Genomic DNA, 576,716 nt, shown 5'->3' with positions numbered 1-576,716 from the left:
ATCATGGGGACAGAGGCTCCTGTGCTCAGGACCTCGCCTTCACCTGGCTGTTCATCTGCATCTTTCATCATATCCTTTGTTATAAAGCAGTGAACATAAGTGAGTGTTTCCCTGAGTTTTGTGAGCCATCAGGGCAAAATATCAAACCTCAGGAGAAAGTCGTGTAAACCTTCCATTTGTAGCCAAGTTGGACAAATGTTATGGGTAATGTGGATATCCAAGCCATGCCACTGGCATCTGAAGTGGAGGGGTTGGGGTGGGGGCCCAGTCTTGTGGGACTGAGCCTTCAACCTATGGGGTCTGCACTAACTGCAAGGTAGATAGTACCGTAACTGAATTGTAGGACACATAAGTGGCATCCAGAGAGAACTGATTGCTGTGGGAAAAATATATCCCACACATTTGGTGTCAGAAGTGAAGTGTTGAGAGTAGAGGAAACAGTGAGTTTTTCCTCATTAACATTAAATTGGAATTTTCAGCTTTCACCACAATATATAATATATGAAATTCCAAAGAGAATTGTCAAACCAAAATGTAGATTTTCAAAGGAGCTATCAGAGAACCAGTTGGGCAGTTCCAAACCCACTGAAGAATACAAAAGGGTCCAAATATTGGAGATGAGAACAATTTGTTAAGAGGGGTGTGTGTTTACATGTGTTGCTAGACTGAGTTTCACCTTCTCCAAGGGGAGCAATGGAGTGCTATCTTTTGCAAAAAGGGCTTCACTTGGCCAATTTGGAGAGTTTGAGATAAGTCTCCTGGAGCTTGAGAGAGGGTAAGACTGGCATCTGACAGGCTTACTGGAGCAGGAGGGGCAACTGGTGAGCTCTTTGGGCAGTAAAGTATTTCTGGTGGAGGAGATGAGGACCTCAGGAGAGAGCTAGCTGGGGGCCACCTTTAGCTCTGTCCAAGAAGGACTTTCTGGAAGTGTAATGAGCCTCTAACCAAAATAGAGAGTGGATAGTGGTTCCCTAAACCCAGGGGCTGAGCACTGGGCTAGAGAGCTGCAGTTGTTGCAGCCAGATGAGCCCCACAGGGGGTGACCCTGCAGAGCCACCAAAGCAACCCAAAGAGGGAAAATCACCTGCAGACATCTGCCCATCTTACAGTATCAGAGCTAGCATAAACTTCCCTGCATCCTTTGCCTTTCTAGTCTCTGACTCCATTCCCATGGCAACAGCAATGACAACTTATAAGTAGCATATAAGTGGGCAAGAGGATAGAAAAATTACCTGCCCCTCTTCCACGGGAAGCAGCTGGTCCACTTCAGGTGAGCCATTGAGATGGGATATTAAACCAAATGCAGTTTTATTTATGGTCTGGAATTGGATAGTCTATTTGACATATTGAGAGTATATCTAAGATTGAAGCCTCAAATTCAAGGGCCCAAATTTTCAGTCTTTCTCTTTTCACTTTCATTTCTGCTTTCAAAATAGCCAAGTCTTTCTTAAGCTCATCCCTTTTTAGTAAGACTTTGCTGGAAACACAAGGTAAAGCCCATGACTGACTTTCCAAACCCTTTCCCAAGCCATAGGCTGACTAGAAACATGGTTTGCCTTCCAGGTCTCCAGAGGACAGTTTTGCTAGATGTGCTGTGATGGCAGGACAATAGAAGTATACTTTTTTACCACCTGACATGCCTGTTCTTGATTCACAGTTGACTATGCTGCAAGCGCCAAGCAGTGACTTAGAAACCCAGTCTCTTTCCACCTTAGGGTTCCACCATCATTAACATACAGCTTTTGGAGCCACTAGGTTCATTTCTGCATGAATCTGATAGGAGAAAAAACAAGAAGCCTCTTGTATCAAGATTTGTTATGAGCCATGGCCCTGAAGTGCCATGTCATTTCCTCTTACATGTGCATTGTCCAGAACTCAGTTACGTGGTCATGCAAAACTGCAAGAGAAGCTGGGAAACACTATGTTTGTGCAACAGAAGAAAAAGAAACAGGCTTGGTAAACAGCTAGTCTGTTTCTGCCTCCAGGGCTCTATAGCTTCTAGGAGTGAGCTCATTGGCTATGTAGACTTCTAGAAAATTTATTCATAAGAAAAATAGTAAAAAAAAAATCCCACCACTGAAAAATTATAAAGGGACGATGCAAGACAAAAATAGTATTTTGATTATCTTTGATTTGTTGGAAGTATAATTTTCAGCGATCAAATGTGCAGCACTGGGTAGTATCAGTTCTGTTTAGTTTGGAAACATACTACTTGAAGTTCTCTGGGCTAATTTTTCTGACCTGAACTGACTGTTCTCAGATTCATTACACAATTGTCATCCTGGGACTTCCCTGCACCATCGTTTAGATAGTCCCTTTATCCCTCTCCTGTCATGTAGCATCTTTTACTTGGATGCAGAGGCTTCCTCTTTTTGTTGGTCCTCTTTCTGATGAAGTACATAATAGTGTTCTGAGAAATATGAACAGAATGCACATTTTTTGAGATCCCACATATTGGAAAATATCATTCTACATTCACAGTTGATTGATAGCTTGGCTGAGCTTGTAATTCTGGGTTGTAATTCATTTCTCCTTACAAGTTTGAAGGGACTTCTCCATTGTTTGAGTACCATCTTTTGAATGTGACCTGTTATTTCTACCTGGCTACTTTTAGGGTTGTCTTTTTATCCTCACGGTTCTGAAATTTCATGTTGTTATGTGTTGATGCAGATTTTCTATCATTCATTTTTGGGCACTCAGATGGCTGTCAACCTAGAAATTCAAAGCTTTCAATACTCACAAGTTTTCCTACATTATTTCTTGAAGATTTTTTCCCCTCTCTCTCTGATTTTTATTCTCTTTCTTGAAAACATAATAGTTAAACATTTTGACCCTGATTTGGTCGACTGATTTTTTTAAAATATTTTCTTTCTTATCTGCTATGTCTTTCTCTTTTTGTTCTAATTTTCTGGAAGAGTCTTCACTTTATCTTTTGTATTTCTATTAAATTTTTTTACTTCTGCTGAAAATATTTTTCTTATGAATTTCTTATTCTTTTATTTTTATAGCTCCCTGTTATTGCTTCAGAAGTAAAATATATTTCCCGCATTCCCTAGGATATTTATCTTATCATTTTTTTCTTCTGTTCCTACACTGTCTTTACTTCCTCTGAGTTCCTTTCATCTTGCTCTTGGCTCTGACTTTCAAATGAGATGCTTTCTTCACATGTCTAGTGGTCCCTGTCTACCTATTCAAATTTATAACCAATCAGTAGCTCTGTCTGGGTGGCAGAACATTTGAATTGGTGGGCCTCATTGTAGGGTGATTAAAACCCAGAAATCTCAGAGTATGTAGATCTTTTCCCTTTAGCCAATCAACTACTCCATAGAGAAATCCCCTAATATACTGCCCATTGGACCTAAGCCACACCTACTCACTTTCTGTATGTTAAGAGGGAGAAAGGCTAAGGTTTATCAATGCACATTATTTAGATGTTTACTTAAGTCCCCTTTTATCAATATCACATCTTAGCTTTCATTCTACTGTTCATTCAAGATTCTTTCAAGACCAGCTTGAATGAATATGCTTTAATAAAAACACAGATTGCACTACAAAACCAAATAGTGTTAAATTTATATTATGCAACAGAATTGTCTGCAAGCTAAGTAGAAAAGGACATCTCCCCTTTATAGATGATTTTTTGGGTTATAAAAATATTATGAAGTAGTAATGATATATTTGCATGCCATCATCTACATTTTTCTTTCATTAACTTTGTCAAATTCTATTTTCAAAGAGCTTCGTTTGTCCTTTGAGGACAAATTCAACTTGTCAGGAAGCCAGCTTCAGGCAATGTCTTTCCCAGTGGCCTGCTGTATTGGTCCACATGAGATATGAAACAGAGACATCTAAAGGACATTTTAGGAACTGGAACATTAATATTTACTCTCCATCCTTTATGACTGATTCCCTTGGAAATGAGGTCTGTAGTTTATTATGAAGCTGGAAAACCTCACTTTGTAAAATTAAATTCAAAGCCACAATCATATGCCTTTTCTAACAAGATTCAAGAGAAGGCTAGAATCACCAACAGTTTTAAATGAAGAGTTATTTTAACAAAAAATATCAGAATTCATCTATTTGCCCTAAAATTATTGGAAGGAAATTGACTTAGAGTAAGCTATTTCTAGTAGTGTCACATTTTGATTTTTATTATATTTGTCCATAGTGTTACGTATAATATAGGTACCTAGTAAATAAAAATAAATAAGCAAGTTATTAAATGAACAATTAATTGATTAAAATCTGAATAAATGTAACTCAGGCATTTTTCTGACTGATTCCTCTTTAAATAGTAATTCCCAATACTCATCTTTTGGCTTGATCAGGCTTAGAGGAGTTATGACAGAATTATATGTGCAAATCTTAAATGTTAACATACACAATAATGGCATTTTTACCAGAAGCATTATTTTCCCAAATGGATAAGAAGTAATAATGAAATTTAAATCTTCTTTTCTAACAAAGGAATTGAGATAATATCTTCTTGTTCGACAGACTCTGAGTTGTTAAAAGCTTTGGTCTAAGCCATCTAATTGCCATAAAAAATTACTTTTCCTGGAAAGCTGGGGTCTAGTTCCAAGGCCACAGGAATGTCAGCTTCTTTAATGCAAAGTTTAAAAATAAATACAAGAAACAATTGCAAACCATATGACAGATTTTTTAAGGCATGTATACTTCAACTACTTCTGTGAATATTAATTTTTCCTTATGCCTTTTAAGTTCATAAGTACATGCTCGTCACTATCATACAAGACAGAGAAACAGAAAGAAAGAAACGGAAGAAGAAATATTCCAGATCTCTGTGTTGCCCACCATTCTGGGTGGTAAAATCTTAATTATGACAACACAAGTCCACGTGATAGAGGAACATATTAGAGGTCAGAGGTGCTTTGAAAACCAGCCAGTTTCACTATTCTTTTAAATTAAAGTAAGTTCAATTAATTCATGAAGCTATAATGTAAATTCAACCATCTAAGATTTCAACTAGCAAAGATGAGGAGAAAATCCCAAAATGACCACTAACATCTTGTTCAGAACTGGTCTGTTTTGAGACGGCTACATTTTCACCATGCTCTCAGGTGGCCTTTCCTCTGTGCACTCACAGAAAGAGAGAGAGCTCTGGTGTCCCTCTCTCTTCTTATAAAGACATCAATCCTACTGGATTAGTGCCCATACCTATGATCTAATTTAATCTTAATTACTCTCTTAAAAGCCCTATTTCCAAATACATACTGAGTCAGGGCTTCAACATATGAATTTTGTGGGGTTGCATTTCAGTCCATAACAAATATATAGGAGGCACGGGCTCAAACCTACAAGTACTTTTCTTCTTCTACTCCAGAAACAACTCCTTGAATTCCTCCTCTAGAATTGCTGCCCAGATGGTTTGGTAGACCATTAGAAATGTTAATATCCTAGTCCCAGAATTTTATATTATTCTCTGGGTTTCTAAATTATCTTACACTTGTATCAAATATAATTACATATTTTAAAGAACTTCTTAAATTCTGACCAAATTTATCCCAAACTTTTAAATGGATAGGACAAATTTTATGATTAAAAATTATTTTGAAAAATTTTACCTATTAATACTAATATTAATTTTTAAAATGTTATCTGTTAATAAAACAGAACTTCTTCTACTTAATATTAACCTAGAACTCCTAGTTCTATATAAACTTGAAATCAATAAAACTGCATTTCCTTTAAAATGTATTGTAACTCAGAATGTACACTATTTTAAGGTGACTCTTCCTAATCATTAATTTTCTTACATAATTTGTTTTGTGTGCTTTTTAAAACTATGATTGCCTATTCTGAATTAGAAACTCTTGAAAGATGTGTGATGGCCTATTTAACTCACTCTGCGTACTAACTAATAGAATTGTAGCTTAATATATGTTGTATCTAACAATTAAAGTTAATACAAGAGATTAAAGTGAGTAAGTCATCTAATTAGACATCCAATCTGTCCCCAATCTTACTAACATTTGTTTTCTTCATGTCCCTCACATCTACTCTTTAGCATTCTTCTTTCACATCTATGATCAAGGCCCCCATTAGTTAGACAAGGTTTTATGCCAGATCCTCTGGCATGAACCCCAAGCCATCCTGCACACATGGATCAAATCTAAATCTATATTGTATAATCTTTCTTCCCCTATGTCATTACACTACATGGCAATCTTCATTGGCTCCTCATGGCCTATAGGATAAATTCATGCTCTTGAGTCTGGCATCTGTCGTTCTCAATTGTTTGATTTCTCAGTTCACCTTCTTAACTTTATCCACATACCCACAGCTAAGAGTCCCCTAACCCCCTTCTTTCTGGCTGAGTCTACATATTTCATTGTCCCCCAAAACAAATTGTAATGGTAACTCAGGTGGTTCTTGAATTAAAAAACATTGTGGATCCAACAGATTGAGAGCAGTGCCTAAAAATTAACAGGATGTCAGCCCTTCTTCCTTCTCAGGTATCTATAAATATCCCAGATTTTTTAGTTCAAAGAAGGGAAGAAGTATGGAATTGCCTTATCAATCAGTAATTTCAGATGCCACCTGCATCCTGGCTTCCCTCTGCTTCAGATGTTGTGTTTACTATCTCTCTTGATTATCTTTTTAATCACTCCTTTCTGCCATGTTGAACCATTCCAAACCATCCCACCATGCCATTGGTCAAACACATTGCCTACCTTCTGTGTGGGCTCCCCACAGTTGGGACCGACCTGCTACACAGTGACGAATAACCCTGTGGTATCAGATGCCTTCATGACAGCTCCTCGGAGCTCCTCAGTGTCTCCCACCTCTGTGTCTCAGACTGGGAAAAACTCCTAGACCCCCAAGCATTCAATTTTTTACTAAGGCTAGCAAAGAAAAAAAAATCTCAGCAGAATGATTGGGATCCCTAGCTATATATTTTGTTCAGTTTTACAATATTCCCAGGGAACACAGATGCTCCAGGGGTCAGTCTCAGGGTAAGATCAAGTACAAACTGATGATATGCCCTGAATAGCTGAATGACTGTGCCACCAGTTTCCTTCTTTTCTTCCTTTCTTTCCCTCCTTTTCTTCCCCCATTTATTTTTCCTTCCTACCTTCCTTCCTTTCCTTCCTTCCTTCCTTCCTTCCTTCCTTCTTTCTTTCTTTCTGTTTCTTTTACAGGGTCTTGCTCTGCCTGGCCCCCATCAGGGCTCACTCCAACCTTGATATCCTGGCCTCAAGCAACCCTCCCACCTAAGCCCCCCAAGTGCCTAGGACAAGCACATGCAACCATGCCCAGCTAATTCTTTCTTAATTTTTAAAATAGATGAAGTTTTGCTATATTGCCTAGGTTGTTCTCAAACTCCTGGCCTCAAGTGGGATTACAGATGTGAACTGCCATGCCCAGACTCTTTCTTTTATTGCAGTAAAAAATATATATAAAACTTACCATTTCAACCATTTTTAAGTGTACACTTCAGTAATATTAAGTGTATTCCCAATGTTGTGCAGCAGATCTCAAGAACTTTTTTATCTTGCAAAACTAAAACCCTATATCCACTTAACACTAATTTTCTCTCCCACTTCCCAAGCCTTTTGCAATGACCTTTCTACTTTCTGCTTCTGTGATCTTGACTTCTTTATGTACCTCATGTAAGTAGATTCATACAGTATTTGTCCTTTTGTGACTGGTATATTTTGCTTCACACAATGTCTTTGAGATTCATCACTGTTTATAACATATTTTAGAATTTCCTTCCTTTTTAAGGCTGCACAACATTCCATTGTATGTACATATTACATTTTTTAATCCATTCATCTGTTGATAAACATTTGCGTTACTTCCATCTCTTGGCTATGGTGATGTAAGTAAAATGGCTGTTTAAACATCTCTTCAAGTTCTTGCTTTGAATTCTTTTGGATATATATCCAGAGTATAGTTGCTGTATCTATGGTAATTCTATTTTTAATGTTTTAAAGAACCTCTATACTGCTTTCCATAATGTCTTCTCTATTTTACATACCCACCAACAGGGCACAAGGATTCCAACTTCTCTGCATCCTCAGCAACATTTTTTATTTTCTATTTTTTTGATAGTGGCCATCTTAACGGGTGTGAGGTAATATCTTGTTATGGTCCTGGTTTGCATTTCTCTTATGTTAGTGATGTTGAGCATCTTTTCATATGCTTGTTAAATATTTGTATATCTTCTTTAGAGAATTGTCTATTCATATCCTTTGCCTATTTTTAAGTCAGGCTATTTGTTTTGTTGTTGTTGAGTTGTAAAAGTTCCTTATATAGTCTAGATACTAACCCCTTATCACATACATGATTGGCAAATTTTTTATCCTATTTTTTAGTAGTTTTTTCATTCTGATGTTTCCTTCACACACTTCTAATTTAAAATGATATGACAACCTAATATACCCAAAAAATATGTAAAGACATTCCTCGATCCTATGGTACAGTAAGTTAGAACCCCCAGCACAACTTTGTAAATGTTTCTTTTTTTTCTTCCATTTATATTCTTTGGTTATTTAGTTACAAGGAACAGAAACTCACTCAAATTACAGAAAAGTTCGTGAACTAGACCCCAAGAAAAATAGGATAAGATGGTGGGATGGTTTGAGGATCAAGGCAGTTCTAAGGGCTTCAGCAACAGCCATTCACAAATCTTCGTTAAAACTCAGTCATTAATATGACTCTGCACTTCTCTAAGTGGTTCCTTCTTCTTATACCACGATCCACTACTCCATCATCTTCTAATCCAGTGCTTCTCAAATTATATACAGTAAAGGAACATCCTTCCCCCACATCTCAATCCATCATAGGCCAGTACTTTTATAAAACACAAAACCATGCATTTGGATGTCACAGCAATGTTAAACTTTTATGCAGTCTAAAAGCTTAGCTTCTTCTCTTTTTCTTTGCTTATTGCAGACTGGTAACTAACAGTTAACAGACCAAAACTAATGTTCATATACCACACTTTCAACAACATTGCATCTGCTTTCTTGTAGTTTCTGATTGTTCATATCTTTGGGTTGCAAGTGGCCCTTCATAGTCTCTCCACTCTTTCCTACCTTACAACCTATAAATTTTGCTCCACTTCCACCCATTAACTGCCTTCCCTCTCAGTTCGTGTTCGAGAGAAAGGAAATTGCATTGTCTTGTCACCTTTTCTGCTATGTCAATGATTTCCTTTGGTTCACTTGTCCACCCTTATCCAATAACATCTGAATGGATACATAGAATCGCATGGCATGACACATGCATGACTAAGGAGCACCCCTTTGGAGATTACAGACATGGCATAAATAAATGCTCTGACGGACACATAATTTTCAGAGTTCTTAAATTTGTGTAGTATCTTACAAGAGGCTAATAAAGAGCAATAAAAAATTCTGCATTACCAGATAGAGTCCTAGTTAAATAACAAGTGTGGTTTTCTCTCATTGGAAAGAATGGACTGTTCAGTGCCTTCCCTGGGCAAGCTGAGATGCTGAGATGCTGTGGCCAGTAATTGTCAGAGCAATGCTTCACGTGCAATCCCTAGTGCTCACCTTAATTGGATGTGCCATTAATCCTTGTTCGCTAACATGACCTGAATCCAGGAATAAGTAAACATGTTCTTCCCAGAGGCCACAATCATTTTTTAATCTACTTTCTCTGTGGTAGGTCATGGTTCCAGAGAAACTGATTTAGAATTGGGTTTCTCATAAAATAAAAATAAGCAAAATGGGCCTCAGGGTTTTCCTCTTATTCTTATTCCTGCCTTTCTCTGGTCTGTATAGGCACAGGAAAGAAAGAAAAAGGATAGAAAGGAGACTCAATAAAAAGGGAGTGAATAATGCCAACTGAGGACAAAATACAAATACCCAAAATGTAGATACCAATTTGTAGTCAATTACTGGTTTCACAGTACAAAAGAGGCAAGGTCCTATCAGATGCAGTGAAAAGAACTTCAAGAGGCAGAAGGTTCCAGTGATTCAAAAGTGAACTGCTCTTTGGAATCACCTGATGAGATTTTTGAAGCCCATTCCAGACCAATTAAGTCATAATTTCTAGGAATTCATAGGGAGAAAATACATTCCAGTTTCCCTGGGGGAAAGTTCTATGTGAAACCTGTTATAGAACAATTGGTGGCTGTTTATTATTTTTAGCTGCCCCTTTATTCTTTAAGGACATTGGGTGGTAAATAATATGGTCATCCTGGGATGCACTGTATTTTTCTGGATATTTCCCAGTTGATTTTAATGTGTACTCAGGGTTGCAAACCGAACCTTTAATCCAAATTTCTTATCTTGTTCAAGGAAAAAGCAAAGTCCCTAGAATTTAAAAAAATCTGACTAAAGTCACAAGTAGTTAGCAGTTCACACTCTAATATCACACTTCTGTTACCAAAACTCCAGGGGTTTGGTTTAGGTCCTGTTGCTCACTGCACAGAAAACCAATCACTAAGTCAACCAGGATTGTCAGGGAAGAAGACTTTAATTGGATGGGTGCTGCAACTGAGGAGATGGGAAATCAGTCTTAAATCCATCTATCTCACTAATTGACTAAAGTTCGGAGTTAATGTAGCAGGGACGAAATGTAACCATGTGTGGGAAGACAGGAATTCGGGAGGGGCAAGGAAGAGGAGTTTGTCAACAGGGAGCAGGTGGTTAGGCAGTCATGATGGGTGAGGGGTTTGGCATCTCATTGTCCAAATGCTGCAATCTGGTGAGTTTCAGTTTCTTGAGGAGCCCTGATGGTTGGCTTCCTGAGAAAGAAACTCATATAAATGTAACTTTCTCAAGTTTTAAGACTGGAAGGATCAATTTCTATGTTTATTGAAAGAAACCATAAACATCAGTTCTACGGGACAATTGGGCTGGTTTCAGTCCCCCGTCCCTTCTCATTTGTCAGTTTCTCATTCATGAGGAATCTGATCATGGGTCTTTATGGCTGCTTATGCTTAGGAGAAGTGTTGTGGGTAGCTCTGTGCCATCAGTGACCTGGTGGCCACTCAGGAATCAAAGGTTAATCTATTAATAATACTATAGTTTTCTTCTGAAATACAATCTTTCTCTCTCTAGTTCCCCACCTCCACCAAAGAGAAATCACACAGGACCATCTCTTATTAATAGTACACAAAAAATTTGTTCAAATGAGATAACCGAATTTTACCCTTTTATGGTTTATTATTAATGTGAAAGCTAATTTTAACAATATAAACAAATCTATTTAACTCCAATTCTTATAAACAAATCTATTTAATTCCAATTAGTTTGACCATAAGGTAAGATTTCCATAAACCTTTTATAACCTTTACAATCTTCTATTAAAGAGTAGACCAATGCTTCAAGAAAATCCTGTTATTCCAACACAGAGGCCCAGACACTGGCCTCGTATCACTGTGCTTTTGATATTAATGTTTAATTTACAGAAAAACTCTGAACTAACTCTATCACTCAGAACCGGCCCTTATAATCTCACTTGCCCACCTCTTTTGTGATATTCCCTGGGCCTAGAGGGATTGAATAGTTTTAATTTCTGGCCTGTGTCTCATGAAAGCAGTTCATTTTGATTGTCGCCTTCTCCTAGGTCTGAAGACGAGGCTTTGACTGGTATCAATGCTCAAAATTTACAGGAGTCAGTACCTTTTCCAGACCCAGGAGTAAAAGCCCTGTCACTTAACAGCACAACAATTAGTTAATAGGAAATTTATACTTCAGAAAGTCCTATCATTTTCTCTAACATGTCACAAATTAAAACACTGATTTGCTGTCTAGTCAGCACTTCAAACCATTGTATTAAAGTCATCAGGTTACTCCTTTCACATGTCTAATTGCTAGCATTTAGTGACAGAACTGTGACCAAAAGCATAAAAAATGTGAGAGGTCCTATGCCAAACTGATCATAGTAAGACAATTACATTATTTAAAAAATGGTAAATACAAATATCAGTTCTGGAAATTCAGTATGAAGATAAATAGTCTCCTTTCATTTAAGTATTATACAACAAAACAGGGATAAAGTAAGAACAAGCACACAATAATTTCAGTGAATTACAAGTGCATCATCACAAATTTCCAACATGGATTTCTAGATACAGTACTGACAACTGATTAGGTAACTTTTATCACTAGAATCTTCAAACCAGTGCAACCTTGTACCTATTTTATTTTCAAGTACATACACGAAGGCCTAACAGTGATAAAAGGCTTAGGATCAAAAATCACTGGAAAGTCTTGCTTTCTAAAATTACTACTTAAATTTAGTGAATGTCACTTAATTTTAATAATGGTAAATAAAACTAATTTGAGAGAAATCCTGATTTCTCTAAGGATAAGGCCAGTCTTTTCTGACCATTAAAACTTTGTAACCATATCACAGTTTTTCTTCATTACCTAAAGAAAAAGATCTGAAACTAACTCAAATTATTGATTGACTTGAATTACCTTGGAAATAAACACTATATTTAAACATATATACTCTCACCTACTTTTCCAAATAACAAAATTAACAATGTACTATTTCTGTTCAGAACTTACAAAAATAAGTCTTTAATTTAATTTTGTGTTTTGCCAGTAACCTTAAAGCTCTTGTAGCTCTCAAGATCATCAGAGGTAAGCAAAACAAATCCAGTTTAAAATGGTTGATATGCTCTATTAATTTTTGGAGGCTTGACAAAGGTAGCTTAGAAACTTTAGACAAATAGAGCAAATGACAGACCGTTGTAAATGCATAGGAAACAAAATGACTTTTCACAGAACCAAATACAAGCTTTCCATTAGAAACTAGAAAAAAAAATCAATGTATACATACATATATATGTATAAATAAGTGAAACCTAAATAAGAACAAACAGTAAATAAATGAAAATTAAAAGCAAAAACAAACAGTAAAACAACATCAAATTCTTCTCCTATTCAGTTTACCTTGGAGGATACAGTGTTACCTAGAACCTAAAAGAAACATAATGGATATCTCACTCCTGGTATAAAAATTAATGTCCATGAATACCACTATACATTTTATGCCATTAAGAAACTCACTTTAGGCGCATGACTAGTAAGTGGTTTTGTGCTAATACTATCTATGCAGCACTATGCATATACTATCTATAGCAAAACTATCCTAATACTATCTGTATCATACTATGCAAATATGATATAAAATTTGGCTCCATGTTAAATCTGGCTTCATGCTTAACTATGTTAAAGAATTGCCAAACTGCCAGTGTATTTCTTTACAATATTTCTTAATTTACTTTCATTAAGAATAAGAACTTTATGAGCAGTGTTAATTAGCTAAACTTCTCTAATTGTTTTATTAGGTTTTAAAGAATATTTTACTATCTAAATTTTGTCAACTTTCTATTTTCTCTGTATATGTGTGAAGATAGACACACAGAGAAACGGGGAAAAACTACATATGACTTACACAGACCATATATGAACTACTTGGATTTATTTGTTTCATCCTAACTTTTCTAAAAAAAAAAACAAAAAAAAGTCATTTTACTTCAGGATAAAAATTTACCATACAAGATCCTTTCTCATACAAAATTATTCTCTTATTCTCTTTTATTTATAACTTTTTTTTTTTACCAAAAATACATGTACATACCTATAACTTTCTTCACATCTCTCTCCCCTATTTACTGTTCCTTTCTACCTTGTTGCATACATAACCTTTTCGAGTCTATAACTTGAATTAACCTTTAGATAACTTCTGAATTAGACAGAATTATTCTTTTTCTCAGGAAGGACACATCCTCTTTGGCACATTTTATGTACAGAATTGTACATTAACTACAATTCTTACTCTTAGTCACCTTAAATTTTAGTGAAAATGGAAACCAGAAATCCTGAACTGTCAAATATTAGCATTTTATAGATGAGACCATTCCACAATTTTTAGAAACATATTTCCCTATATCATAGCCCTTTCTTAATAGTAAATAACTCAGACATCCAATGAACATCAAAAACAATTTTAAGATTTTATGTTACACAAAAAGTTCACCTACAACATTTATCCCATTTGCATATACTCAATTCTTTCATTTTTAACAGTTTTATTACTTCTGAAAACTGAGATATTAAAGCTAGTCATTATTTCAAATTATTTCCTTGTCAACCATTTTTTACAGCCTGTCACTATAAGGTGCTCACCTAACTTAAGAAACTTACAGTTAAATACATAGGTATTTTTGTTAATAATTCAGAAGATTCAGCTGTTTTTATTAAACTAACAACATCAAATTAGTCTCATTTGTCAAGGCACACAACGATCATTTTGTTTTGGCTGAGTTTATAGTTTCATAACCTTCTGTGCCAAACCATGACACCTCAAAATATCCAGCACAGACAAATATAAAACACAGACAAAAGTGTATTCTAACATATCTGAAGACACTTCTATTTTTATCTTACCAATAATTTTAAAGATAGCTTGTTTGTTAAAAATTTGCTTAAGTCACATGAACTTGAAAACTTTTTTGAGCTTATTTACTTAATTTATGAGTGCTGTTTTATTTATAAGTCAATTTGGTAGATATGATATATAACATAATAAATATGCATATACATAAACATATCTAATGCATATACACACATAATAATCTAATAGCTTTTATTTCAGAACACTAGCCATGAGATAGCAATACAAACTCAACAGTTTACAAACATGTACACATGGCTAAACTTTGTTTACCCCAATAAGTAATCCAACAAATGCTGTAAACTAAAATTTTGGGTAAAGCAGTTTCCGTGGTAGTTTGATTTTTAAAGGGCAAACCTTCACAGACTCCAAAGAACACAGGGGTCAAACAGCAACACAGAACAACATCACATATTAACCAGCCTGATCCTACTTAGAACAGCAGCCTAAAAGCCTGGATAGACAGAACTCTATCCTGCTTTCTCATTCAACAGCATGACCCATGGAGAGGCCAAATTTCCCCAGATTCCAAGGAATATTGGGGCCAAACTGTATTACAAAAGATTATCAGTTTATCAAATTCTGATTTCCCATGGCTATATGGACTATCTAAAGAGGGCCAATCAAACATCACTGTGCAAAACATCATCAACAAAACTCTGTCAACCTTTGAATGGTGGCTTCCTTCACCAAAGTTCTAACTAAGTAAGGGTTGCCAGATAAAGTACAGAAGGCCCAGTTAAACTTGAAATGCATATGAACAAGAAATATATTTTAGTATGAATATGTCTCATGCAATATTTGGGACATAATTATGCTAAAGAAAGTATTCACAGTTTTTCCAACATTCAAATTGGAATGAGTGTCCTGTATTTTTATTTGCTAAAATGGGCAACCCTAAGCTGGTATCTCTACAGTTACATACACTTACCAACCCCACCCATTCATACTGGTCCAAGTTACACCCCAAAAGAGGGCAGAAACAGAATCTGAACAAGCTCAAGTTTGGAGGGCAAAAATGTTTCATTCTGCCTTCTGGATTGCTGTATGAAGACTTTTGTTGTGAAAGATATGAATAGAACCATGTGGAGGGGAAAAAGTGTGACGTTGAGAGTGTCCTATAAGCAAACCAGCACCCCCAAAATCCACGCTGCTTCCACTAACTTCTGTCACTGGCTTCCCACACCCAGTGAGTTCCTATTAAAATCCTTCCTTCTGTGGGATATCCTCCACTGAAGTAGTCACTTTTGTGCAATGCTTTACTACCAATATCTACCTAGAGAAATCAGGCTAAATGAATCTAGTCTCATACTTTGTAAAACTCAATTATAAATTGTTTCAAATGCTGTTTTGAAGGATGTGAACCCTCATGAAGTTACATCTGAGGTAAATATTTCATGGGTATGATAGTTAATTTTTTCATTTAAATGATGCAATGTTATGTTATTCCTTGTTTTGTATGCAGGCACACATGTGCACATAAATAAAAACTGTTACTGATCTGTACAGCCTTTTATAGCCCTATAACCATGACTTCAGGTCTCACTTAAATACTGAGTCTCACCCAGCTTTTGTTAGTGGGTATCTTTAAAAATGGCAAAATCAGGACTTGAATCCATTCAGAGCATGTACACATAGCATATGAAAAACATTGACTTGCTGCCTGCCATTGCCTAGGAATATCCTGGACCAAGTCCCAGACACTGGCCTATGTCCCAGACACTGGTTTTCACCTTGATAGATTATCTGGTTCTAACTGCACAACATAATGTAATGTCCAGTCAATTTCACAAGATCCTCACATTCATGTGTTCTGAGACATCTCTCAAATATTGGGTAATGTACTCGAGCTTGTATTCCCAGAGTTTGTTATAGCCCAAAGCCTTCTAATTAGATATATAGAACTTGCTAATAATCACTTCTGTATTCATCGTTATTAATATAGTATTCAACTGTGCTGTTGTCTTAATGAGTAGAAGTTCATACACTGAGCAGAAAATTGCTCACCTTTTATAAAGATACTGAGAGGTGACAGCGTGCAGGCAGTCCTCACAGCCCTCGCTCGCTCTGGGCGCCTCCTCTGTCTGGGCTCCCACTTTGGCGGCACTTGAGGAGCCCCCTTCAGCCCACCGCTGCACTGTGGGAGCCCCTTTCTGAGCTGGCCAAGGCCAGAGCCGGCTCCCTCAGCTTGCAGGGAGGTGTGGAGGGAGAGGCGCGAGCGGGAACCGGGGCTGCGCCCGGCGCTTGCGGGCCAGCTGGAGTTCCGGGTGGGCGTGGGCTTGGCGGGCCCTGCACTCGGAGCAGCCGGCCGGCCCTGCACTCGGAGCAGCCGGCCGGCCCTGCACTCGGAGCAGCCGGCCGGCCCTGCACTCGGAGCAGCCGGCCGGCCCTGCACTCGGAGCAGCCGGCCGGCCCTGCACTCGGAGCAGCCGGCCGGCCCTGCACTCGGAGCAGCCGGCCGGCCCTGCACTCGGAGCAGCCGGCCGGCCCTGCCGGACCCGGGCAATGAGGGGCTTAGCACCCGGGCCAGCGGCTGTGGAGGGTGTACTGGGTCCCCCAGCAGTGCCAGCCCACCGGCGCTGCGCTCGATTTCTCGCCGGGCCTCAGCTGCCTTCCCGTGGGGCAGGGCTCGGGACCTGCAGCCCGCCATGCCTGAGCCTCCCACTCCCTCAGTGGGCTCCTGTGCGGCCCGAGCCTCCTCGAGGAGCGCCATCCCCTGCTCCACGGCGCCCAGTCCCATCAACCACCCAAGGGCTGAGGAGTGCGGGCGCACGGCGCGGGACTGGCAGGCAGCTCCATCTGCAGCCCCGCTGCGGGATCCACTGGGTGAAGCCAACTGGGCTCCTGAGTCTGGTGGGGACGTGGAGAACCTTTATGTCTAGCCCGGGGATTGTAAATACACCAATCGGCACTCAGTATCTAGCTCAAGGTTTGTAAACACATCAATCAGCACCCTGTGTCTAGCTCAGGGTTTGTGAATGCACCAATGGACACTCTGTATCTAGCTACTCTGGTGGGGACGTGGAGAACCTTTGTGTCTAGCTCAGGGATTATAAACGCACCAATCAGCGCCCTGTCAAAACAGACCACTAGGCTCTACCAATCAGCAGGATGTGGGTGGGGGCCAGATAAGAAAATAAAAGCAGGCTGCCTGAGACAGCAGTGGCAACCCGCTCCGGTGTCCTTCCATGCTGTGGAGGCTCTGTTGTTTCGCTCTTTCTACTGCTTACTCTTCGGGTCCACACTGCTTTTATGAGCTGTAACACTCACCCTGAAGGTTTGCAACTTGACTCCTGAAGCCAGCAAGACCACGAGCCCCAGGGAGGAACGAACAACTCCAGACGCGCTGCCTTAAGAGCTGTAACACTCACCGAGAAGGTCTGCAGCTTCACTCCTGAGCCAGCGAGGCCACGAACCCACCAGAAGGAAGAAACTCTGAACACATCCGAACATCAGAAGGAACAAACTCCAGACGTGCCACCTTAAGAGCTGTTAACACTCACCGCGAGGGTCCGCGGCTTCATTTTTGAAGTCAGTGAGACCAAGAACCAACCAATTCGGGACACAATACCAACTCTTTCATGCCAGGAGAAGCCTCCTTAAAAAATTTCGGTGATTAACAGGTAAATATCACTTACCACCTGTGCTAAACTTACCAGTTATTACGTATACTACAGGATATTCTGCTGAAAATATGGGCAAATATAGGTGTGTAAAAAGTCCCAGTATTAGTGGGGTGGGGAACAGAGAATCTATGGCTGGTGATCACACCTGAAGCTACTATGTGCTTATTCCTGCTGGCTGACGTTTGCTGTGTGGCAAGTGCCTCTGTTCCTAAACACCATACTCTTCCTGAAATCTCTAACATGCTCACATCCGATTTCCAGGTAGAAGGAGTTAGGCATGCAAGCATCATGATTTTCTCAGCTAAGTGTTGACATGTCCCTAAAGTCTTCAGACAATTTTCTGTTCCTGTAAATGTTCCTCACCTATTACTCATGACAACTGTCCTCCTTTCATCCTCTTTAAGCTCTGCTCAAAGAAACCACTCAAAAGAAATTTTCATGAAATCAACTCACCAGGCAGAGAGTACCAGAGTACGCTGTGAGCTGGATCGGGGACAGCCTGTTTTGTCACCATTGTTTCATTAGCATCTAGTAGAGTTCTCGGTGCATATGTGCTCTAGGCACACTTAAGAGAGAAAAAAGAAATATATGCTCAGACCCTATTACACACACTCAAATAAAACAAATTTCTTTATTCATTTTAATAGTTTCTAAATATCATTATACTCTTCTATTAGTAGGATAATCTTCAGAAAATCAGAACTAAAAAGGCATTATTAGGATTTATTTTTAGAGTTTATAGTATGAGTGTTTTTTAAATTTCTCATTCTCGCTCCTTTGCTTTCTATTTACTATTTGTTGAGTATTTATTATATGTAAGAAAAACTATACTAAGTGTTGTGGATTTCATAAATTTAGTATTTAAATTTCCTGAAGATTCCAATAAAGGCTTTCTCTTTTCTTTGAACAAACACACTTAACCACCCCCTAAAAATCCACTGAGTAGTGTTTATACTGTCTTAATCTTTTCAGATGCTAAAAGCAACATATTCCTAAGCTGAGACATTCTCTACAGTAAAACATAATTTTTCCCAATTATAAGAAATTTAAGAGATGTTAGGGAAGAAACTATAAAGACGTATTTTATATCCAGAAAAGCTAGATGTTTTCCATTTTAGTTGATGTTATATATTCTGGGCACATTCCTGGACTGAAAAACAGAAGTATACTACATTTCTAAGACACATTCCCCAAAACAGCTTTACATAGAAGTTCCTGTGATCCTAATTACAACCCTATCAAGTAGGTGGGTGGGTATTAATAGATCACTTGGGGGTATGAAAATCATAGTGCAGACATACTGAATGACTTCTCCAGCATCAACAGGGAAGTAACAACAGCCTCTTTGGAAGGTAGCCCAGTACAAAGGATTTGAGAGTCATAAAACCTGGGTTTGAAACTGTGATTTGGTGAAATTACTTAATATATCTCTCTCTCTCTCTTTCCCCATAAAAAAGAAATTAGGTTGAACCATTTGAAATTTCCAATATGCAACATTTTCGACCTACAAAAATGGCAATTTCATGAGGTTCAACCTCATAATAATGTTAACACTTAAAAGAGTTGTTCTAAATGTAAAACCCAATACTATATTTAAAGCATCTAGCACGGAGCCTGGAATAGAGAAGTGCTAGACAAATGCTAGTTCTTTTTGTCCTTCCAGTGTCAGTCCTACAGCATCAGCACAATTCTGTCACTCATGTCTCAGCCATTCCTTGTAAGATTTTAGACAATGTAAAATACATTAAGTGTATTTTATTTTATAATATATTCACTAAAATATCAATACATTTTGAAATTTCAGGAGGTAAGAGAAAAACAAGCAGGTGTGTAATTACTGCTGATTTTGTAGCTTAATTCAGCAGTGCAAAGATTTTCCTGTCTACTTCCAAGCAGGGACATACCTGTCTTGAGCTTACACATTCACAGTAGTCTCAAAACCTAAACCAGGAGACTCTAGGCTTGCTTTTGGTTGCAGTTTAATAATACTGTGGATTAGTAGCCAAACATTTCTTTGAAACATTCAGTAAGAGCTAGGCAATACAGATCTGGTGTCTGGGTCTTCCAGGAAACTGACAATTTTAGGAAAGCCATGGAGGGGGGGAAAATGAAACAAGGTAAAGAGAAAGCTGTAAAATGAAGTTGATGCAGTACTGGACAAACCCAACACCCAAAATTTTCAGTTTCCATGTTCCTGCATTGTCCCTACCTTCATCCTTAAGAGTTTCAAGAGACCAAATGATCCAAAGAGCTAAGGACCCTGGATCCAAGAATACTGTTTTCCGTCTGGTAAGGACACATTTTTTTTTTTTTAATCTGTGAGCTCAACTTCCAAAGGGCATTTAAATCAATGAGAAAAGAAACAGACTATCCAGGGAAATCAATTCTAATAATCAATCGGGTAACAAAGGTCTAGCCATTTATATTCATAAAAGTAATTAGGAGTCTTGAGCGTTTAAGAACATGAATGTTTTTGTTAAAGGAAATGTACATTAATTTTCATATTAATTCATCTAAAACACAGATCTTGCTTTTGTTGAAATTATTTTCCCTCTTTCACTTTTTACCTCCTTTCTCCATGAGCATTCATTCCTATGGACTTGCTACAGTATACTAGTCACAGAGCCATCGGTCATTAAATAACTATTTACTGATTCTCCTACTTGTACTCACTATTTTACAGGCCAGATAAACATTAAAGAAAACTTTTGTAATGCTTCCTGATGTCTTTTTTATCCCCTTCCGTTAAACAAGAATCTCAGGGTTTTATAAGCTTGCAATATCCTCCAACAACGGTTGCCTAATCATCTGTTGCTAAATCAAAGCTTGATGAGATGAGCAGATAAAAATACAATCAGGGTGTGGTTATATTTCCCTCAGCAGAGGCCTCATATTGCACCACATTTGAAGAAGTAATAGACAGTGATTTTGTAGGCTGTCTCAGGCTCAGCTCATGTTCTGTTTGTGATAATTAGAACTTGTGAACCTCAAGAATGAGCAAGAGTTCTTTTTGCTTACTTCTGCTGTCCACACAACCAAAGGTCTATCTTCTTATATACGAATAGCAAGGAGAGCGGCCTTTGGAGACTGTGTGAAGCCAATCAAATAGGAAAGGCTCATTTATAGCATAGTTTTCAGCATGCTTCTAAACTAGTAGCTGTTCAGAACCTGGAAGAATATGAATCAAATTGCATATTTTGAATTGTACTAGTCTGAATCGACTCATTACTATGAATCTTGCAAATGTTCCCTTAAGCAATGAGGAAGGAGGAAATATAGAAAGTAAATCTACTTAGTAATATAAAAGGCAATACTAGCAAGGCCACACTCTCAAAGAAATTAATCGGTAAGTATTGATTTTTTACACTGTGTGAAGTTCCCATCCATGCAAACGACAACAAGGCCCTGTTGTTTGACAAACCATTTATTCAGGATCATTGGTATCGACTTGTAGTGAGTCAACAAAAGTAGGGAGTTCACATATTTTTTCTTCATTCAATAGAAAATACTGTGTCTCCTTGGCAACTGAGATTGCTTGGTTGACTTTTCCCTTTGCTTTCTACTTACAAGGTACAAACAATGAAGGAGTCCCACCACCTGTGACTTGGGTTCAGAAACAGATTTCTCTGCCTCAAATCACTGAAATAACCCACTTTGTGTGAGGGCGCAATTCTGTGCTTTATTAGATGTATATAGCATCTTTATGGTCAAGTCTCAGACAAATGATAAAAAGTAATTCAAATATAGAAAGTAGTTTTTAATGCCTGAGTTATGATTTCCTCATTCGGAGGCTCCTGAAATGCAAGTGAATAAGAATTATCACTCTTAACTAGCAAACAATACACTTTATTTTCAAACATAATCAACTTATGTAACGAAACAACTGAGTAAAAACATAAACACTTTTTCCCCATTAGGTAGAGTTTTCTCAGAACTCTGGAGTTGTGAAAATGACCCTAAGCTCAAGCAAAGAGGTGTAGAGTTACATCTCTCTTTCTACATTGGCATTGGTGATTAAAAGAAATCAGGATGAGCAGATGGTGCCTAAGGTACAAATCTTGAATATCCACTTTTCTGGAGATAGAATATCAAGTGCTGGTGTCGTCTCCCACCTCACCATTGCTGCTTTTCTCCCACTTCATTGATCTATCTCCTCCATGTCAGGCCCATGTGAGAGCTGAGGGCTTGGTTTCCTCTGATAGAAAGAAGACAAATACAGTTGACCTGGGGCTGTAGAACCAGAGGATTTGCAAAGGCATTATTGCAATCAATATCCAATCACATCAGTTTCCTTGTATATGTGCTACAGAGCAGTTCCCACTCTGTAGGTCTTTTGCTGGGTCACAATTTGATGTTTCATCTTTATACTCTAGGAAACAAGTGGACTCATGAATTTGAAGGGTTTTGTCTTCCTCTCTTAGAGTGGTCCTCTTACTCCTCTTCTCATTGGCCCCTAATTTTATTCCACCTGTGGAGACACTCCAGAATCAAGCCTCGGGTTATACTGGGTAGCTGACTGTGCAGATAGGACAAATCATGATTTGTAATCTTCCTTCACTGGTACCCTGCTCAAATACCAACACTCGTGTGCTTCCTATTGTTGAAGGTTTCACTCTGTAATACTAAGGGCAGTATTTGCTCCTGTACTAGGTTCAACAGTGTCCTTCAAAAATTCATGTGCACCCTAAACCTCAGAATGGGATCTTATTTGGAAATAAGAGTCTTTGTGTATGCAGTTAGTTAAATATAAGTTTACTCTGGATTAGAGTCAACCTATTAAGGACCTTATAAGAGGAGAGGACACACAGAGACATAGAAAAGAAAACAGTGTGACAACTGAGACAGAGACTGGAGTGACGCTGCCGCAACCACTTTCTTGCTAGGAAGAGGAAAGAAAGGATTCTTCCCTAGCGTCTTTAGAGGGGAGACAGCTCTGCCAACACCTTAATTTTGAACTTCTCATTTCCAGAATAGTGAAAAAATTAATTTATGTTGTTTAAGCCATTCAATTTTTTGTTTGTTTTACTTTCATTTACTTAATCTATTTATTCATACTACATAGATAATTATTTACTTTTTCTTTTTATTAGTGATGTCCTCTCACAAGAACTTAAGCTTCAGGAAAGCAAGGATATTTGTGTGTGTGTATGTGAGTGTGTGTTTGTATGTGTGTGTATGTGTGTGTGTGGTTTATTTCTATACTCTCAGTGCCTAGAATAGTGCCTGTCATGTTAGATGCTTAATTAACGTTTTGAAATGAATGGAAGGACAGGTAGATTACCTATATCAAAGCTCTTCATAGAACATTCAATTCCAGAAGATAATGGATAAATAAGGGGAAATATGGGACCCAATAATTTTATCCTCAGCCCATTCATGTATAAAAGCAATAGGAAAAGATTGTTAGATGTGAATGATCTCAGAAAATATAACATGCATGACCATGTTTTGAAAACCTTCCTGATAACAAAATTTACCCAACTAAGATGTGGTTCACAGTACAGAGCTTAAGAATGTGGAAGCTGCTTTCTGAAAAAACTAATAAAGTAAACATTAATTCCCTTCTAATTATGGCTAAGGCAAAAAAAAGAACTATTAATATGGCTTTAAATTTATCAAAAAGAATGCAAATGTTATAAATTATTAAGAAAAGCTGTACAATAGAAAAAGCAATAAGTATTATAAATTTGGTCAGTAGTTTTAGAACATAATAGTAAAAATCAGAAGGAACAAGATTGTCCTGTGTTCGTAATTTTTCACTCTGGGAGACTAAATTTTGTTGCCAAAAATCCTCTCATACAACATTGGTAGTAGTGAAAATTTGTTAAATCCTGTGAGAGGACAATTTGGCAATATCCATAAACTGTTAAAATATATACGAAAATTGATTGCAAAAATTATTCTAGTTTTTCACACTGACGCTAAATGCCCTACCACACATACCTTGGATTCAAGTTTGCTGGGGCCAATGGAATAGTAGCAAAAGACACAAGAGACTTGAAGAAACATTTACATGTTCCACCTCCTTTCCGTGGCCCTCAGTCTCACCATGAAAACATGCCCAGGATGGGCTTCTAGGAGAAATCCTGAGGCTTTCTAGGCCAGCCAACAGTTAGTCAACCCCCAAATGTATGGGAGAACCCAGCTAAGATCAGCAGCAACACCTAGCCAACCCACAGCTTACTTACAGCAGACATGTGAATCAATCTAGCCAAGACTAAAAGAATCACTAAACCAATATGTCATCCTATGAATAATAGTAAACGTTTGTCTTAAACTATCATATTATAGGAAAAAAACCTGATATATGAAATTACCCTGTGAGTTTATATTAAAGATACACTTACCTTCTCCAACAAGAGTTGTAACAATTTTTTTCTTATTGCAAACAATGCTATGGGGATACTTATAGTAGCATTTCTGCTCAACGTAATATTTTATTGTAGCACTGTTTGCAATAAGAAAATAATTGGAAACTGCAGAAACGATCACTAATGAGGTATGGGTTAAAAATCTTTTAAGTTGAAAGCAACAAATGTGACAATTAAAAGGCATAAATTAGACATATATTTTACATTATCACAACTTGTATTACTAAATGATAAAAATGAGTTGCAAAATAATATATAGAACTTTATATTTTATAAATATGCACATGAAAAAATGTTTGTAAGTATGCACAAACTGTTAACAGTTATTACTTCAGAGGAGTGAAAAATAGGTTGAAAATGAGAATGACTTTCATTTTTAGTATACTTAAGTACATTTTCAATTTTCAATTATATGCAGTGATTTTGTCCTTTAAAAAATAGGATGGACTTTTTTAAATATAAGGAAGACATTTTCTGTGAAACAATAAATTACTCAGTATATACTTAATGTGCATGAAGTATGAGGTAGGAATACATCCACTGACATTCTTGCATTTGCATACCACTTCCCCAAATATGAACTCACTTCTCTGACTTTGCTAGGGCTGAGGAATCATCATTACAATATCTGTAAAACTGGATTTATTAAGTGCATCCATATTGTTTATGAGTCATAGAAAATATGTTCATTTTCCTATCCATGTTAAAGGCTGCTTGGAGGATTGACGGAGCATTGCTTAGAAAATGTTCTGGAATTCAGATGAAGCTGTGTTAGTATAAATCATTACTGGTTACCATATACTCACACATACTTAGGGGATAAAGATCAGAAATTACTTAAATGTACTTTGTCTTCTTCAATCTTTCCGTAGCAGCACATGGGTCAAAATCTCCTGAAAGTTGAGCAGGGGAGCTGTAGAAGAATTCCTCCTTTTCTCGCAGATGAAATCTTATGATATAGCAGGGGTTACCTGGCCAAGAAGGTAAGTCTGTCATCCAGCAGTGCTTGCAGAGGGACTAAAATGAATTAGGATGTTCAGAGTTGTATGTTAGGTGCTGCAGAAAGGAAGAAAAGATCTCATCCATAAAGGGGTCTTTGACCCTGGGGAATGGCAGTTGGCAATTACGCTGCTTCTCAGTTCCATCCTGTGTTGCCCCAGGTTTACTTCATGGTCACCCAAACTTTCTTTGCCATGTCTTTTGTAAGACTTCTACTTATTACTATGTATCATCATCTTTTGGTAAATATAAATTCTGGCTAGGAGAACTAGGACAGACAGGGGAGCTGTCTGCACACTGTGATTAGGCATGCATCAATTCAGAGCTCCATGCTGCTAGCTCCTGTATTCTGCTGAGCTCCCAGGGAGGAAATAGGAAAAGGGAGGAGAACTCACCTGTCCAATTACAACCTACTCTGCAGTACAAAGTACTGCAAATTCCACACAGTGGATCTCTGTGATTGAAGGAGCACTTGTAAAATCTGAGACATCCTAGTTTTTGATTTGGTATCCAAAACAAATCTGAACTTTTAATTAAATATTGTTCTTTTTCCTTCTTGTTTCCAAATGAATAGTTACACCAGCAAACTTATTGGCTGAAAAGTTGTTTCCTACATTTGCACTTTGAAGTGCATCAGACAGTGGTGTGTTTGGATGTGGGTCTTGTTGAGTTTGGTTAGTGAGTTATTATTGGTTGGGATTGCAGTGGTCCTGCCAATGGAAGAGAAGTAGGTGTGCCGAGTACTGTCATGTTCACCTCCGCCTTTCACAGAGGCATATTTAGCCCTCAGTTGGTAAGTGAACTTTTTGACAAAGGTTTAAGAGGTCGTAGAGTCTGTGTAAAAGACAAAAGTCCAAAAGTGAAGCAGAAGGAATCCAGCTTCTTATTTATGTCTGGCATGGGAAGCTTCTGGATTTGATAGTGGGTGCACCGAAATTTGCATCCCAAGTCATAGCCTTTGCTCTGCCCTACCTTCTGGTATGTTGTTTTTCAAGTTACTTAACCTCTCAGGGCTGCAACTTACTTATTTGAAAAATGAATTCTAGAATCACAGAGTTGGATACAATCTTAAGGGCCAATTAGTCAAACTTTCTTTCCAGAGGTATTCTGCATGATCTGAAATGTGTCTCTGAACTATAGCTTCCTGAAATTTCATTATTCTTGTAGGAACACAGAGGAGAACAAAGAAAATTCAAGGAACTAAATTCCTTCTCCACCTCAACCACCAGCATTGATACTCCATCACTTATGTACTGCATCAAGCCGTCCTCAGAGGTGAGGAAGGTGCTGTCAAGACTAGAAGCATGTGTCCCTCTCTCCATTGCAAGATGGGACATAGAGAGGAGAAAAGTGGCAGACAGAAGGTTGGTAGAAAGCAGGTGTCACCATACTGCTGTACACACAAACTGTTAGGCCTAGATTTTGCTTTCTCCTTCTTGCTTTAAGCCTCTATCTAGTTTCCCAAATCCTGCTGCTTTTGCGTCAATGGTAGGAAAATATTAGCCATGATAACCCTTCAAACACCCTTATAAGGCTGTGAATTGAATGTACCAAGGGAGGTAACTTTATTGGAGTTGTCTCTGATAAGGGACAACTCCAATAAAATTAAGTAAAAATATTAAGATTATTGTTGATCTTGAGCCAAGAAAATGCAGGGGAAACAATGGAAAAATACCTTTAAATAATGAAAACAAAAATAAAATAAGAGCTGGTCTACTCACTACTTCATCCCATCTCGTCTGTAAAATAATACCATCAGAAAAGTGTTCAAAATTCTCTGTAGTCAAGGACTTCTCCTGCTGGTTAGAATGCAAAATAATATGAAAGACTTTTGATCCTCTAGTAATATACAAGTGTATATATATTTTTTGAGACAGGGTCTTGCTTTGTTGTCTAAACTGGAATGCAGTGGTATGATATTGTCTCACTGCAGTCTCTGCCTCCTAGGCTCAAGCAATCCTCCTGCCTCAGCCTCCCAAGTAGCTGGCACTATAGGCATATGCCACCATGCCTGGCTAATTTTTTTATTTTTTTGTAAAAACAGAGTTTTGCCATGTTGCCCAGGCTGGTCTTGAGTTCCTGGGCTCATGTGATCCACCTGCCTTGGTCTCCCAAAGTGCTGGGATTACAAGCATGAGCCAGCACACTCAGCCTACATTTTTCAATATGCATGAAATTATATGGTTTGGATGTGCTCATTTTACTATATTAAAGTATATTTCAATAAAAAGCCAGTAGGCATGAAAACATAATATTCTTTCATTTTTGTCTTCATCTGAAGTTTCAAGTTAAAAAGCAGGTTATTCAGTAAAAGAAAATTGCAATGTTCTTCTCCAGTGCCAATTAACCAATCTCCTCAGACAGAAATATCTTCAGATGGTGCTAATGCAAATCTCAATTTAAAATCATTTTAGAAGACTGAGACCATGCCCACAAATGCTTCAGAATGGGAGGTGCCAAGACTTTCAATCACACAAAACCCTGGCACTTACTTTGTTGTGTTATAATCCAGTCTTTCTGCACCTAAGCTTCCTTCATAAAAGACAATCCAGCATCATGGTTAAAACACAGACTTTCTACCACTACTACTTACATTCTTGGTGACAGTGGGCAATTTAGCAGACTTCTCTGTGTTTTAGTTTCCTCAACTTTAAAATGGGCACTGTTATAGGTATAATTGTGTCCTACAAAAAGATGTTGAAGTCCTAACCTCCAATACATGTGAATATGACCTTATTTAGAAATAGAGTCTTTACAGATGATCAATTTAAGATGCGGTCATTAGGGCAGGTCCTAATCCAATATGACTAGTGTCCTTATAATAAGGGAAATTTGGACTCCAGAGATAGATATATACCAATGAGAGACAATGTGACACAGGGACCACACCTACAAATCAAGGAACATCTGAGGCTACCAGAAGTTAGGAGAGAGGTCCAGAACAGTGCCACATAGCCCTCAGAAGGAATCAACTCTACCAGCACCTTGATTTTGGGCTTTTAGCCTCCAGAACTGTGAGGCAATAAATTTCCGTTCTTTAAGCCACCCAGTTGTTGGTACTTTATTATGGCAGCCCTAGGAAATTAACATAGGGAATGATATGGTTTGGCTGTGTCCCCACCCAAATCTCATCTTGAATTATAGCTCCCATAATTCCCACATGTTGTGCGAGGGACCCAGTAGGAGAAAATTGAATCATGGGGGCAGTTTCCCCCATACTGTTCTCGTGGTAGTGAATAAGTCTCACAAGGTCTGATGGTTTTATAAGGGGAAACACCTTTGGCTTAGCTCTCTGATTCTCTCTTGCTGCCTCCATGTAAGAAATGTCTTTCACCTTCCACCATGATTGTAAGGTCTCCCCAGCCACCTGGAACTGAGTCCATTAAACATATTTTTCTTCCCAGTCTTAGGTATGTCTTTATCAGCAGCATGAAAATGGACTAATACAGGGACCAATGATTGCATCTACCTCATGGACTTTTTATGAGAATTGACTGATTTAATAAATGTAAAAGACTTAGAACACTGCCTCATCTATTGTAAACAGTCAATAAATATTAGTATCAATTTTCATTGAATCCTAATCAGTATAACTATAATGTTACATTCATGAATAAGACAAAGGCTGGGACAAAATAAATGAGACACTTCACTCAGACCTCTTCATTGTTTTCCCAGTTGTCATCCTTTGCACCTAGTTCTGTAATTAAGAGAGTCTTCTCAGCTTTTTCTTAAATCATGTATTTTCCTCTAGTATGGCAACTTTATAATATGTTTCCCCCACTTGAAAATGTTTCCTCCTTTTTCCCACAGTCCAATCCCCCCATTAACCCAACCATCTCTCACATACATACCAATTTTAGGTCCCAAATCTCTCAGATCTCACCCTATTCACAAACCAAAACTTTATCAGAAAGATCTAAAACACTTCCCCCAAAGGCATTTTTAATCACCAATAAGGTGTTCTCACTTTCAAGGATAGTATAATGTGAATGGACATCAAAGTCTTAAGATCAAGAATATACTCTACTATTAAAGAGTTCTAACCATAAGCTAGTGGTTAATACAGTTTTAGAGGGAAGAGGATAAGGAAAGCAGACATTGTCTTTCCTCTTTCCTAAACTTTTCCCAGGTCTAGATCTACCTCCTATCAATTTTGCTACTTTGGTAAACAAACTCTTGGCATAAATTCTACCAAAGCACACTTTGGTCTTTAACTTTCATAGTAGAAGGGATAGAACAAGTATCTCTCACCTAACAGAAATCCACTTAATGGAATTTAAAATCAAAGAATGTGATTGATCCACCAATTATTTAAATACCAACTTGAGTATACTGAATGTAAACTTCCAGTGCTGCCATGTGGACTCTGCCATCTTGTCCCTACTGCATGCAGGTCCCTTATCTATCAATGGCTTAGAAATGACCAAACTCTTAACAATCAGAACTTTGCAAATCTTAAATAAAAACTGTTTTACAAACACCCCAAGACACATTACAAATCAAGAAAACTGAAAATCATTTTATAGAATGCATAACCCTCATGGTCCCAGCAGAAAACAGGTGGCATGCTAAAATTGGGCAATTTAAGGAGGATTTAATTAAAGAACTATTTGTAAAGATGTGGGCAAGATATATGGGAAACATGAAGGATGATGCAGAGCCAGGGGTTAGTAACTATGAAGTGCTTCTACCACCTGTAGCCTGAGGGGCAAGGTAAGAGAATGTTTATCAGAAACCAGATGGAGAGAATTGTGTAGACAGGATTCCCTTACCGACACTATGATCTTCAGCCAGGATGCAACAAGCTCCTGGAAACTCCAAAGGTAAGATAAACATCCTGACCTCTGTCTCCTCCCTACTCACTATGAAGTATATCCCGTAGGCTAATCTCAACTGGAAACCAGAAGGCTAGAAATCTTACTGATGTGATGTCCAGGGATACAGAGCATATGAAGGATGCAGAGAGTGGGTCAAATGGAAGGAATGTAGCAAAACATGTAAACTTGAGTAAGTATTTGATCTCTTTGAGCCTATGTTTTTCAATATTTGGATTCCAACAGCCAGCTCAGTGCTGACAGAGTCAGCAAGTTCTTGTTGAGTGGGATTGTGTCCATAAAATAATGTATATAAAATAGACAAGCTCTATAGCTCCTTTCAATTATGACCTTCTCTGATTACTATTTTGTTGATTGTCCTCAAATATTATTAAATAATCATGCCCTGACCATAATAAAGAAGACTTCATCATTGCTGAGGATGAATTTCACACCCCAGTCTTTAACTCTATGCTCTGCTATCTCTTCCATCTAAAAATACAAAAACTGATTGTTCAGGTGTTACACAATGAGATGTCTAAAGAGAAGAAAGACTAAAATATTTAGGTAAGGACATGGATGCAGGATAGTAGGGGAGAAAAATCGCTTTGATTGTAAACTTGGGCACATTGAGGATATTTGAAGGTCATAAAAGTTTAACCTGTAATATACCATAAAAAGGAGAGATGGGAATAACTTCTGGAAATATTCCTTTAATTTTTCAGTTCTTTATTTCAGTAAATTTTTTGTGTACTGCTCTTGGTACTCAAAATGGTACTCACAGTAGATGCTCACAACTGTTTATTAAATTGAAAATTACTGCAAATATTTTAACAGAAACACATGATTTTGCATTTACCTATATAATTTGAAAAAATTTGCTACTTATTTTCCCTCAAGGTTTAACTTAGACATTTTCAATATCTCTCTTAATAAAAGATTGTATTTTTCTAGCAATAATGTCTTTTCTTAGCAATTGTTACAAACATATGTACAAACTGTATTGCATAGTGTTGTTACAGAAAGTAAGCCAACAAGAGCCCTGTACTTCTTTCCAGAGAGTTATTTCAAAACAGCTTTCTCCTCCTTAAGCTCCTTCATTGGTAAAGAAACATCACAAAAACGTTTTGAGTCATTCAATTCACTTTGTAATCAGGTCTCCAGTGCCATAAACTGTGAGTACTTGCTAATTTGCCCCTGAAGATTTATTCATGAGATATTTTTCCTGAATTTACCCCATTTGATCTTGTCCTTTTTTTCCTCGACAAGCCAAATACATCTGTTCTGTTAAAGTGCCTGTACCTGTTAAGTGTTTGTATTATGGGGAAAATCCTCCCTTAAGACTCCTTCAATTAATACATCTATGACTACTTTTCTGCTTTTTTGTTCCCCTTTCCTACTCTTCTTTCCATTTATTTATTTTTATTCTTTAAATAAATTTTTTCTCTGCAAGTCCTCAAGGCAGTACTCAATAATATAAAGGGTATATAATTAATTGGTAGGACTGTCAGAATTTAACAAATTTCTTCCAATATTTTCTTCCATAGAATACTCTTCTCTTCCTCACTCTTTAAACTCTTACTCCCAGGAACTCCCTTCTGATGGGAAAACGATGTTCCAAGAAACCTAAAATGACTTTCTCTGGCTCTCACTGCTATTTCAGTTGCACAGCTGGGATTAGATCTCTGGAGCTCTGATTTACAATTAGGCAATTTAACCTCAATTCTATCCCTTGTAGTAAACAGTAAATAAGACCCATATTTCACTTGAATATTCTAATCTGAAAAGAATAACATGCCTGATATTCTTTCCTTGAAACACTTGGTTTATAAAAACATGGAAAGGATTTTCTATTCTGAGTGAATGTGTCAGCAGCTCTGAGATGACAGCTGATAAATTGTCCTTTGAAATCATTAAAAATGCTGTTAAAAATGTATATTTGACATCTTAATATGAAAATGACAAAATAAAATGCTGTGTTCCTGCTTGTCTACCTAAGGCTCTGTACGGCACACTCTAAATGATGGTGACTAACACCTGCTGTCAGGCATTGCCTTCATATGCTACAAAAATAACTTCTCTAAATATTCTTAAGAAAGTCAGAAGTGTGTGTCAGCCATCTGTCTGCCTTAATTGGTTTTTCATTAGAATCCTACCATTTCTTTGAGTTGTTATTCCAATTTTTTCCCTCCATTTCCTTAAACTGACCTTTGGGTAGGTTGGGAGGGCCAGCCATGGGAACACATCTAGTGCACTGCTAGCAATTGCAGCCAGGCCCAAAGTTAATGCCCCTTTCATGTGCACATTCAGAGTCCCTGTGTGGTGCCTTGCACACTTTGTTTCTCCAGAGTTTTGCAAAAGAACTGGCAAGGGTCAGATTCAACTAGCACCTCCTGGCTAATCAAGCATCAGACCCCCTGCTAGGTGTTTCCCATGAGATGCCATCACACTCACCAAAAATGGAAAGAGGAGGTTGAGCAGCAGCAAACTCTTGAGCCCTGTATCCAAGGGAGTCGAAACGGCAATCCATAGGAAGTATCACCTGGCTGTGCAAATACAAGGTCTGTTTCTCATTTCTCCTCCTGGCTTGCAAAAGTACTTTCAAACCTCTGCATCCTTAGTGCAGAAAAGATCAAAGATACTCAGATTCAGAAGATCCCTGATAATCTGAAAAGTGAAAACAGACTTAAGAGAAATAATGAAGTTAGTAATCAAGAACTTAAAACTATCCACATTTGATATAAGGTTCCTAAAGTAGAACCACATCACGTGCAACAGGAACAGTGTGAAACAGTGCAAGGATTCACAACAGCTAAAAAGTAGATCCTCAGCCATACTGCCAAAGGATGTGTCATCATCAGTTTCCTACTGAAGAGGAATAAGAAACTGATATCCCAACCCATTGTGTTTCCTTTGTAGTTTGGTCTATATAAGCAAACATAGTTCTCTTGAAAGGCTGATATTCCAGTGTTCTCAATAAATCCTTCAGTGGTCCTTGTTAAGTTCATTATAAAAGATTCTCTTAGTATTGTTACAAAGAGATACTTGCTATTGGAAGAACTAACCTGAATATCTTACCTGAGTATTAGACATAAAATTCAGGTGACCAGTGTGGACCTATCCAGGCCAACAGCCTCAAAACTGTCTAGATGCTACACATTTATGCCACTGTACTGAAGGAAATCAGGGATAGAACCAGGCTACTTTTGTCTAAACAATGTTTCTTCTCTAGTACCAAAGAGAGGAAAAAAACAGCACATCTCTCATTGCATGGCTCTTCCCGGCCAAGACACTCTGGTAAGATGGGATAATTAAAAATGGAGAGAGGGAGAGAAAGGGAGAGGGAGGCTGAAGGGGTCTAAAAGTAAGCAGTCTGGTTTATGAGCAATTTTTAAAGATAACGAGAGGGATTCTTGATGAAAAGAGAGATGAGAGGCATTTTATGCTTTTAAGTGTTTGAACTTAAAGAAAAGATATTTAAGTAATAAATACATTATGGAGTATAATCCAAACCTAAGAGACTGCAATGTTCTGGGACAATTCACCCTCATAAATGAATATATATTGCATTTTAAAGTGTCTTACCAAGGCCTACAGACTAATATATTACAAGTTAAATGTGCAATTGTATGAATTTCAAAATAGCCATAAATAGGAGAAATGGATTTTGACTTAAGTTTTATGGCAGTGAGGGGGATTGATCTAGCCTAACACATCAATACCCTTTTCCTTTTGCATTATACAAAGAATGGATTACATCCATCTGCTGAAAAGCAATGGCAGTATCAAGAGTCAGACAGGACTGCATTCCAAAACTCTACTACCTATTAGCTGTAAGCATTGAACAGGTAATTTATCATTTGTAAATAAAAATATCTACTTTCTAGGAAGAATTAAAGCAGATAATATATGACATGGCTCATGACACCATGCCCAAACATGGTAGTTCAATACATGTTTTTCCTTTTCCTTTTAATCTCAGAAATTCTTAAAAGAGAGAGAGAGAGACTAATCAAGGAGTGAGCAATGCCTTATGTTTCTATAAACTCCAATTCACCAATTACTTACTGAGCTCTCAGGAGGTGCCATGCTGTGGGACTCTAGCGACTAAAGAGTAATGTTAAGTGTAACAAATAGGACCCTCTTACTAGCTTGGGTTACAAATATGGTTGGCTTGAGCCCATATACCCACATTGGCAGGATGCCCAGTAACTCCCTCTGGAGAATTCTCCTCAGTGCCAACCTAAATTGCACAAATATCCTAGAGACTTACTGATTTCAAAAGTGGTTAGCCCAGCTTCCAAGCCAAGAAAACCACTGAAATGCCTGATCAAATCACTGATAACTATTGATCAATGGTCCTACACAACCCAAAGGATGGGCATCATTTTTGGTAGTCATGCCAATGCTGCCAGACTTCGGCACAGCCCATCACACCTACACCCCAAGGTTACAGTCCTCTCTCATACATGAACAGAAGCCAATGTTTCTCAAAATACAACACCATGCCAAGGAGGATTGGATTCATAAGCACTCTGTGTGCGCTGCAAAAAGTCCCTCTCTCAACCATCAGAACCCTTGGGCTGTCTTCTGTTTCAGAGATCAAAGGTTTATAGCAAGGTCAACAAACAACCAAGTTGGTAGGCCAATTCCGGCTCACCGTATGCTTCTTTATGACCATGAGCTTAGAATGATTTTTACATTTTTTAATGATTTTTTTAAATATCAAAAGAAAAATATTTTGTGACAAGTGAAAATTATATGAATTTCGGTGTCCATAAATAATGCCATATTGGAATACAGTAATACTTAAAAATTGTTTATAGCAGCTTTGGTGCTACAATGGCAAAGTTGGGTTTTGAGTTATTGTGACAGAGATCATATGGCCCACAAGTCTAAAATATTTACTACCTGGCTCTTTAAAGAAAACGTTTGCTGACCGACCTCTAGGTTAGATACTTAGTCCCTTTCCTTTCTAAAGGCCCCTAGGCCCCTTATTCAAACTAGCTCATCACTCTCTCCTGAAAGTTCTGCAAACCTAGGGAAGATAGAGATTTTGATAGGCATGAACATCACAGAAGTAGGAGTGTTACACTCTTTGCCCAAGACAGACATACCAATCCACCTCACATTTGCAGAACAAAGAGAGTCAGTAGTAGGGACTATAGAAGTGTTTCAAGGGTGCTTACAGTCTGCTTACCTAAAGAAGCAGACAGCAGCTTCCTTGAAAAAAAAAATGTTTTAAGTGTTCCCTTGTATTAGATCCCTGCCACTTCTCATATCCAAACATGAAATATGAATTACATGTAGACTAACGATACTAGAAAGTGCCCTGAGCCCACCCATAGAGAAAAGCTGGGCTAGCCAGCAGGAAGACCCTCAAAGATCCTTTAGTTTAATATAATCCTAAGTTAAAAAAGAAAAGATTAAAATAAAAATATGTTCATCATAAAGTTTATCGCTAAGTCCCATTGCTGATGCTCAGTAAATCTCAGTTGAATTCGGGAGGTCTCACTCATTAATTCCTTCAGCAAATGTATTTGAGAAACTACTCATGTCAGACACTTTACTAAATCCTGAAACTATAGCAGTTACTCAAACAGATTAAGCAGCAGAAGAAATCACTGCCCTCAGAGCTCATGTTTAAGTTGAGGAGCACAAACAATTTTATATATAATATATAAATTATATATAATGTGTGTGTGCATGTGTGTGTGTATATATATGTGTGTGTGTGTGTATATATATGTATATATAAAAAATATAAAATATGTTAAATGGTGACCAGTGCTAAGAAGAACAATAAAGGAAGAAAGGGGAAGAGGAGTGAGAAGAGTGGGTGCAACTTTAGAGCGAGAAGCCCATATCTGAATAAGGGCATGAAGGGGGCAGGGATGAATGGAGAGGATACCTCAAGGAGAAGCATTCCAGGCAGAGGAAAGAGCAAGGATAGAGACCGGGGCAGAAGCTCACCTGGTGGGAATCTTCTAGTGGAAATGTGTGTTCCTATTCTATAAACAGCAGAGGCCAATGCAGCTACAGCAGAGCCAGGGAGGCATAGAATCAGTATATGATCTTAGAGAGTTGGGATGGAGGAAGTAGGAGAGAGAACAGTTCAGTCCCTGTGAACCACTGGAGGATTTTAGAAAAAAAGAGTAGGGACATTATGTGAATTACATTTAACAGGATCTTTCTGGCTGCAGCCGACTGTGAGAGGACCAAGGGTGAAAGCAAAAAGATCAACTGGGAGACTCCTGAAATAATCTTGACAATGCCTGAGGGTGGCTTAGACCAAAGTAGAAGCAGTGAAGATAACTGAAAGTTGTTGAATTGTGGACAGATTTCAAAGGTAAAATGGATAAGATTTGCTAACATGTTAAATGTAGTACGAGTGAAAGAGAGAATTCAAAGATGACTCTAAGATTTTTTTGCCTGAACAACTGGGAGAATGGAATTCCCAGGGAATGAGATGGAAAAAACTTGAGGTTTGGGGTAACATTGAGTTTAATTTTGGACATAATAAGTTTGAAATGTCTATTAGCCATCTGTGAAGAAATATCAAATACACCGCTATATATACAAACCTGTGATTCTGGGAATAGTTCCATCCTGAGGGTATACATTTGGGAGTCAGCTATATGGAGGTGGCATGAAATTCTTGAGATCAGAAGAGATTATCCAGGGAGTGAGCACAGATAGAGAAAGGAGAGGCCACAGGTCTATGTCCCACTTTTCCAGCAGAACACGGTGCAGTGTTAAACCATTGCCACACCTCGCCAATGAAACTAGACCACACTTACCCAACAGCCCAATTATTTGGAAAATTCTTGAAATACAGAAAGGAGTAGAGCAGCCCCAGGAGCTGTTAAGGTGTCTCAAAATTTATTCACTGTAACTCCCAGGAAAGTTCCATGGGACATCACCCAGGGCTGGCTGCAGCCTCTCAGAAGCACATGCAATGACAGCAGCTAAATGCGACTGACAAAAGTAAATCAGACACAGCTTAAATAACCGTGAAGCCTAAAGTTTGGACTCCCTGGTGCTTAGCCCATTTCTCTTTCTGATAAATAACTCTACCACCTAATTATTGAGGTAGCAAATAGTTGTAGCCCCATCTGGGCTAGCCTGAACTGTGGGTCTGTTAGTGCTCCTTAAAACTACTATTTTGTTCAGGGTGTATTTAGGAGGACTGAGCACTCAGTGGGGAAAGTTGCTAGAGGCAATACTCAGCTTCTCCTCAACTACCCAAACAAATCTGCGCCAGCACCAAGCTCACACACTGGTTCAGGACCACCAGCACTCTGCAGGAAACCCTCTTCCCCAAAGATGGTTCAGTGACCACTTAATGTTATTTCAGCATGACCCTTACATATGATGACCATGTGATTAAGTATCCAACCTGGGATACTTTCTAGTGTCAAAGGGGGTGCTATTACAACAGGTATCAACTGGGACTGTGTAGGCAGGAAAGGATTCGTAGTCCTAGCAATTCACACCCTCACTTACTCCACTCCCATTCCAGGAAGCTTATGAAGGAACTTCTTCCAAAAACATAAAATACTGCCTGAGATGACTTCTGGTAAAAACAACTTTGTCTGAGACCATTTTCAGAAATAGTTTAGCATGTCTTACAGATGTGAGGTCCTGTACAAGTTACTGACCACCCATTCTTTCATCTATCTCTGCCTATCTTTTATGGAGCACCTGTTCTGTCCCAGGAACAAGGGACACAGATTTATACAAGGGAATCAGTATTGGTTAAGTTCATATTTAAGTATGTTAACTCACTTAATTCTCACAAAACCAGTGAGAAGTTAACCCTGCTTGACCAGTGAATTCATGAATGCTCAGGGAGGTTATGGAACATGGCTAAAGTCACACAGCTAGCGGGTGGCAGCAGCAGGATTTTATTTCATCACTGGCTGCTAAGCTTGTTCCTCTTTCCTTGTACTACACTGAGGGGAAAGATGGTGAAAGACTCATGAAGGACATGAAAGGAGCTCATGAAAGATGATGAAAGACTCTTGAAAGACAGGAGTCCATGTCCCACAAGATGGCTCAGGCTTTGGCACAGTGTTTCTTGCCACTTTGGGAGGCTGAGGCAGAAAAACTGCTTGAGGCCAAGAGTTCGAGACCAGCCTGGGCAGCAAAGCAAGAACCATCTCTACAAAAAGGAAAATCTTACTTTAAAAAAATATGGTTGAGTCCACGTGAGAGACTACAGTACTTCCTCTTTCCTATTTCCATAACAAATCATTTCAACATACAATCAGATTAAGAAAACTGCTGTGAAAATTCACCATGTGACCCCTTCCCCACCACCCCACTAAAAATACAGGAAACCCTCCCAGTGCCTCCTAAATATTCATGGAGGAATCTTTCAGATGGCACCATAGGCAGTTTGATCTGCAAAGACAAAGTCACTAATATCACCTTTTAACAGCCAGTAGTTTCTTCCCTAATTAAGAATGTACTCTCCCCACCACCAGATTTCTTCTTAGTCTAAGGTTTCATCATCAGCCAGCATTTGCCAGTGCTGCCCTAAGGCGGCTGGCCATCAGAGCCACGTGGGAGCATCACTCCTCAGGCTTCACTGCCAGAAAGGCTGGCACCAGAGTTCTGGGATTGGACTAGGGAATCAGTATTTTTAACAGGTCCCCAAAGTGATTCTGATGCAGTCAGACCACAAATATTTGGCTTTTGGAAATTAATAAGTACCATTAGAGAGAAAGTTTGTATGAAAAAAAAAAATACATCACAAGTGCGGTTCTTGCTACTTCTGCCAAACTGCCATTTTCTCCAAGGTACTTCTTTCTGGTAATGGAGGAAGAGAGCTAAATCCAATTAAAACTCTCTGTGATGCTACTGAAGCTCAGTGTGATGGTTAATTTATGTATCAACTTGCCTGGGCTGAGGGATGTCCAGGTGGCTGGTAAGATATTATTTCCAGGTTTGTCCGTGAGAATGTTTCTAGAAGAGATTAGCATGTGAATCAGTAGACTGCATAGATTCCCTCACCAATGCAGGTGAGCATCATTCAATCTCTTGGGGGTCTGAATAAAAATGTGCTCTCTCTCTTTGAGCTGGGACATTCAGCTTCTTCTGCCCTCAGACATTGGCACTTCTGGCTCTCAGGCCTTTAGTCTCAGACTGAATTATACCACCAGCTTTCCTAGTTCTCTGGCTTACAGACAACAGATTGTGAACTTCTTGGCCCCTGTAATATCATAAGCAATTTATATAATAAATATCTATGTCAATACAGATATAGATAATTAGTTTTATTTCTCTAGAGAACCTTAACTAATACATCCATTGATATTAAAATCATTATCAACCTGATATATATTGGTAAATTAGAGTATGTCTCATCATATTATAGCATAATGATAAAGTCTTAATGCATATTCTACTTTTGCAATTTGGGGTCTAGCTAGCCTTCTCACAACTCGATGTAGGACATAGTTTAGATTCTTGTGTGTAGATAAGCCCTTGTCACCTTTTCAAAAAGTATTCTTTATAGCATTAAGTAACAGATGACCTAAATATTTTTAAAGTTTATAATTTACCTTTAAATCTGTAATTTGTACATTAAAAAGTTCAGGAATTATAAAGGCCCTGGAATTAATATAAAAACAAATATATTTTTAGTATAGGGAACAATCTCTTAGTTATGATTAAAGGCAACCTTATTTTTATCTCTCACCATTTGATTGCACCTTGAATTTATGTGGGCTCTTTAAAGATGTTAATGCCTAGACCCTACCCTCAATGGTTGTGATTTATTTGGACTGTAGCATAGCCCAGGCATTGGGATTTTTGAAAGTTTCCCAGGTGACATTAATACACAGCCAAGATTGAGAAGTGTGCTTCGCACACGATGGAGTGGGAGTACTCTGCAACTGAACCAAGGCTTGGGCAAGTCCCTAACTTCCCAGCAACTCTCAGAGGATGCAACCTTCTGCTCACCTGTGTAAAGCACAGTCTCAATGAGGAAGTTTGACAGTCCAGTCTCTTGGAGAAACCCAGCCTCTAGATTTCTCTATTTATTTTTGCTTTTAATGTCCTCTCCAGCTCACATGGCTCGGGTGGTGGAGGGGTGGCCAGTGAGCCCAGTCCTCCTGCTGTCTGCTCTCTCTGCTCATCTGCTCCCACAATACAGAATCAGTATTCTGCTTTGTGAAGGCTGGGCTGGGAGATAAAGAGGTGTGCATAAAGAGAAAGAGTTAGCAAAGTTACTTGGCTGGGAAGTTTCTTTGGGCTTTGGGGGCCTACCAGATGGTTAAAGCTGAAGTCGTGGCTGAGTAGACAGATGTTAAGCTATCCCTTTCCTACATGAGGCTCTTTCAAGGTCTCTTCAGAGATTTCCTTGTTGGGACTTCCTTCACCTGCAGTTTCCTTGGTTGCAACTCCTTTCCTGGCTACTTTGCATGTCCATACTAGCAGTCCCTACTGGCCTCTTTTTTCTGTGGCCTATTTTCCTCCCTGTTGGTCCCCAGGTAAAATCTCTTCCCCCGGCACACATCTGGTCCAGGGAAACACTGGCGCAGCCCTTAGACCATGCTCTCAGGGCTCTACCTCAGGAACACTTAGCCCTTTCATTGTTCTTCCCAGTTCCTGGCCCCAATCAGATTCAGTGCATTCTGTTAGATTTATCAGGCTTCCCAAAGTAGAGGGCACATTTCAGAGCCCTCCGGGACATCTACTTGAAGTCCCTTCACTTTCTCAGTTGGTGTGTTTAGAGCCAAAATGAAGCCAGTGGGCTGAGAGGTGAGGGTTGGGGCAGGAAGAACAAGGCAGCCTAGTTGGATATGATGTCTCAGGGGAAGAGGTCAGAGTGTAAAGGGGCCTAATAAGCCAAGGTACCTGCAGGGGTGCCCACTAGAAGGCTTTCTGCAGAATGCGATGTGATCTAATTATGATTCGAAGAATAGTGTGGACAGTAGGCAGACAAGAGCAGAATCAGATATGAGGCATCACAGATAAGACCTGCTCTCATGGCCCCTGCTGATGTGTAAGGCATTTCCCCCGAACCTCTTCTGCAGGTCAAGAAGACACTTTGCTCCTTCCTTTATCCTAACCCTCTGCCCAAACCTGAGAAAAATATGACAGAGGCCCATTGCAGTTTAGAAGGTCTTTATACTAACCCCAAGATTCTCATTTAGGAAAGAGTCCATAATGGTTTCACTGGAGTGAAGCAAAGGCAACTGTACAAATATAATCAGCCCACTGAAGGTTCTGGCCTACAACATAAGAGTTTCTTCTGTTTAGCACCATCAAACACTCTCGTGACTGCACATATCAATAACTTTAAGAAGTTACCTTCTCCCCACTTGGACACAGGGTGGGGAACATCACACACCAGGGCCTGTCGTGGGGTTGGGGGAGGGGGCAGGGATAGCATTAGGAGATATACCTAATGTAAATGACGAGTTAATGGGTGCAGCACACCAACATGGCGCATGTATACATATGTAACAAACCTGCACGTTGGCACATGTACTCTAGAACTTAAAGTATAGTAAAAATAAATAAATAGAAGTTACCTTCTCCCTTTTTGGAGGGCAATTTGACCACATCTATTAAAACTTTAAGTGCTCATAAAATTTGACCTTGCAATTTTACATCTGGCATCCATCCTACAGAAACACTGAAGTCTGTGCACAGAGTTACAAACACAAGAACATTCACTTTGCATTATTTGTAATAGTGAAAATTGAAAACCTTAATGTTTCATCAGTATAATGGTTAATTAATTCATGATAATCCATATTACAGATAGTTATGCAAAAGAAGACCAATTTGAACTCATGGAAACAGTGACACGATTTATGGTTAAGTGGGGGAAAAAACTAGTTTCAGGATAATATGTATGGCAAGATCCCACTCTTGGAGAGAAAAAAAGATATATGTGTACAGTGTATGCACCTGTGTCTGTAAAGGCCCACAACAAAGTCATCAAACTATTAACAGCAGTGGCCTTTGAGAAAGGGAGTGTGAGTGGAATGAAGAGGCCAAAGAGAGAATACAGATTGCTCAGCACTTCATAGTGTGATTTAATCTTTTGTAATAATAATGCATTTGTACATTTCCTATGTGACTTTTTTTAACTAGAAAAAATAAACAACAACAAAAAAAACAAGAAATACAGAAATGTGGTTGGCCTAAAAATCTTGGGTATTACTTCTTAATTTTAACAAAAATGTTCTTACAATCCTAGTCTGGTTGCTATTCCAGCCTTTCTAAATTCCTGACCTTCACTGCTCATCAAATTCTAATTAACCTTGTGGTTCCCCAGAGTCTTGCAGGTGTCCGGACCGGCTGGTGTCTCCTGGAGCAAACCAGCCCTCCTTCTTGTGGTAGGCAACTGCCTGGGTGCTAACTCCTCGGTGACAGCAGTGTAAATGATTCCATTGGTCTTCTAGGAGGCAGGAACTTCACAGACCTCAGTGCATAATAACAAATTCAATGCTTAACAGGACTTGTCATGCATGGAAGGAGCTGCGGTCGCCACCACAGTGGTCACAGGACCACAAGTGTGAAGTGAAGAGCTGGCTCTGACAGTGATTGCTCTCTCTAAACAGGTCAGGGTTTGTTCTGCCTCAGTACAAACAAACAGTGCCCTCTTCTGCCCAGCAGCAGAACTTCTCTTCAAAACCATCACCTTGTCAGAGTATCTGGAACTTTCACCCTGTTAGGTTGTTCACTGCAAAATGAGCCAAAGAAACTGGAAAATAACACTGATGAGGGAGAGGTCATCTGTCGGAAAGCTGTCACTCTGATTCTGCCCTAAATTCATGTCCCAATTTTACAAGCATTCTATTTTAACCGCAGAGAAGATGAAAAGATTTAAATAATAGAGTAAGTTACATCTATCAAACTGGCCAAAAAAAAAAAAAATTTAAGTGCTTAAACTTTGTATTGCTATGATAAAATATTATCCATGGTATGGAATATCAGTTCAAGCTTTCTGAGAAACAGTCTGGCAGCTGGTTACCATTTTAAAAATATCCTTTATTACATTTTAGTTCAATAATTATTTATTTGGGAATATTTCATGAAAAAAATAGACACAAAGACAATGAAGTAATTTACATAAAGATGCTTAGAGCCATGTCATATTTCATTATTATATACTGAAAAACTGGAAAAACTCAAGTACAAATGGCAAGCAGTAAATAAATTGTTATATGAAGTACAATATAGTATTACAATGCTTTACTATAAAGCCATTATGAATTGTAATTTCAGGCCAGGCATAGTGGCTCATGCCTGTAATCCCAGCACTTTGGGAAGCCGAGGCACGTGGGCTGCTTGAGCTCAGGAGTTTGAAACCAGCCTGAGCAACATGGCAAAACCTCGTCTCTACAAAAAATACAAAAATTGGCCACGTGTGGCGATGCACGCCTGTGGTCCCAGCTACTCAGGAAGCTGAGGTGGGATGATTGCTTAAGCCCAGGAGGTTGGGCTGCAGTGAACCTAGATAGCACAAATGCACTCCAGCCTGGGCGGCAGAGTGATACCCTATCTCAAAACAAACAAAAAATGGTAATTTCAGGGACTGACATAATAGATTTACTGTATATATGATACTGGAAAAACATAGAATACAAAATGATGCTCATACTCTTACTATAATGCAAGTGTATACAATGGTAAAGGATTTTAGAGTAAACAGAGTTTAGTATACACTCTTATATCTAAAGATAGTTCAGTATGAAGCAATATAGAAAGGTAGGAGAGGGAAAGAAAGCAAGACAGAAAACAAAATCTATTAGCTATTGTGTCATGCCTCATTTCTAACTGCCTCATCTCAAAGTATCATTTTCTCTGTTTTGGAAGCCAGAGAAATCTATTTTACTTCACTAATAGTTTGTAAAGAGAGAGCATATCACTTATTAATGTATAAAAAAGCAAAAATAGCTTTAGAAAGAGTTGCCAAACTCCCTCTGTCCTTTCTTAAGCACACTTCACACTTTTGGCTCATACAGATAGAAGCTTTAAAATATTCTAGGTTCAATTATTAGTATTTATAATCTCTAAAGCTAAAAGACAAGTTTACTCAGAAGGTTCAGGAATGTGAAAATCAATGTAAAATGACAAAAAGTTTCATGAAACCCCTGATAAGGCTAAAATCTGACAGCTTGATGGAGACATCTCATATTGAGAGTTCAGGCAAAAACAGTGAGCTTTTGTAATTCTCACTGTTAAATTCACAATATAGTCTCAGTTCTAGCCTGGAGATATTTAAAGTATGGACTTGAAATGTCTAACAAGACACAAACCTTTGCAAGAGCTCAGCACTCTCTTCCATAAGGACCAGGATCAAAATTTATCCCATATTAAGAACCACACAAGGAGTTTGTTAAAACCTCATATTCCTGGGCCTCCTTTGCCAGAGATTCTATGTAGGTCTGTGACAAGGCCCTGGAATCTTTTTTTTTTTTTTTTTAACAAAAGCCGTGGGAGCTTCTGATGCAGCTGGCCCCTGTACTTGGATAACTATTAGTGTAGTAAACAGTAGGGTTCCTTAATTAACCTCCTTGAAAATTTGTCAGTCAGTCCCTTTGGAGCTGGGATCCAGACACTATGTTAGAAAACACAGAATTCAACCAATTCTTAACATCCCTGTTACCAGATCACTAGTCCATGCCCCACTGCCTCTTGCCTGGCCCTTGTGATGGCCTCCTCACTGGCCTCTGGTTCCTTACTCTTGCTCTTCACACAACAGTCAGAGTGGCCATCTCAAAGCCCAAGTCAGACCATGTTACTCTTACGGATTCCTAATTGTTATTTACAAGGCCCTGCATAATCTTATCTCTAGCTACTTTCCTAACCTCATTGCCTCTTCCCTTTTCCTTCTCTACTCCAGCCACAGTGATCTTCCTGCATTACTTCAACATACTAAGTGTGCCCCAGACTCAGGGACTTTGCACTTTCTGATCCCTTTGACTGGAATGCTCTCCCACTCCTGCTTGGGCTTTCTTCTCATTGGCACCCTGAAGAGAGGCCCTCCTAGTCCCCTAGTCCATTATCCTTTGTCCTCTTATTTTTCTTTTAGGCACTTGCCACATGACGCACGATATTTTTAATTGTATCTTTGTGAGAGGTGACTTTATCCATTTTATGCATGACTCAGTCTCAGCAGGTAAAGTGGTGTGTGCCATGTAAAAGGTGCTCAATAAATATCTGATGAATGAATAAATGTAGGAATTTCACATGTAGAGTCTTTGGGAAATAAAATATAGGTAGAATCTTTTGGAGTCTACTTGTAGAATCCAACTTTATATAAAAATAAGAAAGGCATAATTTGTCTGATCTGCTACATTTCTAGATTCCCCAGTGGGATTTTCATTTTAAAAAGGAGGTACTCACGCTGGGCTACAGAAATTGACATTCACATAACCCTATTCCTGTTCTGAGTCATCTTGTTGTGCTGGAAACTCAAGTGACACATATTAAAAAGAAGAAAAATTGTCGAGCCTCTTTTTCATTATTGCTGTAGTTTGAATGATTGTGTCCCCTCCAAATTTTATGTTGAAACTTAATCCCTAATGTAACAATAGTAAGAGGTGTTACCTTTGAGAGGTGATTAGGGGACTCTGCCCTCATGAATGAGGTTGGCACCCTTGTGAAAAGGCTCAGGGTTGGCCAGGCGCGGTGGCTCACGCCTGTAATCCCAGCAGTTTGGGGGGCCAAGGCGGGAGGATCACCTGAGGTCAGCAGTTTTGAGACCAACCTGGCTAACATGGTGAAATCCCTTTTCTACTAAAAATACAAAAAATTAGCCAGACGTGGTGGTGTGCGCCTGTAATCCCAGCTACTTGGGAGGCTGAGGCAGGAGAATCTCTGGAACCCAGAAGACAGAGATTGCAGTGAGCCGATATCACACCGTCGCATTCCAGCTTGGGCAACAAGAACTCTGTCTCGAAAAAAAAAAAAAAAAAGAAAGAAAAGAAAAGAAAAGGCTCAGGGTTGAAGGGAGTGCTCTCTTGACCTTCTATCCCTTCTCCACCTTGTGAGGCAACAGTATTCCTCCCCTCTGGAGGATGCAGCAACAAGGCGCCATCTTGGAAGCAGAGAACAGCCCTCGCCGGACATCAATTCTGCAAGTGCCTCGATCATGGAATTCTAAGCCTCCAGAACCATGAGAGATAGATTTCTACTGTTTATAAATTATCCAGACTGTGATATTTTGCCATAGCAGCGTAAAAAGACTAAGATAATTATACATCCTCACTCTCCAGGTTTAAAATAGATAAATTCAGAAAGAATTTCAAATATGATGATTTTTTTTAATGTTTAACAGGTTTCTTGATGCTGCTGGTTTTTTACAGTTCTCTTGATGACTATTACGAAGGTATATGAAGAGGCAGGTGCCTTGGGAAGCTAGTGAAGCCAAAATCCCAGAGCTTCTCGCTTGCGTAGACTCCTGTGAGGGCTGGGAATTTCTGTCATGGAATGTTCCAGATGAGGAGGGGAAGCCCAGCTGCACTCAGGACACACTTCTATGTAAGCAATTCTAGTACATTGTGCAGAAATATCTAGAAACAAGGCACCCAAATCTCCCAGCTTCCAATAATTTATCAGAATTTTTCTTCTGATGGTGAGTATTTACTCTTGTCCCCAATTTTGTATTTGTAGTTTTTAAATTCATTTTTCTAAAAGGGGCCTGTGTTATATACAGTTTTTATGTGGCAGTTGATCTTGCCGTCTCACTAAAGTTGGAAAGTCCTTTGGGACTGAGATTGTGTTTTATACTTTCTCTGTTTCCCATGCCTGGGATACAACTGAGCTCATGGAGGAAGCCAAGCTAATGTTCTGGCCTTCAGTTCCCTGCATGGATCAAAACTGGTTTGGGAGGTTGTAAAGCTTTTTGGGAAATTACTTGTCCCTTGTGGTACTTGAGGATTTAGAGTGCCATACCAAACATACTGCTTTAAAACTAAAAGAAGGTTTTTTTCTTTCTTAATTGTCAGTATTTGCATTATAATATTTATTTTGAAAGATTATGTACTTTTATTTCAATTAAGGATTAAAAGTGTGGTTCTTCTGATTCCACAGGCATTTATTTTGAGTAAATATCTATCTACAAGGTAAATTATAGAAAAATATCCAGGGGCTGGGCACAGTGGCTCCTGCCTATAATCCCAGCACTTTGGGAGGCCTAGGTAGGCAGATCACTTGAAGTCAGGAGTTCACGCCCAGCCTGGCCAGCATGGAGAAAACCTGTCTCTATCAAAAATTCAAAAATTAGCCAGGCATGGTGGGGGGGCGCCTGTAATCCCAGCTACTAGAGACGCTGAGGCACGAGAATCACCTGAACCCTGGAGTGAGCTGAGATCACACCACTGCACTCCAGCCTGGGTGACAGAGTGAAACTGTGTCTCAAAAAAAAAAAAAAAAGGAAAAATATCCAGGAAGATTCATTTGTTAAGAAGTGAGAAAAAATCAGGAATTTTTAATGAAGATCTAATTTGCACTTAGTTCTTTATAATGGAGACTTATTGGCTTACATCTCTTATTTTATATAATTTTACTTACCAGTAATAAAATACTGTAAAGCATTGTTTTGATTCCAAAGGAGTATGAAGCTGTTTAGAATCAAATTTGGAAGAAAAAGGTACCGAGTCTGTCTCTGACGATTCATGAGAGGTTCAGTCTATGCTATTAAGATGCAGTTCTGGAGCAGGTGTGATGGCTCATGCCTGTAATCCCAGCACTTTGGGAAGGTGAGGCAGGAGAATTGCTTAAGCCCAGGAGATTGAGACTAGCTTGGATAACATGGCAAAACTCCATCTCTACAAAAAATACAAAAATTAACCAGGCCTGGTGGCACACACCTGTAGTCCCACCTACTTGGGAGGTTGAGGTGGGAGGATCACCTGAACACCTAGGGAGGTCAAGGCTACAGTGAGCTGTGATCACAGCACTGCACTCCAGCTTGGGCAATGTAGTGAGACCCTGTCTCATAAAAAAAAAAAGATCCTGTTATGTAGAAGCATTAGTAACTCAGTGTCAATTAGAAGTTTAGAAGTTCATGAGACTTAGACCTTGTGTATACAATCCACAAAGTCAAAGTCTCTGTAAACATCAATAAATGCTGCAGACAATCTTGTGTCAATCAGTCCTGCTAGATTTCTCCTGCTAGATTTCTCTACCAGGAGAAACCTAGCAGAGAAATCACAAGGAGATAAGTGCCATAGAAATGATCAGTAGTGAAAGAATAGTGACTAAAATTCTCTATACTTCTCATGCAGACTACCAATACAAAAAGCACATACTTGCAATTTCTCAAGGAGGACGGTGGCATAGATTGTTGACTAAAAGCTAGAAATTAATAGATCAATAATATGGAAACTTGGAGATAGATTCCATCCAGATGGAGCCATACACAACAAGAAACTGATGAGAGAAAAAAAATTGTAAGAATTAGAAAACTCCAGTCAGAGATATGGTGGTATGAAATCTTCCCTGATTGTTTTACTGGGGCTCAGTGTTTCCATCAGCTGTTCCACATGACAGCACATTACTAAGAGATAATTTGAGAGGGCCTGGATCAAAGAAGCTTGCGGCGATTGCTGTTGGCAGTCTCTATTGGCATTTTGAAATGACAGCCTCTCTGGTAACTGTCAAAATCTGGGTTCATGTCTACATTGTTATGTTTAAGCCAAAGGCATTCTTAACCCAAACTTGGCCCTTGTCACCATCTCTATTACCAAGGCCTCCCACAAGTTTTATTTTACTGAAGGGTTTGGAAAGGCATTCACAAACTTATAAAAACATTAGTGTTTCATAAGCTACCTGGTGGCTTCCATAATATTTCCATCTGCCATCTACCTCTGTAACCTGGCCAAGGAATTTTCACCTAATTGCCTTTTCAAACAAGGAATTCTAAAAAGCAATGATTGTAACTGTTTAATATACAACTGACAAAAAAGTAGCTTTCATTTTTTGTCATTCCACTGATATGAAATGAGAAGTGCATGTATGTGTATGTGTGTGTACGCAAGCATACACACATGTATATTTCTCAGGAACAAAGTCACTAATGAAATTTGACTACCTCCATTCCACCCTGCTGTTTTCAATTACACAAACTCATTAGCTAAATTATAAGGACAAGATAGCTCTAGAATTGCTACAACAATGATTAAAGTGAAGGTGAAAGATTATTTTTTACCCAGCTCAAAATATTCACCTTGAAATTGCTAGTGGGTAAGAGAAGCTAACTATCATACTATACTCTTTTTTTTTTTGAGACATTGTTTCACTCTGTCGCCCAGGCTAATGTGCAGTGGTGCAATCTCCGCTCACTGCAAGCCCCGCCTCCCGGGTTCACACCATTCTCCTGCCTCAGTCTCCCTAGTAGCTGGGACTACAGGCGCCTGCCACCACGCCCAGCTAATTTTTTGTGTAGAGATGGGGTTTCACCGAGTTAGCCATGATGGTCTCGATCTCCTGACCTCGTGATCCACCCGCCTCGGCCTCCCAAAGTGCTGGGATTACAGACATGAGCCACCACGCCGGGCCATAACACACTGTACTGTCTTAAAGGTTGCCCTGAATAAAAACCATAATTTGAGGAGTCCACATAACTAACTGGGGAAAGTGGTATATTTGGGATGAGAAGCTTCCTCAAATTTTGCTATGTAGTGATAAGAATTTGGCTCTTTCTGGCCACCTTCTGTGTCATCCTGTCATTCGCCACCATAAGTAATTGGCTACTTTCCTCCACTGTCTCTCGTTATTTTCCTCCTCCCACCTCTTTCCTTTTCCTAACTCAGTTCCCTTGCTTTGATTTTCCTTTCCCCTCTGCCTTGTCCATACCATAGCATTAACATAATCACCTAGGATTCACACTGGGTTCTAGTGTTCAAGGTTCTGAAACGGCTGGGTCAGCCATTTCTGATCCTTTTCTATCCCCAGACACATAAGGGATGTAGCAGGCAGTGCCATCAAAATCCATGGCTCTCTACAGCACTAATTTTAAGAGGTGGAGAAAGGCGTATCAGATTCTCCAACGAAAAAGAAACTTTATAGGTTGAAAACTTTTAAATGCTTCCAATGAAGATCTGATCAGCATGTTTCCCTACATTCCTTCTATGTCGTGTTGGCATCACTGGAAAGAGCCTCGCCTAATGTGGTGGCTTACGGACCAGCATCACCAACGTCACTTGGGAACTTGTTAGAAATGCAGAATCTCAGGCCTCCACCCCAGACCTACTGAATCAGAATCTGTGTTTTAACTAGATGTTCACATTAAAGTTTGAGAATCACTGTGCTCTCATGGTAGGAATATAGTAAAACCCAACATATCTAATGGTGTAAATGGCATTCAACTACTGATAACAACATATGTAATAGAATATTATGATCTTTAGAGTAAAGCAAGCTGCTTTTTATTTCTAGCATTTAATAACTGAATCTTCAACAAATCATTTAACCTTCCAGAACTTTGGTTAACTCATGTATAAAATGGAGATTATATCTATCTTACAGAGACCATGCACATACAATTTTTAGGAGAATGCCAGGCTTAGAGTGTGCGTGCAATATTTTTTTACTACTTATGGTTAAAACTATTATTATTGTCATCATTATTTAACCAACTTGGCTTTATGTGCTAAAAAAAAAAAAATATATTTAGATCAAGTTACACAAGCATGCTTCTCATCTTCCCAAAGCTTACAACATAAAATGAGCAATAACTATATGGGCAATTGCACAAAAAAAGCAATATGCTGACAAGATAACATATCCATTCAAATCTGTTTATGCTGAAATTTTAGTGAGCGTGAGCTTGGGTTTATTAGTCTGACCCACTGATTAAATAGCATTATTTGAGTCATAAACTACAAAATCAGAAAACCGCTAAGAGATGATGAGATTAAAACATTCACCAAACAAGAAATATGTCAAGGAAGAGTCAAAAACTTTGGTACCAGAGAGGCTTTATGCTGCTAGATACACTTTTTTTAAATCAAAATACCAACTTAATTGTTAATGGAATTTTTAATTATCTATTACAATCCGAACTGGCTAAAACACATAGTTCCTTATAAGCTCAAACCAAACATTTAATTAAACCTACCAAGCATAAGTGGCATATTTTTTATCCTGTCCCGTAAGCAGAAGTGTCAGAAAAGGCCTTTTACTCTTTGTTAATTGAAAAATAAATAGGTTTCCAGGAGAACAGAGTCATCTCTTTAGAACAATTCATCCACCATGCAATTGTACAATTTATATCTATTCTAGGTACCAACCCTTGCCATTGCTTAGTCTGATAATTAGGAGTAGAAACTAGAAATAAATAAAAGCATTATTTTTAAAAGTATTTCAAAGTCTTGTTTTTAGTACTTTGCATTCAACCCCAATCCCCAACATAACTTCATTATGTTTAAAAATATAATTTTAAGAAAAGATTATTTATGTTGTTTTCAGATAGTCCTTTTGAACCGTCTTACCAGTAATTAAGAGATAACTATGAGGCCTTGCACACTGGCTCACACCTGTAATCCCAGCACTTTGGGAGGCCAACGCAGGAAGATCACTTGAGGTCAGGAGTTTAAGACCAGCCTGGCCAACATGGCAAAACCCCATCTCTACCAAAAATACAAAAATTGAGCAGGTGTGGTGGCGCATGCATGTAGTCCCAGCTACTGGTGAAGTTGAGGTGGGAGAGTCACTTGAACCCAGAAGGCAGAGGTTCCAGTGAGCTGAGATCATGCCGCAGCACACCAGCCTGGGTGAAAGAGTGAGACCCTGTCTCAATTAAAAAAAAAGAAAAAAGAAAAAAGAAAGAAAGAAAGAGAGAGAGAGAGATAACTGTGAGTCTTTTCCTAAATTTCTTCATCTGCCCCCTTTCTAATTTGTTTGCATTCATTGAACTTAGATGTCCAAATAATCAAAACCCATTACTAACTGGCTTTTACTAAAATCACTTCTTCACTTTCTCAATAGTTATATTAAAATGACCAACATTCTTTATCTGTTTATTAATGTTTAAATATTAACAAATTTCATTAAATTAGCTCAACCAAATAACGTTCTGGTACATAAAAATTAATTTGAAATATATAGTAATATGATCCTTTTGTAGTTCATGAGCATAATGATTGGGTGTTCGCATACATGTGTGAGATGTGCCACCCTCTGAACCTAGTTACAATGTGGGGATATTACCTGTCTGACCTGAAAAAAAAGAAATATATATTAATAAAGTAGTTAATCGTTTGAGGTTTGAAATAGACTTTCACAGAAATTCAGTTGGAAATTCACAGATTGTATGACAGAAACAAGATCTGTAGTTTACAATACAGAAATCCCCTAACACATTATTTATTTAGAACAGCACTGCCAGGTCACAAGTAGTGTCTAGATAACCTGGAAAGCCAAGAATTGGCTAGAAACCCAGTCATGGATAAAGCTCTGAAGTTGAATTAATTTATAAAATAGAATGTGATTCACTTTGAGTTATCAAACAAACATAATTTATGAGCTTCCTCTTTACCTTTGTTTTTGTTTTGTTTTTCTGGGGGTTTTTAATCAGCTTTCAGTCTAGAGGTTGGGGGTATATTCTTATCAGCTGACCAGAGACTATAAATAGAATAGACAATGGAAAGAGCCTCCATTCATCCATCCATTCATTCATTCATTCATTCTCCAGAATTCTAGTATATACAAATTTGTTTCTAATGCCTAGAAATTAGAAAAAAAGAAGGTCACTGCTCTGCTGGTCAAAAGGGCAAGTAAAATATATTTTCTTTAAGAAGGGCAAAAAGATATTAACCACAGGTGATATAATTAAATTATTTCATTATTTTAAAATTGTGGTTTCCAGGCCCTACACCTACTTGTTTAGAAGCTATGATATGCCAGTCACTGGCTGGTACTGAGCAGGACAGCAGGATCCCTGCCTTCATGGATCTGAAAGTCTAGTGAAGCAGAAAGAGAAGTAAATTGGTGATTACAAGTGGTACTTAAAGTACAAAATTCTATGGCATAATAGGAAAGGGGGCCAACCCAGAATGCAGGCATTAGAACCTCTTTCCAGGTGAAAGAAGGGTATCTAAGTTGAAATCTGCAGGGTATTGACAAATATTTGCTGTTAATTATCAAAGCAATAAAAAGTAACATAATAATATATAACTTTTTACATATTAATACTTGCAATTTTTTTTTTATTCCTGTGTTCACAAGGGTTTGGGGTAGCAGGAAATGGCCTGATAGAGTACTGGCGAGAATAAAAAAATTGGTATTATCACTTTCAGTACAATGTGGCAATATACATCAAAAAATATAGAAATATGTGTACATTTGACTTACCTAAAATACCAATTCTCAATATTTGCTTTAAAGAAAAATATATGGACAAACTATCTACATTACCATCTAAATGTCTAACTATATAGTGACAATTAAATAACTAATAGTACATTCATATAATGAAACAGCACTAAGTTATTACAACATTGGTATAAAGAAATATTTATTAACATGTATACAATCATGATATATTAAGTAAAATGAGAAGATTACAAACATATGCATAATAGAAACCCTTTTTGGTTAAACACACACACACAGAGTTCTGGAATGATATAAAAAGTGTGTTAAATAAAGTTATCTTTGGGTAAGAAGATTATACTTTCTTTTTTGGGAGGACTTTGTGTGTGCCTCTATTACTAATTTTTTACATTAAAAACATGCTGCTTTTATAATTCCAGAAACAAAAGTGATGGGATCAGGACAAATATATTAAATCATAAATATTTTTAATCCCACCCTTCTTTCAGCTCCTAAGGAGAAGCAATAATAAAAAAGAGGTGCCATGTAAGAAAAGAATCTAGAGAGGCCCACCCAGCAGGAGCACAGCTAGGTGTGGAGCTCACGGCAGAGCAGATCACCAAAGGCTTTGCAGGCCCAGAAAGAGGAGCCTTGACTTTCAAAGAGTCATAGGACCCTTCATAAGCTATTCTAAGCCTTCCACATCCAGGGAAAGCATTTGTTACAGAGGAACAAGGTAACAAAAGAGCTCAAGGAAAAGAGGCCTTGAGGAAGTAAAACTCTACATTAAAGATGAGGCTGTCCTCAACACAGCCAAAAATGATTTTTTAAGACATCGTATTAGATTATGTCACTCTTCCATTCTAATCTCTCTAACAGCTCGTCTTTCAACCACAGTGAGCCAAATTCTTTACATGGTCCCACAAGGTCTGACACCTGACAATCTTTCTGACTTTTTCTTCTTCTGCGATCCCTGTCTCTTACTGCACTCCAGACTAGCCTCCTTGCTATTCCTCTAATATACCAAGCACAATCTCACCTTGGAGTTTGTGCTGGCTGTTCCCTCATCAAGAATGTTGTTCCACCCACTTCCATTTGGTTAACTTCCTCCCTGCCTTCAGATCTTTGCTTAAATGTCACCTTTGACAAGTCCCACTTTTACCACCACATTTAAAGATGCAAACGTCTTTCATATTAACCCCATCCCATACTTCCAATTGCCCCATCCTGCTCTATTTTTTTTCATAGCATAATCACTTTCTATCTTCCAACTTATTTATTATGTTGATTATTATTTGTCTGTGTCCTTGCTACCAGGCCAGAGCTTTTTGTTTATATAAGCACTGACATATCATAAATATCTAGAACAATGCCTAGTACTCCATTGTTCTTAAAAGATAATTTTCAATAAATAAATGAGTGAATAAAGCTGCATGCTTATTTCATGCTTCAACTTTGAGTTAACTTAGAGTCTGGTTACCTTTAGGGAACCATGTAAATTAAGTATAAGAAAATCTAAAATAATTATAAGGCCTTAGAAAGGTTCTGCTGGGGTATTTGGAGTTATAATATCAAATAAATATTCAAACTGTTGTATGCTATCAGTGTCATTCTTAAGCTCTCATCTCTAAGATCTTATGTTGTAAAAAATAGCTTTTAATTTGATATCTAGGTTTTGGTTTCATCACCTGTAAGATGAGGAGATTGCACTAAACCATCATTTTGATTTCTTCTAAAGGTTTGGAATTTCACACTTAAGAATGTCAGGTATTTGTCCCAGTATTGTGGACTGAAATATTGCCAGTCATAGCCCCTCACAAAATATGTTGACTAGCCTTTTTTGATATAAAACTGCCTTTAATTCATATTCTCCTTTTCTGGATTCTTCTAGAAAACATAAAAATTCAAACATATGTTTATAAATACACAAAAGCAAGAAAAGAAAAATTGAGACATTTCTCTTAATCTGAAAAAACCTCTGAATTTTGGAAATTATTAAAAATGCTAACAGGACAAAACACATTCTTTTCTTAACACCATTTGAAAACAAGACTGTTTAGAAATATTTCATATGACAACATTTGCATGTAGTGATTTTGAAAGAGGAGGGATTCTCCTTTTTTTCCCTCTCCATCAACTTCTCTTCTGAAAAAAATTAGTACTTTCACTATTGCATAACCTGGTAGAGTTTATGAAAGTACAGCTTCCATCATTTTTTCCTGTTTTTTACTATTACTTTGAAGGTTTCTTCTATTTTCAGCTTTTGATGGCGTCACAGTTTCATAAAAACGTGAAGACATATTAAATTCCTAAGTTCAACAGCATTTAAATCCTTTCAGAATCATTGCAAATTCATTAAAACTAGAGAAAGCAAGTGACTAATCTGTAAATTCAGCATTGTTTGAATTTACAAAGATTATACTTTTAAATTTAATATATGAGAAAATATGATTTTATGAGCAAACCATACATAGATAATATGCCTTCAATTTTCCTAAACTATGAAGGTAAACATGTCAAAAAATGAGTTAAGTTTTACATATTTTAGTATTAATCTTCCTCTGTCTTTGCCACTCAAACTAGGAAAAATACTTTTATGCCTTCAAAATTCGATGAAATATTGCATCTTTAAATATGAACACTTCAGTGTTACTGCTTCATCAATGAACAATTAGATGTTTAATGTGTTACAATGATCTTCACATTAATTTGCCTGGAGTGAAAACAGGAGCTCCACACAGGATTGATCAAATGACTTTTAAGTTCCCCAATGCTAAATTGTTTCAGAATACAAATGGAAGTGCATTATAGCCACATGAGCACTCAATGAATTCCTAATGAGCAGATGCCATTAGAGTGATTGCAATATATAATGACATTACCTGCAGATGAAAGAAGCACCCAGCACTCTGCATTTGAAACCTGGCATTGCAATGACATTCTTTGCTGGATCAATTCAAGTCTCATTCAGACTGCAAATGAATGTGCTCTAGAAGAAGGTATTTTATAAATGGATTAAATGGATAGCTTTTTTTTTTTTCCAAAATTCTTAAATGTCCCTTACTTTCCCTCAGAAATCATCTTTTCTTTAACTGGGGAATGCCAGACTAAGATTTCCAAAAACCTGATAAATGTTTACATCAAATGAACCACCATGCCCCCTCTTCCTCCATAAAGCGCCTTGAATTTCTTCTTTCAGGGGCCACATTAGTACAAGGGTTATAATGGCGTAAAATAAGCCCTGAGAGAGAGAGAATTTCAAGGAAGTGTCCACATCAAAACAAAAACTGCTTCATTCACTGCATTTTTTCAAGAACAGGGATTTCTAGAGTAGAGACAATGTCAAATCTTCAGTCATTATTTATCAAAATTGGACACACATAATATTTACTAATGTTTATTGGGTTTTTTTTGTTTGTTTGTTTGTTTTTGAGACGGAGTCTCGCTGTCGCCCAGGCTGGAGTGCAATGGCGCGATCTCGGCTCACTGCAAGCTCCACCTCCCGGGTTCACGCCATTCTCCTGTCTCAGCCTCCCGAGTAGCTGGGACTACAGGCGCCCGCCACTATGCCCGGCTAAATTTTTTGTATTTTTAATAGAGGCGGGGTTTCACCGTGTTAGCCATGATGGTCTCGATCTCCTGACCTCGTGATCCGCCCGTTTAGGCCTCCCAAAGTGCTGGGATTACAGGCGTGAGCCACTGCGCCCGGCCGGTTTTCAATTTTTATAGCAGCTACAAAGTCCTTTTCTGCTGTGCAGTTGGGATCCCATTCACTCCTTCTATGGTGTACTGTGTTCACCCATAAAATCAAACAAATGGAAAAATGTCCTCCTTATGCTTCAAAAAATTATCTTTTTGGAGCCAGGACAAGTAGATTAGAACCCAGACATTATGTCCAGTGCATTTCATCTGAGATGGCGCAAGTGAAAAAGGGGAAAGGTGCCAAAGCTTCACAGTGCTTAGAAAAAAAAAGAGAGTTAATTACCAAAAGGCAGTGCAGTCAAAAACATGTGTGGAAGGCAAAACAGAGTGACTGCCTGTTAAAGTACAACGTAATTAGAAACAAAAGTGGTATGCATGGATATCTGTCAGAACTGGTTGGTTTATGCTGTAGTAACAAAAAACACCACCATAATATCAGAGATTTAGTGCAAAAAAACTGTTGTTTCTCAGTCACCCAAAGTCCTTCATACCCCCTGAAAATGTCTGTCCTGAAGGTATGGGCTCTGCTTCGATTAGCTGCATTGATTACATGGCACTATCCTTGTAATAGTGCTCCCGAGGTCACCACAGCAAAGGAGTGTGCTGGGCAGTCTCATGTGGATAGTAAGTACTTCCGCACCAAAGCATTGTTTGTCACTTCTACTCACATTTTGTTGGCTAAATTGAGTCACGGTATCACGTCAATCTTCAAGAAAGAGTGGAAATACAATCCCTTTCCCACCAATATCCCCCAACACTGTGTGCCTAAAAAGAGTAAAACCTGAAACACTGGAGAGCAACCCAAACATCTTCCACACCATGGAAAACCAAATGAATCAAAATTTCCTTCTAGATGTCAAGCTACATATTCCCCAACCTACACTGACTTTGTCCTAATCATTTCTTTACAAATAAACTTATGTGGAATTATGGAATATAAATTCTCATGGAAATATGGATGGAGCAGTTAAGTAAATTAATATTAGTGGAATTAATCATTACATAAAAGATGGTTAAGAGTATTTTATCCTTAATGTCAAAGCAGATAAAACAAATAAGAGATATTTATTTTGAACAAATTTTGATAGGTAAAATTATACTCGTTTATTAAAGTGAACTAAAGAATGACTACATTGATAATCAGACCACTGCAGCCACTGCCAACACCAGCACAGACCACTTGGAAGCCAATATATTATCTTGCCAGTGCCACAGCCATTGACCGCACCATGCCTGCTGCCCAGGGGCCCAAAAACCCGCCCACCCACCTGGCTCACTGCGGCCATTGCCAGCACATGAGCAAGCTGCCTGGAGACCTAAGAATTGGCCTCCCCAGACCTGCTAATACCAATGCCAGTATATGTCACTCTGGGGCCCAGTTCACCACTCAGTACAACTTCAGTCCACAACTGCCACATCCCCATCCCCAGAAAAACTTCAAAACAGCCTCCACTAAAAACTTCACTCTAAGCTACCGAGGAAGTCATGGACACTACCGAAGCTGTCTGTGGGTTAAAAAATTATACAAAGACTACACTACTGCATGCCCCCAGAATTAAGGCCAAAGTGCCCTATCCAAAACATCATAGATATATCTTAAGGAAAAAGTCCTCCCCTATGAAAGCAAATTCAAAAACCTGGAAAAATTGACTTTACAACAGATGTGCAGATATCAACTTAAGGACACACAAAAAAATTAATAAGCAAAGAAATATGACATTTCCAAAGGAACACAATAATTTTCCAGCAACAGATTCCAATTTTTAAAATTATGAAATCCTGAATGAAGAATTAAAAATAAGTATATTAAAGAAGTTCAATGACATACAAAACAATTTAGATAAACAATACAAAGAAATCAGAAAAAATAATTCAGGATACAATTGAGAAATTTACCAAAATAATAGATGCCATTAAAAAAAGAAATCTGAGAACTAATTAATTCACTAAATAAATGCAAAATATATTTGAAAGCTTCAGCAATAGACTGGATTACACAGAAGGAAGAATTTTAGAACTTGAAGACAAGTCTTTGGAAATAACCCAGACACAAATAAAGAAAAATGAATAAAAAGAATGAACAAAGTCTGCATGACATATGATACACAATAAAGTGATGAAATATTTGAATTATCAGTGTTCCAGGAGGCAAAGAAAAAATGAAAGAGATAGACACCTATTTAATTAAACAATATCTGAAAACTTTCCAAATCTAGCAAGAGATGTAGACATCCAGGTACAGGAAGCTCATAAATCTCCAAACAGATACAATTCAAAAATGTCTTCTCCATAGCACATTATAGTCAAATTGTTATAAGTCAAAGACAAAGAAAGAATTCTAAAAACAAGAAAAAAAGCATCTAGTCACATTTAAGGGAACTCCAATCAGACAAGCAGTATATTTTTCATCAGAAACCTTACAAGCCAGAGAAAATTGGATGATGTATTCTAAGTGCTAAAAGAAAAAACTGCCAGCAGCAATGTCCTTCATAAATGAAAGAGAAATAAAATATTTTCCAGACGAACAAAAGCTAAGGTAATTCACAACCACTAGATTGGCCCTATAAGAAATGCTGAAGGGAGTTCTACATGTGAAAGCAAAAGGACAATATCTACCATAATGAAAACACATGACTGTATAAAGCCCACTGGTAGAGCAAACATACAAATGAGGATGTGAAGGGACTTAAATGTTACCACTATAGAAAACCACTAAATGACAATGATAAACAATAACAGAGAACAAAAAGAACAAGGGATATACAAAACAACCAGGAATCAATAAATAAAATGACAGAAGTAAGCCCTTACATATAAATAATAATCTTGAATATAAATGGACTACTCTTTGCAGGTAAAAGATATGAACTTTCTGAATGTTATTTTATTTTATTTTATTTTATTTTATTTTATTTTATTTTATTTTATTTTTTGAGAGGGAGTCTCACTCCTTGCCCAGGCTGGAGTGCTGTGGCACGATCTTGGCTCACCACAACCTCCACCTCCTAGGTTAAAGCAATTCTCCTGCCTCAGCCTCCTGAGTAGCTAGGACTAAAGGCATGCACCACCATGTGCAGCTAATTTTTGTATTTTTTGTAGACACAGGGTTTCACCATGTTGGCCAGGCTGTTCTCAATCTCCTGATGTCATGATTCACCAACCTCAGCCTCCCAAAGTGCTGGGATTACGGGAGTGAGCCACTGCACCCAGACCTGAATGTATTTTTTAAATCCAACCCAACTATATGCTGCTTACAAGAAATTCATCTTACCTGTAAAGACACATGTAAACTGAAAGTAAAGGGATGAAAAAAAAAATTCCATGCAAATAGAAACTAAAAATGAGCAGGAGTAACTGTACTTATATCCAAAAACAACAGACTTTAAGTCAAAAACAGTACGATTAGACAAAGAAGGTCATAAGATAATAATATGGTGATCAATTCTGCAAAAGGATATAACAATTCTAAACATATATGCACCCAACACTGGAACACCCAGATATATAAAGCAAATATTTTAGATCTAAAGAGAGAGATAGAGTCCAACACAATAGTAATTGGGAACTTTAACATCCTACTCTCAGCATTAGACAGATCATCTAGACAGAAAATTAACAAAGAAACATTGGATTTAAACTGCACTTTAGACAAAATGGACCTAAAAGACATCTACAGAACATTTTATCCAACAGCTTCAAAATATATATTCTCCTCAGCACATGGAACATTCTCCAAGATAGACTATATGTTAGAACCCAAAACAAGTCTCAACAAATTTTTGAAAAATAAAAATTATACCAAGTATCTTCTCAGACTATAATGGAATAAAACTAAATATCAATAAAAAATAAACTTGGGAAAAATATGTAAATATAAGGAAATTAAACAACATGCTACTGAATGACATTGGGTCCAATTTCTAGGAACAAATGAAAATTGAAACACAACATACCAAAACTAATGGGATGCAAAATCAGTGCTAACATGGAAGTTTATAGCACTAAAATCTACATCAAAAAAGTAGAAATATTTTAAATAAGCAATCTAATGATCCACCTCAAGGAACTATAAACACAATAACAAACCAAACCCAAAATTAGTAAAAGGAAAGAAATGACATAGACTAGAGCAGAAATAAACAAAATAGAGACTAAAGAATACCACAAAGGGTCAACAAAACAAAAGGGAAAATAAACTAAATTAATAAACCACTAGCTAAACTAACTGTGAAAAAAGAGAGAAGACTCAAATAAATTAAATAACAAATGAAAAAGAAGACATTATAACTGACATCACAGAAATATAAGAGATTAGCAGAGACTACTATGAACAACTACACATTAACAAACTAGAAAACCCAGAGGAAATGAATAAATTCCTAGAAACACACAGCCTACCAAGGTTGAATCAGAAATAAATAGAAAACCTGAGCAGACCAATAATGAGTAAAGAGATTGAATCAGTAATAGTAAAAATAAAATCTCCCATCAAAGAAGTTCAGGATCAGATGTGTTTACTGCCAAATTCTGCCAAATTTAAACTTCCAAAGAAGAACTAACAGCAATTATCTTCACACTATTCCAATAAATGAAAAGGAATGAATTTTTCCTAAGTCATTCTACAAGGCCCTACTACCCTGATACCCAAACCAGATAAAGACACAACAACAACAAAAGAAAACTACAGGCCAATATTCATGATGAACATAGATGCAAAAATCCCCATCAAAATGTCAGCAAACTGAATGCAGCAGTACATCAAAAATATCATATGTTGTGATCAAGTGGTATTTATCCCATTGATACAAGGATGGTACAACATATGCAAATTAATAAATGTGATACATTGCACAACAGAATGAAGGGCAAAAACCATATGATTATCTCAACAGATGCAGAAAAAGTATTTCACAAAATTTAATATCCCTTCATGATAAACTCTCAACAAACTAGGCATAGAAGGAACATACCTCAATATAATAAAAGCCATATATCATAAGCCCACAGCTAACATCCACTGAATGGGGAAAAGCTGAAAGCCTTCCATCTAAGAACTGGAACAAGACAAAGATACTTTTATCACTCCTAATCCATATAGTGCTAGATGTCCTAGCCAGCCCAATTAGGCAAGAAGAAGAAATAAAAGCCTCCACATTGAAAAAGAGGAAATCAAACTGCCCCTTTTGGCAGACAACTTGATATTATATCTAGAAAAACCTGAAGATTCCACCAATTAAAAAACCCATCTTACATATGGCAAATATACTCAATGAAGTGGCAGGATACAATATCAACATCCAAAAATCAGTAGCATTTCTATAACCCAATAATGAACTAGCTGAGAAATAAATCAATAATGCAATACCGTTTACAATGGCTACCAAAAAAAATTACCTAGGAACAAATTTAGCCAAGGAGCTGAAAAACCTCTACAATATTGGTATAAAAACAAACACATAGACCAATGGAACAGAATGGAGAACCTAGAAACAAATCCAAATATTTATAGCCAGCTGATTTTCTACAAAGTTGCCAAAAACATACATTAAGGAAAAAAACACCCTCTTCAATAAGTGGTGCTGGGAAATTGGGTATCCACATACAGAAGAATGAAACTGGACCATATCTATAACCTTATATAAAAATCAACTCAATGCATTAAACACTTAAACCTAAGATGCAAAAGTGTAGAACTGCTACAAGAACGCATCAGGGAAATATTTCAGGACATTGGTCTAGGCAATGATTTTATAGTTAAGACCTCAAAAATATAGGAAACAAAAACAAAATTAGACAGATGGGATTACATTAAAAAGCTCCCGCGCTGCAAAGGAAACAATCAACAGAGTGAAGAGATAACTTGGTGAACAAAGAAAATATTTGCAAACTATCTGACGACGATAAATACAAGGAACTCAAACAACTCAACAGTTAAAAAAAACCCCACAAATAATCCCATTAAAAAGTGGGCAAAGGACATAAATACATATTTCTCAAAGAAAGACATACAATGGCCTATGAGTCTATGATAAAAAGGGTTGACATTGGTAATTACCAAGGAAATACCAATCAAAACCACAAAAATATCATCTCACTCCGCTTAAAATGGCTATTATTTTTTTAAGAAACAATGATGGTGAGAATACAGAGAAAAGAAAACTCTTAAATATTTTTGGTGGGAATGTAAATTAGTGCAGCCATCATAGAAAACAATACGGGGGTTCCTCAAAAAACTAAAAGTACAACTACCATGTGATGCAGCAATCACACTACTGGGTATTTATCCAAAGGAAAAGAAATCGATATATCAAAAACATACCTGCACCCTCATGTTTATTGCAGCACTATTCACAATGGCAAAGACACAAGATCAACCTAACAAACATTTATTAAAAACAAATGGATAAAGAAAATGTGGTATATGTACACAGTGGAATACTACTCATTAAAAAGAATGAAATTATGTCATTTGCAGCAACGTGGATGGAGCTAGAGGTCTTTATTTTAAGTGAAATAAACCACACACCAAAAGACAAATATCGCATATACTCATTCATAGTGGGAGCTTTCAAAGTTGATCTCATGAAGGTAGGAGAGTACAATGTAGATATCAGAGACCAAGAAGGGTGTGTGGGTTGGTTGGGGGTGGGAGCTGAAAGAGGCTGGTTAATGGGTACAAACATAGTTAGGCAGAACGAATAAATTCTATTGTTTAGTAGCAGAATAGAATGGCTATAGCTAAAAACAATGTATGTTATATTTCAAAATAGCTGGAAAGGAGGGCTTGAAATGTTTCTAATACATAGATATGATACATACTCCAGGTGATGGATACCCTAAATAAACTGACTTGATCATTACACATTCTATGCATGTAACAAAATATCACATGTACCCAGTAAATACATACAAATATTATGTATCAATTAAAAATGAAAGACTGCATTGAAAAGTGTGTGGAAATAAAAATTTTAAATAAGTATATGTTTCTATTTCTATATCCAAAGTTCTTATGATTTTTGCTAAAGTTCTTAACTCAATGTCAGACACTCATAAGAATGCCTGACAACAAGATCATTTGTAATAAAAATCTAAAGTATATAATTTCACCACTAGAGCTAGCTGGATGCACAAAAATTTTTTAAAGCATAATTAACAACAAAAACCCTTTCACATATTCTCTATATCATCCAATATACTACAATTTGTTGCTTGTATTATTCAGTGAGTAGTCTTAGGGGATATAAACATTATATCATCTCATAAGTAGGTTTAGCAGATGAAAGCATTAGTTGCTCAATATAGTGTGAAAACATAAGGTTAAATCAAAAACCAAAACATTTCACTGTGTAGTGTGACAAATATACCTATAAGAATTAGAAAAGTTTGAATTGTAGCTTCTGTTGCTTTCTAAGGCAACAATGTTAAAGAAATCTACAATTGCCATAAAAGTGGGCAGAGCAAGAACGAAAAACAAAAAGCTCGAATGGGACAAGAAGGTAATAATTTGTTTGAATTTATGATTGATAAAAATTAAAAAATAATTAGACAATAAAGAGAGAAAATGAGGAAATTTAAAACAGAAATACAAGCTATACCTACAAATTGATTATTTTAATATACTAGTTCTGTTTATCCAAGTGAGTGTTTATTCTCTTGCAGCTGTCACATTGAGGGCTAGTATATTCATACCAGAAGCCTCGATTTCTCAGAGCCCTTCTGGATTTCTTCTTTTGAAAAATGTCAAGTGCAGTGGAAGCAGAGATATTACTGGGCCTGAAAATCCCACATTTTCCTCAGTCCTGATTTCATCACATTAAGAAGGGCATTGCTAAGCTGGAGCTCATGGAGACCAGGTAGAATGGGAAAACAGAGGATTAAGAAATGTGCTCTTAAGAAGAATGGATAAAGATCCTGGGGATATTTACCCTAGAAAAGAAAAGCCATAGGAACGACATGATAGCTCCCTTGCAATATTTGAAGAGCTATATTCTACAAAGGGGATTTGATTTATCCTCTGTAGTTAAAAAACACAGACTGTTACAGGAATATTGATAAATATAAAAAATATTGGTAACAATTACAACTGACCAAAAAGGTATTATTTGGTAGTAAACTTCCCTTTATAGAACAAATTCCAAAAAAAAAAATCAGATACTTATCTTTTGGGAATGGTATGAAAGAACATTTATATTGAATAGGAAGTTAGATAAAAATAAACCCCAGTATTCTTTCCAATGTTCTGATTATTATAATCTATGCATTTAGGGCTTGGACACATTTCTTAGATATAAATTTGATTTTAGGGAAACAATCATTAACTGTCAAATCTGGTGATTTAAGTGGGCAACCAAACTAAGTTATGCCAAAATAAATATTTTATTGTTTATTGTATTTTTTGAATGAAGTGAGACCTTAAAAATAATAAATGAACTTTCACATTTGCTTTAAACTGACTCTGACTAGAAAGCCCAATGTAGTTTTCATGCAGGTTTTGTTGGTTTTCTAGATGTATTGTATTTCTAAAATGTACTTTTTTAACCATAGAGATATTATTCTGTTCTTAAACGTTTGAAAATTAATGTAAAGATGAAAAAACTTATAGTCCTGTCAGTATAGTAGCACCACTGTTATGTTGAGTGGTCATTTTTCCAATATTTTCCTTTTGTATGCAGTGCTTACATACAGTCTATTCTCATTATTCATGATAACTATTTTCTATAAAGTTACCACAAACACTGATTTAGCGAAAAATGAGCCACTGTTCCTAGGAGAAATGTAGTATTAGGCTCCTGTGAGCCTCTGTTCACATCTTCATCAATTAATCAATATATAACCTTGCTTTTTGTATTTTTCTATTCAAAAACGCTTTATTTTTATATATTGTTGATTGTTTCGTTAGCATTGAACTGACAGCCAACACCACTATAACTAACTCATGCCTGAACAAAGCTTATCTAACACATTTATTTTCTCCATAAGGCATATCACAGCCTTTTTGTGCTTAGGAACACAAGACAGCATGTTAGAGACACATCTGGAGACTATTTCAAATAGTAAAATCATCAACAAGAAGCTGAAAAAAAGTCATAAAATAGACAGCCAAAGCACACTCATTGATAGTATCGGAGCCAAAACCAAAATGCAGAGTACAACCTTGTTTAACTGCAGTCAGGAAATATGCACATCAGGTGACTGAAATGCTTGCTGCATTGCATATGGCTGCAAGTGACTGAAAAAGTGCCGTGGTATTAATTTGGGGGTGCACAAACAAATTTTAGCAAATGGGAGAATTTGCAAATATGGAATATGCAAATAATGAGGCTCAATTGTATTTTGTATCCTGTCTCTTACTACATAGCTTTCATAATAATGACTTTTAATGACTACCTTCTAGCCTATGAGTAGTTCCACCAAACTTTATTATCTCATTCTTAGATTGTTGCACCCTTAGCTCTCTTGAGTTAGGAGCCTGGAGTTGGAAGTGACAGACAACCCTTCATAAACAGATCAACAAAAAGAAAATCTCTTAATTTACAGAAACTGAAAAGCCCAGAAATACCTCCTGCTGTCTTCAAACATAGTGAACTTGAAAGTTCAAGCAATGCCACTGTAACTGTTTTCTATCACTTGTCTCTTCCCTCTCCTGTGTAGCTTCTGTCTTAGGCTTCTCATGGTAGATGATGGCAGCAGTTCCAGACCCTAGTCTCTCCACTTTACATAAAGCATGGAAGAGAGATGGCCCTTCCCAGAAATCCTACTAAAATTCTTATTGCATATTTTCGGCTATGATTAAGTCATATGCCCGCTTCTGAGGCAATCACTGTGGGAATTAGGTGTTCTGATCACCTAAGCGTGGGTCATGTGCAGTATCTCTAGAGTTATGGAAGGTGTGGTCCCCAGGCCACATAAATTCAGAAGGGGAAGGTAAGCAGATGGTGAATGGGTGCTGGGAAGCAAAGCAGGAGAGATCCACGAAAAGAGGATTATTTTTCACTTTTTTTTTTTTTTTTTTTTTTTTTTGAGACGGAGTCTCGCTCTGTCGCCCAGACTGGAGTGCAGCGGGTGCGAACTCAGCTCACTGCAAGCTCCGCCTCCCGGGTTCACGCCATTCTCCCGCCTCTGCCTCCCCAGTAGCTGGGACTACAGGCGCCGGCCACCACGCCCGGCTAATTTTGGTTTCGTAGAGATGGGGTTTCACCGTGTTAGCCAGGATGGCCTCGATCTCCTGACCTCGTGATCCGCCCACCTCGGCCTTCCAAAGTGCTGGGATTACAGGAGTGAGCTACCGCACCCGGCCTTTTTTCACTCTTAAAAGTAACACTACTGGCAGGTCGCAGTGGCTCACATCTGTAATCCCAGCACTTTGGAAGGCCGAGGTGGGCAGATCACCTGAGGTCAGGAGTTCGAGACCAGCCTGGTCAACATGGTGAAAGCCTGTCTCTATTTAAAACACAAAAAATTAGCCGGGCGTGGTGGTGGGCACCTGTAATCCCAGCTACTCGAGCGGCTGAGGCAGGAGAATTGCTTGAAGCCAGGAGGTGGAGGCTGCCCTGAGCCCAGATCATGCCACTGCACTCCAGCCTGGGAAGCAGAGTGAAACTCTGTCTCAAAAGAAAAAAAAAAAGTAACACTACTATGTTCATCTTTCTGCAAATAACCCCAAACATAATTTTAGTAATAAAATCCCAATTTCAAATACTATTATAAAATATTGAGACTGGGAGAGCCCAAGGGCTTCCTCTAATCCATCTACCAATCCAGTGAGGAATTCCCCTACACAATTTTCCTAGCTAAGAGTTTCCAGATTTGTTTGGAAATCTTCAAAGACTGTAAAATCCACCTTCTGACTGTAGTTCACCCTGGTGCAACAAGACAATCCTTTGCATAAATTCTGTTGCCATTGTGTCCTCAAGGCTTCTTTTCTTCAGGACAAATGTGCAAGTTTTCAATCTTTCCGCAAATGCTATTTCAGGCTCCCTACCATCCTTGGAATAGTTTTTATTTAACTCATATTCCTTTTAAAAGGTGAGGCCCCAGATATTTTGGTAATTAAAGTGGACCCTCAAGCTGGTAAGAACATTTCATGTACACGCTCTCCAACAAAGAACTGAGTGCAGCTATTTCAGTTTCCCAACTGGATCCTGGATTCCTATTTAGTGGGCTCAGTTTCCTGCTAGAATGCTCTCACCATCATCTCCACCTGAATAAACCCTACCCATCCTTCAAGACCTGTCTCATTCGTCTCTCTCCTCCAGCAAGTCTTTTCTAGTTAAATCGAACTGGGTCTCTCTCACCTTTTAAAGGCCTATCTGGTTTGTTGTTAATGCTGTTGTTTATTGTTTGTGTGCTTGTTTTGTCCCTCTCTTGTGGAATATACCATATATTATTGTCTTCAGCAATCTTATCTCTTATACCAGACTGTAAGATTCTCTTCTGAGGATGCTTGTATTTTATTTTTCCTACCCGTGCCTAAAACTGCTGGGTGTTTAATGGGTATCATCTTCTAAAAGGAACTATGAGCATAGCCTAAGGCTGTGCTAATAGACATTCAGTAATGTAGGAGTTGATTAGTTCTACCATAACTCTGCCTTACCTTATTATTAACACTGTCTTTCTCCAAGCAGTGGACTGAGCCCTTCCTTCAGAAGAGAATCCCATTTTATTGATCCCATTTTATTAGATTTCATAATTTTGCAAATTCTAGCTGCAGTTTTCCTGATAAATTTACAAGTTCCTGTTTGTAAAATGCAAGATTCATGAAAAAAGATATTGGGTAGATTTTATTCACCACTTCATCTACCATACTTAGAACAATGCCTGATACACAGTAAATTTGCAAAAAAAATTGTTGAATTAATTGTATTTATAATTGGAACTTATAAACCTACTCTTTTATATTTATACTTGATCATGTGCTCTCCCTTAAATGTTTTATGCACCTTATGTATCAAACTCTAGATGCAAACACTTTTTTTTAGAGACTTACATAGAATAATAATGTACTTATAATAAAATGTGCTATACTATTCAAATATAGAAATAATGGTAATTAATTGCTAATGTCTTCATTTGCAAGAAACTAGATTATTTTAAAAAAGGACACCTTTGCATATATAATATATAACTTTGTAAAAGTTTCAGGCATTTAAGTTTTGATATTTTCTTCCTTCTTTCTCTACCTATTTATATAAACTTTTAAGGTGCATAATGAGAAAAGATGAAGTAGGTGTTTCATCTGTAACATTTAGTACCACACAAATGTGAGTGCTCCACTCACTTTGTAGATGAGTTACTGCATATTCAAAGACATATTGTAACTTGCTCAAGGTCACACAGCTAGGGTGTGACAGAATCAAATATTTAAGCCTGAACCAAGATCTCTCTGACTACAAAACGTAGGCCATGTCCCCTCTGACACACACCTCTTAATGTTGCCAGGACTTCAGCCTTTTTATGGGGACTTTATACAAGTTAAGACATTAATGGACATGGTTTAAGGCTGCTTTATCTCTTCTTACTATATATTTTTGAGGTTGAGTAAATATGCATAGACTAAAATGTAGACGTCTTATCAAAGTCCAAATAATATTATCAGAAAATTACTGACATTTTTTAAAAAGTTACATAAAACATAAAAGTTCTGATTAGTCTATTGTTTAGAATTCATTGTCAAAAGGCAAAATTACATTTTAAAAGCTCTGCTTCACAGGCAAGATTATACAAAAATTTTTGAATCCCACATTTTTAGCAGTTTTAAAAGAATACTGGAAAACAGATTAGTTGGCTCGTTGGTAAATTTCAGAAAGCTCTCTCAATTCCATCTATATAAACATCTGAATAGTTTAAAACAAATGGATCCCAAAGGAAGATTCAAATCAAACCTCACTAAACTTGTCATCTGTTTTTTGTACATCTTTTGTCACAACACAGCACACAATTTCTTTTCCATGGGCAACATATGGATGCTCATTTTCTTCCACTTCCTTCCACATTTAACCACTATGATAACAGTCATTAGAGGCTCATTATGGTACTCCACGCTTCGCAGTCCCACAGTTCAGGAGGCTACATACACAACCCTGTAATTTACCTAAGCTCTCAGTTCTGGTCAAGAGAGATACAGCAAAATGAGATTTAAGAATGTTTATTAAGGTGGACAGTTTAGGCTCTGACACCAGAGTGTATCATTAATTGAATGGTTAGCATTACCTTCACTGACATAACATTCAGCATTGAAAAAAATGGTTCTATTACTAGCTTGGTTGGTGCATCTCAACTTACTGAGATATATACATGAAAGTAGTGTAATGTGCCAGGAGTCCACCAACTCAGCTCTGCAGCAACATACCCTCAGTGGGCTAGTTTATGGGCATCTCAGTGTGCTTCCATAATTTTTCAGTGATTTTAAATAATTACGACAATTTCATTTTAGTAAAAAGAGGTCATTTTCTCCATTTCAGAACTTCAATCCATCTTATGGACCCTGCTTCCCTGGCTGCTGGAGGTCCTTTATGAGACTTGGTTGCAATTTCTAAGCCCTATAGCTCTTTGTCTCATGTTAGTGTAGGCCGCTTGCAGTCTTATGTATCCTCTGTGGCCTCCCAACTCAGGCCCTTCACGCTCAAGCAGGCTCTATGCTTTCTTCCCCTTGAAAAAGAAAACTAAGGAAGGCACCCTTCTCCCTCTGTCAGCCTAACTGTGCTACCCTATGCTCTCTCCCCAGTACTTTTTGTTGGGATTCACTCAGGATGGTGGCAGAAATATTAAAGGGAAATATTAGGAAAAGTTATAGGGAATGGTCACAAACCTTTTTGGAAGGCCGAAAGGTTCCATAGCTTGTAATAATTGAACAGGCTGAAGGCAGCTGGTTCTTACCTTAGAGCATTAGGTCGTAGGGTAAATACTAGGGACAATAGAGGCTTCCCAGTTAAGTCTGTTTACCCTACCTCCATTAACTAACCTTTAAGCCAGATGGCCCTCTCACGGGGGTTGACCAGGGATATTGCCCCTTAAACCATTATTTACTTTAAACTGTGGTACCTGAGCTCTAATCATTCATAGAACTATTCTCTTAACCATGTTAATTATCCACAAGTGTGTTAACTCAGAACTTCTGTTGTTAATTGTATACTAAATAAATGCCTGGAGTGCAAACTACTCAGGGCTGGTCGGCAGTCAGTAGTAACAAACCTCTCTTGGTGGGCAGGCAGTCGGACGCTCAGCAGGACTGGCAAAACAGAATATCTGTGTGTCAGTGTACGTTTTATTCATCTGTCGTTTGGGTCAGGGTCTGCGGGGCAGATCCCCGCAGCTAATGCCCTCTTGTGAGCAGCAATACCTCACTTTTTATCAGCCTCTGGCTGCAGAAGAGCAGGACCACAATCCTGGAGGCTCAGCAAACATCCCATCAATGGTGGAAAATGTTTCCTCTTCGTCCCACATGGAGTTTACAGATGATGGGTTTCCAACTTCCAGAAGAGGAACCAGCTGAAGAGAACATCCCACTCCCCGCTCCCCACCACAAAAAAAAGGTATCCTCCTCCTCACCCCCTGCATTGGTTTTCTATTGCTGCTCTGACAAAATTAATACAAACTTAGAGCCTTAAAGCAACACGAATGTGTTATAGTTCTGGAGGTGAAAAGACTGAAACGGGTCTCATGGGGCTGAAACGAAGGTGTCAGCAGAGCCATGTTCCTTCTGAAGACTCTAGGGGGGAATCGGATTCTTGATGTTTCCAGTTTCTAAAGGCTGTCTGTATTCCTGGCTGATGGCCCTGCATCAGTCAGACCTAGGCTTCCGTTGCCACATCTCTGATGATCTCTTCTGCCTCTCTGATATAAAGACCTTTGTGATTATATTAGGCCTACCCAGATAATCCAGGATAATCCCCCTCTCAAGATTCTTGACTTAACATCTGCAATGTCACTTTTGCCATGCAAGGCAATATATTCACAAGTTCTGGGAATTAGTACATGGACATGTTGGGCAGGGGGTCGTAATTCTGCTTCACACTCCTGTGCTCCCCCTTGTATCAAAGGCCATCCGACCAATTTGGACTCTAGTCCAGAACCTCAGGCAACTAGAGTTCTTATACCAATAATCAGACCTCTCCAACTCAGCCTTGGAGACTTGCCTAGGTCACTGTGGCATCCTGCTCCAGGGTGACCCCCAGTGATCCTTACCCCTGCATGCCTTTGTGTGTATCCCTGCCTTTCTGTGTGGGTTTTCCTTCATTGAATCAGAGTATCTGTGTAACTAGTAGGATACAAGAATTGCCACTGCTCTCTTGGTCTTATGCTAGCTCTAGGGGAAACCCAGAGGACACTTGAGGAGCCCTGTGGGAGGCCCACATGGAAGGGAACTGAGGCCTCCTACCAACAGTCAGCACCATTTTGCCAGCCATATAAATGAGACACCTTTGATGTAGATCCTGCAGCCCCAGTCAAGACTTCAGATGCTGCAGCCCCAACTGAAATCTCAAAATCATGAGAAATACTGATCTAGAAACTACCCAGGTGAGCCACTCCAGGATTCTTGACCCACAAACACTGAGATGAATATTTATAGTTTTAAGCCACTAGGTTTTGGATTATTTGTTATGCAGCAATAGATAACATGGTCATTCTCTCCACTGTAATCTCAGATCATCAGAGTCAACTCCTCAGCTCAGGAGAAAAGCCCAACCAGTACTGAACTTTGTTCTATTACAGGTGATAATGCCATAGCATTTTTATTATGTCAAAATGCTTTCCTTCTGTTTGCTCTGCCACCTCCATCATAATTACGGAATTAAAAAGAACCAATCAGATGCATGTATTTTGCTCACTCTTTTTTATACTTCAGCAGTAAACAACTGGCCTTTGGAGACAGTGAACTTGACCCTTTGCCAGTGCATAATGGCAACTACAGTATATATGATTTTGGAGGCCTGGAGATTTGCTTGCTGGAGGTACACAGGTCTCCACAGTCTGCATGACCAAGTGGTCACAACTCTCTACCATATTCATACTCTTAAGTGGAGCCTCCCAAAAACAGGTACCTTGCAAAATGAAGAAGATGGGGTGGAGGGACACAGTGCTACAGCACTTCCCTTTATCTTTGCCAGGCCTTAATATTTGTTGTTTCCAATACAGAAGGTTAGCTAAGAAGGTCAGTTAAACCACTGATTTGTGATTTCTTAAAGTAAGGTATGAGGCGCTCTTGGTATATGATACAGCGTTCTTTGTTGTATGAGGCTGTTCTCTTTACTGTGGGATGATAAGCATCCCCGACCCTACATAGTACACATCAGGCTCCTGCACACACACACACACACACACACACACACACACACACATATCCAAACATCCTTTTAGAAGAGTGACGTTGCCCACACTTGAGAACTATTGATAAAATGTGGACTATAGTTCTTGTTACCCAAGATTGCTAGGCTGCAAGGTACATTCATTTATTTAAAAAATATTTATTATTTGCCAGGCACCGTTCTAGGCAGACACTAGGGATCATTTGATAAGCAAAACAAATAGATCACTTTCATTGAGCTTATATTGAAAAGATGAAGAGAGACAATAAATAAAAATAATCAAGATTGAGAATTGATATAAATGCTTTGAAGGAGGAGAATATATGTTACTATTGGCTAGAATCATAGGTAGATTTGAACTAATTTGGATGATTAAAAAAAACTTACCTGAAGAAGACAGAGCTAAATAAGGAGGAAAGGAAAGAGAATCCTGAGAAGAGGAAACAGCCTGGGCAACAGCCCCAATGTGTGAGGGACTGTGGCCTAGATAAGAGGCAAACAAAACACAGCTGCTGTGACTGAAGGGGGAAAAACAAGGGAGAGAAGAATGTAAGATGAGAATGGAGAAGTATGTAGGGCTTGACAATAGCATGGATTTGCGGTTATGTCCTAAAAGCAAAAAAATGCATGTAAAGCTAGGAGAATGTGGGGTGTCATTAGAAAAGAAGGAAAGAGAATGTTTTTATGTGGAAAAGAGTTAACTGCATCACTGCTGCTAAGGAGTCAAGTCAGATGATGCACTGGCCAAAGTGACTCACCTCTAAAAAGAATACAAAGGGAGTGACACTGTATGACTTCCAGCAGCAGATTATAAAGGAAGGTCCCAAGAGAAAAGCTGTGCAAGAAATCATTCTGTAAGGAAGCCAAGGAACTGCCTAGGAAGCCCACAGGTAGCTGTTCTAGCAACCGATCCAACTGAGGTCTCAGCCCACAGCCAACACCAACCTCCAGAGGCAGGAAGGAATGGGTCTTTGGGTGATTCTAGCCCTCAGCCTTGGAGCTTCTGCAGCAGCAGCTAAGTGGAGAAGAGAAAAACTTTATCTATAAATCTTTTTTCAAACTACAGATATATGAAGAAAATAAATGTTGACATTGTTTTAAGCCACTGAAGTTATGGGCAGTTTATGCAGCAGTAGATAACTAGAACACATATATTCCATATGGCATAGCCACATGGAAGGAGTCATCTGACCAACATCAGACTGTACATTTGAGACAGGAAATTTTATTGTCTTATGCCACTGATGTTTAGACTTCTGTATGTTGTGGAAGTTTGCATTAACTACCTTGACTGGTACAGACGGAAACTGGAAAACAGCAACAGGGCTTAGCAACATAGTCACTGGTGAGCTTAGGGAGAGTTATTTCAGTGGAGAGATGAATTAGGAAGCCAGAGGATGAGGAAATTAAGACAGGATTCTGGACAACTATTTCTGGTAATTTGGTTGTGGAGAGTAGAAGGGAAATAGAGTGGAATTGGGTGGGGATCAAGAATCTAGTGAAGCTTTCAGGGTTTTCTTGTATATCTAAACAGGAAAGAATTGGTCTGGTTAAAGCCAATGGGAAGAGCCTGCTGAGAGAGAGGGGTTGAAAGGAAAAGAGAGTAATGGGATTCCTGTAAGGCTTGAAGGGATGGGGAGCAGGAATTAATCTTACATAGATGACACAAATTTTCATTTCTATTGAAGAAAGAGGAACAGACAGGTACATATATGGGTAGGTTCATATGTTTCGTGTTAAAATATGAGACTTATTTTTCTCTATAAAATAAGAGCAAGTTTATCTGTTGCGAGTGAGATGGAGAAAAGTGTACAAATTTTAAGGACTGAAGACAAGGAAGGGGAGAAACACAGTTTCCTGCACCTACAATTATGACAATTTTTCTCCCTGGCACAATTCTAAAACCAGGGCATCTGAGTTCACCTGAATGAACTCTGAATTGTTCACTTTTCCCAATAGGAGAAAACTTTCTCCTTCATTCACACCTCTATCCCAGCCTCAAATTATCTAAATCTCCCATGTCAAAATCCTTCACAGGCTACAAACCACTTCCCCTCCCACAAACGTCAGTGTGCACACCCTTTAAATCCAGGACAGGCAGCCTTCACAGACCTTCAGCCGACAATGTTTGCCTGAAGTTTCTGACAACAAGGAAACACTTCTATATGATTTTTGTACATATCTATCTCTTTGTTAGAGTATAAAATTCTTTTTTTAACTTTTATTTTAGATTCAGAGGGTACATACGCAGGTTTGTTACCTGAGTAGACTTCCTGATGCTGAGGTTTGGAGTACAACTGATGCCGTCACTCAGGTACAGAGCAAAACAGGTATCACCCCTTTTTCATTTTGTGTCTTCCATGATTCCCAGTATTTAGTAGGCTCACAATTGCCTACTTGAAAATGTTCATTAGCTGCCTTTAAGCTATTAGATACTCAAAATACTAAAAATCCATTCTTTCAGTATTTCATTGAAATGTTACAACTATGTTTTATTCCCATCAATAGTCCCAAAGAGGCAGAAGAGGCATCAATAACAGATTGGCTACAAAAGCCATTCATGTTCTATTCATGAAAAGAGAGGCAATTTCTTTTCTGGTTGTGTAGTCAAAGCCAGTCCAGCTGAATAGTAAAGCAGATGAAAACAGGGACTCTGAAAACAAGGAGCTCTGGGTTGGAATCTCAGATACAAAATTACTATCTGTGTGTTTCTTCAAATATCTTATCCTCTGTTTTCTAATCTGTAAAATAGAGAAAACACTATATACATTTCAGGGTTACTGTGGGATATGGAAAAAAATGCATATGGTATCCAACAGCTAGTAGGGACTTATAAATCATAGCTATTAGTACTCATTCAACAAGCATCTAAATGAGAATCAATAGGACTCAAGTCAATGTGCAATCCAGTATTAAGGAAAAGATTCTCATCTGGGTATTTAATTATATTTGCCCCAAGGGCATAATAATTATGTAAAAACTTAGAAGTTAAAGAGAAATTATTTCTTTAAAACTTAAATGTATTTTGTAAACACCATATAAATAATGAAAAAACTGTGGGAAGAATTGCTAGTTCTGCCATTTGTGTTTGTATTCTCATGGTGATAAACCACACACTTGCTCTCTTTTGCACTGTAGATGTTTGTTTGATTCAAATTTATATTAGAGTTCTTGTTGAAGAAGCACTGCCCTAAGGCTTCTAGGAAAAAAATTGCTCAGGACCACAGCTCTGCAAGTTTTAAGACAGCCTCTGAGATAACCCTGGGCTATGTTATTCATTAAATTCACTCTGATCTTGATAGCCAGTGACTTGTGCAGGTTGGTAATCACCATGAAGATTGATGTCTTGGGGCACAGTGTTGCTAAATGCATTCATATTTTAAAAGTAGACAAAATGAAGTATGTACATTTATTACCAACTCTCAGTTAACTGAAGTAATTTGGGGTACAGAAAAACAGTCTATCCCAATTCTAACCCTACCCACTTGTGCTAATAAACTGAGCATCCTTAGGACTTGGTTTTTTAAAAACTAGACTCCTTTTTAGCTAGAAACAGTGATCATGTCAGTAGCAGCAAGCATCACTAGCTCCCAGATTGTGGTTTCAAAATATTCCTTCTCACTAGAAGGTTTCTTGGAGAACTGGGTATTCTAGGTCCAAGGCAGGAAATATATTAGAAAAGCCTGGAACGTCTTATGATTCCACATAGCAAGGAAGCTATCAAAGAAAATTAGGGTTGTATCCAAAGGATTCAGGAGCCAAATTAAAGAAGTCTGCACTGACCAAAGATGGGACTACTTGAATTTCAAAAAGAATAAGAAATGCAATGAATTTAAACCTATAACATGTTTAAATCCAAAAGTTCACAGTGGTGTTTTTAAAAAGAAGTAAACTAACTGATTAAAGGATAACAGGGAATTAACTACTGATTTTGAAAATTAGAAAATAATCAGCTTAAGGAGATTTTGGGCTGAGACAATGGGGTTTTCTAGATATACAATCATGTCATCTGCAAACAGGGACAATTTGACTTCCTCTTTTCCTAATTGAATACCCTTTATTTCCTTCTCCTGCCTAATTGCCCTGGCCAGAATTTCCAACACTATGTTGAATAGGAGTGGTGAGAGAGGGCATCCCTGTCTTGTGCCAGTTTTCAAAGGGAATGCTTCCAGTTTTTGCCCATTCAGTATGATATTGGCTGTGGGTTTGTCATAGATAGCTCTTGTTCTTTTGAGATACATCCCATCAATACCTAATTTATTGAGAGTTTTTAGCATGAAGGGTTGTGGAATTTTGTCAAAGGCCTTTTCTGCATCTATTCAGATAATCATGTGGTTTTTGTCTTTGGTTCTGTTTATATGCTGGATTACATTTATTTATTTGCATATATTGAACCAGCCTTGCATCCCAGGGATGAAGCCCACTTGATCATGGTGGATAAGCTTTTTGATGTGCTGCTGGATTCGGTTTGCCAGTATTTTGTTGAGGATTTTTGCATCAATGTTCATCAAGGATATTGGTCTAAAATTCTCTTTTTTGTTGTGTCTCTGCCCAGCTTTGGTATGAGGATTATGCTGGCCTCATAAAATGAGTTAGGGAGGATTCCCTCTTTTTCTATTGATTGGAATAGTTTCAGAAGGAATGGTACCAGTTCCTCCTTGTACCTCTGGTAGAATTCGGCTGTGAATCCATCTGGTCCTGAACTCTTTTTGGTTGGTAAGCTATTGATTATTGCCACAATTTCAGATCCTGTTATTGGTCTATTCAGAGATTCAACTTCTTCCTGGTTTAGTCTTAGGAGGGTATATGTGTCGAGGAATTTATCCATTTCTTCTAGATTTTCTAGTTTATTTGCGTAGAGGTGTTTGTAGTATTCTCTGATAGTAGTTTGTATTTCTGTGGGATCGGTGGTGACATCCCCTTTATCATTTTTTTTTGCGTCTATTTGATTCTTCTCTCTTTTCTTCTTAGTCTTGCTAGCAGTCTATCAATTTTGTTGATCCTTTCAAAAAACCAGCTCCTGGATTCATTAATTTTTTGAAGGGTTTTTTGTGTCTCTATTTCCTTCAGTTCTGCTCTGATTTTAGTTATTTCTTGCCTTCTGCTAGCTTTTGAATGTTTTTGCTCTTGCTTTTCTAGTTCTTTTAATTGTGATGTTAGGTTGTCAATTTTGGATCTTTCCTGCTTTCGCTTGTGGGCATTTAGTGCAAAGTCTCAGGATACAAAATCAATGTACAAAAATCACAAGGCATTCTTATACACCAATAACAGACAAACAGAGAGCCAAATCATGAGTGAACTCCCATTCACAATTGCTTCAAAGAGAATAAAATACCTAGGAATCCAACTTACAAGGGACGTGAAGGACCTCTTCAAGGAGAACTTCAAACCACTGCTCAATGAAATAAAAGAGGATACAAAGAAATGGAAGAACATTCCATGCCCATGGGTAGGAAGAATCAATATTGTGAAAATGGCCATACTACCCAAGGTAATTTATAGATTCAATGCCATCCCCATGAAGCTACCAATGACTTTCTTCACAGAATTGGAAAAAACTACTTTAAAGTTCATATAGAACCAAAAAAGAGCCTGCATCACCAAGTCAATCCTAAGCCAAAGGAATAAAGCTGGAGGCATCACGCTACCTGACTTCAAACTATACTACAAGGCTACAGTAACCAAAACAGCATGGTACTCGTACCAAAACAGCATGGTACTGGTACCAAAACAGAGATATAGATCAATGGAACAGAACAGAACCCTCAGAAATAACACCACATATCTACAACTATCTGATCTTTGACAAACCTGAGAAAAACAAGCAATGGGGAAAGGATTCCCTATTTAATAAATGGTGCTGGGAAAACTGGCTAGCCATATGTAGAAAGCTGAAACTGGATCCCTTCCTTACACCTTATACAAAAATTAATTCAAGATGGATTAAAGACTTAAACATTAAACCTAAAACCATAAAAACCCTAGAAGAAAACCCAGGCATTACCATTCAGGACATAGGCATGGGCAAGGACTTCATGTCTAAAACACCAAAAGCAATGGCAACAAAAGCCAAAATTGACAAATGGGATCTAATTAAACTAAAGAGCTTCTGCACAGCAAAAGAAACTACCATCAGAGTGAACAGGCAACCTACAAAATGGGAGAAAATTTTCGCAACCTACTCATCTGACAAAGGGCTAATATCCAGAATCTACAATGAACTCAAACAAATTTACAAGAAAAAAACAAACAACCCCATCAAAAAGTGGGCGAAGGACATGAACAGACACTTCTCAAAAGCAGACATTTATGCAGCCAAAAAACACATGAAAAAATGCTCACCATCACTGGCCATCAGAGAAATGCAAATCAAAACCACAGTGAGATACCATCTCACACCAGTTAGAATGATGATCATTAAAAAGTCAGGAAACAACAGGTGCTTGAGAGGATGTGGAGAAATAGGAACACTTTTACGCTGTTGGTAGGATGATAAACTAGTCCAACCATTGTGGAAGTCAGTGTGGCGATTCCTCAGGGACTAGAACTAGAAATACAATTTGACCCAGCCATCCCATTACTGGGTATATACCCAAAGGACTATAAATCATGCTGCTATAAAGACACATGCACACGTATGTTTATTGCAGCACTATTCACAATAGCAAAGACTTGGAACCAACCCAAATGTCCAACAATGATAGACTGGATTAAGAAAACGTGGCACATATACACCATGGAATACTATGCGGCCATAAGAAATGATGAGTTCATGTCCTTTGTAGGGACATGGATAAAATTGGAAATCATCATTCTCAGTAAACTATCACAAGTACAAAAAAACCAAACACTGCGTGTTCTCACTCATAGGTGGGAACTGAGCAATGAGAGCACATGGACGCAGGAAGGGGAACATCACACTCTGGGGACTGTTGTGGGGTGGGGGGAGGGGGGAGGGATAGCATTAGGAGATATACCTAATGCTAAATGACGAGTTAATGGGTGCAGCACACCTGCATGGCACATGTATACATATGTAACTAACCTGCACATTGTGCACATGTACCCTAAAACTTAAAGTATAATAATAATAAAATTAAAAAAAGAAAAAAAAAGAAAATTAGAAAATAATAGGAAAGAATCAAGAATTTATCATATATTTCTTGTATGAACTTTAACATTAGATAGCCTATACTAGAAGGCAGAAGTATCACTTTATGAAACTATTTCAGTAAATTTAAAAAAGAATTGCAACTTCCAATGAATTAATAGACCTAGGCCATGTGTATGGCTGCTAACATCACCGAAAGAGAAACAACTGGATCTTATGTGTTTCCTGCTGAGAGAACATAAAATCACCCACAGTTTTGCAACAGGTATTAAATATTAGTCTGATCAAGACTTTGGATCCAGCTACCAATTTCAGGATGTATCAAGGACATAGGAAAACAATGAGTATGAAATGTAAGTATAAGATCAGAAAAATTTAGACTCTGTGAAACTCTACATGTCACATTGTATGAGTTCTTCATAGATAAGGGATCAGCAAATAAAATTAATGGTGAGGGGTCCTAGAGACTAAAAGACAATTAAAAGACATATCAAAGTTTTTTTAAAAAGGGTCAAGCTAAAATATATTATGGAGGCATGCATATTGAGATAATAAAATTAATCTTAAAAACACTAGTATTAGCCGGGCGCGGTGGCGGGCGCCTGTAGTCCCAGCTACTCAGGAGGCTGAGGCAGGAGAACGGCCTGAACCTGGGAGGTGGATTTTGCAGTGAGCCGAGATCGCGCCACTGCACTCCAGCCTAGGCGATAGAGCAAGACTCCGTCTCAAAAAAAGAAAAAAAAACACTAGTGATTGCTCTAAAAGTCATGACAATGGTTATTTGGAAGGATGGGAGCAAGTTGCAATTAGAATGTGATACATAGGGGAGGACCTCTGGGGTGCTAGGAAAATGCTGCTTTTTGACGTGGTCGTTTGGTTGATAATAATCCACTATTCTGTATATTTTACCTGTGTGGTATTCTCAATGTTATTTTAGATTTTTTATCTTTTTTCCATACATATTCTGCTTATGTGTCAATATATGTTTTATTTTAAAATAATGAAGTTGGGTTTTTTTCTTTTCAAAGAGAGAAAAAAATAACAGATATAAGTGATAAAGAAGGAGATAGTCTCTAACCCTGGGTCCTTGAGTTAGATACTCTCAAGAAATACACATTCTCTCTCAGGACTTTGCAGACTACATGCTATGTATTCAAATAAGAGACTGAGACTCAAACTTATCCCTCAGCTGAAGATAAACTTCTTGGACTGTCAAGCTACAGTATAAGAAACTCTGTAAGAATGGATTGGTGGCCAAATACATTCATTCTGAAAGATGAACACCTTTTATTTGCTTGTTTATTCATTCATTCACCCATTTTAGACATTGTTAGAATTCCCTGTGTGTTCTATGCACTAGAGATGTAAAGATTAAAACTCAACAATTTAAACAGACAGACAACAAAATCATGAGTTACACCACCATAATTAATGCACGCACACACACACACACGAGTCTAAGGAAACACAGAAAAGTTGTAATTTATTCAAATAAGGAAACAGGTCATGGAAGACATCTTAGAGAAAGTGATGCTTGAGTTTCACTTTTAAAACTGAGCACAAGGTAGTCCAGTGGCTGAGGAGGGAAAGAAATTCCAGACAGAGGAAACCTCTGGAGCAAACTCAAAAATATGTGAGAAATCATAGCGTAGTTGAGGAACTGTACCTAGTTCAATTTACCTGAAGGCCATTTGAAGATAGGGTGGTGGGAAAACTGAGGGAGTAGAAAAACTTAAGGGTGAATAAGGTTTTATAGATAGAAAAAAAAGCAATATGATGAAATGTCCAGTAGGTAGCAGGAGCTATTTGTTGGATGTATGCAGGATGGCTGGAAGAAAGAATGGATTATGAACGGGTAGATGAGAAGGCCTTGCTAGGAAGTTCGAATGTCATCCTGACAGTTTTCTACAGCTATAAAAAGATTTTAAGCAGAGGGATATGAGCAGATTTGCATTTTAAGAAATACCTCTTTGGCAGATGTGTGGAATGCAGAGTGGAATTGGAAGGTTGCGGAGAAGAGCAAAAGTTCAAGTGAGAAAAAAATCCTAACCTGAACTAAGGCAATGGCGGTGACGATGCAAACGATAGAATGAATTTGAGATCAATGATAGATTCAAGAGAGGTGACTTTTGATATAGGAAAAGTTGATTTAAAAGGCAGATTTATTTTCAGGTTTCTGCCTTGGAGTGATGTCATTAACATGATCTTAAAATTATAAAGCAGAGTGAAAAAAATAACTGATAACGATTATCTCCTTGGCCAAACTTTGTTCAGGTTCTTCTCAGCCTTCTTTTTGACTAGGCCCAACTTTAGGCTACGTGTCCTTCCTTGTGAAGTTCAGCCCCTAATGTTTCTCTAAGTAACTTCCCATCCACTGACTCCCACACTGCTCCTGGGCTATAATTTGCTATAATTTCCCACTTCTCCTTGTTGTATTAGAAGTTGAGCCTAATCTCTCCTACTACACAACCACACTTTAGTAGCCACCGGAATAAAGCCTACCTTAGCATCTTTAACAAGTGTCGTGAATAATTTTTTCTTTAACAAATCAAGAAAGGTGACACTTTTAATACGGGGAAGGTTGATTAAAAAGGCAGATTTATTTTCAGGTATCTGCCTTGAAATGGTGTCATTAACATGATCTTGAAACTGTAAAAACAGAGTGAGAAAAAATATTTAAAGTATATGCAGGACCAATCAGATCACAATTAAATATATCAGGAAGCAAAGAGAGAAAAAACTCCACTTCATGCAGAAAAGAAAATTGGCTGAAAATACTGTGAGGGGTTAGCCAATTCATCAGATATGAGAACTAGGTAATTCAGGAAAAGGCACTGCAAGATGACCCCATGTGGAGAGCATTAACATCAAAACTCAAAAGTTTGAACTGGCAGGTAGTAGCATAACAACAAAAAATTCACCTTCCATATTTACAATATAAGACATCACATCCAGGCAAACTGCTTTTTGATATTCAACCTCTGTCAGCTGAGAAGTTCATCATACAAATCACTTGGGGTGATAAGCTCAAAACTGTATGAGATGACATAATTATATTCTCAACTCCAGGAAGAGTTAAATGAAGTATCAAAATTATGAAGTCAATAAAATCTATAATACTAATTTTTAAAAATTTTTGTGGATACATAGTATGTGTATATACATATATATTCATATATGTGTGTATGCATAAATATATATGTGTGTATACATATATATTCATATGTGTGTATACATATATATTCATATGTGTGTATACATATATATTCATATATACATGTTTATATATAAATTCATATATATGTATAAATATGTGTGTGTGTATATATAGGATACATGATATGCTTTTTTATTTCTTTAAGACAGAGTCTCCCTCTGTCGCCCAGGCTGGAGTGCAGTGGCGCAACCTCCTCTCACGGCAACCTCTGCCTCCCGGGTTTAAGCGATTCTCCTGCCTCATTCTCCCCAGTAGCTGGGATTACAGGTGCCCACCACCGCGCCTGGCTAATTTTTGTATTTTTAATAGAGACAGAGTTTTGCCATGTTAGCCAGACTGGTCTCAAACTCCTGACCTCAGGTGATCTGCCCACCTCAGCCTCCCAAAGTGCTGGGATTACAGGCGTGAGCCACCGCACCCAGCCCATAATATGTTTTAATACAAGCATACAATGCGTAATAATCACATCAGGATAAATGCAGTATCCATCACGTTGAGTATTTATCCTTTGTGTTGCAAATAATCCAATTATACTCTTACAGTTATTTTTAAATGTACAATAAATTACTGTTGACGGTAGGCACACTGTTGTGCTATCAAATAGTAGATCTAATTCATTGTATCTAACTATACTTTTGTACCCGTTAGCAAACCCCTTTCTCCTCCCAACTACCCATTAGCCATCCGTACTCCATCCCCCCACTACCCCTCACAGCCTCTAGTAACCATCATTCTACTCTCTATCTCCACAAGTTCAATTGTTTTAATTTTTAGCTCCCACAAATAAGTAAGAACATGTGAAGTTTGTCTTTCTGTGCCTGGCTTATGTCACTTAACAAAATGTCCTTAAGTTTCATCCATGCTGTTGCAAAATACAGGATCTTATTCTTTTTTATGCTTGACTAGTACTCCATTGTGTATATATATCAATTTTCTTTATCCATTAATGTTGATAGACATTTAAGTTGCTTCCAAATCTTGGCTATTGTGAACAGTGCTTCAGTAAATGTAGGAGTGCAGATTCTTGTTAATATACTGATTTCCTTCCTTTGGGGTATATGTCTAGCAGTGGGGATTGCTGGAACATATGATACTTCAATTTTTAGGTTTTTAAGGAAACTCCAAACTGTTCTCCATAGTAGTTTTACTAGTTTACATTCCCAAAAACAGAGTATACATGTTGCCTTTTCTCCACATCCTCACCAGCATTTGTTATTGCCTGTCTTTTGGCTATAAGCCATTTTAACTGGGTGAGATGATGTTTCATTGTAGTTTTGATTTGCATTTCTCTGTTGACCAATGGTGTTGAGCACCTTTTCATATACCTGTTTGCCATTTGTATGTTTTCTTTTGAAAAATGTCTATTACAATCTTTTGCCCATTTTTTAATCTTGATTATTAGATTTACTTTCCTATTGAGTTGTTTGAGCTCCTTACATTCTGGTTATTAATCCCTTGTCAAATGGGTAGTTTGCAAATATTTTCCCCCATTCTGTGGGTTATGTCATCACTTTGTTGATTGTTTCCTTTGTTGTGCAGAAGCTTTTTAACTTGATGTAATCCCATTTGTCCATTTTTGCTTTGGTTTACTCAAGAAATCTTTGCCCCATTCAATGTTCTGTTTTCTTTTACTAGTTTTATAGCTTTAGGTCTTGCATTTAGGTCTTCGATCCATTTTGATTTTCTGTATGGCAAGAGATAGGGGTCTAGTCTCATTCTTCTTAGGGATACCCAGTTTTCCCATCATCTTTCCTCATTGCATGTTCTTAGCAGCTTTGAAAAAATGAGTTCACTGTAGATTTATGGATTTGCTTTTGGGTTCTCTATTCTGTTCCACTGATCTATGTGTCTGATTTTATGCCACTATCATGCTGTTTTGGTTACTATAGGTCTGTAGTATAATTTGAAGTCAGGTAGTGTGATTCCTTCAGTTCTGTTATTTTTGCTCAGGATAGTTTTGGCTATTTTGGGTCTTTTGTGGTTCCATATAAATTTTAGGATATTTTTTCTATTTCTGTGAAGAATGTCATTGGTATTTTGATAGAAATTGCATTGAATCTGTAAATTACATTGAGTAATGTGGATATTTTAATAATATTGATTTTTCCAATCAATGAACATGAAATATCTTTCCATTTTTTGTGTGCCTTCTTTAATTTCTTGCATCAATGTTTCATAGTCTTCATCTCAGAGATCTTTCACTTCTTTGATTAAGTTTATTCCTAGGTTTTTTTTGTAGCTATTATAAATTGGATTATTTCATTGATTTCCTTTTCAGATTGTTCACTGTTGGCATATAGGAATCCTACTAATTTTTGTATGTTGATTTCATATCCTGGAATTTTACTAAATTTGCTTATCATTTCTAATAGTTTTTTTCATTGAGACTTTAGGTTTTTCCAAATATAAGACTGTATAATCTGCAAACAAGGATAATTTGACTTCTTCCTTTTCAATATGGATGCCCTTTATTTATTTATCTTATCTCACTACTCTAGATTGGACTTCCAGTACTATGTTGAATAATAGTGGTGAAAGTGGGCATCTTTGTCCTTTTCCAGATCTCAGAGAAAAGACTTTCAGCTTTTCCTAGCTGTGGGTCTGTCATATATGGCTTTTATTGTACTGAGGTGTGTTTCTTCTATACCCAGTTTCTTGAGTTTTGTTTGTTTTTTTTTTTTTTTTTTTTACCATGAAGGGATATTGAATTTTATCAAATGCTTTTTCAGTATCGATTGAAATAATTATATGGTTTTTGTCCTTCATTCTGTTGATATGATGTATGGCATTGATGTGCATATGTTGAACCATACTTGCATCCCTAGGATAAATCGCACTTGGTCATGATGATGACCTTTTTAATGTGTGGTTGAATTTGGTTTGCTAGTATTTTGTTGAGCATTTTGCATCAGTGTTCATCAGGGATATTGGCCTGCAATTTTCTTTTTTAAATGTGTCTGTAGTTTCAATGTCAAAGTAATACAGGCCTTGTAGAATGAGTTTGGAAATATTCCCTTGTTTTCTATTTCCTGGAATAGTTTGAGTAGGATTGGTATTAGCTCTTTAAATATTTGGCATAATTCAGCATGAAGCCCTTAGATCCTGGGCTTTATTTTCCTGGAAGACTTTTTATTATGGCTTCAATTTCATTACTTGTTATTGGTCTGTTCAGGTTTTGGATTTCTTCATGGCTCAATCTTGGTGGGTTGCATGTGTCTAAGAATTTATCCATATCTTCTAGGTTTTTCAATTTAATGGCATATAGTTGCTTATAGTAACCTTGAATGATCCTTTGAATCCCTGTGTTATCAGTTGTAATGTTTCCTTTTTCATCTCTGATTTTATTTATTTGGATCTTTCTTTTCTTTGTCTGAAGGTGTGTCCATTTTGTTTATCTTTTCAAAATTCCAACTTTTAATTTCATTAATCTTTTGTAGTTTTATTTCAATTTTATTTTTTCTGCTCTAATTTTTTATTGCTTATTTTCTTCCACTAATTTTGAGTTTGGTTTGCTCCTGCTTTTCTAATTCTTCAAGTTGTATTATTAAGTTATTTATTTGAAGCTTTTTTTTTGACGTAAATGCTTATTGCTGTAAACTTTCCTCTTAGTCCTGCTTTTGCTGTACCCCATAGGTTTTGGTATGTTGTGTTTCCATTTTCATTTGTTTTAACACGTTTTTAAAATTTCCTATTAATTTATTTATTGACCCACTGGCCATTCAATAGAATATTATGTAATTTATGTATATTTGCATAGTTTCCAAAATTCCTTTTGTTATTATTTCCAGTTCTATTCCATTGTGATGACAGAAGACACTTGAAATAATTTCTATTTTTTTTGAATTTTTAAATACTTGTTTTTTGGCCTAATATATGGTTTATCCTTGAGGGTAATCCATGGGTTCAGGAGAAGAATGCATATTCTGTAGCTCTTGGATGAAATGTTACATAAATATCTATTAGGTCCACTTTGCCTGTAGTGCAGGTTAAGTCTGATTTTTTGTTTGGGGGTTGATTTTCTGTCTATTAAATGCTGACAATGGGATGTTGAAGTCTCCAGCTGTTATTGTATTGTGGTCTGTCTCTATCTTCAGCTCCAATAATATTTACTGTATGTATCTGGGTGCTCCAGTGTTGGGTGCATATATATTTACAATTGTTATAACTTTTTGCTAAATTGACCCTTTAATTATAAAATTATCTTATTTGACTATTTTTTTGAAGACTATTTTGTCTGCTATAAGCATAATTATTCTTGCTGATTTTGTTTTCTATTTGCATGGAATATCTTTTTCCATCCCTTTTAGTCTATGTGTGTCTTTATAGGTGAAGTGTGGTTTTTGTAGGCAACAGATTATTGGGTCTTATTTTTTAACCCATTGAGTCACTCTATGTCTTTTGATTGGAGACTTTAGTTCATTTACATTCACTGTTATTATTGATAAGTAAGGACTTACTCCTGTGATTTTGTTATTTGTTTTCTGGTTGTTTTGTCTTCTCTTCTTCCTTCCTTCCTGTCTTTCTTTTAGTGAAGGTGATTTTCTCTGGTGGTATGTTTTAATTTCTTTTTTTGTTTGTTTGGTTTTCATGTATCTGTTGTATGCTTTTTTTTTTAATTTGAGGTTACCATGAGGCTTGCAAATGATATCATATAACCCATTATTTTAAACTGATGATGACTTAACACTGATAGCATAAACAAGCAAACAAACTAGCAAACATCCAAAGAGAAAACTAGTAAAAACTCTATACTTTAACTCCATCTTCCCACTTGTTAACTTATTTCTTGTTTCTATTTACATCTTACTATACTGTCTATGTCTTGAAAAGTTATTGTCATTAGTTTCGATAGCTTCATTTTTTAGTCTTTCTACTCTAGATGTGAGTAGTTTACAAACCACAATTACAGTGTTATTATGTTCTGTTTTGCTGTGTATTTACTCTTACAAGTGAGTTTGGTACCATTAGATGATTTCTTATTGCTCATTAATGTCCTTTTCTTTCAGATTGAAGAATTCCCTTTAGCATTTATTGTAGGACAAGTCAGGTAATGAAATCCTTTCGCTTTTGTTTGTCTGGGAAAATCTTTATTCTTCCTTCATATTTGAGGGATATTTCCACTGGATAAACTATGTTAGAGTAAAAGTTTTTATCCTTCAGCACATTGAATATGTAATGCCACTCTCTCCTGGTCTATAAGGCTTCTACCGAGAAGTCTGCTGCCAATCATATTGGAGCTCCTTTCTATGTTATTTGTTTCCTTTCTCTTCCTGCTTTTATGATCCTTTCTTTATTCTTGACCTTTAGGAGTTCGATTATTAAATGCCTTGCTGTAGTCTTATTTGAGTTAAGTCTACTTGGTGTTCTATAACCTTCTTGTACTTAAATATTGACATCTTTCTCTAAGTTTGGGAAGTTCTCTGTTACTATCCTTTTGAATAAACTTTATACATCTGTCTCTCTTTTTTACCTCCCCTTAAAGGCCAATAACTCTTAGATTTGCCCTTTTGAGGTAATTTTCTTAATTTGTAAACATATTTCATTCTTTTTTATTTTTTCCTTTTGTCTTCTCTGACTGTGTATCTCAAATAGCCTGTCTTCAAGCTCACTAATTGTTTCTTCTGCTTGATCAATTCTGCTCTTAAAAGACTCTGATGCATTATTAGTATGTCAACTGCATTGTTCAACTCTGGAATTTCTTCCTGATTCCTTTTAATTATTTTAATCTGTTTGTTAAATTAATCTGATAGGACTGAATTCCTTCTCTGTGTCATCCTGAATTTCATTGAGTTTCCTCAACACAGCTATTTTGAATTCTCTGTCTCTCCATAATTGGTCACTGGTGCCTTATTAAGGTTTTCTGGGGAGGTCATGTTTTCCTGGATGGTCTTCATGCTTGTGGATGTCCATCAGTGTCTGGACATTTAAGAGTTAGCTATGAATTGTAGGCTTCACAGTCTGGGCTTGTTTGTATTTATCCTTCTTTTGAAGGCTTTCCAGTTATTTGAAGGCATTTGGGTGTTGCAATCTAAGGTTTGGGTTACTGCAGCTGTATCTATATTAGGGAGCACCCCAAGCCCAGCTGTGGCTCTTACAGACTCATAGAGGTATCAACATGGTGGTCTTGGATAAAATCCAGAGGAATTCTCTGGATTACCAGGCAGAGACTTTTGTTCTCTCCTAAGTAGAGTCTCTCTCTGTGTGTTGAGCTGCCTGAAGCTGGAGGAGAGGTGACACAAGCACCCCTGTGACCACCACCACTGGGACAGCGTTGGGTCAGATCTGAACCCAGCACAGCTCTGGGTCTCACCCAAGGTTTGCAGTAACCACTGCCTGGTTATCACTTATGTTCACTCATGGTCCTAGAGCTCTACAATCAGCATGTGGTAAAGCTGGGTAGGCTTATGTCCTTTCCTTCAGGACAGTTAGTTTCCCTGGGCCCCAGGTGGATCAAGAGATGCTATCCAAGAGTCAGGGCCAGGGTTCAGAAAACTTAGACATCTTCCTGGTGCTCTATCCTACTGTGGCTGAACTGACACCCAAGCCAAAAGACCAAGTCCTTCCCACTTTTCTATTGTCTTTCCACAAGCAGAGGAGTCTTTCCTTGTGGCCTCCACTGTTCCAGGCCTGTAGTGAGTACTGCCTGGCTACCACTAATGTTTATTCCAGGCCCATTCCTCAGTCAGCTTGTGGTGAATGCTGCCAGGCCTGGGACTCTCTCTTCAGGGCAGTGGACTCCCTTTTGACCCAGGGCAAGTGCAGAAATGCCCTCCAGGAGCTAAGGCCTGTAATCAGGGATCCAGGAGCCTACTTCATGCTCTATCCCACTGTTACCAAGCAGATACCCAGCTGCAAAACCAAATTCTCTTTACTCTTCCATATTATTTCCTCAAGCAGAAGGAGTCTCTCCCCACAGAGCCACCACAGCTGGGAATATGCTGGGTCACACCTGAAGCTAGCACATCTCTGAGTCTCACCCAAAGTTTATGGTGAGTACTGCCTGAAGACTGCTGCTGATTATTCAGGGCCCAAGTTCTCTTTAGTTAGCAAGTGATGAATCCTGCCATGATTGGTTCCCTCCCTTCAAGGTAGCAACTTCCCTTCTGGCCCAGGGTATGTCTAGAAATGTTGTCTGGGAGCTAGGGCCTGGAATAGGGCCTCAACACTCTGCCTGGTGCCCTTTTCTACTGTGGCAGAGTTGATATCCAAGTTTCAAGACAAAGCCCTCTTTACTCTCCTCTCTCCTTTCCTGAAGCAGAAGAAAGAAGTCTCTCCTGCAGCTGTGAGCTGTGCTGCCTGGGGTCAGATGAAGGTTGACACAAACACTCCCTTGTCCACCCTGGCTGGTGTCTCACTAGGTCATGTGTACCCCAAGTCCACTGACTCTGAGCCCAGCACAGTACCAGGACTTGTCCAGGAATTGTGGTCCTTGTGTCCTAGACTGCCTTTCAAGTTTATTTAAGACCCCCTAGCACTTTAGTCTGTGGTGGCAGGGCTTGCCAGAACTCAGGTTCTGACCACTGGAATGGGTCATTCTCCTTTGGCTAGGGCTGGTCTAAATGCTCCCTCTGTTGGTGCTGGCTGAGTTCTGCCCCATGTTACTTTCTGCTGTAATGGGGCAGCATTGAGTTCTAATGCAAAGTCCCACAATCACTGTGTTCTCCCTCCCCTAAGTGCAGAGATTCTCTCTCTGTCACACAGCCACAGCCAGTGGATGGGGCAGGGTGATGTAGATGATTCCAGACTGTCTTTCCTACCCTCTTCAGTGCCTCTTTCCTTAATATGATATTAAAACCAGGTACTGTGATTGCTCACCTGATTTTTGGTTCTTCTGAAGGTACATTTTTGTGTGGATAGTTGTTCAATGTGGTGTTCTTGTGGGAAGATACGACTGCTGGAGACTTCTATTCAGCCGTATTGCTCCAGCTCCTGCCTCAATATTAATATTTTTGTGTAAAGAGAACAAAACTGTTCATATTAGTTATTTTAGGTTTATGAGAATTTTTTCCCTTTGATTATTTTCTATTTCTAGTATAAAGTGTAAAAATTATAGTTGATTTAAACTTGTTATTTTAAAGTAAAATTTTATTAGGTATATGAACAATACTGCAACATTTCAGAGAATGTAAGACTCAGCATATGCATAAGTTTAATTTACTAGATTTTTAAGAATTTATTAAGTAATTCTGATGGTGTTATTTGTTAGTGAGTCACATAAAGTGATTCTAAAACAAATCTTAAGTACAATAGATATATAAATGAAATTAAGTAACTGGTTAAAACAAATTTAAAGGTGACTTAACTTGGCATATTAATAAATATTATCAAATTCATAGGATCAAATCAAATTCACACATCAAAGAAAATGTAGTCTCTGAATAATCTTTTCTGGACCTGTAAGTCACCTATGAGAGCATTAAAAAAAATCACATGGATGGGTGATGATAGTCTTTGTCATAGGGGATACAGAAAAAAGAGTAATTATGGAATTAAATAATGAGGTGCCTATGGGACATGTGGATGAAATTATCAATAGATATTTGGAGAGCTAGATTATATTCTGAATGTTTGTTCTTTTAAAAAAATACATTAAATATATCATATCCCATAAGCCCTGGAAATACAGTAGTGAACAAAATAGGCATGATCTGTACATATTATTGGAAAAGCCATATAGTGATCACAAAAAATATATAAGTATTGAGAAATGCAATGGACAGAATTAAAATAATGTGAAATGATACAGGGCAGCAAGGGGTACCTTACACTGAAATTTTAATTATTCAAAAAGAGTCAGCCTTCCTACAATTAGAGGAAACGGTGTTCTATTCAGAGGGAAGGGCTAGAGCAAAATCCCTGTGACAGAAATAAGCTCAGTGAGTTTGAAATAAAAAAGCTCTCTGACCAGTGTCTAGTGAGTAAGGAAGGGGCTAGGTGATGAGGTCAAATAATTCACAAAGATCATATCTTGTAAAAAAAAAATAGGTAATAAGTTTGGATTTTATTCTGAGTGGTAAGAAAATTTTAGAGAGTTTTGGGGAGGGAAGAACATCTGATTTCAATTTTAACAAAATCACTTCATGAAGAATGGATGACAGAAGAGCAGGAGCGGAAGCAGCAAGATCAGTTGAAGATATATTGAAATTGTCCTGCTGAGAGATGATGGTGAGTTGGATGGAGTGACTCAGGGTACTTTTATAGGCAGAGGCAACAGAACTTAATGATGGGGTAGATGGAACAGGAGGAATGGGCAAGCCAAAGAGAGGAATCAAGAATAACTCCTAGATTATTGGCCTGAGTACATGAATGAATATTCATGCTTTGGTACTGTCATGAGAAAGATGTAAGGAGGAAGAGATTAAAGAAGTGGGTGCAAAATTCAATAGTTCAATTTTGTCCGTGATTGCTTGAGATACTTATTAGATATGTAAGTAGAAATGTCTAGTAGAAGACTGGAAATAAAACTCTAGAATTCAGGAAAGTAATTGGGGTTAAAGATATATATTTGAGAGCCACTGGCATATGTCATATATACCTAAAAATAACATTGTATGTTTTCTTCTTGAGAATGATCCCTTAGAAAAGAAGGAGTTCATATACTTGAGTGTCTCCTGCATTGTGGCATAATAGCAATTATATCAGTAGACTGACCTTATAGGTTGTTATTATAAGTTACTCAAGAACATAAGAAATATGTAGGATTCAGCTGATAAAAATATCCATAAGAATTCAAGGATCCTGAAATTATAGGTAGGAATAAAAATATTTCATCAAATTCAAAGATCTTTAAAGTTAAAGAGAATTCCTATTTCTATTCCTCAGGATTCTGAAAAGGCAAAGAAATGAAAAATTTAGTCAAGTGACAAAGCTGAGTAGGATGTGCTAACTTCCATGACTACAAAAAAGAATTGTATAGTATGTATAATATGAATCCAAAGAAAAAGGCTATGTGTCTTAGATTTACAGTTATTGACAGAGCAACTATAAATAAAGTTCAATGTAACCTATTATAGTGACTGACAAGAATTCAGTGAACTTCATGGCTGGGATTCCCTAGTTGTATATAAATTCAGTTAATTAGGATGGTAATTGTCTTCCTTAATGAGTAGCATCTTTTGCTGGTATATTTATATCTGTAATTTATTTAAAATTGTTGAATATATCTAATGTGATATAAATTGTTAGCTCATTTCAGTCTATACATAGGAGAAGCCAGTTACCTAAATCAGGAATTTACATTTCTGGTATAATTAGCTAGCATTTAATTGGAAAGGTCACACTTATGGGGTGGCTAATAAATACGCTTCAACTATGTTTAGCTTTTGGCAACAGTTGGGGCTTTCATAATGCACATAATGAGTGTAAGAAATAGGTTTCTCATTGGCAAAAATTAGTGATACCCAGGATAAGTTTAGAGTTGTTTAAAATATTATTTAGATTGTTAGAATTTCAGAGAGACATTTCCTCATATTTGGACAAATGAACATTTAGAGTTCTGTGGCCTGTATTTTTAAGTATAGCACCCTAGGCTGTATCCTTAAATGATCCTACGTTCAACTGCTGGTTCTGAGAATTCTTAGTTGACTGTTTCCAGTAGATAATTGACCAAATTCTGACACTAGAATAATGCTGAATTTGCCTTAGATAAATCTTTCATATGAGAGGCTGTTGAGCATCTAAAAGAACAGAGAGCTGTAACTTCAATAGGCTTAGGGAATGGGTTACATCTCTGTGATATGGTTGTTCATTGGTGTGGCAGGCAACATCTAGCCTGACACATGTTTGCTTTGCTTCCTGGTTATGAGGACATGCAAGCTTGCACCTACTTATTAACTATAAGTGGCAATAAACATTTACCAAAAATAATAAATTAGCTTCTGTCAGTTCACAAACCCAGGTAAAAATTCATGAGCCAGGACCAGTGTGAGAGGGGTATAAACTACCTCCAGGATACACACCCCCACTGGGAAACCCAGTAACCCTGGCCACAGAGGAAGGCCTTAACCCTACCCAGTGCTGAAGCTGATTTAGCTCCAGTGGGGAGTGTACAAGAAGACCAGCACTAGAAAGTGCTTTGTGTGCAATCCCAGTCTCCAGTAAGGACGGAGGGAAGCTATTTCTGATTCTGCCTCACAGATGACCACACAGATGTCTGTCAGCTGACTCAGGCAGCAGTCACAGGTTAAAAGAAGTTCCCAACTGAGATTTGCAATATAATCTCAATCGAAGACAAACTCCCTTGGCCAGAACCAAGGGGCAACTGGGAAGTGTGCTGCAGCCACAAGCATAGGAGCTGTTTGCAGGTGGACTGGGAGGGACATGGCCTGAAAGTCATCGTCACTGTCTCCCTGGGAAGTTTTGAGTTCTGAGCACAGGCTGACTGGAACCAAGCTAGCTGTTGCTAGTGGAACGCTGTAGGTGTGAGACCTGACTTGCCAAGTGCATGGGAATTGGCTTGGGCTTACTGCTGCCTGCTACTCCCCACTTCCCAGGCAGACTCTTCTGTGCAGCAGAAGCAGCTGTGCTCCTCCCTGGAACATTACTCCAATGGCCAGATAACCACCTTTTGACCCCAACTGGGCCTCCTGCATGCCCCACAAGTGGACAGCCAGAGCACAGACATTCAAGACCCAGCCCCCACTGACTTTGCACCTCCACCCCTCCTGGTATCTGAACAAAAAGGACAGAAACTTTTAGGGACCCTATGGCCCCACTCATTGCCAGAGACACCAGAGTACCTCCCCTGGATACCATAAGGCAAGCACAAATCCCACCACTGCCACTGCAGCTGATGCTTTTTGCAAGCACCACCTGCTGGCTGGAAGTGAGCTGACACAGTCCATTATAGCATTGCCAGGTAGAATAACATAACACCAATGAAGGAGAAAACTTATGTGTGACCTCAGCTATCAGAATGCCTGCAGCATCCTGGCTAGCTAGGAGGTCCTGAGTCTGTCCATGTGACCAGTTCATCATTACTGCAACCAGTATTGGAGAAAGCCAACACACTAAGACTATTCATAACCAAGGAAATCTCACAGTCTGTGTCACTCTTCTGCCACCCCCATCAGAGCTAGTGCTGGTGCCCACTGCTGGGAGACTTGAGGACAAGGCATATCACTGGACCCCTTGCAGACATTCTCCAGAACCAGCCTGGAATGTGGCAGCCCACTGGGCAGCTGGACCCAGAGCAGCAGCAGCACACACAGTAGTCTGGCTCTCAGAGGCTCCTGTTCCTAGGGGAAGGGGGATGGCACCACATCAAGGAAGCAACCTGTGGGACAAAAGAATCCAGACAGCAAGGCTTGAGTCTCAGAACTTTCTGCTTGTGGAAAGTTTATTTCAACAGAGGCACAGATGCAGTGCTGGGCTCAGAGAGGAAAGTCTGTGGCTCTACCCCAACAGGCAAGCAGCCCTTGTGCTTGTGAAGGATCCTGGAGAAGGGGACTTCTTTTTCCCTTCATCTACCACTGCAGACACAGCTGGGGCTTCTCCCATGTGAGCTCAGCATGAGTATACCTGTAGACAGCCTTTCTGGAACACTTCAAAGTGACTGCATCCTCACGGCAGGAGTGCCCTCCAGGTCTGTCTTGCATGAAGGGTAGAGTCATGATCCCTCTTTATATGGAACATCAAAATAAAAATAAATACCTGTCTGATCTGAATAGCTGAAACACAGGGTCAGGAGTGTGACTGGGAGATAGTTCACTTTCCTACTAGCCTGGCAGCGGAGCTGAGGTGGCTCCCACCCTACCCCCTGATAAGACCTCAGCACATTTCACCAAGAGGTCCCCAATCACCTCTGTCAAGGCTGGGACCTCAGTGCCCCATTAGGTATTGCATCGACCCACCTGCTTTAGCCACAGCCAGTTTTAACCCATGGACTCCTTCCCTATTCATCTGAAGCCTGAACTATTCAACCCAGAAAATAAAATACTAGGGCATAAATAAATAAGTGCATACCACAGAAGAATGAGATAAGTTTTAAGAGACCTCTGCCATACCAACCTCATAGGAGTCAGTGAACTTGTTCACACACTGAGTACATTGCTACTATAGCCAGCTTCTAAGAAAGCTATTATACAGAGACTTATAACCAAGGAACTCATATAGAGCCTTCACCCCTGAAAGCACCAAACCCAAATTAGGTAACAATGAACTGTAAACATTGAAGCCACATCCTTCAAGGGGAAAGAAAAAATAAATAAAAAAAAAAACACAGTTGAATCAAAAATAAATTCAAGAATAGTTAGGAAAAAATGAGAAAGAACCAGAAAAATAATTCTGGCAATATGACAAAACAGGGTTCTACAACATCCCCCAAAAGATCACAGTACATCTCCAGCAATGGATCCAAAGCAAGATGAAATCTTTGAAATACCAGATAAAGAATTCAAAGAGTTGATTATTATGCTACTTAAGGAGATATAAGAGAAAGGTGAAAACCAACATAAAGAAATGTAAAAACAATTCAGGATATGAATCAAAAATTTTCTAAACAGATATTTTAAAGAAAAATCAATCATAACTTCTGGAAATGTAAAATACATTTAGGGCATTACAAACTGCAGTGTAAAGTTTTGTTTGTTTGCTTGTTTTTTTTTGTTTTTTGTTTTTTGGGTTTTTTTTTTTGACAGTCTCACTCTGTTGCCCAGGCTAGAGTATAGTGATGCAATCTTGACTTACTGCAACCTTCACCTCCCAGATTCAAGCAATTCTCCTGCCTCAGCTTCCCGAGTAGCTGGGATTATAGGCGCCTGCCACCACGCACAGCTAATTTTTGTATTTTAGTAGAGACAGGGTTTCCTATGTTGGCCAGGCTAGTCTTGAACTCCTGATCTGAAGTGATTGGCCTGCCTTGGCCTCCCAAAGTGTTGGGATTACAGGCATGAGTCAACTCGCCACCCGGCCAATACAGTGTAAAATTTTAACAATAGACTGGAATAAGTAAAGAAATAATTTCAAAGCTCAAAGATAAGGCTTTTGAGCTAACCCAATCAGACAAAAATAAAGAAAAAAGAATCAAAAGAAATGAACAATGTCTCCAAGAAATATGGGATTATGTAAAATGTCCAAACCTAAGAATCACTGGTGTTCCTGAGGGAAAAGAGAAACAAAAAGTCTGGAAAACTTCTTTGAGGAAATAATTGAGGAAAACTTCCCAGGTGTTACTAGAGATTTAGGTTAACAAATACAAGAAGCCCAAAGAACTCCTGGGAGATTCACTGCAAAAAGGACATCATCAAGGAATACAGTCACGAGGCTATCTAAAGTCAATAGAAAGGAAAGACTTCTCAGAGCAGTGAGATAAAAGCATCAGGTAACCTATAAAGGAAAACCTATCAGACTAACAGAAGACTTCACAGCAGAAACCTTACAAGCCAGAAGGGATTGGGGTCTTATATTTAGTCTCCTTAAACAGAATCACTTTTAGCCAAGAATTTTGTATCCAGCAAAACTAAGTTTCATAAATGAAGAAGAAATAAAGTCTTCTCCAGACAGCAAATGCTGAGTGAATTTAGCACTGCTAGAGCAGTCCTACAAAAAATGCTAAAAGAAGTTCTAAGTCTTGAAACAAAAGATCAATATGCACTGAAATAGAACCTCTTGAAAGCATAAAATTCACAGTTTATAAAAACAATAACATGGCCGGGCACAGTGGCTCACGCCTGTAATCCCAGCACTTTGGGAGGCTGAGGCAGGTGGATCACCTGAGGTCAGAAGTTTGAGACTAGCCTGACCAACATGGTGAAACCTCATCTCTACTAAAAATACAAAAATTAGCTGGGCGTGGTGGTGGGCTCCTGTAATCCCAACTACTCCGGAGGCTGAGGCAGGAGAATCACTTGAACCTGGGAGGTGAAGGTTGCACTGAGCCAAGATTGTGCCATTGCACTCTAGCCTGGGCAACAGAGTAAGACTCTGTCTCAAAAACAAAAACAAACAAACAAGAACAATGAAGAAAACAAAGTATCTAGGTAACAATCAACATGATGACTGGAACAATATCTCACATCTCAATATTAACACTGAAGGTAAATGGTCTAAATGTTCCACTTTAAAAATACAGATTGGCAGAATGGATAAAAAAAAAAAAATCACAAATCAAACATCTGCTGTCTTCAGGAGACCTAACATGTAAGGATTCTTTTTTTTTTTTTTTTCTGAGACCGAGTCTTGCTCTGTCACCCAGGCTGGAGTGCAATGGCGCTATCTCTACTCACTGCAAGCCCCGCCTCCTGGGTTCATGCCATTCTCCTGCCTCAGCCTCCCGAGTAGCTGGGACTACAGGTGCCCGCCACCATGCCTGGCTAATTTTTTGTATTTTTAGTAGAGACGGGGTTGCACCGTGTTAGCCAGGTTGATCTCGATCTCCTGACCTCGAGATCCGTCCGCCTCGGCCTCCCAAAGTGCTGGGATTACAGGTGTGAACCACTGCACCCGGCCCATGTAAGGATTCTTACAGACTCAAGGCAAAGGGGTGGACAAAGATACTCCACACGAATGGAAAACAAAAGCAAGCAGGAATAGCTATCCTTATATCAGATAAAACTGTCTTTAAAAGTTAAAAACAAGACAAAAAAAAAAGGTCAAAATATATGATAACAGGATCAACGTAACAAGAAGATATTACAATTCTAAAAATATGTGCACCTAACTCTGTAGCTCCCAGATTCATAAAACAATTACTACTAGACCTAAGAAAAGAGATAGACGGCAACACAATAATAGCAAAAGACTTGAGCACTTCAGCACTCCACTGACAACACTAGACAGATCATTAAGGCAGAAAGTTAACAAAGAAACACTTTCCTTAAACTGCACTCTAGAACAAATGGACCTAATAGATATTTTCAGAACATTCTACCTAAGACCTGCAGAATATACATTCTTCTCAGCACATAGAACACTCTCCAAGACAGCATATGTGAGAGGCCACAAAAAAAGTATCAATAAATTTTTAAAAATAGAAATCATATCAGGTATATTCTCAGACCACAGTGATAAAACCTGAAATCAACTCCTAAAGAAAGCTCCAAAAGTATACAAATACGTGGAAATTAAACAGTCTGCTCCTGAATGATTTTTGGGTTAACAGTGAAATCAGGATGGAAATTTAAATTTATTCAAAATGAGTGATAATAGTTACACACAAGTTATCAGAACTTCTGGGATACAGCAGAAGCAATGCTAAGAGGAAAGTTTATAGCACTAAATGCCTACATTAAAGTCTGAAAGATCACAAATTGACAGTGTAAAGCCATACCTCAAGAAGCTAACGAAACAAGAACAAACTAAACCCAAAGCTAGCAGATGAAAAGAAATAACAAAGATTAGAGTAGAACTAAATGAAATTAAAATGAAAAACTATATAAAATATTAATGAAACAAAAAGGTGGTTATTTGGAAAGATAAACAAAATTTATAGACCATTAACTAGATTAACCAAGGAAAGAAGAAAGAGGATTCAAATAAACTCAATTAGAAATAAAAATGGAGGGCTGGGCATGGTTGCTCGCACCTCTAATCCCAGCCCTTTGGACGGCCAAGGCAGGAGGATTGCTTGCAGCCAGGAGTTTGAGAAATGAAAATGGAGACATTACAACAACACCACAGTAATGCAAAAGATCATTTAAGACTACTATGAGCACCTCTATGCACACAAACTAAAAATTTTGAGGAAATGAATAAATTCCTGGGAACATACAACCCTCCTAGATTGAATCAGGAAGAAGTAGAAATTCTGAACAGACTAATAGCAAGCAGTGAGATTGAATCTGTAATTTTAAAATTGCTAACAACAAAAAGAAGCCAAGGCCCAGATGGATTCACATCCCAAATTCTACCAGACCTTTAAATAAGAATTGGTGCCAGTTCTACTAAAACGATTCGGTTACAAGAACCCAGGGCACTAGTAGCAAGTTCATGTAGGTAGAAAGTGCACAATCACACATTTGGTTGCACCATTTAGATTCAGCATTTAAAGTAGAGAAAGGAAGTGAAGCCAGCAAAGTTCTCTAAGAAGGAATGGCCAGTGAGGTAAAAGGAAAGCTGGAAGAGTGTGATTTGGTGGAAACCAAAGGAAATATGTTTGAGGGAAAAGATAGTAGCAACCTGTGTAAAATACTGAGGAGAGGGTATGATACTTGGGGGCTGATCCTTGGATGTGGCAGCATGGAGACCACTGGTAATCTTGATGAAAGTAGTGTTTGAGTGAGTGGCCTGGTCAGGTAGAAGCCAGAAGAATAGATGGAAAGGTGACTGTGCAGACTCTAAGCCCTCTTTCAAGTATGTGCTACTGCTCCCAAAAGCTGCATGTGTGTCTGCAGCTCTACTAACCATTTCTGCATAGGATTCAAGCTTCATCTTGCAGCCCTCCTAGTGGTGCAAGGAGCCCTGCAGGAATCCTTCTCTTCCTCTTCTTGTGGGTGGCAGACACTTCTCACTCTCTGCCACAGCCATGTTGGTTTTCTTTGTTCTCCCATATCTGTTAAGACCAAGATCTCTTTACTTTTCCTTAAAAAATACTTTATCATATAGTTTGCTCATAAAGTAGTGGGCTCAATGGGTGCTATGAGGTCTATTTTTAGACTTAGCTCATAGTTGAAATATAAATGAAGGTCACTGCACTCCAACATTCTGATATTAGAAGACATCAACATACTGAGGAATCAGGAATTCTCTGAAGGCCAGCCAAATTAAGTGCCTTTTTAAAATGTAAACTGAGTGAATGACAAATTCCAGGAAAAAAAAGATCTGGCTTTTATTATTTATGCTGTATTATACAAGATGTAGTCTAAAGTGATATACAAATGCATTTATTTGACCACACACAATTATATTATTACTTATTAATGGCTATCTTAGTAGCTAATACATCTTTCCTAATGATGACTTTTCAGTTAGCGTAAAGCAGAAGCTCATAGATTAAGTTGTTTGATTTAAAATCAGAATATTCTCACTTCTTTTTGTGTGAGTGTGAAACAGGGTCTGGCTCTGTCACCCAGGCTGGAGTGTAGTGGCGCAATCTTGGCTCACTGCAACTTCCACCTCTCAGGCTCAAGCTGTCCTCCCACCTCAGCCTTCCAAGTAGCTGGGACTACAAGTTCTCACCACCATGTTGCCCAAGCTGATCTTGAACTCCTGAACTCTCGCCATCTGCGTGCCTTGGCCTCCCAAAGCACTGGGATTACAAATATGAGTCACCATCGCAGGCCAGAATAGTCTCACTTCTATTTTAACAAAAATTAAGGGAATGTCAGAGGCCTGCTATTTAAAGTTAATCCCAGAGTCAGCAAAGGTCACTTACAAAGATTCAATTATCCTTGTCATTTTATGTAGACTCACATCACACATTTTAATAAGCTATATTTCTTCATTATTCTCCATTGTGACTAGAGATAATTTGTGTTCTCTATTATGTCTCCTCTTACCCCCATCTATACATCCTACTTTCATGGAAAAGAAAGGCTGAGTGGGCATTTCAGGTTGGAAGCACTTAGGAAAGAGTTTTTCTCAGGTTTCAGCCTAGGTCACTAGGGTCCTGCATTAGATTAAAGCAAAATCATCACCTATTGATAAAGTATAAGTTTGCCCTTTTTCTGTATATTTATTTCATGCAATAAGGAGTACTTATAGAGCTGGAATCTGGTATCCTTTGGTCATTTGACCAAATAACATCATTTGGCAACAAGTATGGGTTTTTGTTTCATTATAAATATATTTTGTAATCCATGGATGACTTTTAAGTTTCTTAAGTATCAAACACATAACTTAGTCACGCTGGCTGTGTCAGTTAATCTTTTAATGAGTATTAACCATCGCCATGCATAAGGGCCTCAATGCATATTTGTTCAATGAAATGAAATGTTACCTTTAAGTATTTAAGCCTCTAAGTGAAAAAAGTAAATCCAACACTTTCTTCTATTACTTCCAAACCAGTATAGGACAAGTAAGATTTTAATGAGAAATATTTTTTGGATGTCAACTTGGTGGGGTAGATACTTAAGAGGATGTTCAAAGGTTAAACAAAAAAAGACTCGTGTCATACTTCTAAGAGCTTTATCTTTATAAAACACATTGACAAGCACACTTAAAACAAAGTGTGCTTGTCAATGTGTTTTATAAAGGGGGATTTCAAAAAAGAAGAACATTTTGTCAAGTTGAAAGACAAAGAAGATCAAATATTTTCTTTAGACTCAAGTTCAAAGCTAGATTGAGAGGCCTGGGTGGCATTCCAGACCGAAATTTGGAGGAAAAAAATATTTTTTAAACTTTGCTTTTATTCAACAACAAGAGTTTCCAGGCAAACAAAACTTTAATAATACTAGTCTTTTTTTATTATGATGATTGTCTGATAGCATTAAGTACATTTCTTTTTTGAAACAGAGAAATACTATCAGCAAAGTAAGATAATTTGATGAGCTCATCAGGTATGTTACATAGTAATGGGCTGACAAAGCACTTGCCACCAGATGCTTAAAGGTCAAAACCATATAGATGATTCAAACCTTGCTTTCATTGTGTTTTCTTCTCTTGGAGGCTAAGAAAAATTTGCATCATATAAAAAGAGGACTCTTTATACTAAATTTGTATAATAAGGAATATATATATAGCATATATATTACATATATATATTCTTACAGAAATGTTACACAGAATACATGTAAATCTCAAAATGTAAAATAACAATGTGTGTGTGTGTCTGCCCTTCATATTTATAATTGTGACTCTACTCTACCGTAGTCATTTCCTTGCATTAACGATGTAAAAATTATTTTTGCTTCAGAGTTGCATGAGCTATTTAAAGAGTCTGTTGCTATTTTTACTCTGACTTTTATACCTCTGTTGAACTCATAGGTTTTTCTCAAAAAAAGCTATGCCCTCTTAACCAGTACATCCTGTGGAATCCCAGGAATTCACAGTTGCTTACTCAAGACTGTGCAAGCTTTCAAATTTGAAACACAGTTACAGAGCATTTCTTCTCTCTCTTTATGGTTTCTTACATTAACTCAAATGTGAAATCCTTAGTCTTCATCTAGCCCAGGAAAGTTGCACTCTAAAGAAATTTTACTGTTTCAATATTTAGAATAAGTTTGCTCTGTGGTTCCATTAATGACTTGGTCCTCACTGATATAAAAAGCTTGTAGGCAATGTTGAATAAAGAAACCAAGAGACCAAATATAACATTTATGATGACTGCCAGTAACAATTATTTGGCATCTTTTAATTACAGCCTAGTGACAATATCCCAGACTGTAGAGTTTCACATTTCATGAGTCAGTTTAAATTTCTTCATTAATATCAACAGTATCAGACAATGTGCTAAGTACTAATATTGTGAGACTCTGTTAGTTCACTTTCTACTTTTTCTCTTTGAGAAGTTACAATGCGATAAATTTCTGCACCTCACTTATGGCTTAGCTAATACATACTTCACCATAAACTCTGGCAGCATTTCAATTTTGTATTGAAATAATAACTGTTTTATGTAAAAGCATTCGATCCTATAGTCATATGAAACATGCCAAAGTGTTTACACTTTCATTTAAGTTTTGGGAGATAACTAAGTGTATTCATTTCCTATTGCTGTTATAACAAATTATCACAAATTTAGTTCTTAAAACAATGCACATTTACTATCTACAGTTTTGTAGGTTAGTAGTCTGACACAGGCTTCACTGGGCTAAAATCAAGGTGTTGGAAGGCTTCTATGCCTTTCTGAAGCCTCTAGGGGAGAATTTGTTTCCTTGCCTTTTCCACCTTCTAGAGGCTGCTGTATTCTTTGGCTCATCATCCCCTTACTTCATGTTCAAAGAAGTCCTAGTCATATTGGAAAGGTAAAGACCCAATTCCTCACATCTCGTCACTTCAGTCTTCTCTTCTGTCTGTCTTCCACCTTTAAAAACCTTTGTGATTTAAGGTCAGGTCCTACATTAGTCCGTTTTGACACTGTTGATAAAGACACCTAAGACTGGGTAGAAAAAGAGATTTAATTGGACTTACAGTTTCTCATGGCTAGGGAGGCCTCAGAATCATGGCGGGAGGTGAAAGGCACTTTTTACATGGCTGCAGCAAGAGAAAATAAGGAAGAAGCAAAAGCGGAAACCCCTGATAAACCCATCAGATCTCATGAGACTTATTCACTATTGTGAGAATAGCAAGGAAAGACTGTTCCCCGTGATTCAATTACCTCCCCCTAGGTCCATCCCACAACACGTGGAAATTCTGGGAGATACAATTCAAGTTGAGATTTGGGTGGGGACACAATCAAACCATATCAGGTACTTAGCAAATTTAATTCCATCTGCTACTTTAATTCCCCTTTGTGATATAACATAACACATTTGCAGTTTCCTGGAATTGGGACATGAACACCCTTGGGAAGCCATTATTCTACCTACTACACTAAGATAAAAATTTCCCCCAGCTTTATTCTGTTATAAGTAACAAATAAAAACTGAATATACTTAGTGTTCAACATGACATTTTAATATATGTATACTTGTGAAATGATTAAATCAAGATAGATATTTAATACTACCAAAAATCTCTGTCCATGAGCCAGGATCTCATAAGCCTATCAATTTAAACCCTAGGTACATATGATCTAGTTTATAGAGTTTATTCAGTACAATAATCTTCATTTCCTGTTAAGATACAACTATATGCAGTTATAGAAAAACAAGAAGCACAGCATATGAACAGTTTGAATAAGCTGAGTCAGCAATATACAGAAGACCCCTGAATTAGGTGGATAACTAAACCAGATGATACTCAGCATTTTCAAACTTTGCAAATCTGCTAAGGACCTGCAGAGATCTATTCTTTCCGTTTATACCTTCTCAGTCAGCATGAAGCAATAGAGGCTTAACTTTTATTGGGGTACAGATATTAGTAGGAATAAAATGTTTTCTCATCAAAACTATAAGAGTCTTACAAGTTAGCCTTGAACTTCTCTGAATATAGAACTGTAACTTTTAAAAATTAAGAAAAAAGAAGGATCACTGATTGCCCTGGTTTCTCCTGACAAGCAAAATCTATACTTACATTAAACCTTCAATAACAATAATTTTTTAAACTTATAAATATCTACTAAATGTAAGGGTGGTATTAAGAATTATTTTTAGTTTACTGATGGAAAACCACTGACAAGATTTTTTAAGGCAAGTTTACTAATATTACTAAGTTTACTTTGTTAGGAATAGATACACACTGTACTGCAAGTAGTTTATTGCCATGCATTTTTTTCTTTGGTGGATTAAAAATACTAAAAGAATCTTTATAAATGTGTATGAAAAATAATATTCCAAAGGAAAGTCATGTCTAATGGACTAGTTTCTATGCATTAAAATATATCTGGATCACAGCTGTCACCTCAGCCAGAATAAAGTAGCATGGATAAGATTTACTCTCCCACTTGAAAGAAATTTAAAAACACACAAAATATAAGAAATAACAATTTTTAAGATACTGGGTATCAAGTAATTCAAGAGACAATAACTTCTAAAAGATGAAAAACAAATAGAGTGAGTCTTATAATTACCCAAACTACTTACTACCTTAAGAGATTTTGCAGGCCACAGTGTAGGGTGGCAAAACCCAGGTGGAGCCCAGCGGACTCCCTGAAGAGAAAGAACGGAGTCTGGCTGGACTTGCAGCTAGGCTTATTAATGTAGTGTGGAGTTTATAATTTATGTAAAACGTAAAGCACATGACAATAGCACGAATATCCAGAGGCGAGAAATGGGAGAAAAAAATTATAAATATACAAGAATTAAGAATGTATAAGGCTCTTGGACAGTACATAGATATTAAAATATCACTTGAAGAAAGGTTGTGATAGGTTAAAGATGTGTGTACTATAAACTCTAAAGCAACCACTAAAACAATAAAACAACGAACTATAGCTTATAGGCCAACCAAGGATATAACATGAAATCATAAAAAAATTTAGTTAATCCAAACAAATTTTTTTAAAAAAGAGGAGAATATAGGAAACACAGACAATATGGGACAAACAGAAAACAATAGCAGGATGATAACTATAAGCCAAACTATAGATAATCATATTAAATGTAAATGACCCAAACACTCCAATTAGAAGACAGATTGTCAGATTGGATAAAAATGCAAGGCCTAACTACACGCTGCCTATAAGAAACTTACTTTGAGTATATAGGCACGAACGATTAAAAGTAAAAGGCTAGAAAAATATAAACCACATTTAAACTAATCAAAAGATAGCTGGAGTGGCTATAAAAATATCCGATAAAATAAATTTCAGAACAAAGAATATTATTGAGGATCAGGGTGAGGAAGTTATTTCATAATGATTAAAGGCTCAATCATAATATAACAATCCTAAATGTTTATTGCCTAATAGCACACCCATTAGAGCTAAAATTAAAAAGATCGTATACCATGTGCTGGCAAGAATAAAGAGAAGTTGGCTGGAAATGTAACAAGATACAGTCATCTTATAAAACAGTTTGGCAGTTTTTTAAAATATGTTCTAGCCTTTCCACACCTATATATTCAACCTAAAGAAATGAAAGCATATATTAATACCAAAACTTGTATGTGAATATAAACAGTAGTTTTATTTGTAATAGCCAAAAACTGGAAACAACCCAAATGTCAAGAAACAAGCAAATGGATAAACAACTTGTGGTATATCTATACAATGGAATGCCACTCAGCAAAAAAGGGAACGAACTACATGGGTAAATCTCAAAATAATTAAGCTCAGTTAAAAAAAAAAAAATCCAAAACAATAATGAGTACATACTGCATGATTCTGTTAATATAAAATTCTAGAAATACAAACTAATTTGTAGTGACAAGAAACAGATTAATTGTTGCCTGGGTCCAGAGTAGATGGGAGTTGAGAGAAGAGACTGGAGAGAGGGATTGCAAAAGAAAATTTTTGGAGTGATGTTTATTGTGGTGATGATTTCATGGATATATACATATATCAAAACTTGTCAAATTGTACATTGAATACATCAATTATACCTCAATATAGCTATTAAAAAAAGAGTGAAGGCCAGGGATAATAATTTCAGTAGACAGCATAGACTACAGGAAGCTATAATAATTGAGCTGTCTGGCAGCCAAAGCATATATACAGAGAGATAAATTCAAACCATTCCTCTCTTGTAAAACCACCACCACAAACACACTGGCCAAATTTCCACATGTATTAAAATAACAGTACCATCTTAGGCTAAGATCATTACCCTCACACACGGACACCCATAGCATAGCATGATTTTTGCTGACTTATTGGTTAAGTTCTAAGTTTCTGCCCTATCAGACATTTAACTATGAGCTATGATGTATTATGCCTAAAATAGTGCTAAAGAATTCAGACGCACTTATCTAATTTAATCATCAAAATAGCCTTCTGAGATATTACCCTCTCCTTATAGATGAGGAAACTTAGGAAAAGATCTCAATATTTAAGAAATGATAAACTCAGAACTTGAAGCTGTATTTGATCCCAAAATTAAAAATGAATCAGTAAAATACATGCAAACATATCAGTAATTTTATATTGAAAATATATACTGCTCCTTTGAAATCAGTTGGGAAAATGATTAATTTATTCTAAAGGTTCTGCGAGTACTTTTGAAAAGTATTCTTTTAGAATTACACACATGTATCTTCAAAATGTAATAAATCCTGATTTTTCAAACATTCCTACATTTAAGTAGGAAAGCTAGGAATCGTTTGGAGCCAGTGATGCTGAGCTAACAAAGTAAAATCCATTTTGAACCAAAATTTCGGTATGCCTACAAAAGTCAAATAGCTTCTAAAGAAAATATTGAATAACATAAATTTCATCAAAAAATATAAATCACCTTCAAGATTATTTATTGATTTAAAGAACACATTCTAGGTTTGTTTATTTGAAAAAATGTTTCCTTTGTTTAGTGTGGTTCATACATAGCAAGTTCCTCCCCATGTAGAATATCATTTTTTTTTTCTTGTCTCTCTCTGTCACCCAGGTTGGAGTGCAGTGGCGCGATCTTGGCTCACTGAAACCTCTGACTCCTGGATTCAAGCAATTCTCCTGCCTCAGCCTCCAGAGTAGCTGGGATTACAAGAGCCCACCACCATGCCTGGCTAATTTTTGTATTTTTAGTAGAAATGGGGTTTTGCCATGTTGGCCAGGCTGGTCTCGAATTCCTGAGCTCAGGTGATCCACCTGCCTTGACTTCCCAAAGTGCTGGGATTACAGGCGGGAGCCCTCGGTGTCCAGCCTAGAATATCCTCAAATCCTTCCACAGTGACCCCAGTTTTTATTTCTACCTTTCTGCATTCTACATTTTCTTTGTACTTTTCTTGAGCACACATTCAGTCTGGTATTAGTAACTTCCACCTGCATTAGCCCCGTTTCTTCAGAAAATACTAAATGTGCAGTCCCACAGAAGCAGGAGTAAGTGAAAGAGAAACAAAGTGGTGAAGAGGGGAGAGAAACCTCACAGGGTAGGTTCCTGTATGGCCAGAGTCTGGGACAAGCCAATTTCGTGATTTCACAGGATGCCTTCAGAGAGAACATTAGAAGTTACTGTGAAAGGGGAGAAGAGGGAATAAGTTTATCCACTAATTTCTGTTTCCCATTAGTTAGAGGTCACTCCCATGAGGCTTTACTATGCCTGCACTTCTCCATTACACAAAAGTGGACCCAAAGCAAATCCAACTGTATGTCATACCTCAGTGGCAATAAAAAAGCCCCAGGACATGTGACCAGAGATGCGGTCAGGTTGTACCCACAAGTGACAAGAGGCAGTGGTCTCCACTGGTGCAGCGGATCCTTTAGTTTGTAGTGACAGCAACAGCAGCAACAGTGCTCTGGTTCCATGACCACAGGAGGAGCACAGGCAGTTTGCTTCTAGAACAGCTCTAGACAGAGTGGGGTGAGGAGACTGGCCTGGCTTGCTTAGGGAGCTAAATACTGTACCGTACCTCTGTTGTGAGAATTCAAAGTGCCTATGCAGGTAAAGCAGCTTGGGCAGTACAGAGAACACATAGCAAATGTTAGCTACTATTAACCTTGTATTGCATCTTATTTTCTCAAATAAAATTTAAGCTTTAATGGCTTACATAATACTGTATTTACCTTTAAATCTTTCATCTATCCTAGTATTCTAGTATTTTGATGACAGGTATGTAGCAAGTGCTAACTGAATTTTTACCTGAATTTAATGTAAAAGTGCTGCTGTTTAGTGGCTAAACTGAGTTATACAAATTAGCAAATTGCAGTTAGCATATTATTTTGCTTTCCCACCAAAGCTCTTTATCAAAAATTCCCAGGCCAGGCATGGTGGCTCATGCCTGTAATCACAGCACTTTGGGAGGTCAAAGTGGGCAAATCACCTCAGGTCAGGAGTCCTGGACCAGCCTGGCCAAAATGGTGAAACCCCGTCTCTACTAAAAATATAAAAGTTAGCCAGGCGTGGTGGTGCATGCCTGTAATCCCAGCTGCTTGGGAGGCTAAGGCAGGAGAATCACTTGACCCCCGGAGGCGGAGGTTTCAGTGAGCCAAGTTCAGGCCACTACACTCCAGCTTGGGCAACAGACTGGGACTCCATCTCAAAAAAGAAAAAAAAAAAAAGCTCTTGCCTCCATCTACATTGTATTTCTTATTTAAAATGCTTCCATATGCCTGATTTAGCATTGTGCTATGTCTGGTTCCACAAAATACTATTAAGGCTTAATATATTAAGCTTCATTCTTTGAATTATTCCCATTAGGCAAATAAGTAACCAGTCATTCTCTAAAGCACAGGTGAGCATGCTATATGGTCTATTCACTTTCAAAAATGGACTAATATATTTTGCATGAGCAGAAGCTTGTAGGTGACTTATAAAGGTCAACCTTACATACATCATTACAATATTCCAACAAGGAGTTTGCCAAACCATGACCAAAATGCACAGGAAGAAGCGTATATACCCCCATATTCTTAAGTGTCAGCTATTAGATTCTGTATAGGGATAGTAACTTCATAGCTATTTGTCATGATGGGCCGTGTTGAGCTAAATTAGCCAGACCAGTCACTTGGTCACCAGATGCATGCTCTGCTCTGGGAAGGATTTGATTTCAGCCAAGGCAGCTCTCTGAAGCTGGGGCAGGTCCTAAACTTACCTGACAACTACTACCTCTGCTAGTCTTGGTAATTATCTGGTGGCGTGACCCAAACCCTCATCCGGAAGCATCTAGTCATTATGCCCTCCATAGCCTGGGGCTGTTGGCTATGTCCATATATGTTCATTTACCACCACAAGTGGGCAAAGGAGCACCTAAAAAACTCAAGTGAGTTGCCTAGATTCCACTTATAATCCTCCCTATCCCCATCATGTAAGAGCAGCCCTACCTCCTTCTGATGAAGAAAGGTATATATCTCTGCCAAGACAGTGATTTCTCTTCTTGGCTTTTAGTCCCTAGACATAAAAAGTCACAAATACCAAGGTGGCAAACATAGTTTATAATCCAATGGTGGCACTTATTGGGTCCCCTGAAGAAAGGTATCCCCTCTGAGGACATAGAATTCTAGTCATTCAGAACCCAGGAGTGTAGAGATGGGAAGCATAATGTTCCCCAGTGAATCACTGGAAGTGACGGCAACTCCTGCTTCCACCCCTAATTCCCATGGCATATTAGCTTCCTAGGGTTGCTATAACAAATTATCACAAACTGGATGACTTAAAACAACAGAAAATGTATTCTCTCACCATTCAGGAGGCCAGACGTTCAATATCAAGGTGTTGGCAGGGTTTATCACTATTAGAGGGTCTGAGGGATAATCTGTTCTATGCTTCTCTTCTCACTTCTGGTGGTTGCGGGCAATGCTTAGCATTCCTTGGCTTGTAGATGAATCATGCCAATCTCTGACTCCATCTTCTTATGGCTTTTTTCCTTGTGTGTCTTGTGTGTCCTCTCATCATCTTTGGATATGAGCCTACCCTAACCCAGCGTGACTACATCTTAGCTAATTACATCTGCAGAGACCATACTTCCAAATAAGGTCACATTCTGACATTCCAGAAGAACATGACTTTTGGGGTGACACTATTCAACCTACCACACATGCATTTTATCTATTGGAAACACATTGGAATAGAAATACCTGTGAGTCAATGCATATCTGTAACTTGAAGGATGGTATGAAATTTATAGAGTATTGCCTCTGAACTGCTGCTTCAGTGTGTTTTCAGCACACCACTGCACCACATCATCAGGGAGGAAGTTTCTGGGTGGTGCACTATAGGATACAGTGAATCCCATGGTCACAGGCCTATTACTGCAACCTTCTTTACTTTTAAGATGATTCCATGGCCTGACACGTATTATGTGGGATTTCATGCCAGTGAATCAAACATTCCATAAGCCCCCAGGTACCAATGCTGGATGAGGCCCTGCAGGAAGGAAAGGTAAGCCCATTTCAAGAATGTGGATCTATTCCACTGATAATGAACCACTAGCCTTTCTGGGGTGGCCGCTCTGATTTGTCTCCCAAAGTGATGATACCCCATCAAGGGTGCAGCAGTTGCCCCTGCTGCTGACAGGTGACATTTGGCAGTGGTGGTAACTAGATAGGCCTTGGTAAGTTGGAAACCATTCTGTCTGCCTCTGGGAGTATATGAATCTCTAAATGCAGATGGCGTAAGCTTCCTCCATAACCCAGAGATGAGCATTGTGACTCTCCTACTGCGGCTTGCTACAACACAACTTATCTCATCACTAATATCTCCAATATAATAGCATCTGCTCTATGGCCCAGAAAGCAGGGCTACTTCCACTGCAACCTAGACCAGCTGCAGAACTCTTTCCTGCTGGGGGCTCCACTTAAAACAGGCAGCCTTTTGCATCAACTGTTACACTGGCCAGGACACTATCCTCAGGTGTGACATATGCTGCCTCCGGAACTCAGGATGGCTCACCAGGCATTGTGCTTCCTTCCTCAGAGTAAGAGAATGCATGTAGTCATTTGCTTTATACTTTAGAGCTGATGCACCAAACTGTCCCTCACCATTGGAACCCTGAAAAATTTATGAGTATGGCAAAAAATTTATAAGGTTTATCCACTGAAAGTTCGTAAAATTTATCTCCTCCCTCTGGAACACGTCTCCTACCAAGTTCTCAATGTTCTAGCCACTTGTTCATCCAGCCTCAACATAGTCATTGTAACAGATCTATGTTCTTTAGGATAAAGTGGCATAGTTTACAAAACTGTAATTATATATTGTTGCCCATTCTGTGTAAATGCAAATTGTTTCTGATTCCCTTCTCTTATTGAAAGAGAATACATTTGCATGAACCAAGATGATATTCCATACACTTGGGTCACGTGTATCTGCTCTAACAAAGATATCACATCTAGCATAGAAGTTGCAATCAAGGATATTACTTCATTGAGCTTGTCTGTAGCCATCTTCTAGGATCCATAAAGTTTCTGCAGGGGCCAAAATGGTGAATTAACAGATGTGATGAGACGATCATCTCTGCATCTTTTAGATCCCTAAGGTGGTACTGCGTCCTGCCAAGTGATACTATTGTGTATTACTATCTGCCTGAAGTGAGAAGATACAAGGGTAGGCAGTGTCAGAGGCTTCACTTGGCCCTCCACACATGCTGTGAAACCACTGTAAGCTTAAACTTGCCCAGGACTCCTGGTATAACCCAACTCCTCCCTCACCCCCTACAAAGAAACAACAGGGACACTGAGTATCTGGATATCAATGTCAATTCAGATTCTATGTTCAACAATCCTTGAAATCCCTTATATTTCCCCTTTCCTAAGCTTAGAATTACCAGAGCAAATGGCTGTGGGTCCCTTTGAGTTAACACCAAAAGGAATCATTACCTTGTACAAATGCCATGGTGTCCTGTCTTTCCTCCTGGGACCCAGCCACCTCTTCAGTCTGGGCTCCAGGTCTGAAAAGTGACTCAGGTCCAGAAACTGAGCAACGGATGCTTTATTTTTATTGGGGTGACTACCATTAGCTTCCATGTAATCCATCCTTAATTTTATCTAATGGGAAAAACTGAGTAGTATTCTTGTTGGCTACCCATTTGTTTTGTCCCTAAAGTGCTGTGTTACATTAGCCTTCTCCATAACTCTTTGCAGGTTAGGACCCCTTGACTACCACTCTCACTTTCTCATTAACTGTAACCCCCTGACTTTTGGCAGTTGGGCACTGCCACTTTAGCCACTATTTTTCAGAATCTTGTCATACATTGCCATCAGCAAGCTGAACTCTGTTTTCTTTTCCTACTGTCTGTATGGCCTACCATGAGCTACCACACGTTTTTAGAGATGCTTATACCCCATCATCAGTGCACATTTCTATGGCACTGTTAAATGGTGTGTCCACTGAGCCTTCCCATGGAACATAATCATCTCATCTTCCAATCCATTCCAGCATACCCAATTCCCTTAACCATTTAAATCCATTCTTCCACCATGTCACAGTAATCCCAGTGTTTCGACTTTGCTCAGAAAGGACCATTACTTTTTCCATATTTCAAGAAGCCATCCTGGTAATGAGTTCGCACCATCTCACAGGATCCTAGCCAGGTTATTAAAACCCTCTAATTTAACTCTTAGCAATCCAAAGATCCAGTGTCAGGGCTGCCATCAAACTCCTCCCTAATTTTATGTTTTGACCCTCTTAAGCACTGATTCCAATCTCAAGCATATTCCTCCAACTCTTCGTAATTCTTGCAGTTCTTTTGGGGCATAGTCTTGTTTCCTCCCACTTCAGTTCCAGCACCTCAACTGAGTTTTGCTTAACTTTATCGTCACTTAACCCTAATTTTAGGCCTGGAGATACTAACTATAATGGCCTAGAGATAGGGCAAGTCTTGAAGAGAGCATGTTTCCCGAGGAAAGAAGCCTCTGCATTGTCATCCAGCCTGAGAATGAAGTGGGGAGTGCTTGCCCTTAACATGGAGGGGTGGGCTATGACTGCAAACTCAGAAATGCAGGAGTCTGGGGAGTAAAAATCTCCAGCACCATCGATTCAGATGTCTCCATCTAATTTGTCAGGGTCACAGGTTTTCCCAAGCAGTTTGCCGATGCTGGCATAATAGACTTGCCTTGGCTGGCAACTGTCTTTAAATTTTATCCTTTGAAACTATTAAGTCTCGGGCTTGCTCCTCAGTTTTTTCAAGCCGTCCTACTGCAAAAGGTGAAAAGCTTTTTCACATGCCACCAGAGGCCCTCTAACTTTGACACCTGGCTTTCCATTGCCTGTTATTGTCCTTGGCTGTTAAGTATGCTTCTATAGAACAAAAATGGCTTAACAATGGCCATTCAACCCTGTTATCCTCATAGCTACAATTTTCTCCATACATCTAAAATGTGAGGCAATCAGATATTGTCTCTCCTTGTACAACTACCCAATCCCTATTAAATGCCAGTGTTAAGTTGTAACAACTGGGACTTGTGACAGGACTGTCCTCCACCTATCAATGATGGGGTCTGGGCTGCTTATCTTTAAGTGTATACCACACAGTCTCTATTACCTATTTCCATATGTGTGAAAACTGAAGCAGTTTGTAAAAAAATTAGAATGCTTTCCAAAACAAACTGAAAATACAGAACAAAAAATTAAATATAATGTCAAAAGTATTTAAGTGAAATAATAGATTTATTCAAAGAGAAATAAAATGTCCTGGGTAAAGCTTCTGTAATAATACTATTTCTGATACTGTATCTCTGAAAAATGGCTAACTAGTCACCTTATCAATACATTTAAGGCATCAATAATAGGTACCACTGAGGACATACATTGTGAAGAAAGAGAAGAATAAGTCAAATACTAAAACATACTTATCATGACAACTCAAGGTGACATGAATATTTAATGAAAATTTAGAATATAACAACATATGACTCTCATTCTGTGGACATAAAAGGAAAAATACAGTAATTCATTTTACTCATTACATTTTACAAAATCAGCCCAATGAAGCAGTATTTTTTAATAAAAACAGTAATTTAATTTCAAACAAATATATTACCATCCTATTCCTTTATCTTGTATATATGTATCTAATTGGCAAAACATACTTTACTGAAATCAGTAACAATCCAATCCATGATACTTCAATTGCTTCGATCAATAAACATCTTAAATTTGAAACTCATTTTTCTTATGCCATAAGCCTGATTATCAGTTCTATAAAAACGCTACACCCTATTGCTTGGCCCATTAAGTGTAACTAGTCTTCTGCACAAGGCTAAGTGGCTAAGGTACTTTTGAACAACCACACACAATTCATCAAGCACACACACTCACTCCTGCTCCTCTCACACACGGCCACCAGAGCAGCTCCCCTAGTTCTCTTGTTCCTCATAGTGAGCATAGCCACTAGCATAGGTCCTTCCTAAATTCAAATTAGTAAACAAATCTGATGACTCAGTATCTGAATCCTTTCTGCCTTCATCTTCTTCCTCTTCATCATCCTCTGCTTCATACTCATCCTCCTCCTCATCGTGGTAGCTGGTATCACCATACTTATCAGATGAAAGGTTCTTCCAATAAGCATCATACCCAGAAGCTCCATCTCCCTCTTCACCTCCAGTCTGCCTGCCAAATTTCAGGGAGCGTGCTATAGAAGACAGACAAGTACAAGGCATTTTGTTAGTTCCAGTTCTCTACATTCTCATCTTCCTCTATAAAATTTCATGGATTTCATTGGCTGCTTCAATCCCAAATGAAAAAATAGGTCACATTTTCCTAATTTTTTCACCTGAGTCTATATACAACACCATAAAAAATAAAAATTACAGTGTAATTTCATTAAATCTAGAAAACAAATTAGACCAACAGACCACTCCAAAGGTATTAAGGCATGTTTAAAACAAAAATACCTTCCGTTTGGCCACTGACAGTTTATTTTCAAATCACATAAATCACAGAATACAGCTGATTTCGTATCAGTACATTTTTCTTAAGACAGCTATTTTACAATGCAGATGCCCTTAAAAACAAAGCCTGTCATTTCTTCTGCCTTAATAGTGACACAAAGTTCAGTGCAGAAGATCAGCAAAATCATCAGTCTCACCTCACCATGCAACTACATCTGTGATTAAACAAAGCAGTCAGTCACTTAGAATTATGGTTCCATTCTGATATGTTTGGTTAAGAGTCAAACTTCTCTTTAACAAAATTGCGAGCTGCATTACTATAAGCATGCTTATTCCTTCACAAAAAAAGTTACATAAAAACCATAAAATAATTTCCTATAGTAGTGCTATATTACATAAATAAACATAGGTGCTCAAATATCACACACCTAAGATAGCTTCAGAGTGAATTTGACTTCTAGGTACTTAAAATTACCACCACTTTAATATTAAGGAATTATAGCTACTCAACTATTTAACAAGGAAGACTCAACAAAAATAAAAAAAAATCACTCTTTATCTTAAATTTCAGTATTTGCTGTCATTAACTAAGGCAAATACCAAATATCAAAATGAATATTGGTCTATTTAAGTAAAACTGAAAAACTTTACCCACATATTTTCCTAAGCTGTAAAATTCCACTTGCTTAAAAGAACACATTCATCTTTTCAAATAAGAAGAGGCAATAAGAAAAATAGACCAAAAAAAAAAAAGATAAACTTTGTCTAAGTATGAAAGCAAAAATCACTTCCTTAGTATCTTAAGGGCCTTACTTGACATGCTAAGGTCCTTAGTCTCCTGAGTTTCATGCCCACATTTAGGACAAGGAGGCTGTTTTCCTTTTTCTTGCTTAAACACTTTGCTCCTTGTATGATCATCACAGAAACAAGCCTGTATAGGAGAAGCAAAATAAAGTAAATAAATAAAAATGTAAAAATATACAAAAAGACAGTATTCAGTGTTTTAAAGATATAGCTTTATTAAGGCAGTGAGATTAACAATTTTGTTGGGAGCAGTCACACTTCTCATTTCATTTTCTTAACAGAAATGGTTTTTGTCAGGACCCTTCTGAACAATGATCTAACAAAAGGCAGACTATATTGAGTATGACATGTAAGTACATTTAGCTGTTCACAAATATTTCAGTACTCATAAGGTCCCTGATGAAATGAAATAATGGTGAACAGCCTATTTACTCTCACACAGTGTATGGTCTAACTAGGGATGGAGACAGTGAAAAGGCAATTACAAGACACTAAGCACTGAACGGGAAGTGCAGAGGGAAGGGCACTAAAGCAGACATGGGATTTGGGAAAGGCATCTTAGAGACACGAAGTCTTAATAGCCATATGAAGAATGGGAGGGCAATAGGGTAAGCCAAGATGGAAAAGTATTCCAGACAAAGAAAACACAGATAATGCCTGAACACCATTTGGTAAAACTAGAACAGAGTTGGAAGATAAATAAGACATAGGGTTAGGAATATAAGAACTAGAGAAACGCTTCTGAGAGGAAGGGCATTGGCTGCATCTGTTTAGTAATCTTTGACGAACGAATGCTAGAGACTAGGCCTAAGGACACAGAAAAATTTGGAAATCTTTACCCAAACTCTTCTAAGCAGGTATATTTTGACATTAATTAAAATAGACTCTCATCATCTTGGTCAGAATGTTCTCCACTAAAAACACAGAGCCAGGATTCCAGAGAAATGTGCACTAGCCACAGCTCTACTAAAAGGTGACTGGATGACCATTGGAAAGTCATGTAAGCTTTCTCAACTTCAATTCCACAGTCTCAAAAATAAAAGAATTAGACTACATAATTTTAAGGTCCCTTATAAATTAATTATAGCTGCATATAAGCCAAGGACTGGTGGAGGGGTATAGAGATTAAAAACAAAATCTAAAAAGAAAAAAACGCATTGGTATACCTTACAACGGAGACATGAGTGCTGACCAAGCCGATTGCATGAAACACCTGTGGGAAATAGATTAATTTTAAAATCCCGTTATTTGGTTCTTAGAATTTTCTTTTGTCTTTTATCAAATCACTAAAAGCTTGCAATGGAATATAGCCTTATAGACAGCTGCCTGTCTTTTGGGTTCAAATGCTATAAAACACACAAAGCTCCCATGCTGCAAATAAAATAATTAAATTTATTATTATACATTCTGCAAAAGGCGACGAAAGGCTCAAAAATGCTATATACTTCGAGATGCTCTTTTAATCTGAGAATTTTATATATAAATATTGCAAGAATTATATACACATGCATACACATTGTGTGTCTATGTGTGTGTAGTATGTATGTTGTATGTATATCACAGAGATGACTTATCTACTTTAAATTTATAAATAAGTATAATAATTAGGATTTCATACCAGAACAAGAACCAAATTAAAGGAAGAGAATACCTGGGGAATTTCGGTCTTTTTCCTATAATAGTAACTACTATTTAAAAAGGGCTTTTTAAATGCCAAGTACCACATGCTATTGTTTTATATGGTGTCTCATTTCAATGAACCTTCCAAGAAAAAAACTATGTGTAAAGATGATACTATTACCCAGTCAGCAATGCTGGCTCTCAACTGGAAAATACGTGAGAATTTTGTGTATAGGTTAAATACAGGTGCCTGGCACCCACCACGGACTTAAAAGATAGAATCTCCAGGGATGAGGCCTGGACATCTACATTATTTTTAAAACCTCCACAGGTATTTTTGATATACAGTCCTGTCTAAGAATCACTAGAACCAACTAGCAGAAACAAACAGGGTGGTATCTCTTACGGGAGGGCATTTGGAAATGGGAAGGAAGGGTGAGGTTTGGTTTTTTATAATAATTTGAAGGTAAAAATGACATGTGGTACTCTGAACCACGAAAGGTGTAAGTCCTGCAATGCCTGATCAAATCAAGCCTACAAAATGAAAAACTGGCCCAACCAATATGCCACTGGCATCCCTGCTGAAAAATTTACAACTATATTCTGACTGTTCTGTTTTCTAGAAACAGAAAATAAAGACTGAGTTAAATTACAGTTCATGAGAAGCAGTATAAAAAAACTTGATTCCTTTTTCATTAAGATTAATAATTATACTATTCAGAATCTTGGGTATAAAGAACATCTAATACTTAAAAACTTACATTTAAATGTTTCTGCCTCTAAAACCTGGCAGCTGGCTTGATGCTCAAATTGATCATCTTCACAGAGAAAGTTATGGCAAAAAGAACAACTGAATATTCTGCCTCCTATTGGATTAAAAAAACACAAATGTAATTAAGATAAACTTTAATTTAAAAAAACTCATATCTATAATACTGCTTAGAAGAGATGGTAAGTTACTTTGGAGATACACCAAAATTGTTCAGCCATTTTTATTCTGATAAAAGCTAAAATGAAAACTGTTGAAGTCCTTGAAACTGAACTGAAACTGAGAAAAGGGGGCTCTTACTCTCCACTAGCTACCCATATAACACTCACAATGCTCAAAGAGACTACCTGCTCCACCACAACTTCCCTCCATGTTTGGGTAAACAATACTAGCATTGACAATAACAGACAGTATAGATCCCTTCTCTAACTACACTGATAATCAAAACAGTACCAGTAGTTAGGATTGACAGTATCCTGAAAAAAATCTCAAAAACAGCATTCAAAATGTTTCAAAGTCAACATTCACCTATAACAAAGCTCATTACTTGTGTCTAATGACTCACCATGGTCCCACACGCCTCGTTCACATTCAACACACTCAGCATCGGTAAGAGGGCAGGCACAAGCATGTGTACTGAGACATTTCCTACCATGGCAAACCCAAGCTTCACAGAAGTCACATATTGCACCCTGTAACCAAGGAACAAGAATACATAATCATTATCACCTGACCACCTGCAACCATTCTTTAACCACGGCAACCATCAAAACTGTATACATTTAGCAATTTATCAACCCTCAATGATAGTAGGCCGCTTCATTTAAACATTTTACTACTCACTCTAAGCCAAAAATAAAAAGGGTTCTCTGAAAAACAACTTCTTAACAGCTATCCACAATATACAAAACTCAGTTACATATCAAAAGAAAAAAAGGTAAACTGTACACTTATCCTAATATTATTTAATTAAGCCAAAGAGATGGAAGTATTTTCCTCAAAATGAATTTAATTCAAATAAAGTTTGAAGGAACCAACAGCTTAAGCTTTCTTGTCTATAATAATTCCTGTAACTACACTGAATTTTTAAATACTACCATTTCTGATTTTTAAAATACCTTCTTATCTATATATTTGCATAGCTTTTCTAGAATTACTGAGAAATACGAAACTTCTGCCAGCTTCTTTTTTTCTCTTATGACAACTTATGTTTTAATAATAATTACATTTCTTTGTGGAAAAAATTTGAAGTAAAATATATGGAACTAAAATACAGGGTAAGATTCTCCAATTCTATATCAAGAAAAGACAATAACAATATGTTTCAATAAAACATTGACACCTACCAAATATTAAAAGCTAGAAAGAATCTTAAGAGAGTAGGATCAGACAATCTTTCCTTTATAAAGGAAAAGCATGGGGCCCAAGACTAAATCCAAGTCCCGAGTTGGATTACAGGTGAGGTGAGATTTAAAGCCAGGATTTCAGAATCTCAATTCAGTATTCTATTATTCAAGGCTCTGAAACAAATGTAGTAAACAACAAATAGGAAGAATGTTTTTTGACTTGCAAAAATGGGTTATCAGTATAGCTAGCAAATCATCAACTATATCTCTTGGATCAGCCAGGGTTCTTGCAAAAAAGAGATGGTACTCTCAAACTAGGTAATCTAGAAGAGTTTTAAAGAGATAATTTGCAGAGGACAGGGAAGTTCTTAGGACAAACAGGAGAGGACTACCTGGCCATATAGGGAGAACTGTGGTCCTTAGAGAAAGGATAAAACCAAACCAGGATAACCTGGTACGGAGTGAGATGAAGGAATAAACACCCAGATCTTATTCTCCTGCTATTCTCAGGGGGAATCTGGGGAGGCAAATAGAAGATATCCAGAAAATCACTTTTCTAGAATTTACAACTAAAGATATATGACTCTACTTAAATGTTTTCTTTATGTAAGAAGAAATTATTCACATTCAAAAAACAGTGATTTTAAAAAATGAATTTGGCTGAACTTAAGCTACCAAGGAAGACTGAAAGTGTTTTTGAATAAAGATAACTTGACAATCCTATACTTAAAATAAAGAGCAATTCACAAGATGATAATTCTCGCTCCTTGCTTCTATAATATATGCACATATGAAATATATCATAGGTCTCCCTCATAATAGAAGTTTACATGTTCTTGGAAATTTACCATAAATAAAATATTCCATTTGACATAAATATAGTATCATTTTCCTCATAGATTAAAATTTGAACAAAATTTTATTTGAACATAAAATCATACTGCAATACAGTAAAACTGGTTAACTCATATTTAGAAGGAAAACATGTTTCAGGAAAAAGAGCAAAATACATCACATAATCCAGTTGGTTTTATTATTCAAAAAGCTGAATTTACTTTAAAAAATCCTATATGTAATGAAGAGGTATGTTAAATATATACACTTTTTTGAAATGTAAAGTTTTAAAGAACACTATTATCCTAGGTTCGTTTGGAACTAAGTTGCTTATTTAACCAAAGGCTTAAACGTTGGTTAAGCAGGGCTTTCGGTACACTAAATACTGTTTTGTGAAGTCTGGTTAAGAGATATTAGAAAGGTACCACTGAGTATATACCCAAAGGATTATAAATCATGCTGCTATAAAGACAAATGCACACGTATGTTTATTGTGGCACTATTCACAATAGCAAAGACTTGGAACCAACCCAAATGTCCAACAATGATAGACTGGATTAAGAAAATGTGGCACATATACACCATGGAATACTATACAGCCATAAAAAATGATGAGTTCATGTCCTTTGTAGAGACACGGATGAAGCTGGAATCCATCATTCTTAGCAAACTATCGCAAGGACAAAAAACCAAACACCGCATGTTCTCACTCATAGGTGGGAACTGAACAATGAGAACACATGGACACAGGAAGGGGAACATCACACACCACAAACCGGGGACTGTTGTGGGGTGGGGGGATGGGGGAGGGATAGCATTAGGAGATATACCTAATGCTAAATGACGAGTTAATGGGTGCACCACACCAACATGGCACATGTATACATATGTAACAAACCTGCATGTTGTGCACATGTACCCTAAAACTTAAAGTATAATAATAATAATAAAATTTAAAAAAAAAAAGGTACCACTGAGAAATGAAATTCTGTTTAGATCAGCATGAAAAGTTTCCATGCCTTGTATGTTCCCTAATAAGAAAGAAAGAAGCAGCTAGAAACAAGTGGGTACTAAGGGAAAATCATACAAAAAGCATGCCACTCATAATCCAGATAACTACAGATTGATTGAAACAAGGGACAAAGCAATGATATTTAGAAAAAAATAACCACTGATCAGAATGACATTTTCTTATCCTTGAAAACGTACTAGTCTAAGAGATAATAAGAAGCTTACCACCATTGCAAGGCCAGTACTGTATACACCAGCATGCTTTATGACACAGTCTGAAGACTTCATCATGCACTTTGTTTTCCCTAATGAAGAAAAACATTTGCACTGTTAGTCTTGCAAAGGAATACATACCAGTACTCACGAATTCCTCCTTTTATCCAGCCCAAGTTCCTGAGGAAATAATTTAAAAACTAATGAAATTGAATCAGTATTTACTGCTTACATAACTAGAAAGAGAAAATGGATATAACTGAGACTTCATTACTCGAATCAGACTTTTCAGATTATACATTTACTAATAAATCTGTAAAATGAACTATACAATATATATGCTAATTTGTACTAAATCAGAAATTGCAGGTTATGCTTTGTAATCTAATGATCATTTTAACAGTTTAAAAACTTATCAATCTTCAGATTATTCAAAACAATTTTTAAAGGAATGCTTTTTATAACAAATTTTACATTTTATAATTCACAATAAAAACTGTGGTTTGAAGTTATTTCTTTCCACAGAATAATACCTCAAACCAAACCAAATAATGATTATGTAACTTATCGAGTTAATGTAATTTTATCCAAACATAAAAATTTACAACGAAGCCCCCAGTTAAACATTTTCCCAACAAAATTTTGAAATAGTGCCCAAATAAGCACAATAAACAATACGGTGATACAGCTACAAATCACCACACAGCCACTAAACCTCTGATCTAGAAGCAAATTAAATTACCAACTCAAAACACTATCAGGAAATTTGCTTATCAGATATTATGTGAGAGTTAATGATGACATTAATCATCCATCTGAGACTCCACAAAATGGAACACAAAAGAAACAATTTTCCGTTATCTTGATTTCCTAAGGAACAAAGTTAGTAGGAAATGGGAAGAGAAACTGGAAATGAGAGGCAGCAGCTACCCAACTGTTCCATGTCCAACACTAAGAATCAGTAAATGAGAAATGTATCCATCTAACAACACTACAAAATTTAAGCCCAGAGACACTGAAAATAGGGGTAAGTCCTAGCAAGAACTTACCTATTAATCTTCCACAAACTCTGTTTCCTCACTCTACATTCATTACTTTTTGCAAAACAAGGCTATGAAAACTACCATATGAGTGTTCCATATAGGCCAGTTTTCTCTTTTTCATTAATTGTGGAATTGAAAAGATCTTCTTTGAAAGCTAGAACTACATTAGAAATATTCAGGGATATAGCCCTAAACACTACTAACTTTCTGGAATATTATTACATATAAACACACTTAAATGAGCATACCCCAAATTGTTCTACCTGAAATTATTATTATTATCTCATAAATAAAAGCAATACTTGTTCATCAAAAGTTGGGGGGGGATGTAAATCTAGAGTAATAAAGTTAATTGGGTTTCTTTGTTGCAAGTCTTCAGAACTTCTAACATATAAATATATAATAGAAATCTCCCAGATGAGAATGAAAGGAGGATGCATGCAGTATTTCTCAAATGTATATCGATATATATTTTTCAAGAAATATCCATTAATATTTCAGGAAGTCTGTGGAAGACTATTTGGGAAACACCCATCTTGCTAACATTTAGTTTTATTTTGTATAATCATTTTGGGGTACAAGTCTCCACCTATACTTAAGAACCGGGCACATGACTTAAGAACTCTATTTAAATCACCTGGGAATACATGTGAGGAAACTCATGAATCATATGGTAAGCATCAAACACAAAAACTACTGATCACAAAATAAGTACCAGGTAAATGTGGAATAAAATTATTCCCAATGGTCTAACACACTGCAGGTAATATCAGCAGGAATCAAAATGTAGATAAGTAAACAAACAGATACTGACAAGACTAAGGTAGTATAACTAAAAGTTCAGGATCACCAAATGTTATGTCTGAAATCTGATCTTTCACTGTTTAAAAACACTTATTGGTAACCTGTATCTAAATTGTACCTTAATTATTTTCCAGCATTACATCAAAGAGACAAAACCAAGGCTTGATAGTTTTTTGGTAGGCAAAATAACATGTTTTGTTATTTTGTTAATGGTAAGGCATAATATTATCAACAATTGTAAGCACTGTAACCAATAGCAACAAACCCACCCAAGTTCAAATTGTTGAACTACCAGTTGATAAAAAGCATATGTCCTTAATTATTACAAACTTACCACACTGTGCACAAATTGGTAACTTCTGTACAGAATTACAAAAGTAGCAAAATGCTCTATTCTTCTGCCGCCTTGTCATGTAAAATAAAATTTTAAATTATGGTCAATGTCAGATAAAAAGTCAGAGGGACAATTTTATTAAAGGTAGATAGAAAAAGAAATAAAATTTACCTCTGACACTTGTCACATTCCTGTAACATATAAAAATATCACATTAATTTTTCTGCTGACTGAAAACTGCAAATTTACTTGTATTACAAAGAATAACCTGCTTTTCAGGTTAAAATTTAAGTGACACTACACCAAAGCCCCAACTCCACCCATGTATACAAGCACCTACCCATGCTTAAAATAACAAAGGTATGCGAGAGTGATACTCCGGGTATATGATTCCCTGAAGAAGTGGCATTATCACAAAGGAGGCTAAATACATTGGTAGTTTCTTTTTCAATTGTTTGTAAGGAATAAAATACCACAGAATGAACACAAGAACTATCCTTTTGATAGTTAAGTACATTCTAAGCCTTATGAAACGTTAAGCACATATTATTCCAAATGAAGTGGGTGACCCTTAAAATAATGCATTTATCTAAGGCACCGTTCCAAAGAGAATACAAAATAATAAAGTTCACAGAAAATCCAGATTCCTAAACATGGTTTTAAAAGCTCTCCACAATCTGGCCCCTAATCACTTTCCAAACCTTCTTGGCCTATTCTTTTTAGACTCAAGTCACTAATGGTCAGCCATTCTCCAAATATGTCTTATATTCTCTCTTCTCCATGTCTTTACTTATTCGAACACTTTTCCCTGAAAAGTGCCTCCTACCTGTTGAAAGTTCTGGTGAAAATCCCACCTCTTCTGTGAAGTGTACCCCTTCCACACACAGCCAACTTTATCACCTCTTAGTCCTAATAAATACATTGTACCTTTATTGAAGCACTTCCAAAATCTAGCTGTCATTATATATATTTAGGCATGCCAGTCATTCAGAACCTCTCTTCTCTGGAAAGGACTCTTAAACACAGAAGACAGCCTCACTGTCACATCTGCGCTATGTAATCTGTCCTCACCCAACCAACCCCAATAAATGTTAGCCCTGGGACAGGCACTGGGTGAAGTCCAGCCTTTCAGAGTTCTTTCCTTCTCTGAGGCACAATATGTGATGTGAGACATGCAAGCTACCTGTAACTATGAAACCCAACAAATGGAGTAAGACAATATGAAAAAATGGAACTAATAAGGAATAAGAAACAAAAGCAAAAGATAGAACTACAAGTTGTTCCAGGTTCCAATTGTCCCCGAGTCCCAGGTATATCCTTCCCCTTCCCAGCAATATGAGTTATTCCATTATCCATTCAATAAACTATTTTTCCCTAAGATTAATTTAAGTTAGATTTCTGTCATTTATAAACAAACAAATCCTAATATACAACATAACTGAGCTATAAACTTCTGGAAATAGAGACCATGTAATTCATCTATGTATCACTACCCACAGTGTCTGAAATAATACCTGGCACAGAGTAGATGCACAATAAACGTTTGCTAAACTAAGCTACATTAAACAATTCATGTATGTTTGACAAAAGGAGAAGGAAAAAATAGGAACAGTGGGAAAAGAAAAACAAAGAAAGGAGTGGAAATAGAGAGAACCGGAATAACTCTACAGTCAATGAAAGAGGTAATGATGACCTAATTGTTTGCTTTTTCGCATATTTCAAAAAGCATATTTCAAAAGCAGCCACCATTCAAAGCAGCCCAGAAATTATCAGGACTAACCCACTTAGCACAGGTAGATAAGGTAATAGAATGGGAAGCCAACAGATGTTAAGTAGGAAGTTCAGAAAAGAGAAATGAAAGAATTGCTAAGAAAATATGATGAAAACCCAATAAGACTAAGGCATTAAAGAAACTGGAAGATGAAAGTTTCTATTATCTATTCTTGTCCAATATCTACCTTTATCACCAACAGTATGTAAAGTAATATGCTAGGTTTTATAATAATATAAAATCCAACAACAATCACTGCCACTCAGTGAAATCAACAGACGTGCCAGAGATACTAAATTCAGCAACAAACTATATGCAAAAACACTGTCTTCACTAAAATTTTATTCAGGTATACGTCAGATAAAATAGTATATAGTTTTTCCAACTACCAACTGATATCAAAAAAAGCTGATACCATTGAGGCATTACATGGATGTTTAGCTAAATCTATAGTGCTTCTTGATGCTCTTAGTTGTTTTTCACGTTCTCGGCGGTTCTCAGCCTTCTTCCTCGCACCAGTCTTTTTTTTAGGCATTTTCCCCTATTTTGACACAAGAGAACAGAAAAGATATAATTGACTGACTGCATTTACTATTTTAATAAACTAAGAAATAGTATAACAAAGTGTCCTTTTTCTTGTTAAATGTTAAACTCTATCCTTTCGATAGTTAAGCACATTCTAAGCCTTATGAAACGTTAAGCACATATTATTCCAAATGAAGCGGGTGATCCTTAACGCATTTATTGGCACTAACGATTCTAAAAATGTAAACGTCAAAAAAATTTACCCTAAAAGACAAACTAGTCTTCTTTTCCCACTAAGAAAAAAGTTTCTCCAATGATAAAGTATTCTGCACCTCATTAAAACAAATGAATCATGTATCATTAGCAAAAACAAAAAAATCATTAATAAGAGCATTATTTAGCCAGTTTATATCACTTTTTTGAGCTATATATTCAGATGACCTGACGCTGCCAACACCTTAAGTATAACAAGTTTAATTTTTCCTATGTAATATGTAAACAAAACATCTAACAGTCAACAAATAACACTATTTATTAACTACAAAGTCAAAACATTCTGAAGATATTTAAGGTATTAGTTGCTCTGACTTTAACAAATGCTCTTCCCTCTACACGCAGTGAGCATGTAATTTTAACGGGGTTCAAATTTACGTTTAAGAGTATGTTTAATTTTCATCATTTAGTTGAAATACAAGATTTTTCTAAACTGAAGTTTTCTGAACTGAATGCTCAATTAAAAAAAAAACAAAACAGGTGGTAAGCAGTACGGTAGCAACTGAAAAATAGCCAGATTTAATAGGTGGTTATTTCGGTAACGTAACGCCCAGACCACTAAGGCACCATTCCAATATGTAAAATGACAAAATCTAGAGGGCGTGCTGCCCTGGCCAAAGAACCTCAGAAAATAATCACGAGGTGATCATGCGGATTAACTTTCTGCGTCCTCAGAGATATCCTCTGAATCCTCTGATAAAGTTAAATCTCATTTTTTTTTCCCTCCAGTTTGTTCTGCACGCTCAAAAGAGTGAATCTTCTTCTCAGCCTTATACGGGTTCAAGCCCTTTTCCGGTAACACTCCAACTTCTTGCATGCACTGCGTGTGTCACCAAATGAGGAAACAGGCACGGGGCACTGCGGCTTTAGGAGTCCAGCCTGGAGCTGGAGGACCCAGTGGGGCGGAGGGGCGTCCAGGGGAGAAGCGGCGGAGGTGCCAGGCGGCTCGGGGACCCGCAACGGGGACCCGCAACCGTCACCCGCCCGCGGGACACCCTACCTCGTGCGCGCTCCGGGCAAACCTCGCTCACTTTCGCCGGGAGACCGGACTCACTCAGGGGGCCGAGGGACAGGGAATGGCGTGAGGCCCACCCGCGACAGCAGTAAATCCAACTCGTGGACCAGGACTCCGGGAAAGAAGGTACTAACAGCCAGGGAGGCTGACAGCCGATTCCGGACACTAGGAGACGGACCGGACGTCCTTTTACGACAGCAGCGCCTTACGGCTGACGTCATAGGACGGGAGCCGCCCACCTCTGTTCGCTCCGCCCCTTCCCCGCCCACTCCTGCGGGGGCCAATGCCCCATTCCTAAGCAGAGGATCTGCAGAAAAGGAAGGGAATGCGAGGGAAAATAGGGAAGCAGAAGGAGGGAAAGCAGGGGAAGGCCCCCTCAGTTTTACTTTTTTAGAAAAAGGAGAAATCTAAAAGGAAGAGGAAAATGAACTCACAGACTTGGTACTGGATCAATTGACTCAAACAGCAAATTCATGTTGAATTCTGTTGGAAACCTTTCCCCACCTCTACATCTTGCGTGCCTCACATCCCACCTTTTCTTGGTTGCTGCGCAAACTGTGCCTTCAGTTGCCTGATGAACTTCCGTACCAGCCTCCCCTGTCTCTTATTTCTGTTATGCCCTCTGGATTCCATTCCTTTGTGAACAAATCATCCCACATTCTCTACCTCTAATGTGTAATCTGCCTGCTTTTAACTGAAACCTGATGATCCTCCCCCTGCATCAGAATCTCCTTCCGATCAAGCACCTCCACCTTTGCATAGCCGACCAAGCTGGGTTTCCTAATCTCTTTCGGAGCTCTGCCGCACTTAGGATTCAGTACCAGGCCTATTCCTGTGCTTTTCCTGCCCTCCCCCTGCAGGAGATAAAAGCCTCTTTATTTGGACCAAAGAGGCCTTCTGGAATTTACTCTTAGATTTTGATAGCCAATTAACCATCTCAGCCTTTTGCTATTTTCAAAGAATCAATTTTACTTAGCAATAACAGTCAATGCCACTGTCATTAAGGTTACTATTTCCCTCATAGTTCTCAAATGCCTGATACATTTTACCTACTCGTATATAAATTAGAATACCACCCCAGTTACGTTAGAATACCACCCCAGTTTCATTACTGATGAAAGTTGTAACTATTGCACTGTTACCTTGTGCCGAGGTCTGTGTGTCCTACACCTACCACCGAGGGGGTCCTCATTGATAGTCACATGGCCTGTGATTCGAATCATAAATCCCATCTTAGCCTAACTTGAACCACTCCTGACACCAACTGTTTTAGGTTGGCTTCCCCAGGAAGCATACTCTGAGTCAGAGAAGAGTATAATGAGTATGTTAGGGAATGCTTTGGGGAACAACATCTGCAGGAGAAATGGAAGCAGGATTGAGCAGAGGGAAGAGTTGACCTGCAGTGACGTCTCAGTGAAGGCCTCGTTTTGAATCTGGGATATCCCTTCAGAGTTGTCTTGAGTTAGGGGAACTGGGCTGGACCTTTATACACCTATGACATTTAGTCACTGGATGAACGCTGCCAAAGGAGAAGAGTGCAACCTTGGGTTAAAGGACTCCTGAAGATGGCCAAGAGCTGGATTGTGTTGGCTTGCTGCACTCTCAGCAGCTCAGGAAATAAGTCTTTCATTGAGGAAGAGGGATCTGGGTAGTGCCTGCCAGTATTCACTACCAAGAGTGATGGCAAAATAAATATTCTGACAAAGACAAAGAACCTTTACTATTCACAGATACTCAGTGAAAGAATTTCAAAGGGCAGTCTTCACAAGATGAAAATGGAATTTAAAAGGCAGGAGGGAATACAAAAAGTAATAATAATCAATTTATTTAATATATAGGGTAAATCTAAAACATTATATAAAACGACAAAATTATAATAAGCAATTTGGGATATGAAAATTATAAGGAACTGAAATATTCTATAAATTCAATGCAATTCAAATCAAATCCTCATATAGATTTTTTTAATGGAATTTGGTTAATTGCTCTCTCAAATTCATAGGAACAATTAAAGATTGAAAAGCCCAGACCATTTTAGTTATACAAGCAGAAGGATACTTTTATTTATTATAAAGCTCTAGTAATTAAAACAATATTGCATAGTTTCAGGTGTCAGCAAATAGACAAATGCAACTGAATAGAAAGCCTAGATACAGACTCACATACATTTGGATATTTGGCAAATGGTATGGGTTGCATTAGCATCAGTAAGAAGACAGGTATTATTCAATAAATGAGGCAAAGACTATTGGCGATCCATATGGAGGAAGATAAAATTAGATCCCTATTAACAGCACATATTTAATAAGTCCTAGGTGGAAGGACCTAAATATACAAAGCAAAAATAAAACTATTTTAAGAAAACATAGGAGAATGCCTTTATGATATTAAAGTAGAATGATTTATTAAGACACACACAAAAAAACAAAAAATTTAATGAACAATGAATTCAATAAAATTTAAAAACTTCAGGATGATTAAAGACATAAAGTAAAAAGGCAAATGAAAATGAGGGGAATGAATTTTGACACCCATGTAACTGACAAAAGATTTATATACAGAATAAATGACACCCATAAGATTGTCCAAAATGTAAAAGCCTGGCAGATCAAAGTATTGGTGAAAGGCGGATAAACAAATTTTAAGCAATTCTACTGGGAGTATAAATGTTAAACCTGTTTTGGAGAACCACATGGCAATGTTAAGTAAACGTAAATATGTGCAAAACTAAAGATTCAACCATTGTCCTTCTAGGTTTCTACCATAAGAAATTTGCGTACAAATATACAATGATACCATAGCACAGTTCAACAGCAAAAATTTTTAAGCAACCTATCTTTTATTAGGAAAAGGAACAAATTGCATGCTATCTATATAGCAATTAAAATTCATAGACTTTATAAGCATCAATATGGACTAATTCCTAAATTTGGGGGAGATATTTGGTGAAAAATCAAATTGGAATGCCGCATATGTAAAACTGTAAAGCAAAAATCAGTTGTATACATTATCATTTACGAATACACACACACACACACACACACACACACACACACACACACACACACACATACCTTGTAAAAGTACCAAAAGATGCCTGGAAATGTTACTAACTTCAGATTATGGTTACCTCTGGAGAGGGAAGAAAAGATGTATGATGTGGAGTGTTAGCCATACTTTTAGTTTTCAGAACAATACTAATTTTAAAACATATATATTAATAATCCTCAACAGCCACCAGAATGGCTAAGATTAAAAGACTGGCAATACCAGCGACCAAGTATTTATTGGTAAAGACGTGGAGTTACTGGAACTCTCATCCAGTTTTGGGGGTTGTAAATGGACTACCACTTTGAACATTATTTAGCTTCATGTGTTAAAGGATATATATATATATCTCCAAAATGCATACCTGTATTTACTACAATATATGTAAAATAGGCCAGGCATGGTGGCTCACGCCTGTAATCCCAGCACTTTGGGAGGTGGAGGCAGGTGGATCACCTGAGGTCAGGAGTTCGAGACTAGCCTGGCCAATATGGTGAAACCCGTCTCTACTGAAAATACAAAAATTAGTCAGGTGTGGTGGCAGGTGCCTGTAATCCCAGCTACTTGAGAGGCTGAGACAGGAGAATTGCTTGAACCTGGGAGGCTGAGGTTGCAGTGAGCCGAGATCCTGCCATTGCACTCCAGCCTGGGCAACATGAGCAAAACTCCATCTCAAATAAAATAAAATAAAAAATATATACGTAAAATAGTATTTATGGTAGCACTATTTGCAACATCTCCAAAACTATAAACAACCCAATTATCCCTTAACAGGAGAATGAATGAATGGTGACATATTCATATAATAAAATATTAATATTATACACTAACAAGAGTGTACAAACTACAGTCTCACATAACAATATGGATGAATGTCACTAACATAATGTTAAGCAAACAAATCTCACAAAGAAAAAAAGAACACCATGATTTAATTAAATAAAGTTTAAATATAGTCAAAATTAATCTGATTAGAAGTCAGGATAGAGGTTACCTTTGGGTGAAGGTAGTGACTTCAAAGGCTCACAAGCAGAGTTTCTAGAGTAAAGGTAATGAAAACATCCTACTTATGATGACTGTGTTCAATCTGTGACCTTTCATCAATCTGTATTATAATTTATGTAATTTATGCATGTTTCATTTTGCTACAAGGTTTTAAAAGAAATCTTAAAATAGAGGCAGGAAAGTATGGATGAAAGTCTTAAAATAAGCCATCTATAGCAGTTCTTCCCAAACACTTACTTGCTGTGACATAAATAGAAAATAATACAGGTCACACAGGGAAAAACAGGACAGGTCTGTTTATTATGAAAGGTGACTCTGTAATTTTCTTCCCCTTTTCATTTTTTTTCTTTTTGTGGAAAGGTAAAATCTTTGTTCATTTATCTTTCTGAAAAGTATTCTTTACTTGACAGGCACTTCTCACATATTATTCTTAGAAGCAAGAGGATTTTTTTCATTTCTGGGCCCTGACTCAGGTCCAGCCACACTTGTGCCCTACTGGCAGCACACAAATGTTCCAGGACATTTTGGAGAGCTCTGGAATATAGGACTCTTTAACTTGCCCATTTAAGTGTATCTCAGTTTGGCTTTCTTTCAGGAATTAAAGTTTGTTTATTTCTGCAAATAATTCCTTTTCTAATGCTATCTGCTGTGTGTGTGTGTTTGTGTGTGTGTATACACATATGTATATGTATATATAATGCAATATTCTTCAGCCTCTAAAAAGGAGGAATTTCTTCTTTTTATTAAATAAATAATTCCTGACATACACAACAACCTGAAGAACACTTAAGAACATTATGCTGAGGGAAATAAGCCAGACACAGGACAAATACTACAAGCTTCCACTTATATGTGGGTATCTAAAATAGTCAAACTCATAGGAGCAGAGAGTGGAATGGTGGTTGCCAGCGTCTGCGAGTAAAGGGGAAATGGAGAGGGGCTAATCGGCAAAAAAATTCAGTTACGCAAGATAAATAAGTTCTACAGACCTACAGCATTGTTCCTAGAAATGACAATACTGTGCTGTGCGCTTAAAAATCTGTTTAGAGGGCAGCCCTTCTGTTAAGCATTCTTGCCACAATAAAATTTTAAAAAACTTCTAGCTCATAAAAGCACTTCCTAAATCCAGACACCTATGTTGTCCATCTTTTGAGCACTCCACAAATAATAATTGTGGTTCGTAAAATAACTGCATAATAGATTTCATCTCAGTACCTTTAAAGCATCACGTTTAGACTGATAAATGATCTTTTAACAAATGGTTTGTATATTTTGGGAAAACCTTATATTGCTCATAACTGTCTAGCAACTTATTTCTCCTTTTTATCCTAGTTATCACACCCTATTATCCACTGGACCTATATATCATAAGGAAGACTCTGAGTACCTCTTTTTACCAATTAGCTTTGGGGAAAGGAGAAGGATTTCTAAGTTTCCAATACCTGCATAGCCCTTTATAGATTACTAAGGTTTTCACATTCATTACTACATTTAATATCAATAAAAACTCTATTGTAAAATAGTTATTTCTTCAGTTTACAAATAGAAAGCTGAAAATTAGTTTCATCTGTTGACAAAATGGGTTTTCAAAACTGAATACATCATCATTCCCCCAAAACTGATGCCTCTTTCTTGCTGTCTTAACTCAATGAACAAAGGGCACTAATTCATCTGTTGAAGCCAGAAATCTTGGAGTCAATCCAGACACTTTCATCTTTCTAACCTATCAGTCTAATCCCTAAGTGTTTGTAACATGACCTCCAAATTATCTGTCAAGTACATTTCCTCAACAAAGTCCAGATCTCTATTTCTGGTAAGATGTCTGGAGAAATTCTGTAACAATAGAGCACACATAACACTGGATAAAACAAAACAAAAGCAAAGAGATCAAAGACATTTTCCAGTGCATGACCAAAGTGGCAGGAAAATGGTAAAAGTTCAAGGAGACCAGAAGGACTCAGTAAGTAGGAATCCACACAGTAAGCAAGCTCTGGAGCTGGCATTTGGCTGGGACCATCTGAAAATCCCCAGTGAACTAGAACTTGGATTCTACTGAGAAATTTGTACACTGATAATATTGTGTCCGGAATTGGTGGGTTCTTGGACTCGCTGCTGACTTCAACTATGAAGCTGCGGACACTCGCAGTGAGTGTTACAGTTCTTAAAGACGGTGTGTCCAGAGTTTGTTCCTTCTGATGTTCGGACATGTTCGGAGTTTCTTCCTTCTGGTGGGTTTGTGGTCTCGCTGGCTTCAGGAGTGAAGCTGCAGACCTTTGCTGTGAGTTTTACAGCTCTTAAGGCAGCGCGTCTGGAGTTGTTCATTCCTCCCGGTGGGTTCGTGGTCTTGCACCTTCATAGTGAGTGTTACAGCTACAGCTCATAAAAGCGGCGCGGACCCAAAAAGTGTGCAGCAGCAAGATTTATTGCAAAGAGCGAAAGAACAAACTTCCCACAGCGTGCAAGGGACCCCAGCAGGTTGCCACTGCTGGCTCAGGCAGCCTGCTTTTATTCCCTTATCTAACCCCACCCACATCCTGCTGATGGGCCCATTTTACAGAGAGCTGATTGGTCCGTTTTACAGAAAGCTGATTGGTCCGTTTTGACAGGGTGCTGATTGGTGCATTTGCAATCCTCTAGCTAGACATAAAAGCTCTCCAAGTCCTCACCAGATTAACTAGACACAGAGCACTGATTGATGCGTTTACAAACCTTGAGCGAGACACAGGGTGCTGATTGGTGTGTTTACAAACCTTGAGCTAGACACAGAGTGCTGATTGGTGTATTTACAATCCTTTAGCTAGACATAAAGGTTCTCCAAATCCCTACTAGATTAGCTAGATACAGAGTGCTGATTGGTGCATTTACAATCCTTTAGCTAGACACAAAAGTTCTCCATGTCCCCACTAGATTAGCTAGACACAGAGCACTGATTGGTGCATTTACAAACCTTGAGCTAGACACAGAGTGCTGATTGGTGCCTCTACAATCCTCCAGCTAGACATAAAAGTTCTCCAAGTCCCCACCAGACTCAGGAGCCCAGCTGGCTTCCCTAGTGGATCCCACGCTGGGGCCGCGGGTGGAGCTGCCCATCAGTCTTGAGCTGGGTGCCTGCACTCTTCAGCCCTTGGGCGGTGGATGGGACTGGAGACGGCGGAGCATGGGGTGGCGCCTGTCGGGGAGGCTAGGGCTGCGTGGGAGCCCACCGCAGGGGGCTCAGGCATGGCAGGCTGCAGGTCCCGAGCACTGCCCCGGGGGAGGTGGCTGATGCCTGGTGAGAATTTGAGCTCTTCACAGGCCGTCCGGCAGTGTTGGGGGACCCAGCGCCTCCTCCGCAGCTGCTGGCCAGGGTGCTAAGCCCCTCACTGCCCGGGGCGGTGGCGCCAGCCTGCAGCTCCGAGTGCACTGCCTGCCAGGTGGGCCGGTGGGCCTGCCGAGCCAGCGCCCACCCAGAACTTGCACTGGCCCGTGATCGCCAGGCGCAGCCCCAGTTCCCGCCCACGCCTCTCCCTCCACACCTCCCTGCAAGCAGAGGGAGCAGGCTCTGGCCTCAGCCAGCCCAGAGAGGGGCTCCCATAGGGCAGCGGCCGGCTGAAGGGCTCCTCAACGAGGCCAAGGAGGCGTTGAGAGAGAGCAAGGGCTGCCAGCATGTTTTCACCTCTCAATATAGCTTGGCTCTGTGTCCTCACCCAAATCTCATGTTGAATTGTAATTCCCAATGTTCCAGAAGGGAGGTGATTGGATTATGGGGTCGGATTTTCCCCTTGCTGGTCTCATGATAGTGAGTGAGTTTTCATGAGATCTGATTGTTTAAAAGTGTGTAGCTGGCCAGGCACGGTGGCTCACACCTGTAATCCTAGCACTTTGGGAGGCCAAGGTGGGCGGATCACTTGAGGTCAGAAATTCATAACCAGCTTGGCCATCATGGTGAAATCCCTTCTGTACTAAAAATACAAAAAATTAGCTGGGCATGGTGGTGCATGCCTGTAATCCCAGCTACTTGGGAGGCTGACACAGGAGAATCCCTTGAACCCGGGAGGTGGCGGTTGCAGTGAGCCAAGATCATCCCACCACACTCCAGCCTGAGCGACAGAGTGAGACTCTGTCTCAAAAAAAAAAAAAGTGTGTAGCACTTCCTCCTTCACTCTCTCTCTCTCCCGCTCGGCCATGTGAAGATTGTGCTTGCTTTCCTTCCATCCCTTAGCCATAATTGCCTGTTTCCTGAGACCTCCTGTACAGCCTATGGAACTGTGAGTCAATTAAACCTCTTTTCTTTATAAATTACCTAGTCTCAGGTAGTTCTATATAGCAGTGTTAGAACAGACTAGAACAGCTGGAGACAGAGGCCCTGTGGCCAAGAAGAGTAGGAGGCTGTGTTGGAGACTCTTGCATAAAGCTGGGACCAACAGTGAACAACAGCCTCAGTGTAGAAACAAAGTTAGAAAAAAATCTTGCCACACAGAAGAAGCTAGTAGGAATGGTTTTCTGTGTTGTCTTTGTATCTAAGTAGGGTGGGAAAAATCAAAGATAAAAAACACCACAAGCGAATTCCTACCCACAAGCCCACCTTCAAGCATATGTTTAGTTTGTTTGATTTGAAGGTCTTCACTGCTGTATTCTGCAGTGGAATAAGAACAACAGATAAGAGGAAGCTGAAGAGGCTCAAGAATATCCATAAAGTTTGATGTCTTCGGTATGCAGTTACTAAGTCCCTTCTTCCTAGGTTTACTGAGAGGATTAAGTATGATGATACATATAAAACACCTAGCACAGTGCCTGGCACATGGGAAACATTAAGTGCTAAGTTCCTTTTGTTGCTACCCGGCTGTTGGAGATCCACAGCCCCCTGCTCATGGTTTAGCCTACTATTTACCTTTTAATCCTGCCTGCCTGCTCCTTGAGCCTATAGTCATCCAGTGGTCTCCAGTGGGTCCTCCAGATTATTCAGTGAGATATTGTCTTGGTAGCACCTGGAACTCTGGAAGCACTGAAGTGAGACATTTAAATCAGATTGAGTAGTTCAAGGTTATCCCGTGAAGCCTCAACTCAAAGTGGAGAAAGCATCCACTTTTTTCTAGTTTCCTCTTCTATTTATTTCTTTTAGTTAAATTCTATTCTTCTATTAAATTCTTTCCTTCACTTTAGGAATGATTATTACAACTCTGCCTGAGGATAGAACTTGAGATGGAATGAGGTTTTTTCAGTTGATTAAAATATTGACAGTAAAGATTATATAGCAAAGTCAAACTGCCCTATCTTCCAAACCTGAAAAGTCATTTACTGTTAATTTTGAATATGGAATGTGAGTTTTATCCAGTATGGCCATCTGGATGACAATAGTTACCAGATCTCCAAAAAAAAAACAAAGTAAGTTAAAATAAATGAAATAGTTAAGGGATAGTCAATTCTATTACTTTCCTTCTTAGCAACAAGTGGAAAAACAATGTATAAATAACCCTTAGTGCTTTTAAAGCAGACTCAACATAATACGAATTAAAGTACATTAATGGTTGTACTTGGAAGAAATAATAGGGCATTATTATAAATTGAATCAGATCATTTTCTAACTGGGAATGTAAGATGTGTTCATCATGAAAAATATCTACTATCAGATAATAATTATTGACTTAAATTATACTTTCATTTTCCTTAGAATGAGATCAAATTATAGCTTCAATGAGGTTTTCTTGAAATAGCAAGCGTAGGTGTATCTAATACCATCTGCTTCTGTAATTAACCACAATAAAGCCAAACACTTTAAATTATCAAACATATAAAATAAATGTGATTTGCTACTGTGATTTTTTTTGAAAACCTACTTAAAGTTATTTAGACACTAAGTAAACATTACATCAAAATCAGATACCAAATATATCAGTCAGAAAATGCATCCAAATATATGTAACTGAAAACCTAATTAATGATGGATTCAACAAGGTGGTTTTTCTTTCATATACAAGAAGTCCAAGACAAGGACAGTGATGCAAGAACTTTAGTACTGAAGTCTTTGGGATTCTTTTACCATGCTCTCAATCATAATCACAGTTAACTAACCTTTTAGGCAAGAAAATTGAGGAAGGGAAGAAAGGACAAAAGGACACACAAAAACAAAGTCAACCTCTGTCAAGAAGTTTTCCTGAAACTTCAGGCAAAGGACTATGGCCTCAGATAATTGACCAGAATTGAGTTACATGAGCATGCCTAGCTGCCAGAAAGACTGGCAAATGGAGGTTTTTTTTAGCTGGACACTTCAAGCCAGAATAAAATTGGAGTTCTGTTATTAGGAAGAAATGGAAAAATTGATATTAAGTAGGAAACCAGAAGTGCTGGCCACACCTTGATTTTTGGTAGTCCACAAGACAAGAAATTTCAAACTGTAAGGGTGACTTTAAAAAAAACAATGGGGCCAAATGAAAAACAATGTTTTTAAAAAATCCCTTCCAATACAAAGCAATTAGATTCTGTATAAAACATACTTTTTAACATGTTGCTTAGCTAATAGGAAGTAAGAAAAATCTCTTATCACCACTACCCTCTCCCTGGAAAAAAAAAAAAAAGCTGAAACTGCAACCAGCACATTAAATGTAAGCTAACATGTAAGGAGTGTGTTGTCTGAGGGCAAAATCAACGTCAGCATTGCAAAAAGAAAACTAAGCCTCTTGCCAGCAACCACTTCAAGGAGCTTAATCAGTGGTTCAGGTTCTAACCTGAAACCCCGAAGGTAACTAAAGTGGTCCCGGATCTGTGGTGTTCCCTGACTCCAGTGAGAAGCAAATATAAATACTCACTGGTGGAAAGAATTGTCAACTTAGGCCTCCAGAGTGTCCACAGATTAAAACCAGCCAAGCATGAGAGATCACAATAAAAGATCATCAAATACACATAGAAGTGGTCTCATAGAAAAACAAAACAAAAAACCTACAAATGTGATTCATCTTACCATTTCTAATAATTTTTCCACAAATAATTTTGGCTTTTATAATTAGACAATTATCTGTGACTAATGACCATTTTCGTTCTACTTTCTATCTCTTTATATCTTATTTGAATTTCTTGCCTTATTGATGTGGGTAAGACTTCCAATACAATAGTTAATAGAAACCATGACACAGAGCATCCTTGTTTAGTCCCTTTAAAGAAAATGCTTTTATTATATTGCCATTAAAATAATATTAGAAATTATAGGGTTCTTTTTTGTCTTTTAGGGATGGGGTCTTGCTATATTGCCCAGGCTATTCTCAAACTCCTGGCCTCAAGAAATCAGAGTTTTTTTTTATAGATACCCCCCCATTTTGGGTGGATGGGGAATTAAAAGTGTTACTTTCTATTACTAAGAGATTTGGTTTTAACTATGAATCCATGATGAAATTATGAACTCTTAATAAATTTAAAAAGACAAGCAACCCAATCAAAAAATGGGCAAAGGATATGAATGGGGAATTCACAGACAAGAAAACACAAATTGTGAATAAATACATAGTTATTTTTAGCCTCAATAATCAAGTAATTTCACACCTAATCACATACTCTAGGGAAACTTCTAAACATAGGTAGCAGGAAATATATGCAAAAATATTTATAGTAGCATAATGGAAAAAGACTGCAAATCAGCTCAACTGTTCGGCAGAAGACTGGATTAATAAACTGTTACATATTCACCTAATGCAATGCTATATAGTAGTGAAAAGTGAACTATAACAACATGCAGACTTGTAGACAAATTTCAGAAATAGAATAGCATGTACATATAGCATGTACAATAGTATATTAAACATACTATTTTGCATGTAGTAAATATGAAATACTTTTAATTATAACTTTTAATTATAACTCCAGTCCTCCCTTTCTTGGTGGGTGTCGGGAAACGCAATTTGCCTTTGTCCTTCAGCTGCATATTCTTGCTGTTATGCCAAGAATGCAAGGCCCTTTAGTTGGGCCATTGCTGAGATTTATATTTGCAGTGAGCAACCTTGAGGATTGAGGTAAGGTGTCTCACCAGACAAAGAACAAGCTTGCTTCCATTTGCTGAAAAAAACCAGTTAATTATTCAAACTTACTCTTCCTTGACTGTGATGCAAACCTACAGGATGTATAGTATCTGCTCTGGCCACTGTTGTCCCATGAATACTGAAATCCTTTGTCTCTGACCCAAGAGTCTTGTGTCTTCTGCCAGTATCCACAAAACAGTAGCAGGCTAACTTCAATCCCATGAGTGCTGAAGTCTTTTGTCTCTGACCCAAGAGTCCTGTGTCTTCTGCCAGTATCCACAAAACAGTGGCAGGCAAACTTGTTAGTCTGCAAGTAGTATCAAATCTCAGACTCTGTAGACCTTGACAGTGAGTTGGGAAATGAGAAAGACTTCAAAAGACCTTAACCCTGTTTAGTTACTAACTAGCTATCTTGACTTGGAGTATTCAGTAACCTCAATAGACTTTCCATTCCTTTGTAAAAAGAGCAAAATTGAAAAGGAAAGAATTAAGGTATAGCTGCTAGCATTCCATGATTCTGTATAAACACAGAAAAAATATCCTGACAGGGTGATGGCACTCATCCAGGTAGAATGGAGCTTGCAAAGAAGAATTGAAACTCTTTTGCAATTTCACTTTGTAAATGTCTGAATCTGAAATCGCTAAGTGCTTTGGTGGCTGGTGTTCCTTTTCTTTTCTTGCCTTTTTTTTTCCTTGCTTAATTTTCTGCCTATGGGTATCAATGCAATGGGAACAATGAGATAGAGGAATATGCTAGCCCCTCGGGGCCATATTTCTCCTTCTGTGCTCTTCTCTGTAGTACAGGGGCTGGAAGCCTGGGATCTGAGTTAGCTTCCACCAGTGAGAGGCAGTCACATGAGATTTGGAAAGCAGAACCGAGGAAGAAGCCATTATTCTTCTTCCCGCAGGGCAAGGCAGGAATACTGCAGACATGAAATTTTACCAGTGGCTTCCGGACATTCTGCTGATGATCACTTATTGTGATGCCACAGATAACTGAGATCATCAGTGGTGATTCCCTGTGATTCTTTCAACTTCCATATTTTGTGAGGCAGTTTTCCTGACTTTTGTTTCCTCAACGCTTTTTTTTGTTTTCTGTTTATAAAGTGCCTAGTATGTTGTGTTAAATCTTTCCTGCTTGAAATACCTGCAATGGTTTCTTTTGTCCTGACTAAACCCTCCTGATAAAAAGAAAGTAAAACGTTGAGAAAAGGCTACCCCAAGTATGTTTTAACCTTTAGTGGTAAAAATAGAACTTCTGATTAGAATCCATATCTCTATATGTTACTTTTCTATGCTGCCAAAACAAACTTAATGGCTTAAAACAACCCAAAATGTTTTATCTCACAGCTTCCGTAGGTTGGAAGTCTGGGTAGGCTTTCTCTTCTTTGGATTCCACAAAACCCAAATTATGATGTCAGGAGGGCTGCGTTCCTGATTGGATGTCGTGGAGAAGAATCCTCTCCGAAGTTCATATAGGTGGATTGTTCAATTCAGTACCTTGTGGTTGAGGGCTGAGGCTCTCGTTTCTGTGCTGACTGTCATCCAGGGGCTCATCTTTGCTCTCAGAGGCTGTCCACATTTCTTCTCCTGCTTTCCACATTTCTTCTCCTGCTTTCCATTTGACCCCCTCCAGGAACAGACTCATGGGGTCAAGTGTTTCCCACATTTCTCATCCCTCTGATTTTTTTCCTTCTGCTGCATCTCTCTAATTCCAGCCAGAGAGAGTACTCTGCTTTTAAGGGCTCATGCAATTAGATTGGGCCCAGATAAATAATCCAGTATAACCTCTCTATTTTAATTTATCTCTAATTAATCTGTGTGATGGTTAATATTAGGTGTCAACTTGATTGGATTGAAGGATGCCTAGATAACTGGTAAAGTATTGTTTCTGGGTGTGTCTGTGAGGGTGTTGTCAGAAGAGATTGACATTTGAGTCATGGGTGGGGAGAGGAAGACCCACCCTCAATGTGGGTGAGTACCATCCAACAGGCTGCCAGCATGGCTAGAACAAAGCAGACAGAAGAAGGTGAGACTGGCTGGCTGCCTTCTTCTTACCATGCTGGACACTTGCTTCCATTCTTCCTGCCCTTGGACATCAGACTCCAGGTTCTTCCACCTTTGGGACTTGCACCAGCAGCTTCTCGGGGGTTCTCAGGCCTTCAATCACAGACTAAAGGCTGCACTACTGGCTTCCTTGGTTTTGAGGCTTTCGGCCTCCAACAGAACCACTTACTGGCTTCTCTCTTCCCTGCTGGCAGACAGCCTATTGGGGGACTTTGCCTTGTAATCATGTGAGCCAGTTCTCCCAAATAAACTCACTTTCATATATACATATATCCTATTGGTTCTGTCCCTCTAGAGAACCCTAACTAATACAACCTGCAAAGTCCCTTTGCCAGGTCATGTAACACAGTCACAGGTTTCCAGGATTAGGGCAATCACACAACTGGGGGGGCATTCTGACTACCTATTATCTATAAAATTTTGAATCTATTGGTATCTAATTTATTTGTTATATTTTCTTAAATTGACATCCTCATTTGAAAGCTTTATGACCTGTCCTTGACTATGGCGGCAATCTTTTTGAACTTGGTGTTTTGGTTTGGGAACACTCTTTTTTTTTTTTTTTTTTTGAGATTGAGTCTCATTGTTGTCACCCGGGCTGGAGTGCAATGCTGCGATCTTGGCTCACTGTAATCTCTGCCTCCCAGGTTCCAGCAATTCTCCTGTCTCAGCCTCCCAAGTAGCTGAGTTTTCAGGCACCTGCCACCATGCCTGGCTAATTTTTGTATTTTTAGTAGAGATGAGGTTTCACCATGTTGGCCAGACTGGTCCAAACTCCTGACCTCAGGTAATCCACCTGCCTCGGCCTCCCAAAGTGCTAGGATTATAGGTGTGAGCCACCACGCCCGGCCAGGAACACTCTTTTAAATAAAAGAAGGAGAGAAAAGATGGAAGGAACTGCCAGTGCAAAGAGAGCAACGACAGCAAAGCAGACCCCAAGGTGGCTTTAGGAAGCAGGCACTGCAAGAGTGATCATGAGTGAATTTGGAAAAAGAGTGGATCATCTTATAGAGGGATCATCTTAATTATTTCATTTCAGAAACTGAAGATGCTAGATCCACTTTGCCCCTTATCAAGCAATCATAAGTGTTAACTCTTTTTAATTGAACAACCTCCCTTCTAACACAGGTGTGCGCACACATACACAAACACACATGCACTGACCAAAACTAGGAAATAGTTTATTAAAATTAATTTTAGCCAAATCCTCCTCTGAGATAGAGAGAAAATTTGGGATTGCCCCTTAGAAGCTAGAAACTAAGAGATTATTCTGTGGGATATGAAGGTATTGCCAGCTCTCTTTAAATAAACAAAATATGGGTTTAGCTTTAAATTGGGATAAAGTGTATTCCCTGCTATTTGGCACCCAAGAAGAAATATCTCTCATCATAATGAATACCCACTCATGAACAAACCCTGGAACATATTTGTGCTTTGATGTGGAACAAAAATATTCATTAGAAGAATGACTGGATCTTTTGTCCTGCCTCTGTAAATCCATCATCTATCTCAATAATAAAAACCATTTTTCCTCTCTAATTTTGCCTTTCCAAACCCAATTCTCATTCTCTTTGTTTCCTTTATTACCTGTGAAGCATAGTATAGAAAAGAAAGAATGAAACATGCAGAGATTTATAATAGCCTGAAAGAATCTTCTGTTTTATCATCTTAGGTCCTCAAGTTTATTTTTAAAAATGGGATATGAAAAACATCTTATAAACATTGTATGTGAATAGCTTATGTACCTGTACTAGATGCTTAGGGTATAACAATGACTATGAAAACTCAAAATGAGTTAATATGATTTCTTAATACTTGAGATTTATATAATAAAATGAATGCAGTGAATTTTAATTCTAGTTATTGGTGAAAACACATGCATCAATATTCTGTTAATATTCTAGCCTTGTGTCAAATGACCTTAAAAAGCGTGTCAATATTTATTTGATGTAAGACCATTTTATTTTAAGCATGTTTATCCCAAATGGGTTAACTATGCTCAGAAAAAGACCTCAAGGCATGCATTTATAGAAATAGATGATCTTGACAAAATTTTACACTCAAAAATACTCCTGAGTTTTGCTTATATGAAAAAGGTCCTTTAAAATAATAAACAGTCTTAGATTGCAGTTATGCTGAGATAAGATTTGCATATCTGACCCTCAAAATACTTATTAACATTCAACCAAAGACTGAGAACCAACTCAGCAAGTGTAAAATGTGCAAAAAAGCATAAAAATAATTTTTATATTTGTATCAAAATGTATAGCTTATTGAGAATTTTATCTTAGCTATCTTATTTGGATAATGTACATCAAGATTGGCACTGTGAGTCCCAAATGCTGCTTCCAGCTCTGCCCCTGACAATAACCTCAGTTTGTCTTCTTTAAAATCCCTCTCCACCCTCAAGGGGCAAAATAGCTCAACTTAAATGGCACATACTCATAGGAAAGGGAGGAGATGGGATGCAAAATATTTGTACTTCTTTAGTGTCTACTATATAATAAGTACTAGAGATGCAAAGGTAGATAAGGAATTTTATCTTTTTGTCTAAGAAGAACATGAAGGCAATGAAGGCATTTTAAGCAAGGTGAGTGGATTATCATAACTAACTTTTGCAAAGATTTTTCTTGGTACAATATGAAGAACTCCTTCTTCTCTCTCAATTCTCACTTCCAATAGATTATGACAACTTTTGTTCTGTTCTCACTGCTCCTGCATAAGCTCAACTCTCCTGCTTTTCTCACGTGGAATATTGCTGGTTCTCATCCCTGCTTCTGATCACATCTGCCCATATCTATACTCTAACTCCAAGACTGATTCTTCAAAACTGCAGCCTATTCATATCAATTATCTATTTCAAATGGACTCTATAATTTACATTGTGAAATACAAATTCCTTTAAAACCAGGAAATTTCCTAGCCCAACACCCCAGTCTTTATCCACAATGAGCTGCTTTCAGTTCCTGAATGGCTGCATTTTACACAGTGTTACCCTGGCTTGGATTTCTTTTCTCTCTGCTCTCACCTGACCTTCTGCTGGGTCCTACTCATCTTTCCAAAATTCTTAACAGAAACATTACCCCTCTGGGAAGGTCTAGAGAAGAACTTTTTTTTTTCTTCACTGTGCTTGGGAGGGCATATTTCTGTTACTCTCCTTACCAAAAGCCAAGAAGACATGAGCTGACTAGATGCTGTTGCTGCTGTTGTTTTTGTGCCCAAACCCATGCCTTTCCTTCTCAGGGGGACTTTTCTCTATCCGCCTCAGAACCCAAACAGCACTGTTGGCAAAAATGAAGATGAAACAAAACAACTTCCTTGAAGGTTGTCCTAAGCTAATTAGCAAAGACACAAAAAAAGACCCTGAAAATTACAGGAAGGTTGAGAATAACTTCCCCAGACCTGGTGCCTTTGGGGTATCTAGTAAACTAAGTTGAAGTAATCCTTGTCTATCTAAAGGCTGAAGGAGGAGGAAATGGTGACCAGAGCACATTACTTCCCAGTCACACAGAATGATCAAAGTCCACATTTTTTGTTATAATCGAGTATTTTTGCCTGCATAAATATGGCACATATATATATATATAAAATCTCCAATATTATATATCTCCAAGATATATATATCATCTCCAAGATTATATATCTCCAAGATATATATATATCATCTCCAAGATTATATATCTCCAAGATATATATATCGTCTCCAAGATTATATATCTCCAAGATATATATATCGTCTCCAAGATTATATATCTCCAAGATATATATATCGTCTCCAAGATTATATATCTCCAAGATATATATATCGTCTCCAAGATTATATATCTCCAAGATATATATATCGTCTCCAAGATTATATATCTCCAAGATATATATATCGTCTCCAAGATTATATATCTCATATATGTGTGTATATATATATATATATATAAAATCTCCAAGAGGACACCCAACTCATTGGTCATGGAGACAAAATATATATCATAAAACAAAATTGAAAATAAATCTTTCAGCATTTTCACAAAAAACATAAATTTTATTTTGAAATGTGTGCCAAATCTCATACTCTTAAGGATTTATTGCCACTCTATTCTTTATAGCAAGTATTCCATTTAATGGAATTGCATGCAGTTACAGAGTAAAATATTGTTTGTTAATTTTGTACTGATCTGACCCCTAAAGACTTTTGAAATTTTTTTGTCTCTATATATTGAATAACTTTCCATTTTTCCTGTTAAGACAAATGCTAATGATAAAACATTTGACCACAGACAATAAAATTTATTATGATTTTATAAATTAATAAGAATAATTCTAATGTAAAACTCACAAACTGGTTTTGAAAGCATTTATATACAAAAGTCCAAAAGGCTTTTAAATATTTGAAGACTATTTTACATTAGAGTATGACTTCCTCTTCCAAAAAAAAAATTTGAAAAATAATCATTCTATGTTAACTTGGTGTAATTTTTTTTAAAGGTCTTACTTTAAACTCACACCTAGTAAAACATGGATAAAAGTGTCTATAAGAATATACCAATTAACAAAATACTGGGATTCTGACTGAACTCTGGTTATGTTTAAAACAAGAATGATTCAGATGTTTTGGTGAACTCAGCTATTTTTTTTTAGCAGTCCAGGAAGTTCTCCTAGCTCTCTTCCTAAATAAAGAAACTTGCTCCCCTGATTTCATTTGATCCCAGACTTGAATTCTGTAACAACAGTGAGATGGTACATGAGCCAGACAGGGAACATTTAAGATTTTTCCTTGGATTCTGAGACGGAAACAAACAAATAAAAAATAATTCTATTTACTGGAGTGTCATCCTCCATTTGTGCTGTTATAACAAATACCTTAGACTGGGTAATTTGCAAACAACAGAAACTTATTTTGAAGGCTGGGAAATCCAAGCTCAAGGTACTATCAGATTCAGTGTCTGGTGAGAGCCAATTTCTCATAGATGGCACCATCTTGCTGTGCCCTCACATGGCTGAAAGGGCAAGCAAGCTCCCACTAGCCCTTTTATAAGGGCATTAATCCCATTCATGAGAGTGGAAACCTTCATGGCCTAATTATCACCTGAAAGTCCTGCTTCTAATAGTATCACATTGGGGATTCTGTTCCAACATATGGATTTGGGGGAAATGCCAACATTCAGACCATAGCACAAGGTTTCTAAAGTCAAGCTGTTTGTTGGTAGCCATTTTCCAAACTATAAGGAAGGAACATTGGCAAAATGAAGACAAGCAGAGATTGAGATATAGAAAGGATGAGAAAGAAAGAAAAAGAAAGAAACTTCTTGGTGAAGTGGAGTCCCTGATTTAAGAGGTCCTTGAGGCTTTGGTTCCAAGAAGAAAATTGCAAGACTACACCCATTCTCTCCTTTTCATGGAGACAATGAGGAGGTGGCACATCCAGAGAGAAAAATGAGAAAGGTGACCTGGAAAAATTTCTTTGTAAACCCTTGAATGGCTGACCTTCTGGAAGACACACCAATAAAAATTACAAGGAGAATTGTCATTCATACAGTGTCTTCAGAAAGATATACCTGGTCTGTGTAGAATCACTTATAATAAACAAACCTGGAATCTATGGATTTATGAGGCATGGCTATCTGGAAAGCCTCATGTAAACCATATAACTTATAACTTAAAACTTCATTTTGTATTTGGGTATAAAATGAAAATGCTTCATAACCAAACAACATTCTTCTGTGTGAGTAATGTGGCCTCATGCATTGTTTATAGTAATTGTATATCAATTTGGGCCAGAATGCATCCAGATATAAGAAAAGATGTGTGGACCTACATTGGTGGTCCCAGAACATTCGTCTGCTTCACCTATGTCTCATATTAGTTATGTCTCTGAAATTATTGGTAAAGATTGGTAAAGATCTGAAATAATAATCTGATCTATTGTATTGTCTCAGTTTCCTACACCTTCCTTTTTCTGTCATCCTCTGGTTTCTGTGGGCAAGTGAATTACCCTACTGTTTAATCTAGTTGAGATTGGGTTTCTGCTGTTTGCAACCAAAGGAGTCCTAACTAGTAAAATAGATCTGATTTATTGGGAATTCCCAATACATATGGTACTGGAACTTTTAGTGCCTACTTTTTTCAACTTATTTGAGGGTCAATGGTAAGCCAGAACTGAAAACGAAGGTTCTTCTTTAAAACCAAAAGGCAAGATTTACTTTCTCACCATTTGTAGATTTTTCTTGATGATGCTTTTGTACCTCCATGTGAGTTACCCTTAATCTTTATTTTCATACATTTTTTTGCAGAAGAGCCTGCAATGGACTGAATGTTTGTGTTTTCTCCCAACACACACACCAAATTCATAAAATGAAGCCCTAATTCCCAATGTGATAGTATTAGGAGGTGGAGTCTTTGGGAGGCAATTAGGTCATGAGGATGGAATCCTCATCAATGAGATTAGTGCCCTTATAAAAGAGACCTTAGAGAGCTCTCTCACCTTTTCCACTATATGAGAATATAGCAGGAAGATGAAAGTCTGTATCCCAAAAGATGACAGTCTGTATCCCAATGTGATAGTATTAGGAGGTGGAGTCTTTGGGAGGCAATTATAGACAGAAGATGACAGTCTGTATCCCGATGTGATAGTATTAGGAGGTAGAGTCTTTGGGAAGCAATTAGGTCATGAGGATGGAATCCTCATCAATGGGATTAGTGCCCTTATAAAAGAGGCCCTAGAGAACTCTCTCACCTTTTCCACTATATGAGAATACAGCAAGAAGAAGACAGTCTGTAACCCAAAAAAGGGCCCTCATCAGAGTCCACCCATGCCAGCACCCTGATCTCAGACTTCCTGCCTCCAGAACTGTGAGAAATAAATTTATCTTGCTTATATAAGCTATTCAGTCTCCAGTATCTTGTTACAGTAGCCCAAACTAAGCCTTATCAGTAATTTAATTAATTTAAAATTGATTTTCTCTGTTCAATCTTCTGTACTTCAACTGGTCAACCTGGATTTAGCACTTGTCAATATGTATATATGCACATATATATGTATAACTAAAAAGTCCATACTTTTATTTACCCACTATAAATATTGAGGGCATTCTACTAAAAATTGAGTTTATTTCCTTATGTATAATTTGGGGGAAGACACGAGAATGTAGAAATTCTACTGTTTTCATTTTTAAAATTTATATGCAGTAAAATGTAATTTCTGTTGTATATAGTCCTATGGTTTTGACAAAACATAGTCATATTTCTCATTATAATTGTAATACAGAACAGTCCGTCAATCTGAAAATCCCCATTGTGCTGTATCTTTGTAGTCAGCCCTCTGCCAATCCTCTGTTCTCTCCCTATAATTTTGCTTTTCCTAGAATGCTGCATAAATGAGATCATACATTATGAAGATTTGGGGGTCTGACTTCTTTACTTAGCAAAATGCATTTGAGAGTCATCCACATTATTGAGTGTACCAGTAGCGTGTTTCTACTGCTGAGTACTGTTTCACTATATGGATGTCTCAGAGTTAGATTATCCAGTCATCAGTTGAAGGACATTTGGATAGTCTCCACCTTTGGACATTGTGAATCAATGTATAAACATTCATATAAAGGTTTTTATGTAAAATAAGTTTTTATTCTCTTGGATAAAAAGTAGATTGATGGGTCATATGGTAAGTGTGTCTTAATAAGAAACTGACAAACTACTTTCCAAATTGGCTGTAAAATTTTGCAATCCCACCAGCAATGTGTGATAGTTCTAATTGCGCTATATCCACACTAGCACTCAGTATTGTTGGTTTGTGTTTTTTTAGACATTCTAATAGGTGTGTAGTGGTGTCTCAGGTTTTAATGTGCATTTCTCTAAATGATTAATTATGTTGAGCATCTTTTCAAGTGTTTGTTTGCTATTCATACTTCTTTGGTAAAGTGTCTGTTCAAATCTGTTGCTCATTTTTTATTGGGTTGTTTGTTTTCTTATTGTTAAGTTTCAAAATTTCTTTGTGTCTTCTGAATATGAGAATATTTGCCAGATAATATGATTTGCAAATATTTTCTTCCAGTCTGTAAATTGTCTTTTCATTCTCTTAACAGAGAAAAAGGTTTTAACTTTGATAAGTCTAATTTATCTTTTTTATTTGATGAATTATGCTTTTGGTGTTGTAAAAGCCTACTTTTGTTTAGCTACTTAATTGTTCTACTTTAGCCTTATCTGATAAGATTTATTTTGAAGGCAGAGACAAGTATGCTTGAGATGCTCTTAGCCCCAAACTGAGCAATAAAACTTTTACTGAATTTTTAAACTTTTTAAAAATCAGTGAGCTCATCTTCTGTGAATCTTTTTCTAACCCCAAAACCTTCCTGAAGTATACTTCTGTTTAGTCCTGGTCCTCTGGACGTACCATTAATTGCACTTATCATTTTTCGCTCTTGTCATCATCTGTTCATTATTCAACTTTCTCAAGCTCCTTGAAGGCAGGAATCATATGTTCACCTTTTAGGTCAGCCCAATGTCCAATGCATAATAGATGTGCAACAAAACTTTATACAGTGAATGAATCTGACTTCATGTAAACACTTTAGACAAACTGAAAGCATTTCTGGAAACAGACATAACTGAAAAATCTATGAATTAATCTCTCAGGATCTATGAAAAGAGACAAATAAAGAAGAGTGGTCTAGGCTGGGCATGGTGGCTCATGGCTGTAATCCCTGCACTTTGGGAGGCCGAGGCAGGTGGATCACCTGAGGTCAGGAGTTCGAGACCAGCCTGGCCAACATGGTGAAACCGCGTCTCTACTAAAAATACAAAAAATTATCTTGGATTAGTGGTGCACACCTGTAATCCCAGCTACTCAGGAGGCTGAGGCAGGAGAATCACTTGAACCAGGAGGCGGAGGTTGCAGTGAGCCAAGATTGCACCACTGCTCTCCAGCCTGGGCAACAAGAGCAAAACTCCAAAAAAAAAAAAAAAGGAGTGGTCTAATACTTTGCAAGATAGTTCGTAGTGAATAAAAGCAATCAAATTGCCTTGTTAATTGATAAAATAAATATTTAACTAAGCACTTACTATGTGTTGAGCACTCTGCTTATTGAGGCCATTTCTTTTTTATTTATTTATTTTTTTTTTGAGACAGAATCTTGCTCTGTCAACCAGGCTGGAGTGCAGTGGTGCCATCTTGGCTCACTGCAAGCTCCACCTCCCGGGTTCACACCATTCTCCTGCCTCAGCCTCCCAAGTAGCTGGGACTACAGGTACCCACCACCATACATGGCTAATTTTTTGTAGTTTTAGTAGAGATGGGGTTTCACCATGTTAGCCAGGATGGTCTCGATCTCCTGACCTCGTGATCTGCCCACCTTGGCCTCCCAAAGTGCTGGGATTACAGACGTGAGCCACCGCACCCAGCCAAGGTCATTTCTAAGTATTTGATTACTTGACTTTAGAAAATACAAATTGTAAAAGGTGATGAAAGTAAATTTGGAGAGAAAATACAAAATGTGTTTTAGCTTAATTTTCTTTGTTATTCTGAAAATGGTTTATCTTAAAATACAATAAGTTACAAATAAAAACTATTAAGAATTTTAAAATAAATACATTAAGTGCCATTTATCTTCTCTCATACTATATGTTGAAATACTAAGATAATCTACTACAAAAAATGGAGGAAATAGATACACTCAAAATTAAGTAATTATGTACCTAACATGTAAAACTAAATTTGTTATTGCATAACTCAAAACAACACTAACATATATTCAAGTTACATTTTTTACAAATACCAAATGAAGACATTCGAAATTGAATTGTAATTCTGAATTCACTAAAATTTTGAGATTAATTATTTGTAATAAAATAAAAATTTCAGCCTGGCATTTGTACAGCAAACAAAAGCTACAACTCAGATAAAAGGAAATAGCGCAAAGGAGTAAAAAAAAAATTGTTAAAACACTTTTTTTTGGGACAAAATTAATCCAGATCTTGACATCAAACACTGATCAAAAGATTAATTTATGTTCATGTTTTCTTAACTGGATATGAGCAAAACTTCACCTTGGCACTTACTGAGATAGATGGACCACCGTTTAATTGATCAGGAGATTTTGGATCAGCTGGCCACCTTTCTGGAACTTGTCTCTAAGGCAGATTCTGGGAGATGGGAAATTAAAGGAATCAGTCACTTGTGCTGAGGCAGGGGAAGGGTGAGTCATCTCTTATTAAAAGGGTCAATCTTTAAAGCTAAAGGGGATACTAAAATGCATATCTTAGCAAGAAGTCAAGGCCAACTACAACTGCAATTCACCACTAGTTCCTCAATCCAAAGCTATGCACAGTGGGATGGTAAAATAGTTACTAGAACTGATAGTTTTATGCATTGTAACAAGAAATACCAACTCTTTCTAACTTTGTATTTATACCAAAAGCCTTCCTGACTTGAGAAACAATGTAGTGGAAGCATAATGGAGCAATTCTCAAAATCAAAGGCAAACCCAAAGAGCTGGACTTGCAAAGGGCAGAACCCAAGGCAGCTCTGAATATCTAGGTGGCAGGAACAAATTACTGCTGACACTGGGGCAATCAAATCCAACAGCTGCTTGGTATTTGCATCATCCCTCTCAAGAATCAAAGTCCTAAAAGGGGGAACCTAACTGATGTAGTGTGGGTCATTTGCCCTCCTCCCTTTGCTATAGAAAGACAGGAAAACTGGACCAACAGTTTCATCAAGTCTCCTCAAATGGAGGAGACAGAAATCCCCTTAAGGGGATCAGGGTTTTTTTAACAGAAGAAAGAGTAAGAACTGCAGCATGGTAAAAACACCTGCCAGAACCATCATACCTCTTTATTTTGTGTACATCAAATTCATTTCTATTTTGAGCCCCATCCAACCAGACAAGAGGAAAGCTTTACCTGTTGTTTCTTGGGGTTTCTTCACCATAGGCATTTTGCTACACTTCCAAAACTTTAAGCATTGCCAAAGTACAGTGAAGGAGCACTTTGGATTTTGGTTTACTGTCCACATAGATTACTTGGAGAAGCCCATAATCTTTGTCCACATGCCCCCTTTCTGCTGTTCTTTATCACTTCCAACCTGAGCTTTGCACATGGAAATCTTTAATGAGGCGCCTATAACTCTAGTTTCCCAGACTACTTCACAGCCAATCCTCTCTAGAATCGTGATGCATGTTTCGACTTTATCAATGAACAATAATCAAGTCTCTTTTACTGATAAAACCCTCAGATTGCAAACCTTGTCACATAAAAATAGAACCTTTTTAAACATTGCATAAAATCTTTCTCCCCTTGTGTTTTTCTAAACTATCCTACTCCCATAAATTGACTTAACCTTTCTACCAATTTTACCACCCCTATAATTAATTATCTTGTGGGCTTAGATTTTTAGCAAAGAAAGTAGGTCATTTTGCAGATTACTGATGCTTTCTACCATAACAACATCCCCCAACCTTCTACCCACCTCCACCAGTCACTGAAGCCAGAGAGCTGAGATCAAGGTTCAACTTGAATGGAGGTGGGGAAAGGAGGAAGAGGGAGAGGAAGGTAGTCAGGGGCATTGAAAAAGAAAAGATACAGGGAGAAAACCACATAAATTAATATCTGAAAAGCTTTTCTAGTCACACCAAGATCAAGGATTAGCATTACTAGCAGATGGAAAGTGACCTAGAATAATTCCAGAAATGGAGTCTGGAGGCCTTCCAGGGGCTTTTTACATAATCCTAGCTCAGGTTTAGGAGGGCAGGCCAAGTTCATTTAAAGGGGCAGACACTACATCAGGATCCCCAGTGGGTAATCGAGTATTTTTCCTCGTAGCCTGTGAGGAACTTCTCTTTTTAGTTTTATGAGGGGTTTATGCTTGTGCACAGGTGTGTGTGTGTGTGTGTGTATTCATGTATCTGGAAAGGGGATGTGTAGGGGAAAGTGTAGAAAGGCCTTAATAGCCTTATATTTCATGTTTCCTTTTTGAAGATCTGTACTTATCTTACATAATAGTAGCTACTATTATTGTATCCTTACCATGTGCCAGGCAGTGCTGTAAACTTTTACATGTTTTAATTAACTCATTTAATCCTCATGACCAGCCTATGAGGTAGATACCACTATTATCCCATTTTTCCGAGCAGGCAACTGAAGCACAAGATGAAGTAAGTAGCAGAGTTAGGATTTGAACTCGGGCAGTCTGGCTCCATGTTTATGCAATTTACCTTTTAAGTGAATAGTGTGAAGATTAACTCCTCACACCTCTGTTTCTCTAAGCCAGCCTATTTATATGCCAGTTCTTTCATTAATTCTACTCATATTGAGTACCTTCTATATATGAGGTTATGGGCCTGGTACTCTAGCATTGTGTGAGGAAAAACAAGCATGGATAACAGCCCATCCCTACCCTGAAAGAGCCTGCAGTTGTAACACTGTAATAGGCAGTATGCTAGCATGTATTTTTTTCAAATCAACCTAAAAACAGTCTGAGATTCTCCATTTATGCTAAAAGTTGACATTATTATGGAAAACATCTGGCATTCACAAGGCAAGAATTCTATATGGCCTAACATAAAATATGAAAATGATATTAGCTATTAAGATTCAGTTATGTGTGAAAATACCGTATAGTTCTTTCAAATGTAATGCCTAAGTAACTAGATACTGTAATATAAAGTTTATAATCCTTTGTCCTTAGCTACAATGTTAGTAAAAATTAATTTTCCCCAGAATACTTTAGCTATCTTTCAACACTTTGAATGTGTATAATACTATATCTCCAGTTGTATTCATAGTAATTGTTTCAATACATCAGAAATCCCTACAGAAAGACATTAGTGCAAGCAATGGGTACCTGTCAGATTTTTTCCATCGATGATTCCAGTTAACTTTCTGTGGGTATTTGCCATTGGAAATGTATAGTTTGTCGTATACAATATGTGTGTTTCAAATGGCATGTTCAAATGTGAGCAGTCAAGTTTTATAAAACCATGTGCATATGAGAATCAAAATGACAATGCTTCATTGCTTTTTATAGCACACACAGATGTAGTCATTCTTCCTCAGTGGCCATTCTAATTTATTTAAGAACAAAATTAGAATAAAATAATCCTCCTTATCATGTAATTAGGAAGATAAACAGTAGTGGGAAATTGGATAGCCAGCTTGTGCTTATCCATAAATAGAGAATTCACTGACCCCTCCCAGCTAAATAATTTCTTCTGCAGGACGCTTGCTAAGCATCTCTGTGTCCTTCTGGAAGATTTGTATCAGACAGGCTTCTCTCTCATTTCTTGCTCCCACATCCTGCTCTATTGTGCCACATTTGGTGAAGCTGGCTGCTGTCGTTCCTGTTGCATTGTGGCAGGTGGAGGCAGAAGATGTTTTTGTCACAAGATAGAATCTCTGGGAAAAAAAAAACTTGGCTTAAAATCTAAGTGCCATAAAGAGAGGGATATTGTCTTTCTTGCTACCATATCCCCAGTGCCCAGAATAGTGCCTGGTACATAATAAGTGCTCCACAAATAACTGTTAAAGATGTGAAGAAAGGAATACAATTTGAATCAACAGGTAAAAACCCAAGAGATGTTTCAGATTGCTGGAGAATCTCACGCAGAGAGACTGGAATGACATGGACTAGGTTAAGCCCAAGATTGGGCACAAAAGGACTGAGGGAGAAGAAACTCCACAGTGCAGGGAAGAAAGCAAATCAACTGGACCACAAACCAAACAGATGTGTCCATCATTATTCATTCAGCAAACATTTATTGAATGCTTATTATGTGCTAGGCACTATTCTAATTGCTAAGATACAGTAGTGAATGACATTGACAAAATCCCTTGTCCTTACAGCTTACATTACATTACATGGGAGACAGGCAATAAATAAGATATATGAATGAAACATGTATTATATTAGATAAAGATAAGTGCTAAGAAGAAAACTAAAAGCAGGGAAGAGTGACATAAAATGACAGACCAGAAGGAAATGGAGTTTTAGAGAAGGTGGCCAAGACAGGTCTTATGAAGAGATTGAATTTTTTGGAAGAACCTGAAGAATGTGAGAAGTGATCTTTGCAGCTACCTGGCAAAAGTGCCTTCTAGCCAGAAAAAAGTGGCATGTGCAAAGGCCCTGAGTTGGAAGCTTGCCTGGCATGCTTGAGCAACATCAAGTGAGCAAGTATGGCTAATTCAGACAGAATGAAGAGTAAAGAAGTAGAGGATGAGGTCAGAGATATAAAAGAGCACAAGAGCATTAGGTTGGCAAGCCAATGAGGGATTATACCCTGGCAGGGTGTTGTTGGTGATAGGACTTTTGCTTCTGCGTTGTGCGGGATATGAAGGCACATAGGCCTTTTCTTACCCTCTTCCACCTTAGAACTCTCCTACATGTCTTCCCCCTATGCTTTGGCCAACATCCACTCATCTGAGAGTCTCTGTTGTGTCTCAGATAGACCTTTCCTGATGTTCCTGTCTAAACTATTTCTCACCACTGTCAACCCCATTCATTCTCTCCCCTACCAGCTGTTTTCCTTCAAAACACCACAAATTAGCATTATATATTTATTTGTATAATATCTGTCTACCTCAGTAGGCTACAAACTCCATGAAGCAGAGATTGTTCCATTTTATTCACTATCGAATACTCTGTGTACTTTTAAGTAACAGCCTTAAAAATAGTCACATTTTCCTATCTTGCATTTTTGAGTACCTGACTCTCTACCTGGCCTGAGGCATTCACCTGCTTATTGGAAATGAGGAGAAGATATTAAGATTATTACCTTAGGAATGGAGAGAGAATCAAATTAATTTTCCTTTTCTCATGTTCAAAAGAGGGCTTTTTGCAGTAAGGCAATAGGCTGAAGGAAGTTAGTATGTTCTAAATTCTTTAGCAAACCAAGAAACAAGCACTTAGGATTCAGATCACTGCTGCTGTAAGAGAGGAAGCCATAATAATGTTGGGTAAATCTTGACCAGAAAAGGGAGAAAGCCCAATTCATGCTCCATCTGATTCATAGGAATCTGAGGATGGGAATTAGGAGCAGGTGGAAGCAGGGGAGTCTACAAAGCCAGTGAGCACCAAAGTGGCCCAAAGTGGCAGGAAAAATGATGAGGCCACAACCAAGCTGAGTAAGAAATGGACCAGGATATGCTGGTGTTAGGCATCAGGAGCACACACCTATAAGATGACCAGGAGCTGGACCATCAGCCTTCAATGGGCACAAAGCCAGGGAGCATCCCTTGCTAAGACATATGTGTGTTATAAACAACAAAGAGCATTGTGTGTGCAGATAGATAGATAGATAATATATCAATACATCTACAAAGTATATTTATGTGTGTATGAATTAAACATTTTGTATTTATTGTCACTGTATTTATTATTTATGAAGCAGTATATATATCCAAGCACACCATCTCCTCTTCATTGCTGAAGTCACAACATTCTCCAAATATACGACACCCTCTTTGACAAGAGCAATGTGGAAATATGACAAAATGTACATTTTTACAAATAGATACTAAGTGTTATCCCAAAGAGCTGTGTAAATGATTGCATCATTTAAAGTTTCTCCAGAATTGAGGGATGTGGATGAAAGCTGAGCTAGAACCAGAGGTTCTGACATTGGATATACTTGGGCAAAGGATTGAGGTGGGACACCCAAACCAGAGACAAGTGGAGGAGTCTCAGAAGAGGGGCTGAGTGAGGCGGTGTCAGCCAGGGATTACTTGAGGCCTAGCCCAAGTCAAGAGAATCAGGACCATGACCTACACCAGGCACAGATCATCAGCTGGCACCCACAGAAACATCAGGGATAGGATCAGTCCTAACTTAGCGGTCACCATCCAGAAAGTAACCCAGGCCAACCACTTCACAGCTGACACCAGTGAGGGACTAGTGGCCACTGCATGGATTTAAGGACCCATCTCTTCTCCATTACAATGATTACATGGAAGGCTTAAGTCCTTACCATGCTAACTTGTGAAGTGGAGTGGGGAAGGTACACAGTGTTGAAATGTTCTTCATGGAGCTGGACTTCAAATTGGCTGAATACTTACATGAAATGAGAAGGTTTAAAATAGGAAGGGACTGAAATGATTTTAATTGACAATTTTAAACTTTTCACTCTATTAATTACTCCAGCTGGTGGAAGGCTTATGAAAATACAATCAGTTATACAAAATATAATAAAACCTAATTTTGTCTCCATATCCAAGTGCAGATTGGATTAACAGGACAGAAGACATAGTTAGTGTTCAATAACTATTTGTTAAATGTATGAATACTTCAGTCCAAATATCTTAGTTTTCTAAGTTGTGGTTTAAACAATATCCTTTTATTTTCTGGGAGTTTTTGTGGGTCAGAAACCTAGACATAGCTTCACTGAGTCTGCTTAAAGTCTCACAGGCCTGCAAGCAAGGCGTTTCTAATGCTATGCTGTCATGTGAAGCTCAAGGACCTTTTCCAAGCTCATTCAAGTTGTTGGTGAATTTACTCCCTTGTAGTCATAGGACTGTAGTTCCCAATTTTCTGGGTGACTGTTGGCCAGGGTTGATCTCAGTTCCTAGGGATGTCCTCAGGTCACAGACACATGACTATCTCAAAACATGGCAGCTTACTTTTTCAAAGCCAGGAGAAGACTCTCTCTCTTAGGGCTCACCTGATTAGGTCAGACTCACCCAGATAATCTCCACTTAGATAAACTTAAAATCGACTGATTGGGGGATCTGGCAAAATGGCCTAATAGGAACAGCTCTGGTCTGCAACAACCAGCGAGACCAATGCAGAAGGTGGGTGATTTCTGCATTTCCAACTGAGGTACCTGGTTCATCTAATTCAGACTGGCTAGAAGTGGGTACAGCCCCTGGAGGGCAAGCAGAGCAGGGTGGGGTGTCACCTCACCCAGGAAGTGCAAGGGGCCAGTGAACTACCTCCCTTAGCCAAGGGAAGCCATAAGGGACTGTGCCATGAGGGACTGTGCTATCTGGTCCAGGGCCCCAGATTTTAAGCACAAAACCAGGCAGCTGTTTGGGCAGACACCAAGCTACCTGCAGGAGTATTTTTTCATACCCCAGTGGCACCTGGAACCCCAGCAAAACAGAACCATTCACTCCCCTGAAACGGGGCTGAAGCCAGGGAGCCAAGTGGTCTTGCTCAGTGGGTCCCACTCCCACGGACCCCAGGAAACTAAGATCCACTGGCATGAAATTCTCGCTGCCAGCACAGCAGTCTGAAGTCAACCTGGCATGCTTCAGCTTGGTGGTGGGAGGGGCATCTGCCATTACTGAGGCTGGAGTAGGTAGTTTTCCCCTCACAGTGTAAACGCAGCCACTGAGAAGTTCGGACTGGCTGGAACCCACCACAGTGCAGCAAAGCAACTGTGGCCAGACTGCCTCTCTAGATTCCTCCTCACTGAGCAGGGCATCTCTGAAAGAAATGCAGCAGCCCCAGTCAGAGGCTTATAGATAAAACTCTCATCTCCCTGGGACAGAGCTCCTGGGGGAAGGGGCAGCTGTGGGCGCAGCTTCAGTAGACTTGAACATTCCTGCCCGCTGACTCTGAAGAGAGCAGTGGATCTCCTGGCACAGTGCTCAAGCTCTGCTAAGGGACAGACTGCCTCCTCAAGTGGGTCCCTGTGCCCTGTGCCACCTGACTGGGAGATAACTCCCAGCAGGGTTTGACAGACACCTCATACAGGAGAGCTCCAGCTGGCTTCTGGAGGGTGCCCCTCTGGGATGAAGCTTCCAGAGGAAGAAGCAGACAGCAACATGCTGTTCTGCAGCCTCCACTGGTAATACCCAGGCAAACAGGGTGTGGAGTGGACCTGCAGCAAACTCCAGCAGACCTGCAGCAAACTCCAGCAGACCTGCAGAAAAGGGGCCTGACAGAATGAAAACTAACAAACAGAAAGCAATAGCATCAACATCAACAAAAAGGACGCCCATGCAAAAACCCGATCCAAAGGTCGTAAGCATCGAAGATCAAAGGTAGATAAATCCACGAAGATGAGGAAGAACCAGCACAAAAAATGCTGAAAATTCCAAAAATCAGAATGCCTCTTTTCCTCCAAAGGATCATAACTCCTCGCCAGCAAGGGCAAAAAACTGGACAGACAATGAGTTTGACAGATTGACAGAAGTTGGCTTCAAGAAGGTGGGTAATAAAAACCTCTTCCAAGCTAAAGGACATTTTCTAGCCCAAAGCAAGGAAGCAAGGAAGATAAGAACCTTGACAAGGAAGATAAGAACCTTGACAAAAGGTTACAGGAACTGCTAACTAGAATAACCAGTTAAGAGAAGAGCATAAATGACCTGAAGAAGCTGAAAAACACAGCATGAGACCTTCGTGAAGTGTACACAAGTATCAATTGCTGAATTGATCCAGCAGAAGAAAGGATATCAGAGATCGAAGATCAACTTAATGAAAAAAAGCATGAAGACAAGATTAGAGAAAAAAGACTGAAAAGGAACGAAACAAGCCTCCAAGAAATATGGGACTTTGTGAAAAGATCAAGCCTACGATTGGTTGGTGTACCTGAAAGTGACGGGGAGAATGGAACCAAGAAGGAAAACACACTTCAGGATATTATCCAGGAGAACTTCCCCAAACTAGCAAGACAGGCCAACATTCAAATTCAGGAAATACAGAGAACACCACAAAGATACTCCTCAAGAAGAACAACACCAAGACACATAATTGTCAGATTCACCAAGCTTGAAACGAAGGAAAAAATGTTAAGGGCAGCCAGAGAGAAAGGTCGGGTTACCCACAAAGGGAAGCCCATCAGACTCACAGCAGATCTCTCTGGAGAAACCCTGCAAGCCAGAAGAGAGTGGGAACCAATATTCAACGTTCTTAAAGAAAAGAATTTTCAACCCAGAATTTCGTATTCAGCCAAACTAAACTTCATAAGCAAAAGAGAAACACAATCCTTTCCAGACAAGCAAATGCTGAGGGATTTTGTCACCACCAGGCTTGCCTTACAAGAGCTCTGGAAGGAAGCACTAAATATGGAAAGGAAAAACCGTTACCAGCCACTGGAAAAACATACCAAAATATAATGACCAACAACACTATGAAGAAACTGCATCAATTAATATGCAAAAAAACCAGCTAACATCATGAGACAGGATCACATTCACACATAACAATATTAAATTTAAATATAAATGGGCTAAATGCCCCAATTAAAAGACACAGACTGGCAAATTGGAAAGAGTCAAGACTCATCAGTGTGCTGTATTCAGGAGACCCATCTCACATGCAAAGACACACATAGGCTCAAAATAAAGAGATAGAGGAACATTTACCAAGCAAATGGAAAGCAAAAAAGCAGGGGTTGCAATCCTAGTCTCCAATAAAACAGACTTTAAACCAACAAAGATCAAAAAAGACAAAGAAGGGCATTGCATAATGGTAAAGGGATCAATGCAACAAGAAGAGTTAACTATCCTAAATATATATGCACCCAATACACGAGCACCCAGATCCGTAAAGCAATTTCTTAGAGACCTACAAAGAGACTTAGACTCCCACACAATAATAGTGAGAGACTTTAACTCCCCACTGTCAATATTAGACAAATCAATGAGACTGAAAATTCACAAGGATATTCAGGAGTTGAACTCAGCTCTGGAGCAAGAGGACCTAATAGGCATCTACAGAACTCTCCACCCCAAATCAACAGAATATACATTCTTCTCAGCACCACACCACACTTATTCTAAAATTGACCATATAATTGGAAGTAAAACCCTCCTCAGTAAATGCAAAAGAATGGAAATCCTAACAGTCTCTCAGACCACAGTGCAATCAAATTAGAACTCAGGAGTAAGACACTCACTCAAAACCACAGAACTACATGGAAACTGAACAACCTACACCTGAATGACTACTTGGGTAAATAACAAATTTAAGGCAGAAATAAATTAGTTATTTGAAACCAATGAGAACAAAGACACAATGTACCAGAAGCTCTGGGATACAGCTAAAGCAGTGTTTCCAGGGAAATCTATTGCACTAACGGCCCACATCAGAAAGTGGGAAAGATCTATAATCGACACCCTAACATCACAACTAAAAGAACTAGAGAAGCAAGAGCAAAGAAATGCAAAAACTAGCAGAAGACAGGAAATAACTAAGATCAGAACAGAACTGAAGGAGATAGAGACATGAAAAACCCTTCAAAAAATCAATGAATCCAGGAGCTGGTTTTTTTTGAAAAGATTAACAAAATAGGTGGACCACTAGCCAGACTAAAAAGAAGAGAGAGAAGAATCAAATAGACACAATAAAAAATGATAAAGTGGCCAGGTGCAGTGGCTCATGCCTGTAATCCCAGCACTTTGGGAGGCTGAGGCAGGTGGATCACTAGGTCAGGAGATCGAGACCATCCTGGCTAACATGGTGAAACCCTGTCTCTACTAAAAAAAAAAAATACAAAAAAATAGCCGGGCATGGTGGTGGGCACCTGTAGTCCCAGCTACTTGGGAGGCTGAGGCAGGAGAATGGCACGAACCCGGGAGGCGGAGCTTGCAGTGAGCCGAGATCGTGCCACTGCACTCCAGCCTGGGCAAAGGGAGAGACCCCCTCTCAAAAAAACAAGACTAAAAGAATAAAAAAAGGATAAAGTGGATATCACCACAGATCCCACACAAATACAAACTACCATCAGAGAATACTATGAACACCTCTATGCAAATAATCTAGAAAATCTAGAAGAAATGGATAAATTCCTGGCCACATACACCTTCTCAAGATTAACCAGGAAGAAGTCGAGTCCTTGAATACACCAGTAGCAAGTTCTGAAATTGAGGCAGTAATAAATAGCCTACCAACCAAAAAAAGCCCAGGACCAGATGGATTCCCAGCCGAATTCTACCACAGGTACAAAGAGGAGCTGGTACCATTCCTTCTGAAACTATTCCAAACAATAGAAAAAGAGGGATTCCTCCCTAACTCATTTTATGAGGCCAGCATCATCCTGATATCAAAATCTGGCAAAGACACAACAGAAAAAGGAAATTTCAGTCCAATGTCCCTGATGAACATCGATGCAAAAATCCTCAATAAAATACTGGTAAACCAAATCCAGCAGCACATCAAAAAGCTTATCCATCATGACCAAGTTGGCTTCATCCATGGGATGCAAAGCTGGTTCAACAAATGGCAAATCAATAAACATAATTCATCACGTAAACAGAGCCAATCACAAAAACCACATGATTATCTCAATAGATGCAGAAAAGGCTTTCGATAAAATTCAACACCCCTTCATGCTAAACACATTCAATAAACTAGGTATTTATGGAACATATCTCAAAATAATAAGAGCTATTTATGACAAACCCACAGCCAATATCATACTGAATGAGCAAAAGCTGGAAGCATTCCCTTTGAAAACTGGCACAAGACAAGGATGCCCTCTCTCACCACTCCTATTAAACATAGTATTGGAAGTTTGGACCAGGACAATGAGGCAAGAGAAAAAAATAAAGCATATTCAAATAGGAAGAGAGGAAGTTAAATTGTCTCTGTTTGCAGATGACGTGATTGTATATTTAGAAAAACCCATTGTCTCAGCCCTAAGTCTCCTTAAGCTGATAAGCAACTTTAGCAAAGTCTCAGGATACAAAATCAATGTGCAAAAATCACAAGCATTCATATAAACCAATAATAGACAAGCAGACAGCCAAATCATGAGTGAACTTCCATTCACAATTGCTACAAAGAGAATAAAATACCTAGGAATACAACTTACAAGGGACATGAAGGACCTCTTCAAGGAAAACTGCAAACCACTGCTCAAGGAAATAAGAGAGGACACAAACAAGTGGAAAAACATTCCATGCTCATGGACAGGAAGAATCCATATCATGAAAATGGCCATACTGCCAAAAGTAATTTATAGATTCAATGCTATTCTCATTAAGCTACCATTGACTTTCTTCACAGAACTAGAAAACCCTACTTTAAATTACATATGGAAACAAAAAAAAATGAGCCTGTATAGCCAAGACAATCTGAAGCAAAAAGAACACAGCTGGAGGCATCAGGCTACCTGACTTCAAACTATACTACAAGGCTACAGTAACCAAACAGCATGGTAATGATAAACTCACACACACACACACACACACACACAGATATATAGACCAATGGAACAAAACAGAGGCCTCAGAAATAATGCCACACATCTACAACCATCTGATCTTAGACAAACATGACAAAAAGAAGCAATGGGGAAAGGATTCCCTATTTAATAAAAGGTGTTGGAAGAACTAACTAGCTATATGCAGACAATTGAATCTGGACCCCTTCCTTACACCTTATACAAAAAATTAACTCAAGATAGATTAAAGATTTCAACATAAGACCTAAAGCCATAAAAACCCTAGAGGAAAACTTAGGCAATACCATTCAGGACATAGGCATGGGCAAAGACTTCATGACTAAAATACCAAAAGCAATTGCAAAAAAAGCCAAAATTGACAAATGAGGTCTAATTAAACCAAAGAACTTCTGCACAGCAAAAGAAACTATCATCAGAGTAAACAGGCAACCTACAAAATGGGAGAAAACTTTTGCAATCTATCCATCTGACAAAGGGCTAATATCCAGAATCTACGAAGAACTTAAACACATTTACAAGAAAAAAACAACCCCATCAAAAAGTGGGCAAAGGATATGAACAGAAAGTTCTCAAAAGAAGACATTTATGTAGCCAACAAACATGGAAAAAGGCTCATCATTACTGGTCATTAGAGAAATGCAAATCAAAACCACAATGAGATACCACCTCATGCCAGTTAGAATGGTGATCATTAAAAATTCAGGAAACAACATATGTTGGAGAGGATGTGGAGAAATAGGAATGCTTTTACACTGTTGGTGGGAGTGTAAATTAGTTCAACCATTGTGGAAGACAGTGTAGCAATTCCTTAAGGACCTAGAATCAGAAATACCATTTTACCCAGCAATCCCATTACTGGGTATATACCCAAAGGATTATAAATCATTCTACTATAAAGACACATGCACACGTATGTTTATTGCAGCACTATTTACAATAACAAAGACTTGGAACCAACCCAAATGCCCATCAATGATAGACTAAATAAAGAAAATATGGCACATATACACCATGGAATACTCTGCCGGTATAAAAATGAATGAGTTCATGTCCTTTGCAAGGACATGGATGAAGCTGGGAACCATCATTCTCAGCAAACTAACACAGGAACAGAAAACCAAACAGTGCATGTTCTCACTCATAAGTGGGAGTTGAATAGTGAGAACACATGGACACAGGGAGGCGCTGTTGGGGGGTTTGGGGCAAGGGGAGGGATAGCATTAGGAGAAATACCTAATGCATGTGGGGCTTAAACAGTACCATGGCACATGTATACATATATAACAAACCTGCACATTCTGCACATGTATGCTGGAACTTAAAGTATAATGAAAATAAAAATAAAATAAAGTAAAATAAAATAAAATCTTGAGGACATTTTAAAAATCAACTGATTAGGGACCTTAATTATATCTGCAAAATTCTCTCACTTTTGCCTCATACTGTAACCTAATTACATAAATAATATTCTATCATATTCACAGGTTTTTCTCTCATTCAAGGGAAAGTGATTACATAAGGCATATATACCAGTGGGGCAGGAATCATGGGGATAATTGGGGACAATCTTAGAATTCTGCCTACCATACCTACTGAGTCAACAATAACAGGTCTACCATCATGATCACCTAAGCTTATGAAGTGTCCTCCACACCCTGCCTGGTAATATGTAGCCCTTTGAAGATAAGTACACAAACTCTGACTTCTCTACACATAACCATAATGAGCCACTGCTTCTTGGGGTCTTATGCCAAGAAAATTATATGTGGAAAAGTTTTCTTTCTCTCAAAGTTGTCTGACACCCTAGTCCTTTAATGAGTCTCTTTTCTTTAAAATAATCAACACATTAAGACCCACGTCTAAGTGCTTGAGAAGCCCAAGCTCCATTGATCTATATCTCTGTTTTGGTACCAGTACCAGGCTGTTTTGGTTACTGTAGCCTTGTAGTATAGTTTGAAGTCAGGTAGTGTGATGCCTCCAGCTTTGTTCTTTTGGCTTAGGATTGACTTGGCGATGCGGGCTCTTTTTTGGTTCCATATGAACTTTAAAGTAGTTTTTTCCAATTCTGTGAAGAAAGTCATTGGTAGCTTGATGGGGATGGCATTGAATCTGTAAATTACCTTGGGCAGTATGGCCATTTTCACGATATTGATTCTTCCTACCCATGAGCATGGAATGTTCTTCCATTTGTTTGTGTCCTCTTTTATTTCCTTGAGCAGTGGTTTGTAGTTCTCCTTGAAGAGGTCCTTCACATCCCTTGTAAGTTGGATTCCTAGGTATTTTATTCTCTTTGAAGCAATTGTGAATGGGAGTTCACTCATGATTTGGCTCTCTGTTTGTCTGTTATTGGTGTATAAGAATGCTTGTGATTTTTGTACATTGATTTTGTATCCTGAGACTTTGCTGAAGTTGCTTATCAGCTTAAGGAGATTTTGGGCTGAGACGATGGGGTTTTCTAGATAAACAATCATGTCATCTGCAAACAGGGACAATTTGACTTCCTCTTTTCCTAATTGAATACCCTTTATTTCCTTCTCCTGCCTGATTGCCCTGGCCAGAACTTCCAACACTATGTTGAATAGGAGCGGTGAGAGAGGGCATCCCTGTCTTGTGCCAGTTTTCAAAGGGAATGCTTCCAGTTTTTGCCCATTCAGTATGATATTGGCTGTGGGTTTGTCATAGATAGCTCTTATTATTTTGAAATACGTCCCATCAATATCTAATTTATTGAGAGTTTTTAGCATGAAGGGTTGTTGAATTTTGTCAAAGGCTTTTTCTGCATCTATTGAGATAATCATGTGGTTTTTGTCTTTGGCTCTGTTTATATGCTGGATTACACAAGCTCATGTTAGTCCATCTAAATCCTGGGAAAATCAATACAGGAAAGACCTGGAGATTCCGGATACCTCTCCTTAGGTTGGAACTGATAGAGCTAGAAGGTAACAGGTAAATAAACCAGTCAAGGTACATCCCAATTCACATTCCCCCCACTTCCAATTACTTCCCATTGTTGAATATAAAAATGCTGGGTCTGTCTGTATAAATATATTTTCCATTGGTATGACATGAGTGGCTTACCATTTATGCCCAATTACCATGCAGCACAACAATTAGCACATCATTAAATATGTGTCAGATAAACTTTTCTGTGTATTTTATTTGAACACTAAACTCTGTTTAATTGAGCACAGTCTTCATATTTGTAGATGATATAGCATGAACATTTGATGACAGTAAAAAATTAGAGAGAGCATTTGTATGCAAAAAAGAAAGTGTCATTGAGTAAGTCAGTAGGAATGTCTATGCATGAGTGATTTCTCGTGCCCAATCAAAGAAGCAAACAAAAAGCAGAGCTGCAGGGTATTTTCAAAGAGGTCAAATGAAGGCTATCAAATAAATGAATTTCAAATAAAATTGCTCAGCTTTCAGAATGCATTTATTATTAATTATGTACAGATGAAAAAACTTTAAGTAGTTCAGGTCAATCAATTTATTCAACCAGCCACAGTTACAGGAATATTATATGGATTCTATTTTCTTTCTTTCATGTGAAAGGCTAACATATTAGGTAACTTTATACATTACACACTGAAATGCCAACCATTACCAAGAACATCTGTCCATTTTTTTCTTTTCATTCTTAGTGAAGTGAATGTGAATCCACTTGCCCTTCAGGGGCACTGGGTGACTGCACAAGTCACCACAAGTACCACAAGTAGAAAGTCAGTAATAGATTATGTGCTATGAGTTGATGAATAAACCCCGAAAGACTGTGACTGAGTGAAGACTTACTAGCATATGATAATACCTCTAGCATGGGCAGACTTTTATTAAAATGTGTATTTTAGAAAAGCTGGGGACTTTCTATCTATATCACCTTTTCAAAGAATAATAAATATAAAAAAACTCACCATAATGATTCCCTTGAATATCCCAAATTATGAAATTACTGAATCTTGCTTTATCTATATAAATAAACAAAAATACTGTAACCTGGTGTAAACATCTACATTTATTACTCTAGGAATTGCAGTACCTGAGAAAGGTCCATGGAAAAAGGAAAACAACACCCTAGTGGGGCAATGGGGAGAAAAGTATTTGAAAATAAAAAGAAAGATGAAGTCTTTTGAAAATAGCACATGTTCTGCTTATCTGCTTAATGTACCATATATATGTGTGATTTGCTCATTGTGTGCCATTCATTTTTAGGAAATTCAGATGAGGAGTATGGCACCAAACAGAGAAAAGGAATATCTTAAAGTCTGAGGAGAATGTCACCACCAAGAATGCAGTTTTGATGCTATAATATATGAGATTACAAAAGACTAAGCAGAGTTCCAGATCAGAATCGATTGCAGACCATTTTGTACCTATTCAAAAAACATCTCCAATTCCCTTATCCATTATCTGTCACCTACAGACAGAAGGGTTGGAAAACCTATTACTTATTATTATTCTTTTTAGCTGGGGTAGCATGAAACCCAGTTCTGGCCAATGAAGTGTAAGAGGAGGCAAAGGAAACTGGGACTCCTTTGAGGGATATTCCTTATGCCTGGTTAAAGGGGAAGGGAATGCGGTGTAAGCTCTCTGCTTGCTTCTTCCGCTATCTGAACTTGAACATGGGTGTATGAGAATAGGTTGCTGGGAACTGCTTGTGCTCCAACAGCCACGTGGGAAGAACCATGAGAATCAGAGACACCAATTCCAAGACCTCACTTTGTGAGCCACTGAATAAACATCAGCAAACAACCACCTCCAGACTTCTTGTTATGTGAGAAAAATCATCTCCAGTTTAAACAACAATCAGTCAGACAGTCTGTTATTTGGAGAAGAATGCATTCCAAATAGAAACCGAATTATCTGAGATGCTGTGAATAAAAGGAAAAAAGATTAATTGGATGGTTACCAGAGGTAACGGGAGAGCCAAGCAAAGGTTTCTTGGTTTGTTTATTTAGCTTAGTTTTGTGTCCCAGGATAGAGAACGCTAAAGTATGCATCTGCGGTGTGAAGCCCCATCTTTCTGACCAGTTGAGCCCAATATGTGATGGCTTTTATTATGTTTTGTCATACTAAGAGGAGATCTTCTGGCTCCACAGTAATGAGTACTAATTAATCTGTCTAATCTTTCCCCTGCGACATGGTATAGCATAAGGATTGAGTAGCAGCTAGAGGGCTCTGGGCTGATATCTATTGCTTATCTAGAGGTTGCCCTTAACCAGATTTCTGTCTGTGGCCATCCAGAAGCAAAAAGGAAACAAATCAGGAAACAAATCTCCCCAAATCTCATTAAATTGTGTTGTGGGAGTGACAGAAGGTGAAAGTGCCTGTATAGAAATATGAATGGGTTTAAGCAGTTGTGAAAGGACACTGTCCTAGCAGTGCAAAGCCCCAAAACCAGAGAGTATTTGTGAGAAAATAAGTTTTGCCTTCAAAAGAATACAGAATATTTATACAATCAAATGAACTTTTCTTTACAAAACAAATTACTATTGAACTATTTTAAATATTAAATTCCCTTGGCAATGAACGAAGTATGAAACACAACCTAAATTGATAAGGAATAAAGCCAATAGAAAGTTGATTAGAAATGAAGTCAGAGAATCTCACAAATTCCAGGAGGAGACAGTGAGGACATATTTACAGATTTATTAATTCAGGAAATACTGATTGACTGTCTACCAATCAACGACCAGGTGCTACACTCTTGAGATATGGTGCTTGCCCAGCTAGAGCATGTGGTTGAACGTCAGAGAGGAACTTTTAACAAATACGAGATCTTAATATATAATAATGCATTATATTCTTCTACATTTACATATATTTCTATACATATATTTCTCTGAAGGAAAGAAACAGGGTCCTAAGAGAGAAAAATGTAATGGGATCCTAATTTAGATTTAGGAGTCACATATGCTTTCCTAGAGAAAGTCACATTGAGCTTAGACCTGAAGAATGATTAGGTGTTAGTCAAATGAAGAGCCAGCATTCTAGGTGGTAGGAACACATATTCTAGTGTTCCTAGAACACTAGTATGTGTTCTAGAACACATACTCAGCTTTGCAGGAATACCTCCACTGATGCAAAAATACATCATTCAACATGAACAATATTGAACTTGACATTAAGAAGCAGTTGGAGAACATGAACTAGCATCCACATGGATCCCACCTGCCCTGGCCCTTGTCAGCACCATTTCAAGCTTGGCTGTGTCTCCATCCTACCCACCTCCCGCTCCCCCACTAACCCTAAGGAACTTGTCTTCTTTAAGCTAAAGACAGTATGTGAAGGAAAAGTGGGAATCTTAGCTGATAATTTTTAGCAATTGAGAAGTGGAACCCACTCTTTTGCACTAAAATTCTTTCAAAAATTGTTCTTCTCAACGTACCTCTTACATGGAAAAAAATAAAGAAAATATACAGGAAACTCAACTTCTTTGAATCGGAAGCACAAAGATTGCTCTTTCACTACTCATCTACAAATTATTATTTTAACCTTGATATAGCTTTGCATCACAAGGCATGTAAAAAGACTCCATTATGCCAGCATTGTTAATTCAAGAGAATTCGAGAAATTCTGTTCTATAATTAGAGAAAATAGCATGTGTGTGCATGCGCACGCACACACACACACACACATACACACACACATACTCTGAGGGTGCAACAGACATTGAGAAAACATTCTGTCTAAGGTTCAGTCCTTATCCTCCTAAAAGAAAGAAATCCTTTTTCAGACAACTCCAAAAAGAGAATCCCTACAACTTTCCTAAGTGCTTTTTTCAATGCTACATTCTAGGGGTTTAATGAAATCTAGAGATTTTTAGTTTACTTCCTGCTAATCAAACTGACCAGATTTGTCAGTTTTATAGATATTTTGAGATACAATATTGGAGTTTAATTTCTAAAGCGTAAAGCTATCATTTCCCCCAAAACCTTAATTACCATATTTGCTATTGGGTTTATTGTTTATTCAGTTTATTCTTATAGCAGTATAAGATTCTTTATGGTAAATTGAACATAAAAGTAAACAAAAACAAACAAACAAAAAGCCCTTTTCTCTAAAGGAGTTATCCGTGAGCACCTCCTGGCCTCCGCAAGGTATCAATGAAATGAGCCGAACAGTTAAGATGATAAAGGACCAGGGCTCTTAATTTATTCGGTTCCATCAATTTTCTTCTATAATGTCGGAGAAAAGAGAACAAGAACTGAGTGTGAAAAATAATATACCCAGGAAAGAGAATGTCAGTACATGCACCTGGATTGTGGAAATTCTCCTTAAGAAAAATTCTCTTCCTAGGAAAGTTTGACATTCCAGGATAATAAAATGCTCTATGCCATAGTTTCAGGCTTGATATTAATGTACATTGCAGGCTACATTGAGGGAGAGAGAGAGAGAGAGAGAGAAAGAATCAATAATGCCCTGTATTTTCAAATATCTAAAATGTTGAGAGAGAGAGAGATAATCAAATTTACATTCTACACCAATGTACCTAATGTGTAATTCTGGCACGCTGCCAAACCCATCTATCCTCAGTAGAAACATGAACTTGGGCTTAGGATGTATCAGAATGGAGCAGCAAAGACCCAGGACTAGACTTTCCCATCTCTATATTGGGTTCACTGGAAGGAATCTGAAATACATTTTTTTTAAGAGATAAGGTCTTACTGTTGCCAGGGCTGGAGTACAGTAATGTGATTACTGCTCACTGTAGCCTGGAACGCCTGGGCTCAAGGGATTCTCCCACCTCAGCCTACTGAGCAGCTAGGACTACAGGTTCTTGCCACGACACCCGTCTTTTTTCTTTGTTTTTTTTTTTTTTTTTTTTCCTAGGAGACAGGGTCTTGTTATGTTGCCCAGGTTGGTCTCAAACTCTTGGCCTCAAGCAATTCTCCTGCCTTGGCCTCCCAAAATGCTGGGATTACAGGTGTGAACCACCATGGCCAGCCAAAAACCCACTTTAAAGTGAGCATTGTAATCTTCCTTTTCATAGGAGTGTGTACTTCAAAGTTCTATGATATTATCCCTTTTGTGATATTCCTAGTTTCATATGTAAGTGTAAATTGATATTGTAGAATTAACTTTTTGTATTTTAAATTTTTATTAATCTTTGACTGAAATTAAAACCAGCAGAAATGAGCATGTTCAATGGAGAAAACTTGAAAGACTAAGCAGCTTTGAGCTGGTGACATAAAATTTTGAGAGCACAAGGCATCAAATGAGTTATTTTGCCTGTTATGAAGTTAAAAGACAAGGAAGTATTTATAAATTAGATTTCTGAAGATACTAAAGATATCATTCATAGTTGTGTGGTGAAGGGTGTTTTTCATCAGATTTTTACCTGCTTTGTGCTTTATTGTTAGATGAGTGGCTAAACTTTAGTTTTTTTATTTAAAAAAAGTAACAAAGCAATACCACTAAGGACTGGATGGGCAAGTTCTCTAATTCTGAGATTTAGTATTTCAAAGTTCATCTTTTGCAAGGGACCAAGCCATGTGCTTAAATTTTGCTTTTCTCAGTATTAAACACTGAATGTCTGTGTCCCCATGATTTATATGTTGAAACATTATCCCTCAAGGTGATAGTAGTAAGAGGTTGGGCCTTTGGAAGGGAATTAGAATTAGATGATACCATAAGGTTGGACCCCTCATGAAAGGGATTAGTGCCGTTTTAAGAATCACAAGAGCCTGGGTGTGGTGGCTCATGCCTGTAATCCCAGCACTTTGGGAGACTGAGGCAGGTGGATCACTTGAGTCCAGGAGTTCAACACCAGCCTAGGCAACATGGCAAAATCCTCTGTCTCTACAAAAAATACAAAAAAAAAAAAAATTAGCCCACCATGGTAGCACTTGTGCTTGTAGTCTCAGCTACTCGAGAAGCTGAGGTGGGAGGATTGCTTGAGCCTGGGAGGTTGAGGTTGCAATGAGCTGTGATCGCACCTCTGCACTTAAGCCTGGGTGACAGAGTGAGACCCTGTCTCAAAAAAAATAAAGATAGAGTTACAAGAGAGCTTGCTTCTCCTCTCTGCTGTCTGTCACAAGAGTATACAACAAAAAGTTAGCAATCTGCATCCAGCAAGAGGAACTTCACCAGAGTCTGACCATTCTGGCCACTTGATCTTGAACTTCCAGCCTCCAGAATTGTGAGAAATAGATTTCTGTTGTTTATAAGCTACGCAGTTATAGTAGCCCTAACTAAAACATTCAGTAATAGATCCGATGTTCTGAGTGCAATCAATCATGACCTCTTTGCCTTATCTTTCAGTTGCTTCTGAACTCAAGTAGGGAGGAGAGTGTTAATATGTTAGGCCCTCTTAGACCCCAGCAGTGATTAAAGCAGATGGATTTTAGAAACAATGTAGAATTGGAACTTTTCTTTGGATGTTACGACCACTGGTAGCCCTCTCTCTATCACCCTGCTTCAGTTTCTTTCCACTTTCTACTATCTGAAATTATCTTGTCATTAAAATTGTCTTTTAAATGTGTTTTCTTGATAATTCTCTCTTCTCACTAGAACTCAAAACTCTGGACAGCAAGGACCTTGTTTTTATTTTTCGGTTTTGTTATGTTTGCAATGTTGTCCTCAGTCCAAGAACAGTGCCTGGTAATATAATAGGAGCTCAACAAATCTGTGAGGAATGGAGAGATTAAGCAATTTCCCAAGGTTGCACAGCGAATCGGCTTAATGTGGCAATCTGGCTCCAGACTAAGCTATATTGCCTGAAGACTCCCGTTTGTTCGTTCCCACCATCAGCACTCTGCCTTTCCCTTTTTCTCAGTTTGGTACTGGCCACCTTGAGGTCTTCTGAAACAACCAGTTTAATCTGGATCTTTTGCCTTTGGTCTGGCTTCCATCATCTAACAGAAAAATCTTAGCAGAAGGTGATGTAAAAAGACTTGGAGCATAGTTATCTCCTGCTAAGGCTGCCATTGCAGAATCAATGCTTACAACTCCTTCATTTGGAGTTGGTACAGAGGTTTTTTTTTTTTTTTTTTCCTGATACAGGATTCCAGGTAACCACTCAGACAACTGAGATTGCAGATGCCAGGCAGAAAAGTCTGTTTTTAATAGAGCTATATTCTCTTCCAACTTTATCCCTAGATTTTCTGGCCTGTGTTCACCTCTCTTGAGTGAGACTTTGCTACAGACAGCAAGAAGCACTTTCATTAACATCATCCAGTTTCTCTTCCTTTTCCTTCAACCCTGCAGCCTCTATCAGTTTGTGGTCTGCCTTTCAAGGCAGAGTAGGGACCAAGGAACCAAATAAGGCTCATGAACTTTCTAGCCAATAATATCTGATCCTTTGCTCTTCACCACCTAACTACTTCTGCCAAGTCAACAGCACACGATCTGGTTCTGCTATTTGCTGCAATTCTAGAATTATTACCAGTTGCAAGTCACAGAAAACTTCAAAATAATAGTGGCTTAAGTAAAATTCAGATGCATTTCTTTGTCAAGCAGAGGAAAGTGAACCAGAGCTAGTATGGCACTCCATGGTATTAACACTTGGGCCTCTGTGTCTTACTGCTCAGTGTGCCTGGTCCCAGCACTGTGGTTGATGAGGGTGTCATCTACATTACAGACAGAAGGATAGAGGGAGGGACAAAGAAAGAGAGACTCAAACAGTACAAACTAGCTGTTTCTTAAAGAAGGGAACTGGGAGATGTCTCAGACACTTTTATGCACATTTTTTGCCCAGCCTTTAGTCAAGTGGTCACAGCTAGCTGTTAGGGAAAGCAGGAAATGTAACTTTATTTTGGGTAGCATATGCCCAAATAACAATTCCTCTATCAATAAAGAATGGGGAAATGACTACTGAAGTCAACTAGAATTTACCACAGAAACATCTCCAAAATATGATTCCTCTGCTGTAAAATGTACAAACATTCTCACATACAAGTAGAAACATATCCACATAAACTGTATTTATAAATCATAAGAAAATGTCTAGGAAAATACACACCAAATTGATAACAACAGTTGCTTCTGAGAAGAAAAGTTGAATGAGACATAGAAGTTTTGAGGAAGAACTTTCACTTTTTACTTGAAATATTTCTAAATTGTTTAAATTTTTATACTGAAAATACATTTATTATTTGTGTTCATTTAAAATTGATAGAAATAAAGACACCTTGGAGTTCCAAGTAAAGGGCTTGTCCAAAGTGTAAAAACACTATTTAACCAACTGTAGGGCAGTTGGCTGGCTCTGCTCAATGTACTCAGTCTTCTCCTGGGGCCATGAGCTAGCTGGGACATTTGCTTCTTGTGATGCTGGCAGAGGTGCAAGAGGGCAAATTGAAACTTAGGCACTGGCAATAGAGCCAGAAGATCCTGACAGCCATTTACCAATTATGTCAACTTAGGTGAACTCCTTGATCTCACTGTTCCTCAATTTCATCTTCTGTCAAATGGACCAAAAAATCTCTACCTTTCAGCGTTGTTGTGGGGAATGTTTGAAATAATGTTAGTGAAGTACACAATGCTCATCTCTCTTTTACTTATGTCTGTTTTCTAACTTTTGCAACAAACATACAGTGTATGTATAATGAAAATAAATGCATAATCAAAACTTTATAAAAGACACCCACTATAAAGTGAGTATATAAGCTACTGTTCTGAATGTAACAGGTGATAATTGATCAAGGCATCAAGGATTAACTAATAATATAAGAGAAAGCCTTATAAATATGGCTGACTCACTACAGACAAAACACCTGATGTCTAATACAAATGAAATAGTCACTGGAATCCCTCAAGGCAATGGAGGTAGCGTCTCTCTTGAAAACCATGTCTTCAGTAGCACTTTGCTTTAAAGTAAGATTAATATCCTAGTTTTCTTTTTTTTTTTCTTTTTTTAAGACGGAGTTTCACTCTTGTTGCCCAGGCTGAAGTGCAATGCCGCGATCTTGGCTCACTGCACCCTCGGCCTCCCGGGTTCAAGCGATTCTCCTGCCTCAGGCTCCCTAGTAGCTGGGATCACAGGTGCCCACCACCATGCCCGGCTAATTTTTTGTATTTTTAGTAGAGATGGGGTTTCACTATGTTGGCCAGGCTGGTCTTGAACTCCTGACCTCAGGTGATCTGCCCACCTCGGCCTTCCAAAGTGCTGGGATTACAGGCATGAGCCACAGTGCCCGGCAATATCCTAGTTTTCATAAATTAAGCTTTTGAACCAAGTGTAATTAATGCTCAAGTGAGTGTTGTTATTTAAGGCCTAGAGAAAAAATCTCCAACTCTGGAAGTTCAGCTAGGTGACTTGGTATCATGGGCACACGGCTCACCAGCTGGTATGGGTACAGCTGAGTCATATCTCGTACAGGGTACAGGTTTTCAGGTCAACTGCTAAGTCCACGATATCTCAAAAATATTTTAAATCATTTATTAAGCATGGCAAATGTGTGTATAGGGAAGGGGGGTAACTTAGTAGATAAATTATTGATCCCAATTTTTCACCCCATCCACATTCATGCTCTTGCCAGAGTCTCGCTGTGAAGAGCGCACTGCCCTGCCTTTTGACTTTGGGTTTAGCTGTGCGCCTTCCTTTGGCTAATGACATGTAGAGAAAAGGGACTCTGGCAGTTCCAAGCTTAGGTGGTAAGAGATCTCATAAGTTCTGTTTGCCCTCTTGCACCTCTGCCAGCGTCCTGAGAAGCAAATGCCCCAGCTAGCTCACGGTCCCAGAAGACAGAGAAGTACACTGAGCAGAGCCACCGAGCTGCCCCACAGTCTAAAGCAGAGAAGCACCAGCTAACCAGCAAACTCATGAGGGAAAAATAAAACCCTATTGCTGTGTGCTGCTGAAATTTTGTGGTGCTTTTCTAGAGAGCATTATTGTGGCAATAGCTAATGAAAACATTGATCTTATGTATAGGTACAAATGTATATGATATGCGGTATTATAAAAGAGCATATAAAAGTATAAGTATTTTTAACTTACTCTAAGCATGACTAGACGCTCACATGAGAAGAAGCACCTAGGTATGACAGGCACGATGCTCACTGGTGACAAGTTCTTCAAGGGGGCTTTGGGATGTATCTGAAATCTGAAGAAAATCATTGGCTCCAAAATATGGGAAGGGAGGAACTTAACACCATTTAATTAAACATCTACAAAATAAAACCTATGTCAACTAGTCAAGCTCAATTCAGTTCAGTTGTGCTATATGTACATGCACATGTATCTATATACAAATTGTGTATAATTTGGGCTATGGATACATTGTAGTACATTCAATTGAAAGTGAAGTGGGAGCTCAAAAGTAGCATTCATCCCTGTGCCTAGAGAATGTCTTTAAGCATCCCTCAGAGGAAACTAAGACTAACTGAGGTAATGGATTCAGTTCCCCCATTCTGTGCTCACTCACTAGTAAGTAGTAAGAATCCCCACTTTCTCTCTCTCTCTCTCTCTCTCTCTCTCTCTCTTTCTGTCTGTCTCTCATAGATGCATCCACACATGGGTGTGTGCACACACACACGCAGAGAAAATGTGTTTTATATAACTTACAAATAAAGAGAATCCCCTATTGGGTCCGATACTCACATAGACCACCGTAAAGAAGGATAATCTCTCCCAAGAGGTGTGGCTGTTAGTGGAAAGTTCTCAGGGAAGCATGAGAAGATCTAGGGTCCAGTCCTGATTCTGCTACTGACTGGGAACATAGACCATGCAGTGTGGGCTGGCGAGGAAAGGTAAACTTTATTTTCTAAGCCTCCTTCTTTTACAAGTCATTCTTTACAACCCTATGTTGGAAGCTCTCCTTGCTTTCTAAACAGACTGTGTATATATTCATTATAACCTTAACATGACTGCATTGCAATTACAATTTTGCATTCTTCTCTAGTCCAGAAGTCTGTGATTTCCTTGGAGAAAGATTATCTCGTATTCCTCTTTGTGTTCTCAGCTTCTAGCACAGGCCTTGGATGTACTGTGCATTAATATGTGTTATGGACTAAAAATCAGCCTTGGAACAACTTGGACACAAACTTATGCAACCAGGTGGAAGTAGTCACAGTGGAGACACTGCTGTCCTTTTGACACCACACTTATAACAATCACATTCTTGCAAGAGTGAATGTTCAATTATTCTCTGGAACACACTGAAGCTAGTTGACATATGAGGTGATTTACCATTTGCTTTCTGTGGTCATTTCTGTGGTCATTTCCAAAATGAGATTGTTTATTGGCCGTTTTAATATCTCTGAACGGTAGACTTCCACTATAATGGATGTATAATTTCAGAGGTCGAAATGAAAGTTATGACCCTATCTCAGAAAAAATAACTAGATAATTTTGACTGCTTTAATGATAGACTCTCCTTTGCAGAGACAGAAAAAAATTCTAATAGATTTCATTTTCTAAGCAGAATACGAACTATATCACAATAATAGAAATAACAATGGCAAATTAAAAGAGTTACTTTTTATTGCTTTTAATCTGTTGTGTAAAAAATGGATTTTGACAGCTCTGATAATCTAGAGGCAACCTTCAGCCATTCAAACATTATGTGGTGATTCATGTTCCAATAAAAAATCATCTACAGGTGCCCCAAGACATAGAGTACGTGTCATCTATATGATAAAGTTCCTCAAAATAACTGAGAAATTACAAGCTACTTGGTCCAAAGAGCATTCGTCAATATGTTGTATATCATCTGACTTATAACCATTACAAATATTTATAATAATGGAATGTGTTAACAAGATGAAGTCTGAAAAGGCTCATTAAGTCTAAATTTGATTCAGTATCTCCATTTCTTTTCATTTGCAGACTCATGATTCCATAGTTCTGTAACATTATCTTAATTATACGAGCAGTGAGCCATCCCTAAATCTAGACTCATGTTTAGTTTAGAGCAAGATAAATATTAATGTTGGGATTTTTATTTCTAAAATGCTTTTCCGAATAAATTCATCCATTTCCTATATTTTTCTTCTTGGGATTTCTAGACTACAGCACAAATTAGAAATTGTAGAGTCATGGAATTTTAGGAGGTGAGGACCTCTGAGATCAAAGAGATTAGAAAAAAATGTGTTAAATGACTCATGACTCTGATAGGCTAAATTGTTCTTGTAAAAGTAGCAGAACTATAATTAACCTCATAAATGTAAAAAAAAAAGAATGGCAAATATTACAACAAAACAAGGGCTAGACCTAAAAGGTGAAAATGAGTAGAATAATAAACAATTAGAAAGTTAAATTTAATAAAATAACTTGAAGTGAACTCAAGCCTGAAGAGATCAGCCAAATGAAGATGAAGCCCATGTCAGGCATACTTCCTTAAAGTTAAAAATTAACTTTTTATTGTGATTCTTGGACCTTTTCCTGTTTCTCAACATGTGAGTATTTTGTTTCTCCTTCCTAAAGAATTACTCTGATTCTCTGCCAAACTATAATTATTAAAAATTACTTAAGAAATAGTTATGTATTGATTGTATTTGTCAGTTCTCTGCTATAAAGAAATACCTGAGACTGGGCAATTTATAAATAAAAGAGGCTTAATTGGCTCATGGTTCCTCAGGCTGTTCAGGAAATATGATGCTGGCATCTGCTTAGCTCCTGGGGAGGCCTCAGGAAACTTACAATCATGGCAGAAGGTAAAGGGGAAGTAGACACGTCCTACATGCCCAGAGCAGGAAGAAGAAAAAAGGGGGCGGTGCTACACACTTTTAAACAGCCAGATCTCATGAGAACTCACACGCTATACAGTACCAAGAGGGGATGGGGCTAAACAATTGGAAATCACCCCCATGATCTAACCACCTCCCACCAGGCCCCACTTCCAACATGAGGAATTACAATTCAACGTAAGATATGGGTAGAGACACAGATTCAAACTATATAATTCTGTCCCTGGCCCCTCCAAATTTCATGTCCTTCTCACATTGCAAAATACAATCATGCCTTCTCAATAGTCCCCCAAAGGCTTTTTAAAAATTATTATTATACTTTAAGTTCTGGGATACATGTGCAGAACGTTCATGTTTGTTACATAGGTATACATGTGCCCTGGTGGTTGGCTGCACCCATCAACCCATCATCTACATTAGGTATTTCTCCTAATGCTATCCCTCCCCTAACTCCCCACCCCCTGACAGGCGCTGGTGTGTGATGTTCCCCTCCCTGTGTCCATGTGTTCTCCTTGTTCGACTCCCATTTATGAGTGAGAACATGCGGTGTTTGGTTTTCTGTTCCTGTGTTAGTTTACTGAGAATGATGATTTCCAGCCTCATCCATGTACCTGCAAAGGATGTGAACTCATCTAGTTTTATGCCTACATAGTATCCCATGGTGTATATGTGCCACATTTTCTTTATCCAGTCTATTACTGATGGGCATTTGGGTTGGTTCCGAGTCTTTGCTATTGTGAATAGTGCTGCAATAAACAAACCTGTGCATATGTCTTTATAGTAGCATGATTTATAATCCTTTGGGTATATACCCAGTAATGGGATTGCTGGGTCAAATGGTATTTATGGTTCTAGATACTTGAGGAATCACCACATTGTCTTCCACAATGGTTGACTAATTTACAATCCCACCAATGGTGTAAAAGCGTTCCTATTTCTCCAAATCCTCTCCAACATATGTTGTTTTCTGACTTTTTAATGATCGTCATTCTAACTCGTGTGAGATGGTATCTCATTGTGGTTTTGATTTGCATTTCTCTAATGACCAGTGATGATGAGCTTTTTTTCATATGCTTGCTGGCCACATAAATGTCTTCTTTTGAGAAGTGCCTGTTCATGTCCTTTGCCCGCTTTTTGATGGGGTTGTTTGTTTGTTTTCTTGTAAATTTTTTTAAGTTCCTCATAGATTCTGGATATTAGCCCTTTGTCAGATGGGTAGATTGCAATAATTTTCTCCCATTCTGTAGGTTGCCTTTTCACTCTGATGATGATTTCTTTTACTGTGCAGAAGCTCTTTAGTCTAATTAGATCCCATTTGTCAATTTTGGCTTTTGTTGCCATTGCTTTTGGCGTTTTAATCATGAAGTCTTTGCCCATGCCTATGTCCTGAATGGTATTTCCTAGGTTTTCTTCTAGAGGTTTTATGTTTTTAAGTCTTACATTGAAGTTTTTAATCCATCTTGAGTTAATTTTTGTATAAGGTGTAAAGAAGGAGTTCAGTTTTAGTTTTCTGCATATGGCTAGCCAGTTTTCCCAACACCATTTACTAAATAGGGAATTTTTTCCCCATTGTTTCTTTTTGTCAGGTTTGTCAAAGACCAAATGGTTGTAAGTGTGTGGTGTTATTTCTGAGGCTGTTGTTCTCTTCCATTGGTCTATATATCTGTTTTGGTACCAGTACCATGCTATGGTGGTTACTGTAGCCTTGTAGTACAGTTTGAAGTCAGGTAGTATGATGCTTCTCACTTTCTTCTTTGTTTAAAATTGTCTTGGCTATATGGGCTCCTTTTGGTTCCATATGAAATTTAAAGTAGATTTTTCTAATTCTGTGAAGAAAGTCAATGGTAGCTTGATAGGAATACCATTGAGTCTATAAATTACTCTGGGCAGTATGGCCATGTTCATGATATTGATTCTTCCAATCCATGAGCATGGACTGTTTTTCCACTTGTTTGTGTCCTCTCTTATTTCCTTGAGCAGTGGTTTGTAGTTTTCCTTGAAGAGGTCTTTCACATCCCTTGTAAGTTGTATTTCCTAGGTATTTTATTCTCTTTGTAGCAACTGTGAATGGACGTTCACTCATTATTTGGCTCTCTGCTTGTCTATTATTGCTCTATATGAATGCTTTTGATTTTTGCATATTGATTTTGTATCCTGAGACTTTGCTGAAGTTCCTTATCAGCTTAAGGAGATTTGGGGCTGAGATGCTGGGGTTTTCTAAATGTACAATCATGTCATCTGCAAACAGAGACAATTTGACTTCCTCTCTTCCTATTTGAATACCCTTTGTTTCTTTCTCTTGCCTGATTTCCCTGGTCAGAACTTCCAATACTATGTTTAATAGGAGTGGTGAGAGAGGGCATCCTTGTCTTGTGCCAGTTTTCAAAGGGAATGCATCCAGCTTTTGCCCATTCAGTATTATATTGGCTGTGGGTTTGTCATAAATAGCTTTCCTTATTTTGAGATATTTTCCATCAATACCTAGTTTATTGAGTGTTTTTAGCATGAAAAGGTGTTGAATTTTATCGAAGGTCTTTTCTGTATCTATTGAGATAATCATGTGGTCTTTGTCATTGGATCTGTTTATATGATGGATTATGTTTATTCATTTGCATATGTTGAACCAGTCTTGCATCCCAAGGATGAAGCTGACTTGATCATGAGTGGATAAGCTTTTTGATTTGCTGCTGGATTTGGTTTGCCAGTATTTTACTGAGGATTTTTGCATCAATGTTCATCAGGGATATTAGCCTGAAATTTTCTTTTTCTGTTGTGTCTCTGCCAGGTTTTGGTATCAGGATGAACATAAAATGAGTTAGGGAGGAGTCCCTCTTTTCCCATTGTTTGGAATAGTTTCCAAAAGAATGATACTAGCTCCTCTTTGTACCTCTGGTAGAATTCGGCTGTGAATCCATCTGGTCCTGGGATTTTTTTGGTTGGTAGGCTATTAATTACTGCTTCAATTTCAGAATTTGTTATTGGTCTATTCAGGGATTCAACTTCTCCCTGGTTTAGTCTTGAGAGGGTGTATGTGGCCAGGAATTTATCCATTTCTTCTAGATTTCCTAGTTTATTTGCATAGAGGTGTTTATAGTATTCTCTGATGGTAGTTTGTATTTCTGTGGGATCAGTGGTGATATCTCCTTTATCATTTTTTATTGTGTCTATTTAATTCTTCTCTATTTTCTTCTTTATTAGTTTGGCTAGTAGTCTATCTATTTTGTTAATCTTTTCAAAAAACTAGCTCCTGGATTCATTGATTTTTTTGAAGGGTTTTTCATGTCTCTGTCTCCTTCAGTTCTTCTGTGATCTTTGTTATTTCTTGTCTTCTGCTAGCTTTTGCATTTCTTTGCTCTTGCTTCTCTAGTTCTTTTAATTGTGATGTTAGGGTGTCAATTTTAGATCTTTCCTGCTTTCTCCTGTGGGCATTTAGTGCTATAAATTTCCCTGTAAACATTGCTTTAGTTGTGCCCCCGAGATTCTGGTACATTGTACCTTTGTTCTCATTGGCTTCCAAGAACTTATTTATTTCTGCCTTAATTCTGTTATTTACCCAGTAGTCATTCAGAAGCAGGTTGTTCAGTTTCCATGTAGTTGTGTGGTTTTCAGTGAATTTCTTATTCCTGAGTTTTAATTTGATTGCCCTGTGGTCTGAGAGACTGTTTGTTATGACTTCTGTTCTTTTACATTTGCTGAGGAGCATTTTAGTTCCAATTATGTGGTCAATTTTAGAATAAGTGTGATGTGGTGCTAAGAAAAATGTATATTCTGTTGATTTTGGTTGGAGAATTCTGTAGATGTCTATTAGGTCTGCTTGGTCCAGAGCTGAGTTCAAGTCCTGAATATCCTTGTGAATTTTCTATCTCATTAATCTGCCTAATATTGACAGTGGGGTGTTAAAGTCTCCCACTATTATTGCGTGGGAGTGCAAGTCTCTTTGTAGGTCTCTAAGAATTTGCTTTATGAATCTGGGTGCTCCTGTACTGGGTGCATATATATTTAGGGTAGTTAGCTCTTCTTGTTGCATTGATCCCTTTACCATTACGTAATGCCTTTCTTTGTCTTTTTTGATCTTTGTTGGTTTAAGGTCTGTTTTATTGGAGACTAGGATTGCAACCCCTGCTGTTTTTTGCTTTCCGTTTGCTTGGTAACTATTACTCCATCTTTTTAGTTTTAGGCTATGTCTGTCTTTGCATGTGAGACGGGTCTCCTGAATACAGCACGCTGGTGAGTTTTGACTCTTTATCCAATTTGCCCGTCTGTGTCTTTTAATTGGGGCATTTAGCCCATTTACATTAAGGTTAATATTGTTATGTGTGAATTTGATTCTGTCATTATGATGTTAGCTGGTTATTTTACCTATTAGTTGATGCAGTTTCTTATAGTGTCAATGGTCTTTACATTTTGGTATATTTTTGCAGTGGCTGCTGCCAGTTTTTCATATTTAGTGCTTCCTTCAGGAGCTCTCATAAGGCAAGCCTGGTGGTGACAAAATGTCTCATCATTTGCTTGTCTGTAAAGGATTTTATTTCTCCTTCACTTATGAAGCTTAATTTGGTTGGACATGAAATTCTGGGTTTAAAATTCTTTTCTTAAAGAATGTTTAATATTGGCCCCCACTCTCTTCTGGCTTTTAGGGTTTCTGGCTCAGAGATCTGCTGCTAGTCTGATGGGCTTCCTTTTGTGGGTAACCCAGCCTTTCTCTCTGGATGCCTATAACATTTTTTCCTTCATTTCAACCTTGGTGAAGTGGTTGATTATGTGTCTTGGGGTTGCTTTGCTCGATGAGTATCTTTGTAGTCTTCTCCGTATTTACTGAATTTGAATGTTGGCCTGCCTTGCTAATTTGGGGAAGTTCTCCTGGATAATATCCTGATGAGTGTTTTCTAATTTGGTTCTATTCTGACTGTCACTTTCCATATACCAGTCAAACGTAGGTTTGGTCTTTTCACATAGTCCCATATTTCTTGGAGGCTTTGTTTGTTCCTTTTCATTCTTTTTTCTCTAATCTTGTCTTCATGTTTTTTTTTCATTAAATTGATCTTTAATCTCTGATATCCTTTCTTCTGCTTGATCAATTCAGCTATTGATACTTGTGTATGCTTCACGAAGTTCTCATGCTGTGTTTTTCAGCTCCACAGGCCATTTATGTTCTTCTCTAAACTGGTTATTCTAGTTATCAGTTCCTGTAACGTTTTATCAAGGTTCTTAGCTTCCTTGCATTGGATTAGAAGATGTTCTTTTAGCTTGAAAGACTTTCTTATTACCCACCTTCTGAAGCCTACTGCTGTCAATTCGTCAAACTCATTCTCCATCCAGTTTTGTTCCCTTGCTGTCGAGGAGTTGTGATCCTTTGGAGGAGAAGCATTCTGGTTTTTGGAATTTTCAGCATTTTTGCACTGGTTTTTCCTCATCTTTGTGGATTTACCTACCTTTGGTCTTTGATGTTGGTGACCTTTGGATGGGGTTTTTGTGTGGATGTCCTTTTTGTTGATGTTGATGCTATTGTTTTCTCTTTGTTAGTTTTCCTTCTAACAGTCAGACCCCTATTCTACAGGTCTGCTGGAGTTTGCTGGAGGTCCACTCTAGACCATGCTTGCCTGGGTATCAGCAGCAGTGGCTGCAGAACAGCAAAGATTGCTGCCTGCTCCTTCCTCTGGAAGCTTCATCCGAGGGTGGCACCTGCCAGATGCCAGCTGGAGCTTTCCTGTATGAAGTGTCTGTCAACCCCTGCTGGTAGGTATCTCCCAGTCAGGAGGCACAGGGCCCAGAGACCCAGTTAAGGAGGCAGTCTGTCCCTTAGCAGAGCTTGAGTGCTGTGCTGAGAGATCCACTGCTCTTTTCAGTGCAGGCAGGTGGGAAAGTTTAAGTCTGCTGAAGCTGTGCCCACAGCCACTGCTTCCCTCAGGTGCTCTGTCCCAGGGAGATGGGAGATTTATCTATAAGCCCTTGACTGGAGGTGCTGCCTTTCTTTCAGAGATGCCCTGCCCAGAGAGGAAGAATCTAGAGAAGCACTCTGGCTACAGTGGCTTTGGTGAACTGTGGTGGGCTCTGCCCAGTTCAAACTTCCCGGTGGCTTTGTTTACACTGTGAGGGGAAAACCGCCTACTCAAGCCTTAGTAATGGTGGGTACCTCTGCCCCAACCAAGCCCGAGCATCCCAGGTCAACTTCAGACTGCTGTGCTGGCAATGAGAATTTCAAGCCAGTGGATCTTAGCTTGCTGGGCTCCGTGGTGGTGGGCTCTGCTGAGTTAGACCCGTTGGCTCCCTGGCTTCAGCCCCCTTCCAGGGGAGTGAACAATTCTGTCTGCTGGCATTCCAGATGCCACTAGGGTACGAAAAACACTCTTGCAGCTAGCTCAGTGTCTGCCCAAATGGCCACCCAGTTTTGTGCTTGAAACCCAGGGCCCTGGTGGCATAGGCACTTGAGAGAATCTCCTGGTTTGTGGGTTGCAAAGACCATGGGATAAACACAGTATCTGGGCTGGATAGCACTGTTCCTCATGGCACAGTCCCTCATGCTTTTCCTTGGCTAGGAAATGGAGTTCCTTGACCCCTTGTGGTTCTGGGTGAGGCAACACCCCACCCTGCTTCTGCTTGTCCTCCATAGGCTGCACCCACTCTCTAACCAGTCCCAATGGGATGAGCCTTGTACCTCAGTTGGAAATGCAGAAATCACCCACATTCTGCATTGGTCTTGCTGGGAGCTGCAGACAGGAGCTGTTCCTATTCAGCCATCTTGCCAGAGGTCCCCCACAAATGCTTAATTCATTCCAGCATGAACTCAAAAGTCCAAAGTCTCATCTGAGATAAGGCTAGCCTCTTCTGCCTATGAACCTGCAAAATCAAAAACGACATAGTTACTTCCAAGATGCAATGAGGCGTAGGCATTGGGTAAATAATCCCATTCCAAAAGGGAGAAATCAGCCAAATGCAAGTGGTTACAGGCCTCATGCAAGTCCAAAACCCAGCAGGGCAGTCATTAAATCTTAAAGATCCAAAATAATCTCCTTTGACTCCATATCTCACATCTAGGCCACACTGATGCAGGGAGTGGGCTCCCAAGGCCTTAGGCAGTTCTGCCCCTGTGGCTTTACAGTGTATAGCCTCCATGGCTGTTCTCATGGGCTGGCGTTGAGTGCTAGAGGTTTTTCCAGGCATGTGGTGCAAACTGTCAAGGGCTCTACCATTCTGGGGCCTGGAGGACAGTGGCCCTCTTCATAAAGCTCCACTAGGCAATGCCCCATTGCGGACTCTGTGTTGGGGCTCCAATCCCACATTTCCCCTCCACATTACCCTAGTAGAGGTTCTCCATAAGGACTGTGCCCCTGAAGCAGGCTTCTGCCTGGACATCTATGCTTTTCCATACATCCTCTGAAATACAGGCAGAGGCTCCCAAGCCTCAGCAATTGTACTCTGTGTACCCACAGGCTTAACACCACATGGAAGCTGCCAAGGCTAATGGCTTACACCCTTTGGAGTAGCAGCCTGAGGTGTACCTGGGCCCCTTTGAGCCACAGCTAGAGATGGAGCAGCTAGCATGCAAGGAACAGTGTCCTAAGGCTGTGCAGGACACTGGGGCCCTGGGCCTGGTCCATGAAACCATTATTCCCTCCTAGGCCTCTGGGCCTGTGGTGGGAGGGGTTGCGACAAAAGTTTGTAAAATTCCCTGGAGGGCTTTTCCCCATTGTCTTGGGCTATCAGCACTTGCTGTCCTTTTAGTTACACAAATTTGTGCAGCCTGCTTGAATTTCTCCCCAGATAATAGGCTTTTCTCTTCTACCACATAGCCAGGCTACAGATTACCTAAACTTTCACAATCTGCTTCCCCTTTAAATATAAGTTCCAATTTTAGGTCATTTCTTTGCTTACACACATGTGCATAGGTTGTTAGAAGAAGCCAAGCCACATCTTGAACACTTTGCTGCTTACAAACTTTTTCTGCCATATACCCTAAATCATCACTCTCCAGTTCAAAGTTCCACAGATCCCTAGGGCAGGGGTACAGTCAAAACAGGGGTTTTTGCTAAAGCATAGCAAAAGTGATCTTTACTTGAGTTCTCAATAAGTTCCTCATCTTCATCTAAGACCTCATTATCCAGGACTTTAATGTCTATATCACTATCAGCGCTTCGGTCACAACCATTTAACCAGTTTCTAGGGTGTCCCAAATTTTCCCTCACCTTCCTATCATCTTCTGAGCCCTCCAAACTCTTCCAACCTCTGCTCATTACTCAATTTCAAAGTTGCTTCCATATTTTCAGGTATCCTTATAGCAATGCCTTACTCCTCAGTACTAATTTTCTGTATTAGGCCACTCTCTCATTGATATAAAGAAATACCTGAGACTGGGTAATTTATAAAGAAAAGAGGCTTAATTGGCTTACAGTTCCACAGATTGTAGAGGAAGCATGATGCTGGCATCTGCTCAGCTCCTGGGGAGGCTTCAAGAAACTTTCAATCACGGCAGAAGGTGAAATGGCAACAGATATGTCTTACTTAGCTAGAGCAGGAAGAAGTGGGAGGGGGAGGTGCCACACACTTTTAAACAACCAGCTCTTGTGAGAACTCACTCACTCTATAGTACCAAAGAGGGGACGGTGCTAAACCATTAGAAGTCACGCCCATGATCCAATCATCTTCCACCAGGCCCCACCTCCAACACTGGGGATTACTATTTGACATAAGATTTGGGCAAGGATAGAGATCCAAACCATATCATTGATAAATTAATTAATTTTGTTATTTTATGTTTTTCTATGAGTTGACATACTTTTAGATTATCTGTAAAGTTTCACAATGATACTTTGCAAAGACACTTTATACAAAGTTACATACATTTAGATTTATACAAATATACAATAATGATGCTTGGGATAAGATTTATCAGCCTGCCAACCAGCATTTCCCCAGTAATGCAGATTTCTAATTCCTTCAGTCACTTCCTTCCTACAGACTTCCTTTCCATACTTATTCTTGTAACAGTTGATTTGCCTTAGCCAGATAATCTGTGATAACTTCCATTTTCTTTCCTTTCCTTATCTTATGGTATGTTAAAATTTTGATTGGAGCTATGTAATAGTGATTTTTCAAGTTTTAGCATGCATCAGAATACCCTGGAGGACTTGTGAAAACACAGATTGCTGAACCAGCTCAGTAGTTCTGGGGTGGGGCCTGACAATTTGCATTTCTTACCAGGTGCCAGGTGACCCCACTGCTGATGACCTGGGGCAGAGCTTCTAGAATCACAGCTGTAGAACCTTTGGGAATCAAGGATTCTTGCAAAATTATCACAATTGTTGCGAATTGTAACAGACAAAAGTAGGGAGTTTGAAAAAAAAACACACCAGTAAGGACTGGCATTTGACAATGGCTGAAATATTACTTGAACAAATTAGAAAGAAGAAAGACAGGCTGGGCGCAGTGGCTCACACCTGTAATCCCAACACTTTGGGAGGCCAAGGTGGGTGGATCACTTGAACCCGTAAGTTGGAGATCAGCCTGGGCAAACATGACGAAACCCTGCGTTTACAAAAAATACAAAAATTAGCCAGGTGTGGTCACATACAGCTGTAGTCCCAGCTACTTGGGAGGCTGTGGTGGGAGGATCACTTGGGCCCAGAAGGTGGAGGCTGCAGTTAGCCATGATTGCGCCACTGCACTCCAGCCAGGGTGACACAGCAAGGCCCTATTAAAAAAACAAAAAACAAAAAACAACAAAAACAAAAAACAACAACAACAACAATTAGGGGTCAGCAAACTCTAGCCCACAGCCCAAATCTTGTCTGCTGCTTGTTTTGGTAGAGATTGTGAGCTATGTACAAAACTCATATGGCTGAGAGTTTTTAGATTTTAAATTGTTTGGGGAAAAGCAAAAGGAGAATAATATTTCATGATGTGAAAATTATATTAATGTCAAATTTCAGTGTCTACAAACTAAGTTTTGTTGGAACACAGCCACATTCACTGATTACATGTTGTCCAAAGCCACTTTCAAGCTACAATGGCGAATTAGATTAGTTCCAACAGAGACCCTAGATGACCCACAGAGCCTAAAACATTTTCTTACCCAGTTCTTTACAGAGAAAGTTTACTGACCTCTGGTCAAAAATTTGGAAACAGCTTGTTAACCAAAATAATACCAGCTGTTGAACTTCTCTTCATTTAAAGTGATAATGTGGTTTTCTAGCTCCAAATAGGGGCTGTAGTTTACAGCATTTTCCAGATTGGCTTGGCTGAGAAACACTTTCTTTTATGAAACGATTCACACCATACATATTTTAAAGAACACCAAGTTGGGAACTGCCATTTCAAAGCACCCTCAAGATGGTAACATAAACTTAACAAAAAGGAATGAAGAACTAATGGCAAAATTTCAGATTATCTGTGAATAAATTGGAAGGATGGTTCAGGTAAAAAGAGGTTTTGAGTTCTAAATGTCTCACAAATTATACTCACAGGAAATACTGATAGTTCTTCCTTGGAATATAACAATGTGGGTTGGGGTGGTGGGGGCGGGGTAGGGATAACTTTGAGGAAAGAACCTTATCTATTAACACTTCCACTATCTGTACATTGTAAAAATGAAATGGTAATGATAAATGAGCAGAAATGTCACAGAAAAATTTGACTATGTCAGTTCAGCAGAATGTTTGGTAAATGTTAATACACTAAGGATGAGCTTTCTATAGTTGTAATTCCTAAAGCCTTGGGAAATCAGTAAATGTTATATAACAACTATTACTACCATTTCTCTTGGATTTTTAAAATAGGATTAGGCTTTTTTTTTTTTTGAAAGAGTGACAAGTTCTCCTTTTGTGAAATAATAGTGACCTCCAGTGGCCAACTGGTCATAGTACTTTATATTTTCTCAACCTCTCCTGAAAAAAGATTACAGAAATGATAAGCACACTTCTCAGGTTTTTCTGTTGTTCTTTGTTTTGTTTTTGTTTTTGTTTTTGTTTTTGGATGGAATTTTGCTCTGTCACTCAGGCTGGAGTGCAGTGGCACTATCTTTGCTCACTGTAACCTCTGCCTCCTGGGTTCAAGTGACTCTCCTACCTCAGCCTCCCAAGTATTTGGGATTACAGGCATGTGCCACCACACCCAGCTAATTTTTGTATTTTTAGTAGAGATGGGGTTTCACCATGCTGGTCAGGCTGCTCTTGAACTCCTGACCTCGTGATCCGCCTGCCTCAGCCTCCCAAAGTGCTGTGATTACAGGTGTGAGCCACCATGCCTGGCCTTCCCCAGTTTTTAAATGTTAATCCATTTATCTAACAAATATGTATAGAGTTCTGAGCACTAGGAGGGGATAATGGAAAGAATATTGGGTGAAAAGACTGAGATATGAGCCATAGAGCAAATGCAATAACCTCAAAGCTGTTTGACTCTGGACGAGACACTTGACTTGCCTGAGCCTTGGTCTTTTCTCAACACTATTTTGAGTAACAGTGAACTGTTTGTAGAAGCCTTGTTTCTATATGTGGCAGTCTTGTTTATACTATAATGCACGTTGCAAATAGGAGGTGGTAATATGTTATCGTGTAAACTTCCTTAGAGTTTTTTAAACATGATAATAAAACCAAGACATATGGAATCAGTCTAAGAATGAGCAACAGAGGAGATCAGGCCCAAGAAAAGGAGAAATAGAGTGCCTTCTGAAAGCTAAAATATGAAGTCAACTTCAAATGGACTGGAAAAAAAGAAATGTAAAGTTTCCCTAGTCTGGCTAATTCACTGAGACAGACACCATTTCTTGCCACTTGCTTCCCAATTCTCCCTTACTGACAGAGCCCTAGTTTTGCTCTGAGGTTCAACCTGCTCTGTACTATGAATCACTGGTGGCTGAGTCAATCATAATTCTACTCTTCTTCTGAGGGATTGAATTTAGCCATGGTTATATATTATCAAACCCAGGCCAAAGGGATCTGACATCTTCTTCGGTGCAGCAGTATGGATGGCCATTTTAGGAAATATTTTTCTCACTATTTAAAAAGGGTTTCTAGGATGTGACACACCCCTACATTTTTGGGGGGGGAGATATTGTGCACGTGACACCTGAATCCTGCAGCTATCTATGACCATGAGAGGAAACACTGATGAAAACCTGAAGGTAGAAGAGCAAAGAGCAGAAAGCATCTGAGTTTCTGATGACAGTGTTACACTATGGACTCACCCAATCTCAGAAATGTCTACTTAGTGGACAACTTTTAGTTGTGAATTCTGATACTTGCAGCTGAAAGCATCCTTACATATTCACCACAAGGTGTTGCTGCTCTCTAGGCTTGGAAATGCCTGGACCTTAATTGATTATTTTAATCATCTATAGCATATGATCAATTTTTTTTTGAGATAATCTCACTCTACTGCCCAGACTGGAGTGCTGTGGTGCAATCTTGGCTCACTGCAAGCTCTACGTCCCAGGTTCAAGCAATTCTTATGCCTCAGCCTCCTGAGTAGCTGAGATTACAGGTATGTGCCAACACACCTGGTTAATTTTTTTTTTTTTTTTTTTTTTTAGTAGTAGAGACAGGGTTTTGCCATATTGGTCAGGCTGGTCTCAAACTCCTGATCTCAGGCGATCTGCCCACCTCAGCCTCCCAAAGTGCTGGGATTACAGGTGTGAGCCACTGTGCCTGGCCTGCACAAATATTTTTAATTAAATATAATATCAGCCAGGAGCAGTGACTCATGCCTGTAGTCCCAGCTACTTGGGAGGCTGAGATAGGAAGATCACCTAAGCTCGGTCATTCAAGACCAGCCTGGACACATAGAAAGACCTCGTCTCTAAAATAATGTCAAAAAATCAGTCAGGTGTTGTGGCACATGCCTGTAGTCCCTCCTACTCAGGAGGATGAGGCAGGAGGATGGCTTGAGCACAGGAGATCAAGGCTGCAGTGAGCTATGATTGCACCACTGCACTTCAACCTGGATGACAGAGTAAGACCCTGTCTCAGAAATAAATAAATAAATATACTATAATCTTCATATGCATGCAACAATAGAATTTAGACATGAGAAATAAAAATAAAATGTTCAGCTCCCCAACTGACTAAATGGACACTCTCTTGGCCAAGGGGACCTCAGAGAAAGCTTAGAAACAGGGTTTCCAGCCATGATGGGATGGAAGGTCCATGTTGCCTCCTTTTTCCTCCTCCTTCCAGCCATGATGGGATGGAAGGTCCATGTTGCCTCCTTTTTCCTCCTCCTTCCAGCCATGATGGGATGGAAGGTCCATGTTGCCTCCTTTTTCCTCCTCCTTCCAGCCATGATGGGATGGAAGGTCAGGCTCACCTACTTTTTCCTCCTCCCTCACTAACCACCAGACTTTTCTTTCCTAAGAGTTAAACAGAAACCTGTCCTTTTGAAAGACTTGCTCTGCTACTGATTTCAAACAACTGCCTGATACTGCAACCAGACTCCCCTTCGTTTTTGTGGTTTCGGCACAACAATTGACCAGCATTCCTGGCTGGTGAGAGACCACGCACCATGGACTCGTTCTGGCTGTTTACAGGACTGGGCACTGCATGTCTTTGTGTCCTCCATTTCACCTTTTGACATATACAGCCAAATTTTGATGCATTTAAATGTTGTCTCCACCCCAAAGTGAAAATGGGATGTATATAACATTCATGTTTGCTTACTACTCATACTTGCATACCCAATTTTGTGATTATTCCTAGTCCTGCTATACCCTGTTTAATATGTATACTTATCCAACCCATTCAGCATAAATTCCTGTCTCACCCTTCCTCCTTCAAAGTGCCCACTTTCAGTTTCTGCCAGAATCTATGCTTCTCGGCCTGTAGGATGGCCGGCTTGCAGGCTGCAACTCTTTTTAAGGAATAAAGCTCTCGGCCGGTCGTAGTGGCTCACGCCTGTAATCCCAGCATTTTGGGAGGCCGAGGCGGGTGGATCATCTGAGGTCAGGAGTTCAAGGCCAGCCTGGCCAACATAGTGAAACCTGCCTCTACTAAAAATACAAAAAAAAAAAAAAAAAATCAGCCGGGTGTGGTGGTGCATGCCTGTAGTTCCAGTTACTCAGGAGGCTGAGGCAGGAGAATTGTTTGAACCCAGAAGGCAGAGGTTGCAGTGAGCCAAGATCGCGCCACTGCACTCCAGTCTGGGTGACAGGGCATGACTCTGTCTCAAAATAAAATAAAATAAAACATAAAGCTCTCCTCTCCAAATGTATAGATCTCACAATTTTAAGTTGACGGACAAAAGAGGATTGTTTATGAAGAAGGAGCTAATGGTAAAATATCTGACTCTGACGAAGGATGACATCACCAAGCATTTATTTTAGTGAATAGGCATATTTCTAAAATGCCTGTCTCCTATCATTATGAGTCAGGCATGAAGGTAATTACCTCTACCCATCTTTAGGGTTACTGATAAAACTAAATGAGACACTGCATCTGAAACATAGGTTGTTGTTGAATAATGGTTTCTCTCTTTTCCTCATCTCTACCAATTTGTGTTCTTTCATCCTTCAAACCTTCCTGAGAGCTTACCTTCTCATGATACGATTTCTTTAAGTTAAATTCAGCTGTTAATTTATGTTCTTTTTGCACTCAAATATGTGGTCTGCATTTTAAGTATAGCTGCTTAAGTTTTCAGATGTGTTGCACAGGGGCATATTCTATCTCTCTAGAAACACACCAGAATTGCAAGGTGTTCAGCCAAGGCAGAGAAATTGGCCTCCACTTGTTCTCGAGTGTGTGTGTTCTCTGACTCTTCTCAACTCTTCCCCAGCCCCCCAGCATTTAGCCCACTGATCCAAATAGAGTCATTACCCAACAAATTGTGAGAAGTGCTTGCCTAACAGCCCCTCTAACTTAATAGCATTGTGCCACACAGGCACGCTAAGGAAGGACAGAATGACCTCTTTCATTATGCAGGCCTGTGATGTTCCTCATTAGTTTTATAAGAGCCAATTCCTTTCACCAGAGTGGGGAGGATCTGGCTACTTACGTGGGAAGAACGTAAGTTGGAAATTGGCCAAGGAACTGATAGTACTATCAACTGGACACAGAGTCTTTCTGCTTTATGTCAACTATTACAGCAGAGCTCCTCCTGTTGTTTACTCTGTGGGCAGTCTTAAAATGATGTGTCTAATAGCAAAGTCTTACTGAGTGCCATTTATGTACCTGGAACTATTCTAAGTGCTTATACATATATGGACTCATTTAGTACTCACAGCAAACTGATGAGATAAGTATAATGATTATCTGTTTTACACATGAAAAAACTGAGGCACAGAGAGATGGAGAAATTTGTCCCAAAGCAGACAACTAATAAGTGGCATATCTGGGATTCAATCTCAGCAAACTAACTCGAGAGCCTGCTCTCTTAGCCATACATTACACTGTGGTGTATGCTCACTGCTGCATACCTCCTCTATTCACTATGGATCAATCCTGTAGGCATACATGAACACCTATGAGAAAAAGTTTCAAAGACAGGTTAGACATCATTTCTACTCTCTGTGGTCCCACAATCTAGTTGGGAAACAAATAGAAAAATATGTAATGGAAACTTTATATCCTTCTGGACCATTTGAAACCTACTATATCATCTACCCACTCACTATCCTCTTTCTCTTTGGATAGGTGAATGCTCATCTGAAGATGTTTTACCATTATTTCTTTACTGTGTGGGTTAGTACACAGGGCTGCCATAACAAATTACCACAGACTGGGTGTCTTTAGACAACAGAAATTTATTTTCTCACAATTCTAAGAGCTTGAAGTTCAAGATCAAGGTGTCAGCAGGGTTGGTTTCTTCTGAGGCCCCTCCCCTTGGCTTGTAGATGGCCATCTTTCCCTGTGTCTTGACATGGTCTTCCTCTTACCCATCTGTGTCCAGACTTACTCTTTCTTTAGGGACATCAGCGAAACTGGATTAAGACCCACCTTAATGACCTCATTTTAACTTCATTACCTCTTTAAAAACCCTTTCTCCAAACACAGTCACCATCTGTGGTACTGGGAGTTAGGACTTCAATAAACGAATCAATAAATGAATTTTTGGGGAACACAACTCAGTCCACAACACTGTATTAACCCTCCCTCCCCAACAACTTCTCTAGAAAGTGCTCTGACATCTTTAATGACAATATACTCCCAGCACTTGAAAGAATTAAAAATTTTTCTCAGTCTGAGACAGGAGAAGAAAAAAATTATGTGTATTGCAAGCAAAGTGCATAATTAAGATGTTGCGAATGATTCCTGGGAATACCCTTCTGGTAACTCAAAAACACTGCCAGCATCAGGACAAATAGCTAATGCATGTGGGGCTTAATACCTAGGTAATGGGTTGATAGGTGCAGCAAACCACCATGACACACATTTACATATGTAAAAAACCTGCATATTCTGCACATGTATCCCAGAAATTAAAGTAAAATTTATAAAAACACTGCCTATAATTGCTTTCAAAGGCTAATTTAGTATTCTTCCCATTATATGATGTTACATATGTGTGTAAAGTGAAGTTTATCTAACAAAAAAATAGATTGCACACCCCAGCTTTTATCCCCCAGAAGTGGTTAGTACACCCCAAACATCTTCTGGGGCAGGATAAAATTAGGAGTGAGCCCTTATAATGGTGATAAAGTAAATATAAGGGTTGAGAAGATCTCATTACGTAATTCATAGTGAGAGTCATTATCCACTACAATTGACAGAATGCTTTCTGTGAATAAATTTTACCTTTTTTCATGCAAATAAATAATAAAATAATAAAATAAATACATGGATGGCACTTTATGTTTTGCAATGTGTTACATTAAAGTAACAAAGTCATGTCATAGGTCAAAATAATATTCAGATAGTTCATATTCGTTTTATCAAAAGGATGGAATATTCCCTCCTAACACTAGTTATTTTGCTCAATTCATCTCAAAAGTTAGTAATTTTGAAAAGGAATGCTTACATTTTCTTTTTATGTGACTGGACAAAATTCCAGTGTGGGTGTTCAATCCACCCTTCAGGGACAAAAGCAACATGGCTGAATTTTTAAGTGAATTGCTTTGTGGCAATATCTCACCCGTTGATGAATCCTTGTGGCATAATATAATTCTGTAATAAAATTTCACAGCTCAATCGTTCATATATTTCTAATGATTCACAGCACAATTTCCCAGATTGCTTGAGAGGGATTAACAGATTACATAAAAGCCATTGTTAAAATTGATCAAATGACAATTTTATCGCTGTTACTGAACTCCACATTTTTTTTTTTGGCTGTCAATGAAAGTTTTGTAAAAGAACACATGGCAGACCTACATCATGAATTTTTCCAAAAATTAAATATTTTCCAACCATAGCTATCTGGTAAATCAATTAGAACAGCTTTTCCATCTTAATGAAATTTGAAGCTGGTTTACTAAAGAAATTTTCTGTGAATAATTTTATTTTATCATGGGAACACATTTGCTTTCTTCAGGGAATTTCAAATTATTTGTAAATTTAAATGTTACAAAGATTAGGAACACTTCCTTGCTTATAGAATTCAAAAACCCTGCCAAACAAGAAGCCACAAAATAATATTTTTTTAAAAATCTCCCATAATTCTAGGAATTGTTCTATTCTAAGGTAAAATGTTAAATTAGATAATATTTACATTTTCTCCTAATTCTAATGTTCTTCGATTTTTCTGATCCTTTTAGATTACTATAAACCTAGCCAAAATAGTATATTTCAAATAAAGTGTAATAATTGTATATAACCATTTTAAAGAAAAACATTCCTACAGTTCTCAGTATTGACTTAAATTTGTGTGTGTGTCTGTGTGTGTGTGTGTGTGTGTGTGTGTGTGTGTGTGTGTGTGTGTGTGTGTGTCTGTAGAGATGGGGTTTCACTACATTGCCCAGGCTGGTCTCAAACTCCTGACCTCTTGAGTCCCTGGGATTACAGGGTAAATTACTTTCATAATACTATTAAATATATTTAACCATAAACTAGGTTTATTCTAACAACTCTTATACAACTATAAAAAACAAAACTTGGCTGGGCATGTTGGCTCATGCCTGTAATCCCAGCACTTTGGGAGGCTGAGGCTAGAGGATTGCTTGAGGCCAGGAGTTCTAGACCAGCATGGGCAACAAAATGAGACCCCATCCTCTACAAAAAAATATTAAAAACTTAGCCAGGTATGGTAATGTACGCCTCTAGTCCCAGCTGCTTGAGAAGATGAGGCAGGAGAAGCGCTAAATCACTTGAGCCTGGGAGTCTGAGGCTGCAGTGAGCTATGATTGTGCCATGACACTCCAGCCTCCCTGGGTGACAAAGCAAGATCCTGACCCAAAAAAACAAAGAAGAAAAGAAAACTTATTTGCCAATCAAATGATACAAAAAATTATTTTAATATACCAGATTCATCCATTCATTTCAGAATTGTTCATTGAATGTGTACTATATTCTAGGAACTAATCCAGGAGCTGGAGTTGCAGAAATAAAGAATGTGGATGAAAATTCCTGCCCTCTTAAGATTTACATTCTAGTAGGAGGTAGAGAGAACATGAAAAGTAAACAATATACTATGTTAAATGGAGATCAGTTGGGGGAAAAAGAGTAGAAAAGGAAGTAAGGCATATTAGAGGGACAGTGTCTCTTTTCCATTCATCAGGGGCCATATAGGCCAATCTAAAATCTCTGGCTTTTACTCTAAGAGAGATGGAATGCTACCGGAAAATTGAGGAAAGAAGTGACTCCACAAGACTTGTGTTTTATCATGATTGCTTGGCAGCTGTGTAAGGGAGGCCAGGGTAGACTAAAGGACCAAGTAGGAAGCTATTACAATAAGCCAGGTGCCACAGGGTGATGGCTCACACCCGTGGGTGGAAGCAATGTAGATGGTGACGGCGAGAAGCCATCGGAATCTGATGTACTTGGTGAGACATTGGATATGAGTATGAAAGAAGGCAAGGAGTCAAAGAGAGCTCCAAGGTTTTTTCCCTGGGCAACTGAATGGAAGAAGTGGCTATTATCTGATTATTTTGTTTTGCTGAAACTAAGATGCTGCTTGCAATATGAATATGGTACCAATTGCTAATATGTCAGCCCTTTTGGACTATTTTGTGATAGATGCACAAAATAGTATATTTTCCCACCATTTTTGTTCTTTCAGAATCATTGCAAAAACTTTATTGGCAAATGATGCTATGATTTTATTTGACCCCTCTTCAGTGATAATTTATCATTTATGCATTACACCTATTTCATTCTTTGGTCCTTAGACCAAGACAACTACAAAGGACTGAACTGCACCAAGGCAGTCAGAAATGCTGGTCCAAAAGCGAGGGCCCTGACTCACTCCTGCAAGAATGGCCATAATAAAATAAATTTTAAAAAATCGATGTTGGCATGGATGTGGTGAAAAGGAACACTTTTACAATGTTGGTGGGATTGTAAACTAGTACCACTGCTATGGAAAACAGTGTGGAGATTCCTTAAAGAACTAAAAGTAGAGCTACCATTTGATCCAGAAATCCCACTATTGAGTATCTACCTAGAGGAAAAGAAGTCATACGAAAAAGATACTTGCACACGTATGTTTATAGCAGCACAACTGCAATTGCAAAAAATATGGAATGAGCCCAAATGCCCATCAATCAGTGAGTGGATAAAGATAGGGTGGTATATATAAATACCATGGAATAGTACTCAGCCATATAAAGGAACAAAATAATGGCATTTGCATCAACCTGGATGGAACTGAAGACTATTATTCTAAGTGAAGTAACTCAGGAATGGAAAACCAAACATCATATGTTCTCACTCATAAGTGGGAGCTAAGCTATGAGGATGCAAAGGCATAAGAATGATATATTGGACTTTGGGGACTCTGGGGAAAGAGTGGGAGGGGGGCAAGAGATAAGAAGCTACACATTGGGTATAGGGTACACTGCTGGGGTGCTGGGTGCACCAAAATCTCAGAAATTACCACTAGAGAGCTTATTCATGTAACCAAACACCACCTGTTCCCCAAAAACCTATTGAAATAAAAAAAAAAGTGAGGGCCTTGAAACCTGTATCAGGACACTATTGCATGGTTGTAGGTTACCCAACTGATAATTAATATGCTTATATGTATTTTTTGATGATTCTTGAAATCCCCACAAAAGGATAAAATTTAAAAATGTTCAGGGATAGTTTCAGACCCTAAAGAATATTTACTTGACTACATGAATGTTTGTCTCTCAGTACCACACTGTGAGCTTCAAGTTAAACCTTCTGTTCAGTTTTGTTCCCCACTCAATCCCCAAGGCAAGGTGACTTCAATAAAGACAGGCTCTATGGATGGACTACCAAAAGCCAGGAGCTGAGGAGGAATGATAAAGCCACCAGCTGATGGAATCAACCCCCTTCTGCAGCTTCTGAGCCTAAACTGAGTTGGACTGAGATAGAAGAAGAAAGGAGACCAAAAATTTGAAAATGGAATGGATTAGACAGTTTTAATACCTGGAAAAAAAAGAAACAGGGACGTGGTACCATTTAAGAGTGAAAAGCGCTGGGCGTGGTGGTGCACGCCTGTAATCCTAGCACTTTGGGAGGCCAAGGCAGGTGGATCACCTGAGGTCAGGAGTTTGAGATCAGCCTGTCCAACATGGTGAAACCCTGTCTCTAGAAAATACAAAAGAAGTAGCCGGGTATGGTAGTGCATGCCTGTAGTCCCAGCTACTTGGGAGGCTGCAGCAGAATTGCTTGAACCTGGGAGGCAGAGGTTACAGTGAGCCAAGATGGCACCATTGCACTCCAGCCTGGGCAACAAGAACAAAACTCCATCTAAAAAAAAAAGTGAAAAGCTTTAAGAACCTGCTAAAGCTGTTGTCCAGGGGCAGTTACTGACAGAAATAAAAACATGTTATAAATTATTGCTCACAAGTCTACCATATTCAATAAAATGCTTACATGAGAGTTTTCTTTTTAAAGGGAAGCATAGTTTATATTCTAGGTCCAGGGTAACAGACCACTGATGATCTGAACTAACTTTGCTCATGCTCAATCTATAAGAGGAAGCCATCATCCTATATATTATTTTATTTTACAAAGATTTTCAAAAAATACATCCTGTATTTGACAAAGTTATTGAGATAGTATTTCAAAAGAAACACAAGTAGAGAGTCTCAAAGTTGTATTAAGACTAATTTTATTAGTAATTTAAATAATCTTTTGTTAATAATTTTAATAAGCCAATTATTATAATATATCCTAAAATTAAGGAAAGACACAAGAAAATATTTTAAGGATGTTACCAACCAATATATGGTTTTAAAGAATAAAGGATGACATGAATTGGTTTAAAAGTTTTTATTCAACTCCTGGGAGAAAACTTATTCTCTACGCCTCATATTTCTGAGTAGATGATTTTCCTAGAGTAGCACTTTTGGATTTTTTCTTCCTCCTTCAGTGATGAGATTGGAAGAAAAAATTAGTAATGTTCAATCAGCCTTTTCCCCTCCCCTCTGAAATCTGCCTGCCCACAGAGAGGGTGCATTCTGAGTTTCTCTCTCTCTCAGCTATGCTCTAAGCTTAGTGAGGCAGAGTCTACCCTTGTAGGAATGAGCTGTTACTGTTGAGGGATTAGTCTGCCTAAGTTTGGGAGGAAATATTTGCAAGCCCACTTGGCTAAGATCCAGTTATTTTGGCCAAGACTGCTATGTTTTCACCAAAATCCATTCCCTCTGCCTTGTGTACATAGAGATACACTAAATTTGCAACTTTCCCAACCTGCTTTACAGTTAGGTTAGGCCATGTGACTGGGTTCTAGGCAATGGAATATTAACTTATGTACACTTCTTCCAAATCTGCCACATGAAAACCTCCTGTGTAATCTTTCACGCTCTCTCTTTCCCAGTTATTAACTGATGTAGAAACTTCAGCATCAGACTTTGAAGCTCTAGGGATGGAGCCACATTATGGAAGGTCCATTGAATGGCCATGCTGAAGGCCACCTGCCAAGCAGGAACATCCTTACTGGACTACATATGAACAATAAATTAACTTTTGTTCAGTCCCTGAAATTTTAGAGTTGGTTTGTTGACAAACCAGTATTACTTATCATAACAAACACAGTCACCAGGCTGGGCAACATAGTGAGATCCTGTCTCTGTGAATAATACAATGATTAGCCGAGTGTGGTGACATACACCTGTAGGCCCAGCTACTCGGGATGCTGAGGTGGGAGGAGCGATTGAGCACGGGAGGTTGCAGTGGCCATAATCGCATCACTGCACTTCAGCCTGGGTGACAGAGCAAGACACTGTCTCATAAACAAAAACAAAAGCAAAACACAGTCACATTCTCTAAAGAGCTTTTATCAGTAATAAAGCTAATATATTGCTGCCATCTGTTTGAGTCCTATCTCTCAACTTGCTCTAATCTTGAGAGTGGAAAGAAGGTATTGTTGATTGATTCCTTAAACCTCCAGCAGATTGTATACTTCTCTTAGTGGAGATAACAAAGTTGCCTTGAGTGGGATGTAGGACCTACAAGATGGGTCCAGCAAGGTCATTTGGTGGGCTTCATATCTGAGAGTGTTCCAAAGTTTGGCTAATATTCAATGGCAACTTGGCAAAGGGATGAGAGTACAGTAACCTCATCACAAACCTTAACTTTCTTTTTTTTAAACTCTTCAATTATGGCTTCCCCAAGTTTTTCTGAGACATATTGCTGATAATTACAGCAGTTGTTGCATATTACTCTTAAATATTCCCAGGAGGCAGTCCATTTTCATAAATAAGAAGATGGCCCAACCTATGCTTTAAGAATAGTTGGCTCATGTTATGGGATCATACTCATATGCTGATTGTCTTTTCCCAAAGAATGCAATTAAAGTTATTTGCATGACGTAGTGAATGTTTCTTAAATTCAGCAAACAATAATTCTCTTGTGAATATTCTTACTGGAAGATAGGATAAAAAACGTTGAAGAAGGTTTCAATCTGTAAAAGGAATGTTTCTCCTGCAGACATTTTTCCTCCCTAGGAAAACAGGGTCAAAGGCTCTATTATTTGGATCTGCAATGTGACATGAATTTTAAAACCACTTTAGCTTAGTCAATAGAACCGATCCTATTTCTGATTTATTAAACATGTATCCATCCCAAAGTAACAGAATGTAGCAGATCTCATTGTTGGTTAGATCACATTTTCTCTTCCCAAGTCCCGGAAATATTTAACCAGTCAAGTTAAATTCTTCCTTGTAATGTAACAGGCAAAGGGACCAATGAGAAGCTTGCTATGTAGCAATGAACAGTAGGTGGAAGGCAGTGGGACACTGAACATGCTTGACTCCAGACACACACTGAGGCAGCCGTGTTTGATGCTATATCTGTCCTGACACAATGATACCCTGAGACACAACCTGACTCCTCAAAATCTGCACAAGATATAAAAGTGGGGAACCTGAACCATAGTAGAACTTGAACATTGGATCTTCCATAAGATATAGTCATCCAAGTAGGCCCTGACCCATGAGAGACTTCTGTCCTGGGTAAAGAGATGGGCTGGGCAATTGATACAATTCCTTTTTGGTTTATACATCCAAAAATGAGATTTTCTTTTTCTTTTCATGGCACCTCATTTCAAAGATTTTTCAGTTTAATGTAGCCATGCCAAGTAAGGCAAGAGAAACAGGCTGTAAATCATTGGTGAGCCTACAGAACTTATTCCATGCTAAATGGTCAGCTATACTATTCACATGAATACACACATGTGCATATACAAGTCCCTACACCTACATACTCACTCTGTTAACTGGAAATGATCTATGTATATTCAGTTATAGAGCCTGTTGAGATCCTTCTACAAAAATTTATCTTTATAATAGGTTATTTCTTTATTCCAGCATCATATTAAGCTAGCCTTCATAATATTCCACAGTTTGCTTATTTTTATTCATCTTAATGTTATGTTAAGTAAAAATATTTCTAACTCAATTTGTATTTATTTCTTCATAGGTCAATGTTCATTTTCTTTGACACTTTGAAGACATTTTGTAACTATTTAAATTCTACACCATCTTATTTGCCATTAAAAAACTTATGTAACACACTTAAGTTCAGGAAATTATTTAGCCAATTATAAACACTGACTAGTTTGGGAATTGAAGTGTTACTGTTATTACCCATTAATATTTTTTTAATCCTCATTTTTTCTGGAATAAGTGAAATGCAAATATGAGGTAAATGTCTTATATGACCAAGATTGTATTTTAATCTAGACGTCAGGGAAATTTCCAGACATGAAGTCCAGACCATGTGTTACTCTTTTGCCTAAGCTATCTGTCCTATAGATATAAATATTTTATTATCAAATTTAAATTATTAGCTGATGTCATAATTTTTGTTACTGGAGCATCTTGGTTCATTTAATCAGCATGCCTTTCCTTCCTTCCTTCCTTCTACGTTTATTGAGAATCTACTTCCAGGCCTTTTAAGACTTAGGAAATATAACTAAAGTCCCTGCTTTCATAACACTTGTGTCTAGTATCTAGGAAAGAACCACGAAGCCCTATAGAAAATATTTTCCAAAGTAAGGATTTTTTCCTACATTTCCTCTGATTAAGAATATTTATAATTAGCTCATCTTTACCTTTCCTCACTGAGGGGAGGAGTCGTTTTTGTTCCTAAAGTTTCTGAAGTCTAAGAGCATTCATGCTCCTAAAAACATTAATAAACATCAAGAGCAAATTGAGCTTATTAGCCACAAAGTCTGATTTCAAGGCAATTCTCCTGCATAGAATTCACGATCTCTCCACATAACTGGACTAGAATCCTCAAAAGCAAACAGTAACTCAGGCCCAGACTCCAAAGCGAGCAAATAGAGTTTGACAATTGCCAAATTAAAGACTAATTCAACAAAACACAGTCTTTATCAGTGTGGCATAGCTTCTGGCAAGAAGATTGGAAAGCTTAGTCTGATATGTGCTAGGAGGATAAGGATTATATTTTTGGAATAATGACTGTTGAGCAAATTTATCAAATTACAGATCACAAAGTCTTATTTAATCAAATAGTGGTTGGAATTCACATCCAATCCATATTGGATATACAGTAAATACTACCTGCATCCAATATGATAGGGATTTTTGGGTTTCCCTCACTAAAAGTTTTGTGGGTTTTTTTTCCCCCAGCAACTTCTGCTACTTGGTTTATTATGAGCCAGACCATGATAAGCATTGAATATAAAGTTCTGAACCCTAATTTCAATAAATACCATTTCAGTGGCAGAGAGTATAAAAAGCAAGTAAATAGGGTATATAGGCAAAACAATTGCATGCTGTTATTAAAAGCTCTATGAGAAAAAATAAGAGGAGTGAAATATAATAGTTGAAAGGAGATTTATTCTAGGGAGGGTGGTCAGGAAAAGTACCTCTTTGAAGGTGGCATTTAAAATAAAGGAAGAGGCATTAGTCCTTTGAAGGGTGAGGGAAAGAGCATTCCAGACACAAGGAATGCCATGTGCAAAAGCCCTGAAGAGAGTGGAACCAAAGCTTGTTGCATGTGAGGATCTGAAAAAAACAAAACAAAAACAAACCAGTGTGGCTGAGGTCATGAAAGAAAGTACCAGACTGAAGAAAAGGCAGGGGCAGACCGGAAAAGGCACAGGCTCACTTAAAGTGGGGGATTTACGTTTTAAGAAGTCCACTGACTTGCCGTGTGGAGACTCCGGGACCAGGGAAGCCCTTAGTCCAGTTAGAAGACTACTGTATTCACTGTGACAAGCGAGCCTGGTGGACTGAACTAAGGTGGTAATGGGGAGATGGAGAGAAGAGTAGGTTTGAGATTTATTATGAAGATTGGATTAACATAACAGAGCTGGTGATGGGTTAGATGTTTAGACGTGGGGCAGGGAGCAGTGAGGGAAAGCAAGGAATAAAAAACTCTTAGCTGGAGTGGGTAGCATTGCCATTTACTGTTTGATGAAGATTGGCATGAGAATAAAGTTCAGTATTTGACATAATTTTGTGATACTCATAAATCTTCAATATAGATATGTAAATTAGGCAGCTGGATAAGCGAGTCTGGGGCTCAAAGAAAATAAATTCAAGAATCATCAGTTTAAAGATGAGATACCTGACCAGGCGCGGTGGCTCACGCCTGCAATCTCAGCACTTTGGGAGGCCAAGGAGGGAGGATAGCCTGAGCTCAGGAGTTTGCGACCAGCCTGGGCAACACGGTGAAACCCCGTATCTACTAAAATACAAAAAATTATCTGTGCATGGCTGTGTGCGCCTGTAGTCCCAGCTACTCAGGAGGCCAAGGCAGGAGAATTGCTTGAACCTGGGAGGTGGAGGTTGCAGTGAGCCGAGACTGCACCACTGCACTCCAGCCTGGGTGACAGAGACAGACTCTATCTAAAAAAAAAAAAAAGAGAAAAAAGAGAGATACCTAGAATGGGGGTAGATCACCTACATAATATAAAATGAAGATAAGAGACCACAGCAATCCTTAGGTCAGAGCCTGAAGGAACCCCAACATTTTCCTAGGAGTACAAGGAGTAGCACTGAAGAAATCAAGAGAGCAGAGTGTGTCAGACAGGAGGCCGTGGTCAACCGCATCAGATATGGCTGAGAGGTTACGTAAGGTGAGGAAAGAAGTGTTCCCATTGAATCTGACAAAGCAGCAGTCACCAGTGACCACAGAAGTTTCGGTGAGTGGCCTGGGCAGAAGCCAGAATATACTGGGTAAAGGACGGAAGAGAGTGACAACTACGATAGCCAATGTTTTTGAAAAGTTTTGCTATAAAAAGGGAGGAGGAATGAAGTTGTTGGAAGAACAGGAAAGATTCTTTTCAGGTGAGACTAGAGCCTGTCTGTGTGCCGACAGGACTATTCCAGTTAACAGGGAGGTTACTGATGTGGAAGAGGGAGGAGATCATGGTAAGGACTAAGTTCCTGAGAAGGCCAGAGGGGACAAGATTCTGAGAAAAAGTGAGAGTTGGCTTTGATAGGCTGGAGGGTGTCTTTTTCATTTAAACAACAGAAAAGGATACATTGGGGTAAAAGTAGATGATAGGTTTTAGGATCAGGTGGTGGGAAGATGGGGAGTTTGATTCTAAAGGCTTCCTTTTCTAAAGAAAATCTGGTGTGATATCATAGCTAAGAGTAAGAAACTAAAGAGTGTGGGGAAGGCATGACAGGAGGGAAGGTATAAAACGTTCAAAGGAGACATTCTAGGGAACCCATTAAAAAAACACAGTAGCATTCCTACAGCTGCCAATGTGAAGTTTACATCATAAATTTAAAATAAAACTGATCAGCTCAGTGGTGCCATCTTGGCTAATATAAAAATAATTATATGAATGCGAGAGAGAATTGTCCTTAACTTTTGTCACCCCAATGTTCTCCATGGTGGAACTGGATGACCTGATGGGCCACACTGGTGTCATCTTTCTCACAGTTTTTTTATTATATTATTATTATTTGAGACAGAGTCTTGCTCTTTTGCCCAGGCCAGGCTGAAGTGCAGTGGCTCGATTGACTCACCACAACCTCTGCCTCCCTGTAACCTCCACCTCCCGGGTTCAAGCAATTCTGGTGCCTCAGTCACTGAGTAGCTGAGATTACAGGGGTGTGCCACCACGCCCAGATAATTTTTGTATTTTTTAGTAGAGACAGGGATGTGCCATGTTTGGCAGGCTGGTCTTGAAATCCTGGCCTCGAGTGATCTGCCGCCTTGGCCTCCCAAAGTGCTGGAATTACAGGCATGAACCATTCACAATCTTATTCTTAATAAGCTCAAGGAGGAAAACTTTTTCAAAGAGAGAGGAAACCTGTTCTTGTGTCAAGGGTATTGCATAGCTAGCTTCCTCAACCAGAATTTCCAAGTACCTTATCCAGATTCGTTTGTAGACTCCAATAGAGTCAAGCCTAGCAGCAACAGTAACAGAAATGGAAATACAAAATTGTACATGACCTCATTAACAGAATCACTAAGTCCACAGAATGTAAGTTTGAGAGGTCTTTAAACATCATCAATTTCAACACCTTCATTTTACAGAAGAGAAACTTTACAGAAGGTACTGCTCTACTAATTCAGTGTAGATAACAAACATGAAAACCAGCACAGGACCTGGCTTATGGGAAATAGTAAATGCTATTTTCTGTCCCCTGTTCCTTTCCAGTGTCCTTACTATGTGGTGAGAGAACTAGTCAATGGAAATACATTAATGCTGTAGTCTTGTGACTGGCTCTGTGTGATTATGGCTCAGTGGATATTTAGGAATTAGTACCAATAGGAAAGCATGACAAAATGAGTGATTAGTCATGCTGCAGTCTTGACCTAAATAGCAAATTAGGCACAGAGCTGGGATTAAAACTCTGACACCTGTGTTTGCAGTGCTACCGCTGTCTCCCTCAATTGTCCTAGATTGCTGTTTACCAGCCCTGTGGGAATGGGCCTCATCATAAAAGGGAAAGTATTTATGAAAACATCCTTCTAAACAACCAAATAGAAAGGGCAGGAAGAGGGCCTGGATTCTCTCCCCTCTTTTGTGGTAATTTTAACACAGTACAATTTACAGATGCTTGTGTCTAACAGCTGTCCGGCTCAGTCAGTGCACAGTGCTCTGAATGTCTTGGCTTTTAGTTCAACCTCCCTCATTCCAGCTTTTTGGCGAAAAAGGACAAGATGATCTTTCAAAGAGCAGAAAAAGAAAAGCAGATAGTTTTTAAAATGTACTCAATGAAAAGTAATGATTTAGAACAAAAAAAAATGAACAACTATGTGAAAAAATAAGAAGAAAAAGGAAACAGATGTATTGTGGTGAGAGTTTTCTGTGGGTTTTGGCTCAAGTCTCAAATGAGTTTTTCCAAGCTGACTTTCCATATCTAGCCTCCCAAAACATTTTATGACATAAAGTTGTTTGGAAGAGTTTATGATAAAAGGAAAGAAGCCCAAATTAAATGTCAAAATTGTATCAAAGACTGAAATAAAAAGAAGTCACTTGATAATTCAAAGGAGCAAAAAAGAAAAAAGGATATTTTTAGCAAGGTATCCTATTGTTCTGAAATTTAAGAAGTTAGTAAGAGAACAAAGAGCAAAGAAGTGAATATTATTAGTTTCATGCATACTCTCTAAAAAAACGTTTCCAAAACCTTCCATTTCCATCTGCAGTACTTGTAGCAGAAGCTGCAGGGGTTGCTGGGCTCTTAAAGTTCATATACCTTGCCCGTACAGCAAGTACCTGGCCTCAGAGAAGCAACGCGCCCCACCACCAATGCTAAGAAAACTTACGAAAGCAAAAAATGAAGTGAAGGCTTGAGAGCTGAAATGAACAAAGAAATTAAGCAGAGGAAAAAGAAGTGAAGTTCAAATCAGAGTCAAGTTAATGAACAAGATGATGAATATCTGAGACAAAAAGACTACCAATGTGGTAGTATAGCCCTTAAAATCATACCCTAGAGTCAGACTTCCAGGATTACAACCCCCACTCTTATACTTGCTACCTGCATGGCCTCGGGCAAGTTACTCCACTCTTAACTTTTTGTTTCTTCATTTGTGTAATGACCTCATAAAATCATCCTGAGAATTAATTAAGACAGTCTATGTAGTTAATAAAGTGCTTAGAACAAATAGTGCCTGCATGTACATTAAGTGGTCAAAAACTGCAGCTCTTCATTACTATTTATTATTCAACACATTTACTGATGCCTTCTATGGGCCAGACACTGCAGCAGACGCTGAGAATATAGTCATAAGCAGGACATCTTTCTTGAACAGCTCTGCAAGCCTACTCCTTTGTAAGGCTATCTGGGCTAACTGTGATGCAGAATCGACCTGGTTCAATCATCCCTAAATGTTTTCATTTCTATGTGGAATTACTGCTCTCACTGAATTCTTATATGTGTGTTTTAAAAATGACCACACTCCACCTTCACAATTCACCTAGATGATTACATCTGTCGCTAAAACTAGATTCTAAACTTGATGGGAGGAGCCCTGCCATTCCTCTGAGCGTCAGCGCAGGGCCTAACACAGAGATGGCAACCATATAAACATAAATGAATACCCTACTTTATTTTTTCGAGACAGGGTCTCGCTGTATCATCCAGGCTGGAGTACAGTGGCGTGATTGGTCATGGCTCACCACAGCCTCGAACTCCTGTGCTCAAGTGATCCTCCTGCTTCAGCCTCCCAAGCAGTTGGGACTACAGGCACTTGTGCCACCATGCCTAGCTAAATTTTTCTTTGTCTTCTTTTTGTAGAGACAGGGTCTCCCTATGTCGCCTAAGGCTGGTCTTGAACTCCTGACCTCAAGCAATCCTCCCGCTTCCACCTCCCAAAACTGATATTACAGACTTGAGTCACCACACCCAGCCTAAATTGACTTTCCTTAAATATTTTTGGATATTAAAATTTTTAGACTCTGTTCCCTCCTACTCTTCTTGTCCTGACCCCTCCTTGAAATCTCTTCTCTTCCATGTGGCCAACATATATGTCCTTTGGAATCTTCCAATAATCCTGGGAGATGTAATCACTCCACTTTGAAGAGAAGATTGTGGCTCAGCACAGTTAAAATTGCCCATGTGGCAGGCCTGAGATTCTAATCCTGGATTGCCTGGCGCCAAATGTCCTGGTGCCAAATGTCCAACTCCACCACTACAGCACTGTACCTCCCCTTCCAAACAAACATGGAAGACTGGGAAGAGGAAATATCTTTAGGACAGGATATATGAAACTAAATGTCACAGTATGTTACTTCAAGGAAAATTGATTAAAAAAATAATAATGCCAGCCTTTACACATAAAGTAATGTGAATTCTCTATTATATTTTGAGGATTTCTTTCCCTATTTGCAGTTATGTGGAATATATTTTGAAGAGTGTTCCCTCTTTTCAGGGATGGGGACAGTTATCTAGGAGCCTATTGTGAATAAAGGACATATGCTGAAGAATTAAACAGGCATCAAAAAATGCCTGTTTGATTGCATTAAAAATGCAATCCACCAATCAATTAATGTAAAATGAAAAATATAATACAGATCAAACCCTGTATGTTGAATCTTCTCCACATAAAATTTTAATTAAACCATTAAAATATGTATGTGTAGGAGGAATTGTATTTTTAAATGTTATGATTCATTTTTTAGAAGTCTAAGGTAGAATTCCCTTTGAACATGCTGTGCACATTAATGGCAAGAAGCAAAAGCAGCGTCAAGGTTGAGAGTTTCTTAAAGAAAGTTCAATTTGCTGACACTCAGAGAAATGGGCACTGCCATTCTCTGCTGTGGCTGCTGTTGTTTCTCAGAAACGTATGCTGTATGTATTTAAGTCAAATCTGCCTCTACCTCTTATGAAATAAGATCTCTGTACACCAAAGAGCCCTCTGGAAACCTACTAATTCCATCTTATCTGGGCTGCCTGGCTGGTGGAGAAAGTCCCCCAAAGGCCAGGACTCACCACTAAGCTGTCTTCTGGGTATATTTTAAAAACTATTTTAGGGAGCTCACTTTACTTTGTTGCATGGTGAGGCAAACCTTTGGAAAAGTAATTTGGCGATTGTGTATGTGTCGATAACTTAAAAATTATTCATGTGCTTTCATTCAGTAATCTTCCCCCCAAGACTCAATGCTGAAGCAAACTGCATGAAATTGCCATTTTGGATGTCTCTCTAGGCACCTTGAATAGAACCTGTCCAAACTCTCGATTCTTTCCCCAATCAACTTCTCTTGCAATCATCTTCATCTCAGAAAATGACTATTCCTCCATTCTGCCAGTTACTTAGGCTCCAAACTGTAGTGTCTTTCTTGGCTCCTCTTCTTCTTCCATACTACATGTCAAATGCATCAGAGAATACTGTTTATCCCACCTTCAAAACATATTGAGGATCGAATCACTTCTCACCATGCTCATTGCCACCTTCCTGACACAGGTCATTATCCTCTGTTTCCTGAATTACTGTTGAGTTCCTAATTGCTCTACTTGCTCCCATACTTGCTTGGATACAGTCAGACTAAATCTTTTAAAACACAACAGACCACATATACTTCCTCACTCAAAAATCTCCAAAGTTTTCTCCTCTCACTCAGAATAAAATGCAAAATGTTCACACCTTTGACTGCAAGGCCACATATGATTTGCTCCCCATCTTTCTGATCTTATTTTCTTCACTCAGTTTCTACTTTCATCTCCATCCTTAATGGTCTTAATGGTTTCTTTGCTGTTTTTCTGCATATCAAATACAATCTTGCCTCAGATTGTACTTGTACTCATACACTTGTACTCATGTACTTGCCTCAGATTGTACTTATACTCAGATTGTACTTGTACTTTTCCTGGTAAAACCAGTCCCCCAAATAGCCACATAGAATCCTTATTTCTTTCAATATTCTGTTCAAAAGTCACCTCACAAAGCAGCTGACCCTGACAGAAAATACCTTATGTGACATAGGTTACCCTTCCATACTCTGTTGCCTTTTTCTTCATAGCAGATGTCATTATCTGACATAATCTAAAGCTTTTTAGAAATTTCTGTTTTTTTCCAACTCCAGAATATAAACTCCATGAGAGCAAGAATCTTATCTGTTTTGTTTCAGTTGGATGCCCAGTGCCTGTAACACCAATGCGTTAACAGGTGCTCGATAATTATTGTTGGATGAAGAAATGAAATACAGAGATGTTTTTATCTACAACAGTATTATATATTTGGGGGGTGGTATAGCAAGCGCTCATTGCTCTCCCCAAATACCACTTGTCAGTTGTTCAAGAAGTGCCACTGGAAAAAAGAGTAGCAGGGTTGCCAGAAAATCATTAGCACAAAGCTGGAAACATATTAATGTCCCCTCAAAAACTGAACTTTTGACTTATTAAAAATATCATGAATTGGGCTCAAATTCTCTGAAAGTGTAGCTAGTGGAAACCAATATGTCATAGATAATCATTTTTTTTTCTGAACCATTTAAGAGTAAGTTGCAGAAAGAATGTCTCATCACTGCTAAATTCTTCAATGTACATAGCCCCCCAACCACAGACATTCTTCTACAAAACTACAATATAAATATCCAAGTCAGGAATTCACCATTGATAAAATATACCATCCAATCTACCAATTTCACTGAATTTTTGCCAAGTGTTTATTTTTCCTTTCTGGTCTAGGAGCCAATCTGGGATATTTATTGTACGTAATTGTCACATCTCTTAAATCTCTTCAATTTGGATCAGTTCTTCTGTTTTTCTCTGTCTCTCATAAGTTTAAGAGTTTTAAAGAATATAAACTTTTCATTTTGAAGGTTGCCTCTCATCCTGGGTTTATCCATTGTTTCCTTATGTCTAGACCATGCCGTGTATTGTTCTTTTCAGGAACATGACAGAAATGACACTGTAATTCCAGTGCATTTCATAAGGAGGTACATGATAGGACTCATTCTACAAATGGTGATGTTCACCATGATCACCTGCTCAACTTGGTGTCTTCCAGGTTCCTCTTCAATAAATTCACCATTTATTGAATTAATAAGTATTTTTCAGAAGATACTTCAAGACTAGGCTAATATCCTGCTTCACATCAAACACCTACTCATCAGCCTTAGTATCCATTGATGACTCCTGCCTAAATCAAACAACACTCTTGTCAAATGGTGACTTTCTATATCCATTAATCCTTATCAGTAGGTATTTCTACCATAAGGAAGAGCTGTTCCTCCCTATTTATTTACTCCATCATTTTTCTGTATTAACATTAGCACGGATTCATGCCTTATTAGATAGGTTGTAATCAGTTACTAGGATCATTTATTTTATGTTCAGACTGTCCCAGATTTGGCCAGTGGGAGCCCTTTCCAGCTGGCTCTTCTGTCTTTTTGACATACTCCCATCATGCTTGGAGCATTTCCTTTCAAGAGGTTATGGGCTCACTCTGTACTTTCCCAGTGTCAGCCCTATAATCAGCCAGCTTGCTTTTCGTGGAGGATGCTATTTAGAAACGAAGATCTTCTGGCCACTGGATGTGCCTTTTGCTTTTGGCCTCTGAATGGAGAGAGCTATGGTATATATGTGTGCACACACATAAATATATATACATATAGTTTTTGAAAAATTATTTCATACTCATTGTTAATCCACCCTAAAGCCTCAAGGTTATTTACAGCTCTCTTTCTTTCCATATTTGTAAATTCCTTCTCCAACAGTAAGAAACCTCGCTCCTATTTTACTCAGTGTTTTACTTATTAGCCCAATGGCCCTGTAATTAAGCAATCTTCCAGCCATGCTATTTCCTTGACCCTGTCATCTCTTTAGCACCTAACTTTTCCAAAGGAAAGAAGGGGTAAGGGATAGTCACACATTCTTAATAACATAGCTTCTCCAAGTCTTCCAGCTGGAGAAAAAAAATGCTAAGCGATAAAGAAGACTGGGGAAACACTGTGGGTTGCTAAAGGCAACTGCTCAGAACCTAGCCGGGGGTTTCTAGCAGTGGACTCCTCCCTCAGATCTCTGGTGGTTCAGGAACCAGCAGCCAGGTGTCTCCACTTTTGCCTCCTTGGCAGTAAGCGCTATAAAAAGCACTGTCCCAATTGCCTAGAAGCCTATTTTCTAAAATGAATAAGCTAGGAACACATACAAATTCAGCACATCAAATGCCATAGAGACAAATTCTTCTAAGTAGTTCTTCTTGTGCCTGCTTCTAATTTGGGTACAGCTGAGGCTCTTTGCCCTCCCTTAACAGCCATCAGCTGTTTGTACTGCTGCCGGAAAAAGAGAAGTTGTACTGGTGGACGTTCATTAACGAAGAGCTGTAAACATGCTAAAGTCCTGGGGAAAAGGCAGCCTTTCATTTTTTAAATTTAAATCATGAATGGGTCCTGGGTTCTCTGAAAGAGCATCAGGTGGGAAACACAATGTAAATGATAGAGAACCATCAAACAAATATTTTTAGAGACTATATGGCAGGCATCTCAAGCCAAGGGAAAGGATATCCACCACCAAAACGTCTAATTGGTAAGGCACTCTGCTGTACTACAGTTTTAAGAACACTACACTAGGGGGACTGTACTGTCTGCTGACTACTGTAATCTCTATGCACAGTTGGAGAGCGCACTATAAACAATAACCCAAACAAACCTCCCTTGCCTGTTGGTGCTGCGAGTCCCCTGTTCCCAGCCATGACAATCAGAATAAACACAGTCCAGAAATGTCTCACCCGGTTTCTCTTCTTACAGAGTGACAAAACACCTATTCTATAAGAAAACGAATGTTAGATGTTTGCTTCCAGGTGGGCAGTAGGAAGCCCATTGTTATACCCATCTTAACAGAATGGTTGTTAGACCAGCAGCATCAGCACCACCTGGGAACTTGTTAGAAATGCATATTTTTGGGGCCCTACCACAGATCTACTGAACCAGAAACTTTGTGGCAGGACCCATCGGTCTGAGTTTTAAAACTAAAGATTTGATAGCCACTGCCCTAGGTATTCCAGAGGTAGCTTTGGAAGGACCTCAATACCAAACCACCTTACACTTTGGCCTTAGGACAGGTAATCAGGGAGCTCACGGCAGTACTTCCAGCAAACGGGAGGGTCGTTTACGAGAGGCACATACATTTGCTAAATGTAACGCTCAGGAAGTTATTCCCGTACTCAAAGGTCGAGGGGTCGCTTCCTCTTTACCTCCACCTAGATTAAGTCGCCGATTGAGGTTGAATTTGAGACCCGACAGGGGTCGCTGCTGCCCATAAAGAGAGACCAAGGGAACATGGCAAGAGAATCCCAGGGGCTTTGACATCACACTAAGCTCCTCCTTGCACGCACACATTATACACACACACACACACACACACAAACATACAGACACACACACACGGACCGCTTACTCCGCTCTGCCTGCTCGCTCCCACTGTCCCCAAGCCCGCCCCGCCCGCGGCAAGTGCGTGCCCAGGCGCAGCCACCGGCGAGATCAGGAGCGCAGCGCCCGCAGCCTGAGGGAACCGGCGCAGGGCAGCAGCGGCTGCAGCTGGATTCGCGCGCCCCAGCGCTCAGTGGCGGCGGCCGGGACACCCTGGGCAGCACCCCGCACCGCAGCACCCCAGACTACGAGCAATCGTGCCCGTCCCCGCCGGGGCTGGAGGGCGCAGGGCCGCCACCCTGCAAGTTCGTGGGCCCCCGGCCACCCTTATGAGAGAAGGCGAAGCCGGGCGAAGGAGCAGGACGCTCGGCAGCAGGACTCCTCCGCAAGCCCCGCGGGCCCTCTGTTCCCGCGCCCCCCGGGCGCCCAAGAAGCAAAATGCAACCACCGCGCTACAGCTGAGAGGGGAAGGGGCCAGCGCCATCCGCTCGCCCGGAATCCGGTCCCCGCGGCGGCTGCGCGTCCCGGCCGCGGCCCCTCCGGCCCGGGAGTGAGCAGCAGCAGGAGGAGAGGCAGCGGCCCGGGGTTGGCCGGGGCTGGGGAGGAGGGACGGGACGGAGGGAGGGCGCGGGGGCGGGGAGGGGGCCCCGGCGGATAAAGATGGCAATGTCTCTCATCCAAGCGTGCTGCAGTCTGGCTCTCTCAACATGGCTGCTTTCCTTTTGTTTCGTGCATCTGCTCTGCCTGGACTTTACCGTGGCCGAGAAGGAGGAATGGTACACCGCCTTCGTGAACATCACCTACGCCGAGCCCGCGCCGGACCCCGGGGCCGGGGCGGCGGGCGGCGGCGGCGCGGAGCTGCACACGGAGAAGACGGAGTGCGGGCGCTACGGAGAGCACTCGCCCAAGCAGGACGCCCGCGGGGAGGTGGTCATGGCCAGCTCGGCCCACGACCGCCTGGCCTGCGACCCCAACACCAAGTTCGCCGCCCCGACCCGCGGCAAGAACTGGATAGCCCTCATCCCCAAGGGCAACTGCACGTACAGGGATAAGATCCGGAACGCGTTCCTGCAGAACGCCTCAGCCGTGGTCATCTTCAACGTGGGCTCCAACACCAACGAGACCATCACCATGCCCCACGCGGGTGAGTGGCCCAGCGGGCGCGGGGGAGGGGAGCCGGCGGGGACGGAGGTGCCTAGAGGGATCCAGCGCCTGCCTCCAGGCTCCTTCTGGGAAGTCCGTGCGGCGCGGAAGACGTGTCTGGGTTCCCTGGACCGATTAAGTTTTGCTCCGCGTCACTTGGGGGGTTTACAAAGAGGAGAAGATTAACTGTATTGGGTAGGGGAGAGGCTGCCGGAGAGCTTGGCATAGCGCCGCTTGGACAGGGGTTCAACGTGGCGGGCTAACTTTTCCGAGGGGGACCTGGAAGGTGGGGTTTGGAGGGTAGGGCTCAGATACTGTTCTTGGTTAGTGACCGGCCCAGCACCTGTTTGGAACCAGTAGATCTGATACCACAGCACTGCCCTTGGGTCTGTGCATCAGGTATACCCTGATGCAGGCGCTATATCAGGAGAGGGGTAGGGTTACCTGCTGGCAGCTCACCACCGCGAACTTGCACTTGGGAGAGTTTCCCCTTTTGGGTTTACGCACTTCATTAATCATATTAAAAGTACTATGCTCTGCCAGGCTGTCATCCAGAGAAACTGACAGGTGGCCACGATGGTAAATAATAACAATCCTCAACAAGCCAAGAAGAGTGTGATGGCCCTAAAGTTATAACTACTTTTCTAATTATTGCATTATCCTTTGCCTGATTGGGAGGTTAAATATGCTGAAGGTTTTCTTTCTGGCTAGAATGAAGGGATTTCAGACTAGAGAGAATAAGCTTTTGTTAATGATCGCAGGTACCAGGACTAGAAATGCATTACTGTCCCAAAACTCAATACCGCATATGCCTGACATAAGCAATGTTTCCCTGGTGGTAGGAACACCCTCCCCCCAAAAAAGCCATCCCCAGGCTTGTTAACATAAGTCCATAAGCCACTAGTTTTAGCAAGCTAGCCTCCTTATGTCAGAGCTTGCTGCTTGTATTTGTGTGCCTGAGAAGTGGGCCCTCCTTCCCCAAAGGGGTTTCTGGGCCGAGACTGTGGCATCCAGTGCCCGGAAGGAGGGGAGAAAATGACAGATGCATTTTCTGAGTGGAGTCTCCTAATCAAAAGCATTATTTTCTTTAAAAACCAAATTTGAATAAATAGTTACGCTGCTGAAATGGAACACCAAGCTCTGGCTACATTTGTAGGGGTGTTCTCTTTGGGGACAAGTTTCCATTCCGAGAGCTCATGTCACCTATTAGTGAAATATTCAATTGGTTTGCCTCCAGTAATCAACACCAGCTGTTTTAGTCAGGGAAATTTGTCAACCTTAACACAAACAGGTGGGGAGGGGAAATGTTCCAGACTTCTAAAACACAGGCCAGAAAAATGTAGTGTGTTAATTAATGAAGAGGAGGAGAGGCAATTACTTAGAAAAGTTACAATACAGCACTTTCAGAATATTCGATATATTTTCTTGAGCTCGACAGTTTTCTAAGGGAAAAGATTGTGCTCTCACCTTGAGTCTTAAGAGCACTACTGAAACTTTGATATTCAAGGATGTTAAGGACTATGGAAAGCACTGTAAGTCATGTAAAGCATCTTTAGATAAACATGTTACTTAATATTTAAAACCTCAGTGGAGGAGGGGTGAAGGAAGCTTTTTTGTTTTTGTTGTTCTTTAAACTCCAAGAAGATTGTTAGCTGACTTTGTGAGATTCTTTGTTTCTCTGTGCATATGCATGAAATCTTGAACTCAACTTCTTTGAACATAAAGTAAGAGGCATCATTTGTTCCTGTCTAAAAAGGTTCTCTAGAACTGCCAACACATTGGATCAATTAATGGCTTGCTTATTTTTAAAGAAAACACTAAGCAGATTTCCCACACAAATGATGCTTGATTAAGATAGTGGGAGTGGAAGTTTAGTAATACTGTAGTTTGAACGTTAAAGGAAAAAAAAAATTGGAAATTGTCTATTATCTAATTGTTCTGTTTCCAAAAATGTATTCATGCTGTATCTGCCAATGGCCAGGAAACTCCATATTATCTTCTGACATTTTGCCACATTAGGAGACTCTGTTCACTTCAGTCAGAGGCTAGCATTGATTTCTGCTAGAGTGTCATTATGAGCAGATACATGACAGGGTAGCATGGTAAACCCTTGACTATACTCTGAAATTCTTCTGCCTAAATCTCAAACACTGCCAGCTCTTGTCTGGCTGTCAGTGTCTTCCATGTAGTCCAGATCTTGAAAGCTTTACTTTTCCTAGTTAAATTTGAGGTCAGATTTCTGAATTCAGTTTGAGAAACTGCACATTTTAGATGCTAATCAAATATTTTTATTTTGTGAACTTGGGATACCATACCAGAAAATCTGCATATTTGTGAACTTTTAAATTCAGTTTTTAAAAAGTTTTAAAAACTGCAAAAGCTGATGATATATCTATCACCTTTCCTTAGATGCTTTATTTTTGGAACTGATAGATTTCAGGTGAGAAGGTCTGTATTTAGTGTTATGCAACCTGTCGTTTAACATCTATGCATTTGTGTATCTTGAAATTCAATTAAATAGAAATTGTTTTGTCCTTTTCATATACGTTTTCTGTTTTTTTCTTTTCCTGCTTAAATAATTTTGATTTTCTGCCACTTATGTAACTATAACTTCTCATTCAAAAAGACACCACTTCTCCTGGGATAGACCAGTAGTTTTGCTTTATAACAAGTCACTTTCCTCCCCAGTATAACAGCTTTACTGAAATATAAACATACTCTGCAGTTCACTCATTTAAAGTATGCATTTCAATGGCTTTTAGTGTATTGACTGAGTTGTGCAGCCATCATCACTATCTAGTTCTAATAAGAAACTCTTGTACTTCCCCAATATTCCCCAACTCCTAGTCACTCCCCATTATTCCCCAACTCCCAGCCCTAGGCTAATCTACATTCTGTCTTCATGTATTTAAATGCCTCTTTTGTACCTTTCATATAAATGGAATCATATAATATGTGGACTTCTGTGATTGGCCTCTTTGATTTAGCATAATCTTTCTAAGGTTCATCAAGGTTGTAGCATGCGTCAGTACTTAAACCCTTTTTATTGCCAAATAATATTTCGTTGTATGGATATATCACATTTTGTGTATTTATTCATCAACTGATGGAAAATTACGTTGTTTCTACCTTTTAATTGTTATGAAAAATAGTGCTATGAACATTCATGTACAAGTTTTTGTATGGACATTTCTCTTGATTATATACCTAGGAGTGGAACTTCTGAGTCATATGGCAACTCTATGATTTAATCTTTTGAGGACCTTCTAGACTGTTTTCCAAAACAACTGCATCATTTTGCATTCTCACCAGCAGTGTTTGAGGGTTCCAATTTCTCCACAGCCTCATCAACATTTGTTACTATCTTTTTTATTTTGCCCATTCAAGTGGATGTGAAGTGGCATCTTCATTTTGTTTTAAATTTTCATTTCCCTGATGACTAACTGTTACTTTTTAACATAGTCTTGTTTTTTTCTGCTATTCATTTTATTCCCTTTCACCTTACACCCACCATTATTTATTCTTTTCCAGACTTTCAACTCATACACTTTTATGCTAGGGAAGAGAGAGTGATTAATAGAGAGAATCTGCTTCTCTCACTTTTTTTTTAAGTCTATGGACCAGAGATTTATATGTCCCCTATTAAGGGACATAAGGCTGTATCTTTAGTGCAAGAGCACCAAGAAGGCCATAGCAAAAAGCTATAGAGAAATGCATCTTCCAAGTAGTAAAAGCCCCAGAAGTGAACTTTCAGTTATAGGCAAAGGCAGTGAGACTCAAATTACCTCCTCAAAGCTGGTCTGATGCCTGCCTGTGAAGCTTCTTTCGGTGTACCCTAAGGAAAATGATGATATCAGAAATTTCTAGAGGCAGTTTAGGGCACTAATTAAATAGGAGTGTAGCCTCTAGAGCCAACCACTTGGATTTGTGTCCTGGTGGCACTACTTTCTCACTGTGTATCTTTGTGCAAGTTAACCTCCCAGGTCTTGGGTTTCCTCCTTTGTGAAGTGGAGGATAACACCATACCTCGATTGCTTGTTATGTGAATTAGATGGATTAATGCATGTACAGTGTTTAAATCTGTAGCTGGCACAAAGCAGTCAAAAAATGTTAGCCCTTCTAAGCATTGGACCCAGTGACACACAACGACATGCAGGAGCTACACACTGGATCATCATACCTCTGAGGCTCACTGAGTTCCTGGCAGCCTTGGGAAAGAACTCCTTATTTACCCTTTCATACTGAAGAGGCCAGAGCAGTGGTGCCAATTTGTTTGTGGCTCAGCTAATTGAAACAGGGTGTTCCAGTTCCCTTTGATTGATGAACATTTAAGATTCTCCTATTGAGTTTGTACTTTCTTTTGGCTTAAATTGAAATCTCATCGTAGCAAGGGCATGTATGATAAACGTGGTAGTCTGTGTATGCAGGCTGTTTGTGACTGAGTTGTGATGTTGAGGAAATGGTATGTTTTATTTTTTTCTTTTTTAAAGAGTGTGTTTGATATCTTTCTGTTTGTCTATTGCTAGTACATAATCAACAGGAAATGAAACATCTAGCTGTCTAGGAAGAACTTTTGTGAGGCTAGGTCCCTAAGGGCAACTTGGAGATGGAGGAAGGGAAGAAATGGTTGCAGTAACTCTGGAGAACATGCTAGGCCCTTGGAAAGGAGGAGCCTAGGATGGAGTATATCTGTGTATTCTAGACTTCTCCAAGGTTGGAGGCAAAATGTAGTAGATCTACTGAGGCTCTTCCTCCATAGGTGGGTGCTCAGAGTTCAATGTATGGATTCATGCTACCTTTATGGCCGTTACTTTGATTGCTGAAGTCTACCTATGCCTTAAACTCTGTAAAGGACCTAGCTGCTTTAATTTAATAAAGTTTTCTTTTTTCTTCAGGACTCATTTTTCTAGAATATTTATGTGTACTTTTGCTGTACATTTTCCTTTAAGTGATAAGATTAGCTCTCTCTTTTATTTTTTTAGCATGCTGGGTAATAATAACATTGACCAAATAGTGCTTACTCTGTGCCAGGCATGTTCTAAGCACTTTATATGTATATAAATTTAATTCTTACAACAACACTGTGAAATAGGTACCCTTACTGTCTCCGTTTGATAGACGAGGAAACTGAGGCAAACTGTCTAACTTGGTCACACAGACAGTAAGTGGTAGATCTCGGCTTGCAACCCAGGTGGTCTGTCTGCTGGTCTGTGCTTAGAGCTACAGCTCTGTATACCCTTTCAGCTTGAAAGGGTATTCTGAAGGCTAGATGTGAGCAGTGATTACTTAATCATAGATATAGGAAGCGATCTAAGGCTGATTTCCTGTTTCAGAGTATGTTAACAGATGCATCGTTGACTTGCATGAATGCATCTCTATTACGTAATGGGAGAATGGGACCTTATGTTTGGGCCTTTTCTCTTCCAGACCTCCCTCTGATTCACCATTTGACTTTGAGTCAGTCACTTTTTCTCTTCTCACCCTCAGTTTTCTTATTTATAAAGTACAAGGTTTGGTTTAGTTGATCTCTAAGAGGTATTTCAGCTCTAAAATTTATTCTTTATGTATTTAAAACTTAGAATACTTCTAGTAAAATTCCCAATTTCTGGCTTCTTGATCAGAAAACCCAGTAACTGGGGCCTGCATTTCCCAGTGGAAAGAGTACCTGGAGGTGAGCAGTGGCTGACTGTTCCCATGTGCCCTCCAGTTGGTCCAAGTCTCCATCACTTTTTACCATCTGGCTCTTGGCCTGCCGTGTTCATTTATAATTCCTACCTCAACCCCAAGGTCACAGTGCATGGGACTCCATCTTTATGTAGCCAAACTTGGGGTAGTGAGGAGATGTTACGGAAACAGACTTGGTTCAGCACAGGAAAAACAAATTCATAAGAATAGAAGTGTTTAGAAATGGAAGAGGTTTTCTTGAAAGGGTAAGCTTTCTCTGGCATTCAGGTTGAAACTGAGTGGGAACATTGTGGAATTGCTGATCCCAGGATTTAAGGATGGACTTCCAGTGGGTGACAGCTTTAAGGGCCTTCCCAAGCATTGAGAGTATGTGATTCTCTATCACTTAGATATTTAAGAAACATGTTTTTTAAGAGCCTCAGTTCCCACTTCATTTTTCTCACAAGATACATGCAGTCTGGCTATCATTTATGCTTGGTCTTGATCTTCCATGCCAAAATAATCTCACCTTCTCACTTAGTATGCATGTGTGTGTGTGTGTGTGTATGTATTTATTTTGCACTAAACTGTAACTCTTCACCTGTCTACTAGCAGAAATTCCAATAGCCAGGAATTCTAGACTCTGTTATTAAAAGCCATAATTCATCAAAGTGTTAAATAACATTCTTGGCAGTGTAGCTTAAGATGACCCGGGCAAGAAACTGTATGACTTGTTTATACATTTTAGGTCATAGAAGTACATATCTAGAGGATTGGGAAGGAAACTTACCTTCTGTCTTCTAATCTTTAATAAGAATTCAATCATCATCTCTCCTAGTGGCTGTGTCTTAAAAATCTCCTGGCTTCTCAAAAAGGAAGTAATTTTATAACCATGAAATCTGGAAAGGTCCAGAAAGAACCTGGAGCTTCTTATTTATAGCTCATTCTTCCAGTTTTCAGAAAACAGTGATTGTGCCTCTGATATGAAGTTAATTTGTTTAGAAAACCAGTCTCAACTTTTGAAAAGTTAACCGTTATTGTTGCTTAACCATTATTGTTGCATTTCTGGACATTAAGCATAGCATATAAAGAATTTAATATTTTGATAGCCCTGAAAGTCTTCAGTTTATCCCTAGAAGAAATATTTCATCTTTTATATACTGTAAGGAGCATTTTACTTGTTGCTGAGAGATTGAAGTGATGTTAGTGTTGTGTATTTGATAATGTAATTTGTCAGATGCTAAATTTAAATTGAAATTCAAATCCTATGCAGATTATCTTAGTTCTTGAGGGTTTTGGTGGTAATATAAAACCCAGAGAAACAAGGCAGCGTTGTGCTGTGTAATTCTTCTACTAAGTTGCAATTTACAATCGTTCTATTAAATAGAAACCTTGTCTACAGGTATAATATGACCTTTACTCTTGTTTTAAACTTTGAGGTATTCATTGCTAGGCTGTTTAATGTATGGTAGGATAAATGTGCTTTGTATATTGAAGCCAAAATATTAATGACCATGGTTAGATCTAGGTCTCAGTTTTCTATAATAAAAGAGGAAAATTAAATTTATTTTACCATTTCACATTTGTGGTTATAAATTGCTTTCTATAAGTAGTCTTCACTTTTTTACTTCGCCCATTCCATAATATATAGTGGTATTTAGAAAAAGATTTTCACTAAAAGTAAGTGTCGTTTGTCAGAGAATTTAAGCTTATGCATTGGCATGTTAGGCATTTTCATATTCAATTTGTGAACATATATTTCATAATAGAGATTTTAAAAATATTTTAGAAATAATTCTGTATTAAATGTTTGGTTTGTTCATGTGTTTTCTAGGCAGACAGATATGAGTACATATATTAGGTAAGAAGGATTATCAGGAAATGTTTTGTTTCTTAACCATTTCTGTCTGGAATCTCTGTTATAAATGGCTTTTTATGGGCAGATTCCACTTACACACTATTGAAAATGCAAAGATTGGAGGTTTTTTGGAGGGATTGTCAGGAGGCATACAAATGCTTGTTTCCCCCTTTTTCTCTTTTCTGTTCCCCACTATCTACAGCAAATATTCATCTGGACCATTCTGTAGCCATGCACTGATGAAACCCACATCAGAAATGTAACTCCAAATGACCCAAAGAATAGTGGATGAGGAAAGATGTTTTCCGCTTCATTTATCAGGAAGATGCATGGAATGTTCTTCCTCCCAGAAATCCACAGAGCTGGCTGCCTCTTCAGTTCTCTTTACTAATGTGATCTTATCAGGAAGGCACTCCCAAGCTACTCTTCCCTGAACTAGTGGCAGCCTCCTCCTGCTGGTCCCCAGCACACCCCTGCTGCATGTTACCCACCATTAACATGTTTATTGTCTTCTCCCACCACAATGTAAGGGCCAGGTGAGGTGTCAGAGCCCTGGCATCAGAAAGTAGTAGACTTGTGGGGAGTAAGAATAATTTACTGACAACAGTATAGGTTTGAAAGAAAAGTTTTATTAGATAGAAAGTACTCTGCATAAGCAGCAGAAGAGTGCAGTGGGGCGCCTCAGCAAGAGAGGGCTGAGCACACCACAGTGGATTTTTCCTTCGGGGTATTCATGGACCTTAAAGCAGGAGCTGAAGGGTAATTTGGTCCATATTAGCCATGTAGGTCCTGACAAATATTGCAGCACTATTCACAATAGCAAAGACTTGGAACCAACCCAAATATCCATCAATGATAGACTGGATTAAGAAAATGTGGCACATACACACCATGGAATACTATGCAGCCATAAAAAAGGATGAGTTCTTGTCCTTTGTAGGGACATGGATGAAGCTGGAAACCATCATTCTGAGAAAACTATCTCAAGGACAGAAAACCAAACACCACATGTTCTCACTCATAGGTGGGAATTGAACAATGAGAACACTTGGACATAGGGTGGGGAACACCACACACCAGGGCCTGTTGTGGGGTTGGGCGGTGGGGGAGGGATAGCATTAGGAGATATACCTAATGTAAATGATGAGTTAATGGGTGCAACACACCAACATGGCACATGTATACATATGTAACAAACCTGTACGTTGTGCACATGTACCCTAGAACTTAAAGTATAATAAAAAAAATAAAATGATTACATTTGTAGACATTTGGTGCCTTGATGTCAGCAAGGGTTGCACAATGAGGTTCTATATGCATGCATTCCGGAGATGTATAGAAATTCTAGTTACTTATAAATTTTTTGGAAGGAAACCTGGAACCAGATGCTGGCTTTACATAATAGAGAACTCTAATTACTTCTGAATTCCTTAGATAAGGAGTTTTGTCTCTGGATGGACTGCTTGATGGTTACCAGGTGATCTTTGCTCTTCTCAGTAAGCTCCACAAGAGTGGGGCATTTAGACAATATTTTTGGTCCACAGTTAAGTTCCCCAAGCCTAGAGCAGTCCCTGGCACGCAGAAAGTGCTCAGTACCTATTGCTAAATAACCTGGAACCTGGGAAGATGGACTATGTTCATATGTTCATCTCTAATTTCATAAAAATATTCTATGCCATTAAATATTTTTTCTTAGCATTTGACTCATAAAGTGGGGGAAGTTCTAATTTGATTCTCCCATTACAAATGTTTATTCATCTTGTAGCATGTGGCATGAAGTGGGTGCCTGGTTTCTGTTCTTGGTCTAAGGGGAAAAAGGCATACTAGTAATGAGCAGAAGGACATAGAGTGTCAAAAAGGTTTGTAACCAAATACAATTCTGTGCATGTGTTTACTGTCCTGCAGCTTTAAATATGTATTAATAAAACGTTTTTCTTATTTTAAATGAAATACATATGCTATATAGAAACATTTGAAAATATAGAACATTTAAAAAGAGATAGTAAGAACCATCCACACTCTAATATTTTTTCATTACATTTACTTTTATCAAATGGGTAATATATTGCCGGTGTGTTTTTATAGCTTTTAAAAATTTAATCATACATTTTGAAATTTCCTTGGTTCTTCCAAGATATTTGTGTGATGTTTCCACTTTTCTCTTACATAAACAGTGCTGCAGTAAACATTCACATATAGCTAAACATGAGTGCATATCCATGAATACTTCCTTAGGTCAAGTTCCAGAGTATGGGATTAGTCAAAGGCTATTCATGTGTAGCTGTAGAGCAGTTATCGTTTCTTTTATAATAGCCCGTATGATGAAGTCTTCAGATGTTTGCTCACTCAGGAGCATGGTGCTCCTTTGAAGGAGAAAAGACATCTGTTGGATATTGGCGGTGCTGCTGCTGTGGGGTCCTGTCACAGCTTTTTAGCATTACTTTGCTCCAAGCTACACTATTTTGGCAGCTGAGGCAAGACACCACCGAAGGTGGCGAATCAGGAGAAATGAAGTGTCAGAGATAGAATCATCATGATTACTGATGGTGAAACTCCACCTCCTCCCTTACACTCCTCTGTGTCTGGGGGATGCTGAATGCAAATTGAACCAGCAGTTAGGAAACTCGGGTTTCAGTTGTGGCTCTCTCTCAAATTGGCTTTTCGGTTGGCAAGTCACTTCCCTCCTCTGGGGCTCATTTTCTTTCATTTGAAAATGGTGAGCAGGAGGCGCCTGGAGGGGAACTTGGTTGAGATCAGTGATCTCCACCCTGACTGCATATTGGGATCACCTGGGGGAGTTTAAAAGTTAGGGCTGCCCAGATCCCACCTACAGAGATTCTGATGTAAATGGTCTGTTGCAGGGAGGGGACTCCCCATATGTTTCTAGAGTGCACTCAGGTCTGACAGCCACTATGCGGGATGAATCTGAAATCTCCCTCAAGTTCTTATACCACGTGGTTCTTTATTAATTATTTAAGGAAATGATGTTTTTCCTTTGAAGGCATCAAAATCCTACGTGAATAAAATTTTAATTTTTTTTAAATTTCCCGAGAACTATAAGGATCGAAATTATGAGGGCAGGGACAGTGTTGCTTAAATCATGAATTAGTGATTCACTGATAATAATGGTTTTGGTGACCAGCAAGAAGGCAAACACATGGCAAATGCAGCAAGTGCAGGAAAGCACACAAACTTCTGTAAAACAGTCAAGAATAATACGATAATGAGTCAGAAGTGATTAGACCTTGTAATTTGATTGGGTGAAATTTCATCTATATGCTAAATGTTGATTATTATACGAGCAGTCCTCCAAGCTTAAGAGGTAGAGACACCGTGCTGTTTTTACCAAGTAGGAAGTACCCTCTTCTGCTCATTGTGGTTATTACTACCCAGTTTGGGAGGCAGAATAGGGTAATGGTGAAAAAGAAGATTCTGGTGCATGGTTGACCTGGTTCTGAGCCCTGATACAGTCACTTGTCTGGGGAGAGAGAAAGCAGCATATGGTTGAGATAGCAGTCTGAAGTCATTCTCTTGGTGAGGATGAGCTTCCACTGTTCTAGGAAGAACTGCAAGTCCTGCTGGGCAGAGAGGGTCTGGGAGCTCAGGAAGCAAGTGTTTAGGCTTTGGAGTCCTCATCTGTAAAGTGAGCCTCCTATGCTGTCCATCATAGATGTTGTGTGTGACCTCTTACATTACATAATGCAGTAAAGGGGTGACTCTGAGCATGTAATACATGAAAACTGTAATTATTGTCCACAGAAACACACTCTGAATCTGATCGCATCTTATCACCATTGTTGTCACCAACTGAGTCCAAGCTATCATGAGCTCTTGCCTGGACTGCCACTGTCACCTCTAGCTGGTGTTCAGCTTCCCTTCCTGCCCCCTGCCATCTGCTGCCCATACAGCAAACAGAATGAACTTTTGAAAATACAAATCAAAGGCAATCACTCCTCTGCTCAAATCTTCCAGGGATTCCCCATCATACTTGGAACCAAGTTAAAGTTCTTGCCATTGTCCTCAGGGCCCTCTTCCGTGGTTTGGCCTCTGCTTCCAATCCAGTCCCTTTCCTACCCCACTTCCCTCACTTACTACTTCCCAGCCCATCATGTCTTCTTGCTGGTCCTCAAATGCTCCCAGCCCAGGACCTTTGGAACCTCTTTTTCCAGATTTTTAAAAAATAATTATCATTTAAATATCCCTTTATGCTTTTAGAATGATTCCCAAACAAGAAAGTCTAGTAGCCATTCATCTATTTCTCTCATATTTAACCAACTCATTATTTTTTAAGTTCAGTTTGCTATGCCACTTGTACTCCAAGAGAAATATCTTCCAGCAAAGTACAATTTGGCAGCGTTTTAGAATCATGGGGTTTTATTGCTCAAGTGAGCAGGAAGAGTACCCAGTCACCACCCTCAATTTTTTCAGATTCTCCTATCAGTCTTATTTACATCAGTCACCTTTTCCCATCATCAGTCACCGTTTCCTGTCATCATCGCCCTTTACCCCCTTTGTCAGTTTTCTCTGGCCACTGTGAAAATATTTCATCTGCTGTTCATTCTCTCTTCTCTTATTCTCCCTTATCTTATCACTACTAGAAATTTCTATATAATTTCATTTGTTAATTTGTTCCATTATTGTCTGTCTCCCACATGGGAATATAAACTCCATGATGGCTTGGTTCTTGTCTTCTTAACGGCTGTATTTATAGAGCCTGGCGTAGAAAAGGCATCCATTGCATAGCTATTGAAAATATGAATGAATGATACAATAGGTACCATCCATAATTCTCAGATGTACTGCTCACTTAAGGAATGAAGTAATGAATTTTTATTATATACACTTTTTCTGCCTTATATTGAAGGTATGGAAGGTAATATTTAATTTGAATGCTTAAAAACTTGATTCTATATCTTGTGCTTAGCAGAGCTATTCTTGCTGGGACTGTGGTAAGAGATTCATCTACTCGCTAACCTGACTTTAACCCCTTATAAGGTACCTCCTGTTAGGCCCTTACCAGCTGCTGAGAATAGAGAAGTAGGAAAAGGGTGGTGCCCTGTGCCCTAAATCCTTGGGCTTCTGTTCAGGGATGGTGGGAGGTCTGGAGCAGGAAGCCAGTTGTTATTTTTCTGAGATCTTCTATTATCACGCCAGTGTTTCTAAAGAGGCCTGGATGCTACCTGTGAGTATTTACAAGCAAATCCTTTGCTTAGGAGGAGCTTTCTTTTGGATGTCAGCAGGGGGACTTTCTATAGATAACAGAATGGATATGTCCTTTGGAGTCAGCTGTTATCAAATACAGAAAGTAATCTGAGAAAAGTAGTTGAGCATAGTGCTGCCTGGATGATCTTACTGGGATATGGGCATGTGGTAGACCAGATGCCTCAAGGGGCCCTGACTGTGGCTAGAAGGAATTGTATAGTTTGATGGTAAATCCTACCTGTCTAGATGTGTTGTATGAATCTGTCTCTTTGTATATGGACTGCTTCATTCCAGAAGAATGAAGAATTTAAAATCAGTGGGCCAGAAACAGGTTGTCAGAATTCCTCTAAATGAAGGAAATAGCAAACGGCAAATGACCAGTAAAGTAGGTCAGGTTGTGACCTTTTGAGCAATGAGAGAACTATGAGAGAAATCTCAAGTTTTCTCCTTAAACCATAATGTCATTAGTTAAAAGTAGCATTAGCCTTTTGTTATAGTAATTGAAGTGTGCTCCAAAATGAATTTAATCTCGTGTGTATATGGCTGGGTGCGGTGCCTCATGTCTGTAATCCTTGCACTTTGAGAGGCCTAGACGAGTGGATCACCTGAGGTCAGGAGTTTGAGACCAGCCTGGCCAACAAGGCAAAACCCTGTTTCTACTAAAAATACAAAAATTAGCCAGGCATGGTGGTGGGTACCTGTAGTCCCAGCTACCCGGGAGGCTGAGGCAGGAGAATCGCTTGAACCCAGGAGTCGGAGGTTGTAGTGAGCCGAGATCGAGCCACTGTACTCCAGCCTGGGCGACAGAGTGAGACTCTGTCTCAAAAATCAATCAATCACTCACTCAATCAAACAAACAGAAAAACACGTATCTCAAACTTTAGCCCATGATTGGTGGTTTGATTTAGCAACTGAAATGGGGCATCACTTTGCAAAGGAATGGTGACCCTGAAATAGGCCATTACCTTGCCTGGCCAGTTTGGTAACCACCATATTGCTTAAAAGGAATGTTTTGTCATGCAGGTAGGCTGATTGGGCCTGATTGGGGCCCAGTGTTTTTGAGCATTTTTCTACTGCCATATATGACAGCCTCAGTCCCAAATTCCATTCATCATTTTTGAGGAAAGGTAAAGCAGACATACTACCCTTCCGTTAATAGCAGGCAGTTTGAATAGATACCATCTCAACACCATGTAGTAGGTCTTCCAGGAGGGTACAGTGTTTGCAGTTATTTGAAGTGCTCCAGCCTCAGAAAAACCTGAGAGAGAAGGACCCCAGGAACATTCAAAACCTATGTTCAATTGCCAAGGTCATAGGGCAGCAGCCTCAAATGCAGGTGGGTATGACCTAACCTTCTCCAACTGCCAGTGACTGTTGTCTAAGCAGCCTATCAATTGTCAAAGTCAGACCATGCCTCAGTATTCATGAGTTTGGGGCCATGTAACGGGTCTGACACTAGCTCCCCAGGAAGCAGAGCTTGTGTGGCTCTGATAAGAGCCTTAAGTGAGATGACCAAATGATACTGGGGGAGGGGAGGGGGCTGTCAGCAGCCACTGTGAGGGACAGATTGGCAATTCTAAATAGCCATTGAGCTCTGCATCTCACATAGTCTATTTTCTCTTCTCTTGGGAGAACACACTATGAGGAAAAAGTTTTTCATTTTTTGAATAAGCCAAGGCATTCTTTCTACAAATCACCTTTCCAGTTCCAGACTTATTTATTAAATTCATCACCTTATTCACTAGAGGAACTCAGCAAATCTTTGTTGGATGGAATAAGTAATAGAAGGACGAGAATTGCCATTTGTTCTGAACACACAGACTCTAGGCACTGCATTAGGTGTCTTCGATACTTCACTTGCTTCACAGACCCTGTAACCCCAAAGTTACAGATGGTTAAAAGCAAAACTGGGATTTTAATCCAGAGCTATTTCTTACATAGTCATGCATTGCTTAATGATGTGGACATATTCTGAGAAATGTATCATCAGGCAATTTTATTGTTGTATGAACATTGTAGAGTGTTCTAGATGGTATAAATGATGTACAACAGACCATACCATATACATTTGTTCTAGATGGTACAAATCTAGATGGTACAGTCTGTTGCACATCTAGGATGTAGGTTATAGCCTATTTCTTTTAGGCTACACACCTGTACAACATGTTTCTACACTGAATACTGTGGACATTTATACCACATATATAAACATGTCTAAACATAGAAGAATTATAGTAAAAATAGGGCCTAATACACTGTCTGGAAACATTGTTTCCCACAAAAATTGATAATTTGCCATTGTTATTAGATATATATTTGTAGCAATGCAATTCTTTGTGTTGCACAAGAAACACTTCTTAGTGTAAGTTATAAATTATTATGGATTTAATTATTCCACAAGTCAAGCCTTGCCACCTATGGATATGGTAATCTCTTTTGTACGTATATATTTTTTTATTATACTTTAAGTTCTGGGATACATGTGCAGAACATGCAGGTTTGTTACATAGGTATACACGTGCCATGGTGGTTTGCTGCACCCAGCAACCCATCATCTAATTAGGTATTTCTCCTAATGCTATCCCTCCCCTCCCCTAGTCCCCCCACCCCCTGACAGGCTCCGGTGTGTGATGTTCCCCTTCCTGTGTTCATGTGTTCTCATCCTTCAGCTCCCACTTATGAGTAAGAACATGCGATGTTTGGTTTTCTGTTCCTGTGTTAGTTTGCCGAGAATAATGGTTTCCAGCTTCATCCATATTCCTGCAAAGGACATGAACTCATCATTTTTTAATGGCTGCATACTATTTCATGGTATGTATGTGCCACATTTTCTTTATCCAGTCTATCATTGATAGACATGTGGGTTGGTTCCAAGTCTTTGCTACTGTGAATAGTGCTGAAATAAACATATGTGTGCATGTGTCTTTATAGTGAAATGATTTATAATCCTTTGGGTATATACCCAGTAATGGGATTGCTGAGTCAAATGGTATTTCTGGTTCTAGATTCTTGAGGAATTGCTACACTGTCTTCTACAATGGTTGAACTAATTTACACTCCCACCAACAGTGTAAAAGCATTCCTGTTTCTCCACATCCTCTCCAGCATCTGTTGTTTCTTGACTTTTTAATGATTGCCATTCTAACTGGAATGAGATGGTATCTCATCGTGGTTTTGATTTGCATTCCTCTAATGACCAGTGATGATGAGCTTTTTTTCATATGTTTGTTGGCCGCATAAATGTCTTTTGAGAAGTGTCTGTTCATATCCTTTGCCCACTTTTTGATGGGGTTGTTTGTTGTTTTCTTGTACATTTGTTTAAGTTCCTTGTAGATTCTGGATATTAGCCCTTTGTCATATGGATAGATTGCAAAAATTTTCTCCCATTTTGTAGGTTGCCTGTTCACTCTGATGATAGTTTCTTTTACTGTGCAGAAACTCTTTAGTATGGTTAGATTCCATTTGTCAATTTTGGCTTTTGTTGCCATTGCTTTTGGTGTTTTAGTCATGAAGTCTTTGCCCATGCCTATGTCCTGAACAGTATTGCCTAGGATTTCTTCTAGGGTTTTTATGGTTTTAGGTCTTACGTTAAAGTCTGTAATCCATCTTGAGTTAATTTTTGTATAAAGCTTAAGGAAGGGGTCCAGTTTCAGTTTTCTGCCTATGGCTAGCCAGTTTTCCAAAACCCATTTGTTAAATAGGGAATCCTGTCCCCATTGTGTGTTTTTGTCAGATTTGTCAAAGATCAGATGGTTGTCGATGTGTGGTATTATTTCTGAGGCCTCTGTTCTGTTCCATTGGTCTATATATCTGTTTTGGTATCCGTACCATGCTGTTTTGGTTACTGTAGCCTTGTAGTATAGTTTGAGGTCAGGTAAAATGGTGCCTCCAGCTTTGTTCTTTTTGCTTAGGATTGTCTTGGCTATACAGGCTCTTTTTTGGTTCCATATGAAATTTAAAGTAGTTTTTTATTTTAATTCTATGAAGAAAGTCAGTGGTAGCTTGATGGGGATAGCTTTGAATCAATAAATTACTTTTGGCAGTATGGCCAATTTCACGATATTCTTCCTATCCATGAGCATGGAATGTTTTTCCATTTGTTTGTGTCCTCTCTTATTTCCTTGAGCGGTGGTTTGTAGTTCTCCTTGAAGAGGTCCTTCACATCCCTTGTAAGTTGTATTCTTAGGTATTTTATTCTCTTTGTAGCAATTGTGAATGGGAGTTTATTCATGATTTGGCTCTCTGTTTGTGTATTATTGGTGTATAGGAATGCTTGTGATTTTTGCATATTGATTTTGTATCCTGAGACTTTGCTGAAGTTGCTTATCAGCTTAAGGAGATTTTGGGCTGAGATGATGGGGTTTTCTAAACATACAATCATGTAGTCTGCAAACGGAGACAATTTGACTTCCTCTCTTCCTGTTTGAATACACTTTATTTCTTTTCTTGCCTGATTGCCCTAGCCAGAACTTCCAATACTATGTTTAATAGGAGTGGTGAGAAAAGGCATCCTTGTCTTGTGCTGGTTTTCAAAGGGAATTCTTCCAGCTTTTGCCCATTCAGCATGATTTTGGCTGTGGGTTTGTCATAAATAGCTCTTATTATTTTGAGATATGTTCCATCAATATCTAGTTTATTGAGTGTTTTTATCATGAAGAGGTGTTGAATTGTATCGAAAGCCTTTTGTGCATCTTGTGAGATAATTATGTGGTTTTGTCATTGGTTCTGTTTATGTGATGAATTACACTTATTGATTTGCATATGTTGAACCAGCCTTGCATCCCAGGGATGAAGCTGACTTGATCGTGGTGTGTAAGCTTTTTGATGTCCTGCTGGATTTGGTTTGCTAGTATTTTATTGAGGATTTTTGCATGGATGTTCATCAGGGATATTGGCCTGAAATTTTCTTTTTGTTGTGTCTCTGCCAGGTTTCGATATCAGGATGATCATAAAATGCATTAGGAAGGAGTCCTTCTTTTTCTATTTCTTACGATAGTTTCAGAAGGAATGGTACCGGCTCTTGGTAGAATTCGGCTGTGAATTTGGCTGTGAATCCGTCTGGTCCTGGGATTTTTTTGGTTGGTAGGCCATTAATTACTGCCTCAATTTCAGAACTTGTTATTGGTCTATTCAGGGATTTGACTTCTTCCTGATTTAGTCTTGGGAGGGTGTATGTGGCCAGGAATTTATTCATTTATTCTAGATTTTCTAGTTTATTTGCATAGAGGTGGTTATAGTATTCTCTGATGATAGTTTGTATTTCTGTGGGATCAGTGGTGATATCCTCGTCATTTTTGTGTCCATTTGATACTTCTCTCTTTTCTTTTTTATTAGTCTGGCTAGTGGTCTATCTACTTTGTTAATCTTTTCAAAAAACCAGCTCCTGGATTCATCAATTTTTTTTGAAGGGTTTTTCATGTCTCTATCTCCTTCAATTCTGCTCTGATTTTAGTTATTTCTTGACTTCTGCTAGCTTTTGAATTTGTTTCTGTTGCTTCTGTAATTCTTTTAATTGTGATTTTGGGGTGTCAATGTTAGATCTTTCCTGCTTTCTCCTGTGGGCATTTAGTGCTATAATTTTCCCTCAAAACATGGCTTTATCTGTGCCCTGGAGATTCTGATACTTGTGTTTTTGTTCTTTTTGGTTTCGAAGAAGTTATTTGTTTCTGCCTATTTACCCAGTAGTCATTCAGGAGAAGGTTGTTCAGTTTCGATGTAGTTATGCAGTTTTGAGTGAATTTCTTAATCCTGAGTTCTAATTTGATTGCACGGTGGTCTGAGAGACAGTTTGTTATGGTTTCTGTTCTTTTGCATTTGCTGAGGAGTGTTTTACTTCCAATTATGTGGTCAATTTTAGAATAAGTGCAATGTGGTGCAGAGAAGAATGTATATTCTGTTGATTTGGGGTGGAGAATTCTGTAGATGTCTGTTAGGTCTGCTTGGTCCAGAGCTGAGTTCAAGTTCTGAATATTCTTGTTAATTTTCTGTCTCGTTGATCTGTCTAATATTGACAGTGGCATGTTGAAGTCTCCCACTATTATTGTGTGGGAGTCTAAGTCTCTTTGTATATCTCCAAGAACTTGCTTTATGAATCTGGGTGTTCCTGTAATGGGTGCATATATATTTAGGATAGTTAGCCCTTCTTGTTGCATTGATCCCTTTACCGTTATGTAATGCCCTTCTTTGTCTTTTTTGATCTTTGTTGGTTTAAGGTCTGTTTTATTGAAGACTAGGATTGCAACCCCTGCTTTTTTTTTTTTTTTTAACTTTCCATTTGCTAAATATTCCTCCCTCCCTTTATTTTGAGCCTCTGTGTGTCTTCGCACATGAGATGGGTCTCCTGAATACAGCACACCGATGGGTCTTGACAAATTGACAGAAGTAGGCTCAGAAGCGGGGTAATAACAAACTCCTCCAAGCTAAAGGAACATGTTCTAACCCAATGCAAGGAAGCTAAGAACCTTGAAAAAAGATTAGAGGAATTGCTAACTAGAATAACCAGTTTAGAGAAGAACATAAATGACTTGATGAAGCTGAAAAATACAGCACGAGAACTTCGTGAGACATACTCAAGTATCAATAGCCAAATAGATCAAGCGGAAGAAAGGTTATCAGAAATTGAAGATCAACTTAATGAAATAAAGCGTGAAAACAAGATTAGAGAAAAAAGAATGAAAACGAACGAACAAAGCCTCCAAGAAATATGGGACTGTATGAAAAGACCAAAACTACCTTTGATTGGTGTAGCTGAAAGTGACGGGGAGAATGAAACCAAGTTGGAAAATACACTTCCGGATACCATCCAGGAGAACTTCCCCAACCTAGCAAGACAGGCCAACATTCAAATTCGGGAAATACAGAGAACACCACAAAGATACTCCTCAAGAAGAGCAACCCCAAGACGCATAATCATCAGATTTACCAAGGTTGAAATGAAGGAAAAAATGTTAAGGGCAGCCAGAGAGAAGATTGGGTTACCCACAAAGTGAAGCCCATCAGACAAACACCAGCTCTCTCTGCAGAAACCCTACAACCAGAAGAGAGTGGGGGCCAATATTCAACATGCTTAAAGAAAAGAATTTTCAACCCAGAATTTCTTACCAGCCAAACTAAGCTTCATAAACAAAGGAGAAAATAACATCCTTTACAGACAAGCAAATGCTGAGAGATTTTGTCACCACTAGGCCTGCATTACAAGAGGTCCTGAAAGAAGCACTAAATATGGAAAGGAAAAACTGGTACCAGCCACTGCAAAAACATACCAAATTGTAAGACCATCGATATTATGAAGAAACTGCATCAATTAATGGGCAAAATAACCAGCTATCATCATAATGACAGGATCAAATTCACACATAACAATATTAACCTTAAATGTAAATGGGCTAAATGCCCCAATTAAAAGACACAGACTGGCAAATTGGATAAAGACTCTTCTGTATATTATAGTCCTCATCTGTATATTTTGGCTTAAAGAATAGTTATAGTTTTCATAGTATAATTTATTCCTCTTAGTCAAAAATGATGATGTTCTCAGAGAATTTAGACAGTCACTTGCCTGCCAATGCTATTAAAGGGGTCTATGCAAATTTTTATGCCACTAAATATTATTTTTAGTTTTATAAATAAATCAGTTCTTTTGCATTTCTCCTACTGTCATCATCCTAAATTTGCAGACTATTAGCATTTGCAAACCAATACCAAATTCCATTTTACAAAAAAATGTTATTTTAAGGTCAAAATAAAAGCACGACACTCTTATTATTATTACAAGAATTTAAAATATGTCCATATACAGGTATGTAAAGTGTATATTTTGTTTAGAATTTTAATTGGCCTCGGATGATGCCCGATTCATATAAACCCAGAACAGTTTTACTTACTCATTAAACTGCTACAGCCTTGATTTTAAATAACATTTTCTTTAATTGCATTTGTGGTTCCTCATGCTCAGGAATTCGTTTGTCTATTTTTAGTGTTCCCTTTTGTTGCGATTTTAACATAAATCCTAGTACTTTCACTTGTAAGATTCTTATTAGAAAGCTTTAGTATTCCTTTTTTCCTCTGAACACAAGTGTGGATCTCCCCAGTTGCAAGTAAGCCAAGAAGGCCCTCGCAATGCAAGCTTATACATTATGGTTAATGGATTTATAATCTTTTTCCTGCCTATATCATCGAAATTATCCAGATAATACTTACTTTTTAATTAACCACAAAATAAAATGAGACTTTTACTGAAGGGAAAGATTTTAGAGCTAACCAAGTTTAGCCACTTTATTGGTTAAAAATAATGAATTAATTGTTTATTTTGCCAATGAAAAACATGAAGCCCTAAAAGTTTATTGCCTTAGTCAAGGTTATCCCAGCAGGTGAACAATACAGTTGGGAGGAAAACTCACTTAGCTGTTCTATGTGAAAGATATACAGACCATTCCTCAGGATCAATGGTTCTCAACCTTGGCACTGTTGACATTTTTGTCCTGATAATTCATTGTTGCCCTGTACATCATTCAGCTGTGAGGGCTGTGTAATTCCTGGTCTGTCCTTACTCTTAGGACATGGCTCTTCAGATGATTTACCAGATAACCCCCTCCTAGATGGGTTCTCAACAGCAGGTTTTGTCCTGTAGTACACTCAGATTGCCGAAATCACTGATTAGCTTTTTAGTCTCTTAACAGCTGCCTTCTGATTGAGTTCAAGGCATCTTGCCCTGATAATGAGTAGGAGTTGCAGGAGAGAAAATATAATTTATTTTCTTTACCTTTTTTAGGTTACTAGTTGTGACATTTTCCCGAAACAGAAGCCAAATTAACAAAAGATAAACAAATGGAAATTTATTAACACCTGCTGTACCCATCACTTGGAAGAAGCCTCAGTGAAAAACTGTTGGGCCAAGCAAGATGGTTCATGCCTGTAATTCCAGCATTATGGGAGGCCAAGGTGGCAGGATGGCTTGAGGTCAGGAGTTTGAGACTATCCTGGTCAACATAGCAAGACCCCTTCCTCATTAAAAAAAAATTAAAAATTAGGTGTGGTGGCATGGACCTGTAGTCCCAAGCTACGTGGGAAGATCACTTGAGCCCAGGAGCTTTAGGCTGCAGTGAACCACGATCACTCCACTTCACTCCAGTCTGGGTGACACAGTGAGACCCTACCTAAAACAAAAACAAACAAAAAACTCTCTCAAGGCAGTGGCTTAGGGGCCTTGCTTTAAAAATATTTTAAGAAAGAGCCGTGAATCCTGTGTAGTTACAAAACAAAGAGAAGAGCAGTTCTCATCCTTTAAAGGGTGGGAAAATGTGGGAAGATAGTAGAATCTGTTCCCAGATTCCTCTCGGGTCTGCTGGTGCCTTCTCTGGGCCCATAAGCAAGTGCTGTCTCCAGTAAGGAAGGATTGACGTCCTGCCATTAGGAGGCAGACCGAGGCTGAGGCAGTGTTCCCCTGCATTTTCAGTGTCTTTGACATAACAGTCCTAAATATTTTGGGGTGAAATATTTTGTTTCCTTCAGAGCCATCAGATGCCTCAAGAAGAAATTGCCTGCAGATTGTTCTTACTACTCTCTGGTTCCCTGTTGTCCTGGTCCTTAGTCTCTCATATCCTGGCAACTTTGATAGCCCTGAACTCCAATTTGTTTCTCCCCAGATCAGTAAGACTTCAGCAAGCCAGAGGCTACTGCTTTCTGTTTGGGCACTATGTTTGGAGACCTAAATTGGCAAAGAAACAGAGGTAAATACAGGATTCACTTTACTGTATTTTCTTTCTTTCTCGAATCTTGGCCCCTCATGTCCTTGTTTTCTTAATTGCTATCATGATCTTAAATAGGTGTTTGTTAGATTTTTAAATATTCACATTTTATTGTAGTTACTGGGAGGATTATTCTGATATATGCTGCTCCATCATAGGTGGAAGAGGAAATCAGCCTGTTTTTGCTTATGAAGTTCTCTGTTCTTAGGATTGCCTTAGGATCTGCCGTATACTGTCTTCCCTTCAAGGCCCATCTTAAATTTTACCTCTTTTCTAAAGAATTTCCTTATGATCCCATCTAAGGGATGGGATATAACCTTTTCCTTATTTGTTCTCTGATTGCTTTTTTGTCTGTAGTTGTCTAAAAGCATTTATCATATTTTTTTTACCAAGAATCTTCTGCTTGTATATACTTATCATTGCCCATTATACTTAAAATGATATGAAGGCAGGATAATTCCTTATTTCTCCTTGGCTCCTTTGTACCAACTAATACAAAGAACAGGACTTTACACAAAGGAGATACTCAGAGTATGTTTTATGAATCGGAATGGCTTCAGAATACTAGCTAGAATAGGTGGTGAACCTCTCACCACATTTGGAATTGAAATTTTACCATACAAAATGTTGGTGCAATAGGAACAAAGAGATTATAGTAATGATATTGTATTATTTGGAATAAAATTGGGCTGGGGGTAAATAGCAAAACAAATCAAATCAGTTAGTTATTTCTTACTTATTGTATTTTATGAAATTGAAGTGACCGCTAATGTATCTCTCATTGTGTTCTGAGCGTTAACATGGATTATCTTACTTAATCATCTCAGAAACCTTCTGGGGTTACTGTCATTATTCTGACTTTATAGATGGGGTTAATACATTCAAGCAATATGCCCAAAATCATATATTTAAGTTTAGTGATAGAAATGGCACTTGAACCCCAGTGAAATTTCAGAGCCTGAGCTGCAGCGGTTAAGGATGCATATTATGGGATGGATGCCCTGTCTTTATGCTACAGTGAACTGTTAGAAAGAAAATAAGTCAATAAAGTCTCTTATTGATGTTTATTTAGCTTATTATGTAAATGCAATTAATTTTGGGCAAATCCCTTAACGGACTCAACCTCAGTTTTTTTAACTTTAAAATAGGGATAAATATGGCACTCACAAATTTCATTGAACCTAAATCACCACTGGTTTTAAGATGTAACAATATTTTATGTACACAGAAAAATATGTTATCACAACTTTGACATGGTATAGATTGTCAGAAGCATTCTGATTTCAGAGATGTTAAAATGTTTTTTTTAAAAATCATCTTAGAAGTAATGAAATACAATGTTGTAAGTTTGTGGGACTCTTATGTGGTAATGTATGTAAAGCACTTAGTATAGAACTTGGCACATGGGAAGTGCTAAATAAATTATTATTAACTATATAACTGTAAAATATTGATAATGTACCAGTACGTATTCTAAGAAGCTCTATGTAGCTGACAACGGAGAGATGGAATTTATTGAATTGAATACAGTATTAAACTAGAAGAAAAATTTTAAGAAAACAGTGCTGGTCCTAACTGCATTATGTAAGAATTGTAGGAATATGTAAGAATTAACCCAGTTATGAGAACTAGGAAGAATGCCGGTCTACCCCAATAGTTGTAATGAAATGTGCTCCTCTAAGTCTGAAGCAGCCAAGGGAGCTGCAGAGATGTGAGCTATATTTGGAGAGAGTGCTTTCACACCATTTCTCCCTGAATGATATGCTAAAGAGGGAACTGCGACATCTCCACTGTAGGAGAGTCACGCTTTGGAGATTACCAATGGGGAGGGAGAACTGAAGAAGTTAATACAATGTGAACCATTGGAATTGTAATAAAAAATGTAATCAATGTCCTGGATTTTGTCAAAGGACAACCAAAAGATATGAAAGAATAGAACTGGCAAATTCTCTACCTTTGTCTCAGCCCAATGTAATGACATTTTAATGATGCAATGAAACTATATATATATTCTAGCTATAAATGAGGCCATTCAAATAGGATATATCCCATTTGAATGGCTGCCTTAATAGCTAGTTAAAATGGTTTGCTCTTTTCTAGTTTTCTTGGAAGATTTTAATATGGAGAGGAGGGTAGTATACAGATAAAATCCCCTTTTTTACAGAGTCCATGTGGAATGGGAGCATTGTCAGATGATGTAGCAGACCTCATGACAACTTGCATGTATCATCTTTGTTGCCCGAGCACCATTATGTACAAAAGGAAAGGAAACTAACATCTATCAGTAATTCATTTTGGGTCAGGCATTGTGCTACCTTGTCATATTATTTAGATATAGACTATATGGTTTAGTGGTTAAAAGCCAGACTAGACCCAGACTGCCCAGACACAAATCACAGCTTGGCCTCATAATAGCTTTGCTACCTTGAACAAGTCACCCAGCCTCTCTGCTTCTGTTTCCGTGTATGTAAAATGCAAATAATAGTAATAATAGGACCAATATTTTTAATAGGATTCTAGTGAGATGTAAATGGGTTATGTATATGAAGCATTTACACACATATATAAAAAATGCTATAAAAGCATTTGCTAATAAAGCAAAGCAATAGGTAGCACTAGAATTCACACTTATTTTAATCCAAAGTCTATGTTCTTTATAATGTGATTCTCTATAACTGTGATTCTGCATGCTAACTAATAGTTAATATGATGTGGTAGAGATCACTTTAAATTGATGTCATCCTTTATTTCTAGGAACATTAGAATGTAAGATAAAGTGTTTATTTTTCATTGTGTTTATATTTATCCTCAATTTGGACATTGGCCTTAGAATCTTAACCTTGGATATTTTTCAAGTGAAAGAATAGAGATTTAAAGATTATACTCTAAGATTATACTAAATATAGCAGTCTATATTTGACATAGTGCTTTCCTCTACCTGATTTCATTTGATTCTTAGACTAGAACATTGTAGGTGGAAAAGAACATTGTAGATGGAAAGACTAGAACATTGTAGACTAGAATATTGTAGATGGAATAATATATATATATTATTTTTTTTGAGATGGAATTTCGCTCTTTTCACCCACACTGGAGTGCAATGGCACGATGTCAGCTCACTGCAATTTCCGCCTCCCGGGTTCAAGCAATTCTCCTGCCTCACCCTCCCAAGCAGCTGGGACTACAGGCGCCCACCACCATGCCCAGCTAATTTTTTGTATTTTTAGTAGAGATGGGGCTTTACCACATCAGCCAGGTTGGTCTCGAATTCCCAACCTCAGGTGATCCACCTGCCTCGGCCTCCCAAAGTGCTGGTATTACAGGCGTGAGCCACCATGCCTGGCCGGAAGAGATATTGTTATGTCATCTTACACATGAAGAAATTGAAGTTTGCAGAGTTTGACTCCTACCTTGGCTAGCCTAGCTAGGACTCAAACTCACATCTTCTTACTCTTAATTCAAAAGTGTTTTTCACTGTGTGTATATATTTACTTAGTGGTTGTTAATCGAACACCTACTATGTACCAGGTGTGTGAAATCCTAGCTAGAAAAGACAGCAAGACACCACTGTTTTCTTCAATAAGGTTATAATCAATTAGGGAGGAAAGAAACAACTGACAAGGGTACAGTGGATATGTGATATTATTTGTGTGAACAAAGTACTGTAGGAACACCTGGGAGTGATTAAGTGGCCTGGAGATTTGAAGGAGGCTTTGCAGATGTGGTGATGTTTTAAAATAAGCAGTTATCAGAGAAGTAGAAGATGTGAACACTTTGAGAAAAGGAAACAGTTTATTTGATTGTTAAAGTAAGGTGAGTGGGCCAGAGTGACAAGTAGATGGGTTGTGTGGTGAAGTGAAACTGAAAAATAGGTGAGATGGGAAGGGTGCTAAAGAGGTTGGGTATTTTCTTCTGGGTAATAGGGAGGCATTAAAGGTTTTTGAGCAAGTATTGTCAGAGCTATATTTAAGAAATGGCTGTGCTAGCTGCACTGAAGAGTGTGTATAGGAAACATTGGTTTTATGGAGTACTAATTACCAATAACAATAGTCTGGAGATTTTGGAAATAATTTCTAGAAACTGATGTTTAAATATGAGGGTAGATTGAAAAATAATTGACATTTTTGAATGAGTAAATGATGGGAGATGACCTAAAAGAATACAAGAAAGAGAGGATGTATGGAAGGAAAATGTGGATTCAGTGATGGGCATTTTAAATTTGAGATTGCTGAGGCTTGGCACAGGTTTGGTATTACTAGCATGGCTCTGATATGAGGATGGAGGGGACCAACACAGGAGAAGGTGTAAGCTAAGGATAGAGACCTGGGCAGGGGAGAGCATTTGGGAGATTGGTGGCAAGAAAAGAACATTTTGGTTAGAGGAAAGCTAAAACAAGTTAAATTATGGAAACCTAGGAATGAGAGAATTTCAGTAAAGATGTATATTACAGTGCCAGTGCTGCTGAGAGGTCAAGAGGCTGAGGTGCTGGATTTGACTTGTAATAAAGTAGTTGGACTGGATGATACCAAAAATCCAATTCAGTTATCACATTGGCCCCTAATTTGGGAAGTTTTCTGTAGATTTTTGAAAGGGAAAATGATAATATGAGGTAAGTAGGCCAATTTGGAAAAAGCCTTTAATTCAAAAAATCATCACCAGAGGGTTATTCCCACTTATATACAGGCATACATTTGGTACTTTCATTGTTAATTCTGACATTTAAATCTCTAGAAAGAATTTTGTGAATGGTTGGTTGTATAGAATATGTACAGTTCAGAAGACTCTCTAAATTTAACCTCCTAAATAGGTATACACGATTGAGATTATGAAAATGAGGGCAACGCATAGTCACTATGTTAATATTTGGATGTTAAATCACGATGGGGTTAATCAATGTCTGGAGGCTGCAACTGGGATATAAGAGGTAGGGATGTGTGTGTGCACAAGAGAGAGAGAGAGACAGCCTCATCACCATGAGGGAGTTGGAAGTGCCAAAATCTCTATTCAGGTCTTACTAGAATGATTTCAACTTATACATCCTTTCCAAACTCACAAATGTATAAACTGGTGTACTTTAGAATCTTCATGTTTTGAATGATTGTCAGTGTTTATGCCATTGCAAATACATTTCAGCAGTCATTATTTTTCTGGCAAAAGGAAGTTGACGATTCAGCCTCCTCTAAATATGGCAACCAATTTGGATTTGGGACATTGAATAGAATCATCAATTGCTGTTGTTATTCAGTGTATCATTTGTTGTCGGCTTCAGAGATGGGGAAGCAATGTTTTGCACAACATTGAATGTACCAATCTAATCTTAATGTTTAAAGGGATGCAAAGGTAAAATCTAGTCACTGGTACCTTGCAGTATTTTAATTGACTCCTTTCCTCCTCAAAGAATGAGAGCCTTTCATTCTTCTTCTGCCATCAGTTGCTGCTCAGCTCTGACTACCATTAGCTTTATTGGAGATGATTCAAAATGGATGAAAGAAAAAGGTTTCTGCACTGAGAATTTTGCCAAGTGATGTTGTAAGCAATTGCGAAGATGGCTCTTTATGGTTATGCTTGACACCCACGATGTAGGGATGGGTAGAAACCTTTTGGGATCTCAGCTATTGAGCTCTAATACATTGGAGTCATCTTCATTCTTCATTCGTGTTCAGAGCAGCAGCCTCTGAACATTCTCCACAGGGCTTTGGGGTGAGCCAATGAGGCGATATGCACAAATTAAGGAAACTTGACCTTCACTCCTTTCCCCTAGAACCCCAAGCCTTATCACCTCTTGCTTCTCTTTACAATCCCCGATTAGAACACACGATCTCCATTAAGTATATCCCTATTGCAAAACCTTAATAAATATGGGTTGACTCAGAATTGAAGAAAAATGAACTACTTTTTCTCCTGCAATATTACTGTCTTGCCCTTTAATAAAAATTAAATGGGCATTCCTAGACCTTTTGTGTTTTGAATTTTTGAAAATAGAATCATCCTAGTGCCTGAAGGAACAGAATTTGACCTCTAAAACTTCCACACTAGTGTTTCTGAGATTCCTTAGAAATCGATCAATTTAAATATATTTCCACCTGTCTCATTAACCTTTTATATTAGTTGTTTTTCTAACTGTAGTTCAAAAAAAATTCAGAGGGTTATATAATACTTTAAAAAATGAAGTAGAGGAAACCATTATAATTCATTGCATGTGATATGGGTAGCTATTGTTCCGTGAAACTTTTGTTTCACACATGCTGACATGCGTGTGTGCGAGGTCATGATGGATTTAAAAACTACAGTCTTAGATAATAATATCCCAGTGATCCATGATGGTCTTTTCTCCGTTCTATAAAAATACCCACAGTAGCAAGCATTATGACTCTGTATAACTCCCCCCATGTTATCCAACAGTTAGGTAGCTGGCTGATACCTGCTGCGGCCACAATGTTTGCTAATAGAAGCTATTTTTCACTTTTATTGTTACTTATTATTTCTGTTTTTAGCTCATAGAAGCCATCATTAAAAGGAAGGGCTCTTGGGTTAAGGAGGAGAGTCTTCACAACTCGGAGGCTAGTCTTTTCTGACATAAATCCATGAGGATCTATAACAATTTTCCTCAATTGTGCAGATGAAGGCTTTGATAGTTTTTATTGGAGGCCAAGGGCTATGGGTTCATATTGAAGAACGGTTTCTAGCAGTCTTTATCTCTCATGTGACTTAGCAAATGGGATGCACAATATCTAGAGCAATATGAGTACAACTGATGGAGCCTACACAGTTACGGGGAGAGGCTATGCTTTCATTTCCAAACCACAGGGGATGGTGAGTCAAAGATTTTGTGATTGGTGTCTCCGTTTTTGAAAGCACCTGACAGATGGAAGTGCATGAGTATATGAAAAGAATCAGAAGACAAGAAGAAAAAGCTGTGGCATCCATTACCACCCTGGCCCCTCCAGGCTCCATTTTAGTAATACCTAGTGAAGACCCACGGTAGTAACACTGGAACCACATTCTAATTATCTACAGTTGCTTTTAATACTTTTTATTTATTCAGTTATTTACTTTTGCTGGAGACAACCGCTTAGGAAACCATGTACAGTTCCTAACATGGTATGAATTAAAATCTTGCCCACAGCTGTGTAGATATGGACATTAAAAGCCCGCCCTTGTGAATTATCAGCAGGCCTCCGAGCCATGGTCATCTGTTGCGATAATCATGGTGCTGATGCCTGATTGAGCAAGGGAAGCAGGACTGTCTGTAGAGTGGTTTGAGGATAAGGTTATTCTTGTTAGTGGACACTGCCTCTTATGTAGAAATTTCCTAACCACAGGGTGAATGTGACATTATCTTCCTCTCTTTTAATATGAGAACAGCAAACCTGTAACTGCTCCCTGTGTTGCCAGGGAAAGTAGATGGTGACTCACTTCTTGAGTATTTGTGCTGAAAGGCTGACATGTTAATAACCTTTAGGAAAGGAAAGGATCAGGGAAAAATTATTTAATATGTGAGTTTATTGCCTTTCCTCCTTTCCTATGTCCCATGTCTACTGGCTACTCTAATTTTTTAGATGGGTAAACTATGCAGTGAGATCCTAATCAAGATTTTTTCTTCTTGCTAACAGCATTCGTATTGAAGAAAAGACTAAAATGTGGTTTTATTTATATGCCTTCTGTGGATATACTTGAAAGCTTACTATAAATACGGTCATATGCCACATAACGACATTTTGGTCCATGAAAAACCACATATATAATGGTGGTCCCATAAGATTATAACGGAGCTGGCTGGGTGCAGTGGCTGACACCTGTAATCCCAGAACTTTGGGAGGTCAAGGCAGGTAGATCACTTGAGGTCAGGAGTTCGAGACCCTCCTGGCCAACATGGTGAAATCCCATCTCTACTAAAAATACAAAAATAAGCCAGGCATGGTGGCACATGCCTGTAGTCCCAGCTACTAGGGAGGCTGAGGCAGGAGAATCGCTTGAACCTCTGAGGCAGAGGTTGCAGTGAGCCGAGATTGTGCCACTGCACTCCAGCCCGGGCAACAGAGCAAGACTCTATCTCAAAATAAATAAATAAATAAAAGATTATAATGGAGCTAAAAAATTTCTACAACCTGGTGACGTTGTAGCTGTTGTAAAGTCATAGCATAACACATTACTCATGTGTTTGTAGTTATGCTGGTGTAAACAAACCTACTGAGCTGCCAATCCTGTAAAAGTGTAGCACATACAATTATGTACAGTACATAATAATAAAGCTATGTTACAGATTTATGTATTTATTGTACTATTTATTATTATTTTAAAGTATACTCTTTGTATTTATTTCTAAAATTAACCATTTGGGCAGGTGCTTCAGGAGCTATTCCAGAAGAAGGCATTGTCATCACAGGAAATGACAGCTCCATGCATGTTATTGCCCCTGAAGACCTTCCAATGGGACAATATATGGAGGTAGAGGACGGTGATATTGACTATCCTGACCCTGTGTAGGCCTAGGCTAATGTGTGTATTTGTGTCTTTGTTTTTAACAAGAAAGTTTAAAAAATAAAATGAAAGATTTAAAAATAGACAAAGTATAGAATAAGGATATTAAGAAAATATTTTTGTACAGCTGTACAACATGTGTTTTAAGGCATTATTACAAAAGAGTCAAAAAAGTTAAAAAGTAAGCTTATAAAGTAAAAAATTTACAGTAAGCTAAGGTTAATTTATTATTGAAGACAGAATAATTTTAAAATAAATTTAGTGTAGCCTGAGTATATAGTGTTTATAAAGCCTACAATAGTGTATAGTGTTTATAAAGCCTGCAATAGTGTATAGTAATGTCCTACGCCTTCATATTCACCCACCACTCACTCAAAGCAACTTTCAATCTTAGAAGCGCCATTCATGATTAGTGCCCTAAACGGGTGTACCATTTTAAATCTTTTATGGCATATTTTTACTGTACCTTTTCTATGTTTAGATACACAAATTCTTATCATTGTGTTACAGTTGCCCACAGTATTCAAAACAGTAACATGCTGTACAGGTTTGTGGCCTAGGAGCAATAGGCAATACCATATAGTCTAGATGTGTGATAGGCTATTCCATCTAGGTTTATGTTAAGTACACTCTATGATGTTTCCACAATGATGAAATTGGCTCAGGACACCTTTCTTGGGACCAGTCTCTGTTGTTATGCAACACATGACGTACATCTCCTTCCCTAGCATGCCTCTTTGTATAGTACCCTTAGTCAGATCCATCCCAAGTTAGACATTGTTGAGGCTGAGCAAATGTTAAAAATGGAAAGGATGCAATAAAACCGTTCCTGCATTGACTTTGCAATGTATTAGATCAATCTACAGAATGAAAGTGTGAACGTCCTTGATAGCATTACTTATTTAGTAGTAGATGTACAGTACTTGTGATCAGCAGTGTTTGGGTTTACTGTCACTTGGATGTGGTAGAAGGAAGAATATTATTTTTTTCTATTTGTGGAATCCATTCCAGAATTTCATCTCCAGTTGAAGAGGAGAACTCCTTACCTGTTCTTCTGAGACAGAATTATATATTTAACTCTTCCTGGAAGTTACTGCTTTTCTTAGGAAAGACTTAGAAGCAACTTAGAGATGTTGATTAAATATATAAGGACTAGAACATAATTACCACACTAAAGAGCTAGGCAAATAGCATTTGGGTAAAGAAGCAAAATCTGGGTATCAAGTGGGAACTCCTAGTCCCTTGAGGTCTAGATTATGTTGATTTTAACCTAGTCCTATAAAAGTAGAAATGTTTCTGTAAAATTTTTTTAGCATTCTAAGGGGCTTATATTTTCATGTTTATCAGTTATCAGGAGATCTTTTGCGATGTCTCTTTCACACTGCATTGATCAAAACCTAATCAGCTTTCAGAGACAGGTACACACACACTCCAAACCAAATACCCTACTAAAACATACATAGTCACAATCACAGTATCATTTAATGTATAGAATTTTATTGAAAATCTGAGGGTTCACATCACATACTGTATGGCTCAATACTGTATTTTAGAGTTCCTTGTTCTTAAAGGTTTTTTTTTTATATATATAACTTGGATGTTTTGAGGGGCCATCCCACTCTTTACCATCATGTCAAATCACTCCCTGGTCTAACCTTGTGTTCAGACTGACATCTCTAATCTCTCATTTATCCATCTACTCCCCTGAAATAAATATTTTGCCTCAAAAGTCAAAATAATTACTTTCTTATTTAGTTTCTCAGCAGGAGAAACTTTCCAGGAGCCCAATTTTCCTCACTTTTGGTGAAGATACACATGGTTGGGGTGAAGTTTCCATGGTGGCCATGCAATACTTTGACCATTAGTCACCAGAAGTTTCTTTTTGCCCTTCTCCTGTACAGAGTCCAATTTTGTTTCCCCCAGCTTCTCTCTCCTCCCTGTCTCTTCTCTTTCTTTTTCTGCTTTCTGAGCCAGAAAAATGCCTTTTGATCCAGATCAATCTGATATTGATAACTGATCAATATCTTCTGATCCGGGAGGTAAATAATTTCTCTACTGCTTGGTTGCAGAGCACTTTCTACCTTTTTCCTGAAGCTCTAGATGTGTTGCTCTTGAGTTCTCTCATTTTCTGCCCCACCAAAGGCATTTCCTTCTTTTAGAGTAATTACAGTGCCAGCTCTTTGGAAAGTAGTATTTTTTCATCCTTTTATATCAGCAATAATGAGAAGTGTTATCATCCTACAAAATCATATTAAAATTATAAAAAATAAATTATAGGATTAATTTTCAGTATAACTATATAAGAGTGGCAGAAATAATGAGATGGAGACAGGGAGAAGAATCACCAAATCGCCACATTTCAGGAAGAACCTCCTATTTGAGTTTGGTAATTATAGATTTTTTAAGGAAGTGCTCAAGGAACTCCATTCTCGTGATTGTTAAAAACAACTAGAAAAATAATTAGACATGCTTTCAGAACCATTTTCTGCATTGGCTAAGGTGTGTCAGAAGTCTAATAAAACTTCCTGATGTCTCTATCCTTGACTTTCAAGTCAACCCAGTCCTTGTACAATGAGGAAGGAAAACATTGAAATCAGACTGTTACTGCTAATGTAAGAGAGACAATGTAGCAAAATGTTTTAAGAACAGCAGCTTTGGAGAAAGACACACCTGAATTTATTGTTGTTTTTATTATTGGGACAGCAAGTGTGTAGAGTTGAGATTAGATATGTATAATAGAACCAGAATATAGGCATTGGAAAAGACCTTAGAGATCATGGGATTCCAAGTGCCCCCATCAAAAGATAAGGAAAATTGGAGATTCAGAAAGGAAAAATTATTTCAAGATCATATCTCTAGTCAGTGACAGAGTCAGGGTTAAGACCTGCAACTCTTGACTCCCAGTATGAGGCAAACACCCACCACACCAGTGGTCACACTGCACTGTGGGCATCATGGCGTTTTGCATTACGGAGTCTTGGCTGTGCTTGTGTGCCAGGACTGTCCCAGGGATGTCTGACTGGCCTGCCCTAGCACTTGGAGGCCTGTGCACTGGCAAGGGCAGAGGCCGAGAGCTGGAGGGTACAGAAGAGTAGCCATTAGGAAATATTTCTTATGAGATAGACTTTGGGTTGCTTCTGCTTATCACATTATTATATTACCAGCAAGCAGCCTGTGAAGGAACCCAAAGTAAGTGCTGTCTGGGAAGACCTAGAACATTATTCTTTGGGAGAAAATGTGATCAAAGGCAGGAAATTGGCTGTAGATTTTTAGTGTTTTATAATTTTGAATATATACTGATGCTAATTGGAGTTATTTCTAGCTGTGTGACATATTTATATGTGTATGATTCCTCCCACCCCATCTACAAGGGATTTTCATAAGGGAGGGGGGCATCTGAAGGAGATGGGTAAAATTTGAATTCACTGGCAGCTTTTACTAGTTGAATTTGTCTCAAATCTCAAGGAAAACCACTACTAACAAAGTTAAAATGATGGATAAACTGAGAAAAATGTTTGCGTGCCATATATCAAACAAAGATTTAATATTTTTAATTAATAAAAAACTACCGTAAAAAATAGCAAGGTCAAACATCCCAATAGAAAAACATCTAAAAATATAAAAACAAGCAGTTTACAAAAAGGAATATAAATGGTTCAAAAAATGAAAGGAAAAAAAGGCTATCCTCATTATTAATCAAAGACATAAGTTAAAACATTTTATCATTTTTACATAAAACTGGCAATGATTAAGAAAAACAGCACAATATCTAGTATTAGATGGAGCTAGGGACTCTGGATTCTCTCTCATGGAATCAAAATTACCATAAATTTTAAGGCCCACCATTATTTGATGTATTATTAAGAAAAAAAAAGTCACCAATTAAACTATGACACAAGGCTATCTTATTACTTAGTATTTTATTTTATAGTTATTATAAGCTATTTTCTGTATTTAGATACAGACTTTAACCACTGATTATGCCCAACTATATGTATGAAGAAAATATAAGCAAAGTTTGCAAAATGCATGGCTGGAAGTCTGAAATAAATTAATTGTCTGAGCTGCAAAGCAGAGAAATGCATTCAATCAACAGCTGTCAGGACCTAGGGTGTTTCTGACACTGAACGAGGCTCTGGTGGTATGGAGGTGCACACAAGAAGGTCCTTTGTTTTATGGAACTCACATTCTGTTTGGGCAGAAGTAAAAAAAAAATCCCAAACAACACAGGTCTGCAGATTATGGTCTGTTTTGGTAAATAATAGTTTGATATTGCAGATGCTAATCTCTTATAAAACCACATGAAGACAGTGTTAATTGGATGATCATTTTTCCGTTGAGGACATGGCTGTCTTTAAATGAAACCTGAAAGATTTTCAGACCTGGAAAGAGCATTAGAGAATATCAAGTCCCATATAAAGGTCTTCTCACTCTGGTTATCAGCCATTGTGAACAAACAAAGGAATTTTGAAGCCCATTTAGGGATAAAAGAAATACAACACTGGTGATTCTTGAAGTTTCTTGGAATTTTAGCCAAGTATTCAGAGCACTCTGTCCACTTGCTTAAGCAGGACTTTGAGGTCCCTTGTCTGTGTAACGGAATATGTGGTTTTGTAAATCACTGTGTTACCTTGTTCAGAGTAAAAATAAAAGAGGGATTGTTTGATCACAGTAAACTTAAATTCCATCTTTTCTGAAGTGAATAAATATTAAAGTATCATTAGGTATGATATCTTTAATTGTATTGCATGACTTACATCTTAGCAAAATGAAAGCTGTATAAACATGTTCATCCTTCGGAGGCACTTTGAAAATGTAGTAGAAAAATATCTTCCTAAAATGGGTATAATTAATTGTTGTAGAAGCTAAAAACTCTTGGCTGGGCACGGTGACTCACGCCTGTAATCCTAGCACTTTGGGAGGCCGAGGCGGGCGGATTGCCTGAACTCAGGAGTTCGAGACCAGCCTGGCCAACATGGTGAAACCCCATCTCTACTAAAATTACAAAAAATTAGCCAGGCATGGCAGCGGGCACCTGTAGCCCTAGCTACTCAGGAGCCTGAGGCAGGAGAATCGCTTGAACCCGGGAGGTGGAAGTTGTAGTGAGCCAAGACTGCACCACTGTACTCCAGCCTGGGTGACAGAGTGAGACTCCATCTAAAAAAAAAAAAAAAAAAAAAAAAAGAAAGCTAAAAACTCTCCTTGGTATTAAAAAAGAATATGAATGCACACCACTCCTGTGTTACCAAATGTACCAAAACAAAAACAGCAGCATATCAAATAAGAAGTAAATGTGGCCATTAATCCTCTCCTGCACAGGTAACTACTCATTTCCCATCATAGAAGTAGGTAACTGCTGTTAACTGTTATATGTATACATGCACAGAACTTTTAAAAAATATATAAAATACATCATGTTTGTGTAAGAGTGCATGTTTATGTAACATGTGAAGTTTAAAGACTAATGATAAGCAACTACAAATAAAAAATGTTCTCAGCACTCAGTATCCTAACTAAATTATTAAGAAACAGCACATTAGCAACCCCTGGATTCCCTCAGTGATTATATTTTTCTCCCCTTCCCAGAGGCAGCCACTATCTTGAAGTTTTTAAATAATTCTTTTGGGTTGGTGTTTAATTTTTATATATGCAACCATAAGAAAAAATATATAAATACATATGTTTGTTTTACCTGCTTTATGTACTACACAAAAATGTGTGGGTATATATATCAGTGCTCTCTCTATAAACTTGATATGCAAATTGTATGCAACCAAACAGGTTAATTTTACATAATGGAATTATTTTGTGTCTGATTTTTCCCTTAGAATTATGTTTTTGAGATTCAATCATTTTGACGCATGTAGGATATTCATTGCATGAACATGCCACAATTTATCCATTTTATCAATTCTCTAGTTGACTGAAATTTGAGTTCTTTTTTTTTGTTGTTTTTAATTAAGGCTTTTGCTCCTTATGAGAGAAGCACCTGGGTGAGGAGTGGGCAGCTGATTCCTTTCTCTACATAGGGCCTTCTTCCTGTCATATTGCCTGCCCCGGTCTTCTGGGGAGAACTCAGTGGACCCTCATGGAAGAGAGCTCACTACTGAGTACAAAGCCGTCTGTGTTTGAGGCCCCCAGCTATTCCAGACTGAGGTATCAGCCCACATTTGGCCTCCAACAATTTCTTAAAATTGTAGCTGATTTCTTCTTACCCACTCTTGGGGTGGGTGGCCCACCTTTGGGTGAGCTAGTTTGAACATGTCTTTTCTTCTTAGAGGAGCCTCTTCCTCCTTGGAATTCATTCTTTTTATTTGCTCTATGTCCTCAACTCTCAGCTCTCTGATAGGGTCAACGAAACTTACAATTTTATAGTTTTTTTCTCGTTGTTAAGTGGGAACAGCACTCTTTCCTGCTTTCCAAATCATATGCAGAAGCAGCAGCTCCATTTTCTAGCATTTTGGTTCTATTTATTTGCTTTTCATTGCATACATTAGATACATACTTTATTATATAGATAATGTTTATCTGGACTGTCACATATGTTTACCAATGCTTGATGACTTCTTGTATCTCAGACCATTTGGTGTTATTTTGCATCTTTTTGAAGTTTACTCTTGAAATTTCTCTGCTGAGAGTCTGTGGGCAAATGTCTTTGTTAAAATGTCCTTACTTCCTGACAGATAATTTTGTTGTCTCTTTTAGGGGCTGGCAAACTACGGCCATGTGGGCCAAATCTGGCCTGAGGCCTGTTTTTGTACAGCCCCAAGCTAAGCATGGTAAAGTGTTATTTTTACTATTTTAAAAGTGGTATTAAAAAACAAATCCACTACCACGGTAACAACAAAATAAGAATATGTTACAGAGATTGGCCTGCAAAACCTTAAATATTTACTATTTGGCCCTTTGCAGAAAATTTACTAATTCTTGGTCATATTCTATATTAATAGTTACTCTTAGCATTTTAAAGACAATATTCCATTGTCTTTCAGCTTCCACTGTTGCTGTTGAGAAATCAATATACAGTTACTAGTCACTACTTGGTAGAAGTACGATTTTTTTCTCTGGCTACTTTCAATATCTTCCCTTTGTGTTAGATGCCTTTCAGTTTCACTTTGAATTTATGGGTGTAGATCCCATTACTCAGGAAATCCTAAGTTATTACCTGAGGATATTGCCTCTTTGCACATCTGTCTGTATTCTTCTGATGAGTAAATGTTGAATATTTTCATTTTATATTCCATTTCTCTGAACCTCTTTTTACATCTACATTTACAACATTTTCTCTGCATTCTTGTGCTATATCTGATCCATTTCACTAATTATCTCTTTAGCTGTATCTATATCATCTGTTGAGCCTGTCCATGGACTTTCAATTAGTATGTATTTCATTTCTGCAAATTTGCTTTTTGTTCTTGTTCAACTCTGTTTAGTCAACTTTTATAGCCTCTTGACCTTTCCTCATATTTTCAGTCTCTTCTTTCATTCACTTAAAAATAATATGCCTATTAATTTTATATTCTCTTAATATTGTCAGGCATTTCCTATTTGATTCTGTATTTTGTTTTTTCCAAGTCTCACCCATGCAGGCTTGTATTTTTCTGTGTTTAATGAATTTGGTTGAGTTTATGTTCTTTAGAACTTTGTCCATGAGAATTTCTCAAGGCAGATGTTTATAGAGTTCTCCTTCTAGGAGAATATGGATTTGCTTCTGCTGAAAGCCTTGATGTACTACCCAGGACCACTTTAAAATGATCTGGGGAGTGAGGTGTTATGGGTTACCCCAGAGGGTCAACTTAAGTCCCGTCCATGTAAATCTGTGCCTGTGGTGGGGAATACCCAAAGGAGATCATTTTTCTTTTCTGTCACACTTAGCCAAAACCCCAACTGCTAACTCTTCTATAGGACAGGATTTTTGTTTTTTGTTTTTTTGTTTTTCTATTTCAGAGCAGCCCTGCTGGGGCTTCAGCTTCACACCAGTTCCCTTTCCCCCCCCTTTTTTTTTTTTTGAGATGGAGTCTCGCTCTGTTGCCCCAGCTGGAGTGCAGTGGTGTGATCTCAGCTCACTGCAAGCACCTCCTCCCAGGTTCACGCCATTCTCCTGCCTCAGCCTCCCAAGCAGCTGGGACTACAGGCGCCTGCCACCATGCCCGGCCAATTCTTCGTGTATTTAGTAGAGATGGGGTTTCACTGTGTTAGCCAGGATGGTCTTGATCTCCTGACCTTGTAATCTACCCGCCTTGGCCTCCCAAAGTGCTGGGATTACAGGCATGAGCCGCCGCGCCCAGCCACCAGTTCCCTTTTTTATCCTCCTATCCTACAAAGCCCCTAGGCTTTGTCTTCTTTCCCCCATGGGTCTGGCTCAAGGCCACTAGGAGTAGTAGATGCCCTCAGGGCAATGGCCCTTCAGTTTTAGCTTACCTGTGTGGAATCATACTGTCTTCTTGCCTTTTTTCCTACTCAGACATGTTTTACAAGAGATGTTTAATATATTCTCCAGCATTTTCAGGTGTTTTATATAGGAATTAATTTCTTTTCCCATCTAGTATAGGAATGGATAAGCCAAATGCTTTTGTATTTACCTATTTACAATAGGTATGCTTTTATTCTTCTCAAAAAGGATAAAGCTATTTGACCGTTTAAAAATACAATGTGACATGATGGAAAGAAGATGGGATTTGGAATTAGAAGACTCTGCATTACCATTTACTCACTTTATATCCTCTGGGACCCAATTTTCTGGTCTATAAAGTGGAAATATAATCTTTGTTCTAACCACCTCAGGATGTATTATAAGAAAAATAAAATAATTTGTCTCTCTGAATATAATAAATAATCAAGTACTCTATAAATGTATAGTATTGTTTTTAATAAATGATGCTAAGGATAAACATTACAGGTACCTAATACCAAAGGATTTTTAAAAAAGGTGATGAATACAAATTTTTTTAAGATATTGCTTGTATTTCCCTTTTGCTTGATGCCAACAAAATAAAACATTAGATCTGAGAGTTTTTTCCTTTTTTTTTTTGTACAGGGAGTCTTGCTCTGTTGCCCAGGCTGGAGTGCAGTGGCGCAATCTCAGCTCACCACAACCTCTGCCTCCCAGGTTCAAGTAATTCTCCTGCCTCAGCCTCCCAAGTAGCTGGGATTACAGGCACCACCACCATGCCCAGCTAATTTTTGTATTTTTAATAGAGACAGGGTTTTGCCATGTTGGCCAGGCTGGTCTCTAACTCCTGACCTCAGGTGATCCTCCCTCCTCAGCCTCCCAAAGTGCTGGGATTACAGGCATGAGCCACTGCACCTGGCCAGATCTGAGAGCTTTTATGGTCACCCTAGCTTGACTTAAGTCAGTATAATGAATAACAGCTTAGTATACCTACTGAGATTGCAGTCAGATATGTTGGCCTTGGATATTGTGTATATGTGTTTGTTGTGTATCTCTGTTTGGCACCATATATGTGTATATTGTGTATCTCTGTTTGGCACCATCAGTGAAACCCGTGGTGGTGATTCCTTTTTGGCATGTCTGAATTACTGGCCTATTCTTGTAGTTCTTTTGTGTGTTGGTAGCTTGTTTCATATGAGTCAGTGGGTCTGTCTTATAGGATGTCTGAGAAATTGAATGTATTTGCCTCCTTGTTACATCATCACTGAAGTCTCAGGGTTGGAAAGGACCTTAGGTCATCTAGTTGGTCTAATTCCTACACCTACTCTAGCTCAACACTTGATCCCCCTCCTGTGTACCGGTCCAGTGGTTATCTAATTTAGGTTTGCTTTCCTTCAGTGAAAAGGAAACTACCTTACTGTTTTTTGAAACAGTGGAGTCTACTTAACTGTTTGATCATTTCTTTTTCTGGATCCAAATGTCTCCCCTTTAACTGTTATCCACTGTTTCCCATCCTGCCCTTGGACCTCAGACACAAGGCTGAACAACCTCCACAGATATTTAAATATTTGAAGGCAAATATCATGTTGTCATTTGATTTTTTTTAACGTAAAGAAAAATCTCAAATTCCTACAGTTCCTTATAAAACCTATTTTTGAGTTGTCTCACTTCCTGTTTAGCATAAAATGTGTCCAGCATGGGCTTAGCTCATTAACTCATTTAATCCTCACATCAGTCCTAATTGGGTAGATGCTACAATTATCCCCCACATTACAGATAAGAAAGCTAGACCTTCCAGAGGCTGAGAAAATTGCTCGAAGCTACATTGCTAGTAAGGAACAGAGCTGGAATTCAAACTGTGTTTCTCCCTGACTCCAGAAACTAGACCTCAATCGCCTTTACTATTTGCCTCTATTCCTTCTTAAGATTTTTCCTTCAAGTTACTACCCAGATGTGATATTCCAGGTGTGGACTCACCAAGTAGAATAGAGTGGAGCTTTCAGCCCTTGCCATCTGAAAGGTTATCTGAAAACAAGCAGCCAACAGACCTCCTATGGCTTCTTATAGTATCTGTAGCTTTTATTTAAAATTTTCAAATTAATAACCAATGTTTGGGAAAAGTGGAGATGTTACATAGAAATCCAGATTTCCAGCTTCTCTGGAAAAAAAAACAAAACAAAAAACCATTGGCCATCGTTCCTGAAAAGCAACAATCACCAGGGGCTGAGCAGCTGCTCCGTCTAAAGATAGGGCAGGCATTCACCAGTTACGTTGTGTCTTCTTGACTTACTCCCTACATTTATAGACCCTGTAGCCATCTGAGGCCATGAACCCAGCACTTAGGTATCATGTTTTATGTGTGTAACTTGAAGACACATTGGCTCTCTGGGCTGCCACATCACTATTATTTTGAGTTGGTGGTCATGAGCCTCTAAAATTGCTTTCTAAGTATGCTGCTAAGATAAGCTTCCATCTCCTATGCTTATATGATAGGCTTTGTGCATCAGTAAATGTAGAGGTGGGTTTTTTCCCATCTATCTCATTAAATTTTGTTTGGTTACATCCACCCATCTTTTCTGCTACTTAAAATTTTATGTCTTTTTATATCCTGATTTAGTTATCCGCCATATTAGTTATTAGTCTTAAGCTTAGGTGCACTACAAATAACAGAAAATCCAAGTAATACTGACTTAAACCCAGTAGAAGCTTCCCTCTCATGAAAATGAAGCATAGAATTTTACTCTCCAGGGTTATTCCAGCAGCTTTGTGATGTTCGATGACCCAAGCTTTTCTTAATGTTCTTCCTCCTCTATCTTCAAGGCACATTCTAGGGGCTGCTCAAGCTGCCCCCTGGGACTAGTAAGAAGTCACATGTTAACATTGTCACACTTGCCTTTTGTCAGCACCTAGACCAGCACTGAGCTACAAAGGAGGCTGGAAGATGCTGATTTTTTTCAAGATGTCCATGTGCCTAGGTAAAGATGTGCTCTATTGAAGAAAGATATTGCGTGAGCACTAGCAGCCCTGTCTCCAGTTTTTTGTCATCTATAAATATGATGGTGGTGGCATCGATGTGTTACTAATTAAAAGCATGACAATAGGCCTGAGAGCAGAACTCTATGACATGTTGCTGTAGATTTGCCTTCAGGTATCTTGAGTAAAGTAGAACGAAAGTAAGAGTTTGACAAGAAGACAAAAAATATTCTGGGTATAATTTGGTAAATATTCCAAGATTAGAGAAAGACAAATTAGATTATGGGAGTATCCTGTACTGTTTCTTCTAATAGGGGCACTCCCAGTGGTCTTCTGTACCTTCACACGATTACAAGGAGTTTCTTCATTATGAATTGGGTAGATATCTACACAGTAGGCTTCACACTGCCAAAATTAGGTCAGAAATGCAGTGAGTTATTAGAAAATTAGTAGGTCTTTTCTACTTGTAAGTCCCCAGGACACTTTTCCTTGATCATGTTTGTTTTCTTGACACAAGTCGTAAGTTTTCGGTCACTTTTATTTTCCTTTTAGAGCTGTTCCTACCGTCTTTCTTGCTCAGGATTCTTCCCCCTCCCCCCAGTTGGCTGGGAATCCAAGACCCCTCTCCTCTGCCCCTCTAAACAACAAGTACCCATGCCCTTAACTAAGGTTAAACCAGAGTCGCTGGTCCATAGTTTCTGACTCTTTCAGAGGCAATAGTAGTAGGAATCCTACCTATTATCTCTTGATTTGACGTATTCCTAGAGGCAGACAGAGCCCACCAAATCCCATGGTGGAAGAGCTCATTACCCACTCCTGCTGTCTGCCTGCTATGTCAGATTTATCTGTCTTGAGGTTTCTGGAGTCCAACCTAGGCAACACAAGAAGTAGCAACTAGCTTTTCTTCCTTTGCATTTCTGAGGGCCTCTGGGCCATAGAACACCTCACTGGACATTGCCTTCCTAGAGACCAATCTTCAAAGAGGTTAGGTCGGCAAGAAAATTCATCTGAGTGTTTCCTAGAGACTTTGTTAGCAATTATGTAAAATACTAGAAGCTGAGGTCTGGTTTTCTCCCTTGTGTCTCAGAGAATTATGGAGTATGTTGTTGGAAGAGTTTTCATCCCTAAGAAAACATATACATCTAGCCCGGAAGGTGAAAACTGTGGTTCTGGACATGTAAGTGTGTTTTACTGCTGACCGGTGTAGAAGCCTAGTAAGGATTTATATATTCTTATACTCTCTTGCCCCCATTTCTCCCCGTTCTACCTTCCTCCCCTCTCTTCCTCTACTCTCTTTTCAAGTGTGTGTGTGTGTGTGTGTGTGTGTGTGTAAAAGCAAAGTGTTTCTACACTTTATATTTCTGAGGTGATATTACAGCAATTCTTGACAACTGCAGAGTTGCCAAATTTGCAGGTAACCAACATTTAAAAAAAGACGTAGTTGAATTTCCCGTTGAATTGCTTTCCTTTATTTTACTTTTTAAATGCAATGCCTACCAAGCAAATTTCTTCTAAGGTTTTATCAGTATTATAAGATAAGAAAGGACATTAAGTTGTCATGCTAATATCTAATATAACTTACACAAACAGGTTCAGGTTCTTTCAAGCCCAGTTTCTCCTTCAAGTTGGCTTTAACCTCCCCCAAATTCTGATCATTCTGATAACCTAATCGTTTTATCTGTCATCTTTTCCTTTCATGGAGTAAGAAGAAGAAATCAGGAGACTGGATCGCTCAGATGAGTTTCAGGACACAGTGTATATGCCGGGGGGCCGAGAGTGGGAACAGCTACTGTACAATAAATGCCTGCTATGTGGTAGGCACGTTATGGACATTAGGTAGCATATTTGATCCTTACAATTCACTGAAAATGAAAAGTAGTTTTTGACATCTCAGTTTATATATGACCAAATGGAGGCTCAGAAAGTTTAATTAATTTGTCTATAGTTTACTCATCTAGTAAGTGACAAAGATGATATGAAAACCTACTCTGGTGGACTTCAGAGCTCATCTTCCTTCCACTAAAGCACACTGCTCTGTAAAGGGCAGGCACATGTCCTCAAATGAAGGGACATTGCCCGCCACTGCTGGGACTCGCTAGAGGATGCCTTGATTACCAGACTGAGGAATTCAGAATTGATCCTGTAAGCACGTACTTTTTCCTGTTAATAAAAAAAAAAGTCCATGAAACAGTGTTACAAAAGATGTAACTACCCTCATTACAGACACATTCTTCCAGTCCAACTTATGTTGGGTGAGGAATTTTTTCCCAATGCAAATCACTGACCCACAGTAAAAAAATTAATCAAGGGCTATATGGAAGAAAAATAGCGCATTGTGATTTTAAAAGTAAACATAAACGCTTGAATGATCTTAAAAATGAGAGCAGGACCTATAAAACATTACTTATTAGCTACTGTACAACCAGCATTTCAAAAAAGATGTGATTTCATTATGTTGAAAGTTAAAAGAAATGGGGGAAAAAGAGAAAGAAAAGGTAGATAGAAAGAGAAGTGAAAGAAGTCATTAGAGATGTAAGGTGAAAGTAGGTAATTAGCCCCATAGAGTAGGATAAAGGAGAGGCTGGATAAAGATGGAGAGGGAAAGGAGGAGGTACAAAGGAGTAGTAGAAAAATATGCACATGGAAAATGCAGTATATATACACCATGGAATATTATGCAGTCATAAAAACCATGGTCATGTCTTTTGCAGAAACATGGATGAAGCTGGAGGATGTCATCCTTACTGAACTAATTCAGGAACAGAAAACTAAATACTGCATGTTCTAACTTATAAGTGCGAGCTAAATGATAAGAACTTATGAACGCAAGGCAACAACAGACAACTGGCGTCTACTTGAGGGGGAGGGTGGGAGGAAGGAGAGGAGCAGAAAAGATAACTATTGAGCACTGAGCTTAATACCTGGTTGATGTAATAATATGTACAACAAACCCCCATGACACATGTTTATCTATGTAAAAAACTTTCACATGTACCTCCAAGCCTAAAATAAAAAATTTTTAATAAAAATAAAAAGCAATAGCTAGAAAGCAAATAAAACCTTTGAATTTTATTAACGCCAAAAAAAGAGGAAAATATGCACATACAGAGAAGAGAGAAAGAAAAGGAAAGGTTTCCTGAAGTACCACTCCTTGGCCTCCTGTTCAGCTGGGCTGTTGATTTTGTATTATTGTAACAAGGAAGTGTCAATTCTATTTAAAATAAATATGGTAGTTTATTTCTATAAACCAGGATAAAGAGCATAATTTCAACTCTGGCTATCTAGTATAGGTATCTGTCTTCAATACCTGAAGAATTCTGTGTTTTAGTGGGGCATCAAAGAGGGGGCATTAACATTAAATAAATATTATAGATGTATACAGATCTGATTTAGCAGTTTAATATAAGCCTTTATTTACTAAACCAGGAAGTAAGATTATTTGCATATAGTTCATCTGTAGTACTAATTAAGTTGATGTCAATACACTGCTTTTGTACATACCCTCTACTAATTAAAAGCAAGCTGGCCTTATCAATAACAGAATACTGAACAAAATTCAAATTAAAGCAAAAGCATTAATAGGGATAAAGTCAGATATTATTATTAACAGGGGTATTCCACTAAGAAGATGCTCCAATCATGATTGTGCTATACCTACATGGTAGATCTTAAACAAAAAAAGAAAACCTAGTAGACTCACTATGAAACTTTTAGAAATCTATACTTATAGTAGGAGATGTTAGCACACCTTCATCAGAGATAAATAGATCAAGCAAAGTAAATCATTTGAAGGATGCAGAAAATTTGAACAACATATTTACTAATTTTATGTATAGAGAGAGCATGGGGTAAGCAAGGTGGCAAGGTAGGTTTCTTCTCCCACCCCTTGGCAATTGGTTGCCCTTTCTGTTTGTCCTGCTTGCCACTGGCACCTAGAAGGGTGTGTGTGTGTGTGTGTGTGTGTGTGTGTGTGTGTGTGTGTAACTCTTCTCACTTATCGTTTAAGCTCCATTAGCATTAAGCTTTATTGACTCTTCAAACTCTTCCTATTAAATATATCTTCCCTCCTTCTCTTTCATCTCCTCCCACTGAAATGGCATTAGACTAGGCCAATACTAGAATTTTTAAAAATGATTTTTCTTCTTAACTTCTTTCCTCTAGTGTCTTATACTCTGATTACAAAATCACCTTGCTTAAGAATCTAACATGATTTCTCATTACACCTTTTAGTCTGGTCATATATGAATTCCAATACTTGTCTCACCATAGGTGTCTGTTCCAGTTACTTTTGTTGTATAAACAACTGCCCCAGAACCTAAGTGCCATAAAACAACCAATTTTTTATGCTCACAGATTCTGTGGGTCAGGAATTTGGACAGAGCATAGTGGGGAGGACTTATCTTTGATCCCCAGTATCTGGGATCTTAGAGAATACTCAAGAGCTTGGGATGATTTGATGGCTGGGGCAGTCTGGCACCATCTTCACTCACATGTCAGGCAGTTGGTGCTGACTCTCCACAGAGACCTCATCTGGGATGTTGATTGGAGCACCTCTATGTGGCCTCTCTGTATTGTCTGTCCACCTGGCTAGTTTGGAATTCCTTAGAGCATGGTGGCTACGCCCCTGATATGGTTTGGTTGTGTCCCCACCCAAATCTCATCTTGAATTGTAGCTCCCATAATGCCCACATGTCGTGGGAGGGACCTGGTGGGAGTTAATTGATCATCGGGGCCAGTTTTTCCCATGCTGTTCTCATGAGAGTGAGTAAGTCTCACCAGATCTCATGGCTTTATAAAGGGCAGTTCCCCTGTACATGCTGTCTTGCCTGCCGCCATGTAAGACATGCCTTTGCTCCTCCTTCACCTTCCATCATGACTGTGAGGCCTTTCCAGCCATGTGAAACTGTGAGTCCATTAAACCTCTTTTTCTTTATAAATTACCCAGTCTCGGGTATTTCTTCATAGCAGTATGAAAATAGGCTAATACAGCCCCAAGGATGAGCATAATGAGACAGCAAGCTATTTTTATGGTCTAACCCTCAGAAGTTACAGAACATCACTTTGCCATATTATATTGGCAAAGGAAGTCACAAAGTTCTGCTCAGTCAGGTGGAAAGAGAGGGCTGTAGACCTCTCCTCTTTATGGGAAGAATGTCTTTGTCACATTATAAGGAATGTCTTTGTCACATCCTTATACATGAAGGATGTATAAGATGGGAGATACTGTGATGACATTTGTCAAATACAATCTACCACACTGTCCAACCCAAATTTTGACAAAGTGAATCTTTATTTCACCATCATTTCACCTCTTTGTTCTCCAGGCTTATTCCTAAGTATACACTCTAGTTCATGTGACCTCTGTACTAGAATTGTCTGTGAGATGCTTCTCTGCTGATCAGAAGCCTGCGCGTCCTTTAGGACCAATTCAGTTCTCAGGCATTTGAGAGCAGACTTGCTGGGGGAAAAAAGTGTTTTTCGTTATTTTGAAGGTCCATTTTGTTTCCATGGTTGACATAATTTAATACTGTTAGAGTTAAAATAGTTATTGACATTATTTTTGAAATATTGTATTCCTAGTATTTACCTTGGTTTTGAATTAATCTATTTTCTCTGCAGATTTCCTCTTTTAAAAAGGGTAAAACTCTTTATTTGGTTTTGTTTCCTGAGAAAAAGTTATATCCTATATATTCGTCATCTTTCAGAATATATAGCTTGAACAGATATTTTGGAATATATAATATTGCTACAAATCCGGGTGAATTATAAGAAAATGTTTTCAGTTATTTGGGAAAATGTAATAGTACTCAAGGTCGTGGAAACGGTTATCTGCTAAGCTGATATTGTCATTAAAATGATGAACATTCAAGAGTACTGAATAGTATTTGTTTGTCATTTATTTCTGGTTTGTGCCTAGGAATGAAATGGGTGTATTCTATTTGAATATGCATTCTACTTAAATTTAAATATCATGATTCAAATTAGGGACAGTATTACCCACATCACATTAAACTATTTATTAAGAAATAGAAATTAGGTGTATATGTACAGACATAGGATTGGGAGGCAGGGGTATAAAATCTGTTAACTTGATTTTCTTTTACATTTCCAAAGAGCATAATTTTAATCTTTATTCAGTCTCCATTTATGCATATTTTAGTAAAGCTTTATTCAGTTGCCTTTGTAGTTTCCATAGATGCCCAGAAAGGAATCTGAGTCATGTGAGGGATTTGAACCACGTAGCTTTGTGCATATTCCTATGAATCGTGTGTACACATTCTGCCACTCTGACCAGTGGGCTTTACAACCAACGTTGTGGCCATTCTCAGAGGTTTTTTTTTTGCCTTTGGGGAAAAAAAGAAGGGAAAAATGGACTGTCTTCCTGTGACATCAGTTTCCTACTGATCAGGGTCCTCATTTTGCCCTTCACACTCACGTCTTTTTATGATGCTGTGTCTTAGTTTGGTTCAACACCTCCTGTGACTTCAGCTTTATAATTTCCAAACAAGGTAAAGCCAGCATTCCTTACTAAAACCAACACCACCAACATGTAAATCAAACCTGTAGATAGTTCTGAGTAGAAAAGGAAGAGGAGGAGGGCAAGAGAAAAAAGGGCTTAATTTGAGATTGTGGTGTTGAGCCTAAAGAATTTCCAGTGAGAGTCATTCAAATTATTTTTTGAGTATGGTTATTGATGATGTTTTTCCTGTTAGGGGAAAAAAGTGGTTATCTAAAAATCCTATTTCCTAGTTATACAAATGCAAAAGAATTGGCTCTGTGTGCTTTTTGAGTTTCTGGGAAATCGCCCTATGGTTGGAGGGGGAAATTATGTAGTACTATTATTTGGTTCCCCATCTGTGATGAGCCATTCTGGCAGTTCATTTGGAGTATGCCTTTCATGGCAGTGTCTTAAAAGTCAGAAAACATAGGATACATTTGTTTTTGGATAATATAATTAAACATCTTCAGGGGGTCTAAAAAGGTTTGAAAACAAAAAGAAAGTGGTATATTATTATATTTACTATACATATATTTTTCAGATTACCTATTGTACCTGCTGTTTTAAATGTAGAGTCCCTTCATCTGAAGATGGAAGAAGAAATATATTGGGCATGATACTTATAAGTGTAGCTAACATACTATGTAAAAAATAATTTCCTTTGGGAGGCCGAGGCGGGCGGATCACGAGGTCAGGAGATCGAGACCATCCCGGCTAAAACGGTGAAACCCCGTCTCTACTAAAAATACAAAAAATTAGCCGGGCGTAGTGGCGGGCGCCTGTAGTCCCAGCTACTCGGGAGGCTGAGGCAGGAGAATGGCGTGAACCTGGGAGGCGGAGCTTGCAGTGAGCCGAGATCCCGCCACTGCACTCCAGCCTGGGCGACAGAGCGAGACTCCGTCTCAAAAAAAAAATAAAAAATAAAAAAAATAATTTCATCCTGTATTTCTTGACCCTGCTATATTAGGCTATGTTTCTTCTTCCTGCTCTGAGGTAGAAAGGCAGGATTAGGAGCACATTGAGGGCTGAGGACTGTCATAAAATCATTTGTCTCAGGAAATGAAGACCAGAACAGTCAGGAAATGCAAGGAAAACCAGTAATGGTGCATATAACTATTGAACAGGAACTGAATTGAATCCCTCAGTCACCTTGTGCATTGGTTTCAAAATTACGTTGTTGTTTCCAGGAAACAAGGTCCGTAACGTTTATAGCCGTGACGCAGGAATCACTATTTAATCCCTCAGTTATTATGTATGTTGCCTTTAGGCTTTTTTCCAAAGAAGAATAAGCCTTCAGGGAATTTGGCCAATAATATGTATAACTACTTTGGATTATTTTAGTCCCTTTTCTCTGAAGAGTTCAGAACAGCAGAGAAACTCAGAGCTCAAATTATTGCACTGCAGTGGTGCCTCTTGCCCATGTGTTGTGACTGTGCAATTAACGTAAATGGCCAAACTGAAGCAAGCTTTTGGGAAGCCGACTGCGTTTGCTTTCTTTGATACAAACACGTAATTATACTTTGACAGTGAAACAGTATTGAATGCAGAGTGACCATAAAGTTCTGAGAGCCCTAGGGCATAAGTGGAACAGTTTACGGTTTTGAAAATTAAACTGAATTCTCCACAGGGTATAAACAAAACAGCAAACCTTTTCTATTCCGTTGATATTGAATGAGGGTGTGTGCAGGCACTGTTGAAGGAATCAGAGTAAGTTGTTCTTTAAACATACATGAAAAGTGTCTATCTCTAAAGGAATAACTTAAAAATCTATCAGTTAATTCTCTAAGTAGGTACACACACGCGTACTTACATACACACATTAAAGAATAGTTCAATTATTATTTCTCTGTTCTAAAATATTGTGGACCTCACAGACCTCTATTTTGTCTTTGCCTATATTTTTATATTCCTTTAACCAGTATTCAGGGTTTTTCACCAATAATTTTTGGAAGATAAAAATGCAACTGTTTTAATAGGGAAATTTTGTAAATGTAAAGCTGCCAAACATGAAACACATGAAATCCCACCCATGCTGAGATTTGGTTTGCAGTGCTGTTTTCTTGCCCCTGTCCGATGGAAGCACTGGTCTTTAGGTTCTTCCATTTTGGAGAGTATGAGTTTCTTTTTGCCTCATTTATTTCCTGCTCTCTATCAGTAGCATAAGAAGCTCTCTTCTGTGTTTTCTTTGCTTAGAGTGAGTTGCTTGGCAGATGAAGTTAAGATGGAGCACTGAGAAGGCATGGGAAACAGAAAATTTACCTAGCTTAAAGTAACAGTTCAACTAACATCTAAAGGCCATTTATTTCAATGACTGATAGGGTTTTTTGTAAAATAAAATTGTCCCAATGCAGACATGTCCTTAGCCCTGGACTTCTTTTCAGAAATTTGAGCAGTACTGATATTATGGCAGTAATGGATGCTTGCATCTGACAGTGACTGTCCATCCATACTGGCCACTTATCCAAAAGTAACATTTTAGAAGTCGTGCTGCTCTGCAATGGTGACAACCGCATTGGACATGTGATCCGGTAAACAGGTCACTCCACCCAGAGCCGTACCTGCAGGTCTCGTTTGGCGATCAGACTTCTCACATTCGGCCCACCGGCTGTTCCTTCCTTGTGGTAGCCCCCTGCTTCTGGAATTCCTACTGATTTCCTGCCTCAGCCTCACTGTACCTTTGCCTCTACTGGTGCCTTCCCTGGGGGACATGTGCAGCTCCAGAATCCTAATATCTCCAATTACTGTCATTCTGTCTTGAGGACTGATTCTAAAGCTCCATAGAGCTAAGCTTAGATGGTGACAGCTGACACATTTTCCCCTTGCCCTTTCTCACACAAATCTAATTAATATCCTCATAGGCTTGTTTAGAGACAGAAAAGAACAAAAAACATGCAACTTCAGCTAAGCAGTTGATTTTTCACAGGAATGGACTTCTTCTAGGAGACGTTGTTGAAAGGGGATATATTTGAGAAAAATAAGGAATATGAAATGAAACTAATTAAGAAATTAGAAGACATGTTTTAAGCACTCACATCACTGTATCTTGACAATGACGAGAGAAAATTTAAACTGATTATAGCAGCCAGTATTAGATTGGGTGAGGAAGACACAGTGACTAGAATGCAGACAGGTGATTGCAAATTGGATGATGAACCAGAGGTTTTGTTTCGTATTTGTCATTGTAAAAAATACAAACAAAATAGTAATAGACTGGATGAGAAATTAGTGTAGGAAAAGGAGAATAGATGAATTTCAGAGATTACAAAAAGAAGAGGCAGTGGGATTTTGTGAATGATTATGGAGAGATTGATTTTGCAGCTGCAGGTAAATCTTCCTGTCACAGCTGACTACTCTGGCTTCCCTAGGAAGAGGTTTTCTTTCAAGAGCAAGTACTTTTTACTTTTTTGTTTGTTCAAATACTAAGTATGTCTTTTTTGAATTAGGATTTTTTTTTTCCACTTTTCAGTGTAATGCACACTGGCTCTTGGAGAATAGTGCCTGTCTTACAATTTTAAACAACGTTTATGGAGTCCTGACTATGCTTTCTGTGCTTTATTTCACATGGTCATCGTAGCAATGCTGTGAACTCCTTACTGCTTTTACTGCCATTTACTTATAAGAGAACTGAACCTCAGGAGGGTTAGCAATTTGCCCCAAGTCCCACAGACGTTCTGGCTCCAGGGCCTGGAGTTCGGCCTGCTACCACACAGTGTTAGGACATAAATGCCAGACATGAAATCTGTCTATAACAGTTCTGCTAGGAGGTGTTACTAGCCCCATTTTTCAGATGAGGAAACTTCATGAAGTAAATAAGTGGTAGGATTTAAAGTCAGGTCTGTCTGACCTCCCTCCAAATCATTCTTCCATTGCTGTCTGTAGTGCTCAGCCAGTGTTGGCTTAATAAAGCAACAGCAGCTGCTCACAGTTTTACAGTACTCACCTTGTGCAAGGCACTATTGTAAGCACCTTACATATTATTTTTTACATGAGGAAATTGAAGCTCAGAGAGGCTAAGTAACTCGCCCAGGGTCACATAACTATGAAGGGATGGAACTGGAATTTGGGCCCAGGCAGTCTTACTCTACCAATTGATCACTATATATTCTTCTCAAAGAAAGAAAATGAGTGAAAGCAAAAATAAAAAAGGAAAAAAAGCAGTGTTTAGCCTTCTTAGGAGTTTTAATGGCCTACTATTGTTCAGAATGAAGCAATGTTTAATTTGATCATTTAAAATCTGATAGGGTTTGTCAAATGCAGGTAACTGGGGTTGGAGAAGCAGAAAGCCAACATTCTTAGCCAAAAGACCTGACCTCTTCAAGCAGTCCTCACACTAAGAATGCATCACAGCAGCTAAATACTCCTTATCACTTTTTTCCAGTGAATTGGGCATATCTCTTCATGCATTGTCTTCATTAGAACTTGGCAGAACTGATTATGATGATGAAACAATATAGTTCTTCTGTAAATAGCACAATCCAACCCAATGCTGTCACTGTGAGCTTGCTGAGATATTTTGCATTTAAAGTGGAAAAAGGCTTTCTTATAAACATATATATGTGTATATATATGTGTGTGTATATATATGTATATATATGTGTATATATGTATGTGTATATATATGTATGTGTATATATGTGTGTATATATATATGTATGTATGTATGTGTGTGTGTGTGTGTATATATATATATATATATATATATTTTTTTTTTTTTTTTTTTTGAGACGGAGTTTCGCTCTGTCGCCCAGGCTGGAGTGCAGTGGCACGATCTCGGCTCACTGCAAGCTCCACCGCCTGGGTTCACGCCGTTCTCCTGCCTCAGCCTCCTGAGTAGCTGGGACTACAGGTGCCTGCCACCGCGCCCGGCTAATTTTTTTTTTTGTTTGTATTTTTAGTAGAGACGGGGTTTCACCATGTTGGCCAGGATGGTCTATCTCCTGACTTCGTGATCTGCCCACCTTGACCTCCCAAAGTGCTGGGATTACAGGCGTGATTATGAACATATCTTTAATCTTCAACTCTTTTTTAAAAAAACTAACACAGACTCCTCTGATTTTGAAAGCAAGCCTGGTAATAGATTAACATGGGATACAGTGAAATCTTCCTTCCCTTGCAAAACAGAGAAGCATGTAAATGGAGCCCCACTCCTCCCCCAGTACACCGTTTCAAAATTGCTCAGTCTTCTGAGATTTTAAGAAGAGGGGAAGAGAGAAAAAGGATTGCAGTTGCTTTTATTCATTGAAGTCCCTGTTGGCCTAGGGCATCCCTGTCACCATTCACAATTTACCCCATTCACTGAGGGAATGGTTAAGTACAGGCATCTCTTGGTTGCACTGGGTCTCATTTTGGACAAGGATAAATTCCCAGAGAATTAATTTATGCCATCATTTTTAGAGCATGATGACATTTTATTTAAAAAAATTTAGAGCAGACTGCTCTGCTTCCCTTGGGACTCTTAGGTTTCAAGAAAAAAAAAATGATTCTTTTTCTTTCCAGGTCAAAATCTCAGAGATTAATACAGGCAACAGCTGCTGCATTTTTGCTTTGTTTTGTTTGAATGCTACTGCAAGAAAACATCAAAGCCTTCATAATTTACATTAGAGAAACAACCATAATGGGCAGAAAAGCAGGACAAAACCCCGAACAAAGGCCATCCCTGGCATAGGCCTCCAGAGCCTCAGAAGTGGCCTGATAATCTGCCTTCAGCATGGGCACAGGGCCAGGATAGCAAAACCTTTGGAGGTGCAGAATCCTGATTTGTTTGTAGTCAGAACCCTAGGCTGGTTGGTCACTTAACCAGGTAGAGGAAACATAAGGAAAAGAAGGCTGGAATCTCCCTCAAGTTATAAACAATGGTAGAATTTAGTGAAATGGTGGAATGTGGGCTCTGTTCTTGCTTCCACAGCCAGGAGGAGCCCACTTCATCTCTCCCTTCTCTCTTTTAATTTGCAAACAAATTTTTTAACATTTATTTTTTATCTCACATATAATTAAATTTATTTTTTGTACAGGCCGATGAGTTTTCATAAGAGTTACATAGCACCATCACAAGCAAGATACAGAACAGTTCCATCAGCCCCAAAATGCTTTTGTGCTGCCCGTTTGCAGTCACATATGTAGCCTTTTGCATCTGGCTTCTTCTACTTAACATAATATATTTGATATTCATCCATGTTGTATCAACAGTTCACTCCGGAGTAGTATTTTTCTGTATGGATGTGCCATAGTTTGTGTATTCATTCACTCATTGAAACTATTTGTTGATTCCACTTTGGGGCCATTATATGTAAAGCTGCTGTAAACATTTGTGTAGAGGGTCTTGTGTGAACATGTTTTCATTGCTCTTGGGTCTGCTCTCATTTTGAGTGGGTATAACACATTGATTTCTATCCCCCTTTTTTACTTCTTCTCCCCCAATATGATAGAAGGAGGTGTAGTGAGTAGAGCTGAAAAGTGCCACAACCCTAAACCAGGTGACTTTTTCAGGATCATGACCAGCCACTTCTCAAGCTTAACCCTTGAAACTTACATTTTAGGATTTGGGAGGCAAGAATAGCAATTCCATTGATATCAAGTGCCTGGAATGGGGATAGAATCAAAGCTGCCCTGCAAACAGGATCGTCTAGACCATGCGAGAAACTGCCCTTCACTAGCATAGGAATATATTAAATATTTTAAAATGAATACAATTTAAATGAAAAAAACTAAACTATTTAGTATTTACTATTTGAAACATTTTTGTGAATAATATTTGCATTGTATAGGCAATGTGTTTTTATTCAGAGACAAGTAAAGGTCTCAAAAGGGCTGGTTATGTCAGTTTGATAGAATTTTCAAAGATGGTCAGGAATGACCATCTTTTATAAGGGAGGTCAGGAATGGAGGAAAATCAGGATCTACCCACAAAGGTGCTGAAATTTAACAGGTAAGTATGTGCAGGAGGAATACTAGATGAAGAACAGTAAAAAGCTCAGTTTGAAGGCTTGACATTATACTTGAGCCTTACATTATTCTGAGACACTGGGGAGCCAGGCCCACAGTGGCTGGTTAAATCAGATCATATTTGCATGTGCTTCAGAACCTGTGGCCTGATCTTCCACTCCAGATCAAGGAAGAGGTTACAGGCAACTGTTTTCAGAGAGGATGAAAAGGAAAACTGAATATCCTGATCTAGTTGTTTATTATTTTTTAAAAAGCAATTTAATTTAGAAATGGGAAATATGCCTAACTCAAGGGTAGTAGAGAGGCAAAATGAATTTGGAGCAAATGACAAATGGAGAAGGGCATTAGAACAAAGCATGCAAGGTCTGGAAGATACTGGAAATGATTTTTCCTGTACATGTCATCTTTTAGAAAATATTTTTATGCAGTTTTAGAAAACTTCACAGAAATCTTTAGAGTTGTTCCTGTTTGCAGTGTTATAAAAGATATGTAATGTTTTAATGTATATTATGTCCCTATACATTTTTATTGAAATTATTGACTGGATAGTATGATCACTTATCTATCAGATCTTTAAAAATATGTTTTGAGAGAAAATTGTCTTCATTTATTTTTATTTTATTTCACTAGTTTTGGGAGAACAGGTGGTTTTTGGTTATATCAAGTTCTTTAATGGTGATTTCTGAGACTTTGGTGCACCTGTCACCTGAGCAGTGTACACTGTACCCAATGTGTAGTCTTTTATCCCTCACCCCACTGAGAAAATTATCTTCTGCTAGAGATTTTCCCAGCAAACCTCACTTAAGAAAAATTAATAAAGAATGACACAGCAATTTTAGTAAGTACAAGAAATGGAAATATTTTGAGAAACTAAATGGAAAAAATTTAAGTCCTATTTCAGTTTTAATTAGCTGCAACTCAAATGATGTAGAAAAACAGTATTTCAGAAGCTGCAGTGAATATAAAAATTGTGTTAAAAGAAAAGAAACTAGAGAGATTTTCTAAGTAATTTATGATAAATAATTCAGGGGAAAATATAGCAATATTCTGAATTTTGATTAATAGACTGGGATTAGAGGCTATAATTCTAATTAGTAAACATAACAATGGATATCAGTGCTACCCTCAAATTTTTAACTACTATTGCTACATTTTGAAAGTTACTTCCAGATAGGCTTTCCTTAATTGGCCAACTTTGGTGTAGACCAAGGGTCAGCAAAGTATGGACCTGCCTGAGGACCAAATCTGGCTGTTTTTGTGAATAACGTTTTACTGGAACACAGCCACACCCATTTGTTTAAGTATCGCCTATAGCTGCTTTCGCATTACAGTGCAGAGTTGAATAGTTGCAACAGATAATATGGTCCATGAAGCCTAAAATACATATCTTCTGATTCTTAAAAAAACACTTGCCCATTCCTCCCTGCTCTAGAGTCAGCTCTGAAACCGGCTTCCCTTAGTTGGGTGACTTTGGTCTGTATTCAGTTCCTCAGACCAAGATCTTGATTGCATTGAAGGAGATTGAATCACACTAACAAAACTCACGGGACAGTATATTTAAGACAAAAGAGTTCCACTTTATTAATTTATAGTCAGAAATGTAGCTCCCAAGGGAAATAGAATATGTAATGTGCTGGTTAGGGAGTAGTTTCCATTCACATGGTATTTAGAAGGTGGTTTGGTGTGCAAGGTCAGTGCAAGAGGTTAACTGGATAAACCTAATGGCTAGAGTCTTGGTTGCCATCATATGCTAGTTTGCTCTCAGATCCGTCGCTTGCCCTTTTCTTGTATCACAAACAGCATTACAGTCCCTCTTGCCAGCTGATTTCTGGGAAGGTTTGGCAATGAGAGGCACTGATGCAACATAGTGGTAGAGGAGAAGCCTGAGAGCTGTATCCTGCTTTGGGTGGCATCTCTGGAGTGGTTATGCCTGCCTTTTTTGGTCTAGATCCCACAGACCAGTCCTAGCCTCTGGGCTTTAGTACCATACCCCTTCCTTTTATTACTCTAGTCCTCTAGGGGTGGTAGAACCTCCTACTGATGCTAATCCCTAGGTTGCCTTCATCTCCTCTGTTTGGTTTTTCAGTTTTTTTCTTGTGAACCAATTTTCTTTGTTTGAAGTATTATTGTGGTTTCTATTTTTAGTTATGACCCAGACTGAGACAGGCATCAAGCTTTCTGTCAAGAAGAATTCTGGAATCACTCTTTCCCATTCTGACTGTGGTCAGAATTCCCCTTTATCTAGTGGCCAGGCATATCTGTCCTGTCTTATTAACACTCCGTGGTAATGCTACACAACCAACAGGGCCAGACTTGTGTGTCCATCATTGTGGTTGTGAATTGCATGGCACTGAAACTTGATTCTCTGCTCGCAGGATATTGCTTAATATCAGCCACTTCTGTGACTGAAAGATTTTATTCATTATATATTTTTTAAAAGAATCTGCTCTCAAAAGTTCAAGATTCATAATTACATTAAATTCTACCATGGTCCATATATATTGGTTATACCTTCCTCCATTGCCTTCAAACTACCAAATTCTTCTGCTGGCCCAGAAGTCCAGGATGGGGGAGTCTCAGGAACAGTCCTCTACCTCAGGAATCACCCCCTTGCTTGGCTTCCCCACCTCATGCTGCAGCCCTCTGAACTGAATGCAACATCTGGCTCCACTCCCCGCTCCCCAGTCCATTCCCCAGACCCTTTTCCTTCCCTCTCTACCTGGACAGTTATCTTTATCCCTTGCGTTTTAGGTAAGACTTAATTTTCTGTCATCTCCACCCTTCCTTATAGCTAGGATTGTAGAGATGACCAAGCCCAGCTGGTCAGACATAAAAACAGGAATTACATTGAATTTAAATTTTAAAATTATACTTGCCTGCCATTTTTCCCTAGACTTCCCCCCCCGAGCTTGATATTGTATTAATTGCTGGCCACCTTAGGTCAGTGTAGCAATTCAGGAAATAAATTTGAAGAGCAGTAATAATAAGTATTGTGAGTAGTAAGTAATAGCGAATGACATAGTCCTTCCTCTTTCCAGAGTCCTCTTCGCCTGTGTTACTATCTCATTTTATTTTGCATCCCCCATGAAATGGAAGCGGGGAGATTATTGCCACTATAAAAATTTAAATACTGAGGCACAGGGATCTCAGAAAGCAGATAAGAGTTGATCTGTGATATTTTACTCTGGGGATGAGGCCTGTGCTGAAACCTTTGTTTTGGATTGGAAACATGGGTTAGGAAGAAAGCAAAGGAGATAATGCCCGGTATCTGTGGCTTACCCCTTGTGTGCCTATCTCTGGGATAGTCACTGCCATTTTCCTTGACCCTTCGCAGAAAACTGATGAAAGACTGGCTGTAGCCATGAAGAGTCCTTTCCCCTTCATCCAAGCCTATTTCCACTTCTTCCATTGCTCCTTTTTACTTCTGTCTTCTACTTGGTACCATGTCCCTGGCTCACCTGATGTAGCTGGGATTAACATGATGGCTGATCAGGCCGTGGTGCCGTGACTAAATATGATGCCCTGAGGGATCACAGATAATGGAACTTGTGTGGGTACTTCCTCTAGTGATGGTTTACCTATCAAGCAAGGTAGATGACATTGACAAACTATAGCTGACAAATATAGCATGAGGTGGGAATTTCCAGTGTAGAAAGCATAGTGATTCAAAAGAATATAAAATAATTGTTTTTAAATATGGAAGCCTTTTTTGTTTTGAGACTTTGATTCTGGGAGGTGATTTAGCTAATTCAAGAAGCCAGACTGAATATGATGCTATTCTGTTAATAAATTATAGTGGTGCATCAAGTACAAATAAGACTGAGAACTGAAATTACTTTTCATAGGGATGGTAAATTCAATGTGCACTTTTCACATCTACCTGTCTATGTTATAATTCACAATTTTCAAATATTTATACAAAAAGTTTTTAAAGATGTAATTATATTTGTGATTGCCTTTTTGTATACTACTTGATGCTGTGAGGATGTTTACACTCTTATATCACTTGCTACTATACAATTAGAATGTTCCATAACAGCAACCTAGAAAAGATGAGATAAATTTTAAATACATGTGTGAATCTTCCTTTCCTTTTTTCCTTTTGTCCCACTGAAAACACACATGCCCAAACCACAAAACACAATGGGCATTAGAATCTTTTTCATCATTCTGTACTCTGTACGTCTCTACTATCCTATGGCCACCTATAATAACTCTGCAAAGAACTTCAGCCACAGTCAAAGTTTATGGTAATGCAGTTTCTGTTTTTCAGAAGTGGTCAGTGGGTAGAAGATTGGTTAGTGGTCACAAAATTTCATCCTTTCGTTTTACCTGGCTCTTTCATAATATAAAACACTTAACCTGTTGCAATAGTTCTTGTGATGCTGTTGCATGGTTGTAGGTGGAAAGGCCCTCAGTGCTCATGCACTGGAATTTTGCTGCTCACAGTGTGTTTGTTCATGCAGCAGCAGATCATTATCCACACTCTGGGATCTTGTTTAGCACGCAAATCTGAGGCCCCAGACCTAGTGCATCAGAATCTGCATTTTAACAAGTTTCCAGGGTGATTGATATGCACAATTAAGTTTAAATAGTACTGCCCTAGAAATTGCTTGAAAATATGGCAGAATCTCACATCTGCACTTGATTCTTTTTCCCCCACAAAGAATAAAAAATAAATGTTACCAGGACTTGACAATGCCAGCCTTGGCATTATAGCTTTTGGTCTTTGGGACTGTACAAATGCAGTGCTGTCAAGATTTTCTGAATACCTTTATTCTGAAGGAATAAGAGCTCCCATCATTATCTCTTTTGATTCTGTCTGTGCTTCCCAAAAGTGTGTAGGTAGCTCTGTTACCCATAAAATTATCCCAGTGCCTCTTAACATATGTCCTTTCAAGAGTCATAGGATGTTGTATTTTCATTGGAGAATGTAATCACACTCAGAAACCACGTATTTAGATTTGTACCATATTTTAAATTAATTACACTCCAGGCCAAAATGTTTCACGTTTTTTCCAGCAACAAATTTCCTCCTTTGCTCCCTCCCTCAATCCCTCCCTGCTTGTTTTTATTTTCTTCCTATTTCCTTTTTTCTTGTTGATAATGCAAAAGTATTTGAGGTCTTCAGCTCTTAAAAATTAAACTGGAAATACTACCCAATTTTCTTATTCCATTTTTTTTTAATTATACTTTAAGTTTTAGGGTACATGTGCACATTGTGCAGGTTAGTTACATATGTATACATGTGCCATGCCGGTGCGCTGCACCCACCAACTCGTCATCTAGCATTAGGTATATCTCCCAATGCTATCCCTCCCCCCTCCCCCCACCCCACCACAGTCCCCAGAGTGTGATATTCCCCTTCCTGTGCCCATGTGATCTCATTGTTCAGTTCCCACCTATGAGTGAGAATATGCGGTGTTTGGTTTTTTGTTCTTGCAATAGTTTACTGAGAATGATGATTTCCAATTTCATCCATGTCCCTACAAAGGACATGAACTCATCATTTTTTATGGCTGCATAGTATTCCATGGTGTATATGTGCCACATTTTCTTAATCCAGTCTATCATTGTTGGACATTTGGGTTGGTTCCAAGTCTTTGCTATTGTGAATAGTGCTGCAATAAATATACGTGTGCATGAGTCTTTATAGCAGCATGATTTATAGTCATTTGGGTATATACCCAGTAATGGGATGGCTGGGTCAAATGGTATTTCTAGTTCAAGATCCCTGAGGAATCACCACACTGACTTCCACAATGGTTGAACTAGTTTACAGTCCCACCAACAGTGTAAAAGTGTTCCTATTTCTCCACATCCTCTCCAGCACCTGTTGTTTCCTGACTTTTTAATGATTGCCATTCTAGCTGGTGTGAGATGGTATCTCATTGTGGTTTTGATTTGCATTTCTCTGATGCCCAGTGATGGTGAGCATTTTTTCATGTGTTTTTTGGCTGCATAAATGTCTTCTTTTGACAAGTGTCTGTTCATGTCCTTCGCCCACTTTTTGATGGGGTTGTTTGTTTTTTTCTTGTAAATTTGTTTGAGTTCATTGTAGATTCTGGATATTAGCCCTTTGTCAGATGAGTAGGTTGCGAAAATTTTCTCCCATTTTGTAGGTTGCCTGTTCACTCTGATGGTAGTTTCTTTTGCTGTGCAGAAGCTCTTTAGTTTAATTAGATCCCATTTGTCAATTTTGGCTTTTGTTGCCATTGCTTTTGGTGTTTTAGACATGAAGTCCTTGCCCATGCCTATGTCCTGAATGGTAATGCCTAGGTTTTCTTCTAAGGTTTTTATGGTTTTAGGTCTAATGTTTAAATCTTTAATCCATTTTGAATTGATTTTTGTATAAGGTGTAAGGAAGGGATCCAGTTTCAGCTTTCTACATATGTCTAGCCAGTTTTCCCAGCACCATTTATTAAATAGGGAATCCTTTCCCCATTGCTTGTTTTTCTCAGGTTTGTCAAAGATCAGATAGTTGTAGGTATGTGGCAGAGCAGAACTGAAGGAAATAGAGACACAAAAAACCCTTCAAAAAATCAATGAATCCAGGAGCTGGTTTTTTTGAAAGGATCAACAAAATTGATAGACCGCTAGCAAGACTAATAAAGAAAAAAAGAGAGAAGAATCAAATAGACACAATAAAAAATGATAAAGGGGATATCACCACCGATCCCACAAATACAAACTACCATCAGAGAATACTACAAACACCTCTACGCAAATAAACTAGAAAATCTAGAAGAAATGGATACATTCCTCGACACATACAGTCTCCCAAGACTAAACCAGGAAGAAGTTGAATCTCTGAATAGACCAATAACAGGAGCTGAAATTGTGGCAATAATCAATAGTTTACCAACCAAAAAGAGTCCAGGACCAGATGGATTCACAGCCGAATTCTACCAGAAGTACAAGGAGGAACTGGTACCATTCCTTCTGAAACTATTCCAATCAATAGAAAAAGAGGGAATCCTCCCTAACTCATTTTATGAGGCCAGCATCATTCTGATAGCAAAGCCGGGCAGAGACACAACCAAAAAAGAGAATTTTAGACCAATATCCTTGATGAACATTGATGCAAAAATCCTCAATAAAATACTGGCAAACCGAATCCAGCAGCACATCAAAAAGCTTATCCACCATGATCAAGTGGGCTTCATCCCTGGGATGCAAGGCTGGTTCAATATACGCAAATCAATAAATGTAATCCAGCATATAAACAGAGCCAAAGACAAAAACCATATGATTATCTCAATAGATGCAGAAAAAGCCTTTGACAAAATTCAACAACCCTTCATGCTAAAAACTCTCAATAAATTAGGTATTGATGGGACGTATTTCAAAATAATAAGAGCTATCTATGACAAACCCACAGCCAATATCATACTGAATGGGCAAAAACTGGAAGCATTCCCTTTGAAAACTGGCACAAGACAGGGATGCCCTCTCTCACCACTCCTATTCAACATAGTGTTGGAAGTTCTGGCCAGGGCAATTAGGCAGGAGAAGGAAATAAATGGTATTCAATTAGGAAAAGAGGAAGTCAAATTGTCCCTGTTTGCAGATGACATGATTGTATATCTAGAAAACCCCATTGTCTCAGCCCAAAATCTCCTTAAGCTGATAAGCAACTTCAGCAAAGTCTCAGGATACAAAATCAATGTACAAAAATCACAAGCATTCTTATATACCAACAACAGACAAACAGAGAGCCAAATCATGAGTGAACTCCCATTCACAATTGCTTCAAAGAGAATAAAATACCTAGGAATCCAACTTACAAGGGACGTGAAGGACCTCTTCAAGGAGAACTACAAACCACTGCTCAAGGAAACAAAAGAGGATAAAAACAAATGGAAGAACATTCCATGCTCATGGGTAGGAAGAATCAATACCGTGAAAATGGCCATACTGCCCAAGGTAATTTATAGATTCAATGCCATCCCCATCAAGCTACCAATGACTTTCTTCACAGAATTGGAAAAAACTACTTTAAAGTTCATATGGAACCAAAAAAGAGCCCGCATCACCATGTCAATCCTAAGCCAAAAGAACAAAGCTGGAGGCATCACACTACCTGACTTCAAACTATACTACAAGGCTACAGTAACCAAAACAGCATGGTACTGGTACCAAAACAGAGATATAGATGAATGGAACAGAACAGAGCCCTCTTATTCCATTTTTAAAAGACCATAAAATTTACCAGTAATAACCTGGGAACTACTTTTTTCTTGTTTGATCAACATCAGTGCTAAAACTTGCTATATAATTTGAGTGATAGGAGCCACTTTAGTTCACTGAGAAGAATGTATCTTGGCTGGACATGGTGGCTCATGCCTGTAATCCCAGCACTTTGGGAGGCCAAGGCGGGCAGATCACATGAGGTTAGGTGTTCAAGAGCAGCCTGTCCCACATGGTGAACCCCATCTCTACTAAAAATACCAAAATTAGCTGGGCATGGTGACGCATACTTGGAGTCCCAGCTACTCAGGAGACTGAGGCACAAGAATTGCTTGAACCTGGGAGGCAGAGGTTGCAGTGAGCCAAAATCATGCCACTGCACTCCAGCCTGGGTGACTGAGTGACTCTGTCTCAAAAAAAAAAAAAAGTATCTTGACTCTGTTCCAGTGGTAGAAAAGATATTTTATACATGATTTGTTTTCAATAGAAATACTTAATTTTCACCTGTATCCATGTATGATTGCAAAACCCTTCTATTTGCCTTCTTCTCTGGGCTTTTTGACATGTATGTTTCCTATCTTGACATAAAAAGTCTTTATGAGAAATTATCCTCTTTGAACTCAAAAATAGGAATCATAGTGGAAAGCTCTAAAAGACCACCTTTTAGTAATTTATAGTCATATCCTTTGGCAAATAACCAAATAATTATGAGGTGGTATTGATTGGTCGAGAAAACCAATGTAGATCATTAGGAACAAAGATTTTTCTTCCTCAACAATAGGAGATGATATGCCCTAAATGTTATCAAAGTACCCCATCTCTGATCATATAAGACAGACACTAAATGCTTGGCCTAGAACTCTCTGGTTCTTTCATATTGGGCTGATTGTTTCTGCTATGTAGGCATATCCAGCCACAGACTTTCATTTGATGAGTCCAAGGAATACCCTGGCAACTCATTGCAGGAGCTACAATTAAGCTGATCTGTTTGGACTCTATTAACCCAGAGTTTGTGGACTTCTTTTCCTGCTGATTTGCACTTTCTCTGCTTTCTCTCTGAAGAAAAATTTGACTTAGCAATAGCTTAAGGATGATTTCACATTCTTGCAAAATGGTAGTTTTTTAGATAAGTTCAATTACTCTATATACATGTTTTCTAACAACAGATTATCTATTCTTAAAGCAATTGCACATAAAAACTGAATTAGGCATGCCTTGATGTATTTGCAAGTACAGTCCTGTGCCATATAACATTTTGGTAATGATGGACCACATATATGACAGTGGTCCCATAAGATTATAATACCCTATTTTAATTGTACCTTTTCTGTATTTAGATGTGTTTAGATACACAGATAACATTGTGTTATAATTGGCTACATTATTCAGTATAGTAACATGTTATACAGGTTGGTAGTCTAGGAGCAATACGGCATACCACATAGCCTAGGAGTGTAGTAGGCTGTACCATCTAGGTTTGTATAAGTACATTTTATGATGTTTGCACAACAACAAAGTCAACTAATGACACATTTCTCAAAATATAGCCCTGTTAAGTGACGCATGACTGTAATTAATCTGAAGTTATTTAAAAACATACATGGTATATTTTCAGTACATATTACTAATAATTCAGACTTTATATTAATTTACGTCAGTAGTCAACCAAACAGGCTACATTATTTGTTTTGTGCTTTTGTGTATCTTTAGTGTTTGGGGAAAATATGCTTTGCAAAAAAATTTGTAGAAATATCGTCAGCTTATTTCATAGCAGAATGCTTACTAAGGTACTATAGCTCTTTGCTTAGAAAATTGTAGAACATGTATATTATTGATATACATAACTCATTTAATATCAAGACAGATTTGTATTTGTGTTTAAAAGTTATTAGAAGTGTAAACTCACTGAAAAATTATATAAGGTGGCATCATCATTTTTTAAGATTAGGCTTCAGTGTCTAATTTCTGTTTGCTTATTTGTTCACAGTACAATGATCTCTTTTGACACCATCCCTGTTGAAACATTGCTACCCTTGCAAAAAATGAGCTAATCTTACAGATGATGGAGATATATGCTTCTCATATTTAAAGTATAATTGATAGTGTGAAAATTACTGAGGAATGGTTTTTTTTTTTTCGCACATATACTGAACAAATGATAGCTTTTAACAATTGCACCCTGTTCTAATGTTCTTGCATCCAGAGGGGAAGGGTCATAAGGAAAAAGAATTTAACAGTGGGAGGAGGAAGTTTTTGCTGATTCATCCCTCTCCAAATGGAACACACTGGGATCAGATGAGTCAAATAGTGTTGAGGGCGAAGGGTTAGAAGACAAGTAGAATGAAAGGTCCGGGGATGTGAACCACCCATGCACAGAGAATGCCTGCAGTGTGTTACCTCAACAGGAGCAGCTTCAGGAAAGAAGCCTTTTCTGATTTTACTGCATAAAGAGAGAGGATTCCAGCTGATTTCAACATCAAAATAGAGATAGATATGCTGATTCCACATCATCTCTATTTGGGGGATCATATGAACCTTCCATGAGTGTGTGGGTAGACAGAGGTCATCCAAGCGGAGGGAGTCGGCATTTAGTAGACCGAGAAAGGTGAATGTTAATATCATACCCCACTGGTCTTGAGGACATCAAGGTCAGTTTTTCCTCATGACCAGAAATATTTATTATTATTAAGGACTGGACTCAGTAACTTAAAAATTACGATGAATTTCAATGAATTTCTTCCTAGCACATATACAGCTCATCTTACTACCTTCTAAAATTCGCCTTTCTTAGGTTTACAGAGACTACGCAATGTAAAAAAAAAATTACAAATAAATAAAATTTGCCTTTCATTAGGAGCTACCTCTTAAGTTAACTAAGCAGTTACCCCTGGTATAGAACACTTGAAATATATTACAAATAGGAGGATTTTTTTCCCTATATTTTGTAAACTCTTTCTAATAGTTTCATATAAATTTTTTAGTAGAGTCAGAAACATTCAGAAATCAATAATCTCAGAAAATTCCTTCATATTGTACATTTCTCTCTGTCACTTTTCTTCCCTATCCCTGCCTCTCACGCACAGATAGCATGTTTGTGGCCAAATCTTAGATAGTAACCCAGGACGTAAGGGTTAATTGCTGATTGTAGACAAGCAAGCTGATCTGGAGACATCAAGCCCTATGGCATGCTTAGAACTTATTTAAGAATTGTCAGGGCCAGGTGTGGTGGCTCATGTCTGTAATCCCAGCACTTTGGGAGGCCGAGGTGGGCAGATCACCTGAGGTCAGGAGATCAAGATCAGCCTGACCAACATGGAGAAACCCCATCTCTACTAAAAATACAAAATTAGCCAGGCGTAGTAGCACATGCCTGTGATCCCAGCTACTTGGGAGGCTGAGGCAGGAGAATCGCTTGAACCTAGGAGGCAGAGGTTGCAGTGAGCGGAGATCGTGCCATTGCACTCCAGCCTGGGTAACAAGAGTGAAACTCCGTCTCAAAAACAAACAAACAAACAAAAATTGTCAGGCTGTTCAGTGTGTAGCTTATAAAGCTACATCGTAGTGTCAAACCCTCTGCCTTGCCTTTAATTCAACAAATAGCGCTTGAAGGGGTACTACCTCTCCCTTCAGTGATACCTACTCCCCTCCCTTTTCTGCCCATCACCAAGTTACCATTTTGTTTTTGTCTTTTATTTTGCTGTGGTTTTTAATATGAGTACAGTGTAAACATAATTATCTTTATATTTTTTAATTTTTTGTTGTTGTTGTTAGAGATGGTGCTGTGCTGTCCAGGCTGGAGTGCAGTGGCTGTTTACAGGTGTGATCATAGAGCATTACAACCTCAAACTTCTAAGCTCAAGTGATCCTCCTGCCTCAGCTTCCCAAGTAGCTGGAACTACAGGAATGCACAACTATGCCTGGTGATTAGCTTTATTGTAATGGAGAAAAGCCAAGCGGTGTTCAAGGCATTCTAGACAAAACCATTGACCTCATAATATTTACAAACTATAGGCCAAAGCGGAAACATACACAGACAATAATGGTTAAGATTTTCCAAGCGCCTGTCATATACCAGGCAGAGTAGTGTACGTTTTCTTACGGAGTCCACGACGTTCAGATCTCACCTTTGCCATTTACTAGCTTTGTGGCCTTGGTTTTGTCAGATGTAAAATGGGAAAATTAGTAGCACTTAATTCATAAGGTTGTTGCAAGCACTGTATTAGTTAAGCAAATGTTTAATATATGTTTTATAATTATTAAGTAGAACTTTTAAAGTAAAAAGGAAAAATAAAGAAATGTTGAAAGGCTTTGGTTTAACTAGGAGGCCGTTTTTTAACTTTCATTAAATCTGTTTATGAAGCCATCAGTCCTTTTTTTTTTTTTTTTTGTAGAACTTTTTGTCGTTGATTCATTACAAAATGGTTCTTATAGTTTAATAAGCAGGAGAGGCTAAGGCCAAAACCTTTGGCTAGAATAAAGGGTCTGACTACTGGTTATATAACTTTTGTAATTATAAACCCTACAACTGTCACCAACACACACATAACCTGCATACAAATGCACAGACACACACACATACGGGCACACACATGAAACTGTGAGAATCTGTAAAATCTGCAAAGGATTTTTGTATCCCGAGAGTCTAGCATAATAATTTGTGCGTAGTATGTTCTAAATAATTAGTTGGTTCCTACTGATAGACCCAGTTTTGTCTGGTCCTTCTTGAAAAGCTATAATAAAACAACGTCCACCCCCATCCAGCCCTTTCCCAGGTGGCTACTGGAAATGTAAGGTGGCACAATGTTTCAGAAAAACAATTTGCTTATTTTTATCAAGAATCTTTTTTAAAGGTCCATATAATTTGTCCTACTAATTTAACTTCTGAGACTGTATCATAAGGAAATAGTAGCTTTACCATAAAGATATTTATGTCTGTATCTGCTTATTCAAAAAGAAAAATTTTGGCATAACCTAAATGGCTGTAAGAACAGAAAGGAAGATAATTAAGTAAACCTTGGATGCTTCACTAAATTTGGAAATCCATGTCCTTTTGGAAGGGAATTCCTTCAACTTTGAAATTTTGTTTATTTATATCATTGAGATAACATCTGCTTAATTCAGATCCTTCTGTGAGAAGGTAAGATATGCTATAAATAAAAAAGTTGCTAAACGCATTTCATATTTATAGTATAAGTTCATAAATTGTTAAAATTGTCTTTAAAAAGATTCTTTAAACAACAAATATTATGTCATCTGAAAAAGGAATACAAAATCGTCTACAAAGTAGAATCTCATCTATCTAAACAATGCATAGGAACAAGATCAACTGGCTAGATGTCATGTTGTTCAAAGATGCTGCTCAGCCATAAAAAAGAATAAAATCATGTCCTTTGCATCAACATGGATGCCATCATCCTAAGCAAATTTACACAGGAACAGAAAACCGAATACCACACATTCTCACTTATAAGTGGGAGCTAAGCACTGGGTGCACATGACCATGAGGATGGGAACAGTGGACACTGGGGCCTACTAGAGGGCGGAGAAAGGGAGGGGGACAAGGGCTGGAGGACTGCCTGTTGGGTACGGTGCTCATTGCCTGGGTGACAGGATCATTCATACCCCAAATCTCAGCATAATACAATATACCTATGTGACAAACCTGCACATGTATTACCAGAATCTAAAATGCACGTTGAAATTATAAAATTAAGAATATAAGATAATGTGATAAACAACAATAAGAAAAGAACAAATCCCTGCCTAGGAATCTTATGCAGAAGCTCTTGATAAGGATATTTTCATATTCTGCAAGCTTAAAGCGTTCAGAGAACACTATTGTGTATTAAACTATCTTGTATATGTAAAGGAAAAAAAAACAAAGGTGCTGCCTCTAAGTGGTAAGATTATGAGTGATATTTTTTCCTTCTAGATGCTTTATATGCATGTAGACCTTTCAGACTTGCTACTGTATGTGCGTGTGTGTGTGTAGACATACATATATATACACATACATATATATACATATACATACCTATATATGAGAGATATATATAAGATGCATGTTTATCTTTATATCATGTATAATACAGACATGTATAATACAGACATAAAACAAAGAGAATTTTACGCAAAGACTCAGAAGGAAGAGTAATAATTTCATGCATTGAAGAAACAGATTTGAATATAGTGTTTCTTCCACATCTTATGTTACCTGAGCATAATGGATATAATTTCCTTGTTTTAGTTTTAATAAGGTTATTTCTCTGCTGTAGTATGAAAGTGTGTCTCCTAAGTCTTCAAACTGTATGAAATCAAAAGATAACTCAGTTACAAGTTGTTTGGGAAAAGTATTTAGTGTACTTAAAACATTTCTACTTTAATTTTTGTGTCTCATAATTATCAGATTTATTCTCTTTCCTGAAATATTTTAATGGATTTTAAAATCGATGTACTTTTGGGAGGCGATTCCTTCAATTTTGAAATTTAGTTTATTTATGTCAGTTGAGGTAGGACCTACTTAATTCAGATCCTTTTGTGAATCGGTAGAATATGCTATAAGTTAAATCTGTCAATGACTCAAAGTCAGAGAGGATATTTTAAGTCTTATATTTTTATGAGTATATTATGTCTTAATTTTTTTGTGTGTAGTTGCTACTGTGCTCTTTAGGCAGAGTAAGTCTAAATTTGCAAGGCTTCCTTGGAAGCAAAGATAAGAATTTGACATTTTTCTTTGATATGCTTGTAACTAATTTTCTCTGAGAAAAGTCAGATGTCTCTTGCAGTGAGTATGGTGGCATTTTCCCACTTATGTGTATTGTGTTAATTTCTCCCATCTTTTAGAAGAGCAATATTGCATATTGTTTATTGTAGGCCATACTGGGTTAAATAGTGCATACCACTAGTCTGATTATTTTCAAGAATTGTTTCTGTTGCTATCACATAAATAGAAGCTAATATTTAGCGTTAGTTGATGAGTTCTGCTTCCAAGCATTCCTTTTTTAAAGAGTATATTTTATTTATCTCCAATGTGTGAACAAATAGCTCAGAATTGCTTTCTGAAATGGTATGGAAAGAATAATGAAGCCTCCATGCAGTCATAAAAAATGAAAATTTAGGCTAGTATCTGCATGGAATCTTCTGCGAATGTACATCCATGCAGTACCAGGATATCAGAGATGATACAAAGCATTTTTTTTGCCTTGGGTTTTTAATATCTTTTTTTTTTACTTTTTTTTATTATTATACTTTAACTTCTGGGGTAGATGTGCAGAACGTGCAGTTTTGTTACATAGGTATACACGTGCCATGGTGGTTTGCTGCACCCATCAACCTATCACCTACATTAGGTATTTCTCCTAATACTGTCCCTTCCCTAGCCCCCGACCCCGCAAAAGGCCCCAGTGTGTGATGTTCCCCTCCCTGTGTCCATGTGTTCTTGTTGTTCAACTCCCACTTATGAGTGAGAACATGCAGTGTTTGATTTTCTGTTCTTGGGTTGTTTGCTTAGAATGATGGTTTCTGGCTTCATCCATGTCCCTGCAAAGGACATGAACTCATCATTTTTGTGGCTGCATAGTATTCCATGGTGTATATGTGCCACATTTTCTTTATCTAGTCTATGACTGATGGACATTTGGGTTGGTTCCAGGTCTTTGCTATTGTGGATAGTGCTGCAATAAACATGCATGGGCATGTGTCTTTATAGTAGGGGTTTTTCATATCTTTTTATAATTCACATTGGTAGATAATACAAATGTAAAGCTAAAAATGAATTAAAAACCTTTGTTTACATTTTACCCTGGATATCTATGTTTAATTTCAGATTTGACTATTTATCACATATTTGACTATTATCCACCATAACCCTTATTACACAGAATCTTGGAAGCCAAAATAAATTTTCTTTTATTTTCTTTTTTCTTTTTAGTTTTTTTAGGGACAGAGTCTTGCTCTGTCACCCAGGCTGGAATGCAGTGGCTCAGCCATGGCTCAGTGCAACCTCAACCTCCTGGGCTCAACCAGTCCTCCCGCCTGAACTTCCCAAGTATCTGGGACTGCAAATGCATGCTACTACGCCTGGCTAATTTTTAAATTTTTGTAGAGATGGAGGTCTCACTATGTTGCCCAGGCTGGTCTTGAACTCCTGGGCTCAAACACTCCTCCCTCCTTGGCCTCCCAGAGTGCTAGGATTACAGGCGTGAGCCACTGTGTCTGAACATAAATTTTATTTAATACTTTTGTTATAGCCACCTTTTTCAGTCATGAAGATGAATGTGTTTGCAATAAAACATGGACTTGTTTGAAATGAAATATCAGCTATTTAGAAATAATATTTGATGGCTGTAGAAGCTTCAATCAAATGTTTTTAAAGTCTAGATTTTTATTTCTTTTTTTATATTTCCATCACCTAATTCATTTGGAGATAGAATTTACCTCTTCACATAGCAAAGTATATATTTAGAGTTTTATAGTATATAAACTAGGTTCTGTTGTGAATTTTAATTTTAATCAAATAGTTCTCTGAAAACTTTTTTTAAATGGCTGAGAATATTAGAAACCAGAAATATAAACACTAAAGACTGTTAAAGTTTTCTGTTTTATTCTAAGGAGGGATTACTTAGATAGAAGGTTTCTTTTTTGTTATGAAATTCCTCAAATAGATTCTTTAAATCATACATTTTCAGGTAAATTGTCTCAACTTTCCCTGTTACTTTTTACAGCTAAAGCTAAATTTTTTTATTAGAATTCTTAATGATTAATTGATGATACTCAATACAAGGTTTTTAATGTTAGGAAAGAAATTACTGCAAAAAAAATAGAGAATTGCAACTGGATGAATTCTAAAAAAAAATGCAGGAAAATTGGACCCTGGAGCAAAACCATCAAACTTCTGATTCAAGCACACATTGTTTTAGATTTTAAAAAATGTATATGACTTTATGGTTGAAAGCAAATAGGCAAGAGAACATTCCATTTGATGACTGATTATAGGCAGTCAACTTTTTTTTAACCTAGTTTATTTAGACTGTGGATATGATGCAAAACCAAAATCATTGGAATGTGTATCTGGAAAAGACCAAAGAATGATAGAATTACAGTCAAGCAGACATAGCGATTCGACTAAACATACAGCCCATTGGCTGTGTTGTTGATGGCCAATAAAATCTCAGTGAGAAAAGGACTGCTGAGAAGGAATGGGTCCTGTAGGAAAGACTTTGGAGCCCATCTTTGGAGAAAGATCATGGATGTAAAGTAGAGAGAGCAGAAGAACAAACCACAGGATACAGGATAGGGGCAAAATATTGTCTCCTGTTGCTCTCAGTTTTGTGAAGAAACCTAAGCTGACATGACAGTCCTCTCCAAATGTTTAATGATCTTCCTCTGTTGTCTAAAACTGACCACTTAACTGGTAAGGGCCAGTTAACACAGTCATCCAGCCAACCACTTATTCATTTGTTGATTCATTCAACACAGTTTATCATGTGTCAACTCTGTTGCACTGGGACCTTATGTAAGGACACAATTGGTGCCTTCCAGACACTTTATCTAGTCGGGAGTGGTGGGGGCAACTATGGCAAATGGGAAAACCTAATGGTTAACATTTATTAAGTAAATGATTGTACAGCAAGCCCCATGCTAAATATTTTATCTATAACATCACACTTAATACTCATAACAATCCTTTGAAGTAGTTATTGGTGTTCCCCTATTTTGAAATGAGGAATTCGAGGGGTAGGACAGTATAATAATTGTCTAATGTGATATTGCTAGTAACAGATCAAGCCTGGACTGAGACACAGTACAGTCTGATTCAGCCCCATGCCCTGCCTACCACTACATGAAGGTGGAATATTCGGCAACTGTTACTAAACATGATTTCAGTGATTATGTATTGGCCAAAATATGTTCACAGAATATTTTGTGGGAAAAGGCAGACTAAAAATCAAAGGGTACACATATTCTCAATTTTAAAAAGCTACCAAAATTTTCAGTCCCTGGATAGGAAGATTAAGGGTAAGGGATTTTCTTCCTTCTCTGCTTCCTTTTTTCTTCTACCCCTCTTCTTCACCCTCCCCACTCCTCTTCATCCCTTTCTTTCTCCTCCCCTTCCACCCTTCTTTCTTTATGTATTTTCCAAATATTTATAATGTGTATATAGCAGTCTTATAATATGCAACATATTATTAAAGGTTTACTTTAATAACACAATTCCAATATATGAGGAAATAAAATAGATATTTAGTCATTTTAACAGGGATGTATCCATTTGGTATATCAAGATCAGAATAAAAATTGTGTATATGCATTTTATTGGTAATATATATTTTAAATTTTTATGCATGGATTTGCTTCATCTGGGAGTTCATAGCACCCTAGCCACAGTAGCTTGCTATTAATGCTAAAGGCTTATTATTTTAATTTTATTAAAGAGTAAGCAGTGTTGCATTTCATTAGGAGAAAACCTCTTTGAGTTATTATGTCCAACATAGTGAAGTTTAGTCTTTATGTCCACCACTTTCAGAGCACAAGGGCTTCTGCACATGGGGTTTGGTCTTATCGATGGGACAGGGTGTCAACAGTAGGGTGTTGGTCTCTTGCCGAGGTTTGCTATGTGTGAAGTAAAGAAGAGCAGATACCAGAATACAGGGGGTCCAGCAAAGAGACAGCTGATGCATGTCAAAGAGGTGAGAGGTTATCAGGAAACCAAGGAGGTCCACTGGGAGGCTAGTAGGGTATGTATTTCTCACTCATAAGTGGGAGCTAAGCTATGAGGATGCAAAGTCATAAGAGATATATAATGGACTTTGGGGACTCGGAGGGGAAGGTTGGGGAGGTGGGAGATGAAACTACTTATGGGGTACAGTGTACATTCTCGAGTGATGGGTGCACTAAAATCTCATAAATCACCACTAAAGAACTTATCTATGTAACCAAGAACAATCTGTACACCAAAAACTTAATTTTTTAAAAGAAGTAACACCATGAACCTTTTTGCTGATAGCTTTCTAAATCATACCTAAAAAATTTTAAATTGTTTTACAATTATATATAATAATAAAATTATGCACATAATTTTAATTATGTAAAATATAATTTAGATATAACCTATTACATAAATATAATTTTAAAAAATAAGAATTAACATTTATTGAATGTTACCATATGCCTGCCATATGCAAGGCACTGTTTTAAGTACTTACTATCCCAAAATCAATCTCAGAAGCTAAAATTGGGGTCAGTGGAGCCTGATGGTACACCAGTTTATGCTTCACAAGTTCTTATCAGATAGTTACCAATTTTTACCTCCATTTTATAGATGAGGAAACCAAAACACAGAGAGGTTAAATAATTTGCAAAGAACATGCAGCTAGTATTTGGATAGTCAAGGTTTGTCATAGCCCTTCATTCTTAAGTAACTACACTATTATCAATCATATATAATATTTTTAAAAAAACAGTTATGCATTTTAGATAGATTTTCTTCTTTCCTCAAGCCCTGGGCCCTGTTGACTGTAATCATCAAAGACTACAAGAATGAGGAGTAAGGGAAAAGAGAGGAAGCCAAGAGCCATTAATAAGCCGTGATTCTCTAACCTAGTCCTGAGACCAGGGCTCCCAGATGGGAAGGGGAAGAAGCTGAGAACAAGAGGCGTTTTTCCCTCACGCCTTCATGTCTTCAGCTACTGAGGAAAGAGCTGAGGATTAGGTGTAGGGGAGGAAAGGAATGCAGAGGCTATCTCTTCCTTCTTCTGTTGCATATTTTAGCAATGTGCTACAAAGGCCTCAAGCAGAGGAGAAAGGAGAGGAGGAACAACCTGAGACTCTAAAGTATAAAAAGACCATGGGTGATCCAGCAAAGACTGTCAGTGCTGAATATTCAACCATCTCTCCCACCAGCCCACACCCCTGCCCCTCACACCCTTCTCTTTTAAGGACCTTGGGCAGGTGTTTAAGTATTTTGAAATTTATGTTAATTGTAAAAATAGCTACTATTTTTAAAAATAGAGATGGGAGTCTCACTATGTTGCCCAGGCTGGATTTGAACTCCTGGGCTCTAGTGATCTTCCTGCCTCAGCCTCCGAAAGGGCTAGGGTTACAGATGTAAGCCACCATGCCCAGCCAAAATAGCTGGCATGTCTGTTTATATCTAGTTTATAGAAAATGTAATATGCAAAAACTTACAGTTTCTTAAAATTTGGTTAATAGAATGATTCTCGTCTTTATCAAGGACCATATATAACAGGATATCTTAAAATAGGAATATAATAAACTGCCTTTAAAATATGATTCAGTACAAAATAATTTATGCAAAATTTGGAGTCAACAGTTACCCTCTTGATGTAAAGAGAGGAACACCTAAATTATGTACTGCTCTGGCATGTTAATACCTAGACTCGTTTGTAGCCCATAGGTATTTAATAAATGCTGACATAACATGCACTCCACTATTTTCAAAGTGCACACCTGTGTGTGGGGTATATGAATAAAAGTTTCTGAAGTGTGAATTCTTTCATCATTTAAAAAATAAGCATGATTCCTGTATAGCTGGATTTTCTTTTTATCAGTTGTAGAAAATCCTCAGATATTATACTTCAAATATTGCCTCCCTTCCTTTCTATTTTATTTTTTCCTTTTAGGACTCTCATTAAATGTACATTAAACCTTCTCATCCCCTGTCCTCTGTATCTCTTAACCTCTTTTGCATATTTTCTATCTCCAGGTCTCTGTGCTGCATTCTGAGTAATTTCTCCTGATCCATCATTCAGTTTATTAAGTCTGTCTTTAACTGTGCTTAAATGGTTGCTTAATCCTTAGAGTTAATTTTACCCAATTTTAGCATTTGAGTGTCTGTTATGAGCAATTCTAACTGCTTTTAAGAAGCATGAGGCTTTTATTATTTCTTAGAGGTCTTCCAAAAAACAAAAAGAATTTACAAATTTTAAAGGAATAAAACTCATTCTCTCTTGAAACTATCATATGGTTGCACTGGATCATTTTATCACTTTGCTCTTCTATATAGATGACTTATAAAAATGACTTTAAAATATGAGCAATGAAAGGATCCACTGTGTCCAGATGATAAGCGGGGATGAGTATTTTTCCAGCCATACTCTGGATTAAGCCATCAATAGAGTATTTTTAATTTCAATAGCTATGTTTTTTTCTAAAGGTTTCCTATTTCAATCTTCTAACTTACTAACCAATCTTCATTTTACATTGCCTGTATGAACCTAGACTTTGTGATTATTCCCAAACCTTTCCATCTTTATCAAGACATACCACTATTCCTTCCAAACCACTTTTTATTACCAATTTCTGAGCTAAAAACTATAGCCAAAGTTGTTTCACTTTAATTGTGCTCCTCAATAATAACATTGACATTTCTTTATGTGTGTGAATTTTAAAGTAATGGCATTTTACAAAATGCTGCCAGTTTTTTAACCTCAATTTTGTTGTTTGTTATCACATTTGCTTTAGCAATTTCTCTGGTACTCTGTATGATTGTAGTTTCAATTCGATATGTGCACTCACCTCATCGTTTTATTAAATTAATACCTAATACAGTTCAGAGCCATGTCTTGCTCACATTTCTCAGTATTGGATAATTCTTGTTTATTAGATTTATAGGCCTGTAGATTCACTATCACAGCTCTCTTGGGCAATTTATCTGAAGAGAGAAGGTTGCTATTTATGTCTTTACCATCAGCACATTAACTTGTAAGAGGAATTGGGGGTGGGGGAAAGACATGACTTGACATTCAGTTTTACTCTAATTAAAAGGCCAATTCATAGCACCCTTGTGGGGTCATAGAGCATTTTTAGAACTGAAGTGTGATTTGGTATAAATCACACTCCAGGCTAAGTGTCTTTGGTGGTACGTCCAAAATTCCCCCAATTTTCTTATAATAGCATTATAACCCATTCATGTTCATGTTAATATATATGGGCTAAGGGAGAATAAAAAGTTAATATATTTGTCTTCTCATTCTCTTGAATTAATCTACAGGAAATAGTCGAACAACATTTAAACTTTGTGCAAAATGATGCATATTGTAGCATTTTCTGTGACAGAAGTGAATGAACATTACTTAATTTCCGATATTAAATTATGAGGCATCAACTTGATGAACTATTATGCAGACATTTAAGTACTAGCGATAACTATAGAAACCTAAGGCCATATTTTGATACATGGCAAGTGAACAAAATAGAAAATGCAATTGAATGCACTCAACGATTATAACTAGGCAAATCTGTAGACTTACGGACATAGATTAGACAAGAAAATATGAAAATAATAAGAATTGTGTTAGCTTTGGGAATTAAAGGTAATTTTATTCATTTGAAATATTTCACTTAGATGTTATTATGTGATTTTTTTACAGCAAATATGCAGTTTTTAGAAGGAGTGAAGAAAAAAAGTATAGCCAAATATAGGACATCTCAATTCTCTCACAGATCAGGTGCTTGCAGAGTTGTCATACTCCCTGGTGAGAGATTTTCAATGTGATAGTGAAAGGGACCATGTTTAAACCATATCTTTTGGAAAGAGAGAGAGCATTTTGAAGGGATAGCTTTAGCAGAGGAAATGAAGCTGGATCACTTATCTCGTTTTCTTTTTCATTTTTATCGTTGTTCACAGGTTTAATGTCTTCTCATGCCCAGCCCCTGAAGCTGATTTCACCATGCCCATATTCCCTTTCCTCAGGTATGCTTTAGCCTCTAAAATGCACGCTTCACTCAGTTTAATGACTTCCATGATATCTTCCTTAACTTTCTAATCAATTTTCTTTCCCCATTATATCTCCCAATTTAAATAACATTTCTTGTCTTCTTTTGAGCCCTGCCTAAATGCTTGTTTTCCTGAAGAAGCTACTCAGTGTGGCCTCATCCCACACTCTGTCCTGCCTTATAATCTATTATACCAACTCATATATCACTCCCTTCTCTTAATGATCCTAGTTTTTCTTATGATTTTGCTAATATCCATTTGAACATTTTTTTTAAATTTTGGTACATGTCCTTGGGTTGGTTTAATATACATTTACCCTGATTCTTCATTCTCATTTTATTGACAAGTGTAGGTACCTTGTACCTTCCTTTTCCTTGCCTATTTGCACAGTCCTCAGAGCAGTGATCTGTATCGAGTATGTATCAGGAAATATTGTCAATTGATTTAGAAGCTTTGATAGTTTTAAATGGAGAGATGCCAAGTGCTTATTTTCAGCGGAAAACTGATCGGGAAAGTGGTAACTTTTCAGCACTTACCGTGTGACTAGCAGTAATTTAAACACTTTTCATTTATCTTTAATTTATTCCTACCCACAACCTTATTAGGTGGGTGTGGTTATTATTACCCCATTTTTATAGTTAAGGAATCAAGGAACAGAGAGGCTAAGCAAGCCATGTACATGTCTGAGAGGGTATCCCAGACTCAAAAATGATCCACCAAATGGTGGAAATTGCCACAGGATTGTGGAAATATTTTATTTTATTTTAGTATTTCAAAACTTGGGAGATTTCAGATAAGCATGTGAGTTTTAGCTTTTCTTGAAAAATGGAGAAATCTGCCAACAATATGCTAGAGCTGAGTAGAATCTGTTCTTTTAGAGGGGAAATGCACTCCTCCCAGCACATCTCAGTTGGCTCATGTCACTTAAAATTTTTTGTACTATTTCATATTTAAAGATTTTGTTGTGACTGGGTGTGGTGGCTCACACTTATAATCCCAGCACTTTGGGAGGCCAAGGCAGGTGGATCACCTCAGGTCAGGAGTCCAAGACCAGCCTGGCCAACGTAGTGAAACCCCATCTCTACTAAAAATACAAAAATTAGCTGGGCATGGTGGCGCATGCCTATAGTCCTAGCTACTCAGGAAGCTGAGGCAGGAGAATTGTGTGAACCCAGGAGGTGGAGGTTGCAGTGAGCCAAGATCGCGCCACTGCACTCCAGCCTGGGTAACAGAGTGAGCCTCCATCTCAAAAAATAAAAGAATAAAAAATAAAAGGTTTTGTTGCTAATGTGAAATATTACGTATTTGGATGTTTATGACTGTTTAATATTTACAATGTTGAGGATTATGGGGAAAAGTTATTGTGAAATTCCAAATAGTTCAAGAATTTGAAGGTAATTGGTTCCTGGTGTGGTTTGGCTGTGTCCCCACCCAAATCTCGTCTTGAATTGTAACTCCTACAATTCTCATGTGTCATGGGAGGAAGTGGTGGGAGATGATTGGATTATGAGGGGTGGGTCTTTTCTGCACTGTTCTCATGATAGTGAATGAGTCTCATGAGATCTGATGGTTTTAAAAACGAGTTTCCCTGCAGAAGCTCTCTTTGCCTGCTACCATCCACTTAAGATGTGACTTAGTCCTCCTTGCCTTCCGCCATGATTGTGAGGACTCCCCAGCCACATGGAACTATAAGTCCGTTAAACCTCTTTTTCTTCCCAGCCTCAGGTATGTCTTTATCAGCAGCATGAAAATGGACTAATACCATAAATTGTGACTGGGACTAAGGCATTACTGAAAAGATACCCAAAAATGTGGAAGAAACTTTGAAACTGGGTAACAGGCAGAGATTGGAGCAGTTTGGAGGGCTCAGAAGAAGACAGGAAAATGTGGGAAAGTTTGGAACTTCCTAGAAACCTGTTGAATGGCTTTGACCAAAATGCCGATAATGATATGAACAATGAAATCCAGGCTGAGGTGGTCCCAGATGGAGATGAGAAACTTGTTGAGAACTGGAGCAAAGGTGCCTCTTGTTAATTTTTAGCAAAGAGACTGGCAGCATTTTGCGCCTGCCCTAGAGACTTGTGGAACTTTGAACTTGACAGAGATGATTTAGGGTATCTGGCAGAAGAAATTTCTAAGCAGCAAAGCATTCAAGAGATGACTTGGGTGCTATTAAGGCAGTCAGTTTTATAAGGAAAGCATAGCATAAAAGTTTGGAAATTTTGCAGCTGTACAATGTGATAGAAAAGAAAATCTCATTTTCTGAGGAGAAATTCAAGCCAGCTGCAAAAATTTGCATAAGTAATGAGGAGCCAAATGTTAATCCCCAAGACAATGGGGAAAATGTCTCCAGGGCATGTCAGAGGTCTTCATGGCAGCCCCTCACATCACAGGCCCAGAGGCCCAGGAGGAAAAAATGTTTTCATGGGCCATGCTGTGTGCAGTCTAGGAGGGACTTGGTGCTCTGCATCCCAGTCGCTCCAGCCATGACTAAAAGGGGCCAAGGTACAGCTTGGGCCATGGCTTCAGAGGGTACAAGCCATAAGCCTGGCACCTTCCCTGTGGTGCTGAGCCTGTGGGTGCACAGAAGTCAAGAATTGGGATTTGGCAACTTCCACCTAGATTTCAGAGGAGGTATGGAAACACCTGGATGCCCAGGCAGAAGTTTGCTACAGGGACAGGGCCATCAGGGAGAACCTCGGCTAGGGCAGTGCAGAAGGGAAATGTGGGGTTGGAGCCCCCACACAGAGTCCCTACTGGGGCACTACCTAGTGGAGCTGTGAGAAGAGGGCTGTTGCTATTCTCCAGACCTGAGAATGGTAGATGCACTGACAGTGTGCACCATTCACCTGGAAAAGCCATAAACACTCAACACCCACCAGTGAAAGTAGCCAGGAGGGAGGCTGTACACTGCATAGCCACAGGGGCGGAGCTGCCCAAGACCATGGGAACCCACCTCTTGCATCAGTATGACCTGGATGTAAGACATGGAGTCAAAGGAGATCATTTTGGAGCTTTAAGATTCAACTGCCCTGCTGGATTTCAGACTTGCATGGGGTCTGTAGCCCCTTCATTTTGGCCATTTTCTCCCATTTGCAACAGCTGTATTTAGGCAATGCCTGTACCCCCATTGTATCTAGGAAATAGCTAAATTGCTTTTGATTCTGCACATAGGCAGAAGGGTCTTGCCTTTTCTCAGATGAGATGTTGGACTATGGACTTTTGAGTTAATGCTGAAATGAGTTAAGACTTTGGCAGACTGTTGGGAAGGCATGATTCATTTTGAAATGTGAGGACATGAGATTTGGGAGGGGCCAGGAGTGGAATGATATGGTTTGCTTTTGTCCCTGCCCAAATCTCATCTTGAATTGTAACTCCCATAATTCCCACATGTCATGGGAGGAAAAAAAAATAATAAAAATCTCACACACACAACCAGTTTCATTTCTTCAAGCTCCCTACTGATTTTTGTTTCAAACTTATAAGTAGTTTTTATAATTGTAATATATGTACATATACTTATATATACTTACATGTATATATGTGTTTCTGCTGTTCTTTTGCTATTTTATAAATATTTCATATTTTGTTATTACTTATATTTAGCTTTTTAGTGGGATAGCATTCAATCTTATCTATAAATTTTAAATTAATTTGGCTATTGCATATACACACATACATATATGTGTACATAGTTGTACATATATTTCTACTTTTAATATTTTTATAAATATTTCTCCACATTTCCTTATCACATTTATCTTTTTAGTGGTGGCATGCTATTCAGTTACATCAGTATGCTCTAATATACTTGGCTTTCCCCTAATAGGGGGCTTAAGTTGTTTATAGTTAGTTTTTATTTAAGCATCACATAATTTAAAAAATTATATCCATAGATGAATTTACAACAGTGGAATCACTGAACATACTGTTTTCTAATTAGCAAATATTCTCCAGATATCTTCAATTTATAATGTCATTGGCACTGAATGAGTCTACTTATTTTCCCCACCACCCCCTGAAGACTTTTGTCATTAAAAAGTTTTGCTAAAATATTTCCTTTCACTTATATTTCTTTTAAGTATTCAAAATGTGTTAATTTTTTTCACCTTCTGTACTTCTTTTTTAAATTTCCTAACCGTTTACCCACTTATCCATTGAAGTTTTGATAGTAACCATTTTTAAGATTTTTTTATTTTACTAGAAATAAACCCTTGTTATAGTTCATATAAATATTTTTTCTTCCCCTAAGCTTTTTGACATTAATTTTATTGTTCCTCTAGCTCTATTTTTTACCATTTTCCTCTTGAGTATGTCACCTCCTTTTTTTTATCTCTGGATTCTACAACTTAAGTTTTTGTGTTTTTTTTTTTATTTTGTTGGCAAATGTCCTTATACTTATTTGTGCTGGCCACACTTTCCAATTGCCATTTCTAATACTTATTGGTAAACTATGTGTAATTACATTTTCACTTTAAGCAAAATATAAACCTTTGAAATACCTAGTTTCTTCTTATTGCCCTATTTGCTTTCTATTACTAAAGCACTTTCATCCCTTAGTTGAGGCACACCTGATATTAACAATATTTCATAATACTGGCTGCTCAGAATAGGCATACCCATGAACAACTGCACTGGCCATACCAGTGTTGAGCAGATGAACATCAGGCCTGACTGCTGCTCTCACTGCCAACCTTGGTGTCAGATTTTATCACAAAGGAGAGTTAGCAATGAGAGAAGTATTATGTTGGCTTCAATCATCTTGGTATACCTAAGTAGCTTCCACAAAGCTATATACGTGTCTAAAAAGCTACTAGGCAATATATCTTCTTCTTGTCATGTATTAATAGTTGCAACAGCCAATTCTTTCTCACTCACATACAGTTGTTTTTTGTTTGTTTATTTTTTAGAGACAGGGTCTCACTCTGTCACCCAGGCTGGAGTACAGTGGTCAGACCATAGCTCACTGCAGCCTTGAACTCCAGGGCTCAAGGGATCCTCCTGCCTCAGCCTCCCAACTAGTCAGGACTATAGTCACACACTACCATGCCTGGTTAATTTTTAAATTTTTTCTCTAGAGACAGGGTCTTGCTATGTTGTTCAGGATGGTCTCAAACTCTTAGCCTCATGCAGTCCTCCCGCCTTGTTCTCCCAAAGTGTTGGGATTATACCCATGAACCACTGCACCCAGGCTCACATACAGTTCTAATCCACCCTTGATGGCTGCATGCCAAGATGGATCTTCTTGTGGGCTTTGTTTCCCAGTGGTCCATGGCTGCATAACACTATTTTTGTATCATTTCTTCAGACATAGCCAAAGGGAGACGTCTCATTTCATTGTCTTTACAGCACCTTCTTTTAGCTTACAGTTTAGCCATTGCTGCGAATCATCCTGTACTTCTTCCCCACTTATGCTCAGCCAAGAGATGGCATGTTACAGCAAACAGTATTTTACTGGTTTCATTCATGACTTTGTTTTCCATGGAATATAAAATAGCTTTAAATGACATGGATGAAAGTGCCCTTGAATTTCGGTTAGGCAGGATCTTTGAGGACCCGATAGGAAGTGGGACACAACCCCTGTTTGTTCACTTTTGGTCTGCTACTGATTCTCTCCATAATGCCATGGTAGCACACTCACAGACGTGTTTCTTAAGTGCCATACTCTCATTCTCCTATTGACTTTTCCTCTGATTAATTGCTGTATCACTACTGGTAGGTGGCTGCCTGGGTAATTCTTCATTGCAGGTGATAACTTTGGCAATCTTTGAGTGCCAGGAGAAAAATAATATATTCTGTAGAGATAAATGATCCATTAAGTTTGTTGATTTAAAAAATATATATATAATTTTAAAAGAAAGAGGGATGGAAAGAATCAGTGTACCTCATAGATGAGGTTCTTTCAGGCTCAGCTACTACATAGCCTTAGTTGCCTTTGACTTGTGATCCTTGGAAAATCCTGTGCATGTGATTTGGGAACATAGTCAGTGGTATAAAGAAGTTGCTGGCATCCATTTTAACCACACTTAATAGGATTTTTGTGTTTGTGGAATATTTAAAAATTTTTATTTGGCCTCCATTTTCTGTTTTTCAAGGTAAAATGATTTATAACCAATTATCCTCAGATATATTTCTTAAATGTATTTATTTTGATGAAAAGTTTATCCTATGAGTCACCATCTGTGTGTGCGTCTGTCTTTGATCAGTTCTGGGAACGTGCACATTTACACACGACCAGATTCTTGATCTGGACCAGCCTCTGCCTGTCTCAGCTGCAAATGGAAATCCTGTTGACAGCGAGGATTGTGTGAGTGCAGGAAGGGGTCGAAATACCTTCAGTAGGAAAGGTTGAAGGCACTGGACACGTTCAGAATACTGTCATAGCGTTTTAACATATGTAAAAAACTAGCAAGTAAAGCTAGTTTTTCTAAACTAGCTTTCTAAATATTTTCAGATGCAGTAAAGCTGTGAAATATTAAAGCAGGGAAACACACACACACAATCTCTCACACATACACACATGTGCATTAGTCCTGATTGGCATTAGTCCTGATTTTTAGATGTGAACTAGTTGAGGGGGTACCTGGCTTCTGATCTGAGTCATAATAGATTTAAATTTCTATTCGTGAGCCTGAGAAGTTTTGGACTGGATTTCAAAACTGAGTTTGAGCATTTATTTTTTTCCTTTTGGTGTGTCGGGGAGGGAGTGTCTAGAGCCAATGTTAAGCCTGAAAAAATAAGACAATGATGGACCCCCAAAATGTACTTGCAAAGAAGGTGAAACATGCAAGATATCTCATTTTATCCTTATATCTGTTTCTAAAGAATGACAAACATACCTCCTCTTACCTAGGCCCAATAATTGTGAGATCGTATGAGGGAGGCACTCTCTTGTAATAATTCCCTAATCAATGGAATAAATGTGGAGAAAATCGAGCATGATGAATTGCCTTTTGAGTTGAATTAATCCTCAGCTGGCAAAAACCAAAATAAAACAAATGGTCATGGGTACAGAGCAACACAGATGTTCAGAAGCTGAGGAGGTAATCAGCAGTTTGAAAAGGACTCCTCATACGCCATGCTTCTAAAGATATGGAACCAATGACTCATAAAGTGTGAACTTCAAGTTTGGCCCTGGTGGGTGTCAGTAAATAACAGTTGTATGAGAGCAGAGTCTACTCTGCAGCTTCCTCCCAGACTCGTGGTTGTGTGTTTCCTAGAATGCTCCAGTAATAAGTTTACATAACTTGCCCCAAACTTTGGCAACTGAAGGATGTACTCTAGTCCAGTCATGAATGTGACTAACAGAAAAGAATGCGGTCTATTTAAAGAGGAGTGTTAGTATCTATGTAGGTAGAAGACAGAAAATGTGAAAGCTTTGTAGAAGTGTATTCCCCCATCTAAGGTCATGGAGAGACGAAACTTCATCAGCTACCAGTCAGACCAAGCTTGTATTTGACTACCTTTTGTTTGTCAAGCTGAATCTTATCTCGGGATCATAATTTCAATATTTCTATAATTATAAAACATTCCATTTCTGTCCATCTTCTATATGTCAATCTATACAATTTAGGCTCTTCTCTATGGCTTTCCTATGACGTCATTTTTCTTTTATATTTATCATTTATTTCAACTCAACCTTGTATGTGGAGACCTTGACCAAGAAGTGTGTCATGTCTAAATCTCAATTTCTTATAAAATGTATTGCATACATATTGATATGTAAAGTTAAGAAGATCCGTTTATTGGGATTATTTGTCTAAAAGTGTTTAGAATAATTAATAAGAATGTGTTCCTAGGCCAGGCGCTGTGGCTCATGCCTGTAATCTCAGCACTTTGAGAGGCTGAGGTGGGCGGATCACCTGAGGTCAGGAGTTCAAGACCAGCCTGGCCAACATGGTGAAACCCCGTCTCTACTAAAAATACAAAAATTAGCTGGACATGGTGGTGGACGCCTGTAATCCGAGCTACTCAGGAGGCCAAGAAAGGAGAATTGCTTGAAACCGGGAGGCGGAGGTTTCAGTGAGCCGAGATCACGCCACTGCATTCCAGCCTGGGCAACAAGAACGAAACTCCGTTTCAAAAAATAAATAAATAAATAAAAAATAAAAATAAAAAAAGAATGTGTTCCTAAATATAAAAAAAGAATGTATTCCTAAATTTAAAAGAGTCAGTAAACCTGTGTAGATTACTACATCAGCATAATTGCTTGAAATCAGGGACCTTACTTATAAATGCTTATTTTCCACAGCAGAGTGCTTTAGAGGATAGGAACCTAGTAAGTGTTCATTGAGTTAAATTTAGGCTTTGTTATATTTGTGAAAATGGTTTTTGCAGTACTTATCAAACTTCTCAGAAACAATGCTTATACACATTTGAGAGTGAAGGGGTTGGCATGACCTTCCAGGTGTTTCTGGTATTTTGATTTAAAGTTGTTGGCATTCTACTTCATTACATTAATGTTGGGAGTTTCAATATAGCTTAATGGTTCAGAACATGACTTTGCAGTCTGGAACTAGCACTTTTTAGCTAAATGTCTTTGCACAAGTTTTTTAACCTCACAAGGCTGCCAGTTTTTTTACATATATGATGGGAATACCATTGGGATGTACCTCATATGGTTGTTGTAAAAGTTAAAAGACATAATGCTTGTAAAATACTTAGCTCAATGCCTTGGCACATGGTAAATACTCCGTAAAGAAAAACTAAGAACATTAATATATTAAACTAACAAATTGTGCTATTCCCAGACCAAAACAGATGTTGAGATCAACTGATGCTCCAGTAAGATGTGCCACAGTTTTCAGTTTTGAAGTCAAGACCCTCCCAGGCTCACATGAATTGTGTGTGTGTGTGTGCGTGTGTGTGTGCGCTGCACACCCGCATGCATGAGCTCTTTACTCCAACATGTGTAGGGATTGGCATTAGTCCTGATTTTTAGATGTGAACTAGTTGAGGGGGTACCTGGCTTCTGATCTGAGTCATAATAGATTTAAATTTCTTTAGTCTTCTAAACTGACTGCAAAAACAGTATTTTCCAGTCCAAGACAAGGTTTTTTCCTGCCATTTTCTTTTTCACTTCTAAAATAATAATGTTATGTAAATATTCAGCATAGGTGATTGAGAGAATTAAAGTGGATATTAAAATTTTATGTATTCATTTTTTGTATATTAATGTTTGCATTACATGAAATTGGTAACTATTTCTCCATTTCCAGGATTTTGATGTAGACCCAGAGTTCATTTATAAAGATTACCATTTTGAGAATTTGAACAGTGCTCATCTATAGAATTTGCAGCTAGGAAGTACCACTGAACTCAGTTCTGTTCATGGGCTACTAAGTGGTTAAGATCATGACAATACATGTTGCTTGAAGGATGTGCTTTAATTAAAAGATTTGCATTTAAAAACTAATAAGACATTTAGCTAACATTATATGTGTATGTGCATGCCTTCCCGTTTCCAGAAGGCATCCTCTCTAATGTGTTTGATATATCACTTTCAATGTTAATGTGTCATTTAAAAATATGTATAGATGCTTTGCCTATGTGTGTTTAAATCACATGAAGAAGAAAAGGACATTTTGATAGATATCAATAGAATACATTTACTTCAACCCTATTATACACCATTCAAGGATGTTGTGAGTGTTAGATGAGACAATGTATATAAAGAACCTAAGTGCTTCATCAATATTAGTTCCTTGGATTCTCTGTGATCCTTCCAGATAACCATAACACTGGTGTGCATTGGGTAGGGAGATGATCTGTTTTAGAGTCTGAAATCAAGGTTGTGATTGATGAACACTGAGTATTATTTTTACCTCTGCAGGAGGTAAAAATTTTCTCTTGTAGGATTACCTCTTTAACTCTTTCCCATAATATAGAAGAGATGATTACAAATACCTTGTATTCAGAAACTTTCTGGTATTCATCCCACCCAATTGACCTACTTAGCTATTCCTTTTAAAGTGGCTTCCCTTAATTTTACATGTATATGGCTAGCCTGGTTAACAAAACAAGAGAATAGAAATCCAAAACTGGACTCAGATAGCAACAACATATTTATGAGAAGAAAGCACTTACATTTTTTTAGTCTCCCTATATAGAACTTCTCTCGACAAGATGTTAAAACTCACTTGTGAGTAATTTAGGCTTTCTCTTTCTAACACTACTAAGTCTTTCAGAAAAAATGTTTTTGCTCAGCCATTTTGCATTTTATGAATTTTTACATAAAGAAACAGTGACCATTCCTATATTAATAGCGAAACTCCTTCCAGAAACCCTTCTGTGTTGTCATCTAGGTATGGACTGGTATCTTGCTTTTATCGGAGATTCAGAGGCCAATTCTCTGTGTGGCCCACCCCTCTCCTTCACAAACGTACCATATTTTGTATGTCTGAAAAATGGTACTTTTCTCTTTGCTAATTACCTACCTATTCTGGGAAAGATTTCAGTTTTCTCTTTCCAATGGGTCAAATGTTAATTATTTGTAGACTTACTACCCAAAAGAAATTATATTTGAATTTTTTTGTACATACTGACATTCATATTATATTTTTCAATAAAAATAAGTCAAAGAATTTCCCACAAATGACTTGATCACTGAAATACATGTTAAATCTAAAAAAGATTGTCATACAGCTCTACCAAGTTTTCCCTGAAGTATTAGGTTGGTGTAAAAGTAATTGCAGTTTTTACCATTAGATATTTAATCCTTCTGACAGTTTACCTAAAATAGTATGCCGAAGACAAGGTTCAAGAACCTTAAAACCTCCCTGAAGGTCTTTATGTGTGTGCATTTGGAATGGAGGTAAAGACAAAAAGACAGATATCACCCCATCCCCAGAACACATGGGCGGAAGGGGAGAGAGAGAATAAGAATGAATGTGTGAATACTAGAAAATGAAGTAGAATATCTATCCAGGAAATAAGAAGCACTACCCCTTCAATAGAAATTGATTTTTAGTGTTCAACTTATATATTCTAGTGTTTACTTTTCTGTTTGGTATTGGTGGCACTTGTTAGTATCTTTTGTTTTCCTAGCAATTTTAGGAGTTGGTTTGTTTAGGGGCATAGTGAAAAATTATGGATTACAGTAATGGAACTAAATTGCATTTTTTTTCAGACACATCTCATCTTGCATAGAGAAAGCCTCAAGGAAGGAAGACCAATCTGAATTAAACTAGTTGAAATTTTAGAATGTAGCCAGCTTTTGAAATGCCTCAGAGAACTTTCAGAATAGTTTATTCCATTATAATTATGTCAAAGGAATTTGATGTCAAAGAGACCTGGAAAGTTGATTTGCCCTTTATTTAAATTTGTTGACTAAGTCGTATTTGTCTTGAGCAATCTAATTCTTTAGATAAACGAGTCTCACATTTTATACAAGAAGACTTACAATCTCCAAATGTAAAATGTGTCTTTTAACACACTGTTAAGTAAATTGAATCTGATTCACTAGCAATTGTTCGGTTTATTGATTTTTTTCCTCACTTTATTATAAACAAGTGAGCTACAAATGTCAACTGCCAGAGCATGTCCAATAAATACATGTTTAATTTTTACTGATGATTTTATATTCTTGAATCATCAACTTTTCATTGAGAAAATAGTCATCTTTCTAGTACTGGCCCCAGTGAGACCTGTGATTATATAATTCCTTAGTTATAAAGCTACAGGTTCATGAAGCATTCTTTGAAAATAAATTAGATTATATATTTTTCCCAGCATCTGCCATTTCCTAAAAATAAGATGTACTCACAATTAGTTATTTAGGTATATATACGTTCATGGTAGCTTTGTAGATGGTCTAAGGCTTGATCCCATATATTACTTTTACCGTTCATTTACATAATATAATGATATGCTCAAAAACATTCACTTATTTTACATTTTCTTACATTGTATTTGATTCAAAGCAAATATTTTTGGGCATATCATCAAAAGTAGCAATATACTATTAATTATTTCTAGTGGCAAGAAAAAGTAATCTGTAGACCTTTTTTAGGCAAAACAGCCCATAGAAGAAATACATGTGAAAAATTCTCCTCCTGGTCAGAGATTTTCCAGTTGTATTTTATAGAGTCTTGGATTCTGGGAACATTTGGATAGATGCAGCTGTGTATTTGTGTAAGAAGTATAGTTTTTTTGTGTGTGATTTAAGTAAGGAGATGATTTCTGAGTAATTTGTTCTCTTCCTCTGTCTGCTTTTGTTTTCATGGATGGTTGTATTTCTGCCATCCTATGGCATTCTCTTCCCCTTTTGTCCTCTTCTGACCCCCAGTTGGTCATTCTACCCTTTATGACCTCAGAGCTCTGTGTTTACATTTCATTATTGCCTTTGCCATGGTATGTTGTGATTTATCTGTTTAGATAAGACATGCATAGGACTTGCTGCTTGTACTTATATCACAGCACTTAACACAGTAGGTTATAATGATTTGTTTATTTCTCTCCCTAACTAGGCTTTGTGTATCTCAAGGATAGCAACCACATTCCAGTTTTTTGCTGTAGGCTTAGTACTACCTAGTAGAGACTTAATTTTTTTTTAAATGAATGTTTATAGTAATAGTCAACATTTACTAAACCGTTTGGTAAATACTTCAGATAACAGTGACCAAAAAGTGAATGAGTGCCAACACTTTTAAAAGTTAAAAGTTTTCTCAACCAGGCACACATAATGCTGATGGTATTCTTAGAGCCATTGATTGAGAAAATACATGATGATAAAAATCTATCATGAATTTTGTAATATTAAAGTATATTTGAATTTTGTAAAACATTATCTATAGACATTTTAAAATTAATGCTGCATATATAAATGTGCATATTATGTTTCCACCTACTGACCATACTTGTTGAGCATTTGGATTGCTGTAGTTGTAATAGTATTCCTGTGCCCCACTGTTTCCTGCTCATAGGTAGGAAACCACTGATGTGTTATTTAACACTTATGTGTAGAGGACCAGATTCCTTGGTTTGCTTAGGACTGTCCCAGTTTATGCCTGTTCTAGTATAATAATTAATAGTTTCCCCTTTTTCTTGCAGAAGTGCCTTGATTTGGACAATAAGTTATTTGATCACCCTACTTACAGGCAGATATTTGCATTGCATTAGTTTTGTCATGGCTCACAAAAAAATATATAAAAGAGAATGTTAGAAGTATATTATTATTTCCATCTCCAAGGAATTCATTACCATTAGTATTGTTATAATTTTGATTTCAGTTCTCCTCCTTGTTGTGCACAAAGTGATACACCTTTTGCCTTTTCATTTCTAGCCATTAAAATATTAGTACTTGACCAAATATGTGTTTATGTGTGTATTTCATGATTGCAGTGTTAGAAAATACCTATTCTGAGATCACATTTAGTTAATTCTTATTTCTTCATCTTCTGGGATAGCCTGATAGTCAACAAACCTTACTGGTTTTACCTGATTTTGCTCTACAACATGTGTGTGTGTGTGTGTGGTTGTGTTACCAGCACCCGGGGTTCTTGCAGTCTTCCAGGATAGAAATCGAGAGAGATCACCAAACATAGCAGCAAAGGTAAGTTTAAGTTTATTCCAGCTTGTGCATAAGGAAGATAGCATGGAGAAGGAAAAAGGAGCGGGCTTCTCTCTGAGGGCAGTTTGTGGGTTCATTTTCTAGGGTTTCTCTATGTGGGGAAAGGTTACATCAGGGCACGCAGGGGAGGAGTTTTTCTAGCACTTGCACATTGGCTCAACGTGCTTCTTCCTATATTACATGTAGTGGTAGCATTTTAAATCTCCACCCCTGGGCCTGAATTTTAGCATTCAGAGGAGTAAGAGGTAGCTTTAAGTTGGGGTTTTAAGCCTAACTGCTCATATGGGACTCTGGGGAAATCATCAGCCCCCTGAAATAGGAGCTTGCAGTTAATAACTTCTTGGGTCTCTTGTTACAGATTGGCTGAGAGTTAGCTAAGCTAGAGCTTGAGTGAGGGTCGTTTCTCCTTTTCCTCCAGACCATCTTAAAATAGGGAATCAACCACCCTGCCTGTCTCAGTTAGGGATGTGTGCACGTGCAGATTTTAGGAATTTTTACAAAGGATTCATCACCTATTTAATTTTATAATACATTCCCACTTTTGCCATGACTCAGTTCCTAAATGTATGGCCTTTCTTTAAATGAATCTATGCACTCCCTGTGCCCTAGCTCTGCTGTCACTCTCTTGTTCCCTCTTTTCTCCTCTCCCTTTTTTCTCCTCCCCTTTCTTTCTCTACCTCCTCCCTCCCCTTTCTTTCTCTACCTCCTTCCTCCCCTTTCTTTCTCTACCACCTTCTCCTCTTAGTTTCCTTCTTTCTCCTGCTAAAGAAAATTGTCCACTAACTTTCACCAGTTAGTCTCAAATTATCACTTACTCCATACCAATTTCTAGAATGTTGCGTTCTCTACTTAGATTTCACCTACTTTTCATGAAAGAGGCTCGTAAATTCTTATGCCCTCTTATAATACCCATTCTCAGCCCAAACACAGGTATTCTTCCTGAGACCTCTGCCTTATTTTCTGAATATGTTACTCCCACACTTTATTTCCCACCCACTGCACGTGGGCTTTTACATCCTTCCCAGGAGTAGCCTGTTTTCTTGGGAATGCTTGGTTACTACTGACAGGCGGTTACCTTAACCTCAGTCTATCAGCCACATTAGACCTTCGGGCTACCACCCAGAGCCTCCTCCCTTCTCCCCAAAGGCCTGGCTCCTCTGTGAGGCTATTGCTCCTATCTGCTCTGGGCCATGTTCTTCCTCTTCTGGCATTAGGGGGCCTCACTTGAGGACCTCAGCCTGTGGTGAGTAAAGGTAACCTCCACTCCTGTTCCTCCTTTCTGCTTCTATGATCATTGTCCCTGCCTCTCATTATTGCTCACTGTTCAAGTAATTCTGTTCTTGTTGCCATAAAAATGGGAAAGAGATTCTTTTTTTTTTTTGAGGGAGGGTCTTGCTGTCTTGCCCAGCCTGGAGTGCAGTGGCACAATCATGGCTCACTGCAGCCTTGACCTCCCATACTCAACCAATCCTCCCACCTCACCCTCCCAAGTAGCTAGGACTACAGACACATGCCACCATGCCTGGTTAATTTTTTAAAATTTTGTAGAGATGGAGTCTCACTATGTTGCCCCAGGCTGATCTCGATCTCTTAGATTCAAGTGATCCTCCCACGTCGGCCTCCCAAAGTGCTGGGATTACAGGCATGAGCCACCATGCCCGGTCGAGATTCTTTTTTAAATCTATTACTCGACGCCCAGAAGAAGCTGTCAACTCTGTTAATCACTTAGTTTTCTTTCTTGATTTCTTGGATTAAGTCCTCTGGGCAAGTTGAAGGATATTTAAGTGGTACTACCCAAGGTTGCAGTCTGAGGGGTGTAGCGTGCACACCAGCTATCTCCTGCACTTTCCAGAGATTGAGGGCAGTTTTTGTCTTGTTTAGGAATCTTATTCAGGACCTGAAAACCAGCCAAGCATTCTCTCCACCTGGAGCCCTTTAGGGGTACACATGTACATAGGACATAGGACTAGATGTGACTAACCTGATATCCCAGATTTCTCAGAGTGGGAATGCAAAATGGGGTCCCCCTTCTCTGCATATAATTATTTTATGTATAATTTAAATTCTATAACCTGTGACTAACTTAGTGAATAAACAATCATATATATTTTAACATGTTAGTGTATATGATTGCATGTTAGCTGTTTTAAAATGCAAACTCCTCTAAAATAGATGTATCTGGGTGGGAATGTGAATATTTTTATGACCATGGTTAAGTCTGTAAGTGTAGGTGTACATAGTGCCCCATTAACTGATTTGTACTGTTAATCTTCCATTGATTATCTTTTCTTTCATATACAAATGACATGAATTTAGCTACTACCAGCTTTCCCAAGAAAAATGAAATCTACTCTTACAGCTGGAGATAATTTAGTCCTTGGCATCAAGCTTTTTAGCTTTCTAACTTGGGAAAAAGGCTCTTTTGATCCAACAGTTTATTGCAAAACTGATTCAGGCTTCTGTTTACACAATGAAAAAACAAAATAAATGATATTATTTTATTGGGAAACTGGGACTAAAATGCCTTAACAGTAATTTGGAAATTCTAACATTTTTTGAGCAATTTCATTTCCTTCAGAAGAAAGTGCAGATTTAATATTCTCAACAGCTTATATTTATGTTTTCTGTCTTCTTCCAAATTTTCTTAAGGAAATTTATTCTTCTTATTGTTATTAGCTTATCCTCACATTAACATAAATATTCCCAGTAAATATTATGCATTGGTTTCTTAAAGTCCTTATAAATTACGAAGTATTGACTTAAGGAAGGGTAGTTTAATTTACACTGGCTATTTGAGTGACTAATGGAATGAATGTATCTGTGCTACATTTTATGCTTTCTAAAAAGCTAAGGACAATTTAGTAGGGAAATACCGAGAACCTTAGGTGAATATCACATTTTTAAAAAGAAACAGAATACTGTGTCCTTTAGAATAAATAAGCCATCTATAATTTTCTTCTACAATCTACGATCATGTGTATTTTGTGCCCTAATGAAGAATAGCATGCAAGATATAAATGAAATGCTGAAGAGTCTGTGTTAAATATTGGATCAAGGCCAAGGGAGTAAGAGGGTGAAAGCCTGGAACTCAGTCTGTTGGAGAATGGAATGCTTGTTAGAAATATTCACATCAACAGTCCATGACTTGCAGCAATTTTGAGCTAAGGGCCTTTTGGCATAACGTAAGTAAATTGCAATTAAGGATATGTTTAAGTTGTGCTATGCTGTTAGATATTAGGGTATTTTTGAGTGTTTTTTTAAATATTGAAATGAGCAAGCATTATCAGTATATTTCAGATAAATTTATATATCAACAATTTTTACATATGTTGCAGTTAGGATTTTCTTTAAAACAGAAAATAATCTATAGTCTAGTCTATTCACCGTACCAATCTACTAAACACCTAATGGTTTTCCCTTCATGCAGCCCACTGATGCTTTGGCGTACCCTTAGGTTACTTCCCAAAATGTAAGAAAGCCTTCTCAAAAAATTTCAGGAACACGTTATTACCCATAGAACAAAATCCAAATTCTGAATGTGGAGTCGTTCCGTGAGTATACAGTTTCAGTTTTGCAGTCTGAAAAAGTTCGAGATCTACTGCACAACAGGATGTATAGAGTTAGCACTACTATGCTGCACACTTAAAAATGGTTCGGATGGTCAATTTTATGTCATGTGTTTTTACCAGAAGGAAAAATAAAATCTAAATACCAAGCCTAGCATTGGAGGGGAATTGTGATCTGGCCCCTCAACTATCTTTCTGGCCTCATCTTTTGCCTATCCATTCAACAAATCTTAAGTACCTATTATAGGCCCAAAACATATAAAGCACAGCAATGAACAAGACAGGCACAACCCCATATGTAGAATTTAAAATAAACTATTGCTAGAGTGGAAAGGGAAACTATATTTGTTGTTGCTCCTTATGCTTTTGCCATAGATATCTTTAGCAGTCTCCACATGTCTGTCACATTTATGTACTTTTGACAGCTTTGTTTATGATGCTCTCTTAGTCATAAAGGCCCTCCTGGCTTTCCACTGTGGTTCTCAATCCTTCTTTCTTTCTAAACTTATTGATAATCCCTTTATCTTTTATATCTTTTAAGATGCTCTTCAAGCATAACCTCAGAGATGCAGCTTTTCCTTTGACTGCCATGTTATGTCGTGTTATTTCGTTTTTCAAATCCCCCGCCCCAGGCCTGGCCCCAGTGTTTAGGATGGTGTTTTACATAGTAACCAATATTAAAGAACATTTGTTAAATTGAAATGACACCATTAAAGTATCTTGAACAATCTTTTCCACATACCATTATTTTAATATTTATTCTCTTTTTTGGCTGTGAAGCTACAGTTGCATACCACTAAATATATATATGCCTCATCATTATTGTGTGGACTTAGACTCACAAGCTTAGGAAGAAGCTGAATGGGTACAAGGACATAGCCTTCAGCAGGGTTATTAATGAAGGCCACTGCCTTGTTATCTCGTGTTCTGATAACACATTTCCTGAAGTGATAGTGTCCTTGCATGGGATTTAGATATAGTTTACCACTTGGGGCATAGGATCGCATCGCATACATTTTTCCCCATTGATATTAAATGCATAATTGACTTCTGTTGTGTCCTCTTCTCCATTTATCCACTAAGTCATAGCATTCTTTTTAGGGTAAACTGTAATGAGGACACTGCATGCCTGATGTTGAAGGCTGTGAAGGTGAATCCGGTAGCGCCAGCAGAAAGGAGCACTTATTTGGAGCCTTTTTCATTCTGGCTCACACCAGCAGGACTCATAACATATGAACAAATGTAACTTCATGCATTCCTCAGACCCAGAAGGAACAACCTAATTTTAAGTAAACACTTCAGTATGTCCCTTGATTCTTCAGTCAGCTTTGGAAGGAAGAATGCCTAATGCCTTTGAAGTCGTTAAAACTTGTTGGAGCTATGGCTTTTTGAGTTAAATTGTAGAGAGTTTGTAAAGGGAAAGATACTGTAATTATACAAGTATACCTATTTTTGCTTTATTGCACTTTGCAAATATTGCATTTTTTACAAATTGAAAGTTTGTGGCAACCTTACATCAAGCATGTCTGTCAGTGCCATTTTTCCAACAACATTTGCTCACTGTGTGTCTCTGTCACATTTTGGTAATTCTCAAAATACATAAAACTTTTTCATTATTATATCTGTTTTGGTGATCTGAGTTCAGTGATCTTGGATGTTACTATTGTACTTGTTTGGGGGTGCTGCAAACCATGCCCTATATATAAGATGGTGAACTTAATTGGTAAATGTTGTGTCTTCTGACTGCTCTATTGACTAGCCATTTCCCTATCTCTCTCTCCCTCTCCTTCGGCCTGCCTGTTCCTTGAGACCCAAAAATATTAAAATTAGGCCAATTAATAACCCTACCGTGGCCTCTAAGTGTTCAAGTAAAAGGAAAAGTCATATGTCTCTCACTTTAAATCAAAAGCAGGAAATGATTAAGCTTAGTGTAGTCAAAAGCCGAAATGGGCTGAAAACTAGGCCTCTTAAACCAAACAGTTTACCTAGTTGTGAATGCAAGGGGAAAGTTCTTCAGAGAAATTAAAAGGGCTACTTGAGTGAACAAATGAATGATAAGAAAGCAAAACACCATTTTTGCTGATATGGAGAAAGTTTGAGTGGTCTAGGTAGAAGATTAAACCAGCTACAACATTCCCTTAAGCCAAAGCCTAATCCAGAGCAAGACCCTAATTCTCTTCAATGGTAGGAAGGCTGAGAGAGGTGAAGAAGCTGCAAAAGAAAAGTTTGAAGCTAGCAGAGGCTAGTTCATGATGTTTAAAGAAAGACACAATCTCCAAAACATAAAAATGCAAGGTGAAGCAGCAGGTGCTGATGAAGAAGCCACAACAAGTTTTCAGAAGATCCAGCTAGGATAATTGAAGGGGGCTTCACTAAACAATAGATTTTAAATGCAGATGAAACACCCTTACACTGGAAGAAAGTGCCATCTAGGACCTTCATAGCTAGAGAAGAGAAGTCAGTGCCTGGCTTCAAAGATTGAAAGGACAGGCTGACTCCATTTTTAGGGGCTAATGCAGCTGGTGACTTTAAAATGAAGCCAGTGCTCATTTAGCATTCTGAAGATCCTAGCCCCCTTACGAATTATGTTACATTTCTGCATGTGATTTATTCATGGAATAACAAAGCATGGATGATGGTGTATCTGTTTACAGCATGGTTTACTGAATATTTTAAGCCCACTGTTGAGATCTACCACTCAGAAAAAAAGACTTCTTTCAAAATATGATTGCTCATTGACAATGCGCCTGGTTACCCAAAAGCTCTGATGGAGATGGGGAGGGAGATAAATGTTGTTTTCATGCCTGCTAACACAGCATCTATTCTGTAGCCAGTGGATCAAGGAGTAATTTCAGTTTCCAAGTCTTCTTATTTAAGAAATACATTTTTTAAGGTATCGCTGCCCAGTGATTCCTCTGATGGATGTGGGTGAAGTCAATTGAAAAACTTCTGGAAAGGATTCACCATCCTAAAAGGCACTAAGAATATTTGTGATTCATGGGGGGAGGTTAAAATATCAACATTTACAGGAGTTTGGAAGAAGTTGATTCCAATTCTCATGGGCGACTTTGGGGGTTCAAGACTTCAGTGGAGGAAGTCACTGCAGATGTGGAAATAGCAAGAGAACTAGAATTATAAGTGGAGTCTAAAGATGTAACTGAATTGGTACAATCTCCTGATAAAACTTTAATGGATGAGGAGTTGCTTCTTTTGAATGTGTAAAGAAAGTGGTTTCTTGAAATGGAAACTGCTCCTGGTGAAGATAATGTGAACATTGTTGAAATGACAACAAAGGATTTAGAATGTTACATTAACTTACTTAATAAAGCAGTGGAAAGACTTGAGAGGATTAACTCCAATTTTGAAAGAAGTTCTGCTATGGAGAAAATGCTGTCAAACAGCATCACATACTACAGAGAAATCTTTGGTGAAAGGAAGAATCAATTGATGCAGCAAACTTCATTGTTGTCTTATTTTGAGAAGTTGCCACAGCTCCCGACCTTCAGTAACCACCACCCTGATCAGTCGGCAGCCCTCAACATCAAGGCAAGACCCTCCACTGGCAAAAAGATTATAACTCACTGAAGACTCAGATGATTGTAAGCATTTTTAGCAATAAAGTATTTTTAATTAAGGTATGTACATTGCTTTTTTAGACATTATGTTATTGTACACTTAATAGACCTCAGTATAGTGTAAACATACATTTTATATGCAGTGGGAAACCAAAAAATTTGTGTGACTTGCTTTATTGTGATATTTACCTTATTACTGAATCCACAGTATCTCTGAGGTGTGTCTGTACCTTAAAGGCCTGTGTTGCCTTAAGATTTTCTTTGATCAGATGAAAACCAACTAGCACTGTTCTTGGGGGTCCAGAAGATTCTTTTTTTTTCACAGAGCTTTATTTAGATATAATGAACAAATAAATGTTGTATGAATTTATGATATATAATGTGATGTTTTGGTATACCCTTTGTGGAATGATTACCACAGCCACAGAGGTAACATATTCATCACCTCACTTAGTAGTTACGTTTGTGTATGTATGTACATGCGAGTGTGGTGAGAACATTTAAAGTCTATACTCTTAGCAGATTTCAAGTACACAATACAGTATTAACTATAATCACCATGCTGTGCATTAGATCACCAGAACTTACTCCTTCTATCTAACTGAAGCTTTGTACCCTTTGACCAACATAATCCCATTTCCCTCAAGTTCCCTAGTCTCTGGCCACCATCATTCGACTCTCTGCTTCCATGAGTTCTACTTGTTTTAGATTCTACATATAAATGAAGTCATGTAATGTTTGTCCTTCTGTGCCTGTTTTACTTAGTGTTATGTCTTCCAGGTTCATGTATGTTGTCACAAATGACACAATTTCCTTCTTTTTTAAGGCTGAATATTTCACTGTGTGTGTATGTATGTGTATGTGTGTGTGTGTGTATATATATGTTTATATATATATGTGTGTATATATATACATATATACACATACTACATCTTTTTCCATTCATCCATCAGTGGATACTTTGGTTAATTTTATATCTTGACTATTGTGAATAATATTACAGGGAACATGGGGGTGCTCATCTCTTTCATTTCCTCTGCATATGTATCAAATGGGATTGCTAGATCATAGTTTTAATTTTTTAAGGAACTTTGTACCATTTTCCATAATGGCTCTACTAATTTACATTTCCACCAACATTGTACAAGGGTTCTCCCTTTCTCCACATCATTACCAAAACTTTTCTGTCATTTTTTTATAATTGCCATTCTAACAGGTATGAAATATTATCTCATTATGGTTTTAATTTGCATTTATCTGATTATTAGTGATGTTGAGCATTTTTATATACATGTTGGCCATTTGCATATCTGTCTTTGTGAAATATCTATTAAAGTCTTTTCCCATTTTTTAATTGAGTAATTTGGTTTTTTCCTATTGAATTGGTTGAGTTCCTTATATATTTTGGATATTATTAACTCTTTATCAGATGTATAGTTTGCAAATATTTTCTTTCATTCCATGGGTTGTCTCTTCACTCTGTTGTTTCTTTTGCTGTACAGAAGCTTTTTACTTTGATGCAATTCCATTTGTCTATTTTTGCTTTTGTTGCTTGTGTTTTTTAGCTCTTACCCAAAAAAAATTTGCCCAGACCAGTGTCATGAAGTTTTCCCCATGTTTTCTTCTACTAGTTTATTAGTTTCACATCTGAAACTGTTCAAAATCCCTTTTGAATTGATTTTTGTATATGGTGTGAGATAAGGGTCTAGTTTCATTCTTCTGCTTGTGGATATTCAGTTTTCCCAGCATCATTTATTGAAGAGACTATCCTTTTTCTATTGTATGTTCTTGGCATCTTTGGCAAAGATCAATTGCCTGTAAATGTGTGGATTTAATTATTAGTTGGAGCTACAGGGTTCTAATGGAGTTTTCATAACTGTGGTGGTTTCTTAGACTGGCCAGTAGGATTGTTTGCCAATAGGATTGTTTTTTAAAAAATATTTTAAAATTTTTTAATTGCGCTCAAAAAGCATATAACATAAAATTTATCATCTTAACCATTTTAAGTGTACATTTTAATACTGTGAAGTATATTGACATTGTTGTGCAACAGATTTTTAGAGCTTTTTTATCTTGCAAAACAGAAACTCTATATCCGTTAAGCAATTCTCCATTTGCTCCTCTCCCCTATCCCCTGGCAACCCCCATTCTGATTCTGTTTCTATAAATTTGACTACTTTAGATACCTCATTTAAATGGAACCATACCATATTTGTCTTTTTGTGACTATCTTATTTAGTATAATCTGAAGATATATCCATATTGTAACACTTGACAATCATGTGTTACATCTAATTTCCTTCATTTTTAAGGCTGTGGAATAGTCCTTTATATGTGTAAACCACATTTTATCTATTCATCTATGAATGGACACTTAGGTAAATTTCATATCTTGGCTATTGTGACTCCAGCTGCAGTGAACATGGGTTTGCAAATATCTCTTCCAGACTCTGCATTCAGTACTTTGGGGTGTATACCCAGAAGAATCATATCATATGATTCCTGGAGCATATGATAATTTTCAACCTCTTGGGAACTGTCAAACTGTTTTCCATAATGGCTGTACAATTTATATTTCCATCAACAGTGTACATGTTTTTAATTTTATATTCTCACCAACATTTGTTATTTTCTGGGTTTTTTTTTTTTGATAGCCATTATAATGGGTATGAGGTGATATCTCATAGTTTTGGTTTGCATTTCTCTAGTGATTACTGATACTGAGCTTTTTTTTTTTTAGACGGAGTCTCACTTTGTCGCCCAGGCTGGAGTGCAGTGGCGTGATCTTGGCTCACTGCAAGCTCTGCCTCCTGGGTTCCCACCATTCTCCTGCCTCGCCTCCCAAGTAGCTGGGACTAAGGCACCTGCCACCACACCTGGCTAATTTTTTGTATTTTTAGTAGGCACGGGGTTTTGCTGGGTTAGTCAGGATGGTCTCCATCTCCTGACCTTGTGATCCACCTGCCTCGGCCTCCCAAAGTACTGAGATTACAGGCGTGAGCCACCACGCCTGGCCAGGCATCTCTTTATATGCATGTTGGTATTTCATCTTTGGAGAAATGTCTATTTAAGTCATTTGCCCATTTTTTAGTTACTTGTTTTTTATTGTTGAATTGTAGGAGTTCTTTATATATTCTGGATAGTAATCCCTTATCCAATATATGATTTGCAAATATTTTCTCACATTCCATAGGTTGTCTTTTCACTCTGTTAACCAATAGGACTGTTTTTGACATTTGATTCCATAATTTGTAAAGGAATTCCCTTTGGCTGCTCTGCTGAGGCATACCCAGTCATTCCTTCTGCCCAAATTAGCATTGACTTTGAGGTCCAGTTGTGTGTTATGGTTATCCCATTCCCATAAAACCCATAACAATAGTAAGGGCAATGCTTTCAACTTGTTTGTACACTAAAGTTTAAATAAGAAACATATCTTACTGTTAACTGTACTAGTATATAAAGTACACTCTGATTTAAGTTCTTCATAAACTGAACAAGAGTTGAAGAGGGAAGACATACAGAACGACTGTTGGACTTTATGTCTCATATGCCAAATCCTGAGTTTGTGAAGGAGAATGTCTGGTTTCCCATGATTCTTGAAAAAATATAAGGTATACCAGCAGGAACCATCTGGAAGTTGCTTGGAATTGAATTGTGATGGGGCCTGTTTCTATACATTATCAATGAAGTGATATACCAAGTAACCTGTATAGAACCTAAGGAAAATACTTGCTTATTTTCTAGGAAATATGTGCAATCTGTAGTTTTAACAGAACCCTTCTTCTCCGGGCATATCAATGTATTCACAAGTTATATATAGTTAACTTCTTCATTAAAATGCAGCCAGATCTTGGGTGACTGTGAGAATAGCTGTAAAAATATCTAGGCCACCCATTCTTAGAATCAAATGTTACCTTACTGAGAAAACAAATAGTTTTTAATGATTATAGCATATCTTAATAAATTATGTTGGTTTTGGTAAATATAGATGTGAGTTTTGATTGTTAATTTCTGAATCTTTTCTGTATCAATGTTATTGTATCAAAGCAAGCTCAATAAATGGGCTTTTAGTGTGTGGGTTCTACTCTCAAGTTTTTTAAAAAATTATTTTCACTGTTGGAAAACATGAAATAAAGTGAGATGTCAGAATCACCTTTGGAAATATTATAGAGTTTTAAATTTAAGAAGCACTTTATTTTTATCATAATCCTAGCATCAGCACTAACATTCAGAGCCTCAAATACTCAACAGTTCTTGCTTGAAAATAAATTGCAAAGTCATAATCAATATTTAACTTTAAAGAAGAATATTAAAGAACATGATACATACTACACTGATGCTTTCTTTTCTTTGTTTTTCAGTGTTCTCTACTGACAGTAAAATTCATACTCCATTTGTCTAAGAGGCATAAAGCTGGAATTTACTGAGAGCACTGCCTATAACGATTATGGCAAAATTCCAAATTTTTCCAGTAGGGAACAGGCTTTTATTCTTTTTTAAACTGTCAAGCTGTTGGCAAAAGTAGGCACTCTAGTTAAATGACTAAGCAAATGGTTTATGAGATATGCTCCAGTCCTTAAGAAGGATCCATATGAAAAAGCTGGCTAAGTGACTGAACACCATTTATGGCCATGCATATCAAAGATTAATCACCTAGGATTCTGACTAATTTTAGCCACTACTTCTTAATGAATGCCAAATGTGAACCCATCAACCATTTTGCACATGACATCAGTAACATTTGAATGGAACAGTTGTCTAATGCTCTACGCAGTAATATGATTAATTCCACAGAGGGGTTGTTTAGTTCCAGCTTGTCCCAACACTGTGTATGTAGTATGCAAAGTGACATTTAAACAGAATTTCCATCAGTAGCAGAGTATTCTCAGCCCTGAAGTCCATCATCTGCTATATCCTAGCTTTAAGTTCCTGTCAGATTTTCTCTGCACTAGATATACATCTTGATCCAGCAGGATTGAAAAAAAAAAAAAAAAAAAAAAAAAACAAAAAAAAAAAAACAAATTCCAAGCTCATTAACTATCTAATGATCTTTAAGAACACTAGTGCAGGAAAGATTGAAAATCAATGTTAAATCCAAATGTCCTTGAATAAGAGACTGGCTTAATAAATTAGATTATATTCATGCAATCCAGGGCTACTCTGCACCATTCAGTCATTAAGGGGCTAAGTCTTATATAGGCCTCCCCTTCCTTATTCCATAGCTTCTGAGGTTGCTCTAGGTATAAACACTCAGCTGGAAGACAGGAAAAGAGAGGGAAGATGCAACATGAGAGATTTTTATAGGCCAGACTGGGAAGTGGCACATACTCGTCTGACCAGGATTTAGTCACATGGCTATATATAATTGCAAGAGAGATTGGGAAATGTTGTCTGTGTGCCAAGAGGTGTAAGCAGTTTTAGACACCAGCTACAAGTACCTGCTACAGAGGTGATAGGAGCTTGGCAGAGGAAGAACAAGAGCAGGACTGAGGCTTTTCACTGTGTAGATTTGTGTGTCTGTGTATAATTTGAACAATGTGAATATATAACCTATTCAAAAAACAAAATATATTTTTTCAAATAAAAGTCATTGTTTATATAACACTTAGAACCTATATCCTAAATCATGCATTCCAGGAAATTTTGTCATGTATCGTGACTTATGAACATACTCTATTCCTTTTGAAGCAAGAAGGTTCCAGAATCAGAGACACTTCTCCATGACCTGGATTCACTGCATTCCGGGGACGTTTTTCCTTCTTCAGTTGTCTGTGACTCCTCTCCTTGCAGTTGCAGACCCACTGAAGAGGAATGATTGCATTGTCAGCCGACAAGAGCTGAGTTGGCTGTGCCTGTATTTAACTGGGAGAAGGCATCGACCAGGCCCCTAGAAAAGTCGCTGTAAGGAACCCCTCTTCAGTCTGGTTTAGCGAGTGGCAGCCATAACACCTCATAGCTTCATGTGGCCACATCTGAAGCCAAGAGGCATTACTCCTCACTCCCCCTGCTCAGGTATCTTCAGAGCTTACTTACTATGTTGCTTACTATTGAAAGATCGCAACTTCTTAGCCTAAAAGACAAGCCTCTGGTCTGACATTTGCCTGTGTTTTCAACTTTACATCTTGCCATTTCCTTTGATTTTTCCCTATGACTGAAACCAGAGTTTCTCAAACTGATGTTCTACTGCCTATTTTTCAGGAAGGCATTAACAGGTATGTTGTAGACAAAAAGTACTAAATGAGCAAATACGTTTGTGAAACATTATACTACATACCATATTACCCCTGGGAGTATATGTGTGTTGAAGGGTCTAAGAAGCTTTGCAGCTTAGATGCTTGTTTAAGTTTGTTCATCCTAGTATTTACCTCACTCAACTGAAAGCAGAAGAAATGCTTTGCACACCCCACCTAAATTCCTTGGCCACAGCAATATGCAGAACATCAGGTTGGGAGCCCCTGTGTGATCCAGTGCAGTCGCCACTAGCCATAAGAAACTATCAAACACTTAACTTGTGCCTCACATTATATTTCTATTCAATAGCACTGCTATAAGATTCGTTGTTAATCCTTGCCTGAAGGTTCTATGCAGAATAAATCATTCTCTCCAATATATACTCATTTTTCTTTTCTCAATGTGTCTTTTCTCATTGTATCATAAATATTTCTCCTTGATCTATTCATTCTGGGGATTCCTGTGTCTTGTACAGTAGCTGACATGTAATGTTACCCTTGGGTTTACTTTGTCCCCTTGTTTACATAGACACATAAAAGCACCATAGACTGGATGACTTGAATAACAATTTATTTCTCACAGTTGTGAAGTCTGGAGAGTCTAAGATCAAGACGTCAGACAATTTAGTTCTTGGTGAGGTCCCTCTTCCTGGCTTGCAGACACAGCTTTCTTTTTGTGTACTCATATGGCAGATAGAGAGGAAGCAAACTCTCTCTTTTCTTAGGAGGACGCTAATCCAGTTCATGACGGCTCCACTCTTGTGACCTAATCATTGTTGAAAGGCCCTACGTCCAAATATCATCACATTGGAAATTCAGGTTTCAACATAAAAATTTTTAGAGGACACAAACATTCAGTCTGTAGTACCCCTCTTTCCTATCTTCATGCTTTAAAGATAAAAAGTTTTTTCAATGTTTCATTTGACCCTTAAAATTTTAACTTACATATCTGACCCTTAAGTATAATGCTAATAAACATCCTATTCTTAGAAGAAATTTAGAATGCTTTAACTCTAGTCCTCTTTCTCCTATGCTATTTTTTCTTGGTCTACTTTTTATGTATCTTCCAAGTAAGTGTTATTATTATACCTGTTTTAAATAAATTTATTTCTATGTAAACTCAAATTTACCAATTTCTTCCCCATTCCTTCTCATTTTTCATTTTTTTTCAGCTTTCACCTTTTTTCTTTCTAAATATCTTTGAGTACTTTTTTAAGCAAGGGTCTTATAATAGAAAACACTGCAAATGTTTGACTGAAAATGCTCTTATTTCAACATAATTCTTAAATGATAGTTCATCTAGTTATGGGATTACACACCATTTACCTCCTGCTCGGTAATCTTCTCTTCAAATTTGATTTAGGTAACAATTTAGTCTAGTTATTGAGGTTATTTAATTGAATAACTGATTGAATGACTATATTCATCATTTCAGGTACAATTTGGTTATTTGTTTTCATCTGCCTGGTATTTGTTCTTTTCTTGTGTTTTTGGCATTTCCTTTTACGACTTTAGTATTTTAGGTGTACTTATTTTATAGGCTCTATGATACTTCTGTAATCAGAATTTCTTGAAGAGTTCTAATCCTACTATTTATTTGCTTTATCAGCTATGTAAAAAGAAAATAAAATTTCAGGACCTTCCAAATTTATTATGCCAAAGAAAAAGTTAATCCCTGAAACTTGATTCACACAATACAACTATTTTTCTTCTCTGGTGCATGACTTTTTTCTTTTGACTTTTGCATTGAGATGTTATACATTAACCAGACTCCCTATTCTTGATTCAGACCTAGAGTAAAAGACATGGAGATAGAGATTCTTGTAACTGTTACCTCTTGAGAATAGAATGTTAAACACCCTCCTTAGAGTGTAATTAATAGTAGCCAATCAAATCTTATATCTTTATGTTAGCCTTTGTATGGAAAATGTACTTCTGGTCAGCACCTCCGTTTTGCCTGTATAAATGATCCTTATTTTATCCCATACCGGGAACCCTGATCACCATTCTTTGCTGTAGCTCTGCTCACCGGATTGCCACCCGCACACTTTTCACTTGAATAAACTCTCTTTTGTATTCTGACCCTTTTGATTATTTAGGTTGATAGCTTATTCTTGCTCAGAATACATTGTTTTCTCATTTTGTTTTTAATTTTGTATTATGAGTTCATGTTTTGTGTTTAACCAGCGATAATTTGATGTGCCTTGGGATGAAGGTATATCCCCCTGAGATGTTTGTACTTGCTTCTGCTTTCTGGGAGTTACTAGAACACATGTGTGTTTACATGTTTAATTAAATATCTAACATGTTAGTGCAAATTGGAACTCAAGCCTCAGTGGAGAGAGACCCACAGATAGGAATTTTAAGAAGAGATTTTTAAATCTCTTCTTAAGACAGCCTTCTTAAGCTAAGACAGTCACCCTTATCCTTGTCTTCCATGATAGAAGGAGTTTTTCCTCATTCAGTATTTCACTGTGGTAACACTATTCTGTAGTCCCATTGCTAGAGACAAATCTGAACTCCAGCTTAAATCTTGAGTATCTGACAAGCTGTATTTCTTAAAATGTGAAAACCAAGCTTCTCAGTTGCTTAGGACCAACCCATCGGCAGCTCAGGTAACAGCAACTCCAGCCTCATTCAGTTTTTAGTTTCCTCTTTAGCTTGGCTCTGGAAATTTTCTTTATGTTCCTATAATCCTAACAATGGATTTCAAAGAATATTTGTTACATTTTAGCAATAATTTCTTAGGGTTTCATTAGAAGAGTATTGCAAGCTAATTATCTTGCCATATTGCTATAAACTGAGGTTTAATACATGTTAAATGAGTGATTGAATGTATGGATGAAGCATAAGAACATTTTGGCAGAGAGAAGAGAGTAAACAAATAAAGAAGGTAGGAAAGCACCGTGAAGTTTGTTATTGTTCAGTTTGTCCAGAGACATGCTGTCCAACGTGGTAGCCACTAGCTGTATCTAGCAGTTGAGCACTTGAAATGTGGATGATGCATTGAAAGTATAAAATACAAGCTAGATTTTGAAGACTTAGTATAAAAAGAGAATGTAAACTGTCTCAATAATTTTTATGAATTATCTATTGATATAATATTTTGCATATATTAGGTAAAATAAGATATAAAAAATTAATTTCAGCCAGGTGCGGAGACTCACGCCTGTAATCCCAGCACTTTGGGAGTCTAAGGAGGATGGATCACTTGAAGTCAGGAGTTCAAGACCAGCCTGGCCAACATATAGTGAAACCCATAACTACTTAAAAAAAAAAATATGAAAAGTAGTTAGGTGTGGTGGTGCACGCCTGTAGTCTCAGCTACTTGGGAAGCCAAGGCAGGAGAATTGCTTGAACCCAGGAGGCAGAGATTGCAGAGAGCTGAAATCACACAACTGCACTTCAGCCTGGGTGACAGAGCAAGACTCCATCACTCAAACATCATCATCATCATCATCATCATCATCATCATCTCACCAGTTTCTTTTTTATGTGGCTACTAGAAAATTTTAAATTTTATTTGTCACACACATATTTTTATTGGTCAGTGCTAGAGTGCATTGTAGATGCACAACAAATACTGATTAAATAAGCTAATAAAGGAAGGCACTTAGTACACTCAAATTTTCTCTCATTATTTCTAAACTTGGTGTATAATTATGAATTTCACAAGATCTACAAACATTTCTCATTCTTTATCTACTAAGGATCAGATTCTTACACTTATGGAGGTATAAGTTGAAAAAATAGAATTTAGCTCACTGCAGAGTGGCAAATTTAGATGGAAAGTAGTTGGGGGAAATGAGTTTAGCTGAATGCTTTTGACAATTATTTGAGTAAAGCAACATCATCAATAATACTTTTCCAGAAAATTTTTTGTGACACTTTGTTTGGTGATACAGAAAAGTTTGGACATGACATATATGCACTTCAATAAAAGAAATTTCAAAAATGTAATAAAAATACTTTCTCAACTTGATGGTAGTTTTTCTCCAACATTTTAGCCAAGCTACTTTCCTAAATGAGCTTCCATTCATTCGTCATTTAGATATACAGAATGAAAAAGAAGGTGTTAGAATGAGGAAAATGCCATATGCTCAAAGTATTTGTTTTATACTGGAGTTTTTAACTTGCTTGGTCACTGAATCTGAATGGTATTTTGCCTTTGGGTTGAGAAATGAGCTGTAACTGGCAAAGTCAGCCAACCAAATAAAAAGTTTTCAAAGGCATCACCTTACTCCCATCTGTACAAAGCCATTAAGCCAATAATGTGACATTTTCAAGGGTTCTTTTGCATATTTTGCCTTTGTCACTCTATACATTCCTCAACGGCCTCTCAACAAAGTCCATATGTTCTTTTTCTAAGTGAGGCAGAGTTAGAGGGGGGATAAAAATCATGAAAGAGGAACATAAGCTGACAGATCTGAGGCTTCCAGAGAGCTGTTATTCCACCAGCCTGCAGGAAAAAAGAATAAAAAATAAAAAAAACCCAGTGCAAAGAGATTATAAGACTTGGTTCACGTTTTGTACCAGCTGACTGTCCCCAGAGACCATTTTTGCTTGTGTAAAGAGGCCTTTCTTTCCTGTCACCCCTTATTCTCTTAAATTGGCACCAATGTCTTTGCACATTTGCTGGGCCTCCAATTGCTACGACCACAGCAACTGCTGTCCCAGCATCTGCTCCGATGAGGCACAGAGCATGAGTTGCAGTGCTGATTCTCCTATGTACATTGGTTGCAGGGGCAAGCAAGCTGTGTGGATTAGCTAAACTCTCATGTTTTCCCTTTTGATTTCTGCACACTGCCACAAAAGTTTATTTGATTCACTGTTTCTCACATGTGTGGAGTATTGAGGCTTCAGGGACAGAGGGGCTTTGGCATGGGGCATGACCAATAGCCTGATTCCCACATGTTGGGCTTCTACCTGTAACAATGGGACACATCTGTTTCCTCAAGGGCCTGTGCTGGGGAGACAGGCATACAGACCAAATGATTAAAGCATTTGGAAATGGAAAGCACAGCTAACTTTGAAGTGGAATTATCTGTAACTTTTGTCAGATGTCCTCCTGATTCAATCCATATGTTTAGTGTTCCAGTTTGCAGGCACGAGATTACCCATATACCTTCATTGTTAGCCAGGGGAACAAAATGTCTAAACAGCTAAGTGGAGGGGCACATTGAGTGATTATGCCCCTTTTCCTCTGTTACCTTCTGACCCCTTAGATTTCTGATGTCATTCAGTAAGTGTTTGTGAGCAGATAGCAACACTTTGCTGGAGAACAAAGCCAGACTACAGGGATGAAAAAGTGTTTTTTTTCCGTTTGGTACAACTGACAAAGATTCTCTCCTTGACCAAACTCAACTCTACTCAGGCTCCCCTGAGCTCTTTTGCAACTAAGCCTAGATTTTTTTATTTCTATGATCGTCTTTGCATTGTCCTATTTTTAGCAAGAATCCTGTTACGTTGGCTTAGCCAGAATCCCCTGCTTGATACCTAATTGGGTTCCTCAGCCTCTACCATCCCCGGCTGATATCTGATCACCCTGGCCTGCTTTTAGCAAGGATCCTGTTAGGTGATTTTATCCAGAATCCCACCTTACCCCTGATGTTTTCTCTTAGTAATTTTCCATCCTCTGACCTCCAGTTAGCTCCTTGGCTATAAATTCTTACATTCCCATGTGTGTTTGGAATTGAGCCCAGTTCTATTCTGAGGTCTCCTTTCCTCTATTGCAGTAGTCCTGAATAAAATCTGTTTTTACCACTTTATGTTGTTTTTAACAGCTCTGGTTCTCCTTCACACAGCCTAACCACAGTGTTTATTTATTTTCACGTCCAATGCAATGGGTCTAGTTAGCCAGGATCTCATCCTCAACCCTCTGTGGATTTTACTCAATAATCTAACCAAATGAAACAACTTAGATCATGAAGAGGTTCTGAAATAAACACATCATGAAATGGTACATGGTCTAGCATCAGCCTGACTGTAATTGGCAGACTGAGCTGAGGAAGTAGGAATTGTATGGTTGGCCATAGTTTATAGAGTTTGCCATGTTTTCCTGACTATTTAGAAAGATCTTGATGAAGATGCCCATAGCCTTTTTTTAGGTCCTCTAGGCAGTAGGAAAGGGACAATAAACAGGATAAACAAAAGAACAGTGTTTTCTAGAGCCAGAACACTTAGGAAGGTGCCTCTGGGAGAATTCAAAGAATTCCCTGGACAGAACCAGCTCTGTGGACACAAAGCTTGGCTAGCAGAGATTAAGTTGGATTCTAGCACCTATTTTCCCCTCAGCCTGGTGCTCTTGTGCAGGTTATACCACCTTTACCTTACCTTAGAATGTGGAGTTGCCTTAGCTTAGAGTGTGGAGTTGCATCACATTTGCATGTGTGCATGTGTGTAAATTACCCAAATGAAACTCTTATTGGGGAAGAGGAATAAGAGAAAAATATCTTTTAATATTTCCACTGACCAGACATTCAGTGAAAGTACACCATAGGCAATGGAGCAGTCAAGCTAAAACGGTTAGAGAAACTTACAAAATGTATGTATTTTTCTTGAAGTTGACCAGTAAAACAAAGTAAAATGAAAAAAAAAATATCAAACCAAAAAAAAACTCCCTTGGCTAAAGAACTGAGAAGAGAGTGCTGTGTGGATGAGCAAGCTGAATACATGAGACTGTAGAGAAACACTGTCTAAGAGTTAATAGAGGTGATCCAATTTTTCAAGCGAGTGGTACAGTAGACACAAACCAGACGTTTGTATTGTACTTCATGAAGGATTCAAGGAGTGTACTGGGTAATTTTGATTTATAAGCTGAATTAGATCCTCACCAAAAACTGCTAAACTATGTTTACGTGTTTAAAGCTGCCTTCTCTGTCAATTTGAGAGGTCCATCAGAGGACCAAAAAAATAACCTTGCTGCCGGAAACATCTGTAACTTAAATACCTGTTGTTCTGAAAACCATTTGAATTGGTTAGCATTAAAGGCACATAAAAGAGATATTTGCTCTTACCAGACTTGGAAATGTGGAAAGGTTTTCATATGCATTTCCAGATGGCAGATATTTAAGTCTCAGTTTAGTTCTTAAACATATGCTGAGAATTTGGTGGTGGAGGGTGGGAGAGGTGATGGTAATAACGAAAGTTTAGCACATACTTCTAATCCTGAAAACAGCTCAATTAAGAAGTCGTTTCAAACACTATGTCTGGTTCTGGGATTTTCTAGTTCTGATTATTTTCCCCATCTAATAAGAATTAAATATAGTCTTTTAGTCAAAGACTCTTACAAAGAATGACAGTGATACTTTAAAAAATATTTTTTCATACCTGGAAAAAATAGTTTTAAATCAATTCCATAGAATTAGAAAGGTATCAGACACAAATACCTAAAGTTATTTTCTTGATGATTATAAGATATTTTATATTTGACTTGGATCTTTTTATTCTAGAACTTAATTTTATTTACATTCTGTGATTCAAGAGTATGTGTCTTTTCATAAACAAGATTAAAATGTTAATGTAGTCTATACAGAGCAAGTAATTATGTTTCAGGAAATTCTGAGCTCATTTTATTCATTGCTATGCATTTCTTTTAACATTCTTTTGTGTAAAGTTCCATATATATATATATATATATATATATATATATATATATATATATATATTTCTTTGCAGTAAGATTGCCTTCAAAGAATTTTTCTGTAACTCTATAGATTAATAGGAGAAGAATAAACCCCAGCAATGTTTATAATTAGGACAACCCTAGGAAAAAACCTGTATAATATTTCAGTGAATTTACTGATCTTCCCTCCTTATTTCTTTGAATCAAAAAATAAGGTCCTGTAGTTTTAGTGGCAATTTTACCTCCCTGCTTTTTATTTTTGGTTTATGTATGATCATAACTGCAGAATGCTAGGAAAGTGATTTGTGGCATTTTGTAAATTCCCCCAAATCCTTTTGTGACTACACTGGCAAGCAATGGACAGCTGGGGACCCTTTCTGAGCACTCTCATCCTCTGGGCCTCCTGGATCTGGATGGAAACTCTGTGCTGAAATCAGTCAGTGAAAGGAAAGGTGACAGGAAAGGGCCTGCATGGCAGATGACTTAGAATCACAGGCAAGGCCTATAAGACTAAGGTTATTACTGTGACTGTTTATGATATAAACAAATTTACAGGGACTAGAGGGAGTTATAACCATCCATGCTGAATGGCTTCAAGTGCCACAGTGAGGCATTTGGGCTTTTTTTCAGTAAGAAAGAAAGAAACACTGGGGGTTTCACAAGCAGGGATGTGATGGTATTGTCTATTTAGACACTGTATAGTGTAGTTGAGGGCATCAAGTTTAGAGGGGTTCTTATAGACCAGGAGAAGTGTATCTGATTAGGAGAGTGTGGTGAGGGTTCATGCAAAGAACAAGAAGTCTTTCTGAACCACACTGGTGGCAGTGGACATGAAAGGGTGAATTCAAAACACAAAATATTAGGACTGACAACCTAGAGGGATAAGAGAGATGTTTAAAGAACTTGAGTTGTTGCTCTTCCACCTCCACGCTATGTGGCCTTGGATGAGCCCTTCTTATCTTTGAGCCTGCTTTCTATTAATAGTTAGGAAATTATAATACATGCATCAAATGATAGTATATTTTAATTCTTTTAAGCCCCTAACTGTTATACAGATGTTTATTATGGGATGTGAGGTTTATAGAGGACTGAAGAGTCTAAAACCTTCACACAGATGTTTACAGCAGCTTTATTCATAATTGCCAAAACTTGGAGGCAACCATGACGTCCTTCAGCAGGTGAATGGATAAATAAATTGTGGTACATATAACCAAGGGAATATTTTTCAGCACTAACAAGAAATAAGCTATCAAGCCACAAAAAGGGATGGAGGGACCTTATTAAATGCATATTGCTAAGTGAAAGAAAGCAATATGAAAAGATTACATACAATATGATTCCAACTACATAACATTCTAGAAAAGGCAAACTATGGAGAGAGTTAAAAAGATCAGTGGTTGCAAGTGTTTAGAGAGAAGAAAGGATGGATAAATAGAGGGCAAAGGATCTTAGGATGCTGAAACTCTTCCATATGATAAATGGTAAATATATGTCATTATACAATTGTCAAAGCCTGTAAAATGTACACCAGAAGTGAACCCAAATGTAAACTATGGACTTCGGTTGATAATCATGTGCCAGTGTAGGCTCATTGATTGTAGCAAATGTACCACATTAATATGGGATGTTGATGATGGAGGAGGCTGTGTGTGTGAAAGTAGGAAGAGTGTGTAAGGGGGACTATGTGGGAACTCTCTCTTTCCTTCTCAGTTTTTCTGTGAACCCAAAACTGCTCTAAAAAAATAAATTATATTAATTTAAAAGATGTCTAAGGTGATCTCAAATCTTAAGCCTGTGACTAAAATAATAGTGGTACCTTTCACAGAAGTAGGAGTTTAGGAAAAGCAGCTGGTTTTTGAGAAAGTTGACAAATTCCACGTGAGGTATTTTAAGCCTGAGGGGCTTGAATAACAATCAGGTGGAGATGTGGAGCAAGCAATTGGAGATAAAGAACTAGATCATAATAGAGTTGACTTTCTTCTGGTACCTTAGAGTTTTCCAAGCAGGGTAGCACATGTTCACGTGTTTTACAGAGTAGAGAGGATTCATATGTGGAGTAAAGGGATCGACTAAATGATTTCTAAGATTTCCTTCAATTGTGAGATTTTGTGACCTCCAGGGAAAGGTTGGATTTGGAGTAGAAATGGAAGATACATTTCAAGATAACTGTTGAGGCATTGACAGTGGAGAGGATTTCCAGAGGGAGCAGAACTGGGCCGAAAGAAGAATCTGGACAGACCCCCTAATGTAATTAATGGGTGGAAGAGGAGATTTAGGGGGACAGTTAGAGAGGAGAGGAGAGCCAAGGCGGCCAGGGACAGGAAAAGCAAAGGCAAAGAGAGTTTCAGGCAGAAGTAGATTGTCAGCCAACTACAGAGATATTAAGCAGGATGAAAAATTGAGAAATGTCCAGATGATTTGGAAATTAGGTTATGTTTTTGATACAGGGCAGGTTCCTGGCTTCACTCAGGAAGGAATTCAAGAGCGAGCCAGTTGTAGAGGAAAACAGCTTTATTGAGGTGGTGACAATAGGTACATCTCTGTGACTGCTCCCGCAGAGCGGGACTACTCCATATAGGCAGTGTGCTGAGAGCAGCAGCTCAGGAACAGGTCTGCAGTCATATTTATACCTGCTTTTAATGACATGCTAATTAAAAGATGGGTGATTCACAATTTGCCAGAAAATGTACTGGTGTTGCTTCCAGGTGTTGCCATGGCAATGGTAAACTGTCTTGGTGCAAGTGGGTGTGTCTTATGGAGAGGTGCTTTCCATGCCTCTTCCCTGTTTCGGTCAGTCTTCAGTCTGGTCCAGAGTCCAGTCCTGTCTGCCTCCTACCTGATTTTCACCTTTGAGAAATCTGTTGTTTTCAATGGTGAGAGCAGGAAACACAACGTTAAGGGCTGAGTAAACAGCAGGTATTGTCAGGGACGGACGCAGTAAAAAGAAATGGACTAAAGGGATAAGAAGGTCATTAGAAGGTGGTTTTACAATGGGGAGAGATTGAAAACAGAAGAAACCAGTGGAGAGGTCACATAACAACATTGGAAGCAAGGAGAGTGGAATTTAGAATTCAGGACGTGGAGAGTGTTATCAGCAATATGGCAGAATAGGAGTTCCTTGGTTTCACACACCCCACCCCCCAAAATGTAACTAGCAATGATCCGCAGGCAAAAAATACTATCCTGAATATCCCAGAACTCTGGAGTGAGGCTGAGATACTTCCTTGGACTGCACAATAACCAAGAAAAACCACAATCGAACAGTAAGAGAAACAGTTCTTTGACCATGTCATCCTTCTAATATGCTAGCCAGAGCAATTAGGTAAGAGAAAAAAGTAAAATGCATCCTAATAGGAAAAGAAGAAGGAAAATTGTCTCTATTTGCTGATGACATGATCTTATATATAGAAAACCCTAAAGACTCCATGAAAAATTGTTAGGACTGATAAATGAATTCAGTAAAATTACAGGACACAAAATCAGCACCCAAAAATCAGCATCATTTCTATAGACTAACAGCAAACTATCTGAAAAAGAAATTAAGAAAATAATCCCATTTACAATAGCAAAAAAATTAAATACATAAGTATAAATTTAACCAAGAAGATAAAATACTTGTTTTCTGAAAGCTATAAAACACTGATGAAATAAATTGAAGAAAACACAAATAAATGGAAAGATATCCCGTGTTTATAGATTGGAAGAATAAATGTTGAACAGGTGTTCATACTACCCAAAGCAATCTACAGCTTAAATTCATATGGAATCATAAAAGATACCAAATAGCCAAAACAGTCTTGAGCAAAATGAAAAAGTCTGGAAGCATCATGCCCCCTGATTTAAAAACATTATGAAGCAATTATAATCAAACTGCACGATACTAGCATAAAAGCAGACACATCAATCAATAGGAGAGGATAGAAAACGAAGAAATAAACCCACACCTTTATAGTCACCTTATTTATGACAAAGGTGAGGAACACAAAATAGGGAAAGGACAATCTCTTCAATAAATGGTGTTGAGAATACCAGATATCCACACGCAGAAGAATGAAAATTGACGCTTATCTTATGCCATGTCAAAAAAATCAGCTAAAAACAGATTAAGAACTTAAATATAAAACCTGAAACTGTAAAATACTAGAAAAAAAAACATAGGGGAAAAGCCCATGACATTGGTCTAGGCAATGATTTTTGGATATGATCCTGAAAGCACAGGCAACAAAGGCAAAATTAGACCAGTGGGATGGCATCAAACTGGAAAGCTTCTGGACAGGAAACAACAAAGTAAAGGAACAACCTACAGAAAATATTTACAAACTGTACATCTGATAAGGGGCTAATATCCAGAAGATATAAGGAATTCAAACAACTCAATAGCAAGAAAACAACCTGATTTTAAAGTGGGCAAAGGACCTGAATGGACATTTCTCAAAAGAAGAGTTGCAAATGTGGCCAATTGGTACCTGAAAAATGCTCAGTTTCACTGATCATTAGGAAAATGCAAATTAAAACTGCAATGAGGTATTACCTCACACCTGTTAAAATTGCTTTTATCAAAAAGGTGAAAGATAACGTGTTGGAGAGAATCTGGAGAAAAAGAACTTTTATACATTATTGGTGGGAATGTAAATTATTATAGCCATTATGGAAAGCGGTGTGGAGGTTCCTCAAAAAACTAAAACTATAACCACTATGTGACTCGGTAACCCCACTTACAGGAATATATCCAGAGGAACGGAAATAAGTATGTGGAAGGAATATCTGCACTCCTATGTTCATCGCAGCCTTATTCACAAATAGTCAAGATATGAAAACAATCTAAGTGTCCACCAGCTGTTGAATGGATAAAGAAAATATTGCATATATGTACATAATGGCATACTTTTCAGCATTAAAGGGGGAGTGGGAATCCTGTTACTTGCAACAATGTAGATTAATCCAGAGAACGTGATGCTAAGTGAAATAAGCCAGGCACGGAAAGACAGATACCATATGATCTTACTTATATGTGGAATCTAATAAAGTTGAACTCATAGGAAGAGAGAATAAAACAATGGTTACCAGTGGCTGGGCTGGGGGCTCAGGGGAGGGAGGGAATGGGGAGTTGTTGATCAAAGGGTACAAAGGTTTAGTTAGACATAAGGAATGGGTTTTGAGATGTATTGCACAGCACAGTGACTATAGTCATTAATAATGTCTTATATATTTTAAAATAACAGTAAGTTTCAGATGTTTCACCACAAAAAAAGATAAGTAAGCAAGTTAATGGATATGTTCAATAGCTTGATTTAATCATGCCACGCTGTCTCCATCTATCAGAACTTCACGTTACATCCTGTAAGTGTATATTACTATAATTTGTCAATCAAAATCAGTATTATGATAATTTTTTAAATAATTCAGCATGCTTTTCTCTAGACTGAGGATTGAGGAGAGGTTGCATTGGAAAAAAACAAAAACTTCCTCAGAGACTGGAGTGAAGAAAGAGCAAATATTTGAAGATACAGAGAAATTTTGTGTAAAGAGGATAGCGTAGAAGACTTAGAAGAGCCACTCTTTGGAATGTAGTTTGGTGTGAACTCAAAAGAACTTTCAACACTGGGTCTGTGACCTTGGGCAAGTTATTTAACTTATAGATACCTCAGTTTCCTCATTTGTAAATGAGATTCCCTCTTTTAAAAAGCTTTCTATTTTGAGGGCTTTCAAACATACAACATATATAGAAAGAACAGTACCTCTTATCCCCATAATACAGCTTCAGAAATTATCAAAATACCATCATTGTATCATGTATCCACCACATACTTTTGTGGGGTAGAACAGTAATGGAGTATTTTACTGTCCATCCGAGCCATCACATAATCTCACCTGTCAATATATCAATATGGATCTCTGGCTGGAAAGGACAATTTCAAAAAGATACAACCACCATGACATAATCACATTTAACAACTTTTTGTAAAAAACATGCTTTAGTATCCTCCAACACTTCATGTCTGCTGGACAACTCATATTCCATTTTCCCCATTTGTCTCCAAGATGTCTTTTTACAGGCAGTTTGTTTTCAATCAAGATTCAGAGAAGGGCCAATGGTTGCATTTGGTTTTCTAGGACTGATGAAAATTAGGGAGCATGAATACAACTAGCCCAGGTCTGCCACTTCACAGGCACTCAATTAATATTACTTCCCTTTCTTACACCTGCTCTCTCCAGGAAGCATATTGGCAATTGAAGGTGGGAATAGGGAGCACAAGATTCAGTAGGGGATGCCTTTTTTTTTTTTTTTTTTTTTGAGACAGAGTCTTACTCTGTCACCAGGCTGGAGTGCAGTGGCACAATTTCAGCTCACTGCATCATCCGCCTCCTGGGTTCAAGCGATTCTCCTGCCTCAGCTTCCTGAGTAGCTGTCACTACAGGCACGTGCCACCACTCCCGGCTTCACCATGTTGGCCAGGATGGTCTCAATCTCTTGACCTCATGATCTGCCTGCCTCAGCCTCCCAAAGTGCACCAAAATCCCTTCCAAAGGGATTACAGGCATGAGCCAACACGTCCGGTCTATAATGATATTTAATATATATGTATGTGTTTATGTATTCTCCATTTTTCATGTGAATTTTTACATTTTGCTGAGTTGATAAACACACATACATACACACCATATTGTAATAGTACAAAGTGGGGGAGGCCCATTTATTTATCCAGTCCTAACCAGAGTTACATGTAGGGACAAGGAAATTGAATTCTTGCAACTTCACAGCCAGCTTCTTATTGTAACCCAGCCCGGTCAGGACCAGCAGCCTCCACCTCCGCTTGCCCAGGATGGGCAGGAATCTGTCTGTGTTTGCAGGCTGCTTTCCGGCAGTTCTCCAAGAGAAGCAGCTGCCTTGGGAGCTTTCATAAGCTCTTTGTAGGGCCCTGTGTTATGATGTGAATTGTGGCTTTTTGAAAGAAAAGATTCTTTATTTCACAATAATTTCAATATGATTGGCAGTGATTAGTGAAAAAGTAATTTCTAAAAAGAGTAGCTGTACTCAAAAAAGAATGAGGTTAACCAGAATGCAGCTATAAACTTAGAATATGAAGTCTTGGAGCTCAGTTTAATATCAAGAGTGTTCTTTGTTCTTCAGCATTACCCAGTACATCCCTTGATAAGCTCCCAAAATACTTTTCACTCTAAGGAGATTTTTGTGCATGTGAATCTGAAGTTTGGTTTTATATATCGTAAATACAGAATTTTATAATCACTGAGTGAATGAAAGTCACTTATATTCTAATTTGTGACTATTAATCTACTTTTTGTGATGACTTAGAAATTTGAGTTGAATGCAGTGGAGAGGAATAGAGGGGAAAGGAGAAGATAATGAATTTATTGAATGTCTTGGTACTGTGCCAAGTTTTTTTACATAAATGGTTTCATTTAATCTTTACAAACTTAGGAGCTTTGGGGTGTTACCCAAGTCCATCTCACACAATGATAAAATGACACCTAAACTGGAAATCAAATATACTTGACCTTAATGTTTATTTTTGAGTTATTTAGACATGTTGTCTGGACAGGAGCTATATAGGGTGGTATATTATACCTTTTGTTTTTCTCAAAATAAGTAAGTAAATAAATCCGATATTCTGACAGCTGTGTTTCTAAGGTAAAGTTAGAACTATTGAGGAGAAGAATCTCAAGTGAGGGGTAGACATTCAACTCAATTGTTAGGGAAGGGAATTTCAGGTGAAGCTTCATCAGTGACCACTCATCCTCCAGTTGACCATAGTGGCTCATTATGGCATAATTTTAATGAAAATCCACAGGTTTTTTTTTTACTTTTGAATTAGTCTGAATGAGATAAAAATGGCAACAAGAATACAGCTTTCAGAATTATGGCGGGTAAAAAAGTAAAATTGCTTGCTTTCCGGTAACTATTTATATATCAGTATTATAGCCAATACTTTAAGTTTTTTCATTATTGAGAAGAGAGTAATACGAAAATTTTGTTTAATAATATCATTAAATAGGAATGCCAATGGGTCATATAAATCAGCACTTTTAAATACAATACCTCGAGATAAAAGTATTCCATTGTTATACGTATTATAAGAAAAGTAGTATCAGTACTACTCTTAGACTCAGGCAAGAGGGAGCCTGCGCTTTGGAAAACCTTGTTCTGGTCTTCTTCAAGCTACACCCATTTCTATGAGACAAGAGAGGAGCCCATGCAGAACCCGCAGACTTCTTTCCCTCAGGACCCCAGACTTCCCAATGTCAGGGCCCAGGCAGCCTCCTCCCTGGGTCCATCTTCTGGAGGGTGAGCCATACTGTCTCCGTGCACTCCTCTAAGCTCAAAGGGTGCTGTTAGCGGCGGGTGTGGATAGAACTTTGATGTATGGTCTGGGCTGTCCACACATGCTCACGCAGTCCCTCACGATCAGGGTTGGAAAGAGAAGAGAAGCCCCATGCCATTACAAGCTGGCAGAACAACGAGGAGCCTGGCTACTAGGTCTTTATGAAGAGAAGAAGATAGAAAGTATTTAGCAGTTTGTTACCTTAAAGTATACCTGATAAATATAGAAACACATATGGTATGAGGCCCCCATTTGTACTGTTGCCTGGAGGACTGCAAAGTGGATGGCCTGAGAGATATAGGCCCACTGCAAAATAAATAAAACCTTTGGCATAAGTTGGTCTTTAGTTTCAACCTGAGTAAATCAAAACTCTGAAATTAAAAGCCTGAGGCTTTCTACCCACAAACTCAAAACTGAGCCCAACATACAAAAATCCAATTCTCCTGTGTTAAAAAATGTAAGGATCTTAATATCCCCTAAGGCAACTACAGCTTTTAAAATCATATTTGGAAAATCTCCATCTACTTCAAATTTTCATAATAAAGGCAGGTTTTACTGCTAATCACTTGTTCCAGTTAGCCCAAGTATTTTCATGCCAGTATTGAAGCCACTTTCCTGAACCTTAGTGCAAGTGCTCATTGTCTTTCTATTGAATCACTAAGAAACTGTCTATTGAGTTTAAGCACTTAAGAGTAATTCAGATGACAAGCTTTTAGGAAAGCAAACACATCAAGTAACATTTCTCACAGGCATCCAGCAGTCTCCCTCCCTGATTCAATTCAATAAATGCAACCAACATCTATTGCACCCTGAAGTGAAGAGCACTGGGCTCTAGAGGAACAGGCAGAGGAGCAGAGATACCTAATTTGGGGATGCCTGCAGTCCAGAGGGGCAGGCAAAGACCAACAGAATAACCCAAAATCAAAGTCAAATATAATAAGGATGAAAAAGGAAGATTAACATTAAGTTGGTGGTAGGGAGAGAGGGAAAGAAACTAGATGTTTGTCAGAATTAATATTTTCATCCCCTTTATCTGGGAAAAAATGACATGGAATAGGTGCAATTTGAATTAAGTAGACTTTGAAAAATAAATAGGATGACAATGGGTAGAAAATAATAATAACTAACATTTCTTGAGTCCTTACTAATTTCCAGTCACTGTTCTTACATGGGTTATCTTAGTCCTCCTAGCAAGTAACCTTATGAGATAGGTAAATATCATCCACCCTGTTATCCCAGTTTGCAGATGAAAATAATACACAAGATGGAGACAACACACACTAATCATTTTGTCCACATGAGACATAGGGAGGTTAAATAGTTTGCCTAGCATCACACGGACAGTAAGGTAGTGCTGGAATATGAGCATATGAATGGAAGCAGTCTGACTCTGGAGCTTGTGCTTTATTCTATGCATAAGAGAATATCTTATGCATAGAATGTCTTTCCTTCTCCAGTGTTGCTGGACATGAATAACATGGTAGATTAGAGTGAAACCACTGGGTGAAATATAAGCATATGTTAGTCTTAACAAGAATCATCAAATATTTTTTCAAAGTGATTAGATCAATTTGTTTCATAGCCATGCAAGAGAGTTCCAGTTGCTCCACGTTCTTGATAACATTTGACGTTATCTGCTATTTTCTTTTATAAATTTCCAGCCACTTTTGGTGGGCATGTAGATACTGTATAGATTTCATTTATTTACTGATTAATTATGGTAATTCTTTCAAAATTGAAATGTTGACATAATAAAATCCCAATGAAAACCCAAGCACATCATGCATATATAAATATATGTAAAAATTGATAATCTAATGTTAAATTTATGTAAAAATGCAAAGCGCTTAGGATAACCTGGATAATGCTGAAGAAGAAGAAGAAGGAGAAGGAAGAAGAACTTACACCACCAGATATGAACACTTAAACTAAAGTCACAGTAATGAAGACAGTGTGATATTGGTGCAAGGGTAGACAGAGGGAACAACAACATGGCAAAGAATCCAGAATCAGAGCAGAACATACATGGTCACTTAATTTGAACTGTCTTCACTCCAATACAGAGGAGAAAGAATGGAATTTTAAATGAATTGTGCTAAGTCTGTTATATATTCATGTGGAACAAAAGGCCTTTGAACCCTGCCCCATGCCATATAAAAAACTAAGATTATAAAATCTAAATGTGAAAGCTAAAACAATCAAACTTTTAGAAGAAAGCATAGGTGTATATTTTGTAACCTTAGGATAAACAAAGATTTCCTAAATAGGAAGTAAAAAACACAAACCATGAAAAGATTAATAAATTGGACTTAATTAAATTGAAAATGTTCATTCAAAGACTCCATTAAGAGAGTGAAAAGACAACCACACATTAGGAGAAGAGATTGCAATACATATATCCAATAAAAGACATATACAGATTAAAGAATGGATACAAATTAGTAAGAAAGCCAACCCAATATAAAATTAACAAATGACTTAGGCCCTATATGAAAAATGATAAAAATTAGCAAAAAACATTTGAAATGATGCTAATAGAATTTTCAAGTATACATTGAAACTTACTTCTTTATGAACTAATCCAGAATCTGAGACTCCAAAGCAGATAGCTACAGAATATGTTTTTTTGGTAGTAGGAGAGCCAACCTAATGGATAAAGATCTTCCAGTACATCTCCAATCCAGCCAGGATTGCTGAGCACTGCTGGATTTTGTATGGAGGACTAGACCTGCATCATCTCCCCATTCTTATTCACAGTCTTCATTGCCCAGGATGTCCACTTAACACAGAGACTTCACTGGCTTCACTTTGGCAAATGGAAATGTACTTACACTCACAAAAATTTGGAGAACCCTTCATGCAGGGATACCTACTGTTTGGTTGTAGGAATGGAGATAGTGGTTATGTACCTCTCTGGGATCAACCAGATGCACCTGTGGGACATTCGCTCCATGAAAACCTAGGAGAGTGTAAAATGGGCAGATTATAATGAAGAGCAACTCATTTCTGTTAATCCTACTACATCTAGAAGTGGGAACCATATCAACTTTTGAATCTGCCTTTGGTCAAATGAAACGTTTAAATCTTTACTTTGTTGAAATAGTTGGGAAATTTTACTTCAACATCAAATTTTATCTTCTAAAGTAAAATAATTTAAGTACACGAAGAATAAATCAGACTGCCTTTCAAGTGCCCGAGATTACTGGGACTCCCTAAGGTTGTCAAAATCAACTGAAACATAAAATATACTTATAGACCTGGCAGAAATTTTAAAGGTTATATACATAGTCCGTTCACCCTGTGATAGAAAGAAGATGAGTTTCAGAAAAACTTACTAATTAGGCCAAAGTTATATATCTAACAGGGCATGATTAAGACAGAATTAGGGTTCCCATAGCCTTGCCTGGTGGCCTTTCACTTTCAAGGAGGAGTATTTTCAGAGATTCCTTACAGAAGACCCTCACCACCACTACATATGGATAAACTTGAATGTTCAATAAATCTCTATTATATTGAAATAAGGAAGAGAGCAGGCTGCCTTGAAGTTCTTTCAGTATTTCTGGTATGTGGATATGAATCTTTTAGACTCTAAAACGAAGAGATGGGGATTTATTACTGTCTCAATTCCTTTCTAACCTTTGGAAATCAATATTTTACATTGAAAACCAAAAAGTAATACAATGCAAAGATTGAAAATTTTGAAATGCCTTTTAGGAGCTAGCCTAGTACAGATAACTTTTTTTCTCATTAGGGATTAACTTTTCCAGACGTGTAGTTTTCTTACAGATATCTATATTGTAGACCAACACTATTTTATCAATTCAATATAAATGCAACTATATATACATTTTGCTTTAAAGGAGGAAATATCTAAATTTGGTTTTTTCACCATGTTTGGTGCTCTCAAATACAATTCTGAAACTTTTAAATATATGGATTTAAGAGAACTGCAAGTAGATAAAAAGAGATCTGTTAATATCCAAAACAGTTCTTAATATTTAGGGAGAACATGCTATTTAAGTAGACTCTTAGGTATGAATGAACGTCACAGGTGGAAATTCAGAGGCCCTTCTTTATCAGTGCACCTCCTTGTCCCTTTGAAATAGATAAGGATTTTGGCAGTGCCACAACTTCAGATTTCCTAATGTCAAACAAAACAAGCGTCTATTGCTTAATCAGCCCTGTCCAGTTCAACTGTGTCTTACTGAGAGGATTAAATTTAAAGAAACTTGACATTTGTCTGTGGCATTAGCTGTATTCCCTTCCATTGTTCCTTGTTGCCAGATGTCACTTTCCCAGGGATCTTGTTGATCAATTTTACTGCTGTCACACAGAAGGAAGAGTTCAATTAGTTTATAGGAGATTACAGAACTGACAGCTAAAGTGGTCAAAGACAAAAGAAAAATGCCCAAGAAATGGAGAAATGTGTGTGTGTGTGTATATATATACGTATATATGTATGTATATATATACGTATATATGTATGTATATATATACATACACATATATATGTGTATATATATGTGTGTATATATATAATTTCCTTCCTACTCTTCATTCTAGCTTTTAAAAATAGAAATTCAAATTATAGCACATTCCAAGATTAAAGTGGTATTAGAAAAAAATAGTTCCATTCTTTTAAAATATGTCTTTTTTTTTTTTTTTTGAGACGGAGTCTCGCTCTGTCGCCCAGGCTGGAGTGCAGTGGCGGGATCTCGGCTCACTGCAAACTCCGCCTCCCGGGTTCACGCCATTCTCCTGCCTCAGCCTCCCAAGTAGCTGGGACTACAGGCGCCCGCCACTACGCCCGGCTAATTTTTTTGTATTTTTAGTAGAGACGGGGTTTCACCGTTTTAGCCGGGATGGTCTCGATCTCCTGACCTCGTGATCCGCCCGCCTCGGCCTCCCAAAGTGCTGGGATTACAGGCGTGAGCCACCGCGCCCGGCCCTTTTAAAATATTTCTTATCTAACTAAAGTAAAACGTGTTCCTCTGTCATAGTACATGATATACTCAAATTACAAATGGGCTGTATTCCAAAAATCAATTTGTAAGATGGGTTGGTTAACACTCAATTTGTTGTAGCCACATTTCTCATAGGTTTTATCTGCAATTCAGGAAAAATATTCTAAGTACTTGTGCAGTGCATAGACCCTCATACCACCTTAAGGAAGCTTACTTATCCTACAGTTCTGGTCCCTGAAAACAATGCTTTCTCTCTTAGCAGGCCTAATTGTAGCATTGGTCCTGCCTGGTTTTTCCTCCTATCTCTTGGGTATATCTTTTCTGACTCATCTGTAGGCTCCTTCTCCTCTGCTTAACACCGAATATGGAATTCCTCAATACTTGATCTTAAGCCACCTTCTCTTTTCTCTTTATTCCATTTGCCTGTTCAACCTCATCCACATCCATGCATCAAGTGATAGCTTCAAATTTACATCTCCCCTCCTGAGCTTCTCTACAGAATCATCCACTCAGTATCTCTACTTGGATTTCTCAAAGTCACCCCAGACTTAGCATGTCCAAAATATATCTTCTACTCCAAATATGGATATCTTCTATGCTCCCTAACTTGAAGAATGGCTCCTCTACCATCTGTCCCAGTGGGCAAATCAGAAATCATGGGGTCATACTTGACAACAACCGCTCCCTCATTCTTCCTCCCTCATATCCTGTCTCCTGCCAAGCCCTGTTAGTTTTACTTCCTAATCTCCCCACTTCTCCCCAACGCTCTCTGAACATGCCATGCTGTTTCTTGGCATGGAGTCTTTGCCCATGTTGTTTGTTGAAACAAGAATCTCTTAATTGAACTTCTCTTTTTTTAATAAAAAAGGAAATAATCCATTGTAGTTACTGATTTGTCAATTCTTTCTGGCCTGGATGGAGACATGTACAGAGTAGATATTTGTTAACTTCTGTTAACTTCCTAGTTGAAAGCAATTTCTAGTGACAACCAGGATTAATGGTTATATTATGATGGCACTAACCTTGAAGTCCATATGTCTCAAAGACAACTTCTTATAAAAATAACCTAGTGGGGATGATTTTTTAGTTACAAAATATGTAAAGGATTATTATAAGATATAGAATTGATGACACAAGGGTCATTGGTCAGAATCCTGTCTCCATACTCACCTAGGTCTGTAGCCTCTTATGGGAGAGTTCTCACCAACAACTGCATTTCTAGAACATTTTCAGACATAATTCTGTTAGCAATGTCTAAATAAGATAATGTGGAAAATTATAGACTTTAGAGTTCGAGAGGTTATAATTTCCTGCCTCTTCATTTTTCTTCTGCTTCCCACCCTCCATCTCTGCTGAGAAATCTCCTACTCATTCTTCTGAGCTCAGCTTTAGTGTCAATTTCTCTCCAGAGCCTTTCTTGACTCCTAACCCTACATCAGGCTCCTTTCTAGAACATTGCCAGGGAATCTCATTCCTTTCCTTCTTGTTAGTTGTCTCAGTTTGTAATTGTACATTTATTGGTGGAGTTTTTTTTTTTTTTTACTAACATCTGTTCTTCCCACTAAAGTTTAAACCCCCATGAAAGTAGGGATCATGTATTTTTGTTGTTGTTGTTCGCCATTGTAGCCATAGAGCCTAGCATGGCACCGTGTAAATGCTCAATAGAAGTTCGTTAAATGCTCTTGAATGAGTGAACTGAAACCAGTATAGAACCACTGTAGCAGGTATAATTTTTTTAGTAGACTGAATTCAGAATCTGACTTGGTTTCTGGTATACAACTTCCTAACCCCAATCCTTCCAGTCACTTGAAGAATTGTCCTTCCTCTCCTGATGCGGGTGGGCTTCTCCTAACCGCAGGCCATTCTGAAATCTTAGCTGCTGGTACTATTCAGATGGTCCAAGTCAAAGACTCACTCAAGGAAGATGAGAGTGAGGAAATCTGTAAGGAGAAGAGAATGTAAATAGAGTGCTGGGCAAAAATGGGGATAAAATTCTTAACTTCTATCATCTGTAGTCCTGACCAGGATTCTCCTCTCTGGTAGAGAAAAAAGTTCAGTTTTGCAGCTTTTCTCTTTCTCTCACATGATCAGTAGATGCATCTATGACTTTCCTCCCCTTCCCTTGGATTTCAGGGATTGTGGGGAGAACAGAGTGTGCACACGTGTGTGTGTGTGTGTGTGTGTGTGTGTGTGTGTGTGTGTGTACGTGCTAGGGATTGGGTGAATGTTGAGAATTGGAATGTGGGAAATGTTACCAAAGTAGAGAAAGGCAGTGGGAAACGTAAGAGAGCAAGAAAGTAGAAGCCATTTATGTTCTTTCTCTTACTTTCTCATTCCTGATGCCATCAGTCCACTCGATGGACTTTGGCAAACAGTCTGAAGTTGTGTGCAAGGGTTGTAGTTCAGTCCAATATCAGTATGTGTTGGGGTGGAGAGGCACTGCCTAAGTTAGTCTCCTGTGTATCCTACGAGTACATGTACTTTTCCACAATGTAAATTAATCCTGAAAGCAAAGCTAGCACACATTGTAGTACTGTTTTGTATCATGTATTTATTCCCTAAAAATATTCCCATGGCCCTTTCCTCTTAAAATTCAATTCTTTATTCATTATTTTTACCTCTCCTGCTTGGCCCAATAAGTAATAAGTAGTTTTTTGTTGACTCAAGAAATATCTTTATCAGGCAGAAAGAGAAGCTGAGTCTGTAAATTAATTACAATCACTTTACAGTAGTGGTGGCAAACCTACCTCTTTGTTAATTCTTTCAGCAAATATATTTTAAGCATTTGCTGTGTGTCAGACAGTGCTATAGGCACTAGCTGTACAGTGGTGAATACTTCAGTTAATGTTCTTAACTTTTGGAACACAGAGAGCTCTCCTTGAAAAGCTTAAAAGTCACAGAACTAGAAGAGACCTTAAAGCTGACTTCATTATTGGGAAAACAATGGCTCAGTGAGGGAATGTGCGCTACCCAGGTTGGCAGAGCTGAAGCTAGAACAAGAACACAGGTCATTTTGCCCAGGCTTCCCCCTGCAGCTCGTCACTTCTGCACTATATCTGGCTTGGTTATAAGCTGCAGGCCCTGTTCAAATCATAGTCATAGTCATGTCTCTTGGTGCATGCAGCGGTCCTTCCTAAAAGGTTTAGCAATTTGTCAGTGGTATTAGGCCAAATGGTATTATTTTTAAGGCAAGACCAGAAAGGAGATGTATTCTGTTAGCTGCGAAGCATATTGAGCAACTCACAGGGGAAGTATTTCCATAAGACAGAAATAGTGAGTGTTTATATAACCACATCATTTTGACCCAAGCTCTTAATCGTTCAGTGTGGCAAAGCTTAAGATAGTGAGGAGAGGAAGAAGGTGGGGGAGGCAGATGGATTAAGGGTTGACATCATAGATCTGTTCTTAGAATGAGAGGCTGTTGATAGAACTCTGGTAGGAGCCAGATAACCTGTCCTGGTGTGAGCTTAATCAAGTACAATAAAGACTGTGTAACATACTACTTTGCAAGTAAAAAAAAAAAATCTAGGAAAACCCTGGTAAAAAGCATTTCTAATATTCAAAATTGTAACTCTTTAATTAATGCTGCTTTGACTATATAATAATCTGTAATGAAATTATTTGGTTTCTCTAAGCAGAACTGAGATATTTTATTTCCCTAACCTAAATTGGGAACTCATACCATGAAATGATTTCAGGTGATATGTGGACCAATATTATAAATATACATAGATACATATACATATATACATACACATTAATCACATCAAACTGATTACTCCACAAATGTTATTCACTGATATGAAAGTAAAAGTGAGTGAATTTAAAGAAAAAATATATGAGCTTTTCTTGTAAACTGCTTAAAATAATTGTTACTAATAAGCGTATACAAGTTATTTAACAAAATCTGAATGGATTTAAATTGATATCATTTTTAAAATTTTGAACTATGGTTTTAAAACATCCTGATTTTTCAAGAGGCTTTCCCAATAAAAAGAGAATACTCTATAATATGTAATCCCTATTGCTCCTTTTCCATTTATTTCCTCCATTAAACATACTTACTCTTTGTGCTTACATCTAATACAAATAGCATGGTTTGTCTTAGATGTAAGCACATGGTACAAACCATGCTATTTGTATTAGATGTAAGCACATGGTTTTGGATATGGTTTTAAACCAGAGGCAGGAAAATATATTTTGTCAAGAGCAGAAAAAGAATTAATGAAAGCTTGTAAAAAGAAGATCCCAAAGACCACCTGTCATTCAATTTGGTTTTATTTTTAATCCTTAATTTATTTTATCTTCTTTTATAATTAAAAATAGAAAACACAAGTCTTTATTCAGTAATGACTAAAGCTGAACAAACAGGAGAGAAAGGAGTAGAGAAGACAAATGAAGAGGGAGGGAGAGTACAAGAGTAGGGAAAATGGGGAAATGTAAGGAGATTGACAATGATGAAGAAGAGAGGTATACATAAAACAATATCCAGAGAAAAGAGGGAGAAAGAGAGGTTTTGATGGAATAACACACAATTCAATTTATTATGAGGTACTACATTTCCAGTTAGACATTTAAAGATGTATTGTATTTTTACAACGATAGGCATAAATGAGAAGATAATCTTTTGAAAGTTTTCCATAAACCTGATCAAGTACAGATATGGGAAATATCTGGCTTATATCTTAATGTGTTGAATCTGTGCATCTCCAACATCTATTCAACATTATTTGATTATAAGTAAAATTACGCTGATTTGTTTAATTCTTTTTCTCTGTAGCAATTTTCAAAGACCACAAATAAATTAGCTCTAAATGAGCCATTCTATTCAAAATTATTTTGACATAGGACTTATAAAACTCAGCTGAAAAGGTTTTATACTGTCATACTTATTTATATTTGGTACCATTTGTGATTCTAGCAAGTTGAAAAAACTTCCAAATGAGGATGCCTGTCAAGGAGTTAACATTTACGTGGCCTCCCTCCCAACAAAATCCACATTGAAATATGACATTTTAGGCAGCAACATTTTTGGCATGTGAGGAGACACATTTATAACGAATCCCATTACCTCTGCTTTGACCTAAGTGTGTGCCAAGAACAAAGTCAAAAATTCTAAATCAATGTAGGCAGTTATATTCATCTTGAAGTTTATATCCTTCTCAACATTCCTTGATTTTGACATAAAATGTCATTGCATTTACTTTTAATATTCCAAAGGAGTTATTAGCCTATTACCAGCATGGCAATTGGGTGTTGCTCAAAACTGAATATATTTGTTGGTAAACTAGTATATCTTTGTATACCTATAGTATGTGATAATGACTCAGGGGGAAACCACTCTTCATTCAGAGTTCTAGATTCCAAGATTAAAAACTTTACTGAGGAATTTTCCTTATACATACCGACCCAAGAAATCTAGAATATATTTATGAAATTTGTGCCTAGATACATTACCATCTTGTTTTTAAAATACTTCTGCATATAACATTTTGCTCTGCATTCAAAACTGTCTTCTCTACACTGATTCCTTGAAGAGGCTTGCCTGCTTTCCAAAACTGATTTTCAAGTTTATTGTAGCTCCTGAACTGATAAAGCTCTTTCTTTAGCTTTGCTAGGAACCAATATGATGGAAATGTTTTCTTCTTCTTCTTCTTCCTCCTCTTCTTCTTCTTCTTCTTCTCCTTCTTCTTCTTCTTCTTCTTCTTCTTCTTCTTCTTCTTCTTCTTCTTCTTCTTCTTCTTCTTCTTCTTCTTCTTCTTCTTCTTCTTCTTCTTTTCTTCTTTTCTTCTTTTCTTCTTCTTCTTCTTCTTCTTCTTCTTCTTCTTTTTTTGAGACCAAGTCTCACTCTGTTACCCAGGCTGGAGTGCAGTGGCGTGATCTCGGCTCACTACTACAATGTCTGCCTCCCAGATTCAAGAGATTCTCCTGCCTCAGCCTCATGAGTAGCTGGGATTACAGGTATATGCCACCACACCTGGCTAATTATTGTATTTTTAGTAGAGATGGGGTTTCACCATGTTGGCCAGGCTGGTCTCAAACTCCTGACCTCAGGTCATCCACCTGCCTTGGCCTCCCAAAGTGCTGAGATTACAGATGTGAGCCGCCGCACGTGGCCTGGAAATGTGTTCTTCTAAAGTTAAGTACAAGTTCAGTTATCTGACATAGTCACCTACAATTCTGGGTCATACTTTCTTTTGAAACCATGTGCCCCAACTTTTTGTAACAAGCAGCGCTAACTTCATTGTCATTAAAGAAATTATTGCATGCCTAAACTGTAGGATATCTGTTCCTAGATGTTGCTACATCATGTAAACCCTTGATGATAAGACTTCAAACCTTTGACTGAAAAAGAAATGCATCAGTGCTTCAGCTAGGCTTCTACATATGGCTGTTTCATTATGATGTGATACTAAGGGTCAAAAACAAGAATATTCATAGGGCTTTCTCTTTCAAGTGCTGGATCTGCTCATCAGCAGAGTTGATTCCTTCTTTGGGATGAATGACACTGGAGAAATGCGTGTTTTAGTTTTTTGGCTTAACATCACCTCTCTCCCTTTAATAACAACAGGAGTTGTCATAGTTTTGTCTGCTTGTGAGATGGGATACCTCTTCACTGCTTTTTTGGAGTGCCAGGGTTTCTAAAATGTGGATTTTCAGAGTAATAAATTATCAGAGGAGACCATGTTCCACCTTCCCTACTTTGAGAATCTCAGCAAAACTCAGAGTGTGAGGAAGATTCTGTGTCAGCAGCAGCAGCAGCAGCAGCCTGCTTCGTGAGGCTTTGAGATCTAAAGTAGATTTAGTCTCACTGATTGGGAACTCCTAGGTTACAGGCTGCTGTTTTTATTCCACAAATATGAAGCTCACTATTTTTGGAAGCTAACTTGACTCTTGGTAGTGACATATTTTGCTGTTTGCATGTTATAGATCCTGGACCCAATGAGCTGGAAGGAACTAAGGAAGCTGAAAGGATTTGAGACAGATCCTGCAGAGTTCACATGATGGTGCAGGTTGCAGTCAGGAATGGCTTTGCAGGAACTAGGACCCTGGACTCCTCATGCCCACTCTGTCACTTTGAATTAGTGGCATGTTCTTGTGTTACAGTGGTGCTCCTCTGCAGGCCAAGCAGCATAGCTCCCACTTTAGCTCAGCTTATCTCTGGCTGGAGGACTGTGCTTCTCCACAAGAGTCCTTGATGGTAATGGTATTAATCTTCTCAGGCTGCCATGACAAAATGCCACAGTCTGGGTAGCCTAAACAACAGACACTTATTTTCTCACAGCTTTAGAGGCTGGAGATCCAAGATCAAGTTTCCAGCAGAGTTGGCTTCCTGTTCCTGGCTTGTAGATGACCACTTTCCCACTGTGGCCTCATGTGGCCTTGCCTCTGTGTGTGGCACACCTGATGTATCTTCCTCTTCTTAGAAGGCCACCAGTCCTTTTGGATTAGGGCCTCACCCTTATGACTTTATTTAATCTTGATTGCCTCCTTAGAGGCCCTGTCTTCATGTACAGTGACATTGAGTGTTTGGCTTTCAATAAATGAACTTTTGGGGAACACAATATGGTCAATAACATGACCCAGCCACTCAGTAAAATCTGCGGGCAACTGGACTGAACTCTATGCTGGGCAGCTGTATTTTGCGTTACCTAACTGAAGCAATTTCAGTTAAAGGATATTCAGAGAACGTTATTTATTGGGGCATCCTAAATTGAAGTCAGTGTGCAAATTTATCTGGAGTCTGTGAAAGCATTGGGCCACCAGCTAATACATTTAAAGTAATTTTTGGATAGGTCATACATGAGTATGATATGGAATTCAAAAGTATATACAGTGAAAGGTATGTCTCCCTCTCATTCCTCTATCCTAATCTGTGACTAGTGACTATTTTTGTACTGTTGTCTATGCATTGTCAAGCACTCTGTATGGACTCTTTTATTTTCTTTTTACATAAATATAGCATACTTCTAGACTTTGCTTTTTTCACTTAATAAATTGAGATAATTATTCACTATCCTTGCATATGCAGCTAGTATCTTTTTATACACACATATATGTGTGTGTATATATACACACACAGGCTGGAGTGCAGTGGCGCAATCTTGGCTCACTGCAACCTCCACCTTCCGAGTTCAAGCGATTCTCCTGCCTTAGCCTCCTGAGTAGCTGGGATTAAGGGTCAAAACCAAGAATATTCGTAGAGCTTTGTCTTTTAAGTGTTGGATTTGCTCATCAGCAGAGTTGATTCCTTCTTTGGGATGAATGACACAGGCATATGCCACCAAGCCCAGCTAATTTTTTGTATTTTTAGTAGAGATGGGGTTTCACCATGTTGGCCAGGCTGGTCTCGAACTCCTGACCTCATGATCCACCCGCCTTGGCCTCCCAAAGTGCTGGGATTACAGGCATGAGCCACCGCACCTAGCCAATACCTTTATATATTTTACGCTTTATAAAATCTGTAAAATATTTGATAGTATGTATACCACAATTTCCTAGCCAATCTCCTACTGATGGCATCTTAGATTATTATTTCTAGATTATAAATTATAGTTTTCTCACATATACAAACTGGGCTGCAGTAATCACCTGTATACATTATTTCACATATGTGTATATACACACACTCACTTCCATCTGTAGTCTCAGTTCCTAAAAGTGGAATTGCTGTGTCAAGAGGTATTTTTCTACTGGAAAAGAAGTTACTATATTGTTCCCCCTTGTGGTTTGTAGGACAGAATTCTTCAATGGGTCTGAAATATGAGAGAGTTTCCTGGAAGCAGAGAAACCACACAAATTTACTTCACACTGTATGTATTGGCTCATGAATCTCTCACATTCTGGAATGTTCTCCTAGTTCCTTTCTGCCTCATTACTTCCAGCTCACATTCTTCTCTCCTGTGAAGTTTTTCCTGATGACTGCTTTTCTCACTTTTATACTTGGTCTGTACCACACAATGAACATTTGCCACATGGCATTAGGAAACCTGGACTACAGGACTCTCCAACACTTTGCTAAATAGTTTTGCTCTTTGAATATTTCTTGTACAAATTTTTTCCCTAACTAGATCATAAGCTAGAAACCAAAATTTTTTACCTTGCTTCTCTAATGGTAACAGATAATTTTCGTAACGTTTAACAGGATAAGAAAGCACATTTACATCTATATTTTATTCTCTTGTCAACCCTTTGAAGTAGCCAGAGCAGTTATGATTCTAGCACAGAGGTGAAGAAGCTGCAGGTTAAATGCCCAAGTCACACAGCTATGAAGTGGGAAAGCCAAGACTTTAAACCAGTGTTAACTATTCCAAATCAAATTTTCTTTCTACTCTATCATGCCACCTCTTAACATTTAGTAGTGCTGACATTCAGTAACGACTTGTAGAAGGGATTAATAAACAATGTACAAGGAGCTCAAACAACTAAATAGGAAAAAAATCTAACAATCCAATTAAAAATGGGCTAAAAAATCTGAGTAGACATTTCTTAAAAGAAGACATACAAATGGCACACAGGTATATGATAAAATGCTCAACATCATTTATTGTCAGAAAAACGCAAATCAAAACTACTATGAGATATCATCTCACCCAAGTTAAAATGGTTTCTATCCAAAAGACAAGCAATAGCAAATACTGATGAGGATGGGGAAAAAGGGCAGCCTCATACAGTGTTGCTGGAAATGTAATTAGTATAGCCACTATGGAGAACTGTATGGCGGGTCCTCAAAAAACTAAAAATAGAACTCCCATATGATCCAGCAATCCCATTGCTAGGTATATACCCCCCCAAAAAAGGAAATCAGTATATGAAAGAGATATCTGAATCCCATGTTTCTTGCAGCACTGTTTACAGTAGCTAAGATTTGGAAGCAACCTAAGTGTTCATCAACAAACAAATGGACAAAGAAAATGTGGTACATATACACAATGGAGTACTATTCAGCCATAAAAAAAGATGATATCCTGTCATTTGCAACAATATGGATGGAACTGGAGAGCATTACATTAAGTGAAATAAGTGGGGCACCAAAAGACAAACTTCTCATGTTCTCACTCATTTGTGGAAGCTAAAAATAAAAACAACTGAACTCATGGAGATGAGATAGGAGGCGGGACACAACTCCAGAGGCAGGGTTCAGACACCAGACCAAATTGAGGATTAGCTAAAACAGGGATGGGGCGGAAGCAGCTTTCCATAAGACACGTCCACCATTGTGCCATGTCAGTTTACCATTCCCTAGAATGGCAACACCTAGAATTTACTGCCGCTTTCTATGGCAATGACCTGATGACCCAGAAGTTACCACCCATTTCCTAGAAATTTCTGCATAATCTACACCTTAGTTTGTATATAACTAAAAGTGGTTATAAATATGACTGCAGCACTGCCTCTGAGCTGCTACTCTGGGCACACTGCCTATGGGGTAGCCCTGCTCTGCTCTGAGCCGTACCTCTGCTGCTGCTGTACATTGCCATTTCAACAAAAGCTGCTAACACCACTGGCTTGCCCTTGAATTTTTTCCTGAGCAAAGCCAAGAACATTCCTGGGCTGAGTTCCAAATTTGGGGTTCACCTGCCCTTTATCATAGATAGAGAGTAGAATGATGGTTACCAGAGGCTGGAAAGAGTAGTAGGGTTGGAGTGGGGATGGTTAATGGGTACAAAAAATATAATTAGATAGAATGAATAAGTTCTAGTAATTGATAGCACAACAGGGTTATCACAGTCAATAATTTATCAGACATTTAAAAATTAATAAAATAGTATAACTGGAATGTTTGTAACACATAGAAATGTTAAATGCTGAAGTTATAAATACCTGTTTACCCTGATATGATTATTATTAAGCATTGTATGCTTGTATCAAAATACCTCATGTACCTCATAAATATAGGTACCTATTATACTGTGTACCCATAAAAATTAAAAATTAAAAAAAGACTTATAGATTGAACATAAACTTCTATCCAGATGGTCCAGGGAACACCAGAGGCGTAGCAACTTGGGTGGAAAATGCTTCCTGCCTTTTACTCTAGTGAGCCTAGCAAGCAAATCATTTCATCCTTCAGTGCTGCCTGTGCTCAGGGAATGTGTAAAACCTTTTTTCATTTTGTTATAGCCTAGGTTTCCTCATTCTTCAGATCTTACTTTTGGTCTTGATGCATTTTAAATGTGGTTTTTGTTGTGTAGAGAGCCACCACAATAAGGTCACTGTTCAATATTAGCCCCTGGCTTTGGTTTGTTAGGGCTGCTTAAATAGGCAGTGGTGTGTGTGTGTGTGTGTTGTGTGTGTGTGCGTGCACACACATGCACAGCAGCCCCACAATCAATATTTATCATAAATAACCTTCGTGATCATTTTACTATCACCTTCAACCTGTGCTCATGGTCAGATAGGCACACAGATGGGCTGGGACTTTGAGCACCCCTTCTGTCATATCCTTTGGGCCTTTGCCTTCAAGACAAACTAGTAACTTTTAATGTGGAGAGATCTGGCTGCAGCTTTCTACACTTTACCCTCTTTAAACTCTTGCAGGATTTGGCTGAGCTGTTTTGAAGCAGGCATGACCTTGGATTTCCACTCCAAACATGGTTAATCTGCTGCTCTTGTTTTTATTCCTTCCACGAGCAGTTCTCTTGGAGGGACTGGAAGCATGCATGTTTCTGGGTAGCCTGTGAAGGTCTAGAGGGAGTTAAGTTGAAGTGGGTAATTATTTGGAAAGCTGTATATTCTCAGATGTTGGTGGAGGCTATTTTTATGTCCTAGGTGGCAAATTATCACTGTTATGTCAACAACACCCACAAACGCAACTTTGTTTCATGCCACAATGTACCAGGTCCCCCATCCTTCCTGGGCAGTGTTTTCCGATGAGTAGGTGTCACCATCTTACTTAGAATTCTCTCCCCAAGATCTCTCTCATGACTGAAAGCCTAACAGTGCACTGAGATTTTCTTTTCTTGTTTGGAGGTGGGAAGATGAAGGTAGAGTGAGGGGAAAAAGGAGATAACCCTCCTTATCATCTTTGAGAAATCATGGCTTTAACATGTATCAAAATCAGTTCCTAGCTGAAGACAATCTATTCAAGCTGCGTGAAGACCTTAGGGAAATGATAAACTATCTTCGTTCTCCAGGCTGCATAAACAAGGCCATATAAACAGCTGGCCATGCCGGGGGCCTTCACTATGATCAGGGAAGACCTGGCTGTAGTTGCATGCCCCTGGAGGCCTACTCCAGAAATGTCTCTCGCTGCTACTTTCACTATGGGAGGCAGAATAATTGCTGCCAAAAATGTCCAGAACCTGTGAATACATTACCTTACATGTCAAAAGGGACTTCCCAGATGTGATTAAGTTGAGATCTTGAGATGAGGAGATTATTCTGGGTCATCCAGTGTAATTATAAGGATCCGTATAAAAGGGAAGCATGAGGGTCACAGAGAGAAAAAGAGATGATGAAGGAAGCAGAGTCCGAATGAGGTGGCTACAAGCCAAGAAATGTGGGCCATTTCTAGAAGCCGGAAAAGCCAAGGACATAGGTTCTCCCTTAGAATTCTCAAAGGAACGCAGCCATGCCAACACCTTGATTTTAGCCCAGCAAATCTATTTCATGTTTCTGATCTCTAAAACTGTAAGATAATTTTGTGTTGTTTTCAGGCCTGAGTTGTGGCAATCTCTCATAGCAGTGATAGGAAACCAATGCATCCACCAAGACGGTTCTTGACACCCCAAGGGAGGATGAGCGACTCCCGAGAGCATTGTTTTCCCGTCCTCTCCTGTGGATCCTGGGGAGGAGAAGTGATACCACTGCCTTTGGTCACCTGCTGCTCTGCTCTCGGGTGCCTCCCTTGGCTCCTGAGCACAAGGAAGAGGCTGTCCTGTCATTGTTATTAGACCTCAGTTGCCCTCTTCTGCACCAGCCCTTGACATGCCGCCAAATCCCAACTCTTTTCCCCAGGAAGCAGCAGATATCCTCTCCGTCTAGGATGGCCAACTTCACAGTTGTCCCTAGCATGAAAGGGGGAGGAGAATGGCTCATGACTGTGTCCAGCCCATTCTTTGAAGTAAGTACAGTATTTCTAAGTGCCCCTTACCCATCAGGGAGGGCCAGGGTTAGAAAGCCTTGTCATATCCAGGAAAGCTTCACTGAGGGTTAAAGGTAGAGGACACTATGACACTGCCTCTGCTGCTTTTGCTCAGTCTGTAGTGCCTCTCCTCTCTCCCGCTAACAGCAGTGGGAGCAAGGCCCAGCTGACTGTGTGGCCACCTCCTTTATGTCTCCCAAGCCTGCCCCAGAAAGAAGCAGTACTGTTCAACATTCTGTTTTATTCCTTTTTTTTCCCCATTCCCTGGTTAACTCTTTTTTAATTTTTGTTTTTCATTATTATTGTTATTTTGTAGAGATGGGATCTCACTCTTCACCCAGGTTTGAGTGCAGTGGCATGATCATGGCTCACAGCAGCCTCCAACTTCTGGACTCAAGTGATCCTCCTACCTCAGCCTCCCAAAGTGCTGGGTGCATTACAGGCATAAGCTACCACACCTGGCTCCCCAATTAACTCTTTATCTAATTATCCCTAACAAGTTTGTCTTGAAATTCCTGTGTACTCAGATAGAAATTCTGAAGGCTAAGGACAAGGTATATAAAAATAAACCCAAGTATACTAAAGTTTTATATAAAGACAACTCAGGTTAGTATGTTACTCCATATTCTTTTTTGATAAGGAATGTGAGAACTTGAATTTTTCAGATATTATTAGTAAAGTCTCATCCTTTTAGAAATAAACCAGATTTACTAGATTGCATGTCTTTTCAGAAGACATTTTGTATTATTTTAAGAATTATTGAGTGACCTTGTTAAGATTTGGACTATCTGAAGGTAAGAGTATTAACATGATTCCAGTCTTTTCACATTTTATATAATTGTTCTATCATTACACTGGGAAAAATCAGCCAGGCTTTTCTCTGCTCTCTAAATGTATCCTTTAGTTAATATTATTCACATATAAATTATTGTTGTAAAATTTCATATAGAATATACTTCATATTTAGAAAGATGCTCTATCAGTTGCTCAGCAACCCAAATATGTAACTGTCTTTTGCCTTAATTAGAATCCTATTTAAGGTTGAAGTCTTGACATTCAGTGTTCTGTATTTCCAGTGAGGAAATGAAGTTTTATGGTTGTAATGTGTTGGCATGGTTCTGAGGCTCCAGAAATTAATATTTGCAAATGATATTCCAAACAAAAATTAACTCAAGATAGATTAAAGACTTAAATCTAAAACCCAAATCTATAAAAACCCTAGAAGAAAATCCAGACAATACCACCACTCAGGATATAGGCACAGGCAAAGATTTCATGACAAAATCACCAAAAGCAATTGCAACAAAAGCAAAAATTGACAAATGGGATCTAATTAAACTAAGGAGCTTCTGCACAGCAAAAGAAACTATCATCAGAGTGAACAGGCAACCTGCAGAATGGGAGAAAATTTTTGCAATCTGTCCATCTGACAAAGATCTAATATCCAGAATCTACAAGGAACTTAAACAAATTTACAAGAAAAAAACAAACAACCCCATTAAAAAGTGGGCAAATGAAATGAACAGATACTTCTCAAAAGAAGACATACATGTGGTCAACAAACATACGAAAAAAATAAAAAAGCTCAACATCACTGAGCACTAGAGAAATGCAAATCAAGACCACAATGAGATACCATCTCACACCAGTCAGAATAACAATTATTATTAAACAGTCAAGAAACAACAGATGCTGGTGAGGTTGCAGAGAAATAGGAACACTTTTGCACTATTGCTGGGAATGTAGATTACTTCAGCCATTGTGAAAGACGGTGTGGTGATTCCTCAAAGGTCTAGAACCAGAAATACCCTTTGATCCACCAATCTCATTACTGGGTATATACCCAAAGGAATATAAATCATGCTATTAAAAGATACATGCACACGTATGTTCATTGCAGCACTATTGACAATAGCAAAGACATGGAATTAACCCAAATGCCCATCAATGATAGACTGGATAAAGAAAGTGTTGTACATATACACCATGGAATACTATGTAGCCATAAAAAGGAACGAGATCATGTTCTTTGCAGGGACATGGATGGAGCTGGAAGCCATTATCCTCAGCAAACTAATGGAGGAACAGAAAACCAAACACTGCATGTTCTCACTTATTAGCGGGAGCTGAACAATGAGAAGACACAGGGAGGGGAACAACACACACTAGGCCTGTCAGTAGGTGGGATGTGAGGAGGGATAGCATTAGGAAAAACAGTTAATGTATGCTAGGCTTAATACCTAGGTGATGGGTGCAGCAAACCACCATGGTATACATTTACCTAGGTAACCTGCAGGTCCTGCATATGTACTTAAAATAACTTAAAAATAAAAATTAAAAAAAGAAAGTTGTTAATGTGAAGAAAGCTATCATTTTATTTTACTTCGGAGTCATTTACGAAAGAGAAAATAATGGTAATTTCTCGAATAAGCAAAGGGAAACCATTAGGACCAGACAATGAATACTCTGCACTGGTTGTACAGGCACTTATGGAAAAAGAGCCACAGGTGTCAGAAGAGGCCTTTCACTCCTGGGTGTTGCAGAATGCAGTCTGTGGGCATGTGTAAGCCAGTGACTATAAATATAAAATTACAGTGCATTAGCAGGGTTGTCTTGAATAGCCTAAATATAATTTGGAACTTTCAAATAGATGCTGAAAACAGGTCCAAAGGAAAGAAAGAACAATTTTTTTTTTTAATTTTGGTTACTTGCCAGTCTTTTTATGCAGGTAAGTCCATGCTTTCAGCATATGTCTAAGGCAAGTGTCTCTCTGAACAAGAATTTAAAATGCTCTTAATTTATCTGTTCAGTAACTGCTGTGATTAGCTGGGTGGAACCAGCCTGTCAGCATTTGCTGCAAGTACTATCATCTTCAGAGCCAGACTGTAAATAATTAATAAGTCCTTAAGATTTGTGTTTTATGTAGTTAAAAAAAAAAAGCAAGGTGAAAGGATAGTGATTTGGTCCTTCAATTTACACATTTTAGTCGTTATAATACTACCGGATAAATGCCCAAGGATTAGAATTATTGATATGAATATTTAAATGATTTTGCCTCTTTCTGGAAGCTTAGTTTCTGCAAAATGACATCAGTTTGTAAGGTCATCATGTATCTGTTAGCAATCAGTTATTTCTATCTTTCTAAATGTTTTAAAGACCTACTTATAGGCTGCCACCCACTCTCTTTTTGTCTTGGGTGAGTCTCTAGGCCTCAGTTTTTTCTTTTTGCCGCTATGGAGGTTGAACTTGGGGAGTGCTTTTTGGCCAGCTCCCAGAAGTAGTACTCTGTGGTCTGTGGCAGCTCGTCACAGCACTGTCTACATCTGACATCTCTTTGGTGATCGGCTTAACATCGGTACTTTTTTTTTGAATGAGCAGAGGCCAGAAAATCATTACCACCATCACAATAATAAAGCCCTGCTTTTAGATTCTGCCTTGTTGTAAAAGTCTCTTAATCCTATTTTCCAACAGGGATGTGCCAGACAGTTAGGAGTTAAGCACAGGGAACCCTGGAAGCATCACTGACACCAGCTTCCGTGTACCACAGACCTTACAGTCACTTTGGAAGCAACCAGGTTTTAACTACAATGAAGCTAAACTGCTACAGTTTGTGGTAGCATTTGCTGGAGGGGCAACCAAAATGCTTCAAATGAGGACAATCTTTTTCTATAAATATTAATTAAAAACTACCCGGTGTGTGATGTTCCCCTTCCTGTGTCCAAGTGTTCTCATTGTTCAATTCCCACCTATGAGTGAGAACATGCAGTGTTTGGTTTTTTGTCCTTGTGATAATTTGCTGAGAATGATGGTTTCCAGCTTCATCCATGTCCCTACAAAGGACATGAACTCATCATTTTTTATGGCTGCATAGTATTCCATGGTGTATATGTGCAACATTTTCTTAATCCAGTCCATCATTGTTGGACATTTGGGTTGGTTCCAAGTCTTTGCTATAGTGAGTAGTGCTGCAATAAACATACATGTGCATGTGCCTTTATAGCAGCATGATTTATATTCCTTTGGGTATATACTTGGGGTGGGGGGAAGGGGGAGGGATAGCATTAGGAGATATACCTAATGTAAATGACAAGTTAATGAGTGCAGCACACCAACATGGCACATGTATACATATGTAACAAACCTGCACGTTGTGCACATGTACCCTAGAACTTAAAGTATAATAAAATATATATATATATTTGTGAATATTTTCACAATACAACTGCATCTGTATTGCTGCAAAGGACATGATTTCGTTCTTTTCAATGGCCTAGCATGCTATAGTGTAGATGTACCACATTTTCTTTATTCAATCTGCTGTTGATGGACACCTAGGTTGATTCCATGTCTTTGCTGTTGTAAACAGTACTGAGATGAACATACGCATGCATGTGTTTTTATGGTAGAACAATTTATTTTCCTTTGGGTATACCCAGTAATTGGATTTCTGGATTGAACGGTAGTTCTGTTTTTAGTTCTTTGAGAAGTCTCCAAACTGCTTTCCACAGTGGCTGAACTAATTTACACTCCCACCAGCAGTGTATTAGCATTCCCTTTTCTCTGCAACCTCACCAGAATCTGTTATTTTTTGACTTTTTAATCACAGCCATTGTGACTGGTGTGAGATGGTATCTCATTGTGGTTTGATTTGCATTTCTCTAATGATCAGTGATGATGAGCATGTTTTCATGTTTGTTGGCTGCTTGTATGTCTTCTTTTGAGAAGTGTCTGTTCATGTCTTTTGTCCATTTTTAATAGGATTGTTTTTTGCTTGTTCAATTATTTAAGTTCCTTGTAGATTGTGGATATTAGGCCTTTGTTGGATGCATAGTTTGTGAATATTTTCTCCCATTCTGTAGGTTGTCTGTTTACTCTGTTGACAATTTCTTTTGCTGTACCAAAGCTGTTTAGTTTAACTATGTCCCACTTGTCAATTTTTTTGTTGCAATTGCTTTTGAAGACTTAGTCATAAATTCTTTCTCAAGGTCAAAGTCCAGAATGGCATTTCTTACATTTTCTTCTTATTCTTATAGTTTCAGATCTTATGTTTAAATCTTTAATCTATCTTGAGTTAATTTTTGTATGTGTGAATGGGAAGGGTCCAATTTCAGTCTTCTGCATAGGGTTTAACTAGCTATCCCAGCACCAGTTATTGATAAAGAGTTGTTTCCTCATTGCTTATTTTTGTCAACTTTGTCAAAGATAGATGGCAATAGGTGTGCATCATTATTTCTGAGTTCTCTATTTTATTCTATTGGTCTGTGTTTCTGTTTTTGTACCAGTTTTTGTACAGTTTGGGTACTGTAACCTTGTAGTATAGCTTGAAGTCGTGTAATGTGATGACTCCAGCTTTGTTGTTTTTGCTTAGGATTGCTTTGACTATTTGGGCTCTTTTTTGGTTCCATAGAAATTTTAGAATAGTTTTTTCTAATTCTGTGAAAAATGATGTTGGTATTTTGATAGGAATAGTATTGAATCTGTAGGTTGCTTTGGGCAGTATGGTTATTTTAATGATATTAATTCTTCCAATTCATGTACATGGAATATTTTTTTATTTGTGTCATCTCTGATTTCTTTCAGCCATGTTTTGTAGTTCTCCTTGTAGAACTCTTTCACCTCCTTTATCAGATGTATCCTTAGATATTTTTGTCTATGTGGCTATTGTAAATAGGATTGCATTCTTGATTTGGCTCTCAACTTGAACGGTATTGGTGTATAGAAATGCTGCTGATTTTTGTACATTGATTTTGTATCCTGAAACTCTACTGAAGTCATTTATCAGGTCTAAGAGCCTTTTGGCAGAGTCTTTAGGGTTTTCTAGGTATGTAATCATAACATCACTGAAAAAAGATAACTTGATTCTTTTCCTTTTTGGATGCCTTTTCTTTCTCTTGCCTGATTACTGTGACTAGGACTGCTTCATAATTGTAATATACTACTTGGCTGTACAGTAAACGGTATTTGCATAGAAGGACTATTGATGTGCCTATTCATCCAGTGAAGGATTAGGAAATAAGGAGGAATGGTAGGGGTGAGTGTGAGTTAAGTCTTCATCTACCATGACAGGATGGCAGTAGAAAATGTCTAAAATTGATAAACCAAGAAATATTACTATAAACATATTACTTAAAATATGGAAAGAGATATGCAGGGAGCTATCAAGAAGAGTTGATGGTGGATGCATCTGAGAGCTGCTGGTTCAAACGTGAGCTTTGCAATGATGGAAAGTTTATTTTACTAGTGGGAATATAAATTATATCTTTGAGAATTGCTTTTCTTTTCTTTCAGAAAGAACAAAACCATTTCTAAACTTAAATAAGTCACCTAGCCAGGCTGAGACTCATTTTCTTTCTCTGTAAAATGAAGGAGTAAATGATATCAGAGTAGATTGTGTAACCCCCTTGTAGTACCTAATTGCCTTATTCTGTCTTTCCGTTCAGGTTCTAGAAAGCAGACGTGGGCAGCGCATTTTCTTCCTTGTTCAGGCAGAGCAAGTTTTGTGGGCTTTTAAAGAGGGTAACGTTGTTTCTTAAATCACTTTCCGTAATTTAATATAAGTAATCTATTTATAGAAGAGAACAGCCACACTCCCTGAGAAAGTTTTATATGGCTTTACTTTTTAATTTTGCTTTTAAGCTTGGCTGCAATATTATTACTGAACCTGTGACACTCCACTTAAAATGTCAAATCCTTTAGTGGAGAGGGTGTTATTTCCTTGCCTTAATCTTTTTATACACCAGTGATTGTGCCCCCTAGACTAGCAAACAAAATCTGTCAATAAACTGACTGAACAGTTCTGTCCAATAGAAATACAATGTGAGCCACACATTTAATTTTAAATTTTTAGGTGGCCACATTTTTAAAAAAGGAAATAGAAGCAAGCAAAATTAAAACTAAAATATCTTATATAACCCATATATCCAAAATGTCATTTCAAAATTTAATCAATATAAAAATATATGTTTATAAATATCTCATTAGTAACAATTATTTAGATTTTTATACTAGGTCTTCAAATTCCAGTATATATTTTACACTTCAGCACATCTCAATTTGGTTACTAAATTTTCATTAGTAATACTTGATCTATATTTACATTTCATAAAGCTCAAGGTTGAAAACTAAATTTTCATACCTAATTTGTTTCCATGTGGCTAGTGGCTACATTAGACAGAAAGCTTTACAGAATATCTGATGAGTTTAGTTTACAGAATATCTCAGTGAATGCTCTCTCTTTAATACCCAAAATACCCAAAAAATATCATTCTCTCATAAGGTCAGAGGTGGAAGAGAAGGATCCTTGACTCTCCCTTCAGATAGGCAGTTTGGTGGTTTTCAGTAGCTGTGTGTAACTGCAACTATTTTTGTGTTAATTGGGCGTGAAAAGGTATTAAAGAAAAGATTCTAGAACTACTTATGCTGAATGATTCTCCTTTTTAAGTTAAAAATGGGAGGGGCAAAATTCATGTAATTCATGTTTTTGCATTCGCTGTTTTCTTTCTCTTTGTAAACAAATTATTAAAGAGTGATATTTAGGAGGCAGTGTAGTGTCACTAAGGCATGAGCCATTATAGCTGGTATTTAGGACATCAGAGAACTATGGAGAAAGAAAAAAGAGAGAAGTAATTTTTGGCACAGTCTTGGTTTGGGTTTATTTATAAGCAGGACTGAGACAAAATTCAGGGCCAAGCCATTTATTTAAAAGTTGATTCCAGGAAACACTTGTTTGGGAGTGGAGAAATGCAACAGGGAAGGAAAGGAGCCAATAAATCATATGTTATCAAGGAAGTAATGAAGCTTAATGCCACTGGGGAGCTCTGGGAAACAGTGCAGAAAATGTGCAGCAGAGTTTCACTAGCACAGTGAGGGAGGAAACTGAGGTATTTATACACCCACTTTTTTAGTCATTAGTTCATGGCTGCTCCTAGGTGGTAGCAATTCCTCCTTTCCCTTGGCCCACACCAAGTGAGAGTGATAGTCAGTGGTCCAGAAAGTCACTTAAGCAAAGAAATACAGGTGCTGGCAATTGAAAATCAAGACAATGTGCACTAAAATGTATGGGATAGGGGAGTGTAATGGACAGCATCTGTTATAGACACTTTTTGATTTACAGTGTAGACTGTATCAAACAAAGGACAGGAAGGTATGTTTCAGACCTTTGTAGCTTTTTCAGAATACAAACTCAGTTGCCGAACCCTTCTTCCCATCCTAGACTTGAGATCTTCCTAAAATGCATTCAATTCTACCTGCCCTAAGAATACTGATAGAGAGAATAAAGACCAAGAAGATTTATAGACTCTGTTCACTTACATATTAGTCTAAAAACCTTTTCATACCAATGGTTATCAGAACTCATCCCAATAATTTATGTATCAAGCCAAAGGATATGTAGTGTTTTATTTGGAGCTTGAGCTCTGATCCTTAAGAGGCCCATTTTTTATCTGCCAAGGTATATCACCAAGTTCTATCCTGTTTTTGCTATTTCACTCCTCAAGATATTAATACAGGTTGAGTGTCCCTAATCTGAAAATCCAAAATGCAAAATGATTCAAAATTTAAAATTTTTGAACACGGACATAACACCGCAAGTGGAAAATTCTACATCTGACCTCATGTGACAGGTCACAGTCAAAATGCAGTCACACGGCTGGGCACGGGGCTGACACCTGTAATCTCAGCACTTTGGGATGCCAAAGTGAGCAGATCACTTGAGGCAAGGACCTCAGGACCAGCCTAGCCAATGTGGAGAAACCCTGCCTCTACTAAAAATACAAAAATTAGCTGGGCATGGTGGCACGTGCCTGTAGTCCCAGCTACTCGAGAGGCTGAGACACGAAAATCACTTGAACCTGGAAGGCAGAGGCTGCAGTGATACAAGATTGTGCCACTGCACTTCAGCCTGGTCAACAGAGTGAGAATCTGTCTCAAAAAAAAAAAAAAAAAAGGCAGTTATACAACATACAAAGTTATTCACCATCTCCAAAGGAAAAAAGACTTTCTTACCCCCTTTAGCTTCAATCTCTTTCCACGCATGCCTAGATTCCCCCCACAAGCATGCCCAGGAAAGGTAATAAAATGGCACAGGTGCAGGCCAGATTCACCAATGGCAGATTCCCTGAAGTGCCCTACATGAGGCAAGATCTACATGCATTATACACTGTATTATTTTTGCTTATTCTTTGCTCTATGGTATAAATATATTGTTGAAAGTATCAAAAAAGACATGCAGTTACCTCTGTGGGTAACAATGATAAGAAAAGGAAGACAAATTTATGCTTATCTATAGTACAGAAAGCCAAGCTGTTGGAGAAACTGGACAGCAGTGTAAGTATGAGATGTCTTATGGAAGAGTATAGTGTTAGAATGACCACCCCATGTGACCTGAAGAAACAGAAGGATAAATTCTTGAAGTTCTGTGTTGAAAGTGATGAGCAAAAGTTAATGAAAAATAGAAAAACACTGCATACAGCTAAAAATGAAGAGCTTCAGTATGTACTGAGTGGATCTGTCAGCTTCACACTGAACATTGGCCGCTTAATGGTGTGCTGATCATGAAACAAAGATCCATCACAATGAACTGAAAAAGGGAACTGTGACTATTCAACAGGCTGATTGCAGAAACTTAAGAAATAGCATTAATTTTTTAAAGATTTGTGGTCATAAAGTTTCTGCTGATCACAAAGCAGCAGAGGCATTCATTGATAAGTTTTACAAGGTCATCGCTGATGAAAATTCGATGCCAGAACAAGTCTATAATGCTTATGAAACATCGCAGTTTTAACCTTATTGCCCCAGAAACACACTGACTACAGCTGATGAGATAGCCTGTACAGAAACTAAGTATGCCAAGGACAGAATCACCGCTGGGATGTGCTAATGCAGCAGGCATGCATAGTTGTAAACTAAAGTGATAAGCAAAGGCATGTGTCTTTGATATTTCAAGGAGTGCTTCAAGGTCTTAATTTCTTATCAGTTCATTGTTATTTTAATAAAATGGCATGGATCACCAGGGACATGTTTTCTGACTGGTTTCACTGATTGTTCCAGTGACCCATGCTCACTACAGAGAAGCTGGACAGGATGAGGACCTGCAAGGTTTTGTTAGTCCCTAACAATCGTTCTGCTCATCCTCCTGCTGAAAAATTCTCACCAAAAAAAAAAAAAAAAAGTCTGTGCTACATACTTCATTAATTCAGCCATGACCAGTGCTAGATCAAAGAAGAATAAATATAAAAACACTTTCTTGAACAGCAGACTAGCAGCAGTGAACAGAGGTGTGGGTGTGGAAGGTTTTCAAGAGGAGGAAGGATGCCATATATGCAATTACCAATGCTTGGAACACAGTAACTACAGATACATTTGCGCATGCCTGGCTCAAGCTCTGGCCTAAAACTCTGTTCAGTGATGATGATGAATAAGGTGGTGACTTTGAAGGGTTTCATATGTCGTGAGAAAAAGATGATGTCTGACCTCCTTACACATGTGAAAAATATCTTCAGAGTCCATCAGTAAATTGGAAGAAGTGCATATCAAAGAAGATTTTGCCATTGGTGAGGCTCCTGCTGTATATTCGTTGACCAATGATGAAATAGCCAAAATGGTTCTGAATCAAGGTGATTGTAATAATAGTTATGGTGAAGATGACGTTAACACTACAGAAAAAGTGCCTATAGATAACATGGTGAAAAACATGTGATGGGCTTTTTGAAAGAGTAAGGACTAGAGCAGCATGCATTCATAACAAGATGAAATCATGTTTGTTTATGAAAATCAATGAGAGCATTCTAAGACAAAAAACATTGTTAATGAGGCTGATGACTCTGGAGGAAACATTTTAAAAAGACTTCGAGCAGAATGCTTCCTCAACCTTAGAAAACCTACTTCCTGGTTCCTCAACTACTTGTGATATTCTGTCTCACCTTAAAAAATCAAATACAATGCACTATAACCTTTTAAACAAAACACAGCATCACAGGTGGAGACCAAAGTCCTGCTTTTGTTTGTTGCTGCTATTTAACAGCTGATACAGGCACCTAGTGATGCTACTGTGCTGCTTAGTTACCCCAAACACATTATTTTTTCTCTGTATCGATGGTATGTCATGTTTTTTATTGTGAAGTACCTATGTGTGAATAAGTATTAAAAAATTATTGCTTTTTGGTAGCATATAAATTCGAAGTCAGGAATGATGGTGGTGCCAAACAACCACAGGTTGTCCAAGTGAGTGGCCTAGATAGTGACACCTTTGCTTTCTGATAGTTCAGTGTACACAAATTTTATTTCATGCCAAAAGTTACTAAAAGTATTATGTAAAATTACCTTCAGACTATTTGTATAAAGTGTATATGAAACATAAATGAATTTTGAGTTTATACTTGGGTTCTATCGCCAAGATGTCTCATTATGTATATGCAAATCTTTCAAAATCTGAAAAATTCCAAAATCTGAAACACTTCTGGTCCCAATCATGTCAAATAAGGATACTCAACCTGTAGTTGGTCTTTTAACTTGACCTTAATACTTGTTGAATTTATAGTATACGTCATCTTACTATAGGGAAAACTATATGGGGATTTCCAGCTTCTAGAAACCAAAATAGTAAACTTTAATTGGCCTTAAAAACAGGGATTTTCCAATCTGAGCCTTTAATAAAGGAATCTCTCACTTCTACTTTCAAAGACTGCTGAAGACAAGTTGTTGAATACTTACACGTAGAAATTATTAAGCAAGTAAAAGTAATGAGACAGTTGGTAATTATACAGTAAATTGGGAATTTCCAGATAACTTCTGCCAAACAAATAACCAAAAATTTTTGAGAAGAGGTATGTATTAGTCTGTTCTCATGCTCTATAACGAACTGCCTGAGACTGGTAATTTATAAAGGAAAGACATTTAATTGACTCAGTTCCATAGGGCTGGGGAGGCCTCAGGAAACTTACAATCATGCGGAAGGGGAAGCAAACACGTTCTTCACATGGCAGCAGGAAGGAGAAGAATGAGAGCTGAGCAAAGGGGGAAGCCCCTTTAAAAGCATCAGATCTCATAAGAACTTGCTATCACAAGAATAGTGTGGGGGAAACTGCCCACATGATTCAACTACCTCCCACCCAGCTCCTCCCACTACACATGGGGACTATGGGAACTATAATTCAAGATGAGATCTGGGGGCAGGGGGACACAGCCAAACCATATCAAGGTGCTTCATCTATATTTTCCCATTCCAATGGTACAGAATAGTGTATCATAAATATCTAGAAGTTCATTAGATCCATGATACTGTGATTGTTTTTTAATTGTAATTCTAGGTTCTTGCCATGTATTGTTAAAAATAGCCTAAAGGGGATCGGGCATGGTGGCTTATGCCTATAATCCCAGCACTTTGAGAGGCCAAGACAAGCAGATCACCCGAGGTCAGGAATTCGAGACCAGCATGGCCAACATAGTGAAACCCCATCTTCCCTAAAAATACAAAAATTAGCTGGGCATGGTGGCACAAGCCTGTAGTCCCAGCACCCCAGAAGGCTAAGACAGGAGAATCACTTGAACCCAGGAGGCAGAAGTTGCGGTGACCCAAGATCATGCCACTGCACTTCAGCCTGGGTGACAAAGCGAGACTCCGTCAAAAAAAAGAAAAAAAATGAAATAGCCTTAAGGGGATTCATTGTGATTTTTCCCAGTAGTTCAAAGCAAAATAAAACACAATTGCATGTTTTCTTTTATTATGTGAGTTTCAGACTAAAAATTACACAATTTTTATTTTTCACTACCTTAAGAGAGTAATATGAATTGAACCATTAATTGCTAACCCAGTTATTCATTTTTTACTTTGAAGATTGATTTTGCATTCATCAGCCTTCGAGTTTCCGTTCATTGACCAAAACAGGTGGAAAGTTTACCTTTTAACGTTGCAGAAATGGCAACTTGCCCAGTTTGGGCTTCATGGTCCCCAGCTGTTTTCAGAGGTCCCTACAATATCCAGGTGCTCTCAGTTGTCCATAAGCTCATCCTTGTCCCTGGACCCCAGTGGAAGCCAAGGTTAGTGTGCTCCTTCCCACTCTGCCTCCTTTGGTCTAAATGCAGGTTTCATACTATCTAGAATGCTCTAAGTATTTATTTGATAAATGTTGATGATGATAATAATAACTGTTAATACTTACTGAATGTAATGTGTGTTCTAGGTTCTTTGTGTGCATTCTTTCATTTAATCCTTACTCAGCCCTTTTGTTTTGGTACATTTCATATGAGAGTGTGAAAATAATGAACCTGAAGCTTCAAGGTTTAATAAGTCTTCCAAAGTCACCCAGCTAGAAGTTATGGTAAATGATTCTGCTATTTAATTTCATTTATGATATTATTATCAAGATTGAAATGCTGGGAAATTTTGGTCTCTCATAGTCTCCTATACTGTGATTCCACTAGTCTGCTCCTTAATGAGACTTACATGTACAGTTGAACCTTGAACAACAACGGTTTGGTCTGTTTACATGCAGATTTTTTCCAGTCAAATTCAGATTGAAAATAGAGTATTCCTGAGATGTGAAACCTGCATATACAGAGAGGCTACTTTTTGTATACACAGGTTCCTCAGGGCCAATTGCGGGCCTACTGAGTATGGGCAGATTTTGGTATATGTGGGGGTCCTGGAAGCAATTCCTTGCATACACCAAAGAACGACTATATATTGTTTTTTGTCCAGCAAAAATTAGAATTTAATATATTTTATATATAAGCAGAAAGTTATTTCAGCATTATTATTTGCTCTAATAGAAACTGACTTTAATGAAAATGGAATTATTGTAAAATCAATTTAGTATTCTATGATTTGTTTCATTTCAGCCTGGACTCTATCATATTATTTTTAGCCATTTGAAATGCTCACAGAACTAGCAGCAAGTTATTTTTTAAGACTGATTTACTGAATATTTTCTAAGAAAACCCTACAGGTGAATCTCTAAATACAATGCCTTATTCTATATTCATCACTCCCCATACAGTTATCACAAATTCATAAATAATTCTGTATTCATCACTCAATAATGTAATAAGTCAACCTTCAATAAATAATTCTGTATTCATCACTCAATAATGTAATAAGTCAACCTTCAATAATTCAATAATTCTTATTCTACATTTATCACTCACCCTACAGTTACCACAAATTCATAAATAATTCTATACACTTGTAGAATAGGAATGTCTACAAACTTTCAAAAAAGTATGAGTCATTGATCACCTCAAGTATAGCTGAGGAATTGACATCAGTGAGATAATTGTTACTAGAGCCATTCTAAGGAAAATAAAATTGGCTATTGTTAGCATCTCCTTTAAATATGTTTTTAAATTCTGTAACAGTTAGCTCTAACTGTAATGACAAATCTACACTGAGAGGATCTGTTGTGAAATTACAATGCACTTCAGGAACATCAGCATTTGACATATTTCAAGTTGGCAGCAGAGTCTTGGGGGAGCACAGATTAACCAGTGTTCATTCAGCAACTTATATGAGCCTTACATATTTTGAGCTTGCAGGTCTTCTGGAGAAATCAAGTCAGTTGGTTGGCTCTACAGGTTATCAATTTGGTTGCTGAATGATACATTTTCAAACTCCTAAATTAGTCCTATCAATTTAAGTTTTTATCTCTTGGGAACTATTTTTATTGTTCAGACTAAGATTGTCTTCCAGACAGCACACTCCCCATCTTCAACAAGTATGGTAATACCATGAGTTTCAGGAAAGATACATATTTCAGGATAGTACTAACTTCTCCCTAGTGTAGAAAAGCGGATAGAACACACTTTGGAGCCATATGGAATGACTGCTTATTCATGGTCTAGGATGACTTTGGAATCGTATGTGCAAGGCAGAGAGCAATAATTTAGTGTAATATGGATATTCTTTTCTGAAATGTATGAAAACGCTAATGGCGAATTCGAATGTGAATTCAAATAAGTTGATTGAAGTAAAATTAAATTATAGACCACCTAAGAAATTACATGGGAGTATATGAGAGGTTCAGTGACTCTGGTTGGGAATTCAGAAGACCTGGATTCATTTTTGTGTGTGTCACTACCTGGTTATATAATATGGACGTAAAGTGCAGAAAATTCAAACCAAACCACTTTAAGCAAAATAACTGCAAAACCCAAAGGTAGACTGACTTCAGATGTGGCTTGATCAAGGCTCAAATCATGTCATCAGGTTATTTATGGCTCTCCTCTTTCATTGCCAGCTCTCTTCTTGGAATTTTCGTCTCATGGATTGAAAGTGACTCTCACAACCACAGATGCTCCAGTTTAAGACCAAAAGAAGGCCTTTGCTTCGTTATAACTCAAATAAAATTCTTATGTGCCCTGCCCCTACCTGAGCAGTAGTGACTGTGACAGGTGAGGGAATCATACTGATTGGATTAGGTCATTATAGTAGAGGGAAATTGGACTGAATTGTAACAAGAGAAGGAGGCACAGATGCAGGCTGATTTGTGTATTTGGCAGTGGTAAGACAACAGTAATGGTACTAATAAAAGTTAACATCTACTTAGTGGGTTCTGTATGGAAAGCCCTGTGCCAAATAATCCATTGTGAATTATCTCATTTAATAATAGGACAGGATATTTGCCTCTTGTGGGTATTTTTTCTCAACGACTTCTGTGGTAACATCACTGATTTAGAATGTGGGTGGGAGGGGGTGTGGGAGGTTCCCGGAGAGACATAAAGGTATGAGGTCATCATTTGGACAAAGGGGGAGTGAGTCCAAAATAGAGGAAAGCAGGGTGATAGCAGGTGTTCAACTGAGGATAGTGATCATAAATTTCAAGTGAAAAAAAGGTGACTTGTGAGATTTCCCTCTTAGCAATGTTCACATGAAGAGGTGGAAGCATAGAAAAAGCAAATTTTGTAGGGCAGGTTCCATGGAGAAATAGAAGTGCAGGGGAGCTAAGGGTATTTTAAGAAGAGTTTATAATGGTGGATCATGGAATGTGGGCTGGTAGGGAGAGAAGGGAGGCCAGGAGAGGGTTGATGGATAGAAAGTAGAGGGGAGTAATAGGGTGGGCATGACTGAGCAAAGAGATCTGGAAGAAGAGGAAGTGGCACTGGAAAATGACGTCTTTGAAGTCAGCATTCCAGAGGTGGTGCACTTTCTAGTGCTGACAAGGTCCAGGATACAACAGTGGGAATGTGTGTCTAGGGAGCAATGGAGGCAAAGGTCAACAGGGAGGAAAGGAGCAAGCAATGGACAGGCTCGAGTACTGGCTGGGTCATCCTCGCAAACACTGAGATTCTGATTTGAGGAGGATGAATATTGTGAGCTAGGAGTTAACTGAGGGAAAGAGGAGATAACAGGAGGTTGGCAGATGGTGGCAAGGAGAGATGGGACAAGGTTGTAAATCCAAGTGAAAAGAATCTCAAAAGATGAGTGGCTTTTGAAGGAGGATGTGATGGGGCTAGAAGTAATGATCTGGAGATACAAGATAGAGCACACTCAGCAAACCATCTTCTGGTGCTGAGGCATGTGGAATGAATGGGGCTTAATAAAAATAAATTTAATTTAAAAAATTCTTTCCTTCACCGTAATGCAGAGAAATCAGTGTCTTCATAGGAAAGCCGAACCAATCAAAGCAAGAAGGTTAAGGATCAAGGAACTGAAGGGATTATTCTAACACCAGGGCTGTTAGGGAATTTGTTAACTAGAGGCTTAAATTTCTAAGAGTCACATAGGAAGGGTTTGAAAAAGGAAATTATGTTGGATTCGATGATCGAATGAGGATCTGAGTGAGAACTCATGACATAGAAGGCCGGAACTTCAGCAATGCCTCAGGCAAAAGGTACATGGGGTCATCTGAGAGGAGGGTGAGAAGCCAGTAATACTGCAGAGAGCCTGCCCTCATGGGAAGCCTCATTGGTTGTTTCTTGGTGCTTGGGGCTGTCTAAACATACTCAACTCTGTTCTGGATCTTCTGGAGGAACAAGACTAAGACCTCCACCTTGGTTTTCCCCAGAAAATAGGATCAGGCAGAGAAACTGGTTCTATCAGGGGAACATGAGCTCATTAGGAAGTTATCAAAACAACAGAGGAATCCCACCATTATTAAAGATAGTACCAAATGAGTAGATACCACCTGAGAAAGAATGGTTTAAAAATGGACCACAAATATTAAGGGAAGATTCTATGCAGCAGGAACTAGAAGTTGTTTTATAAAACACATACACACACAATGGGAAATATTTAGTGTGAAAAATACAATACAGTCTTGCCTCCATCTTCCCTGGGGATTGGTTCCAGGACCACCTGCAGATACCTGCACAAACTCAAAATCTGCACAAACTCACCTCCCACGGTCAGCTCTGCAGAATCCCCAAAAAGTTGCCTTTCGTATAGCTAGGTTTCAAATCCTGCAAATACTGTATTTTATGTATTTGTTTTTCTGAGACAAGGTCTTGCTCTGTCACTCAGCCTGGAGCACAGTGGCACAATCATGGCTCATTGCGGGCTCCTCGACCTACCAGGCTCAAGTCATCCTCCCACCTCAGGCTCCCAAGTAGCTGGAACTACAGGAGCATGCCACCACACCCAGCTAATTTTCGTATTTTTTGTAGAGGCAGGGTTTCGCCGTGTTGTCCAGGCTGGTCTCGAACTCCTGAACTGAAGCAATCCTCCTGCCTTGGCCTCCCAAAGTGCTGAGATTACAGGTGTGAGACCCCATGCCCAGTCTCAAATGCTGCATTTTTTATTCACATTTGGTTGCAGATCAAAGGGCCAATTATATCATTGAAAAAAATCCATGTATTAGCGGACCCATGCAGTTCAAGCCTGTGTTGATGAAGGGTCGCCTGTAGTTTAAACAAAGAGCACTAAAATATGGGATAAAATATAAATGGATACAATAAAGACAAATTTATGAGCTGGAAGATCAGCTTCAAAAATTAGAAGTCACTCACAATGAATGAAGAGATATTGTAAAGACACAATGCAATACCTTTGTACACCTCTCAGGATGGCTAAAATAAAATAGTGATAATACCAAGTCTTACCAGGATACTAAGAAACTGAATCATTCATACATTGCTGGTGGGAATGTAAAATGATACAGCCACTCTGGAAAACAGTTTGTCCGTTTCTTAGAACACCAAATGTTCAACTACCGTACAAGCTAGCAGTTATACTCCTTTGCATTCATCCCAGAGATATGAACATTTATATTCATCCAAAAACTAATGTTCATAGCAGCTTTATTTGTAATATCCAAAAACTGGCAATAATCCGTATGTCCATCAATTGGCGAATAATTAAACTGTGGTGTACCACATTCTCTACCATGGAATTATACTCAGAAATCAAGAGGAATGAATTACTGATACATGCTTGTTTGGATAAGGACATTATGCTGAATGAGAAAAAGCCAATCTAGAGGATCACATACCATATGATTCCGTTTATGTAACATTCTAAAACTGACAAAATTAATATGGAGAATATACAAGGCTTAGGGAAGGGAAAGCAGAGAGTGAGGGGATTTCTTATTGATGGTGGAATATGTCAGTGTCTTAATTGTGTTAGTGGTTATATGACTCTATATATGTGATAAAATTTCATAGAATTAAACACAGAGACATTTAAAATTTTGTACATGCAAAAACTGGTGAAATCCAAATAAATTCCATAATCTACTTAATTATATTTTGCCAATTTCCTGTTTTGATAATGCACTATAATTATATAAGATGACACCATCAGAGGAAGCTGGGAGGTTGGTTCATAGGACCTCCGTGTACTGTTTTTACCTCTTCTTTTTTTTTTTTTTTTTTTTTTTAAACAGAGTCTCACTTGTCACCCAGGCTAGAGTGCAGTGGTGTGATCTTGGCTCACTGCAACCTCTGCCTCCCAGGTTCAAGCAATTCTCCTGCCTCAGCCTCCCAAGTAGCTGGGATTACAGGCACACGCCACCATCCCCGTCTAATTTTTGTATTTTTAGTAGAGACAGAATTTCACCATGTTGGTCAAGCTGGTCTTTAACTCCTGACCTCAGGTGATCCGCCCACCTCAGCCTCCCAAAGTGCTGGGATTACAGGCATGAGCCACCATGCCCGGCATGTTTATACCACTTGTTATTAGTCTATAATTATTTCAAAATACAGTTTTTTTTTCAAATGAGAGGGGTATAAGAAATATGGAGGAAGAAAAGGAGGTGCTACCCCAACAGGATAATAGGAATCACAGGAGAGAAAAAATTTAGGAGGAAATACTGTAATAAAATATGAAGAAAAATGTTTCAGAATTAAAGATAAAATGAAATACCTCAGATTGAAAATGTACATGTATTACAAATATAACTGAGTTCTCTCATAAACAGACATGGTGACATTGTCAAGACATTGTGAATTATCAATTCTTAGTAAAAGTAAACCACAGATTACTTACTTATTTTACTGCTGTTGAATAATTTATTTCTTTCTAGTTTTTTCACATTTTTCCTAGCTTTACTGATGTATAATTGACAACATTAAATTGTATATATTTAAGTATTCTCATCACTTACTTGATGGTAGGGAGGTACAGTCTGCATTTGTCAATATGGATTCCCCTCTGTAACTTCTGAGAAGAGTCCTGAATGGTTTTCTAATTTTAATAACATAATTATCTTGTCTTTTATACATGGTCATGTGATACCCCAAATAATGATAGTGTGTGCTCTTCTTTCCAAGACTTAGCATCCAATTTCTTTGTCTCTTGCACCAAGTATAACTTCTTACAATGTTGGCTCATCCTGTCTTATTCATGATTTTAACTGAAAAACTTCCAGTGCTTTTCCCCCATTTAATGGAATATTTCTTAATGATACTTATTATCACATTAAAGAAATTTCCTTTTATTACTCATAAAAAGAATCAGGAATGAGTTCAGTCCTCAACAGATGGGTTCCTTCTCTGTGAAGCTGGCTGCTCATGTCTCTCCATCTGAAGTCAAAAGGAAGGGAGAGAAGGGACCTGGAGAGCACACACTCAGTTCTTTTGTAGATAAGTTCCTGGAGTGGCGAGTATCATCTGTACTCACACCTAGATGACCAAATACTAATCACACACCACACCCAGCTGCAGGGGAGCCTTTTCACTGGACAGCCTATGCCTAGCTAAAACATTCATACTGTAGAAGGAAGAAAGGCCCAATATTGGAGGACAACTAGCTATGTAATATAATTGTATGCCTTATTCCTTTAATTTGTTAATGTACTAAAATGTACTAATATATTTTCTAATATTAAATCATCTTCACATTCCTAGGATAAATCCCACTTGGTCATGAAGTTTTTTTACTGTATTATTGGATTCTGTTTGTGAGTACTGTATTTAGGATTTTTACATCTGTGTTTATTAAAAATATACTTGTTGATGCAAAAAGTAGTAATTACACTTTACATTTATATGGTATTTTGCAGTTTTTAAAATAATTTCATACACATTCCTCCTGAGAATAAATGATCAACAAGAGAGGACTATAGTTTTGAAAAAGTAGATATTAAGTGTACAAATAGAAAATATCTACAAATGGGACAATATAAGTTTTTTTGGTCACCTGAGGACTATAGTTTTGAAAAAGTGGATATTAAGTGTACAAATAGAAAATATCTACAAATGGGACAATATAAATTTTTTTTTTTGTCACCTAAGTTCTAGAGGGCCAACAGTGAGACTGAGATTGAAGTAAAGATTAGTGTAGAGAAAAGAATACAGGAGGTTGAAAAAGGATTTTTGATCAAACAAACCCAGGGAGAGATGCTGTCACTCTCCAGGGTCCCAGGGAAGAATGGGATTACAGGCTTTGTGAAATGTCTAGCACTGTACTGCTATTCTAGATATTTTATTAATACAATGTCTAAACAACCTGGTTTGAATTTACAAGTAAAGCTTTCCTAGTTATTAAACAATATTTGGCTTTGTGAACTTCTGTTTTGATTCCTTATTAATCTGCATATACCAAATTAGATCCTGGCAATGGAGCACTCTCAAGGGAAAAGGAAGCACTAAAAATACAGGATGCTCCTCTGCTGTCGTCTGGCAGCCAGGTCATATGTGTCCTGGTCACACATTTTCTCCCTGACTGTAGAGCTTTTCCAGAGCACACAATAATTACATAATAGCAACTTCTCACCACTCAAGTATAAAGTGCCTTTGGGAGGAAAATAGATAGTAGGCTGATATAATTTTGCAAAAAGAGGCACTCTGTGTCACAGTAAATAGAATTGCCCAAATAGCCGGACCTCCTTGTGGGTTTTCCCATACCAAATATGCTATTTGTTAACTTCTTTTCCCTGAGCCTTGGAATGTCATAGATGCGTAGTAGCTACTTAAGGCAGCATTGAACTCTCAGATCACTGTGCTGGGCTTGCACCACTCCCCCTAGCCCCACCCCTTTTTCTCCTTCCCTGCCTCACACCCACCCACAGAAGCAAAGCATATCCTAGTATACTTGGGAGAACCTGCTGGCTTCTCCCTGAAACTGTAGCTGCAGATTCCAAAATGAAGCAAAGATCAGGGAATTTGATACTCATATCAGTGCACATGCCTCAGTTGAACAATATAGATCCTGGAGGAGCATTTTGCCCTGGATTTTGTGCATTCATCAGAATAAGATAATTCATCCAAATCCACTTTGTTTTATATCTTTTTTTGGACACCCTAGATACCTAAATTCTTAGTGACTGTTTCTATTAGGATAAATACATATCCCTAGTATCACTTTTCACCATGCACAATAGACTAAAGCACACCAGAGTAATCTCCCAAAATCTCATCTGTTTTTACCATGATGAACTCTAGAAATGTATTATGAATACTGAAAATGAATAAGGTTGAAGCTCAGATGAACAGGCCCTCCCCACTGCCATTTGCACTGTTTGTCTTTCTAAGTGGATATTATATGTCATGAGGGCACAACAGTGGCACAGACAACACAAGTGGTGTAACTAAGCACTGAAGTTTAAAATAAATGCTTTAAAATAGTTAATTATACTTTACCCTACAGGAAGAAAAAGTGTTTTCTGAAGTCCCTGAAAATGGATGATGAGTATTTAAAGCCTTGTGGAGATCCAAAATTTGGTTGCCTATTTTTAAAATGCTGAACTGGGATTTAAAACAAGCTGTCCAGGTCCAGAAGCCAACTCTGTTAGACTCTAGTTTCTTAAGTATAAGTAATTTAGGAATATTGTATGGGTGGGGAGGGGGATAGTGAAGGAAGAGTTAGGCTACCAGATAGTAAATATGTTAAAAGCTATACAACTAAAACAGCCTGTTACAGGTTCAGCAAAAGATAGGTCAACCTCACAACAAGAGCAAAAAGTGCAAAATTGACCCAAATATATCTGATAATTTAGGGGAAAAAATTGCATCCTAATCTTCCTTCTTTCTGCTTATCACATTGTAAGAATTCAATAAATATTGTTATTAAATCGAAGATTGCTCAAGATTTAAATGTAAAAAGTAAAGCTGTAAGGTTTTGAGAAGCTATTTTAGATGAGTATTTCTATAATCTTGGGTGGAAAATAGTTTCTAAATAGTTCTAAAGAGTATCAAAACTGGAAGCCATAGAGGAATATATTAGTGAAATCTGACTACTAAAAAGTGTAAGTCTGGGCATGGTGACTCAGGCCTGTTATCCCAGCACTTGGGGAGGCCAAGGCAGGTGGATCAGTTGAGGTCAGGAGTTCAAGACGAGCCTGGCCAATATGGCGAAACTCTGTCTCTACTAAAAAGACAAAAATTAGCAAGGCATGATGGCGCATACCTGTAGTCCCAGCTACTTGGGAGGCTGAGGCCTCTAAAAATTGCTTGAATCTGGGAGGCAGAGGTTGCAGTGAGCCGAGATCATGCCACTGCACTCCAGCCTGGGCAACAGAGCAAGACTCTGTCTCAAAAAAAAAAAAAAAAAAAAAAAGTAAAACTTGTGCATTTCTGAACATCCAAAGCCTCATAAATAACCCCAAGATCCTGTCCCAAAAAAAAAAATGTACTTCTAGAGCTTTAAGTAAACATGCCAAAATAATATAAATAAGGGAATAAATGAAATGAAAAATTATTATTCTACCATTACTTCAGTAACTCTAAATAGCTGCAGCACCAGGATGAGCCTCACTAGGCCAGATTAGTCCAGTATACAAAGAAGATCATGTTTCTTTAGAGACAAAACCAGCCAGCAGCCTTAATCCCCCACACAACCTCAGACCACATGCAGCCATTAACCAAAGTAAAAATGAAAAGAAAAGGCGCGTCAAAATTGCCAGTAAATTCTTCAGAGTTGAAAATCGAGCCACCACTTTCAGTTATTCCCAGAAATAACAGCCAAACCCATACTATGGCTTTATGATTTTACAATTGGATTTGCAAAATTTCAGAAATCTTTTAAATATATAATTGATGTAGCATACACAGACACTTTAATATGTAGTTTTAAAGTAGTTGTTCAGCCTAAGTGAAACACCATCAAGGAATTTAAGGTTGAAAACCTGCACAGAGATCAAGGTCAAAGGAAAGCCCTAAGTAATATTCTAAGAAACTTGCAACAGCCTGAGCAAATGTAACCTGGTAGTTCCATCTAACTGACCTCAACATGTGAATACAGCCAGCGTTAAGCAGCTGTAGTGGAGTTTAATTTTGCCCTGAATCTACAACATCCTTGTTGCAAATTTCCTCCCTTTAATTTGTAGTCACTCTAGGTAATGGGATATTTCCATGTGGATGCGAGGCCTCTGTGCCCTAATCATCTTGCATCTTTCTCCCTGGATTTGAATTGGGGTGATTCCTGCAAACATACCCTAATGAAATTAATATAAATATTAATATTAATTAATATTAATATTTGAATCTGGTATGATATTACTGAAGAACTCCTTGTAGGGGCCCCAGAACTCCTCACCAAGAGGCTTCACTTCACACAGTGTCATGATGCGTAAGGACAATGACCCATATATATAAAAGTGGCCCAAGAAAAAATGGTACTTTTGCTCCAAGCTGTCTAATAACTGGAGCAGCCGTGGTGGGAGTATCTAAGAGTGGAAGTGAAACAATCCTGGAATTATCTGTACTGCTTCCATCTTCTCCTTGCTTGGTATGTGCCTTGTGGTTCAATGGAAACATTGCACCATACTTCTCTTTGCTTGGTACGTGGTTCAGTGGAAACATGCTGTTTCCATTGAATTAGGTAAAATAAGCAGAAAATAGTTCTGGGACCATAATTTCATGTTGGCAAATCATATTAGAGCTTCTTAATGTTCTTTTTTGGTTGCTTGAGTACTCACTATAGGAGAAAATTGCCTTGGAAATAATATAGAGAGATCTATAGTTGAATATTCATAGTGTTTGTGTGGGGGAGAGAGAGCTCTCAGGTGGCATAAGACAGGACATTTTACCCTTTTGTCATGGAATGCAAAGTCCCATTCCCTTCCTCAGGGGATCTATGGAATGCAACATAGAACTGTAAACTGGGCTGGTTGGGAAGGGTCCACCTTTACCAGACCTGGAGTCAATGCTTTGGAGAGTTGAAAAGGGCATCGCAAGATTATGACTTCACTGGTACTAAAATCATGAATGCATTTTAGGTTCTTTTTTCACATATAAAACAGCAGCTGAAGAAAGCTAGGTAGCTGAAGAAAGAGAAAATTTGACTTGGTTTCTAAGTATTAGGTCTTCTTAGCCCAGCACAGAATTCTCAAAAGTACTGTCCTTATTTGGTTTCGTGTTACTGTGTCCACACATCTCACTGGGATCCCCCATATCTTATCCCCTAACCTTTATTGCCCCTTCCTTCCCCTCTTACCACAGGTGTAGAAGACATCGTGGCCATAATGATTCCTGAGCCAAAAGGGAAGGAGATAGTAAGCCTGCTGGAAAGAAACATCACCGTGACAATGTACATCACCATCGGAACCCGGAACTTGCAGAAATATGTGAGCCGCACTTCGGTTGTGTTTGTCTCCATCTCCTTCATTGTCCTGATGATCATTTCCCTCGCATGGCTCGTCTTTTATTACATCCAGAGGTTTCGATATGCAAATGCCAGGGATAGGAACCAGGTGAGTAGCAAAAAGTTAAAAAACTTTTAAAAATTGTTACAAAAATGTTATTAAACATCTTTGAACATGACAGAAAATACCAAGCCAAAACCAAAATATCCCCACTCAAGATAAACACTGTTAACATTTGCTGTATCATTTTTCAGATATTATCCAAATATATCTATTTTGATGTTTTACTGTGTTTTTATGTAAAATGGAGGTGATTTGTCCTACATTCCCATTGCTTATGTTTTTGACATTTGTTTATCCACATAATGAGGGGAACAAAAGGAAGTGCTAATAGTGTGAAGATAATTTGGAAAGAGCCAAGATTTTCTCCTTGTGAACAGAAGAAAAAAAAGGAGATAAAAACCAAAAGCTATTTTAAATAGCAATTAAACATATCATGTATACCCATGGTACAAAATGCAAAAAGTATCACATGGCGTATAATGAAAAGTAATTGCCTTCCCATGTGTGTCTCTCAGCTACCCAGTTCCTCTTCCTGGAATATCTTCCAGGGATATTCTATGCACTTATAAACACATATGCCCATATATTTCAAAAACAACAACAAATGATAGCACACTTAACTCTGTACGCTTCTCTCTCACTTCATCTTGCAGATTAATTTACATCAATACATAAGCCAAGCTTCCGTCTCACTTCTAATGACTGCATAGCATTCCATTGTCTGTATGTGTCACGTCTATTTAACCAGCACCTATTAACGGACATGTTTTCTCTTCTTAACAGAACATGTACACATGACACTTAGTACATTTGTAAGTATATCTACAAGGTAAAATCCTGGAAGTTTAGTTGCCAGGGCAATGGCATATACATTTTAGACTATGATAGATACTGCCACATTGTCTGCCAAAAAATGTTGAACCAATTTACACTTTAACAAACTATATATGAAAATTACTGTTTCCCCATATCCTTACCAAAAGAATATTATAACTTTTTTTTATTGTTAGTGATTTGGTAAGTTAAAAATGGTACCACATTTTTCTTATTACAAGTAACATTGAACATCTTTTCAAGTACAATAGAAAAAGTGAATATTTTTGGTGAAGTAACTACTTTTATTATTTGACTTCTTTTCAATTGAGTTGTCATTTTCTTATTAATGTGTATAAACTCTTTATTAGTCAAGGAAATTAACCCTTTTTTGTAGGATAGGATTCACCTCACCACCCCTCAGCTTGTCATTGTCTTTTATTTTATCCATGGTCTTGCCATGCAGAAATTTTTGGTTTTTACAGAGCTACATTTATTATCTTTTTTTCTTGAGATGGAGTCTCGCTCACTGTGTCACCCAGGGTGGAGTCCAGTGGCAAAATCTTGGCTCATTGCAACCTTCACCTCCTGGGTTCAAGAGATTCTCGTGCCTTGGCCTCCCAAGTAGCTAGGATTACAGGCATACACCACCACACCTGGCTAATTTTTGTTTTGTTTTTTCAGTAGAGGTGGGTTTTCACTATGTTGGCCAGGCTAGTCTCAAACTCCTGACCTCAAGTAATCTTCCCACCTCGGCCTCCCAAAGTGCTGGGATTACAGGCGTGAGCCACTACACCTGGTGTATTAATCTTTTTTAAAAAAATAAATTTTATTGTGTATAGTTGAAGTTTACAGTATGGTGTTTGGGGAGTCATACAGACAGTAAAATGGTTAATATAGTAAAGCAAATTGACATATCTATTGTCTCACATAGTTTTTTGATGACAAGAGCAGGTAAAATCTACTTATTTAACAGAAATTTCTAATACAATACAGTTTTTTAGCTGTAGTCATTTTACATTAGATCTCTAGACTTGCTCATGATACATTCTGCTACTTTGTATCCTTTGACCTAAATCTCCCCATTTTCTCTCCACTCCCCCACTCCGGTAACCGCTTGTTTATTCTCTATCTCTGGACATTTGACCTTTCTTAAAAAATTATATTCCATATATAGGTGAGATCAGTATTTTTCTTTCTATGTCTGGCTGATTTCACTTAACACGATGTCCTCCAGGCCCATCTATGTTGTGGCAAATGTCAGGATATCCCTTGTTGAGAATAAACAATAATAATCCATTGTATGTGTGTATGTATATACATTTTCTTTATCCATTCGTCCTTCAGTGGACACATGGACACTTAGGTCGCTTCCCTATCTTCGCTGTCGTGAATAATGTCACAATTAACATGGGGGTGCAGATATCTTTCCAAGGTGGTGGTTTTATCTCCCTTGGATATATACCCAGAAGAGGGATTGGTAAATCTTCAATGGTAGTTCTGTTTTTTATTTCTTTAGGAACCTCTGTACCGTTTCCCCTAATGGCTGTGCCCATCTACATTCCCACCAACAGTGTACTAGGATTCCTTTTTCTCCATACCCTCACCAACACTTGTTAGCTCTTGTTTTCTGCATGATAGACGTCCTAACAGGTGTGAGGTGTGATCTCATAGTGGTTTTAGCATTTCCATTCCATAATAAGATTTTCTATAGACCAAGATTACTGAAAAGCATTCATGTTTTCACCCTCTACTTTTCAAATTTCTTTTTTCTCATTAAATCTTTAATCTGTAGATAACTTATTTCAGTGTAATGAATGAAGTAGAGAGCTGACATTATTTTTTTTCAGATGGCCTACCATTTTTATAACTGGCATTTATTGAATAATTAATCTCTCCCCCCCTCATATGCAGTATCCCCATTTAACATATATTAAATACCCATATATACTTGCTTCTATTTCTGTGCTCTCTAAACCATACCATGAATCTAGGTCTCCATTCATACTCCAGCACCATCTTGTTTTTAGTACTCTAGAATTATAATGTCTCACGGCTGTTCATGCTGTTTTCTTTATTGCTCTATTTTTACTCTTTTCATGTTTATTTTTGTATGAATTTAGAATCATTATATGAGTTTTTAAACTTATAGGATAATTTAGGGGAAATTTGTAACTTTATGATGTTTAATCTTCCCATTCAAATGTAATAAGTTTTCGCCTTATTCAACTCTTCTTTTTATTCCCAGTAGCACTTTTCAGCATTTATTAATCTTGTACACTTTTCTTCAGTTAGTTCTAGGTATTTAATCATTACGTTGCCATTATAATTTAAATTCATTTTTTCATATTGGAAATTTTGGATTGTTGTATATTTTGTATATTATTAACAGCCTCATTGTTATAACCCTAATTATAATAATGTATAACATTTATTATATGCTGCAGGCATGTTCTAAGAGCTCTCTCGCTCTATTTACCTACTTTCACCTTAATAGATACTAGCCCCATAATAAACAATTTTATTGTCCCCGTTTTACAGAGTTGGAAGTAAGCACAGAGAGTTTAAGTAATTTGCCCAAGGTCACACAGCTGGTTACTAATAGAGCCAGCAATTGAACCAGCAGCAGAACTCCAGAGTCCATGCCCTTAGCCACTACTTTGTAGTATTTGTGATTATTTATATTAGTGTTGCAGAACTATATTAATAATGCTTACAGTCAGGGATAACTTACTGCTTTCAAATGTTAGACATCCTGTTTTTTCTGTTATCTCATTTCATTGGTTGGAATCTCCAGAATAAACTAAAGTAATCATGGTTACAGTGAACATATTTCTCTTCATTGTGTATTTAATGGGAACATCCTCAATTTAATGGGATTGTTTTTATCATTTCTTCATTTTATTATTTTCCCGTGTAGTCTTCTAGATTGAGATATATATTTTATCATGTTATAAAATATATAATGTCAGAAGTGTCAACTTAGTTCTATCTTATTAAGAATTTTTTAATCAAGAATGGATGTTTGATTTTAACCAATGTCTTTCCAATGGCCATAGTCTAAGTTTTCTCTTTAGATCTATTAAAATAAATGGATGATATTAATGGATTTCCATTATGAACCATCCTGAATTTCTGCTATATACTATTCCTCTAATGTGTGTGAGATTATATTTGCTAGTGTTTTATTTATTATTTGTTTGCCATTATATTCATATATGAAATCTGTTCATAGTTTACATTTTTATTATGTTTAGATAATGATTATACTGTCTTCTAAGAAGAATTTGCAAACTTTTCTCCATTTTCTGTGATCTAGAGCTGTGGTGTCCAACATGGTAGTCACTAGCCATGTGTGGCTATTTAAATTAATTGTAATAAAATAAACTTCAAAATTCTGTTCCTCAGTTACTAGCCATATTTCATGTGGCCACCATATGGCAGTGCATGTATAGGACATTTTTATCACTACAGAAAGTCTTATTGGGTAACACTGCACTCGAGCATTTTAAATAGCACTGGAATTAGCTGATTCTTAAAGTATTGGTAGAAATTTTCTGTAAGTTAATGAGGTCTAAGTTTGGGAATGTTTTAGGAGACATCTCTTCCTTTTCTATTAATTTTATCGCAAATTCTCTGCTTAAATTTTCTGTAGCTTCTGGGACAATGTTTAAAAACATTTTTATTGCTTATATCTGATTCTCAAAATGATACATGCTATTTTAGTAAATTTCACAATCATAGAAAAATTCTGAAAAAGACAAGTTACCCACTATCCCACTAAATTGTCAACATGTGAGTATATTACCTTTCAGGTATTTTTAATTCTATCTATATATATTGAGTAAATTTTCATTATATGTGTATCTATATATGCAGAAGACACAAACATATCCATGTATGTTTTATGTTCTGCTTTTTATTGAATAGTATGTCCCTCTATCATTAAATAATTTTCAAAAACATGATTTTTATGGCCACATAGTAGTGAAGTGCCACTGCTTACCCAAAATGGGAAACTTACTTAATTTCTTTATTCATTGTTTTTCTAAACTAAATGGAATGTACCTTTCTCTTACGGTCACAGTGAGGATTAAATGGATTAATGTGTATTACTTTTAAAGCCGCTGAGCCTGGCACTAATCATTCAGTCAGCACTCAATGAATGATATCCTTTATTATTATCATATAGATTCTTTGATGACTGCTTACAAATTCAATTTTGCCACTTTCATTAAATATTCTGGAATTTAAATGGATAGAATCCCAAACACAAGGCAATGAAAATGAGATGTAGAACTAATATGCTTCAGTTGGTTCATATGGGGCTACATGTGAGAAACTTTTATATATATATATGTGTGTGTGTGTGTGAGATATACATATAACATATATATCATATACGTATATATGAATACATATGAAGAAATATATATATACACATCTTCATTATATATGTGTGTGTATATATATATGTCTTATATATGCACATATGCACTGCCATATGGTGGCCACATGAAATGTGGCTAGTAACTGAGGAACAGAATTTTAAAGTTTATTTTATTAAAATTAACTTAAATTTAAATAGTCACACATAGCTAGTGACCACAGCTCTAGACTGAAGAAAATGGAGAAAAGTTTGCAAACTCTTCTTAGAAAACAGTATAATCATTATCTAAACACAATAAAAATGTAAACTATATGTGTTTCTTCATATGTATTCATATATACGTGTGTGTGTGTGTGCGCGCGTGTGTGTAGAGAGAGAGAGAGTAGAGAGAGAGAGAGAAGAGAGAGAGAGAGATGTTAATCAGACGATGATATTAGAAATGGCATCCCTGTATTTTTGGGCCTGTGATAATTTAAGCAATTATTAGGCAGTAGAGATATGGATGAAATCTTAAGCTTGAATTAGTTGAGTAATGACTTCAATCATTATGTTACTTTCTGCAGGTAGATCTAGCTTGCATGTTTATCTAGACACATGCATACTGTGAGGTATATGAAAAACAAATTGAAAGGTAGTGGTATGAAAGTGGTTCATGGGGTTTAAATTTTTATTCTCCTCCCAGTTTGTTAACTTTCCTTGAATTGTAGGATGCTACCATAGGGTCACTCAGTGAATTGTGATCATGTTAAAAGTTAACACTCCTTCCTGATCAAATGGACACTATACTTTAGCCCTTTGATGGATGGAATAACATATAATTTCCCTTAGAAAAATATTTCTGCTTTAATGGCCAGTGTTCCACTCCATTCAACAGAAAGTTATAGCTGTACAGGTCATAGCTATAATAAGCATCAGGTTAACTTAAACCATTTATTTTTATTAAAGCATTATTGTCCTTCAGAAAGAGTGACTTTCAGGTTAGATGAAGGCTCACAGCCTGAAATGGAACATCAAAGCCATTTATTTTACATTGTCGAAGTATCCAGCCATTCAGGTATATGAAAGAGAGACTGACCTTGAATTAGCCAGATGAGCACCTCAGTCTCTGCTTGGCTTTGTGCAGATCACAATTAAAAGAAAGTCACCAGCATCTTACATAATCATGGCCACTTTCATGTCACATGTACCTGGAGAAGATCATTTCAATTCAGTTTCCCATGAAGTAATATTTGCTAAATGTTCTTCACATTATAAGCCTCCCAGCAAGGTCTTTTAGATGGTAACATGGAGAATAAGGGCTACAACTAAAAATGGAGAGAAGATTTGGCTGGTGTGCCATGTTTCCTAAAGATTTAACCAAGTTAAATCTGGTAGAGGGTAATAGCTAAAGATACCAACTTTGGAGTCAGATGGGTCTCGATTCAAATCTTTGCTTTGATAATTCCTAGTGGTGTGACTTTGCACAAGTTACTTCACCTTTCTATGCCCAGGCTTCCCCACATGTAAAGCCAGCCCCGTAGGCTTGATGTGAGGGTTGAATGAGAAAATATGCGTGACATATTATTAGAGGGTTGTTAAATGGGTCACGTTTAGTGGATAAAGCAATTCTTGGAAAATATATTCCCCACCTTCCCCCCACACCTGCGCAAATAGTAAATATCTCAATTCTTACATACCTTACATATAGTTTAGTCTACATATGGCCTTTTTAGCTCTATTGACACACTTTGAAACAAAATGGAATCTTCCATCTTTACTCAAGAGTCAGGGAAAAGCTCTCTGGACCCTATCCTTTGGGGTTTTTATTGAGGTTTCATCATGTAGGCATGATTGATTAAATTATTGGCCATTGTTGATCAACTCAGCCTTCAAGCCCCTCTTCCCTCCCTAGAGGGCAGGGGTAGGAGTGAGGGAATCTGAAAATTCCAACCCTCTAATCACAGGATTGGTTCTCTATGCAACCAGACCTTTTTCTTAGAAGCTTTCCAAAGTTACCTCATTAACATAAACTCAGGTATGGTTGAAAAGTGTTTCTTATGAATTATAAAAACTACCCATTTACCTTTATCACTCCCATCACTTAGGAAATTACAAGCATTTTAGGAGTTCTAGCTGGGAGCTGGAATGAAGACCAAAATATAGATAGTCCTTATTATATATCACAGTATCACACAGCCTAATTATTAATAACTCCCCAATTTACTGTCAGAATTGTTCCAGTTTGGATGGTGAGTTCTATGGTTACCATATGTGTGAGAGAAAGAAAGGAATCAAGGACACATTTAGGTCAACTCTCATGGCATTTACTGGAACAGGAAAGATGGAAAAAGAAGAGAACCAAAGGGCTAGAGTATCAAGAATTTGGATTTGACGATGTTAAATTTAGAAGCCTTTTAGATATTGAAGCAGAGATGCCAGGTAGGTATTTTGATGTGTATGTCTGGAGCTCAGGAAAGAAGACAGGAATGGGGGTACCAATGTGGGGGATCATCAGAATACAGATGACACTAAAATTGTCAGGACAGGATGAGCTCACTTGGGGAGAGGGTATTGCAGAAGCGCTCTGTAGCCTGAGCCTGAGATACTCTAATACGGCCTCACCTCTACCCCAGCCTCTCTCCCGCAATCATATCATTTTATGTTAGTTTCTTTCCTTCCCAATTCTTACCACTATCTGGAATTTTTCTCTCCTTGCCTTACACCTTGCCTTCCCAGTGCACAATGACACTCTGAGGGAGTTGAAACAAGGAGGCTGATTTGCAAAGACCAAGGACAGCCTCACACGCCATGTGGAGCCATTGCTTCCCTGTTCGAGGTTAACTGTTCCACAGCCACCCTCTTCACTCGCGATGCTTGTTTTTCCTGGTAGCCCTATCATTTTTTCTTGAGACCATTTTCCTTTGGAGACCTTGGTCTGTCAGATGGCCTATATGTGCCTGAGTCCAGTGACTAATTGTTTCAAGCTCTCTCTGCACAGAGCTCAGGGAGGTGAATGGATTCATTCCCATTCAAGCCCTGTGACACTTAGGAGCATGTGGATTAGGATGCGGCTCTACTCAGAGCACACACAGCACATTTAGGGAGCCAATTTCCTAATGTCATATTCCAGCCCAGTGGAATCTTATCTCTGACCAAGCCCACAATACTCTTTAACATAATCAGACATAAATGTCACACCCCCAGGCAGCTAGATGGGGGTCAAGGTTGGGGTTTTAGGAGCTGGGACCACATAAAAGTGAGTAGGGTTTATATCTAACAATGGTTTTGGTGCGAAGTAGAATCAGAGTCTTAAGCAGGCCAGGGTTATAAGGCAAGAGGATAACCCAGGGTATTAAGTACATAGGACCATGTGGAGTTAGGAGCCAGATTTATCATAAAAATGGGAACAGTGGTCGAGCAAGGCAGGCCAGGTTGGGAGAGGAAGCTGAGGGAATGGTTTTCAGGTGAAGGAAACCTTTTATATCAGACTCTTCACCTGTTAAAATAGCAGGGCACTGGTAGAAGCCCTGATGGCATGGAAAGAGAAGTTGCAAACCACAACCCACTTGTCAAAGAAAGAAAGGCCCTATAATGATTACAAAAAATATTTTACTGTCCATTTAACACATGTCATGATGACTTTTGAATACCATGACAGACCTCTCTCTCCTCACCAGCCCTGATCATGCCCCTGGATGAGTACTTTAAGAAAATAGCCCATCGATGCCACCAGTGTGTGGACTTCTACACCGTGTAGCCTGGACACCTCTCAACTCAGCCCTGAGAACCCGTGTACCAGAGGGTTGCAGAGAGGAAACCACAGTCATGGGAACTGGGAGGCAGAAGACACCTGGCTGTCATTTCACTCAAGTATTTGAGAATGCTGATTGCCTGATCCTAGAATTACAGTTTTTAGAAGTTAAAGGAACAGTTGATAGAATGAATTTGGGAGAGAGAAATATAAAATGATTTTCTTTTCAAGGGCATGCAGCCAGATTGATGATTTCAAGTCAAAGTGTTTTCCACCAGACGAAGCCACCTCAATGGCATTGAGGTGCAGAGACCTAACCCAGGGGCGGGTTGCCAGTCTTTGCCTCAGTCATAGCCATAAAATGAGCAACTCTTGACCATTCAACACTGAGCGCTGGCCCTTTCCGGCTTTAGAAGCAAGGCTGTCATGTTAAGACCTTCCTAATAAAGTTATCCCTCAGCATCCATGAGGAATTGGTCCAGCACCCCCCTCCTACCCATGGATACCAAAATCTACAGTCCCTTATATGAAATGGCACATTATTTGCATGTAACGCATCCTCCCATATACTTTAAATCATCTCTTGTTTACTTATAGTACCTAATTACTTCTAGTACCTAATGTAAACACTATGTAAGTAGTGGTTATGCTGTGTTTTTTATTTATATTATTTTTGTTATTTTTTTAAATTATTATACTTTAAGTTTTAGGGTACATGTGCACAATGTGCAGGTTAGTTACATATGTATACATGTGCCATGCTGGTGCGCTACACCCACTAACTCGTCATCTAGCATTAGGTATATCTCCCAATGCTATCCCTCCCCCCACCCCACAACAGTCCCCAGAGTGTGACGTTCCCCTTCCTGTGTCCATGTGTTCTCATTGTTCATTTCCCACCTATGAGAGAGAATATGCGGTGTTTGGTTTTTTGTTCTTGTGATAGTTTACTGAGAATGATGATTTCCAATTTCATCCATGTCCCTACAAAGGACATAAACTCATCATTTTTTATGGCTGCATAGTATTCCATGGTGTATATGTGCCACATTTTCTTAATCCAGTCTATCATTGTTGGACATTTGGGTTGGTTCCAAGTCTTTGCTATTGTGAATAATGCCGCAATAAACATACGTGTACATGTGTCTTTATAGCAGCATGATTTATAGTCCTTTGGGTATATACCCAGTAATGGGATGGCTGGGTGAATGGTATTTCTAGTTCTAGATCCCTGAGGAATCGCCACACCGACTTCCACAATGGTTGAACCAGTTTACAGTCCCACCAACAGTGTAGAAGTGTTCCTATTTCTCCACATCCTCTCCAGCACCTGTTGTTTCCTGACTTTTTAATGATCACCATTCTAACTGGTGTGAGATGGTATCTCATTGTGGTTTTGATTTGCATTTCTCTGATGGCCAGTGATGGTGAGCATTTTTTCATGTGTTTTTTGGCTGCATAAATGTCCTCTTTTGAGAAGTGTCTGTTCATGTCCTTCGCCCACTTTTTGATGGGGTTGTTTTTTCTTGTAAATTTGCTTGAGTTCATTGTAGATTCTGGATATTAGCCCTTTGTCAGATGAGTAGGTTGCGAAAATTTTCTCCCATTTTGTAGGTTGCCTGTTCACTCTGATGGTAGTTTCTTTTGCTGTGCAGAAGCTCTTTAGTTTAATTAGATCCCATTTGTCAATTTTGGCTTTTGTTGCCATTGCTTTTGGTGTTTTAGACATGAAGTCCTTGCCCATGCCTATGTCCTGAATGGTAATGCCTAGGTTTTCTTCTAGGGTTTTTATGGTTTTAGGTCTAATGTTTAAGTCTTTAATCCATCTTGAATTGATTTTTGTATAAGGTGTAAGGAAGGGATCCAGTTTCAGCTTTCTACATATGTCTAGCCAGTTTTCCCAGCACCATTTATTAAATAGGGAATCCTTTCCCCATTGCTTGTTTTTCTCAGGTTTGTCAAAGATTAGGTAGTTGTAGATATGTGGTGTTATTTCTGAGGGCTCTGTTCTGTTCCATTGATCTATATCTCTGTTTTGGTACCAGTACCATGCTGTTTTGGTTACTGTAGCCTTGTAGTATAGTTTGAAGTCAGGTAGTGTGATCTTTTATTGTTTTTTCCCCCAAATGTGTTCAATCCATTATTGGTTGAATCTGCCATACAGAAAGCTGGCTGTGTCTAGTTTAAGATTCCTCACCTTAAGGGGCTTCCCAGAGAATGCTAAGGATTCATCTCCATTCTGCCTATCTAATGACCTACTATCTTGTGACCTCTTCTTGACCTTTGAGTTGGGAGGCCAGATTCATGACAGACTCCTGATCCTGAATACCAGTGTGCACTATGGACAGTTCTCCTGTCCCCACCAGAAGGCCAAGTATCCCCTCATTCCCTAGAGGTGCCACTTCTGCTGCCATTCACTGATTCTTACCATACTTATGAAAACCCTGCAGGATGGCAAGGCAAACAGCAAGCGGTGTTCCTGCCATGGCCATGGCAGGTATCCCTGTCTTTTGTGATGTCTTGGAATATTGTCTCACTATCTGCTAGGACATCTCATCTCAGACACAAGGACTGGGTCTGTGACTTGAAAAACACAGAACTCCCAATAGATGGTAGCTTATTCAAATATGGACAGATCAGATAAACTAAGTAGGGATCTTTTTTGGTTTTCATAAACAATATTGCCTTTGAGGCTAATCCAGGGAAACCAGATCTGTTTTGATTTGCTTTGTTTTTATTTGAGGCCTGGTAATGACATTCAGTAAAGTTTTCCTGAAAGATTTCTCTCTCCCTGAGAATAACTTTTCCTAATATTTACATGTACATGGCCCATGTGCCTTTGATTTCTTTTGCACGCATTGCACATTGATATTTAAACTATGTTGGAATAAAAGAAGTAATGAAATTTAAAATAAACATGAACTTCACAAAGAGAAACAGAAAGGAAAGGAGTTTGCCAAGTCTCAGCCACCAAGGGAGAGTTCAGGCAGAGATGCTTCTGTCTCCTAAAGAGTGAGGACTAAAATTGTCCCTGAAACTGCTCTAGAAGAAAGTACAAAGCCCTCAGGAGAACAGAAAGGCAAAAGCACATGTCATATCCATGCAGTCTTCAGTGAGGTAATTAGCCCTTGATTTGCTTTTTTTAGATTATTCAGGTCTCAAAGCACATTGTCTCCCTATTCTTTTGTGCATGGATGAAAATCATGAGCTGATAAAGCTAGAGATGACATTACTTTACATACCTTATGTTATTAATAAGGGGACAGAGGGCCACAGTGTTTAAGTGACTTGGCCAAAGTCACACAGTTAGCTAGTGACAAAAATAGGACAAAGAGCTGGGTCTTCTAACTTTGAAGCCATTATTTTCTGCTCTACAACACCTCCAACAACAACAACAACAAACCCTGATGTTTCTACCTCACATTGTGTGCTCACAAACAGATTTATGGCACCACTCTATGAGGTCATCACAGCTATCAAAATAGTCAAATTATTTTACCTATTTTTCTAGATTTGTGGAGTGGTGATCCACACCATGGAAATTTATTGAACTGGCTGTGCTATGACTTCTATCATATCAACCAGTCCTGGAAGGATCATTATTATGTATTAGAGTGCACGAAGAAAACGTTTCAGTCACTCTTGACCATGTGAGGTTTTAGACAACTGGGACCAACTCTGTTTACTTTGACAGTGGCCTCCCTTCACCTAGAACTTAAGAACACTTAGTTATCTTTCCATTTGGTGATGATGACAATGAACATGATCATAAAATACAGCTGTTAGGGAAAAAAACAAATATGATACAGAATTATCCAATGAAATGAGATAGGAAGAAAATAAACTCAGTTTTGATGCTATGTTTTGGAATCCTTATGTTCCAAATTTTTTTTATCACTTTCACTGCATTTCTATTTATAACACAGAACAGAGGAAGAGGAAAATTTCTTATTTTTCTCAGTTTCTTAAATATTTAGATTACTAATTTATGTGTCTCGGGTTGAACTGGAGTCTGTTGTTTACCATTCTTGTTAGAATTTATGTAGGACTTTATTATTTTAATACATGGCTCTGTATTTATTTTCCATAACACAGTTTATCTTCACTATTGTCAATAAACCAGTAACCTTGGTAAATATATTCATATCTGTTTAGATCAAATAGATGGATAAACCTAATTATTACGATGGCCTAACACCTAACAAGCTTTAGTAAGAAGCATGATTTTGGCCAGGCACGGGTAGCTCATGCCAGTAATCCCAGCACTTTGGAAGGCCAAGGGAGGCAGATCACTTGAGATCAGGAATTCAAGACCTACATGGTGAAACCCCATCTCTACAAAAAATACAAAAATTACCTGGGTGCAGTGGCACACACCTGTAGTCCCAGCTACTCAGGAGGCTGAGGTATGAGAATCAGTTGAACCCGAGAAGCAGAGGCTGCAGTGAGCCAAGATTCACGCCATTGCACTCCAGCCTGGGTGACAGAGCACAACTCTGTCTCAAAAATAATAATAAGAAGAAGAAGCATGATTTGGGTCTGGTTAGATTAGAAATAATCCATAGGAGCACCCTAGAGAAAAGAGTGGAATCCCTACCTGAAACAAAAGACTGACTCAAACCTGAGGTGGTTCCTCAATCCACCTGAAGTGGTCCCTGAGTCTTCCATTAGCATCACTTTACTCTGCCTTTCTGAGAATGGCAAAGGAAAGAGTCTGTTTTGTAATAGACTTCCGGTTCCAATCCCTAGATTCTCTATTCAGGTTGGGTACAAGACTTAGTTTGAGCAGGGCCTGTAGTTTTCCTTCCCTCTTCGTACTGGGTGCAATCAAAAACCCAAAGACAGAAGAGATCAATTACAAAAGCAACAGTAAGTAGCCTTATTTGGGCCATTTCATTAAGAATGTTTATGTTTTTACTTATCTCTTTAATTTGCATTTGGAAATCCAATAAAACTAGTTTGAAAATTATTGAAAGTGAGATTTTTTTAATATTGAAAACTCTTTAAATATTGAAAGTGGTACTTTTTTTCTTTGTGTAATTTTTTTAATGGGGTCTTCTCTGCATGTGTGTAATTTTCATGTCACTTAGGAATAAGCATGCATATACTGATACTTGTTTACATGCATATGGAAATTGCATTTTTTTCAAAACTTTGTGTTGTTTTTTCCCTAATTTTGTTAATCCAGAACTCTTACAGAAAAAAAAAAAAATCTTTTATTACATGGTCCCATATCATCATATACATCTCAGAAGCTGATTTTCCTTCCCCAGGTATCTGGACCATCTGTTCTGCCCTTGCCAGGGAAGACTTTCATATCCTTTATCCACCGCTGCCAAAATGCTATGTTTTTCCTCAAAAGAGGAGAAAATATGTGTATCATTTATCAATAACATGCAGAATGAGGCTTGACTCAACGAATGTCACAGGAAAGGGAATGGAAGAGAATACCATTATACCATTTTTTAGAATGATTAAGGAAAATACGTCTTCCTACCTTTGTGAATCATTTGATTTCTCAGAGCTTCTAGGAGGAAGGCCTCATAGACTTGATGTTGAAGATGACTTTATTACAGTCATGCACTGCATAACTACGTTTTGGTCAAAAATGGACCACACATATGCAGTAGTCCAATAAGATTATAATATCCTGTTTTTACTGTATCTGTTCTATGTTTAGATACACAGATCCTTACCATTGTGTTACAGCTGCCTACAGTATTCAGTACATGCTGTACAGGTTTCTAGCCTAGGAGCAATAGGCTATACCATAGAGCCTATGTGTATAGTTGGCAGTATCATCTAGAATTGTGTGAGTAATCTTCCATGATTTCACACAGTGACGAAATCGCCTAACAATGGATTTCTCAGAATGTATCCCTGTCATTAAGCCATACGTGACTGTACTTTCTCTTTTACTCTCTTTCCCTCAATCTATTAATTCTGCTAATTTGGGAAGCCCATCTCCTAAATGACTTAATCCTCTGCTGAACTTCTTTAACCTCTCTAGGGCCCAGTCATACAAATGCCAGTAATGGAATTCGTCTTTCTAATTCCCTAGCCATTAACTTTACTGTTAGCCAAAATCCCTGTCACCTTAACGTCAGTTTGCTTTACATTTCCTCAACGGACCTGCCATTTTTAAAAAATAAAGGCAGCCTTCATTATTTTAAAAGGGCGTGGAAAGCGTTTTTTCTCTAGAAGAGACTGAGCGGATGTTTTCAAAAGCCATCTATTTTTATTCAGATGTAGCCAACAGTTAAGTTAAATACACAGCCAAAGTTTAATGCAGTCTTTGAACTTCCCCTACATGCCCACATTTAAGAAGGGCATATTTCATTTGCTAAAAAATTATTTTAAAAGAAATTGAATTTTGAAAACATTATTTCTAGTTCACCTGCTTTTTAAAAATGTTGGCTCCCTGGTCGGGCGCTGTGGCTCATGCCTGTAATCCCAGCACTTTGGGAGGATGAGGTGGGCAGATCATGAGGTCAGGAGCTGAAGACCAGCCTGGCCAACGTAGTGAAACCCATCTCTACTAAAAATACAAAAAAAAATCAGCCAGGCGTGGTGGCGGGCACCTGTAATCCCAGCTACTTGGGAGGCTGAGGCAAGGGGAATCACTTGAACCTGGGAGGCAGAGGTTGCAGTGAGCCGAGATCGCACCACTGCACTCCAGCCTGGGTAGACAGTACGAGACTCCATCTCAAAAGAAAAAAAAAATTATTTCCCTTTGAGTATAATCTATGACCATTGTATGAACATATATTTTTCTACTTAATTACTCTGGTTAGTCTTCAAAAAAAATTTTTTTAAGTGATTGAATTAGGTGCAATATTATATAATGCCAGTTAAACACAATTGCAAAAATATCTGAGTTCTTGACTGAAAAAGAAAAACAGTATTTGTTTGTTTGGGATTCAGATTCTTATTCTAAATACAATATTCTACAGGTCTGTGGCATTTACTCCCAATAACTAGTAGCCCTTTCTCAATACCTTTCAGTCCTTGCCCCGGGGTCCTTCAATGGAGAGCAGCTGTCAGTTGATACTGGCTGGGTTTGCCAAGCCAGGACCACAAGATTGCTTACCTTACAATATGTATCACTTATAGTTTGTCCCTAAATATTCCCGTTAACTGGCTAAATTTCTCAGGTTGTTTTCCTTGCAAAAAAAAAAAAAAACAACAACAACAACAAAAAACCACTCTTGGCTTAAGATTTTATTAACTCATTATTTAGAGTTTTCACTAGATTATAAATTAAACTACAGTTGATAGGAGTGTGTGTGTGTACGTGTGTGTATGCGCACACATGTGTTTTCATTACCATTTTTTTAAACCCAAAGCTATACTTGGCACAGAATAAGAGATCAAAATATGTATGTTGAATGATTGACTGCCTATTATTGAAGGCAGCTTTATTAATATATGCTGGGGATATAGGGAACAATGTGAAGCAAAAACTAAGCATAGGCCTGCCCTCAGGGAGCATATCTGAGGGCAATCTAACAGGAATTGATCATAAAAACAAATTTCAAATGTCAAACGTGACAGTGCAAAGGTACAAAGTGCTATCAGGGTCTAGATGAGAGGGATCTTGTTGGATACATCTAGGAAGGGCTCCTTGAAGAAATGATTTCAGCTGAAGTCAAAGGATGAATAGATAATAACCAGAAGAAGAGGAGAGGAAAGTTCCGTCATGTTTAGTTCACCTCAGTTCAGTTCTTTTTCTCTCGCTCTCCTGTTTTTCCTGGTATTTATCACTAAAGACTCTTCCTATTTTTGCCTGCTGCCTTAGTTTGCTAGCTACTCATGGACTTCTGCATAAATCTCAAGGGCATAGGTCTCCTTTTAGGAAACAGCCAAAACTTATCCTTCTAATTAAAATGTCAACATTATTTTAGATACGCAGGACAAACTATCAAAGAGAAAAATGAATTAACAAGGAAAACATCTCCTTTTCTGCTAATGACTTTAACTGCTGTGTACTTAGAGAAGTGCCACGTGGTAAATACTTAGTGATTCTGATTGGCTGGATGGTTGGTTGACTGGTTAGCTGGCTAGCCAGACGTTGGATGGATGGCTGACTGGCTGGCCAGGTGTTAGATGGTTGGCTGACTGGCTGATTGGTTGACCGGGTGGCTTGGCAAATAAAGGTGAGGGTGGTAGATGAGCTTTGATTTTAAAGTCAAACTTAATTTTATTCAGATTCTGACTTACCTTTCACTAACTCTATGATATTGGACAACTTACTTAAGCTCTGTAAGCCTCAGTTCATTCTATTAAATAGTGCTTTTCTCAGTTATTATAATATCAAAGGTGATAATGCATATATAGCTTTAGCATGGCACCTAGGATATATTAACTGTTCACTAATATGTGTTCACTATTTTAAAGAAAAGCAAGAAGCTTGAGTGCTTTTTCCAAAAGGAACAAAATTAGTGAAAGCAAATGATTAGTCTGTGTTTAAATGTTAACTCTCTTAATCTTAGTCCTTCTGTTTTACTACAACAGATACACATCTATTGCAGACCAGAAATAGATATACCTAAGAAGAAGATAAAACATGTAGAAAACTCACATGCAATTTTTTTGCTTGACAGATTAAAATTTAATTTACTCACCACCCTATCCTTCTCCCAGTTTTCCTCATCACCCTCTGATTGCATTATTGCAGGGCTCATTATGATGGTAATTTTCTCTACCAAAAATGGGGAGAGAATGATATATTATTTCTTGACATGGATCATGGTGGTTACTTATTTGCTAAACTGAACATTATGTTTTATGTATTTTTCTATATGCACACTCACACTTAAACATGCATAAAGGAGGTAAAATTGCCACATGAGAATGTGATGGAATAGGACAGAACAGACCAAATTTAAACCAACGTTATGCCTATATGAGCAGATTGGAAGGAATATCCAAGCAATGAATCCTGATTGTCAAAAAGAGGAGATGACACTTACTCCAGCTACTCCAGATTGGCTATCTCTGTGTCACAAATTGAGTGGCTAGAGTGGCAAATTACTAAACTCATTTTTTTTTGGGGGGGGGTAGTGTATGCACATATAACCTGCACTGTAGAACTGTAGGGCAGGATCTATGTATGTCACATGCACTTGCTTAACTCTAGGCATGAAGAACTTCTCTCTATGGCAGAAGTCTTTTATAGACCTCAACTGGTAGAGCCCCCTTGCACAAATGCCACTGCCCTGTCTTTTCTAGTCGTCATTGCTAGCATTCATACCACATGTGCATGATTTCAGAGCTAGCTGCCCTGGTGTATTAAATGATATCAGAAATGAAGTCAAGAATTACAGATCTTTATTATTAACAAGCACGTTTTGGCTTTTCAGCGCCGACTGGGGGATGCAGCAAAGAAAGCCATCAGCAAACTCCAGATCAGGACCATCAAGAAGGGTGACAAGGTAATAGCAGCCTCTTTTCTTTTTGGTGAGGAGCTATTCAAAGAAGCTTCTAACTTTTCTTATAGCCAGGGTGGAAGAGAGGAAAGGATGGGAAAGGGAAATATATGCTAACAGTTGTCCTATCAGTATCTGTTATTATACTCTTCTTAATTAAACATGAAGTTTGTTATAAAATGCGTATGCTATGATAATAAAATAGTTGTATAGAAAATATGACAAACTGATAAGTGTATAAAAAATAGATGAAGCCAGAATGAAATTAGTACACAAATGGATTACCTAAAATTTGTACTAGAAATGGGTCTCAAATTTAAGTTGGGGCTTTCTAGCAGCCAGTGCAAAGGAAACAATATTCAGGTAATATTTAATGAATTTATTCCAGTGTCCCATGAGATAAAATCAAAATGGTTGTTCCTGATGTTATGACCTGAGAAAGTTTTTTCATGAATCTTTGCAAGCAAGACAGCTTTATGTGCTGAGCTATGTTCTCCACTTGTCTACAGTATAAATGCAGGAAGTATATTCAACCCCTCTGAAATCCAGTATTCAGAACCCCAAGGTTGATAGGTGGTGTGGCTCATGCCTGTAATCCCAGCACTTTGGGAGGCCAAGGTAGGTAGATCACTTGAGGCCAGGGAGTTCAAGACCAGCCTGGGCAATGTAGAAAGACCCTGTCTCTATAAAATTTTTTTTTAAAATCAAAACACAGAGCCCCGAATTCATTTCAGTAGTCTCCTTCACTGTAGAATGATGTCATAAAGCCAAAAGCAATAGTATGTCTTGAGGAGGGAAAACAAAGCAGTCCTGCCCAGGTTTATGGGCTTCTAAGGGTCTTCCTTATTCCCTAGGCCAAGTTAGAGCATTGGATTACAATACATGGGTTTGGAACTCCTTGGGGCAATGTAAGGGATTTACAACTCCATATATAAGCAGGTATTGTCTCTAATCTGAATGATTTATTTCACAAATTATGTGCTATTATTTTTCAAGTATATAAAAACGCCATTGGGCTTATAAGATAAAATTTATTTAAAGGTATTACTAAATTTAAAGGACATTTTGGTCAGTATGTTATTTTCCTTCAATCAGAGAATAATAAAAGTACAAGGACTATTACATAAGCACTATGTTATGAGGCATTAAAAGAGATATATATATACTTGAAAAAAATTGGAACTACCATTGTGTGTTAATATTTATTTTATACACTAGATTCCAGAAGAATGGATAGATTAAATATTATTCAGATGATTCACCACAAATATTATTTCTCATCCTGAAAATTTTGATATGTTGCCTCTAATTATAATTAATAGCATTGTTAGTAATTGTACTTTAGAAAATGGTTTTCCTTACAAAAGCACTTGCAGTGGAACCTAGAAACAAGAAGTAGAGGTTGGAAGGAATGGAAACTAGTCCAATTGATGGTACATTTGATTTAAAAACTGGCACCAGCACAGCGGAAAGCTTTGCTCCAGGCAAGCTCTCCTTGGGTTTTGGCTTGGATATTTACACAAGAGATGAAGCTAAGAAAATAGGCTCATCTGTGCTTCCTCTGTTGCAGGAAACAGAGTCTGATTTTGACAACTGTGCAGTTTGTATTGAAGGGTACAAGCCCAATGACGTTGTCCGGATCCTGCCCTGCCGGTGAGTCACTAGGCTGCCTGCTTTTGATTGGGTTGTGTGTGTGGAGCGTGCCTGCGTGGCCTCCCTGGCCCCGACCTGCTGGGCATAGTGCTGCCAGGTCAGTCTGCCTCAGTGTTTCCATGTTTCTATTGCAGACAACCCTAACATTCTTGTTTTTGTATAACCTTTGTCCTTGAAAACACTGTATCATGAAATATTTTTCTGATCCCCTATCCCCTTTGCATCAAAGGAAGTATACTGCTATGAACTAGGACTTCATGAGACAGAATTTGATGATGTGGCCGCCAAGTACAAGTTTTCTTGAACAACAGATCTATGATGTTCAGAATCAATTCTGGCTTTTACCAGTACTATTTTAATTAAAATAATAAACTCTGAAAAATATTTTGTGAATGAACATGAACAGTGTGGTAATTAGAATATGGTCAGAAGTAAGTAGGAAGCCAAGGACAGATCCCATGCCCTTTCATTTTTTTTTTTTTAAACTAACAGAAAGAGAATGTGACACTCAAATTCCCTTAAAATTCTTGCATCTAGGGGAGGATGCCAGGCATGTATAGTTGGGGAAGCTCCCCAGGTGATTCTTATATAACCCTATTCCCTCTCCCTAATTGAAATTCACTGAGAAGTTGTCTGAATTCTTTTTAAATTGTTAAAATTAAATAAATTTAAATACTTTAATGAAACCAAATCTTTTTAAAGTCATGTAAAATCCATCCTCCTTCACTGACAACCATTTTTAGTGTTTTTTGCATCTGTGTAAATGTCCCAAAAATAAAAATAGAATTATGCCTTGTTGGGAGATTCTTCATTTAGAAAGATTGGCTTTCAATATTCTTAGATACTTCAGCCAGGCATGGTGGCTCACACCTGTAATCCTAATGCTTTGGGAGTCCAAGACAGGAGGATCGCTTGAGACCAACATTTCAAGAACAGCCTGGGCAATATAGCAAGACTCTGTCTCTACAAAAAAAAATTAAAAATTAGCTGAACATGGTGGTGCTCAGTACATGGTGGCACTCGCCTGTAATCCTGGCTACTCAGGAGGATGAGCTGGGAGGATCCCTTGAGCCCAGGAGTTCAAGGTTATACTGAGCAATGATCATGCCACTACACTCCAGTGATCACACCACCGCACTGGGCGACAGCGAGACCTTGTCTCAAAGAAAAAAAAAATTCTTAGAGACTTTAAAAGTAAAGTAGGAAAACATATACCACAAAGATGTAAGACAATTCACATATTCATGAAACAATGTAAACTTAAGGACTGTTTATTAGAACTACAAAAGAAACAAAAATTACTTTAGAGGAATGGCTTAATAATCCCAAAATGACAAAGAGGTGACCAAAAAAGAAGTGACAGGATACTAAAATTGATGCATAAACTCCCAAGGGAAACAGACCTTGGTTGAAATGTCCATAGGCAAATTGATCATTAGGAAAATAGGCATTAGGGAAGTACATCCTGGTGGCCCCAGCCAAAGCCGTCAATTGTGATTCACTTTCCGTTAGTTTGTAGACACCTATATCTAAGACGAAATCATAAATAGAGATAACTGAAGATTTGGTAATTTCCTTCATATGAGGATTCGCTATGTAAGTTCTTTCTAGTTATTACATACACTTAGTGTTTACTCAGTGATTTCCAGAAACACAGGCAGACAAATGCAGTATGTGAACTACAGAATGCCTCTTGGAGCAACATCTTTTATCTCTGCAGTATTTTATTAAAGGTTTTATAAAGCCTCTTAGATATAAGCAAAGTGCTTTCCTTTATTTTTTTCTTGAAGATTATTTAGAGCCCTATGCGATTACTACTAATAAAAAAAATTCAGAGCCAATTAAAGTTAAATATCTACATTTTTCTGAAAAATCCAAAGACATTTACAAATGTAAATTAAGAAAATCTGTTTTAAAAATTATATACATAGCATTACTTTAGCTCTACAATTGATACAGTATAAAATAGTTTATTTACTTAAAGCTCTGTCATGAATAAATTTCATGTTACTACATATATATATGTAGTATATATATGTAGTATATATATGTATATATGTATATATGTAGTATATATATGTATATATGTATATATATATGTAGTGTATATATGTATTTATATGTATATATATGTAGTGTGTGTATATGTGTATATATATATAATTGCTAGAGACTGCATAATATCCAAGTCATAGATGTACCACAGTTTAATTTTCCATGTCCTTATTTGGGAACATTTTTGGCTGAGTTCAATTTTTATGACAGATTGCGTTGTTTTAACAGTGTTTAGACTTTCATGATGTGTTATTCCAGATCTCCTTTTATATTGTAATTTTTTGGAAATATTAACAAAAAAATAGCATTTTAATGTTTACCACAGAAAATAAAACCTTAGGGATTTTAATGTACATTAGCCCTTGCTCTTGGCTAGTTTAGTTTGGCTTCAGGCTCCTCCTTGTTTAAACGATTATTTGATTCTTAGCTCATTCCTTGATTTTGTTTCATATTCCTTACTGTCCATCTACTATTATTTCCATACTATGAACCCTGCTTTAAATAACAAAATGCATTTGAGCATTTTCAAATACAGCTATAATTAATTACTGTTTGATCTTATTCTAGTCACACATATCTGTTCTGAATAGCTCATACATTTTTTCCATGTAGGTTTTAAAATCAAGGTATTTTTATGCCTGTTGCTGTTTTCTGCCAGACAGTTTGCACTAATGGATATTATCAAACAAATGCACTGGCGTTTGCTTTTTGCTACATAATTTTCTCTGGGGTATTATTAAGCCTTTGCTCCTATGAACTTCATAGACTCTCTTTCCCTTTATTTCCAGGCTGACTCATCCACAGAGTTCTTTGCATCTTCTTGGCATAAAAACTGTTTCAAAAAATGTTCCAGTTTATCATCTCCCTTCACTCACACTTTTTCTGTGGCCTCATAACTGCTGACATTCTTGGTGCATCTCTTCACTATTGTTTTCATTTAGAATGTCTTTCCAAATTATACTCTTGTGTCACAACTTTTTCAAAATCATTTTATCGCTTGTCTCTTTCTGAGACCCATGAACAAATTATGATGAATTATTAATAAATGCCTTCCTCTCTTTATTTGTTGTAGTGATTACTAAAGTTAAGTCATGCACATACACACCTACCATGTCTTCCCCTTCATCCTTTCTTCATCCAGTCCCTCTCTAGCACATGAAGGTGAGGCCCCCCAGAGTGAGCCTGGATGTGTACATCTACCATGAGGGACAGACACCCCTTAGCCCACAAAGCTGCTCAGCCTCAGACAGGTCTAACTTCTGTGGTTTGGATTTGATCCTAATACACCACTGAGACATTACTCAAGACACGTTGGTTTTGCTACCTCATACGTATGCCAAAATATGCATTACACTATATTTTAGGGGTGGTTTTTGTATCTAAGGTTAGTATTTGTGATTATGATTTTTAGCCACAAAAGATGTTTCATTTTATTATCTTCTCTTGCACGGAGAGTAAGTTAGCCTCTCTGATTCTTCCTGGCTTTTATCACATGGTGTCCCTACTGTTCTTCAGGGATTATTCATTTCAGCCTGTTTAGCTTCTCAATTTCAAACACACAGTGTCTCAGAAAGAATATGAATTCCTTAGGCAGGCCAAAAGTCCTTATTTGCCATTGTTTTAAACCAAAGCAATAGATAGACCGTTTCCCTGCATTCCTATAAAATTCCTCCTATCTCTAATTTATCCCTATAGCATTATCACCAATTAGGGAAGATACTAGTTTCTACTACTGTTTTTTTTCTTTGATTTTTGCAAACTCTCCTCCACAACTAAGGAAAAATGTAAACCCTGTCTAGTAATAAGCACACCCTCTTGATAAACTTTTAGTACCTAAATGCTTCATTTGGAACAAGAAACATTTTGTAGCAACTGTGTGCCAGGAATAGTGGAAAGTCCCAGCGATGAGAAGACAAATGGCATGATGCATGCTCTAAAGGAAATAGTCTAGTGGGAGAGAAAGGAATTTAAATAAGTATTCATGATAGAGAATGGTATGTGTAACAATAATAACACAATGTATAAAAATTTTGGAGGAATTAATACCAGACACAAGGAAGTTAAGAAAGATTCCACAGAAAAAAAGTAATGTTTTCATGTCTTCTAACAATGGTTTGTATTGTCCATTGCATCCTCATTCTAGAAAATTTGTAAAATGGGTAAATATTTAAATATCTGCCTAACTCCTTCATGCAGGTAACTACTGCTATCATTGTTATATATTGTCTTCTTTTTATTTCTTATGCTTATTTTGCAACTTTAAGATACTATTGTCAATATCATTTACTATCCTGTTCTTTTCACATACACTGTAAGAATTTGCTAGAAATGGTATTAGATTATTGGGGGTCTTTTTTAGATTATTTGTGCCTCATTTTTATTTTCCTTTGGCCTTCGATACTATTGACAGAAGTTGATCAAGCTCTAAGGTGCATAAACTGACCAAAGACCCTGGGATGTTGGTGCTTATATAAAACTCACTCTTCAAAGGTCAGGGTCTTTTTCTGGCCCAATGAGAATTTTCTACTGAGATAAAACAGGGAGGTGTCCTGGCCCCCTTTAGCTTATTTTTTAATATCCTTTGATGAGTTGTTTGCATTTCACCATCCTGCCCCACTACAGAAGACAGAGAAAAGCAGCTTCTCATCTTTAAATGCTTAGTTTGATTATGTGGCGCGTAGGGGCAGCATGTCCTGCTGGGTTATTATTGTCAGAGTTGGATTACAAACAAAATTCTCTAAAACTCATGTTATCATCTTTGGTAGATGCTTCCCAACTTTTAACTTGCTCATAAACAAATTACTAGTTTAGTATACGTAGTCCAAAAATCCAAATCCAAAATGCTCCATATCTGAAACTTTGAGCACCAGGATGGCCAAGGGAAATGCTCACTGGAGCGTTTTGAATTTTGGCTATTTGGATTAGGGATAATGCAGAATCTGAAAGAAATTCGAAAACACTTCTGGCCCCAAGCATCCCCAAGCATTTTGGATAAAGGATGTTCGACTCATACCGCATATAGTTCCATTTTGTAAATAGTGTTTCCCAGAGGATACACCAAGGAGCAGTGTTGTCAGTGCCACCTGGACTTAAATAAGGTCTTATTTGGGAACAGGGGGAGGTGGTTAAATCAAGTGAATACCTAACAACACCTATCCTAAAATAGTTCTTGTGGAAAAGCGTTGCACTGCTGCTGTTTAACATCGGCACATTGAAGCAGATTCCAGCATTAGAGAGCAGCACTGCCTTCTCTGAGCAGCCTCTGAGGCGGGCTCCATCACTGGCTCTGCAGGCCCAGGTTTTGCAGGCCTCAGTCTTTACAGCAGAAGTTAGTTTTGCCTGAGCAAGGTTACCTGTTAGATCAGATAATCCTGGAGCTGTGTGGGGGTTGTGTGCATGTGTGATGTTTGTTTTTTGTTTTTTGGTTTTTTTTGGTAAAATGTATATAACATAAAATTTACCTTTCTAATCATATTTAAATATACAATTCAGTGACATTAAGTACATTTGCCTTGCTGTGAAACCATCGCCACTGTCCATCTCTAGAACGTCTCAACCTCCAACATGAAACTCTGAATTCACTAAACAGCAATTCTTCATTCCCCTAGTCTGGAATTTTGTGCGCGTTTTATTTTTAATTTGAGCTTTACTTTTATTAACAGAAGAAAATGTCAATGAAGGAACTTAGATTTTGATTCAAGAATGAAATTAAAGTTGGCTAACTAGTAATTGGTATTTACACACTCAAAACCCTGACAGTGATAATTTTATATATTTATATTATTATTGCTATTGCTATTGTTATAATACTCAGATGATATTATTCTTGTCATTATCAATGGTACTATTCTGGTTTCTGTGACTATCGCTAACATCATTCCCACCATTGCCTCTTCCCTGGCTTTCTGCAGTAGCCTTTTCACTAGTCTCCCTGCTTCTACTCGTGCTCTTTAAGTATTCATTCTGATAAGTCTATTTTTAATTGTCAAGCTAGATTAGCTGGCTTTAGGTACTTTTACAACAAGTACAACTTCAAATTCATTAAGTATAACAGAAGGGTGACTAAAAAGTTATTCTTCAAGAAGATTAATTGGAATGTAATTAGATCCTTCTGTTTTTCTAAAATGTACTCCTGAAACAAGGTAAATTCACAAGAAAACTAAAAACATGCACTATTTCATATTAACTCTGTACAAGAGATTTGGGTTGGCTGGTGCAATTGCCATTGTTTTTATTGGAGATTACTCTAAGAAGCAATCTTAGCAAACTTGCCGTTGTGTCTCATTCGGATTTTGCACTCTGACTTCCTCATGGGAACTCACCAGGATAATTCATGTGTGGGAATAACTGTATTTCTCTCAAGCAAGGGGAATGTTTTTATATTGTAGATACTCAACTCTGTTCTGGATTTTTTCTGTTTGTTGACAGAAATCTAAGAGCCAAATTTGTGGCCTACCTATAGCCAAAAGGTGTTTTTTAGCCCCATCTCTTACTCTGTTTTATGTCTCTATTCTTATTATTTTTTTTCTTCTTTTGCTTTTACAATGTATTTTTGGATACTTGAATCTTCCAGTCACTTTAAGTTTTTTTGAAGCAGGTGTACCCCAAAATTGGGGCTTAGCTCAGGAGGGTTCTTGGCTTCACTCAGGAAAGAATTCAAGAGCAAGCTGGCAGTGGCAGAAAGCAGGTTCTATTAGAGCAACAGTGTACAGCAAAATGGCTGCTCCATAGACAGAGCAGGGCTATCCCATAGGCAGAATGGCCCAGAGTAGCACTCGTGGATTGCCAGCTAGCTATATTTATACCCATTCTTAAGCAGATGCTAAATAAGGGGTAGGTTATTCCTGAACTTTCTGGAAAAGGAGAAGGGAGTTCTCAGAACTAGATAAGGTTATTTCCAGATCATTGCCATGGCATCATTTATAAACCGTCAACTAGAGGTTGCCCTTGTTGCCATCTTGGTCCTAGCTGGTTTTGGCCAGTTCCTTGGCTACATTCTGATTTGATCAGAAGGGTCTTGACCAAGGATCAGAAAACAAGTCTTGCTGATCTCCTACTTCATTTTCTAGAATAAACATGGGTTTTCCATGTCTTCCAAAAGTTTGTCAGCATCATTTTTAATTAATATATAATATCCCATGTGCCATAATTTATTTGCCTAACTATTTTTGGACACTTCAATTGTTATACACACACACACACACACACTTTTTCTGCTATTATAAATAAGGCTGTGATAAGTAGCTCTGTGTATAGACTTCATTTCACATTTTAGATTAATTCCTTGTTTCTAAGATTATAAAGTTAAATTGCCAAATTATATTCCATAAAGTTGTATACAAGGAGCTTTCCAGACAAAGCTAAGAAGAACATTCCAAGCAAAGATAACTGTGGTGACCTGGAATTGTTAGAGTGTCTTGCTTGTGTTGGCGATGGGGCTGGAGAGGAGGCACCCCAGATCCTTCAGGGCCCAAATGTCTGGCTGAGAGGCCTGGATTATAACCAAGTGCTGGAGCACCCACTGTGAGGGGTTTGGTTTGTGCTTTATACACAACACACTGTCAGTGGCATGCAGCATGGTTAAGAGGGATCTGCCTGGAGTCAGAGGGACCAGTGAGGAGACTATTGCAAAGTCCAGGTAGGAAATGCTAGAAGTCTGAATTGGAGTGCTGGCACTGTGACATAGAGAGATAGACATATTCAACAGAGATTCAGGGGTAAACCAGATGACTCAACGTTTGGAGTAGTTGAAAATGACTGCCTGTTTCTCAGGTAGGTAGCTGATGGATACATATGTATTTGTTTGCATTTAAAACATGCTCATGTCTTTCCATTTGAATTCTAAATAGAAAAAAATATAGCAGCTTGCAAACTGTCACTCAAAAGCCGTAACACAAAAAACAGATTTCAAGCACTGAAAGGGATGTCATCACTCAAACACACACACACACACACACACACACACACACACACACACACACACACACACACAAACTCCACTTGAGGATCAGCCTTGGCTTATCTTCTTAAGCCTTTCTTCAGAGTTATCCAGCCCCAAAGCACTTTCACAACCCGGTCTCAGAAGCAAAGCTCCATTCTAAATAGATAACTGATTCTATTGGTAAACACTGTGTTACCCTTCCTCTTTCTCTTCTTTCCTTTTAGGAATAAGGTTAAATTTCTGTATCAGTTCCAGAGCTCCCCTTTGTAATTTGGGACATAGAATATATTATACTGTTTACTTTTTTAAAAATTTGCAATGTAAGGCTATACTTTTACAAAGACCAGAACATAACTAAAAGCCTTAGTGTTGAAAGAGATGAAGTGGAAATTTTTTAAACAGTTTCATATGAGACCAAAAATAAAAAACAGAATAAATGGTTCCTGATACAGAGCAGTAATAGTGAAAGGAGAAATGAAGTTTGTTTGTATAAATTGTGGCAATAGATACCCTAACTTGCAAAGGGATTTCTAATGACATTTGAGTATCTGAGTCAGACAGAAGAACCTAAAAGGGATAGACCTGGAGACTTGGAAAAGGACTTTTTTGAGGGCTGTTGAAAAGTCAAAACCCAAATATGGTCTACTAGTTTTAATGAATTAGTTGTTATTTTGTACCATGTGTCGAGAATTGACACAACATTCACAAATCATCCCTGTCCGTCTAACCAGACAGACAGCTGCTTTTCTGTCTCAGTTAATGTGACTGATGTATATTTTTAACATGGACCTCATTATTAATTGACTCTTTAAGTACTATATTCCATGAACTCCTGTCCCCAAGGACAGATGGCATTTTTCCCCTGCCAGAGAAGCAGCACTGGGAGACATTTAGTGTAAAGCACATGAGAAATAGTAAGGGAATCAATTGGTAAAGCTTTCTAAACAAGCACAGACTCTAAGGCTCAGAGTGACTTGCCTACCTCCTAAAAATTGATTTAGTAAGGTTTACTGAGCTAATGTAGGTGACAGCACAGTGCCCACACCAAAAATGTCTTATTAACAGCATCTTGAGTCTGCCAGGCCTTGGAAGGTTGTTTGTTCGTTAGGTCCCACAGAGCTTCCTTATCCTCATTGGACGGAAACGCCCCTGGTAGTTCATAGCCTCCTTGCTTCTCCCTAAACTCAAATATAGGATTCATATCTTGGATCCTTAATGACAACCGAGGCAAAATCAAAGTTGGACTCTGATATTCATTTGTGAAATTCCCTCTTTAGGGGGCTAGGGCAGCCTCTCACTCACTCTCCCTGCCAGGGATGACATGATCATAATAAATAGCGTAACATGAGGAAGAATTATGTAAAAAAAAAAGTGAACATCATTTTAATATTTGAAAACTTAGCGTTACCATCAAGTTTTACTGAAATCACTGAAAAAAGACACTAGCCCCTTAACATTTTTAAACCCAGGGATCAGTCTGATTTTAAGATGAGTCAAATGAATTGAATGTGTAGACAGAAAATTCCAAGCTCTTTATGAGTAAAAAAAAATGTTTACAGAATGCTGTAATGTGATGAGGATTCCGATTATGAGTCCTATAACTCGTGAAGTCGAAAACAAAAGGGCACTTTCTAGCCAGACAGAGATGACCTGTCCTGATTTTACCCTGCGGTGCCTGTTACATAGGCTTGATTAGGAACAGATTTTTTCCAAGTTCCTTTTTTTTGAAAAGAGCGACAGAAATTAGCAGATTTTCATAGGATTTGACTTACTGTTTTATGCCTATGTTATGAATTGGTCAATCTATTTATAGCTGTTTTTAAATGTGTTTTTTAAAAATAACTTTCAAGGTTTCACTGCTAATTGTGCAAAATGTTGAAAACAGAGAAAAGTATAAAGAAGTAAACAAAAATAATCTGACCACCCAGAAATAATCATTATTAATGCTGGCATAATTAATTTTTATAATATATATATAAATATTTGTATGTTTTTAAACACTGTAGAGTCAAGCAATTAATATTGTTTTTCTTCTACTTTCTCATTCAGCAATAAAAAACATTTTTTAAAAACTTTAGAAATTATTTTAAATTTTTTGGCTGGATGCGGTGGCTCACGCCTGAAATCCCAGCACTTTGGGAGGCCAAGGTGGGCAGATCACTTAAGGTCAGGATTTCGAGACAGGCCTGGCCAACATGATGAAATCTTGTCTCTACTAAAAATACAAAAATTAGATGGGCGTTGTGCCGGGTGCCTGTAATCCCAGCTAATCGGGAAGTTGAGGCAAGATGATCACTTGAACCTGGGTGGTGAAGGTTGCAGTCAGCTGAGATCGCACCATTGCACTCCAGCCTGGACAACAGAGCAAGACTCTGTCTCAAACAAACAAAAAAAAGAAATTATTTAAAAATTTTTAGTAGTTGCATAATAGTTCGTTTTTAGAGTTTATTTAACTACCCTCCAACATTGTTCAGCATTTAAATTGCTTCCAGTTTTTCATCATTATAAAATCATGAGGTTAGTTGTTTATATATTTATTCTGTATTTATCCCTTCAGATACATTCCTAAAGTGAACTTACTAGATTGAAAGGAATTTTAAAGGATCTTGAAAAATTTTATCCAATTGCTTTCCTGAAAGGTGGTAATGATTGACACCTCATTAGCAGTATGTGAGAGTGTTTATGCTAGCACTCTCTCAGAACCATGGAGTAGTAAATTTTTAAAGCATCTTTCTCATCTGATAGCCAAATATAAAGGTAATTTAAATTCCCATATGTTTGATTTCTTTGATATATTACTATTGACTAACACAAGTTCTTTTTATATCATATCATATTTAATATAAATTGTCATTGATTGTAAGATGTTTCCTAATTTTAGATAGGTTAAAATGGGAATGAAGAATGATATGGCCTAGAATTGATAAAATGTGATACTATTTTTAACATTTTGTTTTAGTGTTTTTGGTGAATCTTTTTATTAAGTATTTTTATTTTTTATAATGCTTTTTTAATTAACAATTTAAAATTTATGCTATAAAATTAACGAATTTTGTGTTCTTATCTCTTCCTCCTTACTTTAATCCTTCCCTATCAAGAAATAAGATAACTGATCAATTAACTACTCTTTTCAAATTTATATGAAAATTTATGCTGGTGTATGGCATCTCACTCAAATAGTTTATAAAAACTATTTTTTAAACCCATTTTTCCAAGAACAGAATTTTATATACTTGGCCAAATTAAAAGTTATGCAGTGTAGTAGGAGTTTAAAATAGCACAACAGCTTTGGAAATTTGTTTGGCAGTTTCCACTAAAGTTAAATACACCCTACCTTGTGACCTAGCAATTCTGTTCTTGGATATATACCTGAGAGAAATGAATGCATATATTAACAGAAAGACTGATGCAAGAGTGGCCATAGCACATTTAGCCATAATAGCCAAAAAATGAGGACAGTACAGATGTCTAACAATGGAAAATCTGCAAACAAATTGGGGTACACCCATACAATGGAATACTACTGAGCAATAAAAAAACAAGCTATTGATGTACACCAAGGCACAGATGAATCTGAAAACCATTATTTTGAATTTAAAAAGCTAGACAAAAAAGAATACATACTTTATGATTCCATTTGAAATTCAATAACAGGGAAAACTAATATATGGTGACAGATGTTAGAATGATGGTCACATGGCAGAGAGTGGGTATTGACTGGTAAGGGGCACAGGAGGACTTTCTGGGGTGATAGGATGGTGTATATCTTCATCTGGGTGGTATGTACGTAAACATACACACACTTAAGAAATCATCAAGCTCACTTAAGGTTTATGCATTTTGTGGTACATTATACCTTCATTTAAAGTAATGGAAAAAAACTTAAGTACCAAAGAAGCTATGCAATAGAATTTTAAAAACAACAGTTCACTCTACACATTAGTAAAAATTACACAGTATTTCTAAGTTTGGAGTTTGCTAAGTGTTTTCTTATCGTTTTTCTTTGATTACTTCAGATTTTTATGTGTACAACATTATATATGTAAAATATATCACTTAAGGGAATAAAGGAAGGGAACATGAAAGAGATGGCAGTGCTGTAAATGATGTTGTTTTTCAACATAGCAAATGTCGCCTTAGGACAGAAGTCTTGCACTGTAATAACCTCGTTAAATATGGCATTCTGGCTTCAAATGTCCTGATCCCCAGTTATATTAATCAAGTAGACACACGGGATGAATGCCAACTAGCTTTGCTGCCCCAGCCAAACGATATAATTAGAACAGAGTTAAGTTCTAAGCACAGAGCCTCCCTCTGCCAGAAACCCAAGGAGTGAGACACACTATAAAATGAGGGTCCTGCAATTCCTCCCAGCTTGCATTCCCAAAGTAAAAATTTCTTCCATTGTAGTTTAAAAAGAAATTGATGTTAGTAGCAACAGGATCTGATATCCTTTCTTTGTTTTTTTAAGTTGTTGGTTTTTCTTTCATGCTATAAATCTAACGCAATGCAGAGCTGTGTGGAATAAATGGTTCTTTATATATTATAACACTTTATATATATATTTATTATATATATTATATATATATTATATATATATAATATATATATTTATATATATATATTATAAATATATAATATATATATATTTATATATATATATATATTATAACACTTTAACTTTCAAAAGCACTCTACTCTTCACAAAGCACTTTTGCATATAATGTCTAATTTTAGCTCAGACCAGCCTGTAATATAGATAGGACAGATATCAATGATTGCCCCTGTATTTTATTAAAAGAAAACCTTAACTCAAAGAAGTTGGTCCCAGGGCCCAAAGTAAAGCCAGGTTTTCTGACTTCTGGGCCAGCACTGTATCATTGGCTGTGGAGTTGACACCATAGCCACACTTATTCCTGCTCAGGGATCCCTGTTGTACTTTCATACCTCTGGGGATATGGTTTTGGCTAAAAATCTGCTTCAGAAACCCCCTCTCACTCTAAGCAAAATGTCTAAGCAACTCAAGGAAACTAAATCAAATTTAGCCAAGTTTTAAGAATTTTACTTCCTCTGTATGTTTTCTGGATATTACTTTCCAAACTTGTTTCTGTGAGCCTGAAAAGAAAGCAGACTTTTCGTAGAAGGACAGTGCTTGTGCGGTGAGCAGCAATTTACCTTATTGCATTCTTTTTTTTTTCTTTTTTGCTCTATCACATGAAACTGCTATCATATTTGCTTGCCAAAACAAAGTTATTATGTTTATAACTACAGCCAGAATATGATTACTACTGGTGCTATATTGCAGCTTTTTTCCGTTTGTCTTTTCTTTTTTAAAAAATGATGTTTTTAGGCTGGGCACAGTAGCTCACACCTGTAATTCCAGCACTTTGGGAGGCCACGGTGGTGGATCACCTGAGATCAGGAGTTCCAGACCAGCCTGGCCAACATGGCAAAACCCTGTCTCTACAAAAATACAAAAATTAGCCAGGCATGGTTGTATGTGCCTATAGTCCCAGCTGCTTGGGAGGCTAATGTGGGAGAAACACTTGAACCTGGGAGGCGGAGGTGGCAGTGAGCCTAGATCACGCCACTGCACTGTCCAGCTGGGCAATAGAACGAGACTCTGTCTCAAAATAAATAAACAAATTTTAAAAATAAATAAATAAATATGATGTTTTTAAATAATTGGCCCAACCATTTCAGATCAAGCCCATTAGCAGAATTGTCCCCACAGTGTGGCACTAGGTCAGTGGGATTGAGGATATGGTAGGATGAGACTGGTGTCTACTTACTTGACTTAATCAACACCACATAGCAAGTGATGACTAGATCATCCCCATCACAAGGACTTCCTGTATAGGAGACATAGAAAGATGGAAAAGTATAGAAGGAAATAACTTAATGATGTGAAGTTCACCATCACAAGGAACAGGGAAAAGCATGGCTCCCGTCCATTATTTTCTTCACCATTCATACCTCTTTCCTAGATTATTTCAGAATGTTGATTTAGAATCATATTTTCCAACTTCATTTTCTGTTCATCCACTTAACATAGCCTACATTTCAACCCATACATATCATAATACAGGTTGAGTATCCTTTAACCCAAAATGCCTGGGACCAGAAGTGTTTCACATCTCGAATTCTGGAATATTTGCATTATACTTACCAGTAACCACCCCTCATCTGGAAATCCAAAATCCAGAATGCTGCAGTGAGCATTTCCTTTGAGCACCATTTTGGCACTCAAAATTTTCCAGATTTTAGAGCATTTCAGAGTTTGGATTTTCAGATGAGGGAAACTCAACTTTTGCTTCTTCTATATGTTGAGTTATGTAAATCCCTTCTTTTTGAATTTCTTTCCTCCACTGTAAATGCTTCAAAGTTCTTCCCATGCTTTAGGCTGTACAAAAGGCCTTACCGTATCCCATAGCCTTTTAATTTCCTCACAAACTTCTCCCTTCGCTGAATTCAGTAGCAGTTTTATTTGTATTTATGACCTGTCACTGTGCATGTTGTACCAACATCATTTAAAATAGTTAATATTACCATTATCCCCTGAACACTTACTAATGAAGCACTATACAAACAAGCATTTAACCCTTACAACAGCCCCATAAGTTATTTTACTAGTCAGGATAGGCGAAGCTTTGATGCAGTAACAGCAACGAACCCAACTCTCAGTGGCTTAACACAGCAAGGATATCTCACTCATGCTTTGTGTTCACTGTGTGTCAGCAGAGGGTATCTACTCATGGCAGTCAGGCTGACAAAGCAGTCACTATCTCAAACATTGTTAATTGATAGGTCAGCAATTAAATGCCATGACCTGAAGTGAAATCTGTCATTTCTCTTTATAATTTATCTGCCAGAATTAGTCACATGGCCATAGCCACCACCAGGAGAGCTTGTCATCTCCCCATGTGCTGGAGAGATGGAGAGCTGACATACTGGGTGACAGTATTGGGTGCCTCAGATAGGTGCTGCTGTTATCCTCATTTTATCAGTGAAGAAACTAAGGCTCAGAGAGGCTAAGCTGGAGCAAAGAAATACACTGGGAAAGAATAAAGGTTTGAATACCTCCAACTACCCCCCTTACCTGTGACAGCTTGAGGATGGGGTGAGGAGTATAGAGTGGGTAAAAACACTGACTGTCAGTTGGAATTTGAATCCTAGCTCTGCAGCTGACTAGCTCTTCAGATAATTTACTTTAATGAGCTTCAGCCTTCTCTTCCATAAGACAGAAATAATAATTTCTACTTCATAGGGCTTTTGTGATTTAATTATGTATGTAACATGCCTGGTACATAGTAGGGATACAATAACTGGTAGATACTGTCAGCATTCATTAATTACTGACATTAATGTCAGTGTTCATTAATTTAAAATTCACTCTTTATTGACAGTTTTGCAAATAAGATTCAGAGGCTCTGCAGAAACATTTCGGGTATGCATAGAAGTACTAGGTATCTTTTTAAAATAGTTCATGTTGCCTGGGAGTATGGGATTCTCAGGTACCTGAGTGAGTCACATTTTTTAATAACCACTTCACTAAGGAGAATGAGACAGCTTGCACTGGTGCCAAAGGAAAACCACAGGGTCCTAATCTCACTTGCAGGGTGTTAGGGTCCAACGGTGTCTACAAAAGTGAAAGAGATGGGAAAAACAGAACAGCCTTTTCTCTCTCCAGCTGGGGAAAAAATGTCATTAAATTGGGGAGGGAATCACACATATAGGTGAAAGAACAGCAGAAAACAAGAATCAATAGATGTGGAAATTAGATTAGCTTGGTTTGTCATTACTGCCAAAAAGTGTGAGAACTTATTATTCATCATCATCTCTGCATCATTATGCAGTTGTCTGCATCCTCTGTTTTCGGGTGTTTGAAGAACTATTTTTAAAATGTTTGCTTCCCTTTGGTGAATGAGGAAAGAAAACAGTTTTGGCCAACTCTTTGTTGTATTTCCAATTTGTCGGGATTGTTAAGAGATGGATTATCTTGTCTTCCGTGTGTGCTTTCTCACTCAGCACTTGTTAAACCATGGGAAGATTCACTGCTATCCTGTGAATCCTATAAAAAAGATGAGATGGACTTTGCCTTGGAGATGTTTACTAACTGGTGCATTTCACTCAACTCCAGATCCTTTCCCTATCCTTTTGTTTGTTTATTTAGTCTGTTGACTTTTACTTTTCTTTCCACTTAGGAGGAAAAATACTGCTTTCCAATCCCAATTATAAGGATAAAGTTTTCATATTTGATGATCAATATGCTACCAAAAAGAAATGATTGTGAATTAATAATAAGCCTGACTGCCCTGTGTGGCATTTCAGCAGTTTTTCTTTTTTGCCCTTAGTTCTCCCTCTGATTTTTTTAAAATTTGTAGTTATCTGCTTTCCATGTTAGGAAGGTTACACAAAAGAGTAGAAATCATAATAATCACATAATATCTTTAAAATAAGATGTAATACAATGCTATTAATAAGATTTATGGTAGTTTACAATTAAGGAGTACCAGGACTTATGTTTTAAGCTTTGTGAGTATTATTTATTCCCTTTCCCCGCCCCTTCTCTCTCTCCCCACACCCCAAACACACACACACAGACTCATTCACTCATGAAGCCCATACCTATAAGACAAAATTTCACTGATGAGGAGCTGAATCTTACAGAGCTAAGGTAGCCTGCCTAGGACAATTAAAGCAAACAAAAAAAAACCCCAGCAGATCCAGGAGTGCAACCTTTCCATTGTCGTTAACAGTGAATCGCTAAATGACTGTGATGCTGCCTTAAAGGGCAGGGCCTTGTCTTATTCATCTTTGTACCCAGCTCTCAGCACAGAACAGAATGGAACACGGGGGTGACGTAACCAGTGCTATATTTTAGGAAGATAAATCTGGCAACAATGAGTGGGATGAAGAGAACAAGAAAAGACTGGCAGTGTGGAGAGCAGTTTCGATGCCATTGAAGTGACACAGAGAAAATGATGATGAGCCAATGCAGGAGGGAGCCACGCTGAGAGAAGAAAAGTCCCGAATGTGACAGAGATTCAGGAAGAGTGCATGAATGAGACTTGACCATGTGGAGGCAGGGAGGAGTGCTAGGTCCTTGGGTAAATAAATATCTGTTCATGCAGCAAATGTTTCTTGAGCATCAGCTGTGTGTCGGGAACTGTTCTAGGTCCCGGAGATGCAACAGCGAATTGAGCAAACCAGAATTTTATTCTCCTACAGCTTGTGTCCTAATTGGAGGGATATGTTGGTCAGGATTCTCCAGAGAAGCAGAACCAGCAGGAGATATATAGAAATGGAGATATAGATACAGGTGGAGATTTCAAGGAATTGGCTTATGTGATTGTAAGATCTGGCAAGCCTGAAGTCTTCAGGACAGGCCTATAAGCCGGAAACTCTTGGCAGGAGCTGATGCTATAGTCTTGAGCAGAATTTCCTCTCAGAGAAGCCTCAGGGTTGTTTGGTTGGTGGGTTGGTTGGTTGGTTTTGAGGTAGAGTCTTGCTCTGTCACCCAGGCAGGAGTGCAGTGGTGTGATCTCGGCTCACTGCAACCTCCACCTCCCAGGTTCAAGCAATTCTCCCATGTCAGCCTCCCAAGTAGCTGGAATTACAGGCACACAACACCACGCCCAGCTAGTTTTTGCATTTTTAGTAGAGACAGGGTTTCGCCACGGTGGCCAGCCTAGTCTCAAACTCCTGAACTCAAGTTATTTGCCTGCCGCCTGCCTTGGCCTACCAAAATGCTGGGATTACAGGCATGAGCCACCATGCCCAGCCAAAACCTCAGTTTTGCTCTTAAGATCGTTCAAATGATTGCATAAGGCCCACCCAGATTGTTGAGGATAATCCCCTTTATTTAAGGTCAACTGATTGTAGATATTAACCACATCTACAAAATGCCTTCATAGCAACATCTTGACTTGTGTCAATTGAAGAACTATACTACAGCCTTGCCAAACTGACACATAAAAACTAAGCATCCAGGCCGGGCACGGTGTCTCACGCCTGTAATCCCATTACTTTGGGAGGCCGAGGCAAGTGGATCACGAGTTCAGGAGATCGAGACCATCCTGGCCAACACGATGAAACCCCGTCTCTACTAAAAATACAGAAAATTAGCTGGGCGTGGTGGTGGGTGCCTGTAGTCCCAGCTACTCCGGAGGCTGAGGCAGGAGAATGGCGTGAACCCAGGAGGCAGAGCTTGCAGTGAGCCGAGATCGCGCCACTGCACTCCAGCCTGGGCGACAGAGCAAGACTCCATCTCAAAAAAAAAAAAAAAAAAAAAAAAAACTTAGCATCCAGAGGAGGTGTAAGAATGACCAGTGCATAGAGAGAAATAACTGAGGGTGTTTGAGAACAACGACCAGTGTCTGTGGATCAGAGACTCTGGGGAAGGCTTTTCCGCTGTAGTATTAAATACTTCTCCATCCTACAGACAGGCCACTGAGACTTGGGGATATTAATCATCTTATTTGATTGCTAATGAATGGCCTTGCTGTCATTCTGACTCAGCCTATGTGCAGAAAACAGCAGAGCCCTGCCTCCAGGGAATGGTCAAAGGACCAGAGCGTTTGCCTTTTTCCCAGGAGCAACACCAGTTGGTGAGCAAGTTCAGATTAGGAACTTAAGCATCAACTGTGTGCCAAGAACTGGGGTTGCCAGGATGCAACAGTGAATCAAGCAAACGAGGATTTTGCTCTCACAGAGAGCAATCCTCCACTCTAATTGGAGGATATATTGGTCAGGAGTCTCCAGAGAATTAGAACCAGCAGGAAATATGTAGGAATAGAAACAAAGATACAGGGCCGGGCGCGGTGGCTCACGCCTGTAATCCTAGCACTTTGGGAGGCTGAGGCGGGTGGATCACGAGGTCAGGAGATCGAGACCATCCTGGCTAACACAGTGAAACCCCGTCTCTACTAAAAATACAAAAAAATAGCTGGGCGTGGTGGCAGGCGCCTGTAGTCCCAGCTACTCAGGAGGCTGAGGCAGGGGAATGGCATGAACCCAGGAGATGGAGCTTGCAGTGAGCCGAGATCTTGCCACTGCACTCCAGTCTGGGTGACAGAGCGAGACTCCGTCTCAAAAAAAGAAAAAGAAATAAAGATACAGAGCGTAGATCCTGAACATAGGGAGGTCAAAATTGCTTTTTGGAAGTGCAAGGAAAGGAATGGCTTTATCCAACTTGGGTGCCAGACACCCCCTTCTCCTTGCTCCCCCTCCCTCCCTGCGCTCTTGCATGAGCCATTCCCCCTTCTTCCACCTCCCCTTCCCCTCTATGTAAACCATGACCCATGTACCCCTTAGGTTTCAGCTTCGTCACTTTGTTAGGGAGCCCTTCCCTGAACACCCCAACTAGGATAAATCTCCCAGTTATAAGCACCTCCTCGCCAAGCTCCCTTTTATTCTAATGTAGTACTTAACACTGTTGTCACTAAGTACTTTACTTCTGTATTATTTTATTAATGTCTGCCTCTCCTGCTGTGCTTCCTGACGGAAGGAGCCAAATCACCATTGTGCTGATTCTGTCTGTTGAGCACAGTTCTTAGTATATACTACTTGTTGCATGAATGCACAGATAAAGGAGTGAATGGATGAGTGAATGAAATATACTCCTTCCAAGTAGTATGTATTAGTCTGTTCTCACACTGCTATAAAGAAATACCTGAGACTGGGTAATTTATAAAGAAAATAGAGTTAGGCCAGGCCCAGTGGCTCATGCCTGTAATCCCAGCACTTTGAGAGGCTGAGGTGGGCAGATCACTTGAGGTCAGGAGTTCAGGACCAGCCCGGCCAACATGGCAAAACCCCGTCTCTACTAAAAATACAAAAACTAGCCAGGCTTGGTGGTGGGCACCTGTAATCCCAGCTACTTGGGAGGCTGAGGTACAAGAATCACTTGAACCCGGGAGGTAGAGGTTGAAGTGAGCTGAGATTGCACTACTGCACTCCAGCCTGGGCGGCAGAGCAAAACTCCATCTCAAAAAAAAAAAAAAAAGAAACAAAAAAACAAGAGGTTTAATTGGCTCACAGTTCCATAGGCTATAGGAAGCATGATGCTGGCATCTTCTGGGCTTCTGGGGAGGCCTCAAGAAACTTACAATCATGGCAGAAGGCAAAGAGAGAGCCAGCACTTCACAAGGCTGGAGCAGAAGGAAGCGGGGTGGGGAGTGCCACACACTTTTAAATGACCAGATCTCATGAGAAATCACTATCACAAGAACAGCACCAAGAGGGAAATCTGCTCCCATGATCCAATCACCTCCCACCAGGCCCCACCTCCAAACTGGAGATTACAATTCGACATGATATTTGGGCAGGGACACAGACCCAAACCATATCATAGTAAATCTGCAGGGCATCTTCAACAATAATCTGGAAACATAATAACACATCCTTGTTGCTACAGTCCTTTTTTCTAATCCCCAATCTGATCATATCCTCTATGCAGCCAATCTCATCTTTGGCATTGGCGTTCTTCTAATTTCAGTTTAAAAGGTAGCAATTCCCTGAACTCTTCTCTGATTTGGAGGTACTTTTTAAGTATTTGAGCCCAGCACCCTCTAACACAAGGCAAATGAGGTTTTTGGAACTATTAGAACAAAAGGAGGTGCAAGTGAGAGAACAGAATAGAAATATTCAAGAACATTGCTCCATTGCAGAGGGGTGAGAGGCAGGGAGTACAGAAAGAGAGTCAGTCATGCATGGAATGTCCTGAGGAAGTCCTCAGACTTAAAACAGATAGTTCTTTCTCTTCTTGCCCCAGGCAGAAAATTCTGACTACTTCTGCCTGTAGTCTGGAGTCTTGGGAGTTAGAAGAAAAGCTTCTGACTCAAGGAGTTCCTGACATCTCTGTGTGGACTCTTTCAAGCGAAGTTCAGAGAAAGTTCAGTTAGGAAGCCCTCCTGTAGCCACCAAATGCCCCTTCTGCCACGAAGATAAAAGCTAGTAATGATTGGCACATGGGAATGACCATGTAGTTGAGTTAATCAACTGTGCAGATATGACGGCTACCTACGTGAAACCCCAGAGCCTTCTACTCTGGCTTTTGATTTGACAACCAGAAGCCACAACTTAAAATGGCATTGGTGTTACTGAATGCTTTCAGGAGCTCTTTTGCCCTTTTGTGTTAGATCCCAAATATTAATGGAAATCAGCCTTTACTTGCAGTTTTCTACTGACTGTGGGAAAAGAAATTCTGCATATTTTTTAAAGTAGTATCAATCAAGTCATCCTACAAGGTGTGTACAAGTTTCCCCACTTGCATTATTTTCATTGGAGCTTCTTCCTATTGAGAAAAAGAAAAATCTCTCAGTTTCTGCATTTTCTACATTTTCTGAAACTTGGAAAACTCCATTGCAAATTATATAGGACAGTCTTGGGATCCAGACAGATTTTGACTATATCACCACAGGTTATAACAGGAAACACTTTGGCCCACAAGTTAGGGATGGAGGTTTGAGTCTTGGCTCTGCCACTGAGTAATTTTGTGACCTTGGACGAGTCCCTGGGCCATGGTGGACCAGGTATTCTCTGCAGTTACCGCCGCTCTAAGATGTATGGTTCTCATTGCAGGCATCTTTTCCACAAGTCCTGTGTTGACCCCTGGCTTCTAGACCATCGTACCTGTCCCATGTGCAAGATGAACATTCTTAAAGCCCTAGGGATCCCGGTAAGCACAGCACAGCCTACAGCATTATAATGTCTGTCTTTCTGCGTTGCCCTCAAAGCAGGGAGAAAACATTATACTTGGATGTTCTGTGTCCCCTCAGTCACACATAGCAGTCACATCATCTTACAAGGCTCCAAGAGAACTCCTATGTCTGAAAGCATTTCTCCCCTCACTTTTTCTCTGAGGACATCCCAACCTTTCACCATGTCCATTATATTTGTCTGTGAGTCAAGGTATCACTTGTGCAGCTCATTGGCTTCTCTTCTGGGCTGCAGCATGGGAGGGCAGGTGGGACGGCAGCAGATACACCCCGGGCCAGTTGCACACTGAGCACCTCTTGCATCATCATCACCCTTGTTTGGCCATCAGGAAGATCCGTAAGCCACACTTTGCCCCACGATCACCTGGCTTTCAGAGGGAGCGAGCACCTCCCAGCAATCGGAGGGGAGGACAGAGGCTGAAAGTCAGGCTCAAAGCCTCAGCTAAACTCAGATCTCTGTGGAGACTTTGAGTGAACAGGAAACCAGAGCCAGAGCTACTTAATGCTAGCACTTAGTTCTCAATTTAACGGGTTCCCCCAGTTGACTCCCCCAGAGACTAAATGTTTTCTAAAGTTTAGTCTCTCCCCTGTACAAAGAGAATCAGCCAGCTGGCTTGATGCTCCAGGGAGACTTTCCCAGAACTGTATCAGGTGAAGCCTGCAAACTGGTGGGTGGTGAGACACCAGCTGCTATGTGTTCTCCCCTCTCAGCAATGAGGGCAGGAAGCAAGGCAGGCCACCAAATCCAAGGACTACACTGAGAGATGTGAGAAACCATACGGTGCTGTGTAGAAGTCAGACAAACGAAATGCAGATGCCAGCTCCCCCTCAGCCCCTCCACTTTGCTGCCACCTGCCTATTGTCATTCCTCACTGCTAATGGCAGAGAATAAAGAGAATGTTAATAGTCCCAAGATGTCACTGAAGAAGGATCAGATCCCATATCAAAGGTTTACTTTAATGCCAGAGATGCATTATCTTAGGAATATCAGAGTGGCTCTGCTGGAGAGGGCGCACCTGAAGCATTATGAGGACATGCATTGGCTGAACTTTCTACCCTGTGCCAGCTGCCTCCATGCCTGCTGTATGATTTGCATGGTTGATACTCTGAACACACATCAACTTGTGTGACTATACCTTTGAGCTAGATTTTAAAGATAATGCATTAAATTTTCAGACCAGTTATAAATGCATAATGCATTCATGATGAAAATCAATTACAGGAACATGAAACATCAGTAAAAACCCAAGAGCTCTACCAGATACTGGTGACTTAGAAAGCTGAGCTCAGTTTTTGTACTGTTCACATTTCTGTCTATAACTGAGTCTTTCAGGGGAGGGGGAAATGTGTGTATGTGTGTCTATGGTCTCCAAAATCTTTAGAATCCTGACAGTTCTCACAATGAGACAGAGACAGTTGCATCCTTTGATGTGTTCCTATTGTTCAGGGTATTTTTAGAGATATTAAGTGCCAATCCCACTGCTCTCTGGTCAGGACAATGAAACTTAACAAGCATCCATCGTTCAATTTTGTACTAAAGAGTATTTGACTCCAGATTTTTTCAATGGAGGTATAACTTCTGCAGAAGCTACTTGTAAATAAGTTGCAAATATTGCTGTTAATTATTTTTAGAAGAATTATTGGGTGGTCTTTTCTCTTATTTCCAAGATGAATAACATTTTAACTTTTAGCATTTGGGCATTCTGGCCATGGTTTGATGCCTAACAAGTCGGATAGGATTTTACTTTGCACAATGAACTGTCAGAAAAATAAACATCAGTAGCATCTTTTGGATTTGGTAAAGATTTTTTTTTAATTATACTTTAAGTTTTAGGATACATGTGCAAAACGTGCAGGTTTGTTGCATGTGTATACATGTGCTATGTTGGTGTGCTGCACCCACTAACTCATCATTTAGCATTAGGTATATCTCCTAATGCTATCCCTCCCCCCTTCCCCCACCCCACAACAGGCCCCAGTGTGTGATGTTCCCCTTCCTGTGTCCATGTGTTCTCATTGTTCAATTCCCACCTATGAGTGAGAACATGCTGTGTTTGGTTTTTTGTCCTTGCAACAGTTTGCTGAGAATGATGGTTTCTAGCTTCATCCATGTCCCTACAAAGGACATGAGCTCATCATTTTTTATGGCTGCATAGTATTCCATGGTGTATATGTGCCACATTTTCTTAATACAGTCTATCATTGTTGGACATTTGGGTTGGTTCCAAATCTTTGCTATTGTGAATAGTGCTGCAATAAACACACGTGTGCATGTGTCTTTATAACAGCATGATTTATAATCCTTAGGGTATATACCCAGTAATGGGATGGCTGGGTCAAATGGTATTTCTAGTTCTAGATCCCTGAGGAATCGCCACACCGACTTCCACAATGGTTGAACTAGTTTACAGTCCCACCAACAGTGTAAAAGTGTTCCTATTTCTCCACATCCTCTCCAGCACCTGTTGTTTCCTGACTGTTTAATGATCACCATTCTAACTGGTGTGAGATGGTATCTCATTGTGGTTTTGATTTGCATTTCTCTGATGGCCAGTGATGGTGAGCATTTTTTCATGTGTCTTTTGGCTGCATAAATGTCTTCTTTTGAGAAGTCTCTGTTCATATCCTTTGCCCACTTTTTGATGGGGTTGTTTCTTTTTTTCTTGTAAATTTGTTTGAGTTCATTGTAGATTCTGGATATTAGCCCTTTGTCAGATGAGTAGGTTGCGAAAATTTTCTCCCATTCTGTAGGTTGCCTGTTCACCCTGATGGTGGTTTGTTTTGCTGTGCAGAAGGTCCTTAGTTTAATTAGATCCCATTTGTCAATTTTGGCTTTTGTTGCCATTGCTTTTGGTGTTTTAGACGTGAAGTCCTTGCCCATGCCTATGTCCTGAATGGTATTGCCTAGGTTTTCTTCTGGGGTTTTTATGGTTTTAGGTCTAACGTTTAAGTCTTTAATCCATCTTGAATTAATTTTTGTATAAGGTGTAAGGAAGGGATCCAGTTTCAGCTTTCTACATATGTCTAGCCAGTTTTCCCAGCACCGTTTATTAAATAGGGAATCCTTTCCCCATTTCTGGTTTTTGTCAGGTTTGTCAAAGATCAGATAGTTGTAGATATGCGGCATTATTTCTGAGGGCTCTGTTCTGTTCCATTGGTCTATATCTCTGTTTTGGTACCAGTACCATGCTGTTTTGATTACTGTAGCCTTGTAACCAAGTTTGAAGTCAGGTAGCATGATGCCTCCAGCTTTGTTCTTTTGCCTTAGGATTGACTTGGCAATGCGGGCTCTTTTTTGGTTCCATATGAATTTTAAAGTAGTTTTTTCCAATTCTGTGAAGAAAGTCATTGGTAGCTTGATAGGGATGGCATTGAATCTATAAATTACCTTGGGCAGTATGGCCATTTTCACGATATTGATTCTTCCTATCTATGAGCATGGAATGTTCTTCCATTTCTTTGTATCCTCTTTTATTTCATTGAGCAGTGGTTTGTAGTTCTCCTTGAAGAGGTCCTTCCCGTCCCGTATAAGTTGGATTCCTAGGTATTTTATTTTCTTTGAAGCAATTGTGAGTGGGAGTTCACTCATGATTTGCCTCTCTGTTTGTCTCTTATTGGTGTATAAGAATGCTTGTGATTTTTGCACATTGATTTTATGTCCTGAGACTTCGCTGAAGTTGCTTATCAGCTTAAGAAGATTTTGGGCTGAGACGATGGGGTTTTCTAGATATACAATCATGTCATCTGCAAACAGGGACAATTTGACTTCCTCTTTTCCTAATTGAATACCCTTTATTTCCTTCTCCTGCCTGAATGCCCTGGCCAGAACTTCCAACACTATGTTGAATAGGTGTGGTGAGAGAGGGCATCCCTGTCTTGTGCCAGTTTTCAAAGGGAATGCTTCCAGTTTTTGCCCATTCAATATGATATTGGCTGTGGGTTTGTCATAGATAGCTCTTATTATTTTGAGATACGTCCCATCAATACCTAATTTATTGAGAGTTTTTAGCATGAAGCGTTGTTGAATTTTGTCAAAGGCCTTTTCTGCATCTATTCAGATAATCATGTGGTTTTTGTCTTTGGTTCTGTTTATATGCTGGATTACGTTTATTGATTTGCATATGTTGAACCAGCCTTGCATCCCAGGGATGAAGCCCACTTGATCTTAGTGGATAAGCTTTTTGATGTGCTGCTGGATTCGGTTTGCCAGTATTTTATTGAGGTTTTTTGGATCAATGTTCATCAAGGATATTGGTCTAAAATTCTCTCTTTTGGTTGTGTCTCTGCCAGGCTTTGGTATCAGGATGATGCTGGCCTCATAAAATGAGTTAGGGAGGGTTCCCTCTTTTTGTATTGATTGGAATAGTTTCAAAAGGAATGGTACCAGCTCCTCCTTGTACCTCTGGTAGAATTCGGCTGTGAATCCATCTGGTCCTGGACTTTTTTTGGTTGGTGGGCTATTAATTATTGCCTCAATTTCAGATGCTGTTATTGGTCTATTCAGAGATTCAACTTCTTCCTGCTTTAGTCTTGGGAGAGTGTATGTGTCGAGGAATTTATCCATTTCTTCTAGATTTTCTAGTTTATTCGTGTAGAGGTGTTTATAGTATTCTCTGATGGTAGTTTGTATTTCTGTGGGATCGGTGGTGATATCCCCTTTGCCATTTTTTATTGTGTCTATTTGATTCTTCTCTCTTTTCTTCTTTATTAGTCTTGCTAGCGGTCTATCAATTATATTATTATTATTATTATTATTATTATACTTTAAGTTTTAGGGTACATGTGCACAATGTGCGGGTTAGTTACATATGTATGCATGTGCCATGCTGGTGTGCTGCACCCATTAACTCGTCATTTAGCGTTAGGTATATCTCCTAATGCTATCCCTCCTCCCACGCCACAACAGTCCCCAGAGTGTGATGTTCCCCTTCCTGTGTCCATGTATTCTCAGTGTTCAATTCCCACCTATGAGTGAGAATATGCAGTGTTTGGTTTTTTGTTCTTGTGATAGTTTACTCAGAATGATGATTTCCAATTTCATCCATGTCCCTATAAAGGACATGAACTCATCATTTTTTACGGCTGCATAGTATTCCATGGTGTATATGTGCCACATTTTCTTAATCCAGTCTATCATTGTTGGACATTTGGGTTGGTTCCAAGTCTTTGCTATCGTGAATAGTGCCGCAATAAACGTATGTGTGCATGTGTCTTTATAGCAGCATGGTTTATAATCCTTAGGGTATATACCCAGTAATGGGATGGCTGGGTCAAATGGTATTTCTAGTACTAGATCCCTGAGGAATCGCCACACCGACTTCCACAATGGTTGAACTAGTTTATAGTCCCAACAACAGTGTAAAAGTGTTCCTATTTCTCCACATCCTCTCCAGCACCTGTAGTTTCCTGACTGTTTAATGATCACCATTCTAACTGGTGTGAGATGGTATCTCATTGTGGTTTTGATTTGCATTTCTCTGATGGCCAGTGATGGTGAGCGTTTTTTCATGTGTTTTTTGGCTGCATAAATGTCTCTTTTGAGAAGTGTCTGTTCATGTCCTTTGCCCACTTTTTGATGGGGTTGTTTGTTTTTTTCTTGTAAATTTGTTTGAGTTCATTGTAGATTCTGGATATTAGCCCTTTGTCAGATGAGTAGGTTGCGAAAATTTTCTCCCATTTTGTAGGTTGCCTGTTCACTCTGATGGTAGTTTCTTTCACTGTGCAGAAGCTCTTTAGTTCAATTAGATCCCATTTGTCAATTTTGGCTTTTGTTGCCATTGCTTTTGGTGTTTTAGACATGAAGTCCTTGCCCATGCCTATGTCCTGAATGGTAATGCCTAGGTTTTCTTCTAGGGTTTTTATGGTTTTAGGTCTAACGTTTAAGTCTTTAATCCATTTTGAATTAATTTTTGTATACGACGTAAGGAAGGGATCCAGTTTCAGCTTTCTACATATGGCTAGCCAGTTTTCCCAGCACCATTTATTAAATAGGGAATCCTTTCCCCCTTGCTTGTTTTTCTCAGGTTTGTCAAAGATCAGATATTTGTAGATATGTGGCGTTATTTCTGAGGGCTCTGTTCTGTTCCATTGATCTATATCTCTGTTTTGGTACCAGTACCATGCTGTTTTGATTACCGTAGCCTTGTAACCAAGTTTGAAGTCAGGTAGCGTGATGTCTCCAGCTTTGTTCTTTTGGCTTAGGATTGGCTTGGCAATGCGGGCTCTTTTTTGGTTCCATATGAACTTTAAGGTAGTTTTTTCCAGTTCTGTGAAGAAAGTCATTGGTAGCTTGATGGGGATGGCATTGAATCTATAAATTACCTTGGGCAGTATGGCCATTTTCACGATATTGATTCTTCCTACCCATGAGCATGGAATGTTCTTCCATTTCTTTGTATCCTCTTTTATTTCATTGAGGGGTGGTTTGTAGTTCTCCTTGAAGAGGTCCTTCACGTCCCTTGTAAGTTGGATTCCTAGGTATTTTATTCTCTTTGAAGCAATTGTGAATGGGAGTTCACTCATGATTTGGCTCTCTGTTTGTCTGTTATTGGTGTATAAGAATGCTTGTGATGTTTGTACATTGATTTTGTATCTTGAGTCTTCGCTGAAGTTGCTTATCAGCTTAAGGAGATTTTGGGCTGAGACAGTGGGGTTTTCTAGATATACAATCATGTCATCTGCAAACAGGGACAATTTGACTTCCTCTTTTCCTAATTGAATACCCTTTATTTCCTTCTCCTGCCTAATTGCCCTGGCCAGAACTTCCAACACTATGTTGAATAGGTGTGGTGAGAGAGGGCATCCCTGTCTTGTGCCAGTTTTCAAAGGGAATGCTTCCAGTTTTTGCCCATTCAGTATGATATTGGCTGTGGGTTTGTCATAGATAGCTCTTATTATTTTGAGATACGTCCCATCAATACCTAACTTATTGAGAGTTTTTAGCATGAATGGTTGTTGAATTTTGTCAAAGGCCTTTTCTGCATCTATTGAGATAATCATGTGGTTTTTGTCTTTGGTTCTGTTTATATGCTGGATTAGAATTATTGATTTGCATATGTTGATCCAGACTTTCATCCCAGGGATGAAGCCCACTTGATCATGGTGGATAAGCTTTTTGATGTGCTGCTGGATTTGGTTTGCCAGTATTTTATTGAGGATTTTTGCATCAATTTTCGTCAAGGATATTGGTCTAAAATTCTCTTTTTTGGTTGTGTGTCTGCCAGGCTTTGGTATCAGGATGATGCTGGCCTCATAAAATGAGTTAGGGAGGATTTCCTCTTTTTGTATTGATTGGAATAGTTTCAGAAGGAATGGTACCAGCTCCTCCTTGTACCTCTGGTAGAATTCGGCTGTGAATCCATCTGGACCTGGACTCTTTTTGGTTGGTAAGCTATTGATTATTGCCACAATTTCAGAGCCTGTTATTGGTCTATTCAGAGATTCAACTTCTTCCTGGTTTAGTCCTTAGGAGGGTGTATGTGTCCAGGAATTTATCCATTTCTTCTAAATTTTCTAGTTTATTTGTGTAGAGGTGTTTGTACTATTCTCTGATGGTAGTTTGTATTTCTGTGGGATCGGTGGTGATATCCCCTTTTTATTGCGTCTATTTGATTCTTCTCTCTTTTTTTCTTTATTCGTCTTGCTAGTGGTCTATCAATTTCGTTGATGTTTTCAAGAAACCAGCTCCTGGATTCATTAATTTTTTGAAGGGTTTTTTGTGTCTCTATTTCCTTCAGTTCTGCTCTGATTTTAGTTATTTCTTGCTTTCTGCTAGCTTTCAAATGTGTTTGCTCTTGCTTTTCTAGTTCTTTTAATTGTGATGTTAGGGTGTCAATTTTGGATCTTGCCTGCTTTCTCTTGTGGGCATTTAGTGCTATAAATTTCCCTCTACACACTGCTTTGAATGTGTCCCAGAGATTCTGGTATGTTGTGTCTTTGTTCTCGTTGGTTTCAAAGAACATCTTTATTTCTGCCTTCATTTCGTTATGTACCCAGTAGTCATTCAGGAGCAGGTTGTTCAGTTTCCATGTAGTGGAGCGGTTTTGAGTGAGTTTCTTAATCCGGAGTTCTAGTTTGATTGCACTGTGGTCTGAGAGACAGTTTGTTATAATTTCTGTTACTTTACATTTGCTGAGGAGTGCTTTACTTCCAACTATGTGGTCAATTTTGGAATAGGTGTGGTGTGGTGCTGAAAAAAAATGTATATTCTGTTGATTTGGGGTGGAGAGTTCTGTAGATGTCTATTAGGTCCGCTTGGTGCATAGCTGAGTTCAATTCTTGGGTATCCTTGTTAACTTTCTGTCTCGTTGATCTGTCTAATGTTGACAGTGGAGTGTTAAAGTCTCCCATTATGATTGTGTGGGAGTCTAAGTCTCTTTGTAGGTCACTAAGGACTTGCTTTATGAATCTGGGTGCTCCTGTATTGGGTTCATATATATTTAGGTTAGTTAGTTCTTCTTGTTGAATTGATCCCTTTACCATTATGTAATGGCCTTCTTTGTCTCTTTTGATCTTTGTTGGTTTAAAGTCTGTTTTATCAGAGACTAGGATTGCAACCCCTGCCTTTTTTTGTTTTCCATTTGCTTGGTAGATCTTCCTCCATCCCTTTATTTTGAGCCTATGTGTGTCTCTGCACATGAAATGGGTTTCCTGAATATAGCACGCTGATGGGTCTTGACTCATCCAATTTGCCAGTCTGTGCCTTTCAACTGGAGCATTTAGCCCATTTACATTTAAGGTTAATATTGTTATGTGTGAATTTGATCCTGTTGTTGTGATGTTAGCTGGTTATTTTGCTCATTAGTTGATGCAGTTTCTTCCTAGCCTTGATGGTCTTTACAATTTGGCATGTTTTTGCAGTGGCTAGTACCAGTTGTTCCTTTCCATGTTTAGTGCTTCCTTCAGGAGCTCTTTTAGGGCAGGCCTGGTGGTGACAAAATCTCTCAGCATTTGCTTGTCTGTAAAGGATTTTATTTCTCCTTCACTTATGAAGCTTAGTTTGGCTGGATATGAAATTCTGGGTTGAAAATTCTTTTCTTTAAGAATATTGAATATTGGCTCCCACTCTCTTCTGGCTTGTAGAGTTTCTGCCAAGAGATCAGCTGTTAGTCTGATGGGCTTCCCTTTGTGGGTAACCTGACCTTTCTCTCTGGCTGCCCTTAACCCTTTTTCCTTCATTTCAACTTTGGTGAATCTGACAATTACGTGTCTTGGAGTTGCTCTTCTTGAGGAGTATCTTTGTGGCGTTCTCTGTATTTCCTGAATTTGAATGTTGGCCTGCCTTGCTAGACTGGGGAAGTTCTCCTGGATAATATCCTGCAGAGTGTTTTCCAACTTGATTCCATTCTCCCCGTCACTTTCAGGTACACCAATTAGACGTAGATTTGGTCTTTTCACATAGTCCCATATTTCTTGGAGGCTTTGTTCATTTCTTTTTATTTTTTCTCTAAACTTCTCTTCATGCTTCATTTCATTCATTTCGTCTTCCATCGCTGATACCCTTTCTTCCAGTTGATCACATCGGTTACTGAGGCTTGTGCATTCGTCACGTAGTTCTTGTGCCTTGGTTTTCAGCTCCATCAGGTCCTGTAAGGACTTCTCTGCATTGGTTATTCTAGTTATCCATTCATCTAAATTTTTTTCAAAGTTTTTAACTTCTTTGCCATTGGTTTGAACTTTCTTCTTTAGCTCAGAGTAGTTTGATCTTCTGAAGCCTTCCTCTCTCAACTCGTCAAAGTCATTCTCCGTCCAGCTTTGTTCCATTGCTGGTGAGGAGCTGCATTCTTTTGGAGGAGGAGAGGTGCTCTGATTTTTAGAGTTTCCGGTTTTTCTGCTCCGTTTTTTCCCCATCTTTTTGGTTTTATCTACCTTTGGTCTTTGATGATGGGGACGTACAGATGGGTTTTTGGTGTGGATGTCCTTTCTGTTTGTTAGTTTTCCTTCTAAGGTCAGGACCCTCAGCTGCAGGTCTGTTGGAGTTTACTGGAGGTCCACTCCAGACCCTGTTTGCCTGGGTATCAGCAGCGGTGGCTGCAGAACAGCAGATATTGGTGAACCGCAAATGCTGCTGCCTGATGGTTCCTCTGGAAGTTTTGTCTCAGACGAGTACCCGGCCGTGTGAGGTGTCAGTCCGCCCCTACTGGGGGGTGCCTCCCATTTAGGCTACTCGGGGGTCAGGGACCCACTTGAGGAGGCAGTCTGCCCGTTCTCAGATCTCAAGCTGCATGCTGGGAGAACCACTACTCTCTTCAAAGCTGTCAGACAGGGACATTTAAGCGGATTTGCTGAAGATTTTTAAAGGCCAGCTGAACAAGAACATGATACACATCCAAGCTTGCCCCACAAAACAGAACATCCTCCATGAAGAATAAATCACTTTCGTTCTACTTCTCACAAAGCATGAAGGCATATGGATACCTTCTGTGCCTCCCAAGCCTTTTCTGTTTTTCTCCTAGGGAATGACAAAGTCAGGATCTGGGAGGAATTTTGGATTTTGTTCCCCTTCATCCTTCTACCGTTGGGTAGCACTATGTGTTAATTATATCAGCAAGATGACTTCTCCATTCTTAAAACTTTCCATCTCACTGGGCAAGCTCACAGCCTTCTCAATTAGAAAATACTTGCTATATCGAACTGAAACCCTTTTTATGCAGCTTAAACAAATTGTCTTATAATTTTCCTATGTTCCATGTATTCCATTTCTTCTTATTCAAAGAAAATTGAAAAGAGCTTTTCACTCTCTGATAACTGATGTCTGTTCATGCTTCATCTCTGCATTCCTTACTTATGCTAAGGGCTCAATAAATGTCTATGGAATTACAGCCCTTCAGAGCCTTGAAGGCTGGCAGTTACACAATCGTATTTATGAATTTCATCCTGATTCTCCTTTGAATAGTATCAACTCGCAAACAACTTGGCTGTAATCCTGATCTACTAGATTATTCAAATACATGTGGCATATTATTTTTTGTTTTGTTTTTGTTTTTGTTGTTTTAACAAAGTGTCCTTGTATCTACCCATGGTATAAGACAAATACATCGAAAGTCAGAAACTGAGGATGTTGTTATTTTGTAAGTGATTTCTCTACAATGAACTAAAGAATGAGAGCACAGTTCACTGATTATGAAATTCCCATAACAATAGGTATCATTTTCCATTATATTTTGCTACGGGAAATATAATACTGAATGCAAATAGTGGGGAGTCCTTTATTATCAGAAGCATTTTGATCTACATTACAGTGCTTCACCCTCCATTCTATCCAGTCAGGTGTAGGTCTGTCTTGATAGAATGACAGAATACAGTTTCAGCAAATCCTCTTCTAAGGTACCATATAACCTGGGACTTTCATATGCCAGCAACCACCTCCTATCACTATTATCCTCATAGGAATAGGTTGGTGATTTTTATTGAATACAAAATCCTGCTGTATACCTGGTGTATTCACAAGATTCTATTTAGCAGTTGCTTTATTTGAGGGGTTTCCCATGCTAACTTGAATTTAAATGCCTGTGCAGTTTTCACTTGCAGATAGCATTTGACATCTTGTTTTAAACTTTATGATTGTGTCTTCTCTCAGAGGTATGTAGATTTGGTTTCTTTTCAAAATATTGTTCCATTTGATGAACCATGTAGAGTGGATATAATCTGTGAGGTTCTGTAAACTTGGTCTGTTAAATATTATATCTAAGCCAAATTATTTGTGCTTGCTACCATTGACAGTTTCACTGTGCTAATTAGCTCTTTTGCCCTCTACCCACTCTGTTAAAGATACAGCACTATTCCTACTATCCCACAAAATGAAGAACAAAAAAACTGCATCAAAATTAAGAAAATATACAAAGAACAATATCAACAGCTAGATCAACATTTTGAAAAATATGTCCATTATTATTGCATATGATTGCATTTACGTATTTATGGCCAAAAGAACAACCTGCACAGTACCCTCTTTGCGAAATCTTTTCTTCCTGAAAACCTCTCCCACAGTTAGTTTTGCTTAATAAACACCTGTGTATAGCATATCTTGCCTTTAAATAGAACTTTACAGTTTTTCAAGTATTTTCTCAAATCCTCCCTTAATTGATTTAGGGCAGATCATGCCCAAGTTTCCAGGGCAGAAATCTGAGACTCAGATCAAATTTCCAAGTCAACATTTACTGAGCACCTAGTCATTGTCAGTGGCACTATTAGGGGCTTGGAATCCAAAGTCAATATAGTGTGGTTGCTTCACTTTACAATGTTTGGGGACTAGTAGAGTGAGATCAGCACATTAACAATAGCCATACAGCATGGGAGAAGTACCTTATGAAGTGCTTGCAGGAGCAAAGATGCCCTCCTGGGAGGGAACATGCCTTAGAAAAGGGGACACTGGACCTGGGAATTAAAGGGTGATTAGGAATTCACCAGGGGCCAACTTGAGACCTTGAGATAGGAAAAAGAGGGTGATTGGATCAAATGTCATCCTGAGCACAGGGACAATATAAGCTACAGTGTTGAGAGGAGGGAGTGTATGGTGTGCTGTCTGTCTTCAAAGGCTGAAGGTGAGGCCAGAAAAGTAGGCTGGGGCCAGGCTCTTGAGCATCTGCCTCTGTCATGCCAGGGAGCATGTAATTCCTTCCTTGGGAGAAGAGGAGAAACATACCCATGGTTTTTGTTTTGTTTTGTTTTGTTTTCTTGAGACAGAGTCTTGCTCTGTCGCCAGGCTGGAGTGCAGTGGGACAATCTTGGCTCACTGCAACCTCCGCCTACCAGGTTCAAGCGATTCCCCTGCCTCAGTCTCCCCAGTAGCTGGGACTACAGGTGCGCACCACCACACCTGGCTAATTTTTATATTTTAGCTGAGACAGGGTTTCACCATGTTGGTTAGGTCACCTGACTTCGTGATCTGCCCACCTCGGCCTCCCAAAGTGCTGGGATTACAGGCGTGAGCCACCACGCCCAGCCCATGGTGTTTTTTTTTTTTTTTTTTTTTTTTTATGTTCTGATGAGAGAGTGCAGACTGAAATACACTGGAGAAGAGATTGTAAGTGGATAGGGAAACTGGTAATGGGGAGAGAATATTCATAAACCCACTTGCTCGTGTCCAATGTCAATGAGTAAATTTAGTAAATTCAGTGAATTGGTCATTCTATGAATCGACTTTTGACAGATTGAGTTTCAGTGAATTGGCTCACTTCCAATATAGCTAGAGAGGGCAAAAAGAAGAAAGAATACAGGAAAGAAATGAATAAACTGAATTTGATGTGTTTATGGAATGGTAGAGCTCTTCAGCTGACTGTTAGGACACAGGTGTGGAGCTCAGGAGACTGGCATTATACAGCTAAGAGCACAACACTAGGACAACAGCCCAGCACTTTGCATGTCTTGCTTTGTGTTCCCTAGGAGTCCGTGAGTTGTAGGTTTTCTGTTCTGATGAACTTGGAAAACAACAGTCATTGTGATATTAATTCAATCATTATCAATCCAGAGTTCTCCTCCCCTAATCCTGACCATCATGTTCTGCCTACTTTGGGAGTGTAAACCATGTAATTATCATCCTTCAAGACAAAGCTGAGGTTCAGAGCAAAAGAAATTAACAGCTGTTCTTAATCCTGCTTAAGACAATATTCCTCCACCACCACCTTTTAGAAAATAATTTTGAGTTTGTGTAGAGACAGAACAACTGAAAGTAATTTGAAAAGCTGTTTGTGGAAGAGATAGAAATATATTCATTTTTACTTCAAACCAGCAGAACTGAGATAAAAGAGTAAAACTTGCAAAGCATAAGATTTTGCCCAATAATAATAGACGCCAACACTGCTGGCCAACACAGAGTGCCTTGCAAAGCAGAGAGCTCCCATTGCTATGTTCTTCAAGGGAAGCTGTCAATGATATTGGAGAGGAAAGCGTCCTGTAATCAATGGGCAATTGAACAAGGGGGTCTCACCATAGTCTTATGATTCTAAGAATTTAATTTAGAGGATTTGACTAATGTATGATCAATACCGTATTAAGGACTTAGGGATATTTTTCTATAGCTGGCTTTAGGCTTATGTTTTTCTTAAATGTAGCCTTATCCTGTGCTCTGTGTGTGTTTGAGGGTATGTATGTATCTTTAATGAACAAGCCATAATGACTCAGATTCTATCCTCCCTCCCACTCTCATATCATTAGTATATTTGTAAACAACACATGAGTTTTAAGGGATAATGATCAGGCTACCAGCTACATTCTAGGTGTGGAATAAATAATACTATATGTAAGGAAGTGCCTTCATTGTAAATAAATTTCACATATTCCCCCTAAGTGATTATTTAAATGTAGAGATTTTGCTTATCTTGAAATAAAACTTTAATTTTTAATCTAAAAGATTAAAAAGGAATCTTTTCAATCTAAAATGAACCTTTGGAAAGGAAATTTTGGAAGATCTTTTTATGTTAATCTTATAGAAACTATATATAGAATGTTTTTAAATAAAGTGGCTCAAGAAGTAAACAATAAAGAACTTAATTTTTTCATGGAGACAGAATGTTTAGGCTATAGACATTTAATCTCTAAGTGGATGACATGTACTGAGAACAGATCTTTTTCTGCCCCATCAGCCCAATGCCGACTGCATGGACGACTTGCCCACTGACTTCGAGGGCTCTCTGGGAGGTCCACCCACCAACCAGATCACAGGTGCCAGCGACACAACAGTGAATGAAAGTTCAGTCACTTTGGACCCTGCTGTCCGGACTGTGGGAGCCTTGCAGGTGGTCCAGGATACAGACCCCATCCCCCAGGAGGGAGACGTCATCTTTACTACTAACAGTGAGTTCTGCCATACTTAAAGTGACATAGCCAGAAGGACTGTTGCCTTGTAGGAATTGGAAAAAAATACCTTTCCTCAAAAAGAAAAAAATATTGAATGAGTACATCATTGCTAGGTTCATCAGTTATAACTGCCAGCTGTTAGAAGAACTGCCTTTCCTAGAGCCAGCAGGGCAGACAGCCCACCTGGCTCTGTGTGCCCATGCTCCTGCCTGCCCACACACTGACACCAGGGCTCACACATCACAGCATTGCACACTCTCCATGTCCGCTTCCCTGTGGTACCTGAGGCACATAGGGTCATGGATCTGGAGCCTCTCAGACTGGAGGGCAGGTGAGGGGAGCAACTACAAGGGGTGCTCAGCAGGACTGGGATAGGGCACAACCACACCCACTCACCTGCGCATGCTCGCATGTGTGTACACACACACACACACACTGGAGCCCCGAGTGTGCGTGTGACTGTATGAACTAGTCTGGACCACGGACAAGAGGCTGCTTTCCTTGTTGCTGTAGGACGTGGATGTGAATGGCATCCCTTTAGATGGCCATATCTGCAAGAGACACTAAACCCCTGTGCACAGTGGCCCTGAATACTAAAATACCTTCTGGGTATTTTCCCCCATCTCATACATAGACAGTCACTAAATGCTGTTCTGTTTGATGGTAGTTTTCATAAAAATATTAAATTATGTGTATTAGCATCAAGATAGAAGTAAAAATCTAAAGTACCTACTATTCAGTCTAATATAAGAGATAAAAGCTTCAGGAGTTCTAAGAAAATCAGATGCAAATTAGCTTAGGTTTAAGGTTAAAAGAGTGAGTGGATATTGCAACTTTTATACGAAGTGTCTTTCTTTCTCTTGACAGAAGTAACCTATTCACTGTAGAAATTTGGAAATGTAGAAAAGCAGATTGAAGCATTTGAGGGTATTTTCTTTGAAGTTGGTCTTTCTTTTACATATTTGTGATTTTTATAAAATGTATGAAAGCATGCTAAAATGTAAAGATATGTATTTTTCTGATGAAAAAACTTCATTGTTGAAAAATTGAGAGATAAAGAAAGAACAGACTAAAAAAAGAATGAAAAAAATCACTGAGGGCCCCACTACTTGGAAACAATCACTCTTAACCTTTTGGTTTATTTCCTGATCATCTTTTATTATATAGTTGAGATGATCCATGGGATTTGAACATTGAATATTGTAACCATACCATTTTTACAGGACCTTGACAGAAGGTGACTTGAAGAGGAGCTTGGTGAGAAATATCTGCACATGCAAAGTTTATTAGTTTTTGATAAATAGGACCTTTAACTTGAGAAACTTGACTTTTATAGGTATAAAGATCTCAGTATTGAAATGTTGACCATTAGGCATTTAAAAGCCATTAAAGATGGATTTTGACCCCTTTGTTTTGAAGGTTTAGACTGGTGCAGCCCGATATTAATATAATGCAAGTCATGCATGTAATTTAAATTTTTCTATGGCTACACTAAAACATTAAAAATAAATGAAGTTCATTTTAATAATATATTTTTACTTAACCCTGTATATCCAAAATATTTTACATTTTTTGGTACTCAGTCTTCAGAATCTGGTGTGTATTTCATTTACACTTACAGCATGTTTCAGAATGTTTTTAAATAAAGTGGCTCAAGAAGTAAACAGTAAAGAACTTAAATTTTATTGAGACAAAATATTGTCTCCAATATTAAAACTATTGAGACAATATTTAAAACTATTAAGACAATATAAAGTTATGTTTATCTTCAAAATTAAAACTATTGAGACACTGTAAAACTAATTTTAACTAGCCACATTTGAAATGCTTAGTAATCACATATGGCTAGTGGCACCATATTGGAGTGCATAGATCTAGAATACTAGTACTTTAAATGGAAGAGAACATTAAAGGTCATTTGATTTTTACCAAAATATACTTCTAATTTTTGTCATGAGAAAATTGTGCCCCAGAGGACTAAATGTCTGACTCAGGTCAAATAGTAAGTTCTCTTTTTGGTGTACCAGGTGGTCTCAGAATTTTTCCATTTATTGGACATCTTTGATTACTGTCACACATACGACCATAAGTGACCTTAGTGAAATATATTGGAAGATGTGATAAAATTTTGCCAGCAGTTGAAAAACATTTAAGGCATGAGCTTGCTTTTGAGAACAAAAACAAATAAACATTTGTAAAGGATCATTATCCTTGCAAAAGAATGACCATTTGGTTTTCAAGAGAAGATACGTCATCTGTCAGATTCCTTATTTTGAAGAGTGGGTACATACTTCATAGATCTTAGTAAAGCCAAGATGACAACTGAGAAAGCATTTTAATTTAATGTGGGTTAAATTACATCCAAAATAAAATATATGTAAATATATTGTGGGTTAAAATACATCAAAAAATAGAAAATTATGATCTATATCCATATAATTTGTAATCCCTAAACTGTTTTTGCATAAAACAGACTCAGAGTGTTTAGTTCATAGTGACCATTCTGTAGATGTTTATTGAATGACTTGAGGTAAACATGTTCAATCTAAGCTTGAAGTGGAGACCTTCTGTTCATAACAGAAGAAAAGAAAGCCAGGCAATTTCAAAGGAAGCTACTGGTAAAGATGGGATAAAGAAATAAGAGTGATATGACAATACCTACAGTCAGAAGACTGATGGCATATATGAATATGGCTATCAGTTTCTCAGTATAGAAACTAAATTTTCTCACGAAATATTTTTCCTAAACCATATATTTCTGGTTAGCTTTATTTATTAGGATTTCTCAGAATTTTACAAACATGAACACTCTGGTTATTTGTTAATGGTTTATACCATTAACTAAGTGGCTGTAATTCCTTAGGAGAAAAAGCCTCTGCTCTATACAGATTTTTTTAATTGCCTAGTGACTTACTCAAATTAAGATTTAATTAATAAATGAACAAACACAAATGCATGACTAAATGAGTCAAAAGATTCAAGTTTTCATCAACATTATTATACTCAACTCTAATGCTATTCAGAAATCATGAGGATATACACGTAAGTGTAGTTGGATATACAATATTGCTATAAATTGCAAATAAATAACCCAGTGGAGGTTGGACATGACTTTTCTCCAAATTATTCTTTCCCCTCCTCACATCTCCACAGACCCAGGAAATTACCAAAAAAGGAAGAAATAACAGCAGCTAAGAAATACGTTGTACCTATTACATACCAGGCACCCTTTTAAGCCTTTTTCATATATTAGCTCATAACAACCCTATGAGGTAAATATTATTTTTATCTTCATCTTACTGATGCAGAAATGGAGGCATAGAGAGATTAATGTCACTGTCCAATGTCACTGATCCAAGGTTGTAAGTGACAGATGGGGCTGGAACTCACTGGGCCACCAGCCCCAGAGCCCAGGTTTAGCAATGCTATGCTCAGAGACAGAACAGGGGGAAAAATTAACACAGTTGCCTACTCACTTTTCATTTAGTTTATTTGTTCAGTTCTTCCATTTTTCTAAATCTCTTAAAAGATCAAAAATTTGTTTACTTCCTACTTATACTCTCATTCCAACCTCTATTCTTTCTTTCCTGGCCCATGTGCAGTAGATCAAATGCATGTCAAGGTCATTTCAGCACTCATGAAGCAAAGATGTAGAACAGATTGCCTTCAGAGTGAAAGTGGAAAAGTCTAGCATTAAAGGATCATCTTCAGCTCCCAGGAAAAAAAAAATGAAAAACATTTACAGAGCCAAGGAAATTCAAACTTGTTGCAAGTCTGACATTAGAAGAAAGATGTTTTTAAGTACATATTTTTTAATGTTTCTGACATTTCATCTTTTAAAACCTCACATGGCAGTCCCAGAACAGTGTATCTCCTCCACCTTCATGTGAGTGGTCATTTGTATGAATGCCCACACGTTACTCACCAGTCTTTATCTGTAAGCCTGATCATGCCAAAAACACACTTTGCCTTTAACTTCTCAAGCTCAGGATGCAGATTGTTGGGTTTGCTTCCACAGGGGAAAAAAGTTCCTTAGAACCAAAGGAAAACACAGCGAAACAGACAGCCCTGTATGTTTGGAGACTCAAGAGAGAAGTGAGAGAAAGACACAGAAAAGATGACTTTATTATCCCTTCTTAAAAACACTGAGTGCCACTCCACATCTCGCGGGGGTGGGGTCTGAAACCTTCCTGTGATTTTTCAAGGAGATTGTTGACCTCGCCATTCATTTCCTTATTCCCCTTACTGAGTCACTACACAAGTCCTCTAGCACTGCCTGCAGATCGTTACCCACTTGGCCCTTCTTCCATCTCAGACTAGAGGGAACCAACTCTTGGCCCATGGAGGGTGGGAATGGTGGAATCAAGATATGGCACATCTGCCCCATACATTCTGAAAAGCACTTGGCATGATGTGTCTGGCCAGGAGACCTGGTCTTCAAACTTTCAGAAGGAAGCAGTACACATGAATTAATGTAAAGGCAAAAACTTGGCCAGTTGAAATGAAAAATGATATGGATTTCCTCTGGGAAAATTTCCTTTGCTAACTTCCCATCAACTCTGATCCTTGGGGAAAGAGGAGTGTATCTAACATGTTGAACAGTCATCCCTTGATACCCACAGGGAATTTGTTCCATGATACCCCCTTTCCCCCAAAGATACCAAAATCTGAGAATGTTCAAGTTTCTTATATAAAATGGTGTAATATTTGCATATCCTCCATACTTTTAAATCACCTCTAGATACTTATACCTAATATTATAGTTGTTCTAGCATATTGACTTTTTATTTATATTATTTTTATTTGTATATTTTTGTTGGGTTTTTTTTTCCTTGAGTATTTTTGAGCCATGGTAGGTGGTAACCCAAGGCTCAGGCAGATGTGGGGGACCATTCTAAATGCATCTTTATTTTTGCTAATTGACCCTTAAAATGTGTTGAGTGGTTGTCAGAGTTCCTTGCCCCTGAATGAAAATTCTAGCAGGCCCAAGATTTTTCTACCTACTTTTAGGTAACTGATAGTTCTAAGAGCACCTTTAAGTTCTAAGGGTCCCTCTAAGTTGCAAACACATACCCCAAAAAATTTTTTTTCTGCTGGGCACTTTCCCTTGTAATTCAAAAAACTTGGGACAGATGGGTCGCTCTTGCTTACTCATGAGCATCCTGTGTGCCCAGGAGTCCATTTTCAGCCTCTGTCTCCTAATTTCTCCTCACCTCTCCAGGAACCCCTTTTGGGTAGGACCCACATTAACCCCATTCACCTCTAGGACACTCATACATCACCTGTCCTGACAGTCCTCTTCCAGGACAGTAGCAGTCTCCAGCCTTTGACCCCACGAAGGTCTTGGGCCTCCTCTCAAGGTTGCAGGCAGGAAGGAGACTGAGTCCACAAAAGTTTGAGACATTTTTGCTGAGTCCAACCTACAGGAAACATATTTCAAAATCTTGTTGGGGATTCCCCTGCAGCAACCCCCTCACAGGCCTGGGATTGGGAGGTGCCTTTCTCCACCCCTTTCACTAGAGGAGCAGGATTCAGCATGACATCGCTCTGTTCATTGACAATTTCTTTACCAATTACCCCATCTTCTTCCCCTTCTTTTCCATTTTTATTGCCTCAAGATGGGTGATGGGGTCAAGAATTACCGAACAAGTTCCCCTTTATACATTTCATTGCACATCTGGCAATGGGGCAGAGAGCAGAGTGATGGGTAGGGGAGGGAGAGTCTGTCTCTTGCTTCTTTGTTATTCATGCCTCTTCAGTAGAAACTGAGGCAGAAAGAGTCCCATGAAAGTGCAAGAGAATTAGTTCCTAAATGTCTTGATGGTCTTCAACTAAGGAGCACATACTTGGCTGCTATCTCTACTAAACTACAGGCTCTTAAATGGGTTAGCCTTTTTGGAAAAAAAAATATATATGTATATATATGCATATATGTATGTGAATACTTTTCAAAATGCACTTACAAGACAAAATTGTTAAAGCACAGCTGAAGCTGCAGCACAGAGAAAAGTGGTTTTCATGCCAGCTCTGACGCCTACCACTGCAAACCACCCAGGAGCTTTCCAGGGACACATACTCCAACTCATTATAGGAAAAACTTCCAAAGAGTTCATTCAGAGGTTCGTGTTTAGTCTCTGCAAGGATTTGCTTTCTCTAATTTGGGGAGCTTAATATAAACTTTTCTATGGGATTCATTGCTCCTAAAGATGCATTCTCTTAAAATTAAATGACATTTATTCTTATATTTTTTAAGTTGGAGGTTTATTGAGGGAGCAATTGATGAAGCATTTAGAACATCTCTATTTAAAACTTGTAAATGCCTGTAGACCTGCTCTGACCACACCCCGAACAGGAAAACAAGAGAAAGAATGTGCGTTCAGGACTTTTTCAGGGAATCTCTGTAAATCAAGACAGTTGAGAGAAAAAGGGAGGGTTGGCATAAACTTCAGATTTCTGTTTCACATGTGCAGCTACACTTTGCTACATTTGCAAAACAGCAATGTCCAGGTTTTATGTGACTACAAAATATACTGATGCACTCAGAAATAAATACATTTAGATCAACCATTCCAGTATTGATGAGGGAGTTGCAAGAGTGAGTAGCCATGTCTGCTTTTTTGATTTGCATTAAAGCCTGAAATGGCGAAGTCTCTGTTCTTGACTATGGATAAATATGCCAGCTGGAACCAACCAGGAGAATGATCTCCCTTGGTGCCTATAAGATTCACATTAGCCCTGGAAAGATGATTGCTTTGATTTGTGAGGACATTCCATTGTGGCAGGCAAGAGAATTAGCCAGCCATTTAAGATTTTAGGCCCCACTGTCATCTTCCCTTCAGGAAATAGTTAAGCCACAGTGACTACTTCTGTATAAAACAAAGCATTTGAAGATTGTAACACTATTCCAGACAATCATTTCCGTGACTCTTAACGTGCCAGGTCCCTAGAGCAACATCACCCCCTTGCTTCTGAGCCCTCTAGCTCACCATCTCCATGGCAGCTTCACCAGAGGCACAGCTGTTCCAAAAAGCAAAGATCTCTGCAATAAGCACATGCCATCATCGTCAAGCTTCGCAGATGGCAACTACCCAATCCACGATCCACAGGGTTTTCCGCAATAACATTTCTCCTCCATTGAAAACACTTGCCAATCCAAGAAAGCCCACTCAAAGCGAGACTGCCAGGGCTTTCCTGTCTTATGTGCCTGGTACCTCTGACAGGGAGAGTTGAGGATCTGCAGATTCACAAACAGCCTGTGAGAGAATCAATCAATTTAGACCACAGATATATTGCTACTTGGAGCACTCAGCCTGAGTATGACACAACCACTCACCCAGAAGAAGCTTGTCTTCCTGAACTGAAGTAACTCAGCCAACAGATTAAATCCATTCATTCATTGCTGGGAGATTGTCTCATATGCCCTGAGTTACTCATTGATAGCACCATCTCCAATTGATTAATTCTTCACAATGATATCTTGCTTTTGACATGGCTCAGCAACTGTTACCAGCATAAGCCGGGCAAAGGGCTGGGGGGCAGACCTGCAGTTTACCAGACACTGACACACTGTGCATGGATCTCGGCAGTGAGGCAGCAGCTGATGGCAGGAAACACAGCTTGCAGGTCAGCACTTTTTCAATGTCTGAGGAGGGTCTCGTGTAAATAAGATAACATTTGTGTTTGCATTTCGATTCTAAAGCAAATCATGGGGAAGTGCCATCATTCAGAGATTAAAAAAAGCAGGAGCAGCTGAAAATACCTCTTGGCTCACATAAGAACTGGCTTTGGAAATTCAGAGTCTGAGGGTTCTGTAAGTCAAAATATTTCAGAAGTGAAATTCAGTGGTTCAGAACAAAGGAAAGTGTCACTATTAGAACATTATTGGAGCTACTTGAGGTAAACTGATACCACGGAAACACCACTAGCCAGAGGCAGGAAATTTGGGGTCTTAGTCCTGGTTTGGCCTCCAGTTAGCTGTGTGACCTTGAACAAGTCACTTACCCTTTCTGCATTTTTGTTAGGTGATTTCTAAGATCCTTTTCAGGCCCCTAGCTCCGTGATTAAAGTTAGAGCCCCTGTCTTAGCACCTTTCCAAGTCTCACTAGAAAGGTTCAAGGTCTTGCATCCTCACTTACAAGCCCTTCTCGCCACCTTTCTCCTTCTAGCACCACTGAGCCAACCTAGCAAGGAACTGTGCCCTTAGCTTTCTCCCCGAGCCACATTCTTAAGACTAGTGAAGGTCATTGTGAGATCCAGCATCTGTCTATCTTCATTTCAGATGAATGGCTGAGAAGACAGTGGGTGGAGGAGGCTGGAACAGCAGCACAGTTGGCCTCCGTCCACAGCTGTAGCCTGATCTCCTTCTGGGATTCCTATACGCAGCGGACCCTGTCTCCAAATATCATGGTCCTCTGCTCCCAAAATGCTGTTATGCAGTATTCACCTGGTTCTTATACAGACTTCAGTGTAAATTTTAACAATAATAGCTATGATAGCATGTTATTTAAGCCAAAATATTATGCAGAAATAAATATTGAAAAAAAATTGATCTGAAAATTAAATTTAAAAAATAAGGAAAAACCAAAAAGTTCTATTGACATGCCATCAAATAACTAATTCACTAGTTCAACACACACTTTGCTTTAACATCCCCTGCAAAAATGTGCTTTTTACTACAGTGAAAATTATGCCTTTGCATGGTATACTTGGCTTCAGAAAATGTGTACCAAATTGTAAAGAGCGTTTCCTTTTTCATGCTGTATTTGCATTACACTAGCATATAGGTTCATTTTATAAGTTAGTGACTTTTGTTTTTACAGTAAAATTACTTCCCAGTGCTCAGGCTAATAATTTGCAGCTACCCTATATTTTTTCCATGCTATTGTCCTCCTTAGTGAAACAATCACCATCCCTGTTCATTCTGCCTTTTAAATATCTCTCCATGTGCCATTTCCCTCTGCCACTACTATAATTCAAGCCCTTATCAGCTCTTATCTCCCTGTGTCTGGTCCTACCATCCTCCAGTCTGTGCTCATCCTGCTTCCTGGGTAATCATTCATAGAAATCTGTTTTTGTCAGTGTTTTGCTCCAAACATTTTTATTATCTATGGGTTACAATCTCCATCTGCCTAATCTAACAAAATCATTAAGCATTTGGCCTCTGCATCTTTCTCCCTGCCTCTTCCCCACTCCCATCTGGCTCTTTACACAGAAGCATTTTAAGCCACTTGTGGTTCCAGGTACACCGTCCTCCCATGCTTCTCCCTCCACCTGCCAAATCCTATGTATCCTTCAAGCACATCTCATCTGCTGTATTCTCTGAGATATTTTCTCTGCTCCTCCAAGCAGAATCTGGTGTTTCTTTTACAATTATCTACTTTCAAATAGCTATCTCTGATACAATTTCTTGAGAAATCGCCAGTTACCCCCTTAAATTTATAGATCCTCAAAGGCTTGGACTGTGTGACTTTTTACCTTTATGTTCTAAAACCCAGCACAGTTTATGGCATACAGTTAGATTTAATAAACGTCAGTTGGATGAGTAAATGAATATGTTGAATTTTAAGGGAAACCAACTACAGTAATGGAAGGTAAAGGAGAATGTATTGCAATGTATATTTGTATTTTGGCTGCTAATGAAAATAATAAATATATCTTCCAATGATATTCAGCCTGGACCAAGGCACTAACAAACAATTCTCTGTATAGCCAGTTTCTCCAGAACGATAGTATGACCCTACCCCTGTGTGAAAGAGGAACACAGTGTTAAATTGGTCCCCCATCACAAGAGGAGAGGGAGACTAATGCCTTGTAGAAATGGACTGATTTATTATTTATCATTATTGATATTGTACTATGCAGCAGAAATGGAATTAAAAGCATCAGAGAAAGATGAAATAGCGGAAACAGCAGCAAAGGAAAATGTCACAGAGAAAGATTCTAACGTCTAACTGTGCATAAATTTCTGCAAATGCCCTGCTAATATCATAAAACCAAATGCCCAGAAACCACTGAAGACTTAAATGCAGCTTTTCGTTTTTGTTTTATACCATCTACACGACCTTTACTATTTTATATTAACCCATGATAAATAAAGATGACCCTACTGTGAGATAATGTAGGTTTGAGAAAACTGCATGACTTTGGAGTCAGACAGATCTGGACCCAAATCTTGGTCTGGCCACTTACTTACTAGCTGTCACCAATTCACTTAATATCTCTGGGCCTCAGTTTCCTCTTCATGAAAATTGTCAAAATAGAACCTACCTCATAGGTTTGTTGTGAAGGCTAAATGAATCGATATGTATATATATATATATAAAGTTCCTAGCTTGGTGCCTGACACTTAAGAAATTATAAATGTTACTTCTCTCCCCACCCCACACACCACTTCTTCATGAGAATGATATTGGTCAGACACATCATGGTATATATTGATGAAATTGAAATTTCTAGATATAAAAATATCTGCAAGGTATCTTTGTCAGTTTCCAAGATGTAGTGTCGAGGCCTGAGAGCTCTAGATTGTATCCTAAACCATCTGCCTGTGGGGATGAAAACTGACATCACCTTGCTCGTCTTCAATTACCAGAACTACTTTAGTTCCTGAGCAGAATGGCTTGCTTGCTTGTAGTTATTTATTTTTTCACTAATTGATCATTTGAGTGTTACTGAGTTACTTAGCTATAGTCTTTATGACCATGATCTCATATAAAATTATGAATGTCCTTACAACCTTATTTCCAGAGAAACCTCTGAGGTTATCAGCATCACCACTAGTCAGCCCATCAGTAAATTGGCAACCCATTAGTGTCAATTCCTAGAAAGTTGTAATTATGCCCTTTCTACACATGGCTCTGTATTGGTTATATTCAACAGATAGTGGCCCTGCCAGTAACCTTAGTGTTTTGAGCATAATGACCCATAGACAACTGCTCTATGAATAAAGCAGCAATTTCAGATTTCTAGGTCTTGATGATCTTTTTGTGTTTATAAGTTGAACCTCAGGGGACAATTTGGAAGAAAAATTTTGGAAATATCCACTGCTATTAGGTTGGTGCAAAATAAATTGCCATCATGGCAGAAACTGCCATTTCTTTTGCACCAAACTAATCTCCAGGTTTGCAGCAAATGGGACACACACACACACACACACACACACACACAGAGAGAGAGAGAGAGAGAGAGAGAGAGAGAAAGTGAGAGAGAGAACCTACTAGGATACCTTTTAAAATACAGAAATATCTAACTCACTCACCAGCTTCTTCTGTGGTGGTCCTCACTGCAAGTTTTTCCCCCACTTTGGGGAAAAATTTTCAGGGAAAACTTCTGGAGAAAAGAAAATATATTGCAGCTGAAGTGATTTAGCCAGATTCTCCTCCCCACATCTCTCCAGGACACAATTGTGGTTATCAGTTAGGACACTCTTCACTTTGTTTGGATAATTCTGAGTGTGCAAGGATGCTTAGAAGACAGTTCTTCCTCCTCGCTCCATAGGCTTCCCAAGGAGCACACACCAGGACATCAGGATGAGAGTCAAGCCAGGTTCCCTGTGCACACACATACACATGCATACACACATGCACACACACACCACCACCACCACCAATCTCCAGCCTTGGCTCATCACCCAGAATGACTGGATAGAGTTAGATGTAGAATTAGATGTCTAGGAATTTCCAGGATTATTCTAGGCAGAGGTATCAAACTGGTGCCACCTGTGACTCTGCCTGCCTACAAATGAAATGTGTTTGGTCTTCAGAATGCTTCTGATAAAGTTCAGTTAGGAGCCCACATTTAAATATGGCAAGGTTTTACATAGAAACCTGAATTTTCAATTTGGAAAATCTGGAAGCTGCAGCAATCCTGGGCCACATTTCCTTATGGTGACACTTGGTTCAGCCCTTTTGAGGCAAAGCACGTCCTCTGCAGTTCACTGCAGCCTTGCAATCCCAAATTTATGGACAGTTTCAGGGCAGCAGTACTTCTTTCACACACAGTGCTAAGATCAATGTTTTGAATGTTCCTATTAGATCTCATTTAAAAAAAAACCATTAGTAAAATCATACAGGGAAACAATACGTGTGCCTATGAGCCAACAACATGCACAGTTAACACACTGTCTCGTATCTAATGTTCGCAGCAGGGAGGAACAATTAGTAGATTTATAGACCAGAGTTCCATCAAAATTTTTTTGTCAAACAAATCACTCATTTCTATAAATTAAGACTTATGCCTTAATCAGGGCTGTCAGCACAAGAAAGTATTGGCTGCACTTACACTCCTGCTGTGCAACAAGAACAGTGGAATGAATTTTTAAAAGAAAAATAATCCCATAATAGTACTGCCACTGTTATTTAAATAGGAGTTAGAAAATAGGACTTAGAAATCAAAGTTTAAGCATGAACTCAATGGGTTAAAAAGCATATCTTCCTTGTTAAAAAACTGAGATAAAAATATATGTAGTTGGATACATAAATACTTGCATACACAAGCACATACATGCATGCATATGTGGAAGTATGTGTGCCTGTGCACATCTGTATACCAAGTGTGCCCATGCACCTATGTAGGAACATAAACCTATAACATGTTCATATATGCATATCATATGTGTCAGACATTTGTACCTAAAGCAGTACTTCGACATGCATGCACATCTGTGCTTTTATCTAGCATAAATGCATGACTGCACGCATACATACATGTTACTCAGTACCATCAACTTTATGTAATAGTAGTTAGCCATGTCTCAGCAGGGATGATTGAAATTTCTCATCATGGGTCTCCTGATTACTCCTAGAAATGAAACTGTAGTTGCAGCTTACCTCATAAGAGAAAGAACAACTCAAAAAAAAAAAATGTGTGCATCATTTTTTTTGTTAAGTGAACCTAAGGCTCTCTAATATCTGGAAAAATTAAATATGCCCCTACAAGTAAGGCAGTTCCTAATTTTAGGAATAGTATATCCCTAGCATCCAAGCCCTATGATAGAACAACACCTTTGGGGCCAGGTAAAATTGTATGTGTCCATCCATACTGAGTGGTAGTAGGTCTCTTCATCTGGTGGGGCATCAAGGAACATGATCAGATAGTAAAGGCACTGTAAGTAAACTGTAGGTCTTTGTTAGACAGCAGAGAGAGGTATTGAAATTTCCCATCCCTAATTTATGTCCCTGACAATAATGTACGTTCTTGGTAGTAAAGCTAGGTCAAGGCCCAACCCTGCCACCTGCTATCTGTGTAACTTTGGACAAATAGCTCAACCTCTCTGTACCTCTAGTTCTCATCTGTAAAATGGAGGTAATTTAGAGAATACCTACCTCTGGGATTAAATGTAATGCAATAATCCTTAGAAAAGTACCTGGTCCATAATAAGCATTCAAAAAAAATGTTACTGTATAGAAGAGAAGGTGAAGGGGCTCAAACACTAGTAAACTTTGTGCCAAGAATCTTAGAGAGCTTTACATATTTTATTTAACCTTTACAATTATCACTCTTTTATATCTAAGAAACTGAATTAGAGAGCAGTCTAGGAACCATGTCAGAGGTCACACATGGAGTAAATGGCAGGGCTGGAGGGAAAACTCTTGTCACTCTCATCAAAGCCCAGATTCTTTCTCCAGTTTCTCAAACCAGTTTCTAGCTATGGTCTGAACACCCACCTGGGCTGTAGTTGGAGTGCAGATCCATAGGCCCCTCCCCAGATCTACTCAATCACAGTTTCTAGGGGTAGGCAGAGAATTGTCACTTCTATCAGGCTTCCTGAGCAATTCGTTCTAAAGCCAGAGTTTCAAAACGTATGCCCAGCAACCCCAGAGTGCCTGCCCGAGGAAAACAGAACCCAAGACAATGCACACATTCTAAGTGGTATCTTATCCCTGCAGCGTCTTGAAATTTTCTCATATTAATTGTATGCAGGGGTACTGGAGGTAGAACATTCTCTTCAGTCAAACTAACTTTACCTATTTCTTGTTTACTCTGCCTTGAGAATCTCCCCACTGAACACATAAGTGCAATTGTGTGTGCTTGATCCTTGGAGGATCCTTCTTAAGAGACCTGTGCTGTGTGTTGATACATGCAATAAAGATGACCACTGGATCCTTACAGCCCTGGTCCAAATCCCAAAATACAATGATAGAAAATACAAGTAGGTTTTTACTTAGTCATGCCTTACTTGTGATCTTGATGGAGGTTTAATCCTAGCAGCCAACATTGCTATCTGGGGAAGTCTGCTGCCTTTTGATTATTATAATAATGGCTTCTTTGCTCATGAAACATCCCCGACCTGATGTGTGACCTACACACGGTGGTGCAGGCATTCTCTTACATTTTTAGCATAAGCCGTAATTCTAGAATCATCTACTAGAAAAAGGAAGTGCTTCCTTTCTTTTTTAAAGAAAAAAAATTATTTTTTTTTGTTTGTTTGTTTGTTTTTTTGTTTTTTTTTTTTTATTATACTCTAAGTTTTAGGGTACATGTGCACATTGTGCAGGTTAGTTACATATGTATACATGTGCCATGCTGGTGCGCTGCACCCACTAATGTGTCATCTAGCATTAGGTATATCTCCCAATGCTATCCCTCCCCCCTCCCCCGACCCCACCACAGTCCCCAGAGTGTGATATTCCCCTTCCTGTGTCCATGTGATCTCATTGTTCAATTCCCACCTATGAGTGAGAATATGCGGTGTTTGGTTTTTTGTTCTTGCGATAGTTTACTGAGAATGATGGTTTCCAATTTCATCCATGTCCCTACAAAGGATATGAACTCATCATTTTTTATGGCTGCATAGTATTCCATGGTGTATATGTGCCACATTTTCTTAATCCAGTCTATCATTGTTGGACATTTGGGTTGGTTCCAAGTCTTTGCTATTGTGAATAGTGCCGCAATAAACATACGTGTGCATGTGTCTTTATAGCAGCATGATTTATAGTCCTTTGGGTATATACCCAGTAATGGGATGGCTGGGTCAAATGGTATTTCTAGTTCTAGATCCCTGAGGAATCGCCACACTGACTTCCACAATGGTTGAACTAGTTTACAGTCCCACCAACAGTGTAAAAGTGTTCCTGTTTCTCCACATCCTCTCCAGCACCTGTTGTTTCCTGACTTTTTAATGATTGCCATTCTAACTGGTGTGAGATGATATCTCATAGTGGTTTTGATTTGCATTTCTCTGATGGCCAGTGATGATGAGCATTTCTTCATGTGTTTTTTGGCTGCATAAATGTCTTCTTTTGAGAAGTGTCTGTTCATGTCCTTCGCAGAAAAAAAATTCTTTAAAAATCTTAGATACTGAAATAAGTCCTTGAATGAGCAGATCAAAAGATAAGTTTTGAAAGAATTACCATTGGTTTTCTCAGATGCATAATTTTACTGAGGGAAGAATTCTTTGGTGTCATAAAATTAACTACCATAAGAAAAAGGATAAGACAACAAGGCTACATTTCATAGTTTCTTTGGGTGCATTGCAGCTAAGATCTGCAACACAGAACTAAGAGTTGGTAACTGCTAAGCAGAATGATCTGCCACCAAAGTTAAGAGTATAGACAATGTGTTCTGGGAGCTGATAATTGGCAGGAGGTAATAATGGTAGGAACTCTATTTTTCTTTGTTTTTATTTTCCTATCTTGATGAACAATTACAGTTATGGAACATATGGAACCATAGCTTTGCTCTTATAATGTATATAGGCTAATTTCCTACAGAGACATATGTTTTTTGCTTCCAAGGCATATTGTGGGGACTTTGACTTACATTGATGCATAGCTATGCTTATAATATGCCCATTTTCTACTTCCAGGGCTGTCTCAGTGCCTAAATATTCAGCTTCCCCTTAGAGAAACCCTGTCTCTAAAAATATAACCATAAAATAGAAAAATATACTCACTTATGATGCTGGAATTCCCATCAAAGCTTTGAAGGAAAAATGTTCAAACAGTCTCAGAAATCCCAATTAGCCCTCATGCTACCTGTGCCCCCTGACCCTCTCCAGGAGATTTTCTCTTAAAGGGAGTGGGAGAAAACCAAAGGGGACCTGGGACTTAGTCTCTAGTGGGTTAATGAACAGGATCCACAAAGGTAATGTTCTCAAGGACCCTCACTTCTTTTTGCCAGGCTTGCAGATTCCTGGGGCAAGAAAGAGTCTGCTCTCCCTGAGAGTTCCCTGAATTGAAGATGCTCCCTTGGTATCCATGGAGACTCAGGCAGCTCAGCCCCAGATGAGCAAGTTATTTGTGACTTCGAGATTTATGGATTTGTTCACTCTGCACCATACTTACATTATTGACAAGGCATCTACGTTACAGGAAACTGCCGACATAGTCTCAGGCAGCTTTCTTCATGGCAAAATAATATAAAATATTTGCAGGCCGGACAAAAATAAACATTGAAGATCTATTCAGCAGTACCTACTATTTAGGACATGGGCCATGTTTGTGGCTGCAGATTTTTTAAGAATACAAGTTCAAAATGTGCATTGATTGTTTGCTACTGGGAAGCACTGGCAAAATGTTAAACAAAGCATGCACCAATCAAAGGAGGGGACCCAGGATCTCTATCATGGACAAATATTTAGGGTTATTTGTCTTAAATATTTATGGAGTTTAAAAAGTGGGGGATGGGGCTCACTATAAACATCAGTAATCATCCCAAAAAGCAGCAGCATGATCCTTTAAAAAGAAAGAAAAATTCAGAAACTACGTGAGCCACATGTTAAAATGACTTTCTGTTGTGGAAAGGTCACAGAATATATTAACAATAACTAGGGAGAGAAAACATCATAAAACACTCTGAAGATACCTAGAAGACCTCATCAGAAGTTAATCTGGAAGTCTTTCATTAATTAAACACAGCTATTTTACCAAAAGATGTTGGTGATTTAGCATAAGATTTATTAATGCCTATTTTGAGCTAGGATGACATTGCCCCTCCTCTGAAGGAATTTAGGTTTGAACAGATGTAAAACAGATGTGTACAAAATAGCAGTTACTTTGCCAAGTGCTGTTTCTTAAGAACAGATCTCATTTGCCAGATCTACTAAAAGCTTTGTCTACATAAGGGATTTGCATAGCTTTCCTGAGTTTAGAAAGAGACAGAGAAAGGAACCATCACTCTTCAGCTTGTGGAGGAAATACTAAAACCTTAACCCCCATGTTAAATTCCAGGAACTCCCTATGGACTTGTTTAGGGAATTTGGCCTTTTGTACATATATTGGAGAATATTAGGATGAAATGCCTCTGTCTTAGATTTTGCATTCCTAATACTAGAAAATTGCTAGTTTTTCAGTTTTAAAATTTTAAGAATTTTCCTAATTCTGTGTTTATTGTGTACATGTTTAGTCACTCATGATAATCCAACTCTAAACGATACCTTTTCAGTTCTTCTCAATTCTTCATTTTTAAGCTTCACAAGCCCCCGCCAGAACAACTGGCTTATTCACACCCCCACCACTGCCAGCTTCAGGAACCATTCCACACAGGTGGCCCCTCTTCTTAGGGAGGTGCTGAGCATGGTTCTAAAAGAGAAACAAGGAAACAGAAAATGATCTTAAAAGGTACCTAATAAGGTGGAGTTGGAAAGAGCAGGAATGAGATTCCTGTCCCATAATAAATGAAACACTTGAGCTCGCTGCTCAGTCTAGGTCTTGTTTCTCTTAGCCTACTCTGTGGTTTTGCCTTGATTCCTTAGCATGATGTATTCCACATAGCATTGATATCAAAAGAGCATAAGTCCCCTTCCCCAGTGTTTTATCCTTTCAAAAAATCAACATGATATCTTCAGATTTTCCCATTTATTTATTCAGTACATTCAAGTGATAACTTTTGCATTTCTTTTATTTCTATAGCATTAGAGATGCAGTCTTGCAAAATAAGCCCCTGACCCCTGAGAAATTACAGTCTGCTCTAGTTAGGAGAAAAAACATCCATGGGTGGAATATTTAAATAATGAAATAAGGCAGTGGTGTTAATCACATGCCTGGAATATTGTGAATAAAAGTGTTCTTTGGAGAAAGGCCGGGGGGTGGTCATGGTGGCAACACTACCCTCAGACCTTTTTTTTTCTTTTAAGAGATGGATCTCACTCCATCTCCCAGGCTGGATTGCAATGGTGCAATCATGGCTCACTGCAGCCTCAATCTTTTGGCTCAAGCAATCCTCTTACCTCAAGCTCCTGAGTAGCTGGGACTACAGGTACACACCACCACACTCAGCTAATCTTTTAGCTTATTTTTTTTTTAAGAGATGGGGTCTCACTATGTTGCCCAGGCTGGTCCCAAACTCCTGGCCTCAAGCGATCCTCCTGCTTGGGCCTCCCAAGTGCTGGGATTACAGGCATGAGCCACACTACACCAGCCTCCACAGACCTTTTACTCTAGGGTACAGTTTGGCTACATCCCTCCCCAGGGGGAAGGAACTTGTGAGGCCAAGAAGTCGCCGACATCCCTCCCCAGGGGGAAGGAGCCTGCGAAGCCAAGAAGTCACCCAGACTCCCTAACCCACTTTCTGGAGACAGAGTTAGCAGGATACAAAATTGCCATTGTATGGAAGTCCTGAATTGGCCACACCTTTGCCTTTGGGTTTTTAACAAAAGTCTTTTTCAAACCCAATATTTGTGTACAGTTCAAATGTAATAAAGAGATCAGCTTAAACTCGTGGTTTTTTAAGTTAATAAATACATGAAAAGCAGCCAGCACAGGCTGGTGAAGTATAGGTCCTTCCCCTCCCTTGTTGTTGCATCACTACAAGCGGAGGCATTTGGCAGAATTAATTTTAGCCATCAGATGCTTGTTTTGTTTTAGCTTTTCAGGAAACATAGATCAGATTAGCAAAAGAACTATAGATCAAATTAGTTAAGTAAATGAGGGGGTTCAACAACTTCAACAGATTCATTACACTATTAGTCATCTGCCCTCGTACATTGCTATATAGGTGTCCCTCCATCCAACTGCATATCAAAAATATTCAGGACAAAAAAATCTCAATCCAACAGTAGAAAATAGTACCAATAAAATCTACAGTACAATAACTATTTAGGTAGCATTTACATTATATTAGGTGCTATAAGTAATCTAGAGATGATTTAAAGCAGCAGTTCCCAACCTTTTTGGCACCAGGAACCAGTTGCTTGGAAGAGAATTTTTCCACAAGAGAGGTGGTTGGGGGGACGGTGGTGCTTTCGGGATGAAACTGTTCCACCTCAGATCATCAGGCATTAGTTAGATTCTCACAAGGAATGCACAGCCTAGATCCCTCATATGCACAGTTCACAATAGGGTTCCTGCTCCTATGAGAATCAAATGCTCTGCTGACAGGAGGCGGAGTTCAGGCAGTAATGCTCACTCACCCTCCACCCACCTCCTGCTGTGTGGCCCAGATCCTAACAGACCATGGACTGGTACCAGTCGGTGGCCCAGGTTTAAAATATACAAAAGGATGTGCATAGATTATATGCAGATTCTACACCATTTTATATAAGGAACTTGGGCATCCTCAGATTTTGATAGGGGGCAGTGTCCTGGTACCAATCCCCCACGAATACTGGATACGGAAGGACAACTGTGCTAAATGCTAAAGGAGGGGGAGGAATGGAGGAGTTTGGAAAGAACTGTCTCAGCTGGGCTTGTTGCAGTTATTATTGTCAATTTTCTCATCACCACTATCATTTTCCACCACTGTCCAGCCTTCCCAGTTCCTCCCACAGTGGTCCTTGGGGTGCTCTGTGGACCTGTATGACTTCATGGAGCACCGTGAAACCTACTGGAGCAAGAACAGAAGAGCTAGGTTCAAGTCCTAGTTCTGCCACTTACTACTGGCTCTTTCTGAGACTTTGAGAGAACTATAGCCTTTCTGAAAGTTAGGTAGCCTGCTGTAAAATGGGCTCAAATGTGTTCAAGAACATTGGAAACTAAATCAAATATAATGGATGGTGATGATGGTGATAAAATTATAATAGCCACTGTTATAAAAAAAAGTGTGTTAGAACAATTCTTGGCCAAATCTATCATTTTCTACCAGTGCTATTCCTACTCACACATCCCACCTTCATTGCCACCTGCCATGAGCATGGAATATAATAATAGGTGCAGACAGGTGACTAGCTATCATTATAGTTAACCTTTAGTGAGATCAGTGATTTAAAATGGTACTTTACACCTCTTCATTTCTCTTATTAATTTGACACTTATTTTCTGGAAAGCCAAAACAAGTGGTAGCATCTGGAAGCTGCATTAAACTCCTCAAAAGGTCCCTTCCTAGGAGAAGCAAGTGATTTTGTATTCTTAGCTCTGAAAAGAAGGCAGGGAAAAGGAAACTAACATTTTTGGAGAACTTGCTAAAAGATACATTGTATTAGTCTATCAGGCTGCTATCATCAAATAACATAGACCTGGTGGCTTAAAGAACAGACATTTATTTCTCACAGTTCGGGAGTCTGGGAAGTCCAAGATCAGGATGGCTGCATGGTTGACTTCTAGTGAGATACCTCTTCCTGGCTTGAAGATGGCTGCTGTCTCTCTGTGTCCTCAGTGGTGAGATGAGAGAGTGAACTCCAGTCTTTTTCTTATAAGAACACTAATCCTATCATGGGCACCCCAACCTCATAACCACATCTAAACCTAATTACCTCCCCAAACCCCCACCTTCTAATATCATTATATTGGGGTTTAAGCTTTCAACATATGAATTTGGGGGAACAGAAACATTTAGCACACAACACATGTACAGGGAAAAATTGTTATAATAGTGAAAAATATTGTAAATAACCTAAAGGTTTCTCTGTTGGGGAAAGGACGAATAAACTATAGCATATTCTTAGATGGACTAGTTTTTTTTGTAGCAGTTAACAAGAATTAAATACATAACGAATTAAATCTGAAAACAAGATAAGGAAAAATAAGTAAATTGCAGGATAACACAAATAGCAAGCTTTCTTTCGTATAAAAAATGCTAACACAAAACATTATGTAACTTGTACATTGATTTTTTTGTTACCTGCACACATACACACACACTGATTTGCATGAAAGATACTGGAAGAATTCATATCAAATCAGAGTGGTGGTTGCTGTGTTGGGGATATGAAACTAGTGGTGAGACACAAAAGGAGCTAATGTGGGGGTTTTTATTTGTTTTTTGTTTTGCCTTAATTAAAAAGGCAGGCTTAAATGAAACATCATTCATTCAATAAAAATTTATTCAGAGCCTAGTAAAATTCAGATCCTCCTTTCTATGCTGGGGAATCTTGGGGCAATGCAGGCAGTTCCTGACTTCATGGAGATTACATCCTATTGAATAAGATAAGAAATATAGAATATAATGTCAGGATTCAATTATCAAAAATAAAATGAAAATGAGGCCAAGTAAGGAGTTAGAGAATGACCAGGGACTATTAATTAGGGCAGGCAATCAAGGAGGGCTTATCTGAGAAAGTGACATTGGACAGAGACCTAAATATCATTAAGCATTGACACTTAGTGATGGAGACACCGCAGTTTGGTTTACTATATTATTCCCTGTACCTTTGTAGCATTTAAAAATCTCTCTTTCCGCCCACCAAAAAAAATTCTGCTTCAGAGTAGCATGAGATTTTTAAAGAGGTACCAAACCCAGATGAAGCATTTAGGGATTGCAAACTTTTGAATCAATGATTGGGGTTAGGAGGAATGTGTATAGAAAAACATCACATAAAGTAATGACTTGGTTTTATAAGTGGGAAACAAAAAATGCAAATTATTTTTTAAAATACCAACTCCAGAATTCAACAAAATCTTCCTGATAGGTAAGGATTCAGGAAAAATCACAGTACTTCTGAAAGGTGTGAGAATAGAGGTGTCAAACCTTCACCAGGAGGGATAAGATTTTTAATTTTATCAAAAGGGAATGTGACTCTTTTAAAAAGAAGTTTGAGAATCTGCTCCAGAAGGGAAAATAAATCGTTTAAATGAATTGTTTAAGCCAGGCACAGTGGCTCATGTCTGTAATCCCAGCACTTCGAGAGGCTGAGGCAGGAGGATTGCTTGAGCCCAGGAGTTTCAGACCACCCTGGGCAACACAGCAAGACCCCATCTCTATTTTTTCATTTAAAAAAAAAAACAAACTGTTTAAAGAGTTAGAAGACCCAATCTCAGCACTGACATAGTAAATATTATCCCATTCAACCAACATGAGATGCTGGGTTTCTTATCTATCTCCTTCGTATGAAGTGAATGGGATGGGTTAATATAATCATGAACAACTAAATAGCTTCAACTTTATCATGATCACCAATAGCCTACTTTTTATTAAGGATTTCTTTGAGCCAGAAATAGGGATGAATGCTTTATATTCATTATCTTATTTGGTTGAGAGAATTATTGAGTAAATAATCTCTAAGTCTCTTTCAGCTTTATCAGCCTAGTAAGGAAACAAGAAGAAAGCACAAGAGACTGCTACATGAGCTGTGGTTTCCATCTGCAGGGGCAAAATGGAAGACAAATGTCAGGCTCAGCTCAGTCCCCCTTATTCCTTTTGCCCTTTCATGTATCCTTACCTTGTTGAGCAGCTTACCTCATTTGTATCTCTTTTATTTTCACCCTAAACTCATAGCAAGGAATTCTTGTTGCAAGGACAAATATTTATTACAAATTCTGTTTTTTGTTCTAAACACAAAGAGCTGAAAATTATGTTCTGTGAGCCAGAGGAATGGGTAGGGTTATGATCTTATAAAATGCATGACTGCCCCATTGCTCTTGTTACTATATGCTTTAGATAAAATCCATTAGATTGTCCGGGAAGGCATGTGAACACACCAGTCCTAGGTGAATTTCAGTAATTTATTGTTGGGACATCAACCCAGGCTCCGGGTCAAAACATCAAGCCTCTTTTCTGTAGCTAAGAGTGAGTCTGTCACCTTTTCAGAGCTTATTCATACCACCACTTTGAGCCATCCCCTCCTCCCCATCCCCCAACATACCAGTTATGACCTGCTTTCAAACCAACTAAAGGTGAATTATGCAGTATTTATTGGAAGATGAGCAACCAGAGATTCTTCTAAACAAATTACTTACAATCCTTAAGGTTTTTAATCAGGCTTCTTCACGTGCTTTCTGGAGAAACAGATAGTCAGAATGGTCAGAAATGATAAAAACCTTAAATAGACTGGAAGTCAAACAGGTTGATGTAAAATGATGCCAGCATAATAAGAGCTAAGCATGCTCATGTCAGTGTTTGGTCTCCAGTTATCATTGAGCTGTTTACCTTATAATGTGTTTATGCTCTTCCTGAGGACTATATATTTAGGCACATTATTTAAAATGCTTCTTTCTTTTTGAAAATGCAGGTGTAAGAGAGTATGTTTCTATTTGTTTTCCTCTTCCCCACCCCTCCCAGAGCAAAGTAAAGGATTCCCTGCTTTGCTGTGTTCTGCAGCTTGACCTTTAAACCAGACTTTGTGTTTCCATCAGAGCCCTGTTCTCTAGTTTCTTCTGGCTCTAGTGTTGTGCTATTTTGTAACAGGGTGACACTTGTACAAGCAGTAGGGATAAGGCTGTCACATGGTGAATGAACTTTTTATGAAATGTTGATGCGTCGACCTACATCCAACAACACTGAAGAAATAGAATATTACAGAAACAGTGGGATGATAGCCAGGGAAAGGAAGGGTATAGTTTGTCACCAGCACATTAATGGGCAAAGAAGGAGCCCAGAAAGCTTAGTGGGGAAAGAATAAAACATATTCTCAGTAAATATATTAAATCCAATATTAGCTGCATATTATCTGGCATAGCGTATAGTGCACATACTGCGTAGCATTGTGCGTTATGTTTATATGCATGTGTATTTATCAAATCTCATTACAGGCTACAAAAAATGTATTATTATCAGTACTTTACTGATGAGGAAGCTGAGATTGTTTATTTCTCAAGATTTTATCTAAGCAAGTATTTGTCAAGTATCAACATCATATCATACATGTAAGTTAAATAGAGCTGTGGTAATTTAGCCTGGCATTCAAATCCTTCTGCAATCTGAATACCACCTATCTTTCTAATACCATTGCCTGTATTGAGTTACACCAGTCAGGAAAATGGAAATCACTCTAGGGATTTCAGAATAAGGAAATTTAATTCAAGAACTTAATTACAAAAATTTTGGGGGAAAATGAACAATTCCTACTTTGCACCATACATTAGCTTGAAATGAGTCATAGATCTCTATGTAAAAGCTAAAAGTATAAAAGTTCTAGAAGAAAACATAGGAGTAAATGCTAGCAACTTTAGGATAAGCAAATATTTTTTAGATAGGACTTAAAAAGCGAACCATTGACAAAGTTGATATGTTGGCCTTTATCAAAATTTAAAACTTTTAAAATTAGCTAGCTGTGGTGGTACGCACCTGTAGTCCCAGCTACCAGGGAGGCTGAGGTAGAGGGGGATTGCTGGAGTCCAGGGTGTCGAGGCTGCAATAAGCCAAGATTGTGTTGCTGCACTCCAGTATGGTCAACAGAGTGAGACTGTCTAAAAATAAATAAATAAAACTTTTGTTCCTTTAAGGACATCTTTAAGAAAATGAAAAGTCAGGCCTCAAGCTGAGAGAAAATATTTGCAATACCTATGTCTAACAAAGAATTTGCATTCAGAACATATAAAGAATTTGCATTCAGAACATACAACTCAGTAAGAAGACAAACAACCCAATTTAAAAATGGGCAAAGCATGTGGGTGACCTGCCTTATGTCACTAGTGGAGCATTGTGGGATGCCTAGTTCAGCTTTTCTTATTTATTTCCTGTTTTTCACTACTACCCACTCCACTCAGCTGAACACAACCACATACACACTTGTATGCACACTCCTCTATTCTGGAAAAATGTGGAGTAAAAGCAAATAAGTAAAAGCTAACATTGACTTGAACATTCACTTTCCAAAATAGATGTACATACTTTTCTTTTTTTTTTTTTTTTTTTTTGTGATGGAGTCGCCCTCTGTTGCCCAGGCTGGAGCGCAGTGGCGCTATCCCGGCTCACTGCAAGCTCCACCTCCTGGGTTCACACCATTCTCCTGCCTCAGCCTCCCGAGTAGCTGGGACTACAGGCGCCTGCCACCACGCCCGGCTAATTTTTTTGTATTTTCAGTAGAGACAGGGTTTCACTATGTTAGCCAGGATGGTCTCGATCTCCTGACCTCGTGATCCACCCATCTCGGCCTCCCAAAGAGATGTACATACTTCTTAGAACATATATAAAAAGAAGCTCAAGCTAGGTGCTGTGGCTTACGCCTGTAATCCCAGCACTTTGGAAGGCTGAGGCAGGCGGATCCCTTGAGGTCAGGAGTTTGAGACCAGCCTGGCCAACATGGCAAAAATCCCATCTCTACTAAAAGTATAAAAATTGGCTGGGCATGATGGTATGCACCTGTAATCCCAGCTATGTGGGAGGCTGAGGCAGGAGAATTGCTTGAACCTGGGAGGCCGAGGTGGGCAGATCACCTGAGGTCAGGAGTTCAAGACCAGCCTGACCAACATGGAGAAACCCCGTCTCTACTAAAAATACAAAACTAGCCGGGCATAGTGGTGCATGCCTGTAATCCCAGCTACTCGAGAGACTGAGGCAGGAAAATCGCTTGAACCCGGGAGGCAGTGGTTGCAGTGAGCCGAGATCGCACCACTGCACTCCAGCCTGGGCAACAAGAGCAAAACTCCGTCTCAAAAAAAAAAAAAAAAAAGATATATGTACATATATATAAAATATATGTACTCTTTTATAATATATTATATATAATATATATATAAATTAGCTGGGTGTGATGGCACGCACCTGTAATCCCAGCCACTTGGGAGGCTGAGGCAGGAGAATTGCTTGAACCTGGGAGGCAGAGGTTGCAGTGAGCTGAGGTCACACCACTGCACTCCAGCCTGGGCGACAGAGCAAGCCTCTGTCTCAAAAAAAAAAAAAAAAAGACTGATGTTGGAAAAAATGTAGAGAAACTAAAACTCTTGTACACTGCTTGTAGAGATGGAAAAACAGTACAGCCATGTTGAAAAAAACTGTTTGGAAGTGACAGGAGGAAGATGGCATAATAGAAAGCCCCAGATCCTCCTTCCTCCATGGAGATACCAACGGACTTAAGAAATGTGTATAGACCAATTGTCTTTGGAAGAAATAACAGAAACAAGTTAAGAAGTTCCTGCACTCCAGGCAAGGACAAAGCCAAGTGCTTGGAAGCCCAGGAGGAAAATTCATGGAACCCACTCATTCACCAGAGCCCCTCCCCTCTAGTATAGCATGGTGCCATTGGAGAAAACTCCCAACTCAGAGTTCTTCTCAAGCAGAGAAAGAGAAAAATGATTGTAAAGTGGGATGTCTAATATTCTGACTTTTGGAGGGGGTGTTACCTAAGGGACTGGCTTCTGTCTTCCCGAAATCTAAGCACAGACAGGAACAAGGCAGCAGGTCAGGGGGCCAAAAAAAACAAAAGTGATGAAGAGGACTTGGTTGAGCACGTGTCTCAAACATAAACACAAGGGGGAGCTCCAGTACCACAGCTTGCTACAAAGCACCAGAAAGGCTTCAGTGATGCAGACACTGGGGAAGCTTCTGAGTAAAACTGGCAAACCTCTGCAATTAGATTACATACAAAAACCCAGAAAGCACACATCCTCAGAAAAGGCCTGAGAGATCTCCAGAATCTCTAGCTGGGCTGGTTGGCGAACTACCTGTACCTGTATGAAACCAGACTGCAAAGACTGGGAGAAGTGGCAGATAATTCAAATACTGAAGTCCCAACAAAGCATGAAAAGGAGTACAAAGAAACAGGAAAATATGGCCCAATCAAACGAACAAATTAAATATCCAGAAATTACCCCTAAAAAATGGAGATATATGAATTATCAGATAAATCGTTTCAAAAGAATCATCTTAAAGATGCCCAATGAATTAAAGGAGAGCACAGATAGACAGCTGGATATAATTAGGAAAATGATGTATGAATAAAATGAGAATATCAACAAAGAAAAACTATGAAGAAGAAACAAACAGAAATTCAAGAGTTGAAGACTACAGTAACTGAATTGAAAATTTTACTGAGGGAGATTAACAGCAGACTTGATTAAACAGAAGGAAGAATCAGTGAACTTGAGGAAAAGTCACTTGAAATTATCAAGTCATAAGAGCAAAAAAAAAAAGTGAAGTACAATAAAGAAAGCCTAAGGGACTTATGCTGTACCATCAGGTGGACAAATATGTGCATCATGAGAGTTCTAAAAGAAAAAGGGAGAGAGAAAGGGTCAAAGAGCTTCTTCAAAGGCATAATGGCTGAAAGCTTCCCAAATCTAAGGAAAGATATGAACATCTAAATTCAAGAAGTTCAGTGAGCTCTAAATATGGTAAACCTAAAGAGGTCTACACTGAGACACATTACAATCAAATTGTCCAAAGTCAAAGACAGAGATAGAATCTTGAAAGCAGCAAGAAAAAATTAGCTTATCACACACAAGGGAGCTTACATATGATTATCAGCAGATTTCTTAGCAGAAACCTTATAGGCTAGAAAAGAGTGAGATGATATATTTAAAGTACTGAGAAAAAGGGAAAAAAATGTCAACCAAAAATACTATATACTGAAAAACTGTCCTCAAAACTGAAGGGGAAATAAAGACTTGCCCAGATTAACAAAAGCTGAGAGAGTTTGTCATCACTAGACCTGCCTTACAAGAAATGCTAAAGTGAGTTCTTTAAGTTGAAACAAAAGAACATTAGATAGTAACACAAAAGCTTACGGCACCATGAAGCTCAGTGGCAAAAGTAAATATGTAGACAAATACACAATACTGTGATAGGGTGGTGCATAAATACTGTAATGGTGGTACATAAATCACTTTTAATTCTGGTATAGAATTTAAAGGACAAAGGTGAAAAAAACTACTTTAATGGATGTAAAATATACTAAAGATATAATTTATAACATCAGTAACTTAGTGTAGAAGGGAATATATAAGAGTAGAGTTTTTATATGTGGCATTATCTGCTTAAAATAGATTATTATAACTCTGACATGTTTTATGTCATCTCTATAGTAACCACAAAGAAAATACTCAAAAAAGTACACAAAAGATAAATGAGAAACAAATCAAAGTATATAGCACTACAAAAAAAAATGAACAAAACTAACAAGAAGGCAGCAAGAGAGGGAAAAAGAGAGATAACTACAACATAGAAAATGATAAAATGAAAATAATAAGTACTTCCCTATCAGTAATTACTTTAACTGTGAATAAACTCTCAGATCAAAAGACTAAATAAATGAAAAACAAAAGGTAACTATATGCCGTCTACAAGGCAGTCACTTTAGATTTAAGGACATACCTGAGCTAAAGGGAAAAGATGAAAAAAGATGTTCCATGTAAATGGTAACCAGAGAGAACAGAGGTGCTCATATCAGAAAAAATTAGACTAAGTAAACAACTGTCACAAGAGACAAAGAATGTCATTATATAATGATTAAAAGGTTAATTATTCAGAAAGATATAACAATTATTAATATATATTTACCTAACAGAGCACCCAAATATATGAAGTAAACATGTACAGAATTTAAAGGGAAAATAGTAACACAATAAGAGTAAGAGATTTCAATACCCCATTTTCAAAAATAGATAGAAAACCAGACTGAGAACAATAGGCATAAGTAGAATAGAGCAACACTATAGATCAGTTGGATCAAACAGACATATACAGGACACTCCACCCAACAGTAGCAGAATACACATTTTTCTCAAATGCACATGAAACATTCTCAAGGATAGATCACATGTTAGGCCACAAAACAAGTCTTAAGAAATTTAAGAAGATTGAGTGGCTCACACCTGTAATCCCAGCACTCTGGGAGGCCGAGGCGGGTGGATCACGAGGTCAGCAGATCGAGACCATCCTGGCTAACATGGTGAAACCCCGTCTCTACTAAAAATACAAAAAATTAGCCGGGCGTAGTGGCGGGTGCCTGTAGTCCCAGCTACTCAGGAGGCTGAGGCAGAAGAATGGCGTGAACCTGGGAGGTGGAGCTTGCAGTGAGCCGAGATTGCACCACTGCACTCCAGCCTGGGCGACAGAGCAAGACTCCATCTCAAAAATAAAAATAAAAAAATTAAAAATAAAGAAAATTAAGAAGATTGAAATCATACGAAATATCTTTTCCAACCACAGTGAAATGAAACCAGAAATCAATAGCAAACTGGAAAGCTCATCAAAATGTAGAAATTAAACAACATCCTCTTTTTTTAAAGAGATGGAGTCTTGCTTTGTCACCCAGCCTAGAATGCAGTGACATGATCATAGCTCACTGCAGCCTGAAACTCCTGGGCTCATGATATCCTCCCACCTCAACCTCCTGAGTAGCTGGGACTGCAGGTACATGTCACTACACTTGGCTCTTTTGCTTTGTTTGGTTTTTCATAGAGACATAGTCTCATTATGTTGCCCAGCCTGGTCTCAAACTCCTGGGTTCAAGCAATCCTCCCACCTTGGCCTCCCAAAGGACTGAGTTTACAGGCATGAGCCCCCATGCCCAACCAACACTCTCTTGTATAACCAGTGGGTCAAAGAAGAAATCACAAGATAAACTGGAAAACGTCTTGAGACAAATGAAAACAAAAAGGTAATGTACCAAGACTTATGGGAGGCAACAAAAGAAGTACAAAGGGGCCAGGTGTGGTGGCTCATGCTTGTAATCCCAGCAGATTGGGAGGCTGAGGCAGATGGATCCCTTGAGCTCACAAGTTTGAGACCAGCCTGGGCAAAATGGTGAAACCTCATTTCTACAAAAAAATACAAAAATTATCCAGATGTGATAATGTATGCCTCTAGTCCCAGCTACTTGAGAGGCTGAAGTGTGAGGATGGCTTGAGCCCAGGAGGTGGAGGCTGCAGTGAGCCAAGATCATGCCACTGCATTCCAGCCTGTGCCATACAGCTAGACCTTGTCTTAAAAAAAAAAAAAAGTACAAAGGAAAGTTTATATCAATAAATGACTACATTAAAAAAGAAAGATCTCAAAGAACCAAACTTTATACCTCAAGGAACTAGAGAAAAGAAAACAAACCAAATTCAAAATTAGCAGAATTTCAAGGGAATAATAAAGATTAGAGCAGATATAAATGAAATAGAGAATAGAAAGACAATGGAATAAAGCAACCAAACTTAGAATTTGTGTTTTGAAAGGATCAACCAAATTGACAGATCCTTAGCTAGACTAATTAAAATAAAGAGAAGACTTGAATAAATAGTTAGACATTAAAGAGGAGACATTACAACTAATGCCAAAGAAATAAAAAATATTATGAGACTACTGTGAATAACCTAGAAGAAATGTATAAATGTAGAAATTCCTAGACAAATGCAATCTGTTATGACTGAATCATGAAGAAATAGGAAATTTCAACCAACCTATCACTAGTAAGGTGATTGAACCAGTAATAAAAAGACCTTTTGTTTAAAACAAACAAACAAACAAACAAACAAAAAAAAACCCAGGACCAGATGGCTTTACTGGAGAATTATCCCAAACATTTAAAAAAGAATTTATGACAGTTCTTCTCAAACTCTTCCAAAAAAAAAAAAGACTGGAGAGGAGGGGACACTTCTAAACTATTTTATGAGGCCTGTATTACCATAATACCAAATCCAGACAAAGATACTACAAGAAAAGAAAATTACAGACCAATATAACCAATAAATATTGATGCAAAAATCTTTGACAAAATATGAGGAAATCAATTTAAACAGTACATTAAAAGATTATATACCATGACCAAGTGGGATTTATCCCTGGAATGCAAGGATGATTCAGTATACAAAAAAAAATCAGTCAGTGTAATACACCACATTAACAGAACAAAGAATGAAAATCACATGATTATCTCAACTGATGCAGAAAATGCATTTGAAAAAATTCAACATGCTTTTATAATAAAAATATTCAACAAACTAGGAATAAAAGAATTCCCTCAACATAAGAAAGGTCAAGTATGAAAAGTCTATAGCTAACATCATTCTAGATGGTGAAAAACTGAAAGCTTTCTTCCAAGATCAGGAACAAGACAAGAATGCTCACTCTTACCACTTCTATTAAACACAGTACTGGAAGTCCTAGTCAGAGCAATTAGGAAAGAAAAAAATATATAAAAAGCATCCAATTTGGAAAGGAGGAAATAAAATTATCTCTGTTCACAAAATGACATGATCTTATATGTAGAAAACTTTAAAGATTCCACATTTCAAATGCTCTTAAAACTAATAAACTATTCAGCAAAGTCAAAGTTTCTAGGTGCAAATTTTTTTTTTCTTTTTGAGACAGGATTTTGCTCTGCCACACAGGATGGAGTACAATGGCACAATCACAGCTCACTGGAGCCTCAACCTGGGCTCAAGTAATCCTGCCAGCTTAGCCTCCCAAATAGCTGGGTCCACAGACATGTGCCACCATGCCAGGCTAGTTTTTTTTCATCTGTAGAGACATGATCTTGCTATGTTGCCCAGGCTGGTCTTGAACTCCTGGACTCAAGTGATCCTTCTGCCTCAGCCTCCCAAAGTGCAGGGTACAAAATTAACATAAAAGATTAGTTGAATTTCTGAACAGTAACAATATGAAAGGAAATTAAGAAAACAGTTCCATTTATGATAGCATCAAAAAAGTAAAATACTTAGGAATAAACTTAATGAACAAGGTGAAAGACTTGTACACTGAAAACTTAAAACATTGCTTAAAAAAGTTAAGACATAAATAAATGGAAAGATATCACATGTTCACGGATTGGAAGACAATGTTGTTAAAATGTCCATACTACCCAAAGCAATCTGTAAATTCAATGGAATCTTTATCAAAATCCCAATGGCATTTTTTTTGTGTGGAAACAGAAAAACAGTCCTAAAACTCATATTTACTCCAAATAGCCAAAACAATCATGAGAAAGAAGAACAAAATTGAAGGCCTCACACTTCCTAATTTCAAAACATATTACAGAGTGATGGTAATCAAAACAATATGGTACTGGCATAAAGACAGACATGTAGACCAATAAAACAGAATAGAGATCCTCATGTATATGGTCAAATAATCCTCAACAGTGAGCCAAGACTACATAGTGGTGGAAGGATAGTGTCAAAAAATGGTGTGGAGAAAAGTGGAGGTCCACATTGCAAAAGAAAGTAATTGGACCCTTATCTTAGAGCGTAAGCATACAAAAAAATCACTCAAACTGAATTAAATACCTAAATCTAAGACCTGAAACTGTAAAACTCCTAGAGGAAAACAGGAGGGGGAAAGCTTCATGGCATTGTATTTGGTAAGGATTTCTTGGAAATGACACCAAATGCACAGGCAACAAAAACAAAAATAGACAAATTGGACTACATTACACTAAAATCTTCTGCACAGTAAACAGTCAACAGAGTGAAAAGACAAGCTACAGAATGAGAGAAAATATTTGCAAACCATATATTTGATAAGGTGTTAATATCCAGGATACACAAAGAACTCCTACAACTCAAATTACAGAATAAATAACCCTATTGAAAAATAGGCAAAGGACTTGAATAGATAATTTTCCTAAGAAGAAGTACAAATGGCCAACAAGCATAAAAAAGATACTTAACATCACCGATCATCAGGGAAATGTGAATCAAAACCACAATGAGGCCAGGCACAGTGGTTTACGCCTGTAATCCCAGCACTTTGGGAGGCCAAGGGCAGGTGAATCAACTTGAGACCAGGAGGTTGAGATCAGCCTGGCTGATATGGTAAAACCCCATCTCTACTACAAGTACAAAAATTAGCTGGGCATGGTGGTGCATACCTGTAATCCCAGCTACTCAGGAGGCTGAGGCACAAGAATTGCTTGAGCCTGGGAGGCAAAGGTTGAGTGAGGTAAGCCAAGATTGTGCCACTGCACTCCAGCCTGGGTGATAAAACAAGATTCTGTTGAAAAAAAAAAAAAAAAAAAAACACAATGAGATATCACCTTAACCTGTTAGGATGACTAATATTAAAAATAAATAAATAAAATTTAAAAATAAACACAAAATAGTAAGTGTTGATGGGGATATAGAGAATCTTTCTCCCTCTGATCTCATTGAAACCACAGCCAACACTTCAGGAGCCACAGTGACCTGTCTGAACCATTCCACATCCTTCATACACTAAGCCACAGGCAAGTCAAACCATCCACATGCCTTGAAATTTGCTTTGATGATTGCTATAGTCATGCTGGCCCTTCTGGAAGGAATTCCATTTCCCCTTACCTCCATACTTCCCAATACTAATTAGATCCTCACTGCCAGCCTACATGTAACCTACTTCATGAATCCTCTTGGTTACCCACTTAGAGGTGATATTTTCCCCACACCTTTGTTTCCTTAACATTTTATTTACACCTCTCTTTTAGCATATGTCACCTTGTATTACATTTCTATGGATACAAATCTGATCTCTTTTAGTAGATCAAATTCAGCTTAAAGTCAGAGCCTGTATTTAGGTCATCTTTCTTTTCTCCACACTGCTCATCAGCAGTGCTGTGTACCTAATACATGTTCAATAAACATCTGTTGAATAAAGATTAAGTGAATTGTTGAATGAATAAATGGGGTCTATAGATAATTTTATACGGTTGCAGAAATGGATAAATATGTATGAACTCTGCCTATCTCTCTAAATCCATTTGGCAACTTTCTCTTTTACACTCCTTTTTCATACCAATCATATTTACATTCATCAAAAGTCTTTCATCTACCAGATATTATGCTTAATGTTTAAGGTTCTCAATAGGTGGTACTAATTGGGCATTGTAAAAAAAAACTGTTGACAACACAATGTGCACTAGATTTTGTCTCCTTCCCTGCAAAAACAAATGTAAAACTAATGTAAAAATCACTTTGCCTCTTCTTTTGGCACTTAGCAAGGAATGACTCAATGAATGAACTGCCAAGGAAATCAGTAAGGAATTTGAGCAGTTGGAGAAAATCTTTCCCCTGCTAGATGAAGTGTCACAGGGAAAGAAAACCAACAGCAAAGAGATAAAAGCAAAGTGAAATCCTAACTATGTGATCTAATTTAATATACAGGCTTCTAATTTAATATACAGGGAATTCTCCTTCACCAAATCCAAATGAAAACAATGTTTTAAACTTCCCCATCTGAAAGGTGAGAAAGAATTTTCCTAATTTGACCGCAAGATGTATATATTTGCAATTATGGAACAGGAATTGAAAAGGCAAAACTGTCAGTTATATCTGAACAATTCTAGAAGTCACTTGGCCAAATGGATGAATTTGTATCATAAGCCTGCTGGGTTTCCAAATGTGGCTGAGTCTTGTCTGTAAGAGCAACATAGCAGCCAAATAGAACTCTAGTAGCTCTGCCATTCCAGAATAGTACAACTGTCAATTTCACTGACTTGGGTTGAGATCCCACTTCTTCCATCTTCTATGTGCTCACCCTCACCTATAACATGTGAAGCCATCATAGCGGTATTATTGTGAGGGTGACGTGTGATATATTTAATGGCATAGCAAAATGCCTGGCATGTAGGAAGGAGCCAGTCTATCCTAGCTATTAGTATCCACCCTATTGCATACCCTCTGAGGAAAGCGGTCCAGAGACCTTGCCATTCTCACATCAGAGGCCACTCATAAATGGGAAAACATAAACCAAGTGGGAAGTAGTTTATCTCCTTAGAAATTCTTGCTAAGGCAAAGAATTCAAAGGAACACATTTCCTTATTGCAAACACGCTGCATTTAAAGTCTAATTAACTTTCCCACTAACATAATGACAGGCTATATAGACACTGCCCCAGCCTGAAGGGAGTTTCACATTCTGAGATGAAAAGACAGCAACATTATAATTCAACCAATGTGGTTGAAAGTGCCTTCCCTATAGTGCTCTTGTACAATACAGGGTTGATTGGAAATTATGCCCTATTTTCAAGAAGATAAGCATCAGCAGCAGTGGACAGAAGGATGCCATTTTTCTTTGAAACCTTACTTTTCAAGTACATGAGGAAAAATAAGCTTTTGTGTAATGCAGAGCAACTCCCAGCATGCAAACACCAGACCTCCTGGAGAATAGGCCACCTGGGGGATTATATTAACCACCACCTTATTTTCTCTCAAAACAGAGAGCACTTATTCTGAGGGCAATGTTTGTTAATTCCTAACAGAGGAGGACTTATGCCAGCCTGCTACTGGTCTGTGCCTTCTTTCATAAGACAGGCAGTAGAGTGAGTAAATAAACCTCATTCAGGGAAGGATAGTTTTCTGCTTTAGCTTTGAATAACCACCATAAAGAAACAATTAAGTAGGAAAGCAGTGACTTCATGTGAAAACTATCATGTCAAGTTAATAGAACACATAGCTAGTGGAATGTAAACCAAAATATGCATTAAAAAAAAACACAAACAAAACCAAGCCATTCTGTTGCTTACTGTAATGTGTTATCCAACTCACCAGGGATGCAAAATCATTTAAGTGAACGGTTCTTAGCCTTTCGTGAGTTTGAGAATCTGATGAAAACTACCAGGAAAAGGCCTATATGTAGCTATAAATGTGTGTATGTAATTTTAAATGCCTAATCCCCCAGCCCCACCCTGCAAATCACTAATCCTTAAGTTAAGAATCTCAACTCAAGAACAGATTATGGGCCAGGTATGGTGGCTCACCCCTGTAATCCTGGTGCTTTGGAGACCAAGGTGGGAGGATGGCTTGAAGCCAGGAATTCAAAGCCAGCCTGGGCAACATCGTGAGACTCCATCTGTATGAAAAAAAATATTTTAATTAGCCAGATATGGGTGGTGCATGCCAATAGGTAGCCCCAGCTACTTAGAAGGCTGAAGTGAGAAGCTTGCTTGAGCCCAGGAGTTCAAGGTTGGAGTGAACTATGATCACCCCACTGCACTCCAGCCTGGGTGATAGAGCAAGACCCTGTCACTCACCAAAAAAAAAAAAAAAAAACGTAATGATTGTCAAGTTCATGGACTCTGGAGTCAGATAAAACCAGGATTTGAATTCTGTTTCCAACTCTTACTATTATGTAAGCTGTGGAATTTTAAACCTTTTTGAGCCTTGGTTTTATTACCTGAAAATGGAAATAGTAATACTTTCCATGTCATAGTTAATTAAGAATATTAAATTATTTAAAGAACTTAGCATAGGCTGGGCATGGTGGCTTATGTCTGTAATCCCAGCATTTTGGGAGGCCAAGGAGGCAGGATTCCTTGAGATCAGAAGTTCAAGACCAGCCCAGTCAACATAGTGAGATCTTGTTTCTACTTTAAAAAAAATAAAATAAAATCAGCTACTCAACAGACTGAGGCAGGAGAATTGCTCAAGATAGAGGCTGCACAGGTGTCGTGGCAGATGCCTGTAGTCCCGGCTATTCAGGAGGCTGAGGCAGAAGAATCGCTTGAACCCAGGAGGCAGAGGCTGCCATGAGCCGAGACTGTGCCACTGCATTCCAGCCTAGGTGGCAGAGTAAAACTCCAGTGAGCTGTGATTGCACCACTAAGCTCCAGCCTGGGCGAGAGAGCGAAACCCAGTCTCAAAAAAATAAAGCATAGTTCTTGGCATGGACTAAGTACTCAGTAAGCATTAATACTGTTATTAGTTCTTAAAATAAAAAACTTTCCTATGTGGCCAGAAAGCAACTACAATTTTATCTCAATTCTAGAAATATTTACCAAGTGCCTCCTCTTTATGAAGAAATGCAGCAGGATCCTGACATGGGAACATTGATAATGGAATGAGCTTGAGCCAGGAAATTGATAAAGGCCCTGGATATACCCAGCACTGAACAGGGCAGGTTTCAGAGTCTTGTCTTCTCAGGGTTGGAAAGAACTTGAAGAGTCATGGGGCCCACTGTTATCGACAATCATATCAAAACCACAGCAGAACTACAACTGCAATGCCTGTGTCACAAAGGGAAACTTGTGAGTCTTTAGGTAACATTTTATGTATTTAAGAGGAAAGAGATAAACCAAAGATATCAATAATTTATGGACTAAATGGAATTAATAAACCCCACCACTGAGAATTATTTGGTTAACCACAGTTTAGGCTACTGATGGATTTTACTCAGAATTAAAGTGGAAATATATTAAAGCAATAGTTTTGAGAACAAAGTAGGTCACAAAGCTCCATTTAAAATAGAATAGGCCGGGCATGGTGGCTCATGCCTGTAATCCCAGCAGGGCAAGGCAGGAGGATTGCTTGAGCCCAGGAGTTCAACACCAGCCTGGGCAACAACGAAACCCTGTCTCTACAAAAAATGCAAAAATTAGCTGGGCGTGGTGGGACACGTATGTGGTCCCAGCTACTTGGGAGACTGAGGTGGGAGGATGGCTTGAGCTGTGAGGCAGAGGGTGCACTGAGCTGAGATCATGCCACTGCACTCAGCTTGGGCAACAGAGAGAGACCCTGTCTCAAAAATAAAAAAATAAAATACAGTATTTTCTGCTCCATCTAATCAGACACTCTGTAACATTGTGATAAGAAGATTGAAGACAGAGAATGAGATGACTTGGGATCAGTCTTTAAGTCCACCCCAGCCAATCCAGTAATACTATAGTCTCTCTTTTCCTTGGGTATGGATTTTATTTATAAAAGATGAAGGAGTATATTTAAAGGAAAATGAGGAAATGAATCAATGACACTATATTCTTCCAGTTTTCAGGCTCTTTGGGGGCAATTTTCAGGCTCTTTGGGGGGATTACCTTCCTCTGCTGTTCTTCTGCTCTCCTCCTATGAGATTTCAGACTCAAATAAATGTCTGCACAGGCCAGGCAAGCAGTGTGAACCACTGATTTAGCCCATTTGGTGACTGTGATGACCTGGAGCCTGTGTTCCTTGGGCTAATGGCACAGCTCTTTCTCAGCTCCCACCAGTGGTGTCCATCTGGGAATCAGACAGGTATTACCGTATCTTCCTTTTTCGAAGACAAATTTCAAATATAAATTTGTATGTGAAATGTCCTGACTTGCAAATATTGGTAACTAATTCACATTTGAAACAAAACAAAACATTGTCCAGGCCAAACAAAACAGCATCAAGGGTCACCAGTTTGGGTCTTTTGCTCTAGGTGTTTGGGTTTCTTCAAGTTCTGTCCCTGGCCTTATCTTCTCATGCTACAATCACTTCCTATTAAAACAAAAACAAAAACAAAAACCTCTCATCTCTTCTGTGGTTTAAAATACCTTCTCTGTACTGAAGACTTCCAAATGTATTGAGAGTCATGGCCTCTCCTCTAAACTCCAGACTCAAGTATCTAGCTGCCAACTCCACATCAACCTTGGATGTCTTGTGAGCATCTCAAACATAGCATATGCAAACCTGAACTCTTGATGTAGTTCTAACACCTGCTTCTTCTCCAGTTTCTCTGGCTCAATAAATGGCATCTGTATTGCTCGAAAAACATGGGAATTTTTCTCTACTTTCTCCTCTTTTACTGCCCTTGGCTAGTCCATCATTTCCTGTAGATCCTTCATCCAAAAATCATTCTTTGATTTGTCCCCTTATCTCCACCTTTAGCACCACAATAAGCCACCATGTTTCATCTGTTCTGTAATAGTTTCCTAACTGGATTCCTTCTGCCCATTGTCCTGCCAATATTTTTCTTGTAACAGCAAGAGTGACCTCTTAAAATGTTAGGCAAATCAGATTACCTCCTGTTTAAATCTCTCAATGTTTTACAATATGTAACAACCAAAAGAAGACAGATATGATCCTACTATGTCAAATGGACTAAGAGTATTTTTCATCTATAAACTGGAATAAAAATACCTACATCAAAGAGTGGTTGTATCAAATGAGGGCTAATATTACTTTTACATTAGTTTTTGTTAGTTTTTGCAGAGAAGGAGGCAAATTCAGTCGACATTTATGTTGTTAATAGCTACTTATAGTCCCCAATTAGTACCACCTACAGAAAACCTTCTAAATAGTTTGCTGACAAAGTTTTCATTCGTATTATTGTAGCCTCAAAGTAAAACATCTGTCTTGATTAAATTATAAAAACTGTTAAAAATTATGGAACAAACCAAGTTTGATTAAAAACATAGAACATACTTAGAATAATTTCACATCCTCAGATTATTTTAAAAACAAGTTTTTAAATGGAAAATGATTAGATGATATTGGTGCAATGTTATATCATAAAAACCGAACCATTTTTGTAAATTTCTCTATTTTCATTTATTTGAATTCACCTTTGCCTTGCACTGTATAGTAAAGTCTTAATTTCCAAAGTAGCACCATGAATTCAGCAGCTCATAGTTACATCAGTCCCTGTGGCCCCTTTTTCTTTCAGTTCACACACTCCCATTTAGAAAAAACCAAGGTGTGAATGAATCTATGGAATCTGCTGAGGCTGGTGGCTGCAAAGCCAGAATGAAGTTGAGAAGCTGTCACTGTAGGTAGCAGTGAGTTCTGTCTCTATAGAACTGTAACTAAGTCAGCTCTTTATCTGTGCTATTTTTTTTTTGGCTGGACCCATATGAAAGTCATAAATTCATTCCATTATGAGCTCTTTGGTTGACTTCCAGTTTAATTGTGAGCTGAAAATTTTGGCTTCCTGTGAACTGAGTTGATTGATGGGCCACTGCAAGAAAAGAAGTGGAAATTTAATTCCCTATAAAGTACAGCTCTCATTTTTTATCTCCAGGAATAAGATTTCAGCTTTCATTACACCTCCAAGTGGGAATTCTCCCATTCGTGTATACTTGTACTAAATATACAAAAGCAGGCATTTTTTATTAAGAAAAAAATTGCAAAAATAAAAACAATTTGAAGAATTGTAAAAAAGGCAACTTTGTTTCTCAGTGGTCATTCTATCTAATAATTATTCATCAGGAACCCACTATGTAGGAGGCCCTGTACTAGATTGGCATCAACACATAAACATGCATAAACAACAACTGGAAAGGACTCTAATGCATCCAGTCCAAATTCTCATTTTCTAGGCAATTAAACTTTAGCCCTAAAGGAGAAAAACAATTTTTACAAAATAACACATGCAGTTACTAATAGCAGATGCTAGAATATAGTATCAAGTCAGATAGATTCCCAGTTCTCATAAGTATAAAGTGTGTGTGTGTGTGTGTATACATATATATATATATAGAGAGAGAGAGAGAGAGAGAGAATTCTTATTGTAAAAATGATGTTTAAGGAGAGCACTGAGTAAAAAGAGTGGACCTGCCATATGAAGCCACTCCCAGTCTCTCCTGAAATTCCACAAAAACCACAGTGAAGGGATTTTTTTTTTAAAGACAGAGCACGACATGGACAGGGAAAATGCAAGAAGAGACAATAACAAAATTTAGGCAACTGCAAAAAACAGATGAATGGTCCATGACTTAGTAGACTAGAGACACAGCAAGCCCCTGCATCTGGCTGTGTGGGTTGTGTCCTGCCCCACTTCAGGAGCCACTGCTCACTCAGACTCCAGAGTGAAGCTGTGCTGTGGAGTGGTGCTGTACACACCCTGCACAACAGCACGCCACGACCCTGCTGAGAAAACAAGCACAAATCAGGCATGGGGAAAGGGAGAACCACCGTAATTTGCACTTGAGAATTTCCCGAAGGTCAGGGATCAAAGGCACCAGGTGGCTCTGGAGAAGATAAATGAAAAGGAAGTGCACACACACACACACACACACACACACATACACGCACAAAATGAAGATGGGAGATCATATATAGCAAGCTTAGAATGTATTTTGTAGTGAAGTGTGAGGCACAGATCCAGTTTCACTTTTTTCTAAATGACTAGTTTTCTTGACTATTTGTTGAATGCCACTGTTTTTAAATACCAAAGACTTGTATCTTTATAGAGCTGCTTCCAGGGTTTTCATTTAACCATTGATCTGTTACATTGCTATGAACTTCCTGCAATTGTGGATCTAGGAAACGGATAAGAGCTAAGTCTTCAGGTTGGATATTTCCCTGTGAAATACCCCATTTCTATAAAACTGATTTTTCAGGCCATAATTCTTTGTTTGTTCTCTTATTTGTCTCCTTGAAAACATCTTAGGAATTCACTGTCCTTCATGAAACTCAGGTATTTTTCTTAACTGTGCCACATCATGAAAAAATTACATTAGCGATTATCAGAACAAAAGTATTATAACCATTATTATTCTTTAGTACTTATACATTTTTGTTGGTTTTTTTAATTGCATATTTCTTCTGCAAAGTAAGAGAAAGTACAAGACCTTTTGGGTTGAAAGCTGCCTTTATGCAGCTCAGCTCTCTGGCCTCCTCTGTCCATATTCCCCAGCTTGACTCTGCATTCCAGTCAAATTAAAAACCCTCTGATATCTGCCTGCCCACAGCTCCCTATCACCTCCAGCCACCTGTACATGCTGTTGCTTAAAGGATTATTTCTTCTTATTCATCTGGCTATAATACAGATTATCCTTTAGGACTCAGTTTAGACATTGCACCCAGTATATGGTTACATAGCCCTCTTACCTGCTCCTGTAATACCTGGTACATCTTCCATCCTGGTGCTTATCTCACTGTGTTGTAATTGCCTAGTAAATGGTCAACCTGCCCACCAGACAATGAGCTCCTTCAGGATAGGGATTGTCTTAATCTCCCCTATATCCATAGCCTCTAGCATAATCCTTAGTGTGCAGTAGGGACACGGTAGATAATGTCTTGAATGAGTAAGTGATGTATGTTCATTGAAGAGTATTTGGGAGAACTGAAAAAAAATGTTAACAGAAAATGAATATAAATCCCAACACTAGAGATGACTCTCGTTAGCATTTTTGGTTTCTTTGCTTCCATTTAACTTTCTCTGTTGACCCCATTGCATACAAAGCTTTAAATATTTCTGTTTTCACTTAACAGTATACTGTGAACGTCTTCTCATGTAACTACAAATTCTTTGAAAACATCATTTTAATGGTTATAACAACATTGTCCTTTAGAAGTAATAGGTTTATTCAGATGTTCTCTATTGTTGGACTTTAAGTTACTTGCAATGTTTTGCTACTGTAAATCATGCTTAATTGAATAGTTTTGCATCTCCAGTTATTTCTCTATAATACATCCTGGAAATGAAATTACTGAGTGAAAATTTTACAGTTCTATATGCAATGTATCATGTACCTACCTACCTCAGTGTACCCTTAACTGTAATATTATCTTGTCTTTTTTAAAGAGTGAAGATTACATAGACAAAAAAGGATATCTTATTTTTACCTTATATTTATTGGTCATTTATATTACACTCTTCCGTGAATTGTGTAATGGTAACCTTTGTCCATTTTTCTATTGAACTGTTTTTCTTATTGATTTAAAAGCTTTCTATATGTTAAGAATAGAAACCTTTGTGAAATTTTTTGCAAATTCCTGAGTTTGATATGCCTTTTGATTTTATTTTACATGTGTGTAACATTTTAAATGTTACGCATATGTAACAATCTTTTCTTCTGTAAATTACCCAATTACTTTTCTAAATAGAATTTCTTGCCCAACTTACGGTAGATATATATTTTCCTACTAAGACATATCCTTAGATGATATATTTTATTATTCTAGTTTCTTTTGTTTGCATTTAACTTTTTGGCCCATGTGAGATGAGGCTTTAACTAGAGTTTTTACAGAATACCCAATTTTTCTAATACCTTCTCTTGGCCTTTAAAGAAATGTTATTACAAGCAATTGTACTGAAATAAGCAGCATGCAAAGACATAGCTCGGTGTTCACTGTGAACTTTGCTTTCTCCTCCCAGGTGAGCAGGAGCCAGCTGTAAGCAGTGATTCTGACATTTCCTTGATCATGGCAATGGAGGTTGGACTGTCTGATGTAGAACTTTCCACTGACCAGGACTGTGAAGAAGTGAAATCTTGAAACGACAAATCCAGAAGCAAAGAGATAGTAGGACCCAAGGGAAAGGAAGGGAAGAGTGCTCCAAGACTTGGACCAGGCACACACACACCTCCAGATCACCTTGGCAACTCCAGGGCGCTCCGTTCAAGAATGCTGACGAAAAGCAATATCCAAAGTCTTGTCAATCAGGATGCAGTTTCTCCATCGGTATGGCAGTCTGTGGCCTTGGCAGCTGGGAAGTTGAAAGCTGATTTCCACTCCTATGTCCATGTAGACATACACTTCAGAAGCTCCTAAAACAGAGACTGAAAGGCCACCTTTAGGATTTCTTAGTTTCATTTCAATTCTTTCCATGTCTCATCATTCTTGTTTTTGGCATGTTGTTTGATTTCTTTGGCAATTTTTTTAAAGATTATTTGTAGTTTACTTTCCATCTATTCCTTTGTTTTTCCTTTGATGCACTCCAGCTTTTGTATAGGTTTCTGTTTAGAAGCACCAGTTCCTGCTATGATCAGTTTGTATTCCATCTCTGAGATATGTGGTCTTGACCTCCCAGCATGAAGTGTGCATGGCTTTGAGAAGTGCCTCAGCACCCTGAAATGGACTAAGGCCAGCTTTCATTAAGAATCTAAGTTCTTCTAAGTGGGCCTTTAAAAACCCCAGCTGCCAGAGACCCCAACACTAAGCCCTAAATCTGCTGAGGCCACTGCTGGTTATTTTAAGCCACATCACACTTGCTTCCACTTGCCGGGCTTGATTAAGGGCCCACGTGACATGAGAAGGGAGCTCTAGGGAAGCCGTTTCATTCTTCTGGGTCTTACAGTCTTTGGCTGAAATTCTGAACTCAGAAGTCCCCTCCAAGGCATCCAGTCTTTGGTGGTTGTAGGGCTGGTTTTAAAACCAGATACCACATTTTCTTCCTATTGAAAACAAAATGCCAGTTGCATTGGTTTCCCCTGGGCTAGAACAGTTTTTTTCTTACCTCTGTAAGTGGGTTCTGTAAAAAATGGAGGCTTTAGAGAAAAGCCAATCATTTTTAAGTCCAATGGCAAACATAGTGGGGGCTGCAGTAGCACCTAGCTTTTACCTTAATTTCGACACACTTCTGTTGAATCTCACCAGACCATGTGGGAGGATTTAGGTGAATCCCTAGCAGATTGCTTCCCAGGGCTCCCTGAGTGTGTCCAGATACCAAGTGAGGAATGAGGTGTGATTTGCTGTATCATTTGAACCAAAAAGTATGCAGCATGAGAATTTGCTAGATCGTTTATCCTGACTGAAATAGACAAAGTAAGAGGGAAAGGAAAAGAGGTATCAAGTAAATACTGAAACCCAATGGTGTTTTTAAACTGTTTCTGTTTTTATTCATCTTTTGTAACTATGACAGAAATGTGCTATTTTTTCAGTGGGCAATTTTGTAATATATTCAGACTATCCAGATACAGAGATGACTAAGGTCATTGATAGCGTCTCTGAACAATCAGACGGATCACCTTATCTCTACACAGCTGGCAAACACCAGGCTGCGGCTTGGATTAACCAGGAAAGAAAGCTTTTCTCACTGAGTTGTTTTTATGTATTGATGGGGACTTTTCCACCTCATTAGACTAATACTCATTCAAAAAGAGTTTGGTTCTGCTGTAAATCCTTGCCGCCTGCTGAAACATGGTGTGCAGGTCAACGGAGAATACTAGCTGCTCCTTTTTCACCACCTTTACCAATTTCCTATTTGATGGTTTGTAAGTAGACAGTAAGGCAAGGCAGATGATTATTACCCTCAGAAAGGTTGCATCTCCCTAGGAGTCCAATGCTTCCTGTAATGAAATCCACTCTCTATGTGTGGGAAAAGAGGCAGGGAGGAATGAAGAGAGCTCTGAATCGAGAATCCTAGATGAACCACACGCTTTACTAAGCCTCGGCTTCTTCATCTATAATGTGAAGGGTTTAATAACATGAGTCCCCAAGCTCCTCTGGCTGTGGGACCACAGATGAGTCTTTCAGAGGCAGGATCCATTTTTGCAGATAGCTATGACTTGTGGCAATCAGGCTTCGTAGCTTGGGGAGGTAGAGTTACTTGACATGTATCATGTAATAACAGCCTTTGAGACTTGGCACAACTATGGTGCTGAGAATGAAAATCTAAATGATTGAAGTTTTAAGTCCAAGTAGGAGTTGGTTTGTTTTGCCTTGTTTAAAAATTGCTGTTAGTCACAGAGTTTGCAATCTCTGGATACCTTCAAATCCTAGCTCTCACTGTGGGATTCTTGATCTCAGAGGTGTTTATTTTTCACAGTCAGCATAGGCTTGCGCCACTGACTCCTCCTTCAGTCGGCTTTGCCCAAAACAAATTTTAGTATTACTGGTATTAAGTTTAGTCCAGTGGAATTAGAAGGATAATTCAATAGCAACAGAAATATAAATTATATTCCATTCCCAGAGAGAGAATGCGCTTTGGATTGTTTAGTCCTCTGATTAACGAGTATTTTCTCTTCCTGCCAAGAACTAGGTGAATCAGGAATTGATTGCATATGCAAGCCCTGGCCACAGCTGCACTTACAGGATGCCTCATAGACGATGAGGGGTCTGAAAGGCCAACCCGAGGCTGGCAGATCTGACCCCAAGGAGGTCCTGCTGCAAACCCCCTGAGCCTTTGCCATTCACTACTTACCAAAGTTTGTTTCTGGAGGATTTTCCTGTAGCTTTGATAGTTTAAAAAAAAAAAAAAAAAGAAAAAAAAAAAGCTTAACCAGAAAGTTTCTCTTTCAGAAGAAAGGGGAACAGCCCTTCCTTATAGCCTTCTTTACCTCCCCCAAAGAAGAGACTGACCTGGAGACCTGGTAGTCTACAGATGAGTGTCAGAGGGTGTGTGTACCCTCTAGAAGCAAATGCAGACTGTATGTGTATTTGCAGATGTGCATTTTTCTATAGCAAGAGTCTAGACTAGCACTGTCCAACAGAAACGTAATGCAAGTCACAGACATAATTTTAAATTTTCTACTAGCCACATTTTAAAGTGTAAAAAGAAACAGGTAAAGATAATTTTAATCATGTACTTTAACCTAATATTGTTTCAACATGTCACTAATGTAAATTAATGACATGTTTTACATGCTTTTGTGTACTAAGTCTTCTAAATCCATTGTGTCTTTTACACTCACAGCACCTCTCAATTTGGATAGTCACATGTGGCTAGTGGCTGCCAATTGGACAATGCAGGTCTAGAGTTCCTCCAGTATTCTCACAAGATCCCCCGACCCTTACAAAAGAAAAGAAGGTTAAAAGCTTAATTACCTCCAGGGAGAACTGGACACCACCCAAGTCGCCTAATGAGAGGCCCAGAGGTCCATTTATTTTGTAGTGAATAAAGATTCAGGCACCCTTTTTAAAATTTCTGCTTGAACTTTCTAACCATATCATTGATGTCCATGACCATTTGTTGTTACTCCTCTGACCAGTTGTTACTTAAAACTCACACAAACCATGCTGATTTGGTGCTGAAACAAAATTATACCCCTCACTTCTATGGCAAACCCTCGGACTGATATGTGGCACTTAGGAGCCAAAGAGAACTCCAGACTGAAATCACCCAACTTTACCTCAACCCCTTCTTCTTGTTCATGGTTGGTGAAAGTCCTTTCCCAGTGTCCCCCAGTCCCACAGCTGTAGTGAAAACTCACGAACTTGGGAGGAAAGAATGAGAAATGCAAGACTTTATGTGGCCTTCTTGAAAAAGAATCTTTGGGGGCCTGTGATCATCCGGTCTCTACTTGGTGAATTATGACCACCTCCAACAGCCAGCATTTTACTCCAAGTCAGCATCCACCTGCCACCCCAATGCTATGGGGAAGAAAAGGAGCATTTGCATTCACTCAAAATAATTTAGGGTCACCTTTAGGAACTGCTACCTCCTATGTGGCTAGTCCCTTTGGAAGAGCTGAGCCCTGACTATGAATACAGCTTTTGAACATTGACTTAATCTCTAGGGTTAGATATCCCCTGCAGTGTCAACTCTGGTCATCTACACAGGGAGAGGTAGAGTCTGGAGAAGGCAGAAAATTAAAAGCGGCAAAGGTACCTACCCATTTTTGACATCACATGGTAATGATCAGAATCATGGAGGCAAAGCTCTGTCCAAAAATGTTCATTTTGTTTTGTTTTGTTTTGTTTTCTTGTTTTTAACATTTCCTTCATCCTGGTGAAATATCCTGGAAATTCATAGATCTGGGTTTGGTCATTTCAAAGCTCACCATGCCCAGTGGCCATTTCAGTTACTGCCCTGACATCCCTGAGGCTACCATACTCTCAAAACCAAATCAATGCCAGTGATCTAACATAGGATTCTTTCTTATTTATGAGTTTTGTTTAGATGGATATTTTTGCAGAGCATAAAAAATTAAATGACATTTAGTTATCCATTGAATGTATCACCCTGACTTAAAAAAAAATCCTTAAATCAAAACTTTTCAAAAAATCTGGGCTATGGAGTCACTCCCTCTGTGGAGCGAGAGCCCAGTCTTTTCTGGTACTAAGGCCACAGAGGCAATTTCCAGTAGCATTTTTATATCTTCTCTAAGTTTCTTTTCCTTTTCTGTCTGTATCTGTTTTTCTCTGACTGCCTATATCTTACTTTGTATACCCATACATAAATTATTTTCCCATCTTCTCTCTTCCCCTTTTTTTCTGATTTGTTTTCTCTCTTGCAAGAAACTCTGAAATAACCTTCAGAACACAAAAAACTGGAGGTTCTATACCTACAGAGTCATTATCATTATTGTGATTACCATTGTTACTGTTGTTGGTGTTTTTCCTCTTTTTATTGTGTAGCAATATCCATATTCACTTCTGATGAGGCAAACCTGTTTACTATAAACCAATGTCCTCCCTAAAGGAGTCAGTTTCATTTTCACTTCTCACATCACCAGTTGTATCGCAACCCATCTTACAACCATTGCCATGTTTTCAGGCTTCCTTGCCATAAATGTTTTCTGGGCAAATAATGGCAAAGCAACAATTCCAGAATGCTGTCTAGATCTGCTTTCTCCCACCCTCAGCATTTGACCCTCCTCATTCGCCTGAGCCCCCAGGGTTAGGATTTCTTGGAAAAACTTGTATACTGTACCTGATGGAATGCCCATTCTTCCTAACTACTTAGCACAAGTGCTTGCTCATCGTAAGTGATCTGAGGGCCACTAATTCCTGAAGACTGACAAAGAGACACGAAGAGACTACCCTCTTAAGATGGGGATGCATGGTTCTTCATGCAGTGCTCTTGGCCACCGAGGTCCTTCATCCATGCCATTGCATGGATGAATACGTTTGATGTTGGCAGTTAAAATGGGATGGGAGTGTCACCCTGCAGGAAGTAAGAAAAGAGGATGGCAGGATCTCTGATCAGGGAGCTGGTCAAAGCAGGGCTGGAAAGCTTCTGTGCTTAACAAAATGTGCGTGCTGTCCCCAAGTAAATGCTCATCCCTAGGTTTAGAGCTGACCTGGGTTTTGGGGAGTTTGTATTTTTAAGGAATTAAATACTCATGAGTTAAAATACTCATGATTGCAAAGAAGGTCTGGATTGCCTGAAAAATAAATTAATTCTAAGAAGCTAATATGAGTTTCTCATCATCCCTTAGCTCTTCCTTTTCCCTCCTTTTGTCCTCACTCAACCCCAGACCCTGTGTAATAGGAACATTAATTTTTAAAGACCCACAGATCAATAGCCACACTCTTCCACTCTACACCTTTTATTGACACCAAGTTATCATCCCAGAACTAATGAAGCAAGTCCAGATGCTAGACGTGGCCCCTTAATATCGAGCAATTTGATTGCAATCCTGCTTGTTCTACAAGAACCTGCTAAGGTCAGTCACATCTCTCTTCACCTGCCTTGAGTGCTTCATAATCACGTGGCTTTTTCAGGAATTTCAGTGATCAAAGATCTTCTAATTCTGTGCTACCACTGACGTTTGCACTTAATACAGAGCCATTTGCTCTGTGGCCACCTGATAAATATTTGCTGATGATAAGACAAAAATATACACGTCTATTAAGAGGTCTGCAATGTCTGAACACAGTGAGGGAGAAAAATCCTTAGAGAAGGTCGCTTAATCTCAATTACCCAAAGTCATTGCTTGGCAGAATATCTGTGGTCTGTTATCCTTAGTGAAGTGACAGGCTTGGAGAAGCAGGGTAATGTGGGGACCATGTGTGCTATATAAACCAAAGACTGATCACCATCCAAATGAACACATGTTTCTTCCATTGACTAGTTGAATTTTCTCCCAATGTTCTCATAAATAAAAGCGAAGGTGGGTTGCATGGTTGAATGAAACCATTAAACCTTATGGGGTTTTCTGTTGCAGACTGTTGATTGACCTTACTAAATCCCGAAATCTAAAAAATGAATTGTGGCCTTAGTACCACACCATCTTTAAAGTCTAGTGTTTAGTCCCCTTTTCCTTCAAAACTTTCCAACAAATCTAGCGCTTTACTGAACTCAGAACATTGTTCTCTTTGAGAATGTGAAGATTTTAAATAGCCAAAGAATTTTCATGTATAAGAGCTAGCTAAATATAGTATATCCTGCTCTTTCGAAGAAGATACAAAACTGTTGCCTGTACTAATGGGTATAGTAGAGCAGTTGAAGAACTAACACATACATGGACTTTTCGGTCTGAATTTGTGTTGGCATCCATGGTACTTACTGTTCAGTAGGATGTTATTGCAAGGAGCAGAGTGCCCTCTGCTGGAGTAATCGCAATTATTCTTGCAGCAGATTAATTTGACTTGGGTCATGAATTCAACAACCAGTTACTTGCCTTTCATCATACAATTTCTTCGGTAGTTGAGAATTTGGTCTACATTTATCAAATGAGGAAAGAGTGTCACAAACTCTAAAAAGCTGAAGGAGACCCCACAGATCTTCTCACTGTCAGCAGCCCTTACTTCTGCAAAATGTTGAAGGATAATGTTGCTCTGTTTGCAAAGAAGATGCCTCTGGCTAGAATGTTTGTGCAGTTATAAGCAAGGGACTGCTTGTTTTTGTAAGTTATCTCAACTTTATTCTTGTGAAATTGCAAAGGAAGATCAATAAAAAGACTTCATATGAATGTAAATGGTGTGAAATACTGATGTGTTTTGTACATGTACATAATATATTTACTTCCTGCTTTCACATTAGTAATCTGAGATGGTTCTACCATTTTATAATTAGAAGGAGATGTAGGGGTGGGAGTGGGGAGGGACTGTTATTTTTATAGAGGGGTGTCCCTTACATTTAGAAAATGAAATAATTTTGTATTTGTGAAAAGTTACATTCCATCCATTTTCTGGAAAAAAAAATGGGTATTGTTCTTTAAAATGTTCATGAGCTGGGAGGATGATTATTCTGGTTTCCAGGGGAAACTCTCAAGCAGTACATATGTGATACTCAGTTTTGTAGACTGCAGACAATAACCAGCAATTGCCAGTTGCAAAAATGTGAAAAAGAAATAACTTATTTTAACCACTTTGTACAGCATATTATTTCCCACTAGAAAAAAATCTGCAAATAATGAATTTACAATTATAAATAATCAGACATGACATCATAAATCAATCTTCCTCCCTACTAGCAAGAGGAAATTCCAATGGCTTTTTTTCCATCCTAACACAAATTACTTTTATTGTAAACAAATGCTTGCAACAAAATGCTTTTGTTGTAAAATGATTGATGTTGGGGTAAAGTCTACTTAGCTTCCCCACAAGGTCTTTCTGGCTAGTCTGCAGGTAGTAGATGATGGTTCCATCTCGGCATTGTCTATCCTCTCCATATTCAGACTGTGTGACTGAGCTTCCTTGATTTATATAGCATCTGACCCAAAATCACAAAAAAGTCACTCCTGATGACATTTGCATGGGGAGTCTTTCATTTGGACTTCAGTTCTTAATTGCCGAAATAAGTACTAGTGAATTATGTAGCGTTTTTACCCAAAACTAATCTTCTGTACAAAGTTGTGTGCATATTGAGATGATTAGTTAAGGCAGTGTAGTTTTTTAAATTTTTTCTGTATAAATTTCTTTCCTTCTTCCCCACCTCAGGCACCTACCCTACTCCTTTCAGAGCACTTTATATCCCTCTTGAAATACAAAGAAATTGAAAAAAAAAAAAAAGTAACTGTCTTTAAAGGAATTTGTCTTCTATTAGGAGACACAGACTTTTATTTTGCTTTATTCTATTCTCTTTGTACTTGGAGAGCGTAATCAACTTGTCTCATAATGGGCTAGTGATGAAACAAGGGTGATAGTTGGAAACAGTCATTACAACATGGTTATTTTTGTTATATAGAAGACTATCATGTAAATAAGTGCAATCGTGTTCTTACGTACTGGCTAAAAAAAAAATATTGCAACTATAAGGATTTTTAAATGAGGGTTGTGAATTCCAGGAAATTTCACTGCAAAATTTCTTTTGGTTTTGTTTTTTAATAAAATGGAACCAGATGCTTGTGTCTGTGTCATCTGTATTCCCTGACTTTGTTGCCTATCCCTGAGTTGCAGAGGTGGTGCTATGGATTTCAAAACATCATATTTATTGTTAAATCACAATTATGTCCAAAGACCAAGGATAATAATAGCTTCCTTATTTTTCTCAGGTAAGTCAAGTGGCAGGCACCAACCTTCTCTTAGCTCTGCTGTTCTAAGGGAATTAAGAGATTTTAGCAATTCTGAAGAAGAATGGCTGTGAAATGAGCTTGAGGTGTAGTCTGGCAAGAACTGAGCACTATGCTTATGGACTATCTCAGGCAAGTTTATACTAGGCAGAGTTATACCATGGGGTCTGCCAGATGGGCTGGGGCAGACAGATTTCTTCTTTATATTTGCTAGTATATTTCTAAAAGATTTTAAATAGCAATTCCTTGGGATTCGCAAGGGAATATGAAGAAAATTTAAAAGATGGAGCCTGCTGGCCTGGGAAGGTGGAAAAGGAAGGCAGGAAAGGAGAATGGCCCTCTATTCATTGGCCTCACCTACTGGAACCTGGTAGGCCTTTGGTTGTGGCCTAGCCCCCCCGTGCCTGGCCCAGCCGAGACTCCTGACACATGCACTTGAGGAGCAGCCAGGATTGGACATGGCCAGGCAGGAGCTGTGGGTTTCACAGAATTTGCTAGCAAAAAGAAAACACAAACAGTATTGAGTGCTGTGGCCTCCTGGAGCTGCTGTAGATAAGGAAAACATTAGTGCCCGGAGGCTTTACTCAGGGCCAGTCTATGCTTAATTTGTAGGCAGGAAGATACTCTAAGGGGATTGCTGGGAACATTCATGACTATGCCAAATTAGAAGGCACTTTAGACTTTGTTTATGCTTCCATTATTGCAATGTTTATCTGCCCAGACACTGTGGGTATGAAGCTATTACCTAGGACCTGGAAACCATCCCTCCCAACTTCAACTTCCATCATCTTTCCACTAGACCAGGGATCCCCAAATGAGGAAATGTGTTCTGTGGGATGGGATATGTTAGAATTTACAGCAGGCTCCCAAGTTCAATTAAGTTGGGATAAGGCTTCATACAACTCATATTAGCTATTAATAAATTTTTTGTTTGTTTTGTTTTGTTTTGTTTTGTTTTGGTACAGACAGGGTCTCGTTTTGTTGTCCAGGCTAGTCTTTAATTCCTGGCCTCAACTGATCCTCTCACCTTGGCCTTCCAAAGTGCTGGAATTACAGGCGTGAGCCACTGTGCCTGGCCGCTATTAAAAACTTTTGAGAAGTCTTCAGTAAGGTCACTGATTTAACTCTATAATTCAGCTTTTCCTGAAGCTGATTGACAATAAAGCCCCATTTTATCAAGGGTTATGTTTTTCCACATTACACTGGAGACCACTGTGTGGAACATGTTGGTGTTCAGACTTTAAAAAAAAAAAAAAAAGCTGCCAGACATCATTTGCTGTAAATCTTGCATATTCCACAGACCCTTGCCTCTCTTGTCCCTGCTCCTAGTTGACAAGGGGAAAGTCAGGTGATGCACAGTGAGCAGTATTAGCCTGGGGCCTGCTTCACCTGGGGTGGGTGTGACCTGGGGAGAGATCACTGGGCACTTCCCAGAGTCACACGCATGCCAGGGCATCAGCCTGGCTTCACTGGGCATCAGCCTGGCTTGCTATCATGCTGTGCCTGAAGGCGGAGGCCCCATCCCACCTAGAAACTCCACTTTGTGGGCTTTTGTTTTGAGACTTAATGCAGCATATTCACACATTTGAGAATGGAACATTTACAACCCCAGATTTTGACAAAATTAAGTAGCTAAAAAAAAAAAAAAAAAGAAAAAGAAAACTCCCCACAGCTTTGTAATGGGCCAGCTGGGTCAGCTTTGCCGCTTAACTCTTATTCTGTTAATACCTATGTTTGGAGGACTGTAAGCTAAACCATCATTCAGAAGACACAGAAGTATATTTAGTTCTGTTTATTGTTATTGTTGTTTTGTTTTTAGTTTTTTTTGAGATGGAGTCTCGCTCTGTCACCCAGGCTGGAGTGCAGTGGCACAGCCTCGGCTCACTGCAACCTCCGCCTCCTGGGTTCGAAAGCAATTCTCCTGCACACAGCCTCCCGAGGAGGAGCTGGGATTACAGGCACCCACCACCACACCTGGCTAATTTTTGGAATTTTAGTAGAGATGGGGTTTCACCATGTTAGCCAGGCTGGTCTTGAACTCCTGGCCTCTAGTAATCTGCCCACCTCGGCCTCCCAAAGTGCTGAGATTACAGGTATGAGCCACTGTGCCCGACCTAGTTCTTTTCTAAGTCTAATAATTCTTTAGAAGCCAGTGTTAGTAGTGCTACTCATCTCCTTGAATAATGCATTGCAACAAATTGGGGAACAAAGGGTAGGGAGAGAATATGAGTCATTTTTGCTCTGCGGTAATTACTATCTACAGAAGAGTGAATACCAATTAAGAAACTCAGGTGACTGAGAGAGGTCTCCTCTTTATGAGACATTTTAAAACACTAGTTCCATCATTCTTAGTGATCCAACAACAGAAGCAATTTGACCTCTTATTTCATCACACTCACAGGTAGTAGAGAGCCTCCACCAAGTCTCACTGTAAATCTTTGTTCTTGGCTGTGAGAAGAATCAGGGAGAAAGACCTTTCCACCGAGCCACCAAAGATACCATGGGGACCCTCTGCTCACTGTGATTGCATCTCCCCTTGTTGGCTTTCAGTCACAGCACCCTAGCAAAAGAAGGTGCCGTCCTAAATCTCCAACCAGTGGTAGCCTGTATCTGCTGGCATACAGGGAGGTACAAATTAAACGCCTCAATCTCTTCGGACCTTCCTGTTATGGAAGACACGCCCCACCTTCCCCCACAGGGAACATGCCTGATTAGTCATAACCCTTAAACTAATCACTCCCGCTGTGCCTCCCTCTAACATTCCCACCTTCTTTGTTCTTAAGGACATTTACTAAATAGGCAAGGGGGAAAGCAGAGCCAGGTTTCATTGGCGGGCAACTGCACTTGGTTGCTATGAGAGCTGTATACACACACAACACAGCTGTCATTGATATTATAGATCTAATGGGAGCCAAGGGTCTCAAATCTCTAAGGAGAAAAACATAATTCAGAGCTTTGGCAATGGTATCCATGTCTATAAATACATGTGAGAGCAGAGAAGTGAATTAGAGAATGTTAGAACACAATAGAGTTAGACCTGAGAATAAAATTGCATCACTCTGGGCCTGGACCTGATGTTTTTTATGCCAGCAAAACTCCCAGTTAAATATAATTTCAGGAGACCTTTACCTGAGATTGAGGTATAATGCCAGGACCTAAACACACACAGGACCTGACTCACAGAGCTTCCTTTATGATAAGGAAAGTTAAAGGTAGTCCATTTGCCTCTTATCATATTTTCTTTCCCTCTTTTTTATCTCCCTTGTTTGAAACAAAAAGGTGGAGAGGAAAAGGGAGGACATTAATGAGGGATGGACTCAGGACTAGAACTTGGGTTTTCCTGACTCCACTGCCAGAGTTCCTTCGGCAGCACCATGCTGCTTTCATAAATGGGTAAGCACCTCCTGACCACTCAAAAATATAAGGAATGGAAAGCAAGAAAAGCTGCTGGGCATGGTGGCTCGTGTCTGTAATCCCAACACTTCGGGAGGCCAAGGCAGGAGGGTTGCTTGAGGCTAGGAGTTTGAGACCAGCCTGGGCAACAAAGTGAGAGCGCTGTCGCTAGAAAAACATTAAAAAATTATCCAGGCATGGTGGCATGTGCCTATAGTCCCATCCACTCAGGAGGCTGAGGCTGGAGGATGACTTGAGCCGAGCCGAGCCAGGGATGTCAAAGCTGCAGTGAGCTATGATTGCACCACTGTACCCTGGGTGACAGAGCAAGACCCTGTCTCTATAATAAAAAAAAGAAAACTGAAAGTTTATGTATAGGAAGATTATGTATAATCAGGAAACACTCCCTGAACAGGAACAAGTCTAGTCTGGAAGTACTGGAAGTAGAATAGGATGATGCAACCACTGTATATAAGCAGGGACACCTGCAAACACACACACACACACACACACACACACACACACACACACAACCCACAAGGTGAGTCCCCACAGAATGCTAATTTTAGCTATGCAAGGAAGCTCATTATTTTAAGACCCCAATGTGTGTTATTTTCTAGACTCGCCCCTTCAAAATATGATTAGTCATGGAAATACTGGATAGAAGAGGGTGGTTTCCCCAGCAAAGGTACCACCCTCAAGCCTGAATACCTGCGGCCCTAAATAAGGACAGACATTCCTGTTTTTGCACCCAAAAGTTGCCTTCTGGCCCACAACGCCCCCTGTCCTGTACCCATATAAACCCCAAGCCCCAGGCTGGGAGAGAAGAGAAGGAACATCAGGAGAAGTTTGGCTGGGGATGGTCAGAGAATCAGCAGCTAGACAGCCAAACTCTAAGGAAAGATCATCTTTTCACTCCATCTCCTGTCCAGCTCCCCATCCATTCCACTGAGAGCCATCACCACCACTGAATAAAACCCCCACATTCAGCCTTCAAGTTAATGTCGGACCCAATTTTTTGGGATGGCTGGACAAGAGCTCAGGATACAGAAAGTTGTCATGCTGGCCCCCTGCCCTTGCAAAAAGGCAGAGGGCCCACTGACCTGGTTAACCCTTAAGCCATCCAGAAGGGCAAGACTAAAAGAGCACACTGTAACATGCACCCACCTGGGCTTTGGGAGTCGCAGACACCCACCCCTAGACACTGCCATGGGGCCAGAGCCCCAAAGCAGTCACTCTGGTTCCTGCACCTGCCATCTTCATGATCCTCCTCCCATAAAAGGGGTTTGAACTCACCAAACAGAGAGCCACACTCCTGTCGCATGTGTTGAGAAGGGGTGCAAGGGAAGTCTCCCATTTCAGTTATATCATACTTCCCAGCACTGGCTCACAGGCCAGTGCATAAGAAGGCCATCCCTTCTTATAGCCCTGCTATGGCACTGAGACTTGCTCGACAGGAAGTAAAGAGCGAGGATTCTTTTTCATATATTAAGAGGTGCTCAATGTCCAGAGGAACCTTCCAAGTAGAGAACTCCTAAAAACAATGGATAAAATATTAACACCTCCTTTAAGACAAAGAGCTAAGCTGGTAGGAATGTAAGATAAATTCTTGGACACCAGAAACAGTAAGAAACTACTAGTCTATTCAGAGGGGAACAGGACCACCAGAAATAGAGTTTGCCCTGGGTGCCTATGTTTATTTAGCTTTCATGATCTAGGGGTCTACAATTTTTTTCTGAAAAGATACAATTTTAAAGATAATATTTTGGGCTTTGTGGGCCACATATGATTTGTCACTTACTTCATTGTTGTTGTTTCTTAGCAACAGTTTAAAAATGTAAAAGCCATTCTTAGCTGAAAGGCCACACAAAAACAGGCCACAAGAAGGGCGTGTGCTGCTCCTACAGGAGGAGCTCAGAGACAAAGCTCAGGCTCAGAATCAGAGACTCCAGCACAAAGCCAGCACCCAAAAGAATTGACACCCTTCGTGGGTAAACTGGAAAAAAAAATATGCTTACCAGAAGGAATTGATATAAGTGTTTACCAGTGTTGGCCTTGGTTCTAGTTAAAAAGGGAAAAAGATAAAGTCTCCTCCAACACCCCAAGATACCTTAGCCATAGACAAGCCTTCTCATGGGCTATGTATCAGAATCCAAGTACTTATACGACCTAAAAACCCAAAGTACGAATTTAAACTTATTGCAAACTGATAGTCACATTCAATGTTTAGTAGAAATGAATGCATATATCCTCACTAGAGGAATACTGTTTAAACCAGGTCTCAAAGGAATTCTCACAAACCAAGTTTGAAGGAATATAAACTCACCACCAAAAGCTCAAAATACATAAGGAAACAAGTCACAGTGAGGAAGAGGGTTGCAGAAAGATTGATGATACGAGAAATAATTGGTTCAAGATATAGGGTAAGTGTTCTAGGGAACCCTACAGGTGATTCTAATGCACCTTGAAGGTGTTATTGTTTTTAGAGACAGGGTCTCACTCTTTCGCCCATGCTGGAGCACAGTGGCACGATTATAGATCGCTGCAGCCTCAAACTCCTGGGCTCAGGTGATCCTCCTGCCTTAGCCTCCCAAGTAGACCTGAGACTATAGACCCATGCCACCATGTCCAGCTAATTTTTAATGTAATTTTTTTTTTTTTTTTAAGAAACGGGGTCTCACTGTACAGGCTGGTCTCAAACTCCTGGCCTAAAGCAATCCTCCCACCTCAGCCACCCAAAGTGCTGGGTTTGTAGGCATGAGCCACCATGCCTGGCCTCATCCTAAAGTTTGAAAACTACCATTCCAGTCACTTCAGAGCTCAATAGCACAACTACCAAAATCAAAGTAGGAAAGCGGGACAAGTAAAATTGTTTATTTGGTTGGTCTACTTTGATCTTATGGTAATGAACTTGGAGGAGACTAAATTTCACCTATAAAATGATGGCTTGAGACTAAAGAAGAAATAATCAAGCCTGTCCTTATACTTTACCCACAGGGTCCCATAGGAACCAACCCTGACCTCTGTCTCCCACTCACCTCTATCTGGACACTCTCCACCTGACTCACAGGGCTGCAGCCACACTGTGTCTGCTGGTTTAACCATGTATCCTGGGGACCTAGAAGGAGCTCAGGGAACATCGTTAAACTAGTAACTGAATGAATGCTGGAGGCTCAGCTTTTTAGCCCAAAACACCAAGTCCAGGCTGGCATATTAATGGAAAGAACTGCCTGCTGAGGACTTGCTGCTACTGACTCTGAAGAATAACAGTGACACTAAAATAAATGCATAGTGCTTATCATCACTGCTGTCATCTTAACGTTAGTAATAATAGTGAACATTTGCATGGTTACTATGCACCAGGCACTAGTCAAGTGCTTTGCATGCATCATATCATTTCGCCCTTACCATAACCCTTTGAAGAAAGTACTATTAGTACCCCATTTTACAAATTCTGATCATGAAGCTTAGAAAGTAGCTTGCCCAAATCACACAGCCAGTAAGTGGCAAAACTGCTCATTAATCCGTTTTCTGGCTCCTAAAAGCTGCTCTTCACCACCATGATATATTATCCTCCCTCATCTGAAAAAAGAAGCTGACAGGTTTCTGTCTTTATCTCTGTAAAATAAGATGAAAGATATTTAAATTTAAATTTAAAAAAACAAGTCTGGTGTGGTGGCTCATGCCTGTAATACCTGCACTTTGGGAAGCCCAGAGAGGAGGATTGCTTGCAGCCAGGAGTTTGAGACCAGCCTAAGCAACATAGCGAGACCCTGTCTCTACAAAATAATAATAATAATAATAATAATAATAATAATAATAATAATAATAATAAAATAAATTAGCTGGTGTGGTGGCACGCACCTGCAGTCCCAGCTACTCAGGAGGATCGCTTTAGCCCAAGAGTTTGAGGATCCAGGGAGCCATGATCACACCACTGCACTCTAGGCTGAGTCCAGAGCAAGACTCCAAAAAACAACCACAACAACAACGACAAAGCACCTTTGCAGTAGAGAAATATAATAAACACTATCTCAGTCAGGTTGTCAAAATTAACATCAACAATGATGCATACATAAGTATGTAGCCTTGATATGATGTGATGAGAATGTTACTGGGGTTTTCCTCCCAAAAACCCATAACACAATCCTGGTAGAACCATGATAAAAACACCAGACAACTCCACACCGAGGAACATTCTACAAAATACATGACCAGTATTCCTCAAAAACTGCTAAGGTCATCAAAAACAAGGCAAGTCACAGAAACTGTCAGAGACCAGAGGATCCCAATGAGACAAGGTAATTAAATGTAATGTGATGTCCTCAATGAAATCCTGGAACAGAAAAAGGACATTAGGGGAAAAGTTACAATGATAGTGAAATCTGAGTAAACTCTGGAGTTTAGTTAATGGTAATGTACCAATGTTGATTCCTTAGTTATGACAAATGTACCATGGTAATGCCAGGTGTTAGCAACAGGAAAAACTGAGTGATGGAAATACAGGAACTCTCTGTACTGTCTTTGTAAGTTTTCTGTAAATTTAGAACCATTCTAACAGGAGTTTTTTTTTTAAGGAGATACTATTATCAAATATAACAACCTATTGAATTATTAGAAGCAAAGAATTCATCTCTGATGACACTGTGGAGTGTCCTCCGTTGGAAATTTTAGGAATAAAACAGAAAGCTCAGTACCCTGAAGAATTTAAATGTTAGTCTTCTTGAAACATAACACTGAACCAAATTATTTCTTGACATCAATTATATTTTAAGACTATACATTTGTGATTTTTATTAATTGTTACAATGACTCTTCAACACTGAGTAACTGGAAAATTTGCCAAATGAAAAGTTAATCTTTTGTAATTATATGTCAGAGTTATCACAAAAATAATGAGTAGGTGTCTCAGCTACGGCACAGTAATTACATTAAACATTGGCTGGGTAAAGAACCAAACGTTACAGAACGCTTGCTGTTTGTGTTGGTATTTATGTAGTTGAGCTGTTTCTCCCAGTAGGGGGCTCTGTTGACCATCAAATGGAAAAGATGCCCTGGCGTTAGGGAACAGAGTTTTTTGGATTCTACTTTGATTAGCGTTTGTAGGGGTAACTTTGAGGAAGAAAAACCTTTCACAAATCTTCTCCAGTTAGAAAGGAAGATTAGACAACACCAACTAATGTGGTTGGGGGTAGAGGATGTTTCAGAGAAGAAAGAAGGTATATTGGACCATACCAGAAAACAGAGACCTTCAGAATGCTCTTAGGCCTAGATATTGCTGAAACCATATATGCTCAAATGAAAAGCAGGTTTGAAGTGATAAAACTAGAAATGCCATATCCCACTTTCAGGATATGTGTTCCTGAAAGGTAATATTGGAGAAATGTCCTTCTTATACATTTTTTAATTGAGATAAGGTCTTGCTTTGTTGTTCAGGCTGGTCTTGAACTCCTGGCCTCAAGCAATCCTACCTTGGCCTGCCAAAGCACTGGGATTACAGGTGTGGTCCATCACACCTGGCCAAAGAAATATTCTTGAAGTATCACTTACATACTCATTGATTGACCACTAATGCCCTATTCCACATAGCATTTCACAAGATAGCTCATGCATTTAATTCTTTATCTAAATGCAGGAGCAAGAGCAGCCTCTACACACACACACACACACACACACACACACCCACACCCACACACACACATACACATTGACCCAATAAAAAATTTTAATGATCTCCCATTTCTATAAGCCCAAGTACAGAAGAGAATTCTTGATTGGTTTCTAAGTCCTGCTCTACCTAGCCTCTGACAACATCTCCAGAATTATCTTAAACCACTTTCCCACTCACTCTGTGTGTTCCAGCCCCACTGGCTTTAACATCTTCTATTTCTAACATGCAGAGCACCATCCACTACAGGGCCTTTGCACAGGTTTTCCACACAGCCTTATTGGTCTTATCCTATTCACCTCCTTCTATTTAATGCCAATTCATTCTTTGGATCTCAGCTCAAGAGCTTTACCTTGAAGAAAACTTCTCTCACCCCTGGATTAAATATCCCAGTTAAACGTTTACATAGCACCTTGTACTTGGCCATTATAGCTCTAATGACAGGTCTACTCCATGTATTAAACAATGTTTAGTATTGATAGTTTGCTTATGTGGTTGTCAGATTAATACCAATTCTCCAACCTAGATTGCAAATTACTTGAGATTAGGATCCATGTTTTTATTCTCCATGTATCCCAGTACCTAGCATAGGACCTGGCTTAGCACAGGTTTTCAACATATATTTGTTGAATAAATGATTGAAGGAATGACCATGCCACACACACATTCTCAGGAAAAACAACACTTGGATTTCAGAATGTACTACTTCCAATGGGGAAAAAAAATCCTGCTGACTTCAGAGGGAGTAAAGCCAGAAAGACAAGCAATAAAAGATGGTATCTTTGCCCAGAATGTGTAGGTTCTCTGACATTCACTGCCTTACCAAAGCCCATCCTGTTTTCTGAAATGCTGAGTCAGGTTATTTGGAGAAATTCTTTTGGCAAAAAAAACCTCTTTTTTGTTTGCTTGTTTCTATAAGCCAGGGAACACCAAATATTGCCAGTAAACCACCAGAAGCTAGGGAGAGGCACGGAACAAATTCTCCTTCAGGACCCTCAGAAGGAACCAACCTTGCTGACACCTTAATCTCCTCCAACTTCTAGCCTCCAGAACTATGAGACAACACATTTCTGTCATTTAAGCTAAAAAACAATTTAATGTGATAAAATATAAATATAGATAGAATATATACAATGTATCTTAAAAGAATCAAAGCAGTGACAAGATAGGAAGGAAATACCAGACCTACCATGAAGAGAAGTCAGCATCCCAGAAGCACAAATGAAGACAGAAGCTTCTTTTCCTCTGAGAGTAGTTATCCACCCTAAAAATACTGGATTTTCATTTTAGTGGCCTCCTGGCACTGGAAGAAAAAAATCAACTCCCAGAAACCACATAAAATCGAAAGCCTAATAAGAGATTCACCCCTTAAATAATCTGTAAAGACCCCCCCCCCCATAGACCAGTCCTAGCACAGAACCACAACCTCAGTTAAACTCTCCTGAGTATCCTGTATTTTCCAGGTAATTTCAAGGCTTAAATTTAGTTTAAAGTTGTCTTAAACTGGTAGTGCCTCTAGATACCTTGCAGAATCAAATACAAATACTTTCTGGGAAAAAAAAGCCAATTTCATATTAGGCATCAAAAAATTTGTCCAAAACTAAGCCAAAAATAGCCAGATACACAAAGAAAGTAGATGTCATAAGAAATATCTGGCAGAATACAGACCACAGAAACAGAACTACAAAGACTTCAAGTCTTAGAATTATATAAATTAACTGTATTAACTATATTTAAATTTTTTGTTTAAAAATTAATAACATCTGAAAGGAAGGAGAAACTATGAACTGACATATATTTTTACAATTTAAAGTATAAAACAGTTTTTGAAAAGGATCAAATGGAACTTTCAGAAAAAAAGTAATAAAATACCAAAATTTAAAACTCAGTAGATGAATTGGTTTATTAGCAGATTAGACACAGGTGAAGAAAAAAATTAATATACTGAAAAATAGTGGGGGGACAACTATTCACAATGAAGGACTGAGTGACAAAAAGATTGCTGATACAGAAAAAAAGGTAAGGGACATAAAGAATACCACAAGTGTTTAATGGGTATCTCTGAGGGTAAGAAGGAAAAGAATAAGGCAGGGACAGTATTTAAAGAGACAATGAAGATTTTCAGAACCAATGAAAAACACTATTCACAGAATCAAAAAGCCCAGTGAATTCAAAGCAACAGAAATTCATAGCACCACATACACATAATAGAAAAGAAAAAAACTTAAATCAATAATCTAAGCTTCCCCACAAAAATTAAAATTAAAAATAATCTAAGCTTCCACCTCAAAAACCTAGAAAAAGAAAAGCAAAATAAGTAGAAGGAAGAAAACTATGAAACTACAAAAAATTAGAAAATCAATGAAATTGTGAAGATGAAGAGCTTCTCAAAAAACATTTCAAGGTAAGAAATGAAATTGGAAACAGAAAAATGATTGAAAAAAAATCAATGAAACAAATAGCTGGTTCTTTGAGCTTAAGCCCAGGAGTTCAAGACCAGCCTGAGCGACATGGTGAAACCCCACCTCTTCAAAAAAAATACAAAACTCAGCCAGGTGTAGAGGTGCATGCCTATAGTCCCAGCTACTAAGAAGGCTTAGGTGGGAAGATTTTTTATCCAGGAGGTCAAGGCTGCAGTAAGCAGTAGCCCCACCACTGCACTCCAGCCTGGGTGACAGAGTGAAACTGTGTCTAAAAAAATAAATAAGTAAAGAAGAATCAACACCAATTCTACAAAATCTCTTCCAGAAAATAGAAGCAATCCAAGCAACTCTCAATTTATTTTCTGAAGCGAATATGACCCTGATATTAAAACCAGACAAAGACAGCACAAAAAAAAAACCTACTGGTGAATATTCCTCATGAATATAGAGGCAAAAGTCCTTAACAAAATATTAGCAAATAGAATCTAGTAAAATATAAAAAGAATTATACACTGTGATTGCTATGGTATGAATGTGTCCTTCCAAAATTTATAGTGAACCCTAATCCCTATTTTGGTGGTATTAAGAGGTGGGTCCTTTTGAGAGGTGATTAAGTCATGAAGGCAAAGCCCTCATGAATGGAATCAGTGCCCTTATAAAAGAGATTAATGGGAGTAGCTTTGCCCTTCTGTCATGTGAGGATGCAACAAGGCACCATCTATGGAAGCAGAGAGCAAGCCCTCACCAGACACCAAATCTGCTAGTGCCTTGATCTTGGATTTTCCAGCCCCTGGAACTATGAACAATACATTTCTACTAAATTACCTGATCTCAGGTATTGTATTATAGCAGTCTGAATAGACTAAGACAATGGCCAAGTAGAATTTATTCCAAAGATGCAAAGCTGGCATCATGTTTAAAAATTAACCAATGTCATCTACAATATTAACAAATTAAAGAAGAAAAATCTCATGATTGTATCAACAAATGCAGAAAAAGAATTTAGTAAAATGTAATACCCACTCACAAGTGAAAAAAAAACCTGAAAGAAAAATAGGAATAGAGGGGACTTTCTCAACCTGATAAAGAGCATCTATAGAGAACATACAGCTATCATTATACTTAATGGTGAAAGACAGAATGCTTTCCTCATAAGACTTAGAACATGACAAGGATGTCTGCTCCCATCCCTCTTACTCCACACAATGCTGGAAGTTCCAGCCAGTGCAATGAATCAGGAAAGGGAAATAAAAAGCATAGAGATCAGAAAGGAAGAAATAAACTGTCCCCATCTGCAGATAACATGATTACATAGAAAAGCCCATGGACTCTCCAAAAACAAACAAACAAAAACCTCTTAGAACTAATAAGTGAGTTTAGCAAGATCACAAGATATAAGATTAACATACAAAAACTCTATTGTATTTCTATATGCTACCAATGAGCCCATGAACATTGAAATTAAAATACAATGCCAGTGGCAATAACAAAAAAATAAATACTTAAGTGTAAATGTAACAAAGCATGTTCACCACTCACTTACATGCTACAAACTACAAAATGCTGGTGAAAGAAGCTGAAAAAGAACTAAATAAATAGAGATGCTTTCCATGTTCATGAACTGAAGAACTCAACAAGTGTCACTTCTCCACAGATTGATATACAGGTTTACCACAGTTTCTATCAAAATTCCAGCAAGAATTTTTGTAGATATATACAAGAATAATCTAAAATTTATATGATAATGAGGAGAAACTAGAATCTCTAAAACAATTTTGGAAATGAAAAATTAAGTCAGAGATATCAATTTACTCATTTCCAAGACTTATTATAGACTTATTAATACTGTGTGGCATGGGTCCAGGAGCAGTGGCTCACACCTATAATCCTAGCACTTTGGTAGGCTGAAGCAGGTGGATCACTTGAAGCCACGAGTTTGAGACTGCCTGGCCAACATGGTAAAACTCCGTCTCTACTAAAAATACAAAAATTAGCCAGGTGTGGTGGTGCATGCCTCTAATCCCAGCAACTTTGGAGGCTGAGGTCCTAGAATCACTTAAACCCAGGAGGCAGAGGTTGCAGTGAGCCAAGACCGCGCCACTGCACTCCAGCCTAGGCCACAACCTGGGCCAAAGAGCAAGACTTTGTCAAAAAAAAAAAAAAAAAAAAAGACTATGTGGCATGGGCAGAGGAATAGACACATCAATCAATGGAACAGAATAGTGAAAACAGAAATAGACCCGCACAAATATACCAAACCAGCATTTGACAAAGTGCAAAAACAATTTAATGGAAGAAAAACAGCCTTTTTAGCAAATGGTGCTAAAACAATTGGACAACCATAGAGAGAAAAAAATTGGCTTAAGTCTCACACCTTCTACAAAATTAACTGAAAATGGAAAATAGATTTAAATGTAAAACATTACGCTGTGACACTTTTAAGAGAAAATACGGGGCCTCTATTGCTAGACAAGGAGTTCTTAGACTTCATAGCAAAAGTATAATTTATAAAAGGATAAACTGATACATTTGCTATCACCAAAATTAAAAACTTTTGTTTTGTAAAAGACCCTATAAAACATTTTTTAAAAAGACAAGCTACAGAATGGGAGAAAATATTTACAAAACACTTATCCGTCAAAGGACTAGTATAGATAAAACTCTTAAAACTCAACAATAAAAAAAACAAACAATCCAATTAGAACATGGGGAAAAGACATGAAGAGATATTCTGCTTTTCAGATATACAGATGACAGATAAGCACATAAAAAGGTGTTCAACATTATTAATCATTAAGAAAATGCAAGTTAAAACCACCATGAGCTATCCCTACATATCCATTGGGATGTTTAAATTTTTTAAAAATAGGAACAACAACAAATGCTTTCAAGAATGGAGAGAAACTAGATCACTCATATGTTGTTGATAGAAATATAAAATGATACATTCACTCTGGAAAACAGTATGGCAGTTTCTTTAAAACTTAAAAATGTAACCACCATACATCCCAGCAATTGTCCCAGAGAAATGAAGACATTCCATACAAAAATATATGCACAAATGTCTGTAACTGTTTTATTCGTCATAGCTACAAACCAGAACCAATGTAGATGTCCTTTAATGGATGAATGGCTAAAGAAACCATGGTACATCCATACCATGGAACACTATTCAGCAATGAAAAGGAATGAATTATAGCTCCACACAACAGCTTGGATGAATCTCTAGAGAATTATTCTCAGTGACAAAAGCCAGTCCTAAAAGGTTACAAACTACCTGATTCCATTTTTACAACATTCCTGAAATGACAAAATTATGAATATGGGTAATAGGTTAGTGTGGTTTCCAGAGATTAATGAGGAGAATGAGGGCAGAAGATGAAGTGGGCATAGCTATAAAAGGGCAACAAGAGGGACCTTGGTAGTGATGGAAATTTTCTGTATCTTGATTATATCAATGCCAATTTCCTACTTGTAATATTATACTGTATTTATGCAAGATGTTGCCATTGTGGAAACTGAGTAAAGAATACACAAGATTTATCTGTATAATCATGTGAATCTACAGGTATCTCAAAATAAAAAATGCAATTAAATAGAAGAAATAAATTAGTAAAACTGTCTGAAAAAAAATCACCATTTTTGTAAGTTGTAAATAAAATCTGGAACTATAATCCCAAATGATATCAACAATAGAGTGGGAAGGGGTCCTGGTTATTTATTGTTGTAATAAACTTCCTTGGAATTCAATGGTTTTTTAAAATGATCATTTTATTTTACTCAGGATTTTGTGATGGGAATTCAGGAAGGGCTTAGCTGGCAGATCCATGTCACATCATCTGGAGTAGATAGGACTGGAACACCCACTTCCAGATGGCTCCCGCCCTCATTTCTTATTTTTTTATGCTCCTTGGCTTCTTGCTGCACATGATGTCTCATCCCCAGGGCCTCTCCACAGAGTTAAGACTTCTCACAGCATGGTAGACCTAAAGAAACTGCACTTCTTCCACAGTAGCTAGCTTCATGGAGGCAGGAAGCAGAAGCTGCCAGATAGTTAAGGGCTATACTTGGAACAGACATGTATGTCACTTCTGCCATAGTCTATTGGTCAACGTTATCATTGCCCCTTCCCAGATTCAAGATGGTGGGAAAATGGACTCCAACTTGATGCAACGGGAGATAACCCTGTAGCAATCTCCGGGAAATAACATCTACTCCAGGGAATCTAGGGGAAGTAGAACAGATGGAAGCAGCTTCATTTGAGAGGAGAGTTCTTGTTGTTTAACTAATTTTTTAGGAGAAAAGGTTGATTTATGTGTTGATAATTTAAGGATAACCCTTAAAATAAAAGAATGAAAACTGTATAACTTTCACACCAGTATAGGAGAAAAAAACTGAACAAAGAAAACTTGATCCAACAGAAGGCAGAAAACAGAATAATGAGAAATAAGGAGACTGCATGGTAAATAAGAGAAAAAATAAATCCACATTTATCAGTAATCACAATAAGTCAAATAAAAGTTGAAGAATCTCAAATCTAGAGTTACGCTATTTACAAGAGACCCACTAAAACAAATATAATTCAGAAAGGCTGACAATTAAAAGAAAGAAAAGTATGTAGGCAAATTTACCAAAAGAAAATAATATACTTACTAACATCACAGAAGACAGAGATTAATGTGAAGACTATTTCAAAAGGCAAAATAGAACATTTCATACTGAGAAAGAACAAACTGACAGAAGATATGATATGAACCTGTATACCCTCATTTTGATCAGGATAGTCTATGTTGAATGACAAAAAATCCTAAAATTTCAGTGGTGCAACATAACAAAGGTTTATTTTTCATTCACATTACAAGTGCAAATTTGAGTTTGTGAGGAGCCCTACTCCAAAATTCACCCAGAGACTCCTGCTGATGGAGGGTCCTGCAGCTCTGCTTTCTGGGCCATGAGGCATCCTCAGTCAAGAGAAGTTGTTAGGGAGGGATCACATTCTAAAATACTTTGTCCCAAAAGTGGCACACATCACTTGACTCAGTCCATTGGCCAGAATTTGTAAAATGAACTTTCTTAATTGCCAGGGGGCCAGGAAAGTATGGCTCCATGGATGTTCGGTTAGCTGTAAATGTTTATGCCACAACCTCTAATGACATAGCCTATGAAGAAAAAATTACAAAGAATAAAGAGAAAAAAAATGAAACTCTACTAACATAGTGGAAGATTTCAGCACATTTTCTCAGTGACCAAGCTAAAAATAATTTTGTCTGAAATTATTCTATTAGAGAATAACTTATTTGAGTCTTAAACCCTTTGATTTCTAGTAATTTCCTATTAAAATCCATTTGGTCACCCAGGGTGAACAAATGGAAAAGACAGATATTATCAGAACCCTTTCAATCTGAAAGCAAGTCCCAGTAGGAATAGTTCATAGAATGGGAGGTACAGGTGGCATATAGAGTACTGGTAGGGGCCTGGCGAGTACGAGACAGACAGGGACAGGGCATAGAAAGAGGGAGAAGCACACTTTATAACTTTTGCCAAGGCCACCCAGCAGGAGATGGATGGAATATGAAAAAACAAGAAGTGCATTGGAGCAGAAGCATTAAGTTACATAATTAATACATATAGCTTATGCATAACTTATATAAAAACATATATAAGCCGCCTATATAACTGCTATATGCAGTTGTAACCTCGGCAACCACAATCAGAAAGAATCATTACCTTAGTGTGTAGGTAAGTGGATTTGAAAGAGTGAATTGCCAAGAAAACAAAATTCTTATATGTTTACTTGTTGCTGGAATGGGAGCAAAAAGCTCACATAAAATTAAAACCACCAATATTTACTTAATTATAAAGAAAAACATACAACCATACCAAATACTATAGCAAATAAATATTAGAGTATTTCTGCTGGGTGCAGCGGCACATGCCTGTAATACCAGCACTTTGAGAAGCCAATGAGGAAGAATTACTTGGGGTCAGGAGTTTTAGACCAGCCTGAGCATCTGAGCAACATAGTGAGACCCCATCTCTACAAAAAAAAAAAAGTTAAAAATTAACATCACCCTGTCTCTAAAACAACAACCCCAGCAGTTCAAGAATAGAGTACCTCTCATGAGTACCTTGTCTCACAGCATACATAAAACTTATATTTTGTTCTATTTCATTTAATCCCCATAACAACCTATGAGGCAGGTCAGGGAGGCATGTTTATTGTTTAGTTTGTTTATTTATTTCTGTAGCCTGTGTTGTTCCAGAAAGGATTTAAGAGTACTTGAAGAGATTAATAAACTAGAGCAAGATATCAGAATATAAGTAGAGAGTATACAAACAACAAACTACCTGAAAAAAAAAATTAAGAAAACAATCTCAAGGCAGGAGCGGTGGCTCACGCCTGTAATCTCAGCATGGACCTCCTTGGGAGGCCAAGGAGGAAGGATTGTTTGAGCCCGGGAGTTCAAGACCAGCCTGGGCAACACAGCAGAGTTCCAGGCTGTAGTGAGCTGTGATTGTGCCACTGCCCTCCACCCTGGGTGACAGAGCAAGACCTTGTCTCAAAAACAAGCAAAGAAACAAACAAACGAAGAAAACAAACTCATTTACAATGGCATCAAAGAGAATAAAATATTTAGGAATAGATTTAACCAATGGGGTGAAAGATCTGAACACAGACAACTACAAAACATTGATGAATGAAACTGAAGAAGACATAAGTAAATGGAAAGATATCCCATGTTCATGGATTGGAAGAATCAATTGTGTTACTATTTATCATTGTGAAAACTAAAAACAATCTACAGTCCAACAATAGCAGCTTTGTTACTATTACACATGCTGGCTTGCTTTCTTCCTCTCTTGCTTTTTTTTCCCCCCTCTCATCTTTCCTACCTTCCATCTGCTCTTTTTTGTTTGTTTACTTTAAGTTCTGGGATACATGTGCAGAACATGCAGGTTTGTTACGTAGGTATACATGTGCCATGGTTGTTTGCTGCACCCATCAACCTGTCATCTAGGTTTTAAGCCTCCCACGCTTTAGGTATTTCCCTTTTTTTTTTTTTTTTTTTAAAGCGACAGGGGTCTCACTATATTGCCTCGGACTGGTCTTGAACTCCTGAGCTCAAGCAATCCACCTGCCTTGGCCTCCCAAAGTGCTGGGATTACAGGCATGGGCCATCACACCCAGCTGCTCTTTCTTTCTTTCTTTCAACTCTAAGTGTATGTGGTTATCTCCAGGAGAAGATAGTGTGTTAGAAATTTCTATATACATTATGAGTTGCTAATTTTTTTACAATGAATGGACAGATTTTTATAATCAGCAAATGTATCAAAAATACTTCCATTTATTTTATTTTAAAAAGAGCATTCCTTATTGATTTATTTATTAAACAAGTAGTCATTGACGCCATGCCTTCTGTCAGTCTCCTTCCTGGATAATGAAGGGCAAGAAGAATATATGCTCAGAATCCAGAAAAAAATAAACAATTGTAATGTTAAATAACCTGGCTCAATTTGCACACATGCTAATAAATGATGCTTTGTGAATGAAACGTAAAATGTAATCAAAACTCCATGGATTTCTGAGGCCCTTCACCAGCTCAGGTCTTTATGGACATAATCTTCTAACCTTGCATTGACTTGGGTAAATAAAGGATTAGGGGAGGAGCAAAGAGAAAAGAATGATTCAGATTATCCTTTCTGTTGTCCAAGGGCCTAGCACCCAAGTTTCTGGTCTTAGATCAAGACAAGTTCATTTTTAGAGGCTGTAACAGTTTCCCAGGCTGAGGTAGAGGTGCTTACAGGCATATGTGATTGCTTTTATTGAGTGGGAAGAAGTCTCTTCTTCCTAGAAGATTTATTATTTTCTGGGCACAGTTAAGCCTACCTCACAGGGAGTACAAACATGTCTTACAAGCTTTTCATTCCTTTCCATGAACTCCATGAACTGACACATGGATTTTCACATCAAAGCACAGAATCATAAACGACTTATTCTAAAAAGGAAACTGAAGTCTTCCAGAACTTGCTAGCAGGGAATCTTTATTATGATGGAACCAGACCAAGATTGGCCATCCTCCCAAGGCATCAGGAAATGCTGGCCACACTGAACGGTGACATGGGAAAAGTCAGCTGGGGAGAGGAGGGGCTGCTCCATGGCTCAGGCAGGCCTGGCTTAAGGATTTTGAAAGGCATAAGCTCTGGTTTTTAAATTCAGATGACCTCTCTAGGTCAACCTCTCATTCAAGGCACAGTAATGCCTTTTCAGCAATTTCCCCCAAATTTAGAAGGTGGTGCTACACACAGAGAGAGCTTTGTTTTGCCTCCTTGTTTTTGTGGCATCAGCAGGACCTGTTTTCTTCTAGATACTAAATTGTTGCCATGTTGCTAATTACTATAATTTCTTACCCCCAACCAGCTTGCAGAGTTCAGAAAAATGTGCTGCTTGTTGCAGATTCCTGGATATGGAGGCTTAACAGAGCGTCATCTCAGACAGGCCTTTCTTCCTTATGTAAATCCCGTCATGACTTATTTGAAGGTGGCCTCACTTTAAGTACTAGGGACTTGCTCAGATACTTATCAAAATGCTCTAGATTCCTGCTCAACCAGCCAGACGCTGAGGCATCCCTGTGCCAGGCCCCAGGACTGACGTGCAGAAGTCAGAGGATGACCAGAAACCATTAACAGGTTCAGTATTGACTGAAGCTATTCCATTAGTTCATTGATCCAACTCATATTTAGTTGATGTTCACCGTGCCCATCTTACTGAGCATACAGGGAAAAAAAAATCAACATCTCCTGGAATCTGAAACATATGAAAATTGATAAGACTGGTATGCAAATATTTCCAGAACAGTTCAAAAAAGAATGTAGTAAGCTCTATAATGAAGTTAATTTTAAAATGTGAAAAGCAAACTCCCAGGACCCCGACTGCTTCCCTGATTACTCATCTCTGTGAATTTTATGTGTTTATTGCTTGTTGATTTGTTTACATGTGCATCTTCCCCATCACACATTCATGAGACAACTGCTTTATTCACTAACATACATGACACACACATTTACTAATTGAAGGAAAAGAGGGAGGGAATAGGGATAAAATAAAGAGAACAGCAGAAAAGAAGGCAGCACACAGAGAAGTTAAAATCTTTGTCTCTACAGATTGCCAAAATAAATCCCAACTCTGAGACATACAGCTGTGTGACCTCAGGCAAATTACTTAGCCTCCCTGTGCCTTTGTTTCTGCAACTTAAAATTGGGAAAAATAATAGTATCTACTTCATCGAGTTGAACAAAAAGAACTAAGAAAGTATTTGTGGCCTTAGAATAGTACCTGCATAAAATAAACCCTCAAAAAGTATTCATTAAATTTTAAAAATCATAAAGGAAGGAAATACTAGTTGGGGAAAATAAGGAAATGATTATCAGTGTGCTATTATTTTAGATCTTACTTGAAAGATTCATTGGAATTAAATAAATAGTGATGGTTGAAAAGGCCACTTAGAGTCAGTCAATTATAGGACGTAATTGAAAAATAACAAGCAGACAGAATGTCTACGAGGGAGTAGGAGATAGGCTTAGAAAGTCAGTTGCCATCGGGGGCATGACAAGTGTCCTGATAAGAGGAGGCAGAGGGAGATTTTAAACACAGAGAGGGCCATGTGAAGACAGAGCAGAGATGTGAAGATGCTGGCCTTGCCCATTCGAGTGATATGGCCACAGCAGGAAATGCTGGGAGCCAATGGAAGTGGGAAGAGGCTCCCTTAGAGCCTCCAGACGGACTGTGGCCCTGAGGACTCCTTGATTTCAGCTTCGTGATACTGATATAGGTCTTCTGGCCTCCAGAATTGTGAGAGAATACATTTCTATTGTTATAAGCCACTACATGTGTGCTAATTTGTTGCAGCAGCCACAGGAAACATATAGAGATAAAGGGAAAAAATAATAAGATAAAGAAGATGCCTTAGACGAATCAATGAATACAGACGGCGATGAGCTGAAACATAAACATCATTAAATTCTGCCACCTACAATCCTAAAAGAACAACAAAACAAACAAAAAATCTGTAATACCCACATAAAATGCCATTGTCAACTATATACCAAAGTTATTTAGACATTCCTCTGAAGACATACTTGGGTAATTTCAAATGTTGCCTTTAACACTTACTAAGCATAGTTAACTGGAACAGCTACATACCTTCTAGATTCTCACTTAGAGAAAAGACATAAGCAGACATGTCCCAAAAGAGGAAGTGCCACAGATTAGCAAACATGGGAAAAGATTCAGCCTCCAGGAAATACTGTTTAAAACAATAATGAAATTTCATTTCTTTGCCAATCAAAATAACAGTTTTTTTACTCTTTTTAAGTTTTTAAATTTTTAATACTATTTTTCAGCTTGTTTTTTCCCCACCTGGTAATTATCTTCTGTGAGAAAATATTTTAAATGGTCCATTTTCAAGGCATGATAAATCTAAGTACTGGCAGCCAGACTGCGGTTGTGATATACCGCACGGCTCATGCACCTAGAAGGTCACAATAAGCAAACAGAATGTAGAGGAGGGGGTCAGCCCATAAAAGGGAAGAAAGTTTCGTTATTGGGAAATCGAAACTTAAGAGGGGAAGGGGACTATAACCTTATAAGGGGAATAATGAAATATAGGCGATATCTGGGAAGATTATAACCCCATAGTACTCCACCAATGAGGAACTTGGGGAGGGACTTGTGTGCTGGGAGATAAATTATCTGCTGTAACTGCCCCGGGTGTGCCTGCCTACCAGACACCCAATCTTGCAAGACCACCATTAAAAGTCTCGCTTCCACTGTTCTTCATGTCTCTGCGCCCATTCTTTGACTTTGGACACTCAAATGTGTGTTTCTCACATCTTCCTAAACATGACTTTGAATGAAATGAATAAAATAAATACTGAAGACAGGTTAGTGAAGTCAGTAGTAGCCTATATTGCTGGTTTAGCAGATGACAGTGGCTGTGTCCTTTGAGGAAGAATTTGGCAATGTGGGTAAAAAGCCTTTCAAAGACTTTGACCTTCAGCAAATTCACTTCAATTTTATGTCTACAAATGCTTTTTAAGGTCGTAATCCTAGATGAGGAAGCACAATGTTCATCAAAGAACTAAAATACAAAAAATTAAACACAATGTAATAACTTAGAATAGGAGTCAGCAAACTATAGCCAGTGGGTCAGACCTGGCCCATTGCTTGTTTTTGTAAATAAAGTTCTACTGGAAGACAGCCATGCTTATTTGTTTACATATTATCTATGGCTGCTTTTGTGGTACTATGGCAGGGCCGAGTACAGACAATCCCCAACACTTAAAGATGGTTTGTCTCACAATTTTTTAACTTTATGATGGATCAAAAGTGCTACACATTCAGTAGAAAGTGGTATGATACTCTTGTGATCCTAGTCGGCAACAGTGAGCCACAGCTCCCAGTAAGCCTCACGATCAGGAGGAAACAACCCATACTTTACTGTGCACTGTGTTGCCGAATGATTTTGCCCAACTGTAAGCTAATGTAAGTGTTCTGAGCGCGTTTAAAGTAGGGTACGCTAAGCCACGATTTTTAGTAGGTTAGACATATTAAATGCATTTTCAACTTATGATATTTTCAACTTACGATGGGTTTATCGGGACATAACCCCATCGTAAGTCAAGGAGGATTGGTAGTTGTGAAAGATATATGGCCCACAAAGTCTAGAATGTTTACTATTTGGCCCTTTACAGAAGTTGTTTCCTGACTCCTAGTTTAGAACATGGCTATTGTTCTAATAATAACAGTAAGCTGTGGCCCATGTTCTCCCTAGACTACTTTGCTGCCATTGAAAAAAGTTCTGGGGAGTTTGAAAAATTGGACAAATGTTTCATGCTATGGGAAAATAAGAGAATATTTCAGGATCTGAGAGAATTTGGGAAAAAAAGGAAACTAAGAGAATTGTAGAGACTAGATAGTTGCAATTCTGTGAAGAAAAACATTTAAAAGGGGACTGGAGGGAAGTATAACAAAACGTCGACATCCTTTATCTTCCAGTGATAAAGAATACATGTGACTTTCATTTTGTCTTCTTTCTACTTTTCTGCTTTTCTTCAATTTACATTAACAAACATATTTTACTTTAAACTGTAAAAAATAAATATCAATTTTCAAAATTGAAACAGAAAATTTTAAATGAGCTTCCAGTGCACCCAGGTTTCACACACGGTTGGATTGAGTGTTTGATTCTGTGTCATAATACAGTGTCTTCACCAAGCACTTCCAGCTACCTAAAGAGAGCTCCCACTGCTAGAGTTAGAGATTTTGTTTCCATTCAGGTTTATATGGTAGGAGGGATTTTTCTCCCATTTCACCTTCTTCTTGTGAAAGGACACACCTGCTTTATTTCCAGGTTCTGTCTTGTTCTTAAAAAAAAAAAAAAAAAGAAAAGAAAACATGAAAAGAATTCTTGATAAGGCAAAGAAAAGAAGAAACATCTAGAGTTGTGCTAAGGTGTGGTTAATCGTACCAATAGCAGATCTGGACCTCAAAGGTCCTTTTTGCTTCACTCCTTTTTTATCTAGATGTGAATTGAAGCCACTTTCAAGGGAATACCAGATGAGCTGAAATAAATGAATGACAAACTGGGTCAGCCAGGAAGAAGCAGAAGTCAGACCTTGAGGGTAGACAGGAGAGAAAATACGGGGAAACAGCCGTGGACAACTCCTTCCTTCCTTCTGAAGTGGACTCTGTGTGCACTAAAGCTGCCGGAGGAGAAAGGCAAAAGCCTGGTTTTCATCATCCTCTGGTGGTATGTGTCTGAACTTAGTTCAGTAACAAAAGTGGAACTTTTGTAATGGGCTCCCCATCCGCCAAAATGTTAAGGGCTTAGCTAAAGGATTATGTTTAATTCAAAACCGTCAAGCATTAAGAGTAAGACACAAGTCAGAACAAAGTCAAACCAAAAAGGTGAGGTCAGCCAGAGTAACTTCACTTCTCATAATCACTTCCTATTATTTTCAAGGCCTGGAAAACTTGCAGCATTAAACTTTCTGAACTGCTGCGGGAATGCAATTGTTGCTTCCCAGCATCTCCTCATTCTTTGGGGGATAAAGGGTAAGAGCTGCTGATTTTGCTCCAATTAGACACAATTCACTCCAAATCACCAGGCAACCCTCAGCTTCCATTACAATGCCTGTTCAACCTGCATGTGCAAAGACTCATTAAAACCGAGTGAAAACCAGACAGCTGTAGGATTGACTACATGGAAGAAAATCCATTCATCATTGACTAATTTGGCATCTATTAATCACATCTCATTTCTCAGCCCTATGAAGAAATTAAATCTAATTCCCTTTTTTGGAATCAACAGCCACAACTAAAAGCATGGCCAGTTTTCACTACATCTCTATTCCTTCCAGAAAAAATTCTCCCAACTACAAAGTAGGGTCTAAAAAGGAAGCCTGACCTGGAGGGACTCAATTCATTCATTCAACAAATACGTGTCGGACGCCTCCTATGTGCCAGGCACTATTCTAGATTTGGGGACAGAGTAGCAGAAGAAACACAGATGAAGATCCTCACTCTGGAGATTAGATCCAAGCAGAGGGGAGAACAGGATTGTGTAGTAAAAATAATGTTGGAAGGTAAAAAGTGATATGGGGCAGGGAGAAAGAATAGGAGAGGTTAAGGGGGATTGAGAGTGGGTGTATGAAAACTCTGCATTGTTAACTAGAATCGTTAAGATAGGCCCTATTGAATAGGTAAGCAAAGACTTGAAGAAGATGAGGGAGTTAGGAAAGTAGTAGCCCTCCAGCTAAGGGCTAATATCAGTTCAGATGTTTCCCCTAGGACCTCTATGACAAAGCAATGAGGGTGCAATAAAGTTTGGCTTCTTGTCCCAAAAACTAATTGGGAAACCGTTTCAAGCTCATAGGGAAAATAATTACTACAATGCAGGCTCCACAAAAGCAGGGGCTCCTCTTCTTCATCACTGTGTCCCTAGGGCCTGGTACATAGAAAGACCCCAATTAGTCTTTGTTGAATGACTAAGTGATCGTATGCTATACATGAATAAAGCACAATTCAAGATGGACAATGGCAGGAAAGACACTGGAGCAATACCCTACATAGGTTGTGTTGACTTCCTTGGCTGACCTCACCTTCCTGCTCTGTTCCATAGATCAGGATGCCCAGTGTAGAACTGCAAATTGCAGGAAAGCATTTGGGAAAACTTTTCCTGGTGGCACCTATTCTATCCACCTCAGGGGTGACAGGAGTTCTGATCTTTTTAAATCAATTTACTACCACCTCTGGAGCACCTGCTTTATGTCAGCCAGGACTAGGTACTACAGGGCATCAAAGTTAGCAACATGCGGTGGTAGGCAGCCTCTTACGATGGTCCTATGATCCCTGCTTCTTGTTATTCATGTCCTTATGCAAGCTGTTTTTCTCTTTGACTGTGGGCTGAATCTAGTGACTCCTCTCTAACAAATAGAATATCGCAAAAGTGATGAGATGCCACTTCTAAGATTAGATTACAAAAAGACTGTAATCTCAATCTCTCTCTCTCTCTCTCTCTCTCCCCACTCCCCGCGACCCAATTCTTGCTCTGGCATGTTGTGAGTGGCCCTATGAAGAGGTCCTCATGGCAAGGAACTTATGTCTCTGGCCGAGTGCCTTTGAGGGCCCATGGCTGCCAACAACTAGGTGAGTGCTTGGAAGCAGATCTTCCCTGATCCAAGTCTTGAGAGGATTGCAGCCTCTGGGAGCCCTGGGAGCCAAAGACCTGGCTGAGTTGTGCCTGAATTCTTCACCCCTCAAAAACTGACAGATTACATGTTTGTGGTTTTTTAAGCCACTAAGGTTTGGGATAATTTGTTATGCGCAATAAATAACATGTGCATAAATAATAATACGCATGATCTGCCTTCAAAACAAGGTATATAAAGAGTGCATATGAGCAATAAAAACAAAGTATTTGGGATGGAGAAGATTCACAGGATTAAGAAATAGGTGACTAGGAATTATAATGACTCAAACTTACAGAACTCTTTAAAATTTACTGAGTGCTTCTGACACAATTGTCTCATTTTATCTTAACAATCAACTTGTGTAAGGATGGTATTATTTTACTTACCCAACATTAAATATTAATTGATCTAATCATTCAATGAAAATTTTGTGTCAAATATGTGCCTGTGGTGGATACTAAGGAAACCTAAGTAAGTCATAGTAACTGCCCTCAGGAAACCCAAAATAATAGAGCATAGGTACATTAAATAAACAAGAAACAGGCCTTGCAGTACAGTGTATTACATGGCACAATAGAAGTATGCACAAGTGTGTGCTAACTCAAAGGTGGGGATGACGAACTCTTCCAAGAGTTACAAAAAATATCCCAAATGAGATTCTAGAAGAATGAATTTTTTCTACTCTTTCTCAACCTCCTTTCCTGATTTCTCTTCCTCCACCATGATAAAAGAAAAATCTTCAGCCAAATTAAATTTAAAGGAGTTTAATTGAGCAATGAATGATTTGTGAACCAGGCAGCCCCCAGAATCATAGCATATTCATAGAGACTCCAGCACAGCCACGTGGTGGAAGAAGACTTATAGACAAAATAAGGGAAATGACTAAAGAAATCAGAAGTGAGGTACAGAATGGCTGGATTGGTTACAGCTCGGTGTTTTCCTTATTTGAACACAGTTTGAACGCTCAGCAGTGTATGAGTGGTTGAAGTATGGCCACTGGGATTGGCCAAGACTCAGCTATTGTTACAGGCACATACTCCTAAGTTAGGTTTTCAATCTTGTCTACCTATTAAGCTAGGTTACAGTTCATCCACAATATTTCAAATATAGAAGTATGGAGTCCTTCTCAGGCCATATTTAGTCCACTTTAACAACCATAATGTGTGATGATTGTCAGGGCACTCCAGAGAAACAGAGCCAATAGCATATATATAGATCTATAAGAGGAGATTTATAATGAGAATTGGCTCTAAGGAGGATGAGAAGTCTTACAATACACCATTTGCATGCTAGAGACCCAGGGAAGCTGGTGGTGTTTATCAGTCCAAGTCCAAGGATTTGAGAACCAGTAGAGCTGATGGTGTAGGTCCCATTGGTCCCAAAGGGTCCAAAGGCCTGAGAACCAGGAACTTTGATGTCTGAGCACAGGAGGAGATGGATACCCAGACTTAAGAATAGAGAGGTTTTGCCCTGCCTCTACCTTTTTTGTTATATTCAGGCCTCAAAGGATTAGATGATGCCCACACAGGTGAGTTACAGCAACCTTCTTTATTCAGTCCACCGATTCAAATGACAATCTCCTCCAGAAACATCCTGATACACACACCTAGAAATGATGTTTACCAGCTATCTGGACATCCCTTAGCCCAGTCAAGTTGACACATAAAATTAACCATCACAATGATCGCCACAGATCTTTGGACACAAATCAGAAGCTAGAAAGAGGCTCCAGCCAAAGCTCAAGTAAGTTCAGATGTGAACTGATGGTCTGAAATGGGATAAAGAGGTGGTGGTGAGAGAGAGAGAGGTAGAAAGGGAAGGATGGAGAGGAAGATAAGCAGCTTGAGGGAAGGGCAGAATTAAAAGACAAAGTGTCTGCAGTGTGGGAGAGGTTAGAGAATGTTTGTCGGCAGATTGTAAGGAGCCAAATCAGGAGAGATTTGCATAGGATATATCATATGAAGAAAGAAGTAACCTAAAGGCCTTTCAAGGTTCTAAGAAAAGAAATCAATTCTTAATCTGTCATGAGATTCGAGAGAAAAAACAACAACAACAAAGAAATCGAGTCTTTAAAATGATGGACCAATGTATCCCCTGATATGATGTGATAAGAAGAGTAATTCATCTGTGTGGTAGTCTTCACCATAAGCCTATAACCCCACTCTAACCATTTGTTGGACAATTTGTCTAATGGACAAATTGGGGAACATTCTACAAAATACCTGACTAGCACTATTCAAAACTGTCAAGATCAGTCTTTGAGAAACTGTCACAGACCAGCGGAGACTAAGGAGATAGGATGACTAAATGCAATGTTATAATATCCTTAGTGGGATCCTATAACAGAAAAGGGGCATTCATGGGAAAAAAATGGTGAAATCTAAATAAAGTCTGCAGTTTAGTTAATAGTAACATATCAATGTATATATTTAGTTTTGATAAGTGCACGTCAGTAATACAAAATGAAAGCATTAGGGGAAACTGAATCTGGTAAGAGTCACATGTGAACTCTTTGTATTTTTGCAACTTTAATGTAAATCTAAAAATATTCCACAATTATAGGTTTATTTTCAAAAATGATAGGCCAGTAGTAAAATCTAAATTATGGCTTGTAGAAACCAATTTTTCCATTGGCTTCACCGTTTGTAAATCAGCTTCCACAATCCTGCCTCTTGGATGTATCCTTTAGGTAAAGGGACAGTTCTTTGAGGATTTTCCAAAAGATTCCTAACTTAAATGTTATATCAAAAACAGGTTTGGCATGGGAGAATATAAAGCACTTGTAAGAGCCTCATATAAATGGTCACTGAAAGAGAATACAGATGTATTGAGAGACTAAATGGAAAGTAATGTCACCAGGCAGGCTATAGACCAGAGAGGCAGAGCCTATATTTAATCATCCTTCCTGGTCCCTAGTCTGTTGCCTAAATAAAGACATTTTCCAGATAGATAGATAGATAGATAGATAGATAGATAGATAGATAGATAGATAGATAGATAGATAGACAGATACTAAGAAAGTTTACTACCAACAGACCCTCATTAAATTTACTTATAAAAAATAACAAAATTATGTAAATTGGGAGAGGAGCGGTCAATGTTAAAATATTCAGCAGCTGTTGATTTATTTCAGAGGGAGGTGAAGATATTGATTTACTTCAGATTCTGTTAAAGCAATTGTGTTCATTTAGTTAATCTTGCACAATAAAATTTCAAGGTAAACCTATGACATTCAAACTTAAGACTTCAAGGGGAATTGGACCAAAACATGGGCTCCTCCCTTTTCTCTGTTCCACTTTTCATTCTCTGCTTCTCCCTAGAACTAGAGAATTCTCAGGCCCATGACAGGTGTTTGTTGCATATGAGGATCAAAAACTATGTGAAACAAAGAAACAGGAAACTGTAGATAATAACCTAATGAACTGTAGATTCAAATCCAGTGGCAACAAGACTGGAGTCATCCTCTTAGGCCACTCCAAAGTCCTAGGGAGGGAGAAGTTTCTCAACACTCTCTATCCTCCAGCTGCACTGGACTACTAGCTATTTCTCAAACACATCATGCTTTTCCACAACTCCATGACTTCCTCCATGCTGTTCCTTCTATGGAATGCCCTTGCACTATCCTACTTCTTCCTCAAAGTCCAGTTTAAGCCTCACTCCTGAAAGGCTTTCCCAACCCCTAGGCAGAGTGAGTTTTTCCTTCTTTAATATTTCCCTAGTGCCCTATTTACATCTCCCTGTAACACCAACCCTATTGTAGAGGTCATTTTTTCAGCCTGTTTCCCAGAAACTGTGAGCTCCTGATGAACAAAGTGCCTGACACACAATAGGTGTAAAAAAAAAAATGTTAAGTAGGTTGATAGATGGATAAGTGGATGGATGGGTAGGTTGTGGCAGAAAATAGTCAGATGCCCAACAAATCCACTTTTCCTTTCTCTTGAGCATGCTTTTAGATTACATTTCCTAGCCTCTTCCATCTAGAAGAGGCCATGTGACAGAGTTCTGGCCCATAGAACATGTGCAGAAATCATGGGTGCCATTTTCAGGATAGTCCTCTAAAATCTCCACACCAACCCTCCACATCATCTCTCCCCGTGTGCCAGGCAGATGCAGATGACCCAGTAGAAGACGCCAAGGCCCATGGCAAAGAAGCCAAGTGGAAGAAGCCTGAGTCCCCAAACAACTGAATGGGGCAGAGACCCCTTGTCCTGAATTGGATGATGACATGAACAAAAAATACACCTTTATTGTGTGAATTCACTAAATTTGGGGATTGTAAGAACAGTTAGCCCAGCTTGACTATACATGAATGAATCTAAGAAACAACATAGTTGAGTGGGCTTCTGATTTTCCAAGGAACATCATTAGCTCCATAAAGTCCACTGGCTCATCCCTAGACCATAAAATTCTTGCTATTGGTGTTGTCTTGATTAAAAGAAACAAGCAAATAAATAAAACCCTTTATGATGAAGGTGACCTCTAGCTTTTGGGGAGTCAGGAAACATTCTCCTTTTTTGGCAGAGCTGCCCCTAGAACACTGAAAATCCCATAGGTTATATTGCTGATTGGACAGTGGCTTAAGGAGGAAGTTACTGGAGAAGAGGAGCTGACTCCACCCACTTATACTACAAAACAAACAAACAAACAAACAAACAAACAAAAAACACTTGTGGCTCCCCACCACTCCAGAAACCATCCACATGTCCACAGGGATGGGTCTAAGATATGCACACCTGACCAGCCAGAGACAGTCGGACTCGCAGGAGATTCTATGCTTTGAGGGTGGCTCACTTTTCTCTAGGATTGGGAACTACCCAGACCTTGTAACTCTGGAGTAGCAATCTTCCCACTTGTTATAAGCTGAATTGCCCCCCTGTCTGCCAAATTCATATGTTGGAGTCCTAACTCCCAGGACCTCAAAATATGATCTTATTTGGTGATGCAGTCTTTACAATTAAAAATAAGATCATTATAGTAGGTCCTAATCCAACATGACTGATGTCTCTATAAAAAGGGAAACTTTGGCACAGACAGACAGAGACAGAGGCATAGAGGGAAGATAATGTGAAGAGACACAGGGAGAAGGCAGCTGTCTAAAAGCCAAGGAGAGAGGCCTGGAAAAGACTCTGCCTCATAGCCGTAAGAAGGAACTAACCCTGTTTGTGTCTTGATCTTGGACCTCCAGCCTCCAGAACTGGGAGACAATAGATTTCTGTTGCCTAAACCACCAGCATATGGTACTTAGTTACAGCAGCCCTAGCAAACTAATACATTGTCCCTTAGAGAGGGCCTCTCTGAGAATGAAAACAACACAGAGGAAAACAGAGGTAAGAAGTGGAAAAAGACAGAGCCAGCATGTAGTCTACCCAAGACCTTTCATGAATCTGAACTAGTCAATGCCTTTGTTCCTGAAGATGTTTTGAGTTAATTTTCTTTCAATGAAAGATCCTTGACTAATAGAAGTGGAAATGCTCCAAACCCAAGGCTTGCCTAGGATAATAATATTCCATAATGCCACCCTCTTCTTTCTAAAAAGTGCTGCTCAGTATGTATTTTCTTTTTTATTTAAAAGAAAAAAAAGGCAATTAAGCTTGCCTTTGTTTTGAGAATATCATGATTTGGCTATAACCCGAAGTGCTACCAAGCCATGTTAGGAAACATCATTTTTAGTTGGACATTCTTCTTAGGGAAATCTAGGTATGTGAGAAAGGGAATATAGGAGAGCACATCAGTTAAAGAGGAGCTTTAAAATAGCTATAAGAAGATTATACCACAAAGAGATATCTTGATGCATTGGAAAGCAAATTAGTTCTAAAGTCAGAAGACCTCGGCTTCCTTGAGCAAATCACCTAAGTGTGATATGGTAGAAAGACCCTGAGATTTGGAGCCACAGGAGCCTGAGTTTATATCCAGCTCTGGAACTTTCTCTGTATCCTTGAGGAAAACATTTACCTAACTGAGCAATTTAGCATCAGATTCTTTGTCAATGAAATGAGATTAAGGTCTGATACCCAAATCAGTGATCATATGAATACAGCAGTGATGACCATGACTGGTACCTAGTAGGTGCTCAGTAAATGGTAACAAAAAGTAACATTTGTTCTTACTCCTTATTTCTTATCCCTAGGTTTCTCAGTTTCTCCATTTGTGGACTCTGGATAATAATCCTTCCTGACAACAAGATTCTTACAGAAATCATAATATTTAGCAACTTGAAAGTGCTTTGTAACACAGATATCAGATACAAATATAAAGGCATTCTTATCATAAGGGAAGTGATTAGAAAGTTCATTGTACCTCCATTTCCTACACCTACCTATGGCTCTCCAGAGCAGCAGCTTTGAGTGAAAGAACTAGCCACTCTTAAGCAAGTGGACACCAGCTCCAGTAGGACAAGTTCAGGTCCTATCCAAGTCACCCAAACTATGGGACAAACCCCTGCAAGATCCAGACCTCCAGCTCACTGTTAGGCATGCCCTGCACAAACTGGAAGCAAATTAGAGGAACCAAGACAACAATAGCCAGAAAAACAAAAGGTGCTCCACACAGTACACAAATGTGCATGTTTCATATATTGTCCGTGCTTGAATATGTTAGAAACTGAAATAGTGCGTTTGACACTGAAACCATGTATGCAGGAAGATTACACCTGTCATCACTTAGCTGTTGTCTAGAATTATTCTTGGTTACCACCTAACTGGTAGGAAATTCTCCTGCTCTGCACCGTGTCTTGCTGTTGGACCTAAAGAAGTTCTAATACATTGCCTGTGGTGCCAGCTACTCAGGAGGCTGAGGCAGGAGAATGGCATAAACCTGGGAGGCGGAGCTTGCAGTGAGCCGAGATCACGCCCCTGCACTCCAACCTGGGTGACAGAGTGAGACTCCGTCTCAAAAAAAAAAAAAAGCAGGTGGAGCCAAGATGGCCAAATAGGAACAGCTCCAGTCTACAGCTCCCAAAGTGAGCGACACAGAAGACAGGTGATTTCTGTATTTCCAACTGAGGTACTGGGTTCATCTCATTGGGGAGTGTCGGAGAGTGGGTGCAGGACTGTGGTTGCAGCACACCGAGTGTGAGCCGAAGCATGGCGAGGCATTGCCTCACCCGGGAAGCACAAGAGGTCAGGGAATTCCCTTTCCTAGTTAAAGAAAGGGGTGACAGACAGCACCTGGAAAATCGGGTCACTCCCACCCTAATACTGCGCTTTTCCAATGGTCTTAGCAAACGGCACACCAGGAGATTTTATCCCACGCCTGGCTCAGAGGGTCCTACGCCCACGGAGCCTTGCTCATTGCTAGCACAGCAGTCTGAGATCAAACTGCAAGGCGGCAGTGAGGCTGGGGGAGGGGCACCCGCAATTGCCTAGGCTTGAGTAGGTAAACAAAGCAGCCAGGAAGCTCGAACTGGGTGGAGCCCACCACAGCTCAAGGAGGCCTGCCTGCCTCTGTAGACTCCACCTCTCGGGGCAGGGCACAGCCAAACAAAAGGCAGCAGAAACCTCTGCAGACTTAAATGCCCCTGTCTGACAGTTTGGAAGACAGTAGTGGTTCTCCCAGCACACAGCTTGAGATCTGAGAACAGACAGACTGCCTCCTCAAGTGGGTCCCTGACGCCTGAGTAGCCTAACTGGGAGGCACCCCCAGTAGGGGCAGCCTGACCCCTCACACGGCTGGGTACTCCTCTGAGACAAAACTTCCAGAGGAACGATCAGGCAGCAACATTTGCTGTTCACCAATATTTGCTGTTCTGCAGCCCCCAATGTGGATACCCAGGCAAACAGGGTCTGGAGTGGACCGCCAGCAAACTCCAACACACCTGCAGCTGAGGTGCAGCTAACTGCAACACACCTGTTAGAAGGAAAACTAACAGACAGAAAGGACATCCACATCAAAACCCCATCTGTATGTCACCGTTATCAAGGACGAAAGGTAGATAAAACCACAAAGATGGGGAAAAAACAGAGCAGAAAAACCGGAAATTCTAAAAAATCAGAGCACCTCTCCTCCTCCAAAGGAATGCAGCTCCTCAACAGCAACAGAACAAAGCTGGACAGAGAATGACTTTGACAAGTTGAGAGAAGAAGGCTTCAGAAGATCAAACTTCTCCAAGCTAAAGGAGGAAGTTTGAACCCATGGCAAAGAAGTTGAAAACCTTGAAAAAAAATTAGACGAATGGATAACTAGAATAACCAATGCAGAGAAGTACTTAAAGGACCTGATAGAACTGAAAACCACGGCACGAGAACTACGTGACTAATGCACAAGCCTCAGTAGCCGATTCGATCAACTGGAAGAAAGGGTATCAGTGATGGAAGATCAAATGAATGAAATGAAGCAAGAAGAGAAGCTTAGAGAAAAAAGAATAAAAAGAAACGAACAAAGCCTCCAAGAAATATAAGACTATGTGAAAAGACCAAATCTACACCCGATTGCTGTACCTGAAAGTGACGGGAGAATGGAACCAAACTGGAAAACACTCTGCAGGATATTATCCAGGAGAACTTCCCCAATCTAGCAAGGCAGGCCAACATTCAAATTCAGGATATACAGAGAACACCACAAAGATATTCGTCAAGAAGAGCAACTCCAAGACACATAATTGTCAGATTCACCAAAGTTGAAATGAAGGAAAAAATACTAAGGGCAGCCAGAGAGAAAGGTCGGGTCCCATCAGACTAACAGCTGATCTCTTGGCAGAAACTCTACAAGCCAGAAGAGAGTGGGGGCCAATATTCAACATTCTTAAAGAAAAGAATTTTCAACCCAGAATTTCATATCCAGCCAAAATAAGCTTCATAAGTGAAGGAGAAATAAAATCCTTTACAGACAAGCAAATGCTGAGAGATTTTGTCACCACCAGGCTGGCCTTACATGGCTCCTGAAGGAAGCACTAAACATGGAAATGAACAACCGGTACCAGCCACTGCAAAAACATGCCAAATTGTAAAGACCATTAAGGCTAGGAAGAAACTGCATCAACTAATGAGCAAAATAACCAGCTAACATCATAATGACAGGATCAAATTCACATATAACAATATTAACCTTAAATGTAAATGGGCTAAATGCTCCAATTAAAAGAAACAGACTGGCAAATTGGATAAAGAGTCAAGACTGATCAGTGTGCTGTATTTGGGAGACCCATCTCACGTGCAGAGACACACATAGGCTCAAAATAAAGGGATGGAGGAAGATCTACCAAGCAAATGGAAACAAAAAAAGGCAGGGGTTGCAATCCTAGTCTCTGATAAAACAGACTTCAAACCAACAAAGATCAAAAGAGACAAAGAAGGCCATTATGTAATGGTAAAGGGATCAATGCAACAAGAAGAGCTAACTATCCTAAATATATATGCACCCAATACAAGAGCACTCAGATTCATAAAGCAAGAACTTAGAAACCTACAAAGAGACTTAGACTCCCACACAATCATAATGGGAGACTTTAACACCCCACTGTCAACATTAGACGGATCAAGGAGACAGAAAGTTAACAAGGATATCCAGGAATTGAACTCAGCTCTACACCAAGCAGACCTAATAGACATCTACAGAACTCTCCACCCCAAATCAAGAGAATATACATTCTTCTCAGCACCGCACCACACCTATTCCAAAATTGACCACATAGTTGGAAGCACTCCTCAGCAAATGTAAAAGAACAGAAATTATAACAAACTGTCTCTCAGACCACAGTGCAATCAAACTAGAACTCAGGATTAAAAAACTCACTCAAAACCACTCAACTACATGGAAACTGAACAACCTGCTCCTGAATGACTGCTGGATACATAACGAAATGAAGGCAGAAATAAAGATGTTCTTTGAAACCAATGACAACAAAGACACAACATACCAGAATCTCTGGGACACATTCAAAGCAGTGTGTAGAGGGAAATTTATAGCACTAAATGCCCACAAGAGAAAGCAGGAAAGATCTAAAATTGACACCCTAACATCACAATTAAAAGAACTAGAGAAGCAAGAGGAAACACATTCAAAAGCTAGCAGAAGGCAAGAAATAACTAAGATCAGAGCAGAACTGAAGGAGATAGAGACACAAAAAAAATCAATGAATCCAGGAGCTGGTTTTCTGAAAAGATCAACAAAATTGATAGACTGCTAGCAAGACTAATAAAGAAGAAAAGAGAGAAGAATCAAATAGACACAATAAAAAATGACAAAGGGGATATCGCCACCAATCCCACAGGAATACAAACTACCATCAGTGAATACTATAAACACCTCTATGCAAATAAACTAGAAAATCTAGAAGAAATGGGTAAATTCCTCGACACATACACCCTCCCAAGACTAAACCAGGAAGAAGTTGAATCTCTGAATAGACCAATAACAGGCTCTGAAATTCAGGCAATAATTAATAGCTTACCAACCAAAAAAAGTCCAGGACCAGACGGATTCACAGTCGAATTCTACCAGAGGTACAAGGAGGAGCTGGTACCATTCCTTCTGAAACTATTCCAATCAATAGAAAAAAGGGAATCGTCCCTAACTCATTTTATGAGGCCAGCATCATCCTGATACCAAAGACTGGCAGAGACACAACAAAAAAAGAGAATTTCAGACCAATATCCCTGATGAACATTGATGCAAAAATCCTCAATAAAATACGGGCAAACCAAATCCAGCAGCACATCAAAAAGCTTATCCACCATGATCAAGTGGGCTTTATCCCTGGGATGCAAGGCTGGTTCAACATACGCAAATCAATAAATGTAATCCAGCATATAAACAGAACCAAAGACAAAAACCACATGATTATCTCAATAGATGCAGAAAAGGCCTTTGATAAAATTCAACAGCCCTTCATGCTAAAAACTCTCAATAAATTAGGTATTGATGGGACATATCTCAAAATAATAAGAGCTATCTATGACAAACCCACAGCCAATATCATACTGAATGGGCAAAAACTGGAAGCATTCCCTTTGAAAACTGGCACAAGACAGGGATGCCCTCTCTCACCACTCGTATTCAACACAGTGTTGGAATTTCTGGCCAGGGCAATTAGGCAGGAGAAGGAAATAAAGGGTATTCAATTAGGAAAAAAGGAAGTCAAATTGTCCCTGTTTGCAGATGACATGGTTGTATATCTAGAAAACCCCATAGTCTCAGCCCAAAATCTCCTTAAGCTGACAGGCAACTTCAGCAAAGTCTCAGGATACAAAATCAATGTGCAAAAATCACAAGCATTCTTATACTCCAATAACAGACAAACAGCCAAATCATGAGTGAACTCCCATTCACAATTGTTTCAAAGAGAATAAAATACCTAGGAATCCAACTTACAAGGAATGCGAAGGATCTCTTCAAGGAAAACTACAAACCACTGCTCAATGAAATAAAAGAGGATACAAACAAATGGAAGAACATTCCATGCCCATGGGTAGGAAGAATCAATATCATGAAAATGGCCATACTGCCCAAGGTAATTTATAGATTCAATGCCATCCCCATCAAGTTACCAATGACTTTCTTCACAGAATTGGAAAAAACTACTTTAAAGTTCATATGGAACCAAAAAAGAGCCCACATTGCCAAGTTAATCCTAAGCCAAAAGAACAAAGCTGGAGACATCACGCTACCTGACTTCAAACTATACTACAAGGTTACAGTAACCAAAACAGCATGGTACTGGTACCAAAACAGAGATATAGATCAATGGAACAGAACAGAGCCCTCAGAAATAATGCCACATATCTACAACTCTCTGATCTTTGACAAACCTGACAAAAACAAGCAATGGGGAAAGGATTCCCTATTTAATATATGGTGCTGGGAAAACTGGCTAGCCATGTGTAGAAAGCTGAAACTGGATCCCTTCCTTACACCTTATACAAAAATTAATTCAAGATGGATTAAAGACTTAAATGTTAGACCTAAAACCATAAAAACCCTAGAAGAATACCTAGACAATACCATTCAGGACATAGGCATGGGCAAGGACTTCATGTCTAAAACACCAAAAGCAATGGCAACAAAAGCCAAAATTGACAAATGGGATCTAATTAAACTAAAGAGCTTCTGCACAGCAAAAGAAACTACCATCAGAGTGAACAGGCAACCTACAGAATGGGAGAAAATTTTTACAATCTACTCATCTGACAAAGGGCTAATATCCAGAATCCACAAAGAACTCAAACAAATTTACAAGAAAAAAACAAACAACCCCATCAACAAATGGGTGAAGGATATGAACAGACACTTCTCAAAAGAAGACATTTATGCAGCCAACAGACACATGAAAAAATGCTCATCATCACTGGCCATCAGAGAATGCAAATCAAAACCACAATGAGATACCATCTCACACCAGTTAGAATGGCGATCATTAAAAAGTCAGGAAACAACAGGTGCCGGAGAGGATGTGGAGAAATAGGAACACTTTTACACTGTTGGTGGGACTGCAAACTAGTTCAACCTTTGCAGAAGTCGGTGCGGTGATTCCTCAGGGATCTAGAACTACAATTACCATTTGACCCAGCCATCCCATTACTGGGTATATACCCAAAGGACAATAAATCATGCTGCTATAAAGACACATGTACATGTATGTTTATTGTGGCACTATTCACAATAGCAAAGACTTGGAACCAACCCAAATGTCCAACAATAACAGAATGGATTAAGAAAATGTGGCACATATACGCCATGGAATACTATGCAGCCATAAAAAAGGATGAGTTCATGTCCTTTGGAGGGACACGGATGAAGCTGGAAACCATCATTCTCAGCAAACTATGGCAAGGACAAAGAAACAAACACCACATGTTCTCACTCATAGGTGGGAACTGAACAATGAGAACACGTGGACACAGGAAGGGGAACATCACACACCAGGGCCTGTTGTGGGGTGGGGGGAGGGGGGTGAGATAGCATTAGGAGATATACCTAATGCTAAATGACGAGTTAATGGGTACAGCACACCAACATGGCACATGTATACACATGTAACAAACCTGCACGTTGTGCACATGGACCCTAAATCTTAAAGTATAATAAAAAAATAAAAAATATTTAAAAAAGGAGGAACTTTCTCACAGTAAAAAAAAAAAAAAAAAAAAAAAGTTCTAATACATTGCTGAACTGACAGTCATTCCTCCAGAAATAGCAAGTTAACTTGCTTTAGTGCTGAAGCCATCAGTGACCAGGTGCCATGGTTTCAAACACTTTACTCATATCAATCATGTGAGCTTTTTACCTCAGGACAAAATGGAACTCAAGTGGGTTTTTTAAGTAATATATTCTAGGAAGAACATGCAAAATCTGTCATTCAACAAGAGAAACAGTATTTGTTTTCTGCCTAAACAGGGCTAATGAAATCGTGGCAGCCCCTAATATATTCAAATGAGGGACATCAGATAAAATTGAACACTAAAGGGAAAATGAAATCAGAAAAGGTAGAGTTTTGAGGGATGACCAAGGGAGAAATGTGGGCCATGCCCACTTTGCCTTGTGGTGTTTTACAAGAGGATGGCTTGTAGTTTTAACAGCTTTAGGCATATTGTTGCATCAGCAAGGGGTGACTCTGTGGTCTCCTTGTGGGCTTTCCTGCGCCCTGCCCAGATTTTGAATGAGAAAGACAGGGACAAAAGAAGACAGCAGTTTATTGTAAAAGGGAGCAAGCCCTATGTTGTGTACTCTATATGAGAGATTAGTGCATCAAGAAAGAGCCACACTGCACATGCCCAACATTGTATTGGCAAACTTCTATCAGAGAAACATACACCAAAATTACAACTTGAGATTTCTGAAAAATTTTCTTCTTCCCATAGGCTGCATTTTGGTCAATTTTCTCAATTATGTCAAAGAGAGGGAAAACCTATCATTTTTTTCCGGCTCATCGATTTGGTTGACAAGGTCTGGATAGAATTACGTTTTAGAAATGACTTATAAATAACACTTACTGGTAGTACAGTATCCCTTTACATAGCAGACAGAATACAGCTTTAAAGCCAGGAGGCCCAGCTTTAGGCAGCATCTGTCCCATTAGCAGCTAGTCCTTGAAGACAATATTCGAGTTTTAGTTTTCTTATCTGTAAAATGTAGCCCATAGCTTGTGAGAAGAAAATATATTAAGGTGTTAGGTTATTGTGCTCTGTGAGCTTAACAGCATTACAAAAATGTACAATTATTAGTAATAGAAAAGGCGAATGCTTGGTAATTGCTGACAGTGACCCCTGAAGAAGTCTAGAAGATAGCAGATGCACACATAAAATAACTCTAGCTCATCTCTAGGTGTGAAAGTCTCCTTCTTAAGAAGCCAAAAAACAATAAAATAAAATAAAATAAAACGGTCATAAACCAAGAAAATATGAAGTTCATCTTTTAAGAGTTTTATCTTCATAAGAACACTTAGGTGAAAAATCAAGATGCATCTTTGTAGTCTTTTCTTAGAAAAGCAAATTTACAGCTGCATATAGAACCTTTGTAGATACCTAACAGGACTGTGTCAAATGAAATCCGCAAGCCTCTAAATTAAATTGGGAAAAGAACAGCAAGTAGCCTCTTAGCAATGTCATGACTTAGGATTTGGCGTAAGTTGAAAGGTGTTTGAGACACTTTATTTTGGTGATTTAATATAACACACTTATCTGGTTCATTTCCACCCACTTGGGTGAGGCCTCCTTCTCCCCTTTCTCCAACCTTCCTGGGGTAGTGGGAGAACCTCCCAAACAAACATGTACTGCCACGCCTGGGCACATGTTCTTTCCTTTTCTTCTGCTCTGGCTCTCTTTCCCAATTTTGCTGACAAAGTCAAATCAAGATGCTTCTTCTCTACCATGGGGGTTGGCCATCAAGGTCACTCTGAGTCAATACAGATCTGCCTTAAAACAGCCCTCCCATTATATTGAATATTGACCAAAAAAAAAAAAAAAAAAAAACATCCCAAAGTGGAGAGCATGCCTTCCCCTACCATTCTGTCACCATGATTCCAGGGGAGACTTGCCTCGGTTCCCAGTGCCCAACAGTGAGCCATGTGTGAGAACCACTCCTTGCTTTTCTGTTATTCATCCCTTCCACCCTAGACTAAGGCATAAGCCCAAGGAACTGGCAGAAAGAACAAACTCTCAGACAGATGCAATACTGTCATCAAAATTCTCATTTCCTTGCTTCTGTTTCAACTGTTTTCTCACATCTTCTGACTGGTGTATCAGGGCAACATTTCCACCATTTCTCCATAATCAATTCACTCTCATAAAGTTTTGTGCTTCAGCTGGGTTCAGTTGCTCATGCCTGTAATCCCAGCACTTTGGGAGGCTGAGGTGGGCAGGTCACTTGAGCCCCAGAGTTCAAGACTGGCCTGGCAACATGGCAAAATCCTGTCTCTACAGACGCACACACACACAAATACAAAAAATAGCTGGGCATGGGGGGGGCACACCAGTAGTCCCAGTTACTCAGGTGGCTGAGGTGGGAGGATTACCTGAGCCCAGGGATTGAGGCTGCAGTGAGCCGTGATCACACCACTACCCTCCATTCTGGGCAACAGAGTGAGACCCTGTCTCAAACAAACAAACAAAAAAGCCAAAAAAAAAAAAAGCTTTAAGTTTCACTACAGTGATAGTTGCTGAGTGTTTAGTCACTTATTCATCAGCTGGCATCCTACATGTGGTACATTGTCAGTAGCCTATGGCAGAGATAGTATCACCAGAGACAGTGGCCAGTTTCAGAAAGAGTGCTAGCCTGGGTGCTAGCCCTAGTCTACACTCTCTAGGAAAACTAAGACAATCCTGCCATATGTGTAAGATTTCCATCATTTATAGGATTTTCTTCCAAATATCCTTCTCCTGGTGCTAACGCCTAAACCATCCCCATAAGCATGATATTCTCATATTCTGAAAATGTTTCTCCAAACACACTTTGCCACAGCTGATTCCAATTCTGTCTCTCTCACTGTAATCAAAAGTATTTATGGAGTTCTGCAAGCCCAAGTGTCCAGGCTGATCAAATACCCCAGCATGAGAATAATGCTCTGAATGATGTGAGAAAGTTCTTTTTTGAAAACAATTTAGAACATATTGGAAGGCACACCAGTTGTGTTTTTAAGCCACACAATGATATTATCAAAGCTGCTGCGGCAGGCCACTAATTGCCCTCATCCACCACCCCAGATCCATTATCTCTTCATAGTCTTCATTATGACCAAAAGATGAAGAAGGGAGAAGTAAGTGCTAGGGTGAAGAGTGCATGTGGGGAAACATTTCACTGGCCCTATAGCCCATTCTGTAATCCAGAATGGATTCCACTTGTGTCTAAAGGAGGTGTGTTATCTGCCTTCAGTGTTCACTGGATATTTGCCACATGCTCCATCGTCACTTCCCCAGGCTGTTTATCACCAGCAGGGAAGCTCTGTGGGAGAGACATCTGCAGCCCAGGTAAATGCTGATTCTGCTGCCTTCCGGAAGAGCTAGTTACTGTCAGGAAGAAGGGGGGCATACCAAGTGGAAGAAGCAGGGTGAAGGATTCACTTGGTTCCCACTTTTTCATCTGAGACCTCGCTGCCTCTTGCAGCCATCAGAATGCTCACACCAGTCCAGCCTGCCTCAGACGCTGATTTTGGTAATTCTTAGAGGAAGCTCCTCAATGGTAGAGACTAGAGTTTAATTTGGTTTGCTTTTGTGCTGTTTTCCAATTAGCATCAACCTTCAGAGAGCCCAACACACTATCTCTTCTAAAGGTATGTTATTACTGTTAGCTGAAATGATGCTCTCCATACCCAGTTTTCAGTTGGTGAATCTGTGGTTCTACAAGATAAAAGAGTTTGCCAAAAATTATTGTTTTTAATTTTTTTTTTTTGCGAAAAGGTCTCACTCTGGAGTGCAGTTTTGCAATTTTGGTTCACGTCAACATCTGCCTCCCGGGCTCAAGGGATCCTCCCACCTCACCCTCTTGAGTAGCTGGGATTAGAGGTGTGAGCTACCATACTTGGTTAATTTTTGTACCTTTGGCAGAGAGACAGGGTTTTGACTTGTTACCCAGGCTGGTCTCAAACTGCTGGGCTCAAGCAATCTGCCTTCTCAGCCTCCCAAAGTGCTGGAATTACAGGTGTGAGCGACCACAACTGGCCTGCCCAAAATTAAATGGTCTGAAATGCTGTTTGGACTCGCAAACTTCTTCTGATTTTCAGTGTCATTTATATCTTTCACCACCATGAAGACACATTGTGTGCCACATTATTCCCCATTGCAGGTCCATCTCTCCAAAAGAAATGTCCTGCCAATGATGCCAGAGAATGGCAATCACTCCTGTTTTCTTACCCCTTACTGTACTTATGGGTTTTCTTACATATTTCAGGTAGAGGGACTAGCATGAAAAAGGATACAGGGGTAGGACTTTATAAGGCATTTTGGGGAAATGCCAAATAGTCAAAGCATTAGACTATGAGTTACATAATTGCTGATAGTGGGAGAAGATTGCAAAGAATAAACCAGAGTGTGATGATTATTGATTATTCTTGCCAAAGAATTTACAGTCTCCTAATGGCCATGGAAAGCCATTATATATATATAAATATTTTTTTAAAGGAAGTAACAAGCTCAGATGTGTATTTTAGAAAGCTGCTGGCTGAAGACTAGAACCAATAACACGATACTGCCAGAGATGATTTTTTTTAAGTCTGTGGCAGTGATAGAAGAAATAGAGAAGAGGGAATGGATCCCAAAGGCATTGCAAAGTTAGAAATCACAGGCATTGGGCCAGGTGCGGTGGGTCATGCTTATAATCCCAGCACTTTGGGAGGCCAAGGCAGGCGGATCATGAGGTCAGGAGATTGAGACCATCCTGGCCAACATGGTGAAACCCTGTCTCTACTAAAAATACAAAATTTAGCTGGGTGTGGTGGTGTGTGCCTGTAGTCCCAGCTACTCGGGAGGCTGAGGCAGGAGAATTACTTGAACCCGGGAGGCAGAGGTTGCAGTGAGCCGAGATTGCACCACTGCACTCCAGCCTGACGATGGAGCGAGACTCCATCTCAAAAAAAAAAAAAAAAAAAAGAAGTGATAGGCATTGATTGTTGAACATTTAGATTGTGCAGAGGAGGGCGAAAAGGAGGAGAAACAGCAGAGTGCAAACTTTCTAGCTTATAGTATAGATGACAATATTCTTCACTGAGAGAATACAGAAGAAGGAACCAATTGGCAGGTCAGATGACAACCTCAGTTTTAAGCACATTGCATTGGAGCTAGCTGTAGGACATTCTGGTGGAGATGTCTGATGGGTACCTGGAAATTTTTGGCTGGAATTCAATGCAAAATATGAATCTGGGTAGAGAAAATGTGTGTGAAAATGAATGAGCTCACCTGGAAAAAGTGGAATAAGAAAAGAGGATGAGCAGTAAAATCTTGCAGTTACTGAAAAATTTTGGTGGGAAGATGTACAGAAAAACAATAGTTAAAGAAATTGAAAGGCCCAGCGCAGTGGCTCACACCTGTAATCCCAACACTTTGGGAGGCCAAGGCAGGTGGGTCACCTGAGCTTGGGAGTTTGAGACTAGCCTGACCAACATGGAGAAACCCCATCTCTACTAAAAATACAAATTAGTTGGGCATGGTGGTGCATGCCTGTAGTCCCAGCTACTCGGGAGGCTGAGGCAGGAGAATTGCTTGAACCCGGGAGGTGGAGGTTGCGGTGGGCCGAGATCGTGCCATTGTACTCCAGCCTGGGCAACAAGAGTGAAACTCTGTCTCAAAAAAAAAAAAAAAAAAAAAAAAAAGAAAAAACAAAAGAAAAAGAAAAAGAAATTGAAAAAGGATGGCTGGAGACAGATGAAAACAAAAACCCAAGCCTGGTGTGAGGAGCACCAGCAACTGTGTTAGGGACAGGGTGGGAAACTTACAAAACTGTATTGCTAAACCATTTAAAAAATAATGTTATATAAAATACCAGTTCTAATGCTTGCTTATTCTCAACCAAAGAATTTATAGTTTTCACAGCACACGTTTTCCAAAGTGTTTCTCAGGCCTTAATTTTTCTCTACTAATCAGATTGATATTTTTTTTAGGAATGTTTCTAAGAGTGTGTAATGGGAGTAAACTAGAAAAATGTTATTTACTGTATAGGCAACAGAGCTGGAAGATATATTTTTTAAAAATTAAAGGAGACCTGGTTTTAAAGTATAACCATATTAATGCTATGTTGCTTGATACATACAACTAAGTTCAAGTATTTATTAAAGCAACTGGCAAAAATGCATTTATGGCTTAGCTCTTTGGATGTAAAGATGGACTGAAGTGATAGGAGACACCTCTCCCTTCAAGAGCTATACAGTATAATCACAGTGGTAAGATGTTGGAAGGCACACCAGCTGTATTTTTAAGCCACACGATGATATTATCAAAGCTGCTGTGGCAGGCTACTAATTGCCCTCACCCACAACCCCAGATCCATTCTCTCTTCATAGTCACGGTGTAATTCTGGCCCTGCACAGGCTGTCAAGCTAGAGGCTATCTCCCAGCTTTTCTGGAGTTAAATATGGCCATGTGGTTAAGTTCTTACTAAAGATGAAATCTTCTCTGTCACTTACTTAAAGTCACTTAATCCTAGATTTCCTCTTTCCCCTTCCCACTGGCTGGAACATAGACCCCACAACAATCCCCCTTCAACTTCATGGATGGGGACAACACCCTAGGATGGCAGAGCAACAGGGGGAAGGGACTTGGGATGCAACTTATCTGGTAATGCAGAGCTGCCTTCTCAGCCCGGATCACTCACCATGGACTATTACATGAGGGAAAAATAAACCTCTCTCTTCTTTAAGCACAGTACTGTGGACATACATATTGGCCTTAAATCTAACTGGTAGAGCTACTATTTATTGAATGATTAACATGTTTTCTATACATTAGCTCAACAGATCTATACACAATTCTGTGGGGCAGTTATTTCATATTCCCATTTACAGATCAAAAAACTGAGATACAGACAAACAGATTAAGTAATTTGCCTTGACCAAAAACTAGCAGGTGCTGGAGCCTGGAGTTCATGTCTGCATGACTCCAAAGCCCACAGTTTTAACTCACTGCTCTTATTATTAATTATTCTTATTTTAGTAAGAACAATTTTATGTTAAATCCTTTTTTTAATTTTTAACTGACAAATAAAATGGTATATATTTATTGTGTACAACATGATGTTCTGAAATATGTATACACTGTGAATGGCTAAGTTGAGCTAATTAATGTGCATTACCTCACATATTTATTTTTTGTGGTGAAAGCACTTAAAAATCGATTCTCTAGGCCAGGCATGGTGGCTTATGCCTATAATCCCAGCACTTTGGGAGGCCAAGGGGGTAGGTCACTTGAGCTCAGGAGTTTGAGACTAGCCTGGGCAACATGGTGACACACCTTCTATATATTTTTTTTAAAAAATCTATTCTCTTAGTGATTTTCAAAATAGATTACTAACTATAGTCACCATGTTGTACAATAGATCTCTGGGACTTATCCCTCTTATCTAAACTTTTTTTTATCATTTAACCAACATCCCCCGACTCGCCACCCCCCATAGAGTGCTCTACTTCTATGAATTCAGCTTTTGTAAATTCCATGTATGCATGAGATCATGCGGCATTTGTCTTTCTGTGCCTGGTTTATTTTGCTGGACATAATGTCCTCCAGGTTCATCCATGCTGTCACAGATGACAGGATTTCCTTCTTTGTTAAGGCCCAATACACTGCATTCTTTTAAAATATTTCAAAATAACTAATAACTTTTATTTAATAAGTAATCATTTTAAGTATTACTAAAGTAACTTCTGTTTATTGGATGACTGATATCAGACTCTATACTAATTGTTTTACGTACACTAACTGATTTCATCTTTATAAAAATACTATGGGATAGTCATTATTTGTATCCCCCTTTTGCAGGTCAGGAAACTGAGTGGTGAAGCAAGTCACCCAAGGTCACTGTTAAGGGCAGAGTTATGCCCACCCACCTGCCAAAAATTTCCGAGTTCTGTCCCCCTCTCAGTACCTCAGAAGGTGACCTTATTTGGGAGATAGGTGACTCGGGAGATAAGGGATTATGGGTAAATAAGTTAAGACAAGGTCATTAGGTTGGCCTAAATTCAATATGACTGGTGTCCTTATAAAGAGGGGAAATTTGGACACCAAATTTGCATGTGCAGAGGAAAGACCATGTGAAGACACAGGGAGAAGACATCTACACGTCAAAGAAAGAGGTTTCGGAAAAAACCAGCTCTGCTCACACCTTGATCTTGGCCTTCCAGCCTCCAGAACTGTGAGGAAATCAATGTTTGTGGTTGAAGCCACCCAGTCTGTAGGACTTTGGTATGGCAGCCCAAGTTGACTAAGACAGTCACGCAGATAGGTAGATGACATCTGTTGAAGAAGGTGTAAGTTCAGAGCTCAGAGTAATTGCTGCGACAATGTCATGGAGGAGAAATAAATGTCAGCTAGAGGATTCAGCACCAACCTCGCTGTGGAGATGGCAGTTGAACAGGGCCTTGAAGAACTATAGAGGTATCCTCCAGGATGAGAAAAATAACAAGTGCATCTGCAGGGAGTGGAGGAGGACAGCCCAGGATGCACGGTCTCTGCAAAGTGAAGTGGGGCATTGCTGGGGCTCCAGGGGGTGTGAGCCCACTGTCAGCCCCAAGCCTGCTTCTCTAGTTGAATGCCCTGGGGAGGGGGCATAGGAACCTGCTGGCTGTGGCAGCCAGTGCAAAGAGGAGCCCACCAGCTGGGTGTGGGAGCTGGAAACTGTCCCATGCAGGGAGGCTTTTAATCTCCCTCAGCAGCTTCGGGAGCCTTGGCCTCCAGGGAGAGGTGCCTTCTGCTCTCACTGGGAGGCTCCCATCTGCTCACCACCCTGTGAAAATCCACAGCCAGGACCTGGGTGACGCCTCTGCTTTTTGACCTTTCCCATGTAGAGAGCTTAGTTTATTTGTTTTCTACTCTAATTATAAGATATTTCTAAACGGCTCATCCACTAAAACCTCTGTTTGTTAGTCTAGCAGGTAGCGAAGCTCCCCTGTTTAAAATAAAATATACTTCTCTTGCCTTTCCCACACTGTGAGGGTTAATTCTATGTGTCAGCTTCACTGGGACACAGTGCCCAGATATTTGCTCATTTTTCTAGATGTTTCTATGAAAGTATGCTTTTTGGGATGAGATTAAGATTTAAGTCTGTGGACTTTGAATAAAGCAGGTTACCCTTCACGATGTGAGTGTGCCTCATCCACATTCTATTGAATGGGAGGGAAGGAGGGAAGGAGAGAGGGAGAGAGAGGGAGAGAGAGAGGGAGAGAGAGGGAGAGAGAGGGGGAGAGTGAGGGAGAGAGAGGGAGAGAGAGAGAGAGAGAGGGAGAGGGAGAGAGAGGGGGAGAGTGAGGGAGAGAGAGGGAGAGAGAGGGAGAGAGAGGGAGAGAGAGAGAGAGAGAGAGGGAGAGAGAAGGAGAGAGAGGGAGAGTGAGGGAGAGAGAGGGAGAGAGAGAGGGAGAGGGAGAGAGAGAGAGGGAGAGGGAGAGAGAGAGAGGGAGAGGGAGAGAGAGAGAGGGAGAGAGAGGGAGAGTGAGGGAGAGAGAGGGAGAGAGAGACAGAGGGAGAGGGAGAGAGAGAGAGAGGGAGAGAGGGAAAGGTGGGGAGAGGGAGAGAGGGAAAGGTGGGGAGAGGGAGAGAGGGAAAGGCGGGGAGAGAGAGAGATTGATTGAGAGAACTGACAAGGGCTGTGAAAGATGTTTAGCATGAAAAATTACTAAAAAAAAAAAAAAAATCAGAAGGGAGAGTTTTGTTTTTACATTTTCCTAATTAATTACCAAGACATAAACCACACCTGATCCATCAAATAGAAAATGACTAAAGAGGATGAAATGTGCCTTTCAAGTGATACAAATCTATGCATAGTCAGTATGAACAATAGCTAATACAGATGGGCAGGGAGACCAGGTAGGTACGATGGTGTAGTTGAAGTGGCATTGTCAGCCAGGTGCAGTGGCTCATGCCTGCAATCCCAGCACTTTGGGAGGCTGAGGCAGGTGGATTGCTGTTCCAGATGAGGCTAGGCAACATAGCCAAACCCTGTCTCTACAAAAAGTACAAAAATTAGCCAGGTGTATTGGTACATGCCTGTAGTCCCAGCTACTTGAGAGGCTGAGGTGGGATGACTATTTGAGCCCAGGAGGCAGAGAATACAGTGAGTCGAAATCGCACCACTGCACTCCAGCCTGGGCAACAGAGCGAGGCCCTGTCTGAGAGAGAAAGAGAGAGAAGAGAGAGAGAGAAAAGAAAGAAGAGAGAGAGAGTTGTCATGTTATATCGCAGAGCATTTTTTAAAAATAGGTATTTTCTATACTGTTGCAAAATGTGTATTTTTTTTTTAACTCTGAAAGAGAAGAAATAGAGCTGTGGCTTATGTTTCAGGATTTCTGCAACTGATTCCAAGTACAATCAGGTCGACAATAGTAGAATCTGTTTTTCAACTAGGAAGTTGTGGGGAGGAAGACGAAGTTCCTGTATTCCTTTCTTTCCTCTCCCGTGAGGCTATGTTCGTACTGGATTACATAAAGGAAGCTGCAGGCTGGTCAGCCTCCATCTCAGAGCTGTGACCTTGCTGGATCTTGCTGCTTTGTGGAGCAGTGCTTAATATTTAGGGCCTTAAATTGAAATCAGGCACCCGAACAGATATTTGTACACCCTTTTTTTTTTTTTGAGAAGGAGTCTTTCCCTGTCGACCAGGCTCCAGTGCAGTGGTACAGACTTGGCTCACTGCAACCTCCACCTCCTGGGCTTAAGCAATTCTCCTGCCTCAGCCTCCCAGGCAGCTGGGATTACAGGCATGTACCACCATGCCCAGCTAAGTTTTGTATTTTTAGTAGACAGAGGGTTTTTGTCATTTTGGCCAGGCTGGTTTCAAACTCCTGACTTCAAGTGATCCGCCCTCCTCGGCCTCCCATAGTGCTGGGATTGCAGGCATGAGCCACCGTGCCCGCACCCGGCCTGTACACCCATCTTCATAGCAGCATTATTCACAATAGCCGAACAGTGTAAACAACCCAATCCGCAGATGAATGGCAAAACAAAATATGATGTAGAATAGACATACAATGGAATAGTATTCAACCTTAAAAAGGAAGGAAATCCTTATAAGTGCTAAAACTAAGTGAACCTAAGTGAAATAAACCAGACACCAAAGGACAACTATTGTATGATTGTACTTATATGAGGCACCTAGAATAGTCAAGTTTATGGAGACAGAAAGTAGAAAGGTAGTTACCAGGGACTGGAAGAGGCGGGAATTTAGAGTTGTTTAATGAGTACAGAGTTTTAGTCTGGGATGATTAAAAACTTCTGCAGATGAATGGTTGTGATATTTGCAAAACAATGTGAAGGTATGTAATGCCACTGACCTGTACGCTTAAAAAAGGTTAAGATGGGGCCGGGCATGGTGGCTCACGCCTGTAATCCCAGCACTTTGGGAGGCTGAGGCAGGCGGATCACAAGGTCAGGAGATAGAGACCATCCTGGCCAACATGGTGAAATGCAGTCTCTACTTAAAAAAATACAAAAAAAATTAGCCGGACGTGGCGGCGGGCACCTGCAGTTCCAACTACTCGGGAGGCTGAGGCAGGAGAATGGCATGAACCCGGGGGGACGGAGCTTGCAGTGAGCCGAGATCATGCCACTGCACTCCAGCATGGGCGACAGAGCAAGATTCTGTCTCAAAAAAAAAAAAAAAAAAAAAAAAAGGTTAAGATGGTAAATCTATGTGATAAGACAAAAACTTCAGCTGAATTAAATTTAAAGAAGTTTAATTGAGCAATGAACTATTCACAAATCAGGCAGCCACGTGGTGGAAGATTCATGGACAGAATAAGGAAAGGGAGGTTCGGAAACAGCTGGATTGGTTACAGGTCTGCATTTGCCTTATTCGAACACCGTTCGAACGGTTGGCTACATTTCATTGGCCAAAACTTGGTGATTGGCACAACTGTAGGCTATGGTCTGTTTACACCTCCACTTGTTATAGTTTACAATGTACAGCAAAACCTTTAGGCTGAACTTAAAATACGTAAGGAGGCAGCTTTAGGCTAAACTTGATTTAACATATGTGTCTTTTACCATAATTCTAAAAGAGAAGATTTAGGGCTTCAGGGTTAGCCCAATCTGCGTTCAAATTTATGTCTACCACTGACTAATGATACTGCTTTGACCTTGACCAAATTTGTTAGGCTAAGAGCCAACTTCCCCATCTCTGAAATGGAGATGATAGTATCACCTGCTTTACAATGTTATTGTAAGGGTAAATAGCACAACATATGTAAAACTCTGAGCCCAACACTCAGCAGATGGAAATGTTGAAAGAATGTTGTTTATATTATTAGCTGTTATCTTCTGGGAGAAGAGAACTGAAACCTCTAAGAGGAACTAACAGTTTGCAATGCTCTGCTTTCTTTGGCTGAAGTTTTCATGACCCTCTGCATAAATAAACGAGTTTAAAAAAAAAAATCTTCTCAGTTGTGCAGATGTTCCTTTCCAAATATCCAAGTTACTCCAGGAAGCAGGAGAAAACAACTCCAAATCAGAGAAGACTGGACACATGAGTAGAACAGGAATAAAGTAAACATATCTTAAAATGCAAATAAACATTATCTGCAATAATGCAAAATGAACTTGCAACCATCTCGATTAAATGGGGGAAGAAATCCTGTAGAGTCTAACAACCAGGAGGTGGTACACGGCGATTAGCTGTCCAGCACCCTTTAACTTAGGCTGGGTTTAATGCTACTAACAGTCTATTTAGTTAGTATGCCCTCCACTGTTTGAGTTTAGAAAATGTGACAATATTCATAAGTTCCGCCAAGGTTGGTTCTTCTGTCCTACTTTTCCCATAAAACCTGTTACCCCACCATGGAATTTCCTACTACTTTTTAGGCTAAAGTTTCCGGAAAATAACATTTAAGTTTTATGGAGGGAATTTTGTTGTATCATTGGTTACTTTCTAAGTGATTGTTTCTTCCCAGTACATTTAATTTAACTGTCACCAGTTACACTCGAGTAACAGAGAACTCTGTTTTCTATCTGCAGTCTTCCCTTTGACTGTATCAAACAATGCAGATCTTCAGCTCTGCCACTACGCCAATATCTCCCAGCTCAATCCTTGGTCTTCAACAAACAGGATTTCCACTTACCTGCTCTAACACCTGAGGATAGATGAATATTTTCCTGCTTACCCAACACACTTTGACCCAAACTTAATCTACCAGTGTCTTTGCTAACCAGCTCACCTATGCTGCCTGGACCTCCTGTTTCCAGGTGGGAAACCAGGACTGCCATATAGAACCCATGGCCTGATGGCAGCACCTGGCTCAGCTTGCCAAGCTCTATGCTTAGGGAGGTGACTTTATCCAGTTTTCACAAAAGTTCTGCCCAGGTTGTAAATGGTCTAGTGGACGATCACAGATACCGCTATCTGTAGAACCTCTCTTTGCCATCTGGGTCACATCCAGTCGGTTGCCAAGTCCTGAAAATTATACCTCCTTATTAATTCCCACATTTGTATTCTCTGAAAAGCCCTGCTCAAGCCCTCAGTATTTCATGCCCTACACACAAAGTTCTAAATCATAGAGTATCAAAATATTCTATGGAGCTTTATAAAGTGCACACTCCCCAGCCCCATTTCTGGAGACTGTAAATCCACAGATCTGGGATGGGGACCGGGCATAGTTATTTTTAAAAAGCTCTACAGACAATTTTGATGTATGACTCTCTCTGGTTGAAACTACAATATTCAGCCTCTGGTCCCTCAACCCCCTCCCTCCCAACCATAGTTGACCATTTAAACACTGCTGTCCAGTGCATCTTCACTGTGAAGATGGTACTGCACTCTTGATCTTTGGGACAAAATTTAGAATCAGAACAATAACCAGAGCATATACTCTTTCCTCTTAAAGATCGCAAGTGATGAGGTTAATGACGCAGTTGGAGAAAATTCTGGTCTGACTAACACTTTCATTAGAAACTTGGTTGCTCTGCTTGGCTGGCTAGGTGTTTGTTTCTCAAGTTTCTCTCCATCCTGGCCATTGCTATCCTCTATCACTAAGACCATTGCAATAACCTTCTAACCGGTTTCCCAACCTTCTGTTTTACTTCCTACTCTGCACTGTCACAAGTGAATCCATTCTCTGCACTGCCCACAAGTGAAATCATTCTGGACGTAAATTTTAGCAAAACATTAATTATGTTTAAAATTCTACAGCGATTTCCCAGTACCTTGTGAGAAATTCCATACTCCTACCAAGGCCTTCCCAGAGCTGGCCCATGACTAATTCTCTTGCCTTATGGCTGGCCTTTATCCCTTATGTCCACTAGGCTCAAGGACCCAATAAAGTTCTTGTAGGTCCACAAATGCTTTGTGCTTCTCATCCCTGCACCTTTCTTAATTTTTTTTTAAAATAGGGATGGGATCTCACCATGTTGACCAGGCTGGGCTTGAACTCCCGGACTCAAACGATCCCACCTTGGCCTCCCAGACTGCTAGGATTACAGGTGTGAGGCCATCACACCTGGCCATCCCTGACCTTTCAACGCACTGTTCCTCTATCTAAGATATTCTCTCCAACATATCCCCTTTCCCTTTCATCTGACCTATTTACCACTCATCTTCCAGCTTTCAACCTTCAACACTTCCTCACAAGTCCTTCCCTGGCCTTTTTTTAGGATCAGCCCCTTTACAGTGTGCTGGGATGGCATCCATAGTTCTCTTATCATCTCATCATCTTAATGGCTCCTTTAGTGTCTGTTTCCCCCATTAGACTGCAAACTCCCTGAGGGTAGGACCATGTGTAAGTTTATCACTGCTGTATCCCCATGTCTGAAGTGGGCACATGGCTTGTGCTAGATACATGTTTACTGGAATAATAAATGTTGAGATCAGCAGAAAAATAAAATATGTTGGTAAGCATTTTTATGTGAAACAATTAAATAAAGTATATATACATCTATTGATCCAATACTCTGTGCTAGACATTTTTCTAGGGCCTTGGAAAACAAAAGAACAAGATGGGTTCTCTGACCTCCTGGAGCTGACAATTTAATGCAGGAAATCAATGACTATAATCCAAGTCCACCGTAGCTTCAGTAAAGGTTATAAAAAGTGCCTAGAGTTTTATATATCAACTCTGGAAAAAAGCAGTGCTATAAATATCTAAAACAATGATTCTTGAAGGTGGGCTCAAACTATCCCATAGCCTTCCATATGTATTCTTTAGGGGCTGCCTGGGTTCCTCTCCCAGCTCCACTATTTTTTATCTGTGCAACTTGGAGCAAGTTACTTAACTTCTCTGTACTTCAGATTCATAATTTCTATTAGTACAAGGATTAAGAAATTAATGTATTAAAGTGTTTAGCACAGTGCTTGTCACATACTAAGGGCTCAAAATGTGAGTTTTCATCATTATTATCAAGACTTAATACAGGTGGGTGCCAGTGGTTCACGCCTGTAATCCCAGCACTTTGGGAGGCCAAGGCAGGCGGATCACTTGAGGTCAGGAGTTCAAGACCAGCCTGGCCAACATGGTGAAACCCCGTCTCTACTAAAAATACAAAAATTAGCCAAGCATGGTGGCATGCACCTGTAATCCCAGCTACTAGGGAGGCTGAAACAGGAGAATCACTTGAACCCAGGAGGCAGAGGCTGCAGTGAGAGAGATCACACCACTACACTCCAGCCTGGGCAACAGAGCATGACTTCGTCTCCAAAAAAAAAAAAAAGACTTCATAGTTACAGGAAGTTTCTAAGAATAAAATTTGATGTTTGTTGGTCAGGCACAGTGGCTCATGCCTATAATCCTAGCACTTTGGGAGGCAGAGGGGGGCGGATCACGAGGTCAGGAATTTGAGACCAGCCTGGCCAACATGGTGAAACCCCGTCTCTACTAAAAAATAAAAAAAATAGCTGGGTGTGGTAGCGGGTGCCTGTAATCCCAGCTACTTGGGAGGCTGAGGCAGGAGAATTACTTGAATCCAGGAGATGGAGGTTGCAGTGAGCCAAGATCATGCCACTTCGCTCTAGCCTGGGTGACAGAGCAAGAATCCGTCTCTAAAAACAACAACAAAAAAATTGATGTTGTACTGAAAAATTAGCATATTCTAGAGTTTATTAAGGACTGTAATTCAATATTCTACTCAGATGACTGTGCTAGGCAATGCTTGCTAATGTATCAAAGTTCCTATTGCCCATGCACCTGCTCACATGTGGGTTGGAATTCCTGAAGTTTTCATGAAGCACTTCTTGTCATTAATGTTGCCCTGAGATAGTTATATTTTTTATTGTGGCTCTCTTTGTTCTTTTAGCTATCAATTCCCATTAGTTTAGCTTCATTGTTACCTATTTAGTTTATTATTGGTGATCTGGCTGACTCAGAAATTATTAAATAGATGCATCAACAATATTTTCTCGGATTATAATTTTTCAATAATTATACTTTTAAAAAAGTATACCTTGCAGTTCATACTTAAGTGACTGCATTCCTATTGGACACACAAATGGAAACCCTTCCTTTTTCCCTCTCAATTGCTTTTATAATAACTCTTCATTGCTATTACTAAAATAACTAAATTATTTTACAAATAGAAAATTGAAGTAGGTGTTCTAGATGGGCGAAGGAGTCTCTTGCACATTCTAAGTAGACCTAAGTCAAAAAGCCTTGGACTGGCCAGGCACAGTAGTTTATGCCTGTAATCCCAGCACTTTGGAAGGCTGAGGCAGAAGGATCCCTTGAGCTCAGGAGTTTGAGACCAGCTTGGGCAATATAGCAAGACCCCATCTCTTAAAAAAAAAAAAAAAAACTAGCTGGGCATGGTGCACACACCTGTAGTCTCCGCTATTTGGAGGTGCTGAGGTGGGAGGATCACTTGAGTCCAGGAAGTTGAGGCTGCAGTGAGCCAAGATCATGCCACTGCACTCCAGCCTAGACAACACAGCAAGACTCTGTCTCAGAAAACAAATCCTGGCTGGGCACTGTGGCACACGCCTGTAATCCCAGCACTTTGGGAGGCCAAGGAAGGCAGATCCCCTGAGGTCAGGAGTTTGAGATCAGCCTGGCCAACATAGTGAAACCCCATCTCTACTAAAAATACAAAAATTAGCCAGGTGTGGTGGTGCATGCCTGTAGTCCTAGTTACTAGGGAGGCTAAGACACGAGAATCGCTTGAACCTGGGAGGGGGAAGTTGCAGTGAGTCAAGGTCACGCCACTGCACTCCAGCCTTGGTGACAGAGCAAGACCCTGTCTCAAAAAAAAAAAGAAAAAGAAAAAAAGAAAAAGAAAAACACAAATCCTTAAAATAAGAAACAAATGATTCACACGAGCACACACACACACAAATACACTTAAAACAATGTCTGGCATATAGAATGTACTATGTAAGTGTTTCTGTTATTATTTAGCACAATAGCTTTTGACCTTTTTTTAAAAAAAAAGATGGAACTCCCTTCTGTGGTAGGCTGAATAATGACCCTCAAAGAGATCTACACCCTAATCCCTGCAGCCTGTGCATATTACCTTATACGGAAAAGGGGTCTTTCGAGATGCGATTAAATTATAGCGCTTGTGACAAGGAGATCATCCTGGATTATCCAGATGGGCCCAAAATGCAATCAAAGGTTTCCTTCTAAGAGGGAGGCAAAAGGAGATTTGACATAGAAGAGAAAGAGAGAGATGTGATAATAATAGAAACAGAGAGGGGTTTGATGATGCTATACTGCTGGCTTTGAATAGGGAGGAGCTGGATGTGGTGGCACGCACTTGTAGTCCCAGCTCCAGCTACTAGAGAGGCTGAGGCAGGAGGATCCCTTGAGCCCAAAAACTCAAGGCTGCAGAGAGCTATGATCCCACCACTGCACTCCAGCCTGGGCAACAGAGCAAGATCCCATCTCAAAAAATCAAACAAAAAATAAAAGAGGAAGGAAGGGACCATGGGACCATGAGCCAAGAAATGCCACCGGAACTGGAACCACATAGAATTTCCAGAGGGACACAGACCTGTGACCCTTTAACTTTATGTAGCCTAAATGGATTTTGGTCTTAGGGCTTCTAGAACTGTAAGAGAATAAATGAGTGATGTTTCAGAGTAACAAATTTTACAGCAGCCACAGGAAACTAATATAGGTCCTTTATTTCTTTAAATCTTATCTGAAAGGTTATTTTATATTATTACATTTTATTACATCTCAGTAACAATCAAAACTTTAAAAAATTAGTGGAAGAAAGATTAAGCTGTGGAAAGAAAGGTCAGAACAGGTCTCAATTGAAAAAACTGCTACTACTTTCTCTTTGATAAGGGTCCTAGGAATCTCTTGGGGGAAAGCTTCAAACTGTAGTAAATGCAGTTTGGAGGAGTTGTGGTGTAATAAAGTAATGCAGCTTCTTACTCCAAAAGCAGACGCTTCAAACCTGCAGTTATAAAATGAGTAAGCTGGAGACCTAATGTGCTGCGTAGTGACTATAATTAATAATGTATCATATACTTGAAATTTGCTAAAACAGTTGACCTTAAGTATTCTCACCACACAAACACACACACAAAGGTAAGTAGGTGAGGTGATGAATATGTTGATTAGCTTGATTATGATGATCATTTCACAATGTGTATGCATATTAAAATGTCATGTTGTATCATAGTTTGCCAAGAGTAAAAGCAAAAAAAAAATCACTTTGCATACCTTGAATAGGTACAATTTTTGTCAATTATACTTCAATAAAGCTGAAAAGGCCAGATGCCATGACTCACGCCTGTAGTCCCAGCATTTTGGGAGGTGAGGCAGGAAGATCACCTGATGCCAGGAGTTTGAGACCAGCCCGAGCAACACAGCGAGACCTCATCTCTACCAAAAAATACAAAAATTAGCCAGGTGTGGTGGCACGTGTCTATAGTCCCAGCTACTCAGGAGGCTGAGGTGGGAGGATCCTTTGAACCCAGGAGATCAAGAGTGCAGTGAGCCACTGCACTCCAGCCTGGGTGACAGAGCAACGCCCTGTCTCAAAAAAAAAAAAAAAAAAAAAAAAAAAAGCTGAGAAAATAAAAACAAGCCAAAAGGTATGTCTTTGTGTGCTTCAGGATTAAATTTTGAGATAAGACTAGCTTACACACTGCAGGAGGACTAAACAGATTGTACTTCCCTTATATAATACTTTTATTATAATGTAAATGATGATGGTATACATCTAATGTCTGAAAGTACTATTGCCTTACAATACTAAACAGAGTAAATAATGTACCCATTCTACACATGAGGAATCCATTTTTCCCAAAATGAAGAAAGTGATGTGACTTGCCCAACATCACAGATCTACCAAGGGATGTGGCTGGAAATCTCCTTCTGCTAAAATGCTCAAGAAGGACATGACCCAAAATGCATTCGTGGCTCCCTTAGACAAAAATCCTTTCCAGAGGGGAAGAGCACCTGTTTTTACAGTGAAGGGGAAGGATGTAGATGTGTCTGGGCGGGGAGCGGGCACAGGAGATGTTTTTCACTTCCCCATTCCAATGTGAATGAGGGGGCAGCCCACACAGCAGACACTGTGGGAAATGTTCAGCTGCCCAAAGAGCTGTCCCCCTCTCCTGCGTTCCTGTCTCCCCCATTTGCAGTCCCAACTTAAAGTTGAACCAACTTGTGTGTTTTCTTTGTCCTGACAAAAGGAAAGGGAACTAATCCTCATTGGCGTCATCCTCTGTGCTAGCATTTGGCATGAGTTTTCTTACTGGTTCTGGAAAGCCAGGCCGCATCACAGCAGCTATTTAAAAATCCAGGTCTGGAACTTGAAATAATGAATTTGGTAACCATTAGCATGGAAGAAAAACATAAAGCCAAGAAACCTCCTTTAAGAGAGAAAACTAGGCAGATTGCTAGTGTCAAATTGCTACAGAGAAGTAAAAAAAAAAAAAAAAAAAAAAAATATATATATATGATTGGGAAAGGTCAGAAGATTTGGAGTGCATAATAAAATTGGAATGACCTAAAGCCCATCTGTTTTGTGGTGTGGTGTATAGTGGATTAAGCTCATGGGCTTTGAAATCAGATGGTCTGGGTTTACCTGTGTATTCATTCATTGTGTAAATATTGATTTGGTATTACTATTTGCTATTCTCTGTACTCATGGTGTTTATATTCTAGAAGAGATAGATAACAATCATGTAAACAAGTAGATATATAATAAATACTATTGATTAATTCATTCTCCCAATACATACTACAGTTATCTAGGAGATAGGGTCAGAAAGGCAACTAAAGCCAGAGAGTTTAGGATCTGGTAGTCCATTGTGAGGGCTGTGGCTCTTACTCTAAATGAGACAGGAACCTATTGGTGGGTGTTGAGCAGAAAAGTGACATGATCTGACTCATATTTCTAAAAGATCACTTTGGCTGCTATGCAGAGAATAAGCTGAAGAAACCTAGAGCAGAAGCAGGGAGATCAGTGAGGAGATTATCACAATAATCTCGGCGAGAAGCAGTGATGGTGATGAGGCCGGGGGAACCCCATGGAGGCAGTGTGAAGTGTTTGCAGCCGGGATCTAAGTTGAGGGTAGAGAACAGGATTTCCTGACAGATTGGGCAGGAGGAATGAGAAAAGGAGAGAAGTGAAAGGTGACCCTAAACTTTCGCTCTGAGGGATTGGAAGACTAGAGGTGCCATTCATTGAAATAAAGAAGACTGCAAGAATAACAGATTGAAGGAAGGCGGGAGGAAGATCAGGGCTCATTTTTGTAAGTTTATGGTAAACTCGAGGAAGTTTATAGACAGCCAAGTGGTATGTCAAGTTGGAAATTGGTTATCACAGCTTGGAGTTCAGAAGAGAGGTCCATGGACTAGGCGTGAGGGCTCATGCTTATAATCCCAGCACTTTCGGAGGCTGAGGCAGAAAGACTGCTTGAGGCCAGGAGTTTAAGACAAGACTGGGCAGCATAGTGAGACCCCCATCTCTACAAAAAATAAAATAATAAGCTGGGTGTAGTGGCATGCAGATGTAGTTCCAGCTACTTGGGAGGCTGAGGCAGGAGAATCACTTGAGCCCAGGAATCCAAGGCTGCAGTGAGCCACGATTGAGCCACAGCCTGGGCAACAGAGTGAGACCTTATCTCTAAAAGAAAAAAAAAAAAAAAAAAAAAAAAAGAGGTCCAGGCTGAAATAAACAGCTGCTAAACTAAAAGGAAAAATGAGGCAGGCTGTTGGAGATAAAGATCAATAAGGGTTAAGGATGCCATTCTAGATAGGAGAGCTAAAGACCTCACTGAAAAGGGATATTTGAACAGAGACCTGGTTGAAGGGAAGGAGAAACCCACTCAGTTATCAGAGGGAAGGGGAGCCCAGCAGAGGAAAGAGCACACTCAGGACTAGTGGAGAGCATGCTTGGCTTTGAGAGGAAGAGCCAGAAGTTCAATGGGGTCACCAAGAGATGGCCTGGTAAGGATATAAAACCAGAGAAGTAGCAAGGGATTACATCATGCATTCCAGTCCTTGCTCTGCCACTTGCTAAGAGTACACCCTGGCTGGGTGCAGTGGTTCATGCCTGTAATCCCAGCACTTTGGGAGGCCGAGGTGGGCAGATGCTTGAGGCTAGGCATTTGAGATGAGACCAACCTGGCCAACATAATGAAACCCCAGCTCTACTAAAGATACAAAAATTAGCCAGGTGTGATGACACACACCTGTAGTCCCAGCTATTCGGGAGGCTGAGACAGGAGAAACACTTCAACCCAGAAGGTGGAGGTTGTAGTGAGCCGAGATCGTGCCACTGCACTCCAGCCTGGGTGACAGAGCGAGACCCTGACTCAAAAAAAAAAAAAAAAAAAAAAAAGAGTACACCCTTAGATAAATTACGTACCTTTTCTCAGCTCCATTTTCTTTATAATGGGGTAGTAATGGAACTTACCCACTTAGGATATTGAGAGAATCAGATGAGATCACGTACACAAAGCATTTAACACAGTGCCTGCAGCATAGGTGAAATTTCCCGGGTATTCACTAAGTACATTTCAAAGTGTCCTGCAGCATCTCCTGTGTGGTTTCTGGGTGAATAATTTCATCTCTCTGGGAAGTTTGGGTTTTGTGGTTGGTGTTAGGCTCCTCAGCTCCTCAGCTTCCATTTTGCTGGTCCTGCTGGCACAGTCACCCATCTGGTAGTTTGTCCTTGATAACCACAGCTCATGGGCACTTTCGGATGGGCAGGGGAGTCTGGGAGATCCACAGTCACTGACTTGAATTGCAGATGGTGTGACTCCGTGCTCACCCACAACCTCCAGCTCGTTGGTTCTAACACTGGATCTCCCCCCCGCCAACAAGGGTTACTCCAGGGTTGGCAAGACGTCCAGTCAAGTCATTCCATCCCCAGATAAGCTCTCACCAATCTCTTGGCAAGAAACCCAGTCACATCTGGCCTTGACTAATGATATTAGTCTTCACCCTGAATCTCAAGGGAGCAATGTCCCAGAGGCTTCTACTCTGGATGTTCCTTCCTCCCTACTCAACTGGCATAAAAAGGGGAGGGTTAAAACACAGAAGTTTGCTCTACTTAAGCATAGCTATGTTGGGAAAATGCATTTCATTTCATACATCAAATGTAAGTTAAGACCCCCGACACAATATCCTGGGAACACCCTGATGCAAGGTTAAGGGGGGAAAACTGTAAAGATTGAGGGAAAGAGAGAAAAAGGAGAGCAGATAAAATGAATTTTTATTAAGTCTTACCCAACATTGAGTCAACCATTCAGAAAAAAAAAATCAGATAATATGCTAATGACTACAACCTAGCCAGATGCTAACACACACCCTCTATTGTGCTTCAGAGTGAACCAGGTTCATCCTTTCTCAGGAGAGTCTGACCATTGCTCTTCCAATTTTCAGTACGAAAATGTGATAAGGAATGAGACCAAGTCAAGGGCTACGGAGAACAGGAAAAGCTGAATGCAAGCAACAATCTGACTGTCAAAGACGAACTAAGCTGGACACTAGCTAAAGCCAGAAGGATAGATTTTATTCAGTAATAACTATCGCTATAGGGAAGGAGTCCAGCAGGAACTGAACTTTAGCTTCAATGAAACAGAAGGAAGAGACTTTTTTTTTTTTTTTTTGACAGAGTCTTGCTCTGTTGCCCAGGCTGGAGTGCAATGGCGCAATCTCAGCTCACTGCAACCTCTGCCTCCCGGGTTCAAGTGATTCTCCTGCCTCAGCCTGCCAAGTAGCTGGGATTACAGGCATGCGCCACCACGCCCGGCTAATTTTTATATTTTTAGTAGAGACAGGGTTTCGCCAAGTTGGCCAGGCTAGTCTCAAACTCCTGACCTCAGGTGATCTGCCCGCCTCAGCTTCCCAAAGTGCTGGGATTACAAGCGTGAGTCATCGTGCCTGGCCTTCAACCTGAAGAAATCTTGTCATATGTCTCCATATATGATCTCATGTTCTCATCCTTTAATTCCTTTTCTTTCATTTGAAACAATGTCCTAATTTACTTCAGTGTAGAAAAATGGCCTCCTGATAAAAAGATTGTAAAACATGCTGAGAAACCTACTAAGAAAAAGATTGTAAAACATTTCATCCCTTATATGTTAATTAGAATATGGACAAAGTTGCTGTAACTGAAGCCCAAAATAACAGTAAACAAGGAGTTCATTTCTCTTCCATGTAATAGTCTGGGACTGGCATAGCAGGGACCCAGGCTCCTTTAACCTGGTTACTCAGCTGTCTCTAGGATAGTACATGCATATTGTCTAGGGTGGATCCTGTGACCACATTCCATAAAGCAGGTTGGAGGAAGAAGCAGGAAAGAGATTTAAGAACATGTCTGGGAAGTAAGACATACCACTGCTGGTCTCTTGGAAGTCTTATTGCTGTAGAAGAAGGGAATATTTCAATTATGTATTTCTATGTAACAAACTTTTCCAACACCTAGTGGCTTAAAATATATCAACTTTTTATTATCGGTCATAATTATGTGAATTGAATGGGCAGTCCCTCTACTGACCTTGCTTAGAGTTTCCCAGGCAATTAAAGTCAGATGATGGTTGCAGCTATCATGTCCAACATGCTCACTCGCATCTGCAGTGCCTTGGTAGGGACGGCTGGAAGACTGACCTCAGCTGGCATGCGTGGAGTGTTGGGCCTTTCCATATAGAAAGGTCTCTCCATAAAGACTCAGGTCTCTCCCTTTCCATAAGACCTTTCTGCATGATCTCTCTTAAAGGGTGGCCTGACTTCTTAAATGGCAGCCTAGGCTTCCCCAAAGTGCAAAACTTTAAGTGCCAGACCTTCCTAATGCTTAGGGCCTGGCACAGCCTCACTTCAACCACATTTTATGAGTTAAAACAAGCCTCAGGCCTAGCACAGATGCAAGGGGAGGAGACTGATCAGGTGTAGGTCCTAGGGCGCATGGCACATTGGAGGCCACTGCTGGAGCTGATTATGATAAGATGTATGTATACTGAGTATATGTATTTGTTTGCTAGAGCTGCCATACAAAATGCCATAAACTGGGTGGCCGTAAACAAAAGACTTACTATCTCAGGGCAGGTGCAGTGACTCACACCTGTAATCCCAGCACTTTGGGAAGCCGAGGCAGGTGGATCATGAGGCAAGGAGTTTGAGACCAGCCTGTCCAATATTTGTGAAACCATGTCTCTACTAAAAAAAAAAAAAAAAAAAAAACCATAAAAATTAGCCGGGCATGGTGGCGCGCCTGTAGTCCCAGCTACTCGGGATACTGAGGCAGGAGAATCGCTTGAACCCAGGAGGCAGAGGTTTCAATGAGCCAAGATTACGCCACTGCACTCCAGCCTGGGGGGCAGAGTGAGACTCCATCTCAAAAAAAAGAAAAAAGAAAAAAGAAACTTACTATCTCTGGAGACTAGAAATCCAAGATCAAGGTGTCTGCAGGCTTGATTCCTTGAAAGCTCTGAGAGAAAAAAAATCTGTTCCAGGCCTCTCCCCTTGGTTTGTGGACTGCCATCTTCTCCCTTTGTCTCTTCATGTTGTCTTCCCTCTGTGTGTATCTCTGACCAAAATTTCCCCTTCTTACAAGGACACCAGTTATACTGGATTAGGTTCTACCCTAATGGCCTCTTCACTTTAACTTGATTACCTCTGTAAACATCCTATCACCAAATAAAGCCACATTGTTAGGTATTGGGGGTTAGGACTTCAACATAGGAATTTTCAGGGTGCATGATTAGACCCATGACACTGAGGAACAACTAACAGTCTTTGATAAGCTTTGCAATACATTAACCTTTTACTTCCCTAGAAATACGTTGATAATAATTTCCTCCTTGCATTGTACTTTTTATTATTTCTTGAAAAAAATTGGACATTTAAAATATATTTTCTACTTTTTGCCTGTGTACATTATCTTATAAATCAAAATTGTCACTGGCAACACAAAGTTCATGTCACGAAAAGGCAGAAATATGCAGTTCCAATTTTGCTCTGTCTGTTCTGTTAAAGAGCCTCATATTCAGTTTAGAAAGAAATAACAGGAAACTTTAGCCTAAAAACAAGTGAGACAATTTAAGAGAAAACTTTAAGACCTCTAAATCAATATCAGGGCCCAAAGGAATTAAGTTTTATCATTCTAAGAAAATATGAAAAATAAAGCATCCTGTTGCTATAGAGTTACCTGATTATATCAGGTCCTCCTGAGCCTGTCATAGCAGATGATGTACCCAAAAACAACATAGGCTGGAATACTCATCTGCACACACAGGAAATATGTACAAAGACGGTCATTGCTGCTGCACTGTTTGAAAGAGTATGAAATAGGGGGAAAAGACCTAAATGTTCCATTCTCATTAGGGGTTTGCTTATATAAGACATAATGTATCTGCACCATGAAATAACGCAACAATTTTTAAAAATGCAGCTGTATTATACGTAGACAAGGAAGATCTCCAAGACACATTGTTGAGTAATACAAAGTAAAAAACTAAACACACAAACAATATGTATTTTCTACAATTATATGTAATGCATATACATATATGTGTGCACATATATGTATGTGGATATATATATTTGTACTTATATACGTGTGTGTATATGTGTATGCATAGACATGTGTGTATACACATGCATGAAAGTATATAGGAGATAAAAGCTGTGCAAAGATATGATTCTCTCTAAACAGAAAAAGAGCCAGAATTGAGGATGGGGAACAGTCCAGAAATGATTTTATTTATAATGACTTAATTTTTTTACCAGGATATTATATTCATTTTTATATGTTTAATAAAGATCTAATGTAAAAATGTAAGAGAAGCAACACAGCGCAGTGGCTAAAAGCATAGACACAGAAGCCAGACTATGAATTTGAAGCCCAGATTTGTCACTTTCTACCCATGTGACTTTGAGCTGTTTATCTTCTCTGCATCAGTCTCCTCAATAATCAAGTAAGAATAATGTTCCTACTTCAGAGTGTTATTATGAGGGTTCAAGTATTTTTAAATAACCTAAAAAACCCCTGATGCACAGTAGGCATATTTGTTAGTTTTTAACTGTTTAAAATGATTGATTAAAAATATTTTCTGAAATAGAAAGGACTATAATGGGATTTGCTGAATGAGGGTGATTAGGATATGGCCATTGGGAGAAGGGATAGGAAATCGTAACACAATACACAGCAACCCTCTTCACATTTGACTTGTTTGTTTAGTTCTCCCCTGCCCCCGCTTCCTTGCTGAATTTTTCTTCTTGATCCTTTTCCTATGTGGAGCTACCTACCCCCACCGGGGTACCTTTGGTTTGGCTTCTCTGTTCAGTATTGCAAAGGGCTGACCGCCAAGGAACAAAGGATCTCAAGCAGAATCAAAGGGTAAGAGAAAAGGAAATATTGCAGATACACCTCAAGTTCTTTCTTTCACCTTGACATATGGATCATCTTTTTGCCTTTTCCAAGAACAGATGGCAGTTGCCTCAATGCCAAAAGTGACAGAGCAGATAGTGAAGCTTCTGCAAATGCTCAAGGCATTAAGCTCTGTCCAGGTCCTACCTACCTGCTGGGGGAGTCCCCTGGGATGCACAGGGAAGGGTGTGGGAAGGGGCAGAGCTTCCACCTAAGCAGCATGCACACATCACAGCCTGATCCTGGGAGGAACAAGGCCACTCTCTGACCCTCATTTACCTCTCAAGTCTCCAACAGCCTGGTGGGGAGATGGGGGTACCATGGGGGCCTCCTCTGCACAGAACAGGACAATCCCTCTCCTGTCTTACCCTGCATGGCAAGTCAGGCTGATGCTCCCCAAATCTCTCCTATCTGTTGCAGAGGGGGCTGTAAGGGAGGCAGGACGGGGATAATGAGACTTAGGGAAGACCCAGTTCTAACCCCTTCCCTTACTCTTCATCTCTTCCCAGGCTACCCATATACTAAAGAGAAACTAGCCATTGCCAGCAGTGGCCAGAAGCCATTTAATCTTTTATGTTTTAATCATATATATAACCTTTAAGGAATAACTTTACCCTATTTTACATAATTTAATTTTATAATTTTATAATTATAGGATTTTAAAGCTAATTTCTTATATCAGAAAATACTATTAAGGTAATCTTAGGAATTATTTATGGTTTATCTTATTGGATAATAGTCATTCTTTAAGTATTGCATGCACTTTTTTTTTTTTTCTGAGAACAGAGTTTTGCTCTGTAGCCCAGGCTGGCGTGCAATGGCTCAATCTCGGCTCACTGCAACCTCCGCCTCCCGGGCTCAAGTGATTCTCCTTCCTCAGCCTCCTGAGCAGCTGGGATTACAGGCGCCTGCCATCATGCCCAGCTAATTTTTATATTTTTGGTAGACACGGTGTTTCACCACGTTGGCCAGGCTGATCTCGAACTCTTGACCTCGTGATCCGCCCACCTCTGCTTCCCAAAGTGCTGGGACTACAGGCGTGAGCCACTGCGCCCGGCCTGCATACTCTATTTTATTATCCTTACCAGATCATTTGAAATTTCTGTTTATCTCTTTTCACATTGGAAACAGAAGGTGGTGTCTTTAGAAAGAAGCAGACAACAGCATGTGCCTCAAACCTGGAGATATACCTTCTCTCTGCTAGTTGGCCTTAAGCAGGCCCTTTTTCATACTTTAAAACAGATTACCATGGTGATCTCAATCAAGACCTAACTGTAGTCAGACAGGAAAAACTGAAGGCTGCATTTTGAACCATTCAGGTTACTTAGGAGATGCTAAGATCAATTAACCCCAAATAAAATCCATGGAAACCATTCAAATGATGTTGCTATCTTCTTCTCAAGATCATTCTGTCTCTGTTTGGAGACTGTCTTATCTAGCCAGACCAAATATACATCATAATAGGCTGGAAATAAAACCTAGAGAATGGATAAGATGAGGAAAAGAAAAGAATAACCAAACAGAAATGGGAATTTTGCTCTGGATTATGGATGGGTCTCTAGCCATTCATTGGCTCTGGGGCTGCCAAGCCAAGACCCTCACTCAGATTGTCAAAGTGGCAGGGAACTTGGGCTGGTTGTAGAAGAGGCCTCCAGCATCTACAGCCCTTCTTGGCCAACAGAGCTCAGACTGCTCCTTTAAAATTAAAGACGGCTGGGTACGGTGGCTCACAGCTGTAATCCTAGCATTTTGGGAGGCTGAGGAGAGAGGATTGCTTGAGCCCAGGAGTCAGAGGCTGCAGTAAGCTGGGATAGCACCACTGCCCTCCAGCCTTGGTGACAGAGGGATGGAGACCCCATCCCTTAAAAAAAAAAATAGAGCCTTAGAAAGAGTAGTGATTCGTAAGGAGAAGCATGAATGCATTTATTCATGTTCCCTCTAAAAAAACAGACAACTGCCCTTATACTGGCTGCCTTCTGAGTCTTGGGGGGGTTTGGTAATTAAAAGCAATTTTGTAAAATCTGAGCACCAGTGTTGAAAATGAGCTTAAGCATAAACTAATTCATCACTTAGTGAGATAAATACATAACTGATAAATTTTTCATTACATCAGTGAGAGTTTCATCTTTTTAAACTAGCTTTTTGCCATGTTCGCAAATTTTGATTAAAGAATCCTCTGAGTATTATAACATAGAAATGTCTTTATATTTTGAATGGGCCTTACTACTAGCCTTCAAAGTTCTGGAGCACAAATAAAGAGTCCCCCCAGATAGAATTCTGAGTTCATGAGGTTTATTTCTGTTGGGTGTGCTACATGTCACAGATACTCTCCTTATTGGGAAGCTGGTGGCCTTTTGGCTAGAGAATGTCTTGACACTCTAGGGTACTCATTACTGGAAGCCTTGATTTGCTCTTGAAAGAAATCACAAAGGCATGACACCTCTTCCCTTTGCACTTCTCCCCACCCAGACCCCAAAGAGGAACTGAAAGAGGAACATGCACTGTTGGAGTAGACACGGACCAGTGAGCACGCGCACAGTCCTCAATACCAGCCTACAATAGCTGTATGTACATTTTCTGGCCTCAAACCAGTGTCCTCAAGTCATGATATCTGTTCTCTCTGTTCCTCAAGACTAAGCAGTTAATGTACTTCACAAACAGGGATACCTGCCATTTCACTGAGTCACAATAGGAGTTGATATTACTGAGCTCTTCCTATGTGCCAAACCCTATTCAAAGTATGCCCTAGCTGTCTCAAGAGAATGTAATAATTTGCCAACAGTGACACAGGTAATAAGTGGTCTAGCGGTGACATGAACACCAGCAGTATTACTCTAGAACCCAGATGTTTTTCCTCTTTATGCCATTCCTTCTGCCTTAACTTTACCTCAATTTCTTCTATCTTGTGTAGAAGGATGTTGTGAGGATTCGAAAAATAATAGGAGAATACTTGATATGGTGCCTCACACAGGGCAAACTCTCAATGCCCTGTTAGTTGCTATGGCTAGTTGAGAATTTGCTCAGTCACAGTGCTAAGTGGCTGAACCAGGACCCCCACCCTAGAGCCTGTTCCTAGAGTTCACTCTAACGCCAACCCCTCCTGCTGCTCTGCGTCAGTGACAGCACAGATAACACACCAGCACAGTTACTGGCAATAACTGAGCACTAGGGAGATGTCAAGCTTGTTCCTCTCCCACATCTCCCTCCTTCTCCTCACTGAAAGACAGAGGCACAGAAACACATTCTTATATAAGGTAATGACCAACTTCGAAAAGAGAAGCTTGATTCAATTGCACTTTATACTTCCTTTCTCACTTTTCATGCAAGATGAAAAGTAAAGTCCATGAAATAGAAGACACGATTTTTAAAAATGTATTCATATATTTGGGCAACAGAGTGAGACTCTGTCTCAAAAAAAACACATATCTCTCTCTCCACGTATTTGGCTTCATTTTCCCTCCCCATTATTGTCATGCTTCATGCTATTGAAACTGCCAGGACAGAATGTATCCTTAGTTAGTCATGACACCTCATATGTCTCGTGTCAAACATAACACACAGATTACTCACACGCTGACAATGCCATACGTTAGGCACACTGTGCCTTTAATTGTGCAATGACATTTGCTATAAGCATGAACATTCATGTTTCAGTTTTGAAGGAAGTTGGCAATTACTTGCTATGTCTTGCAATAGAATAGTGCACTTTTCACTTTTCGCTTTTTCTCCTTAGAAATCTTGTACTGTACAAATTGTGGAACACAGTAATCTGACTTTGTCCTCTGTTTTTCTCCTGCTATGAATGCTATAAAGTTATCTTTCTTTTTCTTCCTTTTTTTTTTTTTGACAGGGTCTCACTCCTGTTGCCCATGCTGTAGTGCAGAGGTACAATCATGGCTCACTGTAGCCTCAACTTCCCAGGCTCAGGTGATCCTCCCACCTCAGCCTCCTACATAGCTGGGACTACAGGTGCATGCCATTACACCCAGCTAATTTTTTATATTTTTAGTAGAGATGTGATTTTGCCATGTTTTCCAGGCTGATCTTGAACTCCTGATGCTTGAACTCAAGTAATCCGCCTGCCTTCACCTCCCAAAGTGTTGGGGTTATAGGCATGAGACACTGTGCCTGGCCCCCCAGAGTTACCTTTCAAATCATGAGGAGATCACGCTGCCCCTCTTGGCTTTTCTTGATTACAAATCAAACTTTCAATGTTTCCAAAGAAAAATATAGGAGCTCAGAGTATTTCCGGGGGGAAAACAGCACATGGTTCCCTTCCTCACCACCCTCTGGTCTCTCTTCCTTTGCCACCTCCAGGGTCAGTCAGGAACATCTCTGGAGTTGTGAGGATCTTCCTGGTGTCCCCAATTCCCAGCAACTCTGAATATCCTTGTTTTCATGTTTTAAAAACATGCATCTGGTGTAAAAGCTTTTATCTGGTACATCTCAGTACTTGAAACACTTCATTTCACTCTTTACATGTATATCTATCTCTACCAGAGACCATCTGACCTCTTGAGAGTGGAGGCCAACATGATTTTCTTTGCATATACAGATCCTACACTGGCCTAGCATGTGGTAAAGAGATATGAAATGCTGTTGAATAATGAATTATATGTCCAGAACCCATGTGGCTCAGTACTGGTGGTATCATGTTTAAGAAATACACTTCAGAAAACCCCTGTCCAAGATGGCCGAATAGGAACAGCTCCAGTCTACAGCTCCCAGCGTGAGCAACGCAGACGACAGATGATTTCTGCATTTCCAACTGAGGTACTGGGTTCATCTCACTGGGGATTGTTGGAGAGTGGGTGCAGGACAGTGGGTGCAGCGCACCGTGCATGAGCCAAAGCCAGGCGAGGCATCACCTCACCCAGGAAGTGCAAGGGGTTAGGGAATTCCCTTTCCTAGCCAAGGAAAGGGGTGACAAACGGCACCTGGAAAATCTGGTCACTCCCACCCTAATACTGCACTTTTCCAACGGTCTTAGCAAATGGCACACCAGGAGATTATATCCCGTGCCTGGCTCGGATGGTCCTATGCCCAAGGAGCCTTGCTCATTGCTAGCACAGCAGTCTGAGATCAAACTGCAAGGTGGCAGCGAGGCTGGGGGAGTGGCTCCCACCATTGCTGAGGCTTGAGCAAGTAAACAAGCGGCCAGGAAGCTCGAACTGGGTGGAGCCCACCACAGCTCAAGGAGGCCTGCTTGCCTCTGTAGACTCCACCTCTGGGGGCAGGGCATAGCCAAATAAAAGGCAGCAGAAACCTCTGCAGACTTAAATGTCCCTGTCTGACAGCTTGGAAGACAGTAGTGGTTCTCCCAGCACACAGCTTGAGATGTGAGAGCAGACAGCCTGCCTCCTCAAGTGGGTCCTGACCCCTGAGTAGCCTAACTGGGAGGCACCCCCCAGTAGGGGCAGACTGACACCTCACACGGCCGGGTAAACCTCTGAGACAAAACTTCCAGAGGAACAAACAGGCAGCAACATTTGCTCTTCAACAATATTCGCTGTTCTGCAGCCTCCACTGCTGATGCCCAGGAAAACAGGGTCTGGACTGGACCTCTGGCAAACTCCAACAGACCTGCAGCTGAGGGTCCTTTCTGTTTGAAGGAAAACTAACAAACAGAAAGGACACCCACACCAAAACCCCACCTGTACGTCAGCATCATCAAAGACCAAAGGTAGATAAAACCACAAAGATGGGGAAAAAACAGAGCAGAAAAACTGAAAATTCTAAAAATCAGAGCGCCTCTCCTCCTCCAAAGGAACGCAGCTCCTCACCAGCAACGGAACAAAGCTGGATGGAAAATGACTTTGACGAGTTGAGAGAAGAAGGCTTCAGATGATCAAACTTCTCCCAGCTAAAGGAGGAAGTTTGAACCCATGGCAAAGAAGTTAAAAACCTTGAAAAAAGATTAGATGAATGGCTAACTAGAATAACCAAGGCAGAGAAGTCCTTAAACGAACGGATGGAGCTGAAAACCATGGCACGAGAACTACGTGACGAATGCACAAGCTTCAGTAGCCGATTCGATCAACTGGAAGAAAGGGTATCAGTGATGGAAGATGAAATGAATGAAATGAAGTGAGAAGACAAGTTTAGAGAAAAAAGAATAAAAGGAAATGAACAAAGCCTCCAAGAAATATGGGACTATGTAAAAAGACGAAATCTACGTCTGATTGGTGTACCTGAAAGTGACAGGGAGAATGGAACCAAGTTGGAAAACACTCTGCAGGATATTATCCAGGAGAACTTCCCCAATCTAGGAAGGCAGGCAAATATTCAAATTCAGGAAATACAGAGAATGCCACAAAGATACTCAGAGAATGCCACAAAGATACTCAGAGAATGCCACAAAGATACTCCTCGAGAAGAGCAACTCCAAGACACATAATTATCAGATTCACCAAAGTTGAAATGAAGGAAAAAATGTTAAGGGCAGCCAGAGATAAAGGTCGGGTTACCCACAAAGGGAAGCCCATCAGACTAACAGCTGATCTCTTGGCAGAAACTCTACAAGCCAGAAGAGAGTGGGGGCCAATATTCAACATTCTTAAAGAAAAGAATTTTCAACCCAGAATTTCATATCCAGCCAAAATAAGCTTCATGAGTGAAGGAGAAATAAAATCCTTTACAGACAAGCAAATGCTGAGAGACTTTGTCACCACCAGGCCTGCCCTAAAACAGCTCCTGAAGGAAGCAATAAACATGGAAAGGAACAACTGGTACTAGCCACTGCAAAAACATGCCAAATTATAAAGACCACCGAGGCTAGGATGAAACTGCATCAACTAACGAACAAAATAACCAGCTAACATCATAATGACAGGATCAAATTCACATATAACAATATTAACCTTAAATGTAAATGGGCTAAATGCTCCAATTAAAAGAAACAGACTGGAAAATTGGATAAAGAGTCAAGACCCATCAGTGTGCTGTATTTGGGAGACCCATCTCACATGCAGAGACACACATAGGCTCAAAATAAAGGGATGGAGGAAGATCTACCAAGCAAATGGAAAACAAAAAAAGGCAGGGGTTGCAATCCTACTCTCTGATAAAACAGACTTTAAACCAACAAAGATCAAAAGAGACAAAGAAGGCCATTACATAGTGGTAAAGGGATCAACTCAACAAGAAGAGCTAACTATCCTAAACATATATGCACCCAATACAGGAGCACTCAGATTCATAAAGCAAGACCTTAGAAACCTACAAAGAGACTTAGACTCCCACACAATAATAATGGGAGACTTTAACACCCCACTGTCAACATTAGACAGATCAAGGAGACAGAAAGTTAACAAGGATACCCAGGAATTGAACTCAGCTCTGCACCAAGCAGACCTAATAGACATCTACAGAACTCTCCACCCCAAATCAACAGAATATACATTCTTCTCAGCACCACACCGCACTTATTCAAAAATTGACCACATAGTTGGAAGTAAAGCACTCCTCAGCAAATGTAAAAGAACAGAAATTATAACAAACTGTCTCTCAGACCATAGTGCAATCAAACTAGAACTCAGGATTAAGAAACTCACTCAAAACAACTCAACTACATGGAAACTAAACAACCTTCTCCTGAATGACTACTGGGTACATAACGAAATGAAGGCAGAAATAAAGATGTTCTTTGAAACCAATGACAACAAAGACACAACATACCAGAATCTCTGGGACACATTCAAAGCAGTGTGTAGAGGGAAATTTATAGCACTAAATGCCCACAAGAGAAAGCAGGAAATATCTAAAATTGACACCCTAACATCACAATTAAAAGAACTAGAGAAGCAAGAGGAAACACATTCAAAAGCTAGCAGAAGGCAAGAAATAACTAAGATCAGAGCAGAACTGAAGGAGATAGAGACACAAAAAACCCTTCAAAAAATTAATGAATCCAGGAGCTGGTTTTTTGAACAGATCAACAAAATTGATAGACCGCTAGCAAGACTAATAAAGAAGAAAAGAGAGAAGAATCAAATAGATGCAATAAAAAATGATAAAGGGGATATTACCACTGATCCCACAGAAATACAAACTACCATCAGAGAATACTATAAACACCTCTATGCAAATAAACTAGAAAATCTAGAAGAAATGGATAAATTCCTGGACACATACACCCTCCCAAGACTAAACCAGGAAGAAGTTGAATCTCTGAATAGACCAATAACAGGCTCTGAAATTCAGGCAAAAATAGCTTACCAACCAAAAAAAGTCCAGGACCAGATGGATTCACAGCTGAATTCTACCAGAGATACAAAGAGGAGCTGGTACCATTCCTTCTGAAACTATTCCAATCAATAGAAAAAGAGGGAATCCTCCTAACTCATTTTATGAGGCCAGCATCATCCTGATACCAAAGCCTGGCAGAGACACAACCAAAAAAGAGAATTTTAGACCAATATCCCTGATGAACATCAGTGCAAAAATCCTCAATAAAATACTGGCAAACTGAATCCAGCAACACATCAAAAAGTTTATCCACCATGATCAAGTGGGCTTTATCCCTGGGATGCAAGGCTGGTTCAACATACACAAATCAATAAATGTAATCCGGCATATAAACAGAACCAAAGACAAAAACCACATGATTATCTCAATAGATGCAGAAAAGGCCTTTGACAAAATTCAACAGCCCTTCATGCTAAAAACTCTCAATAAATTAAGTATTGATGGGACATATCTCAAAATAATAAGAGCTATTTATGACAAACCCACAGCCAATATCATACTGAATGGGCAAAAACTGAAAGCATTCCCTTTGAAAACTGGCACAAGACAGGGATGCCCTCTCTCACCACTCCTATTCAACATAGTGTTGGAAGTTCTGGCCGGGCAATTAGGCAGGAGAAGGAAATAAAGGGTATTCAATTAGGAAAAGAGGAAGTCAAATTGTCCCTGTTTGCAGATGACATGATTGTATATCTAGAAAACCCCATTGTCTCAGCCCAAAATCTCCTTAAGCTGATAAGCAATTTCAGCAAAGTCTCAGGATACAAAATCAATGTGCAAAAATCACAAGCATTCTTATACACCAATAACAGACAAACAGCCAAATCATGAGTGAACTCCCATTCACAATTGCTTCAAAGAGAATAAAATACCTAGGAATCCAACTTACAAGGGATGTGAAGGACCTCTTCCAGGAGAACCACAAATCACTGCTCAATGAAATAAAAGAGGATACAAACAAATGGAAGAACATTCCATGCTCATGGGTAGGAAGAATCAATATCATGAAAATGGCCATACTGCCCAAGGTAATTTATAGATTCAATGCCATCCCTATCAAGCTACCAATGACTTTCTTCACAGAATTGGAAAAAACTACTTTAAAGTTCATATGGAACCAAAAAAGAGCCTGCATCGCCAAGTCAAATCTAAGACAAAAAACAAAGCTGGAGGCATCATGCTACCTGACTTCAAACTATACTACAAGGCTACAGTAACCAAAACAGCATGGTACTGGTACCAAAACAGAGATATAGATCAATGGAACAGAACAGAGCCCTCGGAAATAATGCCACACATCTACAACTATCTGATCTTTGACAAACCTGAGAAAAACAAGCAATGGGGAAGGGATTCCCCATTTCATAAATGGTGCTGGGAAAACTGGCTAGCCATATGTAGAAAGCTGAAACTGGATCCCTTCCTTACACCTTATACAAAGATTAATTCAAAATTGATTAAAGACTTAAAAGTTAGACCTAAAACCATAAAAACCCTAGAAGAAAACCTAGGCAATACCATTCAGGACATAGGCATGGGCAAGGACTTCATGTCTAAAACACCAAAAGAAATGGCAACGAAAGTCAAAATTGACAAATGGGAGCTAATTAAACTCAAGAGCTTCTGAACAGCAAAAGAAACTACCATCAGAGTGAACAGGCAACCTACAGAATGGGAGAAAAGTTTTGCAATCTGCTTATCTGACAAAAGGCTAATATCCAGAATCTACAAAGAACTCAGACAAATTTACAAGAAAAAAACAACCCCATCAAAAAGTAGGTGAAGAATATGAACAGACATTTATCAAAAGAAGACATTTATGCAGCCAAAAGACACATGAAAAAATGCTCATCATCACTGGCCATCACAGAAATGCAAATCAAAACCACAATGAGATATAATCTCACACCAGTTAGAATGGTGATCATTAAAAAGTCAGGAAACAACAGGTGCTGGAGAGGATGTGGAGAAATAGGAACAATTTTACACTGTTGGTGGGACGGTAAACTAGTTCAACCATTTTGGAAGACAGTGTGGCAATTCCTCAGGGATCTAGAACTAGAAATATCATTTGACCCAGCCATCCCATTACTGGGTATATACTCAAAGGATTATAAATCATGCTGCTATAAAGACACATGCACAGGTATGTTTATTGCAGCACTATTCACAATAGCAAAGACTTGGAACCAAGCCAAATGTCCAACAATGATAGACTGGATTAAAAAAATGTGGCACATATTCACCATGGAATACTATGCAGCCATAAAAAAGGATGAGTTCATGTCCTTTGTAGGGACATGGGTGAAGCTGGAAACCATCATTCTCTGCAAACTATCACAAGGACAAAAAACCAAACACTGCATGTTCTCACTCATAAGTGGGAATTGAACAATGAGAACACTTGGACACAGGATGGGGAGCATCACACACCAAAGCCTGTTGTGGGGTGGGGGTACAGGGGAAGGATAGCCTTAGGAGATATACCTAATATAAATGACGAGTTAATGGGTGCAGCACACCAACAGGGCACATGTATACATATGTAACAAACCTGCACATTGTGCACATGTACCCTAAAACTTAAAGTATAATAATTAAAAAAAAAGAAACACACTTCAACTGGCAGAAATAATTACAAATATTTTTAATTATTCTTTACTCAAATACCTTGTAGGACATTAAAAAAATTACAAATACATGGTCCATAGCAGCTCTTGCTAAAACCCCCTTTCTTCTTTTACTTTTTTTTTTTTTTAATGTTATTGTTATTATTTTTTAGAGATAGAGTCTTGCTACATGCCCAGGCTAGAGTGCAGTGGCTATTCACAGATGACCATCATAATGCACTACAGCCTCAAACTCTTAGGCTCAAGCAGTCTTCTTGCCTCTCAGCCTCCTGAGTAGCTGGGACTACAAGCACATGCTACAGTCCCCAGATCTTATTTCCTTTTTTCATACTCACAACTGCTCCAGCTCAGCCTTCCTTAAACCCTCCCTCCAGAAGAAAAATACTTTCCCTACCCTCAAAGTACCAAACATTTTTCCTTTTCCCATCTTTCTCAATAATTTATTAGGTAGATAGATTTTTTTCTTCTGGCCTAGCCAGAAGAAATTCTTCCTTTTTTTAAGGGTACAATACTGAAACTGGGTTGAAAATGATAATATTTTTTCTAGGGCTTTGGAGAAGAGAGGAAATATGTCAACACTCTTACATTCATAATTTTATCCCATCGCAGCTGTAGTAATAAAAGGCCATCAATCCAATAGGAAGGCAAGCAGGAGATGAGCGGTTTGTCTGTACAGCCAGTGAAGAAGACCTTGGCATGTGCTTGCCTGTGACTGTGTTCAGTAGCTTCAAACACATGAATTTTCTTAAACTTTTACCAATGCATATCTCTTTTACATGTCCTTGGAGGAAGAAGACATTTCTTAAATCTTCCCCATTGCAGGGAGCCAAGATCATGCCACAGCACTCCAGCTGGGGTGACAGATTCACACCCCGTCTTGAGAAAAAAAAAAAACAAACTCTCCCTGAAGAGGACTTTTCTGAATGCAGGAAGTTTACATTGGCTCTGATATGCTGTATTTTATATAAATATTAACGGCCAAAGGAAAATTCCTTTCATCAAGAAACTGGCCATCATCTCTATTATCTCCCACTGCACACTCCACTCTCAGTGTTTATTAAACTGGGTTAATTCCCACGGCATCATTGTCGGATATGTCTTTGACTAGAATGGAATAAGGAGTGGGGGATATCCTGAGAATCCACAAGCAATTTCTTTGGCCCTGGTGGTAGATGAGGACAGGCAGCGTTAGGTCTCCATGTTTTAGAATTAATAGATAACAGTACACTGTGTTAGGTCATGAAGGTTCTAAAGACTGTGCAGGCTAAGTATGATCACTTTTATGCTTGTTCAAATATTTTCTTTTCTTTTTTTTTTTGAGACAAGGTTTTGCTCTGTCACCCAATTACTTTTGTATACATATATGTATACAATACATATATATTGTGTATATATACGTATTGTATATATATGCATACAATACATATATATAGTATATATGTATTGTATATAGTATATATGTATACAATACATATATATACTATATATGTATTGTATATAGTATATATGTATACAATACATATATAGTATATATATGTATTGTATATAGTATATATGTATACAATACATATATAGTATATATGTATTGTATATAGTATATATGTATACAATACATATATAGTATATATATGTATTGTATATAGTATATATGTATACAATACATATATAGTATATATGTATTGTATATAGTATATATGTGTATACAATACATATATAGTATATATGTAGTGTATATAGTATATATGTGTATACAATACATATATAGTACATATATAGTATGTATATGTATTGTATACGCGTATACAATGCATATATTGTATACGCGTATACAATGCATATATTGTATACGCGTATACAATACGCGTATACAATGCATATATTGTATACGCGTATACAATACGCGTATACAATGCCTATATTGTATACGCGTATACAATGCCTATATTGTATACGCGTATACAATGCCTATATTGTATACGCGTATACAATGCCTATATTGTATACGCGTATACAATGCCTATATTGTATACGCGTATACAATGCCTATTTTGTGTGTATACGCGTATACAATGCCTATTTTGTGTGTATACGCGTATACAATGCCTATTTTGTGTGTATACGCGTATACAATGCCTATTTTGTGTGTATACGCGTATGCAATGCCTATATTGTGTGTATACGCGTATGCAATGCCTATATTGTGTGTATACGCGTATGCAATGCCTATATTGTGTGTATACGCGTATGCAATGCCTATATTGTGTGTATACGCGTATGCAATGCCTATATTGTGTGTATACGCGTATGCAATGCCTATATTGTGTGTATACGCGTATGCAATGCCTATATTGTGTGTATACGCGTATGCAATGCCTATATTGTGTGTATACGCGTATGCAATGCCTATATTGTGTGTATACGCGTATGCAATGCCTATATTGTGTGTATACGCGTATGCAATGCCTATATTGTGTGTATACGCGTATGCAATGCCTATATTGTGTGTATACGCGTATGCAATGCCTATATTGTGTGTATACGTGTATGCAATGCCTATATTGTGTGTATACGTGTATGCAATGCCTATATTGTGTGTATACGTGTATGCAATGCCTATATTGTGTGTATACGTGTATGCAATGCCTATATTGTGTGTATACGTGTATGCAATGCATATATTGTGTGTATACGTGTATGCAATGCATATATTGTGTGTATACGTGTATGCAATGCATATATTGTGTGTATACGTGTATGCAATGCATATATTGTGTGTATACGTGTATGCAATGCATATATTGTGTGTATACGTGTATGCAATGCATATATTGTGTGTATATGTATACATGTAATGTATATAGATATTTGTATGATAGCAATACATGTGCATGTAGTATATGATAGCAAGTTTTTATAAGTCTCTATTGCATACAAAGTTACCTCGTGTAGGCTTTTTTTTTTTGAAACATTGTACAATGTAAATTTGGCATTATTAGCCAGTTTTAGATATAAGGGAACAAAATCAGAATTTAAGTTAACATGTCCAAAGTCATACCCTTAATTCAAATGTTTTTTCTTCTATACTATGGACTTTGTGGTCTCCATTCTCCATTCATTGGTATGCTTGTCTTAACCATCCCTGCTAAACTGAAACTACGGGGATTACAGACTATCTTTGTTTTTTTATTTGAAACAGGGTCTCACTTGGTCATCCAGGATAGAGTGCAGTGGCTCACTGCAGCCTCAACTTCCTGGGCTCCAGTGATCCTCCTGCCTCAGCCTCCCAAGTAGCTGAGACCACAGGGGGGTACCACCACACCTGGCTAGTTTTTTTTATTTTTATTTTTTGTTGAGATGAGGTTCCACTATGTTGTCCAGGCTGGGTTCGAACTCCTGGGCTCAAGTGATCCTCCCATCTCAGCCTCCCAAAGTGCTGGGATTACAGGCTTGAGCCAACATGCCCAGCAGGTTACAGACTCTTATCTTTTACACTATGAATACTCAAATATTTCTTGGCTGGTCTGAAGGTAGTGAATTGTTACCATTGATTGTCCAAGATCAAGCTTCTTGTTCCACTCTTTCCCCCCATTCTTGCTAATGCATTTGGCTAGTCTAAAAAATAAAAAATGAATCTTTAAAAAAATAAATATTTCTTGAATTCTTAGCTATATTTAGCCCTCCAGGATTTTGTGTGCTATTTTATGGTGTATCTGTTTGAATACTGAATACACCCTTTTGCCCTTTAAAATGGACTAGCATCTCTTTAGAAACAGAATAATAGTGCCAGATATGAAAGAGATAATCTCAGGAGTTAGTTTTCTCTCTTAACTAGTAGAAGAAAGTAGAAAAATTAGCCACAGTATACTAGATGAATAAACCTCCAAAATGTGAAATTTTTAGTCAAATTGACCAATTTCCTGGTTGGTTAGAAGTGACTTCATCGTGCCTAGAAAGGTACTGATATTTAATAGACCCTTTAAAAAATGTTGGCTTCATTAATTAATGAACTTCCTTAGTTGCAACTACTAAATACCAAAGAAAGAAGTCAATTTGGCAAAATGTTTTAAGCAATAATTCAGTTAAATGAAAAGACATTTATTTAAATTAATTGTTGTTAGATTGATAAGAATGAGTTTATCAGTTAAAACATCTGATCCACATGTAAACTCAAAAATGGTTTGAAAAATATAATCTCATTCACAGCAAATACCCTTTCAAAAGTTGTTGACATGGTTTCAGGGTAAATATGGGACTTGCTAACATGTACACTTTAAGCATTATTAAAAGACATGAAGTTGACTCCACTTAGTTTTAGGAATAACATTTTATTTTATAAAGTATTAATTTTTAAAAAGAAAACCAGATTTACCATTTGAATTATTTATGAAATCTGATTACCCAGACTACATTTCATTAGCTCACTCTGACCTTTAGATTCTATTGAATGCAATGACTATTGACGGAGAAATTTTTTGAAGCCAGGGGAGCATGTCTGAGTGAACTTAATACTTACTATTCAAGTTCACAGACTATTCTAGAAGGAAAACAGCTGTCTAAGTATAGGGCAGAATTGACCACAGATGTTGCTGTTTTAGTCTTTAACAAGGTGTGCAAGTGTGCCATTTCTCAAACACTTAAAATGTCACACGTTTTGAAAGTACACAAAATACATTTGTCAAAGGAAAGAAATCTAATTTCCATAATGTATGTAAGATTTTCCAAATTTGCACAACTGAAACTCAATAGTCATTTTGCTATATGCTCACAAATTGCCTAGTTGAAACTATTCAAAACAAAGTATTTTTACTATGCTCTTATGGCATAGTAGGTCAGATGGCATTTTTTTATAGGGTAAAAAGGAATGTTCCTATCTGCACTTTATTTAAATGCTTATATTCTCATTTATGCTTTGCTTAAAGTGAGGCATGCCAATGAGGTAGGACTTGTCTCCCCTTGTGATGAAGAACCACAGTAAGCAGAGGAAAGACCTGGAGGCTTGGTGCAAGTATCTTTCCCCTAATCTCACCACCCTCAGGCAGGGATGCCAACTGGCTTATATTCCCCTAGCTGCATCATGGAGCGTTCCAGAGACCAGAGCCTGCCAGAACAGACAGGTGGGGTTACATTTTTTATTCTCTAGAATCAAGAATATGTTTCTTGAAGAAGGTGTGGCCTACATTTTAGGGTTGGATGACTAGCCCTAAACTATACTTTAGGAGAAAAAGTCTCCTCTTTAGGAACAAATATTTGCATCTCTAAATCTGGTTAGGAGTCTGATCTTTTTGGACAGAACAGAAAATGCTTTTATGCTGAAAATGAAATCTTTGCTTTATCGCTATTTTCCTCATAAAACCTCTCCTACATGTCTATCTCTTGCCCAGAAACAGCTTGATAATTTCTTTCATTTTGATTTTTATTTGTTAATATTTATTTAATGTATTTATTAGAGATGAGGTCTTGCTCTGTTGCCCAGGCTGCAGTGCAGAAGTACGACCATAGCCAGGAACAGTTTTAAGATATTAGAAATATACTTATCACAGTGCACAAAAATTACAGCGATATTGCAAATTTCCTTTGCATGTGTTCTCACAAATTACTATGGAACATATTTTCCTTATAAAATACAGTACAGTGAAAATTTTAATTTACTACACTCAGGAATATATTGAGTACAATCTCGATTTTGAGAAAATAATAATAAAGGAAATTAAAGCCAAGATAGGCTTAGATGTTGAGGTGTTGGTTAACCTCACTCACTAGCTCAGAGTTCATTCTAACACATGGGCCTCAGCACAAAAACAAATCACTGCCAATCATGTGCCTTCTGGTCAAAACAGTAAATTTTAAATGCTTGAAGAGAAGGATCAGCTGTGTTTGTTTACACATCTATCAGCCAAACAAGATTGTGAGTTCTGGGAAACCAGGGTGTGTGTCTTGTTTCCTGCACCCAGCACAAGGCCTGCCTCAAAGTGAGGCTGCAATTGAATGAACGAATGAATGAATGATAACGTAGATGCTAGAGTTAGCACTCTTGTCTCTTTCAACTGCTTTCTTACTGCTCACACTGTGCTGTGTTTCTCTAGTGTTACTTCCAGAAAGCAAGCAGACAGGCAAGCTGGCAGTCACCTTTGCGACCTCCTAGTGAGGAATAATATCGTATGTAGAAAATCCACCGCGAGTCTCCAAACTAGTCTTTTCCAATCACAAGTTTAACTAGGAGAAAATCCTGAGTGCCGAGAACCGACACCAGACTCGTTAGGAGATGCACTGTTAAAGTTGCACTGTTCAATTCAACATGAATTTTGTTAATACCTGGTGCGTTCCAGGCAGTGTGCCAGCTGCTTAGGATACAAAAGTAAATTATACATGATAGAGAAAGAGAGGGAGGAAGAGAGAAAGAGAGACACAGACAGAGAAACAGAGAGAGGAAATGGATAAACAGCAAAGAGCTAGTACTTTGCTGTGGATCTCAAAGAGGCCTCCCAGAGGTGAAGAGGCATGCACTGAGTATTTCAAGATAAGATAGATCTATCAGGACAAAGAAACGTGGAAATGAAATTGATGATTGATCACTGATCATTGAGTAGAGGCAAGGAATGGAGAGTCAGCATGAAGAGCGGGGGTTTTGGCAGGAAGAGCAGCTCCCTACCGTGAGATAATAGAGGATGAGGAGGGAATGTGGGAATGAGGCTTAGAGGAAGATGGGAGCCAGCTTGTGAGACCCTCATAGACCATGCTAAGACTTTACTGGGAAAGCTGTGGTGAAACACTAATGGATTACAAGTAGAGCCCGTTGCACCCATCTCAATTGCCATGAGACCAATGACTCCTCCTTTGCCTCTCTTTCCCTCATCCTTTACCTCTGTGTGTTTCTTATGCATGCTGGGTGTCTTCTACCATGCTTTGGAAGGTACCATAAGCAAAATGATCATCAGCTTAGACAATCTAGTCATCTCTCGCAGAGACTTTGGAAATGATTATATGGGGCAAGACCACTTCCAGCACATTATGGCACAGTCTAGAATTCTTCAGTAAAACCAAGGACATTCAGAGGGAGGATGCTGAAAGCATCCACAATTACATTCAAAATTTATGCCTAACAATTCACTTAATTCCACCAAGATCCAAAGTGGAGAAAAGAAAAGGAAGTTCACTTGAAAACCAAGACAGCTCTTTCAGGACACTGCTTTATTTCACGAATTATCTTTTAGATAATCTTGTACTTTCTGGAAGCCATGAAATAAATGGTGATTTTTGATTAAGTGTCCTCAGGTGATTGTTTTGGGTCCTAGCATGGGAAGGGGCAAGGAGTGGAGATGATTAAAAAAAAAGGAGGCCACAAGTAATATTGGTTCTAGAGTTGATAGCAAACTTCTTCACCTCAACAGTCTCTTGTTCTAGTTCTTACCTCCTTACTTCCTTCTATGAGTGCTCCAAGGAGCACAACCTGAGGGCTGTTGGTGGATGAAAAGGCCAGGCTGATTCATAGTAGACTTGTGCTTTGAAGTTCACTTATGAGGGGTTATAAGCTCAACTGTGTTTCCCCCTAAATTCATATGCTGAAGCCTTAACACCCAATGTGACTGTATTTGAAGACAGGGCCTTTAAGGAGGTAATTAAGGTTAAAAGAGGTTGTAAGAGTGGAGCCTTAATCCAACAGGACTGGTGCCCTTATAAGAAGAAGAAGAGACACCAGATCTCTCCATGCCTCTGTTTCTCTCCTCTCTCTCTTTGCACATGCACAGAGGAAAGTTCATGTTAGGACACAGTGAGAAGCCATGATCTGCAAGCTAGGAAGAGAGGCCTCGTCAGAAACCAACACTGCTGGCACCTTGATGTTGGACTTCTAGCCTTCAAAACTGCTGTTCAAGCCACCTGGTTTGTTATATTTTTTTATGACAGCCCCAGTAGGCTAAGATACATGAGATTTGAGGAAGTTTTAAATTCTTAATTAGCCAGGCATGGTGGTGCATGCCTGTGGTCGCAGCTACTCGGGCGGCTGAGGTGGGAGGATTGCTGGAGCCTGGGAAGTAGAGGCTACAGTGAGTCTTGATTGTGCCACTGCACTCCAGCCTGGGTGACAGAACGAGACCCTGTCTCAATCAATCAATCAATTCTTCTTCTCACTCCAGATCGTTGCTTCTACAGTTTTCCTTTCCCAGTGGCAACCACTAGAAAATATTGCTATTAATATACTAGAATATAGACAGATAGATATAACCACCTTTTTATGTGAGTAAGGACATTCGACATATATTGTCCTGAACTTTGATTGTTTTTAACTTATCATTATTTCATATAAACTCATTTCATAGTAGATATACATGTAGAGGGGCCTCATATTTTAAAAGTTGTATCTAATACAATTGATAAGGATGTAGCACAATTTATATAACTTGTGTTCTGTTGAAAGGACATTTAGATTTTTCTTTTTATTTTTAATTAATGTATGGATTTTTTTTTGAGTCAGAGTCTCACTCTGTCACACAGGCTGGAGTGCAGTGGCACAATCTTGGCTCGCTGCAACCGCTTCCTCCCAAGTTCAAGAGATTCCCCTGCCTCAGCCTCCCAAGTAACTGGAACTACAGGCATGTGCCACCACACCTGGCTAATTTGTGTATTTTTAGTAGAGAGAGGGTTTTGCCATGTTGGTTAGCCTGGTCTCGAACTCCTGACCTCAAGTGATCTGCCTGCCTCAGCCTCCCAAAGTGCTGAGATTACAGGTGTGAACCACTGTGCCCAGCTGAGGATATTTAGGTTTTTGCAATCTTTGTGCTTCAATACAAATGATTCCATAATAAACATATGTGCAGTCATCTTTGGCACATACACAAGTATATGTGTAAGATAAGTTCTTAAAAATGAGATTCTAGTTCAAAAAATATTTTCATTTTAAAATGTTTTATTTTGTAGATATTACCAAATTCAGACACCCTTCCAATTTTTATAAAGATTAGGAGGCATTTGTCTGGCTACATGGCTACACCTTTCCATTATATCATTATCAAAGGTCTTTCCTAAACAACTCCATACATCTAATGCTATATAACGATACTCTTCCTGAATGTCCTTCTCACTTGACCTAGGGAATAATCCTAGAATGGTGGGTCACCAGCAAAGTCATCTGATATGCTGAACAAACAGCATATCCCTCTGTTACTACCCATGGCCCTAGGTC

At 38.7% G+C, this 576,716-nt stretch overlaps 2 protein-coding genes, 1 long non-coding RNA gene and 1 other non-coding gene across 14 annotated transcripts, besides 10 other annotated features; 3 read left to right on the top strand and 1 right to left on the bottom strand.

Moving 5' to 3' along the window:
- Positions 17,483-18,682: an enhancer, noted in NCBI's record as "BRD4-independent group 4 enhancer chr4:142252666-142253865 (GRCh37/hg19 assembly coordinates)". NCBI's record gives its function as "activates an origin of replication core promoter dependent on BRD2, P300/CBP, MED14 and CDK7 cofactors, and independent of BRD4, by STARR-seq in HCT116 cells {active_cell/tissue: HCT116}" and the evidence as "EXISTENCE:reporter gene assay evidence [ECO:0000049][PMID:35650434]".
- Positions 17,577-29,070, top strand: LINC02432 (long intergenic non-protein coding RNA 2432). Its single transcript, NR_121625.1, has 4 exons — positions 17,577-18,035; positions 25,282-25,392; positions 26,576-26,772; positions 28,813-29,070. It is a non-coding gene; the product is annotated as a long intergenic non-protein coding RNA 2432 (long non-coding RNA).
- A 23,245-nt stretch (positions 29,071-52,315) lies between these two features.
- On the top strand, positions 52,316-52,420 carry LOC124900902 (small nucleolar RNA U13). The gene has a single exon (XR_007058544.1). It is a non-coding gene; the product is annotated as a small nucleolar RNA U13 (small nucleolar RNA).
- A 63,076-nt stretch (positions 52,421-115,496) lies between these two features.
- Positions 115,497-129,659, bottom strand: ZNF330 (zinc finger protein 330). 5 transcript variants are annotated; one of them, XM_017008033.2, is made up of 10 exons: positions 129,535-129,659; positions 127,703-127,828; positions 125,688-125,707; positions 125,517-125,587; positions 123,348-123,427; positions 120,497-120,623; positions 119,924-120,028; positions 118,709-118,755; positions 117,552-117,669; positions 115,497-116,479 (listed from the first exon to the last, which is right to left on the bottom strand). In XM_017008033.2, exons 2-10 carry the CDS (start codon positions 127,820-127,822, stop codon positions 116,205-116,207), a joined length of 963 nt encoding a protein of 320 aa, XP_016863522.1. In that variant the 5' UTR covers positions 127,823-127,828; positions 129,535-129,659; the 3' UTR covers positions 115,497-116,204. The 5 variants fall into 5 exon arrangements, with proteins under 5 accessions (XP_016863522.1, NP_055302.1, XP_024309754.1 ...); NM_014487.6 differs by lacking the exon at positions 129,535-129,659 and adding an exon at positions 129,086-129,299; XM_024453986.2 differs by lacking the exon at positions 129,535-129,659 and adding an exon at positions 129,117-129,299.
- Positions 128,503-129,007: an enhancer, noted in NCBI's record as "H3K27ac hESC enhancer chr4:142142341-142142845 (GRCh37/hg19 assembly coordinates)". NCBI's record gives its function as "activates a minimal SCP1, AML or CMV promoter by ChIP-STARR-seq in naive H9 embryonic stem cells {active_cell/tissue: H9 hESC(naive)}" and the evidence as "EXISTENCE:reporter gene assay evidence [ECO:0000049][PMID:30033119]".
- Positions 129,008-129,514: an enhancer, noted in NCBI's record as "H3K27ac hESC enhancer chr4:142141834-142142340 (GRCh37/hg19 assembly coordinates)". NCBI's record gives its function as "activates a minimal SCP1, AML or CMV promoter by ChIP-STARR-seq in naive H9 embryonic stem cells {active_cell/tissue: H9 hESC(naive)}" and the evidence as "EXISTENCE:reporter gene assay evidence [ECO:0000049][PMID:30033119]".
- A 7,634-nt stretch (positions 129,660-137,293) lies between the features above and the next one.
- Positions 137,294-490,387, top strand: RNF150 (ring finger protein 150). 7 transcript variants are annotated; one of them, XM_047415996.1, is made up of 9 exons: positions 137,294-137,400; positions 240,237-240,320; positions 296,463-296,528; positions 382,321-382,571; positions 400,822-400,893; positions 402,458-402,540; positions 424,121-424,217; positions 438,840-439,050; positions 481,815-490,387. In XM_047415996.1, exons 2-9 carry the CDS (start codon positions 240,287-240,289, stop codon positions 481,931-481,933), a joined length of 933 nt encoding a protein of 310 aa, XP_047271952.1. In that variant the 5' UTR covers positions 137,294-137,400; positions 240,237-240,286; the 3' UTR covers positions 481,934-490,387. The 7 variants fall into 7 exon arrangements, with proteins under 7 accessions (XP_047271952.1, XP_011530450.1, XP_016863964.1 ...); XM_011532148.4 differs by lacking the exon at positions 240,237-240,320; XM_017008475.2 differs by lacking the exon at positions 296,463-296,528.
- Positions 216,787-216,906: a silencer, noted in NCBI's record as "silent region_15715". NCBI's record gives its function as "represses an Ori minimal core promoter by ATAC-STARR-seq in GM12878 lymphoblastoid cells {active_cell/tissue: GM12878}" and the evidence as "EXISTENCE:reporter gene assay evidence [ECO:0000049][PMID:35858748]".
- Positions 298,914-299,143: a silencer, noted in NCBI's record as "fragment chr4:141972205-141972434 (GRCh37/hg19 assembly coordinates)". NCBI's record gives its function as "represses an EF-1alpha promoter that drives an FKBP-Casp9 reporter gene in an ReSE screen in HepG2 liver carcinoma cells {active_cell/tissue: HepG2}" and the evidence as "EXISTENCE:reporter gene assay evidence [ECO:0000049][PMID:32094911]".
- Positions 465,405-465,699: a silencer, noted in NCBI's record as "tiled region #7410; HepG2 Repressive non-DNase unmatched - State 12:CtcfO". NCBI's record gives its function as "represses a minimal TATA promoter and a strong SV40 promoter by Sharpr-MPRA in HepG2 cells {active_cell/tissue: HepG2}" and the evidence as "EXISTENCE:reporter gene assay evidence [ECO:0000049][PMID:27701403]".
- Positions 523,449-523,969: an enhancer, noted in NCBI's record as "H3K27ac-H3K4me1 hESC enhancer chr4:141747379-141747899 (GRCh37/hg19 assembly coordinates)". NCBI's record gives its function as "activates a minimal SCP1, AML or CMV promoter by ChIP-STARR-seq in naive H9 embryonic stem cells {active_cell/tissue: H9 hESC(naive)}" and the evidence as "EXISTENCE:reporter gene assay evidence [ECO:0000049][PMID:30033119]".
- Positions 523,970-524,491: an enhancer, noted in NCBI's record as "H3K27ac-H3K4me1 hESC enhancer chr4:141746857-141747378 (GRCh37/hg19 assembly coordinates)". NCBI's record gives its function as "activates a minimal SCP1, AML or CMV promoter by ChIP-STARR-seq in naive and primed H9 embryonic stem cells {active_cell/tissue: H9 hESC(naive and primed)}" and the evidence as "EXISTENCE:reporter gene assay evidence [ECO:0000049][PMID:30033119]".
- Positions 524,041-524,090: a silencer, noted in NCBI's record as "silent region_15714". NCBI's record gives its function as "represses an Ori minimal core promoter by ATAC-STARR-seq in GM12878 lymphoblastoid cells {active_cell/tissue: GM12878}" and the evidence as "EXISTENCE:reporter gene assay evidence [ECO:0000049][PMID:35858748]".
- Positions 524,241-524,290: a silencer, noted in NCBI's record as "silent region_15713". NCBI's record gives its function as "represses an Ori minimal core promoter by ATAC-STARR-seq in GM12878 lymphoblastoid cells {active_cell/tissue: GM12878}" and the evidence as "EXISTENCE:reporter gene assay evidence [ECO:0000049][PMID:35858748]".

This window comes from Homo sapiens, chromosome 4 (assembly GCF_000001405.40).
Source record: "Homo sapiens chromosome 4, GRCh38.p14 Primary Assembly".
NCBI lineage: Eukaryota > Metazoa > Chordata > Mammalia > Primates > Hominidae > Homo > Homo sapiens.
The sequence above is the reverse complement of the archived record's forward strand: the minus strand, read 5'-3'. Positions and strand labels throughout refer to the sequence as shown.

What these genes read in the sequence shown, in the direction of transcription:
- RNF150 (XM_005263150.6), top strand. Translation starts at nt 217,386, where the DNA reads ATGGCAATGTCTCTCATCCAAGCGTGCTGCAGTCTGGCTCTCTCAACA. An exon ending in CCCATATTCCCTTTCCTCAG is followed by an intron (nt 296,529 to 382,320) that starts GTATGCTTTAGC and finishes CTCTTACCACAG; the next exon opens with GTGTAGAAGACATCGTGGCC. An exon ending in TTAAAGCCCTAGGGATCCCG is followed by an intron (nt 424,218 to 438,839) that starts GTAAGCACAGCA and finishes CTGCCCCATCAG; the next exon opens with CCCAATGCCGACTGCATGGA.
- ZNF330 (XM_017008033.2), bottom strand. Translation starts at nt 127,822, where the DNA reads ATGCCTAAAAAAAAGACTGGTGCGAGGAAGAAGGCTGAGAACCGCCGA. An exon ending in ATCCATGTAATGCCTCAATG is followed by an intron (nt 125,708 to 127,702) that starts GTATCAGCTTTT and finishes TATATGTTACAG; the next exon opens with GAATGTGACAAGTGTCAGAG. An exon ending in ACTCATGTCTCCGTTGTAAG is followed by an intron (nt 117,670 to 118,708) that starts GTATACCAATGC and finishes TCTCCTATACAG; the next exon opens with GCTTGTTTCTGTGATGATCA.